Source organism: Harpia harpyja, chromosome 13 (genome assembly GCF_026419915.1).
Source record: "Harpia harpyja isolate bHarHar1 chromosome 13, bHarHar1 primary haplotype, whole genome shotgun sequence".
NCBI lineage: Eukaryota > Metazoa > Chordata > Aves > Accipitriformes > Accipitridae > Harpia > Harpia harpyja.
This window is the reverse complement of record NC_068952.1, coordinates 32688977-33197890: the sequence shown is the minus strand read 5'-3', so window position 1 is coordinate 33197890 and position 508914 is coordinate 32688977. Positions and strand designations below refer to the sequence as shown.

General features: G+C 36.9%; 1 protein-coding gene across 9 annotated transcripts; it reads left to right on the top strand.

Annotated features, from left to right (window-relative positions):
* The first annotated feature begins 33726 nt into the window (after nt 1-33726).
* On the top strand, nt 33727-483420 carry RYR2 (ryanodine receptor 2). Of its 9 annotated transcripts, XM_052805737.1 has the most exons (107): nt 33727-34014; nt 146366-146485; nt 167361-167465; nt 188174-188194; nt 196401-196415; nt 206721-206795; nt 207552-207630; nt 208747-208859; nt 220861-220960; nt 224383-224479; nt 236174-236248; nt 239543-239699; nt 246449-246613; nt 248159-248280; nt 251334-251517; nt 252238-252373; nt 258370-258465; nt 268666-268784; nt 269185-269318; nt 276001-276242; nt 280585-280777; nt 282519-282735; nt 284000-284104; nt 288242-288345; nt 292611-292694; nt 298150-298309; nt 308599-308746; nt 315617-315825; nt 317760-317934; nt 324266-324474; nt 325381-325733; nt 326778-326892; nt 327736-327896; nt 328553-328712; nt 328981-329067; nt 329808-330034; nt 330976-331777; nt 332825-333025; nt 333148-333253; nt 337581-337724; nt 339644-339917; nt 342688-342802; nt 343391-343523; nt 344753-344856; nt 346260-346395; nt 347089-347275; nt 347755-347860; nt 349154-349274; nt 350557-350726; nt 351733-351953; nt 353267-353357; nt 356530-356670; nt 357490-357653; nt 359656-359734; nt 360415-360504; nt 361645-361782; nt 364005-364082; nt 367049-367124; nt 369729-369855; nt 373079-373194; nt 374732-374796; nt 376851-376972; nt 380232-380281; nt 385398-385458; nt 387748-387986; nt 390269-390350; nt 392344-392474; nt 394241-394561; nt 395993-396233; nt 396645-396732; nt 397927-398019; nt 398353-398523; nt 399464-399523; nt 402339-402713; nt 403773-403907; nt 408144-408256; nt 409888-409984; nt 414317-414420; nt 415029-415080; nt 415228-415281; nt 416942-416965; nt 427728-427827; nt 428783-428862; nt 430726-430802; nt 432142-432215; nt 433802-433819; nt 440061-440141; nt 441148-441236; nt 442838-442966; nt 444991-445095; nt 448177-448258; nt 449390-450693; nt 451083-451147; nt 452998-453145; nt 454692-454778; nt 455621-455839; nt 458635-458765; nt 459409-459451; nt 462149-462282; nt 469982-470042; nt 471414-471560; nt 472889-473023; nt 475325-475481; nt 477361-477425; nt 478731-478831; nt 480350-480401; nt 482121-483420. In XM_052805737.1, exons 1-107 carry the CDS (start codon nt 33967-33969, stop codon nt 482214-482216), a joined length of 15288 nt encoding a protein of 5095 aa, XP_052661697.1. In that variant the 5' UTR covers nt 33727-33966; the 3' UTR covers nt 482217-483420. The 9 variants fall into 9 exon arrangements, with proteins under 9 accessions (XP_052661697.1, XP_052661698.1, XP_052661702.1 ...); XM_052805738.1 differs by lacking the exon at nt 196401-196415; XM_052805742.1 differs by lacking the exon at nt 402339-402713.
* Nucleotides 483421-508914: the final 25494 nt, after the last annotated feature.

The window sequence follows — 508914 nt, the reverse complement described above, 5'->3', positions numbered from 1 at the left end:
GTAACAGCTAAGGAGAAGGGCATGAGATGTGTTAAACAATTCCCTATGTCTTAACTGCATCTTTAGTTATGTGGTTGTTTTCATCTAGATAGCAAAACCAAAACGTGTATTAATTGCATCCTTTGTCAGTGTACTGTTTTAAGCCCATAATTAACAATAAGCTAATAACAATAAAACTGTATAAAACTAATGTCATTTTCAGCTGAAGTATTTTAATGGTATGAGTTGTTAAGATGAAGCAGAGAATTTATCTGTGCCTTGCTGTTATAACAAATGCTTTTGAAATTCTTTAGGTAGCTGATGACTTAATTATTTTATGATGAAAAATTTATCTTGCATACAAACTCTGTTATAAAACACTAATCATTTGATCTAAAAGGCTTTACCACTGCTGTCTAGAAAGAGCTGATAAAATAATTTAGTTAGGAGACTGGAAAGTTTGCTCCACTACTTAGAGAAATTTCTGTGCATGTAGGATTACCTACAAGTAACAAAAGAAGCTAGAGTGGTGTGGGATTCACAGAGGGTAACTTAATTTCAGAAGAGCAGGTGGTTCTTTAGGGAGCTGGAAGATTAAGTAAGAGTTACGGCAAACATATGTCTCTTAAAAAAACCCAACAGGTATTCTCTATATTAGTCTTGCAGTAAATGAAAATAAAGGCTGTAGCCTCTACCTTATGTATACCATCAGAGTATAAGAAATGCAATTTGAGAACAATTTTTAAAGAGCTTTCATTAATTTAATGCATGCTTGGGATTAATGACTTATATTTGCATGTTAATGAGAGAAGGAGGAGGAAATAATAATTAGGTTGTGAACTTGTTCCAGGGTTAAGTAACAAACTGTTGAAAAAAGGCGGGGGGGGGATGACCCACCTCTTGGGAGTTGTTGGAATCATTACTTAGATTAAAGTTTTTGACAGAATTTTCAGTTGACACTGGCATTCCCCAGCTCTGGCAGAATATTGTGATACATGAAAATAAAACATTCTGCTTTTTCCAGGACTTTGAAAGATGTTAAAACTCTGCATCAGCTCTATATCTGCACATAGATGTTAGTGCAGTTTTGACCTGAGAATTACTTCAGCCTAGGAGATAGAATAGCACTGGGTGTGTAGATGTAATGGATTATTTTTTTTTCCTTACTCAAGGTGTTTAAAAGACCAATTTTTTCTGTATGTGGGAGTGCAACTTCCATTGGATGCTTTGTTCTTACTTTACTCTTTCATATACTTGGTCTGTACTCTTTTCCCCTCTTCCTGCTCCACCATACGGGTATGGAGATGTAACTCGGAGTTCTCTAATGGCCTGTGAGTGCCACATGTTGGTTGTTTTTTGTTTTTTAATAAGAAAAATGCATACAGATTTTTTGAACTTCGGCAAGTTTCTTGCCAAATGGCCTCTTTCCAGGAAGTGGACAACTTTATTCCTTTTAATCTGGCCATCAATTGGAAATCTAGGTTGAGGTTCAGAAGTGGAGTGCAAATATGAGGTCTAAAAAGGTGCCAATTCTCTGTGGCTGGTGGACTCCTTCCTGGTATGACCTTGTGAGAACAAATACGTACGTATCTTTCTGTAGATTAGGGCAGCAGTGGCACAGGAAGTAAGAGAGATAAAATGCTGCGCTGTACGGCCAAAAGACTTATTTAGCAAACTGTTCTTCAGAGGCGCGTTGGTACAACGTGTACTCTAGCTACTGTCATTGATCAGGATGGGTTTTCAACTGCTGTCTCAATCTTGTCTGTACTCAGCTGCTTTTATTTCAGGAAATGGCTACTCGTGAGATCTTTGCTGAATACCGTACAAGGTCCTCTTTGCTTAATCGGGCATTTATAATGAGTGATGTTGCAGTAACTATCTGCTGTTATGTTTTTGGCTTTCATAAACCTTTCTGTAACCAAATAGATGGCTTTCTTCAGAATACCATAGTAGAGCAAAGAAATACATTGTTTCTCTAAGGCCCATAAGATCAGATTTTATTATCAACACCTGATCTGGCAAGTTTACTCATGTTGTCAAGGGTTTGCAAGCCAACATCATTAGTCAAGAAGTTTGCTACTTACAAAAACATGACCACGTTTATGCGCTTTATTTAGGAAATAAATGCATGCACTTAATTTTTTTACTTTTATTTTCTTCCAAATATTGTTCCTCACATCTCGGGGCCGCTAAAGGAGTAAAAGTTTTGATTCAATTGTTATAATACCATCTATACGCTGATGGTGAGAAGCACTAAAGCAAGAGATTCAAAACTTAGTATGATGTAAAAATGTACAAGGTACTTCCTGAATATCGTCTTGTCTCTTCAGATAAACATTAGGTGAAGATGTTGTAAGACAGGAGTCAGCAGTCAGCTAAGGCTAAATGAAGATTTTGGACTTTAAGATGTTAGATAAGCAGCACTTCATGTCATTTTAGGCATTATACTGCATGGTTTGCCTCCTCCTTTTGTGTCATTTTCTCCCACAACAATCCTGCTGATGCATCCAAATTCCTGGTTATTCCACAGGAAGTGTTTGATGTGGATTTTGTTGAAGGTTTTGATGCGCATTTCCGGGATTGTTTTTCCAGAAGGGTTTAAAGCACCACACTGTAGATGAACATTTCAGGTTACTGAACGGTAAAATACGTGTTTTTTCTCAAAAAGTCTCCAGGTACTGATGCATTTTTTTTACCACTCGGTGAACTGAACCAAATAGCCTGCATTTCCTCACAGCTCCAAGTATGTTGGAGGAGGGAGCAAAGAGTGAAAGGAGTTTTTATGGTACTCTTTTATTCTCAGTTCTTGATTAGCATATCTGTCTGCTGTCATATTCATTGTTTGGGAGCTGAAGTGAGCTAGAACACCTCTTGGCAGGTGTTCTAGTGTCTGATCCAGCTGCTGTTAATGTCTACGGAAAAATTACTACTTAGCCGAAACACAACTTTGATTGGTCCTGATGCAATAGTTTGGAAAGAAAATTCAGTCAAAAACACTTGAGGACTCACACGATGTGCTGTTAAACCTCCTTCAGTGCCTTGGCTTCATTGAAATAGATGGCTGGGACTATGGAAGGAATTTTTACTCTCATTCTGAAACACTTACCTGACAGAAAGTGATACCCTATCAAGCCAGGAACAGATGAACTTCCAGCTGTGGGTCCGGCATGATCAATTGTAACCATCCGTCTCAGGGACATTTGGGCAAGATTGCCAAACAGAACCAGCGGCATGGGTATTGATTCTGGTTTGCAGTCTGAATGCTGGAAGGTGTAAAGGTGCCTTGCTTTTGCAGATGAGGATTGGCAGATGCTCCGAAAATATTTTTATGATTTCAAGCCTCTTGTGATTTTAAAACAAATGCTGTTTAATGAGATTGTGAGCTTTATAGTCCTTGACAGTCATGTGAATATACATTGTGCTAACTTTCTGTATACTACTGGAGTTTCATTTGGCCATTTTTAAAGAAGAGCTGCCTTTTAGTTCAATTTCCTCCTTAAATATATGTTTCATGTTATGTAATTCTACAAATATCAGCAAAATCGCAGTACTGTCACATCTTCCATGCTGTTTGTGTGCACAAAGTGCTGAGCAATGGCAAGGCAGCTGCTGCAGTATGGCTATTGCTAATCAAGCTGAATAAATTTGAGAATTGTGTTACGGTTTCTCTCCAGGAATGTCACTGTGAAGTATACAAAAATCTCTTGCTTTTGTAGCTGAAATGAGGGCTGTAATGATGTGAAATTCCTGATGTTATGTAAAACGTCTTATCATGTGATCTCTTGATCTGTCAGTACAATATGCCTTGATTAAAAGTAAACTGATTAGGTTTTTTCATTTTCTCATGGTACTTTTAAGGGCTGTATACTTACTTCTTTGGAACTGACAGGTTCATTCACCATTTTTTGCTGCTGCTGTTTCCATTCTTGCCACTGGAGTTTTTACTTGGCTTCCAGACTGTCACAGTTCTCTTCCACTCACGCCAAGTAGCCTGGATGTCAGACTTACTATTTTGATATCTTCTGTTGGAAATGCTACCAGTTGTGAAGAGGCCATGTTTTTCACTCAGCTTTACTGTTGGTGGGAATCTTTCTAAGCCATCTGCCCACAGTACCTCTTGGCCTTTATTGGCAGCTGCTTTTCTTCATGAAGTGTGAAGGTAGAGGATGGTAAAATGAATTCCCGCCTCTGGGCTACAGGTTAGTTTCACAGTTCAAACTTGTAGATCTGGGAATCTACAAATAATAAGAAGCAACAATGCGTTCCACCCCCTGCCAGCAATTGTAAGGCAGCCGTGGCACTTAACACTTCATCTCTCGAGCCTTTGGAGTGGTGGCATGAAAAGCAGCAGTGCTTGCCCACGGAGCTTTTGCTGGAGCAGCCAGAAAAGTGACCCCTCGCACAGAGCTGGTATCCTCAGCTCCCCTGGCTGAGGAGTTGAGGGCGCTGGAAAATGAAGGAGACCAAGTAAGGGTGTGAAGGATGTAGATGTTTATCTCTATTTGGCTGATTTACAGGGGTTTCTTTTTCCAAAAGAAATCTTAATATTCCAAAGCTTGTAACAGTGCATTCGCTGATTGCTAGAAATGCATGGACTGTTTTTCTGTCCCTTTCCCAGGTAAGAATTACTTTATTTACTACAAAGCTAATAACCGTTACAGGATTGGATGAAATTGAACATGAGACTGCTGCTGAATTTAAATGTCGCTCTTTGCATTAGTAAGTCTGAAAAGCCAGAAGAGTTAGCTTAAGAAGAAACACATGTGGTTTTGGTTTTGTCTCTGAAATAAGTTTTCCATAGGATGGTTTGTGGGTGCAGCAGGATGGCTCTTTCTTCTGAAGCAGAAACTGAAGCGCTTCATATGTCTGTCACAACCATCACAAGCTTTCTAATATTTGTGATGGAGGATTTTTTTCCTTGCTGTAAAGTGTTTGCCTATTGCATTGATGGCTATTGGGGAAAAGCCATTATTTAATGTTTGAGATTTCTATGTAAGTATTACAGCTGTTAGGGTAATGCTGCCTACACATTGTGTTCGGTTTCACTCCCTCCCCTTGGTGGCAAGCAGCATGCCTTTGCTGGAGGTTTGCTTGGGAGATCGGTATCAGCTGAGGAGAGAGAATTTTCACTACCCCCTTCTCCACCTTTGGTATAAGCAAAATCAGAAGGCACGTGCCTTGCAGTAGCCCCAGGCAGCACTGGCATTAACTCCTGCGCTTTGGGAAGAGGTGTGCAGATTTTCGGGATTGTTTCTCAGCTATGACTGAAGGATAGTAGGTACCTGCCCACAGATTGCTGTTCAAGGGCTGAAAGTCCCACTTCATCGAAAGTGAGATTTGTCCAAAACTGATCTTGAACTTTCAGGCACTTCATTCAAGTATGCTCATTTTGGTCATCTGCTAGTTCTCCCCAGTACAGCCGACTGGTCCTCCAGTCATAATTTGCTTTGTCAGACCCTGGAAACAGCCACGTAAATAGGGAAATGTTTCAGATTAAGAACAGTAATCTGCCACTGGATTCATGACTGGCAGATACGCTTCCATCTTTCAAAGATTGAACTCTCATGGCTACTGTGGCCACTTTCTGGGTCCAGTTGTGGCACAATGTGGTGGGAGAGTTCTGATTTTTGGCTTTTGTGTTTTGTTTTTGGTTGGGGTTTTTTGGTGGTTTTTGGGTTTGTTTTTTGTTTTGGTTGTTTTTGGTTTTTTTGTTGTTGTTTGTTTGTTTTTTAAGACTGCAGTCATTGGGACCTCTACTTCTACATGTATAAATGGTTGCAAGTCTTGGATTTAAAAAAACCAAACACAAAAACGCAGCAGCAGCGAACTGTAACTTTAAATGCTAATTTCCAGGCTAGTCTGCGGTAGTTGAATCCAGTTGGTATTTCCATGAACCGTTACACTCTTCACCTGCAGCTATGTAACGTGCATGAAACTGTAACAGTTGTCTTTGCATGGGAATATTTCACAGAAATTATTCCTAGTGTGCTACTGGTAACAATGAGCCAGTATCTATATATATAAAGCACCTATCGCCATATTGATAAACATTCTCTGGAACCACTCTGATGGCAGAGGTAAGAACAAGAGTCAGCCTGTGAGTCCCCCTGCACTTTTGTTTCCAACCAATTAAAAAAAAAAAAAGCCACCAGACTGCTGCCAGCCTGCCTGCCTGGCTGGTGTTTAATAGGGCTACTCCATCAGGGTTAGAAGGAGACCTGTTGTGAATGGCAACAAGTTTGCACCGTGACTTCTCCCAGCTGTGCTGCAGAACAGTGTAGGTGTCTCAGAAGGGCAGCAGGATGTGGAGGCTCAGACCCGTTCCCAGTCGTGGTAAGGGTGTTTAAAGCACACCCACGCCCCAGGTGCAGAACGTGGCTGTTTCAATAGTGTAATATTAGGTGCAGGTCAAGAGTAGGTGAAAGCCTGTGGTACCTGCTGAGCAAGGGCCGTGTTGCTGGCTGCAGCGTGCATGATGCCAAGTGGCCGTGCTGCAGAGCCAGCTGAAGCCCAGGCTGTCCTGACGGAACTGGTGAGTGTTCGCCATGCAACGCTGCTGCAACGGGAAATGGGCTGAATGTTGACTGCGGGATGCACAGAGTTTCTGGTCCACTCAGCTTCAGCGTGGCTGTATGCCCGAGCGTGGGGAGGAGAGCCAAGTTTGCACTTGGAGGACGATGCAGACTTGCCCTGTCTGATTGCTAGAGATCAGTGAAATCCAGTTCCCGTATGACCCCTCTTTTGATTTACTGTGAAGCTACCATGCAAAACCGTCAGCACAAAAAAGCAGATTGCTTTCTTCTAATAGCTTGCGTGAATTTTATTCTTCATTCTTGCGATTCCTGACCAGCTGCTGCCACAGAGTAGCTGCAACAATCACGAAAGTTTTGCCTGCAGAAGCAACTAGCGTAGCACAGTGTGGGGGGACACCACTGCTTAAAGGACTGGGGAATTGGCAGCTGGATAACCGTGCGACAGAGAACTTGAGATATGTCTTACCAGCCTGCAATTTGTGTTCCAATTTGAGCCCCAAGAAGGGCCTTTTAAAAGCAATTAATATGACTCATTAATGCCATACTCATAGATAATGTAGTCTCTGTAATGTTTTGATCCTTTAATCAAAACTCAAACATTGGCTGAACTCCAATTTGTAATATAAACCTGATCCATCTTAGAATGCAGCGGCCTGGCTTTAAAATGTATTCTGTTGGTACAGAGTAACCACGCTGCCTTTTCACAGTAAAATGAAACATTGCTTAATACAGGTACCCAGTTACTCTGCAGAAGCCAGATACGCTGCACTGTAGGTTGTGTGTTATTAGTCAGGGAAATTCCTACTGATCCCAAATTTGAAATCTGCTACATTTTTTTTTAGTTCTTGAATGCACAAACAGTGGATGTTAAATTACTACACACAAAGCATAACCGAGTGTTATATTTCCAAAGGCACAATAACTTTAAGAAGTAACTTCTTGATGGAAAAAAATATGTATAAGCATAAAATATTTCCTGCTTTCAGAAAGATAACTGGACAGTATTTATGTGAGCAGATGAGGTAAGTACTATGTATACACAGTTTGGATTTTGTTCCATATACGTGTAATTTAGCAGGTGGGCTGTTCTACAAGCACATCCTTGCACTCCATAAAGGAGGGCTAGAGGAGCACTGTGTAGTTAATCACCAATGCTTGTGTGGATCAGCATGAATATCCTCTAGAAAGAGTAAGAATTCTATATTCAGCTTGGTAGTTTACACCTTTTATATGTTATGTCTTCGGAGTATAGCTAAGCACAGTTTGTAAGTCTTCACATGCTTTGGGGGGGGGGTTGTATTCTTTGTTGCTTGTGAAATAGAGAATACCAGCCTCTCCTGCAACAGAAATGTTAATTAGGATGATTTATTTTTCTTATAGAGTGTGAGCTTAGTCTTACCACATTTGATTATGTAAAGGATCCAAGTGCCATATAAGGAATGGATAATTAACAAGAGATGTCATTCATACAGGAAGAACAACATAACTTTGTCGACACTTTAATTATCAAGGTGCTTACTGTGAAATTCTTACCATCCATCAGCCAAAAAGATTTGGTTTCCACTGACAGCAACTTTTAGTTGTTTCCTTCATTGTCCTTGATGTTGCAGTAAGTACTGCAAATTTATAGGATGCACTACATTGTCAGGTACACATTTGAGAAACTGCTTGGCATCAGCATCAGAGGGCAAGCAGACAAATAAATGCACATACCATGCATATGGAAGTTGGATAAATGGTTTGAATCTTTTTCTAGCTGACTAGAAATAAAGGTGTTTGAGATATTCATAGACAAACTGTGAGAAGAGGGATCTTTTTAGCACACTTCCACAGATAGCCTCTGAACAGTGTTATCTGCAGCCCTCTACCTTTAGACTATGTTAGTAGTTATTTCAGAAAAATGCAATTTGAGTTCCTTTGTTTCCAAACCCTCTCTTTTTGAGATTGCATGTTTTAATTTCCATGTATGTCATTATCATAAAAGTTTAGTAGATTTTTTTGCATACAGTTTAAAATTGCTTCTATTTTCTGTTTCTTAAAATGGGGCTTATATATGTCTAGTGCAACACCATGGCTTATAATGGAATTATGTGAAAGATTGCCCGGCAGTTTCATTCAGTAATGAAGACAAACTCCTAGGAGTTTCAGGATAACTTGATTTATTTCTAATACCTACCATGTTACTGAGTTGGATCAGATCATGTTCAGATTTATATTCTTTTTTGATTACTTCTAATCCTGTTTTTCTGATTTTCACTGCATTGTGGTAATACTATTGAAAGCACTGGAATGTCGTTGGTAAGGTCTATCCACTGGAAGCACAGCTCTTGAGGTTTCTCTGCACCTTTGCCTCGAGAATTTTGCCTGTCTTTTTTGTTTCCTACTTGAAATGAGATCAGTTTAGTACAGAATTAATAATGACATTAAGGAGGGAGATGCTGCTGTACGAGGTGACGCGAGGCTTGCCAAATGCCTATTTAGACTGCACTAATGCACAGCGGGTTGTTCAATGTGGAAGCCCGCCAGTGGCCTACTGGTGGTGTTCGTGCCTGGAAGCTGGTGCTGTCGGTGCCTGGCCCTGTCCCCAGCCTCAGCGCTCATCCCTGCTGGCACCAGTGCTTGTGGCTGCGGGGAGGTGCCTCAGTGAGCTCATGTGCCGCAGAACTAACCCTCTCCCCACCTGCCTGGGAAGCCAAAGCAGCTGAAAAGTAACCTCGTCTTGTTTTACTATCCAGCTGCTTACTGTGAATTAAGACTGTTCAAAACAAGTGCAGAGAGAAAGGCGGGCAAGGTGTGAGGACTACTTTTATTTGGTAGGAGTGAGCATCAGCTTAAATACATCTTAGAGCACAGCTCAAGTCGTTTGCTAAATGGCAGTCCTGACTCCACAGTAGTTAAGGTTATGAATGTGGGAGACGGCAAAAGAAGCAGTCATCTTTTAAGCTGGAAGGTATAATGCTACTAACAGGACACCTAACTTACCCTGCAGATGTTCATGTTCCTGGTTTGCTGGTGATGTTTAAACTATTCCAAAATGCTTGCTTGAAAGGTGTGGTCATGAGATCTGGCTGAAAAGTCCACAGTCCAGACGTACACTTTTCTTTGACTAAAAGGGTAATTGACTTAAACTGATTTTTATCGCTTGACTTTGTTTATGCAGTATTGAACCACCGACATCTAAGGACTGTTCCAAGTTATGGCACTGCAGTGAATTAAAAAGCATAGTAAAAATACCTGTGGGAGATATAAAGTATAACAGCAAGAAGTACTGTGTAAACAAATATTTTAGGCTCTCAAAGCTTTGTCGCATTCTGCTTATTCTAAGCACTGAAAATTAAAGGCTTCAGAACTGCTGAACTATTTGAAAGTAAATGCAGAAAGAAAAGTCTTGACAGTTTTGCAAAATCTTTTCTTGTGGGAAGAAAGATGTCTTGATAAGATCTAAAATGAAGTCCTGCCCAAATGTGGGCATGGAAGCATGCATGAGCACAGTGGTTCTCACAAGAGCAGAAATGTTAGCAGCAGCCATTTTTCAATGAGGACAGCTACATCCTTCCCCTATTCAACATGCTACTCTGTAGCCCTTGTCTTAAATAGCTGCATCATGTTTTTGTGAGCAATCAAACACCTGCCACCCTGCTCAGCTGCGGAGGGGTTCTGCTATACACAACAGTGTAATAAAATTGCTCTGTACAGTATAGAGAAGCTATGCCAAGATCAGTGCTGCTTTCCTGTGCAACTGTGGCTGCACTGAGGGGCTTGTCTCCCAGGCTGTGTCAAGGAGGAACCCACCTCCTCCTGCCCATCTTGCAGAACGAGGCCTGTAGAAGCCTGTAGATCAAATGGGAAATGAAAGACATAGCTTTATTTTTTTACAGTCATGGTAACTACCTGATGAACAAATCGGCGAGTGCTAAAATAGTAAGGATTTTCTAACATATAACTAATTTACTGAAAGGTATCAATCTTTTCATCTGCAATTACTGTGCAAGAATCATCTAGTGAAATCTCTGTGCTATAGGCAAGTCAGATAATATGGTCAAAATCTGAAACTTGTAACTGGGATGGTACATTGCGGTGGCTCTGTCAACACTTTGCCTAATTTTAGGCAAGAACTTGTTCCCTCTTTTTGCTTATTTTATCTTAATGGTACTTATCTTTGGCCAGGCTAAAGGACTGCTACCCCAAAAGCTCCCTACTGTGGAGACAAATCTCATGAGTTTTAGCTGCAAAATAACTTGCTAGAAACAGAGAATGAGCCCTAAATAGTGTACTTGGAGCATAGTACAAAGCCAGTCATTTTGCACAGCTTCCCTCCACCCTTTCCTGCAGCAGCAGGGAACGGAGCCAGGCATGAATGGTTAAGAAAAAGTTGGAATAACTAAACCTCAGCCAAGTCCAGGTCACTGACATTTGAATTTGTTCATGCCTAAATGTTACTCTATTGGGGTCCTATCAACATATGTCAGAGAGGGTCCATCAATGTTACCTACTGTGTAGGAAGGAAGGAAACTCTTTGAGGGAGGGCCAGCTCTAGTTTGAATTTGCACCTGGACAGGGGAGGAAATGTGGGGTGCTGCAAGGGGCCTTGTTCAGCAAGCCAGCATTTGCTGCCCTTCCTGATGCTGTTGAGGGCTAGAAGGATGGTTCTCAGCGGGTTTGTGTCCTTACTCCCTGGGTCCTGCAAGGAGCAAGGCTTCCTCCTCCTCCTCGCACAGAGGGCTGCGTAGGGGATACAGAGGTGAGACTGAAGGTAGGCTTAGGGGAAGAGGGAGGTGACAGAGGGGCTGTACCCAGATTGGTCACCATGCCCTGCACCCCATCATCCTACTCTCCTCCTAGCCTCATGGGGCCGGCTGGAGCGTGGGCTATCTCCCTTTCAGCGGTTTCCTTGCCACAGAAACGCACCAAAGGAGCACTGTGGGGCTGAAGTTGGAATATAGACAGAGCCTAGAGTGAAGCTCTACAATTGCTCTCAGCTCTACTGCCTAAAATACAGCCCTGCACAACAGATACCTGGAGCCTCCTACACCCCTTGTAAAACACCAGTCCTCGCCCCTGAATCCTACTATCCCCTTTCCTGTATTTTCACCTTCTTTGTACTGCTGTCGGGTCTGAGCTCTTTCTTGCCCCAGTCTAAAGCTTCCCCTGGCATGTCATCATGTGCTGCTGGCAGAGCTGAAAGCTTGGGCAGCTTTGCTGGGAGAAGAGTGGTTTTACAGCACAGTGATGTTACACTAGTGTTCTGGGTTTGTGTGGTGGGGTTTTGGCAGTGGGGAGGGGCTACGGGGGTGGCTCCTGTGAGAAGCTGCTAGAAGCTTCCCCGGCTCCAAATCAGACCCACCGCTGGCCAAGGCTGACCGGATCAGCAATGGCAGTACTGCCTCTGGGAGAACATTTAAGAAGGGGAACCTGCCGTGGGGGAGGAGATTGGAATGTGGGAGAAACCCCTGTGCAGATACTGAGGTCAGTGAGGAAGGAGGGGGAGGAGGTGCACCGGAGGAGGTTGATGCCCCTGCAGCCCGTGGTGAGACGGCAGGCTGTCCCCCCCCAGCCCATGAAGGGGAGCGGGGGAGCAGATGCCCACCTGCAGCCTGGGGAGGAGCCCACGCCAGAGCAGGGGGAGGCCCCTGAAGATGGCCATGACTCCATGGGAAAGCCCATGCTGGAGCAGTCTGTGCCTGAAGGACTGCAGCCCACGGAAAGGACCCACGCTGGAGCAGTTCGAGAAGAACTGCAGCCCATGGGAAGGACTCATGTTGGAGAAGTTTGTGGAGAACTGTCTCCCGTGGGAGGGACCCCACACTGGAGCAGGGGAAGAGTGTGAGGAGTCCTGCCCCTGAGGAGGAAGGAGCGGCAGAGATGGTGTGTGATGAACTGACCCCAACTCCCATTCCCCGTCCCCCTGCGCTGCTGGGGGGGAGGAGGTAGAGAATTCGGGAGTGAAGCTGTGCCTGAGAAGAAGGGAGGGGTGGGGGGAAGGTGTTTTTAAGATTTGGTTTTACTCCCGTTGTCCTACTCTGATTTGATTGGTAACAAATTAAACTGTTTTGTTTTTTCTCTCTCCAAGTCAAGCCTGTTTTGCCTGTGCCCATAACCAGTGAGTGATCCCTGCCTGTCCTTGTCTCAACCCACGAGCCTTTTGTTACATTTTCTCCTCCCCATCCCACCGGGGTGGCAGGCAGGAGTGAGCGAGCAGCTGAGTGGTGCTTTGTTGCTGGCTGGACCTAAACCATGACACCAAGACATAGTCAATTCTTCTGGAGCTCTGTACGTTAGCATACATGGGTAAGTGCAGGCACCTTCTGTTGATGCTCCCCAACCCTACTGCAGCACCTGGGCATCATATTAGCATGAGAGAGAGCATGATTTTTTGGGGCCTCCCAGCTGGCAACAGCCATAGAGCACTTTCTGGCAGATCTGTGTCATTCACACAGGTTTCAACTGAATGCAAAACACAGCCACTGCATGAAACAAGCCTGCCTGGGAGAGCGCGTTCTGCTATTTGCTTGAAATGGCAAAAAGGCTGCCTTGGGTGTAAGTGCGTGCTATTCTACGCACAAGAGTAGTCACGTTGCGTAAGTTGGGACACCTAATTTAGGAGCGTAGCTGTGCTAGGTTTCCTCTATGGGCTGTGGAAAAAACCTCCTTCCTTGGAGAGAGATTCACGGCAGCAGCTGAACTGCTCTTACATTCAGCATAATAAAAATGTCACACTAAAAGCTCTAAGCAAACAAAACATTAACTGGTCTGGTAAATGCCTACATTTGCTCTCTGACACATACAGCTGTAAGGTCCGTGTTCCTTTACAGCTTCTTCAGTCTGTTTTGAATCTTCTAGCAGACTGTGGCATATGGAATGGAAAATTAAAACTTTTGATTTATGTGTTGCTGCTTTGCCACTTTTGGCCACAGTAGAATACTTACGAATGTGAGATGACAACAAATATTTAGCTGTCCAAGCAACTGAGATGGTTATATCTGGGAGCAGAGGGAATGGATAATTCATCACTCAAATAGCTTCTATGTGCTGGGAGAGACTCTGTGGTTTTGTAGCAGAGAAGTAAATAGAGAAGCACTCCCAGTCCCCCAAGCTGCAAAGACCAGATAAAAACTGAGCTGCTGCAAAACAAGTTTACATGAACATTGCCAGCATGATGGACACACTAGGAGTTAGCAAAATAGCAAGTGCAGTAAGAACAGACAAACCTGTGTGCATGAAAAATCTTGGTACTACACACATCCCTTTCCTTAAACATCGTGTGGAGCCAGTTTTTCAATATTTTCAAAAGTTTTAGCAGATGTTCTAAGTTTTGAAAATCTGTGCAGTATCTATATTAGCTTGGAACTTGTCCAGAAATGTCAAAAGGCACTGCAGTCTTGACAATCAGCTTTGGAAAAAACAGCAGAGCAAGGCTTTCATGGTTTTTAAGCTCAGAAGGGACTATTAAAATCATCACCTACTCTAATCTCTTCTACAGGCTGTAGAACCTTATCCGTTAATTCTGCATAATACCTTTACTTCCTATTTAAATTACAACATCTTTCTTAGAAAGCCATGTAGGCTGTAGGATTAAAATCCCTGTCTTTAGTTGGTGCTTGATTTTGTTTCAGACATACAGAGAGCTATAGATGATATGATTCCTCTTATATGCTTGCAGATGACACAGCTGAAAAGCTCTGGCTAAACTTCTCCCCTCACTGAATCTTGCAATTCAGTTCTGCAATTTATTTTTTGTGAGTTGTACTCTGATAATAAGGCAGGACCAGGGAAAAACACTGGGGGCATTTCTTTCTAGCTTTCTCAGTCATCAGAATCTGTTCAGGGTCACTCTGAGACCTCTGAATAATATTTATAAAGATACATGAAGAGAAAAAGCAGTTATAAGGAGACTTCACTTAAATAAGTTTACCGGGAGGGAAAACTTAATATGCTTAAGTTAACTTTTGAGAACTAAAGTAATCAGATTTTTCTTTAAGAATTTAGATTTGCAGGGGCTTTCAACTATGCAATTATTCATCAGTAGTTGGAAAGGCAAAGATATGGTATAAAATCCAAGCAACTCTAAAGTTCTGTCTTGGTGAGTGCATTGCTGTAATTGTGGTGTTGTCTTTAGCAAATTTTGAAGGCTAGGCACCTTTAGTGTTCAAGCCTGTTTCTACAGTACTATATATTTAAGCTGGCTAACAGTAAATCAAACACAAAGCCCTCACTTTGGTCAGTTATTTGTGAAAAAAGTCTTGTAAAAATCACTAGTCTGTTTCTACCTGCACTTTCAGAACAGAATAAAGTTTTAATATTCCGTCTGCAGCTTTATTATCTTAAAAATATATTATTCATCTGTTTTATTTACTTTTCTGTAGTACAGTAGGTCTTCTGGCTTCCTATGATGTTTCTGATTTTAGTGTTTGGTTGTTTTGGGTTTTTTTAATGCAGAAAATGAGAGGCTAAAAGTGCTGAATATTCTGCCTGGAAGCCTTGGCATCCTTCTTCTCACATACCTGTTTGGAAAGCTTGTGGAGTAAGATTTTGCAATTGATCAAACTTCATTTTCTGTGGTATTCAAGTGGTTTAAGAAAATTACTCTGAAGGCTAACTAGAGGGGATTTAATATCAAAGCTGGACATACAGCCAGCCACCTTCTCAATTTTAGAGAAACATGGTTGTTGATTCAGTATGTGACAAGTTACTATTTCTAATCAAAATGATATCTAGTTGTCTTGGTTTCAGCTGGGATAGAGTTAATTGTCTTCCTAGTAGCTGGTACAGTGCTATGTTTTGAGTTCAGTATGAGAAGAATGTTGATAACACACTGATGTTTTCAGTTGTTGCTAAGTAGTGTTTAGTCTAAAGTCAAGGATTTTTCAGCTGCTCATGCCCAGCCAGTGAGAAAGCTGGAGGGGCACGAGAAGTTGGCACAGGACAGAGCCAGGGCACCTGACCCAAACTGGCCAACGGGGTATTCCATACCGTGTGACGTCACATCTAGTATAGGAACTGGGGGGAGTGGGGGCGGGGGGATCGCTGCTTGGGGACTAGCTGGGTGTCAATCGGCAGGGGGTGAGCAATTGCACTGCGCATCACTTGTACATTCCAATCCTTTTATTATTACTGTTGTCATTTTATTAGTGTTATTATCATTATTAGTTTCTTCTTTTCTGTTCTATTAAACCGTTCTTATCTCAACCCATGAGTTTTACTACTTTTCCCGATTTTTCTCCCCCATCCCACTGGGTGGGGGGAAGTGAGTGAGCAGCTGCGTAGTGCTTAGTTGCTGGCTGGGCTTAAACCATGACACTAGTATGATTTTGAAACCAGTCACCAAAAATACCTGTTCAACTAGAAGCAATTCTTACTATAAGCAAAGTATAATAATGGATTTTTTAGCATGTAGTAATCTATATTTGTGTACAGCTGACGATTCAGAAACAAAATTAAAGATGGTAAAATCTAAAAATCAATAGGCTTTGCAGGTAGAATTTAAACTGTGATAATGAATAAGTATTTATATTGAGTGGGAGAACAAAACAGGCAATCCGAAACAGTAATTGGTATAAAAATACTAAAGATATGTATGCAAAAATTTTATACAGGTATATGAAATTTCAGAGTGACATCCCTAGAAGGTACAGTTTGAAAGTGGAAAGGTACACTTTGATAGTCCTATCACCTAGATAGAATCACTGAGATATTGTGGACCTATTAAAAAGTCCAAGAAGGAAAGAAACAGGACAGTCAAACATCTTAATCACAACAGTCATTTAAATGGGCTCAGATTTTAATTCCCTTTAGGCTGTTAATTGCATATCCACCTGATATCCAGTTCTGAAATTAGGCCTTTGTGTTCTTGATGATAAACTGGTTATTTAAATACTGAATAATATTACTGAAGGAACTAGGGCTGCTTTGCATCCAAAGGTTTCTTTTAACTGGATTAAATTTTCTTCCATTAAAGTGAAAGAGTACATCTCCTATAGATGAAAATTTTCTCTTTGTCAGTATTCATCCCTTCTCAGGCTAGAAACAAAAGACCCAAAAATGCTGTCATTCACCTGATTCTGGGGAGCTCTTACAAAGAAAAGATCTTTTTATCTCCTGCAGCTTGTTCTCAGGGTGCTGCTCTGCCCCGGGTGGCTGCAGAGCTCCCTCCAAGCCCTGCACTGGTGGGGCAGCAGGTACAGCCAGCACTGTGAGGGACAGCATAGAATTAAGGTTTGTTTTTTACATGGCTTAAATTTTATCACAAATTCAAGTGTTTGTGTAGGCATCATTGTATCACAAATTCAAGCATTTGTGTAGGCATCACTGTTACACACAATGTATCTATCTGGGTACCAGCATCTTCATAAAGATTGCTAGAAGTCTAAATAGCATTAGTGTATTTACTGTGATTCTTTTAAATGTGTCTTTCTGTTGTTATAGGCTCGATGTGAAATAATGTATTTTCTTTTAACAAAAGTTAGTGAATTGCATGTGAACATGAGAAAAAGAAGAATTCTACCCGAGCCAAACATAGAAGCAGTCATGGACAAGGACATAATTTAGTATATTGGTTTCCAAGTCTGGATTTCTTAAAAATGTTTAAGAAACTTGTCATCTGTCATCTTCTCTACAGTGGATTCTGTTCTCTGATAACTACCCAGGGACAGTATTTGTATACTCCAAGATGTTTACTGAATTTCTTTTTTCTTCAAAGTTTTAGCTTGAAAACATGGATACAGCATGAGAGATTAAGAGTTTCAGTAACTATATTGTTTAGAAAAATAGGGTCAAGTTACACTTGTTCATATCGGTGGCTGTCCTTAGCTTAACACTGTTTCAAGATAGTGTTGAAATTTTTGGACTAAAAATATCCACTATAGCTGACAACTAAATGGAATCAAACCTATAAGGTTGTTTTATGTAACACTGAAAGGGAAAGAAAAGCCAACGGACCCAGACCGAGAAGGAAACTTTCCATCAGTTAGCAGAGCAGACTTCTAGATTTCAGCTCTTGAGTTTTATGTTTACTGCCACCCCTAAATGCATGCATGAGCGTCTGGAGAATATTACCAGACAGGAGGCACACAAATACACAAGCCTTCTGGTCACCTAAAGGAAATTTTATAGCTCTTCACCTAGCCAGAGCTCTCTCTGGGGAGGGCCAGAGCACAGCGCAGAGCTACATTTCAGCTGTAGTTTTTCGGATCTGTGACTGGGTTATGTAAGCTCAAACATCTTAAAATTCATATTAAAGTAAAATGGGAAATTTATGGGGGTAGGAAAGAAACAGAATGTGTTTGTTGAGCAGAAGCCAGCATGGACAGTGTAATGGTCTTTATTTTGAGACAAAAAAGTAGTAACCATCTGTACAATGAAACTCATTCTACAAGCAAAATGTGTCTTCAGATCTAAGCTTCTGTGATTTCCTCATCCTTTGATATTATCTAACCTTCTTTTATGCACTTTTATTTCTCCTACTCTTTTGGTGTCTCTCTAGCCCTGCCTCACTGTTTTGGTATGTGGTGTAGGACTCATGGTCAAACAAGACACAGTATCATGCTTTCCAATTGTCAAATAACTTTTGCTTCAAGGACTACTTAAGCATCAAGCTCTACTGTTGCTTCTTATGATGCAAACCCTAAGAACATGAGAGTTTGCTGGGGCAAGGAACTTCCTCCTGGCTTGGCTGTCAAGCATTATATAATTTCATCACCTATATAAACTGTTTTTTCAAATTTGATCTTTGATGAAATAGAGCTACTACTTACCTAACTCACACAAATGTTTTGTTCTTTGCAGATATCCTATCCCTAGGATATCACCTTAAGACATTAGTGTTATTTTCAAATGCTTTGATGTTCTGGGCTCACATATGATCCTCTGAAATGAATTCTCCAGGAGCCAGGGGCTAATAGAACAGTTTCTTACTCCAAGTGCACAGCACACTCACTCCCTTAAATCAATGCTTGTATTTAAAAATTGTCAAACCAATTCAGAGTAATTGCATGTGCTATTTGTCCTACAGAGAGAGGAGGAGAGTTAATTCTCTCAAATGAACTGAATATGACAAATATTAGTCAGGAGCTTATTGCTTATCTCGGAGATGCTTGGATACTACAGTGTTGAGGGGAAATACTATGTAAAATAGTAGAGGTTACTTAGAACTTGCGAGGCAGCACTGAAGTATCTGAACTAACTCTTCCAGAGAACAGCATTTTCCTAGGATCAGGTCTCGATGCATTAGTTTCTATAACACACAGAGCTAAGGCATTTACTCCTGTGCCTACTGTTAAATACGAGCACATGAGAATATTGGTATGTTGCGTTCACTTGGCACTGATGCATAAGAAATTAAGCACAAGGCACAAACATGAAGTAATTTCTTACAATGTTTTCTTATATGTGGTTTCTTACAATGATTTTCTTGTTACATTTTTTCCTCTCTGGCAAATCAAGGAATGAGAGAACATGATGGCTGACACCAAGAGGATTTACTGTTTATATTCCAGCCCATGGATGTACTCTAGAAACTGTAAGTTGAACAGAAAATTATAACTCACGGTGAAAATCGTGGTGCAAGCCCATGGAACACAAACCTCTCTTTCTGTGTGGTTTTCTTAAAAGTTTTTGTTTGTCTTTCTGCAAAACAGTGTAATAGACAGCGTGATATTCTTTCTGCACTCTAAGGAAAATAAAGAATAAACAGCAAATGGGGGCAAGATGACAGTTCGTTGGCCAAGATGAGCAGTTTGCTCCAGATGAAATAAAAATCATAGTGGAAGGCGTTGCTATCTTATTATAGGAGCACGTATCTCACTGGGAGATGTCTCAGGAGACATTTATTATATCAGAATTATGCCATAATGGTATAACAGGGATGTGCCTGATCTTGCTCGGAGCTATCACTCCCCACTGGAAATGCATGTGGTGCTGTACAAACCTAGGGGTTGGTACTTTCCTGATATATGTTCCTGGATGTTGCTCTGATGTCTCTTTCCTATAATGAGGAAAACATTTCCCGCTTACTCCCCTGCTTTAATTCTATAATTTCCTTCCTCTAAAGCATTGTTAGATAAACAAGAGATGTGTAGCTGGTCAAGGTTGAATTGCTACCCATGAAACATCAAGAAACATCAGATGTTTGGACAGTGAGTTTTCTATGACTGTTCAGGATCAAACTGAAAAAAACCCCAGAGTTTGGATCAGAAAGGAAATTGCCTCCTCTCACCTTCCCAGGGCCTGATTGGCAAGGAGATGGCAATTTTTCTTTTTTTACTGTTCTTGAAAGTCTGAGGTGTATCTCACTTTCTTCAGTCCTGTAAGCATTTTCATTAATAAACTCCTTGCTTTTTTAGGGAGTAATGCATTGTTGATATCCTCTTGGGTCTCTTGGTCTTCCCCCCTGTCACAGTGCAATGTCTGAAATTTTCATCTTGTGCTGAAAGTCTTGTTTGTTATAATGGGTTTAGGTATGTTTATGCAACAATGTTCTCATGGATGCTCCTGTACTAACTGTTCCTCTTATGGCATTGGCTATCTTCAGCGACAATGGCTCTGTTACAGTCCTGTGTATTTATATACTTCCAACTTACACTTAATGTGTAATTAAATTACCTGTAACATAACTTTGCAGTCTGACCACTGTATGTTTGGGATGGTATGCAGAAAAAAAATCCCAGGCATACTGGGTATCCAGGGCCAGTATCACTTCCCTTGTCACTGTACATTTCTCTGTGAAAAGGACCTCTGAGAAAGCACTGTTGCAGGAAATTCTTGCTGCCACGCTGTGCGCCCCAGGAGATGCAGACCTGGCAGACGTGGTGCTGCTGGCCGGTGTGGTTCCCAAGTGGCTCAGAGCGGGCCCCATTGCTTCATTTCCCCACAGAGCACATTGCTTCACCCCATAGATGCAACCTGCTGCTCCATACCTGCATGTAGCTGTTGCATTGCCTTTTTGCTAGTTGCCTTGCTTTTCCTGGTCATGCACTGAGTTTTGTTTCATTTTAGAAAATGGGCAGCAAGCATATGAAGAGGTATTTTTTACTGCTAACATCACCACAGATGGGAGCACAGTCTCCCTGAGAAATCTACTTTGGATGTATTCCACTAAATGTAGTGAGAGAGGGCTTTTACAGGAGTATGTTGTTTGTGTGATTCATACTCTGGTCGAAAAGATGGGGCTCATGTATTTATATAGCTTTTTAAAGGAAAATAACTCGTCTATTCTAGACAGATCTCAGTCAGGCCACCCAGTTGCTGGGCCATGGTCTGTGCACATGAGTCAATCCTTGTACATTTTGTCAGTTGCATACGAGTCAAAAACTTGTTCACAAACCTTTTGATTCATCATGTTACAAAAGTCCCACTTTTGCAGCCTTACCATAACAAAGCCATACAGAAGAATAAGAGTTGTAGGAGCAGGCCCTTTGTGTGAAAACAAAATCCTAATATGTATTCTGCAAAATCTTTAGTAATAATATCCTGAATTATGCATGCTTAAAGGGAATTTTTTTAGCATACTAAGAAGAACTAATAGCAAGAAATTAATAAAGCAAAATCATTTCAACTTGATAACCAGTTTTGAAAATTTGCAAGACACACAGTTTCTGTGTCATGAAGTAATATCCCGAAGTAAGTTGTTGGATACAAATAAATCTCAACAAAATAGTGAGGAAGCTGCAACTGGTAATAATGCTGGGGTGACTGAAAACCTTTATTATCTCTAGGTCTAATCTTTATTATGTCAAGATTCTGTGGGATCAAGAACAAATCAAGGGTAAATCCAATTGGACTTTAAACTAGTGGCTTTTGTATGCTACAGGGCAAATCTGATAATCTAAGAAAACTGAGAAAAATAGGGTTTTTGTACTTTGAAAAATGCAGTTACTGACTGTTGCAAGGTTTAAGGAAATGACATGGTTATCTCTGCTTCTGCCAAAATCTTTCCTCTAGCACAATTCCAATGATCTGCTTGCTTCTGCCATGTCTGAATAAGACTGACATTTTTTTTCTTTTTAATAATGAAGAAGCACAATATGTAAAATACTCCATTGTGTAAAAACAAACCAAAATACATGACTGACTGATCTTTCTAAAATAATTAAACATGGTGAGTAAATCCACTGTCTTTCCCCTTGTCATTGATTCTTTGAGCCTACAAATGCTGAAATGAAGGGAAGGCACAGATGAGGCTGATGGACAGTTATCATCTGATCTTGACAGATGTCCTGTCCAAGCTCCACCGAGGAGGCACTGAAGAGTGTTATCATTCCCCTGAATTAAGCTAAATCCACGACACCAAATGGAATATATATAATGTACAACAGTTGGGTTTCACCATCACCTCCTATCTCATGTGTCCATTTTCTTTCCTACCCTTCTCTTAGAGGTCTTTTTCTGACCTTTGTGTGTGTGTGTTTTCCTAGGAGGTGTGACTTAGCTGATTAAGGCTGTGGTATGTCTTGTTTCACTGCTGTGAACCCATGACTAAAAGGGCAGCTAAAAGCAGCATTGTAATCAGCAGACGCTGCTAGGAGTTTGCCAGGTTTTGGAGTGGTTGTGATAAGACCATGTGCTGGGTCTGTCTTTTTCCACGTGCAAGTGAGTTGAAAGTAAGAGATGCACCAGAATAGAAGCTCTTTTTCTTCCTAATTTCTGTTCTTTTCTCCCCTTTGTTGTGTGGGCTTGGCTTGCTTTGAAGAACTACTACTGATTTCAACTAACTATAGCTTTTTGTCCCAAAGGGACACTTACAGCCCTCTTTAACACAAAGTAGAAGGGGCTTTCCCTTATGAAAACTTTCTCTAAAGACTGTAGGTAAAGGCAATGGAAAATGAAAATTGTTTACTGTTTTGCTTAATGTGTTTTCTTTCTTTCCTTTTTTTCCTAGTTATTTAAGAAAAAAGTCACAACAGTTTAATTTTCACTGTGAAACCAAATGGAAATTTTGAAACTCTTGATCCAGGTGTTATACACTGTCATACTCAATTAAACAGTTTTGACTCACTTTCTCTACCAAAATTAATACACTTGCCTGGTCATTTGACAGAAAAACTTCTCTCGAATGCTTCAGGAATGACCCAACCACTTGGACCTCTGCCTGACTGGTGTCCTACCCTGGATTCTTCATAAAACTTTGAAGAGCAGCTGTTAACATTGTACCTCTGACTAGCAAGAACAATTTTACTGAATACCAGCAAATGTTACATAATCTCAGACAGAAGTCAAATGTGCTTTTAACAACTTTCTCCCAGCCCTAATCAGAGACCAAGATGTCCTCCATCTGCAGGAAGCTCCTCTAATATGCGTTTTTAAAATGGAGCAGACATCAGGCATGATTGAAGATTTTGCTCTCCACTATTTGGAGCATGGGCATAAGCACGCTACATAAATTTGAGGGATTCGGCTTTTAGTTTGGCAAAAATTAAAGCTGTGCATCATGCCATATGTGATGAAACATATAAGCTCAGCTCTGTGGATAAAGCTAGTTTTCTGTACCACTTCAAGTGGACTAAATAGTACTTTTCAACTCTGCTTGCACTTAAAATGGGCAGAGCTCAGAGGGGGTGGTTATGCAGGCACTGCAAGGGAAAACAAATGCATGGAAACATCACTACAAATAGCTACCTCCTTGAAATTCAGTATATATTTAGTTCCTAGGTTGTTTCTTTCTTTCACCAGTAGCGAAGGATAATGAGCTTAAAGGACTGTGGGAATCTGCAATTGAAGCAGAACCAAGGTATCTTTCAAAACCAACATCAAAAGGACAATGAGGGATCCCACTTGAGGAGAGAGGAAGTGCAGAACTACCAGTGTGACTACTTGAATGACAAAGCTTTATGTCAAGACTCATTAAATGCCCTCCTTTGTGCTTCTTTTCCTTGGCTAGGACTAATGTGTCATTTGAATGTTTTATCTTGCTTGTGAACAATTATATTTACGAATTCTGAGAGCAGATCCAAAGTGCAGGGGCCACTGCATGCAAAAGTCACAGTTGTTTCCCCTGTAGCTGAACAACATTGAAATACAGCTGAAGATCCCAACAACCAACCATTGCTCATAAGCTGGGGCAGGGGGAAGATAAGCAATAGCAATATCACTGCAGAGAATAGTTATCCTAGAGCTAGTATTACCTGATGTGGGCAAAAATTGTTATACAGTTCACTCCCTTAAGGTATCGCTTGGCTTTAACTAAAAATAAACTCAGCTGTCAGTAGAAGAGATCTATTTGGCCTAAACAGGAGCTTGTCTTCTTGACCAGTAATAAAAGCACATTTCTGCAACAGGAGAAAAGCAGTCTTAGTTCTGCCATTCTTTAACTCAGAGCAGATATTGCAGTTGGTGCTGCCATACTTGCACTGACAGTTCCATCCTCAGTTAATGCTAGCATATATATGTATAGTCTTATCTATGTATATACTTATAGTCTCATTATACCTATTCTGTGTGGTAAGACAGGTGAAGAATCTTAACATTATGCTTTAGGATCACTAGGCAGGGACTGAAATGGATTAGCAAATTATGTATTCTTGTTAGCAGGATAAGCAATGAATCACAAACAAAGTGTTGTCTTCTGCTAAAACAGCACAAACCTGAATGTCACATTGTTAATTGTTTATGAGCTTGTTTTAATAGTTTCCTGTAGCAGTCAGCTCAAAATCTAGTAATATTGTTCCAAAACACAAAATCCTTATTCTCTGCTGCTTTGTAGTGATATACATCTGGGTAATGTGGGTGTAAAATGTTATCATTATGTTGTGGGAGAGCTTTACACCCACTTTTTGCTGGTGTCAATGACTACACATGCTAAGAGGCAAGTATGGAATCAAGCCTTTAAAATAAAGTTCAATAAGCAGATTAGGCAGAGTTGTCAGAGAAATCTGAGCTGCAGTGCTGCTGTTAATGCCAGAAATCATGACGTATTGTTAAAAAAGCAAATGTTAATTGGACAATTAAAATCCCCATTTATGATATGCAGAAAAGCCTGGGGGTTCTGCTTTACTGTAAAGCTGAGTGTTTCAACTGAAACCATGCCTGCCTTGAAATGAAATGTGGAAATTTACATATATACCATTTGTAAATATACAGATATTTACAAACATCTGATTTGAAGTGGGTGACGCTGCAGTGCAGTTTCCCTTCCGTGCTTAGGAATATGCTGGCCTGTCAGAAATGTTGAAGCTGGATGGTGCTTCAGTCTTCCCATGGTTTGAGAACAACTGCTCTACGCAGACTGAAACATCCTTCCCTGAGCTGGCCTTTTCATGCTGTGATTACTAGGAGGTTAGCCCTACTGAATTAGAGTAATAAAATCTCCAAAGCTATTGAAATGACCTTGGTAACCTCAAAGAGAAGATGGTCTTAAGTGGAGTAGGTGTGATTCCCTTGCTTTTAATGAAGTAAAACCATTCTGCTCAGTGTGACTCACTAGCAACACTTCAATAATTACTTCATATGATACGGTTTTTATGTGATTATTTTGCTGTATTGTAAGGCATACAATGTGGTATCATATAAACATAGTTAACAGGCTGCACAATGTTTATTCATTAGAAAAAAGAGCTGTGCACTAAAAGAAAGATACTGCGATATTATGATTGATATTAAAGATCAGATAAAGAAAAGCAAAAATAAAGATGGGAAATACCTGATGTATTAGCTGATATTCACTTACTGTTTCAGTGACTATGAAATTAGTCTCTGCTGTCAGATGAGCCTGGAAAGCAGGAGCACCTTAGTTAAGAACCTTGGATGACACAAAGAGAAAACAGCTCAGCTTGTCTGCACTGATCACTCGGTAAAATGCCCCCGCATGTGAGAAGAATGGATCAGAATGTTAGAACTGTTTTTTAAAATCTCATATTCTGGGCAATGTAAAGGAACTTTGCCTATGGAATCAGTCTGAGCCACATGAACTAGAGCAGAATCTGTGAACTGGGAGGGAGAACTGAATAGGAAGAATGAGGTCTGGAGGGAACTAGTACTCCTGAAAATTATGTGAACAGTTCTACAAAATACTGAATAAACACATCTAAGATCTTAGTGATGCTACAAAACAATCCAATTAAGAGGTGGAAAATATTTTTGAAACAATGAATGATTAGTGTATTGTTGGACCTAACAAGAGTCATTGGGTTTTAAGCAAGATTAAAATAGAAGTTTGTACATAAGAGGAATACCCATTGTTATTACAAATCAACTATACCAAAGATTTTGAAATAGATATTCAACAAAGATCAAATATTTGTGACTGGAAAGGAGGGGAGAACTAGTTCCTGTTTGCATCAGTTCGTTACTTGCCACAGAAGGTGACCAGAAACTGGACTTCACAGATTTTAGGTCCAGTTTAGCATAGTAAACTGTCTATGTTTTTAAAATAACAGCAGAAAAACCTGAATGCTTTCTTTTCAGAATTCAGAGTATCATGCTCTATAGATTTTGATTCAGATGCATTTCAGCATTTCTCCTTATTTCGTTCAGTAAGCAGTCACAAAAAGAGGCAGTTTCCAGTTTCTTATTAGGGCTATGGGATGAGATACTAAGTGCCTAAACAAAATATTTATGTAATATAGTTTCCTCACAGAGCTTCAGAAAACAGTTTTCTTTTTAATTATAGAAGTAACTGAACCATAATAAATATAAATCTTGTGCTCAAGCAAGAACGTCTTAAGTACTGTTAATGTCTTGCTTTATTCTTAGTGTGTGATACAAGGCTCCAATTAAGGAATTCTGCTACTCCTTTGTAATACTGTTGTTTTTCAATAAATGAATCCATTTGGTTCTGTTTTACAGTTGTGTTAATGAATATTTTCTTAAAATCATAGTAGTGAAATGGACAACTGAGTGTTGGTTATTTACTATATATCATTGTCCAGATACTGTATCTACAACAGTTTAGTGCTTGTTGTGACTGGAATGTAATCTCAGTGGGTTTGATTCTGTTACCTCCGTGGAGCTTTCACTTCTTAATGGCTAGAGAGACTAATCTTGAGCTAAGAGCCAAACATTTTTTCCTCTGCATTACTGCAGTGGTGTTTAGATTTGTGGCTTTTAATGTCAAAAGGAAATTATAGCTCATGTATGCCTTTCCAGGCAGAGTAGCTCATGTAGAGGACATTAGAATGACTTAGAGGAAGTCTAGAATCAACTTATCATAATTACAAAGAAAACCCAAATCCTTTAGCCTTTGTAATTATCCTATATTTAAGAAATTAATAATTAACTGTGAAATCTGGGGCCTGTGTTTTTGCTGGTCTATGAAATAATGGTGGAAAAAGTAGCCTCATTACAGATTTCTCCTATGAGTATGTAGGGAACATCTATTTTTTTCCCGTTATCTGCACTTGAATGTGCACAAGGTTATTTGTGCTTACGTACAGTATTTAATGCTCATCCTTCTGACTTTGTCACCCAGTGAGGGAGCAGAAACAATACTCTGTCACTTACATGACACCACAGACTTCACAAAAGCTAGTAAGATGTATTCTAAGGTAAAACCCAAGAGTATAACTCTCAAAACTATGCCCTGATTTTTTTTAACAATTACAATTAACAAATATATTAGTAAACCACTTTGTGCACAATTTTTTACTCAAAAAAGCTAAATTAATCATTTGTTCATGGTGAACAGTTTGCCTAGTAACAGTTGTAATCCTGTACTTGTGTTGTCATAGTCACAATTCAAATGAGATGTTTGCATTATGTTGCATTATGACTAGCTAGGGATCCAAGTTTTAAGTTTCAGTTCCTGGTGGTTTTTTGTGTCTTGTGTGAATATTCAAATCTTGGACTTTATGTTGTGATCCACTTGAAAAAGCGTACTAGAAATGGCAGATGAAAGGTAAAAATTAGGATATTAATCTAATGATATTGTGGTTCGCAGGTTTAATATTTACAATTGAAAGACCTTAAAAGTTTCCTCCTTTCCTTCTTCCACCTCCTCCTTTTTCTTTCCTTTTACTCTGGCAGCTTCTTCAGGCTACTACATCATCACCTCACATAATATTTATGAGAAAAATACATTTCAACTGCTGGCATAAAGGATATTCAATTAGAGAACGGTCAACCCACTGAGTTTTGCGTTGATTACCAATTTCTTTTATCACTAATTTATAATCATTTTAAGTAATGTAAATATTTCCCCCTGGAAGTCATATTCTTTTCATTTTCTCTGAAGACACAAGAATTATTGGTTACTTCTCCAGAACCTGCCAACAACTTTCACTTTTGGTAGCTAGTATCTGATTAATACCTGTAATGCAGAGATTTCATTTTCTCCTAGCAGAAATTTCATGCTGTTCCCAGTGTTTGTGTAGTCTACCCTCGTCCTTCTTCCCCCTATGTACAATTGGTTGTCTCAGCAGCCGTGAAAAAACCTGTTCTTTATCTCCTCAGAACAAAATGCAAGTCTTCTGTATCACTGAAGTTTCATTTTTTTGAAAATGAAAGTGTGAAAACACTACCTTCTCAAAAAAAATTCTTCTGAGATAGACAAATCTCTTAACAATTATTTGCATTTCTCAAGTTACACAGTAGGACTATGGCTACTAAAATTTCTCACAGAAAACTGCCCGTTTCTTTAGAAACACAACTAGAGTTGTTAAATATCACACAACTGGACTTCATAGCAAAGATTGTCATTGTAGGGACAGGGGATGAAGTTTTCCTGGTTTTATATGTTATGTAGGTCTTTACTGGAAAACTGTACAGCAGATTGCTGGATATTAATAATAAGAAGGAGGAATTTCCCCTTCTTTGTTCCAGGGAGTTATTTAGGTCCTCAGATATTAACTCATTCAGAATAAATCAGGACCACCGAATATCTAGACACTTGCTTGAAAAGATTTTGAAACACCTTGAAAACCCAATTACTCCAACTCCAATCTCCAACTATGTGCGACTGCATTGATTTTTGAGACTGACATACGGTTAACATAAATTATTAATAAAATTAGAATTACCTTCCTATTGCTTCCTTATCATTGGCTAAACACAGATGGAATTTCAATTGCAAGGATGCAAGTGGAAGAAAGCACCAACACATCTCCGTTTGTCAATAAAAGCGAGACAGTTGGATAGATCCTTATATATACATCATAACTGTACAGTACTAGTATATAGTTACAGAACGATATAACCTGTTACGAGACCTAGGAAACCAGGAAATTCTGTTTTGAGGATAGTATTGCATGTGCTCTTTTAATGTATACCAACAATATTTAGAAACATAATACGTTAATTCCCCCAAACAGACCAAAGGAAAAAAAAAAAAGTGCCTTCAAAAAACTATTTCTTCTAGGTTTGTGCCTCCCAACAGCTTCCAGTGAATTTATCTGAAAGTACATTAGAAAAAGATTAAAAGACCAATAAAAATTCCAAGGAGACACGAATGTGAAAACCCAAGCAAACTATTATTCCCCGAAATCTAAGCCACAAGATCCATAGCTCCTTGTTAATGTTAATAATCCCACACAGAATAATGAAAAGAGAAATTAAAAGCTTTGGTCTAGGGTGAGAAGTGTAGATTTCCAGACTTTGCCACAGCCATGTTCCAGACTACATTTAGGCATAAGCTCACTAGCTGCAGCTGACAACAGAGGGCAAAGTAACAGAGAAGGTCTTAGAAAATGACAGTACATGTCCAAATGCAAAATACAATTTTTTGGAAGACTTTTCCTGTAATTAAGCAAGATGTAATGGGCTTGTCTTTGCTTTTGCTTAAAACCAAAGTTTTTATAAAAGAGGAAAAGTTTCTGTCTGAATTTTATTGTAACACTGTATTTCTATGTAAATGCTTGCATACATGCTATATATAGAGTACAGAACATATACTTAATGACAGATATGCAATTATACTGTATTTTATGTGTTCAGGATAACCACTAACTAAAGAAAATGTAGTATATTATTGAACTCTGGGGTGATCATGATAAGCATATAACTAACTACGTGGTCTTAGGTATAATTATGCTTCCTTAAACTCTGCTAATCTGCAATAAAATCTCATTTTAAATTCAATGTGGAATTGGGGCTACTGATTTTATTCTTGTTTCCAAGCCACAGTTGGGACCTAAACTGGCATAGATTTTACACTGCTTCCATTTCATTGACCACAGTGGTGTTGATTTATGACATGTGATAGGAGATGATATCTCTGTAGTTTTATATCATTTGGAATAACATGTTTTCAAGATTGGTATCTGGCTGAAAAGTCTGACATGCTGTAAGAAAGAACAGCATGAGGAAGAAAGGATAGTATCTGCCCCATTTAATTCCTATTGGCATTATCTTATTCTCTGCTTCTAAGAAGAAAAAAATAGTGTGGTACTATATTCTGCTAGATGAAAACAAAGAAACACCTGGGAGTTCCCTTAATGTTCCTGAATACTGAATGTTCACAGTAATTATTATTATCATAGATGGCAAACACTGTTTGTTTTACATAGATTATTATGTTGAGTGTGTGCATACAAACATATCTATGCATCTTCTTCTAACATCATAATAAGTTTCCTGATTCAGGTGATTAAAATTTATGCAATTAAAGTGCTAAAATTCTTACAATAGTGTCAATTTATGTTCAGCTCAGAATCCTGCTGGGGTTCCTCAGGAGCACTGTCGCACTGGTGCTGCTGTACTGCATCTGCATCACACCAAAAAACCTGGTTTTGGTGAAAATTGGTAAGGGCATATTATGGACCCTCAGAGCGCTGCTGCCTCGATAAACTAGGGTTGCAGGAGCAAGATGCCTTTGCTGTCCAAAGGCAAAATGCACCAAGTAAAGTATCTGTCATAGTGACAATTACAAATGAGCGTGGAGATGGGCAGATTTCAAATAGGATTTTAAGAAGAACATAGCAAGAACAAGGCAACAAAAGGAACAGTACATGGTAAGCAGCAGGTCACATAATGTGGGAGAACTTCTGGACTGAAAATTTGAAAGACTGCTTCTAGGTCGGATGAAAAAGGAGCAGACATACTACATGCATGTCATAAGACAACTAGTTAGGTAACAAAATGTAAATTAGAGCTGCAAGGAACGCCAATTTTCTTACTAAAACTTTTTGTTAATCTTCAGAGGCTGTGCTAGAAACTTTAACTTCCCAAATCAGTATGGGATTATTTTGGCAGAAGTAGAAACTGGTTTTTTCTGCATTTTTCTGTGGAAAGCACAGTTGTCATTTGGTGATAAAAATCTTCAGACTTGTAGAAAACAGTGGGCATAATCAGATGTAATGTAGATTGAAAATGAGCAAATAAGAGTGGGGAACACAAAGTTAACTGCTGTGGGTTTGACTGGCATCTTGAACTTTGGGACTGGCAGTCCTGTAGCAAAATGCCTTTTTCTTCCATACCCCCACAAAAAAATGCAATTCCACTGAATTCCACCTGTAAATACCAGCCATGGAGGATGTTTATTCTTTTATTTTTCCCACTAGTTCATCTAAGAAACAATTCTATGAACTTTACATTACTTCCTGTTATGATAGAAACTATTATGTTATTTCCACTTAAAAACAATCAGTTGTTTTTAATTATTCAATGCAATTCAATGCTTAATTAAGCATAACTACTGATTAAAATCTCACATCAGCCAAAGTGCATTCCTTTTAAAACACAACACCAGTCCAATATCCTGAACATTTTGAAAACTTTCCTGATCTTTTCACGCGGGTGGAGTAAGCCTCAGTGTTTTGAGTGGAAAGGGGAGGGGCACATACATCGTAGCTGATTGGTGTGGGAAGGTAACGTAGAGGAAGTCGAAGCTATGTCCATCAGGAATTTATATAGCTTGTTCAGGCGTTTTTGTGCGTGTGCTGACTTTATATTCTATGTGTATTTTATAACTTTATTTAATATGCATTTTGCACATGTGCATGTAATATTACATGTGTCTGGTGTATGCACATACGAAGACTTGTCCTTGATGAACAACTTAACAAGAAGCTCTGCTTCCAACTACATTTGATCTTTATCACCCTGTTCAGTAAGTTTCCAGAAGAATCTTTTACCGTTACTACTTTTAACTTTGCTTCTTAAGCAAATTAAGTTATGTAGCCAGGTGTGGTGCATGTCTATTACTGGATAGTATCTTTGAACTAACTGGGCAATTCCAACAATTTAACAGGGGGCTAACAGTATCATACATGCTCCTAGCCATTTCATGAAAATGGATGCATGGGTAAAGAAGACACCAAAGAGTATTATCTGCTGTTTGAAAAACTGCAGCATACATTTCATTCTTAGTAGACATCAACAAATCTGCATGCTAGAGAAATGCTACTGCCCTAGCACGGAGAAGCTTCAGTTGGAGTTTGCATCTTGCTACACACCAAGGAGTCTAATTACGAGCTTCAAATCTGTAAGCAACCAGGTATCATCAGTTCCACAGTTCTTGGAACAACTTTCATTATGTCATGATGTTGTACTCAGAACTGTACAAAATGTTTCAGCCACTGATGTTATAGTGGACTATTTATAGGTTTTTTTCTTTTCTTCTTTTCTTTAGAATGTCCTTGCCTTACATGCAGCATCTAATCTACTACTCTCCTTCAAAGCATGACGGAAAGTATCCCGGATGTTCTATGATCTAACCAGACCTTGATCCTGTAAACCCATGTGAACTGAGCTTTACATCCATGTGAAATACATTTGCAAATTGTTGTGTTCGAACTGACTTGTTCTGTAAGTAAGTGGGATGAAGTGCAATTGCATTTGTTCAGTGCACCTTCATGAGACCTAATTTTTTAAAGTCACCCAAACTCAAGACTTTTCCTCATAATAGGGGTCTGTTTCAAGAAATATCTCTCAGTTTAAATAATCTGGAAGAAGGGATATTTAGGAGATTTGAATATTGCAACAATATGAAAAAATGTCTTTCACTATTTTATCAGACTTACTTAGAAAAAAAAATTTTCAGGCAGGTGTAAGTATGAGAGGTAAAAATCTCTTGAAGTCAGCAGTAACTGAAAACAGGAAATTATCAAGGAAATGCTTAAGCTGTCATAACTCTGGAGTTAATCTGTAGAACCTCTGTATTAAATACTCATACATTACTTGTTCTAGAAACCTTATGGGTCTTGGCTGCTCTTGCAACTTCCAATCTGTCAGAGGAACAGGTTTTCTACTGCTGGAAGTAATGATAAAAATCTCAGAAGTGTTCAATATTATTTTTTCATTATGTCCTTGAACAGTGTCAAGTCACAGATTATGGGTATGGCTTCTCAAGAACCACTTACCATGTCTTCTCTTGCGCTAGCCAAGTGATTTCACTACATTTACTGTTTTTGGTCCTTCAAAGGCCTTCTGCAGTCACACATCCCTCACACGTTTTACTCTGTCAATGATCCAATGTTAATTTTACTATTTTTTAAGCTATTCTACTGTCCTCACCTCATGACCATTGCATCACATCAGCTGAGCCTCTCCGCTGTATTTTTAGCGTGCTGTTGATGTTACTAGTCCTCCAGCTCTTGTGGGTTGCCACACTTCTTTCCGCTGGAGGCCTAGCGCCCTCGCTGCTAGAAGTAACGTGTCCTTTGTAAGGTGCAGTCTGCACGAATGCTCGTGACAGATGAGCTACTCCAAGAGAACCCTCTGCTTTACCCCATGGTAAATGCACGGCGGCTATCCTTCAAGTAAATTGTATTTTAAAGCCTTTCATTCACCCTGGATTAAGCTCACTCACACGACGCTTAGAGGCCAACGCCCGGTGAAGCCATGTTGTGCCTTCTACCTCTTCTCCCCGAGAGTACTGTCGGCTGGCGAAAAACTCGCGCAAAGCTGCTTGAACTCTCCCTCTCCGGAGGTATCTCTCAACGCAGCCCGGCCGGCAGAACTCCAGAGGCACAGACTTGCGCAGGCAGACGCGGCGCCGGCCCACCCCGCTAACTCCCGGAGGAGCTGAGGCGGACGCAGGCCCCGAGCCCCGTGAGGTACGCGTGACGGGGCCGCCCCGCCCCGGGCCGGTGGGTCGGGCGGCAGCCGCCCGGGACGGGGCCCCTGAGGCGAGCCCCCCGCGGAGGCGAGCCCCCGGCGGCGGCGGCGGGCGGGCGGCGGGCGGGCGGTCCGTCCGTCAGCCGCCTCTCCGCAGAGCAGCCAGTAAGGGGCGCTGGGCGGCGGGTTTGGCGTGCGGAGGGAGCGGGCTGCGGATCACCTGCAGCAGCGGGGGGGCCGGGGAGCTCCGCCTCCCCCTCCTCCCCCGGTTAATCGCATCCCCCTCCCTCCGTGGCAGGCACTGGCAGGCAGGCGGCTGGGCAGAGCTGTCAACCTGCTGCAGGCGGGCGGGCGCCCGCACCCCGTTGGCAGCAAGGGCCGGGCTGGGGCTGCCGGCTCCGCCGCCCTCCCGCTTGCCCCAGCCCGGTGCGGCCGTGAGCCTGCGGCCGCCGCCGCCGCCTCCCCGCGGGGAGCGACCACCGCCGCTCGCCCGGGTCAGCGGGAGCAGCGCCCGGGAGAAGGAGAGAGAGGGGGAGCCATGGCCGAGGGGGGCGAGGGCGAGGACGAGATCCAGTTCCTGCGAACTGTAAGCGCCGGGCTCGCCTCCCCCACCTCCACGCTGGCGTGGGGCAGGGGACCGGGGCCGTGCGGGCGAAGGGCTGCGGGGCGGGGGGGCGACGCCCGGACCTTGCCCTGAGGAGAGCTGTGGGGCGGGGGGCACCGAGAGTCCGTGTGCAGGGGCGGGGGGCTCCTGCCCGCCCGGGGGTGGGAGCCGGGAGGGGGGTAGCGGGCGGCGGGCGCGCTCTGCCCCCGCCGCCCCCGGGGAGTCCTGTCAGGGAGGGCTGCGGAGCCCCAGCCCTTTTCCTCTCCACCTGGCAGCGTGTGCCCCCCCTGCCCGTACCCGCGGGCGGAGGGGCGAAAACTAAGCGCTCGCTCTGCTGGCGATGCCGGGATAAGCGAGGGGGGGGGAGGCGGCGGGGCTTGCCCCGGGCGCGGAGCGGCGGGGGGACCCCGGGCAGGGTGAGGTGCGGGCGGGGGGCGAGCGGCGCGGGCAGGGCGGCCCCGCCGCCTCCCCACAAGTACCTCTCCGCGATGCCTTCCCACCCGCCGATGTGTCCGTGTACTGCAGATACTAACCAAGCAGCCCTCCCCAGCTTAAAAGCTGCAGTCGCGCTCCTTTTGCAAACACAGAACTGGAGGGAGAAAAAAAAAAAAAAAAAAAAAAGAAATCGTCTCTCCACCCCACCCCCTCCCCACCAAGGTTCCCACTAACTTGCAGGCGTTCTCCTCGCTGAGCACAGACTAATACGGTGGGTCTTTTTTTTTTTTTTGGCTGTGAGCATCCTTTCTTTACTTCTGTTTTCTTCAGTCCAAAGCATGTTAAGGCGCTAGAGCATTTCTTCCTTCAGTTTAATTAATACATCTGGACTGCTGCATTTTATGCTTATCTGGATTATTTTTCTTCAAGCAGTGCTTTTACTCACCTTCTGGGCCATCTCCCAAGTGCTGTTTATATGCACAATCCTAGCAAGTTTTGCAGATGGGCATATTTGAGTGGTGGTGTACACAAACCCTGTCACAGTTTGAGGAAAAATTGCTGAGACGTTTGATAAGTAGAGCTAAAAAATTGAGACTGTAGGGTAAAGCTTAGCTTCTTTTTATTTAGTACTGTCTGATTTAGAAAATGTACACGATCAATGTCTTGTAAGAAAATACATTAAAAGAAGAGGGGAAAGCAAGCCACATAATGTACGTGAAGCATATTCGTATGCTGTTTGCAGCATTATGAATGCTGGATCTCAGTCATCTTATGTTTATTTCAATCAGAAACCATAAAATAATAGATACGCATCCTATTATTCTTTTTCTTTGTTTGAGAATTCTTAGAAAATCTGGTTTTACAGGGAATACAGCTGTTACGCAACACTGGCATGAAGATTGTCAACTTTTTTTGCTCTCAGCATTATGTGACTTCTATTGTAGGGTTGTCTAACATCTAAAGACAAAACAGAAAACTACTTTCTTGAAAGATAATTTGTCATCTCAATTTATGAGAGTTTTATTAGTACTTCTCACTGGTAAACATTTTTGGAAGACTTGTACAATGACAGTCTTACTGCAGGTTTGAATGTTAAGCTTAGCTCATGGAAGGGCTGTTATCTGAATGCTTAATAGGGAAAGAGAAGCAGTGAGCATGCTAATACTGCTCAGCACATATACAGTAATGTTAAACTACAGCACCTGACAGCAGCAGCATGTTATGTAAAACAGCACTCCCGATAATGTGTGTCAGGCTTAATACAGATTTGGCAAACCCTGCCTTAGACAATACTTGAAAAATTTTTAGAATGTTGTACTGGTGGTAAGATGACCTTGAATGTGGTAAACTGAGGCACGGGGGAGCCTTTTTGTGTAGTGAAATAAAAAGGCCTGAGAAATATCCTTTTCATGTGAAGCTTTGAAACTCTAATCTGTAGTTGTATGTAAGTAGTGATTTTTACTCCTCTTTTTCTTCCACTTTGTCAAAGTTATGAGCATTACTTGGAAAAGTCAGTTGCTTTAAGACATATTCTTGATGTAGCGGTCTTCCTTCTATCTGTTCTTAGAAAGCTTGGATTAGTATTCTCTAAAGGTATTAGATGTGCGTAACTTTCTGAATGGCACTGATAGAAAGCACTGGAAATGGGATATTACCTGGTAATTGCTGCAGTTTCTCTTTTTAGTTATTTATTTTTGAAACAGTAATTAGGGACAAACGTATTCATAAATGGTTTGGTAGATAAATAGAACTTTTCAAAGAACACCTTATGCAAGCAAAAAAGCTTTCTGTGCTTTGAATACCTTAATGATGACATCTGTAGGCCTACTACATGTAAACAGTGCTCTGCATATTTTCTTGTTTTGATAGGACCTGATAAACTTTCTAAAATGGCGTGTTCTCTTTCTGATGTTTCAGAATTACTGTAGCATCTTTAGAGTCTACCCTGGAATGTAAACACAATGTATTATATTTAATGTTTAAAGAGAAATACGAGATTTTATTCAATAAAAAAATTGCTGTATTTGCATGAAGCTACTATACTGAATTTGTATGTGCCATCTACATGTCGATTGGTAATTTCTTTTTCCTTTCCTCTTCACACATTCCTATTTGCCTAATGATTCCTCTTCTTCATTTGCTGCTTTTATTTTATGACTGTTTTTTGATAAGGTGGCATCATGCACTTCCTCCTACAAATTTGCTGCTAGGGTGGATTTCTGTTTCTTTTGGGAACAATTTGAGTTTTATACGTCGCTTCTGAGAAGTGAATGTAACCTGTTAATGCCCTGGATTTCTGGAAGCATCAGTCCTTACGTTGTTCAAGAGAACTTTGGACAGACTGGAATTCAGCTCTTTGCTGTTCAGTTCTCAAGGAAATCTATAGTCCTGCGAATTATCTGCTTTTCCGCAGACAGGGGTCTCCCTCATTACTTTGCTGAATACTCCAGGTGGAGATGACCTTGTATTGTTTGTAGCCTTTTTTAGGCTTGGATGTACATTCTCCTGACGTCTCCCACTGAATGCACACATGCTGTGCAAGAGCAGTGAAGAGGAGCAAGTATCCTGCTCTTGCTTTTATTAGTTGTATGTCTGGGAAGGACTTCTTCCCCGTAGAGTTGGGTTTTTTTTGTTTTTTTTTTCTTTTTTAATACTAGAAAGGAGAAAGATGTGTACAAAATAAACTTTCATTGTTTAGTCTTTACATTCAAGAATCTAAAATATTTATAGCTAATATGGACATGACTTTTTTTTTTTTTTTAGGATGTGTAATTTGACCAGAGTGAAAATAATTAAGAGTTCCAGGAGAGAACAGAAAATGTTTTTGCCTAAATGCCTAGGCTCCTTCCATAATGCACACATGCAAGGACTGTTTTTTGTGGTGCAGAACCCCTATAAGGGAAGGCTTTTATGGGGAGTGGGGTGGTAAGCTGATGATAGGATTAAAACAATTGCAGCAAAATACTGCCTATGAATATCCCTTATATTGGTTAAAGGTGTTCTGAATTTTGGGAGCAATATGTACCTAAGAGTGATGAGAAATGTGTAATTTAGCTATTTGATCTTGGGATGTTCCTGGTGTCAGTACATATGGTTTTCTGGAGTTGTGGAGTTTCTTAAATTAGAGGCAGGTCGTCTTTTAGATATTTGTGGTAGGAGACACCACCAGGACACACTGAAGTAAGGCCGACAGGGTTATGGTCTTTCTCACTGTCCTCTGAGACAGTGAAGACTACCATGCCTGTCAGAAATGAGAAGCATAATCAGTGAGAGCAGCATGTTTTCCCCAGGTCTGTCGTCTCCTTTTCATCTCTTCCTTTTTTTTAAGGATTGGAATGCTGATATTCCACTGTGTACTGTCTTCTAATGCTTTTTTCATTTGTTTAATTAGCAACTTGAAGTAAAATAGGATCTTTTGCTTGTGTGAACATATTCTGTGCTGCCTTATTTTCTACATGGACTTTATTGTTCTAAGTGTAACTATCAGAGAAAAGTGTAAGGGTACTTTCCAAGACTGGAAAAGTACTTTTAAATTAAGTTAAATGTTATTTAGGAGTCATGTTTGACATGCAAAAGATTTTATTCACTCAGTGCTGGGATTTAAACTCCATTCTTTTATTATCTGAAGTATGGCAGAGAATTTTTCTTCATTCAGAAATGAAGAATGTAATGTGGTCACATTTCAAGGACAGGAATTCTGTGATTCCAGAGTCACTTCTGTTCCAGATATTCCTTATTATGGCAGCATTTAAACAATGAATGTCACTTTAAATCTGACTAAAAATCAAGTGCTTAGATGCCATCCTGCATGAAGATTCTGTGGAATTAGAGGACACAAAAGGAACCTGGAAAAACAAGATCTGAAGATTATTGTAAAATAAGTAACTAAACATAAGAAGAATTGTTATGTGAATCTCTCAGTGAAATAGAATGGAAAACTTTTTTTTTTTTTTTAAATCCCTTGATGCTTTTCATACACTGCTTATCTTTAAAGGGCTTTATCAAAATATGTTAGATTCTGGTAGCTGCAGTCATCAAACGTACAAACACGGCTGCTAGAATATACTGAAGAAAATGCTCAAAAGCAATCTTGGACATTAGGAGCAATTTTAGAAGGAAAGAACACTGAAAAACACTTTGGCTAGCCTCTGTTTATTTTAAAAAGTATTTCTTGTACCTGTCAGTATGTAACTTCTGAAGATTCACCAGGGACTGGCACAAGAGATCACTGTTTAACAGCTCATGTGAGGGATGGCGTGGCTGAGATTGCAGCATTTGTACCTTCCTCTCTAAGGCACTGCACTGCAGTACAGATACTGAATATGATCTCAAATTCTATTTTAGAATTGAGCTGGACAGGCTGTTTGTAGTGAACGGGTTTTAGCTAGGACACGTAGTCTAATGCTTGTTTGGGAATTATGTGTGAACATTTTATATAAAAATTTTTTGATTCCAAAATTGTTTGACAAACATTTTATACCACCATTAAAATGATATTGCTGGATAAAATCAGTTGTCTAGTCTGTGTACTCTCTCTTGTCCAGTGTTCTGCATCTGGAAGTTGTCTTTATCGGATGTGTGAGAAGGAGGCTGGGAAGCTCTGTAGCAAATAGTTGGTCCACCAGGGAAGTTTCTTGCTAGCCCTGTGAGTTGGTTGACTAATGTTCTGAGAGACAGGGAGCTGCTCTTCCTTTCAGTGTCTGAAGATGTTTTGATGCATGGTGCTCTTTAGTACCATGAAGGTCTGAGGAAAATCTATTGCAGGAACTTAAGCTGTGGACAGACTGTAAAGAGACAATTCCAGTTAATTTCTGGCCCAAGATTTAGAGTGGTCTCAAGAGCTATGTCTGCCTTTCACTTCTCTATTTGAATGCTGTATTGTTACAGGTGTATTGTAAAGGTGGTTTTCCTTTTATATATCTGTGTGGAAAGTACACAGGATGATTCTAATTCAGGAAAGTACATCAGTCTTTCTTGCGCAGGGGTAGGGATGTGTTGAAGTATTTCTCTGAATCAAGATAAATGATTGGAAACTGACTGTGTGGGAAAATACTGACAGTGGGCTGCTTCCAGGAAATACATGAATTAAACTGAAAATACAGAGATCTTTTTCTTCTGATTTTTATACTTACAGGTGCTTCATGTTAAAACTCTGAGTTAGTTTTGGTTTTGTTGTCTGAACTACACCTAGGCTTTTGTTTAAATTTCCTGAATTGACTGAAAAAGCAGACTTGGCTTTGTGTGGATGACAAAAGAAAAGTCAGAAACTGTGTATTCCTATACTTCCTAATAAAACTTAAGTGACATACATTTATTTTGTTTGGTGTCATTTTAGTGGTACATAAATAGCCTTTGTTGAACTGTAAAATTAACACATTTTATCAGGGTAAATGAAAGAATTTTAACTTTCCCTTACTGTTGGTGTTGCGATTTTAATTGTGATTGATGGAAGACGTCAGCAATTTATTTTCTATATTATGGCTATCTAAATCTTTTTTTCTTAATTTGTGCACAAAAGAAGTAATACCTCTTTACTCATTAGCAAATACTTCCTTGAAAATGCTATACAGAAGTCTCATAGAATGGAGTTCTGCTTAATTGTCATAAATATGTACTGCACGTTTACTGCTCTATATTAAGTGTTGATAAGAATAGCTACAATAAATACATTAATCAAATGAACAAAACTTCTTTTATAGCACCAGTTTTAAAAAATTTTGGATTTTTTGCATATGTCAATTTTAAGGGGTCTCGCGGTCACCACTGTGAAGTGCTGTTCAAGGTCTCAAGAGTGAAACTCTGATCCCTGTGAAGGCAGAACTATTGATTTCAGTGTAAGCAGGATTTCATATCCAGACTTTACTTGCAGGCAGAATAGCTAGAAATGTAAGCATAATAGTTCTTCCTGTGTAAATGCAGGTTTGTTTCTGAAAACTACTACAAAACTCTATGGGAAGATTGTCTTCTGGTTGGAATTACTCCTAGCTATGACGCTGTTAGGAGATTTTCTTTATGGCTTATGTGTTGAATCCCTTAGTGCATCAGTTCTGGGAAATTAAGCTCTATGAATTTCTGGAGATGGCTGTCCCTTTCATGGTACTAACATACAAATAAAATTGCAGCAGTTTTCTCTTTGTACTTTATATTGGTGAAAGGCTTGCTCATTTATCCATCATCAACAAGAATTTTGCTATTGATTACAAGTGGACAGTTTCTCAAAAGAATAAATTCTCAAGGCAAATAATTTCTAAGGTTGAATGGGTAATGTTTTTCTGTTAATACCATTCTAGACTTCATCTCTGAACAAAAGTGTTCTCCTCTTTTGTGAGGAAAGTTCTGTATCTTTTAAGTGGGAACTTCTTATTGACATATAAAACTACCAGAAGCTGAGTTCTGCCTTGATTGAGCTACTTGGTTTGAATTTTCTGCTAGAGCATTGAGTGTAGGAGAATAGAGGCAGTAGCTAATGAAGTACATACTCTGAGCACCCTAATTTTCTTATATTTTGTCCGAATTCATGCATATGCATTATACAGATAGCTATTTCATTTGGTCTAACTTTTCCTTTGTTATTAAGTACTTACATTCATAACATGAATTCTTGATGTAATATTAATGTTATTCTGAAGGAGGAGGAAGAGGGTATGATTCTCCTGAAGAACAAGAAGTGAAAAAAAACAAACCACAAAACACCAAACTAGTACAATGACTGGAAAAGCAAAAGCCAGGGCAGACTTTTAGTCTTAGTGTCTTGTCAGTGCTTTTTCTTACTTAGATTTAAAAGCTTTAATAGACACTTTTATAAAATGTGGCAAATAAAATGATAAAAACTTAAGAGTTATGTATGCTCTTTTAATGAGAACTGGAATGTGAATCCTGTTACTTTGTCCTTCAGACAGCTTGAAAACACCCATTTTAAACCTTAACTGTGGTCAGGTGGAAGTGAGAACAGAGCACTTTTTAATTATTGACACAGTTATACCCTGGAATTTCTGCCAATAGCAAAGTAAGGGTAGCCTGGCATAATCTTCTGTCTCCAGTCAGTATTCTGCTGAAGACCTATACTATGTTTTACAAGTGTATGGCACTTAAACCATGTCTGGCTGTGTTGTCTATACCACTCTGGGAATGGAAGGCCTCTTGAAGAGGCTGCCTGTTGCCTAATGCCTCTCAGTAAATGAGAAAAGGCATAAAGGAACTAGTTTAGATAACAGTTTAAGCCTTTTAAAGCCAACCACAGCAATGCGGAGCTTACTGCAATATTCTGTGCCCACTGGGGGCACAGCAGTGGTTTTTCTTTGTTCTCGTTGTCACAAATAGAGCAACTTAAGGGCAGCCACCACCTGTAACATCATCATAGAAAAGGTCACCCCAGCTTCCTAACAAAGATTAGCAGGATCCCCCACGTGCTTTTACTGCAGTGTAGTTTTATGCTTCGCTCCCTTGTTAATAAGCGTGAGATTCACTAACTAATTATGTATTCACTTATGAAAGAACTCTTGCTTTTCTTTGTCATTTTTTACATAATAATGGTGGTGTAACTTGTCAGGTGAAGTATTTAAACTCTTCAAATATGTTCCTACTTCTAGATCCCAGTGATATGTTACTCAGCTATAGATTTGAACAGATGTATGTTTGAGGCATGTACTGTATAATTTAGTAGAAGCTTTGCTTAGCTTCTCAGAATTGCTTAATAAAAACAAACTAGTATCTGTGTGTTTACTGTTTGGAAAGTGAAAGATATGACAGGTAAGGTGTCATAACATGAGCTGTATTAACTTATTTGACAGTTGCAATTTCTGTTTAAATGTAATGCTATAATGGTCAGTTTTACAATAATATTAATGTGTTTGTAGGAGCATTCACACTAACAGCTACATTAAATTTTAAATAGAAAGATGGGTTCACTCTTTCAGTGTTGTAGCATACTTTAATGTTTATCGTAGTCAGGAATGACTTCCTTATAATTACCATGTGCTTGAAGAAAATTGGAAATATAATAGGTTGCCTAGTAATGCAGTAGACTTTGCAGAGCGACTTTGGCAAAAGTTGACAAGGTATTATTCCATAAGATGCATGGATCAGTTCATTTTTAACATGCAAGACATTTTATGGCAGGACAGGCTTTTTGGTTTATTTGATTTGGTTTTGTTCATATTCTGAATGCTGTAGGACCACAGAGAAGGAGTAACAAGATCATTACATTTTGCGAGGCAGCTTCCCAGAGGATTTCAGGGTAATTAATGCTGTATAACAGCATACTTCTATTACCTGATTGTTTTTTACTTGACTGTGGGAAATAATATCTGATGGATATTAGGTGCCAGAACCAAATGCCAAACACTGGTGTGTCCTGTCTCTCTACCTCTGTGAAAACTTCTCTGGAATCCTGCTGTGAAAACTGAGTGCACTGAATTTGAAGAATGTCCCTGCTTAAATCCTTCTTTCAAAGGAATGATGGAAGGAAGCAACACAAGATCTGCGTTGGCTGTCTGTGAGTTTTCCTGGGGATTGCCAGAAACTGGAGTTGTATTAGTGGAATTGAGCCAGATATGGCTGTCTCTTACAGCTACATTTCTTCCAAACCAGACAAAGCTGGAAAAAAATGACTGCCTGGGCTTCGTGTGGGATGCATTCTTTGGTTTCATAAAAGGAAAAAGGGGAAAGAGGAAGGTATCTTCCTTTGCTGAATATGCCAGATAATTTCCCTTGGTGTATGAGCATCTTCCATTCCTGTGATAGCCAAGTTTATAATTCCTTATATAGGAATTTAGGTGGAGGAATGAATACAATTTGAAGACTGTTCAAAGTAAGCCTAGGTAATTGAATAGGTCTGCTTAAGACTCATAGACTCATAGGATTCATTCACTGGTAACTGATCCTCATTGTACATCAGGAATGTAGCCATGCTGATAAACATTTCAAAATCACCTATGGTGTGTTTATTTTCTAGTTGCAAAGTGTAATAATTTCATTAGAACTAGCAGAGGCATGCTAAGCACAAGCTAGATGATTAAACCTCTCTGTACGGACACAGGACCTTCATCCTGAAGCAGTCTTTGATAAATCCTTTGGTTCCAATGGTGACAGCAGCCACCTAAATACCTGTACAGATGGATAAAATTCCTTTAGCCCTACAACAGTCATGAGAATGCTGTGTGGCTCTAACACTGAGGATTAGACTGAAAATAAGAATAAATCATGTGACTTCATATTTTTTACTATTTTCTGCATGTTTATGAAGTAGATTTTGCAATGCTAATGCATAGAGAGTTACGTGCATTTACGGAGTCTTGTTGCAAGTACCAGGGAGATGGAATGCATATCCCCTTTTCCATGCAACAGAAAAGTAAAAAAATTCACAATATGTGGTGCAGAGAAATACTCAGTAAGAATGAAAAGGGGATGGAGAGAACCTTTCTTCTGGTGTTACAGGTAATTTAATAGCTCTTCATTGCTAAAGAGTTGGATTCATCTTCTTTTAAAAACTTGTATTAACTAAATGTGGGTTTTGTTTTTTTTTCTGCCCCAATTGACACTTACAGAAAGCAAAGACTTGTCTCATGATTTGACATGTACCAGCAGACAGCTGAAGGAACCGCAGTATTGCATTCATGCAGATGTTAAATGATTCGTTCATGAGAACTATGATAGCAAGGGTGGCTGAAGAGATCTAACTCTCCTAATAAAGGAACTGATAGAGATCAAAGTCTGTGCAAATAACACTGTATGAATTTTCAGGGCCAACAATGTTAGATAACATTGTGGAAGTGTGATTGTTGAGGCAAAGAATCCACGAAGCAGTACCATTACAGATCTAAACATGATGCTGGAATAGTAAGGATAACATGGATAAGAGTTGTATTTATTGGTGCATACATAAGAAGTCAGCCTAATTTCTTGTAGCCTTAGAATTATGTAGCGAGTCCTTTAGAAAAGCTGTGAGCAAAAAAGAACAGTCTACTATTTAGTAATTGCAGGAGGGTGTTAGCTACATAGGTAAATCCAGAAAACTTCTCAAATGCCATAGGTGGTCCATCACTGTTGACTGAATTTCTGTAGGGTAAGCTTGTGAATTAATGATTCAGATACTAAGATGTTTTTAAGTAGGTCTTAGCATGATAGTCTGACTGCTTGGTCAGGTATGTCAGCCCTTATTTACTCTTTAGTCACTTTTAATATGTCTAATGAAGTGAATATGCATTTTAAAAGTTACTACTTTTGATACTGGTACTCTGATGGAAGAAGAATCTTAAAGCTTGTGAAAAGAAAGGATTGCAAAACAAATCATCAGTGAAGGCCTGATCTCCATTTTGAGCTGACCATGGTTCCTGTAGAAACATCCTGTAATTTTTGTTTTGATACGAGGAGGTTCCTGAAATCCTGTAAAAGAAATGGCTGTTGCATTTTGGATAGTTTCAGAATGTTACCTGCAATGTTATGCCTCCAAGTCCATTTCTGAAATCTGTTAGCAGTATCTCACACAAGAAGAGTACTGTATTTGTTCTACAAGCTATCTGCTGGTTCATTTGAAGTCACTTTTCTTTGGACTTTCAACCTCTGAGTCCAAAACTTTTTGTTTAATCTCTCTCACTCTTCCTTTTTCTTGACACAGCCACTGAGATTCCTGTCTTTTGGTATTGGGTTTGATTGCTTTTCCTGATTTAATGTTTGACATGGCTTCAACCTAAGCCTGTGGCAGAACTTGCTGTTGTATTTAGTTATGAATTTAAGCATTCTTTCAAATTGGTAGAAGGATATTTTCCTGAAGGGGGCTCTTAAATTTGGAATTTCTTTCCTTCTTTTTTCTTTTTAACTTCTCTCTTGATCTAACAAAGGGCAAGGTCAAGGTTTTTTCATCTCTCAGAACAAGAAAGTAAGTGTATTAAAAATGTTACATCAAGTTTACTAAGTAGGAGAGAGGTTATCATGAGAACTTCAGTAATACATGTTTCTCCACATCGTTTGTATTGATGTATGATTAGTCTGCATTTTCCTTCTCCTTTTCCTTTGCATGCTTCACCTCTGGAAAGCTTCAGCTTGTTGAGCTGAAGGACTCCAAAATCCTTAATTTCAAATGAACAGAATTTGTCTAGAAAGGGAGAGGAATGGAATGTCGGAGGGAGGGATGTCAAATCTCACAGGTGAGCCTTGTCATCATCTTGAGAGGCATAGCTTGTTGCCTGGCTTTTCTCCAAAATAAAATAGATGCTTTTGCATAGAAAGTGTAATACAACTCTGAGTTTAGACACAAAAAGAAACACTTTCATTTTCTGTGGAGTGGGAGGACAAAAATGAGTAATTAGGTAGTGAGAATTAGATTTTCATGTTCCTAAAGATGAATAGAGGTATCTTTTTCTAGGTGAATGTGTGGCTCATTCAATAAAACCTGTATACCTGCATTTTTAAATACTGAGATATTTACACCTGTTTATTGACTACAGCCAACTGAGAATGTAGGTTTTTGGTTTTTTTTTTTTTTGTTTTTTTCTTCTTCTGATTTAGGAATTTTCATACCCGTTTTAATCTACCGAAAATTAAATGAATGTGGTTTAAAGGTGTATCAAGCTGCAATGTTGACATGTTTTGTTGATAATGTTACAGGCATCACTTTATTCTGATTATGTCAGAGTAATGCATTGCTCTATTTTATTTTATTTTAGTTGAATTCTAGCTTATAATTTGTATGTCAGCTGCAATTGCAGCTGAAATCTCTGAATTTCTTCTTTCCTTATAGTATAAATCTGTTAGTGAAGCAGAATTAGACACTTTCTGTTTTATCCCCATTTTTTATTCTGCTTTCTATTCTACAGTTTATTTTTTACTTGACAGCTGCAATGATAGAAGAGCATCAGTGACAATATTCTTCCCTTCCAAACCAATTTGTTTTGGGGGTTGCCCCTCAGGCTTGGTAAATCACCTCTCTGCAGAAGTCCTGTGCCTGGCTTAAGGAATTGTTTACTCTGGTCCTCTGCACAGAGGTAGGTTCTGCTGACTCTGAGAAAACCTCTAGGTGAGAGTTACTGTATCAGTTTTCTGAAGCTGTAATCCTGTAAAGTAATCCAATTAATATAGTGTGTGAGAAATGCTCAACCTTCAGAACTTGATGGGGGAGATTTGTTTCCATGCATGGCATTTGCATTTCTGTTTATGTAGGAAGGCCTTGCTGCACTTTTTGATTTACTAACAGAATAAACTAACATGGGTCAGAACACACATTCAATGAAGGAATGAGTTTAATGGGGTAGTGAACTGTGTGGGAGTGTGAATGCTAACAAAATTACTTCTTTATGTACCTATGTGACTTCCTGTTGATGAGTGAGGTTTTTTATGATGATTTATGTCTGTTACAGAATTACAGTTTGACAGTTGGAACCACCTCTAGAGCTTGGGAAGCGCACTTTGTTGTAGTAAGTTCTTATTCAAAAAGTTATGGTTTGCTATTAGTGGTTGTACCCTAGTAATTTGTTTTATTGGGAGGGGCAGAGAAACAAATTCTGTGAGTGAAATGGGTTTGTAGCCTTATTGTATACCTTTACACAGAGTAATCACTTGAAGAAAATCCTTATCTTCCTTTCAAAATTTCTAGCTAGATCTCATTTTCCCTGCCTGAGGAATAAATTGTTGAAATGAAAGAAATACATAAAACAGGCAGGTTGTTATAACAGGTTGTTAAGAGTTATTCTATTAGCAAAAGGCTAGAAGAAAATACTTAGGGCACAAATATATATTTTTTTGTACAAATATATTTTTTTGGCCAGAAGCGTAAAAACAAATCCTGTATTACAAAGGCTGCTTCATGTAAAAACCTACCTCTCTTACCTATTGCTTAAATTATATTGCAATCTGAATGTAAATTAATTTATTTTAGTATAATATCTAGCAGAATAATCTACTTTGCATCGTTAAACATTTTATGAATCGATTTGCTGGTCCATGACTGTAAGGGTCTCTGTATGGCTATGTGTGTTTTTTTTATAAGTCTGGTTCTGTTCTCACTGACACTAATGTCAAACCTCCTCTAGATTTTAACCAGAGTTGAATCATACACTAATAGCATTGTCCACTGTTGTATCTAATGGCCTAAATGTGTCAAATGCATATCCTGGTCTGCCATTTTAAGAACAATTAATATTTATCTTGTTTATGCACCAAAAGTGTGTGACCTGGCTTTTACGCAATTAGTTTAAAAATGTGTACGCATTGCTGACTGTCCTTCAAAATATTTACATCTATTTATTGGTAAACTGTTCCAACTTTGACACACAGATGTACCATCTTGTCTAATTCAGCAAAGGTAATAATCTGTCATATGTTCTTCTTTTTTGAGAAGAAAGCTAGATTTTTCTTTTTCTACAAATCTCCATGAAGTCTTTGTTAAGAAGCTAAATGTCATTCTTGCAGAGTAGCATTTGTATTTTGTGTTATCGGTGTGCTTTTGCTATGTCCGGCTTAAATTTTATTTTGCCAACCTTGGAACCCAAAGTCAGCTCTAATTTGGATTTGAGATTACGTATACTATTTAATTTACTCAGGAAGTCATATATGCTGTGGGGGAGTACTGCTTTTTAGGTGCTTGATACATACAAACCACTTATTTTTCCTATTTATTTCTTTTACTTTTTTAGTATCATATTTTTCTTTATATCTTTTTTAAAAAAAATCTTTTTTTCTTGGTCTGTATTACAAGATTGGGAGATGTGTCTTGTCTTGAAGCTTTTACTTTTAGGTGAGTACAATTGCTTTTGTTTAGTTGTTGAAGAAAGTTTCAATTATACTTCAAAGTAAGAAACTATCTTGTCACAAAGTTTCTGAAACATCTTAAGTTCTCCTGTGATTTTATCCTCTGATTTTTTTTTTTTAGCTGAACGAAAGCCTGTTTTAGGAGTATCAGCACTTCATGGAACTGAGCTCTCGCTGTGCAGTGTTGCTCTTTCAGCCTCATGTGTTAATAATGGCAATGGTGAAATAACAAAAATTATGCACACTTTCTGGTTCACAGTAGAGAGCAGGTAAATAGTTAAATAGGTCTGCTAGTTTTCTGAGTTTATCAGAATAATTTGCCTTGCACTTGGAATGCAGCAGAACATATAATGAGAAAATACATAGGCACAGGAATATTCAGGTCTTTACCTTCTATTTGCATTTTTCTACTCTGCCAGGTCTAGCACTTCAGCTCCTGGCTTACACTAAAACTGAAAGACTGAAATGGAAAGATCTTCAACTGGTTTTTGGTTGCACATGATTTGCATGGCAGTATCTGGTAACAGTCCTTTTCCAGCTTATTTCCTGCTGAAATAGTGTGTAAGTTTCTCTTCATGCTTGGCTTTTCCATACACAGAACCAAAATTTCTGTGCACCCTTGTGTATGTTTTATTCTACAGTAGTCATTGTTTTCCAGTTGTCTTGTCCGGACACTTCTCTATTATCAGAAACGAATTATTACAAATGATGGCATGGTCTCATGACTATGTTTACTTAAAATGTTGTATAGCACTTGCTTTTTTTTCCTTAAACGCAGGAGTTAATTTGGATCAGAGTGAAGAAAGAAAATCATAGATACTGATACTTGCTTGAAAATACACATTATTTGCTTTTCTCTTCTGTTTTTCTTGTTGCTGATTCATGGTTGTTCTTGACCTTGTAGGGATTTGTGTATGGGTTTTTCTTGTGCCTAAACTAACCCATATCTGGAATTGAAGCAAATTTTCAAACTTCAAATTCTTTCAAAAACACATCTCTTGCTTTATGAAGTGCTAGAGGGGTGAGACCTAAATGGTAGTCTTTTGTCTTGAAGAAGATGATGTTGAGAAAAATGGAAGAATGCCTAAACAACCTCTTGCTCTCTTTTAAAACTGACCTACTGGTATACATTGTTTTGTTCTCTTGGCCCAACTCTTGCTGAAGTAAATGTTAATATATTTCTTGATTTGGAATTAGTGTTCTTTAAAATGAAATATGTTTTCATATTAAAGATTTTATACCCTAAAGAGATGAGTGTTGTAAAAATCTTAAACATTGTAGTTTTATGATTTAAAAAAAATTATCACACTTTTTTTTTGGCTATGGATAAAGAATTATTTTGAAATATTTTAACATTGTGATATTTGTTGCAGGGGAGACGGAAACTTCTTTTATGTATTACCTAATACTTTCTGTTTTCTAAGATTCTTGTGACTTTTTGGTTTGTTTTTCTGTGGTCAGCCTTTGCTTTTTTTATTCAGGCAAGCAGGAGCCATACCTTTTTTTTTACCTGTGAAATTCTGTTTGGTTTTCTTCTTTTCTTCCCTCAAGGTGTGAAGCAAGCTCTAGTCTGTAATTTGTGTTCCTCAGTAAGGAGGTACAGTATAGTAAAATCATAAATAAATACATTTTTTAAGACTGGACATGTGTTGCTGAAAGCTGTAGTAATGTTTGGGTCAGAGAACAGAAAAGAATTTGGGTGGACTTGGGTACTTCTGGTCTGGAAGGTAACCCCAAACACCTATTTCTTCCACTCCTTATGAGACGAGGGAAACTGTGTTGCAGAAGAGATTTCCATCACTCCACTCAATCTTGCAAGATAAAAAATGGAACAGAATTGAGCTGCCCAGGTTTGGTGCTGACTTCCAGGAGAAATTCATTCCCCATTGGCTTTTCATTGTGCTAGCTTCAAATTTCTCAGCGGCAAGAGAAAGCTGGTCTGGAATGGATTGTGTTTCTCCCATCAAACTTTCTGGTCCAATGGAAGGCAGTTCTCTCATTGCACCTGACAATTTTTTGGCAGGTTCAGCTGGAAACGTGAACCGTAAACCTTTTACTTCAGTGCTAACAAAAGATTCTGTGTCCACACCTCCTGGTGGCCAAGGACTATTTCCTTCATTGGATGTATAAGAGAATTCAAATGAGAAAGTGTGGTTGGTCAGCAATGTTAGAATTCACTAGGTTTTTGTTGTGTAACTTTTGTTATTTCAGCAGTGTTCTTTTAATATCCTATCTAGAGATGATAGCTAGCTCTCTTAGCTGTTGTTTGCATGTTATATTTTCAGATTTAGTCGTTTGTGCCAAGGTTTGGATTTTTACATGCTGTATGTTCAGACAGTATTTAACAAGTAGTAGAGGCAAACAGAATACAAAACCCAGTGCATCGTGATTAGCCCAATGCTGCAGAACATTAATAATTGCAGAGAGGCAGTCTTTGTAGCTGAAATGTGCACGAAGTCCATCATGATCTTTTGAAAGTCAGGGATGTGTCAATTGAAAGTACCATTTAATTGATGCATCACAATGTGATGCTCATGAACTGACTCTGGCAGTTGAGAGAAGCTGCTTTTACGAGATTTGGAGATGATCCAGGGGACAAACAGAGTATTATTAAAGATTAGCTGATAGAAGTATCATTCCCACCTGATTAGTCAGCGTGACATCTATGAAACTGTGGTACAGCTTGCATTGTGGAACCCTCCTCTCCAGTATTGTTTTAAATTGAAGACTTTTCTTATGGAAGAGGAATATTTTTAGGTGGTGGGGTTTTTTTGTTTTTATTTTGGGGGCTTTGTTGTTTTTTTTTTTTTTCCCCACAGCATGTTAGGTTGCTAAGGTTGCTTAAAGGAACTATCAAACCACTGAGCCTATTGAAATGTTTTCATGAACTCTTTTTTCTCTCTTCTTTCTTTCTCTCTTCTTTCTTCTTTCTCTCTTCTTTCTTCTTTCTCTCTTCTTTCTTCTTTCTCTCTTCTTTCTTCTTTCTCTCTTCTTTCTTCTTTCTCTCTTCTTTCTTCTTTCTCTCTTCTTTCTTCTTTCTCTTCTTTCTTTCTCTCTTCTTTCTTCCGACTTTGCGCATTAGAAATTCTGTTGCATTGTTCTGGTACATTTCAGTGCATTATCTGCACAGCTCAGCTGGCATGGTTTTGTTTGCAAACCAGGCTAAACAGAGGAGATGAATCATGCAATTTTTTAGTCTTGGAGCTTGCAAGATCAAGAATGAAAAGCTAATTTTTAAATTTTTTTTTTTTCTGGAGGAGAATTGTAAAGCATGAGGAATGTAATGATATATGGCTGCTCCTAATTATTTCACTTGAATATGGACCAGTTTTTAAAAACCAAATATTCTGGTATTCATTTTTATCTCTGGTTTAGGTTTTTCTTCAGATCAGGTGGAGGGAGATCTGATGTGAGGGCTTGCAGTGTAGTCCAGGCAACTGTGGAAAATTAAGTGCCACTTTGTTTAGCTACAGAGAGGTTGTAAAGATCAACCATGGAACAAGTATTATGGATTCTGGCTACTAGTTGCTTAAGAAATCTGGGATCTTTGAAATATTTAATCAGTTTAATCTTTGATTAACACTTGCCACTATCCTGATCTTTGGTTAAGAATCTATGTAGAAAGCACCTCCATAAGTATTGGTGATTATGAGTGAAGATAGTGAGGGTCCTGTCATAAAATATGTTTTTATTACTAGGGAAAGAGTATGGTCTCGTTGACGGCACATTGACTAAGGAGATGAGGCTTCTGATTTCTGGAAGCTCATCCTCTGAAGAGGAAGTTTAAGTACAATGTTGTTGGAAAATAAAACAACCCTCAGATCCCTCTTTAGGTATAAAATAACCTCAGCTAAACTGAAGATGCATAATCACTGTACCTTCTACTTCTGCTGCTAAAACTGGATTTGTTAAAATGTGAATCAGTGTGTGTATTGATACTCAGATTTCCATCTGTAATTTGAAGATGAAGTTGCATTCCTCTCACTGTAAATGAGATCTCAACCTGGAGACTGATTGATCAAAAATGTAAAGTCCAAATTAATTATAACCATTATTGTTTTCCTGCTGATTTTGGCTGCTCCTGGGCGCTGAGCAGGTGTTTTAACTGAGCCAGGGTTTTCTTGGTGATTAATGCAGTCTGAATAGTTAAAATTATTATTAATGCAACAGTTGGCACTTTTTGGAATATCTCACAGAATCATTAAGGTTGGAAGGGACCTCTTGAGATCATCTGGTCCATCTGGCTTCTGAAATCCCCACAGATGCAGAGTCCACAGTCTCTCAGGGCAATTTATTCCAGTGTTTGTCCACCGAGAGAGGAAAAGAAAGTGATTTCTTGAGTTTGGCCTGTCTCGCCTCAGGGTTTGTCAGTAGTTTGAGAACCTATATTAGTCCAGGCAAGACAGCATGAACTGTCTATGACAGCATGAACTGAACTATATACCACGACTGCAGGATTTTTCTATAATGAATAAAAGTACCCTTTTAGAAGAACTTCATAAAGAAAAGTTGTTCACATTCAGATTTAAAATGGTCAGTGATTAGAGTACTCTTGCAGGATCTGAATTCAAAATCAGTCAGTCAAAGTCCCCCTTATTCCAACTCTGGACATTGGGCAGTGAATTACAAGACTTTTTGACACATGCTCTTTTTGTTTTCCAGAAACAAATACAAAAATTTATTTATCATTAGAAAGCTACCTTCAAACCTCCTTGGGAATTCTAATGTTAAAGGATACTTTTTTAAGTAATTGTTGTTTCTCTCTCTTTTTTTTTTTTTTTTTTTTTTTTGGTCTCTTCTAGTCTGGTTGTGCTTATTCTTCATAGAGAATGTAAAGCTGTATTATGCTCTTTCAAATTTAAAGAAAATAATTTTTTAAGAACAGTACCTAACTGCTATATGAATCAGAGGCGAGTTCAATGCGAGGGGAAAAATATTTTATGAAAGATCCTTTAGATTCTATTGTATGTAAAATCTTGTATCACTATCAGAGCGATAAAAAAAGCACAATCTGATGGCAACAATGAACAAGAAGAATAATTTCTGCAAATCTCTGTAAATAAGAAGATATAAAACTTGAATGTTAAAGTCAGCTTTGATTTGAGAGAAATAAATGTTGAAGAGCTTTTTGCAAAGAAATATTTGGAGTCTTTAGAAAATTGCACAGAAATATTGCTTCATTTTGCATTTGTAAAGCTGAATTTTCTTCCGCTATGTGAAAGGTATAAGTCCAGCTCATGAGCTGTCATGATATGACTTTTAACCTGCAGACAGGAAAGTTTTACAGTTTGTTCTCTAAACCAAAGCAAATGTCCCTCTCAATTCTTTTGTCAGTGTTTCCTGATTAAGGATGGGGTCCCTAAACTGTCAGACAAGTTAACAAATCTGGCTGTGTTTGGCACTGTTTCAGTGCTAGACATGATACTAAGAAGACATTAACATCTTGGTAAGATGTTTTAATGTTTCTTACGTGGTGCTGCCTTGGTGACAACAATGAAGTGCTAGTGGTATGACGTGCTAGCGTAGAAAACCTGCCTGTGATTTAACCCAAATTTTACTTAGTTTTCCTCAAAGCGTAGTGTCTGTACTCACTTAAAATGGCACAAGTTGCCTGTGATTTCTCCACCTTCACATCTCAGATCTGTGAGAGGCATCCATAATGGGAGCTCTTGAAAAGTCATGTTAGGGATGGTTACACGGTCAAGACTTGTATTTTCCGTCTAGCAATAGGTGCTGCAGTATTTAAATGACTGTCACAAAGAAACTGTTGATGACTGGTGCTGGCAGAAAATACTAATTTTGATTTGAGGTCTGTCTTAACAGAAGAGCTCTGGCTTTGCTGGACTCTCGACTGCTTGTGTGGGTGTGTGTGTACGAGTATGGATGAAAGTACATGAATGTTTTTTCTCAGCATTTTCCTGTGTTTAATGTCAATAGGAATCTACTGAAATAACTTAAACCATTGTCAGAAGTCCCAATCTGTAGTGAAGGATCTGCCATGTGTACAGACTGGTACTTCTTGTCACCCTTTAGTTTGAGGAGAGATAATATATACATATAAAACCCCACAATTTTCCACATAACTTTTGTATTTTAATTCTGAAACACTTGTTGTATTTACGTTTTACTTCCTCAGCGTATGAGTTTGAAATAGCATAAAGTGCCTTAGATTAGTAGTGAAAGTATACCTGAAGGAAATGAATTTTGGGATAGAATTTGAAGAAAGAGGACCAATTACTATGTCTTTCTTGAAGAATGGGGTAAGATATTCTAGGTGGGTCTGAGGAGAGGGGAAGAATGGGTATCTTTCGTAGTGAGACAAAACCTGAGAAGCTACAATGTGTATTCAGTTATCAGAGGAAAGATCACAGCTGTTTCGACACAAGAGGAAACAAGGGACAAAATTAATTATTATTATCGATTGTATTACATAGTCCCCAGAGGGCTCAGCTGAGGCGAGGGTGCCACTATGCTTCTGTACAAAAGCACAGTGAGTCACAGTTCCTGCCTGAAAGAGCATAGACTCCCCATAGGCAAGATGGAGAAACACTGAGATGAGCTGAGATGAAGGGACAGGGAGATGAAGTAGTGTACCCAGGGACACAGAGGATGTCTTGGGGTCCATTGTGGGCTCCTCTGGCCTCATGATGACTTGGGATATAGAGACTTGGAGAGCTATGCCATTGAAGATGAGGCCATACAATATGGACATTACATGGGAGGATACTGGAAGTCAGTGCGTAGATTCAAGGCCTAATGGACAGAAGACTGGACAAAAAAAGGTGACTTTATTTGCAGCTTATTCAATGCTCATTATCAGAAATAGGCGAAAAAGTCTGTACAAAATGTAAAATACTGCTAATAATAGCATATTTGGAAAAAACATTGCAGTTATTGAATTGGAAGTTCTAAGTTGTGGTTACCTAGTTGATTTGAAATAGTGTCTAGTCTGTACTGCTAATATTTAATTTAAAGTAGTATACATTGTGGTTCCTGTATTCATGTCATATCAGAATAAAAAGGCTGGGAGGAAGTTCTTTTTGAGAAGCCATTCTTAAAAGAGAAAATGGCAGGTGGGACACAATTAATCTGAGTAACTGTATAACCAAGTGATAACTATAAAACATACATCCTGGAGACCTGAAAGTGTTGTCTTCTTTTACTGAGTGGTGTGGGAGTGTACACATCCTCACATAAAATAATATTTGAGTACGATGTTTTGTTAAAAGTGAGCAGAAACAGGAACTAATTTGTCCATTGAATTGTCCCAAGTTTCGAGTGTTAATGGATAAACTGTAAGTCTGCTCCAGCCATGTATTGCAAAACCTGAAGGGAAGTTTGGCATCTGTATAATCTTACTGGATGTACGTGCCATACATTATTTGTTTTGATTCCAAATGGTTCTCAATGTCAATTAGAAGAAAGAAGCTAGGCTAACAAGGTGTGTTGGATTTTTTTTTTTTCGGTCTGCTCTGATTAAAGTAGTGGTTGGCCTAAGTTAGAATTTCCTGAAGTGCCTAAAAAGAAGTTGGAATTAAAATTGAATAAATATAGGAATTCTCAGAGAATGTTTCCAAGGAGATGCAAGTTGGCTTTGGAAGTAATTTTTAACTCTTATGTTTGTTTCTTCTGTGCCCCTACAAAATGTGTGTTGTTTCATGTACATTGATTTGTTTTGTCATTCTGTGTTGCATATGTATGAGTATTGTAGATGGTCAGTGTGGCTTTCATCTGTGCTTAAAAGTGGGCTTATTTAAATGCTATTTCTTTGCAGCTGTATTATGTAAATACAAGATACCTTCTGGATGAGGAGTCAAAACATACTGCAATTTGCTATGACAGAGTATGACCATCTTTAGTCATGAAGACATATGCAATGAGAAAGAAGGGCCCTTAATGCTAGCATAATTTAAACTCTTAATTTGCACTCTAAAATCCTAAATTGTAGTTAGCTGTTGGATTCTCTCCCTGAACTTCAGTATATAATTTTTATTGTAGGAAATTTTGGATGAAATATTTCAACTGAGGGTAATTAACAGAATAAACAGATTCTAAGAATTAGAAATGTCTATTCAGTGGAAACAATGAGAATTCAGTTTGTTTTTTTTTCTTTTGGTTTTTTTTTGCTTGTTTGTTACATATTGTGATTTGTTTGTACAGGTGAAAATAATGAAAGAGCAATGAATTAATAAGACCTTACAGTTTTTTTGTTTTGTGTTCTGGTAAAGCAGTGAATTCGTAGTTGGAAACTTGAGTGAGAAAAACATTTGATGGTTTAACATAATGGAATTTTTTGTTTGTGGAAGCTACCTTTAGTAAGCTTTGCGTAGGTCAAGATTTTCTCTTTTTGTTTCAGTACAGTGCAAGAATGCTTTTCTAGCTGTATCTTCTGTCTTTTCCTAGTCAAGTTAGTACACAGATGTCTTGTCAAGGTATTACTAGGATGGAAGAAGAATGAAAGATGATTTTTGTGGTTGTGGTTAAGTCCCAGTGAGAACCAAGCCTGGCATTTTCCCTGGATTTAATGACTCCCGTGAAATTTGAATGGAGATCAGTACTGGTGAATAAAAAAGGCAAACAGAAGCAAAGATATGCAACCTGTAATACACTGTTTCTAAAATGAGCAGAAATATCATACAAAGATGGAATCTGAAGATTTAAGCAAAACAGAGATGTCACTCAGCATGAAGTACCAACTGTTTTCAGCTTATTTAGTATGCAAGAGCATACTTACAGATGACTCACAGTTAAAATGCCTTATATAAGATTGCCCAAGTATTTAGTTCACTTCAGGTGGTGGAAAGACACTGTAAAAATAGTAATAAAAGCTGTATCCAGTTGCTCTTACTGGTTTATAGAGTTTTTAGATTTTGTTTTTCTTTTTTTTTGGGTCAGGCCCTATATTACATTCATGGATATATGCTCCCCCACTCTGCCTGCCCCAGTGTCTTAAAATATGCAAATAATGCCTTAAAAGGAATAGTTAAAAGAAATTATGCGACACAGCGCTTTTAATTTATGATTTAATGTCAGAGGTTTACCTTACACAGGAAATACAAATTCCAAGCTAAAGCAGTGCTTGCTGTCTCAAAAGAAAGGCTATTCTAAGACTTCAACTCTTACTGACATAGTGTGTTTCAAAAATCTGTACATCTTCTACTGTATTCTGCATCAGTGCTCCCAGTGAAGTAAGCTAGACTGCTTTTATCCTTAATTGCAGTGCTTTTGTGTTGTATTTATTTACTTACTAGAGATTACATAACTTAAAAATAACTGAAGGAATAACAGAAGACCAAAGGGTCCATTTAGCTCAGTATTGTATATCTCCAGCAGTGGTTGATAACAGCAAGGGAAGAGAGCAAGAATATACTTTCTCTGTCTCTGCTGTGTGCTGTTGGCTTGTAGCGATTAGTGACTTAGGGGAATTAGACTCAGGCCTGGTGACACTGAATTTGGTAGCAAATTGAGTTCTGCAGCTGAAGTGGATGTTGCATGCAGAAGTGTAACTTTCTGTTTTGAAGATGCTGTGTGCAACTTTGAATTGATGATCCCTAGTTCTGGTACTGGAAAGGGCAGTGAATCATAACTGAAAATATTACTGCATTTATTTGCAACTATTGTAATAATTTTTTTTAGTAGGCTTATACAAAAGGTTCAGTAATAAAAAAAAAAGGAAGTGTTTTTGATTAAAAAATGATTTTTTTCTTTTTTTTTTTTAAGTCGGTTGCCCAGCTTTACAACAGAGGCAACTTTTGAAAAAAAGGTTTTTGAGAAGTAACTGGTTTTCTTTGTGTATTTTTTTTTCTACAATTTCACATTCCCCATCCACTTTTCCCTTTTTGTGGTTCTTAATTTGCACTTCTGCAAAAGGATTTGCAATTGCAGGTTTCCTGACTTTTAATCATGGGTCCAAACAGTTGCATCTGCATGTAGCCTGCATTCGGGAGGCTTCCTGACCCTTCGTAGCAGCAGCCTGTTTGTCTCTAGTTGTGGCTATTGGGGAAGGTGTTTGGGGAATTAGAAATATAGTCAAACGTTTTCACCTGAAAGGAAATCATTATGAATTGCTTACTGTGTTTTCATCACTGTGTTGAAATCTTTTTCCTCATGGACGCACTGCTACATGGTTTTGTCTCTGCATCCTGGCTGGGGTTCGAGTGGGGGGGCTCGGTGTTGGGAAGCCCACAGAAGTGTTGCTGGGGGCTGCACAGAGAGGGTCGCGGTGGCCCTGCCCAGCTGGCTGCTGCTGCCTAGGCAGAGAAATCCAAAGTCTGTGGTAGTGGGATGCACTGGATCCTTCTCAGGTGGAGGGACCTGACAGGGTGGGGGGTGAGGGTCAGCGTGCCCTAAGGAAAATGATATGGACTGAAGCACTAATGTGTTTTGTTGGGGCTCTAGTTTCTGACCCTCTCCTTTGCCCCTTCATAATGTTGCTGCTCTCATCTATTTGAGAGTGAGATGTGGTTGAGCTGTAGCTGAAGAAACCTTCTGGGGTTGCGGTGTACAGCTCTTTTTGGCAGGACAGCCTAAGAAGTCAACGGCGACTGTGATCAGATAGTCATGGGCAGCACTGTAGCCTGATGGATGTACAAGGTGTGATCTTCCATGGTTGCACAGGCTGCCTATTTTCCAGTGCAGGAGAAGAGATCCATCCCCTGGCATACCTGTATTGTGAGGACTGGCGGGATGAAAACTGACACAAACCTGGCCTTCACGCACATGTAGGTGAGCAGAGCAAGTAGGGAACAGGCGGTGGATCGTGCAGGGCTGTGAGGGGATGGGCAGTCTGTGGTAGGCTGTGGCTAAGCGCTCTCACCCTTTGGTCAGGGTGGAGGGCAAGCTTACAGTCTAAACGTTTTATTGGTAAGGCAGTAAAATCTCTTATGCATCCTGTCTAGATTTGTTTTGCAGTAACGGTGCTTAGCAATTAGAGGCATCTTGTCTTTGAGTGCTGGAAAGTATTAACTTACAAGTGCCAGTGTTCAAACACTAAATCTTAGAGGTGGAAATCTTTTTTTTTTTTTTTTTTTTTTAATTCCAGTAGCTGCAATTTGTTTAAACAAACAAACAAAAAAAGGCAGTGTATGTATTTTAAATTTGATTCTTATTGTAAAGAATAAGTTGAACTGTGAAGTGGGGTTTTTTATCTATGAAAGGCTGCTGTGTTGATTAATATTAAAAGTGGGCTGCTGTCTTGAATTTGACAATAATAAGAAATAAGAATTCCATTAAAACTAAAAATTAATAGTCGTTGGTGCTCCATATGCTTAAAATTAATTATGATAATAAGCTAACTGCCTCCTAGTCAATTATTCAAATGCAGGCTCTTCTTGAAGCTTCCAATCTGAGATTAGAAAGACAATGAGATAAAGGAAATTTCCTCAGGCAGCAAAGAAATCAGTGTTGCACCTGCTACTGCTAACTTTCCAACCAGGCAGCAGACATGGTTTGTAACACCCCCGTGAAGATTTGGGGAAGAGAGAAAACAACAGCTGCTTTTGTTGGTAGCTGTGCACTGCAAATGACAGTGTCTGTAAGTATGAGGATGCACTGTGTGGTAACCAAGCGGTGAGCATCTCTGGGCTTCTGGTGTTCCAAAATGGAGCTCACCTAATTCCCACCATTCAGTGATGGCACTTAATACTTGGAGATCCCAAAGGAGCCAATTGAAAAATGCAAGGCTGGCTAAAAATACTGTTAATTTCAGAAGGAAAAACTGTAAGCTTTTAACTTTCCTTTTAGTTGTGACTTTAAGAAAAGCATGTTTTTAAAGTTTGGTGATAGATCCTTTTTGTTGCGTAAGATTTAAGATTAAAATTCTTCAGAGCACCTCCATTCCATTTTCAAAAGCAGTGTATACTGAAAAGAACATAATATTTCATTGAAATTTAGGGGCAAGGAAAAGCATACATTATTTTTAATTATTAGGATATGTGATTATTAAGTATGTGAGCAGAAAAGTCTTCAACTTTGGCCTTGAGGGTGATGCTGTCATTTTGAGCTTTGGGGTTTAAAAAAAAAAAAAAATTAAAAAAATAATTAAAGACTTCTTCCTGCCCTGACAACAAAATGGAGAAGGAGAATTATCATTATATTTGTTATTATTATATGTGGAAGTTCAGACTATAAATAGGTCAAATAATAATAACATTTACACACACATATCTGAAAGTCCCCCACTTTTTTTAGCCACTGGGCTGTGTATTTGTTTTAAATGGGATGGATGCGTCCCTGAGGGATCATGAGTGCTCCTCTCCCCCCCACTAGATGTACTGATGTACTTCTCCCATCCTTAGGCTAATAGGGAGAATGATGCATTTACGTTACTGCTCCATTTAAACAATAACTGTTGATAAGAAATAAATACTTCATTCCCAAATGGTGTCTGCAGTATTTAAAGATTTGGCAAGTTTTCAAGAGGATAGGCATGAATTCAGCACTAAATTGCTGCTGCTTCTGTCGAAAATAATGAGCTGTGTCATTTGATCAGGGACAAAGTGACTATGGAGCAGAGGTGATTTCAAGGAAGTAGCTTTTAATAATAAAGAAAAAAATACCATTTCTTATATGAAACTCTCCTCATAGCTTGTTTGTGAAGTAAATAACTTGTTCACATAGCAGGGTGAACCTATAGAAATGCAGGTTGTAACAAACTCAGTCACTGTCTGTTTCCCTAGAAATCCTCATTAGCTGCTTTTTTGCTCTTTGCTGCTGGTATCCTTGCCCACCAGTTTGTCTTGTGGAAACACCTCCCTTTATTCCCTTGAAGCGTCCCCTGCGTAAGAAGTAGAGAAACAATAGAGAAACAACCTTCACTGGCTTTTCTTTTTTTTTTTTTCTTTCCTTCTCGAAGAAGTGACAAAGTATTGATTGCATTGTCCATATTGGACTGATGGGAAGATTGTCGCATGAATGAATGGAGGTCAGTTGCTACTCTATACAAAATTACAGTCTTTAATGACCTGTTTTTCTGGTTTGATGAGGCTTGTACTATTCAGTACAGTTCAGTTTTACTTTATACTAGCACAATATAATAGCTCAGGCAGATTTCGACATCCTACTCTGAACTGAGCTAAGTATCTCCAGATTGCTCAACCAGAAGCCTGTGAGACTTGCATTTTTTACCTTTGACAGTTTTGCACTGAGAAGGCTTTTGCTGCAGTATCTGCTCTGAGATGAAGATATTCTCAGAACTGACTGGTAGTGAGGGCTCTCACTGATTTTTACTGGCAGCTGTATCTACCATTTTTTAAAGTCAAATCTTGAATACGTAAGAGCTGTCTAAAAGTGGTGATGGTAGACACAGTTTGCCATTTCTGCACTCCCTGAACTGCACATATTGTCTCTTGACATGAGCATTTCCTGTCTTACTTTCCACTCTTTCTGAAAGTGCCATGGCACCTGTCTTTGAACTGAGACACATCACAGATTTAGCTGTGGTTCCTGAGACTCAAAGAGCCCACTCCTGCTCTTTGGTCTCACTTCCCATGTTACCACAAGTCAAAGTTTTGCCCAGTGATTCCACTCTTCTGTGAGAGATAGTCTTCTCTAAGGTTGAATATTCGGTGACTACTCCAGATCCACTAACGTACAGTTAAGCTGTCATGTGTCTTTGAAAGCAAAGCCAAAACCCCTAAGCAGCTAATATTCTGTTATGAATTAGTAATTGCCTTTGACAATATATTCCTGTGGCTCTTTGCCCTCACAGTTAAAACCCATGCTTTCTTTTCCTATGACTTTTTTCCCTAATTCGTCCTCTACTGATGTCTAATTACTAAAAGATAAATTTAGAATGCATTCATAACCTACAACAGTATAAATGCTTGCAATCCTGTGAGATATGACAGCAGTCTAGACTGTACCTTTCTCAGGTTTAATTTTGTGTCTGTGTGCAGGTGGTTTCCTATGCAATGGCTTCACCATAGATTATGTTCAAGTAGAGACAGTCATTTCCCATATCCTTTATTGTATGTATATCTCAGCTACTTTCAGTAAGTATTTTCTACCTCAGGATTTTATTGTTGAGGTAGTTTCTCCTTTATAACGATCTCTGGTTTTGATCTCATTGTAAATCATGTTTTGGATTTGAGGCATGTTTTTTTCTGTAGTTTCTTCTTTTATTGTGTCAATTAACTTCAGTTTCCTCAGATAATTCAGTAATGATTTATTTTTTATTTTATTGGTTTTTAAATTTTTTTTTCCTTAAATAAGGATCACTGATGTATTCTTTTAATTTGTTTTAGATGTTTAATTACTGACAAGTGATTAAATACCAAATCCATTTCAACTTGTAGTCAGTGGGACTAATGTTGTGTTTCTTTTTTTTTTTTTCTGGTTTATATCTCTCAGGTTGTTTACATTTTCTGTTTACATGGAATGAATAAGTTATTGTTCATGCATTTCAGAAGAAATCCAGTATGTGGTTTTTACCTTAATAAAGTTATGTGATCTTTCTGGTGTAGAATGCGTGAGTATTTTTGCAGGTGTCTGAATGTTTAAACACAGCAGCTTGGGTTATGTAGCATAATAAGAAAATAAACTGTAGATTTTTTCTTTTTTTTTGTTGCGTGACTAAACAAATTTTATTTAGTTCACATGACTTTGCAGTGTACTGAGATGAGTCAAAAGGTATTTGTCCTACAAATCAGTGCAACAATAGAACATCTGCCATAAAAGCCTGTGGTATTGATCTTGATTTGTAATATCACAAGCAAGCCTGAATGCAGTCTAGTTGTTACGTGACATGCAGAATGTCCCACAGCAATGCGTGTTAGTGGAGGAAAGCACAGAGGAAGAGTGGAAACTGGTTCAATTTTTAGGGGTGCAAATAGAAAGTGAGCTTATCAGAGTCTCTTTTGCACTGTATATTTGGACTGTTATTAAGACTTTTCTCTTAAGTATGATTTAATAAATTCATTTACATTGGAGATTTGTCTTCTGCTGTTGCTTATGCAGTGGTGATCTCACGTACTTTATCTCAGTGTGAAAATACCTGAACTGCATGAGTAATTCTTGCTTGTGTCAGTTGGGAAGAAGAATATATGGTGTATGTTGGGGTGGGGTGTATATACAATCTTTCTTTATGGACCAACTTAAAATAAAGCGCCTGCATATGTACATGTCAAATTGTTGTGATCTAAAATATGCATATCAATACAGTCCTTGGGTTTTCTTTGGTCACTTAAGCTAAGCTAGGACTCGAGAAGTGGGTTGAAATTACAGTCATGTAAAGGCACCACTTTTCAGAAAGTGTATCCTTTCCTGTGGTCATCTTTGTACAGGTACTGTGTTTGGTTTATCCTTAATTTTTCAGTTTCTTTCCTGCAATCAGAACACACAGTGGGGCTTGTGAGAATAGTGCCAACAATATTTCGTAGTCATAGACAATACCAATAGTGCAGTGATTTATGGTTTGTAAAAACTCTACAAGAGGTTGAGGTAGAGCAATCCTTAGTCTGTTAGTTGTTTTAAAACCAACAGCACATTCATAAACAACTTCAAATTTTAAAAAGTGTTAGCATTATCACAGCACCCCTTTGCTGTTTCTCAAGATGCTAAGTCTTCACCATGCTTGAAGTGATTTGTATCTCTTTGCTGCCTGCGTTGTCAGCAACTGTTATACTGAGGCTTCTAGGTTAAACTTAAATGTGCTATGGTAAGTGCTGCTTCTGTCTGAGGAAACAAAGATGTGTCTCTTCATTGGAAAGAGCCTTTGTTTGCTTAAGTGACAAGCCAGTGCTGTCTAGCACTGTTTGCAGAGGGTTTCAGTGAAGGATATGCTTGGTGTGGCTTCTTCCCTCCCAGGCTGGATAAAAATCTAGACCTATTTTCCTTCTGAATTCAGGTCTTTGTTTCCAGTGCAGTTAGCCGTATTATGGTTCTCCAGGTCAGGTACTGATACAAATGAGGATGGTGTTTTTTCCCCCTCTGTCAATAAATATTAAACCAAGAACGCTGAGATTACTTTCCATGCATATGTGTGTGCACCTTGGGCTGCCTTTGCTTTGTGTCCAGGCATTGTTGTTCGGTATGATGTTGAAATATACCCTGTTCTGAGACTGGATTTTCCACTGTAGAGTCCCCTGATGACAAGAATGGAGGAGGCGATATACCACAGCAAGGTTGGATGTTGTTCAGATTTGATTCCAAAGTTTGACTCATTCTTAAATCTACCAAATTTCTCAGAAAACCACTTGAAAATGTCAAACTATCATTGTCATTATGGCCTCAAACTGCTAAAATACTCTCTGAAATACTCTACAAATTAGCACGGGTGCCACTGATAACTTCAGTGGCACATTGAGAGATTTGTTCTTCTCTTCATAATGAAAACCATTATCTGTTTAAATAGATGTTAGGTGTTTATTATGGTTTGTCTTATTAATACCTGGCTGTAAGAAATGAAGAATAATAAACTGAAGAAATTTTTATTAATTCCTGACCAACCATGATTAAAGGCCTTCAGTTGATCACTTTTAATTGTTTGTCTTCAGTTTGACTTCAAGTCGGACTGATTAATTGAAAAGGAAGACTTTCAAATATTTAATTTCAGGACCCTGAATCTATTTGGAAAGTTTATTGATGTTTTTGGTTGTGACTGCTGTGGGAGGAGTACCAACATGTAGGCTGTGTTGTCTGGACTTGGGCTCTGTAGTATCTGAGCATGCTGTTTTCTAAGACACCACAGAATTCAAGAGCAGTAATATTGACTTGAGTCCTCTCTGCCTTTAAACCCACAACTTCCAAAGTTGTAAATTTCTATTTATCAACCCTCAGCTGTCCCAAATCCACAGTGTAAACAAGAAAAATTCAGTGTTCCCCTCCCGCACAAAATTGATGCACAGTGGTTTTTGTTCAGTTTTAAAACTGTCAGTGAATGCATGAAAAAGGACACTGATAAACTTTCTTGGCTTGGCTTTTTGTCTGCATGTCTATGAAGCTTGCGTGGGAGCTCTTATAATTTAAGTCCTTTTGTCAGTGTTAGAATAGATTGATCCATAATTCAGATTATTTTAAAAATCAAATATGTGTGTGTAAAAAAAAAAAAAAAAAAAAAAAAAAAAAAAAAAGTGTAAGTAAATTATTCCCCCCCCCCCCCCCCCCCCCCCAATGAAAATGCATAGTAGATTTAACTTAAACGTCACATCCCTGGTAACAGAAGCTACATTTACATATGCTCAAAAAATAAAAGAAAATGACTTACATAAGCAAAATCCAATAGTTTGCTTTGCCATGAGACCAGCTCATAACCTGCTTGGTAAATTAAATTTATTGCTAGCCTTTTTCTCAAAAACAAGATTTTGGACTAAATCTTTTCAACTTGGAATTTTTAGGTTTTATTCTTTCCTTTTAAAAATCATATTGTACCAGATTGTGTTTTACATAGCTGTCTGTAGGATGCCCAAGTGCTTGACTGTTTGCTGTGATTGGAGGGCTGGCCTGGATAGTGAGAATTTCAAAACCGTGCACCTTTAGGACTTGGTGTCTGTAGCTGCCTCTCTTCCACCACTTCTGTGTAACACTGAGCAACTTTGGACCAACTTTTCGTAGATGGTCGTGTTTTCTCGACTACCTGATGTGAAATACCTGGACCTGATTTGGAGAAGCATTGAGTGCTCACAGGTGCAACAGAATCCAGTATTGGATGAGTTTCAAATATGTAAATTGTTACTTCATTTTAAGTATACCAGAAGCGCTGCTCCCAGGCAATGTGTGTTGGGCACTCAAAATTAGTTGGTCCTTTTTACCTTCAGTTGGTCTTGAGTACTTTTCCTTGTTTGTAAATTAAGGCAATGACACTTTATCCTGGAGGGCTTCTGCATGGGATTCTTCAATGCCTGTGAAGCTGTGAGGGGCTGGAGTGCTGTGTCCTATGGAGAGAGCACCTGGCATGGTATGAAATCTGCTGGTGGATGGAATGAAGTGGTGTGCAATAAGGATGACAAGACATTGGGGCATGTACTGAACACCGGAGGTGAAACAAACTATTGAACTTTTTTAATTCTGTGCACTGTTACAAGGTTTCATTCTGTGGGGGGAAAAAGATACTTGCTCATTAAATTAACAACTACTTTGTAATCCACGTCTATATGAGACAATGGATGCAATGATACTAATCGGGGAAAATCCAGAGGGAATTATCTAGTGCTGTGGTAAGTGTACACATATGGAGTGGTCCATTGGAGCAATTACAGCTATTATACACAGCTTGGCCCTCTGAGAAGTCTGTTTCATGAATAAGATCAGAAGCTGTTTGCTCTTTCTCTTTTCTTTCACTTAATTCAGTGCTAATGCATTGGTCTGGTGCTTTCCTTCTTGCATCTTATCTGTGGTCTTTTTCTTCATGCCTTTTTAAGTTGTGTGCTCAACTGAAAGTAGGTTCCACATCATCTTCTTTACAATGGCTAAAATATAAAGTGTACAGTAGCTTGATTTAACTTTGAGAAATAAACTCACCAGAATTGCATCTCCATGTACATTTGGCAATGTAAATACGATTTTTATTTCTTCCATTCCCTTTCGCCTTGCTGCAGGCATTAGCATATACAGAAAGCAAGTGTAGAATAAATGTAGTGTGGAGTCTCTGCTTATTTTGCCCAAGTGTAAATTACATAATACAAGGTGCAAGATTCAAGATTTGTATCTCTTCTTATACAAGTAGCTACACTTTCTTAGATCTGGTCAGGAAAGTGTGCCTTGTATTTCACGTTACTGGTACCACAAAATCATGGAGCAACTTGTCCAATGTTTTCTAATATTCTCAGGTATGCATGCAGCAGTTAGGTTTATAGCCCTCACAGAAAGCAAAAAGTTCCAATAGTTTATACCTATGCTTTATCAGAGAAGATAAACTTTTCTGCATTTTTAAATTGTGGTGGGTTTTGGACTAACTAAAGCAAGTTATACATTTGCTGCAAATAAATATGCAAACCCTCTTCCGTTTTCAGAAGCAGACTTTTTTCTAATGTTTTCTAAGAAATGGTATAATGGATGAAAAAATTGAACATTTCAGAACTTTTTGTTAGTATCTGGCATTACTAACATACATAAAGAAAATGATCAATTTTATTTCCAACACAGATTGGGATTAAAAACTACATAAAGGATATAGAAGCATATAATACATTTGCTGGTTTATGGAGCAAGAGACCTCCAGAGATGGATGCAAATCTGTAATATGTGCCAAGTGAGATTTTAGGTGTGGAAAAATAGAAACATTAGGTGAACTCTTCAAGCCTTTGGGTAACGCCCCTCTGCATTGTCTTTTCTAACAGTGCTTGCTGTTTTTATCTTCAGGAACATGTGGCACAGGTTTGTGTAAGGGGAGGCTGAGTAAGCGAGATGGAATTAAAGGCTTTACCTCTTGGATCCATGTTGTACTTTTTTCTCTTCTAGGTGACTGCCTAAGAAATAGTTTTTTTTAAGATAGGTGTTTTTAAGAATAGTTTCTCTTTTCTATTCCCAACATTCTAATGCAGGCAAGTGTCTTTTTATGCTGTAGCAATATTTATGCTGCATGACAGATTGAGAGGTTAAACAGTAAGTCTTAGAGGCATTCTTTCTATACAATTACCTTAGGTCTTCCTCCTAGGTGTGTAAAATAAAGCTCTCAAATTTAAAAACTGTTGTTCTCTACCCTGTAACAGTAAAACGGGGAAGGAAAAAAAAAAAAAAGCCAGGGCAATGTCGGAGAAGGTATAGATTCAATGAATTTTTTTTCCACAGACTCCTAGCTACTTTGTCTGTCTCTTGGAAGAGGTCTTTAGAAATTCTCTGCCCCCAGAGAGCTTGCTTTCGTAGTAGCTATAATTCTTCCAAATTGACTCATGTCAAAAAGTTAGTCTTAAAATCTTCTGTCCCATCTGCCAACTTCTCAACATTTTACAGGAAATACTTCCCAAGAGTGTCATTATATTCACCCTAGTGTGCTGGTTAAAAGGACTCTGGCTGTCACTGGGACACTTGCCATCTGGAATGTGGAGAGAATTACCACTAATATGGTAACTGCTGGGAACGTCAGTGGAAGATGTGGGCCCCCTTTGTGCTAGGTGATTCATTTAAAAGAAAAGGGAAAAAAAAAAAGCCTAGTTATTGGTCTTTAGAGCATGTAATTCACATTTGAGACAGAATAAAATGGATTAAAGATATTAAAGGTAAGGATGATATAATAATAATAATAAAGCAGAACTAAGGAAAAGTTACAGTTTGCCACAGGGTAAGCTGGAGTTGAGTAGTGAAATGACTTGTGAGATTGACAGCTGAGGTAGGTTTCTTTGTTCAAGAAATAATGGGAGAAAATCCCTCCAAATTAAGTAATTTTGAATTAAGTGTTATTTTACTTGTTCAGATGGTATTTTTGCACTGTAAAAAAAATCTGTTAGTTTCTGGTCAACCCTGGAGGAATTAAAAAAGCAAAACTCCTTGTGATCTGTGATAGTGTTTTATGGAGAGAACTAGATTCTATACTTCCCATCTGTTCCTTAGCACTGTCAACTGCGAGACACTAACTCATCCTCCTGTTAAGAGTAGCAAGTCCCTTTATTTACTGTCCATTTCTGTCCTGGGTTTGAGTCCAGCTGGCTACAAGAGAGGACTGAAGGAGAAAAGCTGCTGCCGCTGCTAGCAGCGGAAAGATCTGCAGGACATCTTGTAAGAATGGGTACTTAAACAAGCTGGTGGTGTTTTTCTGGGCAGAATTTTCAGATAGCTTCTGCTTCACCTGATTTCAGTGCTGCCAAAGTTGTAAAACAAGTAGCTAATTGCATGATTTATCTCATTAAACTAGAACTTTAATTCTATCCTATACGTATGATGGTTAAGATTAATAATAATTCAGATACCATCCCTATCAGAAATTTCTCAGAATATGTAGGAAATTGCTATTCTAGTATGTTTTTCCTAGAGAATATTATATTTTCAGGTTTAGAATGATCAAGCAGATGAACAGGCCACTGGGACAGTAAGACAGTCATCTCATTGTTACTGAACTTCTGTGTTGCCTGGATACTGGTTTCAACTAAATACATTTGTTTTGGACTTATGATTTTTAAAGAGATTTAATCAGAAACGAAGACACTTGCATAACATTCCTTATAATGCACATCCAAAAATGGTCACAAACTTTAAACGATAAACTGGATGTTGAATGTTTACTGCTTGTTAAAAGTCATTCCGGGATTTTCACAGTAGAAGGAATTAACCTTTTTACTTAGGAATAAATAATTTGACAAAATGTAACAAACTTTGAAAATTGTTTCAGAGTGAGAAAGCTGACGTAACTGATATCTGTGGCCCTCTGAAATTATTTTGCTTACCATTATTTTGTTTTTGATGTAGAAACATGAGTAAGTTTTCTTCCAGCCGTCTGGTGACCTGTCAGAGTATTTATACCATAAATTAGGAAATACAGCTGCCTTTGTGTTTTGATTGCATGACTGGATTCGGGCAAATCTTACGTGGGTTTATCAGGAGTCTGTTCACTGATACAGCTATTCAGTGGAAAGGATTATCATATGATACCTTTTCCTTTCCATAGTTAATTTTTTAGGCCTTGGGGCAAACTAATGTAATTCGTTGTTGGTGAAAATTCTGAATGATAATAGTCCTTACAAAACCTGAGTCACCTCTTCATTTGCCTGTATTGATTTCCTCCCATTTAAAAAAGGGCAGAAAGGAAGAGAAATACTGCTGCTTTCAGTACTATGGAGGAAGTACACAACATAGCAGATAACAAATGTGTATTGACACCAGAAGCACAGATGTATATCATAGTGGGTGCCGAGAGGGAAATTGAAGCAGCCTTTACATTCTGGCAGTCAGATAGTGTATTACTTGCCTGCATTCTACTTCAGCTGGAGGACAAAAGTTTTCATCCCAACTCCTTCACTTCTTTTCCATATCTGTGCAGCAAGATTGAATAAAATCATTATCCAAAAAGAGGACTTCATATGAGAATAAGTACAGGGTGGAAAGAAGCAAAACCTCCTTTGTATTTAAAACCATTTGAAAGGCATCGAGGAGAATACGTACAGATTTAAAATCTGTGAAATGTCAAAATACCAGAATTTCTTAGACAATACTGTTATTATGGGGGTGGGTTAAAGTATTTATTTGCATAGTGATGTGAAAGTCAATCTTACATCTAGTCATTTACTTTTTCAAAAAAATTTCTCTCACCCATTGCATCACATTATTTTTGAAGTATGTTAGTCTAAGATTGCATACCACTTGAAAGTAAATAGCAGGAACAGGAACAGACTTGAAAAACTGGGAATGGAAGCCTAGAATTAATATTGATCATTCTAATGTCTGCCATGTCTCCAAAATGAATTGAATAAGAACATACTTTTGCCCTCCACCTTGCTAACTGGTGGGACGATGATTTTAATTTTGTACAATGTTGCCATTTCTTCGATGCTATATTTGTCTGATGTAACAGATGAGGTTTATAATTGATTACTTTCTCCCTGGTATGTTCCCAAAGAAATTTAACAGCACAGGCTCATCAGTAAGTTATATCTGGGATGTGCAGTCTTTTGAGCTGGTGTTTATAACAAGTAACAGTTTATTGGAGAATACTATTAGCAAAAAAAAATTGGTTTCTTAATGTTTGTTTAGTAATGGCAAGTGAATCATGAAGATGTGAGGGACAAATGGAATGCCATATCAATTATTTATCAGCTGTAATAACTTTTAGTGTGTCTTTGTACATGGAAAGTAAATCATGCCTTCTAATTTACTAATTCTCTCTATTTAGTAACTTGGATTATGTTGTGGAAAGTAGTGTTCTTGTGAAATATTTAATGAGAAAAATGTAATTAATAAAGTGACACAGTGTGTTTATATAGCTTCTGTAGACTTCAGAAATGGACACGAAAACTATACATCATCTCTTTTTAGCGGGCTTTGTGAAAAAGTTTTCCCCATTGTAAGGGTACATTTCCAATAATGTCAGTAACATTCTGAAAGCTACCTGCAAAATAGCATTACAGATAGTATACACAAACTAATGTAAGACTATCTTTCGATTGATGAACCTGCCCAGGATGAATAAACATACAATGTATGCATGTGCTCACATGAGAATTTCATCAGGGGATTGTGTCAAGATGACTGTGGACCAACTAATACTACTTCTTAATCAGCTGGAAGAATTAATTCCACTACTCAAGGTACTAAGAAAGGTTGTTCTAGCATTTTCTTATGCCATACATGCAGCCCCTTGCTTAATTTATATTTAAATTCTGATAAATAACTGACTTTTTTTTTTAAATAAGCATATATTAAATGAGGAGAATCAAGTGTATGTTACATTTTAATTGTGTTGATGAATAGAAATCTAATGCATTATTTACTAAGTGATAAGGAGGTGTATTTTATGTGTCTAACTCTTCTTGCTCTGAGAACTTTTTCTTCATTGTTCCTTTATTAAAGCTTCACTTGGCATGTAAATTCCAGTACTGCTTTGACAAAACAGCAGTACAGAAGTTGGTATGCATTAGTAGAATTGCACTGTTTTCCTGTCAGTTTGCAGGGGTTGAGAATGAAGAGATAATTATATACACATTAAATTACTTATTTTCCAAGTTTCAGGTCACTGGTCAGTGTGTTACACTTGTAGCATTAAAAGAAATGAGACAATATGACCACAGGTGAATTTCTTTCCTAAGTAAGTAAGTGCCCTACAAGAAAATGTAGGAAAACAAACAAACAAAAGAAACCCCCAAACCAAAAAAAAACCCCCAAAACCTCTGGCAGAGCTTTGATGAAAGCCTATAAAACCAGATAGTCATGAGGAAGAAAACAGGAGAGCTGCAGGTAAGACCATTATTTTGCTTTGGAAGATTTGCTTTACTGAATATTTGATGAAACAGACTGCAGATTTCTGCAGTACTAGTCTAGTCAAATCCCTGTTGGCACTTGTTAGTTGTCCTTTCTGGGATTTGCAGTGAGTGGATCTGCCCAACATCCCTGTCTGATAGAGAGGAGGAAGCAGAGACAGCCTCGAACATAATGAACAATTAACTTAAAGAGCACTGTTTGGACTTTGGGTGCTTTCAGAATGCTGATATTCCACCAGCAAAGTAACGCAAGCCAAAGTTCTGCTAGTAAAACAAGATATTTTAATCAAACTTCACTCAGGAAGAGTAGCACGGTATGTAACAATATGACTCAAACTTTGCATGCAATAAAACCCCCTTTTAAACTACTACTGGAACATAAGGGAGTAAGGTCTGAAGTATAACATCAATACGTCTGTGCCCATGGTGTTTAGAATAACTTAATGTTATAATGGATTTGACAATGTTAGCCTCCTCACGCTTCTTACAAGGGATGCAGTTAACCTGTGGATGAGATTTTAACTACTGCTGTTATATGCAGAGAAGAAAATACAGGCATGTATGACCTAGATTTTGGGAACAATAGAAAACAGTAAGAACTTAAAGGCCACTTGAAACTCTTGAATGTTTTCATATTGCATATAACAGCCAACTGAGATATTGGGGAAAAAGTGTGGAAGAAGAATCCACAGTTCCCTTTAAGCACCAAGGATTTTGTACAGGGCTGATGGGTGCAGGGTTGGAAGAAATGGAAAAGATGATAAAAGAGCGATCAAGGAAGCAGATGGGTGCTGGGGCAGGAAAGGGGATGAGAAATAGATTAGAGAGGAATAACAGAGTTAAGGGAGAGGAGACAGCAAAAGGAACAAAGAGAGAACGACTGTGTGAAAGGAGCAGGGAAGAGCTAAAGCCACTTTTGGAAAGAAAAATATATAAAGACGACATGGAGGACAAAGATGTAAGCAGAGACAGGAAAATAATAAAGGGATGGAGAGGGAGGAACAAAAAGAATAAATATAAGGAGGAAGGTTGAATAAAATCCATTTTGCCAAAACCAGCAAAATATAGATCTATTTTTAATGCGTATAAAAGCTACTGTTCTAAGTGTAACTGTGTAGCTCCCATCCTGTACACTGATCTAAGGAAAGGATGGTAGGGCTGCCAAACAATAGTGCATGCAAACTTCCTTATAAAAACGGAGAAGTATCACCCGATGATAGTAGGAAAAAAAAAGTCAACTTGTGCTCTTAATTTTTAGTATGAAGATTTCAAGTGCTATAGCATATCTCTTGGTAAAATGAGCATATTATTTTGATGACATTATGAATTGCATTTGTAATGGTCATAGCTAATGTGAGATACTGCTGATATTTTTTCTTTGGTGGTTTTAGAATGTACACTTTGTATAAGTGCATGAAGAGATCACATGCATGTATAATAATTATATGTGGTAGAGTGATTATAGAATCTGGGAAGTTCTGTAGCAGATCTTTACTTGAGAATAAGAGAGGCTGAATAAAGCACAAATTTTATATAAAATATAAACTTGCAGGAACTTTACAGTGTTCCCTTTAAGTTTGTAGGAATATAGCTATATACAAGTTGCCATAATTCTCCTAAGTATTTTATTTCAAGCTGCAAATAGTCTTTTACACATATATTTGTGTGTAAATTTGTGCAAAGTATTAATGTCAGAGTTGTTAGTCTAATAATAATGATTTAGTTTGCCTTTTCTGCTGGAAGAATTGATACTAAACAGATCTACACTTTTTGCATGTGGATCTGTCCAACAAAAAAGAAGCGATTGGAAGGTTCCTTAATTCTAATCAAGCATATGTATTTTGATCTTCCAAGGAATTATGGCAAGAAGATACATTTGAACTTAAAAAACTTTTTTTTTTTTTTTCTCATGAATACCCTGGGTGTTAAACAGAAAGTTAAGCTTAAATATGAAGACTTCCTTCATCCTTTACAAATGTGGCAGTATGGGCTGGAAGAGAACTCAGAGGGTCATCTAATACAAATACCTTGAGCGAGAATGAGGCCATAGCAAGCGGCTGTTACTTCTGGGCATTCTACCACATATATAAAATCTTTAAGATCGTGTATGTTTCTGAGACAAGGAAGATACCTGTGATTTTACATGGTAACTGATTCATGTCCTCTTTCTCTGCTGTTTTGAAAATTTAAGAAGACTGGGTAGCCTTCCATTGATACAATACAATTTAGGTGGTCTTTCAGATATAAAGGTTAGTTACATTTGGGTTTTTTTTTCTGTCATTTAAAAAAAATTGTTCTTGCAGCTGGTCAAATTGGAAGGAAAATACGAAAAGTATTATACAACACAGCTAGTTAATTTATTTAGATACATAGTCCCAGGACGTGAGCTTGATTTTTTGTAATAATTGATATGTTGCTATCTAGTACACTGAGAACAATAAAAAAAATTATTGAAATGGTCTTCAAATTAATGTGTAATTGTGGTATCTTAAAAAAAAAAAAGTAATCTGAATTCATTTATTGCACAAGAGTATTTTTGGAATCCAAAGCACTCTGCTCTGTTCACTATTGATATTGATGCACCTTGTAATTTAAAACTGTCAACCAAAATTTTCCAAAAGGGGATATTGAGATAAAATTCCTAGCTTCATACTTTGATGTCTGATTTTCAAAAGAACTTGAGTAGGCCAATGGTTCTCTGAAGGATCTACAGAAGATACTGTGCTTTTTCTGTCATTCAAATCTGTTTTTTTAAACTGACGCTTTCATTATGAACCTTGGTTCTTGATTCAGAAAAACACTTAGAATCTTACTCAAGGCCCAGTAGGTTTAAGGTACATGTTTGAAGCCAGGATGCACTTCAGTGCTTTCTTGAATTGAAGTATGAAGAAAGTAGTGTTTTCCCCTTAAAAATCTCATTATCATAGCAAAAGAGCATCTTTGCAGAGATTAAAATACAGCTCTTCTCTGAGAGAAAGCTGCTTGCTGATTCGCAAAAGGCAAATGTTAATGGATTTACACCCTTAATGACTCATGTACAATAGGGATAAAAAAATGAGAAGAGAAGCGCTGAAGCGATTCCAGTGTGATTACATCCAAATTATACTGCTCCTTTCTTTCAGAACAGAAAACAATGGCAGGCTAATGAGAGCTCTACTTCTTCTTAGTACAATGAAGCTATTAACCAACTGGATCTGCAAACTTTTGTTTCTGCAGTTTGCATCTGTTCAAATGGCATTATAGACATAAACCAGTTAATTTCTATTAGCTCCTGAAGTCATATAAAAGCCTAGAAAACTATTGTGGGTGCAGTTATATTTTCAGTGATGCATTACTTCATCCAGCCTTAGGTCTAAAATAATAGCATAAAGTCACTATCTGGCCATTATCTCCTTTCAGTAATATGCTGCTTTTTCAAAACCCATCATAAAATTATTTATGGATTATTTGCAGAATTCATTCCCTTCTTTATATCAGGTTTCAATAAAGATAATAGCAGTCAGGGACAAGACAACACTAAATGTCTTCATGCAACACTGCTTTTGTGCAGTAAAATAATCTTATCACTTCTGGGAATGACACTGAGCAGGTTAAATTATGGCCAGGCAAGCTTGAAGCAGAATGCAGGGTTTTATGTGTGTAAGCTTAGTGGTGATTAAAATATTTAAGTCAGCCAGGGCTGTAATCTGAGACTGGTGTTTTCTGATTAATATTTGCGGGAGTTGGGAGCAAGGGGGTAGGGACAGGGACTAGGAGGTACCTTTTTCCCCAAGCTGGAAAATGTCAGCATCTCATTTTGAAATGCTTAACAAAAGAAGAAACACAAAAATTATAATAAACTATTTCAAGGGATTCCAAAATTAGAAGATAGCTTTTGATAGAGGCAAAGATTGCATCTTCAGGTGTTTTCCTTTAAATACAGCTTTGATGGTATGTAGTGCTGTTCTGCAAATCCTGGCGAAACCCAAATCCAGTACGTCACTGCTAACTTCCTGCTCTGGTTATTTGTGTGTGTGTGTGTGTGTGTGAGAGAGAGTAATGGAAATGTGTCAATCTTTATGTATTCATATTGTCCACTTCTAGTGTCTGTGTGTGTGTCTTGTGCTGATGAGAGATTTAGGAAGCAGATGCAATGCAGTGCACATGACACTGTTGTGGCGTAGCCAGATCAGTCAGTAAAATTGCTGCTTGTTGGATGAGGCTGGCATGCAGATGAGAGCAAGCTGTATCAAAGGTGAGGAATGCAGACGTTAGTTGACAGAGGGAATCGACCAAGTTCTGTTAGGCATAATGTCAGATGCTGTGTCCAAGCACTGAGTGCCCTCTGTCAACTGTGGTCTGAATCTGGGCGTGTGGTGACTCCTGCCTGCTACTGGATTGCAGCAGTAGCAGTCACCACTGTTTTCTATTTCTCTTTGGCCAACTGGCCTGTGTTACGGTACTTTGTGAGAGCTGCATCTTTCCAACAGGGTACAAGGTCTTGCAGTTCTTTTTTTATGTGGTTTGCTTTTCCGTGAGTTCATTAGGTTCATCTTCTTCAAGCGGGCAGGAACTACAACCTGAGTACTGATACTACTGGAGCTGAAAGATTCTGAGTCCCTCATTGTTATAGGCAAGAACAAATGCTGGCTGTTTTTGAGTCTCTTCAGGAGTTCGATGTGCAAGTTCTCATTAGTTTTTCTCCTAAGTATACACTGTGTTGGATTTGTTCAGTCATTCTCCCTAGCCTCTCACCAAGAGCTATATATAACCTAGCAATATATGCACTATATTCCACGATGGTATTGTCACAAAGGAGCAATTCATGTGTGTTCATGACAGTCAGAATGTGTTGGATACTGCCTTTCATTAGGGAAAAAATTACAGCATGCCAGTACTTTCCATCTAAAGAATGTGTTCAAAAATAGAAAGTGGTTCTAGAGAAATTCCAGGCTCACAAATAGCAGGCATGCTACAGTTTATCTCCATTTCCTAAAGGAACACCATCTGAGTGGCGAACTGAACTTTGGTCAAGATAGTAGGGTGTTAGGATTCAGAGTAACTGATGACGAGCCATGAGAAACACCAGGAAAGGTTATGATCATTTTGTGTTAAGGATCCTTCCGAATGTGTTGGTGGGATTTGTTTTGTTTGTTTTTAAAGACCATCACTGCCATTACAGTAAGTCCAAAAGCAGTATTCTTGAATTTACTCTAAGCCATAAATTATCTCTTGGTGATACAAGCATTGTAAAATAGGAGTGGTTCATTTTCCAGACCTAGTCAGTAATTCAGACTTTGAGTATAGTTCTTTTTTAGTCTTTGTATAAGGAAGTGGGAAGAGGTAGAGAGATTAAGAATAGTTATTTCATTTTTATCAATCAATTTTAAACTGTTAGGTAATATTTTGATTTCAAAATTTTGCTGATTTCTTCCATTTTTATGGATTATGCAGATGGAAAATGTTAAGTCGTCACAACACACACACTGGGTCAATACATGTGTTTAGTGTGTATGATATGTCAGAACTTTATTACAGTGGTGATATAAAGGCACTGCATATCTTCTTTTTAATTGCATCCGTTACCATCGTGGTGATGGCACATTGCTACATTGTTAGCTGTTTGGTGGTGGGAAGCACAAGATGGTAGAAAAGTGGAAGAAAAACGTCTGTCTTAGAAATGTATTGGTTAAATAGTTCACACTCTTTTGTGTATTGTATTTCCACTGTCTTTTGCAGTCTGATGTAAGTATTTCTCTTATAACAAGTTTTTCTCTGGCAGCAGCGAAGACCTCATGCATCTGGTAACACAAGAACAGGTATATATGATCAGGAGGTCACGTGGTCTGAAGCAGGGGGCTACATTGTTAGGCTAGGAAATACACGTTACATATGTTGGCTTCTGTAAACGCAAGTCCCCTCGCAGGTAGCATACTCTTAGCTGCAGTGCAGCAGCCATTCCACTGCTTCATAATCCTCTTCATAGATCTGTATTCCACTTTAATTAGATAAATATAAATTGAACTTAATGGTAAGATTTGTCTGACACTTGTGTCAGCGTGCTCCTGTGGCAGTGTCATGCTTTCTGGCCAGACAGGCAGTAGAAATGGAAAGCGGGGCCTGTGTGAAACCAGTGGAAGGATAACTATGGCTAGTGGTGACGGAGGTATGTGGCCTTGTGCGGCTCTGGGGCATGCTCAGCCATTGGTATGTTTTGTGAAGCTTTTTGTCATGAAGCTGCTCAGCCCTAGTAGGTATCTCAAAAGGGAAAAGCTGTTGTGACAGTAACCACACTCCTCCCTCTCTGGGTGTATGGAAGCTTAAATTATTTCATCTTTTATCTGTTTCTGTGAATTCAGCAACTGTACCAGAGGTTTATTCTATGCAATTTCTGTTCATATGGATTATTCGACTGTTATTCAAACTTTCCTGAAGGTTTTTGCTGTCACTTTCCTGTAAAAACTTTGTATTGCATTAAAACCTTGCTGCTGGAAGTGCACAATTGCATGTATTAATAATTGCATCTGTTAGCTAGGCTGTATATAGTCTTAATTAAGGCGATTTCATCTGCCAGAGGGCCTTGTCCTTCTTTATTGTTCTCAGACAGATTGAATTTGCATTCAGCTGACTACAATCAAAGATTTCTAATGAAAATGAAAGTCCCACAACAGAATCCTCTGTGCTGTTATTTAAACATGAAACTAGCTGTTTCTGCTCCCTCCATGTTGACTTAAGATATATAGGCAAGAACATTGTAACTTGAAAGCCTCACAAACAACATTTTACTCTAACATTCAGTATATACTGGGTCTCTGAAGCCTAAGAATGTCCAAGAAGCAAAGTGTTGCTTTTGAAAATGGCAAAATCATCTCTTGGAGTTAGGTATATGGTATTTCTGGGATGAGAAATCTTGGCAGAGATGTTTATAGTTAGTAGTCAAAGTGTTTGTTCAGTTAAACAGTTTTATATTCTGCACAGCGTACGGTAGATTCACATATATCTGCCACATAAATATGGCATATATTTACATATTGAATTTCTTAGGCTTAGTTGTTTTAAGTATCTTAATGTGGTGGAGGGATCGTCATCTTGCCTCTCTCCTTTTTCTCCACTTCCTGTGTTAAAACTTGCCTTCTGGCATGCGTTTTACTTCTTGGTGCTACTGTACCACAGGCACTATTCTTTCGAGCATGGAGACCCACTCCATGACCTGAAGAGTCTAAACCTGAAAAGAGAATCAAGCTCAGAGCTTGATCAGCGTCGTGTTTACTGGACCAGTCTGATTCTTTTTCTTTCCAACCTGTTGGTAGTTTGGTCTGGAAGGTCACATACCTTCCTTGCACCCCTCTTTTAAATTGCCACATAAGACTAAATTCACTGCTGTCTCTCCTTGCAGTTATATTGGCAAGTACTGTCGGTGTCTTCCATCTTGCTGCATTCCTGCTGGGAGAAGCAAGGCTCCTTGAGAGAGTAAGACAGGCTAGTTCAGGATTGTCTCCCTTAAGAGTACTCCCAGTCACTCTCTATCCTCATCAGGGACCCCTGCTTCTCTTGTAATATTCAGGAGTTCCACTGAAATCAGTGTGATGCCAATGCACTGATGAATGTATACCATATGCTTTATGAAGTTATTAGCATGGAGGGCCTTTGCTTAGCTTTAGCCACATTCTTGACACTCTAAAAATCAGTACAGCTGAATGGAAAAGGACATTTGCATCTTCCTTTTTCTTTTTAAAAATTTCGCATTAGATATTTCAGTTTCTCAGAACATATTAAACAATGGCAAGCAAAAGACATTAGAGAAAAGAGATTAATCTCTTGAAATGATACACTGCAAGGTTGTTTAAAAATGCTCAGGCTATAGCATGTGCTTTTAACAAGTGTAGGAAATCGAGATAAGTGTCATTTCTACGGAGCCTGCCTCTGTAGGCTCAGTGGATTGTGTCCAAGATCCTTCAAAGAAGGGTCTCATTTTGCATTAAAAAAAAAATTCTCTGTAAAATCAGAATGTTTCTCTGTCTTTGCTCTAAAGAAAGAGCAGTGGGGGATTTGGTATTCATGGCTTCTATAGCTTTGGAAAACTATATAACATTCTACATAACAGGCCTTTTATAAATGTGTTACAAAACTTCAACAGAAAGATACTTGCACAGCATATAGACTTACATTTGGCAAATTAGCATCTTGTAGTTTGTCACCATTAATTAGAGGGATGTTTATATTAAAAAATTATAATGAGAAGCTTAACTGTTGGTCATTGAGCACTTGACTCACACGGAATTTTTTTTCCTCCCAGACCGGAATGATGCAACTGTTTCCAAGATCTTCCTGAGAGTGATTTCTTACCCTAAATTACCATTGGAATTGCTGTATCTTCCAGACAGATGTTGCTTAACTTTACTGTGGGACATTAGGAGAGGTTTGGCTCAGTGTAATGTCACATGGTGCTTGAAAAAGTGTGTCAGGTGAAGCTGTAAAGCTGTCAGGTGATTTGAGGATTATGAAATTACTACTTGAATAAGAGAGAGCCTTGGATTAGTCCCTTTAAAATATCAAGGGAGAAGTAAGGATCCCCTTGGCCACATTTGCATTCAGTAATAAAATGCAGCTTGAATTAAAGCCCCACAGCATACATATACACAACTAGTGTGAATGCAATAGCAAACAGGTCATGCATGTGATGGTGCTTATGCAGCTGCTTTTATGATACATATGAGGTATGTCCTAAATTCTTGGAGGAGGCAGCAAAAACTTTGGTAGAAAGGAAGGAAGCAGCCAACCACTTGGTCTGATGTTCTCTTCCTTATTGAAAGCTTGCCCTCCTGCAGGGACTCCCAGCCCCACTCCCACTCCCCTGCTGGATGTGTGTAATATTATACTGTGAAGATCTAGAAAACAGCATAATGTAACTCTACCCTTAGTGAAATTTATAGTGTTTGAGAACTAAATGGTTGCTTGCCTAGTGTAAGAGAACTTATTGAATAATCCAGGAAAATGAGAAGACTATGACAAAGATGCATGTGACTATACAGTGGCCTCCACTTAGTAGTTGCAATGTTAACAGAGTGAGGAAGAACTCAGTTCTGAGGATCTGCATGGGTGGAAGATCACTGGGTTGTGTATGGAGGCATAACATGGTAAAAATAGCGTAATGGTGATGCAAAGGAACTTACTTTGTTGAGATCTGTGTTTTTGGCATTTGCTTAATTTGCGGTCAGTTCTTTTTAAAATCTAAATCCTTGTTTAGTTGCAAGTTCTATGGGGGGGCGGAGGGGGAGAATTGATCCCTTTGTAAAGTACTTTCACCTTTCCTGTCCTTTAAAATCAACAAAAAACAAAAACACAAACTCGTGCAGGTGAATTCACTTAAAAAAATCATTAGAAAATGTAGTGGTCCAATCCATTTAGGATCATAGCTGAGGAACTTGCTTTTCATTCTATTTCTATCTGACTCTCACTGCAGACTGGGAATAAAAGAGCTAGAATAGCACATCATGGTGACTCAGACATCCAGACTTTTTCCTGTGTCTTTATGGTCCCTGAATTTTGGACACAATTGGAATGCATGATATCATCAGTGGATAGTAAAATAAAAGGGAAAAGAGGAAAAAAAAAAGATGGTAAAGATCATTGGTGAGACAGAGGTGAGGAGCAGGCTCAAGGCTGAGAAAAATAGGAAAGTGTTGAGATTGGAGAAAAGGAAAATTCTTTGGATGAGGTGCAGGTGAAAAAAGGAAGCAATAGGAAGATAAAGAATGTGAGCAGAGACTGGAAAATAAAAGTTGGAGGAAGCCATTCTGGGACAACAATTGAGGAAGGCTTTTGAAGATGAAGAGTAGAGAATAGTAGAAAGAAGATAAGGTGGAAGGACTTTCTCTCCTGTGAAGAAATGGATGAAAAGCTAAAAGAAACTCCACCCTAAGATAGAGTGAATGATTGTTCAGTGATTCCACAGCCAGTGTTGTGTAGGAGCCATGTGAATGGCAAAGAGACATCACTAAATTAGAGGGAAGTCAACACTGCAAAAGCAGGAAGAGCGCCTTACAAAGAAGACAAGATTGGGAAGAGTTTAGGTTCACGAAAACCACCCCACCACAAATCCGTTCTTTCATCCCTGTCCACACTGTAAGGACCCTGAGGGCACTCATAGACATTGCCTAATCATTTTTCCTCCTACTTTAAAACACGGGAAGGTCAAGCAATGCTGATGTCAGCATTCATGAATTATTGGGAAAATGCTGATTGAGTTGCATGGAGCATGCCAGTTAGAGGAGCAAAGTTTGTAGAGCGTTGGTACTCTGCTTTTATTAAACTAACTAAAAATCCCAAACGTTTGGATATACAGTAGCTTTCCTGGGTCTGACCTTGTCTCTCTATGTCCGTAAGACTGTTCTTGTGGTCCCAAAACTACTGCATATGCTAAAGGAGAATGCAGTCTACTAAAGAACTGAAGTTTTTTTTCCTGGGGGGAGGTTACTGGAAGCAGTGTTGCTTATACCTTTGCTGGTGAGTTGGAGGGAGAAAGTGGAAGGTTTTCTGATCATGCTGAGTTGCTTTAGTTTGTGGATTAGAAGTGTGAAATTTAAATGCACAACTGAAGTGAGTGGAAAATTGCATAAGAAATATGTTTTGAATGAATGTGTTATCCAAAATAGCTTAATATTTTTTTCTCAGATTGCAGACTTTGAAAAGAGAGAGGAGGAATATTTGTCCTATTAGGGAGAAGCAGGTAGGCTAGTGAAGATGCTTGACTAGGGCATAGTAGAAAAAAAGAATGTAAAGCCTATTTGTTTAATAGTAGTCCTCACGTGACTGTGTACTCTTTGTTGCCTTGCCTTCAGAAGCATAAATCAGAACTTGAAACTGGCTAGAGAAGAACAGTAAAAATAATGAAAAGAAGGAATGGCAATACAACACTAACAAATACAGATTCTCTTTTTACGCACTTGAAGGAGTCAAAATTCTAAGATAGCGGTGAAAACTGGTTGTTGCCATCTAGTTTGTATGATAATGTGAGAAAAAAGGAATGCTCTTGGAACTGAAGTGCACCAAAAAGGCGGTAATACTTCAGTGAAATTCCCAGTTTCATTAATATCAATTTCAAGGAACTGGGTTCGAAATCACTGTACAGATCATACAAGGGAATTCTCAAGAGTGGGCTGTTCCCCAGGCTCCCATTTGTCTCACTGAGCATTCTAGTTTAGGTAATGATGAAAACAATAATTAAAAAGTCATTTGTTCTGCAGGTTTGGGAGGATTGAGTTGATCCCTTGCAGGGTCAGGAGGATTGTTTTTCCTCAATATGTATTGTTGTACAATTGGTTAAGCACATAGTTGTTATTACTTTTTGGTTACGTTTCATTCTAAAGCTGTTAATTAGTGTGGTTGCTCTAATGCAATAAAAATTGACTTACCTGATAGATGTTAGCTTTCATTTAATTGCTGGTTTTCCCCTTTTTTTCCTTTTCTCTTTTTTTCTCTCCAAATAGTTAATTTGTTTGAAACTTCTAGTCTTGAAGTTACTTCTTGCTAGTTGATCTGGCAATTTCTTAACTGTACATCCAGTAATTTTCAATTTATCAGTGTATTCAGGATGATAACTGCAATTATTTTCCTTTTGCTCCAGGTCAGAGTGTAAATGGTGTCACACAGTTGAAAGTTTCATAGTTGGAGAAAATAGAATTACTTATTTGAAGTGGGGGGAAAAAATACTGTCCTGCATATACAGAGAAAATTGCATCTTTTTTTTTAGTAATGATAAAAATAACAAGAATAAATCTTGAACTACATTCACACACTTGCACATGCAGTGTAGATACAGAAGAAATATTTCAAATTGAATGATTGTTTTTTTGCAAAACCAGCACAAGGTATCAAAATCACCTATTTAGTGAGGCTCAATATGAACCAGTAATGGGATATAACTATGAAGAAGGAAAATTCAAGTGTAGGATATGTCAGGCAAGGTATTTCTGGTAGACATAAAATTATTAATACCATTGTATTAAGTCACTGATGAGAATTCCTCTGTAAATTTGCCTGTAGTTCTTGCCCCTATTGTTCAGGAAGTGTGAATTTAAACCAGTGCAGGTAAAAGTAAAGGCTGTGGGCTGACTATAGCAAAGGAGAGACTGTTTTGTAAGAGATTTGGAAGACCTTGGCTTGTTCAGCCTAGGACAATAAAAACTTAGCTTGTGGCCTCTAAAAATGTCAAGGGGGTAAACATTAGGGAAGGATAAGAATTAGTTAAGCTTAAGGACACCATTGGCACTAAAACAAAAGGGTATAAACTGATCCTGAATAAGATTAGCCTGGAAATTAGGAGAGGGCTTCAGGCTGCTACTAGGTACAAAGATGAGGGGTGAAAGAGAACTATGGTATAAGTGGATCTTAGTAGATTGGTGGATACTTTCAGATGATGCCTGTGATGATAGAACCAAGGGTGGAAGCAAAGGCCCGGTTTGGTTTTGTTCCTGTGCACGTATTCAGATTGCTATTTCACTGGAGAGAACCAAAAGGGTTATCTGGAGTACTTTGCTGATCATCCTGGAGACAGTTTTCATGTAAAAGATCCCTATTTGTTGTATTTCTATTCCAAGCCATTGAGAAAATAACAAGTTGATAGTTCCTTTTCTTAAATTACTGTGATCAGTGTTTTTTCAGTTGCTGAGGGTATGCCTCATTGGTGTGCCAACATTTAAAGTGAACTTTAGCAAGCTGAAATACTCAAGCTAGTGCAGGCTCTTGCAGACATATGAGTGACTCTGCTCTGGCATTGCCACCAGCAGTGGTGACAGTAGAGAGGTATGGGAAGATGCAAGAAGCAGTCGCAGCGTAGGAGGAGCGGCAAGGATACAGCCCTAAGCAAGTGATGGTAGGGAGGTGAGGAGGCATCCCTAGCCTTTCTGGGCAGGGACAGATGAGGTGGGCAGCATCAGCAGGCAAAGATGCAGCTTTATGTGACCAGGAGGGGCAACAGGGAAGGTCAAGGGTGGGAGGTGAGAAAAAAGGGAAGAGAAAAGCTGAGAACCCAGGGCTGGTAGGACAGTCCTGTGAGAGGTATAAAGAAGTACACAGGAATAGGAGAAAGTAGTAGCAGAGTAGTAGTAGTGAGTCACATCCCAGACAGCAAGGTGAATGGTAAGATGTAGTTGCTTCCCAGTGCACTTGAAGTTGACTCTATAGAGAAGGATTTTGAGAGAATGATATTGCAGATAACAGAAAAGTTGTTCTGTGCTAGTGTAGGGATTTGTTCCATCTTTGCTGAAAAGGTGGCAAGTGTGTGTGGATTTCTGACTTTTAAACTACCTTTCTGCAATGCTTTCTTCTCTAGATCATTTTTTCTAAACTTTTTTTCATACTGGGTTCTACCTTGTGTCTTGGTTGGGCTCCCTCATTTAGTAGGGGTGTAGTTGACTTCCTTATCATGTAAACCTTACAATGAGAAACTCTTTGCTATAAGCTCTCTAGTAGAGGCAGGAAGTTCTTTCAGTGATCTTGTGTTCTTTAGGAAACCTCTATTTAATCTGTATCTTGTTCTTTTTAAGTTGTATCTCTGTGCCATGGACACAGTGCTCATGCATTCATAGTTGTTTGAAATGACTCTGCTGTGAGCAGTAAAAACTTCACATGGGCATGTGCAGGCTGAAAATCACAGAAGTTGCCTCTGGGCAGGCTGGGAAGCCCATCCCCAGCTGCCATGGGCTCCCAAACCTCTATAAAAACTACCAGATATGGCTGGCTCTGACAGTTGTAATTTATTGATTACTTTCAACAAGTAATTATATCATGGGAAAAAAAACCCAAACCCCAGACTGACTGGCATATGCAGTCCGAAACAAATCCACAGTTTTAAGTAGTATAGTCACATCTTTCCCTTTTTTCTGTTCTTGAATGCCTTACCTGATTTGCCTTGGTGTCTCTAGGATAAAAACTTTTGTGTAAGATAGTGACGGCCACTGAGCAAACAAGAACCATTTAAGCCTTTCCTTTTCTTTTGGTTTCCCAGTTGTGTTCTTCCCCTCTTACCCCAATATGGAGAGTTTGAGAAACCAAAGTATAATGCAGAATTCATAGCAACTCAAGAAATAGTATCAGAAAAACAGCAGATTGTGTCATGGCTCCTTATGGATGCTGTAAAGTCCTTGAAGAAATCCCATAGAATATAAGGATGTATATGTACATGTATCTACGTATATGGAAAACTTCTGAAAGGGACCTACTGAAAAAGAATGTTGATTTTCAATCCACCCTTCAACTTTAGTGTAAGGTTCTGTGCACCTTTAACAGAATTTGCTGAATTAATTTTTGGTGGTTCCTGTGTATTAATTGTTCTGCCTCTCACTAATGAGTAATGATCTTCTTTTTAATAATAATGAAAAAGTGACAATAGTTGGCAAAGGATTTGCTACACTTATGAGAGTACTATGCTAGTCTTTCACACACTGATACATAAATTAGGATGTGTCCTGATAATTTGTTATTGACGAAGTGCCGGGAAGATTCAACTGCTTTTAAATATATGAAAGTGAAGAGGAAAGGAGGAAGAGAAACAGAGTGATAGTCTGTACAAAGTTTTTGAATGTATGAGGTTAAATCGAGAGTAAATATTATGTTCTGTATTCTTTTACAGATCAGCTGAGCAATGTGATGCTTTATCTGTGGATCCACACAGATTGTATTGTCAGCACTATGTGTGTGAGCTTTTTATAAGGATGAGGTTATCTAAGGTTATTACCTTATTTAAACAGATAAACTGTCAAGTTTGACGGTAGGAGTTTGGTTTTTTTTAATTCTGTGACACTTTCACCTCACTTTGATTAACAACTGGTTACTTAAGCTTATATAAGAATGTGAATTATATAATATCATGATTTTCCAGCTTTACAATGCAGAGGTTATTACTCTTCCTACCAAAAGAGTAGAGTATTCCTCTGCCATATTGCTCTTCAGGAGTTACAGTAGAGTGAGTCGTTAGGACAGTATCCAGGAAATAACAGAACAATAATTGACTCTCAGTATGTTGGAAGCAATTGGTAGGTGAATGCAACTCTTCTCAGCCTGTTAACAAGGATACTGTTTAGTAGTCCTTAAAAGGTGATGGAATTTTGTCTGCTGCTGCCTTTGTATGTGTAACTATTAGCTGTGGCTAGAGGTTTATCTAGCCATATGAGTGCAAAAAAATTGCTGTATAAGTATCTATTGAACAGTGTACAGTTATGTAACTTGGCACTTAAGGGTCGTGATAGAGGAGAGTGGTGATAACCTAAGGAATTTGTGAAGGGGGAGTTTAGCATTACCCAAATGTTATTGAAGACCGACACTTCTTCTCTGATGAAGGGTAACATATGATGCCTATCAAGAGTAGATGGAGCTTTTTTTCTTCCCTCTAATGTTTCATTAAAAAATGACACTGCTGATAAGAGCTCAGAAAGTTTATTCTGGGGCATTGTGTCTCTGTCGATTCAGGGGGAAGAGTGCCATCTGCAGAATCCTTAATCTTGCCTGTTAGAACAGCTCCCTCATTTCCGTCATGCCAGCAGTGCTCAGATGTTGGTGGACAGGCTTTACTCTTAGCTTGTGAGATCTGATGTGCTCAGCCTTTTCTAAGGAAATTGCCTGAAACCTGCTTCAGAGCAGACTGCTTTTCCATTGTGCTACTAAGAAAACTTCATCTATAAGCTCCTTTCCCCAATATTGTCCAGAAAAAGATTAAGATGCACAACCTTGTCTTTATGTTGCTTTTATAATCTTCTCTAGATTAACTATAAGGGAGTGGGGGAAAAGAGAAATAAAAAGGATGTAGGATGGAGATGAGTATTAGGTCAAAGTGTTGTAGAGAGGATGAAAAGAGCAGCTGCTGCAAAGCAAAAAAAGCACATGCTCCTGCCCAAACAACCAACAACCAACTAACCAAAAAAACCGCACCAAAAAAACCACACCAAAAAATGCAGGAGGCTTTTATTTCATTATGTTTTGCGTTTTTATTTCCTGGAGATTGAACTCAAGTTACTCTACACTCTCTGTGCTGACTGTGGCTCTCATCACTGTTTCTTAGGCAGGGAGGGAGACGTTCTTTTTGCTTCCATGAATAATGGATATTGAAAGTCTCCTTTTGAAGATGCTTCATTTAGCATTCTTTTTTCCATGTGGGACAATCATCTAGATGTGTGGGCAGGTTCTAACAAACTTCTGTAGATTTGTATTTAATGTCTAAGCTTCAACTGATGAGCTGTGTTTCCAGAATGCAATCAAAAAAGTTAAATGAAAGAATGAATGAGACGTTAAATGAAATAGAAGTAGACAACTTTGAACTAGTAAAGGAAAACAGAAAAAAGTGTTTTTCATTAGAAAAACACACAGAATTGAGATACAGCAAAGGAGAAGGATCAGGGATGCCAGGAAGCAGGACTGTTTCTGACCACAGTGGCCAGTGACATAACACAAGATAGCTCTTCACCTAGCATAAGGTCACGTTGGCAAGATGCAGAGACCCTGTGCATCTTGCCAATGCTCACGTGATGCTCACAAGCACACTGCAGACTGGCAGATAGCAGTGACTTATCAGTGGCAGATGCCTGGAACCTGGGGATTAGAGCACTATTTCTGTATTTATATAAATGCTTCTCCTCCAGTGTTTCTGAAGCATGTAAGAAAGGAAACATGTCTGAATATTGTCTTTACATCTCAGCAAGAGGGGCACAGCTGTGTAGGAACTGGGATTTTCCTTCGTGAGGAAAACAGATATTGCTAAAATTTTGTAGCTTTCATTTTGACTCGAAATTGGAGCTCTAGCTAGATTCAGAGGAATGGAGGACAGAATCCCAGAGAGTCTACATGCCTTGCTGTAAAAGCCGGGCAGTCAGCAGAACAAGCCCACATGGCACCATGCTTGGTTGATGGTCTGGCAAACCTGGCAGCCCAGTAGACAGAAAAAGGCAGAGGATGCCAGGAAGCAGGAAGGCTGCCAGCCTGGCAGCTTAACCTGCGAAGTGGGGAGCAAGGGGCTCGGAGTCCACTAGGTCTGGTGAAGGAGTGGGGCAGTTCAGCTGGCGTGCAGTTGGGAACCAAGCCCCCTGGGTGTCTATAGGCAGAGCGGGTGGAAAGTGTCTTCACCTTTGCCAAGGGAAATGGAGAGTTTTTCAAATAAAATCAGTTTTCATGTGCTGTGATTATTTATTATTATTAAGGCAAGAAGGAAGACATTTTTTACGATGAGGGTGCTGAAACACTGGCACAGGTTGGCCAGACATGTGGTAGATGCCCCATCCCTGGAAATATTCAAGATCAGTTTGGACGGGGCTCTGCACAACCTGATCTAGTTGAAGATGTCCCTGCTCACTGTAGGGGGGTTGGACTAGATGACCTTTAAAGGTCCCTTCCAACCTGAACTATTCTATGATTTTTTTTTTTTCCTGTTAGGACCCCATTTTCCCCAAAACAAAAAAAAATATTGGATTTTAGTGGAAAAATCCTGACCTGGTAGTTGCATGTTTTGATAGTTTGAAAAAGAGTTGTGTGTGTTTATCCTTAAGCTTTGGCAGGGGGTGGATATGCAATGAAGGTGGTTTTCTTTTATGCATCCCTTTGATCTGTTCATCTTTCCAGCCCACCTCACCTCCATCTGTATGTTTGTTCCATCTGATATGCAGATTTGAGCCTTCTGGGATTGAGCTGCTTCTCTGCTGTGCCTAACGCAGTGAGATTTTGAGCCAGAATCCATAATTATTGAACAATATAATCTTTGACAGTATTTCAGGTAGCTTCTGAAAAGTAAATATGTGAGAGGCTTTTTAATTTTTTAGGAAACGTCCGAGAACTTGATCACAGGATGCAATGTATTGAGGCTTTTCTTTTTTCATCATAGGAAAAACTTGTCAATGATTTTGGGGAGATTTCAGCAGTCACTAAAAAAAGTCCCCAAATAGGCAGTTTTCTGAACTGACCTTTGCTGCTTTATCAGAAGTAGTTTTAGTAGTTCTAGCGATGTATTGGTGAGAACATGGGGGAGGCAGAAGAGCAATGGTGAGACAGGACTTTTTCAGAATATTAGAACTAGATATGAATTCTGGAGCAAAATCATTTAGGAAGTCAGAGGTTAAGTAAAATCTGTATGTGTACGGAGATTCTTATTAAAGCATAGAAGGTCTGGTTTGTATGCTCGGGTATACATTTGACTTGTGTCATTTTTGTGCCTTTTAAATTCACAATTAAAATAAGCAATACCTTAGGAGTGGCATGCCAGATCTTCAGCCTGGAGATTTTTACTCCCTGAGCTCACTTGGATGAGAAGTCTGTATCCTTGAGATACATCGTGTGCTGCACATTGTCCGTTGAGGGATTTTCTTTATGCATCTTTTTCTTTTTTTTTTTTAAGTTAGATGTACAACACAGTGAATGGATGTGTGTGAGAATTAGGGCATGTATAAATAAGAATGCGCCTGGTCTAATTGGCAAGACTCTGCCTAATGAGTTTCAATTGTGCAAGAGACATTTCCAAATGGTCAAATTAACCTCTAACAATTTTTGAATTGATTGATGGATTCCTTGAAAGAACTCAGTTGCTAGACTATTTTTTAACATAGCTTTTCTTACAGTTATGTAGCTTAATTTAGCCAGTAGGAGAAGAGTTTTCAGTTATTTCTTCCTAACTGTAATTTTATTTTCTGTGAAAGTATAATTGGAAATGGATGATTTTTGCAAAGTTGTTGACAAAGTAAATGATACTTTAGCAAAGTATGCAGATTATGTTCCTGTTCTCACTATAAAATATGAAAGACCTAGCTACACTGTAGTAAACAAAATAAATAAACATTAACTACAGCTGTAGACAGAAAAATATTGTATAATGTAAAAAAACTACATGCAGTGTGCAAATATTTTATATGGCATCTAAGTTCATCAAGGTAGAGAGGAGCTATGAAGTCTTATATTAGCCCTACTAAAGTAAATGGGGGGGAGCGGGGAAGATGAGATTTTTTGTGTATACAAGGCCTTCTCTGCCTGTTTTCTTTCATCCTATATGTGCACCTTACCTTATGTTCTTAGCCAGTCATAGCTACATCACAGTACAGTTGTGTAACGTGTATGTATATTGGTCAGTTTTTTCAGGGTGTTCAGCTGCCAGCAAATGCTTCTTCAGATATATTTAAAAAAATATTTCCTAGAATATTTAAAGTATATTGGTTGATAATTTTGCAGAATTTTTTTTTTTTTTGATTCTTCTCTATGTTTGTGCAGGAGCTAAGCTCTTTGGGAAATCTGTTAAAATGACAAGTTCTGAGTCTTCCTGAAGACTCTGGCCCATTTCAATTTGAACTTTCAGACACTGTGACCATCCTAGAAAAGCTGGCCTTTGCATAAATTAACAAGATTAAGTTATAAATTGAGTAAATAGTAGAAATCATTTTTTATGCGTTGTCTTTAACAACCTATGTAATAACCCAGAAATAAAACTTAAATGCTCTTAAAATCCTCTAAGACAGTTTACCTGAGCATTATTTTGGCTCTTACTTTAATTGGAATAATAGGTATAGGATTTTTAGTCTGTAATTTTGGTGGTACCTTTTAAAATACTACATGTATTTTCATTTTGGTAGTTGGCACTTGGAAAAAGCTTTTCAGTTCTCATCACATAAAAAAATAAACAAATAATCAAAGCAGTCAGCAGGAAACAAAAGTTCAAAGAGTTGTACATCTTGTTTCATACTTAATGGATTCTAAAACTTTGTGTGAATGCGCTAATTGGAAGGGAAGTTTGCCTGGGACCTCTACCTGGATTTCAGATGATAACACATGGGCTTAAGTCAACTTTATTTTCCAAAGGGGTGAGAATTTCATTTTTGCTAGTTCTTATTTCTTTTTATTTAGACCCGTTACAATTATCAGCATCACCACTCTCAAATGCTTAGCTCAGTGTACAGCGGATATGAAATTAGCTGTACAGCTGCCTTCTTGATGTTAAAGCATCTCATCAATGGCAGTGTGCACTCAAGAGCAGCCGGGAGTCAAGCCTAGGATATTGATCTGGCAGACCTCTGGAAATCCTTGGCTCTTCTGTCATATTATGTGGATCTTGACCAATTCAAATGCTACTTATTATGATGACAACCTTTTACAGTATGTTTTTTTTTAATCTAGCTCTATGACCACAGTATGACTATACCATTTTTTTTGTATTTTGATGAATTACAGGGTAGTCCAGTAAAGTTTGTAGTATTCAAGGACAATCTTTGACTTATTTTAGAGGTGCTTTTTAAAATTACTGTACTATTGTTATAGAACTTTAAAATTTACTTAGTAAAAATGTTACCATAAAACTATGACAGCACATAAATCCATGTAAGTTTCACACTGAAAATCTAGGGAGTTTTGCTTCTCTTGGCAATTGTTTTCTGCTCCTCTGTCAGTAGCAGATGTTAAGTCTGGGTGGAGCAAGCCATTTTTAGCCTTAGCTTAGCTTTTAGCCTCTTAATTTGTGGTAGAGATTTTTGGCTTTATTTGCTTAGAATGCTACTCTAAAACCAGTATGTATTTTTAATATGCTTGGTCATGAAACTTTGTCTTGTAGCGTTGTTTCATAAGACGAATTATATTTCTAAACCAAAATATTTCAATACGAATTTCAGTTCACTCTTTATATGTATAACCAACTAAGTCAAAACTTTAATACAGCCTTGTGTGCCATTTGTCTCTTCCAATATTGTATTACATTCCATATTTTTAAGAGTAATTGCCTTGAGAAGGAAACCATCTTTTTCGTTGGAAGTTAAATAGCCATTAAGTATATGCTCCTTGATTTTCCTGTGTTGTATGCATGCCTTTCTGGGTTTACAATTACGCTTATAGTAAGGTGCTTATTGCAGTATAATTTATTCCTGAAGTACCAGAGATAAATGGCATTTTTATAATTTTATATAATTTTCTTACTGTAGGTGATTACACTGAAGTAATTACATTACTTTAATGGTGTAGACATGGCGCTTAGGGACATGGTTTAGTAGTGGACTTGGCAGTGTTGGGTTAATGTCTGGACTTGATGATCTTAAAGGTCTTTTCCAAGCTAAATAATTCTATGATTCTATGTGAGTAGAGTTGTACTATTTCATGTGAAAGCCACAACCCTTATGGCAGCTGTGTAAGTTACATATAGTTGTGTATAGTTAACCAGAATAAAAGGAGTGAGTTTGTCTTACAAAATAAACAGTCATTCTAATCTCTGATCCTTTAACTTTGTACTTCTTACCCTCCGGTTACTTCATTCCTACATCTTTGCCTAGGACCATCTTGATCCTGCAGAGATTTAAGTGTGTTTAACTTTATGCATGAGGGACTTCTGTGGTGCTGCTCAAACTTCATACGTGTAACTGGCTTTGTAAACCTTTGCATGAACCTTTATTGGAAGTTGCTGCAGGACTCCTTTCTCTTCTTTCAGCATTCCTGATTAAAGTTATACACTTCCACTTACCACAAGATGCAAATCATTAGAAGTTAATAATTAAAATAGCTTTTTATTGAGCTGTCTGAATTATGCAGGCCTAATAGGAGTAACCACGCGATTGTCAATCTTGTTTTTGTCCTGCGTCATGGTACTTAAGCTCCTTACTATTTTGTACATAATTGTGGAACAGTACTAAGTTAGATGACCAGCCCCTCTGAGAGGGAATCTTGTTCTGTGTGGCTGTCAGAAGCAAATGTGTCGCTCAGCACTATACATATTGCTGCTTTGCTGAAGGTCCTTGTTTGGTGGAAAAAGTGTTCCTAAATTAAAGATGCATTTGTAATGTATGTTTGGGATGTCCTGGATATTAGCAGTATGTGAATCTGATTCTGTGACATAAAATTATATTAGTATTACATAATTCTCTTATTTCCCCCCCCTTTCCTTTCCTTTTCTTTTTCCTTTAAATAGACTGCTGACTTGAAATTCCTGTTCTAAAATTCGTTGCAGTTCATGGGAAATCTTTCAGCTGACTTCTAAGCAAAAACATTTTCAGCAAGTAGTGTTTGACAGGATCAGATATCTGTAGTATTTAGTAATGTTTGCTGAAAGAATTTTTAATTGTTCAGAGGAAAAATAATGCCACACAACAGTAATCTGAATGCAAATACAGTGAAAAAGTAGTTACCTTAAATTCTTTACATATACCAAGTTACTAATTGCATTATTGCTTTTAATTGCTGCTTGCATCCAGTTTAATTCCTAGAAATTACTTTTCTTGTCCAAATATGCAGATGAGCAGCAGAGCTAGTGAGGTTAATGCTTAAATGTTTTTCTTAACTATATCTAATTACAATAAGACTGCACCTACATAATTTTTCCATTCATCAATATTCAGTTATAACATTCTGCAATAAGTATAGGAGTGTTTTTATCCCTGGAAGCCTTCTACCTTTCCACTAGTCTTAAAGTGAACAGCTAAGGAAAGCCCGTGTTTTGTCTTGTTTTAATTCCTGTTGTGCCTTGTAGAGGGCATATGACCGTATCCAAAGCCTGCAGTGAGTGTTCAGTATCTGAATGTATTTGTGTCAAGCGGCTGCAGTGATAATAGGCTGCGGATGATGCAGTCTGCATTGTTAAGTCTTCAGGGAGCCTTGCTCTGATAAACCAAGCTTCGTTCCACTGCAGCATTTCAAAGAATAAAGGCAGCAGAAATGAGCAATGTTGTAAGTCCCAGATTAAGTTGGAGAGACGCACAATGTACGAAAGAGCTTTTTGGTCCGTGACTAAATACACAATTTTTCATGCGTGTTGTCTGTGTAAGAAAATAAACATTAATATTTTGGAAAGTCTCTTACCTCCCCCAACTCCTTGCGACTTTAATCCAGGTTCAGTAGCAAGGCTGTCAACCAAACTTCTTGCATTTTCACAGTTCTTCCTACCTTTACGAAATATTTGTTGCCATGAACTAATTAACATTTTAACACTATTGCACTGATTTGGAAAGATGTCCAAGGAAGAAACCCAATTAAGTAGATTCTTATGTGGTGGTTTTCAGCAATGTTTTAATAGCCCAATTACTATTCCAAGACTTGACAAATAGTTTTAACAGTAATTATTTACGTAAACTGAAAGATAGCCTGCCATCTTTGAAATATTTAAGTGATCTCATGCAACTTCAACTTGTACAATATGATACTTAACTCTTTCCTTACTGCACTGGAATCAAGAATGTTACTGGTGTGAGTGTCAGGGCTGAGGGCATTAAAGATGTAGTGGTGCTACAAAATTACTTTATTTGTTAATGAAACTGAAAGAAGCGAAGCCTTTATCCTGCTTTCCGTTTCTTCTTGTGTTTTGAATGTACTGTGAACTCCCATTGCTTTTCATCATTTCCTACCAAAAAGCTGATATAACATATCATAAAGAAACACAATGCAAATCTCTCTAACTTTAAATAACAAGCTACTAGAATATGGATAGTATTGGATCTGAAGTTAATTTGATTGTCCGTTCCTTTGCTTCTCTGCTGAGTAATTGTCTAGAATTGCCACCAGCAAGGCTTTGGCTTGGCTTCTGGCTATAGCTGTGTAGGATATGTAGTTTGTTAGAGTACGAGTACAGTCAATATGTTAAGCATTGAAAGATTTTTGGCCTTTTCTGGACATTCCCTATTTGAATAAAGTTTGGTGTACAGACAGAGAGGCATTTTCTTTCCATGGTCTTATTTATAAAAACTGAGTCTCAGTTTCTGAATGAGGATTGGTAACACAAAGCACTAATTGGCCCTGCTACAAACTTTGCCCCAGCACTTCTGTCCTTCTCCAAAGAAGTATCTCTTCTTTCCTCTTCTAGCTCTCCCAAAAGATGCAGACAAGTTTAGAGCCCCAAACTGCCTGCCTGCAACTTAGTGTAATATATAGCATGTCGGCAGGAGCTGATTGCGGGTAGCTTAGTGTGCCTTTAACAAATACTGTCTTGTTTCAGCCTGAACTCCTTGGCCGTGTGGTTTGCTGCAGCATATGGAGACATCAGTGTTCCTTTTATGTAGTTCTTGGCAGCATGAAGAAGCTTGGAGCTGCATAAGAACCTTTGTAGATTTAGCCCTTTGTTAGCAGGGGTTTTGTTCCTTCAGCAGAAAATATGAATTTAAAAGACTTAATTTCTAAACAGATATTAAGAAAATAAAATTTTTTTGAAACCTTGCTCCTAGTGCTTTTTTGGAATAAGGAAAGTAGCGAAACTTAGCAAAAAAGATTTTTTTTTTTTCCTTCTTTGTCTCATTGTGTTGTAAACATTTGTATTTTGCTAGCAGAATCAGATCAAGCAAACTGTACACGCAGTAAAAGCTGTAGCAACCATAGAATCTCAGAACTGTATTTCAGTTTCAAGAAATAAATCTTGAAATAGTAGCTATAAAAGTCCTTGCTGAATATTTGGGATTTTCATGGTTGCCCTTCAACATTGTCCAATTGCTGTTTTATTGTAAGTCTGAATTATTTTGCTTGTGATTTTCTTTATATGGAGTCTATGAAAATTATGAATAGAATTTATATAAATTTAAAAAGTATTGTTTTTCATGTGTATAATATTTAGAAATTGATTTTGTTTGATGTATTTAAGTCCACCAGCCTTTTACCTTGATTATGCCCAGACTGGTATATCAACTTAGCAAACTAGCAAGCTTAGCAAAATCTACTTTTAGGTTGGTTTATGTTATTTCAACTAATTGAAATTTATCCCACAGCTATTCTTTAGCAAAAATGTTACACAAACACTTGTTGCTATTAAATCAATAGAGGTGCAGAGTTCCATTAAGTACTTGATAAAATTCTGCTGTATGGTCAAAAATGTAGCATAGATAATGAACAGAGATGACTATTTTGATAGACTTTATACTCTTTAAAAATCTCTCCATAACATTAATGTCTATGAGATGAAATTTTGCTGCAAACTTCACTCTGTCATCTCCTAATGACAATTCCAAGTGTCATCATGACCAACGATATGCTTACAGTACGTTCCTTGCATAAGAAACAAGTGAGTTCTGTTCTTGTACTGTTTTTGTGAAATTGCCAAGATAATACAGTAGAAAGGAGCAGTGGAATCCAAACATGTTTCTATACGTATGTATTGGGAAAAAGGAATATGTGGGCTGTTAGTCATGCAGAGTCTGTGAATACACATTCGCGATAATCAATACAATACACTAACAGTGAATTAGCTTGAGGTCCTGAATAGTAGTTCTCATTGCTAACAGATCAAATCTGTTATATCTAGGTCTACATTTCTTGAAGAAATAAAGAATGTAGCCAGTAAATGGAAGAAGATTGTGCTAGTTACCTCTAATTTGGACCATGGTTTTCTACATGGTGTTCTACTTCACTTGTTTTGTTCAGTGTGCCAGTGGGTGAAGTATGGGAAGTCTATAGGGTTACATTCATCTAGGTGAAACTTCAAAAAAATTGATGACCAGAACTGGATAGCTTTCAAAAAAAAAAAAAAATTAATAAGATGCAGATGCCCTGGGTATATCCCTTTTTGCAATACTTATCTTCAAAAAGAATACTATTTCTTTCTGAAGAAATATTAATACAAATTCTTATTAGGGTATTTGATCAAAAGTGCAATATATGAAAAAGATCATTAATCATCTCAAATTATGCAGTAAATAAAAGTCAGAGGGTTTTTTGTCATAGTTTTTAAAGAAAGTTAGCAATGTAACAGATATTTGGTTACCACTTCAGGTGATATATTTTTAGTTATTTGCCGAGACTCTCTGTTCAATTGTTCTTTCTCTGCTTTCCAGCTTCTGATATTTGTTGCTTTCAAAGCTGGTATCCAGAGGGCATGACAGCATCATGATGAACAATAACAGAGCAAAAGGTAGTATAACATATTTTGGCGTGTCATAGACTATATGGCCAGGAGGAACTATTGTAATTTTGTTGTCTAACCTTTAGGTTAGCCCAGAACATAAACCAGCACTGACTAAACTCTATCCCAAATTGCCTCTAATCTTTGAAGTGAACAGAAACAAAATCTCTGATCCAAGTATTTTGTCCTAATTCTGATAATTGAGCCTATAGAAGGTTATGCATATCAAATATGGATAAACATTTAGAGTGAAATTGTTCTTAATAGTATTTAATATATGTGCTCTTTAACTTCAGAAGCTCTGAACAACGAAGCCCTATGGAGGTCATTTGCACATTAATGAACTCTATTTTTCCTTTCTCTGTATTTAATCTGAACAGCTTTTGTGATTGCTTACTGCTTTTAGTGTTTTTGTTTGTGAGGGTTTTTTTTTTTCTTTTTTTTTTTAAAGGCATGGTATGCTGTTTTGCGAGCCATCTGATTGTATAGCATAAGAAATTAGAAACTCTCAGCAGGGATTTTGAACTGTTGTGATACATTATTTTTCTAATGATAAGGAAACTGGAAGGATAGAATTGTTTCAATTCCTCAAGGCAGCTGCAATCTTTTCTCAGCTTTCCTTGTAAGCAACATCTTTGTTGTGGAGAAAGTGAAATTCAGAGTAGGAGAAATGGTGGCAATATGGATTTGACTGAATCAATCTTTGAAGGATGGGAGACACTAAGGATCAGTGCAGAAGGGGAAGAGCTGAAATCTGAATTCCCTGTGGATTATTGGGTCCTGCATGTTATATAGCATGTCTTTTCTGCTTCTTTGTGCTGCAACATGCTTTTTGCCTTTCTCTTTCTAATCCAGAATTCTCTGAAGTAAAGCTCAGGCTTTATATGAGTGGTATGTATTCTGCACAGTACTTATCCAAACTGTAAAGGCACCACTGATGTGTTCCCAGATTAAACAATGGATAAAGTGTAAGAATAAGTCTAGGATCTTAAATTAGATGTGAGTCTGTATTAGACATAAAATATTTAATTTATATTAAATATTTAAATCCTATACATAAAGTCACTTAGAAATTCGGAAGTGAAGAAGAGAGAATTGTTCAAGTACTCAGTATGATGCCTTTCAAATTAAAAGTGGTAGAATCCATATTAGAAACATTTCATTACTAAGCCTTAAAGGCACACTAGTAATTGATTCTGTGGCAATTCATGTGAGCAAGAGTTGTTTAAAATTGATTGCAGCGGATTCAGTGTTTACTCATGATTTGATGAAGGTTACTCCACAAGAAGGTTCTATCTTCTGCAACAAAATCTAGTCTTTATTAAAAATAAATTAGCTGTCATATGGGTAACACATTGAAATCAAGGATAAATGCGAACTGGATATAGCATTTCCTATGCTACCTGTTGTGAATCATCTGTGAAAAGTACATTACATTCAAGCACGAAGATTGTCTTATTATGGTCATCTTGATTTTCTTTTCTTTTTCTTTTTTTTTTTTCCCTTATGCTTGGAATGAGGTAAATGCATAAACTCTATGGGAAATTCTCTAGACTGAATAAGATGCTGCGTATCGCTTACGAATGGCCACATATTTCAGATTTCAGTTTAATTTAGTTGAATCAAAACAGAGCTTGTGTGGATGTCCAGAAGGGCTAAACCAGCCTGAGGGACTTAGTAGTGTGATGACAGATGAAAGTTTACAAAGACACAAGTGGGAGACTTTTTATGATTCAGAACATGTATTTTTATGTGTAAGGACTCCTAATTGGGGAGGTTTCGTCAGGAAACATTCTTTATATTTTCCTAGTTAGTTTAGTAAAGAAAATTACCTACAACACAGAAACTAATGAAAGAAGAAAAAAGAAATATTAGAAAAGGAGTGGAAAACTATGCAGAAAAACAGTTATTGTAGTAGGACTGATATGCTGTTACTACCGCTTTGGTACGGCGTTAATGAATGGGCCTGAGTGAGCCTTTGATTCCAGTGCCGTAAGAAGGATGCCAGGTGAAGAAACACACTGTGGGGCACAGTATGTGTGTGAAATTCCTTCTGAGCCTGAGAACGATTCTCTAGCTAGATAGCATGTCCTGCTAAAGACTTTTTTGGCTTTTAGCAGACATGGCTGCTTAAAGAGGTAGTTGCTGACTCTGGAAGGGACATGACATTTCACAGCGAGCACTTACGCATGCCCAACTGCTTAGAGTAAAATTTAGCTTCCTCTTACTGCACTGAGACTTATCCAGAAATAGCTAGAGAAAAATGCTTTTTTTTTGTTCTTTTTAACTGTTTAAGATCTCGTAAATACAGCATAGTAAGATGATATGTGGCAGTTGTAAAGTCAGGGAAAATCCCCTTTAGTTAGTGGTATTATCTCTGGAATTTGAAGGAAGTACAGTCAAGAACAAACTTTAAACCTTATTTTTCTTCTTCTTTTAAAAAAAAAACAAAATCATGTTGTTAGACTTTCTTGAACTTCCCTTTCTCATTTTTGTTTGTGATTTCCAAGCCTGGCTTGGAAGCAACATTTTATGCTAGGTTACCCTGGCATGATGCTCTGTATTCTTAATATCTTTTCTTCATTACGTATTTCTCAAATGAATATGTGACAAAGTAATCTTTGCAGAAAGACATACTACTCTGTGTTTGAAAAGCTATTATGAGTAGCTGCTAACGTAAACATTGACAATGTTTAGGAGAAAAAGATTGTTTCCCATATCCTGAATTCTGGCTGCTACCCACATGTCTCTTGTCAGGGGGGGACAGTGTCTAAAACAAAAGAGGTTTTCTTTTCTCTTTGGAGATTTACTAAGAGCCACAGATGAAATATCTGAAAGAGTTTTCCAGGGATAAATTGCTTATTCATATTTTAAACTTAGTTGTTGTGTATGATTTTCATACTAAATAAAACATAATTATTAAATAGGTATGTTTTAGATATACTAAGAATACTTGGATATACTTAGAGTATCCATTAGATATATCTTAAAAGACATCAGAAAGGATTTAGTTTGAGAATGAAATGAGTATGTGAAAGAACTGCTGTTTTTTCATGAGTCAGCATGTCAGTTTCTAGGCTTGTTCTTAATTGTAATAGCTTCCACTTGGAGACTGTGATTTGTGGAATTATACAAACGTGCTGAACATGACCCTCTTGAAAGTCACATTCTTTGTCAAATGATGAGAAGTAAAGCAACTGATTTAATTAATACATTAATTTTACAAAGTTTTCACTGAAACAGATTCTTGATTACTCCATTTTCATTCCAGAACTGAAGAGCTAGGAGGCTCTCCAGTAACACTGAGGATATAGTGTGCATTTGGCATGTATGTGTGTGACTCTCATGCAGCTACCTAAGTAGAAAATATAGAATCTTTTGAGGGGGAGGACAGTAGGAAACAAGGGATTTTTTCCAAAATGATCGGTGGACTTAGGAGCATGAAATCAAGTTATTTAGGTGCTTATGAAAATCCTACTCTTCACTGCCAATGCCAGACTTTGGTTGAGATTTAGAAAAAGCTGAGAGGGTGGGGAGTGGGTAATGCTTTCAATCTTCTGTTCTTGGAAATAATCATCTATTGCAGTAATCACAGGGGAAGGGAGAGGAAAGAAACTGTAAATCCTTTATGACTGCTAATCCTATCATTGTTAAATTTACATTAAATGCCTATGGAATCTTAACATGGAGTTTTACTGTGTGCCATTTGGAAGACCAAATGTTAATTCCAATCAGTATTTTTTGAGGAGAGACATGTATATTAATGTTAAGGCAAGTGACATATTAAATGCATAGCTACTTCTGTTTAGTCAAAATGCTTTGTCAGAGTCAGCCTGAAGTTCCTAATTGCCTTTGTGCTACTAAAGAACAATTCCTTTCATTTCTCTTGTATAGATAGGCTCTTGTGCCTGTTTGAGCTGGAGAAAGGAGGCCAAAAGTAAGGGATGGTGAAGATCAATCATCTACACAAATCATTTGTTTTAGAGAGAAGAAAGAACCGCAATAAAATGTATGTGTTACTGTTATTTTAATATTTAGACGAGATAGTATGCTAATTCAGCTTTAATTATAGTTGATTAATTTCTTCCGTCTTGAGCATGTGGAATGTTAGGAAAATTGTTTGCCTGAAGCACCTTTATTAAATAAGCAGAGACATATATATTGACCTTGATCTTGACCTTAGCTGAAGGTAATAGCATTTTTCCCTGTTTTGGTGGCAGTTTGTGATGGCATTGGAGGATGCAGGCTACAAAAGAATTAAAGATTTTATTTTCCAGATTTTATTCACTTTAATGAGGAAAAAAAATTCTTCTCAGCCTGCTAACTACTTTTAAGCTATTTTTATTAAGATTTTCCCTTTGCATGTGTCGATAATACCTTTAAGTCCTCTAGGTCCCAAAGAGCTTTACAGATTTCTTTTTCTAATGTATGTTACAAATGAAGAATGGATTATTTTAAATTTTAACAAGTGCACACTGTTCTTTAGGGAGTGTTTATGTGCTAAGATGAAATTTTGTAGTCTACTTAACTAAATGTTGCTATCATTTCCCTGAAAAATTGCCAATCACACTGGGTGGTATTAATCTCTTCTGGATGTAGGCATTGAAAATAGATGAGATAAATCGCACCCTACAAGAGTCTGTTTTCTGTGTTCTGATCAGATGAGCTGCATGTAACTAACTCAGATGTCAGTTCCTATATCATGGTTGTCTGCAAGATGAATTTAATCCATTTTGATTAAATTGAGGTAGGGGAGATATCTTTCACAGTTCTTATCCCAATGCTTATTTTTTATTTTAAACCCTCAGTCTTCTTTTTAGATGGGACCGTTTATAGAAAGTTTTACTGCAAGACATGTGTGTGCTCTTGTCCTGCCACTTCTTGTATTAAGCCTTTTTTTTCTAGCTGCTCTAGTTGTGAGGCAGGACTATAATGTTTCAGGAGTAATACATATAGAGAACATGAAGATGGTCCCTGCACCAAAGAGGTCTAAGTTTAAAAACGGGGGAAGAAACAATGGACAAATAAAGGTGGAGAAATTCTTGTTGAACAGTGTTAGAATGATAATGATCTTACTGCACCAACAGCCTAATATTGTTAAATTTTGTTACAGACTTTTACGTTTTGCGTAGAAAAGATTTTGCTGAAAGCTGGGCTGAATGCCTAATTGTAACACAGCAGTTATTACCAGGTGACCAAAAAAATTAATTCAGGTCAAAAAACGTCAGCTGGTTTTGGAATGGAAAGCCTGGTGGTTGTGTGAGTAGTGGTGGTGTTGAGTCTTGTCTCAAATGGCCAGTTTGGGGTGATCTGATGGGGTGCCTTGTTGGATACTTTGCCTGAATACTGTCTTGTTGCAAGTCAAGCGAAAGGATGTACTGCTTGGCACTTTTTTCAGTAATTGTCATGAAGGATAGCAAAGCAAACACGTTACAGATTAGATCATTTTTTAAGGTCATAACATGCTTTCAGGGATAGTTCAGAGGTGTGTCAAAAGGCTAGCGAAAGCCTAATGTAAAAGTCCAAGTTTTACTAGAAGAGAAGGTAGTTACAGCTTTTTAGTATGCTATTTCTTTTTCTTCTTGAGCTTTCATCAGGGTTCCTTTATTTCAAGCTGCCATTGCATGAGGAAGCAAATAAGAGTGTTTTATGGAAGCCTCTGTATTCAGGTTTCAGACAGAGCTACCTGCCTGCGACTGCCACTGACATTAGTTAAACCTACAGGTGCCCACTACTTCTGAAAACCAGACCTTCTGTCTTTTTTTTGGAGTTTTTCTTAATCTAACTTAAAGAGTAACCGTGTGCCATGAATCTGACTTCTAGGTTGCTGAAAAGAAACAAAACTTAAGATGGGTAGTTACGAAGTTACCTTTGGACTGGGAGCAGGGGAAAAGTTGGTGGACAGTGGTTTTATGGTGATTTTGTATCTCTCTGGTAGTAGAGACTAGAAACCCTGCCTGGAGTGGGGAGATTTGGGGAGGTGCACCTGAATGTCTTGAGGTTCAACGGACTAGCATTAAAAAAACAGAGAAAAAACCCCACCTTCCTGCAGTAGTGTCCCCTGAATACACACTTCCCTGATGTAGGAGGGCATTAATAGACTTTGTCATTCTGATGTAGGGCAGAAAAGGTGTTCACTTTATGTCCAGCACTCCCTACCTGAATAGAGCACAGCTCAAAAGCAAGTGCAGGCCCTGAAGGCAATGGTAGAATCATAGAATTGTTCAGGTTGGAAAAGACCTTTAAGATCATCGAGTCCAGCTGTTAACCTAGCACTGCCAAGTCCACCACTAAACCGTGTCCCTAAGCACCACATCTACATGTCTTTTAAATACCTCCAGGGATGGTGACTCAACCACCTCCCTGGGCAGCCTGTTCCAATGCTTGACAACCCTTTCAGTGAAGAGTTTTTTCCTAATATCCAATCTAAACCTCCCCTGGCACAACCTGATGCCATTTCCTCTTGTCCTATCACTTGTTACTTGGGAGAAGAGACCGACCCCACCTCACTACAACCTCCTTTCAGGTAGTTGTAGAGAGCGATAAGGTCTCCCCTCAGCCTCGTTTTTTCCAGGCTAAACAACCCCAGTTCCCTCCTCATCAGACTTGTGCTCCAGGCCCTTCACCAGCTTTGTTGCCCTTCTCTGGACATGCTCCAGCACCTCAATGTCTTTCTTGTAGTGAGGGGCCCAAAACTGAACACAGTATTTGAGGTGTGGCCTCACCAGTCCAAGTACAGGGGGACGATCACTTCCCTGCTCCTGCTGGCCACACGATTTCTGGTACAAGCCAGGATGCCGTTGGCCTTCTTGGCCACCTGGGCACACTGCCGGCTCATATTCAGCCGGCTGCCAACCAGCACCCCCAGGTCCTTTTCTGCCGGGCAGCTTTCCAGCCACTCTTCCCCAAGCCTGTAGTGTTGCACGGGGTTGTTGCATGGTCCTGCTCTCCCTTCTGCCATCACTGCTGCCTTCTGCCCTCCTTCTGGGTGCTGCTACAAGGATTCAAGCGCCCATGTTGTGAAGCAGGTTAAAATAACTGCTGTCCCTTAAAACTGGTTTGTTGTTTTCCTTTTGTCGCTGCGTTATTTCCACCTGATGCTGCACAATGGCTGTGCTGTTTGGAGGGGCAGCATGGGTAGGTGTGAGGAGGGATGGCTGGGGAGCTGGAGGAGGGGGTACCAAGGAGTGGGATGAAGAGGAAGGAGAGCCCAAGGGGAGGAACGGGGCTGCTGGAGGAATTGATGCCCCTGCTTCTTTTAGTGGCACCAATTTAATGTGAAATCACGCCTTTTCATGCCTGTTCTAACAGACAGGTCTGCTTCTGATGTGACCTCTTAATCCTCAGTAGTATCACCAGTGCTTGAAGAATCACCCGAAAGATATTCTGATATTGTGTTACTTTCCAGTAAGCTGTTTATTTTGCCATTAAAATCAAGGGGCAAAAGTCAGACCATGGCTATGGCCCTGCACTGCCAGGGGTGTTGGTTACCCTCTGGTCCTAGCATGCTGTGTAGATTTAGTCCCATGGGTATAGAAGCACTGAGGTAATTGAATGTTGCAGCATTCACTTCCTGCATGTGATTAACTAGATTACAATCTGATTATTTCATTATTTGTTAATATGATCTATGCTATTCCATTGCATGGTAGCTAGTTTTCGTATTAAAAATAGCAAAGCCAGCCATGAAATCTTAGAACAGCTGTGTGGTTGATATTTTAGCTAGACAAAGGCCACTTCTTTAACATTTGAAAATTAAAATTATCTCATGTGTAACATTAGCAAAGTCAATGCAGGATATATTTCAGATAAATTTATTTTGCAACATCCCTATCCCTGGTAGTTTGCAAAAGTATAATAATAGAATATTACCACAGCTCTAATTTCAAGCTTTTTAATTTATTTTTAACTTTTCAACAATAATTAAACACATTGAAATGGAATTCTTGGAATTCAGTAAAACTGTTGCTTCCTTTATTTTTGCATCAGCTACACCACTTTTATTTTTCTGCTGAGTATGAGCATGTATTTGCAAAGTAATATACATTTTGCTGTGTCATCTTGTTTTGAAGAGCAAGACTGGCAATATAAAACGAGTAGATTTCTGTCTGCCTTGGTCTTTAATAGGAAAGAATCCTGATTCTCTTCCTTCCTGTGCTAGTATGATAAGCTTAAAGAACTGAAGAGTGTACTTGCTAGCATAAGGTGAGTTTAAAATGCACAGCACTGCATATTAGTGTCAGAATTTTATAATATATTTTCAGTAGCTGTTTAGTCATGGCCTTTTATAAAAGGTATTTAAGTTTTTAATTGCATAGCTTACATTTCAGCAGTTTGTGTTGTGGGACCACTGCCCTTTTCAGTTGCATACAACACTTCTGGCAATCCTAGCAATTATGTACGTGAGAAATTTGTATGCAATATAAATATGCAATATATCTATTCTTTAATAAGCTTTTAACTTCATTGCAGAGACATAAAGTGATTCTCAGGAGTACTAGCCGAGGTCCTCCAGTGGTCCCTTTGTGGTCCCTAGGAACATTTGATTAAGGCTGTTAGAGAGTAAATATGGAGTAAGAGATTAATAATGTAGGGTTACAGTGCTTGGCAAAATATCATGGATTGATTGCTGAGTATTTCTAATTTTCTGCTAAAACCTGGCTGTTTCTCAGAACTTGGACAACTGACCTTCTTTCTGTTTTTAAAGTGCATGGCAAGTTAGAAAATTTATGCAAGTGCTGGTTATTTAATATTAGAACATTAATTTTTAGATTATTTTTAATGGAGAACACTTTGCATATGAATTGTCAGTGCAATTCTACACTCTACTGTTTGGGGTGAACAGCAAAAAGACAGATCTTTCAGATTGGGATGGTGAAATGTATTTGGTATAGATAGAGGTGTGATGCATTTCCATGCATCATGGCTTTATCTCTTTCAGTATCTGAATGATATTGAATGTGACTTGATGCTTGTTCACTAGCTCTGTCTATTAGCTTCATTTTTTTTAAGGTTTTGACACTGCTTTTATGCAGGTTTTCCTTCAACAGAGCTGGATAGCGATGTGTCTGTTTTGTTGTTAAAAATAATTTTGGACAGATATTTTTTCCTGGGATAAACTGCAGTGCATGAACGCTGGGTACTATGGAAGGAAAATGTAATAGCTAGTAGTTAGTATTTCTTGATTAGTATTCTCTTTTTTCACTGTACCCTGCAAGCTAGTCTGTCATGCATTTATTGGTACAGATAGAATTTCCATGGTCATCTACCTGTTTTGCATTTAAAGTGAATTTAGATTTTATGAAAGGCTTCAGGAAGTTATCCTCATTGACAGAAGTCTGTCTGAGCATCCTACAGTGTACATAGGATTTTTTTTTGTCTATTTCACATGCCACAGCTCTTCCACTGAGGAACCACATGTAAGAACGAGAAATAATTTTCATGGTGGTTGATGGGGTTTTTTTGTTGTTATATCTTGTTATTTGGTTGGATTGGGTTTTTTTTGGGGGGGGGGGTGCTGGCATAGTTGCTGAGAAGGAATAAAGGCAAGATTTCATCAGAGGCCTTCCTTGGATTTGTTCACTGAATCCAGATTTTAGATGAAACATTTTAGCCTTAATGAAGCCACTTCTGAAGAAACTGGTTTCACCAGAAAATGTAAACCTTAGGAGGTCCTTGTGTTGCTTAGACCTTCCAACAGGCAAATAACAACTCAAAACAGAATGAATGTGTCAACACTAGGTTGATATTTTAGGTAAATATTTGGTATGTTTTATAGTTCTGAAGTGTGCCTTGCAGAGCTAAAAATACCCTCTGAGAGAAGGATGCTGAGGGCATCGTGCCCTGAGGCAGGATAGCAGCTTCCAGAAGCAAGAGGAGGGAGGCAGCAGTGCTGTCCTCTGACTGAAGAGGGTCTGCTGTCGTCTGTCCAGATGTTGCATAGCTGTTCCATCAAAGCCCTCCTTGGGATAGCCAAATACAGCTGTTGCCTGTAGAGGTGCTTTTCCTTTACATTTAGTGGCATACGCTTAATCTAGTGGGGTAAGTACTATATAAACTGATTCAGTCCATCAGTATCCCAGGGTGAGGCCTATTTAAGATGCTCTGAAGGTAAAAGCTATAGAGACATTTGGATGTTTGGGAGTACGTTCTCAAAAATCTGTATTTGCCTAGCTCGTGTGTATCTCAGGTGGCTGGGTTTGCTCTTGTCTGTGGAAGGAACCCTAAAGGTTTCCTAGAGAATGAGATGGATTAATGCTTTTCAGCTCAGTTCAGAGGTCTAATCACCTGTTCTGCTACTAAGCAAAGAGAGAGTATTTTTAAACTGTACTCTCAAGTTTTGTGCTCTATTTTGTGTACTTGATTGTACTTTACATTATCTTCAAAAGTACTGAACGTATGCACCACCGGTGGGTGACATTTTGTACCTGATATCTTGGAAAGCCATGATGTCTGAAGTTGTGCTCTTCTACCTCCCCACATGGTATAATACATCCATAACTCTACAGGAGTTAGAACTTTGAAAATATTTAAAAAATACTAGCTTTCATTTCTGACTGATACTCACCACACAAAAATAGCTATAATACCTCACCATAGAAATAGAACAACTTCATACATTATTATTTACATGTAACTTTGTGCTGCAACATACACTGTTACTTTTTAAAATATCAGCTGTTTAAAGTTATTTTATTAATGACAGCTTTCTAGGTATCTGTTGGAATCTTAGTTATCCCTGTTTTTCTGTGTCTTTTTACAAAAAAACAGGAACTTTTAATAACTGTGGCTGAGGATGTAACAATGTTCATTTGTTTTAAAAACAAAACAACCCCGTCCACTCCCAGCCCCAACCTGCTGAAACTTATTACAGCATATTTTTACATGCTGCTGTATGCTACTACTTACTGTTGATATCTGTGGGGTTAAATATTTACTTTAAATCTTCTTGGCAGACACTATGAGTTCCTTGCAGTCAACACACATCTTTACCAAATATAAGATCACATTTTGATTTGCTAAGTAGAGCCTGGACAGTGTTAGTTTTCCTTGTAATGCCTAGTGAAAGGGAAAGCTTTGCACTGTCTCACAGTTTGGCACTGAAATGAAATACATAATTTAGGAACTGACAAACAAGCTTATAGTGTCCTAATAGAATTTTACTTCTTATTTGTATGCCTTATGCATGTCTGTAGCTAGAGAGAACAGAAAATGTACTATTTGTTGGCATTTTATAGAGATGCTGCTTTTCCATGAGGCTAATAATAATTTTGTACTTCAGCATTCTGGTATCATCTTTGAAATCTTTCATGCATGTTAATTAAGTAAAGATTTCTGTGAAGAATCATAGTATTTAGAAAGAAATGGGATATTTTGAACCTAGCTTTTACCCTGAATATTTTTTTCAGTGAATTGGTTTTGTTTCTATAGAGCCATAACATATGCCATACTTGCTGATATGTTCCCCCTACCATTTAAAAAAAAGACCGTGGGGAATGTTAAGCAAATGCTGTTCTGCAGTCACTGCTCTATTTAGATTGAATGTGCAGGATTTATATGTAATGCTCTCAAGGTTTATTTGTATATAATACTGTATGTGTGTCTCTTACATAGCTTTGGAAAACATGTGATAATATTAGACCAAGGTGGGGTGCCAAAAACATGAGTGGTGAGGGTTCGTGGAGCCTTTTATGCCAGACAGAACAGATTCAGAATTTTTTTTCCCTGGATAAGGTGAAAAAATATTCCTATAATGAGTCAAGTCTGGTTTCCTCCAAAAGCTCATACATCAGTATCATGTTATGTGAGATAACCTTTAGTATAAACTGAGATGATGTCAGGAGACCGTTTATTGAAAAATATACTGCTTAGCATTGTAACTGATGCTAGAAACTGTGTGTTAAGGAGATAATTTTTTTTCCAGAAATATTGGGAAAGAGGAATTGCAGAAATGAAGCATCCTGTGAGCTAAGCCTCTGAATTTATTTTTTTTAGATGTGGCACAGAAGTAGATAAAAATAAAATGTTCAAGCATGAAATTAAAAGATAGAAATCTCAAAGATCATTTGCAATTAAAACTGATGTATTTTGCAGTTCTTAAGTTGTAAATCATGTGTTGTATATGTTCCATTCAGAGTATTAATCTCCCAATAGAGGAATATTAATGCTGTTGCGCAGATTGCTAGCAAAACTCAATCTGTTCAGGGAAACTGAAAGCAAAATGAAGCAGAGGCAGAGGAAAGTGTGATAGAGAACTTATTTTTTGAGGTAAATGAGAAGACAGTGGCTTCTTAGTGTAGGAAAGTTTTAAGGCCAAAAGGAAATTTAATTGCTCTGAGAGGAATAATACATCAGGGAGGGGAAAAAATTGAATTATAGAAGCTCAGGAACTTTTTGTTATGTGAACATATACATTGGATAACAATAAAACGTAGTGTGGAAATGGAAATAAATTTCCTAACCATTGTAATGATTAGCCTCCCAGTTCAGATCTGTGTAAGAGAAAGCAGGTGCATTTAAGACGAACGGAATTTAAGGGAATAATATGTTGTTGTATCTGCAATAGCAGGGGATTTATTCATTGACCCAGGAAATACCTTGTAGTGTCCCTTCCTGTACCACAACCTTCTCCATTCTAGGAGCTAAATTTTTTTTATTATTTTTTTTTTTTAGTGTTGCATGGTAGAAAGTACAGTTGAGGCACTAGACAAGATTTCTGAAAATCTTTTATTAGATTATGGGCTTTGTCACAGACTTTCAATGCTTCATGCAGGTCCTTTGATTCCCCAGGCTGAATACCACTACTACGAATAGCTTTGCTTCACAACTGTGTTTTAAAGGTGGTATTTCAACAGTAGTTGTGAGGCACTCAGGTAATTAATCATTTAGGAACTTCATGTCACGCAAAATTTTGCTACCCAGCTGTCTCTTCGAGGCAATGACTTTTGCTCTGACAAAAAGTGGATGAGTGACTTCTGAGCAGTGCTGGCTGATGCTTCTCTGCAAATTCACGAGGAGAAGGGGTTTAGGACTCTTTCTATAAAACCCAAGAGGCAGGTCTCGGTGCTTTTGCTGTCAGGCAGGCAATCCACATGGGGACTTTTACACATCTAGGGCAGCTCTACTCTGCAGTAGATTGTCACTGAAAGCTGGCAGAACAGCCGAAAAGCCTCTGATAAAAGCATAAAATAACACCAATAAAAGCAACGGAATCTGTTACGAGATGACTCACTGGGTCTGAGCCAAGCAGGGTGCTATGGGTAGTCTTAGTTCCTGGAATTTGCAAACAGACCCAGCATTGATTGGTGACCGAAACCTGACAGATTTACATGCTTCTCAACAGACTTAGTAATAGATCTGCAATCAGGTGTCATTATTTTAATGTAATTCCCTGTACAGAATGATTGAGAGCCTTTATTATCTTTGTATCACAAAGTCCCAACGCTAAAGATTGTCAGAACGAAGGAAAACAATGAGTTTAATTATGCTATATCCTTTGTATACCTCATTGTGCTTTCTTCTGTTACTTAGCTGTCCAGGTTGACTGATATTTGAGTTGAGAGATGTGAAACAAAATCCTGATTTTTGAGGCTTTGGTAAGTTATGGGTAGCCTTGTTGGCCCTGTTGTGGCCTTGTTTAAAGTAGTGTCGTCTTCTAAAAATGTTTTGTGAATTTACACAGACAACAGTGTTACGATGTGTGGAGGTACCATATTCTTATCCCCATGTTAGGGATAAGGAACTGAGACAGAATATTTGCTGTCATCAGAAAGGAGAAAATATTTAGTCCGTTGCCTTAGCCAGAAAGCCATCACTTCATTGTATCTGCATTTCCTGTTTCAGCTAATTGAAATATCTGAAGAGTTGATGGGCATTCACTCCCTTTTCCTGTGATACAGCATTTGTAAAATAGAACAAATTCCATTTTTCATGTTACTTTATCTCAGTAGTGAATGAAAACAGCATCAAGCTGATTAGGGATAGCTGTTGCTTCCATATGGATGGCAGCTGTGCTTCTTGTCTGCTGGAGAAGTTGTTTGTTGCTTGGTCAGGACTGAAAGGCAGCTTTTAGCTTGTGCGGGGGAAGGGGCCTTGTGCAGCCAAGTGACAAGTTCTTTTTGCTCCCTTCTGGCTGGAGGACAAGTTTATACTGTGAGCTTACACTGCATGCTTCATTTTGAGGTGTAGAGTGAGTGGAATTACTATTCTGATTTTCCACCGATTTGCTCACAGAGGGAAAAGAAGTTAGGGTGGCAAAATAGGAAAAGCTAGACTGAATCTCTCTATTTCTTATTTTTGGGTGAATAAGGGCTGTGATAATTTGGTCCTAAAAATAAAACCCTTCTTGGTTGTGGGTTTTTTTTTCCCTCCCCAGTATCATGAGATGTTTCAATTACTGTCAGTGTTATAAAAGCTCTTAGTGTATGTGCATGTGTATTTGTGTACAGTGTATTTAGAGACATTTACCATGCTTCAGATCCCCATTGTGTTACACACTGCACGGATGCATAACAAAAATCCAGCTCTTGCTATGTGTTTATGTCCCAAGCATAAGGCAAGATGGATTCTAGAGGCAAATGAGAGGCAGAGAAGCACACAGCAAAGGGAGACACACACAATCTTTGTGATCCCCTCACTGGTTGCTATGGCTGTCCAAAGAAGGAGCAAACACTACAGTGCGAGATGAATTTTTTCGTCATGAGTGTCTGTCACCTTTCAAGAGCAGTATGATCAAAGCTAATTTTGAAGCAATGCAGCATTTACAGGAGTCTGTTTTCATTTAACTAGGCCATCTGATTTTGCATTCGTTACATAAGGATAATGTTAACTTTATGACAGTAATTCTAATGCTTGCCACTGAAATAGTTACTTGCTCCCTGGGAGAAATCCTTTATGTCTGGGAACACCGCTGCCCTTCTAAGAGAAACTTTCACTTTGAAAATTGTGTATAATACGTGCAAGCAAATGTCATTAGTTTTATTACTAATGATGACTTAGCCTTCAAATATGTTCTTAGTGTCAGATCAGTCTTTATTTAGAAGTTGCCTCAGGGACTCCTTTTCTCTCCCCAACCACAATTGCATAGCAAACCTCTAGCAATGACAATTACTTACTCACGGAAAAATTAATGTTAAGTAATGCATATATGCATTTCTAGTTGTGTATAATGTTTTTGAAAATGTAAATTGTATTGTTTTTATTTTTCATGATATCATTTCTCTGTTCAGCTTATTCTGGTCTTTAAATTAAATTTGAGGGAACAGTGATCTCCCACAGTTTGTCTACCACCTTAGGGCAGAAAAGTAGGTGCAGCTGATTTTTCTCTTCATTCAGTCATCTAGCCCCCCCAAAGTGCTGAAGTTGAGAAAGGAACATTGGTGGAGCCATTTCCAAAAGCTAGGAGGCAAAAGGAAGCCCTTTATACCAGGGACTCACCTAGTTAACATTATACTTTGGACATAGTAACTGTGTCCTCTTAACTTCCACTCTTCTGTTTTTATAATTTGCTTAGACCTTTTTTTCTTTTATTTTAACATGTTCATAGGAATATAAGTTAAGAAATGCCCTATTGGTTAGACCACTGGTCCATCTAGCTCTGTATTCTGCCAGTGGCAATAAAAGGTGCTATTTTAGGATGGTGCGTGAGCCTGAATGCTTTCTACAGTCTGTTCCTTTTATATGTCTCCAGCACCCATAGTTGTTGCACTGGGGCTGTTAGAGGGGACATTCATGCATGTTCTCTTTATTGTCTGTCCATGGAGAAATTATTGACCACCAAATTTTTTACCTACCTATACAACACCTTGTGAGAAATTCCAGAAGTTAACTATAGACTCTGTGTTTAAAAACAAGCCCCCCCAACAAAAACCAATGAAAAAACTCACAAACCAAACAAACCCCCAAAATGTTTGGGAGGGAGAATTTCCTTCTGTCTGTTGTAAACTTTGCAAGGATTTCTTCAGTTCCTTCCCCTTCTTCCCTTTATTTCCAATACGTTTGATCTGTCATGGTTTATGTGCTTTCCTCTCCCTGTTTGGACAAGCTTTGAGGTTTTTCTAACTGTTGACCTTTTTGCTGAGATTGTCTCCTTTACTTGTTATCTGCTTGTTTTGTTTTCTTTTAGAACTGTGGTAGGCAGTTTTATCTGGTCATCTAGTACAGTGGTTTCTGAACAGCCCGTGGGCTGTTTGCAATCTGATGTGCTTTTTTGACCACTCCTTTTGGGGTTTGTTCATTTGTTTTGACTGCTTGTACCATTTCTATGTTGTGTCTTTTCTTGAAATTGAGTATCGTTATGCTGGATTTATTGGAATGTTCCATCTTTTTTTTTTTTCAGTGTTAATTCTAATTGTGTTGTGATTACTCTTAAAGATCAGTTTTCCCACTTACGACTTGATCCAAGTCATCTGCTCCACTTACGACCAAAGCCTGAAGATCATCTCTTCTTGGGGGTTCTAAGACTAGTTCTTTTAAGAACCCGTCACTGCATAAAAAAAATTGTATTTCTGCATCTTGTCCTGATGTACATTAGTCCAGACTGCATATAGGTAGTTGAAATTTGCTGCTTCTGCATGTCTTGAGTTTGTTGTGTCTCAGATAACATCCCCTGATCAAAGTCATTGTTCTTGTCAGGAAACTGGTATTACAGGTTCAGTGCTCTGTTTTCATTACTTACCTATGGTATTGACCAGGTATTTTTTTTTTTTTTCTTTTCCCAAGATATTTTTAAAATAAAAATTTGCATTTTTATTACCCTTTATGTACAATCTCACTCCTCCACCTGCGGATATTGTTCTGTCATCCCTGAAAGGTTGGTAGCTTAGCAATGTTGTATCCCACTGATTATATGCCTTTCACCATGTTTCCCGGGTACCTGCTGTGTTGGGGTAGTCATTTGATGCCTGGCATTCCGGTTCTCCTACCTAACATATTTTTAGGTTTCTAATACTGTTGTAGAAGCATTTATAAGTTTTGTCTGTACTTCGTTGTTCACTATTGCATGTGCTAGTCAGCTGGCATTGCGGGTGGTCCAACTTGCCTTTCCGGTTTATTCCTTATTTCCCCAGTTCTTAACATACCTCCTCTTGTCACCGTTGTCTCATGGTTGCATTGAGACTCAGCCCATTTCTTGTGCCTCAGACATGAATTTGGAAGCATTTCAGAGAATGCTGTCATGGACGTCCTTGACTTCAGTTTCCTACCTAAGAAACTGAATGTAGCCTTCAGAACACCCCTCCTTCACTCCCCTTCTTCCTAGAGTAACAAAAAGGTTGGTGACCATTATCACCTCTCCTTCATGCCCAGTCATAACTCATCTAACTTTCTGGCAAATTCTGCAGTCTTTAGACTTGGTAGATGAGTTATTGGCCAGTCCCCTTGGACTTTGCAAACCCACTCACAGAATCTCCCATTGCTACCACTGGCTTTCGCCTATTATGGCACGTTCCCACAGCTGCAGGAGCCTCCTCAGTACAAGGGGATGCTGCAGTACTGGCTCTCAGTCCAACACGAACACCGATATTGCTGCAGCATTCTGCTACATCTCATATATGGACTTCTTTATGAAGGGTGCTAAAGTAAAATACACAAGGGACAGGACAAGTATCACTTAGTATTTCAAAAAGTGATCAATGTTTCTTTCAATGAACCTATATGAACACAATTTTTTTGTTGTTTCACAATAAACTAAATTGGAACAATGACAAATGAAAGTGATCATTGTGTAAGAGGTGCCTGTGCTTTGAGCATGTTTCTCGCATCGTTCTTTTGCATTAACTATTCATACAAAATAAGATGAGGTAGCTCTGTGATTGTACTGAAGGATAGGTTGGCCTAATATTAACAGTTTGTCATAAATCTGAACTTCTGAATATTTAAAACTTACTCTTTTTTAATAATTCTTGAAACTTTGATGAATTCAGGTAATATCTTTTAACCTATGCCAATATATTTGTATTTTTTTAAAACCCACACAATTGCTTCTATTTATGGCTGCCATATGCTGATATCTTCTGATACTGAAATAGTGATTGTTTCTTTTCCATATGACTAATTCCAGAATTTTAGTTAATGCTTTGTATTATTAGTGGAAATAGCAAGGGGATATATATATTTTTTTTGTTCTAAGTTGTATAATGAAATGGTTATATTAAGCTAAGTCATTATTGTTCTTAAGCAGAAAAATCAGCCAGAAGATGAAGGAAGTATCCCTCTGAAAGTACTGATCATTCTGAGCGTACATTAGGGTTAAATCTAAAAACCAGAAATGTAAATGTGTAGGAATATAAGTACTAAAATATTTGTCCTTTTCAGATTAGGTGAGAGGTGGGGGAGTTAAATATATCTTATGTATAGTTTTCATTTTAACTCATAATGTTTATAAGTTGGTTATGGTTTCTTGAGGAGACTAGGAAAAAAAATTGGGTTGTTAAAGGAAAAATAGATTCCTTCACATACCTAGAAAAATTCTTGCACAGTACAAAATGTTTAAAACTATCAGAGATTTTTTTGTCTATAGTCAGTATTACAAATAATTGAATTAAGCACTGTCCTGTTCTAGAAATGAGTTCTAACTGTATTTCAATATATCTGTGCTTCACAGTATTTAGGATACAGCTTTAAATTTAATTCAGTGTTTATTACTTGGAAATTATACTTAATGTAGAGGGCTTACAACAGGGCTATCCTGAAGAGTGAAAATTTTATTTCCAGTAATAGTGCCTTGGAAATTACATTATGAATCAGAGCATTTTATTAAGATGGTTTTGCCAGCTTAAGTAAGAGATTTGTTTTTGCTATGCTGTGTCTGAAATCACATACGGAAACCACTTAAAGCCTGGATTAACTCTGTTCATAGAACAAGACTGTCATAATAAATGTTTCTTATTTATTCCTTTGATCTCAAATTGCTTTATGGAAGAGAGGAAGAACCCCTGTAATGTGAATGGGAAAACAGAGATACACAGAAGTGGCATGATCTTGTGAGGATATAGGACTGAGTGCATACTTTAGAGTTAAAGTTTATATATTGACTTGTCTATTCACTGTCTCCCATCGGACCTGTTCTGTTTTTGTCTGTGGCTAGACACAGCCCAGACTCAGCAAAACTTTGAGTAACTTCCCATTTATTTGAAGTAACATAAACACTGAAGAGCTAAATGCTTTTTTGAATCCAGGCCTCTGGAGGTAGCTTCTTTATTTCAGAATCCTTTAAAAGAACTCTGTATATTACAAGCAGATTACTCTCTGGAATGATCTGTGGAATTGCTGAAGACAGATCAGCTGGCTGGGTTGCTGGCTGGGCTATTTGGTTGGCATATTGAACTCCTGCAGATTATTACACTTGTATTAGAAGGGAGAAATTCTTTTTGTGTTGTTGTTACTGCTCGGTTTGTTGCTTAACTAATACAGATGTTTGCCTAAACAATTATTTTTAATAGATTTTAACTGTGTCCAGTTATCCAAGCACAGTCTACATAATTCCACAGATAGTCCACTGTCTTGTAAGGAGCAAGGACCATGTAAAAGAGGTTTTAGTCTCCTAACAACTCTTAAATTAATGAATCTACTAATTTAATCAAGAGAAGAGAGGCTACCACATTTTAATGTTGAAGTCCAGGGCCCTATCATAAGCCACCCTCCATCCAGGTGACGCATTATGACTTTCTTGTAAATTGGTCTGCTGGATGTCAGGGCTTTCCCCGTTGGACCTGCAGGTGAGTAACCACTGTTGTACTGTCTTCTGAAGAACCAGAATTGTTTCCTCTCCAAGTCTGCCTCAGTTCTTTCATCTGTACTGTTTAAAAATCATGTTTATAATATGCTTCATTTTTCAGACATACTTGCAGTTTTAATCCATACTTGGCCTCTGTGTTTAAATGTTCTCATTTCTCTTTGCCAGTTTTTTGGCTTATGAATACTGTTTTGATTTCTAAGGGTTGTCTGTTGTTTGGCAGTTAAGTATTAACAGTTTAATGTTAAATTTGCATAATAGCAAGAATGACTTAAGCACTTTCATTTCAAGCAGGAGGAAATGTGATTTCTTCTGTGAGTAGAGGGATGGAAAAGGAAATGCTCTATAAAATAGTGTTATATTGGTTCAGTGTCATTTTTTTGCCACTAATAAGAGTATACCTATAATTGTGCATTTTCTAGAATAGAAAACATGGTTTTCCATTAAAATATAACTATGCTTAAAAGTCTGGAGGCATTACTCTAATCTCCTTTTTGTTGCAAGAGGGCAATGATTAAAAAGGGGGGGGGGGGGGGGGAGAAAAAATAACCCCTTTCAAAATGAAAATTTTATCTTATTAACTTGAGGGTTTTTTTGTCCTAACAAATCAATAAGCCTTTTCTTGAGTTTCAGCAACTCTCAAGTGCTAAATTTATCAAAAGACTGTTCAGATAATTTCCTGCTTTTGTGGCTTTCTGCAAAGAATGTATAAATTATTTTTCCATAATCTTTTATTATGCTGAGCCTTAGAGTTGTTACTAGGCATGCTTGAAAGTCTTCCATAACTTGCTTAGTTCTGTGTATCCCTATTTTGTGACTGGATTGGACACGACTAGACAGCAAACACAAAAATATTTTTTCCTTCTTGTATTTTCTTGTTCTGCTGCCCTCAATTCAGGTACTCTTAGTATTTTAGTATTTCAGTGTTTTCTTCCTTCCATGCTTAGTAAAAGCCTCTTGATAGCATTAACCTTGATTGTAGGTGGGTCTATAGCATCCTTCAGTTAGGGGCCTGGGATATATGATGTCCTTAGTTTGCTAACCTGTGTTTGTGGCAGATTGCTGTAGTTGTGCGATAGTGGTCACGTGGCCATGTATTGTAATGCTTCCAGCTATTGTGGTTGTTTTGTGCCACTGGATTATACTATACTTCTGTTTCTTTCTGCTGTACCCTTTGTCTCATGGTCCTCTTGTTTGAAGAATATCCTTTCTATCCTCTTTAAAAAGTAAGTAGTTTGTTAATCTTGCACCTCTGTTTCCCATGTTAGTGAGTCAACAAGGGAAGTTTTGTGGATTTTCCTTTAAACTTTTTTTTTGTCATGGACTACTTTATTTTGTTTAAAATATAAAAGGGATTGTTTGAACTAGGGTAGTCTGTAATGTAAGAAAGTCCAAGTAAAGTACCAGGACTCTGATTATTTGCTGTCATTTTTGTGACCATTTTGACTTCTGTCTAAATAAGTGGTTGCAAATGCCAATTTGTAAAGGGCAGTTTTGGAACCTGCAGATACTTTTTGAGCTTTAAATAGCAAGTTCTGTAGGACGTGAGTTGGAAGGATGTGGGAACAGTACTTTCTATATGCCTGGATGTTAGTTCCTTTAATCTTAAAAGTCCATCCGTTATTCTAGCAGTATACCACAAAAAAGGAGAATCGGAAAATTAATGTGGAGGAATTGTTCTTAATGTGGATTATTTGTTACAAAAATACAGCTCATGTTCATATTAGAATTGATGTGTAAAATTCTAAAGAGAGACAATAGACTTACCCACAGAACCAGGACTGGGAGAACCAGAGATGTTTGTGCCGGCTTTGCCATGGCATTCCTGCCCACCCAGAGCCTCAGCCCAGACTGACAATGCCTAATGCCTGTTCTGCAGCTATCAGAGGAATTGAGTGTCCGTGTGAATTTGGTCACTGGCCTCTCTGCAGGGACTGCAGGGCCTTGTGAATGATGCAGACAGCTGTAGTGCTGTTGTTTTGAGATGCGAATGTTATCTCTGTGGAGAGCAGTTCCCCTGACTTTTTGTGGTTTTTTTTTTTTTTTTTTAGACCATAAGACAGCTATCAGAAGACAGGTATCAATTACTGTCCCTAGTGACTGCTTGAGATAGGACTGAACACCTACAGTTTTGTTTCTCCCCAAACACTCTGTATTCTTAATGCCTTTTCTTTTGGTCAGGAAGAAAGGAGGCCTGTCATTAATGAGTTACTACAACAAAGGTGGCTGCAGGAATAATTGTCACCAGGCTGGCCTCTGATGCACTGTGGCAGAGGCAGGTGTATCTTAATGAAATGGAAATGAGGATTTGGCTTTGTGCTCTTTGTAAAGAGTGTTTTCGGGATGACTGGAGATTTTGTTAAGAGAGAGGAAGATACATCAATAGATTAAGTGGCCCTCTGGAACTTGTATCTCACCACTCTTCATTCAGTGTGGAAGGGTCTCTCCCTGCGTCTGACTTTATCTCGGCTGGTCCGTGTCTCTTCAAGCAGTTACCAAAAAACCTGCTCATCTGTACTTGCCTTCCAGTGTTTACAGCAGCTTATAACACAACATGAAGGAGAACATTTGCAAAGCTGGATTTTGAAGTCCAGTGGTATTCATAAGATTTGAGTTTTTGAAATAAACACAGTAAGAAGCAGGCAACTGTAAGTTGGGATGTTTGGAGGTCACTATTGCAAGCATGTCGTGGTACTTGCCTAGAAGATTCTTTCAGCCTCTAGCGGTTTGCAGCTCGTGGAGTCAGAGGTGATGTCCTTCTGCTTAACACAGCTTGTGTAACAATGTGAGCAGCGGAGCTGTCTGATGGAAGTATTGTCAGTGTGTGGAAGGACAAGCCCATTAGCATTTTGCAGTAGGTGGAGCTGCTGACAGAGCTGAAGTCTGATGCCTGTTCGCAGAATTGACTTGCCGCTCACCTAAATAGTACAGACAGCAACAGTGAGATTCAATGTCTTCCCCCTCTGAAAATGCTGCATTTCCACTTTTGAGATGGTCTCCCTTTAACTTACTAATGGACTACTGCTGTGAAAGGTAGTCCATTATTTTTGCTAATATCAGCTCAAGTCTTTTTCTTGGGCTTTTTTTCTGTGTGGTTTCATTGCATCCCTGCAGTTACACCACATTGCCAACCAGATGTAAGATTCTTGGATGGGGTTTCCTAACAGTTAGTAAAGTCAATTCTAGTAATTACCTGATCTCTTTTTAGAAAGACTTTTGAAAAGACACAAGCTATATAACTGTCGATTTATATTATTACCTCCATTTATGTACAAGCTTAAAGTATTGACAATTTGCTTCAAACTCATGGGCAGACTCAACAGAATGCTAAGGATCTTGTTATTGTGCAATGATTTAAGTGATTTAATTACAGTTTGCCACATTCTTTATTACTGATGGAAGCAAATTTCTCAAGGGCTGAACTTTCAGAGCTGCATGGTTATGGATCAATAATATTTTTATTTTTTTGAGAGTCTGTGCATCTTTCTTGTTCACCCCATTAATTCCTTTATTCCAGCAATTTTACTAATTGTTTATGTACTGCTTCAGATTTCAGCTGTCATATTAAAGCGTTAACTTCATTAGTATGATAAAGTGCTTTCTTTCATGTCATAGCTCACCACTGATGCAGCTTTCCTCTATATTCCCATTTTTTAATGACTTTGAATAAAAGCAAATAAGCTTACCCTAGTGCAGTAATGTAAGAAATCTGAGATCTCAGCAGATCCTCAGTGCCAATAAGAAAGGACTTTACCCTAAGTTTTACACTTAAATCATTTTATGCCCTAAAAGTTTTTAGTTGTCTTAGAGACTCAAATATGACTGGAAGTAGCTATTTGATGTATATGATCATAACATATAGGCCACATTGCCATTAGCATCATCTAGTATGTAGCTTAATTAAGTTAAATTGCTTTTGATACACAGATAAGGGACAAGGTGATTGGCTTGAGTTCACCTTCCTGTGAGCTTTGAGCAGAGATGCCCACTGCACAGCCCCTTGAATTCAGTGTGGTTGTTTCTCTGAGATCTGTCAGGTGCATTTAACTGTGTGCTTGCCAGCAGTGCTGGTCTGAACTGAAGCGTCCTCACTGTGCTGGAAAAAGACCTATGTTTGAATAACTGCGGGCAGAGCTCTCTGTGGCATGCATGGGTATTCATGTGCTCCATCCGTGAGGGTTGCAGAAGTGAGGCATTGAATGTACTTGTGTTCATACTTAACCTGGCATGAACTCAAACTCAGTCATTTCTTTACAGATTTAACTGTGAATAAGGGAAACCTGATACTCTCTCCAATTATTATTTGATCATGCTAAGAGATGTGATAGTGTATAATCCACTAAGGGTGTTTGAGAGGGCTGCCTGATCCTCAGTAAGCAAGAGGTTCCCCCATCCTGGTTCACAGTGTGAACAGTGTGGGATTTGGATCTTGAATTTAAACTCTACCTATGAGTAGAAACATGGAGAAGGGAGGTCGAACTATAGCAGCTTGTCTGTCTTCTCTGGTATGTGATGGCTATTCACCCTGTCAAGGATTGCAATAGTTAATAGAGCTCCTGGAAATACGTTCTTTAACCAAAACCAAAACAAAACAAAGCAACATCTTAAAAGGTGCATTTGCAGTACAGTCAGCCAGTGGACCACAGCAATGGTAAAAATGATGTTCTTGCATTGTTCGTAGCTGTGGATTAAACACTCCAATTAATTATATACACTTTTACTAAATGGCTGTATTCTACAAGTTAAAAAACTCAAGCAGGTAAAAATTTGGCCAAACCCGAACATCTAAACACAATCAGAGTCATTTTCTGTAGCTGGAGATCAGAGAGATTTGCTAAATTTGGCACGTGTATAGGAAAATATGCCAAAAGATAGCAGCAGTAGTGAGGCAAAAATGACTCATCTCCAGTTCTTGAGAACCAGATGGAAATTTTTTTAATTCTCTTTTAACTGGAGGTCAATTTTATAACTATAATAATATCAGAGCTCATCGAAAATATCTGTGAAGATATTTTTTATCCAAAAATGGTTTCTGCTAAAAGGATTTTTCTTTTTGTATCAAATGTTTCTATTTCTATTAAAAATTATAACTTTTATGCAAGACAGGAAATGCTGTATAGGTTTTTGAAAGGCAAGTAATTTTTTAAGAGATGCAGATTGCAAAACCAAGGAATAATAGAGCAGATTTTAATATCTGTTTCTCTCAATAACCTTCAGGAAATGTTACCCCTAATTAGTTCACTCCCGTGGAATTTTGTAAATTTGTTTTAGGGAACTCTAGGATTAAAAATAAGCAAAACCAGCTCAACAATGCAATTACTGAAAAAAATAGGAGGAGGACACTCTCCTTGCCCTACAAGGAAGAAATTTGTGTTTTTACGGTTTCTTTTATGTACTCTGTAGGAAGATTTTGTGGTAATTACACTTTTGAGAGCTTCTGGCTGTGGGTTTCAGCAGTAGATAAGACAAAGCTGTCTTATTTTCAGAATAAACAGTGACTCCTGGTTTTGTGTATCCTTTAAAAAAAAATAGTTATTTATAGATGACTAAAGGAATTTTGCGTAGCAATAGGTGAATCATGAGCGATTTATCCTGGGAACGTCAACTTGTTAAAAATGGGAAAATATGATCCTAAATAAATTGTATGAAACCAGAGATAGCATTTAGCCAATTACCTTAAAAACAAAGAAAACCAAACAAACAAAAAGCCATACAGAACAAAACAAACATCCCTTCCCCTCCAAACCTGTCTTAAGACATGGAAAGTAACAAACACTGGTTAAATTCAAATTAAATCTACTCTTTATCTTTGTCAGTTTATTCGTCTCGCATTCCAGGAATACCTGGTGTCACGACCCGGACTGGACAGACCAGGGAGTGGTGTTTAATTAGGAATTCCCTCAGGCTAAATTAAGGTGAAATGACACCAAACGATCAGTTAAGGATTTTATTCATGACAGAAGCAAGCTGAACTGGGGAGGCATAAAAGTAGGTGGTGGGGTTTCTCACAACAGGAATTGGCATGGGACTACCTCAGTAAACCAGGTAACCCATGGTAACCATATACATCAATTCAGGGAATAAGGAGATCCCTCCCGTTGAGTCACGAGGTTCAGAGCAGACCGCCTTGCTTTCTAGACGACTCCTCAGAGAAGGGCCCAGGGGCGGCTGGATCCACTCTTAGTCTCAGACTTGGTCAACGGTTTTATGTCTTAAAGGGATGAGGTGTAGGAATTGTGGAAAAGGAAAAGGAAAGAGAGAAGAAGACAGAGAGAAAGGAAGAGAGAAAGATTTCGCCGGTCCTGGGTCCAGCGTTGGTCCAGTCCCGGTGGGCTTGCGCGCCTGGGGCTTCAGTTGGTGTCCTTTTATCATCCTGGCCCCTCCTTCGGGCGGGCACCCGAACCGGTCAGGCTAATGAGCAGTTTGTGAGCCTTTGGGCTTGGGGGTCGTCTGGGGAGTAACTTCTCCTTCCCTGCAGACTGGCCAGTGTTTAATCTTTGTATCAGAACAGGGAGCTGCGCGCCCTCCAGCACGCCCTCCCCCTCCTGTTGCTGATGTCTGAGCTGATGGGCTTTTCACCTTGGTTCCTTGCTGTGCAGGGTTTGTCTTTAAGCAGAACTTGCCCCACCACAATGTTTGAGACGTTAACTCTGTCAGTCTCCCACACCTGGCCAAAGTGGTTACTTTGGTTTTTTTGGCTGAGAAACCTTTTACAGTCAGAAATTGCGTCAAGATTTCAATATCACACTATATTCATTACACAGGGAAAAATAAATGCAGTTCATTAGCCAGTCTTCCAGTTGACTCTCTCACACTTGGTGTGGAAGCCACAAAGATCTTCCTAAGCTCCGTTGCTGGCGTTCTGCAGTGCAGCATGCCTTCCTCCCTCCTTCTGTACTTGCATATGCTCGCTGCCTTGAAGAGATGAGAGAAGCAATCTGAGATGAAAGGAGGACTTGGAGCAAGACATGTCTCTGAAGCTGAGAGCTGCAGGCATATAGCGCTTGCATAGCTTCCTCATGCGTCCTTTAGAAATGACGTGTACTCTTTTATTGGCCCAAGATCTTTAACGACTCTTCAGGAATCATCTTCCACTTCTGAATGCATCCTGCTAATTTGTGTGCAAGAAGGTGGTGACTCTGTTTGTGTAGAAAGGACTACCAAAATACCTTAGTAAATGAGAGGTTTAGGTTTTTTTCTCCATTTTTGGATGTGTTTCTTCATGTTTGGTTAGACATTTAATAGGAATTTCACATAAACACAAACCATCCTCTTTTATGTAAATATTTACTTTCAAATTCAAATATCTATTTAAAACTTGCATGAATCTTAAGGATCTTAATCCCCCCGAAAGGCATCTCACTTGTCCATGATGATTCTTGGAGAAGTAGCTTGTTTTCTGGCTTTGCCAGGGAGATTGCTTAAACACTCTTAGAAAAGTAATATAAATGTTCTAAACTGTAAAAGTTTCTTAGGCAGCAACCAGCAATAACATCAAATAAAATGCTTGTGCTATATTTGCACATAAACTCTTCTTTTTACATAGGAATTAGGCACTTACATTTGCTTTTCAATACAAATGTTTCCAATAAATGTTAAGGATTTGAGTGACAGATAAAGCTTTGCTACAAGGGATTTTTGAACTGTATGGAGTTTTCCTAAAATTTACATGAAGGCAGTAAAGTCTGAAATTACATAAACTTTCCTTGTATGTAAAAGTGATTTTCTTGTAATTTGCTCTTCAGCCGTTCTTAGAGCCACCCCCCAATAATTTTCCTTTTTAACCAGGACCTACATTTATTGACCATCTCAAATTAGTAACAGAATTAGGATATACATACAAATTGGTGTGAGGAAAAGGAAGAAGGCAATGAGGAAGGTGACAATAGGCTCAAAGCAAAAGATCAGGGAAATCGTTCTTATACTTGCATTTTAACAAGATAGGAGTTGGAGGAGAATATATTGGTTAAGGCAGGAGAAGTGAGTGGTTTGGTAATTAAGATGCAAAGGAACAAGAGCTTGGAGAAACTGGTGTGGAAAAAAAAATGCAGTGGCAGAGAGATGTCACTGAGAAAGAGTCAGGACCAAGTGTTGGCTGAGACATCTGAGGAACAAGTGAGAGATCCAAGCCTGATGTACAAGTTATAAGCCAAAGAGAATCATGGCATTGCCTGCTGTGACTGACCTGGAGACATCAAGATTTTGGTGTTTTCTTGCATGGATTGTAAGCATGAGCAGGTGTCTTATTTTGGAGAGGGGAACACCTCTGTGCAGTGAGATCAATCCATGTGTCATCTGTTTTGAAATGGCAGTTGAATTGATGCTTATAGACAGTTTAACACTTACAAAAACTGTATAAATCAAATAAACAGGGGACAAAACAAGAGCTGGTATGTTTAGCATCATTAAGCTTTGCAGCAAGTGCTGTACAGTGCCATTCCATTTCAGGTAAGGGTGTTCAGCACTACTGTATTCTGTTATTTCTTAGCATAGGCTTTATAGGAACCTTTATTCTTATTGTCCTTGTGCTTCTGAGTGTGTTTGTAAGATGTATTTGCTTTTAGATCAGAATGCTACAATTAAATGGACCTCTAATTAAAATTGCAGTTATTTAGCTCTGTTTCTGGGAACTGTTGCTGATCTGATTATGTTTTTCTCTGTCTTAAAAACTCTAGACTTAGTGTATGTCTCGTGTTGTTTCATGACTTGGTAATAAAAGGGGGAGCAACACAAGAGGGGGGGTTGAAAAAAGTTGGTTTAGGCCTTTGGAGATAAGGCCAAGAACACTGAATCATATATTTTGGAGGAGAGCACTATAAAGCCTAACAAATGTTTGTTTGGTTGGTTTTTTTAAGAAAATATTTTGCTTATGGTGAAGCCACATAGGTATATACTTCAGGATTTTTGAAAGCATTCTGTATTTGTGTAAATATTATTAGAAAAATAATATTTTGAGAAGATGCCTTCCTATAATGAAGGTCTAGATAGCATATCTAATTGCAAAAATTAAAAGGAGTTGAATGTTGAAGGACAATCCTCCCCACCAACCCCAACTTAATGGGAACATGTCAAAACCCAACTAATTCAAATCAAACTCCATCTCCTTTGTAGTAATTTAAAAAGCTGTGGTGTTTGTGCGTCATTTTATTTTGTTTCGACAGAACTAGCTTTTAGCCACAAACAGTTTTATGTGCACAAACCCCCCATCAATTTCTGGTGCAGATTTGACACCTCCAATGTACGTCGTCATTTCCTTCAGATGTGCGTGTATTTTATTTGGCAAAACAAAGCCTACCACTGAAAAGCAAACTAATATAGTTTGGCTGTGTACAGGCCATGAGTCAGAGAGACCCCAGAAACTCTTCAGATTTTGCTTTTATTGTTGACTTTGCTCCCTTTTTTTCAAGCTGCTAAATGGAACTGAACAGCTGTGTAGGCCCATCTGGGTAAATGAAACAGATGCAGTCACCAGAAGAGATTCTCTAGGCCACTAAAATAAACATATTATTGTAATTTTTTTTTTTTTTTTTTGAGTAAAATGTGTCTTGTTAAGACACACCTTGATTACTTTCGGTTTGGTATTATCTATTTTAGTAATGATTTAAGTCTGGTTTTGCTAGGTTCTGGCTACCGTTAGCAATATGGTACAGTGCAATGTGTTTCTGCCAAAAACACCACCTTCCAGAAAGCTCTCAGCATGTCATAAGGTAAATTTAATCAGTCTTACAATGATATATTATTAATGTAAACATTTCTTGAGAAAGCCAAAAATGAGAGCTGGAACATCTGTGCAGTTTTGTTTCTGCAGTTTGTGATTCTGCCTCTGTGTTCTTATCACTGCATCTATATATGCTTTAATTTCCTAGTTAAGTGTGTGTGAAAGATTTCAGGCTTTCAGGTCTTAAAAAGTCATCTTAAAAACATCCTTACAAGTTTGTCTTTGAGTAAAGACTGAGCCTGAGCATTTCAGCTCAAAAATGACTCCTTTCAGAACAATTCAAATGCAAATACTACAGGTTTGCATCCTTAACTGCAGTAATCAACGTGACAAGCTATACAAACTCTTAATTCAGTTTATTACTATGGAAATGGTGAAGTGACCAGCCAGGAATCTATGATGATTTTGGGGAGGCATGTACAGAAGGATTTACTCTTTCAAAGTTGGGGAGGTTGAAGTAGAGGGGACAACAGCACAGCAAGTGTTCAAGTGTTGTAGATCCCTTTTTGTTTCAATGACGTTATGCTTAGCAAGTAATCTGGTCCTCCACTATATACTTAACTGTGTAAGTGTTAAGTGTCTGCTGTGCTGGACTCTCTACTAGTGTTTTTACTACCAGACATTCCTACTGATGACAACGGCTAAGCTTTCGACTTCTGTAGTGGTGCCCTGGACATAAATCTTTTTGGTTTTCTTTGCTTATTTTAGCAGAGATTTTTATAACAGATAAATGTTTATCTTGGAAGAAGAAAAGAAGAAAAAAAAGTTATTAGGTGATGTCAAATTTTCCTTCCATAGTTCATGGATTTGTTACCCATAGCAGAGAAGTATCTTGTCAATTAACTTGTAGTTTCTCACACAACTGTTGCAGCATTTCCTTTCTTAAGTACTAAGGTCAGTGGTTGTTCGTTACAGTTGGCTATGCTATGCTAGTGACCTTCTGCTTTAAACTGGTTTAATTCCTGCATGCTGTAGTGTTTTCAAGTGGTAAGGTACAAAGAGGCCTGTATCATTTCATTCTGTAGGCTTTGCTCGCCTTTAATTTTCAATGTCTTTCTAGTTTAGTAGTAAATACGGGCTTTAGAATGAATCTAAAATGACAGCAGTATTGAAGTAGAGAATATGCTATATTTATGCAAGCAAAGTTTGTGGTTGAAATTATCTGCCCTTACCTATATGTCTTGCTTTCTAAAGAGATTTTTTAAATTTTGTTTTACATGTGCAGTATTGAGATCAACGGCCCGCTCAACAAGGGTCATGAAAATCTCTACCTAGCCATAAATATTCTTAAAATTTATGACTGCATGTGGGGAAAAGACAAAATTTTTTAATGTCTAATTGCTACTTAAGATAAGGGGGATACTTACTTAAGATAAGGGAGCTGGAGGCCAAGTAAAACCAGAAACCTTGCAGTTTAACTACCAGTAATACTGACTTGATACTGATACATGCGTATGTCTGTGTGTGTGTATATACATGCATAAATCTTGTTCAATGGCCTGTATGCTGTAATGCTAACAGTATGCTTTATCATGCTTCAGGCTTACCAAGCCCAGAATTTTCATTAGCTTTTCCTGCTCCATCTAAATGTTTTGGAGCAGCTGGCGGAGCAGTGGAGAGATGGCTGGCTCATGACTCATGTTAGCTGGGGTTTCTATAAATCCTGGGTTGCCTCAGGATTTGTTGGTGTTGTCATCACGATGACTGTCAGCTACCCCTCAGCAGTTGGGGGGCTGAAGGTGCTCCATGCACACACTTCTAAGTTAATACAGAAACTCGGGAGCAACTGATCTTGTGACTGAGGACTTGGGTGGTAAATAGAGCTCCAATGACCAGCTGACAGTCTGTTTTTAATACCAAGCTGTGCATGTGATTTAGGTTGAAATTAGTATGCCAAGGTGTTCTCCTTTCCTCAGTTTTTATGTAATTTGGCTAAGGCAATGGGCAGTGAAAGAATGTGAAGCCCCAGTCCACAGTGTGCTATTTGTTTGTTGTTATTTAAGACATAGCTGTAATTTCAATAGTCATGCAAAGCTTGCCTAAATTTCTTTAAATTTGATGCCTTGAGCTATTTTGAGTTTTCATGCTGCCACTTCACTGAAAACATGAGACTGTTCTGTAGAAGACAAATGTTTCTCTGTTGCCTCTTTACCATCGGACAAGCTGCTATGAGCATGCTGAGGCTGGGATTCATCTCACCTAAACTGGGACACCTAAGTGTCGGTCACGTCAGCCTAAGCTGATTACTGCAGACTCCAAGGAGAGGAGGAGATACCTGCAGAGGGCAGTTCATCGTGGCTGTATTAAATTCTGGTTTCACAGGAAGGCGCCTTGCTTTCTGGAAAACCAGTCTCCCGCCATTGGCTGTAAAGGGAGCTGAGGCTGAGTAGATGTAAATGACAGATGGTAGCTAAATTGACTTAGGTGAGTGAATTTTAGGTGCCTTAAGTTAGGTGTGATGCATCCTAGTCTAAATGGTTTGCAGAAGCTCAGTGAGCCAGAGGGACTCAGTAGAGCCAAAAGAAATGTGTAAAAGCTCATGGTTCTTAGCTTCTTTGATATACAGATGGTTATCAGCCTAGCTTTGCTGCTGTGCTTGAAAGTTATTTAAATAAACACTGAAAGTAGTGAATTTAAAGGGCAAGCACTGAAATATAATCGTGACCCAAAATGAAGTTATGTGCATGTACTGTGTTCGAGTCAATGTGAAAGCTTTCATGGGACTGTGAATTACACCTGTGTTTTAACAGTAGATGTTAACCATCAGTTGACATGCATGAAAGAATAAAAAATGGTGATGCAAAGTGATAATCGCTGTAATAAATAGGCAAGGTAATATATTAAGTTCTGTGATTTAGACATATCTTACATTAAGTATTAAATTTAAAAGGTATTAAAATACAGCTCTTTAGTCACGTAACATATGCAGAAAAACAGCCCCCCCCCCCCCCCCCCGCATTAAAAATTCCAGCCTTGATTTTCTTTGGATCAGATGAAACCATTATTCTGAATCCACTTCCCTGGTTAAAATGTTCTTTTCTTTTTCTCAGACTTCTCTGATTTACAATTAATGTAATGGTGCAATTTTTAGCAAGGGTGGCACTTGATAAATAGCAGCCTATGAAAAACAGGCTATACATATAGCTTCATAATGGAAATAAAAATGTTAATTTTGCTCTCTTCTTTAGGAGCAATTCTGACAGATTTCTGGGAGGCCTTCTATTATCAGGTGCAGCTCGTATGATAACATGATACTTTTTACTGTCTCAGTACTCTCAAAGTACAGTGGAAGCAATGACAATTTCTTACTGTAAATAAGAGTGGGAAAAACGGAGTTCAGCATATGATCATGAAATCAGTATTTGAGAACTTGTATTTTCAGCTGTGATGAATCTACTTTTGACATTTGTTTGTTTGAGAAAATGTACTTTTTTCATATAATACAGAACAGTTAATTCCACTGTATAAACAAACATGGCTAGATTTTGTTGATGTTTGTTTTTTGCCCTTTTTCTTAATTGTGAGCAGAGTGAAGCATACATTTATCCTATGTCATGTAAAATTATGTATATGGAAGAACAAAAAATTAGTATACAAATATAAATTTGTGGTTTATAATGTTTAAGTTTGTGCTTCTGTGTAATTTCGTGTGTTGAAGCATTTGCTGGTGAAAGAGTAGAAACAGTTGAAAGATACTCCTGCTGTTTCAATATTCTTGGTGATAATTTTCCATTTCACTGGCTCATTTATGATAGCTGTGAGTTTGTTCAGGGTAAGAAACAGGAAATAAAAATCGGACTGTCTCTGAGCATTATGTTGTGACATGTACATAAGCTTGAAAGATATTTTTGCACCTGCTTAATAACATATTTTTGGGATTCGCAGTTCACTGCAGCCTTCTGTCATTGCATCTGATTAAAATCTGTGAAGAATTACCTGCTGGCATGAGAACCTGGTGATAGAAAGCCATTTTTCCATGTATCTGAAGATTCCTTAATTTTTCTTAGTTAGCAGTTGCTGCAATATACAGTGTGCTAGTTGAATCTCACAGCTTTTCTATGAACTGTTCAGTGCCACAGTAAGACTATGAAGGACTCAAGATAAATGATTAAAAATTAAGAGTATCCTGCAAGTGGGGTAAAGAGAAATGATTTTAGGAACCCATAAATTTTTACTATTTCAAAAGACAGGCTTAGCACAGAATGCATTGGGATGTCCTTAATGTTCTGTTAATATCTGCACAGTCTTTAATAACCAAATCTTCCACTGCAGTGTGCTTTGATTTCTTATGCAGAATTTGTCAATCCAACATATACTATTGCGCTGAATATTTCAGTCTTTTTATACTAATATTATTTTTCAGTCTATGAAAAAGAATGCAAATGGAATGACAAGACAATTGCTATAAAATTTATAGTATATTTTTCTCTGGAGGAGGCATTCTCTTTGATATTTTCAAGTACTGATTGAGTAGTAGCAAGCTGCAGCACTTGGTAAAGTACAGAGGAGTATCCCATGCTCGCTAAAACTCATGGATGCGTGGCTGCTTGATGATCTGGACGTAAATTCTGCAGCAGAAATCTGACTGTTGGCAGACCCTGCACGGCAGCTTCAGTGTAAAATAAAAAATTCAGTGTTTTATATGTTCTGTTTGAGGAGGAAATAATGCAGTCAGGATAAGAACTGTTCAGGTGTTTTGATATTCAGTGTACTGATGCTTATTTTGAGATGTGTCCGTATTTCAGGATGCCACAGATCCTCCCTCCTGCCCCATTCCCCATTCAACAACGGTTTAGGAGTTGCCAAGAAGTAACCTATTAGTTTCAGAAACAGCAAGCACAGGGGCCAGCTAGAACACTTGACTCCTGGCAAAATATTTTGGGATTATTGTAGCACCTTGCCTAAATGCATCTACTACATTTAGGAAAGACTTCTTTCACTTTACACCCTCTATACGTGTTCTTTTTTAAATCATACAAAGTAAATGACACATCGTTAGTTTAGGGGGTGCTTCTGGGGGGCAGCTGTTGCCACGTAAGCCCTGTGATCATGGTATGTCTTGTGACGTGTCAAATGAAATGAAGATTTGTTAGTTAATGGCATTATACTTTTCCTAGGACGACATATCAGGGCAGTTTTATGGATTACATAACAATGGTTTGAAACTTAATTTTAAAACCCAAATATTTTTCAAGTTTTCTTTTATCATAAAAGTGAGGTAAAAGTAGAGCTGGCAAGTTAAACAAAATGCACAGTTACTATTGTCTAGAACATCTTTCCCATGAAGCACACTCTTAACAGTGTGGTTTGTCATACTATGACTTGATTAAAGTTTCAGAATAAATATGGCTTAACTACTATGATTCTAAATTTGGGTGAAGTTAACAAGAATTGTCAATGCAATCTGTGGTTCCTCGCTTGAGGAATGTTTTCCTCGTAACACTTGTTTTGTAAAGCAGAGTACCGTTGCTAGGACTGAAAATGTCTAGCAACAAAAAAATGACCCTCTCAACCTTCCCAGGATTAGCTAAGGCTTAACATCCTTGGTTATCCCAGCGCTGCTGCTTTGACTGGCAGCTGGTAGTATGGGTAGGACACCCTCCCGCAAAATAGAAATTATTTTATTTTTGTTACACAATACGCGTATAAACTGCAGCGTGCTAGGTATAATCATCTGTTCTTAAATGTGATCAAGATCAGGCAGCTTCTCATCTTCTGTTTGGTATTTTGACTTTCTTGTGGTGTTAGTACGCTGAAGTCAGGTACTGCAGCTTAATGGGAAAGGACCCTTGATCTTTTTCTTCGCTTTCTTTTTCTTTCTTGAATGCTGCGGGGTTTTTTGAAGATACCCTTGCAAAAATCATCAAATGTCTGTTTCTGTGACATCCCTGGGTATGTAGAAAGGGCTACCAAGCCTCCTTTCCTTTCTTCCCCCTGCTCTGTGTGGCCAAGTATTTGCATTGTTAGAACTGAGGTAGAGGGGAGATCAGAGAGGCTTTTTAAACTGAAGAAGTGTGTCTAAATTTTTTCTCTGTAAAGACTGTTACTTATTACTTCCAACTGCTCCATTGCAGCTGTTCAGCCAGAATGCTCTGTTGCTTGAAGTAGTGTTCCCTTTACCTGTCATGAGGCACTGAGCTCAATCCCAGTTGGCACAGGGTGGGTGCAGAAGCAGATCAACCAGTGAAAGCGGGGAATTCCTGCCCTCGGGTGGGCTGTGGCTTTCCTAGGACGCTTACTGTGGCCTGCATCCCCTTGCCTGCTCTGGGGACACCACTGCTCCTGTAGCGCTCTCTAGCAGAAAGGCTGAAAGCTCTCTTGAATGTGGAGCTGGCAGCATCCCTCAAGGAAGTACTTGTGCTCACTAAAGAGAGGGGAAGGAGGAAGGGAAATAGTACATCTTGGTAGGGAGGCTCATCCCGAGGCCTTTTCAAGGGCTGTTCTGGTGGCCAGGGAGGAGACCTGAAAGCAGGAGTTGGGTGTGGGAGGAGGGCAGAGAAGTACTGGACATGTCTGGGTACAGTGTAGTGGTGTCAGGGCTGGAAGGTGGGATGCGAACAAAGGACTGTAGGATGGGGAATGGAAGGCTGAAAGCAGGAGGTATGATCAATGGAAGAAAGACTATAAGGGGAAGAAGAAAAGAATGTAAAGTGTTGTGCGAGGTAGGAAGAATAGGTCATCATGGGAGTGGTGGGCTTAGAAAAGTGAGGGAATAACAGAGAATACAGCTGAGAGGATTAATTTCCCAAGACATGTCTCGAAATCCAGAGGGAAATGCCATGGATTTTTTTTTAGAGTTGGATAGATAAGAAGTTAAAAAATCAACCCATAAAAAGTGTTTCATATTCAGGGAAGAGTGGTGGTCTGTACCTGGTTTTCTCCTGCTGTATGTAGCTCTGACTTGGTTCACTGGGAGCAGTCAAAATCACTGATCATTGCTCTCTGAATATCTCAGTCCCCACTTGTCCTGCTGCTTCTTTTTATCTTCTTTACCTGTTGAAGAGATGAACAGTAAGTTTCCAATATCATGATTTTGCAAAACATGATTACTGTTCAAACCTGATGACATTTCTGCTAAGCAGAGGAAAGAGTTCTCAGCTGTGGGCCACAGGCAGCCTGTTGAACCAAGTACCTGACCTATTCATTGCTGCCCATTCCCAGGGCTCTGCAGATAAAGCCACCAAGCACACTTCCAGCTGGTTTATTTTATTGTATATTTTTTCTAGCACTGTGCTTATGGAGGCTTTTTTTTTTTTTTTTTTTTGAGTAAAAATTTGGATGTGCAAGTTTTCAGTGCCTTCTTGGGAGGCTACGTGTCTGGACCACTGGGTAGTTCTCCTGACATGGTCTGTAGCTGCTGCTTAAACTCACTCTTGATGGAAAAAAACCCCAAATCCAACAAACAAAACATTTCATATTATGTATAAGTTTTTGTTTGTTTCCTGTTACAGCATGTATGTGATCTTGTGCTTATTAACGGTATAATTTGTCTCAAAACTGAATTTGGAATAGTCTTGCCTGGGAGAATTTTGAGTCTAAACAAATGCAGCCAAAAAGGTGTGGAAAAGGGGCTTAAGCACAGCGGAATAACTTGACTAATAAATTAAAAAAGTTTGGTGGGAGATCTGGGAACAAAATCCATCTGCCACTTCTTTCAATTTAGTGTTCTTCTCCTCAGCTGCACTGTCCCTGCAGAATGCAATTATTTCCTGATATCTAGGCACTGTAGTTGTTTAGATATAAAGTTTGCGGTTTAGTGTTTTAAGACTGCTACAGTCTTTATTTTTTACATTGATGTTTTGAGAAATAGGTATGTTGAGGTGGGTTAAGAAGAGATAAATGTAGAACAGCAGCACTGTTTGGAGACATTGGGTAGATTGGATATTGGTCCCTTTTTTGAAGGGACAACCCATCTCTTTAATGGGACGCTGAAAATCTCCTTCATGCTTGCTTATGTAGTGAAGGTGTCTAGGAACTGGGTTTTCAGTGTTATGATTGCTTGGGGTTTCATAATAAGATACAGCTCCAGCTGTATGATGGCCCTTTTGTGGCATTTTAAGCTGGGTAGAAATTAGATGTTGGTAATAGCCCTTTTGGAGTTGTTCATGGGAAGGTACCACATTTTGTCTTAATAATTTCATTAATGGTCTGCAGGAAAGAACAGAGCATAAATCAAAGATGCTCAGAGAAGAAGTTGTGAACAGCAGTCTGAGGGAATTTTTCAAAACGGAATTAGTCTAAGAAGGAAGAATTCAGAAAGGTGGTAGACTTCTCATGGTGACAAGAAAGCATTGCATAGGAAATGTGTGAAGTGAAAGGGTGAATCTCATAAGTTAGAGCAGCTTCAGAATGAAAGCAGGGAGAAATACTGACAGAGCATTACATGGCTGAAATAGATGAAGATTAAAATGAATCTTTAACCTTGCTCCAAAAATAAAAAAAACACAGTGGCAGGTGAGTCTTTGGGAATTAGAGAGGAAAGGTTGCATGATTGATTGGGCAGCTGCAAAATATCAGTCTGGCAGAGCGGTGGAGTGGAATGATTCAAGAAATACTGTTGAAAAAAGATTAAGGGAAGAGAAAGTTATCTAGGATTGAATGTGCAAACTCAAGCAGATGGTCATATTACTGATTTAGCCTCCTGAGCCTGCTCGCAAGGTACGAGACTGAGGGCTGGTGAACTTTTCTCATGTATTCTTGCATGAAAGGGATGATGCAGAGGGGAGGTTTTCACAGTCTGAGTTGGAGTGAGAGGGCCTTGTCCGTGAGAGAGGTGTGTTGATAGAGCCTTCTTGCTGTGGAACCTGTTAGTAGGGTAGGAGGAATACACAAAAAGGAATGTGTTCGGTTTCAGTCTAAGTATTGTGTGACCTTGAACAAATTATTTGTTTTAACATGTGCCTCCGTTCTCCAGCTGAGATGAAAGAACTCTTTCTCAGAAAAGCATTGTAAAGCTAAAACCCTTTGGTGATTATTTTCAGATACAGCACTTTGAGATACTGGTGAGAGTCTGGATTTATTAGCTTGGACTGAGCACCATGGGGTTATAAGATAACTTGGCATTTGTTTAGAGGCAGCTTGTTAAATGCCTGACACAGATTATAGATATAATCTTGTGTTTGCCTGCAGAATCTTGTGGACACCTTTTCTAGCATGCTCTCACCTCTGTCTTTACTGGTACTGTTACTCACACCAGCAAGATCAAATATAGCATAGATATGTCCCATACTGTAATCACACCTTTGATTGCAGAAGAGACATCGCCTGGAATTAGTGAGTAAGAATAGAATTCTTATCAAGTTCCTAAAATAAGTAGAATTACATCAGAGATAAATTTGACATACAGGGGCTGTTAAGAAGCTGAAATCAGCCCACCAGCTGTTTTGTGTTTAATTTGGTATTCATACTTTATTGCAGATGTTTTCCACCACTCCTCTGTCAACTGTGTCGGATGCAGAGTTAGCCATTACTAGCTCTGGTTACAGACAGATAAATTTATTATTAGACACTGACAGCTGAACTTGGCATTTTTTTAGGATTGTAGGACCACAGAAACTAATTGGTGAGAAATAATAAAATGAGTCATCACAATTGGAAATATGTTCATTTGCAGACATATTTTTAGTAGAACTCAATCAAAAGCATACTAGCACATGCGTACACAAGACCATTGCGTGCTGAAACCAAATTTGACACCGTTTCATGCTGACTTGGTGGAATAAAGAGCCAGAAGAGGAAGCTTTGAGATTACACATAGACAGTACATCTGTTTTCAGTGTTGTGTTCACATTTATATCACTAGTAAGCAGTTTATTTCAGGAGGTGTTTGGTACGTGCAGTTGAAATGTACAGACACCTACAATATCACTGCAGTGCCCGGTCAGATCAAACTCAGTAGTACATTTGTTCCTCCATGAAGCACTTTGCAGAGCACAGAAGTTGCTCTTGTTACCTGAGTGTGCTGGAGCCACTCATTCAGATTTGTTCATTGCCTTCTGATCGTGTGCGTCATTTCCCTCTGGTGGCTGTGGAACCTGTAGACTGGGATGTGCACTGTGCCTGAGACACTGCTCAGTATTGATGCACAAGTCCTAGCTAAACTCTGCTCTGCCATGTAGCATCACTGTATTGAAGTGGTGCGTAACAATTTTTTGCCTTGTACCTAGTGATTGCTTTGTGAAAAGTGAAGGCTTTCTCTGACAAGTGCTGAATATGAATCTACATGACTCCAGATGGGTTTTTTTGTTTGTGTTTTTTTTTTTTTTTCCTTTTTCTGCCACGTGTCTTTAGTACTGCAGATCACCATGACTTTGCTGTAATCTTGCAAAATTATTCTGTTGACTAGGTTAGAGCTTTTTGGGGAAGGAGGGGGAGATAACATGGTTATTGTACTAGCAGCCTGCTTCATAGTACTGTATTGAGAACTACCAGCTACTCTGGTCCTCTGGAATTCCATCTGTTCTGCATGGGGTTTTCTGTCTCAAAGGATAATTCCATTGGAATAATGTTGAATTCTTATGAAATTACTCCTCCTACAGGATAAAACTAAAACATGTACAGTAAAATGTGTCCAGACTATTTAGGATTGTGTGACCGGAAAAGTCATCTCTCTTCCTTCTCATCCTAAGGCAAGTTCAGCTATGCATAAATCCTTCTGACAGAGGTTTTCTTGAGCATTTTTTATGGTCATATAATGATGAAGCTTCTAAACAGGTTTGTGGAAATGCTTTGCTATCCTCAGAAAACTTTTCACCAACTGTCTAATACTAATTTTATTAATGCAATGAGGAACAGTATTACCTTCCCTTTATTCCATGTTTTATTGACAACAATATCATATACTTGACATTGTTGCCATGTTTTCCCACAGTCTAAGCAGACTGCATCCCAACAGTTTTTCTGGATCTTTCCTGTTTTTTTTCTAGGTATCATCAGTCTTGCTGCTCTCTGTCCATTCTTTATTTGAAACGAAGGGTCAAAATGGCCATTTCACTTCAGCTGAAGCCTTACCAGTGTTGACTGTAAAGTCAAAGGATCACTACTCTTGTAGTCACATGCACTTCTTTCCCAACTAGCCCAGCTTTTTGGCTTCTATACGCCTGCTTGGTGGTGTTGACTCGTGATCAGCATTTGATTCACCGTAACCAGCAGATCCTTCTCTACAGCACTGCTGTCTTTTCATTGCTTTTTATCCTGTGTCCCTACCTAAGGGATGTGCACTGCGCTAAGGTTGTTTTCAGTTCCTTATAGGTTGTTCTCCCTTAAGAGAGTCTGAACACTAATTCCTACTGGCCAATGACATTACTATTATTATTTTACTGTTAACTATTACAACAGCTAGCAATAAGACAGTGGAGTTGTGGTTCAAGCTTAGATACAGTAGTCAGAAGTTTAGGTCCTTTTCTTACTGCTGTCACAGGCTTCCTTTGTGTTCAGATGTCAGAAGCTCTAGAGTCATCTCCCTAATAGGGTGGTATTTCAAAATAGAGTTTGGTAGTTTGTTGAAGACGTTGGTTGATCAGTCAAGAATTAGCAGTTAAAGTAAGTAGTGCTGCCCTCTGAGCATTTGTTTTGTTGGTATCTCCTGTAGGAGCGTTGAAAAGATATTTAATCACTGTTGATCATAGTTCTTGCATGTTATGTACATGGTGTTTAATAAATCCTATTCATCAAGGCTTCTGTTGGTTGTCAGCAAGGATTTGGAGAAGGAAAAGTGCCATCTGAATTTGTTACTATGCATTGTTGCTTTTTACCTTCTTCCAAAGCACAGAAATAAAGAGGCTCTGGGGCAACGAGTAGTAGAGCTTCCATCAACGCTGAAAGTAGTCTTACCTGCCAATTGGTGTGTGTTACTCAGATGCCTAGCATAAAAAATAGCCACATTTGATTTTTTTTTCTTTTTCTTTTTTTTTTTTGGCAGGTCTCATCACTAGGGTCATCTTAGGGGATTGATTTGTGGATCCTATTATTCTGTCAGCAAATGGTTTCCAGTAATGGTGCAAGTCTTGTACTTGATGGCCCATAGGAGTTAAAAACTTTTATTCTACATTAATCTAATTCTAATCTAGTGCTTATCCCAACAAGGCAAAGGGAAGTTGAAGTAAAGTTTGTAAGTCAAGAAGTATTCTACAGTTTCCTTAGGCAGAAAGCAGTTTGTACAGGCTAAATTTCTATTTGTAAATCTACTTTTAAAGTATGTGTGGCACCGATGCTCATTGCACAGTTCAGTTGCACAGCTGAACAGTAAATGGGATGCAGTGAAGCAGAACTGTGCATATGTGGAGTTTGAGGAAGCTATTAAAGATTGAGCTATTAAAGTCTGTGCTGAGATCCTGATTGATAGCATATGGAAGTTGATGGGAACATTCCACTAAGTGCAGTATTTGACATATAAAACAGCGGTAGAAGTGAGTTTGAATGTATAAGCATAACTTACCTGTTTTAACCTTTGAATGCTTAATTTTGCAAGTGTGACATTCTCTGTTCCGTATGCAGTTTCCGAATTGGTATACTGTCATGGAGCAGTAGAAACAGAGTCAGCATTAAATCTTTAAGGGAGGTAATTATGTATCATGGGTCAGATTAGGAAAAGCACAGCAAATTATTTAAATTAGTAATAGTTCATGATTTATTTGCTGCATTCTCTGCAAAGGAGTAAAATATAAAATATAAAATCAAGGAAAATACCTGAAAAATGTCACCTATTTTTGCCCTGAAATGGAAGCAAAATGCGGATGTCAAGGTCATAACATAATGAGCTGAAGCACCTTGGGCTGAAGCACATACTGTGTTTCTAAATAAATGTATTACTTGTAGTGTATTGCTACTTCATTTATCATCAACTTTTCCTGCAGAGATTTTTAGCAATACTAGAAGCTCCAATATTGTGCTTTTCTTCCATGGTTAAAATAAAAGACTTGGAGGTAGTAATGGCATAGACTGTAAAACAGGGAAAGACATACAGTAGGAAATTATTTTTTGCATTCTTAAAGAATGCAAATAAAGAAATTATTCAATCTTTTTCTATCCTTTGACTCCCTACTAAACCAGTACCAGATATGAATTCAGAAGTTTTAAAAGTATGTATAATTATTAAAAGTTTAAGGTACTACAATGTGGAGAATAAATGAAAAGACATCCCATGAAGAATATTAAAAAAAACCCAAACAAACCACCAACTTGCAGATTTCCAGAAAAATGCCACAATGCAAATATTCCACCCTCAAAATCACAGCTATGTCCATATTGAAGAGGTGCTAACAGCTATAGCAGTGTAGATTATGCCTACTTGTGGCAATTCAGCCAGCCAGTTTTAGTCCTTTCATAGAATTAACATATTGAGAAGGTTAAGGGTTAGTCAAAACTGACATCACACAGGAGGTATCAGTTTTCAGGGTTTAATAGGACAGAGTAATGCTATCTATTACAAGGAAATACATATATGTGTGTGTGTATATGTATGTGTGTGTGTGTATATGTATGTTTTATTTGGTCATAACTTGAAATTGCAGATTGTGGAAAAACATACCTAGAAACATTCATGTTGGAACATAACATGCCCACATTTTTACATGAGAAACTAACCTTTTTCTTGACTGGGTAGTATATATTTCATGTAATCTTAGGAGATTTGAGTGGATTTCACAGAAAAGTCAAATAGTCTCTGTAGATGAAAGTAAGTGCTATTAAGGAGCTTTGGGAACTCGGTTTTAATATTGTGCCTTGACAGCAAAGCCATGCTCTTCCCTCATTAATCGGGTCTTCTGGAATGCAGTTCTGAGCATGCAGTTTGCCAGTGTATGGTTATTGCTGGCAGCATTTTGGTTTTAGAAGTAATTTTTATCTGTAGCAAGTGTTACAGTGCTGTTAAAGGTGGGGTTTTTTTGTTGCTGTTTGGTTTGGGGTTTTTTTTAGTTACTGGCTCCTCTACTAAATCATTTAGTTATTTGTTTAGTTTCTGTGAGTATAAAGATTTCCTGAAAATAATTAAGTAGCCCATGATGAATAGATATAATTAAGAATCTGCTGTGTGCTGCTGTTTGTTCAATAACTGTCCTTGATTTTTCAAAATTGGATGTTTAAAAAATAAATAGGGCTTTGTGGCATAGATAACATCTACCTGTCTTTTAAGAATGCTTCTTGAAGAATCAGAATGATAAATGCAGTAGTGTGCTTATCAAAAGCTCATGCTGTTTGAGTCAGTGCAGGTATCTGACATAACACAAAGCAGAGTATCTTTTTGCTGGAAGATACGGTATCTTTAAAACTATGAACTGGTGTACTGGCTGACGCATAAAGATTTATCAGGATTAATGGATTACTCCAAGATGGTACTTGGTGATAATCTTAGAGGACTGTATATGGCTGGTTACATTAGCCTTAGCTGCAAATCGCCTTCAGCAAGTTCATTTGCAAACTTGGGAAGGAGAATAGCTTTCTGACTCACATTATCAGTTTAGCAATCTGAGTACCATTTCTGCTATCCTGTAGGCATACTCTGTTATTGTAGGTAGGCAGTATCATCCTTGCTCCTTACCTCCCCATTTGTGGGATGGAGATAACCGTGCTTCTAAATTCCCAAGAGTGTTATGAAGCAGATCAGACTCTGAACGGAAGGATGAGAATGGATGGAAGAATCATCCATTAAAGTACCTAAACTAAATGAACAGCTTCTCAAGTTGGATTCACTCTTACTTGCAGTAAATGAAGATATATCTGAGACTGTGCTCCGTTGTTGTTATGGTGACTTACATTGCCTTGTGCATTTGATAATAAGCTGCAGCACCACTGTGTGCACAGAATTGTGTGGTTATTGGCACCTACTTTCCCTTACTCTTTTGATACCTTTCTTCCATATCCAAAACCTGGAAAAATAGAAGACGAAGCAGCATCTTTGGGCTTACTGATGAAGGCTGCTATGGGTGATAGTGAATTGGGATGGAAATACTAAAATTTTCCAGTTTCCACAGAGGAAACTGGCAGATGAGTATCAAAGTGATGATTATTCAGCAAAACAAGAATAACAAAAGTATCTGGCAGTGGAAATGTCTGCAGGGATTTTAGGTCTGTGCTATTGCCCTTTCTTCCAAACTGTGCTGGAGTTTTTTCCAAGACTATACTATATTCTGTATAATCTATGTCTGTTGTGATTGTTTTGAATATGAAGTTTAAATCAAATACTTTCGTTTGTTATGGCAGAATACAGATACTGTTTTTTTAATCAGATGAAGTATATGCTAAACTCATTTCATTGAATATGACAGACACACACTATTGTTTACTAACACGTGTGTTACCTTGATCAATTACAAAGACCTATAACTGTTTTGTGGAAGACTAGGTTTTCTTCTTTTGCCTATGCACTTAATATTGCCAATGTATAGACAACTATTTCTACATGTCTTAAAACACAGTTTATCCAAGAGTTTAGATTCCAAGTGGATTAAAAGTTCCTACAAGTGATTACATTTTAGCATTAAACATCTGTGCTTGAAGTTGTCTTCCTGGAATCTCTTTAATTTTCATCTCTGTTTAGTTTACTGTGATATTAAGTAACTCAGCATTTGAGAGAGATGTTTAAAAGACACTAATATTCTTGTCAGCACCTTTGTGTTGCCTCTACCCCTGAATTTTCAGTCCCGTATGAGGAGAGTTAGGAGAGAGATGGATAGGAGTGTATCTGGATACATAATGATGTATTTGCTTAACTTTTGAAGGCTACAGTTATAGCCCTTTGAAACATAAATTACTTTCATCAGTTCTAATCTGACAGTGACTGATAGAAAAAATTATGATGATCTAAAACCTCATCTGCATAACATATAGGTGAGAAAATGCTCAGAAGGTAATAGGAGGAAATGAACCAGTTTGAGAGATCTCATAATTCAAGATTTAAGAATATTCGATAAATATTTTTCTTTAATAGTGTCCTGGTTTCAGCTGGGATAGAGTTAACTGTCTTCCTAGTAGCTGGTACGGTGCTATGTTTTGAGTTCAGTATGCGAAGAATGTTGATAACACACTGATGTTTTCAGTTGTTGCTCAGTAGTGTTTAGACTAATGTCAAGGATTTTTCAGCTTCTCATGCCCAGTCAGTGAGAAAGCTGGAGGAGCACAAGAAGTTGGCACAGGACACAGCCAGGGCACCTGACCCAAACTGGCCAACGGTGTATTCCATACCATGTGACGTCCCATCCAGTTTAGGAACGGGGAAGTGGAGGGGGGCAGGGATTCACCGCTCGGGGACTGGCTGGGTGTCGGTCGGCGGGTGGTGAGCAATTGCACTGCGCATCATTTGTACATTCCAATCCTTTCATTATTGCTGTTGTCATTTTATTAGTGTTATCATTATCATTATTAGTTTCTTCTTTTCTGTTCTATTAAACCGTTCTTATCTCAACCCACGGGTTTTGCTTCTTTTCCCGATTTTCTCCCCCATCCCACTGGGTGGGGGGGAGTGAGTGAGCGGCTGCGTGGTGTTTAGTTGCTGGCTGGGGTTAAACCACGACAAATAGACATTTAATATGATGCTCACTGTAGCTTTCTTAATACAAGAGCAAAGTGACCTTCAGTGAAGGTCTCTTTGGAGGTGTGACTTCAGATAAGGAAATTACGCATTTTTAGCTCTCCTGATACTGGAACTGGATAGCACTTGCTGATTTGAAAACAGGTTTAGAAAGACAGTGCTGAGATGCTTACCCACTTACCAGTCTTCTCTAAAGAAATGGAATGGAATTATGTATCTTAATATAATTCTGCAACACAATCAAATTTTGTATCTATAGGAATCTTCTGAACACGTAGTCGCTAAATGTTGGAAGACTGAATCCAGGGTAGAGTTTATATTAGATTCTTCTCTAACGATGTGCACAGAAATGCAAAGTAACTTAGAGCTGGGTGTATATTACTCATAATTAACTGTGATGACCTTCCACTTGATCTGACAATGGCATCGCATCTTTCTTAACCTTCTGTGCCAACTTTATCAACCACACCTTGACTTAGAGCGAGAAGTTCCACAACACTATGACTCTGTGGCCTGAATTAAGAGAACATTTATTGTAACCATCTACATACAAAACAAATAAAATGTAGCAAAACAGAGTTGTGATTTGCTTTGTTGTTTTAATTAGCATGTCCTGCCAACCCAGGAATTAACTTTTGCAAAGGGCATGGGAGGGCAATTGATTTTCATTAATTAGTAAGCATTTTTTAAGAAATCAGTCTTTATTAGTGAGCTATGTATTTGACAAAATAAGCCATGTACTCTGTACATGGTCCAGCACAAGAAGAGAAAATGCTTGCAGAATGAATTGTGAAAGTTTGTGTGTCAGGAAATTTAGCAGTTGCTATATTCCTCTTCTTAATCCTCCATCAGTCAGCATCTACATTACACATGTATGCTTGGTGATTCCTTATAACTGGTTTGCAGAGAAGGACATGATGCATTAGATCATTAACTAAAATTAAGTATGTCAGGGACTTGCCCCAAACCAACTTGTATTTTTGCTGCTGTCAGCATAGAGTCATTTTTGTAGATGGTCTGTGTAGAACACTTTTCAGACTTTCTCTAAAAGCACAGCGTACAATGGTAGAGAATGGGGCAGTGCAAAATGAATTTGGTGGTTCATTTGAGTAGAAAGTAGCCTTACTGTGTTGTCTGCCTCTGGCTATGGAGGTACGATGTTAGCATCTTCTCTAGTGACCCTTTTTGGAGACAACTCTAGCACAATGTATGATGGTGACACAGTTACTGGAATTTCCATTCTGCTGGTGTGGTTATTTAGGAAGAAGGGCTAGGAAGATAAAGAGGAAGGAGAATGTGTTTATATAGCTGTAATCTAACACTACTATTTTTAATCTGAAAATGAACTTTTATTTGAATTGTGTAGTTAAGATTAGGAAATAGTAATTTTGTGCTTCAAAAAACGAAAACACCCCCCTCCCCCCCCCGCAAGAAAAAATGCTCTGGGTTTTATTAGATGCTACTTTTACAAAGAGTACACAGCAAAGCTCTTAACTCTGTATATTTGGTCTTCTAGATCCTTGATTTTGGCTTTTAGGGATTTTTCTTTATTAATTACAGTTGTACATTGTGAACTGCACATATAACATATACCTGTATTTCATTTTCTGGATTTAATGTCTGACTGGAAGCAGTTCCTACTTTTTGCCTCTACAATTGACTGTGGATTGTAAAGCAATATGCAGCTTGGGCACTGTTGCTAGTATACAAGGAAAAGTGGTTTACCTGTACTTAGGGCTAGGGTTTGCTACATGGGGACAACTAAAAAAAGGTAACATAAATTAATTTTTGAAGTGTCCGATTAAACTCTATTTAATCTCCTGTTCTTTTCAGAATTAAATACATCTTAATTTAGTTTAGTTTAATTACTAGAGTGTAGTAAATCAAACCAAATAAAAGGCCAGCTTAATTCAGGATGGGTGTTTACAAGTGGCTTCAAATTACTCAGTTCAATTTAAATTCAGGCATTTATTTAATTTGATGAACTTTTCTAAATGTCCCTATGTAAAAAGCTGCCTGTAAGAATAACTTTTTGGTAAACATGCCTGCCTTAATGCGTGCATTTTTGTAGTCTCATCCTGTTCTGCTTCCAGTTGCATGCTTCATCCTATAGTTTTATTGTATTACATTTTATTTACAGTGTTAAATATGATGTCTTCATGTGAAATTTATTATTGGAAACTAATTTTGCTTCATAAATGAATGGGCGGAATGCACAGGGTGATACTATTTTTTCTATTCTTAAACAGAAAACCTCTGCTAGAAAACAGACTCATTACAACCAAGTTTTCTTTCTTTTTAACTTAAACCATATTTCTGCAAAGGGATTCTGCAGCTCATGGTTATGTTACATTGGAGAACTGGGATTTAAATAAGGGTGTGTTTCTGTTCTGTCAGTTTTTTTGACAAGATCTGCTTCGACTATATTACTACAAGGATTTAGTCCCATAACATTTTTATTTATTTCCTACATACTGACTTCTGTTACAGATCTCGTTGGGTCAGATGCATAACCACTGTTCTGTTTTTGGTTTTTTTTTGGTAGGATGATGAAGTGGTTCTGCAGTGCACTGCAACTGTTCACAAGGAGCAACAGAAATTGTGTCTTGCTGCTGAAGGATTTGGCAACAGGCTTTGCTTTTTGGAATCCACATCAAATTCTAAGGTACTGCTGAGTGTTTTAAGTGTCATGTATGAAGCAAGGATATAGTTATAAGATTGCTTGCTTTGATGTACTATATACAAATCTGTCTAGGAGAATGGACAAATCAAATCTATCAATAATATAAGGAATACTTAATCCCCCTTTGAAGTTTAATTGTTCCTTTGTCATGGCCGTTTGGCTGGAGTCTAATGCTGTGCTTTCTGTTTTGGGCTCACTTTAAAACGAGTTAGCTGCAGGAGTCCATCTCAGTAATGTGCTTGTGATTTCAGTTGTCCAAACTCAGTTGTAGTAAGCCACAGTGCAATTTTTGGGTACTGTAATTCAAAGACACATTTGATTACTCTGATTTTAAGTCCACAGGAGAGTGATTATTCTATTTGTGAGAGGTTTTTATTCCGTGACATTTATGTTGAGATGATTATTACTTTAAGTCCTTCTGATTCCCTAATCGAGCAGAGTAATAGTGGAAGTATCAAAATTATCTTGTCTAATCAGTTTATCTAAGCCTACTGTAACTCTGCTATATATGTAGTAGATACAGTAGTTTGAAAAATTAACTTTGCTATTTGTTGCAAAGGAGGGGTTTTGTTTCACAATCGCATATGCTCAAATAAGGGTTTTGAAGACAAAATGTGCCTTCTGAGGGCAGAACTGGTTTTGTGAGCAAAGTAATGGGTATACTTGGACATTTTATTTATACAAAGGGAAGAATGTTTCTTAACATATTTGTTTTTTCTTCAGCTAAAATATAAATGTTTGATGAGAAAATAAAATAAAGGTAAAGCATCTGGAAAGACAGCTAGAAAGATTTAGAACAAAAAATGATGTTTTTTTATCTTGCCAACTTCCATAACATCACTTTGATTCTCTGATACATTGCAGAGTAATGCTTCATTTTCTGTCTCATCATTTTGAATGTATTATTCATAATAATAAATTTTTCACTAGGATATTAATGATTCATTATAATAGCAGTGATCTTGATGAATTCATTCGTGCCGCTCTGTTTTAAGTGAGTCTTTTTAACAATAAAAATGTTCTGGGATAGAAGTGGTTGCAGTGCTAGTTGCCTGTGAGGCCAGAAAAATCTATTTAATGAATTTATTATCATTCAGTAAGTTTGGATATTAAATCTACAGTGTCTCTCTCACTATATAAAACTCCTGAATGTTCCTGTCTTTAAGGAATACAGTGTAAATTTCATATCAGTTTCCTATGCTTGCTTGTTGATGCTGCTCATTTGAAGTCATTTGGAGGTATAAATACTGAGGGAGCCATAAAATTACCAAATCCTTAAAGCAAAGTTTGCTGTAAATAAGAGTAAATAAAAATGTGTTTCTTCCTAATGTCTGTGTCCATACAATGTTACTATTGCATTATATAAGGAAGAGCATAGAAAATATTACAAGAGGCATATGATGATTTGAAAAAGGTTCCAGCAGAGTTCTTGAGCTAGTTAAAAAATTTCCCTGCATGTCTTTAAGACTATTTTCCAGTTGTAATGGGATTGTGATGCACTTTAATGCAAACAATGCATTAAAAATAAACAATGCAAATAGCATCTGAGTTACAGTCAAGTATCAATGATGGGGTACGAAACCAAGCACCAGTAATAGGCCAAACACAAGTAGTAGACCTCAGCTGTCATCCTGGACTTGCGTTCTTGATAATGCCTGATACAATCCCCTGCTTTTCTCCAATATCCTTCAAGATGTGGCTCCTGGTGATATAGCTGATGTTTTATTAGCACAGCTTATTCACATGCACTTTCTTGCCCTAGGATCATTGAATAATGCACACTACAAAAATAACGGTCAAATTGAAGATATATATTGATAGAATAATTTGGCAACTACTGACTGTTAATACTTATCCCATTACAACCATAACACTGGCAGGCCCATTATGAAAATTGCTTAATGAATTTTATTTTCTTTTGTGCAAGTTTACAACACAAGTGTTTCTTTGGAGGGTCGTGTAGATTCCCTCAGCTTCGGAGGAGAACAGCAGATTTTGAAAACATCATACTAACAAAAGATGGATGATGATAATTGGGCTAAATTAGCAAACACTTTAGTAAGCATTATCAGTTCGCACGTGTTCACATTTCAAAACTGCTTCCAAATTCCACTTTCTTCACTTCTTTTGGAAGCAATCCATGAGCAAAAATATCCTCTTTATTTCTTAGCTCTGCAAATCTATTGTTTTTCTGTATATCTTGTAAAGTGTTTGAATTTTAAATAAGGAATTAATTCATATTTGGAGCTACATTACAGCTTGTTTTTAGGCTTGAGGGTGGTTTCTTTGTAGCAAATGGAGAGACATCTTTTGCTATTGAATTTGATATGGGACTCCTGAGAAGAAATGCCTCTTATCACAAAATGGCATTTTATGGAATCAAATTTCAAAGTACAGTTATATTTCTAAGTTTGTGAATGTTCTTGTGCATTGGTTTGGTCATTCCTACAGGAAGAGTGTTGAGTTGAGAGTTAGGGATGTTCAGCCTGGAGAAGAGAAGGCTCCAGGGAGACCCTACAGCAGTCATCCAGTACTTAAAAGGGGCCTACAGGAGAGATGGGGATGGACTCCTTACCAGGGACTGTAGTGATAGGATGAGGGGTTATGGTTTTAAACTGAAAGAGGTGAGATTTAGATTAGATGTAAGGAAGAAATTCTTCCCTGTGAGGGTGGTGAGGCACTGGAACAGGTTGCCCAGAGAGGCTGTGGATGCCCCATCCCTGGCAGTGTTCAAGGCCAGGTTGGATGGGGCTTTGAGCAACCTGCTCTAGTGGAAGGTGTCCCTGCCCGTGGCAGGGGGGTTGGAACTAGATGGCCTTCAAGGTCCCTTCCAACCCAAACCATTCTATGATTCTATATAGTCTAGCACGTGCTGAATAAAGGGGAAAAACAATGACTCTGGGCGACGTAACTTTCAGTGCAGCACGGGAGGCTGTTGCCCTTCTTTGCTGCCAGGGCACACTGTGGGCTCGTGCCCACCTTGCTGCCCTCAGGCCCTCTTCTGCAAAGCTGCCTCCTGGGCAGTCAGACCCCAGACCGAGTCAGAAGATACTGGGTCTTTGTACAGCAAATGTATTCTTGATTTGAAATGAGTCATTTGAGCCAGTGGGTTGGACTGCAGTTGTGAAGGACACATGGAGGGCCTGGATTCTGTGTTAGTGATAGCAGTAGCCTTGGAGAAATCAGGGACATGTCTTTGTAACAGTTCTTTTGAGTTCTACCACGGCCTATTCTCTAGCTTTGCTGATAATGGGATAAAAGCTATTTTGCACTTTACGCTATCTTTATTTCATCTCTGTTCTTTATTTCGCTGTATTTATCTTGGGAGGGGAAGTAAGATTAGTTGCTACACTTACTCTGCAAATGCAGTTTATCTACTACTTTCAGGAGTGTAGCAGCTTCCTGATTTTTGGTCAGAGCATGTCATCAGATTCCTCAAAATGATCCCATATCTTCAAGAGCAAAACAACAGATGAAGTAGATGTCAGGTTTAAATTACGTGTAATTTTATTAATAGGACACAGTTCTGAGTATGAAACAATCAGGTTGGTACAAGATAAATAGATGATTATGTCATCTATACAGGTGTAGTAGGTCAAGTGAAAAATAATTATATTTCGATCTCTACCAATTTCAAACAGATCTGTCTCTAAGTAGATGTTGTTCTAGGGATAGGTTACACATTCCAAATGTATAAGAATATCAGGTATATAAACCCTCAAAAATTTTTAACATTCAAAAAGTTGCAATAGCAAGAATAACAAAACCCAAAGAAGACATACTGAAGACAGAATTTAAAATGCTTAGTTTCCTTATCTTATCCCATTATTTCTTCAGCAGGTCTTGTTAAATCTATAGAATAAATTTTAATTTCTTAAGTAAAAAGAAGAAAATAAGGGATGGGTATCAGAAAAAAAGCAAAAAAGAACATAAACTTCTTTACTGACAATGGTCTATCGGTAATTTTGTTTCATCAATGTTTGCTGTACTTTTAAATCTATTCCTTGTGTGGAAGACCATCCCTTTTATTAAAACAAGAATTGTGAATAGTTAACTTATCTCAATGACTAGTGAGAAGTATTTATTTACATTTGAAAATTAGATTGTTGCTTTTTGTCTATAAACAGATTGCTAATAGGAGGAAGTTAATTCATTAAAAGATTATACTGTCTGCTAGTCAAGTAATTTTTCTTTAGACCTAAATAATGCATGGAGTGTTGAAAAGCAAAGAAGCTGGAGCTGTGTTTTAACAGCTCCTGAAACCTATACCTGTCCATGGTGCAGAATGAAAAATACTCAGCTCTGGGCCAGTCACAAATGTGGTTTTGATCCCTTGTGAACCACTGCACAGCAGAACACTGAGAGTGAGTTACGCTTTTTTAGTTGCATAAGGTGTTTTTTTCTCTTGTTTTTATGGCAAGTGGTAAACTCACATACTTTAATTCCATGATGCTCTGAGGTATAGAAGAACTGCTTTACATTATTAAAAAGGACCAATAAAACTATGACTTTTTTTTTTTCCCTCTTGAGCTCTCAGCAATTTGGACTTGAGAGAGGCAAGGATAACATAGTGAGGGTTTTTGAAGATCTGAAATAAACTGCCACTTTAAAAAAATTTTTTTTCTCCCTTTTATTTTTTTTAAAGAAGGAAGTGCAATGTGTGATTCTATGGTTTGAACTTTCCACTGAGCTGTGAATTGCATTATATATAATAAGTTACAGTGCTGAGAGAAGACTCCAAAAGCTTATTATACTCTTAATAGAGTAATAATTTGTAAAGTGAGGAAGGGCTTCACATGAAGTAGGACTTTGATAACTTTTTTGCTTTTGAAGAGTCACTTTTCTCTTGTGGCAGGACATGGTTGCAACGCTAGGAAGGTTCTGCAGATTTGGTGCTGGTGTGGTGTAGGCCAGTTGGCTGGGGCTATCTGCTCCATGACCCAGTGCTACATATATCAGTGATGTTCCATTCTTTGTCGGTCCCTAGATGCTGCGGTTGTGTGAGGGGATAGAAAATAAAGCCTGATGGTAAGACTTGGCACACTGTTTCTTGTGCTGCCAAATACCAGTTCTTTGAGGCTTTTCTTTGCCCTTTTTTTGGTCTGTTTTCAACAAGGAGGTGAATCAGCAGGAGCTGGACAGGTGGCTATGCTGGAAGGGAAGAGGAGAATGAGGGGAAGGAGGGTAGAGAAGGATGGTCACCTGGCACAGACAAGGTTACAAGGAGGCATGGTTCTCTACTATTTACACAAGAAATGTCCATGTCAGCAGTCAAATTCTATATGGATGTGTCTAGAGAAGGGTGTCATCTGGAACGGTGGGCAGGGACATTGGCCTGAACCCCTGTACCCTGATTGCCCCTGGGAGAAAAGCTTTTCTGCATTTGTCTTTCAGAGTGTGAGATCTGAAGGCTTTTTATGTCTTGTGCAGCAAACACTTGAGCATGTTCTGAGTGGCCAAGGCAAATAATCTTTCTGACTCTAGAGAAACTGAGTCTAAAACTCTTTCTGACAGCTGAGAAACAATACCTGTGCTGTGCACAGTTTTTGATTGCATAAATCCAAATGTATTGAAAAAGCACATGGTGTCCATTAGTGTATGGATGTGAGTAGAGGCTTTTTGAGCAGTTGCTGACATAATGAAATACTAAGTTATTTAAAATTTGCTTACACTGACGAATCAAACCAGTGTTGTCTGCTTGTATTTACAGTGGATTGTTCTGGGAATTTGCCATATGGTAAGGTGTTGGGTTTTTTTTTTCCATTTTGTTTTTTTATTTATTTATGACAGTTGCTGTGGTTCCTTTCTGTGCTTATGTTTCCATTGCATCTTTCTAAAAAAGTCCAAAAAGACTGTCGGGGCTTTGGCAAGGCTTTGTATCTGCACCTCCAAGGCTGTTTTAATTGCCTCTGTGTCATGTTGCCAAAAATGAATGTTCACACTTAATGGCAAAGATGGCACTTAATCTTATGTAATCTCATGTTCAGAGGACTCTGTTTAGCAGATGTTCACTAAGATCATTGATTTTAATAATTTAAATGAAGAGTTGGTAATAATTTATGCATACTTACACATTACTTGCCCTACTTTAGATACATAATTTAGACATAGGTAGAGGAAGTCTTTGTAGGCATAGATTAGACAGGATTTTGTTCAATGAATCATTCTTTCCCAGTAAAGTGCTTCTCTGTAGAAGCAATGTAAATAAGAACATAGTGTGTTTCACTACACTTGTATGTAGTTTTGTGAGATACATAATTTATATAATTGTAAATATTATATTTATTATGTATGTATATCAGATTCAATTTTTATTCCTTTTAAATCTTGTATAAATCCTGAGCCTAAATGCAGATGTGTAGCCATATCCATCAGACCTGATGTGATCCTTGCACTTAGTCCCACAAACCAACATAATTATTTGTTGAGATAGAAAGTGATTAATTTAAAATGAATGTGAAACATTCAGACTATGAAAGACACTGGGTCAGATCTCCATGGATGTAAAGCAGCAACAGCAATATGGCTTTGTATCAGCGAAAAATTCTGTGCACTATTAGTAGGCATATAATACAACTTTGCATATTCTGTCATCTGTTATGCAGGTAGTTTTTAAAAAGTAAAAAAAAGTGTGTTATCTTGCAAGGCATCACAGACTAAATAGTGTAATCATAATATATCCAGTCTAGGAGATCTTATTATTCTTATTGTTCTGATTGTTTCTCCTGTTGCAGCAGATATTTGTAATTTGAAATACATACAGGAATGGATTATTCTGATCTTACAGAAGTGTTCATTATCAAATCTAGTTTTGTCACAGATGATACACATTGAGATTTAGCTTATTGAGGCACTAGTTACTACCAAAAAGGAATTAAAAGCTCTTCCTATCTACAGAATGTACCTTCATAAATGTGAAAGAGTTTCTTTTTCAATCACACTCACTTATTTAATATTAGATGTATGATATTAGTATAGGCCAGTTCACTGGATACATCTGCCAATAATTCTGCTTTGTAACTCTGCATGCTTAATATTAGTGATTTAGAACCCATAAGGTTTTACTATAAGACTTAAAATGTATTGCGTACTTGGGATTTTTTTTGTCAGCATATATTCTTAGAAATATTGAAAACTGTTATGAATAAAGCAGTTAAAAAAGAACCTCCAAAGGAAGGTATCAAATACCTAAATATGCTGGTAGAGTGCCTGACATGTAACCTGAAAATGTAGCAACAAAAGCTGAAAGATTTAATCAAAATAATTTTGTAGTTAAGGGGAATTAATTAGGTGATGATAGTACTGCAAGTGATGGCACTGAAAGAAAGAGTAGTACATGTGATACGTATGCTTACATTATGTCTGTTATCAACTAACTGATGCAAGACAAATTTCAAAATGGTGATTTTATTTTTAATATTAATGATTTGTTTCATACTGGTACTTACATAAGCCATCCAATCAAGAAACTTAACCCAAAGCTGTATAATTTTTGTAATTTAACAAACAAAACACGAGTTATAATTTCTCCAGTCAGATATGTAGTTTGCAACTTTCTTCATTATATAAATCTCTGTTAAAAGCAAACAAATGAACCTTAATGTTTACAGAAACACATATGTTGGTGGTTGTTGGTGGTTGGTTTTTGTCGTTTTGGTTTTGGTTTTGGTTTTTTTTTCATTGTAGTGGAAGAGATGTAGGAATTCAACTTCTGGTATAAAATAAGTGAAGACCTGAAAAATCCCCTTAAATCAGTTTTCCTTTATAACTATATATCCCAGTAACTGTTTAGGCCTCTCATTATTTAAAGATTAAAATATAAAAAGAAGCAGATACTATGCTGGAGAATCTCGTCTGAGATACAGCTGTGACACAAGCACCATGATGTAAGAAGGTGAGATATATGGTGTACAATCCTGTAATTGGTTTGGTGAGTTTTCTGCAGGCTTCTGAAAACCTGCCAGTTTGCTGTGATTTAGCTTCTGAGTCCTATCGTTTTTAGTACTGTTCCTATTAAAAAGAAGAGTTGCTGTTATTGCACGATGGCTTTATCTATTTGCATTTTGAACATTCTGTTCAAAGCAATGCCCTCACACAGTTGCATAGTTGATGGGTTTTGGTGGTTGGGATTGTTTTTTTTCCCCCCATTTAGTATAATAATCTTGGGACTAGGTGTTAAGGACTGGAAACAGATTATTTGCCTTCACCAAATACAGTAACTGTAGTAAAATACCATACGTCCTTGAAAGAGAAAGTGATACATAGAGCAAAGCCAGAATACTTTGAGGTGGGAGTTTTTATTTGCTGTACATTCATGTCTGATGAAAGTTACAACCGATAGCTGTTCAAGGCAAGCACAGCCCCGGCAGCTTCAGGCTTGCTGCATTACCCTGGGTAACTAAACATCACAAGGTTACACAATGGCATATTCTGCTAAATCCTCTGAAGCTCAGCATTTTAACTATTTTCTCTGATGGGTTTATAGCAGAATGTACTTCTTCAGTACATGCAGAGTAGTTACAAAGCGGTCGTTTGAATTTTAATTAGGCTGATATGTAGCTGTGCATCTGAAAATCTGAAAAAACAGATTCATAAATCTCTGTGTTTCAAGCGAAGAACACATGAAAGTGCAAATACTTGTATTTTAAGCCCTTTAGATGAATGTTTGTCTAACGTAGCAGTTTCAAATTAGCTGTGCAGCCCTGCTCAACACTGGATGTCATGGTTTTGTTACTTTCTACTCAGTATTTTTAAGCACTGTTGGGCTAAAGCTGGCTCAAATCTGGCTCAGCAGACTCCTGTGAATAATCCTAGCCCAACGGGCTCTCAGAAATTAGGATGAAAAAATGTGGCCTATTAATGAGTGAATCTGTGTGTGTGTTTGAGGTAAGACATACCAGTTATATCCAAACCAAAATGAAACAAGAAAGAATATAAAAGATTTTTTGTTTGTTTGTTTGTTTGTTTCTTAGGACTTTTTGAAACTTTTATCTTTTGGGTGGTGATTTTCAAGATTCTAGGCTTTTCTTCCTGGTTACTTCCCCATGAAAAATGAGGAAGAAGATTTGTGCTTTTTTAACAACAGAGGGAATGCTGTAACTTGCTAGCATAACAGGAGTATTTGCAACATTAAAGTGAAGGTGTTAGCTTACGAATAGTGTGGATTGGAAGGGGGAAATTGGGCAAGTAGAAATAGTTTGGATGTTGAAGATGTATGTTTTGTGTCCCTATGCTTGAAACCCAAATGCAAGTTGTTTTTAGTAACTTTCCTAATGCTGGCAGAGGGGTTGCCATATACAAATACAAGCATAACTTCTTCTGGTTTCACAAACAAAAGAACAGTTGCTTTGTTTTGCGTTAAAAAACAGAGACCAGATGGTAAAAAAAGTGCTTATGTTCTTAAAGAGTACGAATAAATGCAGAACGTCAGAGTTCAGGCTGCTTTTCCTGGGTGTTTAATTATTTTTGAATAATTGCTGAAAGCTTGCTGTTTGTTTGAAAACCTGTAGATATGAGTGATGGACATGCAGTTGATACATGAACCGTGAACAGTACAATGTTTACAGCTGGTGATAAGACAATAATCAAGGGAAATGTGAATCAAAATCACTAACAGCCATCGTTCAAATGGCTTTAGATAATACAAGATGAATTAGTTTAGATAGTTTAGGATGCTTTAAATGGCCGAGGTGTGTATTGATCATTAAAAGACACAGCAGGGACAAGTTATTTCTATGTGAAGGAAAATGCCAAAGCTCCGTGACATTTTGAGTACTGTGAGAGAAAAAGAAATGGGCACAGCAGAGGACTCGCATGAAAAGGTTGGACAGAGCTCCTAGAAAGCAAACAAATATTCCTTTCAGTGCAATATGAAGTATGGATGGACTTGCCAGGAAACTGAGTGCCCATTATTCAATAAATTGGAAAGTCCAGTAATGCAGAATTTCTTTCTCCAGTGTATATAAATTAATTAAGTATTAGGCAATAGAAAAAGGTCCATAGAAATGAAGTGCAATTGCAACGAGGTCTTATTTTAAATAAGAAGCATGCCTAGTGTGTTAAGCTTTATTCTCACAAGAGCTAAATATGCTTTGAGCGCCATATTTGATATGTGATTTGGTCAGTAGTACAGTAACAATGAATTTGATCTGTTTTGGCTGATACAGTTGCAAGTATGTGTACAGATTAATGACTATAAAAGTCTCACTTTATAAACTCAAAAGGGCAAAAGAATTCTTTCCCATTGTGTACGTTTCCAGCTTATTTATCACAGAGGTTAGCTGTATCTATAGTTTCCATTAAAGCTCCTATTTTCACATGCACGTAACTGTCCATGTAATTCTTATTCAAATTGTTTTATTTCTATAAATAAGGTGGATTCCTTAGGGGAATTAATTAAGGAGAGTTCTGGTTAGTTTGGAAAATTTGCAAGAATGTGGACATTTTTTTATTTTAGAATTTTTTTTAGAAAATAAAGCAATACTAAACAAAGGCATTTGAAAGGTTATGTTAAATCCCCAGCATAGACATGCACCTTAGTAGAGGAGTGGAATATCTTTGCTTGGCAAGGTGGAAGTTGTGATATTGGTAAAATAAAATTAAAAGCATCTAGAAAATAATATGTGATTGTGCATAATAGGTATCTGCAAAGGTCTTAATACAGTAGTTAACATCATAAGTGATGTCAAAATGTGAAATTTTGAAAAGGAAGAACTTGAATACAGTAAAGGAGGAAACTCCAGATTGGTGAATGGTCTAAATGAATGTGATAGTCACATGTAGGGGTGATATCTGTAAACTTCTTGTTATACTCCTTCCTTGAATGTGTATGCAAGAGTAGCAGGAAAAGCGTAAAAGTCCGCATAGTTTGCCAGGTCCTTGAGACTGTGTTTACTGTCTCTGAATTTTTAAGCCTCTTGCTTTACTATGTCTTGCATAATTCACTTCTGAGGCAGGTGAGTTGTTTGCTGGGAAATGCATGTGGGTATTTCTGTCTCGACGGTACTTTGTGGCAGCTTTTTGTGCTTTTATGTTATTGAATGATAAGCAGAGAGTCCTTTAAAGCAGCAGTTGTTTGCTTAACAGCTTAGTAACAATATTTTGGCACCTTAGAGCAAAAAAGGACCAAATTTGAATCTTTAAGAAGCTGAACAAATAATCACTAATTAGTCTTCCAAGCTTTTTGATTTTCTAGTTACTAAACGTGCATAGTAAAATAAGTGTTTATTTTTTACATCATGCAGTGTATGCTCAAATGCAGTGCCACGCATAGTCAAGCAGAGGCTTTATCCATTTACATGTTTACAGATAAACCACAATTTCTGAGTATACATGGTGAAATTTTTTTAAATAGTTATTTATGCTTGAAAGTATTATTGCACTTTTTCTGAGCAGTGAAACTCTGACAGTATATGTCCCTAAGCCCATGAAGAATTTCCTGGCAGATAGTCCTCACTCTTCAGACTCCTCAAGTCTTTCTGTCCCTGACCTGAATATCTGCTGGAGTTTCTCTAAGACTACAAGAATTTCATGATTAAAGATAACTTTTTTTTTTGAGTAAACAACTTTCAATACATCATTCTGATTGATTTCCTTTACATTAGAGGTGAATGTGTATACCTTTTAAGATAAATGTATACTTTTTGATATTATTTTAAATCAAGTAAATCAGATCAAAACAGTCTGGGATGCAAAATAGTCTGGGGAACGTTACATCAGAATGGACATATTACCTTTAAAAGACATATAACAAGAGGGACAAAATGAATTAAAGAACTGAGGTATGGTATACTATTAATCTTCATAAAGTGGCTTTATAGTTTATTAATTTTTTGCCAGCCAGTAGGGCCTGGCACACCTAAATTTGAGTAAAGCACATCTAGCTTCTGTAATGCTGGTGGGATAGACTGAAAATTCTGTGGGTAGTTGCATTTAATTTGTTTTGAATAATGTTTTTTAATTGAATTAAGTACATGAATGAGTATTGACTCAAAACAGAATGTATGCATTATTCATTTTAGTTACAAAACCTGATTTATTTTACATTTGTGTAAAGAAAATATTGACTGTTAATATACAATTTATTACTGTAAGTGGCTAAGTGCATTGTTGCATCTCGCCACAAAGGATTTTGATAGCTGTGTATGCTTTGCTACTTTTAAACTGTGCTGCCCAGGAGAGAGCTGATGATGCATCTCCTTTCCTTCGTTTAAGGACAAGATAGAGGTGACTCAGAGCATAAATTCCCAGTCCCCCATTCCAGCAATATTTCATAGGCACCAATTTTCCTAGTTACACAGGTTGACTATGGACTTCAGCATCATAAAATGGAAAGTGTAATAGTTGAAAACTTAAAATAAAATCCTTAGAAGTTAAAATGTGGTGTCCATTATTATGTTATATGGTTGATAGCTTATGAGATAAATAAGCAGTTATTGCTTCTCTTGGACATACTGTTCCATGTTCACTGCAAAGTGAATGAAGTGCTCATTAGAGTTGGTGTAGGGTGTTCTGGAAGGGTTAGTATTTAGATTTATTTGGATTTCATTTTTACATGTTATAATTCCCCTGTGAAGATTTCAGCTACGGGATTAATGTAACAGTAAGAGAATCTCTGCAAATAATGTCCAGTTGGTCATTTTGCGGAGGTAAGATTTCTACTAAGACAGGTCAGGCCATGTCAATTACTGCAGCCGCAAAAGGCACGCACATTCGCCCTACTTGCTTGATCCTGAAAGATTATAGGATTCCTACTTTGAAATATGACTGTTGTAATGTGCATGGTTGATAATAAATCTGGTCAGAGATTAGGAAAATTTTCCTGTTGGGTGTCTGCTATGCTTTCCAGAAAGGGGAAAAATAGTATTTTATAAAGATCATCTTTGTGATGCTGCAAGAATCAAAGGGTAGCTGCTTCCTTCCAGGTTCTAAAGCAACAGTACCCTCCCAACTGATAATATCCTAGATTTTTCCATTACTTGTTGCAGTAGCTACAAATATAACATAATTTCTAAGAATAAAAGGGAACTGTAAAGTTTTGAATAATACACATAAGATTAGCATAATAAGGTAGAATTTGCAGGATCAGCATGAAGTTAAACAAAAAATGTTTTGTTAATTTGGATGTGTGCCTAGAACCTCTGTAGCACTGTTGATCCTGTGAGATTTTTTTAAATTTTATTAATTAGCATGGAATTTTCCTAATTACCTTAAAAATTAACACATTTTCACTGTATTAGGGTGATATACTATTAGCTAATGTTCATCGAAGCTTCTGGCTACAGCAGCATATGTTGTAATGGCTGTTGAGTTGATTGGCCTGTTTTTTCCATCGAGCCTGAAATGTAGTTGTATGGCTCCTTACCCAATATCACTTTTATCTGTTGCTAAGAGTTTTAAATTTTCAGAGAACAGCTAAAAAAGAGAAACAGCTCTCAGTAATGTAGATATGTTGGACCTATGTATAGTTAGAAGGGAGATCAGAGGGAGGGATGGAGGGGATAAGAGGAAAAAACCTCTTTACTTATCCTTTTTAGAGATGGAATGTATGAGGCCCTGAATCTATAAAGAAAGTAAACATTATACCAGGAATTACAACTTCCAAGCAGTTAAGACAGTCTGTTCTGTTAATAATAGCCTGTCGTGGTTTAACCTCAGCCGGCAGCTAAGCCCCACACAGCCGCTCGCTCACTCCCCCCGCAGCAGGATGGGGGAGAGAATTGGAAGGGTAAAAGTGAGAAAACTTGTGGGTTGAGACAAGAACAGTTTAATAATTGAAATAAAATGATGACGATGATAATAATAATAAGTTAATGAAAAGGAAAATAACAGAGAGAAATAAAACCCAGGAAAGGCAAGTGATGCAAATGAAAGCAATTGCTCACCACCATGACCAATGCCCAACCAGTCGCCAAGCAGCAGCCCCTGCGCCAACTTCCCCCCTGGTTTATTGCTGAGCATGATGTCCTATGGTCTGGAATATCCCTTGGTCAGTTGGGGTCAGCTGTCCCAGCTGTGTCCCCTCCCAACTTTTTGTCCCCCCCCAGCCTCCTCGCTGGTGGGCTGGGGTGAGGAACAGAAAAGGCCTTGGCTCTGGGTAAGCACTGCTCAGCGGTAATGAACACATCCCTGAATTATCAACACTGTTTCCAGCACAAACCCAAACCATAGCCCCATACCAGCTACTGTGAAGAAAATTAACTCTACCCCAGCCAAAACCAGCACATAGCCTAGTGACCCTTGACAGCTGTCAGGGTCAAAGTTGTTTCCAAAGAGCAAAACCTGAAAAATTTTAACATAAAACTTTGATGCTGTTTGCAAGCATAAAAGAAAATAGTTCTACTTATGTAACAACAGCCTAAGTGGAAATAGTTTTCTTATCGATTTTTAAAAGAGATTTGAGGGGTGAAAAACCCAAGAAGCAGTTTCCTTCTGAATGCTGTTATACCTTCAGTTTGTACAGCTTAAGTTTCAGGTAGTGCGTTTTCCGTTGCCAATGAACTGTTCCACTGTGACCAGCAGATGACATTCACTATCTGAAAATAAGAGTAGGGAAGGATTTTGGTCTTCACTGTTGTGCTAACTCATATGGGGATAAAAACTAGTAACTCCTTGTGATGAGACATAGACTACTGTAGATGAGTGTTTATCTTTGATATGTTAACAGAAAGTATGCTCAGTGTACCAGGATTTTTTTTGCTGATGGATTTGTCAAATCTAACACTTCATTTATGAGAGAATTCTGCACTCGGAAATGTGCATATGTTATATTACATGTGATCAGCACGTAGTGGCATAGGCAATCAACATGATTCAAAAGAACCGCTGAGGACTTGGAGCTGTCTTGTGTTCTAGGCTTTGAAAATGAATTCATTGCAGTGTATTTGGGTCTGACCTCAGTTCCATCACTAGCTGTTTTTCCCTGTATTGGTCTCCTTTTCCCTTGTTTTTTTATTCCAGACCCTATTCTGATTTAATCCTCCTGGTATTCCTGTGAGTTTTTCAGTTTTATCCCCTGAAACAACTGTCCTGTGAACAAGGAATCTTTAGAGCTTTCAATTGTTAACAAGAAACTCTTCACTATGTGAAAAATTACATTTTTCAGGAAGTAGAACTTGACTGGATTTCCAAAGTTTTTCCTAGAAAAAGTGAAAAGCATACTTGTGACAAAAGGCCATTTCCTTGTCAAACTGCTTCTCCAAAAACATGAGGGCATGACAGTTTTTAGATATAGTAATATAAAAAGTTTTCAATGTTGAAAACTTCTCTGCTTTTGATGGAAACAACTTTTTCAGATGGAATGTCCTATAGATGCCTTGTACAGAAATTGGTGGTTTCAGACTGAAAGAGTTGTAAGCAACTGAAAGGAAGGTTTTTGTAGGAGGTGGCCAGGCAACCTTCATGGTCTGCTACTGATAAACACGCAGAAGCTTGACACTGTTATTGAAAGGTCCTCTCTTCTAGAACTGAAACCGTAAGACTCATAATTCATTCTCTGACTTTTCTGTTTTGGGATTTGGTGGATATGATTCGTCCTATTTGGCTGACGGGACTTGTCAGAGCCATGTATTTCTGTCCAACTGGGTCCAACTTTTTGATGACAAACTTGAAAACATGGAAAGCTATGCCTTCCATGTACAGTCCTAGAAATGGATGTTTTTACTTAGTAATATTGAGTGTGTTTCATCACTGTCACCAGACAGAATCTCATTTAAGTAGAAAGGACTGCCAAAACGCCTCAGATGTATAAATTCAAATATAACTTGAAAATAGAGGATGGGTTCAGTTTCTTTCAGGCTACTCCCACAAGTAGGACTACAGATATTTTGCTTAAATTCTGTACTAAAATTAATTTTCTGAATCCTCCTACTTGGATTCTCAAAGTTAGGCATCTAATAAATGCGCTAGTTTTAAAAAATTATGAACACCCACATCTCATTTTTTGACAATGGTGCAAACTGTGGATGTTTTGTAAATCAGGCTGCTTAGGTGTTTTTTTTTAGGCACTGGTGTGCGAATGTTTAGTATACAGTTAGAGATTAAATACCTGCCAGTCCATTTCATTGGGAATTTAGTTAGAAGAGAAAAAAACCCATGAGCCTAGGAAAACAACTAGGAAGCTTGCAAATAACTAGGAAGAGAAATAAAGCTGAGGTAAAGCTGCTTATTCTTAGAGACAGAATTGTTTGTTGATGCAATTTATTATTTTTCAGTCTTGTACTAATACTTATGAGAGGCGGAAGTTTAGTTTACATTCACAAGATTGTATGCATCATATTATATGAGTAGGTCATACGTTACTGTGGCTTGTTAGCACTGTGTGATCCTCAGGGTAATGACAGCGGGACTGAGTTTTGCATCTCAGCCTCTTGCTTTCATTGTCATCACACTGAGGTATGGTATGCTTGTAAATAATAATTCACTAAAAACTGAAATGGTGCGTAATGAATACATCCAGTATCTATGATTCAGTTGTGGGTTGGACTAGAGTTAGAGAAATTTTTAAATAGCATTTCAAAAGCTTTACTCAAAACACCTTTTTAATAAAGGGTATGATTATCTAATTTGCAAATCTGCCTCTCACAGCGTAAAGCATAATTTACTATGCAAATACTACTACAGAAAACTAGTGTACATAATAAATATAGTTTAAAATGGCAGGAAGAATAAAGAATTCAAAAATTTTCTAAATAATCCATCCATTATTCCAGTAATACATATGCTTTAAAAATTGCAGATGAGAATTACATTATTTTAATTTGTTTAATTTTGCTGATGGTGCTATTACAAACAATGTTGAAGGATCAATAGAAAAAGCTAATAGTAATTTGTTATTTTTCTCCTAGCAATACTGAATCTCCTTTTGAAATGTAATATACAGTTTCTAGTTTATTTGTATAATAATCTATTTTTTTAATCAAGCTAATTGCATATTAGGTTGTAATTATGACTGACTAGATTGTCTAGACAAATAATTGACAAGACAAATTTTGTAAACAAGAACTAGCAGAGAACATTTTAAGCTCTGAGAAACAGTGGAGTTGCTACTTTTTACTTTTTAAGTTACCAAGTATATTTTATGTTAAAAACCATTAAAATAGAATTGATTTTGCAAATGTGTCAAGAATAAATTGAAAATAAATTGTTTTGAATACTGCCATGGTTTTTCAGAATTTTCCACTGATCTTTTGGATTAAAGATAAGTAAGTGATACAGATCCCCCAGACTGTCCAAGGACCTCGTTACATATTCTGTCACAAACCAAAACAAAAAATCCCTTTTGGAATATGAACTATTTTTCTATGCCTTCATTTAGAAAGTTACTGCAGCAAACATGAATACAATAAAAATCGGTGGAAGAGGAAGCCGAGGGTTACTAATATGGTTATTTATGTCTGTTGAGGCACCTGCTTTTGAGCACTGATCATTTTTGGGGGGTATAAATTGTGTCCTGCTCTCAAATTAAAGATTTATTATTACCGTTAAACTGCTGAAAATTTCCAGCTAGTTACAGGTTGTTTTGGTATTTATTAAAAGTGCATTGGTGGGTGGTTGTTAGACATGTAGCAAAGTATTTTCTTTATTATTTAGTAGTGTACTCATAATCTAGTAAAGCAATCACTAAAATACCTGCCTACACATTTGACCTGTCCTCAAAAAAGCCTGATATTGCAAACTGATTGCTACAGATTTTCCTCGCAGTCCCTAGAATATGCAGTCACTTTCCAGACTGGGAACTAAAAACCACTATGTAATTTGTATGAAGATATCTTTCGATAGGGAATGTTAGGCTGCCATATAACACAGAATAACTTTATTTTTCATATTCCTTTCTCTGTATGTGAGGTAATATGAGAGATAAGGTAGATAATCAGAGGACTGGCAAAGACTCTGTGTTTTTTCTTCCTCATTTTTATTTTGTGCTTTGAAGAGATGGAAAATGCACTGTGAATAAATTTTTAGTATATTTCAATGAGGGTTTAAAAATTACCCAGAATTATTATTTTTTGGAGGGGGCTATGCAGAACAGGAACCTTCGATGTGCATCTGTATGCCAACCTGAAGCCCCATCTTCTAAATCCAGAGCTTCAAAAGCATCACCATTAAAAGGGACTGTATAGGGGTGAGCAGTGCTGTAACTATCTGGGCTAAATACGTTGGCAGTTTGCATCTGTCCCATGTATGTCCATGCCGTAATTGTTGTACACTATATGCAACCATGTCTGTCAGATCTTCAGTAGAGCAGATTTGCGTGAGAAACTGCCGGAGAGGAAGAGGCCGATCCACACGCTCACCACAAGCATCAGTAGATGCATCTTCCTTCAGCTCGTAGGGGAAACACATTGCTCTCCGAGGGCCACCGAGAATCTAGGCTTTCATGCAACAGAGATGAGGTGGGATAATGTGCTTTCCCTTTTGTCTCGAGAAAAAGAAATTGATTCTAACATTTTGCTAGACTGTAAGAAGGAGGTGCTTCTTTCACTTAATTAAAGCGAGACTATCTCATACAGTTCTCCTTTATTACTCTCTGGCTGGTCAAAGTGTGCCTTACTCACCTGCTATGAGAATAGCTAAAAAATGTTCATTTGGACTTCATTCCTCAGTTTTAATAGGGAGGGAAGAAAATGCTCGTGGCTGTCCTGAACGTAAAGGAGAATGGAACTGATGAAGGAGGAGTGTTCTAGTTATGTTGCCTTGAACACTCTGTGAAATGATGCAGGATTTTCTGTATTTTAGAGTGTATAGCCTTGTGGGGTAGGTTTAGTACTAAAAAATTTTGATAGGTCACAAAATTGTATGTGTGAGACATATTCTGCGAGCAAAAAATCTTGCTTTAAATAACAGTAATAGCAGTGGGAACATTGATATGGAGACTTCGTTTGCTTATATATATGTTTGCTTATAACCAGACAGATATAGAAAATGTAGCCTTGGCTCATTTCTGAACACAGTATATGGAGCATCTTTTCCTGTTTTGTTCAGACTCTTGTTTGTTAGTCAGTCTTCACTGGGGAGAATTGAGGGCAAGCTGGACTGTCAGGCAATTCGTTTCTGTGAGGCTTTCTAGAATGGAAAATTTCACTCGTGTTTACTGCGCAGAAACCACAGCTTGCAACCCACGATGTTTGAGTGCTCTCTTTCCTGCTTTGTGAAATAAGGGCTTATGGTAGTACTTGCATTACAAGGATGTTTTGAAGAGAATCTAATTAGTTGTCTGTTGGCCTAATACTAGCATGAAAAGGACTGTTGTAGTGTCTGAGTAACTACAGAAGAAAAATGGTAACGAGAAGACTGACAAGTAAGTAGAGGCCTGATTCTAAGTGTTGGCTTAAAAATCATTGCATAAAAGTCAGTCAAAATCCCATGCAAAACAGGATGCTATTTAATGCTTTTTGATCTGGCTAAAACTTTAATTTAAAATACCATTTTACATTAATTTCATTGAAATATAAATAATGGAAGGTAATGAAAGATCTATTAGTTAATAAACAGACTTGAATTACTGTAGTTAGGAGTGATGAACAGCAATTTAATAAGCTATTAAGAGTGTGAGGTATTCTGAGTAAACTAACTTTTGAAAAAGAGGGAATGAAATGGTTTTGCAACTACCTTTTACAATTTAATGTTTGAGGCCTTGGAAGAGGCATCTTCAAACTGTACACACTTTGAATAAATGTGCAGTTTTTACAGCTTTAGCAGTAAAAGCATTCACCGTGTAAAAAAATCGATTTCCAATAGTCAGTAAAAGTATTCCTAAACTAAAATATGCAACTAACATGAAAAGAAAAAGAGAAGGAACATGAAAGAATTTCTGGAGGCAGGAAAAGGTGTGTAGGAGTTGCATATTATTCTATTAACAGAAGAAAAGATCCCAACATAAAATCTGATTTTGCTTTGCTACTTTGTAACGTAGACATTACTATTACAAACCTGTTTCAATTTTATTATCAATTTTTATGATAGTCTGGAAAATTGGCTTTTCAATAACTCAATGATTTTTTTTCAATCATGACAAGTTAAATATTTATTTTTATACGACTCTAGTTTTATCCCACTTAGAACAGAACACAGTGAAGCATACTGCCCTGCAAGGCTGAGAGGCTACTGGCTTGGCCTTGATACTCAGTGTCTAATGTTTCTGCTGCAGAAAATTCATCTTGACCTGGAGACCATCATAAGGATAAGGTCTGGCTACTACCGGTAGCCTAAAGGCTGCATGTTGTTTCCCCCACAATCTGAGCATGATGTCTAAGACATATGTTCCATATGCTAATGTCCAAGCAGAGATTGCACTGCTTTGCTTGGCAGCCTTTGACTGTTTTCTACTCCCAGGGTGAATTTTTCTTCCTAATATCTAATTGTAATTTTCTTTGGTACAACTTGAATTGCTGCTTCTGTTCCTTTCAAGGAGCACCTCCAAGAAGAGTCTGCCTCCATTTTCCCTGTAATCACCCCTAGATTTGTAAAGAGAATTGTAAGATCCCCCTCTCCCCTCTCTCCTCCATCCAGGCTGATCGAGCTCAGGTCCCCCAGCCACACATGGTGAGTGCACCAGCCCTGACAACCATGGTGATCCTCTGCTGAGCCTGATGCAGTTTATTGGTTTATTTCTTTTATCAAGAGGGGGACCCAGTACCCCAGGTGTCAGCTTGCAAATGCTGAGCAGAGGGGAAGAATTGCTTCCCCTCGCTTGCTGGCTAAGCCTTAACTGTTGCAGTCCAGTATGTGGCTGGCTTTCATAGCCTCAAGGATATAGTAGGTCTTTCAGATTCATGGAAAGTGAGGGAAAATAGCAGCACTGGAAGTGCTATTCAGCACATCTGTCGCTAATGTGATCTCATGTTTTTCTTTCACCTAGAATGTTCCACCTGATTTGTCCATCTGCACCTTTGTGCTGGAGCAGTCTCTGTCAGTACGGGCCCTCCAGGAAATGCTGGCTAACACAGAAGAAAAGGCAGAAGGGGTACGTTATTAAATACTCACTTCTTTTCATCTTGCAAAATACGACAGTTGTTTTCCCACTGTACCACAGATTTCATGACTGGCACAAGCTTACAGCATCATGAATTCCTTATGTTTAACTTTCCTCCTTTGCTACAGGAATGGTTTGATTTTTGAGAAATTCTAAACACTTGCAGCTTTCACTGAAGCGTGCCAGAGTTGTAAATTCCCAACAATTTTCAATGTGCTGTGGGTCAGCACAGAGCTACGAAAATGTTTTAATATGAGATCTTATAATGCGAAATATAAAGCTTGTTCATTTCTTCAGAACAGCTAAGCTTTCTGAGGATTTCTGACTATGAAGTGAGACTGTCAAGTAGTCTTAAAATGACTTGGATGTGTGCTGTTTTCCTCTGGAAATAATGAACTTGCTCTGTGTGGCCTGGGCTAAAATGTCCTATAACTCACCTTTAGAGCTGGAAGTAGAACGTTATTGAGTCTCGGTGGACAAGAAATACGGAAACTAACGCATTTTTGCAGTCTGGAAGATGAAGGATATAGGAATAATGTTAATTGTTTGACTAGCAAATAGGTATTTACAAATAAATCATAGTAGTGTAATTAATATTCTCTGCTGTGTAATTAATTTGATTTGTTATGATGTAGTTGAGTGTTCCATATACACTCTGTAGGGTTAGTTTGAATGCCATGCTCCAGCTCAAATTCTATAAACTGTAAGTGAGGAAGAGTGACTGTTGGCCCAGGAGTTACACAGGTAAGAGACGCAGGGGTTAACTGTAAGACTGTCACTGAAGAAAGCTGTCAGGAGAGAAGCACGCCTCTGATATTTCTGGGAATGCCTTGAGAAAGCAAACTTTAAACTAACATAGAGTAGTCAGTCCCATAAAATGCCAGGCACTGAGACTGAAAATGGTATTTGGGAAATGAAGTCCAGGAGCAGTCCCACAGGTGATCCAAAGTGCGTGCTGTCAGTGAGAATTTGTTCCAAGGACTAACTCCAACAGCAGGAGAATGAATAGCACATCTGAGAGAAGAGGTGGTACCAGAGTAAGCAGATCCATGCTTCTAAATGGGTACCCCTCTTCCCTTAGTTTGTAAATACTGAAACCAAGAGCAAGCAAATCCACAGGAGAAAAAAATAAATACATTCAAAAGAACAGGCACATATAGGCATAATGTCCAAAGTCACAGTCCATACCCAAGGATGTGCAGTGATAACTGTGTATGGCCATATGTGTGAAGTAGAGCAACAGTTTTCTTGCTGTTTATTCCCACCAGATGTGGGCAGGAGCAGAAACTAAAGAAAGTGTAGGGGAGTGTGTGTTCAAGTAGTGCTATAGGGCAGAATAGAGTGAACAAAAAACCCATTCAATTTTCAAATACAAAGTATTGAAACTTTTTAAAAATCATAACATAAATTGGCAGATTTTCTGTTGGGCTGTCTTTAGCAGAGTCTTAGGGCCAACTGTTAAGTGAATATTTACTCTTAATACAAAGATCACATCTAGAGAACACAGGATAAAGAACCAAGTTCTCTGCAGAATGTTAGAAAATGTGAGCTTGGGAATTCTGCTGGGAAGAGGGCAGGCTAAAGAGAGCTTTGTAGAGGTCTCATGTGGAACATTTGCACTAGTTCTGGACTATTTTCTGCACTGACCATGAGGAGAAAAAGACTTTTGTAGGGCACAGTGACTGATGGGACCTACATAATCCAAGCTGGAAGAACCATGCTTGATGGTAATCTGGTATTTCCTGGAAACAATTATTGATGTTTTCTGTGCATAACCGTGAAGGTCAGAGTTCTGGGCTTTCATAGCCGTGCCTAAAGAAAAGTGATTGATGGCGGTTGTACTGATGTACAGTGCTCTGTCCTCACGGGTCTTCTGAGACGCGCACAAGAAAGATAAAGCAAGGTCTCCGAGTGTGGTCATTATGTGTCTGTTACCTGTTTACGGAGAAGTTTGCTGTGCTCTCAACACCTTTTAAATCCCAACACTAGCAGAAGACACAGAGCTACAGGTATACCAACCCAGACAGCTGGTGTTCACTGAATAATGAATATATGTCTACGGCAAATTTTGCCTGCCTTCTGTGCAAATGCATTAGGAATCCGCCTGTGTGTCTCTTGCATTCTGATACGTTGATATTAGAAGAGAATAAACTTGAAAATAGTAGCTTGTAGATGAACAAGGTCATGTTGTTGTCAGTGTCATTATTTTTCTTTCTAGTAAGTCTCTGGAAGCCACAAATAATGATAATACTAAAATGACTGAATATGTACTTGCTGATAAATTAACAGAACTGATATTTGGTATCTGTATGTAGGTTTGACGAAAAATATATAAAGTTTTCCTTTGTGTTTATAGGTATTTATCATAGGGTAGGTACTTATGTAGGCAGCTTCCTATTTGAAGTAACTGTTAGAACACGTGAGTGTTGCATTTAATGACTGATGTGGTTACTTTAAGTTTTATGAGAAGAGGTAATTTTGTGCATACATCTGAAGCACTATTATCTTCCTGGAGCAGCATCAAATTTTTATTTAGAATAACAGTGTTTTCTTTCATTTAGGAGAATAAAGTATAGCAATTTCTTGAGAGATTGTTACTATAAACTGGATTCAATATGACCTCAGTTTTCTAATGGAAAGATTCCTGCAAAGAGAGGTCTTTTCAGTTGTCCATTAATTTTCATTACCTGAGAAATCATTAAGGCTGCTGTGTTTAAAAGTGGTCTCCCTGTGCTTCTTTGCTTTTTGTGGTGTGTAATCTCTTGAATGCTATGTTTATATAATAGGTATTATATAACAGGTAAGTCAGCAGTAATGAAATGGTTGAGTAATATGAACGAAATCTCATGCTGACTTGAGTCAGAACCATAAACAGCTTTCCTTGTTCTTAAGAAAGAATAAATCCAGTTAGTGCACATAGTTAATTTTAATTCTCTATTAGGATGTACTAAATGTGCAAGATTACCTCTGCAATAAATACCTACCTTTTTAGTGCAAGAATCCCAAAATGAGTATTTTCATACTTCATGAGATTAGTGATCCATCTATCTGAGTATACCTACTTCTCTCTCCTGAATCAGCTAAATGCTAGTATCAAAGCAACAGTGGAACATGAGTGAAATTTCATAAGAAAAAATGTGTGTCGCGCTTGGTTTCTTCTAGCCCTAGGCACTGAGTAGTTACTTTGTGCTCTGAGGTTTTATCATCTCCCGTTAAAATACTATGCTTGGCTCTGGCAGTTTATTAAAACATGGAAATTCATAGCTTGATTGTATGCTTTTGGTTTAAAAAATAAAACCACAACCTGTTTTGTTTGTTCAGGCAGCATTATTTACACTTTTCATTTTAAACAGGTAAATTTTTGATTTTGCTGGGGGCTTGAGTGCTATATGCATGTACTACTTTTATTGTTAGTTCATGCACAGAAATGAACCAGAAAAAGGGAAGGAAAAAGGGAGGAATCCTGTGGAAAGAGAATAGTAAATAATCACATAAATGAAGACTATCATTACATGTGTGCCCAGAGTATGGCCCCTGGTCTCTTAGGCAAGCAGAATTATAGCTGCTCTGTCCTAGATGGGCCTACAGCCCAGGTATTATTTTGTAATTATTTTGACTTGGTTTTTGAGCGTAACTTTTTATTATTAGAAAAACAGGTAAAATATGAAAATGGAAATCCTTAGGTTTTTATAAAGCATTTAAGACCAGAAAAAACCTTCAGGTCCTCTATTCTTAGCCTGGTCGTTAAATTTTTCCAGTGAGCCCTCTTCAGAGCCCAGTGCCTTGTTTTTCACTAAAGCTTATCAGACTGAATGATCCTGAGAAAGCAAATCCACGGCTTTCCGGAATAATTTAGGAATGATCACCAGATGTTGTAACTATGTTTTGCTTCTGATTCTTTTTACTCTGATTATTCATTGTTTTGTTTGTTTGTGGTTTTTTTTTTTTTTAAATCAGATCTTCCTTTGCTAGATTCAAGAGCTCTACCATTTAATACTTTCTCCTTGTGAAAGTGCTGAAATGCCGTAGTCAAATCAGTTCCTGGAAATTTGCCTTAATTTTCTTAGGAAATGAAGCCTGGCCATCTATCCATTAGTACTCTTGTATTCAGTAACTTCTGAGATTTCTGGACAATATAAACAATATTAGAAACAAGGGTAGATATGTTCTTCCAGACGTGATAGATATTGGGTAGGAGAAAGGGACCTAAATTTACATCCCTATAGGAGGAAAGGAAGGCAAAGTTGGCTGGTTTACATTACCATCAACTGCTCTTGTGCTGGTGTACCTTCTGCACTGCTGTCTTTTGCTCAGAAGAGGTGCCACAGGCACATGGGAAGGAAGTTGCCAGGTCTCAGGTGTGAGAAAGGGATTTATAATTTTGTGGCTTCTTTCAGTTTTGAGTTTTAAACATCTTTTTCATAAAAGTTAGACAACAGACCTGTACATAGTATGCTATTACCAGTCTCAGCTTTTATGACAAGGAAAATGATTTCCATATGTCCTACTCAGGCTGTCCTGCCTGTATATCCAGGGATTGCCTGCCTTAATTCTTATTTTCAGTATGTCATGTCTTGCTGATACTGATGATGCATAAAAGTTCTTAAAACAACTGGTACCTTTAGATCCAGCGTGTGGATTTCAGCCATGATATATAGCAGGCAAAGTAGGTGATGATGCTGGTTACTACCAGTTTCTTGGCCAAAATCACGGCCAGCATGCATACTTTTGAGCAAGCTTACCTACTTTAAGTTTCTATTGATGACATGCAGGTGAATTTTCCAGATTCTACAAAATTCTCCACCACGTCACTTTTCTATTGTGTAACAGTTCTAGAGCTGCTGAAAGAAAAGGTATCCAGACATATTTGATATGGAAAAACATCAGATATTTTTTTAGTCTCAGTTGCCTCAGCAAATTATTTAGACCTTTGTCTGAAAGTTTTTTGAAATCATCCTCAAGCAAACACACTGCATAAAAAAATAGCTATTAAAATAAAAAATTGCCGAGAGGGTATGCAAATTAAAATGAAGTGTAAGGTAACCTTCATAAAGGCTATTCCTACTAACTCTTATTTGAAATATATTTCAAAGGTATTTTTTTCATATGCTTCATTATAAATGATTTTTTTCTAAAGGGAGAATTTGAGGATTCAAAACTGCTACTATCTGTATTTATATAACAAGTGGCTAGTTTGAATTTTTATTCTATTCTAATGCATTTATTACTTCAAAGAGATAAAAAGTTTTGGGTACAGTGACTAGGTACAGGAAATCAAATTAGCTTGGCAATTAAAGGACATTCTACTGTAAGTGAACAAGCACAAAGTCACATTTCTTTTATATTGGCTAGTACAAAAACCTGCTTTTCTTTTGAAACTAATAAGAGCTTGTGATTCCTTGAGTTATACTTGCTTTGCTTGGGGTTTCTGAAATATATCCAGTAGTCTCATGACATAAATAACGTACTACTCTTTTGCCTTGTGATGTCTTTTATAGTCCTCCGTGATAATTATCATAAATGAGGCCATTGAAATTTGAAGACTCCAGATTGTATGTTACATGCCATACCCTGGTGAATAGACGAGATAAATAATCTATATGACACATATAAATACGCATGGTACGTGACTTGCTTTCACTTGCCGGTATGGTGTGCATCTTTATGTGGATGAGAGATGATGTATCCCGTGCAAAGGATTGTTGTTAACTGCACCTTTTCATTGGAGTGATTGAGAACTCTTGGTAAACTGTCTTTCACAGCAGGTTTAATTATTTCTGTCAGCAGTGGTAAAGCATTCTTTTCACTCTGATCTACCAGAAGAGGAGTGAGTGCCAAGCCGTCCCAATTTTATTGTTGTACCATCCATTCACGGCAAAATCTCATTTCATTGGGAGGGTATAAAGTAAGAGGCGCCTATTCTGGTGAGAACTTCTGGAGCTCCTATTTGCCGATCTGTGTTTTGTTCTGCCAACAGGAGATGTGTGCATGGGCTTTTTTTGTTCAGGTATCTATAGAAGAGTATGAGACTGCTATGGGGTTTGGTGGTTTGGGTTTTTTTTTTTTTTGCAATTTTATCAGCAAAGTGGGTGAAAAGTTCAATTGCTCTGCTAATGGCTAGGCTTCGTGCTACGTGCATTGCTCGCTAGTAAAATCAGCTGCACGTGGAGTGTAATGTGCTTTTGTTGGAATTGTGTTTTAATGACTCTTGCAGGACAGATGCACCAAACTCATTTATACTGTATGGAACCAGATGGATTTCTCTCAGTTGCTTTTGTGCCCTTTCACATCAAGTGTCAGCTTTTTGATTGTTTACTAGAAAAAATGTACTACTGAAATAAGTAAAGATTTCTTTGTGTGTCATCTGTAGCAAGAAAGCGAATGTATATGTAATTACAATTTCTGTATTTTGGGTGACACCATATGCAATGTACTAGAATACATCAGGGTAGTGTAGAGCTCTCTATCATTTATATTGAGATGATTTTAAGCGCTTATTCAGGAAATCACGCTGTATTTGTTCTTTACTTTCTGACTGAAAAACTCTGAGTAAACTTGAAGTCTTTTTTGCTATTTGTCTTCCTAGACTTCATTACGTAGAAAAAAAATTGGCTCCCATTTGCCTTAATGTGCTTGAAATGTTTACTTTTATGCAAAATGAAATGTAGGGTTAAATCCTTTGTTAGTTTTCTGCAAATTGATCTTAGTTGCCATATTGTCTACTGAACACTTCTATGTGCAGTTTTCTGCATTTTTTTCCCAGTATTTGCACAGCAGCTGTGCTTTTCTACTACTGTATGCCATGGAGATTTTCTGTGCTTGGAAGCTCTCTCCTGTCCTCCTGGTAATGAAGATGTGAAACTCTTGTCAATGCCACTGTCAACTCCTGAGGCACGGTCCTACATGGGGGTGGGGAGGGGAAAAAAAAAAGACAAAGAATCTTATTTCACATTTTCTTTCTCAGTAAAGACATTCAAGCACTTAGAACAAATGCAGCATGAAGACTTCATGCTAAATGAATCTGCTGGAGTTTCTCAGATCTGCTCTTTGATTGCACTTGGGCCGTTCTCAAAGAGATCGAGGTTCAGAGCTGGAAGTAGGCTTCTGTTTCATAGTTTTGGGTATTCTGTAAACCCATCTGAAGCTGGACACTGGTGCTAAAAGCAGAAAACTGATGTGCAAGATGATGTTTTTGGAACACTTGGGGAGAACCAGAGCCAATTCAATTCTGCCATTGACGTGGAAGGGAAAAGCTATGCATTTGAGGGGGAGACAGTAAAGATGACCTCACCTTTCCCTGAGGTTGCAGCTTTGCACAGCACCGAAATGGACTAGACACAAGGATTAAAACAAGAATCGGTTCAGATTCCATGTGGTCCTAGGAAAGAAGAAAAGTAGCGATAGAGCTACGATTGTGAGACTGAGTAGGACTGAACAAACTAGATTTCTGTCCTGAACAGGAAATGGGAAGGAATTGAGTTTGGGGAGGAGCAGGGTTCGTCTCTGTATTGCTTGTGTGGTGTGTTGGAGTTGGTGATCAACGTGCATGGTTTCCTGATAGTTGTCGCGGAACATTGTTGCTGAACAGGTCTGGATAGGTACTATAAGCATGAGGATACATCTGTATGTATCTAACTGCATCTCCCCATGGCAATAAGAAATTTGAATTCATGGTAGCTACATCACTGAATGAATCTACATTATCTTACAAAAATGTCAGGTCTGGTGAGAACATGTGTTATTTCACACCAAACAACTATTTGTGGAAAAATGATTTCTTTTGATGCCCAGCCATTCCTTAGTGACTGTGGTAGTGTTGATTCACTGAGAAGGTATGGTTTCTGGGTTTGGAAGGTCGTGCCAGAGAGCCATCAAACATTTTGTTTCAGTAACAGTAGTAAAATCAAAGCTTTCCAAGCAGGTGAGTGCATCAGTCTATTTTAAGTATTTAAGGGCTACTGTTGTGTGAGAGTTATACTACTCCTAAAAGTTAAAGGTCTAAAGTTAACAGGCAGATTTGGTTTTTGTTTCTCTCTCATCATAGAGAATTACCATTTCTAATTTACTTATGAGGATGACAACAACCCTTGAGTTGGGTGTGGGGAGAAGGAAAGTGAAAGAAAGGAGGGGGTTTAGGACCAGGGGTGCAAGTGAACAGAGGAAGGCTGAGAACAGGGAGCATCTCTGTTTACAGAGGTGAGATTCTGCCTCGGGGCTCCAGGTGCCTGATTTATAGCCCAGGCTGGGACCCGTGAGCGCGGCAGAGGCGGTGAACCCCAGCTCTTCACAGGGGCACTATCCCGCGTTTTTGAATGGCAGGATCATCCACCTCAGCTAAGCTCACCTCAGAGCAGCAGGGCTGCAGGGCTTGGGATGAGCTCAGAACTCAACGGGAACTATAAACCAAGATCTTGCCTTGCTGTGTGTCAGGATCACCCAGCCTTTCCTAAACCTGGATTTTAGTTTTGAGCGTTTGAGCTGCCATTCTGCGGGCAGGGCCTTGTCCCAGCAAGGGCCAGGACCGCAGGCTCCCGGGCAGCCGCGGCTGGGAAGGGAGCTGCCGACCGCTGGCGGCTGCCAGCGCTGCCAGCCCGCCCAGCCGCCTCTTGTCTCTGTGACAGGTAGCGGGTCCGGCGCCAGCAGGCTCCATTTTGGAGTGTCTACAGGATCTCACCTGCAGTAAAGGCTCCTGCTGAGTTCCTGCAGGCAGTCTGGATTGAGTCCTTCCCCTTCAAAAGCATGCCTGTTAAATATACATATATCTGTGTATACACACACACACACACACATAGATTTAGGTTAGAAAAAGGGAGTCTGCCCTTTTTGACTCTTCCTGAGCTCTTTGTAGGTATCTGTCCTTTAGTTTTGAAATTAAAATTGAAACCTGTGCTTTTAGAGTACTGTCAACATGGTAAGTGAGAAGAGGAGGTATTATCCCCTCATTCATTGCTTTTGTAAGGCCTTTGATCTTGATCCATAAATGGCTTTTTGATAAACATGTGATAGTTGCTGGGCTCTGAAGATTGTCTTCCTTTTCCCTAGCAGTCTCCTTTTTCTGCCTAGGCTGCAGCCTTTTCCAGTGTTTGCTGGTTAGACAGTTAATTGCCCTTTAGTCCTCCGCATAATTGTCATTCTCTCTGTCATAAATAGATAAGACTTTGTTTTCCTTTTTCATGTGGTAGTAGCAAAAGCTCACTCCTTACTTTTCCTTGTGGAAAGAGTGTACTTTGAAATAGGCAGAGCAAAGCAGAGAAACTTGAAAAGAACAGGGGGCATTCAGGCTGCTACCAGTAACCCTGACTTCTGTTAGGTTGGGTGTTGTCATCTGCTTTAGACCTAATTCACTTGGTTTATGAAGTCCTGTATTATTGTATATGATTTTTTTGCTTAATGCTTGTTTGTGCAGGTACTGCTGATGGTGTGGCATGTGCTTGTAATTATGGCAGTACACGCAGCTTCCACTCCTGAAGCAGCCTTTGGCAGCCGAGAGTCTGTTGATAAATATGCAGAACACTTGCTTTTCTTGAAAGAAGTTTCTATTTAAAAAATATTGGGATGAGTCACAGAAGATAACTACATACAGAGAAGAAGGAAAGGGACAAATTTGGAAATCATTTTTTTTCACAATTTTTTTAGTGGTGATTATTTGATGTTGGAAATTCAGGTAACCTAGTGTATATGTAGGTCTTTTAGCAGCAGACTATTTTGGTTAACTGGGTATTTGTGCATTTTTGGTCTTTTTGTAAAATTCCATTTCCAGGTGGTGTTCATTTGTTAGCTTATAAGCAGTTTACTGTGTATAGCTTTACTTCTGCAAAAGAAATTGTGCATTTTTCCAAATTGTAATAATGTCAGTAACTGATAAATCCTTTGCCTGTTCCAAGGCATTTCAGGTGAGGTTTCTTACTCTCTCCCGTCAGCTGTGTGCCACTATTTTTTAGGTACATTACTTAGTGAAATGCAAAGCCTTAATTTTAAAGAAAGAACTTGTCGGTGGGTTTGGAGATCTTCTGAGGAACATATTAGGTAGCCAGTGTTTGCCCCTGCTGAGAAGAAAGACCACGGTTCTCTTTCTGTAGTGATCCCATAGGCTGCAAAATTCTGAGTCCTTTCCCAGTTTGGCTTGAAACTGGAGTCAACAACTCTTGAACTGAATATTTAGCAGATCATTTTTCCCAAGTCCTGGAACTGTCTAAAGTATGTAGGTGAGAGACTTTACTGTTTGTTATTTTTTTAGGGATGGTGTTTGATAGGTTTTTGAAATTCTGCCATTCAAGTTTCCCAGTGAAAATTTGAGGAAAATTGACTTAATGTTTAGATGTTTCATCCACAGTGAATTTACTTTTTTCTTTTTCCCTCCCTCTTCTGTACTTGTAAATGCAGTGTTTTGGGTAGCTTAGTAAGTGCTAAAATATTTTTAGAGCTTTTTACACAGAAATCAAGTATTTGAACAGAATAATCTGAGTATCTTGGTATTGAGAATCATTCATTTCAGATCACAAGTATTCTTGTCTGATTACTTTGGTAGTTCACTAAATTTTGTGAAATATTATGTTGCTGAATTTTTTTTTCTTCTTCAAGTAACTTATTCTGTTGTTGGGGATTGATCAACATTCTGTAGTTTCATTAAATTTTTTAAGATCAAGGAAAAAGTTCTCAATGTTTCTGTTAATTTGGGAGGAATATGCCATGAACCAAACCTACAGAACTTGGTGTGAACTCTTTTCTATTTGCACTTATGTTCGGATAGGAAAAATAGTCCTGTTGTTTCACAGGTAAGCGTGTAAGACCAGTAAATTGATTATATCATTAATTGCATACTGGAAGGTGCTAACACATATCTTTCAATCTTTTGGTACATATTTCAGACCGTGAATGCTACAACTAACCCACTCATTTGACTTGATGTTGTAGCCCTACATTCTCTATATCCAGACTTGACACTGCACAGCCTTTTTATAGTGTTTCTCCACTGAGGAACATAACGTATAGGAAGCATCCTTATATGCTATTACTGCAGCAAGTATGAGACTCCAGTGCTTCTTGTGACTCTCTGAATATTGCAAGAAGCTGCAAAGTAGAAAATAAAACTTTATTAGGGAACTGAGACCTTTGTGTGGAAATGACAGTTCAAACACAGACTTCCTCCAATTCAAGATTGCACACTGCTTAGCCTTTTTGTAGCTCGGATGTCTGAACCTACCTAGCTTGCCTAGTCCATTCTCAGCTCATGGATACCATGACATGGATTGAGAAGAGAAAGAGTGCATGCGATAGTCTTTCTACTGAGATCTCTTCTGAAATCCCAGTGACTTTTCCTACTATCGTAATCACTTTCATAGATGATACCAGGATTTTTCTGGCTTGATGTAAAACAGTAGAGAAAATAATACCTTAACACAGAGATCTCTTTAGGACATTTAAAAGCTCAAGGAAGGGATTAATGGAATAAACTGATTTGTTGGTCTTCACAGTAGAATTTGATCATTTCAGCTTCATACAGTTTATCAGTGAAATACAAAAATTCTCTTGTTATAAGCTAAAACATTTAGGAAAGCATTTCTGACCTTTTTTTTCTTTTTTTTCTTTTTTTTTTTTTGTTTGTTTGTTTAGTTTTTCTTCTTCTTCCCCCCCACCCCCCAGCATCAATTGTCTTGTTCAGAATGTCTTTTACCACAGGCCACTCTTTGAAATCTTGCATGGATAGAAGAGTGTTTAGGGGCTTTCCTTGTAACTTGAAATGCAAATCTCCTGAGGATTTGGAGGCTACAAATACTGCTAGTGGTTTGAGTCCAATACAGTAGGGAACATTTTCTAAATTCTTTCTCTCATGCTTATTCTGCATGTATTTAAAGCAATTAGAAACATTCGGTTCATAGCCATCTCCTTTTTATAGTCTAACTGCATTTCATGAAGGGAACTTTCAGCAATTTTGCCTCTTAATTCTGGGCGGATTTTTCATTTCCATTAGTTTCCTGGTTTTCTTTTGGCATTATGGATCAGTTCAGACTTGCGGGCAAGATTAGACTAATCAAGAAGTCAGACTGAGAGAGCCAAGTATGAAGGAACTCTACTGTAGCTGGGATTTGGAAAGAGCTTCCTGAAAATGCGATCAGGAAGGTGATGATTAAAGGGAGTGATACAAACACATAACATTCACTCGTTTCTAAGTGAAAACTTCAATCCATGAGGAAATGCTTAGCTAAAAGTTTCATTTGTTTTGCAGCTTGGTGTAACCAACTTCTGTTGCCCCTTTGCATAGTTCAGTGGGTTTTTAATAAGTAGAGCAGTATGCATTGAATTAATTATCTTTCTAATATAAACCTGACACTGATTTTTGCACTGATTTCAGAGTACAGCAATAAAAGACAGATATCTGTTTCTTTTGCATTGGAATAACTTTTTTTCCTAGTTATTATTTTTTTTAAATTTCTTTTGATAGCCTTTATTTCCTTCATTTATGTTGTCATTTTTGATCTGCTGCGTATATTTCCACATCTGTGGGATTGATAGTTTTTATACACTGTTGTCTCATTTCTGTTACTGACAGAAGATCTTAACTTTGGAGCAGAACTGATTGATCAGTATACAGCCTGGTTCCTGACACTAATATCTGACTGTTCTTTCCTCCTTTAGTAACATTAGTTCTAGAATGTCCTTGTTTTCCTCTGGATGTCACAGTCTCACCCCCCCCTCTCTGATCCAATAATATTAGAAAAGCACTGAAATACGGACAGAAATAATTCCTGGACAACAGGAGAAAATAGCCATATAACAAATATCTCCATTAACTTTTATTTAAAAGTCTCAGGTTATATCATGGTAAGGCATTGTAATTAAGGCTAGGAGTTTTTCGGATTTGTGCACTCATAAATCCATGTCAGACCTTATTAAGAGAATGAAAGCATTTGATTGCACACATTGTGTGTGCTTTCTAGACTAAACTGTTTCTGTAATATGAAAAATTTTAATTTCACAACTTCTGCTCTGATATTTGACAACTTCATTTTTTCAGGAGAATGCTGTCTGCAGATACCCATCAGTTAGGCAGAGTTCCAGCTAAATTGCATCATGAGCTTATTAACTCCCATCTAATCATCCAGTCATGGCTGATTAATCACTTCTCCTGGTGCCTTGTTTTAATAAAATCTGTTTTCTGTGCCACTGACCAGCAAGCTGCCGTCTAATTTTATGTGTGGGGTAGTCTTTGCTGAAGGGAGCAAAATACGGCACTTCTCTGATCCGAAGGGCCTTGTGTGAAGGAATCATCACACACAAGTGTCTTGCATGTATAATTCTCCTGTGTTTAAGGGATAGGGAAATGGTGTTTCCTCACAGAGCTAAAAAGCTTTCCCATGCTGTGGGGAAGGAATGGAGGCATTTTGGGACAGGAATGCAACTGTAGCTGGTGGATTTTTAAATATTCAAATAATCTATCTCCAACTGGGGAACTCTGAATTCATTACTTCGTATTAGTAAGCAGCAAGATAACACGGAGAGCTGGCAGCTTTGTCATTTTCTCAGCATGGGAGGAGGGGGAAAGTAATTTCATCCCTCATGCAAATAGAAAAAGGTAACACTCCCTATTTCTTTTAGTAAGTGTTCTGTGTATTAATGAATAAGCCAAGTTATCAAGGTACTTCCTTAAAAAAATATGAAGATCGGTAGTTAAATGCACTCTTGACAACTTAAGCTCTCTCAGTAACCTAGTTAATAACGTATCTGAAAGCTAACAGCAGTTGTTGTGAATAGGACGGACTGAAAATGTTTTCAGGTTTGCTAGCGGAACCCCCACATGTAACAAGAGTCAGAAACGAACCAGAGGTCTCTTAATATGAACTAGAGCTCTTTTAATTTCCTAGCACTGACCAGAAGGTTTTCTCTTTTGACAAGTCATAGGTGCAGTAAGGCAAGAATTATTTTTTTAATCAAACTTTTGAGCAAAAAGTCCAAACTATAGCTTCTTATTTCTATCATTTGAGGGTTTTCAGTTGTCTCAGGGTTGTCTACAGTTGCCAGGCATAACTCACGGAAGTAACAAAATATTGTGGCCGTAATTTTCTGCAGAAATTCTTTGAGTAGGTCTTCATCAGGTAGTGGTGTGTCATGAAGAGAGACAGAGCTGTTATGTCCAGCAGTGTTAGCTTGTACTTATTGCAGGGTCTGCCCTTCCAAACTTTGAATTTGTATAACCTAAATGCTTCTTACTGCAAAGAAAGTAAGAAGTGAGAGAAAGAAGAGAAAGGAGGAGAGAGAAAGGAGAGAAGGAAGTGGAGCTCAAAGCATTTCATGCAGTGTGCGCCTTTGTATCATGCAGATGGACTTGTCGGCTACCAGTGGAAAGCTTTATGAAAAGATGAGGTAGTTTAGAGGCTTATTCTATTTAAAATCCTGACTACTCTCAGCTATTTTAGAGATGCCACACTGCTAACAGGAGAACAGGAAATACAACGGGAAAAAAAAAAAGTACAAAACTTTTGCAGATAAAGCTAATACTGTAATTTTCTCCTCAGTGCACCTTATTTAGCATCAGAAGTGACTTTTAGCAGGCCATTTCAAGTAAGGCACAAAAAGAATAAGACTTAGCTTTGATCAACTGCACTTTGATCAAATGTAAGTACTGGAAAAAATCAAGAAGTGCAGGCGCAGTATTTTTGCATTCTGCTTATCCTCAGGGAGAGGCAAGGACAGGAATGAAACCATCTATTTCAAATCACAAAAATGTGACAGGCACATATTTCTAGCCTGGCATGTGGGCTCTTCTTTTGCATGTGCCATATTTGGAATGAGGATGTATGAGGATGTATGGCATAAAAGCAAACATTTTTATCATCCCAGACAAGTTTCCTATTTTGAAGGTAGATGGCAGGCCTTTTCCCAGCCTTACCATGACCATTGGATCTCTAATGTGCTCAAAGTTTTCTTTCTAGGATGTTGGTCAGTAAAAACTGTCCTTGGGGGAAGAGAATTTATTTCTTCTCCGTTAAGTTTTCTGATCTAGGTTGTGTACAGAGAAGGAGCTAAACCAAATAAACGTGAAAGCACAGCTCTTGAAGCATCTTGAAGACAAAAGTCTGCAATGGAAGACAACCCTGGGCTGGAAGAGAAGACATATCATCAATTAACTTGTTGAATATTAAATTCAGGAAATCAAGGTGTCTATGAAGATAATCAAATGTTGTAACAGAAACAAAAATACAATTCAATTTGGAATCTGTCTAGTTCAAGTCTAGTTATTCTCATCTTGCTTATCTCTATTAGAGAGTTTTAGGCAGAAGTTTTGCTATATGTTCTCAGTTTCCTCAGCTGAGAAATGGGAAAAAAAAATCTTATTTTTCTAATAAAATTTTCCTGCTTCAGTTCAAAAAAATGAGTATAAGCATAGAGGAAGATATGACATCCACTAGCTGGAATGCATTGCTTCATTGAGATTTCAGGTCACAGTCCCATCTGTGGATCATGGCAGTATATCTGTTGCAGTTTTCATAATTAGTTGTAGAGAATGTGATTAGCCGTAGTCAGCTAAGTTTCTCCTATACTGTGTGGAATCAAGTTTCTTAATGTTTTGATATGCTGCTCAAGCAGATGAAAGAAAACAGAATACAGAAGCAAGAGTTAGGAATGGTAGTGTTGTCCCACAGAGTTCATTTACCCAGCGTGCAAGCCAATAACACAGAGAGTCGAGGTATTTTCAAATTAATTTCTTTGATGCGCGTGAATGGGTGCCTGTCTCAAGACAGCACACCCTTGTCTCAAAAATTCTCACATTTATAACTTAACTAATACATAATCATTGTTATTTCCTTAATGATTGGTTCTTTCTTTTTTGCCCCTCGTAGATTAGTGCACAGACTCTGTCTTCTTCCTTCATTGTCTTCTTTTGAGTAGGTGGTATCATTTGAGTAGGTGGTCAATGAGTCGGTGGTTGCAATCTCTCCCTGTAGGAATTACCTTTTGCTTACTTCTTCCCTAATCTTGGCAGTTCCAAGTGGTTCTTCAAGGTTTATTGACCAGACCACAATCCATTACCTTTTCTCACATAAACGTAAAGCCCCATTGACTAGTAGTTAGTTCCTAAACCCTAAATCATGTCTAGTTATTGTTTCCCTATTTTAAATATTAACTGATGTGGGCTGTACACAGGAATTTAGCAGCTCCCTGGTTATTTCAATCATATTTTACCTATTAATTGATAACAGCAGGCTGTTTTGCCCATCTTAAAATAGCTTACTTTCCAGCTTTGAGCGCTGGTAATTAATGTTGCTGTATTAGTGGATGTTCAGCACATGTTCTGTGAGCTTGCTTTATGTCAAGACTTAAAAAGTGAGTTTGTGAATGACTCCTCATAATGGCGAAAAGGTCCCTCTTTATTTCTCTTCATTTAGTTCATGACTCCTTATGAAAGAGAAAATAGGGGTAACAAAACTACATTCCTGCTGTTTTAACTGGCTTTTATGTCTGGTTAATGTAGTCCTGGATATCTGCAGCAGTGAAAAAAAATTGTTGGAAAACTAGTCCTCCAGTTTGGATTAAATGCATTTAAAATGAAAGCTTGCCTGAAAAGATTGGAGCTCTTATGTGCCTTTGAAGAGAAGTCAGCAAATGCAGATCGTTCTCTGAAGTTTCTGGATTAGCATTGCAGTAAATTATTAAATCATGGCTCTATGTTCTTCATGGAGGACTTCTTACTGCAGTTATATGAAGTTCTAAGAGAAGTATGAAGACTCTGTAGTATAGTGTTCTCATCTAGTTCAAGAAGTGAAATTATTTTGTAATCCTAAATGCCATCTTTGATCTTTTGCTTGATTCTTAAAATACAATTTTGCATCCTTGTTTTTTCTCCTTATAGCACTACCTGTATTCCTTAGACATCTATATGTATGGGTGCCATACCATTTTAGTATCCATAAAGCACTACACTCTAGTTTGAAGTGTCATATTTTCTACTTGTTAAATTAGTTATGTTGATGGCTACTTGCTAGCAGTAGGCAGTGAAATAATTCTTTCAAGTTGAAGTTAGTAGCTTTCTGTAAAATGATTAATTATTGTAGTATAAGTAGCCCACAATCACTAAGTAAATTCTAGAGACATTGTATCCTTCACCCTTTTGGTAATGCTGGTGTTCTCATGGCAAGATAATAATTTCCCGTCTTTAGAACTGTCACATGGCAATGAACCCACAAAATTTTGGTATCTAATGTTAGCCAGTGTCATGTTGTTTTCTTCTGGGGAAATTTTTCCAAGTACCCAGATACATGTGGAAGGGATATTTCTAAGCAGCATACTGCGTGTGAGGTATGTATGTTTTAAGATGGATTTTGCTTCCTCTACTGGAAGAAATAATGTAAAGGATAAAGAAAAAGAGAAAAATTAGTATATACCTACCTAACCGTTTTCTTTTTCCAAACAATGTGACTTAGTGATCAGGAGAGAAAATGAGCCAGAAGAGGAATAGTTATTGAATTCCGTGGATTTGGATCTATTGTGATGAGGCAAAATTTACTGTGCTTTATAAAATAAATTATCGTACTGCTCTTTCAGACTGTGGTTAACATAATGTACGATTGAAATAAAGTAGTTTACAGTGTAAGGTACCACAGTGAGAAGGAACTTACAGAAGTGACTGCCAATCCCTGCCTGCCATCCCCCCAACCCTTCCTGAAGTTTAAACCTTCCTAGACCAGTTGGAAGATACATACCTTTTAACAGATCAAGAGCTCAGCAAAACTTAAGTAGAGTAATTTATGGTAAGAACAGGTAATTCCAATTCCAAGGAGCATTAAGCACTCCAAAGAGGGAGGTGACAAGGTGTGGTCTAGTAGAAAGGACTTTTTTATTTGGGTTTGTTTGTGGTTTTTTTTGTTTTGGTTTTTGTTTTGTTTTGGTTTTTTGGGGGGGAGGTGTTATTTGGTTGGTTGGTTTGTTTTGTTGTGTTGTGGTGTTTCCCCCTGCCTCCCCAGATTAATGACTAATGTGTACATAGCAAAAGGAGCTTTGAATCTCAGTGTTTCCTGAATTTTTATGTATACTGGGAAATCCACAGGAAAAGGGGTTCCTGTGGATTCTAGTCTGTGAAGGCAGACAAGATGGCACTGTCAGTGTGAAGCAGAATCTGTATTTAGATGTGCTGTGAAGCATCTGCTTGCTTGTCATCTGAATCATAGCTTAGATCTTAGATACAAGCACTAGGCTGAGATATCCAGTTTCATTTCTGTTTATGTGAGCTTTACATCTATTTTGTCTACATTAGAACAATTAATCTTAGATATGAGTAATCTGATATACCTGTAGGTTTACCTAATCTGCATTACTAGGAATTTCCAGGCAAGTAGATATATTATTAGGTCATGCTTATGCCTTTTTTCGCCCCCAAATAGGATACTAAATGTCTTGAAGGTCACAAGTCTTCCGGAATAGGTTCCATTGGGTAAAAGCTATCAAAATTTTATCTCCATACATTGCACAGGCAAGTTTTAAAACTCGGGACAAAGTGGTTTTTAAGAAAGAAATGTTTTTGTGTAACTTCAGTAGCTGGAAGAGCTCTCCCACAGATGGCTAGAGAATAGGGAGCACACTGGATCCGGGAGGGCTCTCAAGAGGCACACAGCAGGCGGCCTAGAATATGGCTGTAATTAAAAATGCAAGATTTTACTGGGCTCTGCACTGTACCATGCTTTCAGAAGCAGATCTCTTTGGATGCATTCATAGTCTTTCCCATATGACCATCATGTAGGTGTCAAACTGTAGGGTTTGACAAGCGTACATGCACAGTTCAAGTGGTTGTCCTGTAAGAGACTACTGAATAAGTGTGCCTGTGGCATATGCCAAAGCCTGTTGACAGATCTACTTGAAGATGGGTATACCAATGCAGGTTTAGTCTATACAGTTTATAAATACTTGACAAATACTGCACTTGACTCTTGAAGATAACTGGTGTCCATTAACATAAAGTAAATGGACAATTCAGCAATTATAAGGCAATCGATTGTACAACTTATAATGTACGCTGAGCTTTGAGTGGTTTCTTTCTGACACCAATTGTGGCTGCCCTGTTCACTTAAATTTTGGGACAGTGAGAACTTCTCAAAGCAAGGCAATAAAGCGTGAATCAATTCACCTCTTTCTATCATTGTCACACAGTCAAATTGCTTGTAATGTTGTTCTCAGTGCGTATACAATTTTAACAAAACAAAAGGTGTATCAAAAGCAAGGTAATAAAGACTTATACGTGAATCTAACTTGGCTATTGCTTACTCTTTTTTTTTTTAAGGCATCGTAGTTGTATTGATTGTATTTAGATTTAAATCATTGCTTGCTTTTCTAACTTATCCATATCTTATTATATCTTTTCTTATATTGCATCTATTTTAGAACACTACGTGTTTTTTAGGAGGGATTTCTGCAGCTGTGATTGGTAACAAAAGTCACAGTAAAGGGTATTAAAAAAAAATAGAGACAAATCACAGAATTTCTATTATAAATCTAAATGCAGTCCAAATCTCAGAAGAGGGGTAGGAATTTTCAGATTAATAAATGCTTATAAGTTTATCGTGTTAATTAGTTGGCAGGTCAGATGGTGTTTTCTAACCTTTGTGTGCTAGCGGGACTGAAGAATATTGAAAATATAAAGCTCCATTTTAATTGAAATGTATATTAAAGAAAGTGTGAAAATTTACTTTGAATAAAACTATTTTAATAGAAGAGAACTAAATACATTGCCTTTTATTACAGTAATTTCACAAGTAAGCTGGAATCCAACTACTACTGGTTTTGAAAATTGCTCATGGTTTGCACTATTATTGCTAAAATTTTATGTGACATCTGCTAACAGAAGGTCAATGTGTACCTGCAGTAAAACCACAGAAGGCTTGACATGCTGCAGAGTTTTCTGTGCTAAGTCCAGAGACAAATCTGCTTCAGATATGCTGCTGTTGGTGCCAAGTAAGTTTTTAATAGGTAGTGCCATACTAACCTTTCTAGTAGCTGAAATGTGTTCTAGTAGATACTCTCAATCCTTTCTGAGACTGTAAGATGATCCGAAGACTTTTTAGAGAGAGTAATTTAAAATGTGTTTCCTTAATGAACCTTGAAACAGTTTTGTTAATACAAAACCTTAAGCTTTAGAAGTGATTCTCTCATTCCCCATAGGAAAAATGAATGGCATTTTGGTGTTCTCTGTTCTTAGGCAAGATATTCTCTTATACTGCAGGTTGTCGGGTCAGGGTTTGACAGGTACCCCCTAATTTTACTTTTCATATTTATGGCATTCATTAAAATGGCAAACCTTGAAGAGCAGCCACTAAGCCTTTTCAAGTGAATAATGTTCACTTATGACAGAGCTTTACTCAAGAGAAAATGGAGATATGCTTTGTGGGAAACTATGTTCTGTATGTTTGACTGGTTGGTACTGAATACAGTGTGGAATTAATTCAGCATCGGTCTTCATTTGCTGCCTATTATCTGATATATAGATGGACATTTTGGACTTCCAGAATTTGAAGTGCTTCCCATAAAAAAAAGACAAAAAGTGAGGTATTGGCATTTTAAAGAGGAGGTGCCAGGAGAATAGCTTCTACTCATACATTTTCTTTCATACTAGATACATTTCCAAAAATGTGAAATGTTAACTTCAAAATAGACTTTGATATGCTGTGTTTAAGGAAAGAGATTTACTGATTTCTTGCTTTTTCTTTCTACAGCTAGTTGATGTGGAAAAATGGGTATGTGATTCTGTCTTTTATTCACTTGATCCCAAATGTTTCATGTTGCCACTGAGTCTAACCTGTCTGTTTTGATACCCTCTGTGTTCATGACCCTTCAACTTGCATGGCTCAAAAAAAGAGGCAAATACATGGTCATGTAGGATCTGGTCATTCCTGAATTGTCATACCAAATTTCATGCTACCACAATGAGTTTTCTCTCTTTTAATTTGATTGTAGAATTGTGTAATATAAATGTATGATTATTGCCTGTCAGTTTTGAGCCTTGCTGTCTAATGTTATAACTCCATTCTGTAACCCACCCTGCCTTTTCCAGTATAGACACTGTAATCCTAAAATGCATGACAGTAAGATAATTAATACTGATAAATATTGTGTGACGCCGCAACTAGCTGCAAATAATATATATACAAAATATTTAATGATGGAGAACAGCTGCTACAGAATAAAAAAAATCATTCATAGATCTTAGCAAATAAAGCCAAAGCACAGTTCTCTGCTGAATGTGTTGTTAAGGCCTTTCCTAATGTGTCTGTGTTTACCATGCATATTCGTTTGGGCATCTGATATAACTCCCCTATACGGGACATATTTACGTATGTTTTTCTCCAATGTAATCTCTAACATCTGCATATGTATGAGTTAGTAGTCATAAAAGTGTGTGTAGAATTGTTTGTTCACATTTAAAATGTTAGAAGCCTGTCTGAAAGCTTGGACCATAATAAGCCTCCTTGATTTCTTAATACTTAATTTGAGCTGCACATGACCAGAAACAACCTCAGATGTCCTTTAGTATATGGCCAATATCATAGCTAGAGCACTGGTCTCACTTTATTTCAGCCAGACATTATAGAATTTTAATCTGTGATTATGACATGTTTATAGTAAGTAGTGACTCAAGTTGTAGCTTCCTTGAGACTCCTGTAGGTAAGTACATTGTTTAAATGGTGGCTTAGGCTTTTCAGCCCCCTTTATACTCATGTATTCCCAACTATCTATGTCATATGACATATATATGTAGATGTTTATAATATTTAACAATAACTGTAGTTAAGTATTAATTTTAGCTAATTGTATCAGTATGACAGCATTATTCATACTCTGTGAATCTGATATTTGTGACAACCAGCAAAGTTTTATAGGGATTGATTTGGAATGTTTTTAAGCCACACTGATGGTTAGGTTATCTTCTCATTTTCTCCACCTTTTTAATTACAAGTGAGAGGGCTTGGTTCTAAATCTTTAGATTCTGTACTTTTATTTCTACGAAGAATTCTGCTATAAAGAGAAAAACAGCAATAAAAAGGAAGTTCAGTAGTATAGAGGCACCTGGCTTCATAGTTCATGATGCATCAAAAATGGTAAGCCAGAATTTTATTGGTTACACTCTGACATGTCTTGTTTTTGACTGAAATATTCAAAGAGTGTATTCTTGGAAAATATAGGATTACCTGCATAAATACAAGTCAGCTCTGCTTTTTTTTAAAAAAAAAATTCAGAATTTAGTAACATCAAAATGTTATGCTTTGGAAAGACTGCTTCACAGAAATGTCCCCTTAAACCATTTTAAAGAGAAATGGTTCCCGTGACAGCAGAGCTAGTTTCGTTCCGAGTTACATTGGCTAAACTCTTTCTTTAATAGACCAGTTCTTTAATCAAGACAACCTCCTGTCTGATGGAGATGGAGTGGGTGCTGGCTTTACTTCAAATATGAAATTATTCTATCTCAGCTGAGCTGTAGTTTGCCCTGTAAATCAGCTTTTAACCACCTCTATAATTCCAGAGTGTTACCAGAGTTCTTATGGTGGGCTGCAGATGTACATACTGAATTAATGCATCAGAAGGCTGGCTGTTGCACAGCTGCATGGTCACTGAGGCCAGACACTTCATTCTAATACATATATTTCTTCATAAGCCATTTTCCAATGGAGAACACACAAGATTAATGCAAGTGTGTTCAGTTATGTCTATGTACATGTGGACACCTTGAAGCCCAAGCCCAGAGCCTAAGTTGGACAAGCTTCATGTCAAATTAGTAACTGAACCTTGCTGCAAGCAGTTTCATGCCTCAAAGGATAAGCTAGAGTCATCCACTTCGGAGCTGACTCCAGCCTGTAAAGTGTGCTAACAAAAATTTTGGAGGGAATTACTTCAGTTCTGCTGTGCTTCTCCTGTCAAATGACTATTTTTCTTCTCATGATTTTGTTCCAAAATCTTTATTCTACTGTAAGGCCTATGTGGCAGTTGAAGCTAGGTGAAAATTAAATGGGCTGAAAATATTCCTTGGACCTTTGGCTTTTTCCTTTTGTCTCTCAGCAGGTATGACTGTGAGGGCTTGTAGGTCTGCTTCAGTGCAGAATCAAACAGATTAAAGACATCTTGCCAAAAGTAAAAACTAATGGAAGTAAGGCTTACCTTTTCATCCTGGTCCCCATTTCATATTTGAAAATGGCTCTTCTGCTTTTAATTAAACTACCAAGGGGGAAAAGCCCAGCATTTGATCAGAGGGATTTACTAAATTTCAACTGAAAGTTAGAAGACACTGAATATATCTTATTTACAGAGAAAATAACAGTAATGAAATAATCTGAAATTGAATAATGCATAGTGAAGGGAATTCCTTTCAATCTGCCTGTCATTTTTTCTCTTTTAATATATTTATGAAATAAGGGAAATAAAGTGGCTGTTGCTGTGAATTAGCAACATTGGTGTTTGCAAATTTGAGATTTCAAGGTGGGTGTTGTATACTTTAAGGGTTTGGTATTTTTTTTAAGGGACTTCTGTTCTCATAAAAGCACCTGAATGTCTGTCTTGACTTTCAGAACAACTGCTTAGCACTGTAACAGAATTCAGTGTAAGGAGTGGGAATTTTCTAGGCCATCTACGGTTTCCAAAACCTGGCCTTTTTTACACATTTGCCCACATATAGCTGGTGAATTATTTTGAAAATTTGGCATTAAGAGACATCAAGAATGATTGTTTTCAAGACAGATTACTCTGAAGAGCTTTTTACCTGACGGGAAACCAAGTGTATTGGTTCTTAAATTTAGAGTGCAAGGGACAAGGATTTTCATCCTTACACAGGCTAACGGCAAAGCTGTGCTAACTATAACATTGTAGGATCGTCTGCAACTTTCAAATAGACAGAGGAACCTCTTCTGTTGAAGGCAATGGGAAATCTTTTTCTCTTCCCCTCAAATAGTTATTGTGTTAGCTCAGTTTTATGCCACTAGGAAAACTAATTTTCAGTTTCTTTGGAGAAAAGAAACTTGCAGAATAAGGAAACACACTTTAGACACTTTTCAAAAGAATTGTTTTCATTACAGAGACTTCTGAATTGAGAAGAAGTGAATAGATTCTGGCTTTGAGGATAGTGTGGACTGGATAAATATAACAAGTGGATTTTGGCTAGAGGAAACAAGCTAGGGTTGTTGTAGAGTTTGGAGTGAACCACAAAATAAAGCTTCATCAAGACAAATGGTTGCAGTAGTATGTCTTCAGTGCCATTAAAGTAATTAATTGCACATCCATGATTTATAATCAGTGTGATTTTCAAACATTAAATGAATTATCTAAGGACTTAATTTTTATTGAGAATTTTTTGTTCACACTAGGTTCATTTACATAAATATAGATTTATTTGTCAGATTACTGTGGTGGGATAATATGCTAATTATGCACAAATATTTGATCCCCTAGTTTCAAGCATTTGCATTTAAATTTTAGATATAACGTAGGCTGCAGAGGTGACTCAATATCAGCAGTGTTAACATAGGATCACTCAGTTTTTCTCATACATTTTCTCTTGAGGGAAAATGGGAGGAGATAGCACCATATGATGTTAAAATGAACAGGCATATCGAAATGGAGTGACTATGGAAATACTGCTTAAAATGCCACACCTATAGCTATAGTTTCAACGACATCTGCAGTTCCATCCTTAGTGTACTGTATATTGTAGTGGCTGCTAATTGCAGCCCAAGTCTAATTCACATCATCAAAAGAAAGTAATACAAACATTTTCTAAGTACACTTTTTCTTTTCAAAAGAAATCTGTGTGCAAATCTGACTGGCACTTATTTTAATAGAATAGTAGCATTTCCAGCTGTATAGTAGGATTCCTTTGGTATTTCTCCTTCAGTCCGTATTATAGATCTGAGAACTTCAAGCTGTGTTCGGTGTAGTAATTACTGTGAATTGCAGCAAACTCTACTTTCAGTTACTTGTTTTCAATACTTCTTGGTTAGGTTAGTGTAAGGATCTGATATTTCTATGTAAGCAAATACAATACTACAAGAACAGTACAAAAGATATAGTCAGGAGATAATCTCTAAATTAAAAGGATTTTAAAACTAATCTTGATAACTTTGCTATAAAAAATTCCAAATAAAATAGCATTGCTGTTACTTTTTAATCTAGCCAGAGAGCCCAAGAATTAAGGTGAGATTATAAATTACAAGGTATTTGAACAGTCATAGTAAGTGATACGCTACCCAATAGCTGTCCAAGGAGCCAAATAATATAATAGCCCCACACAGCTGTAAATATTTACATTGACAACATATCCTTTGTGTCCTCAGATAAAGCTTCAATAGGTTTTAAATTTTATTTATTTAATTCATTTATTTAGAGAACAGTTAGGATGATGGATAGAATGATGGGTGTAATGTGCCTCAAATCTAATAATTTGAAATCCTGCAAAGGTATTTTTCCTTATTTATTTATTAGGTCATGTTCCAAGCCATACAGGTAGTCTAGCTGCTGAGTGCTGAGTTTAGTTCCTCCACAAGGATGATATTCGTGTGACACTAAGCACTCACATAGTTGTTTGTCCCCAAAAGATCAGATAGCATATGCAGCTGAAGACTTAAGTCAGTGGAATATGGTTATCCAGTTGTTAGTTACACTCAGTTACCAGTCCTACCTCTCAGAAAAACTTCTGAGAAATTTGGATGCTAGAGAAACAGGTGCATGTAAACCAGCACATTCTGATTTCTTGAACAAGTGAATTCTGAAGGTGAAATGGTGTCTTCGATGCATTTAGTCATCAAATTTGCATTGACTTCAGTAGGACAGGATTTAACAGAGACACTTATTTGTAGTTCAAAAGTACGTCAGAAGTCCAATTATTACCTTGCTTCTGAATGCGCAGTAGAGAACCTCCAGTGGATTCTTGAATTTCAGTATCTAATACAATATAGGTGTTCTGTACTTAGTTCAGATATTGAAGGCGCTTTAGGCGTTTATGCTGTAGACAGTGTAGGGTTAGCAAGTTATTTAGACTCCTAATTGTAGTCAACACAGAGAATCAAACACTTCTAGTGCGTAGTTGGTCCTGTCCTACAGAAAATGTCAGCTTAATAAATCAGATGAATTGCATTCTGGAAATGACTGTCTCTTTCTTGACTGTAGAGTAAGTCTACACAACTAGCTGGAATCTACATCATAAATCTCATCCTTAATAACTCTTAAGACTGAGCTTGTTTTTAATAATGTCTCATACTGGATATTGCATACCTCTGCATCGTTTGTTAGGGTGTGTAGAATGTCACATTTCAAATGTAAATGTAACCAAGCTCTACTGTCATCAGTGCCGCTCCACTGATGGAGCAGGAGCTTTGTGTATAACTAAAATAACATGTCATCACAATTTGATCTCTTCTTTTACTCTTAACTGAGTTAGTGTTGAAGTGTACAACAATTATTTGTTGTACTTAGTGACTGTATCAGTCCGTCTTTTTATCACTTTAACACTTTGGTGTTAGTGTTTGGAAAGCAATACCTTTCAAGAGCAATGGATGTTAGAATGTCATTAAGAAATTTCAAATTATAGGTCTGTTCTATCTGTTTAATTTTCAAATAGACATTCTGAATTGCTAATGTTAGTCCAGAAACTCATGTGTGCTGTCGTGCTGAGGCACAGAGAGCAAGTGTGAAGGGGCAGAAAGCTCTTTCCTCTGCAGAGGGTGAGTTGGAGAAATTTCTTGTGTAACAGCTTGTTGCCTACCTGAAGTGTGTAATTTCTGTCATTTCTATTGTTTTGCTTCAGGGTGGTGCGGGGTTTTTTTGTTTGTGTCATCCCCCCCCCCCCCAAGGTGAGAGTTAATGTTTTTCTAAGTAAGCATTCTCCTTTAGCTAAGAAGGGCTTTGGTGTGAAACCCTTGGAGAACGTTCTTGCAGAAGGGTGTGACAGGAGTATCTGGAAGCCTCTGCGCTGTCCATTTGCTGGTAGCTGGGCAGCTGAGGCCAGCACAGTTCATGGCACGTAACTTCTTAGGCTTGGCCTGAAGTTTTGCTGGGGCATTCCCTTCACAATTGTGGATGGATATAACATGTATTTAAGGTGTCTGCTATGAAGAGAAAGCATTTTTACAACAATTAAGTTTCAGAGTATTTCTTCCCCTGGTGGTTTTGAAGCAGTACGTGGATATATGTGTTCAGACTTCCCTCACCCACTGTTGTTTTTCAGGATTTCTAGCTTGGGGAGGGACAGTTCATGGTGCTTTCTGTCTCTAAGAATGACATGTAAATCATCTTCAAAATCATTAAGGAACCAGAGTAACTCTGAAGAACACAATATGACAGATCCAAACAGATGACAATTGTTTCTCATTTGTTACAGTTCATTTAATATGTCCACTGAAGAGAATAAATTGTTAAATCTGGTCTTCCAAAAAAATCCAGCACAAGAAGCTGCTGTATCATTTTAGTAATCAAGGGAAGAGATAAACTATTTACTTTAATTTGAAGCTAGTTAAGACATTACAGTCAAGCAGTTAAATAAATTATCAAGAAGAGAACCAGAAGGTTTCACAGAAGGACTGTTGTTTAATGTACTTGTAATATGGAGAAAGCAGTGGGGTTGTGTAGTTCTCAGAATAAAATTTCACAGATGAATGACGGCTGGAAGAGACTGAGGTCTTTGATGGATCTAATCTCCTTGATAAACTGACAGCATGATGGCAAATGAAAGTCAGTATTGTCAAATATAGGAAAGTTTATATTAGAATTAATCATGTAATTAACTTGTTTCTGTATTAATGAATTTACACCCCCCCCCCCCCCCCACTGTAGACAGCTCAGCAGACTTCTGGTTAGTTTCTGAAGCCACCCAGTAAAAGCAAACAAAATACTGGAGTGACAAGAAGTGGGATGAATAATAATGTCAAAATGATCTTACTGTATTTTAAATCCTTCCTTTGTGGGGATGGTGGACAGGGTGCATGATCTTTAGTTTTGGTCAATTTGTTTCCAAATGTCTAACTACCAAATAGACCTGGAAGACTTTTAAGGAGAGAAGTCTCTGAACATTTTGAGATGTTTAGATTATACTTTTTTTTTTTTTTTTTTAGCTAGAACATCTTGTACATCTTTGAGAACAGATACTTCTGTTTTAAAAGCATGTACGAAATGAAAGGACCCAGTCTTGCTGGGAAGCTCTCCAGTTAGACTCTCTTGTCATGTGGGATAGAGGTTTGCTGCCAAACTTCAGTCCTCAACTTCAAACTTTGTGATATCAAAACAAGGACTGGTGAGGTCAAAAGAGGAAAAGGTGGCCATAGGACTGTCGCAAAGAAAAACAAATCACTGCATGTAACATAATGTATCACTCTCCTTTTATTCTTGAGCAATCTCCATGAAAATTAACCTAAAAATTTCCATAATCTTCTGACATCAGTCATGTAGCACTGATTTTTTTTTTTTTAACCACTGCATGAAGTATTAGCAATGTTTTAATTTTCTTAATTTATTGTGCATTTACATACGATATGTTACTACAATAATGCTGTTGCTCTCCAGCACTGCACTTTGAATGCAGGACTTTACAACTTGCGTTGTACTTAGTTAGAAACTATCTGCAGAGCAAGTTGTTTAAGATGATCAGGCATGGCTCCTGTTTTACCTGTACTGTGTTTTATCTTTAAGCAACAAGTATTTAATGTGCTATATTATTTAAAGTAAAAAAAATCTGAGAAAACTATTGCATAAAAAAATGATGAAGCCTTTTTCTGAGCAGCTGTTTTGCTTTCTAGCACGAGCTATATAATTATGCTAATTGCAATGATAAATGTTCCTTTTAAATGTGGTTTGTAGTTCTGTGTGTCCCACTCACTTTTTCAGGGAAAACAAATCCCATTTTAAGCACCTGAAAGCAAATATTCATTTCACATTTTCTCTTTTTTTCCCCTTCTCGTGGCTCTACAGAAATTTATGATGAAGGTAAGCAAGTTAAACATTTGGTGTGATACTTTCTGTGAATTCCTACAATTTAATTTAATTCATTCTTTTTCTTTATTTTTAACATCAGCATCAAACTTACCTTCACTAAAATGGCATATTCTGAATTTGGTAAAAATTTGGAATTAGAAACCACAGTGACTTTAGCTTGGGCTGGGGTTATGGTTTAGTTAGATCATGAATGACCAAAGGCAGGCACCTTTGTGGAGAGAGGACTCTGGACTGGAAAGAGGACTCTAGACTGGCTTCTCTAATTCTCAATTCATCCTTACTCTCATTCAGTGAGAATGTAACACTATCATCTGGTAAATAAGAAATCTTGAGACAATGAATAAATAACAAAAGTCTCAGTAAAACATCTGGGTGTTTTGGAAAGCGGGGACAGCACACTGTTTCTTCTGTTGCAAGAATGCTGTTGTGATGGTATGGTGTCTCAGTGGGGCGAGGGGGGAGCCCTTGGGCTGGAGGTCACTGGCCCTTCACTGCCTCAGGTCAGTAAGCCTGTGCAGGAGCTCTGCTTCTCAGTGCTTTTATTTTTTTAATTTTTTAAATTTTTTTATTTATTAAGACTGTGACAAGGCACTTAGTGAACCTCCAAACATTTTGAATATCTGACATTTGAATAATTGGCTGTGATTTTAGCCAAGATGTGTTGGTTATCCATTTTCTACTTTTTTCTTTAATTATCAATGTCTATCCCAACTCATCTTCTAAAATGATTTGTTTACTGATTTTCATCCCCTAAGAGTTTGCTGTTCTATGGTATGGTCTTGCTTCATTGTCATGCTCCAAAAGGGAGGAATTCTGGGCTAGATAAGCAGTGCTATTTTAAGGGCTGGATTTAATGATGTCAGAGGAATTTTCTTAGCATGACTCCTCTGCTGATCCATCTTTTCTTCCCACTTGGCTGTCTGTCTTACTCTTTCTCTGTGAGTTTCTTTCTCAAGTGACAAGGATGATTCACATTCCTTGTATCACACAGCAACAGAAAAAGCTTAGGCACAATCCTTAACCTATGAAAAATGTCTCCCTCCTCCACTTACTTAGCTCTAAAATAACTAGGAAGATTTTTATTAATTCCTTCTATCTCCTATGCAGTGAAGGAGGAGGAGTACGGGGGAAGAGAAATCTTCACTAGGCTAAGGGAGAAATCGATAAATTTTATCCTCTTGGGCAATTTTTTTCCAATCCAGTGAAAGTGCTTGAAAGTAGGAGTTTGTAATGAAAGTATTGCCTCAGCTGTAAATATAAATGTTTCTTTTGCGTAGAAGGCTGGAAACAGATGATCAATATAATTTATTTTTGTTTTATTTTCACTGCTGTATCTGCTTTTCATTGATGTGAAGTTTCCTATTGCTGGGAAGGTGATAACATAAATGTAGTGTTGGAAATATTAATCATGAGGTATATTTGAAGTGTTTCTAATCATGCAGCTGTTTATTCTGCCTCCCAACAGGTCAATATTAGCAAAATTGGGATCATTTAGCATGGTGCTGGCACAAATGTTTATCATCATTACCAATGATTCCAATCTTTGTAATATAGACAGTAAAATATCCATGTGTTCTTAACCAAATAAGACATGCTCATTATTTTTATTGGCCAGTTGATTTATTCAGGTTCAGATTTTTATGTGATATTTATATAAAGCATAATTACAGATTTTAATGCAGCTTTTAAAGCAAGCCATCCTTCGGAAACCTATAGTTTAGCTAAACTCTTTTTTCTGTTCTTTGGCTTGGCATGACACAAAGTAGGAAGTAACTGCTGATCATGTCAGGGAAAGAAGTTTGGTTTGTTTCCTTTTTTTTTTTTGGTCACAGAGCTCCATCATTATCTAAGAGTAGGTATCAGCAGAGTCATCAGTCATACTAACCTCCATACCTGAATTTCTGCAGCATTTACTGTTTTGTAGTGAATTCCATGAAAAGTCAATCAACTAAATAGTTATTTAAAAGTAAGGTGTAAAGACTAGAATATGTATAGCATATATTAAGTCTTGATAGGTTCACTTTCCTGTTTGTTATTCCATTGTAACACGATATATAGGCTACAGTGAGACAAACAAAGAGGTTTTAGGCTGGTTTGAATTCGCCCTTTGGTGTTGCTGTTATTTGATATGAGCAGGGTGAAGGAATATTACCACAATGCTACATTTCAGTGAATTGATTTACTTTACATCTTTAAATTCTAAGCAACTCAATGCTATGGGTTTGGTGCCAACCACTGGAAACGGCAGCCCAAGAGCACAGCAATTGCAGAAGGGTCTCATTAGCATTTTTGGGTTTTGGTAGAAGAATTCAAGGCATCTGGACCTGGATGCTCTTACTTTGGAAAGGAAATTCTGTCTTTTTTGTATCAAGATTTTTAAAGAAAATGGATACTTCTATGAACAAGAAGAACATGTAAAACTCCTTGGCTCACACTATGCAACTTTGTTTGTAGTCTTTACTGCTTGCAGCATTTTCAAGTTCTCCAATGCTGCTGAAGATGTAATTTCCCAGTGTTGCTATTCCAAGTGTGAATTGTTTAGTTTTGCCTGACTAATCTTGTCTCACAAGCCTTCTAGCTCTCTTCGAGGGTTACTACACAAGTTCTGCAGTGACTCAGCCTGTTTCCACACATTCTGTTTTCACCACTGCTTGGGGTTTTGTGGACTCTTTGGCCAGCATTAATCCCACAAAACTGAAATGCCTGACTTACAGCCATGGATACCCTAAGCTCCCTGTGTAACCACAAGCAGAAGCATAGGTATCATCACAGAGTTTCTCAGATTCTAGGTGGGCTGAATTACTCACCAAAAGTGCCTTTTTCTTTCCACTGGTTATTTAGTTGCCTTAGGCTAAATTAATCTGAGTTTGTGTTTTGTCATCAAGAAATTCTTTTAGATTTTCATAGGCTGTTACTGATCATGCTGGTATTAAGAGAACGAGCCTTCCTGTGTTTTCCAGCTGCCTGTTGTCTGGTATTAGAAAGAAGCTCTCATTAGTCACCTGAATTTGTGTTCGGTGTGAAAAAATTTAGACAGTGATATAATTGTGGGGAGTAAGAGGTCTCATTGAACGCTTACCTGTAGTGGTCTCCAGTTCTAGTCAGCTTGTAGGATTGTATCATCACTCCTGTTTTTAGATAAATACTGGCCTCCCTCAGCATTGGTCTAGAACAGATTAAAAAATTGCATATTAATAATGAAATCAATAGATGAGTAGGTTTTGCATTGCTATGGAAACATAATATTGAGCATCCTTTCCTCTACAGAAATGGTTGTAGCATGATGCAAATATTTATGTGTAGAACCATAGTGAGATGGTTTTAGACTGTGGGACATCCTTCCCTCCTATTCCTCCCAGTTCCTTTTAGTCTTTTTCCAGTTTCTTTCACTTCATGGCTAATTCTGCCATCATGGAGTTTTCCTTCTCCCGAGTAAGGACTCAAATGCTTTCAAGATCTACATTTATTCCACATTGCTGTGGGTTAACCCCAGCCAGCAACTAAGCACCACACAGCCACTCACTCACTTCCCCCCCACCCCATGGGATGGGGGAGAGAATCGGGGGAAAAAAAAATAAAACTCATGGGTTGAGATAAGAACAACTTAATAGGACAGAAAGGAAGAAAATAATGATAATAATGATAATAATAAAATGACAATAATAATAATAAAAGAATTGGAATATACAAAACAAGTGATGCACAATGCAACTGCTCACCACTTGCCAACTGATGACCAGTCAGTTCCCGAGCAGCGATCCGCCCCCCCAGGCCAACTCCCCCCAGTTTATATACTGGGCATGACATCACATGGTATGGAATACCCCGTTGGCCAGTTTGGGTCAGCTGTCCTGGCTGTGTCCCTTCCCAACTTCTTGTGCCCCTCCAGCCTTCTTGCTGGCTGGGCATGAGAAGCTGAAAAGTCCTTGACTTTAGTCTAAACACTACTTAGCAACAACTGACAACATCAGTGTGTTATCAACATTCTTCGCATACTGAACCCAAAACATAGCAGTATACCAGCTACTAGGAAGAAAATTAACTCTATCCCAGCTGAAACCAGGACACACGTCCTTTCAGTACTTTTCATTCTGTCTTGCAGATCAGAAGCCCTAAAGAATTATATATAAACAAAGCACATGTTCCTCATTGTGCACTCACAGTTTTCTTTCTAAAGAACCAGCTCAGGTTAAATACTTATATTAGCCTGCTGGTTTAAAAACTTTCATCAACCTCTTGCAAAAGGCATTGACGGCAGCCAGCAGCCTTACATCTCTGATCTTGACACCCAGTAGTTTGTGACTGGGAGCAGCATAGTCCAGGCCTAAATATACTTTTACTCAGAATGCGTGGTAGTTGATTTTTTTTGAGCCAATACTTGTGATCAGACCCACGTTTCCTATCTGATTTCTCTTCTAATGGATCAAAAACACAATTTCAGAATGTAATGGCTGCTTCTGAATGGGAAATTTGACAGCCCCAATGTGAGTCCCAGGGAAGGGACTTTGAGAAGGTTCCATCACTGGAGGAACACATACTTTGTTTATATATAATTCTTTAGGGCGTCCATCACTGGTAGGTGCAATTTCCTGCTTGGTTTAGTTTTGTGGTGGTGATGGTTTTTAATTTAAAAGGGTTCAAAGCAGGTAACTGTAGGATATTCTGTGTTTAATTATATACTTCTGCTTATACATTTGAACTAAATGTCTAGATTTAGAGATAGGATTTTTTTTCCCTCATTCTGTAGTTTTCTCATAGTATAAATGTTAGAAATAAACTATGGAACTTCATGAAACTTAGAACACATTCATCATGGAGAAGATAATCCTTTCGTATTTATATTTGCAAGTGGTTTTGTAGTAGTATAGGGGTCCTCTGTTTGACATGCTGTTTTCTCCAGCATCTATTTTAAGTGTAAGATGGCCGTCATTAGTAGAAACAATTAGCTTTTCCCATATTTTGTTTAAATACGAAAGTGGACAATATTGTTGTTTTAAATACCAAGTTGGTGTGTTTTGAAATCACTGTTCCATTATTACATGTTGCAGTTATAAGCTGCTGTTAGCATTTTAAGTCTGTGACAACACTAAATCCAGTAAGCATTGATTTCCCAGTCGGCTTTGGCAATAAAGTGTTAACTTAGGCTTTGCTTCAGAGGCTTCCTCCATCTTAATGAAGTGTAAGTACTCAGTGCTTTAAAGGACGTTGTTTTACTCCACTGTACATATGAAATAGCCACTAAAAGTCATATTTGAAATTTTTTACATTATCTTGCAGTATTTGCCTTGGAAAGTATTTGTGAAGAAAAACAGGGAGCACCTTGCTTCTTTTACTGTACAGCTGCTCTCACGTGTTAAACATTTTCAGTGCCGTGTAGCATTATTTAGAAACCCATTCAGAGCAATATTGAGTGGTCCTAAGTTCCATCTAGACTATTTGGGCTGATGTTTCCTACGGCTGGGTCTGGGGCACAGAGGAAATACCAGGCTAAACAGCTGGTTGCAATTAGGTCGTAATTTACCATTTCTGTAAATTAGATGGATTGCATTTTTGAAGGATTTACTACCGATGTCTTCTAGCTTAGTGTTTACTTGATTTTTTTTATTTTTAAGTCCATCAAAACTGTACTTACTTACAATCTAGTCTTTGTACTGTCATTTTCCCTACAGCATGTGCCACTAATTCCATTCTGCTCTTATGGTTTCATCATGGAATGAGGCAGGAAAAGCCATTACATTGTTCTTAATAACTCCCAGTGTTATCTTGTATGATTTTCTAGAGAGTGTGCTTCAGTTCCTGTGTTCTTATGACACATTCTGTATTTTTAAATTGCTTTCATGGGTGACTAGAGTTGTCTGAATAGCCACATGCTAAATGCAATTGCTGTCAGGCTTTCTCAAGCATTAGATTTTGTATAATGACAGCGTTACAAAAGCTTTGTCTGTACACACACAAAACACTGAAATAACTATCCTGTGTAAGTACATGATTTCACATGTTTGTCTTTCTCTGGTATCTCCCTGAAGCTCATCGCTTTTTCCCTTTTCATAAATTTGGAGATTGCGTAGACCTGTCAGCAAAGGAATGTCAGCATTTGCTTGCAGTAGAGTACTCACTGGTCTAAGAAATGTTTTCTCTAGTAGAAATAAGGCTGTTCTCTTGAAAAGAAGGGAAAGGTAATGGCTATTTGACTCCAAATCTCCTTGGATGCCACAGGGCTATTCACTAGTCTCTAAAAATTCTCATCTTAAGTCAGGTTCCCAGAAGCAAAAATGGCTCCAAACCACTTGTTCATTGTCACCGTGATAAATTTCCTGCAGCTTCTCATGTACAGCCACAAGTGTAGCAATGCAGCCATAGGCACAACTGGTGCAAGTGCTACTGTGTGAATTAACATCAGTGAAATAATACCTATTTTAATCTGTCAGGTGATTGCATGTCTGTACGTATGACACGTGTATATACAAAATTGTACAGATATAAAAGGTCTGTTGAGTCATGTATAACGTATCTTACTGCAGGATTGGTATTCCCAGTAAAATATATAAATTTTTGTTCAATCTAATTGTAAATATTTCATGTTATGCTGCTTCCATCATTTGCATATTTTACTAGATAGTTTGTAGGTTGTAATTTTTAAGTTCTTTTTGGCATTTTAATCCTATTTCTATTAAGAAAACAAGGAAAATAAGTATTTCCCAATTTTAACTTATTTTCATTCTGTATTTTTGTTTCAAGATAACAGTCTTTGCATCAAATTAAGCAGCTCAGATCTTAGTAGTCTATTCTCATTGCCTGGTCTAACAATGCATTGAACTTGAAAGCTGTTTATATATTTTGAATGCTAATTTCTTCAGCTCTAATTGTTGTTGTTGTATTCTAAATTGTCTTTGCTTTGGCAATGGCTTTTGGGTAATGAGAAGACTCCAAATTAATCTTGTATTCCAGCTGCAGAAATATTAGACTAGAGGTGGGCAGTTTATATGAAGTTTTCACAAGCAGTGTGAATTTGCCCTGTATGCTTTCAATCTCAATTTATTGACCGTAGTGTTTACCAGTTCTGAAGGCTTTTCAAGTCTTATTCTAAATCCCAGATTCTTGGAGGATAAAATGAGGAGAAGAGTTTTGTGTTCATATAATTGATACTCCTGAATGGCATAGCTTGTAGAACTTAATGGATAAATTCTTCTTTGAACACAAATGTATTATTTTTCTCCTGCTTGGTTTTATTCAAGGAAAGTATTGTCCATCTTAGAAATTAATCCAAAAAATGGAAATGAAAAACATAAAGCAAATAAGACTCATTATAAATAATGTGGTGGTTAGAAACTTGCTTGCATTATAATGCCATTCATATATTTGTGAAAAAATCTGTGGGCATTACAGATTGAATTAGTCAGGGTTGTGGCTCCCAAGAAGTCTTACTTGCAGTGTCTTCTGAAATATTATTTTTTGACTATTACTAGAAACTTGGTGAAACTTCAGTGGCACACCTCATCTTGGAATGTTGCAACTTTGCCATAGAAGTCCAATTGTTAACCTTCATATTTATTTTATTTTAATCTTTTTTTTTTTTTTTAACATGTGGAAAATTTAGTTCTCTGCAACATTCTAGGTAGGAATGGATTATTTTGAAAATCAAAGACTCTTTCAGTAGACAATCATGGCCCAACAGCTACTTCCTATGCAGTTTCTCGCATAAAGATAAATGCTGAGTATTTAGTTGTGAAATGAGCCTTTAAAATAGGAAATTAACTTATAGGTATGTACATATCCTGCAAGTCAGGCTCCAAAATGGAAGGCAGTTTCATAGTACCAGCTTTCTCTTCCAGCCTTTCCTGTATTTTTCTTTTTCATCTTTTCACTTTCCCTCCATGTAGATGGCTTGATTATAATTGCCTCTCAGAAACCTCTAAGTGGAAAATGCTTGAAATGTTTTTTGCAACTCTTTGTTTTCTGTCTAAGAAACAGAAACAGCAAACTAGCTTGCATTTTTTTAATGGGGAAAATTTGGTTCAAAAGAATTACTTTAATCCTCTTGGGAAAAATGATCTAAAAAACCAGTCCCCATTTTTCACAGACGTAATTGAAATTTTTTTGAGCCAACTTTTCTCCTCTCCAGCTACAAATGGTCATTTAACAAAATAGGTGCTAGACAGACGAATCAATATGGCCAAAACAAGGGCGAGCTAACATAGCTATGATTTTGTTAATCACTATTCCTCTCACCTTTTGCACAACAGGCAACCAAATCTGTATCTTAGGTATCAAATTTATGGCTAGTAACACAGAATAATTTTGACAAAAATATCAGTGAAATTTCAAACTTTTGTCCATATTAGTGACTTTGTTGGGTACCTATGCCTGCTGTTGATAAAGCTTCTGGTAAAATCTGAAATGTTGGTAAGGCAGTATGTTCACAGCGTTTTTCTCATCTTCCCCAGAGTGATGAGCAGCAGACATTCAGCATTCATCTTTGGCACAATGGGCCTGACATTATCAAATGTCTCGTTCTTTCCTTGTGCCTTTGGAAAAAGCGATGATAGTAATGGTAGTTCAAAGCTAAATCTTCATGTCTTACTGTCAAGACTGTGTCTGTGACAAAGACCATGACTTTTATTCTTTCTTAATAAAAATTCATGTCATTCAGTCTTCCAGAGAGGTTATTGAATATGCCTCCCTGCATTTTGACTGCTACGCAGTTTATCGAAAGTCAAAATATACCTTTTGTCCATCAAGATGCTCTCTTCTCAATAAACATAAAAGCCAGAAATTCCTGGCAGTTTCTTAAAAGTGCTAAAATGATTATGTTTTTGAAGTGCTTGCTTTTTCACCACCTATTCCTCTTTTTGTTTTTTTCCTTTGACCAAGTAACTCAAAGTTCAACAAATATACTAATGGATAAAAGATAAGGAAGGACAACCAGTAAGGGAGGAGGAGAAATAATTGTATGTTGCCACCATAGCCATTCAGTTAAATTGATCTTCAGCACTGAAATGAAGCTGCCAGAGAGATAACATAGTATGATTATTTCCAACTTACTCTGTAATGAATCTGATGCTCCAGTCAAACAGAAGGTCAGTCTACTGTGATAAAAGAAAGGGTATAAATGCTGTATATAAGACATTAAATTAGGAGTCCTATATGAAAGACTAATGCTGCTTATGGAGTTGTCACATTTATAGACTCAAAAATGTGTATTTATCAATACTGCTTGAAGAGTGTGATGTGCATAATGTTACGCAAGATGTTCTGTTGGAGGAAGAGAGGCATGTGGACTTATGCTTTTGACAGTGTCTTGTCTGACAGTCTTTGCTCCTGACCAATGTCAGTCAGCTGCATCTCAGTCTAAGGAATTCATAAATCTTTATCAGAAGTTGAAAGGTTGCTCATGCTTTAATAAGATTTATTTATTCTTTCATGAGTGTTTAAACTGATTATAGATAAATAGAAACTGTAATGAAAATATTGTGAAAAAAATGGTTGCAGTTTGTTGGGATAAAAGTGAATTTTATTACTTTGATTTTCTTTCACTCAAGATTTATGCTGCATTTCTGAATAGGAATGTTTACTCGGGCATGATTTCAGAACCCCCAAATCCTGCTGAGTTAGCTTCGATGTCTTTGAGCACTTACCTGGCCTAGAAGATAAAGAATTCTGTCTGATAGTATTTAAACACTGTGGGGCAAGCAGTCTGGAGGTTGATGATCTTCAGTGTGGTTCATATATCATTAATGCTTTCTGGTATAACAGGGGCAATACTCCAGAAGCTCTCTCTGCATACCTTCTGTATAGAAAAGTGTATCATTTGGGGGAAAATGGGTGAATATGGAGAGATTTAACAATACATAAGGGTGTAGAGGGTAGTGTGACATGCATCAAAGCTGCTCTTCACTAGAGGCTGCCTGCTTTTATCACACGCAAGAAGGATTCAAGCTTCTAGAATATTTTTTACACCAAATAGGTGACAGTAGAAAGTATACCATTTTCCCTCATCAGTGAATTGCACACTTCTGATAGAAAAAGTCAGTAGCTTCTAGATTCGCCTGTCCAAATTCTACCTTAGATCTGTCCTAAGGACTTAAAAGGTCAATATATTAGAGGCAATCAAAACTAGAGAACACATTCATAAAACTACCGTCTTGAACTAATCCCGGAATAACACTTCATCAGGAAATTGACTCCTCTGTCCCAGATTGTCCAGAGGTTGATGAGAATTTCTTTTTTCTTTTTTCTTTCTCAAAAGGCCCCATTTTATTACAACATACCAGTATATCACTTCTCTTTATCTTTCAGTCTGCACAAGGTGGCGGTCATCGAACGCTACTCTATGGGCATGCAATCTTGCTGCGCCATTCCTACAGCGGCATGGTATGTAACAGAGGTTGATAGCAGCAATGATTTATTTTTTGTATAAAAGTTATGTTTGAAAGTGTCCAGACTATTACCATTTACTGATATCTGGAGAATTATTCATATCAAAGATCATTTTACCTGTGGTTAATGGAAAACTTTGTGAAGGGTAGATACTTGAAAATACGAAACTAAGCTGGTTGTATCTGTGTAAGTGCTAAAACTAAGTCTGGCTCCATAGTGACGAGTTCTCTGTTTGTCAGTCTGTTTTGAACTGGTGATTTCTCATTTCTTTTCCCTTGCATATTGCATATTGCATAAGCTGCGACTGAATCCACAGCTGGCATCTGGCTGGCAACCTGAACACATGTTGGAGAGTGAGTGGAAAAGGAAATTCCTTCTTGCACATATTTTGGACAGAAGCCTTACTCTTCAATTCTGTGATGAGTTATACGGGTTCCAAACTCCTTAACTACCAGTGAGACTTCATGGGGCTGAGATTCGATACAACCAGCTCCTTTGTTTCCACTTTCAGTATTCCCGTCTCAGTGGAAAGATAACTTGGATAGACTGGGAGCTTATTTTAGAACATATATCTTTGTCAAGTCTCCTTGAGTGCCATTCACTTTATCAGGCATATATGTTCTTGATAGTAACGAGAGGGGATAATTTAAGAACAGTTAATCCTATGTTAGTAGGTTGATGGCTTTTTATATTTCACTGGATTATCAGATGTGAGCAGAACTAGTAATGCATGCTTTTTTCTTTTGATAGTATCTATGCTGCCTCTCTACATCTCGATCTTCAATGGATAAGCTGGCATTTGATGTAGGATTGCAAGAGGACACAACAGGTAAACACTAGTTTAAAAGACTAGGTAGTAAGAAGACTTTCAGTCTAAAAACCTGAATAGAGACCTATAAACACATATAAATCATGTAAAATTTAGGACTAAAGAAACAAAGCAATATTTCTGTGTCGTACACATTCAATATCTTATCTACATTTTCTAATAGATTATGTAATTTCTATGAGATGTAAACATGCCAATTGATATTGAAATATGAATTTATAATATTGAATATAAGTAAAGGAATATTCCCAAGTTGTTATTCCTGTAGAAGCCTTCTGCTGGAACTTTTTTAAACTTGTATTACCTTAAATAAAGATTCTATTAAAGTTTTAGAACTGCTGGTGACTGGGATTTATTTGTATTTTTAAGACTGATATAGCTTCTTACAATGCCATCAGTTTGTTGTAATTGTTTCATTAGAAATAATAAATTTGCTTGTCTTTTAAAGCCTTACTCTAGCTAAGAGTAATAACGCTAATAACAGCAACAATTGAACAGTTCCAAGATCAAAGAGATTTTTTCTGAAAAGCACGCTTTTTGTTCAAAAAGTGTATCTGAAAGCAAGGTTTATCATGGAAACAGAATTTGTGACTTTAATACTTATAAATATTCTGGGGAATTAGAGACACTAACAGTCAGTAGAAGTGGAAGAACATAATTGAATTCAGATTGATGAGATCTTTCAAATATTATTTTAAGCGATATTGTAGATGCTTATTTTTATTGCCCTTAGTGATGGGTTGCCCCACTTCTTTCTCCTAATTCTCAGTGGAATATTCTTTGATGTTTTTCCCAGAACCTGGAACGAAGGTGATTGGGAAAAAGCAGCCTGGACCAGGTTGCCTAGCGAACACAGAGAGCCGCCTCCTTACTCAGCTCTGGAATCACTGTTCCAGAGGTCTTGCTGTCTTCTGCCTATCTGTATTATTTCCAACTGAGTTTCTGATAAGGTGGTGCAGGAATGATAGTAGTTATTGAAAACACATGGACACGTGGCTTACCCAACTGAAAACTGGGTCAGAACTTTAGGACTGAGATAAATGTGAAAGTAATGGCAATAATGTTGGGCATTTTCTTTCTAATTTCTTTCTGTGCTGTTACTCATTAATGATATAGGTGAGGCATGCTGGTGGACCATCCATCCTGCTTCCAAGCAACGATCAGAAGGAGAAAAAGTGCGTGTTGGAGATGATCTTATTTTAGTCAGTGTCTCTTCAGAAAGATATTTGGTAAGTTCTATAAGTATATCTGTACAGTGCTTCCTCTACAGAAAAAACCAGTTAATAAAAGGCTTATACTAAAGCCTGGTTTACATTTCCATCTCCACAGAAGTATAGCTTAAGGTGTTTAAACTGGTATTTTATACTGTTTTGCAAACCAAGACAATGAAGGTCTGGAAAGTGTGACATTGATATGTGACTAATCTAATTTGTGTTCATTTCAATAATGGAATAGGAGTTGAAAAATTTACTACTAAAAAAAAAAAGAAAATACAGAAAAAAAGAAATCTGTCCACATTGCATAATTGAGGTGTTTAGAGTACCTGTCAGTGTTCAGAGGTTAACAGCACTATCATACATGAATTAAAACTTTATACCAAAATTTTAGAACGTTTAACTTAGGTGCATAGCATTTTGTGGGCTTTAAAAGGTCCATATTTTCTTAGGATTATGTACAGTGTAATATATACAGCTACTGACATATAATAATTAAATATAATTAAAATACTTAATAATTCAATATAATTGAAATATTTTAAAACTTTCTGTGGGAGCTGCTTCTTATCACTGTTTTAAATAACTTTGTTTCTCATCAAAGTATCTCCCATTTGTTCTGTAATGAAACACTTCAACACTTTAAGATGAATTTCTTTTTGTATTTTTGGTGTTGCAAACACCTGAACTACTCTATCTGGAAAAAAACCCCAGATGAAAATAAGAAGAAAATCAATCTGCTGGAAGGAAGCTTCCGTAAAATCAGCCCCAGTGATTCAGCAAATGTAGCTAAAACTAAAAGAAGGATCTTTAAAGAGGAAGTGTTTTTAGCTTTGTCAAGAGGACTATCTCAAATCTGCATATAACGTTAAAGTTTATTCTATATTATTCACTTGGGGTTTTTTATGCTATGAAACATTATTTCTGAGGTATTTACAGTGTTTAGAAAAAGTGTTTTTTCTTTTTGGTAAAATTGAAAATGTTCTCCCTTCTTTTGGAAACATAGAAAAATGAGAATATAATTGTAACTTCTAATTAGGAGCTCAGTAACTCATTCAATGAGTTATTTTTTGTAAGTAGACATTCTGACAACTTTCCAATCATCTTGACATTTTAAAATTATTTTTAATAATTACTTTTTTGAGAACTGTAATTAGACTAACTGGAAAAGCAACTTATTGTGGACAAAATTAATGAGAAATCTAATTCATGAAAAGGTTTTATTTAAAGACATTGAATTGCAGAATTGGGTTGCTGAAGTTGAATTTTGCTCCAGATTGTGTCTCTGTAGGTATATGCCTGAACTCACACTTTCTGAATTAGTAAATCGGCTCAGCCTTTTATATTATTTAGGGTTTGTGCCTCAACTGTTGATTCTCAAGGCTGTCATATGTACTTTTATACAGCAAGAGACATGATGCTTACTGCAGAGACTGATTTTCCTCAACAAGTGGTGTTAATGCATATACTGCTTCTTCCATACAAAATATCAATATACTAAGAATAAATTATATTTTCAGTGTAGAGAGAAATGACCCAAATCTATGTTCTTGATATTTTAATCTCTGTATTATATCTTAAAATGGTTTAGAGCTAGATTTGAATGAATAATTGTTAAACCTATTTCAGTGATACAGCTCTGGTTTGATAGTAAGGAGGAACAAGGATTCAGCAAAATAATTTTGCTCTTACATGCACTCACCCCCACATTTTTATGAACAGATGTTTTTCCAGACTAAATTAAGAGCTGGTGAACTATGTAGCTTCACAATCATAAAAATATTCGTGGTTTTGCTACCTACTCGGTAGTTATTTTAGCACTGTAAATAAAGCAGTGATACTTTTATGAAAATTCAAACAGTTGATAAAGACTGAATTAGCCAGTTACCACTGAGTGAATATTTTTCATGAAAGCTGTCTCTCCATCTTAAACTGTCTTAATCCATTAGGCTGTCTACAAAATAACTTCAAAGGATGTAACTTTGAAAATAAGCACAGTATTTTGATTTTGAGTGCAGTGTCATGCTATAGCCCCAATTTTCTACAACACTTAAAGGAATGTAGCAACTGATACCTTTTACAATAGTTAGGACTGTGGAGAGATGAAGTTATTTTTATGAATCCACTTGGATAGTGAGACCAAATCGGCTCTATTGAATCCAGTCGAGGAACGCTTTTTCTAAGGGTGAGGAGTTCCTCAGATGGATCCCTTGACAGAGAATGATGTTCAGCAGGATGCTGAGGGTTAGGTTTATGTACATTGTGTACTTAACAGTTAAAACCTTAGGAAAAGCTAAGTTTTCTATCAAATGTTCTGTGTCAATACACTGTTAGGAATAGGGTTGGAATGTCACCTTTTTATCTTGCACTATTGCTCTATGTTTTCAAGCACCTTGCTAATTCTCTCCAAATTAAGACAAATAGGTTAACAATCTTGGGGCAGATGTGCATGTAAAAATAACAGATGAATACAGTTCATTCACAAGGCATGGCTTTTTCAAAATGTAGTCAGATCTTAGTTTAATTTGTATAATACAAGGGGAGAGCAGAACTATGTCAGCTTCATAAGTTAGTCTTGCAGTTCTCTGAGTGCAGCTTAATTACTTAATTTTTTCTTTTCCCATTGACTTTGTGACTTTATGATCTCAATGTAGTCACTAGATTAGTGTTTAGACCTAACTTGGTTGGCAACCAGGACTAAGTATTAAGAAAATGTCAGGACTTCCCTATAGTTCCCCTTCCCCGCTTTCTATCAAAACCAAGATTTTTGGAACAATTGACTTTATTTTTTTGCCCTGAAGAGTCATCTTTTTAATTGCAGTGAACAAGTGCTAAGCTGATAGGAAGATTAGTGTTAAAATAGTAAGCTAAAGGTCCAGAGATGTGAATTTTGGCTGTCTGTTGACTCACAGCAATGTCCCTGGGCAAGTCATTCAGTTGCTCTGACTCATTATCCCTACCTATACAATAGGATTTTGGATGCTTATTTTTCTGTGTAGAATTTCTGAGGAAAAGCACTTACATAAGTGCTTGTGGCATTACACAACGTGTGAGCTGTGCTATTGCCAGATCCTTCAGAGAGGAAACTTGGCTCTGCTGAACTTTGTTAGCATAGAGCGAAAAGATGTTCTGCTATAAATATTGCCACCATTTAAGTTCAAGCCAGAGATGCTGTTTCCTTTCTTGAGGCAGTGCAGCCCAATGAACAGATGTTATATTTCCAGCATATTTCCCTATCTTATACATAATAGTATGTACCCCTGCACTGAGGTTTGCCTATGCCTCTTGTTAATTATATACCACGATTGCTTTCAAAATTGCCAGTTTTCAATAGTTTAGAAATTCAATTAATTTTAATTTCTTTCAAATTCATGAAGCCCCTGGATAATTTAGTCTTTTAAACATAATTCAAGACAAATTCCTTAGACATGGAAATGCGTAAATGAAGATAAAAATGAAAATTAGTATCAATGAGGTCAGTGTTATTCTGGCTAAGAAGTCAGAAGAGAGGAAAAAAACTTCAACTTTGAATCTACAATGCACAAATTTCAGTATAATGGAACAATTTCTGCACTGTGATATATATGTAGCTACTGAGTTGCTGTCCCGACTGTTATGCTGATCTGCAGCTGCATTATGCAATCTGTGAACAAGCCTTGAGGTTTATTTCTTTGACTTAAATGACTTTTCTTTTCTTTTCTTTTCTCTTCTCTTCTCTTCTCTTCTCTTCTCTCTTCTCTTCTCTTCTCTTCTCTTCTCTTCTCTTCTCTTCTCTTCTCTTTTCTTTTCTTTTCTTTTCTTTTTTCTTTTCTTTTCTTTTCTTTTCTCTTTTCTTTTCTTTTCTCTTTTCTTTTCTCTTTTCTTTTCTTTTCTTTTCTCTTTTCTTTTCTTTTCTTTTCTTTTCTTTTCTTTTCTTTTCTTTTCTTTTTTTCTCTTTTCTTTTCTTTTCTTTTCTTTTCTTTTCTTTTCTTTTCTTTTCTTTTCTTTTCTTTTCTTTTCTTTTCTTTTCTTTTCTTTTCTTTTCTTTTCTTTTTTCTATTTTGAATACTGGAAACTAGTACGAAACTAATTGGAAACTCTCCTTTGAAGTATAAGCTTTTCCTTGAAGATTTTTATCATGGTTAAGTGCTGACAGAGTTCCCTTTCAAAAATATTATCATCCAAATTAGATCAAATTATTTGAAAGGTAGAGCTGATATCTGTCATTTGTCCTGGACAGGACAAGTTCCTGAGTATTGGAAGGCACTCCCTCTGCATCCTCTTGCATCAAATACGTTGTTTATTTTCAGCTCTTACTTTTAATTCTTATTTATTATCAGATACTTGGGACAGCTTCTAAATATCTGTAGCATTTGTTGGTGCAATAGTATCAGTGAACACAACAGTGTGTATTTTTTTTATTATTATTATTTTGTTTTATTTTAAAAATTTTATTCTCCCCTTTCATTTTTTTTGGTAAGAATATGAAACTCAGTATTGGGCTTTTCTTTTGTGTAAGTTCACAATTCCATCATTTATTTTTTGTTGAAAAATAGTAAACAAAGGGTTGTCTTAAAAATAATTTGAGTCTGCATAAACAAACCTGAATTTAGTGGAACCAAAGTAATGTTGAGGTGCTGTTACACTGATAATAATGCAGTTCCCACAGACTCTTTATACAATTTGAAATGTATAAAGGCTGGTAGATCTTCCTGATAATTAAGGTTGTCAAGCTGCTCTGCCTTATAAAATCCTGCTTCCAAGTGCTTATAATCAGGTGCTTGTAATGTAAAAAATTACTTATTAGAAATAGTAGCATCAATTTCTGGTTTTGGGGGTTTGGTTTTTTTTTTTTTAATCAGTCTGAGAGAATTTTTTTTTTAGTTCATCCAGAAGAGGTCAGATGTCACTGAGCTTGAAGACAGGGAAGAAAAAAAAATTTTACATCATTAAGAAAATTCATCTCGTTTTCTTGAGAATGTTGAGCATCCCACGCTTTATAACAAACACAGGAAATTAGGAGTGTTTTTGATATCACAGGTATACTTTTTGCTAACTTAAAAAAAATAAAAGAAAAAGGAAAAAAGCTAATAAGCCTGTCCTTGCTTAAACTTAGTAAAGAAACATTCTCCTGAAATAATGCAGCTTGGTCATTCCCAGGGATCTTGTTTTAAATTTTCTTTTAGTAGCTAAAAGTCTAATGACTTTGTCTGTTTTGCATAAGCTAGACTTTGTGTATCTCCTGTGTGTTAATGAACTGTTTAAACTCCCTCTACAGTGAATAATTAAATACACCCCAACCCTGGTGGGACCAGATATTCCTTGTAATGGGTGGCTCAAGGTGGAGATGAAGTCAGGCACTGTACTGACAGCTGAGAACTCAGTGTTTTATGTGCTGCCGGTGATCCGCTGTCATTTAAGGTATGTGGAGGAGGAAGCCGTGAGAAAGCAGAAGGAACAAAAGGCAGGTGATGTAGCGGGGACAGGAGCCTGGGACTGAAGTGGGAAGGAGGGAAATTGAGTGGGACTTGATGCCTGGCTGGTTGGCAGCTGAAGGCAGGCAGGCAGTAAGGGACTAACAAAGCATCTGGGACAAAAAGCTGGTGACAAGGGAGGAGTGGGCACCAGCTGGTTAAAGTTGTGTTAGAAATTTGGGGCAGAAAACCTGTGCCCTTTTGGCAGGGGGAGCTGATAGAAGAACCAGTGGAGTGGGACTGGGAATGAAGGATGAGAAGAGAGATCTGTAGAGAAGGAGTGGGCTGGCTGGGGAGAACCAAAGATCCAGAGAGAGGAAACTCTAGGGCCAAGAAATGAGAAGAGAATTGAGGGGCAGGAGTTGTGGTGAGTTTCTGGAAAGAAGTCTAATGCTGGCTGACATGGGAAGGAAGAGGTTGAGCAAGAAAAAAGCCAAAAGGCCATGCTGAGGCTTTGTAGGTCTGAAGAGAACCTTTTGAAGCAGGAGGAGGTCCTAATTCTGATAAGGTAGGCTGTAACTGAGTTGGGAAACTGGATTGGCTAAGTGAGAGATAGGGGACTGGGATAAAGATTTGGAGAGGAAAAGAGAGTGGGAGAGGCGTGGAGCAATTAGGCTAGATAACTGCTCTTGGCAGCTATCTAGGAAACCCCTGTATTAAGGCACAGCAGTCACCTGTGGTATGCTGACAGCCTACTCCTGTCTGTGATTTTGTGTCAGTTTAGGTGGCAGATGTCTAAAAAATGGTTTTAAAATTTCCTTCTCTACCTGTGGTTCATGTGGGTGTCAGTGTGATGCCACCTACTGTAACTGTGGCAGGTTTTTGCCTTTTTTTTTCTTAATATAGGAAGATTACATATCAATTATACCACAAAAAATAGTTTTCTTAAATTTTGAAAAACCACAGGCATTAGAAAATTCAAAAATTATGGCACATATATTTTTATGAAATTTCTTAAATATACAGTCACACTGGCTTTTTACCGAATGCTGTCTCAGTGCTGATAAAAGTTTGATGGATATGTCAGGGCTGAGTAGCAGAGAGGCTGTGGAATGAAGCAACTTTGAAGATGAAATTTCAAGCTAGGAATTGCAGGTGGAGGATTGGTGGTATGATGCTTAGTTATATTTTCCTGGAGAATTAGATATTGTACCAGACTCTGCTGTGGAATTTGCTGCGCAGATCTTTTATACCAGACTTGCTTTCAAGAGGTCACTAACTCTTCATCCCTTACCAGGAATATTCCTTACCTGACCTGTGGCTCTGAGGTCTCTTCCTTCTGCTAGAGCTTGAGGTCCCAGAGTTGCTAAGTCTTGACACCTGCAACTGAGGTGAATGGACGATGTGCCTTGAACGTTAAAACTGCATATAATGCAGTCTGCAGTTGGAATTAAACAGGTCCTTGTCACCTCAATTGGGGCATCCTAGATCAATGAAAATTTCTTAATGTAATCTATGTACCTCCAGTCCCCATTGGAAAATGGGCTATAATGCTACTCCTTTGTGGTTTTGAGAAAATGAATTCATTAATATTTGTTGTGTTTTGTGAAATGCTGTAATTGTTGGTAGCAAGAGAAAAGCCTATGAGGAAATTAATAATTCTCTTTTCAAAGCTTTAAAGAATTGACTATATTGAATAAAGCAGGAGGCTGCAGACTGAAGATTGAGGAGAAAACAAAGCACTGAGCAGCTGTTCATGAAGTGAGGTCTTTTATCCTGTATATGCAATGAGGCAGCACTTACGGAAAAAATTGTACAGGACCATGCCATTGAAGACTGTAATATGATGCATTCACCAGAAGCCATTCTTTTTCCACAGGCTACTTTGTTTGACATTTCCTAACTTTTGATGCTTGCTTCTGTACAATTAATATTTTGTTAATGAAAGCTCTTGTGTCTAATCATATTAAATGATAATCATTTGGAAGGATAGTAGCTGATGTGCTTCAGGCTTTTCGTGGTTATAGCACAGAAGGAAAGCTAATACAAAGAGGGAGAATGCAGACTACCCCCATCTACCCTCTGTGGGATCCTTATGCTTTCCTGCCATGCATCTGCAATTACCTGCTGTCAGTTATGTGATAGTGGACTAGATGATTCTCGATGGCTGGATTGTAATGGTAATTTCTGTGTATCTGTGGGTTTTAGCCACTACTCTCCTTTTGCTGATGGTACCTTTATGCTGAATGGAGGGGCTGGAATTGGTTGGTATAGTGTTGACAATTCTTTCTTTATCAATGGAAAACTTCTGTTTGCTTGTGGATTTGCTGGCCAACTGTTTAAACCACTTCAGAGATATGCAAAGAAACCAGGATTTTGTAGATCTTTAAATCCATCTGACATTTCCTGGGCTTTGCCTACTTTGGGTCAAAACTTAGATAATAATTTTTTGTTCTGCAGTGGAAGTTTACCCATATTTATTCAAACTTTTCAAAGATTTCATAGATGTTTCAATGAATATAAATGTGTTGCCACTTTTAGATATAAACACATAAAACTAATGATACAAAAACTTTACACAGATGCAGTTATTCCTTCTAGTTCTTTCCAGTATCTTCCTTCCTTGTGACTGAATATTTTAATTTATTTTGACAGTGTCGATATAATACTCAGTGTCACAAAAGACTTTTTCACTGACTCAGGAATTAAATTTTAATAGAAATGACACCTGATAAGTAGGGAGATAACAAGTGGTGGTTATCTTTTGGTTCTAGAGACAGTGCATCTAGTTTAACTTTTGGATTTTTGCTGAAGCTTGCTAATTCATCATTTTTTTGATGCAAAATGTTTTTTCCTTCCTAATTAAAAAAAAAGAAAGAAAAAAAGAAAGGGAGTATAGTGTGGTTGGTTTGGTTTTTTTAGTTGTAGATACAGGTACGTACTTTTTGACTTCTTTCCCAAGATAGAAATATCTCCAGTGCGGACATCTTCCAGTTTTGCTTTGTCTGGTCTCAGACTGACTAAGGAAAAGTAGAGAAACGTATGAAGTGCTCCCCCTCATTCTGATGCATGTGTTCTCACTTGTGTACCTGTCGTGGGAATGGTGTCTGTTCAAGAATTGGAACATCTCAGAGGTTCTTGGGTCACTGAGGATAGGTGCCTAAATGGTTTGAAACTGCTTCTCTGTCCTGATCATTGTAGTAATTTTAAGACAGTTAGGGGAAATAGCAAGGGCTGTCAGTCTTCAGGTACCAAAAGAGAAATAGATTGAATTGGATCATGTCTGTAGCCTCCATCTCTGCACCAGCTGGTACTAGCTTTTGAAGCAGTGTGGTTGATGCTGTTGTTGTGTGCAGTACTTAAGCATTCTGGGAGCTGCTCTGCCTTGCACACATTTCTCAAAATGTACCAGAAAATAAACTTTAGTATTTTTCTTTTGCTATTCTCACTATTTGGAATGGCCTGAGATTGAAGGCAGAGACATCATAATGTAAAGTGCAGATAGAAATAGATCCTGCTAGATGAGATGTCAGTATTGACACACCTTAGCCAAGAGAAAGCCTGAAGCAAAAGTTTTCCTTTCTCTGTTTTTCCCTTTGCACACACACACATTTTAGAGAACACAAAGTTTCATGCAGACTGACTGTGAAATTTTAAATATATCATCTAGTTATTTAGAGCTATTGTAAATGTAACTATGCTGCTGCAATCACTGCTGAAGGGTTCTTGTGGAAATTACCATCTGATTCCTAAGCTCTCCAGTGAGCTTGAATACACTGTGTTCTTGAAGACCTAGGAACAGAGATGTGATTGTGTTACTTTTCTGCAGAGCAGTACAGAGTTTATAACATGATGGTAAGTTCAGTTGAGAAACCTGTAGTATTCTGAGAGATTTGAGTCTTAGAGTTTATACTTGAGAAGCTGCTTGTAGACTGTAGTGTTAACCTGTATTCCTAAAATACCATAATTGAATTCTGAAAAGTGATAAAAAACCTATGGCAGGTTAAATGCTGGTTAAGAGATTATTAGTCTAGTAATAGGGAAGACAAATCTAGCTTTTTGGTTGAGCCTGGACGCCAGTAGAGAGAAGGTATTATCTGGGTGAGATAAAAGGCTGAAGGACTTGCCTGTAATGGTGAAAACCCATACCAGGATTAGAATAGATAGCAGGATTCCTGGACCCAACATATTTCTACTTTGCAAATGTTGTTACTGCATACCTGAAAGACGTGTGCTACGCATGTGGTCCTTGTCAATAATGGCAACCTGCTACTTCTGCCAGATACTCTGTTATGCCAGCTAGCAAAGATCTGTGTAGTAGGTATGGAGGATGTTCAACATCAGTGTGAGTGTCATGTCCACATCCTGGACGTGGCATTATGGAATTTGGTTCATTTTGATAGTTTTATTGTGCTGAAAGTATAAATCCAAGCAGATAAGTTATAGACAGGCAGCAGATTGCTTTAAAACAACATTGAGATTGTAAAGTATAGCACTGAAAGGTTAGGCAATGCCATGATTAGGACTGGCATCTCTAATCTGTTGGGATTTTTTCTATACATTTGACATAATTCAATCCTTGAATATCCATTGACAGGTCAAAGCTTTATTTTATTGTTTGCTATGTATAGTTCCAGGGGATGAACACAATAGCTTATGGAATTGTAAATGTCAGGACCCCTGCCTTCAATTGTAAATTGAAGGATGCAGCAAGCAACCTAGGGAAGTGAAGGAAAGCAGAGAATTGCAGAGATACACTCTCGACTTCTCTGCTGTGGTGGTCATGTGTTGTATTAGGTCATTTAAGCCATAGTTTTAAAGGTATAATTCTCTGGTGACTCAGCTTGAGACACCTGGGTTATAATCAGAGCTGCAACTGGAGTCAAATGAATGGATAAAAATAACAGGTACTCTGAAGAGAGATGTCAGCAATGTATTTTTGTTCAGTGTCCTATCTATAAAATGGAACACTAATTCAGTTGATACCATTGTGTGTGAAAATAAGTTCATTAACATGTACAAAGGACACAGTTACGAGAAGTGCTACATTGATGGCAGGATCTAAATGACAGAGGAGTTATCCTCTTTCTCTTTTGCCTACCCTGAATGATGTGTTTTCCTCAAAAAGTAATATTCCTGCTTCACTGGCTGAATTGCTCATTGTCCTTAACTGGAATCTGTGTAGTGATCTCAGAGGAAACCAAACGAAGTTAAGGCCCACAGGGCAGGGATGGGACTGGAGGTGTGCTGGGGATTGTAATCTCTCAGCCTGGTCTGCCATTGACTGAGTTATGTAATTGCAGTAAGGGGAAAGTAAGAGGTGAAGTACTGGTTTGTTCAGTGAACATCCTCCATTACACGTGCTGAAGGACACTGGTGCAGTGGAAACATGTGAAATGTCTTACTTTGTATGTCATCAGCTGTTATGGGAGCCTTCTAAATGAGCTGATGTGCTATTTCTTGTACTGCTGTACAGCTAGAAGATGTGCTGGCAGGAAGACAGAAGAACTCTGCACGTGTCACTGGGAAGCTACCCCCTTCTGACCTCTGTTGCCATTTTTGTCTTTTGCATGGTTAATAATTTAGTAATTTTACCTAGAAGGTGTTAATGTTGGTCACAACGTACAGAAACAGAGACCAATACTACTGTATAAACACAGTTACTGTCCAGTAGTTTAAAATAAAGTTTTGATAAAAATGTCTAAACCTTAGTGCACTTGAAAAAAATATTACCTGGTTGGATAAACAGTATACTTCAAAGCAGCTGCTTTTTTGTAGAACACTTGGTTCCATATTCTTCTATAAGATTATGTTGTTTGGCACTAATGGTGTATCAATGGAACTGACTGACAGTGCGGGACAAAGGATTTTGCATGGATGTGATATTTAATATGCCTTGAGATTAGAATTTCTGAGACAATAATGTCACTGAACTAGTTGGAACACACACACATACACAAAGAATTCGGAGAAGAGAAAGCACCTGTGGCACTCACTGTAAAGACTTGCAACATTGGCAGAAATTAGGGAGTAACACAGTAAAAGAAGAGCATCCATTGAATGCTTAGGTAGGAAGCAAGCCTTTCAGGGAAAGATTGTTTCAGATTCGCTTGGATCATGAAAATTTAGTGCAAGAATATATTTTGGGAACTCCCTTAAGTGCCTTACAAGGTAAATTACTTGATTACTTTGCTCTGATGGCAATTTTAGGAAGCCAGTGGCCCACAAGAAATAAGTGGTGAGTTACATTTGAAATACAGATTAATGTCGCATCCCAATATACAAACTTTTTGGAAAATGCCATTGCGTACAGTAGGAAGAACACCAGTGTAAGAACCCCGCAGCATTTAATAATCAGTTCTTCAGGGTGTTTGCTATGGTCTAAGACCCCAAACAGCTGACCATTCTGTGCCATTTATGGAGGCAAATATGCTGTTATTATTCTAGCTTTATTTCTCATGTCCCTTGAAGAGTACCCAGGTCTGACTTTGTGGTTACTTATACAGTCAACAGGAACAATTTCTGTATGAAAGAAACAAGAGAATGTTTGATACTATTATTGTATACTGTAATGAGTTTTTTAATTAACCCCAAATAAAAGCGTTTCTCTTTCCTGGTTTTAGCATCTCTCTTATGGCAATGGTAGCTTACATGTTGATGCAGCCTTCCAGCAGACACTCTGGAGCGTAGCACCAATCAGTTCAGGAAGTGAAGTTGCCCAAGGTAAGATTGACTCAATTTTAATTATTGAAAGACTGATTGTAAACGAAATATCTGAAAAATCAAATTATTCTGCCAAGTGTGGGAGGGGCTTTCTCTTATGTAAACATTCAATCCAATAAATAAATATACAGATGTTCTGAAAACAGAGGGAAAGTTATATTGAAAGTGACACTGATTGTTTTCTGCAGAATTTTTTCTAAATACTGAACAGCTCATTCATTTTGCTAAAGGTATGATAACATTCGTAACATTTTTATTTTTTTTTAAATGGCTTTTGGTCCTGGTTTAAAATATTATCTCAGATCATTCTGATGTATGCAGTCCTGGTTACATGTTCCTGAGACTGAGTAAAACAATGGGCAAGAGGACTGGAAGCAGGATGTGAAATCCTAGGAGTTAAGACTGGGAATGGTTTTGTGGGGAGCATATGGTTGGGAAGAAAAACAAAAGGAAGGGAAAGGCAGGAAGAGACAGGCTAGAACAACTTCCAAAATTTATTTATTTTATTTAGGAATGAGGAGGGTCTTTTTTTTTATGCAACTTCTGACATGAAAGGACAAGGATCCCTGAATTTACACCATGCTGGTTCCACAGAGAATCAAAAAACAGCCGTCTTCTTCTGAAAAGTCTGTCACAATGTAAAGCCTAATGATTTCTAGTTTCCTACAGGATAACTGTTTTGTAATAGAACCTTAAGAAGGTTAAAGCTGCAGGTCCTTTCTTTCTTACTCCCTGGGATTTTTGGGTACTATTTTTTGAAAAGGCAATACACTGAAATTTCATGTCAGTTCTTTTCATATGGCATATTTTAAAACACAGCTGTGGAATGCTCTTGGCAGCTTTGCTCATTAGATTTCAGGGACAGCATTGCCAACACCTTTCTATATATTCACTGTGGTTTTAGACCATGAGAATCGTTCTGCACATTCAGATTCTCTGACATGGTTCCTAGTGCAGTCCGTTATTAAAAAAATGCTAGCGCATTGCTTAACAGTGTCCTAAACTTTATGGAAAAAACCTTGCTGTTGATGAGAGGAGAAAATCTTCTCCAACCTGTTGCTCCTTCCTATAAACTCCATTCTCCTTGTCCTCCCACGGCTGGCAGCACTGGCGTGGCATTCATGTTAATAATCCCAGTACAGTTTATTAGCCGAGACCCAGATTTGTGCTGTGCCACATCTCTCTGGTTGGTGAACCTCACTAGTGAGACCTGCCTGGCTGTTTGCGAAGCAGAAGTCCACAATGATAGAGTATAGTGTCATGTTATGCGCTTACACCTACAGGAAATCATGTGAAAATGATGTAATATGATTTTAGCAACTGTGCATTTCCCTGTGTATTTGCTTGTTCTTTGCTGCTATGCCTTTCCATTTTCACTTTTCTCAGGTATAGACGTTATCTTTGTTAAGCAGTATCTTTTCTAGAGAAGATCAGCTGGCTGGTGTCAGAAAGAATTAGAGCAAAGGCCTTATTCTAGTAAAACCGGCAAATGTTCCTGTAATCAAAGTTGTCTTGTGAAGGGAGGGTGAATCTGACACTTAGTGTGTAAGACCTTACTCTATATGCCTCAGTAAAACTGTTGCCAAACTGGAGAAAATTGCCTCAAAAAGGGGGAAGAGGAAAATAAAGCTAATTTTGTTAGTGTCTGCAAAATGCTTTGTCATCTTCATAAACAAAACACTAGTGTATAGGAGTAACTACACTACAATACTCTCTCTTAATCAAAACTTCCCATTAAAAATAGATCAATAAGTGAAACACTTCAGTTAAATGAAATTATGTTGAAGCGAAAATAATGGATAAATAGTCCATAAAATGAACTAGGATATTGCAGGTAGTTAAAGAAAAATGATTTCTTTTTACATGAATTTCTGCAAAACTGGCTTATGCAGAGATCAGTTTATTGTTTTAAGTCAAAACAGAGCTTTAGACTCTGATAAGTAATTCTGCTAATTCTGTACTGTGAAGTGGATGGGGTGCACTTTAAAAACAAAACAAAACAAGAAGAAAACCAAAGAAGCTACTCGGGGCAGAACATCTTCAGAATTATATTGACACAGGTCCATGTAAAAATTAAGATGTGTAACTACTGTTACCTGGACATACCCCTATGTGTCAAAATCAAAAATTTAAAAATTCAGTGCTAAAATTGTCCACATAAATACTAATTTGATACCAATTTCAAAGGTTTAAAAAATATATCCTGAAATATTCCCTGATATATATTCAGGAAAAAGATTTCCTGTAGCTTCAAAATAAATCTGTGAAATGTGTGCAGTGTGACTGTTGGGTCTTCAACACCATTTCCCTGTAGAGATCTGTCTTATAGTCTATTATTCCAATAATATTTTTTTAAAAAAATCTTTTTGTTATAACACTAAACCCAAGGAATTTTGTTACCCCATCCTTCTCAAATGCAGAATTTGATATTCACCAGTTCTAGCAAGAAGGGAATCTGAGTTTGGGAAACAAACAAGTGTTTACATTTAGCTTGTCAGACTGAAAAAATACCATTGAATTGCACTTAAAATCTACTAAGTCTTCGTATTCTTCAGTTACTAGATTATAATACAGTATTTGTAGGATAACATAAAATTATATTTCTTTTTAATGTCACACCTCTGATGAAAAAGCATCTATTTTGTTAATATCTTTACTGATTAGAATTATGACCTTATTTTCAGCTTCTGGCTGTGATGTCCTGGCTCTTCAAATGTTGTGATGCTACATGTATGCTCTGTGCCTTAGTTTGTGAACGCACGTATCTGTACCTGTACGCTGCAGAGCCAAATGTTTGGCTTTGAACCTGCATGTGCAGTGGAGGTATAGGCAGTATAGGAGTTTCCCTTTGGCGTCCAAATAAATGGCGATTGTAGGTTAGGAATCTTAAATCAAGCAGAGATTAGAGTGGATCTTCCCAGAAGTTTTTCTCACAGAAAACTTCCAAAGACACCAAAAAGGATTTTAAAGTTAACTAACTAACTAACTAAATCAGTCTTTGTTCTGTTAGTATATAAACTGGAATCCGTAACTTAAGTGAAATCCAAAAGTGAGTAGGTAAAGTGGAAGAGTCTCCCACTTTTTCTGTTGTAATCTGGGAGGGAAGTATTTGCTTTCTTGTTTCCGTTGGGTCAGTCTTTTTCTGAGTTGCACTAACTCTGTTGAATCCACTGTCTGTGGCTCTCTTCTTCCTGATCCAACCTTTCCTACTTGCTGACTTGGAGCTTTTCTCACTTGGCAATGTTCAGCTGGCTCACCAGGGTACGAGATATCTTCCTTTTCTTCTGACTCTTTTTAAAGTAACATAAAATACCAACAGAAAATAATGAAATAAAACTGATAGTATTTATTACAGTTTGAACTATAGTTTTACATGTTGCTATGTTCAGACAAATGCACTTGATTTTCTCCCTTTATTCAAGGATATCTGATCGGAGGGGATGTTCTGAGGTTATTGCATGGTCACATGGATGAATGTTTGACAGTCCCTTCGGGTGAACATGGAGAAGAACAAAGAAGGTAGGTTTCCAGCATATAATGGAATAATAATGAATGTTGCTGAATCAATATTAAGTGTCACTGATAGTACAGATTTTTGAAGGATATTGTGATGAGATGTATTACTCATAAGAAGAAATATTGTTGAGATCAACTTTGGACATGAGCCTCTTGCATTTTCTTTTCAGTATTGTTCAAGTCTGATTTCACTTAGCAGGTGTAAAAGCAATAGTGATTTTTGATAACTTATTGTCATCTTTACTGACTTAAAAACACTGTGAATGGAATGTGTTGGTTTCTTTACTGCTGTCATTTTTCTGTAATCACAAAAAATTCTGCAGGACAGGGTATGTTAAGATTACTGCCCAGTCCTCCAAGACTACTAATCTGGGTATTGATCTCAGGTGTACCTGTCATGGTAGTCTAGAACTTAATTAATGGTTAATTTGTTGACTAAAAGAATCATAGAATGGAAGTAGAGAAGTGATGACGGCTTGGTATGTGTCTCTCTCTGTTAACTAATAAATCCAAATAGTGAGAAGACTGGCACTGAAAGTGGCGTGTCTCAGTGGAGTGATTACATGGGTGAATCAAGGTCTTGTTTATTTGCTCTAATAAATTATACCTTAAGCTTCTTTTCAGTAGGGCAGTGTCATATGGTTTATTCCTACCTTCAGCCGGAAGATTGCTTAATGATAATGTTGATTTTGGAACAGTTTGTTTAATGCAGCTTATTGGGTAGCTTCATTTCCATGACAAAGAAAGTGCTATTCATTCATTTCCAAATGAGTCTTCTTGGTTTGCAAATAGAAATGTATTTTTTTATTCTATTTTATTCTTATTTGTAAAGATAAGAACAAGACATTGTAAGGTCTTATAAAATATAGCAAAAAATCTTCTATGAATTTTTAAATATTAATGATAAAAACTTCAGAGTTTTCTTATACAGCTGCTAACCAACCCTTCCTGGCTATTTCTCATTTTTATACAAGGGAATAGTTTTTGAACACAGAAAATATTTCAAAATGCTGAGACTTAAAATGTGATCAGCACATGTTTTAATTTTAGTTACTATGTGATAGATCCATTACAGCTTGGAGTTTATTGCTGCTGTTATTATCCTCACCCTGAAAGTGATGAAAAGATAAGATGATAAATAAATAGGATCCTGTAGTGTTTGCTCTTACTTCAGTCTAAATCCTGCAAAATTCCTTTTAAAAATTGTAGTTGCAGTGTAATTGCAGATTTATAGGATGATCAAGCATTCAGTAATGAACCTTAATGCTTAAGAACACAGTAACAGTCTGTCTCTTCAACAAGACTAACGTGATATATAAACTACAATAAAGGAGCGCAAAGTTGAAAGTTAAGAAAAAATTCATTTGATCTGCTTGTGCATTCACATGATGCATCTTTGCGTCCTATAACACAGAAAGAATAAAGTTCATTTCTTAAGCTGCAGACCAGTGCCGTAAACAGACCAGACCGTTATGCTTCTTTCTACAGTGTCTACCTTTCCCCCTATCCGTCTAGTATCCCAGAAGAAGCAGAGCTAGTTGACAGCAAATAGTACCTATGTCTTTGTCTTTATATTTCCTGATAGCAGTACTGAGAAACATTGCTTCTCAGTGCTTCATAAAAAACAGATCTGCTCTGAAATTTTCTTGTTGTTCAGGAGCTTTCTTTAATAAACAGAATAAAAATAAATTTAATTTTTTTCATTTTCCCCTTTTCTGAAGTTCATCTATTGCTTTTCTGAAATATTTTTCATGATTTTTACTAATAAACCTAAAATATAATCTGTGATTACTTGTAATTTTATGGAGTTAGGTATAATCATTCTGTGCCCCACACTTTCCCCTCTTAAATTATTAGTAAATTTAGTTATTGCTTACAACCTCTATATTTCTATCTCTAATTAGGACTCTTGCTTATTCAAAATAATATCTAAAAGGATAATTTGTGGCTCCTTTCAGTTTTCAATATGTATGCATACCTTATTTTGATGGGTGGTGTTTAACTGCTGGTAGAATTATATTAAAAAATACAGGTAATTTTGGCAGGTAGGAAATTTTAAGATAAATTACTTATCTTTCATTTTAATTTAAGTTCCATAACTTTTGTATATAAGGCATGGTAAAGTATGATATATTTGGAGTATAATAATTCCATGTTATCCTTTCATTGCCTTTTGCAATGGCCTGGTGATAGATTATTGTGGTTGTGCTTGGTTTGTTTTGTTCCAGCATATGCCTGAAGAGCAGCTCTGCTCTGCAGAATGGCAGTGTAAAGGAACACTGAGAAGTTCCATCTCTGTTGTGACTAACTAATTCTTCTGTCTCATTTTTCATTTTTCTGCAAAGGCCTCCTCTTTATGCGTTTTCAAATAAATAAAAGATCAGACAGTCCTAAAATAAGAGTTTTATTCTGTAATGTCACCTGGTATCTAATCCTGGGAATGAATAAATTGTTTGGATGTGAAGGATCCTCCTAGGCAGTTTCTAAAAATAACCGCTGTTTTTCTCTATTCTTAGAGCATTGATACAGTTATATAAATTTGAGTATAAAAATGTTCCAAAGATTACCAGAAGTCCAAAATAAAACACACGTTCTCAAGCTGTTTCTACTTTTGTGGAACAGCATTTAGCTCAGTGGAGATCTGCGATACAGTGACAGTGCAGATACTGTTTTCATGATTACAGTACCTAACAAAGCTTCCTCCGAGGCAAAGTCATCGCAACCTGCACTGGGAGAAGCCTAGTATAGTGGCAGAAATAGTCATATAAAAAGCTTATAAAATTCTCTTCCATGTCTCACCATTTTTTCTGAATGTATACTGTGTTTCCTTGCTTAATTGTTGAGCTTGTGTGTCCCTCCATGTGGTCCTTAAATTGTGCTACCGTGATCACTAGAAGGTAAGGTGGAATCATTGTATTTTTGGAAGAGGGACTTTGGTATTGAGTGGTGAGATGCAATTGCACAATGAGCAGTGGAAAAAGAGCAATGTTCAGGGCCAACTTTTGACACAGGCAAACGGAGTGTTTGCCCAAGCTGAGACACTGCTCAGGAGGATGATTTTGTTCCCTCCCTCCAAAGAACTGAGATCCAGAAAGCTCCTTTGGCCAGTAATGGATGGCCATAGCATTGGTTCTTGCATGCACAGCCCACTCTGTACCGTCTTCTGGCCATGGCCACCTCAATTCTGGAAGAAGAGGGGAGCTGTCAGGGGGCTGCAGGCTGGTAGGCCAGCGGCTCCTCCCTTGCCTCCTCCCTCCCACAGGCAGCGGTGGTGTGTTGTCTCAGCAGTACGGACCTTCTGCCCTGGCAGCAAGAGGTCATAGAATTATTTAGGTTGGAAAAGACCTTTAAGGTCGTCGAGTCCAACTGTCAACCCAACACCACCACGCCCACTAAACCATGTCCTGAAGTGCCACGTCTATGTGTTTTTTGAACATCTCCAGGGATGGTGACTCCACCACTTCCCTGGGCAGCCTGTTCCAATGCCTGACAACCCTTTCAGTAAAGAAGTTTTTTCTAATATCCAATCTAAACCTCCTCTGGCTCAACTTGAGGCCATTTCCTTTCGTCCTATCCCTAGTTACTTGATAGAAGAGACCAGTACCCGCCTGGCTACAACCTCTTTTCAGGTTGCAGGCATACAACGGTGGTAAGCACAGAGGCAAAGTGGCCAGGCTACTTATTGCCAAGGCTGCTGTGTCTTGGTGCATTTAAATTCCCAGTGAAGAGGGTAGCTGGGAGAAGTGGTCTGCTGCTGCTATCCAGCTGAATTTGGTCAAAATTGCTGAGAAATCTTGCGTTGTCTCTGGTAATGCTGCCTTTTATGTAGTGATACTTGACTCTTGATGTAACACCAGTGAGACATTATTCAAAGATTACATCTCTGAACTATAAGTAGTTTAAGACTACTTTGACTGGTTGTGTAGTGAGAGAGAGACCAGAGAACTGATTTAAACAGATTCTTGAAGTAGTAACTCAAGAAAAATAGTAAAATAGGATTTTATTGCCCGAAATATTTTTTTTTCCCCCCATAAGATCTACTTGGAATCACAAACCTTAAAGCAAGTTTTAAGAAGTGTAGTGGCTTATTCACCGCACAGAAGTCTCTAGGCTGGGGGTCTCCTATCCACTCAGAAATGTACTTTTCCTTGGGAAGCAATTTCAAGTAGATTCTCCCTGAAGTTGCTAGACTTAGGTTGCTTTGTCCTTAAAAAGCATTCCAGTTGGAAGCAGTGCAAATAGAGATGTTTGTGGTAATATGTTGGTTTACTTGATATTACACTAGAAAAAAGTAGTGGTATTCTTTTTAAAACACCAAGGCAGAGTGGGCATGACCCTGGTAGTTTTCACTTACTCTGACCCAGATAAAGAACAAAAAAGGAACAGGCAACTGGTTAAGTATGTGCAATTTCATTGAATTAAGTATAATTTAATGCACATTCCAGTTAGGTATGTTGCTGGTTTAAGGACAGTGTTTAAAGCCTTGTGCGTAGAATCCTTAAACTGTGTTTTTATTATTTAAAATGCCTTAGTTATCTATAGCAAGGTAGACCTAAATTTGCAGTGTTATTTCTGTAGCTGCTCAATTCACATTCCAGAAGCATTTCCAGGTAGATTAAAAAATACAGGTATAGATATACAAGAGAAGGCATAGTATAATCAGCTTGGAGTTCTGGTGGTTACTTTGATTCTATTTATCTTCAAAGCCAGGGGAAACTTCTGCAGCAGCACAGTAGCTGGGAGTCTCTGTTTATCTTGACTCCTTTTCCTCCACTCTCTGCCCGCGTGGTTTGTGGCCTGGCTCCCACCATATGAGCTGATAGAAGCAGTCTGTCAGATGTGTGTATGGGAATGAGACAGACCCAGAAGGGTTTCCTTGATTTATGTATTTTTATCTTGAAATAAAGGATTGCATAGTCTCCTTTCCCAATCTTTTCCTCCTGTTTCATACATAAGAAATTTGTTAATCATTTTTAATACTTCTTTTTTGGGCGGGGATTTGTAGACAATTGTCCAGCAGAAGATTTAAATCACTATTTGTATTACAAGTACCTTGAAATGGTCTTTGCTTTCATTTGGCATCTTTTTCTGTTGAAATTGTGACACTTTTTTTTTTTTTAAATCCTTTTTTGGTAATTATAGTCTTGAGTCTTCACTTGTGAATTTATAATATCAAAGGAATGAATAAATTTATTCTAATTATGGTGGAAGTTGGCATTTAGAGCAGGTATACATTGAAGTGCTTCTGTGAAATTGTTTACCATTGTTTCACTCTTCCAATTAAAAAATTTTGCAAGAAATTTTCATAATGAATTCAGGTTGTGTAGCAAAGACTTTAAAAGTATTGTAATAAACAAGCTGATTTTTTTCCCCCATCGCAACTGAATCTTTACTCTTCATTTAAGAGAAATTATTTTACATTTTTCACGTTGTTGTATTATGCATGTCATTTTAATTTTCCTGTAAAAATGTCAGCTGGTTATTAATACAGGACTTCGTATGACTAGAGTTTTGGTGTTTTTTTTTTTTTTTGTTTGGGTTTAGTTGTTTTTTTTTTTTTTCCTTAGAAGTACCCAAAAACTAGTGGCAGATAGCAGTGGAAGTATGTAATCAAAATTATTTGGGTTTGGTGTTTCTTTTTTTTTTTTTGATTGGGTTGTGATGCTTGCTCTTTATTATACCACCATCGTTCGTATTATTTTAGAACTTAAAGTCCTCACAGGAGTAGGGCTGTGAGTATTCATAGTTCCCAGTGTAGTAGGGGGCCACGAATGTTCCCATTACAACTAATGTGCATTTTGATTTGCAATATGTATTTTAAAGTGATGACTGCAGTGCAATTTGGACCCTTCAGAAGTATATCATTACAGAAAGAAATTACCAGAGCAAAGTGCTCCTGGCTTTTGCAAAGTATCACCTGAGGTGGACCAGGCTCCAATTCCTCAAACCACCCAGTCAGAATAGGCCTTCGTGAGGGAATGTATATGTGTAGCCCCATTCCAGAAGCAGTTTTGTCATTCCTGCCTTTGAGAGTTTCTTTGGGTTAAACATATTACATTAAGGCTTTTGTGAATTATTTTGAACATTTTCTGTTAGTCTCAGAAATGGATAGACAGGGTTTGAAAGCAGTGAAAGTCAAAATCAATGTGACTTAGCCAATCGCAGCTCCTTTTCACTTTCCTTTCCATGCCATTCTCTTCAGACAGGTAAAATACACTCCTTGATGTGGTATTATGAACTAGTGAGGACTGCTGTAGCCCAGAAAGCCTGGGATCTGGCGCGTGTGAAGAATTGTTTATGACTGAAATGTGAACTCAGAAAGTTTTCACCCAGCATAAATCAATAACTTTTCTCCCATGCCCAAAACAACCCACAAGCCTTGAATAGTAACGGTTGTACTTTATCAATTAATTTGAAAAAATCCATGGAGCTCTTTAGTGACTGATTTTTCAAATTAAAACCAGATCAGCCTTGCCTGTCATTGAAGGAAGTGGAACAATTTTTTTAACTTGAACTTTGACATCTTATTGGGATTTATTAATTTGTGTATAATCCAGGTACAGTATTGTTATGTTATTTATGCCAGATTTATGGCGCACTGATTCATTCCAAGTTACTGAGTTTTACTCCATTATTTCCTTGCTATAGAACTTAGGGGTTCTTGAACCAAGACTACTTCAGCAGTATTGAAACACTGTCATTTAACATAATTTATTTTAACCTCATTTAATGCCCTTTGTAGTCAGTGAATTTCACTGCAATGATTGCCCTCTCTCTGCTCAACAATACCTTAATAAGAATATGAATTCAGTAATGATTCCACCGGGGGTTTGATATGTGGTAGTCTATTTTAAACCTGTGTGGTTATTCTATTAGCGTAATTGGAGACGAGAGATTCAGACATCAAGCTTTTTTTTTTTTTTTGGTTTTCCCTCGCTTTGCCTCTGCATCCCACCTGGGAAGACTGGAGGAGGGCGCTGGGAAGGAATGAGGCGGGAAGGGAGGGATGGGGGGTGCGGGGCCGGCGCAGCGCTGTCCGTGGTGCTGGAACCACCGCCCCGGCGCTGGGAGAGACACCCGGCGGCAAGTTCCAGCTCTCGTCAACTCCTTGTGTGAAGGGGAATTCGAGAGATTAAGGACAGAGTCAGGGAAAGGATGATGTTGTAAAATAACTTACGGGCATAGGTCGGACGAAAAATGACTTCATGCACCAAGTAATTAAGTAGATTAAGGTTTATAGTAAAGATGAACTGGAAATTCTCAAAGGTTCTGAATTCCTTATAGGTATTTTCATCTGAAATAGAAGTGGTTAATAGCCTTATTCCATAAGTGTAAAATATGCAGATAAAGTGCTTTGGAAAGAATAGGAGAAAAACCATCAAGAAGTAGTGTTATGGGCATGGCTCAGAAGGTATAATGTATCCCAAGCTTTCTAGGCGAAGACTAACACTCATCATAGCTCTTGTTGTCCTCTCTTTTTTCTGCTGCTTTTTGTACTTTCCTCATGCATTTACATTACTTATAATTTCATAATAAGGTTTTTTAATGCGCAGCTTTTCTCTACTGTTTGGGAAGTAATGTGCATCTTCTGTGCACCTCGCAACTCAAAATTTTATTTTTTCCATCCTATCAATGTAAATCTGTAGTAACTCTTTGATAGTCAGAGAATTTTTGTGGGTTATTCATACATCATTAAAAGCAATGTTTCATTGACCTAGTAATACCGGTATCTGATATGGTTTACCAGTGTGAGTTTCAGGAAGGATTAAAATGTTATGAGTCATACTTCTTTTTCAGCACTGAACTGTTGTCAAGAATATATAAAAAGAAATGAGGTGCATCCTATCAAATAACTTTTTTGTATAGAGTAAGTATTAAGGAAGCTGGTGTGAGCAATCTCAGAGCAGTTTACTACATTTATTTTCACAAAAGGAGTTAAAAATGAACTTTAGATTTCTTAGAATAAAAACATATGAGATGGTTTGAGTTATGAATTTATTCAGTTGCTCTGGGACAATGGTTATTATGCATACTCTTATGGTAAAGGCAAAGAGACTTGTCTTTCAATGAAGATGAGATATCTTTTATTCAAAGCCACCTTTTCTTTGCCATCTTTTCTGTAGAGAAGACAATATCTAACTAAAGACACAAGAGCTTACACCCTATTCCAGTGCTTTGTGCAACCTTGGTTTCTTGTAGCACATACCTTTTTTCCTGCCCATGCAAAAGTCTTGCTGCTCCATCCATGACCCCAGTCTCTGGGCTTCTTCTTTTGCTTCCCTGTTGGGATCCTTGATCCCTAGCCCTCCATTCCCCAGCTCTTTCTCAGTCCCCCTCCAGACTGCTGTCTCTTACTCTTTTCCTGAGGGTTTGCTGCTGCCTTTTTGACTTTTGTCCCTAAAGTGCTATCACTGTCTTTATGCCTTCAGTCCCTCTGTTGCTACTGTATCCATTCATTCATATGGAAATAAGAGACAATCCCAGGATCTTTTTATATCCTTTGGTAAACAAATTGCACATTTTTATTTAGGATTTCTTTCTTTCTATAATTTTCTCATCTTACGTGACCATTCCAAGACTGATAGCTCCCCTTTGAAAGAACAGAAAAACGAAATAATGGATGGACAGTCACATAAAACTACTTCACCCATTAGAAGCCATTCTTTTAAGTTCACAATGGGAGGTTTTTTTACGTGTTTAAAATTACACTGACCCAACTGCTACGTGTAATCCAAAGCTACCTTCAAAAGTGTACTCAGACTGAGAAACTGGTGACAGCTTCCAGGTTTCCACTGTGAGAAAGAACTGCATCCCTGAAAAGTAACAAGGTACCAACTTAAAAATGAAATACTCTGATTAATTTAAGCTTTTGCTTTGACCTGATTTCTCATATATTTATTGACTTGAAAACTGCTGAATAAAATTGTTAAATTTTGTATTATGTAAGTGCAAGAGCTCCAAATGCATTTTTGTCAGTGAGGTTCATACTGAAATAAGCCAGGATGTAATCAGAATGTTTTGACTTTAAGAAAAGCCCCCAAACATTCCCCCCACCCTCCACCCCCCTAAACAAACAACCCACCCCCAACCCAACCCAACCAATCAGGGGGACATTTGATCTGTTATTGTTTAGATGTTACAACATAAACCCAGTCTATTAGTTGCAGAACAAAAATTTGAACAAATGCCTGAAGAGAAGAGACAGTGTCTGAACAGAGAAGCAGCTGAATGCAAGATTGGTTAGCATTTGCATTTTACTGTACTAATGAAGGTCAATTTCAATAAAAAAATAAGATTGAATTTCATTCCCTTCTGTGAGAGAGATAGGAAAGACTTACTAATACCTCTCGGCTGCTCCTAGCACCACAACCATTGCAACAAATGACTAACATAATACGTGGAGACAATACAGGATATAAGGACAAGGGGAGGATTTTGCACATGTCTATATATGTACCTATAACTTCTTTTTGGTACATGGAGCATGTGCCAGAGTTTCTATTTATACATGGGTCATGAATATTCGGTGTGAGTCGTTCTGTAATTGTAGTGCGGAATATTTATTTTATAGAGAGATATATATCTAAATATATATTAATATATATATTTAGACACATATAATATCTATTATATAAAAAACCATACTTTTACCCTTTTTTTCTCCTGTATAATTTGTCTTCATTCTTTTGCAATGTCTGGGAGTATTTATTTCCTTAATACTTGTCCTGGTTTCAGCTGGGATAGAGTTAATTTTCTTCTTAGTAGCTGGTACAGTATGTTTTGGATTTAGTGTGAGAATAATGTTGACAACATGCTGATGTTTTAGTTGTTGCTAAGCAGCGCTTATCTGAAGTTAAGGATTTTTCAGTTCCCCATGCTCTGCCAGCAAGGAGGTGCACAAGAAGCTGGGAGGGAGCATGGCCAGGACAGCTGACCCGAACTAGCCACAGGGATATCCCATACCATAGAACATCATGCTCAGTATATAAACTGAGGGGAGTTGGCCAGGAGGAGCGGATCGCTGCTTGGGCATTGGTCAGGGAGTGGTGAGCAAGTGCATTGTGCATCGCTTGTCTTCTCTTGTTTGTTTTTTTTTCTCTCTCTCTTTTTTTTTTTGTTCTCTTCCTTTTCATTACTACTACTATTATTATTATTATAGTATTTGATTTTACTTTAGTTATTAATCCGTTCTTATCTCAAACCCCGAGTTTTACTACTTCTTTTCAATTCTCCTCCCCATTCCACTGGGTGGGGGGGAGTGAGAGAGCAGCTGAGTGGTGCTTAGTTGCTGGCTGGGATTAAACCATGGCAATACTTTTTAGCATATTCCAAGATGAATTTTAGCACATCTGTAGTTTAATCTATTGTTAACAGTACTGAGAATTATATTCTGACTCACTCTTTCTTTTGGTTTTGAACCATCTCTTTCAATGCTGGGTTTTCCTCTGTGCTAAGCATGCAGTTCCTCTGTATTATATCCACAGGAGGACTTTGGAAGCTAAAGCCTAGTAGGTACTAGGTACCCGATTCCAAACTTGTGGTCCTCAAAAAATTGCTTCTAACAAACAATGGGAAATGCCTACAGTTTCAATATTAATATCCCCTAAAGTTATGCCTCTGGCTATTTTTGGCAGTGCCTGATCTTGGCTGAAGATCACAACATTTACTCAATTCATAAGCTCTTCCAGGATCCGTGCAACTAGGTCATTCTTTGGCAGTGTTCCCTGACATATGTGATCTGATAAGCGTAGTGACAGCACCCCTTTGCATAAATGACTCCTTTATTCATTTTCCCAAAGGAAAGGCCTAGGTTTTTAATTTCTGGCAGTGTCTTAGGGCAGAAAGGTGCAGGCAGTCCAAAGAACGGCTGCCTAAATCTAGAGTGGCAGTGCTTAATACTCACCACATTCTCAGTGTTTACTTTGAAAAGAAGCCAGCTTATCTACTCGGGGCTTTTGGTGACCATAAATCTAAATAATTTCTTGGATCCAATATAGGTTACTTATCTGTGTGTAGAATAATGGAGAAAAAAAAAACCAACCTTTTTTTAGGCTTAATTGACTGTTTTTTAGAAGCACTTAGATTTCTGGATATATGCAGGAACTAGAGGAGTCTTTACATATTAAAATTTGGAAATAGAAAGCTGTTAACATCTGAGATGTGTTAAGAGTGTATCAGTGTGGTTGTGAAACTTCAGGTGCTATGATAATAAAATACAGTGCCAAATAAGTGAATTTTCATAATTCAATGTAATAAGTTGCATGGTTATTTTAATAGTATAAGCTCTGAGAAAAAATTACCTGTCTTGTGAGATGTATGCAGTGACCACAAATCTTTATCATAATTTGATATTTGTTTTTTGTTAGAATCTAGAAATACTGTAATTCAGGCTATTGATTTTTTTGAATTTTTTTTTCCTGGATTCTCTATCCTTAAAACACTAAGAAAGAGGTCTGAGCAAACACTGTATAAATCTTGTTGTTGTGAATATCACAATAATGGATGCTAAAGACAATTAAAACAAAATTTGAGTAACTAAGTCTGAAGCTCTTAATTGATAAGAGCTGGTTTTGAATCTGATAACCTTTGAATCTGACAGTTGCAATAATTAAGAGATGCAGTTAAATGAACAAACGAATATGATGAATTCTTCCAAGAGAGCTGAGAATTTAGTCTGTGCCTTTGCTTGGTTTTCAGAACTGTCCATTATGAAGGCGGTGCTGTGTCAATTCATGCTCGTTCCCTTTGGCGACTAGAGACTCTAAGAGTTGCGTAAGTAAAATCTCTCAGAAAAAAAAGGCCATTTGGCAGGGCGCTTTTTGTATAGTAAGAGTGTTCCTGTAAAATCAGATTGACAACTATAAAACCAGACTGATAATGCTAAAATAATCTTTGAAAAGTGCTCTATGTCACTTTCATGAAAAACTCTTTGCCTTAAAAATAATGATTTGTGTGCCACCCCCTAACTTGTTTAAGCCATTTGGAAGTCTTTAAAGGCAAAAATTTACAGGAAAAAATGCTACCTTGCATTATTGGAAGTGTTGGAATGATAGTGAGGAATTGTGCCTTGTTTGTTAAGGCAATTGCACTGTAAAATTGCACTTAAATTGTATTATAATATGTACTTGTGATAAAATTTCTAGTGACTAATGAATTATTGCTTTTTAGAGATTAAATCAGGGCAGCTTAGCGAAAGGTTACACTCTAATGATGCTGTTTTCTCTGTGTGCATTTTATTTAATAGGATGATGTTAAATGTCATTGGTAGGGCAGTAAGATTTTTGCTTTGGACTAAAGTTGACCTTGAGAGTGCTTAAGTGACAACGATGAAACTGTGGAAGGATCTCTGGCTTTTTATTTTCCTCATTGCGTGTACTTCCCTAATAAGCAGTGGTACTGGAGCAACGTGGGGATTTGAGAAATTACAGGTTTCCGTTACAACTGTCATATATGTCACTTTGACAGGCATTGTGTACAAACTTTTGAAGTGTAAACATTTGAACATATATGACTGAGAGAAATTGTAAGAACTGTCAAAACAACTAAGCAAAGGCAACAGTAATCTTTCTTCTTAAGGAACATGACTTTCTTACCAAGAAAAAAAACCCAAATAAAATCCCAAGAACAACACTCTCTCCTACAAGTCCCTCACCCTCCCTGTTTTCCTGTATGATACTGTAATTGTTATGTACATTAATTGCTGAATTGCACGCATATTACTATTCATGCAAATGCTTCAATTTGTAATTTAGTATTTGCATGCCTGAAGTCCTCCATCAGTTCTAGTCCTTCCCAGAATGACTGCAGATAATATTAATTCTGTTAATTTTATATGATTTTGAAGGAATCATTATTTCTGAACGCTCCTCATTAGTGGAGAACTCTCACAAAAATTGCCTGCACATGCAGACTGCCTGTTGGTAAGCCCTGCTGTGGGACACCACATAATATTGCTCAGCGTTGCTTCCTTTCCCAAAAGGTGACAGGGATCATATTCTCACATTGCAGAAAAGAATTTTTAGTAGTCAGAAATGGCTTCCCAAGATACTTTCTGCTCAAAAGGCCTTTCTTGTAAGTGCACATGAATTGTCCTTTTTCCTATCCTGCAGGCATGAACTAGGGGCATGGCTCAATTGCACTACATTTATTATTTTCTTTTTCTTACGGTCCATAGCTACTGGGTCCAAGAGAAAATTGAATCAAACTAGGGAAAAGGCAGCTCCCCAGCATGGCCCATAATATGAAAGGTGCAGAGCTGATGTGTTTTACCAGACCCAGCAATACAATAGCTGAGATTCATGACCTGACATTTTACTTAACTGAGAAGCAGAAGTTGTGCTAGAACACTGATACTTAGATGTGCTTTTGTGGAGTATACTGACTTTGCTGAACAGAAAAAAAGAAATGCATGTCTGAGATACAAAGCTTCCATATTTCCTTCCTCCCCAAGGTCCTCTCCCCTCGAATTAAACAGAAGAGACTATTTAGTTTACAAAAGAAAACAGTTGAGGGGAAAACCTTTTCATTCTTTTGGCCTCTTTAAAACCAATAACTAAAACGGTTTAGAAGTTTAATTAGTGAAGTGTAATAAATTCTGTTACAAAACAGAAGCCAGGTATTGCTCTTGCATTTTAAAAACTCCTGCACTTTAAAAATGTCTGCCAAATTGGTGTGGCATACTCTGTGTACAGTATGGCCAACTCTTAAGAAGACAAGCTTAAACAAATGGATATTTATATTGATTAGGTAGAAGTGCTTTAATCTGCTACATGTATGTGTCAAGGAAAACGAAAATGACTTAAACCTGCGTAAGTGCTAACTTAAGGGATTTTCAGACTGGTACATGAATATATACAAAACATATGCTTAAAAACTTTTTATGTTTTTAAATGCTGTACCTGGAATTACTTTAAATGCAAGTGAGAAGATGCAGTAATACTGTATTGGGTTTGTGTGGCTACCAAAACCTTGCCACACAAACCCAATACAAATACAAAATTCTGATGTGGGAGTAAGTTTATGATCAGGTTAAGTTCATAAGGATGTGTTTGTATATTTCATTGATATTATGTGAACATCTGTTGATAATTTTAAGCTACTTGAAGCCAGGGTAAGCATAGGGAATTACTAGTATTTGTGGAAGCACATCAGAACCTTGGCAGTGTGTCATAACTCTATTATGATGGGCATTTTGCAAACACAAAATAAATACATGATTTCCTCTCCAAAAAGCAGTGTGCACATACATCTAAAGTGTAAACTTTTGAAGATGTAAGACTGAAGAAAGTTTTGTGAAGATCCAGGAAAACATCCTGGCTGTGGCAATTTTCCAGTCTAAGGAATATTCAAGAAGCCTTCTGAAAAGGCTTTGAAAACATCCTCCTTAGTAACCCCTACAGAAGCTTATCTTCAGGAGTTTAATCAGGAAGAACAGAAGAGCTGACTTAAGGCAAGAATTTAGAAACCTGCAACCTGTATTTCAACTTGAGGAGTTCTTAGGGAGCTTAGACAGAAAATCTTTGCCTTTCTTCCTTCATTTCCTCCTATAGAATATGAAGAATCTGGGCCAGTCTTTGCTGAATAATTTTTAAAACTTATTTTAGGAGGGGTTTTATTTTTATTTATTTATTTATTTGGCTATTTTATTTTTTGCACACTATTTAAAGTGTACCTAAAGTGTGCTGACGGCTGAAAGTAGAGTGCTCTGGGAGAGCGAACAAACCCGGCTGCTGGTAGATGAAATGTTGGAGAAGGAACTGGCAGATCTAAGCATTTTGTGTACGGCATAAGCCTCCTTTTCCGTGGGCGGTCTGTAGCTTCTCTTAAGAAGAATTCAGTCTGAACCAAGGCAGCATGTGCAAAGGAAGAGGTTAAGATTATTTATTAGAATGGTTTTATAGGAGATAACCACAAAGTTGCCATTTTCTTACTGGTAATCCAACATTTAGCATTTTACCCTTTTACCAACTAGTTGGTAATATAATGTACTTTTTAAAATATTTTTGCCAGTAGTAAAAATCTATGTTTTATTTTAAAAAACCAAACGTTTCCTTTGAACTTTCCTAGGTGGAGTGGCAGCCACATCAGATGGGGACAGCCATTCAGACTAAGACATATAACAACAGGAAAATATTTAAGTCTCCTGGATGACAAGAGTCTTCTTCTTACAGACAAAGAGAAAGCAGATGTAAAATCTACAGCATTCTGTTTTCGGTCCTCCAAGGTATGGAATCAGTGCAGCATTAATATAACTAGTAGTAATTCCAATCTCTTTAGTAAGCAAGATTTAGATATTTCCTACTGCATGAATTATTGGAGCCTTCTACCTTTTCACTGATTAAAAAAACCCCCCAAACTCAGTATAAATAATATCTAGAAAGCTTCTTTTATCATACTTCCTTTGGGTAATGCTACCTGGCTGTTTGTTTGTGGGATTTATTTATTTATTTATTTATTTATTTATTTATTTACTGCTTGCCCACTTTTGAACAGTTTCCTGATTTCGTATTTGAATTTTCTGATGAACTTCCCCGGTACTTTGCTTCTTATCTCTGTTGGCTGACATAGGGAAAAATTATAGTATTATGGGTTATTTAAATTAAATTGGAAAATTAGGATTTCTTTCATCAGATACTTTATTGTAGTCTAATTTAAAGTTACCATGTTTGAATTTTCATTTGACACCTTCAATAAGCATTTCAAAATCAGAACCATACTTTGTGTAGTGGGTAAACAGTTTAAAATAATACTATGATTAAATTTTTTAATGTCCTTTGATTTCTCATACTTTTCACCTGCAGCATGATGTTGCTGAAAATTTTCCAACAATAATGTTGTTTTTTTAAAAATTTATCTTCCAAAATCTATAGTAATAATAAACGGAATTATTCAGTAACTTATTTGTAGCATTTACTTTATGTATTTTTAATTATTTGTCTGCTTGGGAAGATGATAAATGAATATATACCTGAAAGCAGGTATATATTTGACTTTTGCACTCTGATAACAAAGACTTAGTTCAGGTGATTGTTTTGAGGCCCAGACAATGTATTTTTTTTTTTTTAAACCAGTTAGAAAAGCCATAGAAATACTTAAGTATTTTAGGACAATGCAGTGCAACTATATTGGGGAATTCCTGTTGCAGTTACTATAGATCTCAACAGTTATTCTCCTTGGAAGCAACAGGGATAAAATAATTCATTCACTGATTCTCAAGATTGAGTCTTCAGCAGGGGTTACTCCAAAATGAGTGGAACAATATACTGTGCTCTACATGTTACATGAAGGCAAGAATAGTTAGCAATACAGAGAGTATCATTTGTTGATATGGAGAAGGTGGTTCAACTCTAAGTAGCATATGCACATGTGTTTTGGAGATTAGACAATGTTGTATTTGAAGTTTCTTCATTTGTCTTTTTTTCTACCTGAATTTGGAAGTGTTATTTGGAAGTATTCTGAGGATGTATATTTTTAAGTGGTTTTGTTCTACCGTGTTCAAAATAAAAAGTTAACATTTTTTGATTTAGTTGTTGTTAAGTGACCAAACCTATTCTATGCTGACCAGAGCAGAGATAAAAGGCTTTGGGGCATGTAGAAACATGTTATGGTAATCAATTCTTTAAGTAACATGAGAGTATTTTAAGAGGGGTCTATAAGCTAATTGACATGTGATAGCTATAACCTTACTGATATTTAAATATGGATTTTCAAAGAAATTGGAAGTTTGGAAGATCATATTTGATGTTAATTTTGTGTATATCGACATTCATTTTAACTAAAGACTTACTTGGAAAGAATTATGGAGATGCCACAGGGGAGGAGTATATGGTTTGCTCTTCATTGCTGAGAATGAATCCAGTCTCCTGCTTAGGACTTCTTAAAGGAGTGTCATGTTTCGCTTTATTAGGACACAGGCACTAAAAATTTTAGGTGCCTTCCCTCTCTGGAAAAGAGTGTTAAATAAATATTTCAAAATTATAGCAGTCGCAGAAAGGCTTCTGTAGAGAAAGTAGGCAGCTTTAGAGGTCTCTTTTCCTCTGAGCATGTATGGACAAACCATCCAACCTTTCACTTGTGTTGTTGCATGTAGTTAGCCCAAAATAATTATTCCTGGATAAGAGGCAGCCCCTAATCTTCTGTGAATACAGAGCATTAATAGTTGGGAGTGTATCAAGTGGCTAGATCTTTCTTACAGCAATTTCAGTCCTTTTTTTGCCACAGTCATAATTCTTCCTTCCACTACTTTTCAGGTAGTGGAAGGAAGAATTATGAAGATCCCATTTGTTGTGCTATGGATAAGTTAGCTCTAAATAGGCAAAACCAGATATAGGGGAAGAACACCCTTATTTGCAGTGTTAAAGACTCAGTTCCTTCAGGCATGTGGGTAGATGATAATTTCAATTTCCAAATGAAAAGCAGTTTTCATGTTTGCAGAGAAAATACTGAAAATGTATACCCTGTAAATCCGAAGATTCAGCTGCAAATGTAAATGCTCAATGTTTATTTTTGTTTTTAACCTTATTATTTGCAAGGGCCTCACTCATCGTTGTAAACACATTAGCTTGCCAGTACTGCATTTAAAAAATAAGCGGAAGAGAACCAAAAAGCTGAAGGTTTTTTGTAAGATGTCTTATATGAACCAGAATACTCTTCTCAGATGCTCAAAGTAACACACACACATATGTACTTTTTTTTTTCCCCCTCCAAAACACAATATTCTGGTACAGAAGTTGAAAAATTAGATCAGAATCTTCTTATGTGTTAAAATTTTTTAAATATCTCAGCAAAATAAAGAAATCTGAAAGCTTAAAAACATCACAAGCCTAACGGCACTCAGAAGATATGGATATTCTAAAGAGCTAACAGTCTCTTCATTTTTTTCTGGGAATTGAGCTTTATGCTCTGGTTATTTTATATTACCCTAATAATTATCATTAAATGAGAATTATATTAGGCTTTCAAGTATCTGAAATTCAGAAAATTCCTTTTTTCTCTCTTTCAGTCTTGCTTCACTCAGCACAGGATGTCCACAGATATCTACAATTTATTCCCCAAACATATGGCTCTTTAATAGAATTGAGTTTGTAGTGATTAAGTTCTGTGGTTTTTTTTTTTCTCTCTCGTATTTGCTAAATATTGATTCTTTTCGATAAAAAGCATTAGGTTAATATAACTTTTCCACTGAAATAAGGTAGTTTTACTAATTTAGAAATGTTTGTACATTCTGTACAGTCTGTTTTTCCTGTCCACAGTCTTTTCCAGTGGATGGAAATACATCAATTTTAATAAAATTTTATGACCTGTATTTTTATATCTGCACCTCTTTCTTAATAAAATTTCATAGGAAATATAGTAATGTCAGCTTAAAGAGCAGTCATGAATTAGCTTCTTCCAGTCAGTGAGATCTGCTAGAATGTCAGTCCTGAAAGTGTGCCACAGAAGGCATAGGTTGGGTCAGATGGCAAGAGATAAAATTGAAAGGACAAACCTTAATCATGGGAATCCATTTTGGAATGCTATGAGGAATTAAACAGAAACATTAGAGTGAAATAACACATTTAAGGCAAGGCTTCATAGAATAATTTTTTTCAATATTAAGATAAAACCATTTAAAATTATTTTGTCCATTTAGCCCACAACAAATGTGGGAAGATTGGCTTGAATTTTTGTATGCATGGAATAAAAACGGTTTATAAAGAGCACATCCTTCTGGAGATGTTGTTCAATAAACCTGTTTGTTTCCAGTGCATTCTTGTTGCTTTCCATTACTGAGGTGGTTTACAGACTGTTGCAAAAACCAGTTGTTTCTTTTTGTTCCAGTGTAATGAATGAAGATTTTTGATCTTTGTTTAGAAAAAGTTGATGGTCTGAGAATGGCCCTAGACTGCAAATAAAACTGAAGGTTTTCTTTGTAAATATGCTGTAGGAAGAATTAGCAGATGGTTATGTAATGACAGGTTATGGTAAGAGGGTAGTGGGCTGGAAACTTGCATCACATAATGTCTGGACTAAAATGCAATTACTAAACGGTGACATGGTGATTTCTGATGGTTTTCAGATCCTGATTTTCACTGATGAACTATTTTACAGTTGATAATGAGATTGATTCATTGTATGTACTTTCTCAACTACCTGCTGTTTATTGGCATGAAACCAGCACTCCATTCAAATCTTCCCCTTTATAAACAATTTGTGGTTCCTGTTCACTCCCCTAAAAAGCTCAATGTCTTGAAGCTCCCAAATGAATGCTATAATACCGGCTGCCCCCACACCATCCCCTAGCTTTCCATTTCTCTCCTATATTTAATCCAACTTGTACTGTTTTCTTTTCCTGGCTGCTATGTTTATTTTGCAGGAAAGAGCTCAACTAAATGTGATTGAATTCAGTCTGGGCTCTAAACCTACACACAGAGTTGTCAGTGTACTTACATAGGTGAGGTCGGTGATCTTGTTTGGCAAATTGTTGGCACTGCAATTTTAATGCTAAGTAAATTTAACGTTAATTCTAATTGGTATGAAGATTTCAATATCAAACCCCTTCAATTTCTGTTACAGTCAGTAGATTTTAAAAAAAGTACAGAATAATATTTTAAATTAATAATCCCTCATGTTATTGACAGTGCTTTATGAGAAAATTTGTGAATTCATATTTTCATATCTTAAGAAATTAGTTGCGAGGAGGAAGACTTGGGAAAAAAAGAAAATCTTACAATGTGGAAGTACAGCATGTTCACACAGGTTCACACTATCTTCTAGTTATGAAGATAACTCAAAAGACTGGAGCTTGAAATCAGGCTGTCATTTCTTCATATGATAGCAGGACCTAATTTATTTTTTCCTGTATCATCATTTGTGTGCAATGTCCTATTATAAGTAGCTTTTCAATTTCCAACTGTTATTACATTCAGGTTATTTGTGCTAGGTTTTGAAGGAATTGAATACAACATTTAGAGAAACGATATGAACAAAATAGTGAATCAATAACGAAACAGAAGCACACAATATCTCGGTAATTGGCATCAGATGTATTAATAAATCAGTTATTACCATCTATCAATGGACAAGATTTTAATAAGAATTTCAGCACTTAAGGAATTGGGCATTTACAAGATAGTGAAATTAACATCTGTATCCAGAAACAGTTTAATAGTCTGAATTGATGAGTATATTATATCTGGAAGCTTAATGTTATGAAAAGTCATAATAGGAATTTCAGCTGAAGGTTTGCTTTTTTAAGTGCTTCAAAATGCATTCATAATTGTAGGGTGAAAATCTAGTTATGTGACATCTCCCTTTACTTAATAAATACTTTTTAAAATCCTTTAATAAATCAGAGATTGTTTTCTGTTCATTTAAAAAACCCAATCTTTGTCATCTTTCAGTGTGAAGCTGTCTCCCCAAATTGTCAAGGCACATGTGTACGGTGCAATCATTCTCCTAACCTTTTCCTGGTTGTAGTAGAATAGAACATTTAGAACTTTTTGTCTCATTGTTTGTAACATTACTCTGAGGAACTGAAGGAAGTGGCTTGTCCTCTGCTGCTGCTCAGGAGAAGCAGAGAAGGTTGAAGCTGTATTTGGTTGAGGGGATCATCTTGCACCCTGAATGTATGGCCTAGAACAGGCCTGGAATTTGCACAGATGATTTTTTAATCAGTGGTGAAAATTAAACAGCTTCTTATGTGGGCATGTGTGAGCATATATAGAAGCAGAACACAGGGAGTTACTGCACCAGTGAACCTGCCTGCACTGCTGAAGCTGTGAAAGGGAGAGCAACACAGCAACTGCAGTGTTACAGTAGTCTCAGCTTCAACTGCAGCAGTTGTGATGTATTCCCTCTCCTCCCGGAAGAATGATGCATAGTTTCTATGTCAATAACTTGATCACATGGATCAGAACTAAAGAGTCAAAGTGGTTTTGGTTACTCTCAGTGGAGAAGATTTTTGCCTAAAATGGAGCTAGTGGCGATAGCCTCAGGAACAGGCAGATCCAACTTGCTATGAAGAAGGTCAAAGTCCCCTGAGAGGTTTTGGGCATAACGACATTAACATCCTTTCTACAGTTAACAAGATATATACTGATCCTTTGTAACATGTTTTTTCCATATTTACCTTTGGATTTAACAACTAGTGCAGGCAGACAAAAGGTATATCAGTCAGTTGAACCATATGCTATTGGAGAGACTTTAAATGGATGCTCTGCCATGAAGCAGGATGCATAGGCTGTTTGTCTTATAAACTGATGTCTGTGGGGAAGGAGTTGGTTCTTAGAAGAGCTAGATATTGGAGAACACCTCAAATTATAGTCACAAACTATAGTATTGTTTGGGATACTAAATGTCTTCTCCTGAAATGACTGCTGTCTGTATAGGACACCAGCTGGACTGAAGCACGGTCATGCCATTCTTCTTTTACAGTATGTCAACAGGCCAGTCACACAGAAATGGATTTCTTTTCTCAGGAAATACTGAGCCCATTGTCAGGCAGTAATGGGCAGTGACTGATTGAAGGCCATCTCTCTGTGACAGTTGGAAATACATTGTAAGGAGGTGCTCACCTTTTCCAGGCTGGGAAAAAAACCCCAAATCCCCAAGAAAAAGCTTCTGGAGGTGAATGCCTGGTTCAGCTAGGGGATTCAATGTATTTGGTGTTGCTTTGTAAGCTTTTATGTTTCAATAATGACATGTACTGTCTATTATGATCCGAGTTCTTTCCTAGGCAGGTGAAATGGATACACCCAGCTTTCCTAGTGTAATAAGCTAGGTTTTTGTGTGGATGGGATCCCTCTCTCCATCTTTTCTGCAAATATTTAACTAGAAATTACACTTTCACCATTTTTTAATCATTTCATTAAAGAAGGATCTCAAATATTCTTTTAGGTCCTGTTCTGGACAATTGCCTAGTACTCAATATTTTATGCAAATATTAACATCTTGGTTCTTGTTCTTGTATATGTTTTTTTTCTTCTTCTTCAGGAAAAGTTGGACACAGGGACAAGAAAAGAAGTGGATGGAATGGGAGCACCTGAAATAAAATACGGGGATTCAATATGCTTCATACAACATGTAGATACAGGCTTATGGCTCACGTACCAGTCTGCTGATGCAAAGTCTGTACGAATGGGTTCTGTGCAGCGGAAGGTAAGACTGTAAATAGGAATGCATTTCAATGCATTTCATTCAGTCACAGTCCGATGGGGGGCAGGGGGGAATGAAGGGAACTACAGGAGAGCGCTAATTTCTGAGTTTCAAATATTTTAAGCATGTCTTTGTTTCATTGTGAAAGGTTGTTTTTTTCAGTCACATATTGAAAAGTTATGTGATGTACTGAGTTCTTAAACTAAAAGCCAAAGTGCACGTTAGCCTGTAGACATTAACCCACAAACATTGATAATCTGGATATACTTGATGTCAAACTAAAATATTAGTAATAGCCTGTAGAATATGCTAAAATTCCTTTCTTCAATGTGCTGTAGTTTGGATTGAGGAGGCTTTTAGTTCAAAGTCTTTTCTTTCCACGTGAGCGTATTACCTTTTGGGCTGGAATGTTCAAGCCCTGAGGGATTTCTTTTAAAGAATAAACATGGCCAAGCAGAATGCTAGCTTGGCATAATAAAGTGGGAAAAAGATTCTTTTACAACTTAACACATCTTCCAGAAGTTACAATTGTGTTAGTGTTTACTGTAAATGTATAACTTTGCAGGAAATTATTTCTCAGCAAGGAAAAAATGTTTTATCCTTCTTTTAAAAAATAAAATAAAATAAAATAAAATGTGATGTTTATCCATACTGTAGTAATTTCTATGACTGTTTTACATGCCAGAACTACAATTCTAGAGCAACATCTGATATATTTGGAAGGTCATGCCTTATAAATTTCTATATGTATATAAAATTTGTCTGTATCATATATGTGTATATACACACACACATATATATTCTATAAATATTTTATATAAAAATAATACATATTTAGGAAACTGTTTATTTACATGTAAAATTTTAGTGATTATAATACTAATATAATTAATATTTATAGTAATTGTAGTACTTAATTCTAAAAGAATTCAAAATAAGATACATTATTGAATAATGTAATAATGTAAGTTGTATAAATAGTTTCTGTGTGTATACATTTGTGTGTGTATGAAAAAAAAAATTACCTAAAATAGTTTAAAATATTTATGTAGATTGGATTGAATACCTTCAGAGCCATAATAACTAAACATGAAAAACTGGAAGTTATCAGTAGTGACTCAAGGCATAGTCAGAAAAGAAAGCCAGTAACATCCTTGGAAATCAGGACCAGTAAAGAATACTTGTTTTGATCTTGTCTGTACTTTAGGGATCTGCTGCTGTGGAAGGGAACTATTTATAAGGTTGACAAAAACAAACAACAAACAAACCCCCTTAGACTTTTGATTTTTAAATTTTTTTTAATAAAGTATATTGTTTACAGGAGCTGTGGCTTGGAGATTATTATGGCACTGAACCTGCTGACTCACTACAAGTGTGTCCTTGGACACAAGGAAGTAAAACATGGGATTATCTGTTTTTAATTAAATTCTTTTTTTTTTAGTGTGACTTCATCATTTCCTAGGCCGCCTTACTATGCGAGTTTTCATACTTCTTATTTGTGAATAATGTTTAATTTTGCAGTGACTGCTTTTCATTTTTGTCTTGCAGGCAATAATGCACCATGAAGGTCACATGGATGATGGTTTAACATTGTCCAGATCTCAGAACGAAGAATCCCGTACAGCACGTGTCATCCGCAGTACGGTCTTCCTTTTCAACAGGTTTATAAGGTGTGCTTTTAAAATGATCTCTTCATCCTTTTTCTTTTTTTTTCCTCTTTTATTTTATTCAAAGTGACCATTAACACAACAGTGAACAATTTAGCCCTCAGAAAAAACAGATGAATACTTCTCAAACTAGAGTTTATGCCAATTCTTTATGTGTTATCAGCAGAGATGTACTTTAAGAGGTATTGGTCAGTTTCTTTTCTCTATTTTCTAATATTACTTCATTGTTCAACCTTGATTTGAATGCATAAACACTGAAAATGCAAACAAACCACAAAAGAGAGATTTTTTCCTTGCCAAAATTTGCTGTAAGTCATGTGGTGCATCACTTAGCTCTTTCTTTTCTAAGTATGGTTTTTAAAAGTGCTCTTCCTTGAAAAACCTGGAAGAAGGAGATGATAACTGTATAACTACAAACTTGTACAAGACACAAATATACTGGAGAAGTTCATAGTCTCAAGAAGAAGTTTTTCTTAAAAGTATGAAATTACACCTTCTTAATACCCACCCATTACACTTTCCTTATTTGGTCCCTTTTAATGCTACTCGTTTCTTTAATATTTTGCAACATATAAAATGTTTTATTTTATAGTATTTTAGCCATTTAAAAATACTGCCAGATTCATGCAATTTGCATTTATCTTCCTATTCCAAATGTTCTCCTACATAACACTGATAAAATGCTAATTCTCAAATGTTTGTGACTTCAGTAATTGATGAAAGGCCTCTCTTGTCAGTGTAGCTGGCATTAGAAAAAGGATGATAGGCAGTAAGACTATATGGAATGATAAGAATTTCATAGGAACTCATTTGTCACAAGAGAAGACAATGTAGGAGATGGTGACCTGAAGCAACCATGTTCTAAATCAGTGCACAGCTGAAGAGGTAGACATGTCAATTGTTGAAAACATTTACCCAGATACTTAAATAACAACAGAGAAAAACACCTGTCAGGAGAATTGCCTACTGTATGACATTTAAAATACAAAAGAAATGCAAGCCCTAAGTCACTTTGTAAATAATACATTTTCTTAGAAGCTTCTAAGAATGCCATAAAAGATAAGGACAGAGAAAGGTAATTTAATTATAAGGTTTCACAGATCAAGGTACTGCTAAATTACAGTGGATATTTTTGTGGAGTGCACAGGGAGTCCAAGGTAGTGTTTAACAATTTAGGTTTGGCAGGATGTTACTGCAAGAAGAAAAAGCTGAATTGGAGTGGATCAAAATTATTCTCCTGAGTGTGTGCCCCAGTTCTTTCCCATGAAGTCAGTAGAAAAATTGCACTTCAGATAACGTGCTCACAATAAAAATTAAGTTTTAAAGATAACTTTGTAGCTATCTTTTTTAAACATTGCATGATTTATTCTAGGAGATTGTTATTCTTCAGCAGTAAATATTCCTACTGAATTCATAATGTTTCCTGAATTAGCAGTTTTCCAGCTGTAGTTTACCAGTTGAGATGAAAACAGAGTGACACGCCAGCTGAAAAAACCAAAAAACCCCCAAACAATCAACCAAACAACTATCACCACTGCCTCCCTCCTGCCCGCCCCCCCTCCCCCCCCCCCCCCCCCCGCCCAATACTTATCAGTGTTGTCTTAATCCAGCAAAAAGCAGAGTATAAAATGGGGCTTCTACTCCACATCATGGCCTGGAGAGGAATCCTGGGAGCAAGCAGGGTGCTGTGCAGCTCAGGAGAGAGGACTGCCGAGGACAGTCGTGGGTCAGGTTACCGGGGGCCTTTGGTGCCTCTAACGAAAGAAGAGAGGGAGATGAGCACAGGGCTGGGAGGGTGCCTCTGTAGACATGGCAGGCTCCTCTGCCGGCTGAAGCTCGGTGGTCTTTAGGGCAACATAAATGGAGCACTGGTGAAAACGGAAGGGACCTCTTTGCTACATAGCTGGGTTTTACTCAAAAATACGCTAGCAAAAAAACCTTTTTACAATGGCAGAATTGAGAATGAGTCAAAAGAGAAATCATGAATGTCAAATAAGCTCCCTCCTCCTACTCTCCCCCACTGCGTGCCACCAGGGTGGGCCCTTCCCGTCAGGGCTGCTCCTCACCCAGCGCTTCAGGGCCCTGGCTGGCTCCTGCAGAGTTTAAGGATCCTCCAGATCTTTCTCTCCTCCCTGAGGATGGGTGCTGTGTTCACAGGCCCTCAGCACCCCTGGTTTCTTTGCCCCGCATGGCCCCTCCTGCTCCTTCCAGAAGGTTCTGGCGGGCCTCCTGCAGCCCCCGGCTGGGGCAGCCCCCCTGCCCGCCACTGCCTTCCTGAGGGGAGCCAGGGAGGTGCAAGGGAAAGCCCTCGCCTTCCACTTGCTGCATGGCGCTGGTGAGGTCTCCGCTGCAACAACTGCATTTCAAGAAAGATGAGGTTAAATGGAGGAGAAAGGTATATCAGGGGTCTGGAAAGCACAGCGCTGTTGGGGATTCAGCTAAGCAAGGGGTGGGTGCGACGTGGATGAGAACAGTCTGCCCTCCACTTCTAGGAAACAATGGTCATAGACTACAGCAAGGCTGAGCTTGAATTGTGTATCAGGGAAACAAAAAGGTTAATGAAGTGGTGGGATAGAGTGTGTGGAAGAGCTGCATCTTCAAGCACTGAAGGTGGCTTACGAACAGGTAAGAGACATGCCTGAGAGCCCATATGGACTAGCTGGGCCCTCTCCAGCACCATAGGACTGGTTCTTTGACTTCTCCCCAGTCCAGCCTCATGATGCTGTGAACAGGTTTGCAATAACTTCTCTTCATCTTTTGGTCTGCCTTTGGTACTGTTAAATGCGTAGGTAGAATATTAAAATGTGTTTTGTGGATTAAAAAAAAACTAAGAGAAACAACATTTTTGATGCTTCCAGTTTATGTTTGGGAAGGGAGGGGTGCATGATTAAGTGGAGAATGGGGCAGACATACATAATTTTTGAGAAGTTACGTAGCTGTCAGAAAATGAATTGAGCTTTGGCATCTAAACAAAGTTTGCTTTTAAACCAATAAAGAGTTGAAATGATAAAATAAATTAATTTCCAATACCCAGGAGACTTTGTGTCTTCTTGTAGGGGCCTTGATGCTCTCAGCAAGAAAGTGAAGTCTTCCACCGTTGATTTGCCTATTGAGTCAGTCAGTCTGAGCCTTCAGGACTTGATTGGCTACTTTCACCCCCCTGATGAACATTTGGAGCATGAAGACAAACAAAACAGGCTCCGAGCACTGAAGAATCGCCAGAACCTCTTCCAGGAAGAGGTACTTCTCTCAGTTTTACTCCTGATTTTCCACCATGTTGTCTGCAAGTGTTCTTTCACAGTGTCTGTAGCATTGATGTCTAATCTGGAGTATGGTTTGCAGTGGTTTTTTTGTCCTGTAAGAGTCAAACTATTTGCTACATTTATAATCTCTTTAGATCTGTTGATTTTCCTGTATATTTAAGGAAATACATTCAAGGCCTTACTTCCTTTTCCTTTTTTAAAAAACTTAGATATTAATATGACCTTGTGCCTTGAATGCTAACCATAATTTACTCCTTATGTGTAATCTGAATATTTAGTTTCTTCCGTTATAGTTTAATCTCTTGATGGAGAAGTATGTTTTGGTTTAATAAGCATGCTTTAAATATTTTGTTTAATATTGTCTGTTATTCTCTGGTCGTGATAGTTGCCTATACTTAGTCAGATGCCTAAATGTGTTCCAGAATAGAAACTTGCCTAAAATTATGTCTGGAATACTGTTTATTTTCTGTTTTATTTTGACTGTCCTAAATGATAAATTTTTATTATCACAGTCAAGGAACACTCTTCCATAGGGATTGCCCCTTTGACTCCACTTGTCTAACTCCTTGTATATATTCTGGTGTTTTGCATAGCCTCCCTTTCATGTTTTGTTTTCTTAGATTTCTGAAAATCTTATGTGTTTGCACCTAAACAATACTTTTTTTTTCTCTGACAATCTGAGCCTTTCCATTTTTAGGGTATGATCAACCTTGTTCTTGAATGTATTGATCGCTTGAATGTATACAGCAGTGCAGCTCATTTTGCAGACGTAGCTGGGAAGGAAGCTGGAGAAGCATGGAAATCTATTCTGAATTCTTTGTATGAATTGCTAGGTAAGACGTATTATGGGTTACTTGGATTGTTTTAGCTCAAAATAATACTCAGATAAAAAGAAACACAAAACTGTTTTAGTATAGAAGAATTTCCACTGTGTAGAAATTTAGGATACAAATTAAACAAGATTTTTGCATTTCCAGCTCCTTCCATGTGCTTAAGAATAAAATACACTGAAAACACTCAAACAATGTGATTTTTCTAATAATATTTATTATGATAAATAACATGTTTCTGACTTCAATTAAATGTTTGATTGGTTTTTCATATTGTCAAATTGCTGGTATATCTTGTATACCACCCAAAAGTGTGTGAACAAAACATACGTGAATATGTCATTCCTGTGTTAAGGAGCTATGACATTGTGGTCAATTTTGTAGAAGTCTACGATTTTTCACACATCTGGCTGCAGAACTGCAGCATAAATCTAAAGCTTCTGTAACCAGGCCCCCTCTTATTAGTCAGTAATGACCACTGACTCCAGCATTATACTAGCATACAGTGTGCCATGGAAAGGTACACTCTTTTTAGATGCAGTATACCATGAACGTCTTGTCCACCTGCAGTCACTGAAAATCTCATAATACCTTCTGCAGGTATCTGTTAGTTGGTGTTCTGGCCAAATTGCTATTTAGGTAGTAGCATTTAATCGCCTGTTTGCTCACCAATTTGAATTGCATATGTTATTTATGTTCTACTATGACTCATTATATAGGGTTATTAATCCACTACTATAGCTGCCTGCGTATTCACTCCTGCTGAGTTGTTAATTGTCTACAAAAGGAAATTTTACTGCCTAAGAGACCATTTTGTCAGTTCCTTGCTCCTCTGTTAATTAGGTTTTCTCAGTGCCATAAGTAAGCCTAAATAATAACATTAACATTGACCTGAAGTGACTGAGGACAGTAATGCATCCCTGTCATTAAGCAGTGCTTTGTGCAGGCTGCATATGTGTACCTATGCTGTTTGCTTTCTGTAACACACCAGCCCTAATGTGAGGGCCTTCTTGCCTTTAAATTTGCATGTGTTTTGGCAAAAGCTTGAGTTTGGACAAAGTCCTCATACAAGATTGTTATCTTATTTTCCTGTAAAACATAAAGCATTTTATGTGTCATTTATACTAAATCTCACTCCTGAAAAATTTGGTGTTGAAAAGGTACTCAAGTAATGTTATGTTATACATCAATTCCATTAAAAACTCCAGGACTGAACACTGAGTTTGTAAAATGGACTGAAGTGGTTAGGAAGTGCCGAGATGAATGTAGTGTGTATATTATTAATTGGCTCTTTGGTGGGTATGCATTGTGAAGCATGATCACATACTAGTTTTTATATAAGACCCATTCCTGATTTAGTGCTCATTTATTATTGGTACTTAAAATACTTCATTTTCTCTTTGCTACTCAGTGTGTGGCACTGAACCTTATTTATTGTGAGCCTTTTAATTCATGTTTGGAAAACAAAGCTTTTATCTTGGAGTTCTTTTGTGCCATTTATGATTACTAATCTGAATAATTAGAACTATTAGTAAGTGTTTTCTTGGAAACTTCTGTAATAAAGCAAATAGAAGGTATTATCTCCCATTCACACAGAAGAACAGATACAGAGAGAAATTTAGGTAAAAAGACTCTACCAATGCTAGTTCCCAAATTAAGAGCTGTGGGATCTGACCTTTTTTCAGAATATTCAGCAGTATTTCATGTGTGCAAGGCATACTGAAAACTTGCACTCCTCCAAATTCAGAGGCACAGAAAATTAAATTTTAATGGCATGCCTCACTTCACACAAACTTTCCTTACTACCCAACAGCAAAGGGAGGCAGGAATTCTGTATACAGTAGTTGCAAAGTTTTCCATAGTCAAACTAGGTTCATCATTTTGTGCTCTTGACAAAGAAAATAATCTTGGGGGGAAAAAAGGATATCCAGCATATGGTGCACAGCCCTTGATAAAACCAGTGAGGTGCTTCTGTCTGGCCCACTACCTTTTCTGTCAGAGGAAATAGAAGTTGACACAGTAAACATCATTGAGACAGTCAGAAGCCCTCTCCCGTGATCTCTCAGAGCAAAGAAGGAGCTAGCTGAACAGTGGCTGCTGTCACCTAACCACAGGCCATTAGGGTAGAAGGTGGTTCCTGTGGCTGTGCTTCTGGGTGAGGAGTTGCTGAGATCTACCACCTCTGTGTAGCTGAAGATTGTAGCATGATGCATACACACAGGTTGCAAGGGTGACCAAAAGTGGCATTTCCCAACATTAGATTGGTAGATTTTTATGAACATTATATGCTAATTTTAATGGTTTTGATTTTGATTTCCATGGGTTTTATAGTTGTAAGCTAAATACATCCTCTATACACCTCTCTCCAGTTCTGTAACTTGCAGCATAGTGACAGGTGAGTGAGTCAGCATATGGATCAAAAGCAGGACTGAAACTTCAGATACATCAGACTGCTTTGATTTCAGCTAAGAGTGATTTGTAACAATGGTACACTGCTGTCCTTGTATTGTATTTCTATATGAAGAACTGTTTCAGAGGTAGATGGGAGTTTTTGCTGGTGGATTTATGGTGTTTGATGGCTGAGAAATTTTATGACTTGGCAACATGAATTATATTGTAGGTTCTTGAATGGAGTGTTCAGATCCTTTCCCTCTTTTTTTTTTTCCTTCTATTTTTTTTTTCTCATGTCTTATGTTTTTCAAACTGATGTAGGCCTTTCTCATGTTTGTTTGCATGTTACAGCTCCATTCTTCTCTTATCTTTGCCAATGTCTGTCTTCCTTCAGAACTCTATGGTCTGTTATAGAAAATGAAGAAAATGTTTCCTGCTGTTTTCACTATATTTCAACAAGACAAAACAACCCCATGTAGCTTTGGCTATCTTCATGCTTGCAAGCAACCAGATTATTCAGTCTGAATTTTTTGAAGGTAGCTCAACCATTGGAAGGCAGAAAGGGCAGCAAATTTTAACTTTAACAGTTAAAATTTGGAAAAGATGCATGAAACTAAGCTTTCACAGTGAAAATTATACTAAATCATAGTGTGAGCTTCTTATCACAGAGGTACTACTGTTAGGTTTTCCGTCCCTCTGCTTCTGTTTTTACTCTTTACTCACCCTAATGCCTGTATGAATGCTTGAAAATGTGACATTATGTAATGTGGTTTTGGGGGATGTCTGCTTGTCCAACCCTGTGTTAAAAAGATCGTCTAGAAGGAATATTGGTAGAAATTTTACATCTTAATCTATCTTTCAGCTCATGTATGCCCACTAAGTAAAGTGAATCTGCTTTAGGCTTTTTTTTTTAAAGGTGATTATTTCATGTATACTAATAGTAGTTATTTGATTTATTAAGAATCAATTAAAGAAGTTATGGCAGGAATTGTAAACATTTAGAAGTATGGACTAGGTCCAGAGAGTTAACGTCTCAATGAAATAAACTGATATCCTTTTAGAGTGTAGATGATGGAGTATAAAAGTCTGTGGTTGGATTATTCATAGATGTAGGGGAGTGTTGAAGTTTTTATAACAGTTTAGTTTTATCTCTTGTTACATTAAGCACAGCTCAGACTGGAGGAAGTAGTGGCTTGATTGCGGAATCATTTCTCCACGTCTGAAATTTCCAGTTGATAAGCCCAGAAAATTACTTCTGAAAGAGTCTACTTGTCCTGTACTAAGTATTGTTTCCATGGACTTGTAGTGAGAACAGTGCACAAGCTTTTGTTGACTTCCCAGTCCCCATCCGCCTCCTGCCCCCTTATGTTACTTCCCTAACTGCATTATCTTCTAGCAGCTAATGCTTAAGAAGCCTGGCTTTGATCTGGCTATAATGAATTTGTACGTTGCTCTGTTCTGAATAAAGCTGGAGCTGTACAGTAATTGCATGGATGACAAATGGATATTGCTTGCTCAGTCTTGCTTCAGCAAACACTGCTTTGTTTTTGAGTCTGCACATAAATAAAAGTAAACTGTGATGCCAGAATTCATGGCTTTTGTCACATCATTGACATTGTGATATATTTCACTGTGACGAGAATGGAGGCATTTACAGACTTTGAGTTGAGACTGGATACTACCACATATAAAAATCATAGAATGGTTTGGGTCGCAGGGGACCTTTAAAGATCATCTAGTCCAACCACCCTCATCATAAAAAATTTCTTCCTTATATTCCATCTAAATCTACCCTCTTTCAATTTAAAATCATTGCTGTATATCTACTAAGGCATCTGTCCTTCTTCTATTACAAGTACATACAATCACTCTGAACTTGTATTTGATTCTTTTGTATTGCCAAAGAATGTGCAGGAGTATATGTAATGATGTGACTTTAACGTCTGACTGATCACATCCTGGTTTTTATTTATTTAAAACTGGATGCTAGTCTTGTTCAGAGTAGTGGGCAATAAAAGAAGCAACTGTTGGACATTATTTTTTGTTTTCAACGTTAAGTGGCTGTGTACCTCATTTATTGCACAGCTTTAACCACTGAATACTAACCTTGCACAAACTTCTGCTGAGCTGCATTTAGGAAACCATCTGTGTCTTATTACTGTTAATTAAGTCAAATTTATTGATGTTGTGTTAGGCAATGAACTATTACTGCTTTCATTTTCTGTTTGTACCTGAAGCACAGTGAGATTATGTTACTTGCCCATAATCAATTAAAATGTCACTTACAGAAACAGGTGTTCCTTAGTTCTAATCTGTGTCTTTTAACAAGATGCTTCTCCTCTTACAGTGCCTCAGTATTTTCAGATAACTCTGGTCATGATTAATTAACTATGTAAGATTTCAGGATATAGATTTTTTTGTCATATAATACAGCAAGAGAAAGGTTTTTGTTTGTTTGTTTTGCTTGTTAGGGGTTGGTTTTTGGTTTCGTTTGTTTGGTTTGGGGGGGGAGGTTGGCTATGAAGCAATTGGATTGTGATCTCTTTATTCATGATGCAGAACTGTCAGTGCAGTGACTTGTTTGCAACTAACTCCAAGATTGCTTTTCCCCTTTGCAGATACAGTTTCTTACCATATTTATGTCACAAGTCTGTAAGTTTAACCTTTTATAATGAAACAGCATAAAGACACAGTTGCAATATAATATAGTGAATTTCTGCAGCAATGAAACATAGATTTTAAGAGGCCATTGCATCTTAGCAGGACCAACAGTCTCTGCTGCTGAAAATAACCATAGAAATTTCAGGTTGAAATAATTTGTTGGCAGTATTGGAAAACAGTCTTAAGAAAAGCAGTTTGCACTGTTCCACACACCAAAGAGAAATGTTAGTGCCTCACTCTTTTTTCGGAGTGGAACAGATGCTTCTCCGAGAGCTTGTGTGTAGGCACATACATGCAAACACACGTATTGCAGGACAGGGCAGGCTTGTGGGTGCCTACAGTGTTCAGTGAGATTTCTAGTCAGTTATACCCACCAAGTCAGTGCATGCATTCAATCTTCAGCTTAAAGCATGAGGGTGAAACAGTTTCAAAGCAGTTACTTCCCCCCTACAGCCCTGTCAAAAGTATGACAAACAGTTCATGGACATCTATCTTGGTTTAGTTCCTATTATTCTTGAACAAAGGTATTGTATCAATAGAAAATAATTTACATTCATCACCTATGTCGTTGGCTTCACATTCTGCTCTTCCAATGTTTCCTGTCATTACAAGAATACTGTTTTACAGAAATTTGTTTCTACAGTAGCAGCTGACTTTTGTGGTGTCAATACTGGCTACTTCATGTAGAGCATTTTGCAGGGATTATCGAGATGATTGTAAAGCCAAAATAATTCAAATACCTTAAAGGTCAATTTGATGCCAAGGGTATTTCTTAGGCTTAAATCTAACTATTACTCATGTTATTTAAATTTAAATCAAGAACATCAATAATTAAAGGTTAAGAATCTATCTTACTGGATCCTTCCTGGCAGGACAAGACAGGGATTCTTTTGATTTAAATGGACTTATAATTGTCATATTTCCCCCCCCCCCTCTTTTTCCAATAGCGGCTCTGATTCGAGGGAATCGTAAAAACTGTGCTCAGTTTTCTGGATCTCTTGATTGGTTGATCAGCAGATTAGAAAGACTGGAAGCGTCTTCTGGTATGCTTTTTAGTATTTTAACTTCCTTATTTGACCAGTTTTTCGTTCTTTAAGATTGGTGATTTACTTGTTCAGTCTAATTATCATGAAATACTTCCTATGAGAGAGTAAATTATATTAATAAAGTGAGATTTATATTTGTAACATTTTACCATATTGATATCAGTTGTAGTTCTACCTTAAGTTCTAGCAGTCTTTCCTTTTCCTTGACCAATGAGTTGTAATGTTACCTTTTAATTCAGGCAAACAAACCATTTGGCGGAACAGTTGTTCTACAGTTTCGGTTGTGTTAAGTTGCTTTCTCTGTAATTGTACTACTTTCCCTTCTCTTTGGAAGTCTGCATGTTTTTCAGGATTTGCATCGAACTAAATATAATAATAATAACTGTATGGAATGGATGTAATTTGTCTCTTCTTGAAGGACTGTAGTGGTAATATAGGAAAGTTAATGTATTCTACTTGAGTATGTGTAATAGATGGGTCTTCAGAAAATACCTCTATGTTTGCATGTAACAGTGTTACTTCCATAATACATACACATTCCCTTTTTAATCACCTCTCTCGCTCCTGAGGTCTGAATTTCTGTTTGAAGTTAATGAGAACGAGCATGCCTGAAATACACTTATGATTTGAGAATCTGGGAATTCTGTCTTACTTTAGACACAAAGTCTTTAAGTTAGCTTATTTATTTTCTTTGTCATTACCTAATGTCTTATCTTCCTCCTGAACCACTACGTTAACCCCTCAGTGTCTATGAGATGCAATTAGTCTGTGTTGCTCAAAGTGAAAATCAATGAAGTTATGCTGAGCAGTACTGTACTTCTCACTGAAATGGTGATCCTGGATTCTGTTTCCTTGAAGCAATCTGTTCTCCATAAACGTACTCTGCCAGCCAAATACATTGTATTTTTAAGTTTCCAGTGGATTTTTTAAAAAACTCTTTGAACTCTACTGGAACAATATACTTTTTGAGCAGAATAAGAAATAAGTAGTGTGAAGACTGCACATTAGGTGAATGTAAATAATATCTTAAGAATTTCTCTTGGTGATATATGATTCCTATTGGCATAGACAGCTTGCTACTGTGTACCTCTTTACTGTCTTAAATGTAGTTATTAACATGATTGTAGTCTATAACAGGACCTTAAAGGTGGTTATCTGGACTACCACATTTGGCATGTGTTTATTTAAAAAAAAAGGTCTTCAATACTTATTAGAATAATTATTTTGTGGTTTTTTTTTTAACAATACTACTCTATTATCTTTAAAAGTATGTGTTTGAAACATGGCACTGTAGTTTGATTTTATAAACAGATGGTAGACAAATCTCATTGCATTAAAGGACCTCTGCTAAGTGTATCTCAAAGTTACTGAAGAGAGTAGGACTGTTTCTGCAATTAATAGTGTTGATTTTATGGGTGATACTGGAGTCTCTTGCCCCATTTTACTGATATAAGTACAAACTTTTTTTCTTACATGAAGATTTAATTAATGTTCTTTTCACCATGAAAATATACCAAAATGATGTCATCTAGGCATCTGAAGAGTAGACAGTAATCAAACTTGGACCCAGTAGCTAAGAAATGAGATTCAAATAGAGTGATTAGTTCTTAAGGCTGATTTTTTACTCTTTTTAAGTATGCTTTTCATGATGATGATCACATAAAGATCAAAACCCAAAGTAATACTGTTGATAAGAAATGTCACTGCAGCCTGACTCCCCCTGCCCCGGTTTTCTGAGATTAGTGAGAGTATTTATTGGAGTTTAAAAAACATGCGTAGTGTAAGGCCAGTGTTCTAAATTTTATTCTTACCAACGTAATACTTCTTGGAGTTCTACAGGTTACACCAGTAATGGGAAACATGGTGTGGTGGATCTTTTAATATCTGGTTTGCCAATTAAGTGAATCATAGGACATGAGAATAAAGAAATTATGAAAAAGGTGAAATAAGAAAAATGTTAATTGCTCCTTGCAGAAAGCTTTATTTCTCACATGCACTGGACAGAAAAGTTAAACAAGCAGGAGCTCGGTCTAAATTAAGCTCTTATACCTGATAAGGAATTTGCCTTGCAAATTATTCTTCCCTGTAATTAAAAGTGAAGAGGGAAATACAGAAATATAAATGATACAAATTGGAGGAGATGTACATGTAATGCTCAGTAATGGTAACATGCAAAATAATAACACAGTAAAAGCAATTTTGGTTTGAGACATTTCAACTTTTTATATAGATTATTAACTTAATCTAGAAGCATATTTTTCTTGCCATTATACAAATCTTAAGTTTGTATAGGAGAAAATACTAGGAGAAACCACTAAATGTTTGTAAGAAATGTATTTGGAATATACTTTCCAGTATAGAAGTTGAGAAATTTCTATGTTTTAAGTTAATAATTAGTAAAAAATAGTCCTGCGGAGAGAAGAATTGTAAGCAACCAAGAAGCTAAAGACAATTTTGTAATGCTTGTGCTACCACAGGCAATCTCAATTTTAATAGTTTGTTTCATTTTTGTAATGAATGTTAATATACTTCTTATTTGTATTTTTCTTTGTAATTTTACTATAAGAACATTGCAGTATAAATATTTGTGGTCTTGTATAATTTGTATTAATCTTCAATGCTCAGAATTGTAGTCTAACCAAGTTAATAGAATCTCTTATACTAAATGTAGTAATAGTTTTACTGTAATGCCAGAGACAGACTTGTCTTAACCTGTCTCTCTTTTATTGCCTGGTTCTAGCTACTGTAATTGAAATCCCTTGTCTTATACTCTTTAATATTCTGGTTCTGGTTCATGTGTATGTTTCACAGTAAGTGTAGGTATCAACGTGGATTTCAGGAGCTAATTATTGGTAGCACATGGAAGGTATTTTGAATCCACTGCAGGAAAAGCAACAGATTTGAAAAATATTCAATGTGTTAACACAGTGATTACTGTGTTTTAAATTTTTATTGTCTGGTTTTTCATCTCTCTGTAGTTCACGTGTGCTTTGCTTTGTCATTACTATTGATACATATAATTTCCCCTCCCTCCCCTCTTCTGTTCTCTGCTCTCACCCAGCTGGAGCCGTTTCAGAGTTACAGACTAAGAAATGTTTTCCAGTTGCATTTGTGACTGTTTTGAGTTATATATAATATTTGTTACTGTTTTGTTGGAAAATGGCCTCTTGAGACTCTTTCAAGCCTTATTTTCTGTAATTATGCTACACTTAAGTTCAAAAGGCATGAACGTTTGTAGTCAGACCAATGGGCAGGATAGTTACAACAACAGTGAGAACAATGTAACACACCTTTCCGGTTACATATTTGTAGTTTATTCCTATCATGTTGTTATTTTAGTGTTGTGTGTTGTTTCATGAGCTGGAAGGAACATAATAATCTTCTGTTCAATAATAATTTTTCATTGATTACAGAGGAATTACAATTTCCTTCCCCATCCTGTTCTTCCCACTCCTGAATTGTACTTCTGCCACGGATAGATGTGTCCTTGTATTCATTGACATCTTAAGGGAGGAATGCCAGGAAGGGAAGATGTCCCCCATTTTAAAAGTTATTTGGTTTATATTAGACTGGTAGACATTTGAAAAGAAATGTCACAGGCTTAATGCAGTTGTTCTCATCAGCCTTTTACTGTGTCATTAATACAGGAGAAATATCCTGCTATTGCTGAGTATCCCAAATAAAAATTGGAGTTGTCTCAGCCACAGATCACCATTTGGCATATATTATCAAATTCCTTACCTCAGTAGTCTTCAAAGGATCAGCAGCAGCCATGAGAACAGATGTGTCCTATAGTAAACAAGGCAGATAAGGTGTTTATGTTCCCCTCAGCTTTGTCATTAAATAGTCACGTGCATTTTGTTTATTTGCTATAAATCTGTTCCTGAGATGAACTGACCAACAACAGGGGAAAATATTGTAAAATGTCAGTCGTAGGAGTGTTCGCCTTCTCAGAGCCAAGGGTGAACTGCCATGGCGTTCACTAGCTGATTGGCAAGATCTGCAGTGGGTGATTGCAGTTGCGAAGAGCAGTTACACGTTGATGCTTCTCCTCTTGGAAGCTTTTTCCTTTGTCAACTCTTCGGGCAAGCAGAGAGTTTAGAATTCAGTTATTCTTCTCTTGGGGTGGAGACTGGTATAGAGACTTTGAAGCGTTTGCCCGTGTAAGCCCCTCCAGTCAGCAATGGTTCATAGAAGTATTTTTGCTTGCAGAATTTTGTTTCATGTTTTTGCTGCAGAGCTATGGGGTTAGGGTGAGGAACCTGTTTTACTATGCTAATACTTCCTACTCCTGGCATGCACCTGATCTGTTTCAGCCGTGGGTTTTTTATGCTCTGAATCCTTGAGCTGCTCAAGATATGAAGCAACAGGAACATATGAGGCTAAATCTGTATCACTACTTTAGTTCTCAGCTGCTGTTACAGGCAGTTAGCTGCTCATAGCACTGGTGTCTAGGTACAGTTTTGCTGATCATCCTATCACTGTAGCTAGTATATTAGGTGTAGAGATCCTAACCAAATAGATGTCATAACGGAACATTCATGTTGGTTTATATTATTGTTAGGGAAACCTGCTCTGCAGATGCCATGATCTTGCTTTCATGAACATTTGAGTAACAGAGAATTTAAACTGAGAAGAGCATCTAAAAATTGTTAAAATCACAGGCTAGATCTTTTCTCCACTACAGTCCACCTTTGGTGTGAGAGCATTCATCTAAGGAGAATGTTCTCACAATTATGCAGTTCCATGGGATTTGACTGAAAACTTCTTCATTTCAGTGTATTTCCCCAGTTGTCCATGGTGAAATTATTTCCTAAGAGACCTAGTTTTACATCTGAAATTCTGAGCTAGGATTTTCAGAAATAATGCAAAACTGCACTCAACTTTTGGAGGTTTGAGATGAAATTTGTTATGACAGCTCTAAGAATGCTGTGTTACATGGTTTCTGTTATGTATGTATGTATTTTTAAAAATTAATCTCAAAGTAAAAATGAGGTTTGAAAACTAAAACCTAAATGTTTATGTTTATGATATTATAGTAAGGTATGAGATGAATTCTGTAAACTGCAAAGTAATCTGACATTGTAGTCGTACTGCATAATGAACCTCATGACATGCTGCAAAAATTCTGAAGGTCCTGATATTTGCAATGCTCGTTTGTTCTGAGTTTTCTTCTAGGAACTAGGCCACTTGAACTCCTTCCCCATATGTTCTGGTAACATGACTTCCATGTTGCCTCTGAAACTGATTTTATAATTAAGACTTTTTCTGGTTTTGAGGGAGTCAGTTATACAAGATGCTAATTATGCTGTGCTTTAGTTATCTTGAGAGGCATAGTAGGTTTAGCTTTTAGTATGTAAATGTGCTTTTGTGATTTTATGTGGGATGCTTGCTTGCCAGATTTTAAGCTTTGTGTAGCTTGATTGGTGTGAGGATATTCACTGTTTTAATTTACAGTGGTAGGTCTACAATAGGGAGAAACACTGGATTGTGTTACACCTTTTAAATAAGAACACCTGGCTGCATATATTCACCTAAAATAATTAATTAATTTTCTAAGGTAGAGTGTTTGTGAGGAAGAAACACCATGCTCTGTTAATCACACCAAAATTAAGTTCACCTTCAACATTGAAGTCGTCAGCTACATCTCCTGCAGGTGTTTTCTTGAATACGTTACGATAAAGATTTGATGCCATAAACTATTATCAATAAAATTGCTATTTTCATTTTTTTTGTTATCCTTGAACTAAGAAGGTTATGAAAACAGAATAAAAGCATTAAATATATAAACAGCAATTGTGAGTTGGTTGTACAAATCAGATCGGAAATTGAGTCAGTTCCTGATCTTCACTGAAGCAAAAGAAAGAAAATGAAGATTTGTCCAAGTATAAATGTGTCTGAGAGTAGACCGTATTAGAAGTGATATATCACAGGAGCTGAGTGAATAATGCAATGCAAATGCTTCAGCTGTGTCTTCAATGCATAAATTAAGATTAGATTAGTCTTTCACTCTGAAATATATTCCAGATGGGATTAAATAGTCCTACTAACATTTTAGAGGCATTAAAACACAGGTAATAAAAAATAGAATAGGGCAAGTTAGTAATCTAATATTGTCCAAGAGAAGATTTTTGGAACCAGGTAATATCAGGTTTTGAGTACTTTTTTTTTACTAAAGGCATGCATTTAATGCTAGTATTCTACAGTATGACATTAGAGGAGTCAGCATGTCCTGAAAATACATGCTTCCGTTCATCTGTTAGTCATTAAGAAAGAATTTTCACTCATCTTTCTTATAAACTCCACATATCGTATTGTTTGTGATATTTGTATTAAATTTGAACACTTCCTGCTTTACTGCCTTCAGCAACTCCAATGAAATTGGAACAGGTCCAGTTGTCTTTATGTAGACAATCTAAAAGTGGATCAGTCCAAACAGACGTTGCACATTCATATGCAATTTTTTCTGAAGTAGAGGGAATTTGCCGTTAGAACAAAATGTGTTTGATAATTAGCATTCAGATGCTGCAGTAATTGAAGAAGTTGCTGTGGCAGCTGGGTCTGATTGATAACATTCATTTATTATTGAATGTTTACATCTTCAAAGTATTTTTACTTCTGTTATTGAAAAGATTGAGACTAGAAAATGAACCCTGTATACCATTTTAAGACAAAGTTAAGATTATGAATCTGCCTACACAAATCTGAAAATTCCAAGGTTATGGTTACCACACTTACATTATGTGGTATAATTTCATATTGGATTACTGTTTATATTGTTAAAAGTGTGTTTCGGTGCTACAAGGAGAGGTGGCAAACTTTAAATTACCATATTTTGAATGTAGTGATTTCCCTGCATTCCCAGATCATCGTGGCACACAATCTTGTTACAGATTACCCCTCTAGATTGAGGATCCTTTTGTAACACTTTTCTTACCTCCCTAGGTACTTTGGCCATGTACAAGTGATGCCTGCCTGTCTAGTTGGCAGGCTGGGTGGATTGTGCTCCCGCTATGTTGCTATAGGGCATCTATTCCTTTAGCTTGCTCTCATGACTCTCAGGTTTTTATTCTCTTTATCAATACTGTTACTGTCAATATTGGAAGTGTACATCTATTGCAGCCCAGATCATACCACTGCCAAATTCACGTTTAGTATGTTCTTTTAGTTGTTGAGACTTTCTGCTTATACCTTCAGGGCTACAGAATCACTTTGGGAGTTCACATCCAGCTCATTATATCGTGGTTGTGACTTTTTTTGCAGCCACTGCACAGAACAGGAAAATTGTCTACAATATCTGTACAGGGTCACCTGCATTTTCTATTTACATATATATGACTCCGTCTTCAAACATACTAAAACACAGACTTTGTTTGAAACCTGTTTACCAGATAAATCAAATTGTCACTGTATCTGTTGTCTTCCACCTTTACTATATTTCAGTCCTTGAGTAATCTGTACACTTTATTAGTGATGACAGCATATCTTCCTCCGGATCCCTGGAAAAAAATGTTAAATAGTATGGAGATAAAAGTGGATGGTGCTGTAGGTTGTCTAAGATTAAAACGAAGATCTGAATGAAGTCAGGTGACTGCAGCCATGACTGAAGTCACTGGGAATTCCAGTCGTCATTTTAATTCAGATTTTCTTGGGAAATAAAAAATAAAACTACCTTTCAAATAGAAAGTAGTTGAAAACTAACCATTGTCTCTTCTGGCAGAGTAATTTGTCTTAACAAGGATGAGAATCTAAAATCTAAGTTTAAAGAAAAAAATTAAAAATCTTTGTGGACATATGACTGTTCATAACATTCTTCATATCTTTTTATCCCTCTGTAGAAGTCTGCACAGCCCAATTTCTATCCTTTATAAAATAATTTGTTTGTTGTTTTTTCTTTATGAGGATGTCTACAGTTTCTTTGGCTGTGTTGGTCTTTTTACTTTTGTTTTTATATAGAGCTATACCTTGATCCAAATGCAAGTAAGCATAATACAAGTTGGTCTGAAATTAACAGTAACAAAAAAATAATTCATGAACTGAAGGTATTTTAGTCTTTGCTGGTGTGTAACACTGGAACATGTCCTAAGTCTACAAATGCATATCTTTGCATAGGTAGGTTATTTCTGTAAGTTTTTAATGGTGTTTGATATTCCTTTCCTCAACAAGATACTTGGGAAATTCTCCAGATGGGATTTTCTGCTGATCCAATAAAAGACAATACATTAGACTTGGAACTCCTGGCCATTGCTATTCCTCGTAATGGATTTAATAATGGTTTTAATACCAGTCTGTAATTTTTTCATAGTTATTACTTATTTCATTGCATTTCATTATTCACTGCATAAGCATGCATTTCATACTTAGCAGAAACAGATATGTTGGTTCCAACAATTTTTTTGTACTCATTACTTTAAATTCTGTTCCGAGTTTCTGGTTTTCAGCTTTTCTTTTCGTTTTTGCTTGGTTGTCTCTAAAATGCTTCCTCAATTAACTTTTAATTTTTAATTTTTGGTTTGTGAGAGGATTTATGATCAGTTAGTTATAATGTTCCAGACCATATTGTGTTGTTATTCAGGAATTATATAAAAAACCAAAAGGGGATGTGTGTGTGTAAAAATTCCCCCAATGAATCAAAATGCATATTCTTTTTCCTGAAATTTGCATTTCTAATTTTTTTTACTGTTTACAAATTGAAAAGCTTGTTTTTATTGTTTACAAATTCAGAAAACCTCAGATGCATACTGAGGACAGTTATGTGGATGAAACACCATCTTTAAATTCTTAAATATTTGCTGTCATTTAGTTATGATACACATTTTTTCAGTGGTTTATTCAAAACCAGTGGAAATCTAACAGAAAAGTACTTGCTTCCCTCTGTAAGCTTTAGATCCAACCTGGAATGTTAAGGTGAGAGGGAGGCAGCTGATCAGCATAAATACTGTTTCAAATCTAATATTTCTGTCATCATTTCTGTCATCACACTGTCTTGGCACTGAGACTAAAAATCTGTCTTCAGTTAGTAGCTGTGTGGAACTTTTTTCCCTTAGCTGACCGTAGTCTTACTCAACTGTAGCGGCTGATGATCTCTTCCTTACTACGATCAAAGAAAGACTGGAGTACTCTTACTGAGACAGTGTTTTTGCCTGATGAATTTTTTTTTCCCCACAGCAAGGGGAGTTTACAGTGCTACATTTTTCTTTTAGTAAAAGAGAGTATGGCAAAGAGCGGAAGACTCATGCTATGGATCTTGCTTTGAAAGGGTTAACCTGAGTGTTTGGAGCCATGGCTTTAACACAGGGATGAAGACAGAATGATGAGAGTTGTACAGCGCAAACAGGAATTGCATATCTCTAGGTTTAAGACTGCTTCTCAGCTTTCCCTCAGTGCTCCGATTTTTCTCATTGTGGCAACAACTGTAGCAACTGATAATGAATATTTATGTAATATTTGTCTTTGCCAAATGTGGAAGAGCCCAAAAAGTGGTGACTTGATCCAGTACACATGGGAGCCTGTTTTACTGCCCCATTGCAGGGAAACATTTTAAGGCTAATGATTCTTGATGGCAATGACTGCTGCTTTATTGGAATTGGAATTGCATTTAACTGAGGGGCCACTGGAGATGTAGTGGTTCTTACTTCCTTGCACATCTTAGTTTCATGCTAGCTTCTGTTTGTTTGCTCTTTTAAGAACATCAGTGTGGTTCCCAATATAGCTGTTACATGCACAAAGAAAATTATTCACAGTGGGCCAGTAGACTGGGAATTTGCCTCTGCTCTCTAATTCAGAGGTAAATGATTTCATTAGTGGTTCATATGGTTTTCTAAGGGAAGAAAGAGAAAACTGTAAATACGGAGAGCATATTTTATGTATATAATATGTATGTAGTGTGAAGTCTTCACCTCTTCACTGAAAACCAGTATTTTACCCAGTTTGTTTGAATTTGTGAGAGTTGATCATCACATATTTATTATTAAAACTTCAAATTAGTTTACAGGTTTTTTCCTGTCCTTTCTGATTTTTACTACATTCACTTATTTTGGGAAATTTAGAAGTGCGTCAATCCTTTTTTGGTTTTGTTTATCATATACCATGATTTTTGAAACTATTCCATGTTGCTGAGCAATATATTAGTAAGTATTATGTGCAGTTATGATTTTACATGCACTTTGAATAAATAATTTTTCTTTTTTTTCTCAGGAATTCTGGAGGTTTTACACTGTGTGTTGGTGGAAAGCCCAGAAGCTCTAAACATTATTAAGGAAGGACATATTAAATCAATCATCTGTCTTTTGGACAAACATGGAAGAAACCATAAGGTAGGCAAAGAAGAGAAGTATATTTAGATGAACATTTGTGAACAAAGCAAGCACGTTGTTCTGTGTAGAAGTTAGATTTCAAATACTTTAATACTATATTCATAATTAGAAATGAAACTTTTCTTAAAAGGTATATGAGCAGTTTGAAGAAGCAAAGGGGAATATTATCTTCTTTTTGATGAAAACATTGATACACACTAATTCTCAAGGGGAGCAGGAAAAATACATCTTAATATTGTTAGGAGAATTTCAGAATTGTTGTAAATTAAAAGTACAATGTTGGATGAACTACATAACCTTACATGTATTCCAGTAACAAGGTATATAGCATTGTATTGCCTGAAGTAACTCACGATGATTATGAAAAAATATTTAAGATTAAAATAATCTATTTTTTCAGGTTTTGGATGTTTTGTGTTCTCTCTGTGTTTGTCATGGAGTAGCTGTTCGGTCTAATCAACATCTAATCTGTGATAATCTCCTGCCAGGAAGAGATCTGCTCTTACAGACTCGCCTTGTCAACCACGTGAGCAGGTAAAAAGAAAAAGAAAAAAATCCGTATCTATGAACAAAGCAGAATAAAACTTGTGATTAAAAGAAATAGTCACTACAGAAAACCTGTCTTAGTTCCAAAAATTTTATTAAGGTATTTTATTCTTACTAGGATTTTAAATACTCTTCGCAATATTGATTAGAAGCAAAACATGGGTAAGAGAGAGCTGCCACAAGCTAAAGCTGGTCTAAACTGCTTAAAGTCTGTGAAACTGTAGTCTCTTCTAAAGATTCTTGTCTAGATCTAGCTCTGCTTTTAAAGTATTGTCGGCCAGTGTCCTGTGACTGCCTTTATGTTTGTGATCTTGTGAGGACTTCCTAATCACCTTTGGTCAAAATCAAGAATTAGTGCCAAACACCTTTAGCAGTGCCTGGGATATTTAGGGAATGCCCTAACCCTTCCTTCCACTGGCAGAGTTGTAGAAGGTACCTTCCAGCAGACACTAATAACAAGATGAAGCTAGTAACATCTTAAACTAGCAAAGTAGGATTTACAAAGTAAATGTTTATCTGGAGTTTGAATTTATGCTGAGGCAGAAGAATCTGGCTTCAAGTGAAGAGTCATGGGATCTTCCTCTGTCTCAAGCTTACGTCTTTTAAAAAGTCTGAATCATTAAGTGAGAATGAAAATTGAAACATAGAAATAGTACTTATAATTCAGAGTTCATAGGATTTATTAGATGCTGAAAAACATAAAAATTCCACTACTGTATATTGCAAGGAGGCCTTTTCAAGTCTAAAGGTGAAATGAACTTGACAATTTTATAGCTAATATATTCACTCATATTTTTCATAACCACATGTGACTTGACTTCTCCCAACACATCTAATAACACACCAACATGTATAACACATGGAAAGATGGTGTAATGGGAATCATTCCATGTCGGCAATAAATTTGGGCAACCGATAAACTACAATCACTAACAAAAACTTCTGTTAAAAATACATGAGGAGAAATTTTCAATGTATGGGTACTGATTGAGCTTCTGAGCTGACTTTGGATCTTGTACAGGGAAGGTAGAACTGTCTTTTCCATATATGGCTGCAGACAAAGCAAATGTGGTTAATACATATTTTTGCTCTGCATTAGTGTTGTGGTTTAATCCCAGTCAGCAACTAAGCACCACGCAGCCACTCAGCCACTTCCCCACCACCTAGTGGGATGGGGGAGGGAATCAGAAAAAAAGTAAAACTCGTGGGTTGAGATAAGAACAATTTAATAGAACAGAAAAGAAGAAACTAATAATAGTAACACTAATAAAATGACAATAATAATAATAAAAGGATTGGAATATGCAAGTGATGCACAATGCAATTGCTCACCACCCACCGACCGACACCCAGTTAGTCCCCGAGCGGTGATCCCCCTACCCCCACTCTCCCCAGTTTATACTAGATGTGATGTCACATGGTATGGACTGCCCCGTTGGCCACTTTGGGTCAGCTGCCCTGGCTGTGTCCCCTCCTAACTTCTTGTGCCCCTCCAGCCTTCTTGCTGGCTGGGCATGAGAAGCTGAAAAATCCTTGACTTTAGACTAAACATTACTTAGCAACAACTGAAGGCATCAGCGTTATCAACGTTCTTCTCATACCTAACTCAAAAACATAGCACTATACCAGCTACTTGGAAGAAAATTAACTCTATCCTAGCTGAAACTAGGACAATTAGGAAGTTGTGAATGAGAATATTCATATTCTTGCAGTTGTAAGGAAAAAAAGATTATTTTTTCAAAATTCAGAAAGACCAATGAAACATTGAAAACATTTAGTGATAGACTGAGATTTGCATACCTCGCACCAAAAATAATTGGCAAAGGAACTAAGATGTTGCTGTTTAACATACTTTTTCAGGGGACTGGAAAATTCTATTCACAAACCTCTATTTAAAAAGAGTAAGTTCGATGATTAGGTTGATTAAATTGTGGAGTCTGGACAAAGGCATAATAAAGCTGATACTGTTCAGGCAGAAAAGATTCGATTGGTAATCTTACCAATAACTTGCAAGTGATTTGACTTTTCTGGAAGATAGCTTTTTGTCAAGCAGGTTTTGTTTATATTTTTGAGGGGATTAAATGTTTGACTTTTAACAAAGTGAAGAGTATCTATACTTAAACTTTCAGCAGAAGACACCCGATATACCGCTAGAAGGAAAGTGTATTAGTCTTATGTGATAAAACAAGTTATTTTATAAGCAATCAGATCAGTAAATCTGCTTTTACACTGACTTGTATTTAACAGCTTGTATCAACCCTTATTCCTCCCCCTGCACTCCCTACACAAGAAGGCATACCATGCACTGGCTTAGAGCTACATTTTTGTTGATCAGGCAGCTTGCACATAGAAAGAAAATATTTATAGAAGTTATAACACAATCCAGTGGAGGGATGTGAAAACTAGATACATTCAGCCTAGAAGTCTAAAAGATTTTTTGCAATACAGGTAACCCACCATTGAGCAAATATACCTAGCATTGATTTTGGATACTTCTGTACTCTACAGCTTTAATTCAGGATTGGATGGCTTTCTTAGTACAAAGCTGACACAGTAATAATTGTCTGGAGACAGATTTTTTGGGATGAGATTCTAGATTCAGTATTATCCCAAAATTACATTAGAAAAGCAGTTTTCTTTCCTTTTTTTTCCCCATGACCTTTAGATGTATGACTCTACATATTGCTATTTAACTAGATACTGAATAAGCACAGTAATAATTTTGCCTTTTAAGTATGCTTGTGAAGTACTTTAAAATCATCAGTAGTAGGAACATCAAATTGGCATTAAGGATTGGCACAACCGCTACAAATTACTAAGTTATACAAGACTTGGAATAAGGAAGGAAGAGGTACAAGAGAATTCTGAAATAGATTGGTGTTTTACTTTTGTATCTTTTTAAATGTTATTCTCTTGAATGGATAATGAGTGTTATAGAATGCAGTTTGCTGTGTAAAATTAAACCTGCAGTGTATACTTACTACATTTCTATTCATAACTGGTGAATAGCTGTAATTTTTGTATATAGGAATTAACATCTATTAAATGTTCAAACACATAAAATATTATTATTGGTATCTGAGTGAGGATACTGTTTCAGTTACTGAAACAAACACTTTTTTAGTTTAACTGTATAGAGCATTTTTTCACCAGAATAAATAAATAAATAAGCTGCCTTCCGGGAGCTAAGGTCCAAGGTGTTGCTGAGAGGGTGGTGAAACTTGTCAAGAGCACAGACTACTATCCATTGCTACTGTTTCATGTGAGCAGGAATGACACCACAAACTGGAAACTGGGCAGAATCAAGGAAGACTACAGAGCGCTGGCGGTACGAGTGAAAATTATTGGTGCCCAAGTTATCTTTTCTTCCATTTTACCGGTTACAGGAAAGGGTGCAGCCAGAAATAGACATATAATGCAAATCAACTTCTGGCTTCATGGCTGGTGCCATCATGAGGGTTTTAGCTTTTATGACAACAGGACATTCTTCGATGACTATAGCCTGTTAGGGAGGGATGGGATCCACCTGTCTAGAAGAGGCAATGGAATCTTTGACAGCAGGCTGGCCAACTTGGTGAGGCGGGCTTTAAACTGAAGGACTTGGGGGGTGGGGTCAAAAGTGGCAATGCTCACGCCATTGCAACTAACTGGGGATAAGCCAGGCCAACCAGAGCAGTGAGAAATGTTCCTTAGCTGCCTCACAAGATGAGAACCAGAAGACCAACCACCTCAAGTGTATGTATACCAATGCATGCAGCCTGGGGAACAAACAGGAGAAACTGGAGGTCCGTGGCCAGTCAGAAAGTTATGATATCATAGGAATAGCTGAAACATGGTGGGACAGCTCACATGAGTGGAGGATCACGATGGATGGCTATAGGCTGTTTCGTGAAGACAGGCAGGGAAGAAGAGGAGGAGGAGTTGCGCTATATGTTAAGGAGTATAGAATTCAACTATGGCCATTGTGGAAGCCCTATCAAATGCCTCTGGGTCAAGATCAGAGGGGTCATATCCAAGGGGGATCTTACAGTAGGCATCTGCTACTGATCTCCAAGCCAAGATGATAAGGCCAATGAAGCAATATTTGGGTCACTTAAGCAAGCTTTCGATCAACAGAACCCGGTTCTTATGGGTGACTACAACTACCCAGAGATTTGTTGGAAGAACAATACAGCAGCTCACATGTCATCCATCAAGTTCCTGGAGTGCGTAGAGGACTGCTTCCTCATACAAATGTTGGATGTGCCAACCAGGAATGAGGCACTGCTGGACTTGCTACTCACAAGCCAAGAAACCTACTTTGTAATATCTCAGTTAGTGATAGCCTTGGCTGCAGTGATCACAATATTGTGTAGTTTGTGATCCTGCTGAGCATGCTGAAGGTTAGTACTAAGACAAAGGTTTTAGATTTTAGAAGAGCAAACTTCATCTTGCTCAGAGCTCAGCTGGGAGGGATTCCACAGGAAGCTTCCCTGGAGAATAAAGGAGCTAGTGAGTGCTGGGAGTTTGTCAAGAATGCTCTCCTGGAACCACAAAAACAGTTCATCCCCTTTAAAGGTAAGGGAACTAGGTGCAGCAGGAGACAGCCTTGGCTTAACTGTGAGCTTCTGAGTCTGCTCATAAACCAAGAGAGAAGCATGCCAGAGATGGAAAAGTGGATGAATACTCATTGAGAACTACAAGGATGCTGCCAGGGTATGCAGAGATGCGGATAGAAAAGCAAAAGCTCAGCTCGAATTGAAGTTGGCCAGAGATGTAAAAAACTACAAGAAGGGGTTCTTCAAGTACGTAAACAACAAGCAGAAACAGGAGAATGTTGTCCTGCTGCTAAACAGGAGAGGTGAATTAGTCACCAGCAACACTGAAAAGGCAGAGGTTCTCAACACTTTCTTCACCTCTGTCTTTACCAACACTTTTGGGCCCCAGGCCTTGGGAACAAAAATCCAGGTCGATGCACACACAGACCCACCGTCTGTGAAGGAAGAGGTGGTATGTGAACTATTACAAGAGCTTGCCCCTACGAGTCAATGGGCCCTAACATTATCCACCCAAGGGTGTTACGAGAGGTGGCTGACTTCATTGCAAGGCCATTCTCTATAATTGTTGAGGATTTGTGGAGATTGGGGGATGTCCCAGAAGACTAGAAGAAGGCTAATGCTACCCCTATCTGCAAGAAGGCCTTAAAGGAGGATCCAGGAAATTATGGGCCCATCAGTCTTACTTCAGTCCCTGGGAAGGTTGTAGAATGAATCCTCCTGGGGGCTATCACAAGTCAAATGAAACACATAATTGGGAAAAGCCAGGACAGATTCACCAAGGGCAAATTGTGCTTGACAAACCTGATCGCCTTCTACAACAAAGTAACCTGCTCGGTTGATGTGGGGCAAGTGGTGGACATATCTACCTGGATTTCTCCAAGGCTTTTGATATGGTTGCCCACAGCCTCCTCCTTGAAAAACTGATGCATTACGGTCTAGACAAGTGGTCTGTGTGGTGGGTGGGGAACTGGCTGACAGGCTGCACCCAGAGGGTGGTGGTAAATAGCTCCTTTTCAAACTGTCAACCTGTCACAAGTGGAGTCCCCCAGGGATCGATATCGGGCCCGGTACTGTTTAATATCTTCTTAAGTGATCTGGATGATGGGATCAAGTGTACCCTGATGAAGTTTGCCAATGATACCAAACTGAGTGGGGAAGTGGACACTTCGGAAGGGAGAGCCACCCTGTAGGAAGACCTGGCTAGGCTGGAAGAGTGGGCTAAGAAGAACCTTATGAAGCTCAACAAGGACAAGTGTAAAGGCTTGCACCTAGGAAAACATAATCCAGGAGTGCAGCGCAGGCTGGGATCTACCTGGCTGGGGAGCAGCTCTGTGGAAGGGGACCTGGGGGTCCTGGTGGACAACAAGCTCAATATGAGCAAACAGTGTGCTGCTGCGGCAAAGAAAGTGAAGGGGATGCTGGGTTGCATCAGCAAGGGCATCACCAGCAGAGATAAAAAAGTCATTATCCCACTCTACTCAGCTCTTGTCAGGCCACACCTGGAATACTGTGTTCAGTTTTGGTCCTTGCTATGGAAAAAAGATGTGGACAGGCTGGAGAGGGTCCAGAGAAGGGCCACAAAGATGACCAAAGGACTGGGAAGCATATGAGGAAAGGCTGAGAGAACTGGGTTTGTTCAGCCTTGAGAAAGGAAGTCTTAGGGGGAGGCCTTATCACCACGTTCCAGTATTTAAAGGGTGGCTGCAGAGAAAATGGAGACTCCCTTTTTACCAGGAGTCACATGGAAAAGACAAGGGGTAATGGGTACAAGTTACTCCTGGGGAGATTCCGACTGGACACAAGAGGAAAGCTTTTCACAATGAGAACAATCAGCCATCGGAATAATCTCACCAGGGAAGTGGTGGATTCCCCAACATTGGACACTTGAGATTCAGCTGGACAGGGTGCTGGGCCATCTTGTCTAGACCGTGCTTTTGCCAAGAAAAGTTGGAGCAGATGATCCTTGAGGTCCCTTCCAACCTGGTAGTCTATGTTTCTATTAAATAAAATTACTTCTATTGTTTTAATCACATAAAACAAGCATGAAATTTGAGTTTAATGAAAAGTCTGCAGTACTTCATCATGTTCTTGAGATAAGTTTTTAATAACCACTTTTATTCTTTCTGTTTAAGCATGCGACCCAACATCTTCTTGGGGATTAGTGAAGGCTCTGCCCAATACAGAAAATGGTACTATGAACTTATGGTGGACCATCTAGAGCCCTTTGTGACTGCAGAATCAACTCATCTACGAGTGGGCTGGGCTTCAACAGAGGGCTACTCACCGTACCCAGGGGGGGGAGCAGAATGGGGAGGAAATGGTGTTGGTGATGACTTGTATTCCTATGGTTTCGATGGTCTGCATCTGTGGTCAGGTATTCTCCTGATTTATTTTTTTGTTTGTTTTTCTTTTTTTAAAATACTAGAACGTTGTTTGCAATTCCAGTGAATTTGTTTTCAACTGCAGCAAAGTGAATCAGGTATTTCAGCTGACACTAGGAATATACAGAAACAGTACCCTATATCAGAATATGTTTTAAGTGGACACTGCATATTGAAAAAATTGGTTTATACAAAGTAATGCAGATAGATAGACTAATAATTTATGTTTCAGCCTGGGAATTATTTATGGTTTTTTTTTTCATAGTAACTGTAAAGATTTTATTTAAAACTTCAAAGCTGCAAAAAATGAAGTCTGACAAACAGTCATCCCAATTTGTAATTCCTGTATGATAGTGTAAGAACAGCCAGAGAGATTTAATTCACAGGACTCTCTCTTTTTTTTTTATTTTTATTCTTGTTTTTAAACAGATTTTTAATGTGGATCTTTAGTTTAGAAGTTTAGAAATACTTTAGAGGCGAAAAAGATTTTTAAGTATGCTTTTTGCTATACATTTTAAAACCAGATTTTTTTTTGTAGTCATGTTTTATTTACATACATTAAGACTGACTGTTGCAAGACTTGCAGAATCGTATTCCTAGCTTGCATGTGGTGTGTTTGATCAGGTATTCATCTTTAAAATGTTATTGGCGCAGCTTGGATCTATTTGTTAATAGTAATTTCTGTATGCAAATTCTAGTGTTAAAGGAAGCTGAACTGAGTGAGTATCTAAAGTATTTGTATTTACTGTTGATTCTGCAAATATCTTATTCTCTCTTCAAACTGGGTTAGCTCAGCAAAATCAGAATAATAAGAAAGCAAGCTTGTTCTCTTTTTCTTAATCTTTTCCACATAATTTAACTTTTGCGAAAACATTCCCAGCTATCATTTAGAACAGGTAGTCCTACACTTGGACAGTCCTAAACTTCTTGAAAAAAGCTTCTACTGTGGTTTCACCTTGTTGAGGGAAATTTTTTTCCTTTGATTCTGAGAGATTATTGGGCAGTGGTGAACCATAGAACTGACTGGAAACTGGGTTAAGCTCATTGGACTGGCAATTCTTGCCACTATGAAGATAGGAGAAAATTTTCTAAAGCTCCTTAGCGGACAAGAGAGACATTTTAGTGAGTCAGCTGTATGTATCATTCAAGGTCTTTGAAGTTTTGAGGCGTTGTGGCTTGGTACTTGGGAAAGAATACAGTTTTACATATCAAAAGAATTTTCCAATCAAAATAGCAATGAATTGTATTATTAAGTAATAACATATCGACTGGAGTGGCATCTTAGGAAAGTAGCTGCCACTTTGCCTCTCAAGTATAGTGAGAATTACGTGGGAACAATGATGCATAATTAATGGTGTCATTAAAAGCTGTGTCATAACTGAGTTTGTCAGATCAAGTATTATTACAGAAGAACCAGGAAATAATGAGCCAACTGAAATAACTTCTGTAGCTAGGGTTGCTTTCAGGGAGGAAACAAAAGATTACTGAAAATCAAAATGATTTTTCTACCCACTGGAAACATTTTAATTAGAAATGTCACAAAAGAATAAATGAACAATTGTTTGTGGTTCTCAAGTCAATAATCCAGCCCAGCCAAAGAAGTCAGATCACCTTTGTATATGCAATTTTTGTATATTAATCTCTGTTGTGGATGTAGCTGGTGGATTTGAAAAGATTTCTGTCTTCATTGACATTCTTATGTAACACGTACCTCTCAAACTTGGAAGGACTTTTAAGTAGTTGAGTGCTGAAAATCATGGCCTTTCTTTTTCTTCAACAATCCCAGGCTGCATCTTGGTAAGTCTCTCCAATGACTTTTTAAAAATAATCTTCTGAGCATGAAGCATTGAATCCATTAATGAATAGCAACAATAATTTCTATCCCTGAGTTTCTGTTCTGGACCAAGCCTTTACCAAAATCACATTTAATTTATATTTGTTTTTTTCAATCCTGCAATTACTTCTCTAATATGGAGAAGTGGAACTCACAGATTTTTAAAGCCTAAGGCCAGAAAAGGCACTTGGATCACTTGGTCTGACTATGTGTTCATCAAAGACCGGTACATATTTCTGTTAACAATCAGCCTTGCATTGATCCCATTAACCTATATCTGGCTAAATTTTAATATCTAAAAAAGCATTTAGTTTCAAGTAGTATGCCTTAAGGAGATGAAATATCCACTCTTCATCAATAACTCTTAGAGTTTAGTTATCTCTGCCATTAAATAATTGTCCCTTTGTGTGATTCATGTGAAACCAACTCTCAGCTGTTGTGATGTTTTTCTCTGCTATTCTCTACTGTGCTCTGTGAGTTTGGGGATGTAGAGCTGGTAGGAGGTAGTTTCCATGCAAGCCATTCTTTACGCTGTGACCTGCTACTCTGTTTCTCAGCAGTGTTTCCTATAGATTTCTTGATTTGTGAGGCGCCCTTAGGATTGCTCCATGTCATTCCCCTGTCTTTGCTCATGGAACTGACTGTTCTTACAGCAACCGAGCTAAGGACATCCTGTTTTGAAAGGGTGTAGGGAAGCAGCAAGAGCATCTGAAAACTTTTTTTTTTTCCCCCCAACTATACTGCTGACTGCCTTATCAAGAGGGACAGATTGCACAAGAGCATCTGTCCTACAGTCTGCAGATTATGTGGCAGTATCAGGAAGTCATTTTCTATATCTAGGGTATCAGAAGTATTGTTTTCTATTTTTCCTTGGGGTGGTGGTTGTGGTGTGTCTATGAAAATTTATCTGCAGAAGAATTATTGAGATTTTTCTATTATTATTTTTGCTGCTGTTAAAAACAAATGCAATCTCAGTCTTCTTGGAAATATAGTGCTTTTAGTTAAGTCCTTGACGTTTACAAAAGTTGGACAGTATAGTTAAAAAGTTAGTGCTCTGTTCTTAATATGCATTGTGGGTTATCTCTTGCAGACATTGCGTATGTTATTTTTGGAAAATATGTCTAGTATATTTTCATACAACTTTTCTGCTTTTCCATAAATTTTCTGTTGTAAATGGCTGTAAATTTCAGAAACAGTCGTTTTCTATTTCTGTGTTCTATAGGTTATTTCTCTTGGGAAGCAGGTGTGCTTATGTAAATGTAATTTGATGCAAGAGATAATGATCATTTAGATCCTTTAGAATTCATACAAAACTTATTAAGGAAAAATACATATATTACTGAATATATATGCCTCAAAATTGATGCTGTCTTTCTATATGCCAGAAAAATGCTGGTTTGCAGTTTGATTATGAAACTGAGTAGTATCATCTTACACAAGTTTGCGAGGATACAATGATGTGGCCCTTAATGTCGTGGTTTAACCCCAGCCAGCAACTAAGCGCCACGCAGCCTCCCCAGTGGGATGGGGGGAGAGAATCAGGAAATAAAAAAAGTAAAACCCATGGGTTGAGATACAGTTCAATAGGATAGAAAGGAAGAAAATAATAATGTTAATAATAATAATTAAAACATGACAATAATAATAATAATAATAAAAGAATTAGAATATACAAAACAAGTGATGCACAATGCAATTGCTCACAACTGACCAACCGATGCCCAGTCAGTTCCCGAGCAGCGATTCCCCCCCAGGCCAACTTCCCCCAGTTTATATACTGGGCATGATGTCACACAGTATGGAATACCCCTTTGGCCAGTTTGGGTCAGCTGTCCTGGCTGTGTCCCTTCCCAACTTCTTGTGCCCCTCCAACCTTCTTGCTGGCTGGGCATGAGAAGCTGAAAACTCCTTGACTTAGTCTAAATACTACTTAGCAACAACTGAAAACATCAGTGTGTTATCAACATTCTTCTCATACTGAATCCAAAACATAGCACTATACCAGCTACTAGAAAGAAAATTAACTCTATCCCAGCCAAAACCAGAACACAATAACAGGAAGTACCTTACTTTTCCTAAAAAAATTGAAGAAAGATATTTGTCCTTATCTTGAATATCGAAGCATTCTTTAGTAAAGTATAGTAGGTTTCATATTGGATACTAATGGTTGTTTTCCAATTTGCACTTCTACTACTGTGAGGAATAAAATTTAGTTTTCTTGGTTTTGACTTTTCATAAGCGTATCAGTAATTATTTTCACTTACATTAAATGTAGTTTAATTGTATTATTTATGATTAAAATAGCTTTGTAGATTCGATTATATGCTTCTATTCACTATATTGCAAGCTTAAAATCAGGTCTTGGATGTTACAGGTTAGATATTTGTGTATTAATGTGTTCTTGCTCCACTGCTATGTTTTCTTTCTCTTTTTTTAGACTGCTGTGAAAACCTGTACAATTTTCAGAAGTTTTGCTAAATGTGTCTCCTTTACTTACATAGGTTGTGTAGCACGAACAGTAAATTCTCCCAACCAACATCTGTTAAGAACTGATGATGTTATTAGCTGCTGTTTGGACCTGAGTGCCCCCAGCATCTCTTTCCGGATAAATGGTCAGCCAGTTCAAGGAATGTTTGAGAATTTCAACATAGATGGCCTCTTCTTCCCAGTTGTCAGCTTCTCTGCAGGAATAAAGTTAGCATCTTGTGTAGTTGTTTTTTTTTTTTTCTCAGTCTGGTTTTTTTTCTGTATATATGCATATGCTGAATATTTCCCTAGCTGACTTTGCTCTCATTTCCCTTTCTGACATCTGCTTCTTTGGCATGGTTCCAGTTCTTGGATAGTGAGAGCTATAAAGGAGTCCTGAAGAGATAGTGCATCTGTTGTTTTTCAGCACACCAGTGTATTCAGGTGGTTTGCAGATAGATCTTAGAAACAGCTTCATTATCATTTCTTAGCTGACACATTGCTACACATTCACTCCAGGACAGCATATATGGACCTATATGGGACCTATATGGGAAGAAAAACATCATATTAAAAATATATTTGCCCTAACTCACTTGTTATGAGGTAGTAACTATTATTTGAAGATGCATTATCTGCATTTACCTTAAGAAATGGTGGTGGTACGCTTTCTTTTCAGCAGGATGAGTTGATGCGAATTCAGTCAATCTGTATTCTGGTTGCTGTACTGGTTTTCTATAAAATTTCAAGTCACAATTCAGGTGCTAGACTTCTGCTTCCATGTATTGAATAGTTTGAGACTATAGTATTAAAAAAGATGGTGTGATGTTCCAGTGGGGGGACCAACTTTAGCAGGACTGGCAAAGGTAAAGGCTGAAAGCTGATTTAGGCTGGAAACAGAGCAATGCTCTGTGAAGGATCATTCAAAGACTGTGGTGAATACTACAGAAGCCAAGAGCTATCACACAGTGGGCATACCAGCCTCTCATTCCAGATGCAAAATGCACTTTTTAGACTTTGCCTTGGATAATACAGGAGATACAATGTGGTAAAACTATAGATGTGCATGCCATGAAATGCAGAAGTGTAAGCCTGAATGCTTTATCTCTGTCGTGAGAGAAATATTTGACAGATAGTATTTGTGTGCTGAGTGTGTTTTTGGAGAGTGTTCCAGTATAGCATTGACAAAAATCTTACAAGATACTCAGTAAATAAAAAAGAGACAAAATGATTCCATTGTAAGGGTAGTTTTTTGGGTGTTTTTTGATTCCTTCTGGATGGCAATGTTCTGGGAAGATTTTTCAGTATTATGTCATTGCTACTTCATGATCACCTCATTCATTGAATTTTTCAGTAACAAAAACCCATGACCAATTCACCATTTTGTTAGTGAATGAAAGAATGCTTTCCCTTAGGTTTCTACTAACATGACAAGTATAAGTTTTAGGGAAGAAAATATAGGGGATTTTTGTATTGTCCCCTAAGGATTTAGTGTTGTGTGAGAGAAAAGAAAGAACCATATTGCATGGAGTTTTCAGGCTCATTTCTCAAATGGGAGATGGTGGAGAGCTCCTCAATGGAGAGAGTTCAGAGGTGGTTGGTTGGTTACTCTGGGTTATAATCTCTGCCTTCTGAGACTTGAAAGGCTGCTGCTTACTGCATAAGTAAACTGATTATTCTCTCTCTCTCTGTCTTCTCTTTTGGTCTCATGATTTAGAATACTTTTATGGAAGCGGAAATTAACTAAAAGAAAGGATTGTTTACTTTTCCCCATGCTTTTTGCACCTTCTACTTCATAAACTCCAGCAGTAGTTAGAGAAAGTTGAACTGTAAACAATGCAAAGAAGCTGCAATGTTGATTTTTTTTTCTTTTTAAAAAAATAACGTTCAACACTTGTTAGGCTTAAAAACTGATTAGGTTTGACACCAGAGGTGACTCAGTTATCTAAAGTAACTCTGTTGTTTACAGAGTACGTTTCTTACTTGGAGGTCGCCATGGAGAGTTCAAGTTCCTTCCTCCACCTGGATATGCCCCTTGCTTTGAAGCTGTACTACCGAAAGAGAAGCTGAAAGTGGAACATAGCCGAGAGTACAAGCAGGATCATAACTATACAAGAGACCTACTGGGTCCCACTATCTCTCTGTCACAAGCAGCTTTCACTCCAGTTCCTGTAGATACTAGCCAGGTATGAAAACTGAAAGATTGCATTTTCATTTTTAAATACACATATTATAGGCCTATGTTATTTCACATTTGATTGAATTTGCAGCTTGTCTCAAACTTGTTTTTTCTTGGGATTTGGTTGGTATGTTCCATTGTGAGAAGCTGATAAACGGTGTGTAAAGTCCTTATAGCGCTCACTAGAAATTTCATATATTTGAGTTCACAAACACTGTAATAAAGAATGTTTTACCCTTAATATTAGAGTAGGCAAAAAAGAATATTTGAACTTCTTGTTCTGTTACTAGACATTTTTAATTACTGTTTAATTACAATTACTGAAGACTTTGTATTATGATAAGACTTTTAGACCAGCTTCAGCTCTAATTCTTAACTGGACTTGCAGGTTACTGAGAGTGGCATTTGACTCACTGTAGGCAGTAAATGGCATACATTGAAGTTACAGTTTTCATTTTATTTTTACATAGTTGCAAAGACCAGGAATTCTTTGATACTAGAGAGCTCCATCTCTGATCACAGATAATGAGAGTTCATTTTACACTTGACCAGAGTTTGAGATTATATAAATTTTGTATACTTTGTGCTCAGATTTTACCTTATTTAGGAACTCGTTCCTGAAAAAAAAACACATAAAAAAGAACAAATCTGCTAGTTTGTAGCCATTATGCGCTAAATACAGCATTCTAAATGTGTCATGTAATTACTGTTCTGTAACACCAAAAATTAGGATAACATTATCATGATTCACAGTACTGTGTATGCAAGGTCTCTGGTTTTTGAGGCAAAGCAGACTTGATTGCAAATTTTGGAGGTAGAGTGATGTGCTGTCCTGATTTCACTTGTCACTTGTCATCATCATCTAATATTTTTTTTTTAATGGGATTCAGTTCTCAAATGCTTATATTTGTCTGAAGTGTTTTTCACAACATTACCTTGGTTGTTGAGATTTTTAGCATTTTTTAAGCTGAGAAATACTATTGGTTTGAGTAGTTTCTAGCCAGCTGCCAACAATGTATTCTGTGCCATTTGGAGGTGTTGGATTTAAAACTGTTTTCCCTTGCTGGTCAAACTCTGGAACTTGCAAGTGCATAGGCTAAAGTATTTCTGTTAATCTAAGAATTCTTGCTTACTTTAGTCAGTAAGAACTGAATGATAATTTAGGTTTAGTTGAGAGATGTGGTTGGTACGAAGTTTGTCTGTTATGGAAGTTTGGGTGGCGCTGTCAAGCAACTTATTTGTAATAGCCTCTTTCTCTCTTCTCTCTTTAGATTGTTTTGCCTCCCCACCTGGAAAGGATTAGAGAAAAATTAGCAGAGAACATCCATGAACTTTGGGTTATGAATAAGATTGAACTTGGCTGGCAGTATGGACCAGTATGTACCTTCCAACTTAATTTTCTGTTAATCATGTGGTATTATTCAGCACATTGATTCAATGTGCTAATGGGACTACATTTTTTTCCATTCTTCCAAAATTAGTAGGGTTTTAGACTCTCTACACCAGAACCAGGTGGAAAGCAACAGTGCTTGTGTATTTCTGAACCAAAATTCTGGTATTAAGGCTGTTTGATGCTGAAATTTTCAGCCAGTCTAATTGCCGGGACAGAAAGCACATAGTGGGTTTTTCACCTTCTTGGGGCAAGAAGTTTAGTTTGCCTGGTGGAGTAAGCCAATAAAAGCAGTTATTCTTGGTTCTCTTCACATGTACTGATTGGCATAACGCTTTCAGAAGTCCCAAACTTACTTTTCATGAGAAATAAGTATTGCTTATAGGAAATTCCATTAAATCTGCTTTTCTCCTTCCTTTTCTCTGCTTCTTCAGTCTCTATTAGGTGCTCCACATAGCTCTTTTCTTATCTCTTTCCTACTTTTCATGGAGTATGACAGAAAAAAAATATGTGGCTTCTGGCTTTGATACAAAAGGCAGTCTATTTTGTTGATTTAGATTTTTTTTTTTTAAATCAGTCATAAAAAACCTAGTACAAGCTAGTTATTTGGACTTGTTTATGAAGAACTATTGCTGTAAAGAGTATATAGAAACATGCAGTAGATACTAGATGTAAATGTAAAAACATGTGCATGTTTAGAAACATTTATGTATTCTGTTTTCGTAACTAAAAAGATTTTGGTCTTCTGAGGAGTTCAGATTACAGGTTTAATGTAACTGGGCATAGGTATTATATTTGATGTAGCATACGGCAGTTACTTAAAAGAATTCGATTAACAGAGAAGATCTCTAGATGTTTTTGTTGTTGTTGTTGCTTTCCCCACCAAATCAAACACAAACCCCCAGTTAAATTAATGTGTCAAAACATTTTAATTGTGGTATAATCATACCAGCTGTGAAGCAATCTGCAGGAACTTTTAGTGTACCATTACTTACCATCGAGAATCTAATTGTACAGTTGAACTCTATTTTAATTTAAACAATACACAGTAAGTATCAAGTTAAGCAGCAATAAATGTTGTAGTTATATTCAGAATGAAACCAGGTGCTAAATCTTTTAAGTTATTCAGCTTTCTCTCTCTAGCTTTAGTGTTCTATGATTGGGTGTGCTCACTTTGGGAATGTGGCAAAGTATGTGCTGATCATCTTCTGGAGGCTGACTCTTTATCATATTGGTTTCTCACAGATGATTTCATTAGTTTAAGCCACTGTCGCCAGTTCTAGTTATCTGAATTGATGCGCTGCAGTTACTGAGTACTGAGGGAAGGCATGAAACAGAAATTAGCACGTTTAGACACACACATATGAGTCCTTTAATCTTAGATTTGGTCTTTTTAGTTCAGAGCAAGATGCATTATATATGGTAGCTAGTGGTGTTTTTTCATCAAGTCAAAAAGTTTAAAGGCTAATGACAGAGAATCTGTAGATTTAAATGTCTTTCCAGATTATTAAAAAAAATCTGCTGTAGATTGCATTTTATATTCCCTCCTACATACCTGTTTCATGAGATCTGTGTGTAGTATCACCAAAGTGATACCCAATATTGCATGTGATATTACTACTGCATTTTATACATGTAACAAAGTAAAACAACAAGCCAATGTAGCAAAATTAAGGGCCTTTGTTAACTGGCTTCATTGTAAGTCTGAATATGAAGTGGTATTTAGGTGTCCAGCTTGAAATCATCAGATGCATCTGCATATCTTTGTTTCTATTAAACTTCGCTGTACACTTAAAACCAGCCACAAAAATTAAGAATGGATAGGTGTCAAGAGTTCTGCCACTTACATAATGTATTTGCAACAAAAAGGGGGGGGGCAGGAAGGTAACCTACAAAATATGTTGACTGTATAATAGAGTATTATATAATGTAGCTGTACAGTGAAAAGAATGTTACTAGGGGAAATTAAATTAACATTGGAATTCTGAGGAAAACACCTGACATCCAAGATTTAAATTAGCTGTACACAGATCTAAAGTAATTCTTCTTATTGGAGCCTATACTGAATCTTTATTAACGCAGATTACCGTAGGTCTTAGAAAGAAATCTGCAAATAAAGATTTTCAGTGTCTGCTAAAAGTTGTTTCTCATTTTAGTGGCTAATGATTTTGATCAAGTAGCTTGACAGTTTAATTGCTTGTATTGCCTGTCCAAAGAACATTAATCCCATCAAATGACGATAAATATCCCCTGGAGATTGTAAATATTTTTCAGTCCAAACCATAAACAAGTGACTGCTGTTCAATTTGATAATTATTATGTGCTTAGATCAAAATGCAAAAATATGTTACTCAGACATGTTACAGAGAAATGTGAGGGTTTTTTCATGAGATTAAACAAACTATATTGAGTAGTAGTGTACAGTTTAGATACTGTTACAGAAAAACACAGAACTGACAAAAATAGAAGATGATAAATAAAAAATAAATTTCAGCTATCAGTGATCCATGTTCATATTCACTCTGCGGGTACTCATGTATAATTAACACTCAGGACTTGAAATTAGAGAAACTTTATAAATAGGTTACAGTTTGCAGATTACTTTTTCCTTCCCCTGCTCTAACATACAATGTTTATGTCCCAATATTATGATTTTATTTAACTGTAATCTTAGATACTGTGTATGGATTTATTGCCATGATGCTACAGCTTTTTCATTTTAAGACATTTGTGTTAAAATATCCAAAGAAAAGCTCTTTTATTTGATGCAATATGCAAGGCAAGCAATCAGTTTATGTGTGATAGGTTATTTTTCTGAAAGTCAGAAATTTCATGCCAGTTTATATGCTACTGACTTTCTTATCCTTCTTAAACATCAAATCTGATTCTGTATATGAACAACAGATCAAGCTGTTGAGAACAGATTACACCCAGTTCAATGGTACCGCTTCACTGAGAATTCCTGCCTTGGTCTTTTTTCAGCCAAAATAATTTAAAAGCTATCCTATATTCACCAAATGAGTAAAGATCAATTTGGAAAAAGTGCAACAATTAGGCTTCTTAACTTCGACTGTTAACATTCCATTTTCCAGCAGAATTACCTGGTTGATCAAAAGTTGTTAATAATGTTATTTTTCAATAATTTTCATGTTACAGCTTTAAAGATTAATATAAATGGGGAGCTTATGGTCCATGAAAGATGGACACAAAAGTATTTTAAGATATGGATAAAAATGTAGTCTCGACTGAGCAAATCTTAACACTATCACTGGCATCTTTTAGCTATATTTGCAAATATTTGCAAACTAATGGTTTTTTATCAAGCCTCCTAGCAAGACATAATCTTTGTAGATTTTGTTGACTGAGCTGTAGCATGATAAAGATGCAAACCTGAGAGCAGCAGACTGTTCAGTTATCCCAGCCTTTCCTAGTTATGGCCAGTGTTATGGCCAGTATTAGACTAAAACTGTATAGAAGTAGTGCAGTTTAAAAATGTTTTTGATAAAGTTTTTAAGTTTATAAAATGTAGGATTTTGTAAATTATAGCCTTCATGACTCTGGTGTCACTACAGTAAAAGTAAATTAATGTTCCACTCATTTGTGCCTGCTGAACAGTTGCTTCTGCTTATATACTACTGGACATAACTAAGAAACAAACATTTTTGGAATTAAGAGGTAGGATAGATTTATCCTTTATATCGTTACTTTTGTCAGGTAAGGACTTCAGGACTATTCATATCAACATATTTATACAAACTGGATGTATAATTTTTCACACATGGTGCTGAAATGAGTTGTTATGTTATGGCTGTATGTCAAAACATAACATAGATTGCACTATTCTTGAACTTTGCATATTTGTTGTGAACATCTGTATAATGAAATGTACAAATTAGCATTTATTCCACTTCAGATCTGCAAAACTGAAGTTTATTTGCAAATGCAAATTCTGCCTTACTGGAACAGAATGATCATGCACTGAGAATACAGAATACTTGCTGTTTTGAAGTGTTCAGTTTGAGTAATTCTGACAGGATCAGCTTTAAGTACTTTGTGTTTTGGACTGTTTTAAATTTCTTCTAGTTTTTAAGACACATTAAACATTTCTTTACTGTCTTTTCAGGTTAGAGATGACAACAAAAGACAACACCCATGTTTAGTGGAGTTCTCAAAATTGCCGGAGCAGGAAAGAAATTATAACTTGCAAATGTCACTTGAAACACTGAAGTAAGTTGCTAGAACTTTTGAAGCCCAAGTGAGAGTTTCCTAAGGAAGTGAGAGTTTCCAGAATTATAATTTGACATGTGAATTGCAATTTGACGTGTAGGTGAGGGTAATAATATGAATATGAGGGAGTGAGATACATTAATGAATGATGTATTTGGTATTGAAAATGGCTTTGATAGTCTTTTTAATATCTATGGAATTTTAGAATTATTGTGGTAATGCTGATTATGAAATCGCAACTCAGGCAGTTTTCATTTAGTTTGGAGGAAAGAAATAGGTCCATGCTTTGAAAAAAAAATCACTTCTTATTTGGTTTAATTCAATTTAGTTTAATTTCTTTTAATTTTCTTCATTGATAAAGCACCCTTCGACAATCAATAGATATTTTTTGGATGTGACTAATGATGACCTTTGCTTCAGGACCCCTTGCTGCTATTTCTGTGTCATCTGCGCATATTGCCACAAAACAGTAGTAGGCATTCCTTCCTTTTGTGGATGAGCAGCTAGATGTGTGAGTGTCATGGAAGCTCTCCAGTTGGAATGCTAGAAAATTTCAGTGGGATGTTAATGGGTTTATTCAAGTAATCTGGTTATCTGGCTCACAAAGAAACAATTCCTCATCTCAGCTTTGTCAATCAAGCAGGTGTGAGTTCTTACTTTGCTGTGAATGCATTGAAAATCTATTAGTGTAAGTAATTTCTTTCATATGTAGCATCGCATATAATCAACGTTAAAATATTTTCAAACTGATAAATGCCCAGCAGTGTATGCAGTTCTCCAGTCACTCCTATTTGCAATCCATTGAAATCTATTTTTTTTTTTCTTGTTAAAATATAGTTGCTTTTTCCTGTTCAAAGTGTTAACAAAAGATAACTATCTGCATGTGATATTACTTTTCTGGGAATATTTGTACTCTATTATTAAAAAATTTGCCGTGGAAACTGATAATGAAATATAGCATTTACACTCATAAGGACTTTATGTCCTCATAGTAGAAAGCTAGGTAGAACACTCCTCGTAGAATTTCTCGTAGTGTCTTTCTCTAGTCAGCTTCTCTCTGCTATTTACTGTTCCACCATTCCCACAGTAAGGAAATTACTCTATGAATAACATATTTATGACCCTTCGTGTTAAACAGTTTCTGCAGGGATATTTTGGCATTATTTAGAGATAAAGCATTTGGAGATAAATGGAACCCCACTGGAGGCAAGAAAATAAGTTCATATTTGTCTTCACCGAGATGATACTAGAATTTCAAGAAAAGCTTTTGAGACCCCTGTCAACACAGCAATGTGCTAAGAATCCAGAATAGCTTCTTCCTTCCCATTTTATGAAACTATAAAAGATGATGTTATTAACTTTCCCTATGGTTGGATCTTTTGCTAGAATAATATCTATATAATATGACTCAGGCATCACAAAAATCATGCTCTCAGAATTACATGCACACTCCTATTTCACTAAATATCTAAACAAATTTTAGTAGTCTTTACATGATTACCAGTTCAGGACCCAATGCTTTTCTAAATCTAACCCTGACAAAACAAAAATAATTTGATTTTATAAACATATAAATTATAGATTACTTTTATTTTAGTAATTTTATTACTTACTCTAGAGAGAGCCTTTTCATTAAATGGATAGTATCCAAAACATAAAGCATTCATTCTTTCTATGGATTTCAAAATTTGTATGCTTACTGAGCTCAGTCTGTATTGCATTCTTGTATTAGTCCTTGTTTTCTGAAGTATACAGTTATAATATTGCAGTATCGTGTTATATTTATCATGTAGACATCTATTGTTCAGGCACTAGAATATGAGTGTCTTGCTCAGTTCATTTCTGCAAGCTTGCAAAGGTGGAAAAATTAGTGCACTAATCCATTCTAGATGATCCATACTGTAATGACCTGAATTGTAAGCTACTTTGACTATTTCTTTACTAGATGTTTCTAGTCTACGAGCAGTTGACCTCAATGGGGGAGAATGGAGAAGAGGGGAAGAAAATGTTCTTATAAAACTTCCTCTAGTCAGCTATATGCTGTATTCTTTACAATTTGCATCAAACTCCATACTGCATACTTGAAGAAGTTGCAAGACATCAAGAATAACTCTTACTGTAATTGTTTTTTTTTGTTCATTAGTTGCCAGTTTTGCTGCCAGCTTTACTAGATGAGAGAGGCAGAAAACAAGGAAGTTCTGAGTCATATTATCTGACATAACATTTCTTTTCAATATATTGGGATCTCTGTATATTTTTCAGTATGATTGAATACTTTTATGAACTATAAAAATGATATACTATACGAAATGTCAAGATTCAGGAATGAGTTACCTCTGAAAATGTCATGGGATTAAAATATGCTTGCTCATACTGTTTCTGCTTGTTCTTATATGTTTTGTAGTTTGATCTTGTATTTTTTTTTTTATGCTTACTATTTTGTGACTGACTTTCCCGTTTCTACTTATTTACTCTGTGTGTGATAATTACATGTATCAATATTATGCCAAGGGCTGCATTCAGCCACCTCCAGTTTTCTTGTTTTGTTTTGAAGTGCTTTAGGGGTCTTTCAGGTTCTAGTGGTATGGTATGCCTTTTTATGCTCCTGTGGCTCTCTGATTTGAATTTGCTGTGTCTGGGCGGAGATAATGTAGGGTTCAAATTCCTGTCTTACATGACAAGAAAATTTTAGGGTTACCTGGGGTTAGCTCTTTTGTACTGCTTTCCACTGTTAGATATGTTCTCTTACTTATGCTGGTGATAGCTGCATAGGAATCATGTATGATTTATGCCAATTGAAATTTAGCTGCATGGAGTATTCTTAGCAGATAGTGTGTTTTGCAGGAGGTGGCCACTGCATGTTGATTTCCTCGTATCTGATTTTACTGTCTAATTTTAAATCAGGGTTCACAGACCATAACAGTAGGATTTACTTCATGTAGCTAGCACTTAAACCATGCTGTAAGAATCTTCTTGAAACATACGATTCATCTGCCAAGAGAAATACTGCGAGAGCAATATTTATGCCCTTTTTTTCCCCAGTCAGTTCAAGAGCAGTAAATATAGTTAAAGGAAGACTGGAAAATATTGTTTTAACTAGCAACAAGAACAAATAAAAAACTTGTTTTTCAGCTTTCTTCCATGTTGGGAAGATTGAGAATGGAGTCCAAGGTTTACACTTGTGATTTCTTCTGTGTAATCAGTTTCAATCAAAGATATGGGTGTCACCCTCAGATTTTGAGAAACTTCTGATCTGACTCCAAAGCAGTCTCTGACTTTTGTCCAGGATTTCTTTTCATTTCAATGTCAATATTTTAGTAATGCACTTAGGCTAAAGAAACTAAGACTTGATAACGCAGTATTGAACATAAATGCAGGGACAAATAATTAATGAGTTGCAGATCAAATCCTGGAGATGAATGAGGCTTAAGATTTATACTGCCGGGTACTATGATTGTAAGGAAGAGGTCTGAAGTAATCAAAAACCCGATTAATACTGTCGACCCTGTTGTACGGTTATGTAGAGAGTGTTTGTTTTCTGAAATGAGCTGCATCTTGCAGAGTCAGGCCAGAATGGGGTGCCTGGGTCAGTGGCTGTGTGGCAGAAGCCTTCGGGTACACAAGACACTGTGTCTAGCCTGAATGCTTTTCTCTGAAGTGGATTAACATGCAACATCCATACCGAGCATTAAGATGACAGCTTTGGCCTAATGCTTATCATGCATTCTGCTGTCCGTCCTCTCTTCAGTAGCATGTCCTAACAAAATCCAGATCCAATTAAAATCTCTGGATAACAGCCTCTCTTTGTAAAGATGACACATTCTAAGGATAACAAGTGAGGTTTCCTGCCTTTTCTTCTTTCATCAGCTTTGAAGTAAATAACATAACATAAAAAGATTCTGATATAAAGCAGTATGAATGAATATATAAGCAGTATGTATAAGTATATAAAGCAGAAGTATATATTTCAAGGGTAGGGAATCTTTCAACTGATGCCTCATATAGATGAAATAGACTGCGATAGTTCCATTTTGTGGTAGTCCACTCATTATCTTTACTAAAATTTTTAGGAACATCTTGTGGCATTTTCTTAACACTATCAGAAAGCTTATTACATATACAAAAAAGCTGGTGTTGATCTTTCCATATTATATTGTTGTCATTTCCACAGGTCTCAGTTGTTGTATACTGCCATTTATATACACAGCAGCAACTCTGAATATAGAAACATTGGCAGTAATTTATCTCTGATTTCTGTGTCCTAGAACCCTGCTGGCATTAGGCTGCCATGTTGGAATTGCTGATGAACATGCTGAAGAAAAAGTGAAAAAAATGAAACTTCCAAAGAAGTAAGTTGAAATTCAAATGCATCTTTTTGTTAGGCAGTGTGAGTTAAGTGAACTGTATTTTAACCATTTGATGTTCATATCGCTGGTTTTATTGGTACTTAGGTATGCACGTATGCATACAAATTTTCAGAAGTTTACACATACCTACATCCACACCTTTTCTTTTAGATGTTTATGATCTGATGTTTAGAGAAAGTTTAGGTTTTCTGTGATTCATTGAAATGCCTGGCATTCATTGTTACATAGTTCTTTGGAGTGTGCTGCAGAAACTTGATAAAGAATTTTTACAGCAAACGTGTCAATATATCTTGCTCTGCTGCAAATATTTAAAGGTAACCCTTTTGAAAGTCCTAGAATGGCCATCTAGTGACTCGAAGTGGAGACAACTGGTATAGGTAGCTGCCTGCCTTTTTTTCCTGAGTGATTGATTGGCAACAGCATTGGTAGGACTGGGCTCAGGCTGGTATGATATAGTGGTGTCTACTACCACAGCTCTGAAACCAGCTATCATGGCCCAGCCAAGGTGCCCTGGCTTCTTCCTTAGCACCAATGCACCCCCCAGTTTGGGAGTGAAGAATTTGGGAACTTTAACATAGTTGAAAGTAATGGAACTGTACTTGCTGATAAGCATATGACAGCCCTACAGCCCAACATACATTTGAGCCCATGGGATAAAGAGGGTTTATAATGTGTATAAAACCAGAAGGGTAAAGGTCACAGTTTCAGTATGAGAGAGCTTCCATGTGTTCTGTTATTCCTAAATTTAAATTAGTAATTTAGTTTTCTTGGTTATGACTAAGAGCAATGGTAAGTGCTAGTTGCTAAGTTGCTGCCACCAGTAGCAACTCATAGCTCTTTGCAGGGATGTGCTCTGTGCAGAAATAGATGTTCCTCTGCTATTGCATATCTCCATTATTCACAGTAGCCTTTCACTGACTCATACCTTCATATTCCCTACACTGCATCCCTAAGGCCAGTATAATAAACCCAAGCCCATGTTTAACTAAAGCATGCCTTCCTTTTTCCTTTTGTGAGCCAAAAGCTCATGGCCCGGTCCGGCAAGATTGCTGCAGGCTTCTGGGTAACACTTTACTATAAGGTAGCTGTAAGAACCTGGACCCTTAAGTCTTTGATATATACCACACTGCACTGATTTACATACCATTGATATCACAGTTTCAGAATCCCTGATGTGGTCACTTCACAAGAATGAATAAGAATAAAAGCAAGGGACTAGTTTAAATTCCCCCAAACTGTTCTTCAGTATTGGTATCCCAAAATAACTACATATAAGACTAAAAGGAAGAGATATCTAGGGCCTTCTGTATTTTTGTTCTGAATTTCCTGGGCAGAAATGTATATGCATTTGCAAGATTGTTCAAGTGAATTAGATTTGATGGTTTGAAAAACGGCAGCTAAATCTCAAGTCTGAAGAAATTATACTTCCTAATTTAAGAAGAGTGATAATGCTGATTCTTTTTAATATCATTAACAGTCATAATTTTAGAAACCTGAGGTCCTACCATACATACCAAGTCAGAATTTTGATACCTCACATACAATGTGTCCTGGTTTCAGCTGGGATAGAGTTAATTGTCTTCCTAGTAGCTGGTACAGTGCTGTGTTTTGAGTTCAGTATGCGAAGAATGTTGATAATGCTGATGTCTTCAGTTGTTGCTAAGTAGTGTTTAGTCTAAAGTCAAGGATTTTTCAGTTTCTCATGCCCAGCCAGCAAGAAGGCTGGAGGGGCACAAGAAGCTGGGAGGGGACACAGCCAGGACAGCTGACCCAAACTGGCCAAAGGGGTATTCTACACCATGTGATGTCACATCTAGTATAGAAACTGGGGGGAGTGGGGGCGGGGAATTGCCGCTCGGAGACTAACTGGGTGTCGATCGGTGGGTGGTGAGCAATTGCACTGCGTATCATTTGTACGTTCCAATACTTTTATTATTATTTTTGTCATTTTATTAGTGTTATCATTATCATTATTAGTTTCTTCTTTTCTGTTCTATTAAACTGTTCTTATCTCAACCCATGAGTTTTACTTCTTTTCCCGATTTTCTCCCCCATCCCACTGGGTGGGGGGGACAGTGAGTGAGCGGCTGCGTGGTGCTTAGTTGCTGGCTGGGGTTAAGCCATGACACAATGGATAGAAAAAATGAGTAAAAAGGAAAGAAAAAAAAAAATGTGGCTACATTCTCAATAGCATCAAATGTTTGTTGAGCAAAAATGGAGCAAAGATTTCATGATCTAGTTACAGTTGTGCAGCTATAAGGCTGGATCACATTTTTCATGGGATACAGTCCTGGAGAGAAGAAGGGTTGCTGTTTCACAGTTAGACTAGAATTAACCATAACAAAAGGTTACAGGAGGTAGTGTGTGAAAAGCTAAATTTTTGATGGGAGCTCATCTGCTCTACTTTCTAAGAAATTTTTCCACCTTACTTTGTATATTCTTGTCTGTCTTCTTAACCCTTTGCTTTTTTTCTTTTCTGCCATCCTGTTGTAACAATGAGGATTGTAAAATGCTAAGTTTATATTTGTGTCAGTCCTACAGAATTTTGACATGACAACCATACTGGTTACAAGTTGAGGAAAATCACATTTTTAACTGACATTTGTGCCAGAAATGTGTCTTTTCTAATACAGCACTACTCCACAAAAGAGCTTTTTTGGACCATTTTGAACAACTAGCTAAAGTGTACTGCAAACACAACTTTTGCTGATAGAAATTCTCTTTCTATTAGGAAGTTTTTTCCTGGTATAACTTTACTTTAGGTTTTTGAATAAAGCATGCTTCAATAACCTTTTATTTTGAAATAACTCCTTGAAATATTCGAAGTCTTTATTTTAATAAATTCTAAATATTTAGTGTTTCTATGGGTTAAAAAAAAATTCTAAATGAAATGGGAATGGAAAAAAGAACTGTCAGAATGAAAATGAAAAGTTTTAAAAAAAATATTTTGGTATGTTTAATTTTCTCTTGTAAAACAACATATGTAGACTACTGAAAATCTGTAATCAAGAGAGCAGAGTATGGACTAAGATCACTTGGAAACATATCTACCACTCTTTGTGTAACTTTAGTTGGTGGCACAAATAAAAATTCTGTAATGCTTGTTGTAAATCAATGGCAGATCAATATGGTAGCAATAGTGTGCTGCTGAAGTAGTTAAATTTATCTACTTCTTAAAAAAAAATTGTTAATATAAGGCCAGCAGAGATACTGAGCAAGATAAGACCGGTAAGATACTGATGAGCAGATGACCAGGCAGGAGCTGGGATTTTAGCTACCTGGTTCGACTAGTAACATCGGTCTGCAGCTGAAGACAATTCTCCAACATGAATTTGTACACACAACATGCTTTTGTTATTTTCCTTAGTATCTATTGATACTTACCCTTGATGAGTATTCATTTGCATCCTGAAATAAGGTATACGCATCCTCTGTGACAAAATTACGAGGATCCTTTGAGGCCTCTGCTTCTTTGACCCTGCTCTTACATTGAAATAGCTTTTATATGCACAATGTAACACTTGTGCAGGGGAGTGTGACTGGAAAGAATGCAGTAATTGCCAGCCTGACAAACATGTTAATTCTGTATGATTCACTGTTTCCATTACTCTCTGGTTTTCCTCATCTCACTGAAGCGACTTCACAGCTACCTGAGGAGAAGTAACCATGAGGGCAGTTAGCTAGCATGTGGGAGATAGCAGCACAACTGCCAACTGCTTGCTTAATTCTGTAATAGAAATTTGCCGATTGGTAACTATATGAATGGTTGATTTTGGATTGATGTTCTTGAATTGTTTTCAGGCTTGAACATTTTTTTTTAATGTGGTAATTTTGAAGGAAGGTCCAACCTCATGTTTATAGATGATAATCCTCCTTAAATGCTTGCTTGTTTTCAATTATTGTTTTCAACCAATAATTTGTTTAAATGGGTTTTAGAATAGTTATCACAGAAGAGAATTAATTAAGATTTGTAAAGTATTTGAATATTTTAGAATATAAATGGGGATAAATACTGTTTCTTTTTCTGGATTTCTCTCTGTCAGTGCAAATAGAGAAAATACAAGAAATTACAAAGTTGGTTAGAAAATAATTAGACAATTATTTAAACTAGCCATTCTTTAAACACCCCAGCGCATATAATTCCAGTGAGAGAATGATGTTTATTTTCCACAGACCTCTTTCGTTATGACCAAAATAGTGCTTTGTTTTGTCAGTATGCTCAAGGAGAAACACTCGGGGATATTTAGGGCACATCCACCAGCTCCGGCCCGGTCTCTCCTGGGGCTGCAGGGAAGCACTAGCTCTGGCACTTGGAACACCTCCACCTGCCCACCCCTGGCCTTGCTGTCTGCCAGCCTGTTTTTCACACTTTTTTCCTCCTGTGCAGCCAGCTGTTTGCCCTTTCTTAAAAATGTCTTCCCAGAGGGGCCACCAGCATGGTTGAGGGGCTCAGCTTTGGCCAGTGGCAGGTCCCTTTTGGAGCAGGCTGTGTCCGGCACGGGGCAGCCCCGGCCTCTCCTCACAGAGGCCGCCCTGCAGCCCCCCCCACTCCCCAGCACCTGGGCACAGACACGCAGTACAGCCCCTGTCTGTCCGGCCCCCCGCTTTTCTCTTCCTACGCCCCTTCCCCTGCACATTCCTTCATCAGCTGAGGTAAGGGAAGGCAACATCCGCCACCGTGATGGTGCCACGTAGTGTCGTAGGTTTTCGTTGTAAATTTATTAAGTCCTGATGTGCTGCATCCATCACCATATGCATTACCTCCTTTATTGAAGAAGGTTTGGTGGTAAGTAAAATGGGAGATGACTGTAATTAATTCGATGGGAACAACTTCATAAAGGTAAACACTTTGATCTTAGGAGTGCTAAAAATAGTGAGGAAGCCGTGTCTCTGTTCTGAAGTCATGCTTAAATTTTAAACGTTTGCTCCTATGATTTGAAGGATAGTTAAAGTATGAAGTATTATAAAGACAAACTTTTATTAGATGGACTTCATAGGTGATCTTGAGTAAGCCATTTGACCTGATCTGTCTCTCACATCCCTATATGTAGTAAGAAGAATTTATTTTCTTGCTTCAGTAGGAGATAGATAGAATTCAATAAGTATTGTGAAGTGCGCAGGGGTAACAATAATAGTATTCATGTAAGTATTTAGATAAACAACATCTTCATCTACTACTTTAAATGTGAAATTACTAAAATACTTTAAAAACATTTTTAGTTCACACCATTTTGGGTAGCTTTCATTACCAGCTACTTCATCCCATCGAGACACAATTAGCTTGAAACAAAAACAAATGTCAATGCATTATTATTCTTTATGTTCAAAGGCACATTATTTATATAGCTACCTTGCATACATGTCACTTCTTTCCTATGCGGTTTCTATTTATTTTTTCTTACTGAAAAGTAACTGCAAGTTCTGTGTTTTTTGACAGCTACCAGTTGTTGAGTGGATATAAGCCTGCTCCCATGGATCTGAGTTTTATCAAACTGACCCCTTCTCAAGAAGCTATGGTGGATAAACTAGCAGAGAATGCTCACAATGTGTGGGCAAGGGACCGTATAAGGCAAGGCTGGACGTATGGTATCCAGCAGGTAAGTGCTAATTTCAGTCACTTGAAAAAGCACTTATCTATTGAGATATTTCACAGTTAAATGGGAATAATGGGGATACAAAGGAAGGAAGAATCAGCTAATGAATACGAGTCTGTCAGTCAAAGAAAGCAAAAATACATCATTAAAGCAATACTGTTAAATCTTTTAGCAATATGAGACTGTTCTTTTACAAGTGGTATTAAAAAAATGGTGGTATATTCTTGTATGCTATCTAGATCTCAGGGTGAGAAAATTGCATGCAGGAAGCTCATATGCTCTAGTATTTTAGGAAATGTAAACATTGACTTTCAGTAGGGGAATCATTTAAATGTTTGCAGTCCTGGTAATTGAATAATTTTGTTTATCTGGGAAAATCAGAATATAAACTTCTAGTAATCACTTTGCTATATTGTATTTGCGATATGTTGTATTTCTGGAAGAGGCCATGTTTAACTGAGAATAGTTAAGTCAGTGTCCAAGTTCCTGTCCTACTTCAGTGGTTTTGTTTCAGTGAATAGGAATGCTACGTGGTAGGTATCACAATGTGTTATAAGGGAGGGGAATGAAAATTAAGCATGGTGGATTGTTAACAGCAAAATTCAGGGTCTTTGTTTTCTTTTAAAAAAAAAAATCAATCAGGTATACAATGAGCCTAACTGATTATTTTTCAAGACAGCTACTATATTAATTTTCCCTTAGGAGTCATATTTTCTATTCTTTTTGTGATTATTTGTGAATTTTTTATAGACAAAGGTGTCTTCACTTCTGTTAATAAACGTGTGGTAGCATATCACAGTGAAAATTTAGGAAAATTCACCCCTTGGGGAAAAAAAAAAAGAGTTTTCATGGTTTTGCGCTGGGCATAAAAGATCATTATTTTTGCAAAAATGAGACAGCTGTTTTGTAGGTAAATAATCTTTCCTGCCTACAAACAGTGGTTTTGTTTTTGACAAAAATTCAAGTTATACATTTCAGTTCAGCACATCTCAAATATTGTTTTTCTACAAGACCAAAACTCATTCTATTTGCAAAGCTTTTGTATATAAAAAAAAAAATCTGTTTTTATATATATATTATGTTAGGCACTTAAATTCACCTCATCTCATACTGACAAAGTACATTTATGTGACAAAATATATGCTGCATAGCATTTCAGCATTGTCCATTATAGTATCTTACTATAAAGCTCTCACTTTGGTATTTTGTAAACTATTTAGGAAATCTATGTTCTGTATTTTGGTCTGGGCAGACAATGAGCTAATTCTTGTGTTTGCACACCGGAATGTATGTAATATCCCCTACTAGATAAACACTGAAGATAATTCAGCGTTGGTGCAACTCCCCTGCTTACAACAGGATTAAATTTTCCCTTAATACTGCATCTTTGAGTAAGGGAAGGTGGCCCTTTGAAGTGCTGTTAACATTTCTGATAGAATATTAATTATGAGAACTGTTGGAAGTGATGATTCTCTGTTGTCAGGTAGGGGGAGCAGATTAATTCGTTATGAACCCACTATTTCAACCCTGTGTTTATGGAGGCAGTGCACAATTCATTTCTAGAATAAGGGTCTCTATGTCTCTAGATGCTCAAAAGAAATCTTTCTGATATACTAAAGAATGCACTCAATCAATAATTAATACCATGTCCCCTGTATTTTTGTATTCTCCCAGAAGCCAAACATTTTCATTGCAGGGCCTTGCCAATCAGGAGATTTGAAATGAATGAAAGTTGGGAAATAGTTACAGCTTTGATAGAACCCTGACATATGCAAAATTAAATTTAGTTTTGCAGCAGAACTTATTGGTTAAGACAAAGTTAAGAAGTTTCTGGAATCAAATGCATCCCTTAGCTACCGTGTTTCTAACTAGCAGTGGGAAAATTTAAACCCACAACTCATGTGTAGTGAATAAAGTTTCTTAGATCTTGAAGACAATTTAACCTACTCTCTGTTTCTGTATATCTTTGAAAAAAACACAAATAATTTTGCCATATTTATTGGAGTGAATTTGCAGTTAAATTATATGTTTTCTGAATTAGTGAGGTATTAAGTAAGAAAGGCGATTAAATGATGCTGTCAAAGACTTTTCTGGTGTTACTGGGTTGGCAATAATAAGCAAAAGATGTAGTGGGAGTGGGTGGCAATGAAAAAAGTTTCTCCTTTACTTCTACACAATATGTTTATACACTGTCTTTATTTATGTTTTGATGTGCCTGCTGATATAGAAGGCTCTGCTTTTGAAGAGGTAATGTGATAGTAATAAATCATTAGTTTTATTATGGTTCCCAAAAGGCAGTGGAGTTGCCCCAGGCCACAACTTTGGTTTAAAAAAGTAAAATAAAAACATTGATTAGACAAATCTAGTACGGGATGTAACCTAAAATTAAACACTTCAAGCTTAATGTCAGAAGAATCATGAAGCCTGTCTTATGTTCTCAGCGCTGTGCCCAGGGAAAGAGACTGACCTTACTGTTGAATCTAAAATGTTGTGGCCCTGTGAAGAGACATTTTTGAGGCTCACCGGGAAAGAGGAGGACTCTGTGATCTACTCCCTGAACAGCTCTCTGTATTTTGTATACTGACTCAAAATAGCTGCCCTGAGGGCCACCGTTGGAACTCAGGTTTCCCCTAGATTCCTTTCCTAATAAATGCCCTGCTTGCTAGATGACAAAGCTCAACATGCAAATTAAATCTGCGCTCACTTGTTACAATTTATAGTCTTGTGTGAGAAAACTCCTGGAAGATAGGGGTATAGTTTTGAACCCCTTAGTCTTGTAATTACTGAACTGTGCATTACCCATTTTCCACAAGTGTTTTAAAAATTGACACCTATAGCCTCAAAGATATCTGACTGGACAAATAGGAATTAGGTATCTAAATCCATTTTGATGGCCAAGGACAAGTTGTTATATAAAGAAGTTATCACTATCACTTAGACCTGCTGAGTTTTAAAATAAAATGGTAGCCCCCAGTTAGGTTTTCAGAGATGGTTTAAGCAGTCAGTGTGAATCAGGCTCTGATTTTGACTACCAGGTTGTTCTCTGAAAGAGACTTAGACAAATGCTTCTGCTCTAAATCTTGATGGGGCTTAGGTATATGAGCAGTATTGAACTGTTGTTCCTTACCAAGACAAAGACAATTATGAGCATGCAAAGAAGAACCTGGAGAATTTAAAAGTAAAAAGCTTAAGTGCCTATGAAGCTGATCACGTTCAGAGTTGGAAAGCCACTTCATCAGGGTTTTGCAGTCTTGGGTGCTTCTGCTTTAAACATCTAAATATTTTGTTGGGTCCGATGCATTCAAATTGACTGAAGACTTTTGTGTGCTGAGCGGGGCACTATTGTTGAGAATGTAACACAATGGTGCAGTGAACAGTTATGCTTTCAACAGAGGATGGTTGTTAAAGATCATCAAGTGCTCAGAAATATTCATGACCTTCAGGAAAGAGATCAACCAGATCAGCAGTATACTTTACTCACTTATTCTTGGCAGACAAATTACAGTAATCTCATGTACAGTTAAACAGGTAGATGATGTCCTTGAAAACTTTCCCACCGGTAGCATGTCCTGTAGAAGCTGCCATGCTTGGGGTGTTGATGTTGATTTCCTCTTAATTAAATTATTTTTTCTCTTTTCAAATAATTATTTTCTTCTGGAGAGAAGACAGACAACGTTCCAAGAGTGCTTACCATGTGCCGATAACAAGTACCATTCATTAAAAGTCAAAAGAAGAGAGCAGAATAGCAAGGTGCTCCTTTCTGGGTGCAGTGCAAAGATGCTTCTCATTTAGCTGACATACATATCACATGGCAAGCTGCTAGCTGTTGTCCACACTGCTATATGCTTCTGCTTGTCTCCAACAATGGGTTTGTTTCATGGGCTACATTTTGTCATCCCATCATATTACTGTGACATGTTACAGTCCTGTAATAAAGTGACATGATGTTATGCTGTAATAGTATAAACAGATCTTGCAGAGCTATGAAATAGTTTCCTAAGGGAAAGAAGCTTACAGATGTTTGAAAGCAGATGAACTAATCACTGGGAAATATGTTATAAATGGCAGTCATGCTTGTGGCTGTAGGATGGATTAGATGATCTAGTGGGTCTGTTCCATCATGAATGCCTCATCATTTGGGGATTATATAATATGAAAAAATTAAAGGGATACTGTCAAGTAGTTCATGTATAAACCATTTATTTCCTGTTATAAACTGGTGGGGAAAATGCCTTCCAAGTTCCAGATTTTTTCTTCTAAATCCACCACTGCTTGTCAGGATTTTTTCTTAACGAGATAGCTGCTCTTCCTGCATGACTATACACAGTATTTTTGTTCTGCTACTGCAGAGCCAACCAGCCAGCCAGCAGAGGGAGCACAAGTTAACTAATAAATCCTGTTCCCAGAACTGTGCTGACAGCTGTGATGACACTGATGACAAACAAGTAAGTATTTTTTAGTAGGACACACTCACAGTAGCTTATTGCTCCGTGGAAGGAGCAGAAGGAACAAAAAAGGTAGGAAAAATACATATTTCTGCTTAAAAGAACGTATTAAATAAAAAGGGTAAGTGGAAAAACAAGCACAACATCAGTATGAAAATACTTGACAGTGTCCCTTTAAGGGAGAACATGGTTGCTGGCAGGTTGGTCTTCTCTGAACTAGGGAAATAGTAAATGATCAAAGACAGATAAGGTAGATAGATCCAGGCAAAGGAGCAATATAGCCTTGGTGTAAGTCAATTAAAATCATCACATTTGTGCTGAGAGAGGGCTTTTTTTTTTTTTTTTTTACATGTACAGATTTTGACATTATGTCCTATCTTAATTACCTGAGCTTTTTGTTAGGGCATTTTAAAGGAATTTTTCATACCAAGCTGATTGAAAAATAGCATTGAAATGTAAAAGGATGCATTTGTGACTAAATCTTCACAATCAAATAGAAAATATTCAGAACTCACATAAGTTTATGTGTGAACTTACGGTATTGGTTGACGTTCATAAAACTGTGATGTCATGTATACAGGAGAATCCCAACTTTTATATAAGTAAGGAAAAGACAGAAAGGGGGAGAAAAGAGTCAAGCTTAGAGATCAGAAAGCAAATGAAAATAATTTCAACTACATTAGCCACCCCCTCCCTCTTCCTGAATACATGACTTTTAGGTCTCCCCACTGATTGTGGGGGTCACAGCCAAAGATTCTGACTTTCAAATTTTGCTTATATGCATTGTCACATATGCAGATAACTTAGTCAAAGGGTGTCTTGCTTTTTCTTCATGTTGTATTGTGCGTTGTGGCTGAAGAACCTAACAATCGGAATCCTCATTTATATTGAGAAAAAAAATATTTTAAAACCCCACAGCTTTAACAATTGTTTATAAAAATCAGCAACCTAGGAAGTTCTTCCCACTGTGTGAAGACCATCTTAAAGATGCTCTGCACTTCCTGTCATAGGATGATTAGTCAGGATTGTGAAGCAATTACCAAGTCTGATTTCTCTTGGTCTTCTCAGACTGCCTAGTGCTGCAATGCAAGAGAGGCAGTGTTCTGGAAATTCAGACTAAGAAAATACGGATGTATGGGAAAAATCAGAAGTTGAAAGCTTACCACTTATTTTGTCATTAAATATATATGAAAAGGCATCTTGTCCCTGTAAAAACTACTTAGGTTACCTCACTTTCACGTTTTACATTATTTATACTGATATATTAGTTCCTTCCATTTATAGTCAGGGCACATTCTGCCAGGCATTCCATATGGGTATGGTCCTCAGTGAAGACAGTAGAAGCTATATACATATTTCTAAGGATACACATACTTCTAAGGACAGAACTCAGCTGCTAGCATGCCAGGTTAGGAACACAACTTCTGCTTCAGGTGGATACATTTAGGATATTTGTTAATATTGTCAAGAATGTGGCTTTGTGAGGACTTTATTGTGCTTTCCAGTTCTAATGACTCTAGAATTTTTAAATGACTTAGTAAATACCAATTTAGAATTATATTTTTCCTTTTTCCCCTATAAAATAATTTTTAATTTTAATGGTTTATGGTTAAACGTGAGCTGCCATGATAAATGCAGAAAAGCTAGACCTCTGGATAACAAGATATGAAATGTATGGTGTAGGTAATTGATCCTGTTCACAGTGTATATGCTGCACACTCACACGGTTGCTCACTGAGCTGGGTTTCTGACAGCGTTGCCGGCAAGCTCGCCAGTAGCATTTGTTGTGGCAATTGCTCGGAAATCTTTGTGGAAGTGCAAGATCCACAGCCATGGCAGCAAGCAGAATCAATTCACAGCTATAGAATGAGTGTTTTCTGATGGTGCACATGAAGCTAGGAAAACAACAGCATGTCTGTCTCACTGAGTATGTGCTGAAATATATTTGCTTTGTTCTTGTCATTTAACAGCCTTGGTTACGAGGACAAAATCATTTCAGTACTACACCGAATATGTATCTGTACAGCTCTAACACTTTAAATCATAAAACTTATGATCCCATTAAATTATTATCATGTTTTTCCTGCACTCTTCCTAGTCTGTGTTTTCATTTTTCAGTCTTTTCCTGTCTGTCTTTTTGATAGGCACTTATTTATGTATGTTTCTGGTGTCTTTTTGTTCCTTTTAGTCTAGTGATCTGTGCTGTTCCTGAACTTCTCAGAGATTTGGGAAGGCCCAGGAGAGCACACAGGTTTGCGGTATCACATTTATAGCTCTGAAAACTATATTAATCTTTATCATTTCAGATGTCTTTTAGAGGTTTATATGAGGTTTTGTTTTTTGTTATTGAATTACTTTTGAAGAGTACAACTTTTTTACATACACTGTATCTCTTATATAGGTTCTTCTTTTAGAGCTGCTTATAGAATGTGACTATGGTTTTCTATGCTGCTGTAGACAGTATGGACACTCCTCTTGATTTGTTCTTACTCTTACATGACATCTGTCTATGCAAGTTGCAAGACCACTTGCTAGATCCAGTGCACTAGATCAGTTATCCACCTGTCACATACTTACCGAACGAATGTATGCAGTTCTGCACCTCTCAGCTCCCAGTGTGTTTCCTCTGTGAATTATTTTGCAACAGTGTTCATTACCTGTAATGGAAGTTTTAAAAGGCTTGTTGATATTTGTTGGTGTGTGTGTTTAGGTATTTTTTCTGTAGTTCTTTTCTATTATTTTAAGAGCTATATTCAGTTAGTGCCATTGTCGACCAATTATTGCCTATTTCAAATCCATTTATATGCTAAAAATAAGTATATGTGTGCTGATTCAAATAATTCTATCTGCTGCATATCGCAAAATCTGTCATGTATACTGCATGAAGTAATGCTGACTTTTCATGGTCAGTGTTACATCACTCAAGTTCAACAGTATTTATTATTAGTTCTTCCATTTATAGTCAGGGCATATTCTGCCAGGCATTCCAACTTTTCATGGTTGTGATGCTTTCTTTTACTTAACTAACTCCAGATTAAATTCTAAATGACTAATGCAATGTTTGTGTTACATTAAAGGAAGACAAAGTTGTGAATAAAATATATAGTCTTTTTTCTTTTTCCTTTTTTCCTTCTGTCGTATGATAGGTTATGATTTCAAACCCAAAGAATTATATAAACTTCATGTGTGCTACCCAGCTCAAACCATTTAAAACAGAATCTTGTCAATAAGCTTAAGTTTTGGGGTCTTTTGTCTTCTGGAGGAGATCACTTTTCTTTTTCCTTCAAATGACTCGGTGAACAAGCAGTTGCCAGACAAACTCTATACAAAACACAGTCTTCTGATGAAGCATTAGACTGTCAAACCTGGAAAATTCTGGCAAAAAATTAAAAACTTTGGCTGAGTTTTCCTTCTTTTAACAGTCTACACTACAAAACAATAACTTTTCAGTAGTGAATAGGAAGAATTAAGTCAATGTACAAGTTGCAAAGGTACTCAATAAAAATTACCACTCTTTAGCTAATCAGTTTTCTTGTTGACTTGATTGTGACTGTGCAAAGCTCAATCACTGTATAGGATCATTCTCTTGATTAGCTACACTTAAACCACAGAGGTGCAGAAGATTGTTGGTACAAAAACTTATGATGAGTATAACAATAACAGTTCTTAATTCAGCAATAAGTAAAACATTCAAAATTTAGATAGACATATCACAGGGGAAAAAAAGAACAAAATTATTAAAAGAAAGATCCCTTTTCATATTCATATTTAAAGAAGTAGCCAAAGTCTTGAATGGGTAAAAAAGGTCACAATATTAAATAAAATTAAGACTCAAGGAAAAAAAACCTGTAAAATCGAGTTTGTTTAATACTTATGATTTCTTTTTAAAAGCACTTACACTATATTTCATTATCATACATTGTTATCAGCTGATTGCCTGTATGTTAATGTGTGTTAGTGGTTGCTATGGCCATTACCAGTGCATTAGTCATGGATAAGAAGTTAAATAATTGTTGTTCCAAACTTCCGTTTCATATTTTTAAAGACAGTATTTCATAATATCTTTTGGACATAGAGTATTTCAGAGGAAATAATTTCTTTTTTTATGTCCTTTCCAAAACAAATATAAAGCCATGGTGTTTCATCTCTGATATTAATGTGAATATTCTTGTATCAAATAATAATTCCTTCTAACATTTACTTCAACAGTTGCTTTGTCCATTCTGTTCTGGAAGCAGACCTTTTTCACATCTACCAAATTAAATATTGGAAAAAGGGGGATGTCAACTTAAGTGTTTAGAATAAATATGGAAAGTAGTCCGCTCAGATGGTCCTTGTGTTGGCCCTGTCACTGTCCTTCCTACCGAATATAACTAGAGCTGATGTGGTGTAGTAATTCGTGTCCCCAGCAATGCATTATCTTTATCTTTCTGTTAGCCCTTTTAGCATATAGGTAGTGCTTGTCCTGCAATATTTCTTCTCCTAGAAGGATCACTGGTAGGACCAGTTTTCATCAAGCACTGATTAATAACTGCACTTTAATATTTACTCACCATGATAAGGCAAAAGGCAGATAACCTTGTATCTAAGCATTTAAAGGACAACAAAAGATGCCTGCAAGTATTTGTCAGAATGAATGTGCTATCTCTCTTCTGCCAGCAAAGGTAGAATAAAAACCCCATACATTTTTAAAAGTAGAACTGTAATGCTATAGAAGAAAGGTACTTTCACTGTAGGCACTGCTTTCTAAAATAATAGGCAGTATTTTTGCATTTCTTAAGAAGTCTGACCAATCATGAAAACCTCTGAATGTCTTTGGTATTTGTACCCAAGAGAACAAACAGCAAGTATTTTTTAATATGTCCAGTCTTCAATTTTATTTTATTTTTAAAAATAAGATATTAGGAAGAACATGGACAGTTCTTTGTATGGTTTCTCTCACTGCAAACAGATGCTGACAGGATGTGAGAAGAAAATGTAGACAAGAGAACAGTTCTATTAGTCATTACAAATTATGTTAGCCATATAAATAATCCAGTTAAACAATGCTTTCAAATAAGATAGTTTTGCACTAGAGGAAAACCTAATCAACGTTGTGTTAATAAACCTAAAATACAAAGATTGAACCTTACCAATACATTAATTTCAGCTGGAGGAGAGGTTATGTTAAATTACCTATTACAAAAATTCTGCACATTAACCACATTAATCATATTCTTGCAAGACCCTTTATTTTTGAAAAATACATGTTTTAAGTATTTGACATAGTAAGGCACAGGTTTATTATCTATTTTATTATTTATTAATTAGTATTGCATGTATTTATGAATATTTTTTATTAGTAGTGTTTTGTTCTTCTTTTGTTCATACGTTGTTTATTCTTTGGGAGTTTTATATATCTTGTTTAGTGCTATAATCAAAAATCCCCTATATATTTGTGGTACAGTAATGTCTCTGAGCTTTGGTTATGTACTAGCTTCTTGGTATGGTAGCTGCTTCATAAACAGTGTACAAAATATAATCCTTTCGACTTTTCAGTCAAACTGTTTGTATTTATCCTTGTTCTTGTTGTTTGTATTGTTATCCTAATAAGTAAATTTGATGGAAAATGAAAGTAGGTATAAGCCACGCAGTTACATTTATTTGTGTATTACTTGCTTTTTTAGCAAAGTCAGTGTTGTTACTAGTTTCTAGACTATTGCAACTTCTTTGAATCCTTGCTGTATTTGCAGCTCCGTGATCTCAGTTGGTATAAATAGTAATTTTTATACTGCTGATATAACACAATTTTGTCTTTAAGACAAAGCACAGTTTCTGAAATTGAATTGATTTTTCATACTTATGCAGGATGTGAAAAATCGACGAAATCCTCGCCTTGTGCCTTATGCTCTTTTGGATGATCGGACGAAGAAGTCAAACAAAGACAGTCTTCGGGAAGCAGTCCGCACCCTTCTAGGCTATGGTTACAACCTGGAAGCTCCTGACCAAGATCATGGTAATAAATTTTGTTGTTTTGTTCTTCTCTCTCTCAAAAAAAATTAGAATATTCCACTCCACTACTGGATTCAGTACTCCAATAAAACAATCTGAACAGGTACGGTGTCTCCAAAGCTAAGAGGTGCTTTTCTCCATCTTCTGTTGTTTATATTTCCCTTTGTTCTTGCTTTCCTTATTGTTTCCTTTTCTTGTTCTGTGGCCTCAAATGAAGAATTAAGAAATGAGATATTTTTACATTTTAAATCAGTGATACAATTTCTCTGTATTTCATACACTTCCTTTCACTGTTCATTTTGTAGATTTGATAGTTCAGATGAATCAGAATTAAAAGCTTAACCAATTTAAATCAGGATTGTGAATTCTACAAGACACAACCCTAAAATACAGAAAATCAGGAAAACACGTTTATCATCTTGCTCATATATGGTCTTATGCCAGGGAATAAAATGTATGGTTACATTATAAATATGTGCATAAATACCTGCATAAATACCCAATCTAAAATTAAGTTTTTAATTTAAAACTTTTTAATTGGTACTACATTTGTTATTTCAAGACAGAATATTAAAATTGCTAAGAAAAAAATCATATGTAAATGCAGTAGATGTGAATTTTATATTCCTACAATTTTAACTTTACATAATGAAGAATTCTACAATTCATGTACATCTTTTATTTAAACACTTAAAGCTACAAGAAGACATTTTTGAAGACAAATGCCTACAAACCAAATTTCTGTGAATGTCAAACTGCAAGTTTAGAATTAGATAGTCTGTTAGAGCATTTAAGCTTCCCGACTTTCTCATGTCTTTGAAGTTGAAGAGACTATAGGTGAATTTTAACTCACTTCTTACAAATGTTTTCTTTGAATTTGCATCATTGCCAGACTGAAGATTTTATTGATACTGTGGGCAGTATTTTCAACATATATTGTTTGAGTTTGATACCTCCTAAACAGAAAAAAAATACATAAACTTTTAATAAAGAAGTTTTAAAGAAACAGTACACAACATTTACTTTAGTAACTGCAGCATATAAAATGTTAAGAGAGAAAAGACATCAGGAGACATAATGTACAAATAAAATAAATTCTCTTATAGATTTTGGCATTTAAAATGACAGTTTTCTGTCATGCTGAGATTAAGTTGTAAGATGGAACACAAGAGAGGGATATTCTTGGTACTCTACTGTCATTCTGGAACACTAACTGCATATATAGAAAGGAAATGGTAACATAAAAGATACAACACCTCAGCAACCATATTCTAGAAGTTGGAGATATGGAAATATGGAATAATCAAATCAAAATTGAAACTTACATGCTTACAGTCTCAGCAAACTGTGGAAAATTTGAGAGATGTGTCTAAACCTTATTTTATCAATATGTTGATTAATAAATGGTTATTTTTCCTGCTTTATATAGTGATAGTATTGTTAAATTTGGACCTGTTTAGGCCATAGACCTTCAGTAAAGCATTTCTGCGGAAGATCTAACTCATACCCAAAACGTACACAGGAAACCTGCCATTTTCAATTTCTTTTCCAAAGCATGTACATGCTCTGATCCTCAGCTTTTATGAGAGGCTGCTGTTAAATTGCACCTTTGAATATGAGACATCACTGATACCATGAGGGTGTAACAAGGCTGGATTGCTAAATGGGCAAAACAATGTTTCCTAGTGGAGTAGATTGTGTTGGTGGCAAAATGCCATGGTGTCACTGTTAAATCTGCCTATGCCTAGCCTGGAGAGTTTAAGTCTGCGGCATAATCTTGTAATTTCTTCCCCTCCCACTGTGGGAAGGAGATGATGCATACAGAGAGTGAGCATGGCTTCTGCTTGGTTCTCAGAAGGTGCGTTGGAAGGTATAGGAGGCTTTTGCCTCTTGTGAAGATAAAGGGACTGTCTAGTCCCTCTCACCCTAGGTGTAGGGTGAGAGGGAGAGAGAGCACATTCATTTTCCACAATCTCCTCCAAATCTCGCTGAACAATATTAATCCCCTTACCTCATTTACATCTCTGGGAACCATGTGACCTTGACTTTCCTTGGGAATGAACTGCTGGAAAATTTTATTTTTTGTTTACGATGCAGAGATCCTTGAGCTAGTTCTGTGCATGGAGTTATTAATGAGATGTAAAGAACACAATTGCAATCCTTGCATCTGAAAGGTGTCATCAATCCTGTTGCAAAATTCCCAGAGGAAAGGACCTGAAGAACAGTGTCCCGCAAACTGGTCTTTCTTAAACAAAGACTGCAATGGAATTGCATTCAGCAAAAGATTTTTATACTCATTTTGGGGATTTAGATTTTACAGTTTATGAGCCTCTCAAGTTTTTGAGATGAATAAAACATGTCATAGGGATCCTCTTTCATCAGCCAAAAATCCGTACTGTTATTAAGGGATTTAGAGCCCTCTAGTGGTGGTCTGCATCCCCAGTCATTAATTTTATTTTAAACATTGATTTACAAAGCTCTGTACTGTCATTTTTTTTTTATGCTTTATTATCATTATTATTATTACTACTTACTGGTTTCCCACAGCAGCTGTATTTTTGGGCTTGTTTAGAATCTAGAAAGCATTAGGTTACTTAGAATCTAAAAAGACAACAAATTCTCAGTTCCCAAGCTTTGTGGTTGTTCATCTCCTGTATAGGTGAGGTACTGAGGGTCTTCAAAAGTGGTTTTGAGGCATTAAATGTGTAGGCCATCAAAGAGAAAATTTTACTGATAAAGAATTAAGTGGCAGAGAGTTCAGAGTTGCTTACAGGAAACTTAATGAGCCTCACCTAACTGAAGTCAGGCATTTGGTGGCATGAGAAGTGATAGTAAGTTCTGAGGGATGTGATTTTGTAGGCTATTCAAGATAATGTTGGAAATGTGGACCTTGATGTGGCTGAGAAAACAGAAGAGAAAGGGAGAGGTTCTTAACATGGTCATACAGACAGGTAGGTGCAGACATATCTGAGCTTATAACAAACTCAGGAAGAGGAGGAATTACGGTGATCAGACTGGAATACTGAATTTTCAAAGGCTGCACAGGCTTTGATACCTTACAAATTTGTGGGAAAAGATCCGGAATGCTTTAGGCATTCTTTTTCCTAATCTGAGAAAAAAAGTCAGAGTGATCCCTGAGTCATGTGATTTGATTAATGGAAAGAAAACTGTATAAAATACCAGAGAATAGAATAGCTGAGAAAACTTAAGGAAGAAGGATCCAGAGTTTAATTCAGCATTGATTCTTGTGCTTTGTGAAATTGTTTTCATCTTTTTAAAGTGTGATTTTTGTCATTTCAAGCTTTCTTATGGTTTGAATTAATAATAAGGTCTTGGAAAGAAGTGTCAGACTGTAGGACTGTGTAATAAGTAAGGAACAGTGAGGGAGTTTTGTATATACTCACCATACAAGGTTGTTCTTGAAGCTATTTTAGCAGAAGATACATAAAGAAAATGTGTAGAGTAGTGAAAGGCAGCTCAGGGAAAACTCACTGTATACTGACATAAAATATTGAAGGAAAGGAGAAAGAAGATAGGATTAAAAGTGTTTAAAAGGATGTTAGGAATGGCCATCTCCAAGGCACCGAGTAGGGTCATGAGTAGTACTATTCAAGTAAAATTCAGGAGTAAATGTTCTTAGACAATTTTTGAGAACATTTTCCATAGGTAGTAGATGAATGCCACATAGCTGTAGGTGAATCAATAAAGGCATTTTTTCAAGACAGTATGTTCAGTGCAGTGAGGGAAAGAAGAAAATTGGAGAAGTAGGGGAGTCTAAGATTTGTGGGTTTGTGAATGACAGAAATAAAAGTACATTTCTACTGGAACAGATTGATCTGGAATGTATGGTGGGATAACATAGGAAAAGAGTGGAAGTGGGAGCAAAGGAGCGGGATAACCCACAAGAGAACTGGGATGGATAGATGAAGAGTTGGATCAGAGCGTAGAGATTTGAGTCCAAAACTTTCATGTTTGTTAGTTGACAAGAAAAAAGGAGAAAATAGATTTATTTGTATGTCTCAAAGCAGTACCTGTACCAGCATACTACTTCTGCCTCTAAAAATCTTTGCTTATAGATTCCACAAATGTTACAAAGCAAAAATGTGAGGCATAAACCAAGCTGTTTCTATTGCTGTTACAGAGCAGACAAAATAACACATTTACATTTTACCCTTCCCTTGAGGTTTCTTTCCTCCTCTTTCTCTGAAGCAGCCCAATAACAACCCAGCTTACATTTTTTTTCAGTATTTTTTATGCCATTATTCCTTCATGGAGTGAGAGAGTCAGTGAATACATTTAGAAGGAATAAGTTGAATGTGTCAAAGTTTAACTTTAGCGTCCTTTGAAACTCTTCATGTAGCTATTTTGGTCTTTGAGAAAAGATATTATTACCTGACAAAGAGTGAATTTTAACTTAAGCACTCTTAAAATAGCTTGTTATGAATCACTTGCGATTAAGAGAATTTTGGAATGAAGCATAGTAAACTATGATAAGATAAGCACTTGTGATCATGCTATAGATACTTAACCAAATGAATCAGTGTCTGTGAAAACTTTTATTTTCATGCAGCTGTTAATGTTATTTTACACTCTATTGCACTAGACAAGAAATGTGAACAAGCTCTTTTTCTTCATCTCAGCTTGACAATTGACAAACAGTAACTTTGAAGTGAGAAGTGGCAGGTTTTAAGGCACTCTGTAAAATCTTGTAGTCATCTGACTGTCTTCAACAGTTTGAAAGAGAATAAAGGAGAACAATCATCACAATTCAAACTTGGCATCTTGTTGCTTCTGTTATTTCACTAGCTAAATAGTATTTTCTAAATAGTACCTTGGCTGTGACTAGGTTTTCCTTTGTTCTTGAACAGGAACTTGCCCTGCCTTGAACAGGAGTTGCCTTTAACACTACTTTTATGCTCTTCTTAAGGGCATCTTTATTCTTTCCAGACTTGCTGCCCTTTATCTTGACAGAAGTTAATATATTTTTTCCTGAAGCAGGAGTATAATTACTTTGGGCTTTTTGTTGCTGTTGTTAAAGCTTCATGCAAGACTTCCTTTTATGATTCCTATCCTCCATTTTCCATTGCTTCTGCAAAAACATCTAAATTGCAGCCTTCCATCTATTATTTATTATAATAACTAAGAAATATAGTAATAAATTTTTGTAATGATGACATACTTAAGAAATCTGATTTTTAGAATATAAATGAGAAGATTAGGTGAATTGATCACAGACTAAGTAAAGAAGATGTCTCAGTTGAGGAATCTTGTCTCAAAGACAAACGTTTGTCTTTTATGGTGATTGGAAGATTAATTTAGTCTGTATTTTGCTGGGGTTTGTATTGTTAGTGTTTTTGTTTTGTTTCAAATAACTGAAAGCCAAGTCCACAGAATCACAGAATTGTTGAGGTTGGGAGGGACCTCTTGAGATCTTCTGGTCAGGCAGGGTCAGCTAAAGGAGGTTGTCCAGGACCATGTCCAGATGGGTTTTGGTTATCTCCAAGGATGGAACCTCCACAACTTCTCTGGCAATCTGTTCCAGTGTTTGACCACCCTCACAGTAAAAAATGTTTTCTTATGTTCAGATGGAATTTCATGTTTTTTAACGTGTGTCCATTGCCTCTTGTCCTGTCACTGGGCACCACTGGGAAGAATCTGGCTCCCTCTTTTTCATTCCATTCCACCAGCTATTTATACTCATAAGTGAGATTCCCCTCTGAGCCTTTTCTTCTCCAGGCTGAACAGTCTCAGCTTTCTCTGCCTTTCCTCATAAGAAAGATGCTCCAGCCCCTTACTCATCTTTATGGCCCTGTGCTGTACTTGTTCCAGTAAATCGGTGTCTTTCTTGCACTGGGGAGCCCAGAACTGGACCCAGCACTCCAGATGTGGCCTCGCTAGTACCAAGTAGAGGGGAAGGGTCACCTCCCTGGGACCTGCTGGCAAGGCTGTTCCTTATGCAGTCCAGGATGCTTCTGTCATTCTTTGATGTGAAGCTACATTACTGGCTTATGTTCCACTTCTCTACCAGGACCCTCAGCTCCTTTTCTGCCAAGCTGTTTTCCAGCTGCTCAGCCCCCAGTGTATTCTGTTGCCTGGGGTTATTCCTCTGCAGATGCAGGACTGCATTTCCCTTTGTTGAACTTCATGAGATTCCTCTTAGGCCAATTCTCCAGCCTGTTGAGGTCCCTCTGAATTGCAGCATATGCTCTTTCCAGTTTTGTGTCATCTGCAGACTTGCTGTGGGTGTACTCTGTTCCATTATCCAGGTCATAAATGAAGATGTTAAACAGTGTTGGGTCCAATACCCCTGTAGACCCCAGGACCCCTGGGGTACTCCACTACAGCACCCATATTGGTCTGCCTGCATATCTTGACCCTTAAGTTCTGAACTGTCTCCTGAACCATCCCAAAGCAGTTCTCTATGCATTCCAGCTGCTCTCTCACATAAAGGGCAACTCTTCCTCATAACCTTCCCAGCCTGTCCTTCCTAAAAAACATGTGTTTATCCATCACAATACTTCAGTCATGCGAGTTATCCCACCATGTTTCTGTGCTTCCAGTGAGGATCATAGCCCTGTAACTGCACTCAGACTTCTAAGTTCCCCTTATTTTTTTTTTTTTTTTTCTTCCCCATGCTGGTTGAATTAGTGTAGAGTCATTTCAGAGAGGTACCCAAGCGTGCTGATTCCCCAGAATGGGTAAGGGCGCTTTCCCCATAAGGCTGTTCTGCAGGCACTTTCTTCTTTTCATGCCTATGCTCAAAGGAATCCCTTTGCCTTTTGTTTTCACTGCCTTCATTTTGTCAGTAGTTGAATACAATACTTTCTGTGTTGGTTTTTTTTCTTTACTTTTTTTTATTTTTTAAACCTTACAGCAATGAGACTGGACGTGTGCAGTGGGATAATGGAAAAATTCAGGATCTTCCGCACAGAAAAGACTTATGCAGTGAAGGCTGGGAAGTGGTACTTTGAATTTGAGGCAGTTACTGCAGGAGACATGAGAGTTGGCTGGACCAGGCCGGGTTGTCTGCCAGATCAGGAACTTGGCTCAGATGAAGAAGCTTTTGTTTTTGATGGCTTTAAGGTTTGTATATGTTTATCTGTAGTAATATAAGTGATTGCAAAACTTTTAATTTTGAGTCTTATTCCATGTGTCATTGCCTCAGCTAAATTGCCTTCTCTTCTTTCATTTGTGTTTTATGAAATTAATTCTCTCTCTCTTTGAGGGCCTAGGTGGAATAAGGAGGATCAATGTCACCTGAAAAAATTAATTAGCAGGTTTTTGGCATTTCTATAATTTTTTTCACAGCTTCACAGTATTTGTACAGTATATATACAGCATTGAAAATCTAAGTGACTTACTCAAATTCAAATTACTGGCAGAGCTGTAATTAACTATGAATCATTTCTTTAAAATTTTAATCTGTTGTTCTCTTTATAAGAAGTGCCATTAGGGAATAGATATGGTTAAGATTATTAGCAATAAGTGTTTGAGGCAAACTTTGGTACAAGTTTTTTATAGGAATGTAAAAGTTACGAAGAGTATACCTAGGTTTTCATGGAAATCCTTACAGTTTAGAGTAAATGAGGTATAATAGAACCAGTAATTTTTGCTCAAATGTAACTCTGCATGAGACAGTGGCAGATGGAAATCTAGTAGTAAAAATACATAGGAAAACAAACTATTTTATATGTTACTGATTTTCATCACAATAGATTAAATGACTAATTAAAACTTTTTATTTCAGTAGGAAGGCAAGTGCAACAGCTATCCAAACTGTAATTGCTATTAAGGCTACTGATGACTCATGTCAAAATGTTTCATGTATCTAGTGTTGGAATTCATTTCCTTTATTACTATTACAATATGTAACAGAAATCAACAGTATTCCTGGCTGTTCATGGTTAGATCAAGCTCTCAAGCTCTATTTTTTTAATGTTGGATTTTAATTTTTTTCCCAGTCTAGTATTACATGAGAAGATGCCTTAAAAAGAGAACTGAAAAGTTGTTTTTGTAAAATATCTGATTGGCTTAAGTAAACTATTCAAGTCCTGTGTCCTTACTAGAATAGCTGTGTAGTAGTTTGTCTTCTGAATCTTAGATTTTGACCTTTAGCTCAATCCACAAAGCTATTTTGTCTTTGATTTTGATGGGTTCTCTCCCCAAAAAGAAAAATGCTTTTGACCTCCAGGATACACAGAAAGGCTCATTTGTTTTGTAGGATTTTCAGGGCAGATACAGAGGATAAAAATCTACTTGTGATGGAATATATGAATAGGGAACCTATTTGTTATTAAAACTGCTTTGTTTTATGCATGTTACAATAGTTCTTAATAGATGTTAACTTATTTGAATTCCAATCCAAGACCCCATCCAAAGCCTTTGCAGTCTTTGACTTAAAGGTCGGTCATACGAATCATTAATCATGCCCTCAGCTACTCTGGAATCTATCAGAAGCTCAGAGTGCTTGTCCCATCCACAGACAATTCTGTTCCTTCCCAAATCTGGCATGACAGGAAGTTTAATTTAGTTTGTGCACAACATTTTTAGAATTATACTTAAGGAAACAATAAGGTTTGTTTTGAAGCAATGCGTTTATAGGCTACTAGATTAAATAAAAGCAATTGCTTAAAAAGTTTGTGAAATAGCTATTTAACATTGTAATTGATAGCATATTCTTTTCATTACAAGTCTTCCATGGAGCTTCTGCAGAAAAACTAAGCTATGCTTTTACTTGTTACTAAAATGTTGAAATAGCAATTTTCCCTGTCAGCTCACTTAGCAACATTTTGCAATACTGATGTGAGGGGTGCTTGCAGGAAGTTAATTGTTGGATTTCCATTTTCAAAGTCAACTTGGAGTACTCACAGGCATTGTTTTGGAATGATATGCTGTGAAAGTGTTAATTCTACTGCTGTCTGAATTGAGTGGGCTAATTACTAGTTGTGCTACTAAGGGAGAGAGGAACACATACATTGTCACTATTACTCTTTGAAATTCTTTTAAATCTTTTTCAGGCACAGCGGTGGCATCAAGGTAATGAACATTTTGGCCGCTCTTGGTTAGCAGGAGATGTTGTTGGATGTATGGTTGACATGAATGAGCACACTATGATGTTCACCTTAAATGGTGAAATCTTGCTTGATGACTCAGGTTCAGAACTGGCATTCAAGGACTTTGAGGTTGGTGACGGTAAGTACTATAATACATTGTGCTGTTAACTTGCTGTTGCTGCCTAATTTTTGCTCCGGCTTCCCTTTAATGTGGTGTGCTTCTTGTTCCTCCCGCTTTAGGGAACTACCCCGTGTCCTTTTCTCTATTTGATTAGTATCAAGCCTTTGGAAAGGAGGCATACCGGGTGTGAGGATGAAGCAAGGCCTTTTTCTGTGGTGAACCTTGCAGCCATCTTTTGTGATCAGACCTTTTCACTATTTTGCAGGGATGTGTCTGGGGTGCAAATTCATGAGTTTTAACATTTCATCTGCACTGCAGCAGGTCACCATATGATATAACAGAATCATAGAATGAATCATAGAATGGTTTGAGTTGGAAGGGACCTTTGAAGATCATCTAGTCCAACGCCCCTGCCATGGGCAGGGACATCAAATTTTATCTAGATCAAGTACTGAAATACTACCAAGTTTCTGTCAAATTAGTGAGAACATATGGTAGGGAGGTTAAGCCAGCTTTAAGGTTTTGTTTTACCTCTGGGAGGAGAAATGACACCTGATCCAGGATAAAGCCAGCTGGCACAAAGTTAGCCTCCAAAATTTTTTACTTAGTTCTAAACCAGCAGATTGAGTTTTGTGCCTGTTGTTGTAGTGTTCTTCGTGCAGCTTTCAGAGTCCACAAGAAGGTTTTTGTTTACCATGAAGTAGTAGCTTATGAGATTGCAAAAGATGGCAAAGATTGTGAGGTTGTGTCAGGTGCCAGATTGATTCTATACCACAAAAGTATTTTTGTTTCTAAATTTAATTACATACTTGTGTGCGAATGGGTATATAAAAGGGTAAGAAATTACATTAATGTAGATAACTGCCTACAATTTCTGAACCATGGTAAGAGAAAAAAAATTATTTAAAGCTTTAATCCTTCCCTTTCATTTGTTATAGGTACATATATTCTGTCATATATATTATATATCTGTTAAATAATACATCTGTGTCTGAGAGATAAAGTCAAATTTTTTTGAAAAGTAAAAGCTGCAAATGATACTTTTGGGTTACTGATCCCTATTCCCAGGGGAAAGATGAATCTTATACCTATTAATTAGGCAGTTCCCTCCCTGAATTTTAACCACTTGACTTTCAAGTGGATTTCAGATTATTTTACTTTCAGAAGTCTTTGGGAGAAGAAATTTTTTGTTTTTTGTTTCTTCTTCTGCCATACCATAGGAATTAGGAATAATTTGATTTCATTTAAAATGAGATAATTGCCACCAATTTTCTAGACTCATGCCTGTTACTTTACTGTCTTCAGATTTCCTTAGATACTGTGATAACATGAAGAGGGAAAGGGATGCATGAATTGGCTTACTGTTAGTGGTTTAGGCATAAAGTCATTGTGGTGCCATTCAATTATAATGGTTTTCCAGTTATTAGGCAGTATAATCCCATTGAGGAGTGAGGGATTCTGAGAGAAACGGGAATTCCATGACATTCTGAGGGTAGCCTGTTTGACCACTATTTTGATTTCAAAGTTGATGAAATCACAGTGGTGTGATTTTTGTGGTATTTGTTTCTAGCTGCAGGTTTAGATTTAAGCAGATCACTGTTGTGTCTGAAACTGCTAAAGCAGTTCCTGGATTGACATGGAGCCCAAAGTCCTTGGTAACCATGTCAAAGACTTAATGTCAGTGTCAGGCCTCTCAGATTTTTCACAATATCCTTGTAATTTACAGTAAGTTCCTCTAGTGTTGTGTTTGTAGAAAACAGCTTGCCTTTGAAATAAGATCTCCTATTCCGTTTTCAAAGCAATGTGCCGATTGATCTCAGATTTAATAAATCCAGATCTATATCTATAAATATTATGGGTATCATATACAATTCATGGGGGGGGGGAGGGGGGCGGCAGGGGGAGAAGGCATCTATATGTATGGGTGTGTATATACAAACACATGTATGAAATACCCAAATTAAATATGACTTTTATAGAGCTTTAATTTTTTTGTAGGCTGGCTTTAGTTTGGTTTTGTTAATGGCTCCTGCTTAATAGCATTGAGATCTTTCTGCAGGTCACTTCTATCAGTGAATCGTGTGCATGCCATGTGCTGCTGCAGAAAGAGATGTTTTGCTTTAGAAAAAAGATAGAATTTCTGATCAGAGCCCAGTGTCCTGCTTTGAAGGATGCAGTCTGACTATAAATCAGTCCTGTAGTTTTAATTTACTTAGGAACAGTGAAAAAGGAGTATGGTGCTCTGCCAGCTTACTAATAAGGCTCATGTGCTGCGTCTTAGGTTGTACTACCAACAAGAAGAGCTCCTTGGGATTATGGCAAACTAATTTGTTTGTGAGATACCATCTCAGTAGTAAAATTGTTAAACATAATTGCATATTATTATGCATTTGTGTAAGAGAAATTTCACACTATAGGTATGAACAAGTACACTGTGCAAACCAAACTTTGTTTTGTCAACTCATGATCTCTGTGAGCATGAACTGTTTATAGTGAGTGTATGACAAATTGGGTCAGGAGGTTCATCTTGTATTCTTGAAAGTAGGGAACTTTATAAAAAGTGTTGCTGTCCTATGCTTTTGCCATATGTGACAGACAATGCTAGAGGTTTACTTTTCTAGTGGTAATGTTAAAATCTTTTGACTTGTTTTGCTATTTCATATAGTAAAATAAAAGTTTTGTTCCATAGCCCAGTTATGCACCTGGAGATTAAGAGCTAGGTCATGGGAAAATCATCTTTTTATGTAGCCTCCAGCATCCAAGGGCTACACAGGGTCTATGAAATATCACATCTAAAATGGCTGGATACCCATGTAGAGAAGGGTACTGAAAGTTAATTTTTATTCCACAGTCGGACACTTAACAGCCTCACATGCACACTCCCTATAAGATGAGATGCTATATCTTTACCAGATACGGAAGAGCCCTGAAACACCTAAATGACACCTGTACCATTGGCAAATCAGTGCAGAATTTCACCAGAGATGGAAGTAGTGCTTCCATGATTAGGACTGGCACTGGTATTTATGTTCCATTCATACAGAGCAACAGTTATTGTGTAGTTATGATTACTTGCAGGAGTTAGCTACATGTACAGTACCGTTCCGGCATCATTGAAATTTGTATTGGTGAGAGAGATTGTCATCTTGATTCCATATTGGCTACAGTTACAGGGTTGATGGAAAAGACTGGATTGAGTAAAAAACATCAATGAGAGTTTTACCTCTGTAGGAATTTCATTCTGGGTTTCTTTGGTTTCTTTCAGGGAATCTTGCAAATGCTCATTTACATTTTATTTGTGTATGTATGTGTAAAATATTTGCTTCATATCTAAGAATGAATCTATCTGTGAGATCTTCTTTTCTGAGCCCACAGGAAAATGCGTAGGTAGAGGAATTAACAGTTTATGTGCATTCTATTTAGGAAGGGTAACTATTAGTAATATTTTAAATATTTTACATATTTTAAATATTCCTGTTTGATTTAGTTTTATGTCATGTATACATCTCAGTCTTCATGAATAGAGTTGATTATCTTTTCTTGGATTTTGGACGGCATCTAATTATCTAATCAGCTTTTTCTATAATATATGCTTACTGAATTCTGCTGATAACATCAGCTGCTATTGCTTTTTTTGTTTTGTAAAACAATTATTTCCTGTTTGATATGAGGGCTGTAATAAAGAGGAACTGGCTATGTGTTAATTCTCAAGGTGCTGGAGATAGAGCTTGCTACTTCCTTTTAGGAAATATTTGACCTGTGCAGAAACATAAAACAATTGTTCATATACATAAATACAAATATAAATAAAGACATACATATAGATACGTCATGTTCACAACTAATCGGTTTACACCTCCTTCTCTTCAAACACTTTTTTTTTAAGCTTTTGTTCCTCTCTGTTTTTTATGAAAATGTAACCGTGTTTGTACCAAAAGTCTAGTTAGGTCACTATTTTGTTTTCAACAGCAGTGGATAGCAAATGCCTGTGGGTACGTGTCAGAACAGGATAAGCAGACAGTGATACAGTCACCCAGGCTCCAGTGATTTCTGGTTCAGGAGCTTTCTGAGGCAAACACGGTATGTTTGTGTTGGTAGCCCTGATGGTTTTGTTTTGTTTTATTTTGTTTTTTTTTCCTTCCCACATGAAGGTCTCTAAACACTTTTTGAATCAATGTGAGCTTTTAGCGTCCATGATGCTATGTGACAGAGAATTCCACAGCATTGCTGTGAGGTGTATAAGGAAGTTTCTCCCATTTTTTTTAAGGTTGCTACCAGTTTCTTTGATCATAATTTTTGTTACGAAAGACACTGAAAAATCATTTACCATTCATCTTCTCTATGCCACTTATAATGGGGGTATATATCATACCCCCTTAATAATTTTTTCTTTTGAGGCTGAAGTATCCTAATTTCTTTAATTGTTGATGATAAGAAAGCAGTTTCATTCATGTTGGCCATTTTCAGATCTATTATATCCTTTTTGAGATGTGGAAAAGAATACTCTTTATAAGATTCTAAATGTAGGTGCCATACATCCTGGAAACATCTAAAAATGTTTTACATCAATAAGAATTGGAAAATAAATGGTGAGGTGATTCAGACAGACAAAGCACATGCTTTAGGCTGCATATACCTATGTGGCTTATAGCAAATCTTATGTCATTTTTGGTTAATATTGTGAGGATTCGTGCTGTCACAACTGTTTCTGTGAAAACCCCTTCTCAAACAACTTGATGTCCATAGAAGGTCGTTACTATCCTTGAGTGATGAGCTGAGATTTGTAAGGTTATTGAAAGTAGAATTTTGATTTTTGTCTTTGCTTAAAAACTTTTGCAACAGCTTATGGATTCCTTTAACTCAACAGGGAGCCTAGTAAATTCTCCCTACTAGAGCTGCTGGGCTTTGCCACAGCATATACCTATATATGCAAATATAACTTTCCTAGTTATGTGTTGTATAATATGATTTTGTTTCATTTAGTGCTGGAAAATATTCTTTATTATTGTCTGCCACTGGATTTGCATTAGCAGAATGGACATAAATCATGTTGTCTAAATCATCTGTGTTATCTGAGAAGTTGATGCCTTGTGATTTAAGAGCCTTGCTGTGAACATAAAAATCTGGACTTAAACTTACATCTATTAGCGTATGTCCTTAAATTTATCCTGCCTAGTACACATACACGTGATAACCAATCTTGTGTATCTGTAATAAAATCTTCAAAAGGTGGTACTGAAGACTGATTTTTTTTTTTATCTGGTGAGCAGTCATTCCTGTAGATGGTGCTCCAGAGTTTGCTTTTGTCTAAAGAACATATCTTGATATTCTGCCCTTTTTTAATCTGGGCAGCCTAAAGAAAAGTGAAGAACTAGTTGTATTTTGTCCTTATACCCTTCAATACCTGGTACGTTCACTTGAACCAGAATCATTGAACAGAGCTTCATGTTTCTCGCTGATACGAAAGAAAACATTTTGTTAATAGCTAGGTCAAATGAATCTGCAAAGTGGTTTGTAGCTGTGGAAATTCAAAATCAGGATGAAAAGGAACAGAAGAAATGAGATTTTCTTAGGTTTTTAGGCTGTGGTGCTGAACCTGAGGAAAAAAACCCCAAACCTTTTTTTAAAAAGTGCAGTCACAAGTGAGTTCCCCATGCTAGTGAAACAGTAAGAGAGCAGATGCATACAAACGTGAAGCTGATTGAAAAATAAAACCAAAAAACCCAGCCCCCCCCCCAAACCTACCATAAGTTTCATGAAGCTCCAGTATCATATTGTCAGTTGTCATTATCCAGAGCCACACAGTGTTATGAAATTTTTTAATTAATTAATTTTATATATATTTTTCTTTAATCTGCAGCATGCACTTGGTGTATATTTGTAATTTTTTTCACTACTATAGCTGCATGGACAAGCACTATATTACTTTCAAAGTAATTTTTGAGGTTCTCTCAAAATACCATGACTAATGGAATTTTAGGAGGAATATCAAAAGTAGTAAGACTTGGGGTAAAATTGACAACACTCTACCAGTTTAGCAGAGAGATTAACTAAGATGTGGTTGTCAGACTCCCTGAAGTACTCTTAGATTTCTGTGAAGTAAATTCAGTGTTGCATGAAGAGATCCGTGGCTATCAGAGGGATTTTTTTTCAGAGTGATATTTAAGATACAGTACTTGGTGACATGCAAGAGGAGGTGTGCTATTGATTACTGCTTGCGTTTATAGTGTTTCATTTCTGGAATTATTTTAATTTTTTTTTTTAAATGATTTTTAATTGGGTTATGGAAGAGAGCAGTTCTCTGATGTTGATGATGTACAACCAATGCGTTCTTTCATCTTGTTTTAAGGATTTCTACCTGTGTGCAGCCTGGGCCCATCTCAAGTGGGAAGAATGAACTTTGGAAAAGACGTCAGCACGCTAAAATATTTCACTATCTGTGGCTTACAGGAAGGGTATGAACCCTTTGCTGTTAATACAAACAGAGACATCACCATTTGGCTGAGTAAAAGGCTCCCTCAGTTTCTACCAGTGCCACAAAATCACGAACATATTGAGGTCTGTGATCCTATTACAGTGTTTCCAGAGACTTCTTCCATGAATATGTTTGAATTACATTTCTACTTCTGCAGTTTTAGACAAGATTTTTAATGTGATATATTGACCCAATTCTGGATGAACCTTGCACCTGTTACAAATTTCTTACATTCAGTGGAGTTGCAAATAATATAATTATTTGGTTGATAGTATTTTTTTATCTGTGGAATCTGTCATGTATGTAAACATGAGAGTCTCAGAGACAAATTCTACAAGATGTGCTCATTAAGAGCTTCTTGTGCAGTGAGAGCTATGTTTGTAAACAAATTCCAGAAATTGGGCATTTCTACATAACAGATACCATGTGTTCTGGTGCACACATTTCGTGAAGTGATTTTTCCATAACTAATTGGTTTTGATTTTAATAAATATTTATTGGCCAATTGTGTCAACACTTATGTCCCAATCAGTTGTGCATCTTGATGGACCTGAATTTATGCCTTGTAAGTCTACCATGAAATCCTTCTGAAATTGATGAAATAAGAACCCTTTTTCAGCTGATGTGTATCACACTGTAGTATTTAAGAAATAATTTGTGTTCATGTATATGTACATGTATGATTTATATTAGCTGATTTGTGTTGTTCTGGGCAGGGTTGGATTTATGTTGCAGAGTTATGATGAGAAAGGTCATTCCTTTGTGAGTGGGGTTTTTTTAATTAACAACAGAACAATAAAAACCTCCACTCCTCATAGTATTTATTTCCCCTTAAAATGGCAGCACATGATTACAATACATTTGACCGTTGACTGCATACTGTTGCAAGTTTTTCAAGTCATAGATGCTTATTCTAGAAATAGAAATTGAATATTTACAAGGGGGAAAAAGCATCAGCTTCAAAACAACTACATCTTTACATTTGATAGGTGATGAGAATTGATGGCACCATAGACAGCTGCCCCTGCCTGAAGGTCACACAGAAGTCCTTTGGTTCACAGAACAGTAAAACAGACGTCATGTTTTTTCGATTAAGCATGCCCATTGAATGTGCTGAGGTATTCTCCAGATCAGCTGCAGGAGGGTTACCAGGCTCTGGTCTTTTTGGCCCGAAGAATGACTTGGAGGATTATGATGCTGATTCTGATTTTGAGGTTCTAATGAAAACTGCTCATGGTCATCTAGTTCCCGACCGGACAGAACGAGAAAAAGATGCCACAAAACCAGAGTTAAACAACCATAAAGATTATGTTCAAGAAAAGCCTTCACGTCTTAAACAAAGGTTAGTAGCACATTTGGGCTTGCCTTTTTTTTTTCTTTTTCTTTTTTTGTCTTTTTTTCTTTTTTTTTTTTTCCTGTTTCTTGAATAGTAGAGGAAAATGCTAGTCAGGTCTGCAGAGACTTTTCCCTAATTCTGCCCTAGATTTGGATATAACACAGTAGTCGGGACAGTTAACCTGCATGTGATTAAATTACATCATATGCAATATATACATTAAAATTAAGCAGAAAAATGAAAACATTTTTCAAGCTATTGGAAACCTATCACTTGGTTAATTTTGAAGGCTTTTGTGATCATCATGTGAAGTGCATTTTAAAACCATGGAGATCCATACTGACAGAACTAGGAGGTCTTCAAAGTGACGCGGAACGTTTTTTCACATGGCTTCCAAAAAGCTGAAGATAATCTTTATCTAGAAATGTATATTTGCTTCTTATCTCACTCAGTGAACCGAATAATCACAAGAATATTCTCTAGCTGACATGTTCATTCTCCCTAATTTTTCTTATGGAATCAGGAGCAGAACACCTAACTTGATGATGCTGTGGAGATGCAAACACTAGGCCATTACCCAGACAATATTACTGCAGCTTTCCATTCCTTTTCTGCTCTTCTTTTCCAAAATTGGTTTGTTAAATATTTCAATTGCAGAATAAATCAGGGCATATGGATGGTATTTTTAAATGCATGAAGGTCATTTAAAGTTCCACATTCTTCCAAAGTGACATAGGTGTTTAACAGTCTGATAATTTATTAAGTTACATGAGCTTAGTTTACAAATAACTTTCAAGCTCAGAATTCATTTAAGTGATTTAAAAATGAGCTTCTCTCTTTTCTGAATAATTTATTTTGTGTTAATCTACATGAAAGTAATAAACTAACAAGTGTTATGTATTAATAATGTAATAAATACTGTGTATTTAGAGCTATCATAATAAATATAATGCATTTAGGGATAATGTATCAATGTAAAATTCCTTTGTGTATATATATTGATGTATCAAGCTTTTCATATAGATTTTGATTTTACTTATTTTATTACAGATTTATGCTCAGGAGGACAAAGCCAGATTATAGCACTAGTCACTCTGCACGGCTTACTGAGGATGTGCTAGCAGATGATAGGGATGACTATGATTATTTGATGCAAACTTCCACGGTATCGTAACATAGGATTGGTATTTTAGCTGTTTGCTTTTTCTTTTTTTTTTAATAACTACATGTTTTTGCTTGTAAGAGTTTCAGAAACAGTGTAATTTTGGGGCAGAATTTTTAATTTAAATGTCTGTGGTGGTCCTGTACTACTGAAGTTAAGACTGCTATGTTCCTTTTGTTTTGACTTGATTGTCAGTCTAAAACAATTTCCACATGGAAAGCCATAAATTAATTGAATCCATTTTTGAAACTACTGTTGATAAGAGGAAGAATAAATAGTTCTAGAATAATGGAATAAATAGGAAAAAATGCATTAAACTAATAGGTCAATGTTCAGGAGCATTTGAAAACATCCATACTAATTTTACTCAGCGTGTATTTCATGGAATTCCCAGTGAAAGTTTTGTGCAGGTTTTGTGCATCTTTGACGAGATCAGCTTCATAAGCGCTGACTCTTCAATGTTGAAAGGCAAAAATACTTTCTCCTCCTGGATGTATTCTCCTCTTTCTGAAGGATATTAGATACTAGAAACTGAGTCACCTACGGTATAAAAATTGTAGCTGCAGTACAAAAATAGCCTACAATGCTATGATGTAGAAGCCTACAATACAAGCGTATAAGCCGCATCTTTAATCTTTTCCATTTTTTGTTTTAACATACATATTTTGTTGGCTGTATTTTGATTTGTGTTGTTGCTTTTCTTATGAATTGCGCTTGAACAAGCCTATGCTACTTTTGAAGAGATGACATGTTTTCAGATTTTAGAGCAACAAATTAATTTTGAATCAAACTGATACACTAGAAACCAAATACTAACATTTACTGACATTATTTTTTTATTGACAGTACTATTATTCAGTGAGAATATTTCCTGGTCAAGAACCTGCCAATGTCTGGGTGGGCTGGATTACATCTGACTTTCACCAGTATGACACAAGCTTTGATTTGGACAGAGTGCGTACTGTCACAGTTACGCTGGGAGATGAAAAAGGGAAGGTTCATGAGAGGTTGGTTACAATTTTCTTAAAAAGATACATATTTTATATCCATAAAAGCAACTAACAATTTATAAACTGTAAATGCAGCCCATTTAATGTAATTGGGTTGATGTAAAAAAAAAAAGTAATAGGAAAAAGTGTAACTTTGCTTGTTCTCTTGCTTGTGAAGAAATTGTAGAGTAATGATTTAATCAAATCAGTAGGCACTGAAAAGTAAAATAGCACAGCTTTTCTATGTAGTTTTGGACCATGATCCTGCAAATACTGACTTCTGAACTGGTACAAAGTAGAGCAAAATACCTTGTAGTATTTTTGAGCAGGCCAAATTAGTACAACAGCACCTCCTCTCAGCACTTCAGCTTGTAATCCATGCCAGAAACTTTGTGTTATGCTTAACATCAAACAATTTAAAACATTAACTGGCAAAGTCAGTTTTGTCTCTTGGAATTTTACAGAAGATTTGAGCTCGTTCATATTTTGTCATCTTCAGTTTTTATTTTTTCAATTATGAAGTCTAGGTTTCATTGAATTTTGGCATTGGTTATGGTGGGATCTGCTGTTTTCAGCCACAAGGCCCTGTTGGTTGCAGCCATGCAAAGTTGTTCTTAGTCCACTACATAAAGTTTTCACGCCATCCATGAATAAATTTGTCTTTTGACATTCAGTATAAAACGCAGCAACTGCTATATGGTGTGCGCAGGAGAGAGCATGAGCCCTGGACAAGGACGTAATAATAATGGTCTGGAGATTGGTTGCTTGGTTGATGCTGCCAGTGGCTTGCTGACCTTCACAGCTAATGGCAAAGAACTAGGCACGTACTATCAGGTGAGTATTTTTTGATGATGTTGTCCAGTGGGAAGGGGGAAAACTTAATCCTCAGACTGCATCTTATTAGAAACGTTTGTACAAGACTGGAAGAAAAAGTAATTGTCGCTATTATGACAGTGATTTTTTCCATCCTGTTTGGATTTTCTGGGGTTTTATTCAAAAGCTTGCACTTATTGCCTATCAATACAGATATCAGGGTCTTTTTTTATAAGTAATAGTGTTTTGCTGTCTTCAGTGGTTATATATTTGTACATCTTTGATTTAGGTTGAACCGAGTACAAAATTATTTCCTGCTGTATTTGCTCAAGCTACAAGCCCCAATGTTTTCCAGTTTGAATTGGGAAGAATAAAGGTAAATAATGCTTGGTTTTGTGCAGGTTTAGGACTAGTGTATCATATCAAATAATTTTTTTTTTCTGGCCATTTGTTGCCTGCAATGTGTTCTTGGGTTTGGGCACATTTTTATGATTCCAAGTGTTTGCACTATTGCCATTTTTATTCTTAACTCAGTTTTAAATACCTCATGTATTTAAAATACAGTACATTGGATGAGAAGGGTTGTAACTGATTAGAATTGGCAGATGATATTGTAAAGTCCCATTGAATTTTCTGAATTTCATCCTTCATGATGAAATGAAATCACTGGGGCTGGTAAGGCAAATCTCTTTTTCTACAAACAGACCATGGATGACCAGTGTATCTGCAGATTAGGTTAGGGTTTTAAAGTACATTCAGACAGTACACTTAAGAAAACTGAGCTGAAATTTACTTCCTTGCTTTGGATAAATGGATGTCTAAGAAATCAGAGGAGGTAAAAGAGTAGAGTTCAGATCTCTGGTCCAAGGAAGTGACCACACATTCCATTCAAGTTTCTATTTCAAATTTAGCTATTTTAAAAAATTCGTTATGGACAATGCTCTCTTGCTGCTGATCTGCCAATAGTTCCCAGCTGGTTTTACAAACTACTGAAAAAGTTAATTTCCTGTTGCACTGTACTTCACTGTACTGTATGTTGAATATATTTATTGAAAAATATAATATATTAATTGTTTGGTAAAGAAACCGATTGTCTCTTCTGTTGGAATTTTCCAGAATGTAATGCCGTTATCTGCTGGCTTATTCAAAAGCGAACACAAAAATCCAGTCTCTCAATGTCCTCCACGTCTCCATGTCCAATTTCTGACTCATGTGCTTTGGAGCAGAGTGCCAAACCACTTCTTGAAGGTTGATGTCTCTCGGATCAGTGAACGTCAAGGCTGGATGATACAGTGCCTGAATCCTTTGCAGTTCATGGCTCTTCATATTCCTGAAGAAAACAGGTTGATTTTGTGTGTTGAAGTGTATCAGAGTTAGGTTGGGATTATGAAGCTAGACGTAATAAAATTTCTATAAGAAAAGCCCAAGGTCTTCTCTGTATTTATAACACATGTAAATAAAGGCAGTGTGTATTGATTTAGCTAATATTAAACGTTAATCTTATTTTTCAGTTTTAAAATCTGCCTTCTTTTGTTGTGTTTCCAACCTCTCCTAGTTTCTCTCCAAACTCTTTAATAGTATATGTAGATTTTGAATGAAAATGAAAGGAACTGTGTTTATAAATTATTAAAGATAACCTGTAAGGTAGGCAAAGATCTGTTTTTGTAAAGATTTTTTAAGATTTGTGACCAATTTAATTATTCCATTAGTTTAATTTTCTGAAATTTAGTTTTAACAATTGAAGAAATTTAATTTTGTGATTTCCTTGTTACCCAAATGTCTCAGCATTTTGCCAGTGCCAAAACTGAAAATAAAATCACTAAAAAATTAGGTAAGAATTCTAAACAAACAACCCTGCCCTGAACCCCCTGCAAATGAACTGCTGAGTCTGTTGCCATTTTGCAGCCCCAGAACTAAAAACAATAAGTGATATAAATATCTCAATCTATACTCGTTGTAAAACCTTCATTTTCAGTTACCCAAATTCTTGTTTGTAGTATGAAGTAGTACTCTGTGTTAAGTAAATCATTTTGATCTTTCCCCACTGAAGGTTATTGAAGTTGTGCTTTAGGAGTGACTTGAATAAATTCCTGATTGAACTTTGTTGCTAATCCTTGATTCTTAGGTTGACAGTGTTTCTCACATGAAAGCTGAAACATGGAAAAAGTCCATCCCTAGAACTGATATTGTGCCAATGTTACCCTTAGGGAGAATTTTGAATTCCTTCACTTAAGTAAGTTTTTGCACTGATATGGAATTTACTGTATTATTTTTTTCTCTGCAGAACAATTGATATTTTAGAGCTGACAGAACAAGAAGAATTGCTGAAATTTCACTACCATACCCTCCGATTATATTCAGCTGTTTGTGCTTTAGGCAACAACCGAGTGGCCCATGCTATGTGTAGCCATGTGGATGAATCTCAGCTCCTGTATGCTATTGAGAATAAATATATGCCAGGATTATTACGTGCAGGATATTATGACTTACTCATTGACATCCATCTCAATACCTATGCAACTGCCAGGTTAATGATGAATAATGAATTTATAGTTCCAATGACAGATGAGACCAAGAGTATTACTTTGTTTCCTGATGAAAACAAAAAACATGGCCTCCCTGGTATTGGACTTAGCACTTCATTAAGGCCAAGAATGCAGTTCTCCTCTCCGAGTTTTGTAAGCATTAGCAGTGAATGCTTTCAGTTCAGTCCTGAATTCCCTCTGGAAATCTTAAAGGCCAAAACCATAGAGATGCTGACTGAAGCTGTTCAGGAGGGCAGCCTCCATGTCAGAGATCCAGTTGGAGGTTCTACAGAATTTCTGTTTGTCCCTCTCATCAAGCTCTTTTATACCCTCCTAATTATGGGAATCTTCCACAATGGGGATCTGAAACACATCTTGCGGTTGATTGAGCCCAGGGTTTTCAAAGAAGCAATGAGCCAGGAGGATGAAGTTGATTTCTCAGAGAAGGAGCTGAGTTCAGATGAGCTCAAGTCAGAAGAAGGAGAGGAAGAAACCAGAGGGGAGCAAGTGCCAAAGGAAGGACTCCTTCAGATGAAACTTCCAGAACCTGTTAAATTACAGGTAACAGTACTGCTGTGATAGTGTTTTTTCCCATTTCTTCAAAGATCCTTTTTTCTTCACTTAGTAATTTCGCTTTCAAGGAATGCAGCATTTTGATGTTAAATAGATAAATAACTTTCTTAGAGGAAACAACAAGATTTAGTATCTTCCAGATGATATAAACTTGTTCATCATAGATCAAACAACTGTTGTTTCATTAAAGAGAATTACTTTCTCAATGACATTAACAGGGAATTCTTCATTCTTATGGATCCAAACAGAAAAAATATTCCCTAGAATCATAGAATCATTTAGGTTAGAAAAGACCTTCAAGATCATCGAGTCCAACCATCAACCATGCCCACTAAACCATGTCCTGAAGTACCTTGTCTACGTGCTTTTTGAATACCCCCAGGGATGGTGACTTAACCACTTCCCTGGGCAGCCTGTTCCAATACCTGACAACCCTTTCAGTAAAGAAATTTTTCCTAATATCCAATCTAAACCTCCCCTGCTGCAACTTGAGACCATTTCCTCTCGTCCTATCTCCAGCCACCTGACAGAAGAGACCAGCACCCACCTCGCTACAACCTCCTTTCAGGTAGTTGCAGAGAGCGATAAGGTCTCCCCTCAGCCTCCTTTTCTCCAGACTAAACAACCCCAGTTCCCTCAGCTGCTCCTCATAAGACTTATGCTTCAGACCCCTCACCAACTTTGTTGCCCTTCTCTGGACACACTCCAGCACCTCAATGTCTGTCCTGTAGAGAGGGGCCCAAAACTGAACACAGTACTCAAGGTGTGGCCTAGAAGCAAGGAGTAAATCCGTTCTCTTGTAACTTCAATAAAAGTCTTATATTTTATATGTCTGAGGCACATAAATCTCCTGCAGATGCCAGATATTCCTGGTGTAGGATTACTTCACATGTAGTAAATGACAGCATTAAAGATTTCAGTCACTTTATTTGATAGTAACTGCTGCTCTAAGGCATCTATCCTTATTTGCGTAATATACAGAAGATATTTCTTAGCTTGCCAACTCTTCTTTCTCTTATGATACTGTTTTCTCAGATGTGCCATCTACTCCAGTACCTGTGTGATTGCCAAGTACGACACCGAATAGAAGCCATTGTAGCATTTTCAGATGATTTTGTGGCCAAGCTTCAAGAGAATCAACGCTTCCGGTACAATGAAGTGATGCAGGCCTTGAACATGTCTGCTGCCCTGACTGCTAGAAAAACAAAAGAATTTCGATCCCCACCTCAGGAACAGGTACAGCTTACAATGGACAATTTATTTTTTGTTGTGCTCTATGTGTGGCAGACTTCTGTTTGATTTCAAAGGTTTTCCTTTTGGAGATCAGTGTCATTTGCCTTTCCTTTGTATCCTTTAAGATTAACATGCTGCTGAACTTTAAAGATGATAAAAATGATTGTCCTTGCCCTGAAGAAATTCGGGATCAACTCTTGGATTTCCATGAAGACCTAATGACACACTGTGGTAAGTCTTGTTACTGAATATTTTTACCTTTTAAATTATATTAGCTTTAGAAGCAATTTTTCTAAACAATTTTACATAACACCAACTAAGTAGTCTATAGATTGGACTATATCAATTATAAATACTATCAAAACCAAGGAAATGTTCTTATCCTCTATCTGGTCAAACTAGAAGGGAATGCAGTATGTTTTTCTTCATTAGGGAAAAGGGTTTTTTTACCGATACAACTCTGTGGGAATTTCTTTGGGCTTAATGTATTGGATAACGCTGTAGCTCACTTGTTATTCAAGCGGTTTCTCTGCCCTGTTCCCACTCCATTGCATAGGTTGGTATAGGTCATCTTTGCTGTATCAAGTTGACTATGGCCATGTTAACCGCAATATAACATTGTATTTAGTGGCTGATTCTTCTCAGACATGAGTAAAGATGTAGAAGTTTATTATCTATTGAAAGAGACTAATAATCAAAAGGAACAGTTAAAATTCTGTAGTTTTGATTTCTTCACTTTAGTTAATAAAAAACGGTTAAATTATGTCATATTAAAATGTGAAATATTAACAATTTAAATAAAAAAATACCAATATAAAAATGAAGCTCCAAAATGTGTATCTTAAATGTCAAGCTCATATCCATGAATACTGCAAATTCGGTTATAGACTAGTTTTGTTTGGAATGCATGCTTACTTACACTTTACATTGAGGACTTTGTTGTTTTCCTGTTTGGAGGATACTTATCCTTTCATTTTACTTCAGCATACTATTTAAAAATAATAAGTAAAAGACACACTTAGCAGACAGCATGAGCAGAGAAGCAGCTGAAGTTTGATGTCATGTCCCATTAGCTAGAAGAAGTTAATGCAGGGATGTGTGATTGTATTTTTTAAACTAAAACTCTGGCGAAGGAAGGAGCTTTGGACAGGAGGATCTCTGCACTTTTCTTCCTGAATTGCATTCCTTATTGATGCCAGTTTAACAGGAAATAACACGTTTAGTTATTTAATTCAGTACCTTAAAATATTCAAATAAATAAAAAATGACATCAATATCTGACTTTCTAATACATGAATTTTCCCTTTTGGTAGAGCAAGCACAGTTGATATTCTTGTGTATCACGAGACAATTTGTTTAGATTGGTCCATCTCAAAGATATTTGTGTGACTAAAATAATCACATTTATTAAGGTATCAGATATCATGGAAGGTCTTTAATGCAGCCTCCTACTCAAAGCAGAGTCAGGGCTGAACTCAGACCTGCTCAGTGATTTTTGCACTTAGTCTTGAAAGCCTCTAAGCATAGAGATTCCACAATGTCTTTGGGCAACGTGTTGCAGGGCTTGAGTGTCCTAATGGTGATTTTTTTTCTTTTTTCCTTATGTCAGTTTGGAACCCTGCCTGTTTTAGTAATTGTGTCTTGTTCACCTCAGAAAAGAGCATGGCTGCATTTTCTTGCTAACTTCCTTGTAAGTTTTGATGGACTGCTATTAGGTCCACCATAAAGCTTCTGTTGTGCAGGTTGGCAAACCCAGTTCCTTAATCCTCTCCCTATAGGACAAGCGGTCTAGCCACCAATCATCTTTATGGGCCATTGTTGGATGCTCTCTAGCTTTTCAATGTTTTTCTTGTATTGGGTAACCCAAAACTGGATGTAGTATTCCAGATGTCACCTCAGGACTGCCAAGTACTGGGGAATAATCACTTGCCTTGAGCTAGTGATTATGTTTCTGCTAATACAGGATATTTTTGGCTCTCCTTGCTGTGAGGGTGCACTGCTAACTGGTCTCTAGCTTGCTGTCCAACAGGACCCCCAAAGTTCTTTTTGCAAAGATGTTTTTTTTTTTACCAGTTCATGCCCAGCCTGTATTGTCACTTGGGGTTGGTCTGTCCAAGTTGCAAAACTTTGCATTTGTCCTTGCTGAACTTCGAGTATCCTGTCAGCCCATTCCTCTTCTACCCTGTTGAGCTTCCTGCCCTTGAGTGTGTTTTCTGCTCCCCCTAATTTGTATAATCCACAAACTTGATGAAGGTGCATTATGACACTTCAAATGAAATCTTTTTATTTTAAATGAAAAATGAAAAAAGAAAAAAAAAAGAGGAAGATTCAAAGTAAACTCAATTGACAGAAAATGAAGATGAAATAAAGAATTTAGAAATAACATTTGAAAGGAGAAGAGGCCTTATCTTTCTCTTTGATTTTTCCATTTTTCTTTAGTCTTTTACCATCGTTCTCCTCTGTTCAAATTACTTGGTCTATTTTTGTTGTTTTTCTTATGGGGAAAGAGTAATTTGCATAATCTACAAGTAGAAGATTAATTTTGTGGGTCAGAGGATGCATTACAGTAGAGCAGAGTTAATTATGCTGTGTATTCAAAATATGGCTATTGCAAAATCGGTAAAACAATTACACATCCTGAGTCCTATGTTTGGTTGATTAGCCAGCCACCATGTGGGGATTCAGACCTTGTGAAATGGTTGAGAGACAATTATGCTGACAGTTTGCAAATCAGAAAAGTACAACTAGAGCTCAGGGAACAGCATAACTGTGGGAAAACAGACATTTCATTTGAGTAATTTCAGTAATTTCTAATTGATAAGATATTTCAGTGTCTTTACTGTTAATTAGTTTGGTTGAAGAGACTGCTATCCAAAGCATTTTGTAATATGATTTAGTGTAAAATATGAAGTTACTGATGATCCTTTTTTAGTGTCCGTTACTCTAATAGGACAAAATATAACAAAATAACTTTAAATGGAAATGGAACTCTATTCAATGCAAAAAATCAGACAATTAAAACCAGATGCAATAAATTGAGAAGAATGATGTAATGTTGTGAACAAACATCCTATAAAATCACGACTGCTAAAGAACTCCCCACAAAACCCTTAACTTCAGAACTTATATTGGAAACTAAAAAACCCAGAAAAAATAGTTGAATGACCTTTTTAGTTTGAGCTAATTTTACTGTAATAAGTATAGGTCAAGATTTTAATTCCTTGACAATGTATGCATAAATGAATAAAGTTAAAAACATGAGAGAAATGAGCTGACGGGAATCCCATGAAGTTCAGCAAGGGGAAATGCAAAGTCCTACACCTGGGGAGGAATAACCCCATGCAGCAAGGACAGGCTAGGGACCAAACTGGAAAGTAGCTTTGCAGAAAAGGACCTGGGGATCCTGGTGGACAACAAGGTAAACGTGAGCAGCAATGGGCCCTTGTGGCAAAGAAAGCCAACAGCTGGGCTCCCCGGTACAAGAGAGACAGGAACACACTGGAGTGAGTCCAGGGAGGGGCCATCAAAGATGATTAAATTCTTGGAGCATCTTTTGTACAAGGAGAGACTGAAAGGGCTGGGGTTGTTTAACTTGAAGAGAAAATTCATGGTGGGGATTGTATCAATGTGTATAAATGCTTGTTGGGCAGGGGGAGTAAAGGCGGCTGAGCCAGACTTTCCTCAGTGGTAGGCACTGGTGACAGCACAGGAGACAATGGGCACAAATTGAAATACAGGAAATTCTATTTTTTATATATATATATATATATATTTTTTTTTTTTTTTTTTTAATGTAGGGGTGATGGAACTCAAGAACAGGTTGCTCAGAGAGGTTGTGGAGCCTTCACCTTAGGAGATACTCAAAACCTGACTGCATGTGGTCCTGAGCAACCTGCTCTAGATGAACCTGCTTTGAACAGGGAGGCAGGACTAGATCTCTAAAGGCTCATTCCAACCTCAGCTGTTCTGTGATTCTATAAAGCCTCACATGCATTTTTTTTTACATTTTTATAGCTTGTTACGGGAATCTCATGAAAGAGCTACTCTATTATGAAGGTGGCTGCTTTCTTCTGACTGGTCACTAGAAAGTATACTTATTGTAACTTTAGTTCTTTCACTTCTGTGATATGTTTTACCTAAAAATCTCCTAGTCTTTACTAGTATCAGTTGAATCATACTGTGTCAGTAGGGACTATATCTACACTTCTGAGCTACATATGTCCAAAACACAGGCATCAGCATTAGCATGGAAATGTGCATACTGGGGGAGTTGACCACAGAAATATATTTACTATATACTTTATGTAATAACACACAATTTATACAAGAAATTAATAAGATTACATGATTCTTATGTGCAGTTTCCTGCCTTACACATATACCTGATCTGTACTTGTTCCAAACTGCTGGTTAAGCATATCCCATATCAAACTCTTTTGTAGTTCTAACAAAGCACAACAACATAGTTCACTTCTGTTACGTTTGTACATACAAGATACAAAACGTGTATAACTTAATTATATTCTTTTACTATTTAGTGTATTTTTTTTTATTTCAGGAATTGAACTAGATGAAGATGGAACCTTGGATGGAAACAGTGATTTAACCATTAGGGGTCGCCTCCTATACCTTATGGAAAAAGTTACATATCTGAAGAAGAAGCAAGCTGAGAAGCCAGTTGACGATGATGCTAAGACATCCTGTAAGCAAAATTAAATCAGCTTCTTGTATCCTAATTCCAAAAGGCGAAAGAAGCAGGGAAGGAAGTTCTTCATATATTTTCAGCCAAAACAAGGTGGATTTTTAGGGTAACATCTGCACACGTTAGTTTGTAGCCCTGACTCAAAACAAGCTCAGATGGACTTTCTATGATAGGCAGATTTGCTTCCCAATAGGATGTAGTGGAAAATTTCTTCTACTGGCTTTTTTGCCCTTGATCCTTTTTAAAGTCTTAATTTTCCAGAATGTATCTTGGGTTTTGTAGAATGAATGCAGACTTAATTGTAGCAAGGTTCTGATTATAAGAACTTGCTCATAAAATCAGCTGCAGTAGCTTCAAATCAGTATTTGCATGAAGACTACCAAATTAAAGAAGATTCTGCAATTAGACTGTAATTTGCAAAGCTGTACTTAGGAGAAACCTCCCCACACAACCTAAAATTAAAGATTTGCTGACTGTGATTGTTGCTCTGTCATTTTTCTGACACTTTCCACCTTTCCATCTTGATAAGAATCAAGATGCCAGTGGCATCCAATTTGAAATACCAGCCCAAACACATTTCATCCTTTTACTTATTTTTGAAGTGTTTTTATTCTAAAAAATGCTATGCTGTGTACCTATAGTAGAGTGTTTGGAGAGTAACAATAAAATACACTATTATTACTCTTTTTTTCCCTTACCCTGTAGTAGCACATCTTAGCACAAATTCTCTTCTTTGTTAAACATTCTCTTTTCGGTAAACTCTGTCCCTTCAATATCTTTCTTTAAGTACTTTTACTTTTTTTGTTGTTTGAGTTTAGCCTGAAATTGCATCTGGTTTACTCCGAAATAATGTTACTGTCTCAACACATAGATTTCTGATTTGAAATATTTTTGATGTTTGGTCTGCATCAGCCACCTTCTTCAACATCAGGATATTTATTAGGCAGTTTATTGAACTTCAGGAGGGATTATCAGATTTCCCTTGTCAAACTTTTGCTGTTATCTGCTTGACATGGAAATAAATTGATCAGTTAGGTAAGTACTGAAGGTGAAATTCTCTAGTGTATAACTATCAGGATATCTCAAGAGGATCCTGAATTGATCTGACAAAGTCTTGGAAACCTGAGTGGAAGTTCCCTGAGATGAGAAAAATAACATTATTCAATTTTCCTTATCAAATACTTTGTTCTGACTGTTAGTTCATGAGTAATTTTTCTAAACGGTAGTCTCAAATCTTAACTGATATTATATAGCTTGTCTATTTTAACATATGACTTTTCCAAATATAAATATATGTAATCCCAACTAAAAAAGATTGTCAGTGAGTATACCAGATATGGGTTTCTTGCTTCATTAGAGACTGAATTCAAAATATGCAAATGATGATGTGCCATTTATTTGATTGGAGTCTTTTCATTTCTATTTCCTTTGAAGGGCCTTTGGTTTTGGCAAAGGACTAAGTTAAATTATTCTGGTTTGTGCATTATAAAATTTTGAGTGGGTACACATCCTAGACATGTAAATAAATAATACAGCATTTACGTGTGCTACCAGTATATTTTTCCAGTCTTACTTCATAATATGTAAGAAAAACCTTCAGACCTGAGTTCCTGGAAAAATCTTGAAAGGAAAATGTAGAAATAAATCTGGTGACTTTGTGAGCATCTTGTATGTCTTCATTTATGTTATCAGATTTATTTTCTGTATTTTGATTTTAAATATAGGCTTTTGGTTTTGAGATGTTTCTGCTTCTCTTGTGTGATTTTATTTTTCCTTTGGTAGTCTGCGAAAGAAATACCAAGAAAAAGGTGCTTCTTAAGAATTGAATTCATTCCAATTCATGTTGCATAATGGGTTCTGAGGGACTACTAGCAGAGATGAGCAATTAATGGTAATTTTGTGATTTATTTTCTTCACAGCTACTCTTCAGCAGTTGATTTCAGACACAATGGTACGCTGGGCCCAGGAATCAGTGATAGAAGACCCGGAGTTAGTAAGGGCCATGTTTGTATTGCTACACCGCCAATATGATGGTATTGGTGGCCTGGTTCGAGCCCTACCAAAGACGTACACCATAAATAGCGTGTCTGTGGAAGACACAATCAATCTTCTGGCATCCCTCGGCCAAATCCGTTCCTTGCTTAGTGTCAGAATGGGGAAGGAGGAAGAGAAACTTATGATTCGTGGATTAGGGTAAATAACTGGAGTGTAACATCTCTTTATTTACAGATATTTGTTGATATCTGCTGTATGGTTATGGCCAAGGTTATATATGAAGTTTGAATGTGAATAGTCTATATGGGTGTAAATGCAGACACTGGTATCAGTTGTGTAGTATCTTCAGTTGTAAGATACAGCCTTTGCAGCACTGTATGTATCATTTTTGGAGAGAAGCAAATGACGTCTGTAAGACTTCTTGTGATAAAAGCTGAAAACGTGTATGTAATATTTTATGATATTACAAAATATATCTTGTTATCATATTTTAAATAGTATGGCTGTGAAGAATCCTGTGAAGAATACTGTCCATTTTATATGAATGCAGTGACTTGTAGCTGTTGACATATACAATTACCCCCAGCAGTCAGCTAATGGAGTTGTGTCTACATATGTCTGTACATATGCCATCTTTTTATTGCCCTGAATGTAGTTGGTACTATTTGAACTATGAAATAGTTCACCCAGTCTTATTTTCCTAATTATATCATTAATAATAGTGAAATATAGCCTAATAAAGAGTACAATTGAAGAAAACAGTAAAGAAAACATGATCATCTCTACTAGCAAAGAGTTTGTTTTTTTCTCTCACTTTTTTCGAAGAAATGTTACCATTTGAGAGATGTTTGGTGAGATTAAATATCAGCTGTGATCTATTAGAAATCCCCAGTCAGCAAGAGCAATGACAACCAAAGATAGCATTATATAAAGAATGCCACGAATGCAAATACCTTTTTCTTTTTTTTGAGCTTACTGAAAACTTCAGATATGCAAATAATGTCTATACGTAATTTTGTAGTGTCTTAGTATTGCTAAGGCTTTGGCAAAGGTGAAAGTCCGTCACCTGTCAAAAGGTATAAAATACTGGTATTTCTAAATCCACCTTTGTACTTCAAATTTAAGTTGTTACATTTCACTTAAGTTAACAAAGTCTAAAATGAGTGATTACTAGATTATGGCATTGTTGTGCCTGGAAAAAAACAGTCTCAGAGGGCTTTTCATTTCATGTTCTGCTTTCTTTTTATTCTTTTACAATTTTTTTCTCAACATTTTCTGCTATGAATTAAAAGCTAAGATTTTGTGAATGTGATTTAATTTTAACAATGTTTTTGGTGATATGGGAAAGTCTGGTATAAGGAAAAAAGAGTACTTTCTGTTAAGCTGGTGTTCTCGCTGCCTGTTCCTATGACCCTTCTTGGTAGCCTCTATCATATTCTTGTTTATCTTGTAGGTTACCCAACTGTGCCATTTATACCTTTTGTAGCCTAACCTGGGCTCTAGCACCTATTTAGAAATGCCAAGTCTCTTGCTGTGAGTGGAAAGTATTCCTTTCTTCCAGCTGAGAAATTGAAGTGTCAGTCATTCCTGCTTAAAAATTCAGTTTCCTCAGAAATGCTGTTAAGATTTTTTTCTTAAGTGTAACATTTCATAATGCAGTCCACAGTTAAACACAACACTGAAACTGGATGTACTTCCCAAAGTAGTGTAATATTGCTGGCCAGCCTGTGAGGTGATGTTTTGACTTTTTGTACTGTATTTCTGTAAAAGAAAGCTGCTGTAGACAAGTAAGAATTAAGAATAACTTGGCAGATTGATACCATCGAGGTGTTTTTCCACAGCATGAAGCACTAGTGCAGAAAGCAGATGGTATGGGTAACTTTTGGAGGCATGGCCTATCCTTTATCGTATCTGATACAAAGTCTGGTTGTAGGCTTTGTGGAAAAATCAGCTAATCTTTCTGATTCTTACTGGGAGTCAAAAACTCTGATAGTGCCACCTACATCAGACATACTGCATGCATTCTATTGCATGACTGATAGTTGTGGATTTGTAGCTTTTAGAGTGATGGAACAGTCCTCTTCATGTCTCATCTTTTATAAGGCTGAAATTTTCCTTGTCTGATTGCAGGAGTTTTAGGTCAGAAAAAAAAGACTGCTATAAAACGTGCAATGAAATGTGAACAGTTGTCAACAGTATTTTCTATAGTTACTTGCAAGTCCTTTTGTCCCATGACCTGATTGCTTTCATATTTATTTATGGGTTGTGTGTGATTTCAAGACTAATTACAGTTTTTAGAAATTTAATTACTTTTTAAACCAGACATTTTTATTGGACATAACGTTTCTGCATAAAATATTGACATTATAATCTTCAGGACTGGTTTTAAAGTATGTAAACCTGTTCTGCTAAAATATGTAGGAGAGAAGAGTTCTTTTGAGCAGTAACGCATGAACTAAGGTTAATATTTATGCAGCTTCTGTTTCTGATGCTTAGAGGATAGCTGGATATACATTCCCTTTCCCCTACAATTGTTTTTTCTTGCTTTTGATGGCAGATGTCAAATGTGTCAAGGTTGAAATATTCTGAAAAGAATGCTTTGTCAAAAATATTGATTAGTTGAATTTGAAATTTAAGCTAATTTTTGATCATGCTCCTGTCAGAAAATAATTTTAGATCTGGGATGGAATTTCTAATGAAAATAGAAGAGCATCCTACTCTGGTGTAATCAAGTGGTGATTAGGGCAATAACTATAATATGGGAAAAGAAAGGTCAGGTTCTTTCACCACGTGCATAGAAAAATAGACTATCAGGAGAGATTGAGACTCAACCTGAAAAGGTCCCTGAGGTAAATTTTCACCTCAACTGGTGAAGAATTGCACGGTGAATCAGCTTTGCAAATAACATAATAGGTAAACTATTGGTCCATAACATTTTAATCCAATTTTTTATTTTGTTTTCCTGTAGAGACATCATGAATAATAAAGTATTTTACCAACATCCAAATCTCATGAGAGCTTTAGGCATGCATGAAACTGTCATGGAAGTGATGGTAAATGTGCTTGGTGGAGGAGAATCCAAGGTAAAGCAATTCACTGTTAGAAGACAGAGAGTTTAGAATATAGCTGTTCAAAGCTTTATCCTGTAAGGCGCTGAGCTGTCATTGGAGGTACTGAGACCATAACCTCTTACTAATTTCCATTAGCACAATAGTTGACTAAGTTTTTAGAAAATCTACCCTTCTGTTCTGGAGGAAGATATAACTAGAATTGTAATTTCAGATGCTTTAAAGAAAAAACTGCAAATAGCACTTTATATGCTTACTGGGTTTTAAAGGGGAGATCTTTTTAGAAACTATTTAAAAATTGATGCAGTATTACTCTGAATCTAAGCATTCACATTCTTAGATGTTTGAATCTAGAATTTATGGGTGATCCCAGCTCTTGTTTTTCAAGTTTATACCTTGATCTTTGGGGCTTAAGGAGTTATTTACTTGCTGAGAAAGCCCTGTTGATTCCAGATTGAAACCTTAACAGTTAACTTCACTGAAGTGCAATGAATACAATGCATAAATATTAGTCTGTTGAAAGGCTGTTATATAAATGATCTTTTGCAAGCTTTATACCTGAGTTAGAGTTTGAGCTTCAGCCTGCTATTATTTGCTTCTTAGGAAATCACTTTCCCAAAGATGGTGGCAAACTGCTGTCGTTTTCTATGTTATTTTTGCCGCATCAGCAGACAGAATCAAAAAGCTATGTTTGATCATCTTAGCTATTTATTGGAAAACAGCAGTGTTGGCCTTGGTAAGTAATAAGTGTGTGGCTTTTGAGATTCTAAACCAAACCTAAAATCTTCAAACTCTCTGCTGATATGTATATATACATATACATATGTATATATATAAAAAACCATAAAACCACCTGTGTTTTTCTGCATCCCTCTGTTTGTGCTCTCTGTGTTGAAGTTTCTCCTTTACTGAGTGCAAAAATAACTTCATTACCTGTATTGCTAACTCCAAACAGATCCCTGACAGTAGCAGTAAGTTGAGGTAATTTAGTATATGCTTTTTTGTATGTGCCTGGACATTAAGAGAGAGTCAGTGTTTAGTTGCACATTTTGAGGAACAGAATAAAGTCCTGATTTTGATGACGGGAATCATAAGTAAGTGTTGGCACCATTTCATTAGGGCTTACTTCTCACTGTTCAAGCTTGCTCCCCTGCACTTTCTTCTGTAGACTGTTCAGTATACACCTATGGGAGCAGGAGAAATACAGAGCTCATTTGCTTGGGTATGCATGTATAGATGCCCAGAAATGAACCTTGAAATTTTCTTAAAATCTTAGCCTTTCTTTTCTAGGCTGAAGTGTTATAGAGGAGACACTTTCATCCTTTATTTAATTTAGTATTTGTAATTGAGAATATATAATTATTTAGAATCATCATAGTAATTTTTTTAAATGATCACAAATTCCTTATTAATGTACAGGACAGAAGCATAAACTAGAAATCTTTTTGGAGAGAAAGTGCCCAAATCGAATGCGTTTGGAGTGTTAATATGAAAACTTGGGCTTTTTCTAATGCTATAATGACTGCCATTTTTTAATGAAATAGGTAACATATAATATTACATTTTAAAGCCCAAAGATATTTTGTATTTCAATATAGTTGATAAAATGTCAGTGTTGTAGATATAAAATTCCTGCTACCCTTTCCTCAAAACAAAGTTGCATCAGTTAGGAGAATTAGAAAGAATGAAATCTTAAAACGAAGTATGTGATGAGAATAGGAATGTGGAAGAAAACTAGTTTCTAGCTTGAGCATCTAAATTGTATTTTGATTTCATATCAATGTCAAATTTCATGTGAGTGGATGATTATTTTTTATAAACTGAGTGGTATAAATGATATGCTTATAATCATGTGCTAACTAGTGACAAAATATTGTATTTTATTAAAGAACTTTGTTAATGTGTTTCCTATGAGTTTGTTGGTTTTTATTAAGTTGGTGTTGCAACTAAATGTTATTTTAACAGCCTCTCCTTCTATGCGAGGATCAACTCCTTTAGATGTTGCAGCAGCCTCTGTGATGGATAACAATGAACTTGCACTAGCTTTAAGAGAACCTGATCTGGAGAAGGTTGGTAGCTTCTTTATCAAGTGTTTTTTCCCCTTGTAGAGAGGGGAAGATTCCAATTCCCTGGAGTAATCAAAATCCAAGATTATAAGAATTATATGGGAATTTTAGGTACCTTTCAGAGGAAGACTATCAGGACCTTATTGTTTGTTCTTTCTGCTGGTGGTCTGGATAGTTGAACTGAGTTTATGGTTATTACATGCACAGGTGTAACCAGAAGGAATTGCCTCACGGGCAGCTCTTACTTTGTGAATAGTGAAGTCCATACCCAACAAAACTTCACTGCTAAAATCTTTCTTTGTTGTTCTGTCTTGATGGTGTCATGCAGTGGTGGCATAATGCAATAAGGGTTACAAGAAGCCTTGTGAAAACTTGTTACAATATATAACAAATGTTCATAGAGGTATCTATCTATATCTATCTGTATTTTCTCCTAACATTTAAACCTGCTTCAAGAAAGATTGAAGGAATTGGGATTAATTAGACTAAAGAATAAAAAACTCCAGAGAGCATGTGACAATTGTGTAGAATATGTAAATTGCTGCTGCAAGAAGGAATAGAATAATGGTTACTATGTCAGCAGTGGATAAGAAAAGCAGCTTAAATAATGGAAAGACAGATTCAAGATAGACATTAAAAAACACTTTCTAATGGCAAGTAAGACAGTGGAATATATTGTCCAATTTGTTCTTGAAGATCTCCAATTCTGGAGATGCTATAACCTTCATAGGAAAGCATCTGTCGGGAGTAATATAAATGTAGATGATCCTTTCTTGGAATAGGAACATGGACCATGTGTATTTAAAAGAACATTTTCAGACTTTCTTCTTATAAATTGTCAGCAAAAAGAAGCTGTCTGAACTTAGTTAAAGGCTATGCTTACAATTCTTACAATTCAGAAAGGAGAGGGCCAACTGAAAACTACTATTGAGACTATAGGTCTGAATTACAGGGAGTGTTACTGCTGTGTGTTTAAAAGGAAAGGAAGAAAAAAAGCAAGTGAAAAGGAACGGTTAAAATAAAAGAGTAGACCTGTGAGTTATATTAGAAGGTGTGATTTCAAATGTGGATAGTGTGTAATTGGGAAATATTACAAAATTGACTAATTTGTAACATTCAGGGTTGCAAGAGAAATGAGATATAGATAGCAAAGCAGTGATTTAGAGAGAGGAAAAGTGGAATTGAGATAAGTAAGGTCTTGCAGTTCATGGCAGAAGTAGAAGTCTGGGAAAGTGAACTAAGAAGGAGGCTGCTCTTCTGATTTGCGCTAAGTATGATACCGTTTTGTCGGGGATAACAGAATGTGGACACCATATCCGGGACAATGTATAAGGATGCTTCCCTTTGAAATTGCATTTCTCTTCTTTTTCACAATTAATATCTTTTTCATCTTACCTTGCTTTTAGGTGGTTCGCTACTTGGCTGGATGTGGATTGCAGAGCTGTCCTTTGTTGATTTCTAAAGGCTACCCAGACATCGGATGGAATCCAGTTGAAGGAGAGCGATATTTGGATTTTCTTCGTTTTGCTGTTTTTTGCAATGGTAGAGTAGAAGCCTATAAATTTTATAACTTCCTCTAATGTTCAGATAAGTTTGTCATTTAAAATAGTAATACAAGCTAATTTGATAAGTTACTGTAAATTTAAAGGACAGTTTGCAGAAAGACTAGAATTATGCAAGACACACAGTGACTTAGGTGCTCATTTCACAAGCCATATAGGGTCCTACGAGCCTATACCTCATTTTTTAGATCCATCTTTAGTCTTTGAAATGCCCACATATCCTTTGGAAGTAGAGCAGAGAGTCCGAAATCTTTTTATGATAAAACTGATGCTAGACATAGAGCCAAACCCTCATCTTGTGATGAAGATTTAGGTAGCCCAATTTTAATGTTTAGCAGCTATATTGGTCCCCTCATTAACTCTCTCACTTGACTGTGAGTCTTTACTACAAATCAGTAGCTTCAGTGATGCTTTAAACATCCTTTATTATGTAGTTTCTTCTTTGGCTCTATTTAATTTTGAATTAAATCACATGTTTTATTTCATAGCTTTTATTACAATAATAGAGGAGTATGTTTGTGTGTTTATGTAACTTTGTCATGATATTTAAACTTTTGTAGTTAAAAGTATCTACTGATGCATACATTCTGCACTTTTGTGTATTCTTTTCTGATTGTATTTCAGAACTCTTTTTGATATAATCTTAAATCTTGATATTTGTTCTATGTGGTAGGAGAGAGTGTGGAGGAGAATGCTAATGTTGTAGTCAGACTGCTTATCCGTCGACCTGAATGTTTTGGTCCAGCTCTAAGAGGAGAAGGCGGCAATGGGTTACTTGCGGCCATGGAGGAAGCAATACAAATATCAGAAGATCCAACAAGAGATGGACCTTCCCCAAGTAATGGATCTAGTAAAACCCTGTAGGTGCAGTGGAATTGCTTGCATTGCCATCAATTTTGTTTATTTGTTTTATAATCTTAGTCATGAAATGACTTGTTTGTTTTAACATGTGAATTATCAGCTGGATTCTTCCTTGGCTTCAATGGAGGGTAGAGATATGTCTTCTGCCAAATAGTGCTTCCTCTGCACTGTTAATTTAAGTTACTCTCTCTAAATATTAAATCCTCTTTAGAATTCTGTTTCTTCTTTGTCAGTCAGTTAAGAATCAATCCCCTGATGCAAAATGAGATAGATAAATGGTAACAATGCAGATGTCACTACAATCTTTTAGGGACAAATTCCATTCTGTGTTAGTCTGCTAAAAGGCCACTAGTTAACAGGAAGCCCCCATGTGTAAGCTGTTACACCTATGAGCAGATTTTCTTTATTTATTGCTGATATAAAAACTTTCTTGTATTTTTTTCATCTTTTAATTGTTTTAACATTTAACTAATTACAGTGAAATGGAAGAACAAGAAGATGACACTATTCACATGGGAAATGCAATCATGACCTTTTATGCTGCTTTGATTGATCTGTTAGGACGCTGTGCCCCTGAAATGCATGTAAGTTTTATGTCTTTGTGCATTGGAAAGTAAAGTCATAGTTGTTTTACTGATTGTTAGGTGGTTTGCTGTTTGGCTTTTTCACAGGAACATGTTATCAGGTATTAAAGCAGTGGTATGGCTACATAGTATCCTAATGTACATAATGTGTTCATCTGCTAATTTGCAAGGAATTTCTATGAACTATTCAGAAGATGTTCTTTTTAAAGGAGTTATTCCATTGCTTTTCTTATTACTGTTCCCTGTGGTTGGTCTTCAACAACATTCTGTCATGAATATTGTTTGATTGTCCCTTGTGACAATCAAACTCCTCAAATTTCCCTATTTATTGTGATGGTGTAGAGTGATTTTTTTTTTTTTTTAAACCATGGTTTTACTCTCTTCATATACTTATTTAAACAGACTGATTAAATTACATATAAAAATAAATATTATAGGGTATTCTTTTAAAACGTAGGAATAAGCATTGTCCTTGGACATACACATCGATATCTCATAATGTTTATTTATACTGACAAACCTTCTCAAAGGTAAGATGTCACTATTTCAAGCATTAGATACAAAGAATTAGACACACTATAAAAACCATAAGCTATAAAAAGCCCTTACCAATTAATTCCTAGAAGCTTGAAACTTTGAAAATACTTGTTGTTTAAGATTCAAAATACCTTCCTGTTCTTCAGAAATTCTACTTAGTTATGCATAGTTTCTCATTTCACCCTGAAATGTGCCCTAATTCGTATAGATTAGTATAGATCAGTATCAGATTTGTTCAGAGACGGATAACTTGAGAAAGGAGAGAGAGATCCATGTAATAAGGTTAGTGTATGAATAACTGTTTTGTTTGAATTAAAAAATTGTCTTGTTTTCTCCCTGTCTCGCTGCCTTTTTTAAAACAAAACTAAAACAACCGGGATACCTGAAAGTGTTGTTATTTGGCCGGGACAGAAAAACTGGCTTTTTTCCTCTGAAAATCTGCTTTTGCTTCCCCTCTCCTCTCCCCTCACGTGCTACATTTTAATGCTTTGTTCACCTATTTTACCTAATATTCCATTTTGAAAATGGGCTTAGACTTATTTAATAACCAAACATCGAGATTTCCAGACTTTGCACATTTGCATCAAAAAAACCAGCGAATAAATACAGATTGCATGAAATTTACAGTATTAATTATAATGTGATTTTGAGAGCAGTCATTCTTGTGTATCTATGGTTCAGGAAGTTTCCAGAACATGAACATATATAGAAGATAAAAAGAAGACTTTGTTAATTTTTTATCTGTCTTTTCCTTAGCTAATCCATGCTGGTAAAGGGGAAGCCATTAGAATCAGATCAATTCTACGGTCTTTGATTCCACTGGAAGATTTGGTGGGAGTAATTAGTATTCCTTTCCACATGCCAACCATAGCTAAAGGTAAGATGATTATTCTACTTTTTTTTCTCCCATCCCATTCTTATGTTTTGTAATTTAATGAAATATTGATACTCATACTTCTCTCAGTATTAAAAAATGTTATAGAAATTAAACTATTTGTTGTGAGAATTAGAAGAGAAATTGTGTATTTCAAACATGTTTCAAAAATTTTTCTGCATGCTATAGGCAATATTTCTGTGTACACTTAAATCACTGATGTAAATCCCATTCATTTAAATTGTCATGAAAATCTATTACAGCTTCAAAAGAAAATTTAAAAATGCATACTTTCTGTTTTTCTAAAATATTTTTAAAAATTGCAGTCTCTTTTCTTGATAACATAATCCTTAGCTATTGCTGTTCTAACCCTATCGATTGTTTCTAGCAGATCTTACTAAAACACCAGAGTTGTTCTTCAGCAACTATGGTGAAGTTATAGGGGTGACATATATATGCAAATGCATTTCTTTGTTTTTTCTGCCTACATAGAATTGATTGTGATAGTGGGAGCTATGTGAGCATCAATATAAAAGGGAAAGGAATTACATCCGCTTTTTTGGGTATCTGGAGAGAGAGCATTATAATTGTAACATGGGTTGTCTAGGGACTTAGAGCACAAGAATGCCCAATAGGTTACAGTAGAAGTTATAAAAAGATCAATGATTCTATTACACCATTACTTATTTATATTCCAAATAGTGACAGATCTATAGGTGATATCACAGTAGCATAGAGTACAGCTTATAGATACAGAATTGTTTATTTGGCTTTGAAAATGAAAGTATCAAAAATTAAAAATATTTCAATGAATTCCTTTCAGATATTTCAGAAGTTTTCAGATACAGAGGACTTTTTAGCACGATCTTAATTCATTGTCATACCTCACAGATATTCTCATCAGTGCTGGATTCCTGGGGTGTTTGATGTAGAATTGTTGTATTTTTTACTTTCTATCTGCTTTTTCTAAGAACTAGGTACTTCTGTAGATGAATTAGTATGTTTTGGGTACTTATCATATTAGAATATCAACTGATAAGAATCCTTTAATACACAAAGCATGAACAGAAAAACACGTATGGACTTTGAAGTCTGTCTGGGTGGAATTTGCCTTATGCATTCGATCTTGGTTAACTACAAATATTTTGCCTTTGTGTAACAAAATGACAGGGAAGATGCTTAGATGTTAACAGAGACTCAAAAACTCTGACAAGTAGTAGCATGACTGCCTAGTCTGCTGGTGAAGGATGATCCTTGTCATTGAAGTCTTATTTCTTCCTTTTAGATGGTACTGTGGTGGAACCTGACATGTCTGCGGGGTTTTGCCCAGATCACAAGGCAGCCATGGTTTTGTTCCTTGACAGGGTCTATGGAATTGAGGACCAGGATTTTCTTCTACACCTTCTTGAAGTTGGCTTTCTGCCAGATCTTCGTGCTGCTGCTTCTTTAGATACAGTAAGGGTTTAAGTCTGTTGTTATTTTGGTTCTCTTATCTTACTGAACACTGCAGCATTTTTCATCCCTCAAAAAAACATTTTTTATTTCTTCATGTTGTCTTCTACATTTCTCAAATGCTGGATGAGCTGCCTGTTGCTGCCGAGCTTTGAGAATACTTGAAAAACAGTGAAGAAGCATTCTCCAGAATGATGCTCACTTTGAGTCCCCCTTGATACCCATGTCCATAAGAGATGCAATGCCTTTCCCCAGGAGACTTTGTGAGCTTGTGCTATGGAATCAAATTCAGATAAGCTGCCAATGAAGCATGTAACTGAGAGCCTCTTTCCAGAGATATACAGGAAGTGTTCATCTCCATCCATTTGTTAGGGACACCTATGTTATTATTTAGGAAGTCTCTAGATTTTTGTTTTAGTTCCTCCTCAAAATTGCTGCCTTTTTTTCTGTGAGTCTTATTCCCATCTAATTTTTCTTAGCTGGCTTGGTCCAGAAAGATCAGATTTAGAGAGCTTATATGAGGGCTAAGACATGGACTTTGATTTCCCTATTTGACCTTTTATGTCAACATTTTTCTGAAAATAATTATTATTTAAGAAAGAGCAGGTGAGGATTTTTTTTCTGACTTGGAACTTGGACTTGACTATAACACAGAAACATAACTGCGTTTTGTGAATGCAGACTTGACTGGTATTACCTGATTTTGGAGTGTTCTGTTAAGCAGCTATGACATACTTTAATATAGCCTTGAAAATTGTTTTGGTTTTGAATGGCTACCTTTAGTGTTTATGCTTTCATTTGTTAAAAACAAAACAAAAAACAGCTGTGAGACTTTAGAAGCAGGAAAAGCAGCTAGGCATCCAGCTTCCAGTAGGTATCAAATCCTCATTTGTGTGTTTTGGAAATTTCCCTCTTTATAACTATTCAAAAGAAAAACAAACAATAAGTTCTTTTCGTTTGTAACAACATTGATGAGACAAATCTAATTTTTCTCCCATTTAATTCATAGGCTGCTTTAAGTGCTACGGATATGGCTTTGGCTCTGAATCGGTACCTTTGCACAGCAGTCTTGCCTCTGTTGACCAGATGTGCTCCTCTTTTTGCTGGCACAGAGCACCATGCTTCCCTCATCGATTCCTTATTACATACTGTGTACAGACTTTCAAAGGGATGCTCTCTTACCAAAGCTCAGCGAGATTCTATTGAAGAGTGTTTGCTGTCTATCTGTGGGTAAGAAAATACTCCTGGCTGTACAGGAATGCTAATTTATAAAGTAACGTATACTTATAATACAGGAGTGCAGAACTATGCCACCAGTAGCATGATTAAGATTTATTTTTTTTTCTGGCAGATGATTGTGATATTTTTAAATACACTGTATTCAATTTGCAACTTTTATTAATCACTCATACGCAGTTCTCAGTTATTTTGCTATTTCAGAGTTTTCAAAATTAAAACCTTGGCAATTAACTAAGAGGACATAGTGCAAAAAGACAAAGCTCTGGAAATGTGGAATTGTGCATACACTGAAGCGCCATTTAAAGACTTTTAGCTGTACGGATTGGCAGTATGGTTGATGATCAGATTATACAGTTCTATGGAGATGTTTATTTACATTGTGTTACATTTGATATCCTAGTCAATGACTAGTATTGTTATACCTCATTATTGACACCTATGGGACAAATTTTGTCTGGGTATCTGCGGTCTCAAAACCAGTTGATTATTATCCAATTTTTTTATAAGCTTACAGGATCAATTATCAGAAGTTGACTAGGCACTTATGAATTCAATTTCTAATTAAAGTTAGCAACATTTAGGCTTTCAAATCACCACAGTTTTTTTGAATATTTCACCATGATTTTTTTGCGTAATGTGGAAATGTGTTCAGAAATGACAGACATTTATATTATAGTACTGTAAAAAGGTACTGTATAGCATTTCTTTATAAACTATATCACATTGATCATTTTATATATATATATAACTTTGATAGGAACCAATAAAATGGACCAGTGTTTGCTATTTATCTGGAAAGGTTTAATGTCCATGCCATTCTAACATACATGCTATACCTATTTCTTCTGTCCTTCCAATTGGTGCCCACTGCTGCGTGTCTTGTTTAGTACATCTAAAGAGTTAGTGCTTTTATGTCTTTATTAGTTTCTGGGATATTTTTAAGAGCCATTGAGATATATTACAAGAAATTAATGTTATAGCCATTTCTCATGGGCATGGTGATCATAATACACAATATCAACATTCAGGTTTTTTTTCCTTGATTTTCTCTGTCTATAGATCACATATTTTCTCTGCTGCTTTAAAGCATTTGATTTGCAGCTTATTCAGAAGGTTTTCTTCGGTATGCACTTGTTTGCTTTCTTTTGGACACATTTTTTTAGTGCCACAAGCAAAATCCTATTACTTTACGAATTTGAAGAATTTTAATGGCATAGAACTGACATGTTGCTTTAATGTATTTGTTAATTATTTACATGAAACTATGCTGGTACACCTTTTTAAAATGGTTTGTCTGCTTTTAGGCAGTTGCGGCCTTCCATGATGCAGCATTTGCTGAGAAGATTAGTATTCGATGTTCCTCTATTAAATGAACATGCGAAGATGCCTCTCAAGGTAAAAGTGTGTTTTAGTATTCAACAGCATGCCTTGTAACAAAATGCAACAGAAAATACTTGCATGGAGAATATTCTCTATCTTGTAACCTTATCTCCACTCTGCAATAATCTAAGACCATAGTTCTTGATGATAAATTGCTGCTTCGGCAGGAATTCAGTCTAATTTACATCCATCCATATGGAATTATGAAGTCTGTGTCTAATGTTTGCTTCTCCTTTAATTCTCTCCTCCTTTTTTAAGCCCATGTGGGGACAGAATAGAAAAACCCTTGGGGGCAGGGGGCAGAATCCAGTGCAGAAAGGAAGATAGCAATTGATAGTCTGTATGTACCCTTACTTCTGCCCTCTGTGTTAGTTCTCCCTGCTCTTGGAAAACGGACTCTTTTTCTGTGGTTTGCGCTTGGAAATCTAAGCAGTACATGTTTTTTAACAATCTTCCATTTTGTTTTCAGCCCCCAAAGGTTTCTCCATATCTTTTGATTCTGATTCCTAATGCACAAGAAAAATGTGGTTTTTTTCCTTTCTGAAATGACACATTCCTTAAAGACTCCTCAGACTTCATCAGCAGTTCTAAGAAACATATCATTTCCCACCTTACCTACTGCTGTTTTTCAGCAGTCCTTTTTAAGGCTTTCCCACCACAATTTTGAATGAGATATTTAATCTTTTCTTATTTAATGTTTCTTTATGGTTTAAAAGCCACATATCAGGATTAATTGCATTTTTCATCCGATTTCTTTGCCAAAATACTCCTCAGAGTTACGCAGGCTTCTACTAGCCAGATTATGGTCTCTGACCTCAGATGAGGAATTTAAATCGTCAGTCTCAAAGCCAGGAACTGCTGCATGGTGGTCTTTCCCCTGCTAAGGATTTCATAATTTGGTTGTGTCCTCCAAGAAGTGCTCAATCAAACAATGCCAGAGCAGCCATTCTTTAGTGCCTATGTGTGAGGAAAGCAGTTGATAATTTAGTATAGTGCCCTCAAGGGGACCTTTCTAATGTATTATGACATTTTATGTGCTGCAAAAACCAAATAGTAACTTGGCGCTCCCTGCGTGGCTATGGTCCTTCAGGGTTTTTTGGCAGGAAAGAACAACCCCAGCTCCCTGAGATCTGTTCATCTAGGACAGCAGGTTTTTTGATCCTAGAGTCATGACTGCAGTGAGTTTCCCATATTGCTGAACTGAACAGGAAGGAAGTAATAATTAGATCCTTTTGGCAATTCAGGCTTTGGGAGAATATAGATATGAAGAGAACCATGGTGGTAGCATGGGCAAATGATTTTGTCCATTGACACCTAAACAAGTAATAGGAGTTTCTGAGGAAAGCGACCTCTTTATCTGAAGATAGAACTAGAACTTTTCAAAGGTTTCACTGACAGTAAACTTATTTTCAGTGATTTAATAAGGGACTCCTACTTATATCTACTAACGTGTTTCTGACTTGAAAGTACTGTGTGTATTCCTTATGGTCTTGCGCTAGCAAACAGGTTATAGTAGTCTAAAGAGACAGCTACAAGTTAATCATGCATCTGAAAATGTGATTTTGAATGGGAAGAGTGGAGGAAATCATGAAGGCTAAATCAGAATAGAGTGTTATCTACTGTGAATACTTTTGCTGGTTTCTGCAATTAAAAATTACCTCAGGTTAGGCAGCATGTGAATTCAAATCTGTGATGCTTTTCCTGTATAATTTGGTGTGAAATTTCTGGAATAGGGCTGCCTTGTTTTTATTTCCTCTTAAATCACATTCAGTGCTTCATCAAGGACTTGTCTAAGAGTAAACCTGCCTTTACTCTTGGCTAGATTTAAACCTCAAGTCTGGCCATTGCGTAATAGAATTTATTTTGAAAAAAACATTTTCAAATACATCTTAGACTCAGAGTCCATATTTCTGAGAGCCCTGTAGTTCTACATGAATGATAAATCTTCTGTCTTTTTACATTATATATGCATGTAAGTTCTTCTATCTCTTTTTTCTTTAATCATCTGACAATTTAAATAGTACATAGATAATAATAGATTATTTAAATCTGAAGATATACAAATGCATTATATGGATTGTATTATTTTTCTGATCCATGACAAATACAACAGAACTGCACAGAATTGAGGTTATATTTTTGGTTATCAACACATCAGGACTTTTTTTTTTTTTTAATGCCTGTCTTTATTTCTGCACAGTTATGTTATGAATATCTGCATTTTCCATTTTGGCATTTGTTCTGACTGGAAAAAAGGGAATCCTGTCAGCTCTTTACTGACTGTGACTTGTAATATTTTGCCAACATGCTTTGCAAAGTGATGTTGAAACAATTCTCTTTTTCTCTGAGGAACCATTAAAATAAACTCTGAATTAAAATTCCAGCTAAATTTTTTAGAACAATCATTCTGTGCATTAGGGAAATCTGCCCCTGAGTAGGACTAGGTTTTCATACTTTGCTATTGCCAGAATGTATTTGTTTGGGATTGCCTTTACTGACAGATGTGCAACTAGTTTTTCCTCTTCTTGCCGGTGACTCAGGGACATAGAGGACACATTAAGCGCAAAATTTGTGATGTTTTAGTTTGGCAGATACCCAGTAGCAGGTCTTTGCACCATTTGAGTCCCTGATAATCTGGAATCTTGTAATCGCTTAAGAAGAAAGTATCCCTGAAATATGTGTTTAGGGAAAGAGAGGGAGCAAGGATAAAGGTCCTCTGCTCATTGTAATAGAGGGCAGGAGGGTAGACTGATAGCAGGTTTTACAGTCCACAGAAGAGATGAGTCACACTGGGGAGTTATTGTTGAATAGCTCTCAGACATGTAAGTAATAATGGGGACCTAGGTGAAATCATGGTTCTACTATCTTACCCACCAAGCAGCAGTGTTTGGAATAGTGGCACACAGATGGAGGTGAATTCTTGTCTTCAGCTGAGCTGTCAGAGTTCTTGTGGTGTTGGGGAAAATTATCCTCTGTCACATGCTTTTTGCATATGCCACCAATGTTAAAAGAAAGAACTGCTCATTCTGTGTGTATATCCACCAATGATTTAAAGAATAGATACACAACATGGCTTCTTGGTAAAGTTAGAAATTTTTCTGGCAGTGTCTGTGTAATGGTCAAGTGCCAGAATGGAAGAACATCAACAGTTACATTTTTTTTGCTTTCAAAATATGTTCTGTTTTAGTTGCTGACAAATCATTATGAAAGATGCTGGAAGTATTATTGTTTGCCAGGTGGATGGGGTAACTTTGGTGCTGCCTCAGAAGAAGAACTTCATTTATCCAGAAAGTTGTTCTGGGGTATTTTTGATGCTTTGTCTCAAAAGGTAATTAATTTTAATATCCATCTCCTACTGTAAAAGCCTTACTGTGTAACCTTTTTTATTTAATCTGTCATTTTACCCAGCTTTTAGCAACACAGTGTTATCCACTTTAAAGGGAAAAATATAGGCTTTAGTAAATTTAAATCTTCCTCTTATAGCTTCTGCTTTAACGTAGGTATACCATTTTGACTGCTTATTAAAAAAAATTGTATAGCTGATGAAGTAATCTTGAGGTGTATCTGTACAGGTCAACTACACTTCAGACCCCTAAAAGCAAATTGAAGCATCTGCAGGTGACTGAAAGCTGCACGTTTCTACCTCACACACTATCCTTCCTTAAACCATAGTCCCTTGCTTAGTAGTTGTAGTTTCATCACTCTTGAATCAATTCTATGTTGGACAAAAGTTTAATAATAAACCTTGGTATGTATTTATTATTCATTCTGTGAGTATTGTTAAACAACATGCTTAAAATTTCATGAGTTTCATTTCAAATCTAGGTATTTAGAAATGCTATGCATATTCCTGTGCTATATTCTCTTCCCAGACATCTGAAAAATGCCTAGTGTTGCTCTCGGTGAAGTCAATACTTTTCCCATTTACTTCAGCAAGAGCAAGACTTGTTCCTAGCTCTATCTATAGTGTATAATATGCTTCGTACACTCAGTTTCCTTTATTTTCAGAACAAAAGATTCAATTTCACACTGAGTAAGAAAGCCATTCTGTGGCTGCTTGGTTTCATATATGGCTAGTATCAGTTTCAGCAGTGATGTTGATACTTTCCAGTCACTACTCGCTTTCTATCCCCTGTGTGTTCCACAGAAGTATGAACAAGAACTGTTCAAATTGGCTTTGCCTTGTTTGAGCGCAGTTGCAGGGGCCTTACCTCCAGACTATATGGAATCAAATTATGTCAATATGATGGAAAAACAGTCTTCAATGGATTCAGATGGGAACTTTAGTCCTCAACCGGTTGATACATCGAAGTAAGGGATTATTTTGTTGCAACTAGTTTTTTTTATCACCAATGTGTAGAAGAGGGATGGAGTCTGTTGTTGGTTATTATGTGAACTTACGGCTTTTATTCTCTTCTGAACACTTATCTTCTAGATAAAATGGAGAACTTAACTTTATATTTTTATTTTTTATTTATGTACTTATTTTAAATCATATAAAGAAATAAATATTCAGTTACATAACTAATTTCCTGGTCAACCTAGAACATTTTTAATGCATTTTCAGCCTGAAGATAGAACTGTCCAGTTACCTTTGTATGTCTGCTGCAAACAAACCAGCATGATTTTAGGAGCAGAAAAAGTAGGCTAGTCTATGTCACCCCTGTCATTATTAACACGTGCCAAGACACTAATTCCAGTGTGTGTGAATGACAGTGTACCTACAGAACATCATGATGATGATGATCATGCATTCATATAATCTCTTTTTACTATGAATAATGGGGAATTGGGCAGAAAGATCTTCATTGTCTCTAGGCAGTCAGGCTCTGCCCATGCTCTTTTAAGTACATTAGCCAGACAAAACACATACCTAAATGGTATTTTTGTGCCCTGATTTTTGGCTACAGCCAGTGCCCCATTCTCCTTTGTATAGAATAGTCTTACAGCAGTGTGGTAATGCACTATATCTTGAAAAATACCTCTTGTAAGACATTTGCTTCAATTGCCTTTGTGAGCTTTCTGTCTGTATTGACATTCAGAACAGAATACCATCAGTAGATTGATATCTTTGTTACAGCATGCTTCTGTATGTATGCACATCGAAATATGGTAGTAAAAGCCATAATGTAGACTGGAATATAGATATTACATCAGTGACAATTAAAATTCATTTGTCTAAGATTTATATAAGATATATAAAGATTTAACAAAGCTTAGTAAGGATATTATACTATCATTTAACTAATTGAAGATGACTTTATCTGGTGTCACCTCAGATGAAAATTGTAGGTAGCCAGAATTTATTTGAAAAACTCAGAAAATGTTACTTAACATTACCTAAATCATCAGTCACCTCATTGTAACAGGAATCAACAGTTTTGTGATGATTCAAGACAAAGAAAGCACTGCTTTTATCAGTGTCACTTCCAACCTATCCTATATTCTTTTAACAAGCAAATCTTGCATCATATTACTTACTAGTCCTAGACCTATTTATATGAAGCTATAGATAATATGACTTGTCAATTTATTGCATTTCTGAAGCTATTAAAAAGTATTATACCGTTAGAAGAATTCCCCTTGAAATACACACTTCCAAACGATAAAAAAAAAAAATGGATGAGCATGCTGGATGAATGTTTTCTGACATTTGTGTGTGGTTAGGCTCTTGTAAACTGTTACTCTGACATAACATTGTTTTACATTTCTGCTTTTTCCCACCCTATGACTGAAGATTAAAAACCAGACTCTTCTACTTTGCAGTAGATGGCACCGTAACACTTTTGCTGCCAAAATTCTTTGTCTTAGGAGGGAAGATACTGCTATTTCATAAGTGATCAAGAAGCAATTATTCCCTTTCATTTCTAGGAATGCAGATGCAGAAAAATACTGATATTTGATCAATTATTTTTGGAAGAGGATTCTGTCTCTAGTGCTTGTTTGACTAAGGATAGCTGCTTTTTCTTTACTGCTTAAGAAACCTTAACTTCTGCACTGTCTTGTACATCTCTTGAAGGATCAGTGTATTTATTTGTGTTTTTTCTATTTGTAATAAGGATTTTAATATTTTTAATATTCACTGGGGTGTTGGCAAAATAAAGCCTTGAGCATATAACTTTTGAGTTGCTGTAAGTTGTAGTGCTTCAAGCATATAATAAAATTTATAGGAATATATAAAATAGATGATTTGTTTCAAAAAGGACTATTAGCACACTTAGTTTATAATGGACATGTGCAATAAGTTACCACCGTATTTCTGAAACTGTGGGTCATAGTGTGATATAATGGCTATTTTTCTCTTCACTTTCAGCATTACAATCCCTGAAAAGCTAGAATATTTCATTAACAAATACGCAGAACACTCTCATGACAAATGGTCAATGGAAAAGGTAAAATCTATATTCCTGTTAAAGCAAAATCAGAATTTTTATTTTATTTTTTTATTTTTTATTTATTTTATTTTTTATTTCATTTAAAAAATATTTTACTCTGAATATTATTATTTTTCATAATGCTACAAGTTGTTACATAGGTAAGATATAAACCTGTATTTTCTGAAATGCATTTGGAGGGAAAGTTCTATAAGTGCACATGAGTATTTTAAAATAGTGTTTCATCATTTCATTATTTTTGTTGTTGACTTTTGAGTAAATATACTTGCTAGTTGTTTAAGAGTTTTATTGACTTGAAATTTCAATTTTTTAACCAGAAAACCTCTTTAGGGTTTTTATTCCTTTGTGCAGGTTGTGTGTCCAGTATTAAAAATAGTTCCTCAACTGTAGCACAGTATTCTGCTCTATATAAATATTTAAAAGAAAAATGTATTGAAATGTTAGCTTTGTGTAATCATTAATTTTCAAAAAGATGGCATGCTACATAATTAATTTCATTATGTGTAGATAATATAAATGTTGGTTGAGAAATTGTTGAGAAAATAATAGAAAGGAAATTTTAAGAGAACATCTCTGCAGAAGCATTGTTTGGTTCCTTTGTACCAATAAAAATAGGATTTTTCGTAATTTTTTTGCTTTTCCCCATTTTTTTCCTCTCTTATTATTACTGTTTTCAGTTTGCCAATGGATGGACATATGGTGAAACGTATTCTGAATCTGCAAAAGTGCAACCATTAATGAAACAATATAAGTTACTGTCTGAAAAGGTAAGGAATTTGTCCATTCTTGATCCAGGGTGATGGAAAGATTGCTTCATTCACTGTGAAAATATCGGCTTGTGTTTACATCACTTTAAAAATTTATTTGGAGTATGTCACCTAATGTATGATTGTTGCTTTCCTCAAAATCTCAAAAAGAGATAGAAGAGTTTTATTGTACAATAAATAGGCCACTCAACCTATTTTCTCTCATGTCTGAATTTACATGGCATAATTTATGGTGAAACTGAAGTGTCATGTTGCCAGTATATTTTTACAGTAAGGTCATACAGGAATGCCTACTTGCTTAGTGAAGACTTAGGTTTAGGCTTTGTCTGGTCTGCAGCAGAGGGCCATGAAGATGATTAGAAGGCTGGAGAACTTGATAAATGAAGCAAGGCTCAAGGGACTGGGTTTGTTCAGCTTAAAGAAGAGAAAGCTGACAGGGATATAATCTCAGTTTCCCAGTACCTAAATGCTAGTTATAGAGAAGATGGATATATTCTTTTCATAGGAATGCACAGTGACAGGACAAGAGGCAATGGGTGTAAGTTGCTTCAGCAGAAATGCTTTCTGGAAATCCTTCTTATCTTGACAACTTAAAACATTGGAATAGGTTGTCCAGAGAAGTGGTGAGATCACCCGCACTGCAAATATTCAAGGCATGGCATGGCAAGCCCTAGATAACCTAATGTTGATAACCACTGATAGCCCAATTAGGTTAGCTTATCTGACCTCAACAGAAGGTTGAGCCGGATGATGTCCAGAGGTCCATTCCAACACAGACATTTTTTATGATTCTATGATTATTTTTTTTGTTTCATGTAGCAGACAAAACACCATATTACTGCAGGTAATTACTGCTCCAACCTTTGAGTTCATATCTGAGCATGCCATTAACATGGTTGTCCCTGTGATCAGCAGCTTCCTGCAGGGCCAGAATTATTCTGCCCACCTCTAAAATGATAAATAAACTTTTTAATATCTTATATGATTTATTTGCTTCTTTGCAGTATCCCTGGGCCATAAGGGCTGATTTCAGTACATTTCTTTGCATCTCAATATAACCAGGCAAAAGCCCAATAGTTATTTTTTGCTCTGTACAGGTACATAATAAACAAGGCAATTATTGCATGTGCATTCTTCTAGGAGAAAGAAATTTATCGATGGCCAATCAAAGAATCGCTGAAAACTATGCTGGCATGGGGATGGCGAATTGAAAGAACACGGGAGGGAGATTCCATGGCACTGTATAATCGGACACGTCGCATATCTCAAACCAGTCAAGTGAGCCATTTTATTAAAAACTTTTTTTAAAATAGGACATGCAAAATCTGCTCTCCAATCTGATTTTACAAGTGGTGAAATAAGCCTGTAGCATAAAAATATGTGAAAGCATTTTTTTACAAGCAATTGTACAACTGAAGATTGGTTTGGTTCTCTATTCAGTGAAGCTGGAACTTTCTTTCCCTTTTCCAAAGTAATATATTAATAAACATTTTCAAAAAAACTGTACAAAACTGAAATAGGAATGTATTTGTTCACTTGATTTAAAGTTAAGTACATTATTTAAGAGAATTATTTACATCAGTAGGTGATTATGCATTAATAGTGAATATTAATATGATTTTAGTCAGCTATTTTTTGAATTTGGTGGCTATTGATGCCTTTAAGCATGTAAAGAAATAAATAAAGGTACGTATATAAATTATTTTTATTTCTTTTTTTAAGGAAAATTAATACAAACATCAATGTTAATGCAGCATAAAGTTTACATCTATAGACAGCCAAAATTCTGAATTTTTTTTTTCCTTTAGAATAGCCCTCTCAAATCAAAATGCTGTTAAGGATAAAATGGGGAAATACTGACACTGTATTCTCTTAGAGCTCCATATACTTTGCAATTAAACTGGGGAGGGGAGAAAATCTCTTTCTCATTTACCCAGACACACATGGAGCCAAACCAATGGGGGAAATAAAATGGAGGGGTAAAAATCTTTCCCTCTTCTCTCCACTCAGCTCTGCACTATTTACATGTGTGAGTGGTGATACACCTGTGAAAAATGAGCAGTTGAACCTGCCAGTCCACTCTATAGACACTAAAAAGTGTATATCAAGTGATTTGATTTAGCACTTGGGCTAAACTACACATTATAGTTTGCACACTCTAACTGTCTTCCAAAATTCTTGACTTCCAAATGTACCGACTTTTGGGTGTTTATAATACCAGCCCCAAAGACTATACTGACAGACATATTCGTATATACTTTAAGCATAAGAAGCTCATTAGAATGAATGAATAGCTTTACGGCTGAGATTCAAATTATATCAACATATGAAAACAGCTTTTGTAGCGAAGTTACAGTCTTCCCTTACTGTAATGAAATTATATAGCTTTTCTAGAAGAGTTTCTGAAGCCTAAAATATTTCTGTTTTTCAGAGTACACTATCATATTAATACTCATCCTGTGTTTAAAATGTGTTGTGCTGTCATCACACATATGCAGAAAATCACATTTTCCTGCATTTAGCTGAGAAATTTTAAGTATATTTAATCAGTATCTTCATGTTAAAGTAAGAATGCTTGCATTGTTTGCTTTAGAAAACAATACTTTATCAGTATTTATTTACTGTGTACTGCATGTACATCCTTTGTGCTATTCTCTATTAAAAATACCTGCCTTTTGAAAGGAGGCCTTTGAACTTCTAGGCCTTATACATGCTCATATACATGCATATGAACATAATATCAGACATAGAAACAAAATTCTGGACACTGTTCTTTCTAAAAGATATACCTGTGAGGGACATGTATCTTTTACAGCAGAATCCATAGAGGAGAGCCCAGCAATGCCCCTTTTCTAGCCACATTTCTTGCATCAGTGCCTTACCATCCAGGGAATCTCCACCATTGTTTATCCTTCTTCAAACATTTGTGTCAATGTAACGAGCAAACCTGTGACATATTTATGCAGTAGGAAGAAAGAATGACAAAATGGTGATATTTTCTGAGTGGGGAGGAGGGACTGAAGCAAAAAGATGCGTATTTAGTACATTCTATTCCTACATGTAGAAATAGGGTTGAAAAGCCAAATTGAAAGTTTGATTTTTGCCTGAATTCACCTTAAACTAGATTGTCTGAAATTTAGCCTGCTGAGAAAAAAAATCTCTAGAAAATGCAGAGATTTAATCATAACTTTAGTACAGCATTATCCACAGTGAGTTCAAGTCTTAAACGAGTTCAAGTGAAATTTGCATTTGAATGAGGGGGATTTGTGTCTGATGGCTGTCTGTCTTTGGGAACAAAATATGTAGACCCTTGCCTAAATCGTCCTTAATTTTACCACCCTTGATGTATTTTTAGTTGGGCTACATAAGATCCTTTTTCTCTCTAGAGATATACAAGTGACTTTTTCCTTAAGTTCTTTCATTACTTTCAGTGTCTTGTTAATGGTAACTTCATATCAAATGCTTGTATAACTCCACTGTTTTGCACGTTTGTCATTCAGATCTCTGTAGATACAGCCCATGGTTACACTCCTCGAGCGATTGACATGAGCAATGTCACCCTCTCCAGAGACTTACATGTAAGTCAGAAAGACTTAATATGCCTACCCTGTTTTTACAATTTATTTTTTTCTTTTCTTCTGGTTTATTTTAAACAAATTTGGTGCCTTATGTTACTTTCTTTTATATGCTTTGATTTTGGTTTGGGGTTGGGTTTTTTTTTTTTGTCTTTTTCATCATTGCTCTTTTATCCTTTGTTGCTTTAAAAAACATGGTTCATGTTGAAAATCTTCAAAGTTTATTTTAGTCCTGGATTGATTTTCCCAGCTCTCTTTGTGAACATCTGTCATTTTGAAGAGAATCCTGTTTAGAAGAGCTTGCATCATCAGCTTTTTTCTGTTTATCATTCATTTCTCCACTGTCTTCCCAATACATTTTGTCATTGCTTTTTTTTCTAAACTGAAGGAATAAGATTCAGGACCCATTGTTACAACAAATATTATGAGAATAGAGAATGAAGAAGTTGGGGGTAGGATTTTTGACAGATCTACCTGTGGATTGCTGGTATTTGGGACAATATTTTTTTAAGCAATAAACAAACAATGTTTCTGTCTTTAGAAAGTTAGGGTTTTTTTCATGGTGTTTGATGGAGTATGGTGCTAGTTTTTACAGTCTACTAATTTACTGTGAGTATGGTTACAGTATTATGTAGACACACACTAGATATAGTTTTAAATTAGCATGAGTGTTTGTACCCGTCTAGTGATGGCAACATGGTGTTCAAAGCTGCCTGCAAAAAACTCCTGAAACACAGGATTAAGTTTGCCCATACTGAGCTCTGTCATAGTGCAGTGAAACAAGCAGCAGCAGTAAAGTAATTGGCTAACTGTACAGTATATACTATACTGTACCTCTGATGAAATTCTCACACTGGATTTCACCTCGATTCCTATCTTGTCATTTCCAGTTTTATATTTCTAACCATTGTATATTGCTGACTAGCTTTACAATAACAAGAATTTGCTGCCAATTAACTATCGTACTTGCATTAAAACATTCAATAGATAGCTGATTATTCCAAAGAGTTAATAAAACTGATAATTGAATAACACTACTTCTATCATTACACTCTTATCTTAAAATAAGGGAACAGCTTCATTATAATTACATCATTGAAGATTTGTATAGAGTCAGCATAGTCAAAAGACTGTGCAGACTTTAATACTCAGGAAACAACTCTTGATGTGAACATCATCATAGTATTACGATGCAGTAAACCAAACCCAGACAAAAGTAACCATCCTGTCACAAACCACAAAAGAAATGGCATTAGAACTTCTATTACTCCCTTGTTTACTCTTTTATGCTATACCCTCGAACATTTGTCATTAATTTTTTTTTGCTCTGTAGCACTCAGCGATAAAGCAGAGCTGGCTGGCTTTATGATTCATTTGTCCTTAATTATGAAGAGAGGTCTTCTTTGAAACCAGCTTCAAAATCTGTTCTGTAAAAGCTAAGCAAATTTAATTAAAATGCAATTTCAGGTATTAATTGTCCTGATACTGTCATTCAGGAAATATCCAAATATGTTAGATATTAATGAGATATGAGTTTTAAAAATGAACTGTATGTGATTTTGAACTTTTTTCTTACTGTTTAGTATCTTTAAAGTTGGAGTTCAGGGTTAGATTCCTCAATCTTGTTTTAAATTACTGGGAAAAGTTAGCTGGTTTGAACAAAGTTGTTGGTTTGATTTGTTTTTTAACTAGTACGTAAGAATTGGTGCTATTTAATGTTTACATCATCCTGTGCATATACTGTGCTAGCAGGGATCATGACCATGTCTAAAACTGTAAGTCTGGGAAATACTTCACATTTTGGTCTTGAGTGGTCACATCTTGGCTCCATGAGTAGCTAGGTCTTGCTTTGAGACCATCTTCATAGCACCCTGCTTTCCAGGGAAAGAAAACCCAGTCTACACTACATTCTTCCAAGGTCCTAATCTGGATTATCAAAACACCAAGACCAGAGTGTGCATGATAGAAGGCATCTACCATACGGGAGAGATACTTGTAATAATGTATCCACTGGAGAAAAGTTTATGAAACAAATTGTCCTATAGACAAACAAGATATGGCTGACAAGTTTCAAGTTGTTATCTGAATTCACGAGTATTTTCCCAAATAAAGAAGTTGATATTCAGAAATACTGGTTACTCAAAACCCTTATTGAAGGTGAGAGGAATATTTCTGTAGGTCCGTGAAAGGAGTAAAAAGTGAAATCTACAGAAAATTCCACCACTGCATACAACTAGAGTGTATGCAATCAGGAGGACAGGAGAGGTGGGTTTAAAAAGTTATTTCATGTTGAAATAGTAGTTCCTACTAGTTAGAGACTGGAGAGCTTGTCTGTGTTTTGCTTAGTTTGGGGTCTAGCTTCTAGTTTACCAGTCTGAAAGAGTTTGTTTCACAGGAAGAATTTACTTATCTGTTGTGCACACTGGAGGAGAATTTCATGCTGAATAAAAAAACGTGGCTGCATCTATGGAGTCCCTGGTAAAATGGTTGGTGCTTTTAACAGTGTGCTCATACAAATGAGTATCCACCTCGACCAGGCTGTATCTATGGGTTTATAGTCAGTCTGCCACAGCCAGCAGGAACAATCTTGATTTAGTCCTCCAGCTTGCTGTTTTTGTTTCCCTTACCACAGCCTTCAGGGGGTTCTTGCTGGCATTGTTTTGAGAATCAAGTCCCTGTCTGACACCCCAGTACTCTTTCCAGACTACTCCTCTTTGTGGTTCCTCCTTTTTCATATTAACAGCTTTCTCTTCAGCTCTGGGTTCCTAATTCCTATACGTATACCCATACTACCCAAATTCTATATTATAATTTTTCAATAAAAACTCTTGTTTTCAGTGAACCATTACAGTGTGATTGTATCGAACCTCCCAGAGAACAAAACTTGTTATTTTATATCAACCAGAAAATTGTCCTTCTTGGGGGTTAACTGTTGCAACACATATCACTAAGTTCTCTATTTTCCTAAGGCTATGGCCGAGATGATGGCTGAAAACTACCATAACATATGGGCAAAGAAAAAGAAAATGGAGCTTGAAGCAAAAGGTAATATTAACTATAAGTATTTACAGTATTTTAAGATCTCTGTGATTAGCTTAGGTTATGTATTTGAGAAAACAGATTGGAAAAAAAAAAAAAGGAACAGCAAATTTAAAGTGACAAAGAAGAAACAAGTATCTATTCTTAATTAAATATTTTGTGATTTTTGTGCCTGGAAGTTTTTGATAGTACTGAGTGTTCCAATTAAAATATATCAAAGGAAGAGAAGTCAAAGCTTGTAAATAAATTAAAGCTACATTAATACATTTCCTTCTAGCATTAATCTTTCAGACTATTGCCCAGTGGGCTCTGATTTCATTTGAATTACTTCTTTTTTTTGCAGGTAGATCTGAAAGGGTGTTTACTAAGAACTGTACATATGGTATATTGAATTGACAAGTGGATAAACCTAGAGCAGATTCTTGATTCCACATAAAAATTGCATGTGGTCCATGGTCTCTGCTTACCTAAATGACAAATTTTGTCATATATTGTGTAATATACTGTTTTTCCTCTGTGTTAAAATAAATTCTTTATTTGCGTTAAAGCTAAATTTTTTTTCTGCAGATAACATTATTTTTGCACAAGGAGGAAACAATATTTGGAGAAACTACAAGTTCTCATTTGCAAATGACTGAAGCTAGGGTTTTTTCTTATCCAAAGGTGTCAAGTCTAATTGTATGCACCAAACCTGGCCATTTTTTTTTTTTTCCATTGTATGCTTGCCTTTTTTATTAGCTCTAAGCTTCCAGCAAAAGTACAGTAGCTAAGGTTTTATGAAAAATTAAAGTTCCACCCGGAATTGCCTTTGATAAATCACTATGAATTTCTATGCCTTTAATTATATTTCCCCTTAATACAGCTTTTATTTTAATTTTTATAGCCTTTTTTTTTAAACTTTCTTCAGGATAAGTAGCCACAGGATGGGCTAAGTCTGGGAAATTGTAGGCTATAGGAAGACTAGATATTTAAATGGCTCAACTGTATTTGGCAGCTTTGAAAGCAGATTTTTGCCTCTGAGCAGCACTTCAATGAGAACACTGTATAGTATTTGTAGTGTTGTGCAAAGGAGCGTAGTGCTGAGAGGGCTAGAGGAGGCGATAGTCAATGAAGGAAAGGCTTCTAATGGAGAGTTGCTTCGTGTGAAAAGTACATGTATTTGTCAGCTGAGCAAAACCTGCTCAGAGTGTAGGGTTTTTCCTCCAGTATACACATATGGTAGTCTTGAAATATTTTTTTATACATGTGTCAAGAACAGGACATTAAGGCGGACTTCAGATGCAGAATACTCCTATTTTTCATTTAAGGCTTTTCACATACACAAGCATGTTAGCCACCTGAAAATCGCCAGTGTCATTCCCTTTCATTGAACACTTTTCATGTATTAATTGTAATTGAATAATCTATTATAGTCTTAATGATTTCCATAGATAGGGCATGTATGCTTACTATGCTTATATACATTTTTGCATGTCTGTCTTCAGCTGTAATAAGGTGGAATTAGATCACAATTGTGATAATAGAATAAAACCCAATCATCCCAATGTTAAAGGCTGTACTTCCTAAAAAAACCCAAACCAAACAAAAATACCCCATCAGACTTGCGCACTAGTTTATCATTTTGCATGTACTTAAACAGATGGAAAATTTTAGAATATGTGGCGTACAAAATCACCTAAGGATATGTCTCCAGTATTTTTTGGAGGGAGTTTGTTCCTTTTTTTTTAATATTATTACTGGAGACTTGCTGTAGTATTTTTTCTGAGATAAGTCTGATCATTACCCTTACAATTTCCTGGGGTTTTGTAGCAATTATCATAGGAATTTATTGTGTTCTGCTCTATGATGGTGATTTTATGAGGTGAAATCCTAAGAATGTTGCTTTTTATGCATATATTTATATTAATAAGTGCAACTTTATTTTTCTGCCAAATTACCTACGTTCAGACAGGTATCAATACATCAGTTGTTTGTAAGCAATACAAATGCAGTTTATTCTGTTTACCTCTCTGTTTTAGCAGCATTCTTTTGATCAGATTGGACAGTTGTCTGAACCACATTTGAATAATGTACTCTAATTTTCTGTCTTTAATTTATTACTGTAAAGTAGAACTGTATCACTTTAATACATTTTTAGATATGCGTATATCTTGCTAAACTCCATAAACCCTTTTTGCTGTCATCAGAATGTTTAAAAGCAGGACTCTGTTTGTATAAGTTTATATATTTTTTTATATCTTGGTTTTCTTATGAAATGATGTTATTTATTGAAATACTTTAAGTTGCATTAAATGAAATTGTAATTATAATACACGTTCCTAACATTTAAGCACTTTTTTCTTCTTTAAGAGTTTTTGCTTTAGGTTCAACATATTTACCTTGAACTTGCAGCAGTTGTGGCTGCAAACATAATTCTGACACCATCGTCTAAAGTTTCTATCTGAGTATTTTTTAGGTTTGCATAAAGAACAGAAAAGTACATTTTTTTTTATTTACTAGATTTTACTGTAATGTACTATGTATTATTATGACGGTGCTTTTACGTGTTGGGATTTACCATGTCAACAGATAACTCTTTAACTGCTTTTTAATTTTCTTGATGTTCCATAGTAGGAGGAGGCAACCATCCTCTTCTTGTTCCTTATGATACACTCACAGCCAAAGAAAAAGCCAAGGACAGAGAAAAAGCACAGGATATTCTGAAATTTCTACAGATTAATGGATATGTTGTCTCCAGGTAATTTTCTGTTCACTGTTAGTGTCACAGAAGGTTTCTAATACTCCTCAGTAGCCTTTATTATTATTATTGTTGTTGTTGTTGTTGTTATTATTATTATTAAAAGAAAAATCTATGGTTATTTTTAGGTTTTAGTACCTGGGAGTAAGGACAAGCTCCTTCATATAGAACACTGTTAGGAAGAAATGGATTACGGAGTTAGTAGCAGGATTCTTGGAATGCACAAGCATAGTTCTCCAGAATGTCTGTGTGTCTTCTGCCTCTCCTCTCAATTTGTAGTGTTATTAAAATATTTTAAAAGTGAAAAGTGATGATTTTAAATTTTTTTTTAAACAATCCACAGTGTAAATGTAATAATAGTGAATAAATGTAGTAATCAACAGGACATTCATAATTCAGTACATATACATGCTGTTCTCTGCAGAATAACATGCATAGTTCCTTTTGGTTTTAATATGACGTATTTACCTGCTAAATGCAGCATGGGTAAAATTTTAATTAAATTGGAGGCTTGTCTGCCTCATCAGCATGGCTTAGGAAATGTGAGTCACTAGGAAAGGCTGAAAGCATATCTGAGATTTGTAGGACTTGAATGTTAGTAAGTGAATGAAACAGTCACAGAGATGGATTTAACTAATCATTGTGAATTAATTAGCCTAGCACGTCTACTTAAAATCTGCCTACTTCCTTTCTTTTATATCACATACGAAATCCAGCCCATTTATAGAGTCCCACAGCTAATCTAATAATTCTAGGTAAAATCTTTCAGGATAGCTGGAGTAATTCAATTTACTTCCCTTCAGTGCAGTAGGATGTGCAAAGAAGGATGTCAGTCAGCAAAGGTTTCTTTTCTAATCCCCTGTCAAAATGACAAAAGACTCCTCAACTGTATTCAAGGTTACATGTTCCTTTTTGACTAATCCTTTCTATTTCTGTCTAACTTAAACACAAGCGAGAAGTGGCTTTTGGTTTTCGGAGGAGTAGAAGGCTAAGAGGGATGGTAAAATAATTATTAACTTGGACACACCCATCATCTAGTAAATAGTTCCTGCCACATCTACATCCAACTGTGCTAGTCAAATGCAGGTCTTTCTATCAAGTTAAACTCAATGTACCTGCTGCTCCTGTGACCACTGTACTGTCTAACAAACAAGCATCTGATTCATGGTTTTCTTTGGTCTGCTTACCACTTGACTTTCTGCCACATATGCTTTGCACACATTTCTTTCCAGTCTTTTATTTGACAGTGACCATTCTGGTCTAGTGCACCCTCAGGCAGGCTGGGCTTAGGGAAGATACAAACACTTGTGCCCAGCCAAAACCAGCACACAAGCACATGGCACTCAGGCACATGGCCTGTGACCCATGGTCTGACTCCAGCTGCTGGCACTGAGCCCCTCACTCACCTTACTGACACTGCCTCCCCACATTAGCTGTTTTTTGGGACACACAGCATTGCCACCCCAGTGGCTGGCAACTGGGACATCCACTTGCTCCAGTTGCAGACACCACAGACGAGGGGTGCCTTACCCCCCTGCCACTGTCTGACTCCAATTGCTAGCACCAAATCCACTCACGCCAGTCCCCTGCAGTAGCTGGCAGTCTGGGCTCAAAGTCTGTAGGACCCATAGAGATGTTCCCAAAAGCTATGGCCTCTCCAACTACTGATGCTGAGCCCCTCATTCACTCCTGTTGCTGGCACCACAGGCCTGGGGGCATCTACACCCCAAGCTGACTCCAGTTGCTGGCCCAGTATCCACTCACACTGGTTTTGCCAGTAGCTGGCACTTATTCCTTGCAGCACACACACACGCATGGGATAGTGAGTGAGATTAAACAAAGAGATAGTTAAGAAAGTATTTCGTAAGAAGATAGGACAGACTCTAGTGGTGAGGAGCAGGGCTCAGTCAGACAATTGTATTGACAGACCAGGGTTTACATGCGACTGCCCTTTTTATACCCCTTTTTGTCTTTTCTCCCCTTTGCTCTTCTTTGATCCTCCTTCCCTGCACATTCCATCAGTAGTTTGTGTACTGCCACTGACCTGCCTTGAATATTCCAAATCCTCATGTTCTTCATGTCCCCTCCTCTTAGGAGTTGCAAAATCCAGGTGGCCCTCTCCAAAGCTGTGCCTGAAGTTTCTTAATGGCCCATTAATTAGTAACTGGAGACTTTTTGTCTCCAGCATTGTCCCTTTTATCCCTTGTCTACCAGGTTAGTGTTTCTATGTGTTCTTGTTTATGGCTTCCCTATTATAACCCTTTTGCATTGAGAAGGTCGTTGATCAGATAATCTTAATGAAGCAGATACTATTGTACCCTTACAAGAGCCAGCTGACAAAGCTATTTTAGTTCCAGAATGTCTTTTTCTGGAACTGAACCCTACCATCAGCAATGTTCTAATTTAAAGCGGAAAAATGCACTACACAGGCAGTTACGTTGAGTAGGTATATTTTTTTAACTTGTGAAATAACTGAGTACTAATGTGCTTGGTGCCTCTGACAGTGGGGTGACTGACTGTGTTGCTGGTTAAGCATAGCTTCCTCATGTGCCGTCATTAAAGTTCTGATCCTGCAGAATCAAGGCTTATGTCATTGGCAACTTGTTGCTAGCAGACATCAGCCCACATCATGGAACCACTCTCAGCAGATTCATACTTGTTGAAAGAAGATACTTTTTTCGTATCAGACTAGTAACTATGATGGAACATACTGGAAAAGGTAAACTGCAATTCCATCACTTTGTTTTGGTTTTCCCCTGATTTTTCACAAATGCTACATAGCTATTCAAAGTTCTTCCATTACAAACAGACTTTCAGGGAAAAGTCATGATGAGGGAGATGAGATTTACTTCTGGTTTGATTGTTTAAATCAAAGTACTTTGGCAGTTTCAAAACTCTCTCACCCAAGAATCAATCCCTGGAGGCAAATATAAGACAGTAATGCCTTACAAGTAAGGGAAAGAAATTAACACAGTACTGGATTAATCTGATTGACTGGTCTCATTTTTCTGTAACCTTCTATTTGGGAAATCTGAGCTGTATCTTAACAAATTGCTCAAAACCTAAATAAGCATAAGAGTACTGTTTACTTCAAACACAGAACAATTCTTATGTTAATAAGCAGTTAATCATTACTAGAGAAAATGGCATCAGACTACATGGAGAGGTAAGACCACTTCAAGTCCTTCTACATGTGTGAAAATTGACTTGCTTCTTTTTACAGAGGACTTAAGGACCTGGAATTGGACACGCCTTCCATTGAGAAACGCTTTGCCTACAGTTTCCTTCAGCAACTTATAAGATATGTCGATGAAGCCCATCAGTACATTCTGGAGTTTGGTATAGTACTCCTTGTGCATTTTCTTAAGAGTTATTAACTAAGATGTTTGATATTATAAGAACAACTAGAAAATTTCAAAAAAATGACACATTCTTGGACTAGTTTTCCCTCTAGTTTCCTATAGTTGAAGATAATGATGAATTTTAGAAAGTTATGTAGTTTCCATGTTCATTCCAGTTTCCCATATTCATTTATCAGATGAAAACTGTTCAGCCAAAATTTATAATGACTTTTGTTCTTTGAAAAAGAAAACTAGCTGCTTCCTTGTGTTTATGCGCAAATTGATAATCTCTCACATGTGCACATTAATATTTACTATTCACAGGTAATCCCTTTTTCACTGAGCAAATTAAACCAGTCATTTGTACCATTCTGAAATTTTCTCTGGAGGAGGGAGTAGAGAAACCTCTTTAACAAACTCCCACAACAGGAATGTTCTTTCACAAACACCCAGCATGTGCTTCATCAACAGTGTTATGAACAAAAGGATTTAACTTGTTCTGCTTTTGTTAAAGATAAAAAAAATAAAAGTTTGGTAACCCAAGTCAGCTTCTTACATGAGCAAGAAAACCCAAAAAACCTGGCCAGATGCAGCTTCTGTGTGACCATGGGAGTTGCAATGCCACGTAACATATACCGTGCCTCATGTCTAGGCACAGATGCTGTAATTGACCGTATTAATGGCAGGAACAGCAGGGAGTTTGAATAAATCAATGCTCATCCAAAAGCCTATCTAGTTTTAAAGTAGAAATTATAAAATTTATTAATTATTTTATGCTGTGGTTACTTACAGTAGCAAGAGTCTGGCCTTGATAACTCATTGGGTTACTCCTGCTAATGCCTGATTATCATGGCTTCATTCTACTTAATGATATAGATTTGGCATAACTGCAAGAATTATAATGAATAAATACTGAAACACTAGAAACACTGGTGGAACAAATACCATTCATGTCCCTCAATGGATTAGTGAAAAGAAGATAATAAATAAAGGATAAATAGTCCGGGAGCTGTACCAGATTATGTCTGTAAAGAGTATTTGATTTTTATAGTAATGGGGGAAGTGAAGCAATTTTAATTTCAGTTGGGTAGTTCTAACCATTAATTTTGTTCTTCAGTCAAAGTCCGCAAATAAGTAGTAAAAATTTGGTAATTCTGTTTCTCCTGGGAACAACTGGAGAAAGGTGTTCCATTAGAATCTGTGTTCAGGCTTCCAAATCATCACTGACAACTGAAAAATACAAACATAGGACCAGATTTTCATCTCACGAAAATATCCATATCTCTTTGGACTATGAGATGTCTATGCTTTTATGAAGATTTGGATAGTTATTCTTTAAATATTTTATTTACTGTAACTTTTCTCTTGAGGTAGTCATAAAACTCCACTTTAACTAGTGTATATACTGTTTGTGGGATCTTAAATCTACGTCTAAAGGCAACCAGTATTATTTGTTTATAGTGTACACTTTCGAAGAAAAATGCAGACTGTAATTAGGATATATGACAGTGAGCTTAATTTTCTTCTCTCTGCAGATGGTGGCAGCAGAGGCAAAGGAGAGCACTTCCCATATGAACAAGAAATCAAGTTTTTTGCCAAAGTACAGTATATCTTTGCTTATTCTTTGTTCACGTAGTAAGTAGTTGAAGTGAGAAAGTATTTGTTAGTGAACATGATTATTGTTGTTACAGTTGCACTTTTCTGTGTTAAATGCATTATTTTATTAATTAAAAACAGTAGTAATAAAAATAGCTTGAAAATACTGTAGGATGAAGTATAGATGTGAAAAAAATTAGAGGACTATATTCTTATTCTCATTATTTCCTTGCTCCATGATATGCAACTACTCATATGATGCTATTCGTAACCTCCTTACATTTTCTGTTTACTGGCTTAGTCTAATTCTGATGATTGTTCTCTTTTACAGTCTTCAGGCAGATAAATGTGAACAATAGTTATTGGAATTAACACAGCTGTGTATCTGTCAGTGTCACCTTCCTTGTTTCTTTCCTTGTTTTAAAACCATGCTGATGTCTCCATCATGGAATCACAGAATGGCTGAGGTTGGAAGGGCCTGGAGGTCATCTAGTCTAACTTCACTGCTCAAGCAGGGTCACCTAAAGCTGGTTGCCCAGGACCATGTCCAGACAGCTTTTGAGTATCTCCAAGGGTGGAGACTCCACAGTCTTTCTGGGCAACCTGTGCCAGTGCTCAGTCACTCTCACAGTAAAAAAGTGTTTCCTGATGGTCAGAGGGAACCTCCTGTGTTTCAGTTTGTGCCCATTGCCTCTGGTCCTGTCATGGGGCACCATTGGGAAGAGCCTGGCTCCATCTTTACACCCTCACATCAGATATTTATACACATTGATGAGATCCTCCCTGAGCCTTCTCTTCTCCAGGCTAAAGAGTCCCAGCTCCCTCAATCCCTCCTCATTTGAAAGATCCTCTAGTTCCTTCGTCATCTCTGTGGCCCTTCACTGGACTCTCTCTCCAGTCTGTCCATGTTTCTCTTGTACTGAGGAGCCCAGAACCAGACATAGCACTTCAGATGTGGCCTCACCAGTGCTGAGTAGAGAGGAAGAATCACCTCCCTGGGCCTGCTGACAGTGCTCTGTCTAATGCAACCCCAAGATGCTGTTGGCCGCCTTTGCAGTGAGGGTGCATTGTTGGCTCATGGTCAGTTTGCTGTCCACTGAAACCCCCTGGTCCTTCTCTGCAAAGCTGCTTTCCAGCTGGTGAGATTATTCCTCCCCAGGTGCAGGACTTTGCACTTGCCCTTGGTGAAAGTCATGAGATTCCTGTCAGACCAATTCTCCTTTTTGTGTCGAGGTTTTAAACATTATAAATTAAGAAAATCCGCTTATGCCTTTCGCACGTAAAAGCTTGTATGGTGTTTGCATATTTGAAGTGCCTTTTGAATTCATTAGTGAAGAAGCAAAGGTAGCTGTTTGCAGCATTTTCTGACCCTGATATCATTGCAGTAAATTGTAATCTTGATACCTTAAAGTCCTTCCATGTGGTACTATTTGCCGAGTTCATTGACTCAGAAGCTAGCATTCCACCTTTTGAACCATGCTCAAAAAAGGAAGCAATTTCAGATTTTCTTATTAGCTCTTTATTTTGGATGTCCTCCTGGCTGACACCTGCAATGGGCACTGAGTAATGGTCACCACATGAAGTAAACAGGAAAACTTCTGTGGACAAGCACTTAATGAATGACAATGTTTTGGGAGTTTTATTTGATAGCATCTAGAATTAAGTGCCTTCAGTGTGCTGACAGTTGTGGGTGAATTTTTCTTAAACCTACCTTAAAAGGCATGAACAGCAAAACTTGTGTCTGGGTATGTGGTACAGGAAAAATCTTAAATTGTGAGATAAAATGAAATTATACTTTCTGCTTTGTACTTCTCCTAAAAACCCACAGATCAAGTCCCAGAGGTAATCTAAAACATTTTCTGCTGCCTTTTCTGATGACATTTTAAGTTCCTTGAATATGAAATAAATTCAAAGAGAAGTAGACATTAAAGTACATAGAGATTTTAAAACAGAAAACATATTTGAAATCTCCTGCCTTTAGTTGTGACTTACAAAGAGTAATACAGAACATAATAAAGAAAGCCCTGAGGTAACCACTTCTTTCTGATGTGATTTCAGGTTGTGCTCCCTTTGATTGATCAGTATTTTAAAAATCATCGCCTGTATTTCTTATCTGCAGCAAGTAGGCCTCTCAGCAGTGGAGGCCATGCCTCTAATAAAGAGAAAGAAATGGTGACAAGGTAAAACTCAAAATAATATTAATGTATGTGCATATGTGTGTTTTTCTTTAAACAGCAGCAGTTGATTGTGGGGAAGTGAGAAGTGGGAGGCAGAGAAATATTTTAATGAACATGCAAATTAAACTTTTTTTTCACTTTCTTTTCCTGTTAGGAAAATTCATTGTATGAAATGAAAAGAGGAGTACAGAGTTATGATTATATGCTGTTTTAAAGGTAGTGGTGATGATTTTAGCATGCAGGGAATTTAAATTTAGCATTATGTGTGACAATACATCAGTTGCACGGTCTCTGGCACAGGCTATACAATTGTGTTTCAGTTTTCACGGTTGGAAATACGTATATACTGAAATCATTATTCCTTCAAAATTTTGTGGTAGATTTAAAAGCCAGACTTATTTATAACTGAGTTTCAGTAAGTATCATTATTACTGTCCACCATAAAAAGTAAAAATGAGAGAGTTGTATTCTTTCTGCTTTTTGGTTTTCTAAATAGCAATAACTTTAGTAATATGACAGAAATATCCACTTGATCCTCTAAGATAAGTTTTCACTTAATTTCACTTCTGATTGAATTGAAACCCATATTTCCCATTTAGTAAAGCAGACTACAAGCTTCACACAGGACCAACTGCATACCTGTAATGTACAGGTATCATGGTTGCCTTCTTGGCTGTTTCTGGGTACTGAACCATGCAAAACTGACTTGCTGTTCTTTGAGGCTGACAGCCAATTGATGGTCATACAGACATGCGGGGTTTGCAAGATTGTGTCAATACTGAGTGAAGTTTCTAGCAACAATACTAAGCATAAGTAAGTAATAGCTGTCTTGACCCTGTGTCATCTCATGGACTAACTTGATCTGGCAGCTTGGCTGAATGACATTCTTCAAAGAGTTAAAAAACTCTATCAAAATGCATGCATCTAGATAATTTTCCACTTTATGAGCTGCTGGTTTTCTCTCTGTAATGTCCTGGATTCCAATATTTTCACAGTTGTTAAGTCATTCCAATGAACCCCATGCTTCTGGAATATGTCAAATGTGACTATATCAGCATATCTGCTGCTTAGATTCAGGACTTCTGTGCATAATGCTGTCTAGCTGTGTGAGATTCCTGAGCATGTAGCCCAGCAAAAGATCAGAGCTGCTGCCATACTTGAGTTACCTGCCATCCAGAGGTGTCAGCCAAAGAGGAGAAAACACATGCAAGCAAACCTTGGATGTATGATAGCTATAACCAGTGCTATTGAGCAGTTTATTTCTTAATTATCAAGACACAAAGGTTATAGAAGCTACATTATATGATCCATTTCCTGAAGGGTTGTTTTGGGCCATTTTAATAGATTCCCAACATTTTTGTGCGTTGGTCCGTTCCCCCCCCCCCCCCCCAAGTATTATAGGGAGTTTGCCAAGGCTGAAGTTTGGATTTTCTGTTGAGTTTTCCCTTTAGATTTGTTTGAGTGCAACTCATACGTAAGATTTTCTTCAAGCTAAGGGCAGTTTCTGGCTGCTTTCTTTTTCCAATGAAGATAAGCTTGCATTCATTAAGCTATGGAAGAGTATAATTTGGGGTTTTGATAATGCAGTGACAGTGTTAACAAGTGCAATAACCATTCTGTGTTCAGCAAATACATTAAATCCAGATCTATTTTGTGGGCAAATACAGGTCAGACCTCTTCCTGAAATATGATGGCATTATATTCCATTTTATTTGTAACCAGCCTCTTCAGGATTGGGCTTTTTGCATTTTTCATCCATTAGACCATCTTACAAGTCCTTGTACTACTGCAGTTGTATAAAGTCAGTTCTGGACATCATTCTTAAGTAATGGCCATTTGGACATATTTATTTATTCATTTATTTAACCTAAACTAATTACACTGGAGAGAATAGGTTCAGTCTGACTTTGTGAAAACATAGCATCTGCTGAATGCTACAGTCAGTTGAGTAACATGTGTATGTTAGAAAACAAGATAGATTGTGAGCTATTTAATGTCTTTGTTAGAATGGACACAAGATTTATATGATGCTAACATGCTTCTGTACAGCTTTTCCTGTTGGACTGGGTGAACCAGGATTCTCATAAAAGAATATATAGCATACATCTGCCTCATGGAATAAAAAGTGAACAGAGATCCCTGAATATGCACCAACCAGACTCATTTCTAAAACAGAGCAGTTGCTGTTGCTATAGTGGGTCACTGTGCACTGGCTAGTTAGCTGGATTCAACACCACATTAACCTGGCTGCTCTGATTCTGGACATAAATGTTTCCATTTGGCACCATGCTCTTGTCTGTCAATGGAACAACATGTTCAGATCTCATCCATAAACTGTGCAGACATGCTTATGGTGTCTCTTGCTTTTAAATCAGAGGTTGATAACTAGCTTGTGTGCCTAATAATTAAATAGCTTAATAAAATGACATGATATTATTCATGTCATTTATAGCAGATGAGGGTTTTTGCAGCATAAAAAATAATATCAAAATTGCTGTTCCTCTTGGAGAAAATTCTCAGACAAAACTGGATCATGAAGATTGAGCTAACTCCTAGCAAATCTGGAGGCCACATCAATTTGCGTAGGGCAGTATGCTCCTGCTTCTATGAATTAACACAAAACTTTGTTCTTCATTGTTCTGAATGGGGCACTGCTCATCAGCACAGGAAGTAATTCAAACATGTGAAGTGAAATCATTGATCATATACATTTCTGTTGGTTTTTAACCATGTAAGAGGCTATTTCTCATATTAAGTGTGTTTAAGAAGCAATGTATTTGAAAAGAAATTCTCACTGTGTTCAAGATGACAAGATCCAAATTGGACTACTTAAACATTTGCCATCAAACACTTCAATTAATCTGATTTCCTTACCTTTTGTTTTCAAATTGTCAGTGGTATCCTGAATAGCACACTGACCACATTTTACTTCTTAAAGCTTTGATGATTATTTCCTTGTGGGTTATCATATAGGACGCTTTTATATTAATTAGCTTTGCTTTTAATTTTTTTTTGTTTCTTTAATTACAATATGTGCTTATTTAACCATGTTTGTTAAGGATATGCACTTGAGAACTCTTTCTTTAGTACTCTGTCCCACATTCTGCTCAGATAATTGATTCTTTCTGCGTGACATCATGTTGCTTTTCCTGCTCATATATCAGCTGTTATTTTTTCTTTCTTCTCCCTGCCCCCCCCCCCCCCCCATTTTTTCCTTTTCCCTTCTCTTCTCTTTTATCTTTTATTTTTCTTTTGTCTTCAGCCTGTTCTGCAAACTTGGAGTTCTTGTCAGGCATAGGATTTCACTGTTTGGTAAGGAGACCCTTGACAAATACTAGCATGGCCATCACTTGGTTTTCTTTGCCATTTTTGCATTGTGTTATGTGCTGCTTTGTTGCATGCTGCATGGCTGCATGGCTGAGATGCATGGTCTTCACAGACCACTAATTGTTTAGGCTGGTAGATCACAGAATTTATTAGATGGAATAAGAAGCTTTTGTAGTTATCAGTTCGGGGTTTTTTGTTTAGTTTTCTGTGTGTCTTAACTAATATCTGGATTTCATTATCCTACCAAAGAATTTTGCTGAGTTAATTATAATTACAAATTTGTTACTTTATTCTAAATCGTTCGGGAAAAACAGAGCATCAGAACTGCACATTTGTGTTGGAAAGTTATTAAGGAAAATGTGCAGTGGGCTGAAATGCTTAGTTATGCTCTGTGGAATTCTTAAATATTCCCAGATGTGCTTGACTCCACATACGCATGTGTACTATCTTTCTGGTATTATGTGAATCTAGGAGGAGCTTGGTGTTTGTCTTATGCCATGTGAAAATCACTTAATTGAAGTCAATTTGAAGTCTGTATCAAGTGTAAACATTATATGCAATGTGTGGTACAGTCATTTACTCTGCAATTTTTTCTTACACCATGATGATAGGATAGTTGAAATAGTACATACTATGCATATATAGCTTCTATGATGGGTGCATTGCAAACTTCAGCATCCATAAACATACCAAATAGGGTAATCATCTAGCAAATTAGAATTTGACTAAGATAACATGCATCTAACTCAATTCCTACGTATTTCATTCAATTTGAAGGGAAGGAACTCACTTGCTGCAGCAGTGTGGTGTCTAAAAAGCTTACAGACCATTATGAAAACCATAAAACTGAGAAGAAAGATCAGAAGTTATTTTGGGATATCGCTTTTAAATATGTTTTGGGATCAGCTGAGTGGATTTACCTGTAAAGCCAAAAGATCATAGGAGGAATGGAGTTATTTCTGCAGCTGTGTGGCATTGTTGCAGCTTTTTCTGAAGGGTGGAGTATGTCACAAATGTACACTTAAGCTCTGGTTTATACCCTAGGTTGTTTCTTCAAAGAATGAACTAGCTCAGGTATACTATTAAAATTTTGCAAATCTTTTTTGTTATTGTGTGAATTTGTTTTTCTGCCTTTTTTTCTAAAATGAGTAACAGTTGAAGTTAAAAATCTAAGTCAATGTAACTTTCTTCAGTACTAAAGAAAAGGTCTTTTCCATTCCACATCTCAGCTTGCTTATTTCCTGTTGTTTGGCTGGGTTCAAGTGGTAGAAGGAGATAAGTCAGATGGAACCAGATGAGTATTCACTATGGCCACAGTTTGTTTTTTAACTCTTTTCCTAGTGTGCAGTAACTAACAGAATACAAAATCTTTATGCCAACACAGAATTGTACTGTAGTTTTTCCATGAGTTATGACAAGGTCACCGTAAGACTCTGGAGCACTGTTGTTTACTGTGGACCTATTAAGTCAAAATCACCTTACAGTTTGTCTTACCTTGACAATGAATTACATCATGTTAGAAAACCTGATCAAAAGAATTACACTTACTTCAGCAAATACAAACCCTGTGTAGAAGAGGGGAAAATGCTCTTGAGGACAGCCTCTGAGCACAGCTGGGGCCTAGAAAGTTATTTGTGTGTTTTGGAGACATCTTGAGTAAGCAAGAGTTGCTTGATAACAACCTTTATGGATAGTGGGGAGCTTGCTATAACAAATAGCAAAATGCTATATAGTTTTGCTATATAGGTGTTTTATATTATTGTGAATTTGAATGGTACTTCTGAAGATACAGCTGCATGTATGAAAGACATTAGTAAAAGTCATGTAGCTTAAGCTGTATATAGAAGTCTTAATAAAATGGGAAATTAAGCATTCAAGTCTTCCAGAGTGAACTTAAACAGTTAATCGCATTAGATATCTAAGAGTGTCATTGGGATTATGGAATTGTAATTCAGCATGGAATTATTATTTCTTTACACTGTGAAAGTAGATTTTGACCCCAGCAATTTACGTTTGAGAGCTGTAGCTGTACATCAGTAAGACTGGATTGATTTTCTTTCATTATTATTAGTGGGCTGAATTTGAAAGTTTTTAGTGAATAATTTTGGTGACTTGAGTATCTGAATTTATATTTTCTCAATTTAAAAACCAAATTTATATGACTAGTTTGATTCATTTTTTTTAATTGTTTAAATCTCCAGTAAGACATTCTTTTTATGTAAGCATGTAAGTAATTTTTAAAAAAAATCTTCATATTGGTAATAGAGACCTATGTAATCTGAAACAAAAATTATCTGGGTAAGACATCAGATAAGAAAGGCCTGGTTTTGCTCACTCTTTTTTGGGAACTTAAAGAAATTAATCAGCGGGGTTCTTAAAAAGAAACAGAAGGCTTTCTCTGCCTAATGACATCCTGAATTTATAAATGTCCTTCCAGTGAGGCATCCTGGAATCAATATCCATAGCACTTTTGCAATACAGCAACAGTTCTTCCCTCCTGATATAATAATACAGCTTTCTAAAATATGTAGGGCTGCACCTCAGATTATTAAAGAAACTCAGTTGTGCAGTTCATGGGAACAACTGCATTTGTAATACATGCTGAACGGTGATCCAACCATCAACCTAGTATTGATACTAGGTCCTGGGATAATTTTAGCCTTAACACCTCTTGAAGTCATGTGGTTTAGTATTTGCATATGTCCAGCCTCTATTGTTTTGTGTGAAGAGTTCCTTTAAAGAACAGCTTTTGTTTCAGTTTTTATCCTATTGAATTATACTTATCACCTGCTCCCCTTTCATGATGTAACGGAATTTTATATACTGCACGTCCATTTCGTGCGCTACATCAGTGTTCTGTATCTAGTTTTCAGATTTCTGAAAACCAAGAACATTTTTAATTAATAAAAAAAGAATATTTTTAATTTAATAAAGGTATATATATACACTGTGAAATATTGGCAATAGTAATAAAACTAATTTCATTAGAAACCCCCTCATTTTAGGTTTCATAACTCAGTTTAAAAAAAAGATGGCTTTCTGAAATTGACTTCTGACCTCAGGTTGGAAGCGAACTGGTCCTTGAAACGTTCAATTTAAAAGGATTTTTTCTGAGTTTTAACTGTGGCATTTTAAGGTAAAATATTAAAAAATACTGTGTTTTGTGGGGTTTTGCTTTAGAAACACAGTGAAAACTAAATTCATTATATTGAACAAAAGCAAGACACAGAATTTCCACTGAACCTAAACCTGTCTTTCATAGCAAATTGCATTTTCTAAGATTCTGTAACAAATCCTGCCAGAAGCAGACATTCCAGAAAAGAAGTTTCATGAAAATTTTGAAAGTCTGTTTTTTGGTGCTACATGGATAAACTCTAGTATGTCAGTCAGTTTAGATTGAAGGGGACTGCATTTACTATGGTCATTGAATTCTGCTCTGATATCCCGGTCTGTGGAACCAACCACACTGCAGTATCTGCTACAGAGATATGCCTAAAACTTGTCTGGTTTTCAGAATAACTAGATGCATTTCTGACCCTTCCATCTGGTTGCAGCATACGAAGTACCTGATTCCTGATAAATATATGGCTCTTGAAATGTGTGTACATGGTATAAATAAATTGCTAATGTAAATTTTCAGGGAACTGGAGTGAGCATCTCTATACTGCACTGTAGCATGCAGCATATACACATCGGCACGACGAATGTTAAGATACTATTTCATGACAGTCTAATCCACATCTAATCCAGGTTGCTTTGGGTATTTTGCTCCATCCCTGCTGTCATTAGCACAGTCCTGCACTCTCTTCTTCATCAGCACTGGCGTTCATATCACCAGAGCAGTAAAATACTAAGGAAAAAAAATAGGAGCTGACAAAAAACTTAATCTTTTGGGGTGGTTTTTTTGGTAGGATTTTTTTTAGGCCACCTCAGCTTTCTCATCTGCTCACTATATCATTGCATGACCACCCATGCCAGTGCAAAGAGGGTGGGGCTGCCTGGCTAGGGGCAGCCGTGGAAGCTGTGGTTCAGGTTTGTTTAATCTACTGTGGATGAACACCACAACAATACCTCCTAATTCGATAGCACAGAATAACATTGTCAGTGCTGCAATAAACCTCCCACTCCTTCCTTGCAATTTATCTTTTAAAATCTCTATTTCACTGAAACAGTTACTAATTTTACTTGTATCTTTGCCTATATTTTTAAGTGAAATAACCACTGCTGAGAAAGTATAGTACACTGTATGAAGATGACAGTATTTTCAGAAATTTATCTTAAACATTCAATTTGTTTCTTTTTTTTTTTTTTTTGAGAAACTTTAAATATGTAGAGAAGCAAGAAAAGGTATTTTCATTTTTGCAGATCTAAAAAAAAATAAATATATATATTAAGTAAGATGTGGGTCAGATTTGTGTAGCCTAAATCTGTCCTGGATTTAAGAAGTGAACTTAGAGGTGGCTTGTACATGGCAACATCTTGGAATGTAAATATGCATACAAGGCATGTTGTGTGTAAGTTCTCTTTTTATGTACATAAGTGTGAAAAAAAATAATTGATTATGAGAGATGCATATTATGTCAGAGACTGTTACTCATGTGGGCCACACCTGATCCTGCTATAACTGGCTGCAGCCTATTGGTAACACCAGGGAACTAACCGTTTTGGTGACATTTTATAGAAATGTTCTCTTCCTGCAATAGCAACTTGTGAAAGTTAACAGCTTTTATGTTACTGAGAGGGGGAAGATAAATGTTCAGATAAACTTGAATCAATTAAAGCAAAATTTATAAAACTTAAATGAAAACCAGACAATACACTGCAGCTCTAATTAACCCCACATTTAAGTGCTTCCATCTTGACTGCCTCAGCTTTTTGATGAGAGATGCTTTACTGCCTCTAGTTACTGCATTTGTGTAAACAAGGCTAAGACAATAAACTGCATGTTTTTTAACTTGAATGTTAAAATTATGCAGAGGTTCAGTTGCTCTTCTGCTATGTCATTTACCTTTCATTAAAACCAGACATACAGTTAGCAGAGTGTAGGTATGCTATACAGTATGCTCAGCTTAATTGGTGGATAATTTTCCTCCCTGTTTAGGAAATGATGCAACATCAATAGTCAACTGTCTTCACATACTGGGCCAGACCTTGGATGCAAGGTAATACTGAATATATTTTCTAAAGTATGAAGAAAATCACTGAAGAAGATAATGTGCAGTCAGGTTTGGGCTACCTGTGTAAGGCTACAGAATTTCAAAACTCAAGAAGCTATAGTACTAAAAAGAATTCCCATTGCAAAGTAGGTTAATTACTAGTTAGTTACTCGGGTTTGGCAGGACAATATTTGTAGGTTACACTTTCAGCTTCAGATCAATGGTGTCCAGGAACTGCTGGCTGTTAGTTCATCTGGTTTTAATCAAGTGACCATCCCAAAACCACAATAACATTAGAAATATTTTATTCTTTTGCTTACACTGTTTAATGAAAAAATTCAGGAGTTAAATGCACATGGAGTGCAGTTTATCTGTCTCACAGTGCGTCTTTGTTGCAAAGTTAATTCAGATTCTAATTTGAACGAAAAAAGCCCTTTACATCGAATTCAGTGGCACTTTTAAGTTAAATTGAGCTGCTTGAGCCATTGTGAGGTTTATGGATGAGACAGTCTTGAAATATTGGAGGGTGACATGTTGCTTTTCATTAACTGTACAGTCAACTAACTGTGCTGATAGTTGACTTTTAGATCTTCACAGTTACGAAACAAAACATGATAGTTTAAGCTACCTCCATGGTAATTTAAGATAACTTTTTTCACTTTGCATTTACTCTCAAAGAATTGACTGGGTTACATGCAGATAGATCTTTTTCTCAGTATCTTTGCAGTGGCTTAAATGAACAAATTTTACTTTCCATTTGCTATGGGGTAGAGTCATGATCATGGTCATTAATACGGCTCAGCTGTTGCATGGTAATCCTCTAGGTTCCAATATCTTGGGTTTTTGTTATAAATTGTCCATGCTCTATGCAATCATACAGATGGAATACAGATGGAGATCACCAATTCAGCTCTTGGTAGAAATGTAAAAATAGCTCCAGATGGGGATTAAGGGATTCATGGAGGTTACATGAAAGTTTGAAAATATTGCCATTGAAACTTTATATATTCACTCTGTAAAACAAACAAACAAACAAACAAACAAAAAACCTGGACTGTTGCTCAATGTACAAAAGAGTTTCACCTGGATTTATTTCACGCATGCCTAAATGGAAACTTTTGTTAAACAAAGGTTCTCTGTAATTGAGCTAGTTAAAACAAATAAGGTAATAATTCTCTGGGATTATATCATTACATAACTGATCATGCTGTTAGAGTTCTGTAATCAATGCATTTATTTATTTAATTTTAAACAGATTTGGTTGTTTTATAGAATCATAGAATCATTTTGGTTGGAAAAGACCTTCAAGATCATCGAGTCCAACCATTAACCATGCCCCCTAAACCATGCCCTGGAGTACCCTGTCCACTCGCTTTTTGAATACCTCCAGGGATGGTGACTCAACCACTTCCCTGGGCAGCCCATTCCAATGTTTGACAACCCTCTCAGTAAAAAAATTTTTCCTAATATCTAACCTAAATCTCCCTTGCCTCAACTTGAGGCCATTTCCTCTTGTCCTATCTCCAGACACCTGACAGAAGAGACCAACACCCACCTCACTACAACCCCCTTTCAGGTAGTTGTAGAGAGCGATAAGGTCTCCCCTCAGCCTCCTCTTTTCTAGACTGAACAACCCCAGATCCCTCAGCCGCTCCTCATAAGACTTGTGCTCCAGGCCCCTCACCAACTTGGTTGCCCTTCTCTGGACACGCTCCAGCACCTCAATGTCTTTCCTGTAGTGAGGGGCCCAAAACTGAACACAGTACTCGAGGTGCGGCCTCACCAGTGCCGAGTACAGGGGAACAACCACCTCCCTGTTCCTGCTGGCCACACTGTTCCTGATACAGGCTAGGATGCGTTTTCACTCATTCCTTTCTGATGCCCTTATTCTGGAGGCAGAAATATGACTGTCATGGTTGGGAAGACTTTCTGAGTTCTAGCTTGAGAGAGTTCTTCTCTTCCTAGAGTCATAAATTGGAGACTTACTCATTCTTTTTTGTTAGGTGGGGTTTTTTGCTTCTGAAGGCAAATGAATCACTTCAAAGTCCTTTTAAACTTATAAATTATTTTCTTAATGGGAAACTAGGTAAAATATCCTTGTGTTCTGCACGATACCTATGAAACGTGTTTTTTTTTCAGTAGGTTGTTCTGCTGTGAGAAGATTTTACAATATCAAAAGATGAAAGATTTTTCTTCAGATCTTTATTACCTATTTCATATAAGCCAAGACTAGTCTTTATTCCACGCTAGTCTAATAGAATATTCTTTTTTATTCTTTTTGTATGCTATATACAGGACTGTGATGAAAACTGGTCTGGAATCTGTTAAGATGGCATTGAGAGCATTTTTGGACAATGCTGCTGAGGATCTGGAGAAAACAATGGAAAATCTTAAGCAAGGCCAGTTTACACACAGCAGAAACCAGCCAAAGGGAGTTACACAAATCATTAATTATACCACAGTTGCTCTCCTGCCAGTGCTATCTTCATTATTTGAGCATATTGGACAGCACCAGTTTGGGGAAGATTTGATATGTATGTATTATTTAGAAGTGCCATGCCACTAAAATAACTGTAGTGACACATAGTAAGCATTACTAGACTCTCTGTTCTATTAGAGAAGGACAAATCCTATGTCATTTTGACAAAATTGTCATTGATTTAATCAAACATTTGCTGTAATCGACCTAGAACAGTCTGCAGGTTTTAGTGGACTTTGTTTAAATATTAAAGCAGACGTCACTGTGATTAGACAGTCAGAAGGCACAATTTTGTTTGTAACTTTACCATAGATGTACTGTGACTTCTTCTTATGTGAAAAGTTACTTTGTATAAGTTAATTTGTTTTTGCTCTGTCTGTAAATGAGGTTATACTACGAGAATGATGTTATTCCACCATACATGCACTTTGACTCGGTATCAGTTCACGGCGAGTTTGGGTGGGTGCATCTTAGATACTAAGGAACAGTGGAAGGAGCTCCTGAAGAATTCAGGCACTGGAGAAGGGAATGTGTATGAGACTGTATATGAGATTTCTGTAGAGATTCTGATTATGGCAGATTCAGTGTCCTTTATTTTCCCAATCCCAGCTCCACAGGAATTCGGCTGTCCAGACTGCACTAAAGGAGGCAATTCTGCTCTGTATAGTTAACTCAGTTATGGAAATAACTGAGAGAAGGACCTGGAAGAAAAGGATATCAAATTATATTTTTTCTGTTTTTAGAATCTGGAAAAGTATTATTTAAAATATCACTAAGAGAACTGCTTTTGAAAATTTGGAGTTGTATTGACGGATTTGAATGTGATGAGATGTAAACATCTACTTTTCTCATTAAATTATGTCTGTAAAATTCAGGAGACTGTGACAGTATCCAGAAAAAGTCATCTGTGGGGTTCACATACATTACTTGTTCATCATAAACCACTTTTTCAGACATCAACATGTTCATGACTTGTATAATTTTTGATCTCTGGTATTCCATGCTTTGGAACTTAATAATTAGCCTTTGATACTTTATCACTTATAGTTGGTATTCTTAATCAGCTATTCTAAATACATCACACTGGTGTCAAGCACACAATTTAGAATTCATAAACTGAGAAATAATAATTAATTTAAATCGTGCTGGCTTATTTTGTCTAGAGCATAGTTGGAAAGGCTAATTTTTCTTACACAGAACTTCTCTTTACATCTTGTTAAGAGTAAGATTATTTTATTTGTACTACTCTGATGACAAGCACTTGACCTGATGCTTGTACCTAAGAGTATTACTCCATGTACAGAGTACTCCATGGTGTGATCAATGTACAAAGGTGGGTCAGTGTACCTGTGGGTACTCTTACTAAGTAAAAATACTCAACTCCAAGATGACCCAAACTAAAATCACGGTAGCCAGGCTATGTGGCTTGGATGCACTATCTTGTAGGCTCTCCCAACCCATTAAGTCTTATCCTATTTTACTCCCAACATTTCATCACATATTGGGGGAAGATATTAGCACTGTGGGAGAGACTAGAAAAAGTATATATGGAAAGAAAGGGACTGTTGTCCTTGATGGTATTTAGACTGTTGTTACACTATTACTGCAGATTACATTGGAAAAGCATTTTTTTTCAAACAGATGTTAAGATTATTCTCACATTTTTGTGACTGAAACATTTGATAATTTCAAAACATGCTTTGGTGAAGTATTCATAAGGGCTAAAGGATTATTTATTTATTTAATCCTTTGTCAGTCTGAAGTGTAAATTAAGTACGTGCTAGTAACTGATATTTGTGTCTAAATTTTTAAAAATACAAACTGTAATTAGAAGAATTAAATATCTGTTTAAAAGGATTGCCATTCTTTTGTAATGCATTTTATACAGTGGTGTTACATTTGTGAATCGATTTGTTCCCTAATAATTTTTTTTTTTACTTTCAGCACTTTATTTGATTTACCATGAAACTTTCTTAAGTGCTACAGACAAACTAGAAAAGATTCATTGACAGATTTTTCATAGCTATTAAATTAATAAATTCTCAGATTTTGCAATTAGATGTTATCCTTAAAGAGTTGGTATGCCATTAATTTCAGAAAGTTAGTGAGCTAGTGAAATATGTTTACTGTCTTAGCTGGTAACTTGATATTGAAGTAAAAACTGTGGCACTTGGTGCTCAGAAGACTTCTTGTATTTAGAGAGTGATTTCTGTGGATTGCCTTTGATAGCTTAATATTATTAATTCAGCTATTGTCACAAGAAATGTGTTCTAGTTCTGCAGAAATGTATTGCAAAGAAAAATCTCTTTATATCTATAATTTTCTTCTTCTCTTTAGTGGAAGATGTTCAGGTCTCCTGCTACAGAATATTGGCCAGTTTATATGCTCTGGGAACCAGCAAGAGTATCTATGTAGAGCGGTAAGAAGAAAAAGTGTTCCTCTATTTTTAATATTTGTGTTTATGTTTAGCTTCATGAATATGCAGTTCAAAAATGAATATAAGAAGAGATTGTTGTTGGAAAGATATCTTGAGAGAAAAAAGGTGCTCAGATGTTATGTGGAATGCAGCTGCGTTTATTATAATACGCTTAAAATGTTGGATTATATGTTTGTCAAAATATATTTCTTAATTTGAAATTACCAATGAAATTATCTGACTTTACAATAAATATCACTTGATTTGAGGTTCAACTGGGGAATTGTAAAAATACATCATTCAGCTCAGCTATTGTTATAATTGTTATATATTGTTTAATTGTGATGTATATTTCTTTCTCATTACCCTAAATTTAATTTAATTTGTCACTCATACAACACTACTTCTTTTCTAGTTCAATTACCCAGGGAAATGAGGCTTTATAATTGCTTTTTTGTGCATCTGTGTATCTGCTAAGCTCCCTCCAAGTTACATTTGGTCTGTGTAAACCATATTCAGCCAAAAAATAGAGGTACCTATATAATTCAGTTCTTAAAACTGAATAGTTGCCCTATCGTGACTAGCACTGTTCAGAGGGAAGGCTAAACAGAACTCATACATTTCAGATATTGGCAGCAGTAATCTAGGAAGTTCATATATCTGTACACTGTCTAGCAAATCAACGCGTGCATAACTCCAGACCAGCCCCATGACATACCCTTGCTTACTTGGTGGCAGTATCATAGGAAACATTATGAAGAAGGGTGGGGACCAATGTTGTAAGTAACAAAATACACATCTGTGGAAAACCAGGTCTCATTAATTTCCTAAGGGATATAAAATTAATTGGTTTTGGTATTTGGCAAATAAATGTTGTGGGGTGTGTAGTCAAGATAAAATATGTCAGTGTAAGTGACAATTTTTCTGTATGGTTTTCTACAACTGTTATCGCAAGTGAAAAGCACATAGCATGCCCTTTGTAGGTGTATGTGATGGAAGTATGTTTTGCTTATGAAGACCTAATGACAAGGAAAAAAAGGAAGAAAGAGCAAACAGGATAAATAATAATGGGAATTAATTTAGATTTAACAAATTCAAGTCTAATGAGTTAGATCTAGAAAGAATATAAGTTCCTAAAATGAGATAAACTATACACTGAAAATGAGTCTTGTTACATCGCAAGATCAGTTTGGAGGCCTTTTTTTTTTTTCACTTGAAAGTTCATGGGACTCCAGGATTTCTGTCATCTGTGTGGCTCAGCTTCAGCAGCTAAGCATTTCTCACATATCTAAAATCTGCTCTGATCAACTGAATTGGAAATCAGAATAGTTTTAAATGTCCCCTGAAGGACCCAAGTGAAGTGACAGGGGATCACTTGTTTCTTCCCAGAGACAGGCTTTTTACAATTTTGACACACTTAAGGAATTTTGATTATCAAATAAATGTTATATATTTGAAGAGATTAGAGCAATGTTTTTGTGCAAAACTTTCAGAGTTATTGATCAGTAGAAGCAACTTTCCACTCTCTGAAAAACTTGACTTTCATGCTAGACCGAGCTCTGATTATTACTATTTCTCAGAAAATGGAAATTATATCACTCAAATAAAATGATAGTTGTATTTGGTCTCTTGGTCTATTCAGTAGCTTTTTCTTAATACTAGAGATTATAAAGTCAGTAAAGCTGAGAGGAAAGTAATAGAACAGAAGGCATTGTTATGATGAGTTTGGGTTTTCCCTGCATGTTCCCCATTTGCTCTCAGCTAAATAGGCCACCTTTGACATTTTAAGTCTTAACATTTCATTAATTTATTAGCAGAGGGTTGCAGGACTTCAATATCTATTCCCTGTTCTTGTGTTGATGATCCTAATAATGTAGTGGCTTATCTCTTTGAGATGAGCTCATCTTAGAATAAGAATAAGGCTGGTATACAACTACCCCAAGGTGTAGTCAGTCATCAAAGATGTGTATACTTAATGATGTTTCTTAATTCACAGGCAACGATCAGCACTAGGAGAATGCTTGGCTGCTTTCTCAGGGGCCTTTCCAGTGGCTTTTTTGGAAACTCATTTGAACAAACATAACATCTACTCAATTTACAATACCAAGAATGCAAGAGACAGAGCAGGTATTTCTAGAAACTCACATGATGGTTATGAAAACACAATTTCACTATAAATGCTGCTTGCCTTAATACATGTATTTTTGCATACGTTTTATAGTGCAGGATTTTTCTTGTAATCTCTTGGTTGTATTTCTTTCCTAAATCAATGGGCTAAGTCTGATAAACCCGATTATTTTACGTTTCTAAAGATACTGATGTTTTCATTTTGAGATACCATTCTCAAAATACCACTTTGGAATCAATTTATTGAATGGACTTCACACATTTTTAGTATCTCAGATATTATATATTTGTTGATAAAATTATGTATTCTAATCAGTAACTTTAGTTCCTCAGTTTTCATATGCAATATTGGGTCCCTAAAACATACATACTTGCAATTGAAGCAAAATACCTTTGCCTGTATTAAGTACATAATATACCCTTAGAAAGTAAATACACTGCAAACTAGTATGTAAATTGTTTTTTCTTTGTTTGAAATACAAGACAATATAGATACTTTCCAGTAACATTATGTATGTTTATTTTGCATATGCCTTTTTGTTCCATTCTGAAACTCTTGATGTTTCTTATGCTAAAACATAGTTGTCAAATAAGATCATACGCACAACTTGTTCCTATGGTAAGTAGATGAGAAGTTACAGTAGAACTGTACAAACTCTGCATATATGCTGAGTATGAATTATATCACAGATATGTATAGATGACAGTGTATAAGATGCCAGTTTATAATAGCATTCCTTTTATAACTTCACCTTTATTTTTAAAAAAGGGAGCATACCAAATTTGTTCTTCAAAGAGCTGTAGTATCTTATCTTGAAAATATCAACAGCCCTGCTTACTTACCATATATATTCTAGCTATTTTAAGACATCTAGAAAGACAATCAGCTGTATTTTCATTGATTTTTAACAGAAATTTGATTTTCCAAAATTGCATTAAGCTTTAAGGAGACTCTGTGATGGCTGTGTAAAATGTATTTGGGTCTAAATAGGAGAAGAGACTGTTTCTGGAAAACGACTAGCCTTAGGCTACATTGGTACAAAGATTTGGATTCATAAATTGCGGGCTAAATATTCAATATATAGATATCTGTATATCTCATTGTATGTGTACATCAGGATGTTAAGACATTGAAGAGCTAATAGTTGTGGTTACAGATGCTTGTTTGTAGATGAAAGAAACTGCCTCCAAAAATAAAGGCAACTGCAGTGCCTTTTCAGAGGAAGGAACTAATAATTCAAATAATTTGAAAAGTAAATATTTACAATCAGAAATACACCCCCAGAAGTCAGTTTCTCAGGATCTGCTCTACTCATTATGTCGGGCAATGATTTTTTTTCTTCTATTAAGATTCCAGGTCTCATCTGATGTGTTGTGGAGAAATGTTTTATCGTAGCAATTTGTTTCCTCAACTGCAAAGCTTATGTTGGAAGAAATTCTGAAATTTAAGCTTTATTTTGAATATAGCAAACTGCATCTGGTTTCTCTGAATTAATTCTGTAATAATTACATTGTCGAAGCTTCCCTATAGGAATTATTTTTATTATAAAAAGTATTATTATGGAAGCTTATATATAAACAGTTTATTGCTCAGTGGTATGAAAGTACCTGTTTTATATTGTTATGTTTGTTTTTTCTTCCTTGGATCAGAAGTCCATAACTGTAAATAGAAAACAAAAGTTGTATGGAATAGCAATTGAAAAGAATTGTTTTCCCTCTATGATTTAGTTTATTGATTTTTGGATTTATTTTTTTTTCCCCAATAGTTCTCAATTTGCCTACTAGTGTAGAAGAGGTTTGCCCAAATATTCCCTCCTTGGTGAAGCTAATGGAAGAAATTGTGGAACTGGCAGAGTCTGGTATTCGTTACACACAAATGCCACATATCATGGAAGTAATACTGCCTATGCTGTGTAGTTACATGTCACACTGGTGGGAGCATGGGCCAGAAAACAACCCTGACAAGGCTGAAATGTGTTGCACAGCCTTGACATCAGAGCACATGAACACTCTGTTGGGTAACATATTGAAAATCATCTATAACAACCTTGGTATTGATGAAGGAGCCTGGATGAAGAGATTAGCAGGTAAGATGTAAAAATAAATAAACAAACAAACAAACAAGCATGTGTGTGTGTATTCAGAAGGTGTATATATATATGTATACACATACACACACACACACTCTGAATTACTCTGTATTTACCCTGTTAAAGCTGGAGTAGAACAACACTCATATTTTTATGTTTTTAGACAATACAGATCTTGATGAACCAGAAACATTAAGTATAAAGAGCAGTGTAAGGAGTATGTTTTAATCTCTTAATAAGTAATATAAGTAGTACATTAGACTATTTCTTTTTTCCCAGAATATGCACGTATGAATTTTGCAGTATATTGAATTCAAGGACTATAGTTATTTAGCGCATTTTCATTATATATCAAGTTTCCATTTGCAGGCATTGCACCGTTCCTTGCTATTCTGTATGACTGCTGGAGCCTTAAAATATTGTTTTGAAGCTGTATATCTAACATATCTATTACAATGAAATGTGGAAATGCCTATGTCATTTTAGTGATCCTTACATTAACTTCATTGTGATAACACATAACATCTTGAAATTTATTTAAAAACAGTTTATTTCTCTGTTACAATCTGTAAGGAAAAGTCACTTCAGTGTTGTGAATTCAATTTTTCATTTATGCTTTCTTATGACTTTTCATACTTACTGTAGTAGTATTCATTCACGGTAGCAGTCTGGATTCCTAGTCTTTTGAGGGTTAGTAGTAATGTAATGCACTCTAAGGATAAGTGGTAACTGCATGAAATTCTTTGTAATCTAATGGATATGTTACAAATGGTTTTGCACTAATGGGCCCAGATGAAGTGCTAATTTACATATTCATTTTTATGAGTAGATTTGCAAAAAGCTTGTGCTAACAAGTCTCAAATGGCTGGTTGATGGGCAGCTGAATCAGTCTCCTTTCTGTCTACACACAAGCCTTCCAGTGTCCTAATGTGCGTAAGCAATACAGGCAGGCTGTTTCAGTAGGTTTGCAAATAAATGGAGCATGCTTTCCAGTTCTGCTTCACTCAAGCTAAAAAGCAAGATTCAAAAGAGGAGCCAGTGGCTGAGAAAACTTGTGTGCACACTATGTAGCTATCTATATATGTATCCACCCATACATACCATTAAACAACGTCTACATTACTCAATAAAATTATGCAGGCAAATACCAATATGTTGACAGAATGCCAGTAAAGAGGCATCTTAATTTTTATGATCTTGCAAGCTTAGTTTGTGAAGTTGTAATTTCTGCTCTCATAGTGACAAAGTGAATTGACTATGTGAAATCCTGACCACATTTAATTCTTGGCAAGACTTCTGCTGATTTCAATGGGGGCAGGATTTTACTCTGTGGCCTAGAAATAAGATCCAAGAAAGAGGGGAAAGGTAAAAATTTTTATTTATATTTTGTGGCCAGGTATATATTATAATATTCATTGCCTTGAATAGTGTTTTCCCAGCCCATCATAAGCAAAGCGAAGCCACAGCTCTTAAAGACACACTTCCTGCCACTGATGGATAAGCTAAAGAAAAAAGCAGCAGTGGTTGTATCGGATGAAGAACATCTAAGAGCAGAAGGCAGAGGTGACATGTCGGAGGCTGAACTGCTCATCCTAGATGAGTTCACCACTTTGGCACGGGACCTCTATGCCTTCTACCCTTTGTTGATTAGATTTGTGGACTATAACAGGTATGTGGAGAGGAATAGGTCAATGAATCTTGTAAAATCTTCCTGTTTATTGATACCATCTCTTATCCCTTGATATGCCTAGCACTGAATTAAAGTAGCTTTTAGTCAGCCTGCCAATCTTGAAGTTGCTCAAGCTGATGCTTTATGACTTTTAGGAGGAGCTGGGGACTTTTCAGAAGAAAACCAACAAAACAGGTGCAATCCAAATCTGTTGGATTAGACCTAGGATTAATGTAAAAGGATTTTAAGGGCTTTGAAATAGGACATCAAAAAGCCACTGCTACCAGAAAGGATTAAAAGCATGCATGCTTGGTTTTGTTGGCTTGTATCCTTGTAAAATGTTGAAAATTGATTTCAAAACATAAAGCCAGTGAGGATCATCCACATTTCCACCCTTTTACCAAATTTTAGGGCAAAATGGCTGAAAGAGCCCAACCCTGAAGCGGAAGAATTGTTCCGCATGGTGGCTGAGGTCTTCATTTACTGGTCAAAGTCTCATGTAAGTAATTCCTTGGTAAATACTTTTTAAAACTAGGTTTCTTAGTAGGCAGATCAATTAGTTAGTGGTTGTGTTTGGGAAAACACATTTAATGACAGGAGTGAAACTGCAGATGGGAAGGTATTAATGACTTTCAGTTTTCTGACACTTCTGAAATGCCTAAGTAGCTAGGGGAGTTGATGGGTGCTTTGTAGCATAGTAACACTGATTGTAGATATTTTTCTTATAAATTCTGGTTTGTTTGTTGTGGGTTTTGGTTAGGTTTTTTGGTTTGGTTTGGTTTGGTTTTGTTTTTTAATATATTAAGCTCATTGAGGTCTGTGGCCTTACCTTTTTTTTTTTTTTCCAATCAGTTATTTTCACCCCCAAAGCCTTTTTATAACTGGGATGTATGGCTACTAAATCAGTAGTAGTTGTCTCATTAAAGTCCATTTTCCTAAATTGTGCAATAACCAAGGGGTCTGCATTAAGACCTAATCAGGCACCATCACTGATGATAGTGCTTAAATAAAAATGAAACATGATTCACGTGAATACTGGAACAAAAAGAAGAAAAAAACCAAAAGAGACTAAATACTTTCAGGCATTGGATCTCCGTGTGGACTGTTGTCTATACTAAATTTCTTTTCTGCCATAACTTCAATTCTCTCAAGTTTGGGAAACAAGATGCCTTATTATTTGTGTACTCGTGCCTGAATTTGACTGTAAGATTCATTATAAACAATGCTGTGGACAGAAACTGGTTGCACAGTAGATAGATACTGGATCATCAAATTACTTGTGTATTCATAAGTTCAGTCTTTTATTTAAAGTTTCTTATTTATCTGAATATAGTGGGATTTATAATGGGAAAAAAATTGGAAGGGATGATTTGCTAGTAAGGGAAAACCCAGACAATATTTTTATATTGAATTAGAGGAGAAGTGAGGGTTTTATTATAGCTGTTTCATAGCCAGAGAAACATTTTTTCTCTCTGAGATAGAAAAAAACCCCAAACACACAACCCCCTGAGCTATGTCATGTAAATAAAGCTGGAATTCAAGGCCATTATTGATCATCCATTAATTTTTTCTGTCCTTGTCTTATCTTGTGGATTTTACAAATTTCCAGTTATTTTTTTTATTTAAGGTTTGTTTAGATAGATTCCTAAGATATCATAAGTGCTTCTAACTGAGATCTTTTATGTATTTCCAGAATTTCAAAAGGGAAGAGCAGAACTTTGTGGTACAAAATGAAATCAACAACATGTCTTTCCTTATTAGTGACACCAAATCTAAGATGTCCAAGGTAATGTAAAGATTTTTGTATTTTTCTCTTTGCAAAGGGGAAGGAGACAGGAGGACTCCAGAGAAGCACTTTTTTTTTTTTTTGTAATGATATCTGTTGAAAAATCTAGGTTGAGAATCAAAATGTAGTCATTTAAGAAACACGGTGGACTTTCAAGATATTGGTGCAAAATATTGGCGCAAAATATTGGCAATGATATAACGGCAGTTCCATTCGATAGGGTGCAGCTGTATAGGTATCAAGGAAATTGTCAAACCAGAGACAAGTATAAAGTGGCTAGTACAATTCTTTGATTTAATATTGGATTTTTTTCATCTTTGCTTTATGCTGCAGGCAGCAGTTTCTGACCAGGAGAGGAAGAAGATGAAGCGAAAAGGTGACCGGTACTCTATGCAGACCTCTCTCATTGTGGCAGCACTGAAGAGATTACTTCCTATTGGCCTAAACATTTGTGCTCCTGGAGACCAAGAGCTAATTGCACTGGCCAAAAATCGATTCAGTATGGTAGGTGCTCTTTTTGCACTTCTAAAAGGTTAATGAAATTCTTTGAATATTTTGCCCCATGCTCATTCTTACAGCATGACGCAAATATTCAAGACTAATTCTGTTATATAAAGGCACAATGGGTGACTATCGTAGACAGTAATCTACATATTGCTCTCATTTTCAGGGCTTAAAACATTTCAGTTTGGACATACTTATTTTCCAAATGATCAGTATATGAATAGAGATGACATTCTTAATTTAAAACCATTATTTCTCTCTTAATTTTTAATGCTAAATTGTGTTTGTTATATTTTATGAAGCTTGAATTTGGAAATGCAAATAAGAACTGGATGTTTCCTAACTTCTATGCCCAATATCATAACTAATTCCTTTCGATCACTCTCATGTGAATGCAAGAATTTCTGTAGGGGAGTAGACTGTTTTAAAAGTGATTCTTCTAGGAGTAAACTCACAGTGCAATAATGTGATTGTAATTTGGAATATACTCCTTTTTCAAACTATGATACTTTATACACCCTAGTGGGTTATATGACCTTCAGACAGCTGACCTGAATGTTTATAAAGGATAAAAGATCTCCAAAAGAAACAGAAATCAAATCAGAGAAGGCTGTGTTCATGATACTGGTTTCATTTGGTCAAACTTTGGTTAAAGTATGTATATAAGTATACACTAGTAATTTTAATTCAGACTTGCATTTAGTGTATTGCTGTGGACGAGTATGAATGATGCCATCCAGAACTTGTTCCTGTGAGCTTGGATATGGCTAGCTCTGGCATGATACAAAAAGGTGTATTGCCACTGAGATTTTCCTCAATCTTGCACATTGTCAGTTTTATTCATCGTCTGAACTAAGCCCAAAGTTGACATTTATATGAACAATATCTTTTCTTAACTACCTTCTATTCCTAATTTCTGTGATTTGTAATTTATTGACAGAAAGATACTGAAGATGAGGTACGAGATATCATCCGCAGTAATCTTCACCTCCAGGGCAAGGTAATCTATATGCAGTTTTTAAACTTGATTTTTGTTCTTTTGAATTCATTTGTTGGTGCTATATAATGACAACCTGCCTCGGTTCATTAGGATAACTTGTAGTCCCTGTTTCTCTTCTGTCAAGTAACTTGTTCATGTCAATTGTTAAATGTTAGGTTTTTATTGTCTTTATATATGCATTATATACAATAATATGTGGCCGTTGAAATCCCTGCCTATGCACACCATTAATTTGAAGTTGGAGATGGAAGCAAGGTCTATCACTGTTTAAACTCTACCTTCCATTTTTCTGGATAGAATCTGCGAAATGCTCAAAGTTACTTTGTATCTCTTTGAAGTGTGAAGAAAAGGAAGCTGCTACTTTGGCATACTCTGTGAAGTGAAAAATCTCCACTTTGCTCAGTTTTATTCCTGTTTTTCAGCCCAGGGAAAAGACAACATTTTGGAAAAAGTGTAGGTTTTTGTTATTGAATTCCAATTAGTGCCACATGAATAGCCCTAGGGAAAAAGTCCTGAACTGGCCCATTGTAGTTGAGCTGTTTTATTAATGCTTCAAATAATGGCAAAGCAGCAGCCATAATACAGAAGTGTAATAAAATGATGTACGTTCCTTCTCTGTTGAAGGAAGATGGAATCAGACCTATGGATGGTGCTTTATTTAGGATTGTCCTTTGCCTCGTCCCAGGTTTTATTCACCTCAAGGAAAGAGCTAACTAGTATTTCCTGTGCTCATTAAATGGTTACAAGAGAATAAACATGTGAGTTGGAAATCTGGCTTTTTTTTCTAGAAGGGTATTTAAGAATCATCCAGAAGTCTAGATTCCACTGCAATTCAGTGCATGGCAATAAATGTTTTTGGTTTTGGTTTTTTTTTTTAAATAACTTGGTAATGGGATGGTTCTTCCTCAATGATATCTGAAGATTAATTTTCTCCTGTCTTATGTTTTCTGTATATCGCTGCAATGTGAAGCAAGATTATGTGGAGGTTGGGGTTTCTGGGCGCTCACAAGAAGATACATCATTTTGCAAAGCTAACAATTAGAGTTTTTCATAAAATATTACAAATAGAAGTCCAATAGCTTTAAATTATAGGGATTGCACATAGAAAAGTTTACCAATGAAAATAAATATTTGGTTAAATCCTAAAAAAAGCTTGAAATACTTATCCTTATATAGCAAATATTGTTATATACTGAGAAGCAGAAGAAAGCACACAGTCAAAGTACTAGGAAGAAAAGAGCATTTATGAAAATCTTCATGAGCAACAGTACTTAAGCAATGTGCATGCCGTGAACATACAAACCTTAAATGTGTTGTGATTTTGTGTGTGAACTTCAGTAATATTTTCTTAATGATAAAGATAGGTATTTCTGTTCTGACATTTTCAGTATGTGTATATCGTCATTTTGTGAGCCATGCAGTTGTAAGTCTTGCCTGGCATTTCATGCTGCTTCTTAGCACTTGTCCTCCTGTTTTAAATACTTCAGTTTCTATTTTGTTTCTTTAGGGTTACATTCTGCATACTGCTATTAAGAAATTTCTGTATGTTACTGCTTTGTTGCCTTGGAGTACTGATACTTCTAAATACCTTGATCTGTGCTTTCTCTTCAGAAACTTCCTTTGCTTCAATTAAAAGTTTGCTGTTGTTCACCAACGTATCACCTCCTCTGTTTATAACACGAGAATAAAAGTACTTTTAAATTTCTTATATTGATGAAATTTCACAGTGCCTTGATAATTAAGAAGGAAGTAATCTTAGCTAATCCAAAGTACACATTGATGGATTTTCCAGTTGTAAACTTTTCAGCAGTGACTTTGGATTTTCCTAATTGTAAAATGAATTCTGAATGGAAGATGACATTCTGAAAGGGAACCACATAATGCATAGCTAAAAAGCTAAATAGTTTCTGTAGCTAGCTTTATTTTATAGCTATTTACATATTGCTTTACTAGCTTTGAAAAGCTCTGGTTTTGACCTGTATGTGAAAAGTAGTCAGCTCAACTACAGACAAAATATGTCATTTCTAGGACTTCAGAACTGCAGTTTATTGTTGTATTTATTATCTTTATTATGATTTGTTATCTATTGATAAGTAGTTTGTTCTCAGTGGCTTGAAATATATCTTTTCATGAATCATTAACACTGACGTATTCTAGAGTTCACATAAACCTAAGTGTATAACTTAATTATTTAAAAGTATGAAGTATAAAGTTAAATTCAGTAGTTATTTGCCAAGTGCAATATAATTTATTCCATAATTCTCTGATGTCAACAGTATTCAGTCACTATTGTGACTGAATCAAGTACACGTCAGATACAGTCAAGTATGATGTTTCTTGTTAAGAAAAATGATGCCATTGTGCTATATGCATACACTACCCTTTTGTTGTCTTGAGTCAGACATAAAAGGAATGTAGGCCAAATGGTCTTAAAAATTTAAATTATTGTTATGAATTAATATGTAACAGTTATAATGGTGTTTGTGTAAAGTGGCTTTCAAAAGAGAGGAAAAATACCACTTTTTGGAAAGACTGGTTTTCTTCCAACCATAGCAATATTCTTTCTTCAAATGGTGTTTTCTGCTAACCACTTTTGCTTCTCACAGACACCATGTTCTGTCATTTATGTTAGAGCTAAAATGTAATTTATCTTGATTTCTTTTTGGAAAACTGCACTCTTTGAGAATCATCCTTCTGAATCTTTAGCTATTAATGTTGTGGCGTCTATTTCATACATTTGTCTACCTTTGTCTACATTTGTCTTCACCCTGTTTCTGTCTTTCCTTTCCTTGCATGCCTGCATGCTGTTACTCAGTACCGAGCCTTTTATTTCAAGAAATTGATGACGAAACTTGCATTCATTTTGACATGGATGAAGCTCAAGTCACCAAAATCTTCTTCCCGCCATGCTAATTCACACCTTGAAATGTCAACTACTCATACCCTTAGAAAACTACCTATACAAAAAAGCTGTACCTTGATAGAATGTGAGGAGTCCTCAGATCAAAAGACATCTCCACCTGTGATTAAAAAGTCTTTTGTGGACTATCCATTCATGATGATCCAGTCAAATGCTCACACAAAGACTATGGATGTGACAGTTGTTAAGAAATGGAAAAGCCGAAAGGTGGAAGAAATGCCTGCCAATTGTGGCTTTCTAGGTTATAATAAGCTATTATTGAGCGACTGTGTAAGTTTATAATCATTCCTGGAACTTCAGTAAACTGTGTATCATAAGATGTTTTGTGGAGGTGAATTAGCATTATTGTCTCCTCTTAGGCACAAATTCAAATCTGGATCCACAAAGATGTTTTAGAAAAGTAAGTGTTGAGTTTAAGCCCTATTCGAATCTGTAGGGTTTAGGCTCCTAAATGCTCTAGGAATCCAGGCCAGTGTGACTTAAACCTAACTTGCACAATCAGGAATGATCGTTGGCCACAGCTCTTAGTAAAACGGGCTATGCATTGCATTTGCTTCAGTGTCATTGGCACAAAAAATGGTTGCAAAGTGTGTTGCATCAGTGTTGATTAGCAGAAGCACTGGGGAGACAAAATGAACAAAAAAGAGGTTGCTAGTGGTAAAACAGAGAATCACAGATCACTGAAATGGAAAAAATGAAATGTGAAGAGAAAAATAAGAAAAAACATTTTGCTTCATACACTTCTTTATAATTTGTAGGCTAATAAGCAAATGCATCTTGAATTCATTTCTCATAAATTAGCTTTTCATTTTTTAGCTAGTAATCAGTAAAATTAAGATTTTCTAACAATTGAAAAGGACTAAAATGAAAAAAATTCTACATAAATAAGAATAATATTACTAATTTCCATGGCTGAAAACTAAGTAATCCCCACTAGGAGAGCAACAATTTCATTGTTGTTTGGTTTAATAACTGGAAAGTCAGTGTACAAAGTTATGTCTGTCTACCTCATAATCATTATTTTTCCTCAGATAATATTAATTTCTGGTGCCTGTGCTATTTGTTGGCCCATGTTGATTTACTCTTTGTATGATTATTAGACTTGTAGTCCTCTAGACGCTCTCAAGAAGCATTGCACAAATCAGTCTTTAGTTTTGTTCTCTCAGTCAGTCTAGGGGACGCTGTATGGCTTAGCCATGTAAAGGTGTGGGTTAGCCGTATAAAGTGCTTCTGTTGTCCTTTGAAGCAGTTTCTGTACTAATTAAACTGTTTTTGACCCTACATTTCGAACATTTTGCCTTGGTGACATGTGAAATCTTTCTCCTGCAGCTTGAGGATCCTGCCATTAGGTGGCAGATGGCACTTTACAAAGATTTACCAAACAGGACTGAAGATTCCTCAGATCCAGAGAAGACTGTGGAAAGGGTCCTTGATATAGCTAATGTACTGTTTCACCTGGAACAGGTTAGACACATTTTCCCAGTTCGATTGCTTCTTAATCTAAACAAAAGTATTCAGCCTTTCATTTTTACTTTCACTTGCTGTATTTAATGTTATATTCTTTTTTCTTTCTTTTCATGGCTACTGTTTACATGCTTTGCCTTGTGTTTTGTAATCCAGTATTGTGGTCGTATCGATCACATTGTGTTTGCAGCAGCTCCAACAATCATTTATTTGGAAAAGGACTAAGAAAGTGATACCGTTGTTTTAGCTTCCTTCTGGTGCGTTTCAGCTAGCAGGAAGTAATCACTAAATTGTCCATGGACCATGAAATGTGAGTAAAAACCAACTTAATTATTGAAAAAATGCCTTTTTCCAAGGTATTTTTCCTCAGTTGAGATTCTTGAATTATTGAAGTAGCAAGAAACTGCCTACATAAATATCCAGTTGGAAGCTGCATATTATAGCTGTATGGAGTAGGACAATCAGATGATTTGATACACAACTTCTTTAGTGATGGCTTTAGAAAGCTATTTACTAAGTACTAGTTGAAAAAATTGTAAGAAGAATGTCCACTTGACAAAATCTGTATGGAAGTTTGTGTGGGTAAGAATGTATGCATTTAGAAAATTAAACTGGCATTGAAAATGGCATTGATAATCTGGAAGTTTTAGCAAGACAACTCTTTGGTGCTCCAGCAAACTGCTTGCATACGTGAACTCAGACTTGTTCATGCTGGTGCAACGGTGAATACAAACCAAGGTTAATCTGGCCAGCTGAAATATTACTTGCTGCATTCAAGAAATAGTAGAAGCAGGGTTGGAGGAATGATTTTTCTGAGAAAGTTCTGGCAGAATCATTAACTTGTTTCAGAATCTGGCATGAAGGTCTATTGTTTTATCTAATATCTTTTGCTTAAATGTATGAGCTTCCCATTTGACCTGGACTACAGAAACTTTCATTTAAAAAAAATCTGTAGTTTATTTTGTGTGCTTCTTCCAACTAGCACTGATAGAATTTTGTCTTTTGTCTCTCTGATTAAACTTGTCCCCAGAAATAGGTCAACCAAAAACAAATGTTGGAAGTTAGGTGTTTGCTGATTGGTTTTGATTTTGTTTTTTTCCTCCCCTTGGGACAAGAGTCTATTACTTATTTTTAAGTTTTTAATTCTTGAAATTTTGAATTAAAAAAATCCCTTATGTTGGTACCTTTTACAAGTCAGACTACTTGATAAATTTAGTTTTCCCATTTTACTTACTGAATTGTTACCTATTTTGCACTTTAGATTTGTTCTGTGTTTTCTAAGCCTTTCTTTTTTGAAATGTACTGAAGAAACACACATTAACTTGAAGGATATTCCTAGTGGCAGAGATGAATGCTGCTGGTTACACCATACACTACAAACTGACTGCATATAGAATTTGCTCAGGGTTTATTTTTTTTCCTTTTCAAAGAACATTTGAGAGTTCAAGGCTCTCTTGCCCTCTCCTTAGAGTAGTTGGTTTCACTCAGAAGCTTGGCACAGGTTTTCAGACCCCATGTCAGGAAGTTTCCACATTGTGATGAGATCACTGGTTCAGTCAAGTAGGAATCCAAGAGATATGTGAAAGTGCTTGTATATACACTGTGCAGCACTTGATTGCTAAAAGTGACTTTCAGGGATCTTGGAATGTAGAAAGTGTGTAGATGTGAATACTTGTGTCCCAGATGTTGCATCATACAACTCTTCTTCATATAGTTTGGCAGCCTTAGTATGGACTTGCCTCAAGTTCAGCAGCCTTACACAGTTTGATTGAAGTGGAGTCACTAAATTTTGCCTGTTATTGAATATGCGTGGGGCAAGCAAAAAGTGATAGAATGTGGAAGTAAATCCATGGCAATCACGGTTAGCCTACTAGAGAGAGACAGGAGAATGGGTGTTGATTTGAAAGGATATAGAGTGGCTGTGAGGAAGAAGGAAGAGTAAAGCTAGAAATGTGGGAGGCAAAAGGTCTTGTCTTTTACCCTGGTTTTATCGAAGTTAATCGAGCTGAAAGGAAATTGATTAGGATGTACAAAGTTGCCTAATTCAGCATTAGACTCTTGTATTTGAGTTCAAACAGCATATACAATCTCTTGATTTCTGGCATTTTAGCTATAACATCATGTATATAAATTGGTTAAGCTTGTGTAGTTTGGAGAAATTGTTCAAGGGAGTGAAACCCAAGGTATGATCCTTGTGTTTTCCATGTTCTGTTGTAGGATCAGTCTCACAGCGTATAGAATCCAGCAGTAGTACAGAACAGGATGGATTCCCATTGTAATACCAGATCAACATTTCAGATCAATCCTTCTGATCAGACTTAAAAAATGACTTGTAGTGAAGTAAATGCTGACTGGGTACTTTGAACCTATTTGTTTAAAGATTTGGCCCCACAGCTTTACTTATCTTCTGTAGACAAGTGCTCAAGTGCTTCTGTTACTGAAATAGGTAATTCAGTGTCTTTAAAAATAATGAATATGTGAGCACTGGGTCTGTTTTTATAATAGTCTTTAGTAATCCTTCGCTCTCCATATACAAATACTCTGCACTCTGTATATACATACTCTGAATGCTTTCCTTATTGCACTGGCAAAGATCAGTTCATTCTTTGTATTTTCCTTCCATGCACAGCTAACTTCTTTGTTTTTATTATTTTCAGAGATCTGCTTGCTTTGGCCGAGGCTATTTCTTTTGGGAAAGTATAAAGGGTTTTATAGTTGTTTGTGAAGATATTACTAATTACCTAACTTTCACATTTTGGTTTGTCCGACTGCTAAATTATTAGCGCTGACTTTGTTTTGTGACTGTAAATAAGTTTGCAGTGAACACTTTTCTATCCTTTCTTTTAACAAATATTTTTCATTTGTATTCTATCTTTTGGAAGGAACTTGTTTTAGAATGTCACCATTCAATCTTACAAGTGTAATTATCCATTTCACTGGATGCTTGGCAGTATTTTAATCCATTTAATTAAATGTTTATCATTTAACTATGAATAATTTTTTGTATTTCACTAAACTAGAAAAGTCCTCTTGGATAACTATGTTTGGATTGAATATTGAGTCTACATAAACATCATCATCACTACATATTTTAAATAAAATGCTTTGTTTTATTACAAGGAAGAATCACCAAGGCTTTCAGGGTGGAGATGCTAACTTCCATTGACTCCTCTGATGGTGATGGGAGACAGAGGAGCTATTATTCCACTAGCACAGTTGTCAGTAAAAGACACAAACCAACCCCCCACAATCAAACAATCCCACACAGCAGACATCCCTGCCCTTAACTCTACAAGAGTTGTGTAGATTAAATCAAATTATGTAATCTTCTGGAGCAGTTGTGAAGTAAATCACAAAGACTGTGAATAGGCTACGGGAAAGGAGTGATCAGTAGTACAGCCTGCAATCAGAGTTCCCAGCTATCCAATCAGGCTATATACTGTTGCATGCAGTTGCTCTTCTGGACCACAGTAGTCATTTTCTTCTGATGGAAACAAGGATGGAAGGTGGAACAAAAGAAACTGAAAGAGCAAAAATTGAGGATGGGACACACCCAATTTCATCTCACGCTACTGTAAAGCCAGGATGCAGAAAGAGAATATATCTGAAGACAGAGCTGTAGTATTGTGAAATGTAGCTGAAGTGTTTTGGAATATCTTATGTTTATTCTAGCTATGCAGATTCATGGAAGGGATTTAGTCCTAACTAAGTCTTCATGCCTGTGTCTCATTCGTAAAGTTAATTCCTTTCCATTGTAGCTGGTCATGGTAAATATTACAAATAAAATATTAATAGTATTTAAGACAATTCCTTTAAAAGTATTGTCTGAGGCAATGTGAAGGTGTACAATTTACCTGTACATATGTAAAGAGTTACATATAAAAGATAGAAAGAGTGAAGATTCTTTGTATTAAAAGTTAAGGTTTCCTGAGAGATGGCCTCAATGATGATAATATTCTACCTAAAAGATAAAAGAAGTAGGATGAAGTAAAAAAAGAGAATATCTATATTATGCAAGGAAAGGAAGAAGATTTTTGCTTTTATTTTCTAAATTCTGATTCTACAATTTGGCTGATCACTTGAACTCTGTCTAGAACACTTTTCCCCATCTATTGTTCTTCTGTTGTCTTTTCACTTGATTTATCTGTTATCTCACATTTGTACTATTATTACTATGCCCAGACAGTAGGGACATTGCCACATTGTTTATTTTTCCATGTGTATTTTATGTAACAGGTTGAGCATCCTCAGCGGTCCAAAAAAGCAGTGTGGCATAAGCTGCTGTCTAAACAGAGGAAAAGAGCAGTAGTTGCCTGCTTTAGAATGGCACCATTGTATAATCTGCCAAGGTAAGAGCTATATTTGTTCTATCTTTCACAAATGCGTTTGTGTTCATACAGTGCTATTTGGCAAGATCAAAAGGAAGAAAAACATGTAAACCAGTAATTGATAAACTGTGTAGTAATGTACTTTGTATGTTACTTTCTTTTAATAGATGTAATTACTTTCTTCTAATATATCTTCTGCAAAAATAACAAAAAGTGTAATTTTAGATTTCTGATTCTCTCCTCCTGGTGTTATTCCACCTGTTCCTCCTGGTATGTTTTCTTTTCTGAAAAGTAGACACCTTTCATAGGAGATAAATGCAGAAACAGGCATTTTGGTGTCACTGTAATATCTTGGGAGATAAATTTCCTCCAAAGCCATGGTATAGCTCTGGAAATACAGAGTTACCTTCGTTATTAGATGGTAAAAGTTCTGTATGCAGGAAATAAACTGATACCTTTTATCTGAAAACTTGTCTATTTATTGTGCACTTTTGGGAAGAGCATTCTATTAGACAAGAAATATATGCACAAACTCTAGGTGTTTCACACCTTTTCCTGTGGCTCCTTTTCCTCTTCTTTCTTGTTCAATAGAGAATGGGATCTATAGTCAAGCAAGTTTCAGAATCCTGAGATTCTGGAAGGAATGAACATTCAGAAAAAGTAAAGACATCTGTTTTTTTCATGCAACTGATAAAAATAATTTCCAGAACACTTGTGTCTGATCTTTTCAACATAATAAAGTACTCGTTTTTTCCCAAAAGTATGCATATTATTACTATAGTAGGATGTACGTTAGTAGGATGAATCTTAGTCTGTCCCAGGAAGTACAAGGGCATAAGAATCATACTAGCTTGAAATGAGGCTGCTGTGACAGTTGAAAATAGAACAAAGATGTTTCCATTTGTAGCTGTTCTTACTTTACCAAGTAGGTCACCTGCACATAACTAGCATTCCTGTATACTTTAATTATAGTTCTTCCTTTTCAGTATATGAGACTGGCAGTTGTTTAAAAAAATTAGGATGATTGATTGATAAAATTCTTCATGGAGAATTGGTTGCCACACAGTCCATTTTACAGTGAATCCTCAAGAAAAAAAGAAAAAACAGTAAACTTCATCACTGGCTTACCCTCTTACCCCTAGCATCATCATCCATTTAATTTCATGGAATTTGGAAAAAAAATGGTTTATTATTTTAGATATGCAAGTCTAATCCTGAACATTAAAAAAATGCAATTATTTGAGCACAATCCAAAGTTATCTATTACTGTTATATTACTATTTAAATTAAAATAATATGAAAATATTTTATATTAAAAATAAAACTCACTAACATGGAAAAATAATTGATTTTATTTCTTACTTGTGTTTAAATTTCTTTAAAGTTCTATTTATTATCTGTTCCTAAAATTGTTATTATTACATTTTAATATCAGTTTTACAAATTAATGGGACACGGTTTTGAATAGAGCATTTTAATGTCAACTTAATTTTTAAAATAGGTGCTTTTGGCAGGTTTTACCATAGAAATTTTGCTTTCCTTTTAAATGGTAGTTGTAATGACTGGACAGTTCTTCAAGCTAAATGAAATTCATATTGACCAAATCTTCTCTTTAAAAGTTTACAGCTTTTGTTTTAAATGTCCCTTTTTAGGCACCGAGCCGTCAATCTCTTTCTTCAAGGCTATGATAAATCTTGGATTGAGACGGAAGAACACTATTTTGAAGACAAACTGATAGAAGACTTAGCAGTACGTCTGGGTGCAAAGGGTCGTGGGAATGTATTATGGATTAACATTAATCTTGATTAATAATAAGTCTGTGAGGTACATAAGATATCATCTAAGCTATCTCTACCCAAAAGGGTGAGCTATAACCCAGTCACTCTGACAGGAGTTAAAAATTACAAGTGATGGAGATTCCAGAATACCCTCAGGCAGTCTGCTTCAGGGCTTCAGTAACCTTTTATAAAGCTTTTTAAACTTTTGTCTAAATTATGTGCCAGTTGCTGTCATTCCCCTATTTCTTATCTTCTGCCCTGTGGAGAAGGGGAGCAGCCTACTGCCTTCTTTCTTCACAGTTAACCTTTATGTATTTGCAGAATTCATAACCCACATTAAAACCATTTAAGTCAAAAGGTTAGAATATGAAACTAGAGGAATTCTACTCTTAGATTAATCAGTCCCTCAGAAGCAGACAGAGTCTGCTGCTACTTCGCAGAAGAATCCTCTTGTGAGGGAGGTGAAGATTTTTCCCAACAGTAAAGTGTTAAGAGTCGTGTCTTTAGCCTGGTAAATCCCTGGGGTGATTTTCAGTAAGTCCTTGTGTCCTCATCCCTTACAATTGTCTCCCAGAAAGGTAGTTCTTTCGAGGGTTGGGCAAGAACTAGTACTAGGAAATTATTTAGTCCCTGGGAGGTCCAACAGAACACAGTCTGAGATCAAACTTTTTATTGTGAGGAGAGCCAGCTCTCTGCAATAGAGAGGAAGCTAGCTGGAATATTGGTATTAGAAAAAACAATAATTTGCTTTTACTCTTTAAAACTTATGCTTAAAACCAGCTACCCAAGTTGTGAATAATTTTGAAAATAAGGATCAAAATAGAGAAAGGAAGATCAGCAGCAATGAGCTCAACGGAAGCAGACTATGGAAGTTCATTTTTGCCTGCACACATGCAGAATTCATTTCTTGTGGAATCCTTATTGTATGATCAAGCATTGTGAAAAAGCAAGAGACATCTGCAAATAATTACTTCGTATACAACCTTTTAAACTGATACCTTCATGTGTCCCAATACACTGCAAATCTTTTAAATAGTGCAGGTTCATTGCCAAAAATAATCATGTTTTAGCAGTTGAGAGCATGTGTGTGTAGATATGGAGTGTGGAACAACCTAGCTCTTTGCATGTGTGTATGTATGTGCAGGTATGTATGTGTGAAGAAATGACCTAGCATGGTCATTTGGTTACACTCTGACATAAAGGGTTCTCTCCTTATCTTCTCTGTGAAACCATATCTTTGCTAAGTTCATGAAGAACTCCTTGCTGGCAGGTAGCTTTTGTGAAAAACTGTCTTAGAGAAGACAGAAACAGACTGGAATGGCTGTTATATCATCCTTTAGTAAAGGACTAGAGGCATTCCCTTGTAATTCCTCAAGCATACAGATAAGTGTGTCTCCAGCACTCTCTCAAGAATAGATGTATTACACCTTTCATTCAAAAGAGCAAAAAAACCTCTATCTGTCCTTTAAAGAAATTTCTGTCACATTCTTGCTGCTTTAGAGCACTCTCGTGGAGGGTGACAGTTTGAGGTTCTACTGTTCAGCTCTGTGGAGCTGACCCAGACTTCTGTGTGGACTTCATGAAAGATGTGGTTGTGATGCTGGTGAAGGTTCTCTGACCCTCTTAGAGAAACTGTACCCTGGTGTAGCAAGGAATTAAAGATTTATTGGACCGTCAAGATGGAATCGCAGCCCAGGCTGTGGTGGCAGAACTTGTCTGAAAGGGGAGAAAGGAGGAGCCTTGGGTTCTCTAATGTATGCCTGAAGGATGGTCTGAAGTTTCTGAACTGTTCACATATTAGGTAGAAAACTGGAACAATCCAGGGCCCAGAAACTATAGCCAAGACTTCCTGTCCTTTAAGTCTCTGTAGTCAATAAACTACATTGTTGTATGCCATAGTACGTTCCTTCTCAATACTGAGAATCTTGAACTCTTTTTTTTCTGCCAAGTAAAAATAATTTGAAGGGAGAAATGCAGTAAAAACTACCTCCTTCCTGGCTTTTCCAGATCCAGGCAATTTACAGACCTGTGGTAAGGGCTTTTTCTGGGATGTGGGAGGTGAGTGTTTGCATCAGCTAAAGCAAGGACTGGACTAAACTTGCAGTTTTGTTCATTGAATCTTCTGTCCTTAAGACTGTTATACAGAAGTGGCACTACTTCTTCCACTTCTCTATATTAAAAGAAAAAAATATACACAAGTCCTCTATTTGAGGAGCTTAATTCTGCTGATTCTTAATTCTGATTCAACAGATCAAGTCTCTAAGGGAACTAGATTTTTAATATTTGATATTAAAATCATAGGATATTCAACACTGTCCTTATTAACAGTTAAAATGCTTCTGCTTTACTTAAATATGTTATATGAACACTTAAGCTTATGTGATAAAATTATTGATTATTTTTGTTGGTAGGCATTACTGGACATAATAATAATAATTTATAAGAACAATACGTTTAAAGTTTAATGAATAGATTATATAAAAATTAAATCTTTTAAATCTTCAGCATTTAGAAATGGCAACTAAAACTTACCCAACTTATTTGTTTTATCCTCTTATGTTACGTTCAGTTAAAGCTTTTTATTTTACACTTAAATAACTGTCGGGCAAATGTCTCAAAACATTGAAAATTAAGAATACTTTTTTCCCAGAAATGTCAGAAAATCATTTGGTTCTAGTGTTCATGCTATGCTTAATAATGAGTTTTACTTAATTCAGTCACTGGTGAATTTGATCCTCCATTTAATTTGAATTAAATCTATGAAAACTAATAACTTGTATTAAACATTAACACAACTTCTACCCTTTTGCTTCATCAGTTTTGATAACATCATTAGAGAGGTATTCTGGTTGATAACATTTCCAAGTATAGAATGCTGCCATTTAATTAAAGGGAAAGGTCAGCATCCTAAATGAGATTGAAATAAAGAGCAGGGGAAGACCTCCATAATGGTGAGATATAACTAGAGTTATAATTTGCATTGTTCAGATCTTGTTATTGATACTGAAAATATTGTCACATACTGCAAAATGTGAAATGAACCTTGTATGGCCATCATAGACTAGTATCCGAAACAATCATTGTGCATATATGTCAACTAAAGTGAATTCTCAGCTGCAGCCAGTCATGATTGGTACAGCTGAGTGGAAAAGCTGGACTTCACAGGCACATATGAAGTGTAGTACACAGAGATCTATAAGCATTCCCACAGGAATGTATTTGACACTAATACACACAACTTGTTCTTAATAGGCAAAAAATCCATTTTCCTTATATCTGTTATGTGGCCAACCATTCCTTATTGCTAACAAATAACATCTGACATCACAATAATTTCTTACTTGTGCAGTCTTATCAATGCATGGAATTTTTTAATCCGTATTTTAGTGTATCCTGCTAGGTGAAAATGAGGAGGAAGAGTGGGCATAATTTATGCAACCAATTTTCTCTGAGCTACCAGATTCTTTGTAGAAAAATATGTCTAGATGAAGCAATTTTGTTAATAACTTTGTATGCAAAACTTACTTGCTGAAATGTCTTTTGGCAAAAGACAAGAAGTCAGAGGACAGATTTTTAATAGATTCTTTTCAAAACACTGCCTCCGTGGTTGCCATTATAGTATTTAGGACTACATTTTTCTTTAGAGTGAACTAACTAGAGCTGTCTAAACCTAAAGCAAAATAACCACATGAAAAAACTATTTGTGTGTGTATACATAGAAATATATATAAAAAATATTTTTTTATACATTATTGATTTATCATCTTCTAAAATTCTACATCCTGCCAGCATTACTGTTGTTGGTAGATATGGCTCCTTCTGTCTAAAACTATTGGTGAGCTTCAAGTCTGGATTTCTTCTCCCTCAAAGCCTCTCACAGTTCCTCAGCGAACGTTATACCGGACATAAGACTTGGAACAGAGGATTCTAATTTTTAGCTGATGGAGCTTGTAACATAGAGAGGAATAGAAAATATAATAGCAAATGATGACATCTGGTTACCACTCATTCTGGGTAACAGCAGTGAAAGACTGAAGTTACTTTCAGAATCTAGGGAAGAGGTTTAATTTTTATAAGGAGAGGAAATCCGAAGCTTTGCAACTGGTGTCATCTTTGTAAGTCTTCATGGTCACAAACATGGTCAAGATTCAGGCTTTTCATACTGTGCTTGGAACTTGTTTCCTCCTGGTTGTCCAAATAAAAATTACATATGTGAGTAATATGTTTAATAAATTTCACAGAGTAAACCATTTTTTCACTATAGATAATTGACTATACTTTTAAAATCTTTTTTTCCCTAAAGAAACCTGGGGAGGAACCACCGGAAGAAGATGAAAGCCTTAAAAGAGTTGATCCTTTACATCAACTTATTCTGCTATTCAGTCGAACAGCCTTGACTGAAAAATGGTAGGGATGGTGTGAGAGACTGCAGAATGTATGCAGATTTTCAGATTACTGCTGTACTTGAAGTTATACATGTCTCTGAAGTGAGATTGCATAGGCTAGGCCAAAACATGTACGTATGTACGTATGGTGAGTTTGAGTTACACTCAAACGTCTCTAGCCTGTGGTATGTAAAGAGATTTTTAATATGACTGATAATGAGATGTAAGGAGTTTTCTAGAGACAAATAGATGCCCCTATACACTTTTTCACAGTTATAAATGCTGTGTTCAGGACTTACTACACCTCTCTCTTCTGTCTGTCTTCCCTATTGACAGTTATATTCTGAATGAGAAATATAAGTATGTTTAGGTATAATTTAAAAATTTACTATGTTCTCTTCATTGGAAGGTGTTTATGAATTTCTGAGCACTGTGTTTGCAGCTGGCTTTACTTTTCAGTTTGTATTAGTTAATCAAGTCCTCATTTTCCAAAAAGACTTCTGTAATTAATTATGAGCATAAAAATCCTTTAAAAAGATTTTTAAGGTGCTTAAAAATATTTTGGTGCTCCAGTTCTACTATAAGGGCTCTAATCTTCCTCATTTTCCCTTTCCTCTCTCTATTAACCAGCAAATTGGAAGAAGATTTCCTGTATATGGCTTATGCTGACATTATGGCAAAGGTAACTTTTTTGTTATCATCTTTTGCATCTTTTCTGTTTTAATAAAATTAATGACGATTAAGAGAAATTATGTGTAAAGTGAAGGAAGGCTTAGCCCCCCTTCCCCCATGACTTATCAGTAAATGTTTTCTTTCTGCATGGTATCAGAGCTGCCATGATGAAGAAGATGATGATGGTGAAGAAGAAGTGAAGAGTTTTGAAGTAAGATTATACTTCTGTTTTGCTTTCCTTGTCATGTTAGACATTATTTCATAGCTTCCAACTGACATTTATGTTTCTTGGTTCATGGCTTACTGCAGCTTATTATGCCAGTGAACTGCATGTCAGAAGCTGGGTTGGCAGATATGAGTCACCAGATTCATAGCAGTAAAACGAAAACATATGTATTATCACATAATGTAAGATTATATAGAGAATCATACATGTTTATCTGACTGAGTTTAACTTTTTAGTTGTTGAAAAGAAATAATTATGGGTAGTAACTTATTCTGGAAGTCTGACAATAACAGGCTGTATCTTGTAAAGTATCACATTCTACCTTTAGATTGGATGATTAAAATACTGAAATAATACCACTTTTTGCAGTAGTCATTTACATTTAGTACCAGTAATTTATACAGTATTTTTATGTTCACATATATATTGGTGCTTCTTAGTAAAAGGTGAGCTTTTATTCATCAATACTGCCAAGGTTTTTCTTATGTTGAGAATAGGAAATCTGTATTTATTGTTGTTTAATGTTGAGTTTTTAGTCATCATCACTATATACAGGATTCCTCCTGTATAAGGAAACACACTTACATGATTTGATTACAAGAGTAAGAGACGAGTCCTTGTCATGTGTTTGCTCTGGGATCTGTCTCTCTTTTTCCATTAATATAATGGAGTTTACAAGAAATCTGTCTGTTCTGAGGGGCAGTGAATGAATTAGCTTGTTAATATTTTTAATATTTTAATATATTTTAGCATATTATAATCCTGACATTAAAAGTTGTCTTATATCTTTCAAATCAATTAATACTTATATTTAATATCTTTACTGAAACATAGAAACATGAAATGCATGCTTTTATTATTTCCTTAAAATATTTCTTAATATGCTGATTGATTTGATATAAAACTACCTGTGCTGTTTTGATTTTTGAGGAGTGGTTTACTTTTACTCCCATTGTTTTGTACACATCAGATGCTCTGTATGTTTTCTACATGATGCTGCATGAGATAGGACTGAATTAGTTAAGTATGTATTCCCTATTTGGCTGTATACGGAAATCAGAAAGATTTAATACAAAATTCTTTTCAGTCACTCAGAAGTTCTAGTTCAGTTGAGTTACAACTAACTTACCCAATATATAAATTTCTGTTTCTTGGTAAATATCTAAGTATGAATCCAAATTTCAGTGCTTTTTTTTTTTCTTTTTTTTTTGTTTTATTTCCTGGAAATGCAATGTATGATGTATCATTGACTAAACAGAGAATATTTATTTCTGTAAGCTTTTTTCAGTTAGCCCATGCATGCTTGTTAGATATCAAGTCTTGTGCTTATAAATGTGAAAATTTATAAATAGGAACTCATTGAGGTGAATGAACAAATTTATCAATAAGGGATTTATTAGTGCTCCTGACCTAAATTACAATGGGTTCCTTGTTCAGCATTCAACTTTATCTTTTGAGAGAAGATCCTATTCATTTGTTTCTCATTATTATTTTTTCTGTAGCTATGAAACTTACGTTCAAATAATGTATTAATCTGTTCAAAAGACAATTTTGTATATGTATTTGGTCAGTCACCTGCAGAAAAAAAATTTTGGCCTTCCTTTTCTTATTACTATTTCACTTCTTGTCCTTGCCCTTCCTTAAGGTGACAGGATCACAGCGCAGCAAGGTAAAACAAAAAAATATGTGTGTATTTGTCTGGGTCTAATTTTGTGATTTTCTAGGCCCAACATCTTGGATAAGTTCAACTAAAGGGTCTTGAAAACGTTTTTAACATTTCAGTTCCAGCATGACTTCTCTACCAAACCCTTCTTGTGCAGAAACTCTTTTTAAAGACCCCAAGAATTATTTATGCAAAATATGTCATATAAAATTACATTGCCATTTTGGGGAACACAGTGTTATTTGGCTTGTTCATATTGTTTTTGCTGTTCTTGCCTTTTGTGCATCAGTTATCTTCTTTCTGGTTATAATTTAATTTGAATAATTAAAATCATTTATTTGGCTCTTAAGGGAAAGCAGTTGGACTTTTCTTCTGTATCTTAGCAGACATGCATTTCTGATATAGTAGTAGAATTCTGTTTCCAATGTTTGTCACAGAGAGAGCATCAATTATATTATAGTTTATCTGTGATTCAGATCCTTTGAAATAGACTGAGTCCTTAGCCTTCATTGTGATAATATTTGATAGAAATTCCATAGCTACTCCATACCTGAAGTGACTCCTAGTTGTTCCATGTTTTCACTAAAACCATAGAGGCAATAGCTCTGAAATTTCACAGTGTTAATTTTTTTATTGACTCAATTTCTTACACAGTCTTTTGTGTCTCATCATGATAGTCTCACCATTTGTTTCTAAAAGGTGGCCCATGGCTTAAGCACCAGCCAAACTGCCTACTTCATGCAAGTAGAAGTCTCAGTTCCCATTGTTGGCTCAGGCTGCTTGCTGGTAGCGCTGCAAGGTTGATGTTCTGAGAGGAGGTATGGTGTGGGGGGTAGCTAATTTTTGGTTCTGAGGTGTTTAAATATAGTTATTTGTGCTGTGGCTAATGGCAGCTAGGCTAAGTAGAGATGACTTGCTTGAGATTGAGAATGCACAGATTTAGCTGATGGTCAGACCCCAGTCAGTAGCTCCAAAGTTCATTGCCTATGGCAATATGGGGAATAATTATAACCTCCATTGAAAAGTGCAAGATAATTTTGGTGTTTTGTTTGCTAGCGCTTTTATTATCATTCATTTCACAAAAGAAGGACGTTCCCATACAGCTGTGGAAAGAGAATATGTATTCCAGGATCAACATCACTCTTACTCCTTCAAAAGTTAGCACAGATCTCTTCCACCCTCATCCAATAAGGGCATTATCCTTTATCATATGTGTGTGAGTGCACTCACACAGAGTCACAACAAGTTGTTTAACAGGTATTGTAATTGCCACAAACATAAAGTACATATTGCAAAACCCCAAAGGATGCGTATAAGCAATCTAATAGGATAATTTCTTCTTGATTTCTTCCATTAATTCAGCTATTCAAATACTACATGTCTATCACTCTACCTACCTGGTTACCATACGCTAAATGCTATATGCTCCATAGAAAATTTTCTGTCTTGCTCATTGAGAAGTGTTTTAAAAGGGAAAAAACCACAACAATAAATTATCCCTGATTCCTTCATACGTGACAGGAAACAGTTGTAAAGATATACCAGCTCTGTGTGCGTGTGTGCGCGCGCGCGCTCTCTTTGTGTGTTTCTTTCTGCCTGTCAATCTGTCTATCTCAAAGTTCAATGTTGAAGGCAGTTCTTTTATTCCATGCTCTGTGTGCATGTGAAAAGACTGACTGTTCAATTTGTATGGGAATAAAACTCTACTGCTCCTTTAGACTTTAAAAATGTGTGGTGTTTGAAGTCCTGAATCTTTTCACAGCCAGAGCAACAGAGACCTTTGGGCAAGCTTAGAATGTGATAAAAACGACAAGTGTATTTTATCAGCAATTTTCATGCCCATATCTCATGCAGTGTAGTCTCATTTTTGTACAAATAATCTGTATTGGGATCACTGTGTCAGCAGTAGGGAGGTCACAATATAAACCCACAATAAAGTTGTCTGTGCAATCCTATGTGCCTGTCTGCATTTGCCTGCTAGTATTTGCTTTGAATTATTATGATTATCTTTGCTCCTTGCCCTTTGTCTCTAAGTTAACTTTCTGTCATATTGAACAGACACTCAATTGACTCCCTGTAGAGTTGGTGTCACTGTCCCCCTTGATTCTATCTGATAGGAAATTCTTTCCAATCAGAGTGTTTCACTAGCTGAATGCAAATAGGTTTCTGCATTTGAGTCACTGATTCTACTGGTTTTGCTACATATTAATGTGCTCTAAATATGTGTAGGATGGGAACTCAAATAGGAACCAAAACCTAGCTCATCTTTTTAAAATCAATTGGTTTAAATTGGTTTAAATTGACTCGTCACAGGAAGAAAAGAGATGGGGAACATAGAGCTTCCTGTGTCAGTTTTCTTCATCCCTGTTACTGGTAGCAACTTTGTTGATAGACTTTTGTATTCACTAGATTTTTGTCAAAATGATACATTGTGCTGTCACATCTCAGGCACAGAAAGACTTGCAAGTTTCAGTATGTACAAATAATGCAAGCTCTTAAGGCTCTAGCCCATAGGAGGTGGTCACTGTTATCTCTCACTGTCACAAAGCCTACATAAATGGAGTGACCATATACCATGTATTTACAATAGGTAACTATTATTGTTAAAGAATGATACGACTTAAGGTCAGACTCCATGATCAATGTATCAATTCTTAGGAATTAAACATTCCAATTAGTATGCAAAAATGTGTTTCTCATTAGTTTTTCCTACCCATAAGGGAATGGGTGCAACCTAATACGTGGTTTCACTCACCACAACTACAGGATAAATGATTTATACATAGAATCAGAGAATAGTTTGGGTTGGAAGGGGCCTTTAAAGGTCATCTAGTCCAGCCCCTCTGCAATAAGCAGGGACATCTTCAACTAGATCAGGTTGCTCAGAGCCCCGTCCAACCTCACCTTGAATGTTTCCAGGGATGGGGCATCTACCACCTCTCTGGGCAACCTGTGCCAGTGTTTGGTAAAAATGGTAAAAAATTTCTTCCTTATAGCTAGTCTAAATCTACCCTCTTTTAGTTTAAAACCATTACTCCTTGTCCTGTCACAACAGGCCCTACTAGAAAGTTTGTCCCCATCTTTCATGTAGGCCCCCTTTAAGTACTGGAAGGCTGCTATAAGGTCTCCCAGGAGCCTTCTCTTCTCCAGGCTAAACAACTCCAACTCTCTCAGCTTATCGTCATAGGAGAGGTGCTCCATCCCTCTGATCACCTTTGTGGCCCTCCTCTGGAACCGCTCCAACAGGTCCATGTCTTTCTTGTGCTGAGGACCCCAGAGCTGGACGCAGTACTGTAGGTGGGGTCTCACCAGAGTGGAGTAGAGGGGCAGAATCACCTCCCTTGACCTGCTGGTCATGCTGCTTTTGATGCAGCTCAGGATACAGCTGGCTTTCTGGGCTGCGAGCACACACTGCTGGCTCATCTCCAGCTTTTCATCCACCAGTACCCCCAAGTCCTTCTCCGCAGGGCTGCTCTCAATCCCTTCATCCCCCAGCCTGTATTGATACTGGGGGTTGCCCTGACCCAAGCACAGGACCTTGCACTTGGCCTTGTTGAACCTCATGAAGTTCACATGGGCCCACTTCTCGAGTTTGTCCAGGTCCCTCTGGATGGCATCCTGTCCCTCAGGCACATCAACTGCACCACTTAGCTTGGTGTCATCTGCAAACTTGCTGAGGGTGCACTTGATCCCACTCTCTATGTCACTGATGAAGATATTAAACAGTACTGGTCCCAATATGGACACCTGAGGGACAGAGAGAACTTGTCACCAATCTCTATCTGGACGTTGAGCCATTGACCACCACCCTCTGGATGCAACCATCCAACCAATTCCTCATCCACCAAACAGTCCACCCATCAAATCCATGTTGCTCCAGTTTAGAGAGAAGAATGTTGTGGGGGACTGTGTCCAGATAGACGACATTCATAGCTCTTCCGTTGTCCAGTGATGTAGTCACTCCATCGTAGAAGGCCACTAGGTTGGTCAGGCAGGACTTGCCCTTGGTGAAGCCATGCTGGCTGTCTCAAATCACCTCCCTGTCCTCCATCTGCCTTAGCCTAGCTTCTAGGAGGATCTGTTCCATAGACTTACTTATGTTCAGGTTCCTCAGGTGGTCATGAACCTGATCTTCTCTTATCGTGGGAGGGACTTTGCTCCCCCAGTCCCTGTCTTGTGGTCCACCCACTTGAGAGGTGTGGGAAGAGAGGTTGCCAGTGAAGACTGAGGCAAAAAGTTGTTGAGTACCCCAGCCTTCTCCTTGTCCATTGTTAGCAGTTTGCCAGTCGTGCTCATCAGTGGGGGTACGCTTTCTTTGACCTTCCTTTTCTGGCTGACCTATCTGTCGAAGCCCTTATTATTCTTTGCATCCCTTGCCAAGTTCAGCTCCAGATGTGCTTTGGCCTTCCTGACCCCATCCCTACACAACCTGGCAGCATCCCTATACTCTTCCCAGGATAAACTACTTCTGCTACAAACCCACAAACCTATGGTTAAGTAAGATTTGATCAGTTTTTACATGTTATCATAAGGGGGATAGAGTTCTTTTGTTCTTTCTTATGTACTGATGGTGTTGATACTGTGCTATTTGTTAATGCCAGGACCACCTTTTTTTTTCTCCTTGTTCTCCCCACCACCCTATTTCTGTCACTGGTTTTTTTTTATTCTATGCAAACAACCCCCCAAAAAGAGTCTTTAATCCAGTTAGAGAATTTATGGTGTCCATTACTAGATGGCCAGCCCTTCACTTCTCATTTGCTCCTACTTGTTTGCAGTGTTTTGATTCCCCAAAATCTATTTTATAATATCAGTAACATAGGGTCAGTGCCATTAATACATTCTTTGTTATAGGGTCAGCTGTTTCTTAGTTTCTTGCCTATCTGGCAGGGCTGTTTTGGGCTATATGAATAACCTCCCATTGACTATGGGAAATGTGCAGCAAAAGTCTTGTAGAGAATCTCTTTTCGACAAAGTGAATAATATACCCATGCTTTTCTCTGGGTTTCAGTTCAGGGGCTTAGTGATAAATGATGATTTAAGGCTATTCATTAAGATCTTTCATTGCATCCTTTGGCTGTTTCCCATCTTCCGTGTTTATCAGCATCTCCTTCCCCCTACATTGTTTCTGCTGCTCGTATCAGCATTAGTGTGGTACTTTTCAAGAGTACTCCCAGACATCCATCTGCCCTGTCTTTCGACTCAAACACCAGCTGGCACTCCATGCTTCACTGCTGCAGCATAACAGAACTGGTTGAGATCTAGGTAAGGCAGGGCCTTTGGCAGTCCTGGGGTAAAGGAGTGATGTACTTTGAAGAACAAATACATTGCAGTGATTAAGTGACCATTTGTAGCTTCCAGGTTCTTTGCTTATTTTTAATGCAGTAATTACATCGTAATCTTACCAAACTTATCCCTGTACATAAAATTTTCTGCTCCAACTAACTGATTCAATTCCCATCGTAGTGGAATCTTCTAACTGATCCATTACCCTTTTTTTTAAATTATTCCTATATAAAGTTAGACATCTGTGATGTCAGTTATTTCAAATACATCAAATTTGTCACCCAACTTTAAGAAAGAAAGGGTGACACAATTTGAAAGTAATGTATAGTTTTATAGGTACGTACCAGTGGAGAAAAATATTGGAAACTGAGAATACATAGATTTGAAAGTCACCCAGTACAATATTTTTCCTTTTAGAGACTCAATACTTTGTCAGTTCCTGTCTACTTGAATAGGAATGAAAATGTTAAGTGATCTCATCAGCATGGCAAGAATATGGAGACAGGATGTAGGAAAGAAAACTAACTTCCTTGCCAGAGAGGAAAACATAAATGAATGACAGTATGAACATGACGACATCAGTAAGGATACTGCTGCAAGTTGAAATGGAGACATTCTAACCAAAACAAAATAAAATGTGTAGTGAAGGTTGTATTTCAGGATATCTTTATTCCTGTGGAGTTATAGCTCAAATTTAATCTGATTTTAACACAGAGTAGTATTTTGTTTAGTTTAGTATATGGTTTTTTGTTTATATATTGTATGAACAAAATATATTTGTAATATAACATTAAAGTTTTTAATACAGATTATTCAAATGCTAGGAAATGTAAAATATAATGTTGATAAAACATTCCTTACTTTGTGCCCATGTGTATTATTGTGCTAACTATTGATACTGAGTAACATAGTTACATCATAAAATCTAATGGTATGACATGATAAATATTTTTCCTCCCAGGCGTTTATTACTGGGGAGAGTCAGCAGAACACCAGTACTTCTTTCTCTGAATATTGGTGTGAATACAAGAAATAATTTTGTTGAATGATTGCTACAATTCCTGTGTCTTTTCAGCTGTTATATTATGAAGCATCTAATAGCTTTTTGCTATCTTGTCTGAAATTTGTTTAAAAATCATGAATAAAATGGTTTGCTCCTCTTAAATTCTCTTTTTTTCCCAGATACTTTTTAGATCAATGTTACTACCTTTCCTCTCACGTCACCATCTTACAAAATACTTATGCTAATGCCCAAGAAAGCTGAACATTGTTTACAGCCAATCAAATCAAAACAGCCTTTTTTGCGTACATGTTTTTCCTAGCTACATTTTATTTTTATTGTTACTATTTATTTAGCACCAACAGTGATAAAGATGAATGCAGGGAATATTTTCAAATTTTATGAAGTCATTGAGTTAAGATAGAGTAGATAAAAGCATATGTTTACTTAATATTTATAAATCCCCTACTAGAGGAAGTCTACCAGTGTTCTAAAGTCTTGTAAAGAATTATTGCATTCAAAATGAATAGCTGTAGTTTTGAGGAAATTAAAAAATTGCTAACAGACTGCCATTGACTGCATATATCTAAGAATGTGGTAATTAATTTATGAACCTATTTATCTTTTTTAGTGATGATACTTAGACAACACTTTCAAGCATTTTCAGAAGTATTTACTTGTATCATGGAAGTAATATCAAATGATAGAAGGCTTATAGATGCCTGGCATTGAGATACATCAGTATTCCTAAATTATGGAACAGTACATAGAACAAGAAAGCACAGCAGGTGGCAGAGAAATGGCTTTAGAATGGCCATTCATTTGTTATAAAATTAACTTTTGAGATTAATTGTATTTTAATTATTTTACATGCTAGCAGTTTAGTAGTCTCTAAATTTCCTGTTTGCCTTATTTTACCATCTGTACTTTAAAGGATTCCTTTTGATGTATGATAATCTGTATAATGACATGTTTCAATACAGAAAGGATACTTAACTCAATGAGGTATAATAATGGATATCATATTGGCTAGTTAAAAATTACTTTTCAACTGAAAAAAAAAAATCTGAGGTTGAGACTTTCAGCAGAAGCAGAAATATGAGTGTGAAATTGCAGGGATTGAAATATTTCTCTAAGTAATATGGAAAGCATATTTGATAAACTCCTCTAACACTCTTAAAATCCTACATATTTAACCTTCAGGAATTATAATGCATTATGTTTTCATTTTGTCTATACTCTTTTTAGAGATGATGGAGTCCAAAATGAGTGATTTAGGAAAAATTCAACTTTATTTATAGAGCATAAACCAGCATGTATTGAGCTTAAGTCCTTAATACATATGAAGATATACATATATATATATATATAAAAATATAAAAATTCTGCTTGAGTACTTGATGTTATATTTTAATACATAGCTTGTAGTCACGCATGCCTGACACTGAAATTAACAGATGTTTTGCCAGTGTAAGACCTGTCTAATACGAATTATTCTCTGGACCAAACAGAGGTCTTGAAAAGTATAAAATATGAAGACAATTCAAAGGAGAAGCATTCATCTTAGAACAGTTGAGTTGAAAGTAATTTCTTCCCTTTTTTTTTCTTTATTCTGTTTACTCTTTAACTATTTCATAATTTCATATTAAAATAATAATAAAAAACGAATGCTCTGTAGAAGTAGGGTCATACGCCTGCGCTCCATGGCTGCGAGCTTAGTGGTAGCAGCAAACAAACCTCTCCTTATAGCTTAGCTGCAAGGGATAGTCCAAGAATCATTCTTTGTATGGATTACAAGAAAATAAACAATTTCAGTGGCGCATTTGTCAGGTAAAGATCCTGAAATATCAAGTTTTTGCAAGTTTGTTGCCTACAAATTCAAGCTAAAACTTGTGGTTTTGCCCAAAGTGGTTTTTTGGCATACGGTTGCTTGTAACAATTTAGAAAACAAAAAGAATGAAGTAGAAAATGTTTGAGTCTCTGCTTTCAAAGAATATGATGGAAAGGTTTCCTTCATTTGGTAGGTTGCTGGAGAAAGTCTATAATATGGGAATACATGTATGTACATTTCTAAGGGGTCAGCTTTTTCCCATATAAATGGAAAACACCCAAGATAAAATAACTTGGTTTTTCTTTGATTTTTTTTTTTTTTTTAAATTCTGGTGAATTACTTCAAATGTTTCATTTAGTATATTTGTATGTTCATTTTTGCTGTTGTTGTGATGGTTTTGTGAATGACAGAAAATTTAAACCGCTGGCTAATTATTTTCGTAGTTTTCTTGACATCAACTGGCAAGCACAATAAAGTGCAAAAAACTGTGCTGGTAGCACAGGTAACAGTGTTAGCGGTAAGCACAGCTTAGAGAAATGGGGATACCTTGACCAGCCAGCAGCTCTATTAATTTAGTATGCTTTGTATGCAATGGGTGACCCACTTCATATCAGCACTGCCATCACATATATATAGATATGTATGTATTAACATTGCATGGAGAAAGCAACAGTGAAAAAGCATTGTCAAGCTGAAGAAGGAACCATGATCTTTGGCGGTTATCATCAAAGGAATGGTTGCTTTTAGAAGAAATATTCGGGGGGTTTTGTTGGATTTTTTTTTTTTTTTTTTGGTCTGCTTTGTTACTAGTTACCTAGACAGCTCAGTTTTCATGGAAAATGCCACTCTTCTCACTTTAAGCTGTTTGGCAATGCCTGTTTCTGCTGTTCTTCTGTAGTGCCATTGCAAGAAGTATGCATACCCGGTCTTTTAGTCTGTAGATTATGCAGATGCATCCTCACTATAAGCATTCTTATAAACTTACCAAAAAACCATTGTGTAATGAAAGTAGTATAGCTGATGTTAGGCTTGTGAACAAAAGTGAATAATCCTGCAATGGAAGAAAAATGAAAGATTGTTGGGTCTAAAACTAAAAGTAACTGGAAATAGGAAATAGTTTTTAAAAAAAGAAACACTGGTCAATTTTCAGTGGCATCTGAAGCAAATGAAAATATTTTATTGTAGCTATATTGAACCTGTGATGTCATGATTTTCTAGTGGTTTGTGTGTGTGGTGTGTGTGCGTGCGTGTGTGTATGTGTGTATGTTTCTGTTTTGTTTTTGTTGAACTCCCAGGAAGAGGTTTAAACATGAAGGCAAAACTTTCAAACCTTAGCATGGCTAAATATGAAGCAAAGCTGCCATTTTTTTTTTCCTTTTTGTGCCTCCATCTAGATCTGTCACATAATTTAAAGAAAAAAGAAAGATACAATTTAACCACAGGAGAGCTAATAGTGTGAAAAAAAAACCCTGATGAATTTTGTTTCCGCAGCACGATATTATCAAAGATTTAAGAAACAAATTTGCCAGCCTCGGCGAGAACTCTCTGGTAACAGCATAAATGTCTGTGTTGGTTTGCTTTTGAGTTAAAGGTTTCTTTTTCATTCATTTGAACATATTTCTCTTTTTTACCTCTTCTTTTTTAATTTATTATTCATACCCTCTATTTAGCAAGCCTTCATTTTTTAAACCTCTTCCATCTTCCAATGTCTTTTTTCCGTAACTTGGATGGAAAGTTTATGGCAGCAAAGCTGTCATTCTGGCTACTTCTGCTGCAGCTGTTCCTGCTTTTAGGTCATACATGTTTTGGGCGTTGTGTTTTTGGACATGATACTAACTGATTGTGTCATGTTCTTTTTGAGTAAGCTTTTTACCACGCCATCCGATGGACTCACTGTCATAGGGCTCTATGCAACTTCCATTTTGCAACTTATACTGCTTAGTCATCCTCAATTCTCCAGCAAACTTCAATTAACTTGGTGAAAGTTCAAACTCATCTGGAATTAACTGTGCCTTTATGTTTGCTCTTTATGTTCTTCTTTATGTTTTCGGTAGTAGTTTAAATTATAAAGAACAAACTTCACCATTGCTCAAGCAACGCCATGCAGTATTGTTTGTTGCCGCTAGAGAATGTAAAATATAAAAGCACAGTGTATTCTATCAAATATTCTGTTGGTAGGGTGGGCAATCTATATTGTAATATAATGATATGTTTTGAAAAAAATTCTCAGATGCTTCTGTTACTCTGGTATTCAGCAACAACTTGCAACTCAAGAGCCGCATACTGAGCAGTATGAAGTTATGGTCACGCTATAGAAGATTATTAAGCGTATGAACTGTTGCACAAAAACATGGCACAAAAGTGCGAGCTTTATATATGCAGTATATATATATAATGAACATGGGCTTTGAACTAACCTAATGATTTACAATTGAGATGATTCTTTTCAGATAAACTGCTAAAAGCATATTAAAGAAAAATACCAAGGGGAGAATATTACTTGAACATGTTAAATATCTGTTCAGTAGCATTGTATGTATTAAAATGGTCCATGATGTTGCCATAGAGCCCATATACTAAGAGAAAACCAAAAACCTTTGGAGAACTGATAGTAACTGAAGTCCTCATCTTAAATGACTGGAATTTTTATTCAGGAAAAAGAAATGGAAAAGCAAAAACTTCTGTATCAACAAGCCAGACTGCATGACCGGGGTGCTGCTGAGATGGTTCTGCAGACAATCAGTGCTAGTAAAGGTAATGTAATCTACACCACAAAACATATTAAACCTTATTTCCAGTGATCTTTGAAATTATTGTAATTCTTATTGGGCAAAACCTGCAGATGTTTGGCACTAAAGTTTGCTTTCAAAATGCACCCAAAGTTTCAAAAATTATGGAGAGCTAATCCAGAGAAGTATAATAAATAATTCTTATGAGGTTGTTGTTGTTATTATTATTATTATTAATAATAATTTTTCTAGTGATGATGATAGAGAGGAAGTGTGAAAAAGTTCATAGCTTTAACAGTATGCAATGACAAAAAGGCCCCCAAATTCTGGGATGTGTACAGTTCTGAAGTAGGTGTAGACTTTGGTCCTTTTTTTCCCCCCACTCCCCAAATATCTACTTTATTGGTGTACTTTGATAAAACATTTCAGAAGTGTAAATGATGCTTTTTGTCCCTTAGACACCATCTTACTCTAAGGTTTGACGCTTTCATTGTCTGTTCTGTGATTTGTTTCTACAGTAGTGATGTTTTAAAAATTCCTGTTGACAAATTTCATTTATTGTAACTAAATGCTTTGGATCACCGTCATTATCTGAAGAACCAGGAAAAAAATATCTAAACTGCCATGCAGAGGAGGCACATTGTTAAATGTGAAAGCTAGCTTAAAATTGTGCACCCAGCCTTAAATCAACTTTTGGATGCTCTAGCGAATGAAATGTGATTTATATCCATTGAGCGCAGTTCTTCCTGTCTTATATCTTGCTGCTTTTGTGTGCTGTGTATGCATTACACTATGTCTGTAGGCACTCAGGAAGATACTAAGTCACACTAGAGATCGTGAAACAAAAATAGGTCTGTTTTACAAGAGAAACACAAAAGCCTCTCCTGATAAATTACCATTTAAGTCATTGTATGGATAAGTTAATAGAACATTCTTATTTTTATATGTGATCTAAAAGTATATTTTAAAATAATTTTAAGGTGAGATGGGGCCAATGGTTGCAGCTACCCTAAAGCTAGGGATTGCCATCTTAAATGGAGGAAATTCTACCGTTCAACAGGTAAGGTACTAATTTATTTTCACCCATTCTAGTCAGTATAGATCTTTATACCACGGCCATTATTATTGTGGTAGTGCATTATGTAATGTGACAATTTGTCAGATGCTGTTTATCCTCTTACTCTCGTTCCCAGAAGAAAATAGTGTACAAAAGTACCTTGTTTGCTAGTTATATATTTCTTATTCATATATTTATATTTAATCTATAGAATACAAGGCTAGAAGAAATTTGTTTTGCACTTCAGCTAGAAGGGGGAAATATTATGTTAAAGCATTAACTTCTAGAAGAATTCTGTGGGAGGGAAGGATTTCTTGGGAGATTGCCATTGTCCTTTAGCCAGCAGAGCAAAATTGCTGGCCCCCGTCTTCACTAAAAAAAAATGTTACACAACTTCAGAAGTCCTTAGCTTATGCCATGGAGAGTCTTGGTGATAAAAGCAGAGAACCCAGACTTGATTTACTAATCTATAGTAGACAATGTGGTGAGCAGTGGACAAGTCTGATATATTAACAGTATTCTGCAGTGTTGAGGAGAAGTGACTGATACAGAGTACATTCAGTGTTCTGGACTAGTTGAAGATTCCTGAGCCCAGAAGGCTTCATTCCTTCCATTACTGTATTGCTGTAGGACAATTTGAAGAATACAGACAACTGGGAACAGTTAAGGTCCCAGGTTAAGCAACCACTTATTTAGTTATTTAATCCGAATTTGTAATGCTTCGATCTAAATTTTTAAAAATTACTTGATAAAGTCTTAACTAATTAGAATGAAGGAAACAGTTATTAGTATGGTTACAATAATACTAATACTACTAGTCTAAGTTATGTACTTATAAAAGCATCTATAATACAGTTAGAATTGTTATTTTTTCAGTTGCCTCATTTCCACCTGTTTTCTCTGGTGTTATGCTCACCTTTCTGATTTTTCTTTAGGTCCTAAGATCAACTCTTCAGACTTCTTTGGGAAGAATGGTATGGGTGGGGGGAGAGGTACAGAAGTGGTTTTGAAAAGTAGTCATCATCATCCTCTGGAGTTCTTTGCTTTGATTGCTACGGTGTTGTTGATGGGGATGTTCTTTTTCTGTGATCTTGGGTCTACTTAGGGTTATGCTGATACATTTTGTTAACACTATTTGCTTATGTGCTCTTTCATTTTGGAGGTTACTTATTATCCATTTTTCCCATTATTTTTGTTATTTGCAAAAAGAGTTTCACCTGATTCACAGTGTGAATTCTTGTAACATTCCTACTAAGACTGATCTTTAAGCATTGTGGGTTTTATTCACAACTGGGACCTCTGGTGTCATCACTCAACAACACATTGCATTCTAGAATCAGAGTTCACTGCACTGACTAACCTCTCGTTATTGCAATCTATTATCAGATGGGTATTACACATGACAATAAAGCTAAAACAGATTTAAAAAATACACATATGACTACTAATATGCTATTGCAGCTAAAATAATCTAAACCAAACTGAGGTTATGACGAGCCCAGTCCAGTGCTGAAATGGTAGTGCCACTACAAATTTGTGGCCTAGTAGTGGCAAGATTGTGTTTATATTAAACACTAAATTCTGCTGGCTGTGTTGACTTTAGTAACTATCTTTACTTTCAATGTTTTAGGAATGAATATCCAAAATGGATGACCTTCTTTTCTGTAAAGGACAAGAGCATTGAATGTTCTTTTTATTTTTGATACCTGGATTTTTCTCTGCAAGATTCTTTTATCTAATTTGTAAATATTAGAGGTATTTCAAACCACCAGCATCACTAGGAATCTAGAATCCATATAGTATTAACTAGATTAACACGTAGTATAAATATTAATTCTCTGCATGAATTATTTGTGTTTACTGCAGAAAATGCTTGACTACCTCAAGGATAAAAAGGATGTGGGGTTCTTTCAGAGCCTTGCTGGTCTTATGCAGTCCTGTAGGTAAGAAAATATCTACTTTAAAAATTTATTATTTTGCATTTAGGTTTTATTCCACAGGATTTACAGTTTTGGAAAGATCCTCTGCATACTTTTTGCAAACACCACCTGGGGACTGTAGTGTGCTAGTTTTGGGGTAAAGGACAAGGTGGTGCTCATGGTGTGAAAATCTTCATATGATATGGATCTACCTTGGTAAAAGAGCTCTTTTCACAAATGTTTATGGCATTTGTGTCTACTTGAGATATGACAGAACACCACTCCAGAGTTAGGAGCATTCCTCAGGGACGATTTCTTAACTCTGGAGGTATCCTGTAATCCTGCAGAGACCAGGTTAATGATCAATATTAAGTAATCATAAAGATGTTGGGAAAACCCAACTTTCTTAGAACTATTAATAGGACTTTTTAGAAGGCAGAAAAAGGAATGGAATATTGTGTTTTAATAAACTGTGAAGGTACTGTGACTTTTTTGTCCAATCATGCTTCTTGACAGTTTATATTGATTTTATATATATAAATATATATATATAAATGCTTTATATATAATTCCTAAGAATAAACCATGTCAATAAATAATGTATTAGTGAACATAAAACATAGGACTAAAAGGGGCTTCCTGGATCAAGTGGTTCCATCTTCTGTTATGTCAAGGGCACCATGTTATATCCTTTTTTCTTAACACTGTCTTTGGCCAAGTTTCATTTTGAAATCAGTGAGGTTTCTTGCCAGCAGACCTAATGCTGTGGTTCATCTACATTCATCTGACTTTCCTAAACATTCTTGCTTATGAGCAAAAGTTGTCCGTGGCTAGCTGACATGCTAAGCCATAAAAGGCAGAACTTTGCAGATTCACAAATGGAAATATGTAAGAGTATATGTTCCTTAAATCTGTTAGTTGAATACATATTCCCCTTTGGCAGCTTTGGTTTTTCAGAACACGGAGGGAGAGGAACACTGAGTGGAACTAATGACATAGTTTCTTAATGGACCTTGCTGCTTGGGATGAACTGGCCTATAATATTAAAGTAGTCAATAATATGGCTTCTTTGTAACCCCTAAAATGTGTATGTATATCATAAACACATACATTCCCTTTTTTTGGTCAATCATAAAGAGCTAAATTCTATTGTCATTTGCAGGGCAAAAGCAGGTTAAGTCTGTAGAGCTGAGTTTTGTAATCTTGCAGCAGACATACATGTTAAGCCACTGAAATGTATCTTCTTGACACTAGTATGATTATATACTTAAATGAAATCACAAATCCTTCTCTATCTTTCACAAAATGAAATATTGCATATATTTAATTAATCACAGGACAAATGTCATTTTTCTCATTGCAGTGTTCTTGACCTAAATGCGTTTGAACGTCAGAACAAAGCAGAAGGCCTTGGCATGGTGACTGAAGAGGGATCAGGTACTATCGATTTAACAGAAATGACCTGTGAACTTTTCTCTTTTACGTTTTGCAGAAGCAAGCTGAATTTGAAAGAACCCTGTAAATACATATCTAGAGGCTGAAGCTAAAATATGATTCCTAAGAGTGGTTTATATTTAATTGGCCTACCTAAGCCCATGCTTGTCAATAGTAAATCACTAGCATGTGTTGAGTTTCAGAACAGTCTCAGAGGACTCTTACCCATCATTCTGAAGAAGTGAAGACATTACATGTAAAATTGAAAACAGATGCTAGTTATAAACAGCAGTGTTTATGCATGTAAAACATTTCAGAAGTCCCTAACCAGTTCTAGCATAAAACGAAATTAAGAGTTCCCACATGATTTCTTAAACTGTCTTGGCTGGAATGAAAACCAGACAATTTAGTTAAGCCATAAGTTAAATATTAGAGGTCGAGGGAACTATATCTGCTGTTTGGAAAAAAGTCTGCTGGGAAAGCTTTTTCTTTGAAATAATTCTTTTCTGTTTGTCTTTGGGGAAATATTACGAAATTTTCGCTTTACTTTTGCCTTTGAACCAATTTGGCTTTGTACCCCCTGTGTTGTCAGTTCACTGTCAATTTCTTTCTTCTGTCTGACAGTAAGTTCTACTACCCCCTTACTGTGATTGTCTGGAAACATTAGGTTCATTCGTATGTGACTTAATAGAGCTACCAAAGCACATTTTCTCCCTGTATCTTCAGTATTTTTTACAATGCATTTTTATGTTTAATCCTACAGTGACCTAATCTTTTAACATGTTTTTTATCTTAAAAACAAGGTAAAAAAGCTTGACTGTATAATCATTATTGCATTTGGGGTTCATAATTCATACCTGCAAAACTGCATATCTCATTGGCTATTGTGCCTGTAGCTCTTTTATGTGGCATATTTCTTGAATATTCAACTGCTTGTCTAAAATCAAAGTAATGAACTATTAAATTTGACTGAATGACTTCAAGAACAATCATAAACGCTGCTTCTCCAGAACTGCTCCCACATTTTAAATTGTAGACCAAATCCTGCTAGACTTACATGAGTAAACAAAATAAAGTGAACCCATGTGGATAAAATTTTGTCACAAGGTCATGGATTGAGCATGGATGCAGCTATCTGGCATATAAGGTTTTGGCCATTACTTTCATATTTTACTGAAGATTATTCTGCACAATATTTTGCTCTTTTGGACAACATTTCTACTACTAAGTAATTAAATTTGTTGTCTATAATGTTGGATTTTGAAATGGACTCTCAAGATATCGGCTCATTTTTCTTTTGACCGCTGCCTCTGTTTCTAGAAATGACTGATTTTGCATGAAATTATAAATAAATCTTAAATGCTGCATAATTGACTCTACCTGTATTAGAGTATTTTTGTGCTTCCTCATTGGAGGGACTTTTTTTCTTTTCTGTTTATTTGATCTTTCTCTTTTAGTACAGAACTAATTTTGCCAAAACCAATACTAACTATATTTTGTATTTGCTAAAAACTATTTCTCAACCTTTTTTTTCTTTTTTCCCCTGTTTCTTTTTCTTTGAACTAATTGTCCTGTCCTCCCTTCCTCAGTCATCACTCATGAGCGTGGTAATTATTAAAAACAACTGCCTATTCTTTATTTTTCCTGCTCTTAGCTTTGTGTCAGCACTGTACAGCTCCTGAGCACCATTAGATTTTTTGTTCCTGTAAGACTTAAACTAGTGGGTTCTCTTCTATTATTATTACAATTGCGTATTCCAAAATTCTTGGGTTTTGTGTCAACTCTCCCCACGTTGCTCTTCCTCCCTTTCTCAGGATTTGCACAGTGACTGGCACACTAGATGTAAGAGCAGCAAGCTTTTTTAAACTTTTTTTTTTTTTCCTGTTCTTTTAAATTTCTTTTCATTTTAGTGAGCCCAGTATTTGCAATGGATGAATGTTAAAAAAAAAAAAAAAGTATACCTATACATACACAAAGCCTTGTGCTATAGTCCTCCTGTAGTATTTATGTTGTGTATTGAATGTGGCTTTATTGCTGCATTGATTTGTGCAAGCACAGGAAATCAGTGGTGGATCCAGTGAGGATTTGAGGGTGGTTAGCAAGGAAGGGACTTGCCACTGGCTAGGTTTATCTAATGCAGTCAGGAGTTGATACAAGAAAGAGGTGGTGCGTCACTAATTTAGAGGAATCAATAATGTTTACAGGTGGTTCTTCCTTGCTCTGAAAGCTACTTGATGTGTTAAGGTTCCTATATCTCAAAGGTTCCTAACTTCAAGTAAAGGAAGAGCTTTGTAGGAGCAGTTGCCATGAGATGTTCCCGTCGCCATGAGGAATAAGAATTTAAAATACAAAATGTGTATACCATTCAGCAGAAACAATAAGCTCAAACACAGCAGATATCTTCTCATTAGCCAAATGTTGGGGAGGGGGATGGTCTGGATTTTTACTTGTTTTCTCAGTGGAAATTTTTGTTTGGCAGACTAACAAAATTCTACACTTAGCATCATGTTTTTTTGTTTTCTTTGTTACTGAGCAGCAGCAATGTCAAGATATGGTAATCACACTATGTCAAAGATTTCTTGGCACAAAGGGATAATATTTGCTAACAGCACCTTTTTTATGTATTAACATCCAGCTATTGAAAATTCAAGAAAACAGGACAAAGCAAAGTCAAACCAAAACTTTTCCTTTCCAGGGTTACATTATTCTTGATATTATGCTACTTTAAAATAACAGTATTTTTTTGTATTATGAAGCACACCTTTTTCAATTCATTGAAAAGTAGTTTACATAAAAGCTGTAGATGTACTGGTATTAATACCTGATAGCATTATGAAAGCCCAGCCAGTGTGTCTGTGGGGAAACTCCCATAGTGAACAGTTTCAAAGTATCCTGGATTTTATGGGATACCTGAGATCATATGTCTGTTTGGAATCCTATGAATAAACATCTGTAAATACTGCAAAGAAAGTACCAAAGATGTGGAAATGTTTTCTCCCATTCCTTTTTTCGAGGGAGATACTTACTCCAGAACTAATTAATTACACCTCAATTAAAGATCATTTTATTGATTCCCAAGGGAATGATGGGATATAAAATGTGCACTGTAGCCTGTTTCTCATGTCATCTGAATCTGATGCAGAAGCATATTAATGAGTAATTGTCATTGAGTTTATGACTTATAAGCCTGAAACTATTCTTGCCAAAGTCAAAGAAAAACTGCCGTTGACACTTACGGGAATAGAGTCAACTTTTCCTCAAGGGCAGTGCTTGTTTCGGGTCCCATGTCCACCTTGGCAATACATAGAAAGCCCTGTACTGAGTCAACATGGATGTGAGATTTATTGCTCTATTCCAACTGTTTCTTTGTGCTGTCCACATCGTAAGCTCCTTGTCCTGATTTTCCTCTGACTGGTACTACCTTCCCTTTCCAAACCCTGGAACCCCCACTGGTAACAACATTGATGGTTCTTTAGCCAATGTGTTTCTTACTTGTTTTTGTGATGTACTCAATGTTGTTTCTTCTGTATGTATTTTGTTTTGATTGTTCTATTTCCTTTTTGAAAAAGGGGGGTTCAAACCCAAAGACATGTAGTAATGCTTATTATCTTGCAATGGTTTTTCATTTTTTGTTTAACACTCATACTCTATGCTATTTCACTGTAAGTCACAAAAATCTTGAAAGTGCAATGTTTTTCTCATTGGAGAGACTTGTTTTACTTATCATATGAAGTAAAAAATTTAAGATGTTAAGTTTACACTTAGATTATTTTACCTTTTTTCCACTTTTTGTCAGGAAAGCTCTGTTTTTATTTTTAATCTTTTAATATTGTATCATGGTATTATTTTGTTTCTCCATAAGTTCTCAGAAGGCTTATTTTAATAAAATATAATTTTAGAATGAAATTTGATCTTATAGTAAGCCTTAAAGGACTTTCTATTAAACTGACTGAGAGTGGTACACATGCCATATAATAAATAGCTATAATAAGGGTACACATCAGGGCTATTTTCAGCCATTAATAATGTGAAATCAATAAGTATGCTTTTGTCCTTCACCAACCTAGTCACACTTAAAGTGGATGTTTAAATTTGTGTGATCCACTGTAGCCTACACTGGAGGGGTGTTTTCTGCCTTTATATCACTGTATTTGAAACAGTGTTTGCATTGAAAAGGGAACTTAAGTAGCTTCAGTTCAGAGAAATTGTTACATGTAACTCAGTGAGAAAACAAGTGCTTTTCTTATTTGAATCAGATTATCGAGAATTCAAAGGCATGCAGCAGTCACAATCCAACCCGATATTGCCCAGGTCTTGTGATAAGAAGAAAGTCACTTGGTTTATCATAGGAGAGCTTTGCTCTTGCTTAACAGCAACCAAGAAGGAGCCCTGTTCCTTTTTGAAAGCTGAAAGTATTTGTATATTTCTGTAATATGTAGCATCAGACCAATGTTTCTGAGCAGTAATAGAAGTCAGATCTTTTCCATTCATTTAAAAAAAAAAAAAAAAAAAGAGAGAGAGAGTTATTAAACTTGGACACATGCACTTTCAAGGAAAAAACCTATGTATTTCATTTTTCATTTGATCTTATTTTCATTTCCTACACATGATACCTCTGTTCCTATACATCACAAACACAAGCTACCAGTTTTGCAAAAACTACAGGCTTAAAGGCTTCATGTGTGTAGCCGTATCATTTACATACAGCATGAGCAATGGCAGCATTTTAACGTCTAAGCAAATATATGCCAGAATATACATCATATCAACAGAAATTAAAGAACATGGTTTCGTGACAACCTAAGTCATACTATATGCAGTGTGTATGTTTGTAAGTGCATTATCTATGCAAATCTTTGTGTGTACTGGCATGAATTTCTGCACAGCAGCAAAGGTTGTTCTCTTAGATTTTACAGAAAGAAATGGATCTGTACTTCAGTTCTGTAGTTGCCAGTGAGACACCTCTTGCAGACAGTAAATAACATCTAAAAATTAAAATTCCTGTCAATACCAACATTGGTTTTAATCAGATTTTGATCAGCTGTAGAAATTGAAAACCAGGATTATTTTAAATCTTAGTGTGGCCAAGCTGTTTGAAACAGGGTTTTTTTTTGCTTCGTTTTGAAATATGTAAAAATATTTCCAAAAGGAATGGACCTTTCAGTTTATGTGAAATTATATACCTAAACGCCTTCTGATTTTGTGGAATTTTGCAATAACTTGTATTCATTTTGTGATTTCTTTACACTGGAGCTAGTTAAAAGACCCTTCCAAACCTTTCCAGTATTAAAACAGGGACTTATTTTATAGAAACTCCTAAATTTCAGTGGGTGTACTAAAAGCCAGAAGATTACTTCATTAATTAATCTGTGTAATCATTTTAACTTGAGACGTGTTTTCCCTCTTGTTCTGAAAAATCTTGCTTGATAAGAGGGCAAGAAAAATAGAGGTGGAAAAATATTAAACTGTAATTTATTCTGTAGTCTTATTCATACAAATGGCTTTGTTTCAATGATATCTTGATGTGCAAGAAATACGTGGTCGGGCCCTTTATGGGCTTGATTTTCCAACAGTAATACATCAGCAATTTTCCTTGTGAGTTATTTTGTAAAATCACAGCAGTCAAGTTACACACATTGCGTATGTGAAGGTACAGGCTCCACCAAATATTTGGCTTTCTGTAATGCTTATTTTTGCAAAATATAAATATTCATCTAGATCAACAAAGCTTGTGACTCCAAGCGTAACTTTAAGCGTGACAGGAGTTCAGTTAAATTAAAAAAAAAGAAAGTGACTAATCCTGCAGGATATGCTATACTCTGGCCTTTGGCCAGCAACATGTGAAAGTATCTTGCACGGCTGAACCTGCATATAATGTTGAATAATATAATTTTAAATGCACAGGCACCTCTTGATTTTGCCTTCTTGCCTTCTCTGGCATATATTGTATGTATACGTTAATCAGCACTGACAGAAACACTCATTTATTTTTCATTGTTTAATTAGCTGAAAGGGTTTTCAGTCTTCTGTGACTGAAAAACTATATGTCTGGTATTTATATCTGGGACGGAGAAAAATGTCATGGAATGTCATTTATAGTATTTGGCTCATTCTTGAAGAAAGAATTGCATATTGTTTGCCACTACCATAAGTACACATCTGGAATTAGGAGGAAGAGCATTTTACCTTTACCTACGTGTTGGCATATACTTTGGTGATATGTGCTTTTAATACCAAACAGTATGTCTTGACAGCAAGAGTGAAATTCTGTACTTTTAAAATATTCATATTAGTTTTCAAAATGCTTTTGCTTCCTAATCGTACCATTGTACTGAAGCTTCTCAATATAAAATTCACAGGCTGTGGATTGATAACTCCATTAGCTTGAACTTGTTCATGACTATGTAAAGTTAAACTTCTGATCATGTTCATGTTTAAATATATTCCAAATTGTACTAAATACTGTTTACAATTCAACTATAATAATGTAATGATAATAATAGAATAATTTATAAATGTAGACATTATAATTGGGGTTATCCACCAATATAACAGTATGTCAGTGATTGTTACAATAATTATTATTGTTGATAACCTTTTTGAAAAAAGCTTTTTTTTTTTTTCTTTAAAATTTTAATTAATTTCCTCACTCTTCTGGTTTCCTTCTGTTCACGCACTAGAAATACTGTCTTTGTAGACATGGGATTTTGAAGTTCAGATAAAAGCCTAAAATATCTCCCCATTAAAAAAAAATCTTCCAAATTCTTTTGCAGTTTGCTAACATTTTTATCTCCTTTCCTTTTGTTGTCCACAAATAGCACTTGGCCGCATATTCAGACGATGTATATTCTTAAAAAGTGGAACTTTTTATGTCTTCCATTTTTGTTGCCGTACACATTCCAAATACTTTTCCAAAGTCCTAAATGGGAATTTCCTTACTTTCAATAGTTGGCCCTTATTGTTTTGAACACCTATGTTGTTGTCTTCCTGTGTCATTTTATTAGCTGTTCTACATTTTCCTCAGTTGTGATTTTTTTCCTGGGTGAATGGTTGTTTTTCCTCTTCACATGTCAGTGTACAAAGTTAACTGTATGTACTGATGTAATCAAAATAATTGTGTTAGTTGAGGGCTTTTTACTATGCTGTTTCCTGTGAAGAATCAAGAAAATAATTCGAAGCTTTATACATTTGGATATTAGGTATTTACGAAAAAATTAACTGAAGGGCCTAATTCAGTAAAGCACATTGGTATTTGTTATAGTTCATCATAAGTTTATTGCTTTATTTTGTCAGGGGAGACAAATGCCCAACATCCATTTTGCATCAGCAGCAGACAGGTGCTAAATCCTCAAATATTTCAGCCTGAATAATTCTTGAGAATGCACAGAGCTGTAAATTTCATGGGTTATTTTAGAGTATTTTAAAATCTAATAGTTTATTTGAGGAATGATTTTCATTACTTTTCGATTAAATATCTTTCTGTATTTTTAAGTACCTTGTTTTGTGATGAATGGGAACTAAATTAATCCAGTCCTAACCTTTGTGTGTAATGCAGCATTCATGCCCAACAATGTCAAACAAGAATGTATATCATGGATTATTTGTAAAATGTTGCCAAGCTCATGCTGCCATATTTATAAATCAAAAGTTAAGTTTCATAATTTAATTTTTTTTAGCCAAATAACTATCTGCCAAGCACAAGTCATATGTGCTTCAGATAGATTAGTGGATATAAATTTTCTCTCCCCTTCTCTCTTTCTTAAAATTAAATATAAAGATTTTCTTCAGGGGTTGTGGGGTGTTACTTGGCAGCCTGTGATAATCTGCTTCCATCTGGCCTTTCTACAGGAGAAAAGGTGATGCAGGATGATGAGTTCACCTGTGATCTCTTCCGCTTCCTTCAATTGCTTTGTGAAGGACATAATTCAGGTTTGTGGGCAGGCTGCCAGTCTGTTAAGCCAGGGTGATGGTAACTAAAGATAAAAGCTCTTCATTGCTGAAGGTTTGGCAGCCTTTGTAAAATATTATGAAAGGTGGAGTAGCTGCTAGACTCTATGGGAAAAGAAAATATTTATGTGGAATTAAATTGCCTTTTTTTTGATCAGCTTTAACTTCGTAGAAAAGATAATGGTTTCCAAAATAATGAGGTTTGGATCTTGACCTTATAGGAAAGGTAAATTTATATAGGAAAATGTACATGGTTTACAGCTTCTGGACAGTGAAGATTCAGAGGAAAAATATAACAGGAAGGTATATTTATTGTTCTTTGGCATTTGTATGCTTTCTGGTGTGCCCTATTTGGCACTAATGTCAGTTAGAATTGTATGTGAAATTGCAACATACACAATACCTTTCTTGAAGAAGTAGCATCTATTTTAAAAATACAAAACCAAATTAAACAAATACATGATATTAAGTGTATTTTATTATTAAGTACATTTCCCTGTGTTCTCCCTGTCATTATTAGGGAAGAAAAAGGAGAAGAAAAAGAAAAAAAAAAAAAGATAAATTTTTTTAGCCGTTGGACATATTTGTGACTTTGTAATCAGGAATTCTATAATTACGCTATTTAATTTTGCTTTTGCTTAACAAGATATGTACTAGGTGTAATTATGTTGATATTGATGGAGTTCTAGAGATGTAAAATTAGTCATAAATGAGATGAAATTAAGACCAAGTTAAAGTTCTACAAGTGAAACAGATAATCAAGCTTCTGGCTTCAGAAGCTCACTGGTATGTGATCTCTGCAATGAAATGCTAATACTCTTAAAACAGTTTGTGGCAAAAAAAAAAAAAGGAGTTAAAAAAAAAAATCCATTCCTTTAAGCTTCCTACTTTCCCAGATCACGTTAAATCAGAATTAATTTGCAGGAGTAGTTTTGCGACTCACTAACACTTCAATACGTTTAAATTAAAATTTTATTTGAATTTTTAGATTTTCAGAATTACCTGAGAACTCAGACTGGTAACAACACAACTGTTAATATTATCATTTCCACTGTGGATTACTTATTAAGAGTTCAGGTAGGTTAACTTATATACTAATTAAGTAGATGACAATAATGACTTGCATCTATACGATATTTACAGTCTTTTAAAAAAATGTATTTATTTTGATCATAAGGCAGAAGCTTGTATGTGAAGATTCTGAATTTCTTAATTTCTCTGGAATTTGCTTCAGCAACACATGGTTTGCTGCCACAGAAGTTCTGTTTACAGCAAAGTCAAACTTCATGCTTATCACAAAATGTTCAGTTTTATTAGAGGAGAACGTTTATTTGTCATGACATTTATTCTGGTCACTGTAGCCCATGTTGATGAGAAAGGCTGTAATTCTCTACTGGTTACAGTTCTTTAAGAGTTGTTATTTTGTACTGAGAGAGTCAAAGGTGACACAAGTGTGAAAGACTGATTTCAGCCATTATATGCAAGAATGCAATGGAGTTTGTTAAACAAGGAGAGCAGGCAGAAGGTAGATACATGCTAAGTGCATCAGTGAATACCATTACCCAGTTGTTGACTGAGACTACCCTGTGACTGAAAAGTGGTTTGTACTGTTCAAGCTTCAGCCAGCTGCTTTTTCATCCATGTTCTGGTTTAGTGTGAACACTGGGCTGCTGTATGGATAGTCATGGGATGGCATGGAGTGAAGCATAAGAACAGTGCATCATTTTCTAAAGAGGAAAACAAAAAAAGCAAAAAGAAAAAACAAAAGCAGAAGGCTATATTAAAAACCCTTCAACCCTCTAATTTGAATTATCTCCCTAATCTTTAAATATGAAAACATTACGTTGTCACAACCCAGTAGAAAGTAATGAAAAAAAAATCTAATTTGTTTCTAGATTGGAGCATGTGAAAGACAGGAAAACATATTTTGTGATAAATATTAATCATTTTTACCTATTATTCTCTTCTTTCTGAAAATCACTATGCATAATAGTATATTTTGTTCTGTGTTTTTTTTAATTGATCTACTTAAGTTTTCCCTTTAGCCATTTATTTATTGGGTCTGAGAATCACAGGCTTTGAAAATTGGTGGGTTTTAAGTTGTTGCAGTTATCAACAGTGCTTTTTATCCTTACGCATTCTGTAGAAGTTGCAGGGACAATACAATGATTTTCATTCCATTGCTTGCTTTGTTGAAACTTTAATAAGTTCACCTTTGAGGAAGATGGAAAGAGGAATCATGCACAGAAAGCAACATTTGCTCCCACTATAGACTAGGTGTCAAGCATGCAGTATAAAGAGAGATTGTTTAATGAATAGCATGCAGCATGGTAGTACTACTGAGTACTCCTTTTCAGAATACAGGCAGTTGTGTTTCTAAGAGAAGATACCAACAGATCTAATTTTTTTTTTTTTAAATTTTATTTTGAGGTTTGCTGTGGAGTTTTTTAATTATTTATTTCGGTTTATTTGTTTTCCTGTTGATTCCCTTGAGGTGAAAGTACAATTCTTGAAGTAATACTTGAGAATCATTGAGGGGGTCATTTAAAACCTTTATAAACTAAATACTTTTCAGAACTAGAATGCTATATAATGTTATTTTTCTTATCTTGATGATCAACTGGTTAGAGGCAGTTTGATTACATAATCCCTTTGTGCTTCTCACAACTGTTTTTTAGGAATCCATTAGTGATTTCTATTGGTATTATTCTGGGAAGGATGTTATTGATGAGCAAGGACAACGAAATTTTTCCAAAGCCATCCAGGTTGCAAAACAAGTTTTCAATACTCTTACCGAGTATATCCAGGTAAATTAGTTTCACTGAAATTTTATGGATTTAAAAGAAAATGAATCATACTTTTGGCGTGAAGACATAATGTAGCTAGATATAACATGGACAGAAATATAATACAGATGCATTTATGCTTCAGCATTATTTTAGTGCATTTATTTAAGTAGGAAGTGAAGTTTCGAAATATATATATAGCTGTCACTACTCTTTTGGAATCTTAGCAATTTGGTGAAATTTACATTTATTAGTAAATAATCATCCTTGGTTGTATGCAGGATTGTAGAGTTTTTTTTTGTTTGGTTTGGTTTTTTTAATTTGGCCTAGACTGCAGCAGTGTTATCCACTTTAAAGTCTTCACTTTTAATCCATTGAGAAACTAAGGTGAACACGAAACATAGTTGCTATTTAGTCAACAAAACATTAGATATAGATTGTATTTTGTGTTAGGATTAAGGCTGTTGTAAGGCATCAATGCTGTGTTTGAAATACTGAAGTCACACATTACATTTGAGAATTGTAGAGATGTACTTGAGGTGGACTCTGCAATAAGTGAGATTGGGATCAATTCTGTCAAAATAGCAATATTGCAGTTCTTCCATGATATGTTAGGAATTCAGTGTAATTTAGTTTTTAACTCCTCATGTAAATCAGTCAACAATATTACAGTTTGTTTCTGCATATAATAAGGAGGTTAGAGAAAATCTCATTAGACTATTAGGTGTCTAGTATATTGTTTTCATTCAAATGCAAATCATTTTCACGAAAATAGTATTTTATAGTTTGTGAGGATGAAACGTGATAGAATAGGACTGAATAACGTGATAGAATAGGACTGAATAGGACTGAGTAGAGGCAGCTTATATACATGTGTGTACATGTATTTAATGTACAAATACTTGGCAAATTACAAGTAGCATTGTTAGATGGTAAAGATTTTATGCGTTATCCTTTGAGTCTTCAAAATATTTTGTATTCCTGCTTCTCAGAAGCTGGAATTTTTGGAAGAATATTCTTTAGCACTGTTCTACAACAGCCAGAATATGCCAGGGAATAAAAAAAATCCGGAGTCTGATTCTCTAATCCCTTATGCCAATTTTGCATTAACCTTCTATAAAGTTATTCCTGATTTACAGAACTACATAGGGAAGAATCAGCTTGAAGATTTGTACACCGTTAGCATTTGCAGTTTAAAGTTGCAAGAAGATATACTTTTTGTGGTTCTGTATTAGTAGATTGGGAGTTGCTAAACTGGAGGCAGAATAGTTATTAGGAATATGCATTACTTACAATCATTGGTGTTATTAAATAGATAATTCTATTGTCCTGATTTCAGCTGGGATAGAGTTGTCTTCCTAGTAGCTGGTACAGTGCTATGTTTTGAGTTCAGTATGCGAAGAATGTTGATAACGCTGATGTTTTCAGTTGTTGCTAAGTAGTGTTTAGTCTAAAGTCAAGGATTTTTCAGCTTCTCATGCCCAGCCAGTGAGAAAGCTGGAGGGGCACAAGAAGTTGGCACAGGACACAGCTAGGGCAGCTGACCCAACCTGGCCAATGGGGTATTCCATACCGTGTGATGTCACATCTAGTATAGGAACTGGGGGGAGTGGGGGCGGGGGAATCGCCGCTCGGGGACTAACTGGGTGTCGATCGGCGGGTGGTGAGCAATTGCAGTGTGCATCATTTGTACATTCCAATCCTTTTATTATTGCTGTTGTCATTTTATTAGTGTTATCATTATTAGTTTCTTCTTTTCTGTTCTATTAAACCTTTCTTATCTCAACCCACGAGTTTTACTTCTTTTCCCGATTTTCTCCCCCATCCCACTGGGTGGGGGGGGAGTGAGTGAGCGGCTGCATGGTGCTCAGTTGCTGGCTGGGGTTAAACCAAAACATCTATGTATGTTTAATTTTTCATAGCAGTTTCTAAAGGACAGCCCCAAGCTATGCGCTGCCTGTATATCTTCCTTTCTGTTTTTGTTGAGTTTCTTGCAAATAAATTGTGCTGTTCTTTTTTTTTTGTTGTTGTTGCCTGAACAATAGGGGCCATGTACTGGGAATCAGCAAAGCCTGGCACACAGCAGGCTATGGGATGCTGTGGTTGGTTTTCTTCATGTGTTTGCCCACATGCAGATGAAGCTGTCTCAGGTATCTTTTTGGTTTACTTTTTCCTTTTTAAGTTAGTAATTTTTTGTAAAAGATAAACAGACTTGTTAATATGTTCGAGTCATTAATAACAACAGTTAATAGCAGAAATGTGAGGAAAAGTAAGAGGCAGAGGTGATAGAATACAATAGTGTTGAGGGAGTAAATTACAAAATTGTAGTGGGTGTGAATAGGAGGCCTGTAATTGGATTACTGGTCACAGGCACAAAGCCGATTAGATCAAGCTGCAAATGAAGCATATCACCAATATTCAGAAAACTAGCCAATTCCTGTCTTTCATATCAAAGTTCTGTCACAGTGCTTTCTGCAATTTTGCACGAGCCTTTTATGCAAGGCCCGTCTTCATGTCCTGCATTGAACCCTAGTTCTTCATTGTTGAACCCTAGTTCAACACATGTCTGCATCTAAGCCTTTTCTACTCTTAGTAGAGAAAGAGAGTAACCAGACCTTAGAATGGGTGAGTTGCTTTTGGATGCAAGTACTCATTTCCTAAACTATAGAAGTAGTGTAGGGGACTGGCATAGACAGCTCTTTAGGTTAAAATTAGGTGAGAAAATCCTATCCCTAAGCAGTACATTTTTCAACTTTTTAGCTTTTAAAAATAATTGCGCATCTTAATTGAATGTAGTGATTTTAAATTTTTTACATAATTGGACTTTCTCAGAGAAAGTGTGTCAAACTTGTAAAGGTTTTAGTTAAGAAATACAGGTCTGAAGGCTCTGAGGTTTTTAGATTTCATTATTTGGCTCCAAATGTAAGTACTCTTTGCATAAATTAAAGTAGTCTTGCTCAAATGATTTTGCTCCCTGCCCTTGGGACTTTCTGGCTGAAAGGCTGATTGCTTAGATTTGTAGACTTTGTGCTACAGGTATGCTTCTCATTCTTTTTGGCTAAATAAAGGTCTTCTTCCAGCAAATGGCATGGCAGTGAAAACTGTTTGTCAAGAGTGATGCATTGAATTTCTACTGAAGTGTATTTATAAAGTGCCTGTAGATACTGTCCTGGTTGTGGAACATCTTTGTTAACTTAAATATTGAAAAAATAGTCAATGTTTGGGTAGGCCATAGTGGTGGCTATTGTGCTTTCTTCCTGTACCACTAAAGCAACATGGAAAGCGGTAGCTAAGTAGTTACTGACAGCAAGTCAAACACATGGTAGCTATGTGTTGATTGAGAAATATGATGTGGCTACTGGCAAGATTTCTTTTTACAGTACTGACAAGTTTATAGTCTTGTGCCCAGAGTGGCTTCATAGCATCTTTTATTTACTGCATCTAGAAGATAATGATGCTCATCCTACCACTTCCCAGAGAGCCAAGAAGCTTTGCAAAACGAGATCCATTGTAGTGTGTGGAGTTACTCACACTGTTCTGTGGGATGACAGAAACACAGTCTACTCCAAATGTATGATAAATAGTGATGGTGTGTTTCTGTTGTGTGGATCTCAAGCTCTTGGCTTTTGAGAGCTCCTTCGGGGGGCCAGCAGAGCCTTGGGAAAGACCAGAGCAGACATGGGCTCTTTTGTTCGTTTCTATTTATTGCAAAAATATATTAATGAGCTTTTCAGATTCTATTGAAATACCAGTTTTCAAAGGTGTAGAGTGTGGCTAAATGGCTTTATAAGGAGTTGCCATATGGCTTTTGTCTGTAAGAGGGGCCTGCCTAGGCTAAGTATTTGGGGTTTGTGGTAAATTGGGAGTTTCCAGAGCACTTTTGGAGAATATTTGAAACAAGATTTAAATAGGAACAAAACTAAATCATTGTTTTGTTTGGTGGTTTGGTTTTGGGGGTTTTGTTTTGGGTTTTTTTTTTCATTTTCCTTCTGTAGTCTTGTACTAGGAAGCAACAAGGTGATATTGGTAATACTTAAGAAATCTCTGTAAGGCAGAAAATGAAAGTAAAATTTTCAATCTAAGTGAACAAAGATCCATCCAGGTTGTAAGCAACTTTTGAAGTAAGAAAGTTTATAATGAAAAATTACAAGACAAATCAATAGAAATCTTCATTATTTCCAACCTGTGCTGTTTTCAATCCAAGATCCAAATTGCCATAAAGTACCTTGAGTCTGTTGTTCTAATCACTGAAGTTCAGCAATGCTCGAGTATGCCTTATCAATGGCATGATGCAACAATGTATCACTGAGGAAGAAATTAAGTAGTTGAATAAATCTATCCAGATAGACTTCAGGTTGAAATCATTGGCAAGCGAAATAGTAAACTTGATAAGCTGAATGAGATAAAGATGGCTAAAAGTGTCAATATCATGTCTATTTACGGATATATTAATGGAACTTTATTAATAAAAATTCTGAAATTTTATTTCAACTTTTCTTTCTCTGCAAAAAAGTTCAGTGGCCTATAATGGAATCACTCACTTCAAATCATGTTACACTTTGAGCTCAATGTGCTGCTACCATTGTTGTTTTTACAAGTCTTCATAGCTGTAAACTTGATTACACCAATAGCGACAATATTTTAGCTCGCATGAAACATTAGAGGCATCATCTGTGAGCTTGACATATCCAGTTATTGCTTTAAATTTTTTCATCACCTTCAGTTTTCACTTTGTCTTTATTAAATTACTGTCTTCTAAACAGATGATTGTGTAAATGTTTGATCCTGTAAATCATAGAATCATAGAGTGGTTCGGGTTGGAAGAGACCTTGAAGATCATCTAGTTCCAACCCTGCTGCCATGGGCAGGGACACCTTCTACTAGACTAGGTTGCTCAAAGTCCTGTCCAATCTGGCCTTGAACACTTCCAGGGATGGGGCATCCACAGCCTCTCTGGGCAACCTGTGCCAGTGTCTCACCACCCTCATGGCAAGGAATTTCTTTGTAAACTAATCTAAACTAAATCTACCCTCTTTCAGTTTAAAACCATACTTTAAATCTACTGTAAGGAATCAAGCAATTAAATGTATTTTCACTGTATTACCAGCTTTGACACTACTAGCTTCTTAATTTATAAGTCTCATTTTTACAGGGAGAAATATGCATGCACATATACAAATGCCAAAGAAGTCAATAGATATCTTATTATATATATTGTGTTCATTATTTAGGATTCCAGTCAAATTGAATTACTGAAGGAATTAATGGATCTTCAGAAGGATATGGTTGTCATGTTGCTGTCTATGCTGGAAGGTAGTCAAAATTTAATTTGAAACCCTCTTTCACAGTTGTTCTAGCAAAGTTTTTACCTTTGTGATTTTCTTCATGTAAGAAATAATGTTCCATTTTCCTTTGGGTTTTTAATTATCATGTCTCAATCGTGAGAAGAGTTGTTAGGTCTTAAAGTGAGTAGGAGATTTATATAGTGTCATTGATATAGTTTATATCAATTCTGAATGTCAGATTTGTATAAAATCCATCTCTGGCAGAAGTTTTACTTTGTTTCCATGAACCTGGCTTCTCTTTTGGCTTAGGTGAAAAGTTTTTTTACTATTGAAGTTGGAATCCTGAGTTCTAGGAACTGAACCATTTATCAGTCATTTTATTAACACCTTTACTATATTGCATTTGTTTTGGTAGTGATGTTAGTCTTAAAGAACAGGCTTTGATTCATCTAGTGACTAGGTTCAAGGTCCTTTATAGCTAGTACCTGAAATTATGATTCCCCAGAGAACGAGAGCATTGTCAAGAAATACTACTATTTCTTTAGCTCCTTTATGGTATTGTATTAGTGCTTCCAATACCAGACTAACCAGCCGTACACATAGATGATCCAAGGATCTGTTTTTCCTTTTTGCTTCTTAGATGTATCCTATCACATTTATTTTCTTGAGAGAACTGGGAGAGCAGTAAATGCAGCGTAGATTGCATGTAGTGCTACTGCTATGGCTTTGCTCATAGAAGGTCACTGCAAAGCAAACTAAATTCTTAGTATTGTAGGCTGTGCTTCATGAGTAACCTACTGAGCTACTCATCCTAACTCATGTGACACTAGTTCTGTCTATGTTGCACTATAGTAAAATTCATAGTATGCTGCCTTGTGTTTAGTACTATACTAAATGTAACAGATGTCTCTCTGTAGGGCTTGTTAGTTCTTCCTTTCTTTAATGGCAAATACTTAGTCACTTATGTTTTTTCCAAGTCTTAGGGTAGTGTTATTAGTAAAAAATTTCTGATTTTACAGCTAGCTTTCTCATGCGAGTGTGTTAGCTAATAGTTTATCAATCTTACTGTTTGATTATTTCGCTAGTCATTGTTATACACTTTTCTTTGCCAAAACATTTGCTGCCATCAGTATCTCTAATTTCATGTCATCACATCTAGGTAATGTTGTGAATGGAACTATTGGCAAGCAGATGGTCGATATGCTTGTGGAATCATCCAACAACGTGGAGATGATTCTGAAGTTTTTTGATATGTTCTTAAAATTGAAGGATTTGACTTCCTCTGATGCATTCAAAGAATATGACCCTGATGGTAAAGGGATAATTTCAAAGAGGGATTTTCACAAGGCAATGGAAAGCCATAAGCATTACACCCAGTCTGAAACTGAGTTTCTACTATCGTGTGCTGAAACAGATGAGAATGAGACTCTGGACTATGAGGAGTTTGTGAAACGATTCCATGAACCTGCCAAAGACATTGGTTTCAATGTCGCTGTTCTCCTGACCAACCTGTCAGAACACATGCCACATGACACCCGCTTGCAAACTTTTCTTGAACTGTCAGAGAGTGTGCTGAATTACTTTCAGCCTTTCCTTGGGCGCATAGAAATCATGGGCAGTGCAAAGCGCATTGAACGAGTTTATTTTGAAATAAGCGAGTCAAGTCGGACTCAGTGGGAGAAACCTCAGGTAAAAGAGTCAAAGAGACAATTTATATTTGATGTTGTAAATGAAGGCGGGGAGAAAGAAAAGATGGAGCTTTTTGTTAATTTCTGTGAGGATACCATCTTTGAAATGCAACTGGCTGCCCAGATCTCTGAGTCAGATCTGAATGAAAGGTCAGCAAATAAAGAGGAGAATGAGAAAGATAAGCCTGAAGAACAGGATCCTAGAATGGGTTTCTTCTCCCTCGTGACCATGAAGTCAGCATTAGTAGCGCTCAAGTATAATTTAATGACTCTTATGAAAATGCTCAGCATGAAAAGCCTAAAGAAACAGATGAAAAAGGTGAAGAAAATGACCATGAAGGACATGGTCATGGCCTTGTTTTCTTCCTATTGGAGCATTTTGATGGGCTTACTACATTTTGCTTGTAGTGTCGTCCGGGGCTTCTTTCGCATCATATGCAGTTTGCTGCTTGGAGGAAGCCTAGTAGAAGGAGCAAAGAAAATCAAGGTGGCTGAGCTGTTAGCTAATATGCCAGATCCCACTCAGGATGAGGTGCGTGGGGAAGGAGAAGAGGGGGAAAGGAAGCCAACAGAAGCTGCATTGCCTGCAGAAGACTTGACAGATCTGAGAACTTTGTCAGATGAGAGTGATCTCCTCTCAGATATATTTGGTTTGGATTTGAAACGAGAAGGTGGGCAGTATAAATTGATCCCTCACAATCCGAATGCTGGTTTGAGTGATTTACTGAGCACTCCCTCCTTAGCTCCAATGCCTGAGGTGCAGGAAAAAATCCAGGTAACTGTATCTTTTATTTTTGCTGTATGTTTCTCTCTTTCATATGTTTAGTATAGTCTTGAAACAAAACTTGCATCTATGTTTTTCTGGGGTTTGTGACATGTTTTTTAAGGAATTGTATATAATTACTGGTGTTTACCCTCTCTGACATCATAAACTTTAATTCCTGCAGCTTCCTCTAAGTACATGGTGTTTTGGTTTGCTTTTAATCAGTGTTAAAATGTCTCTTCATTAACGTGAATTGAAGGATCACCTTCTCTCAGGGTTTTGATTTTTTTTTTTTTTTTTTTTTAAAAAAAGCCTAACATTCTGCACTCTGTGTATCCTTTTAACTAACTCTGTACTGTATAATAGTGTTTAGAAACTTTTTTTAATCTGCCTTTCTGTAGGAGCAGGTGAAAGAAGATGAAAAGGAAGAGAAGGAGGAAACAAAATCTGAACCTGAAAAAGCAGAGTATGTATTACTTTAACCTCTGATCCTATGAAATGTGGTTTCTTCCACTGAAAAAACAGCTTGATTTGTACTTACTTCTTTGCCTTTAATTTTGTGTCCATTCATGTTCTACAGTTAGGATTTTTTTTAACCATCCTCCACATCCGTACACATTTGCAATGAAATGTCATGTCAATGGCATCACTCAGAGATTTTATGAATTTCCCTCTTCCAGCAACATCCTTTGTAATGTTGATTTAGTTTCTTTTAGAATGTGTTTGATTGATTAAGTTTTTCTTGGCAAGTCTGAAAGCTAGAAGAAGATCTTTTGGAAAAATTGTAAGAGCACCTGGGTTCCAGAGACTTGCTATCCATCAGTGGTAGAGACTGAATCTATTTGCCTCTCCCATTTTCTATGACCTGTTTTGAGTTATTTGGATTTTGCAAAACCTTAATATTCCAATGGAATTGTAATGAATTACTGAGTACTCTCACATCTTTACGAAGAACAAGTGTTAGCACTTGATAAATGATCATTTTAATCTTTTTAGGGTATGTTAAAATCTAATGGTAATGAGATTAACCCAGAATAAAAATAATGGACAGCAAAGCATAGTGCTTAGTTTTAGCCAGTAAAAAGTATAGCACTCCATCCCTGTATTTTATGGTTCCTGATACATGTACAATTCTGATATGTGTACAGCTCCTGTAGCTGATATGTCACTGTCAAAATTCTAAGTGGGTCCCATAGTCTCAACCTCTGTGCTTGCTGCTCTCCTGGGATGACAAACACTTGCCAGTAACAAAAGCTCTTCTTCTTGATCAGTACAGCAAATTTCTAATTCAGCCAGTGTAAGTTTGTGAAGGAGAGTCTTGCTGACTTTTGAAGGTCACTTCACTGTTGATTGCTCCGCTTGCCTGCGTGCGTTGCAGTGATACATGTATTCTCTGCCAGGAGTGCAGTGCCTGGCACTGTTAGCTGCCCTGAAGCCACTCCTAACATATGACAAATTTTCAAGTGAACTTCCAAGTGAAAGTTTGTCGAGTGTGTTCTAGTAAGAGAAGCAGCTTAGGAAATCAGTTATTCTCTTTGTAGGTAGGTACAGAGGAGTTAATAATGTAACTTACAAGTTGCCTCTCACTCTGGTTTGGCTTCAAACGGACTTATGTGATCCTTTCATCTAATCATGATGTCAGGTCAAATTAACTTCGATAATTCACAGTTCCTTAGATCATGTGTTTGGAGAAGGCAGCCCACTAACTATGACTTTCGGGCAACATGGCGATAATCACACCTCAGATGCTGTCAAGCTTTCTTATTCCTGTCTCCTTCTGGAGTGGGTACTTATGAATTCCGCAGGTGGGCAGAAATGCAGAATTTAAAACTTGAGGTTTGGCTTGTAAATGCAAGAAGAATCAAAGTTTTCTGCAACCTTTGTGGAAACCAGATAGTTCAAGCGCATGAGGCTGGAGGGGAGCACTTAGCCATATAGGCACTCATACAGACCTACAGCTGTCAGCTTACAGACATCTGTCAGCACAAGTATTATCTGCACAGTTATGAAGCAGACCCTCAGGTAATAAGCTTGGCAGATTCTCGATTACCTGCCTCTACCAGTTAGCATCTGCACTTCAAGGTGCCAAACCAGTAAGTTTAATTATCTGTAGACTTAACCAGACTGTCACCCTTGCCAGCGCTTTGTCTGAAAAGGGATATGTCTCCTTGTTATTCATGTGTGTGAACTGCATGAGTCATGACTACTTGAGCCTCAGGAAAAGATGCAATGGCTTCTTTCAAGGTGTGGTTTTAATTTTTTGTTTAGCAGTTTTATTAACTTGACATATTATTTTGGCTTCATTTGTGTCCTAAGAGGAGAAGATGGAGAAAAAGAAGAGAAAGCCAAGGAAGACAAAGGGAAACAGAAGTTGAGACAACTCCATACTCACAGATATGGAGAACCAGAAGTTCAGGAATCAGCTTTCTGGAAGAAAATCATTGCATACCAACAGAAGCTTCTTGTAAGCTGTTCTCTAGACTACGTGTTTAGCTGTTGGCAGGGTTATGTACCACCATATTATTCTACCAATGTGAAGACAAATTTGCACCTGATGAACCTCATTTTTCTATCCACCATCATCCATAAAAAGGACATAAAGGCAAAGGTTTAACTGGAATGTTAGAGAAAAGAAACACACAAATAACTTAGCAGACAAGATACTAATCCTTAGGAAGACAATTATTGTCCAAAACCCAGACCTTCAGAGATGCCTGTCCATCATTGGAAAACAGCCATGCATTTTTATTTGAATAAAATGTCCCGAATTTTCACAGCAGCTTGTGAGCCTGTAGGATTTGTCTTTGCCTGAGAGACAACTTTGGGAAATGACAAGTTCGCCTGTAAAAAGAATTTATTAAGATACAATGCTTAGCCTAAAACTCATAAGAAAAGATGTTAGAGATTTTTTTGTGAAATAGCAAGTTATTATTTGTGAAACTTCTCAAAACCTGTGGAAAACAAGACTAATTAAAATAGTATAACTGTATCTGAGAGTGTCTCAGTAAAATACGATATCCCAGAGTTTTCTGTAGAACTATTTAAAATCCATGCTTTTATTAGCTAGGAGATTCCACACACATTCTGTGAGGCTAGTGTGAAATGCAAAGCAAAAGAAATACACTTTTACTATATATCTAGTAGATACAATTATGTAGGGACAGCCTACTTCTAACATGAGTAACGTTAGCACAACTACAAAACTGCAGTCACAATCTTAATAAGGAATTAGGTATTTCAGTTTTGCTTTTGAACTCAGATTCCTTTTTTAGGCTAATCATGTAGCAGTCATGCAAATTTAATATAATTTTTCTTCTTATAGTCTCATTTAATAATTCACTAATAGTCATCTATGGTTAGGGCTAAAAAAATAGAGGAATTCCCATGTGAGAGTGAAAGCATTCAAAACGTGTACTAGAAAGGTTTGTGAATTGTCAGGAGGGGACAAGGCACATTTCTGCAGTCTCTTTGATAGCATCATTATGTGGGAGAAGCTTTCTACCCTTGGCACTTAGCTCACAGATGAACTTTTTGTAGATCTGGTAAAAATGCAATTGATTTGGGAATAAAAAAAGATTTAAAATGAACTTATATGCAGACATTTTTGTTTCTTGGTAAAAGTAAAAATTTGCCATATGCAAGAATATTGAGGTAGAGGGAGGATAGAGATTTCTGTATTACTATTACATTGTGATGTCTCTGTGTTATCTCTAAGTGTATTGAGAGGATGATGAAAAAGATGTAAGAAGTAATTAGAAATCCTTCATCCCTTTCTGCATGGAGTGAAACAGAAGGCTCTTTATCCATTATTGCACATATGGAGTAGGAGAGAATTTGTACAATACATCACTCAAAATGTTTGATTTTTTCTTCTTTTTTTTTTTCTCTATTTCTAATTCTGTTAAAAAGTTCCATAGGGGAAACAACAAAAAACCCCCATGCAACAACCTAATAATGATTGTGGTATCATTATTAGGCAAAGTGTATTTATGTTCTGTTTCTATTTTCAGAATTATTTTGCGCGAAACTTTTATAACATGAGGATGTTGGCGTTGTTTGTTGCTTTTGCCATCAACTTCATCCTGCTTTTCTATAAGGTAAACTTGTCAAAATATTACTTTTCAAGTTGTATGCTGAAAAACATTCAGGTTTTGTAGATAGTATGCTACGGTAAAACTGCCTAGCCTAACAGATTAAATACCTGCCGCATACTGCTGCTTCAGAAATCTAACATGGTGAGAACTAAAGTGTTTGTGTGAAGTAATAATAGACTTGCAGTACACAAATAGCTATTTACAAAGTTCTGTGCTGTAACAGAGGCAGCAGACTGAAAGACGTGCCCGTGCTTCAGATGCTCCATTTCACAGTACTTCACTGGCAACTTAAACTAATACATGTCAGCTGAGATATTTTCTTGTGCCATTATGTTCCCCTGAAAGGGTGTGTACAGCAAGGAGAACTCACATCATCTTAAACTGCCTAGAATATCGCTGACCATCTTTGTCAAGACTTTTAGTATTGTTAATACAACTCTATAGAGTCTTCAGACTTGAATCACTTTCTGGCAGAGCCCTGCTGATAGAGACTACTTGTGGGAATGTCAGGAGTTGACTGGGTTTCCTCTGGGAGGGCTATGCCCTTTCTTGAATTTGAGGTGGTAAAGTTCAGCATAGCCCAAATTTGCTACTGTGGACAGAGTGTGGGGGGAAAAAAAAAAAAAAAGAAAAAAAGAAAACGCACACTATCACAGATTGGTGTAACAAAATGCAAGGGTCTTTGTGAGGTATTCTCTGTGGAAATTTTTATGCAAAAAACGCTTTCCTCACAATAATATTGTCCTTGGTATCATTGTTTTCAGTTATACTACTTAGCTTGTAGTAGTGTAAAGCTCCTGTCAAAGGAATACAGCTGCAATATTAAGATTAAGTGATTTAAGCAGGTCTCCACCTCTGCTGTGACAGAAGAAAAGGAAGTTCCTGTGGTATCTGCTGCTGAAAGTACCAAGTTAAACAGCCTGGAAAGCGACAACCAGAGGGTCATTGCAGTGCATTATGTCCTGGAAGAAAGCAGTGGCTACATGGAGCCCACACTGCGGATTTTGGCCATCCTGCACACAGTCATCTCATTCTTCTGCATCATAGGGTATTACTGTTTGAAAGTAAGAAAAACTGAACACTGTTTTTTCTTCTAGCTCCCAACTTCTTTATCCATTGAGTGGTATAAATTGGAACAAAGTCATAGCAACTTTGCTTAAGCAGGTTGAGGGACCACGTAAAGAAACCCTACTCTGTTAGTGTAACCTACACAGAAATTGTGTGTTAGGTGATGTGTGAATTCAGGCAGTTACAGGCCAGACTCTGATTTGCTCTGCTGACACAGGGTCATAGGATCAGCATTTGCACCGTTACCATGTCAGCCAGATAATTACAGCAGTAACCTATATGAGAAGCTGCTTGTGATTGTCAAAGACAAGCGGTGAATGCACATGGTGAGAGGAAGCTAGGTGACAGTGTCTGCGTTACTAATCTGCAGCTGGGTCATTTGAAAAGCATGCAGCATTTTGGACTACCGCTACTGCATGGTGTGGCTGTAGACAATGCCTACTTTTCATACACACTCTGGTGGTAGTGTTTTGGCAGGAACTTCAGCATCTTTTAAAGGATTATCTTGCAGGAGATCTCTGCTAGGGATGTAAGAAATAAAGATCCTACCTTTATTGGCAAAATGCTGCTTCTGGTTTAGGAAGACCAAATGCCATAAATCTCTAGAGCTGGGAGGAATGTATCTGGGATGTATTTCCCCCATTTTTACAGTCTTCCCGAGGCAAAAACTGTAGGTCAAAGTGCAAGATAGTACTAAATTAAATGGACTTTTGCTATGACCCAGTATGGCTGCTCATTTGTCCTTACAATTATAATTTCTTTATTAAGCTTTTATGTGGTCCTTCATATTTTTCTTTTCCTCTTTTAATGGATAATACTTTTTCTGTGCTAAAAAGATGCAATCTGCATTTGTAGTTGAGGCAAAAAGTCATCATACTACTTCATTAATTGGTTGATTTTCATCTCTACTTTAAGTGTGTCTGCAGGTCAATAAATAATAAAACACATTTTCCTGTTTCACTGGTTGGCATGCAGCATGAAAGCTTAGATTTCTGGCTTTTGAGATGTCTTCTTCTCCCACCTCATAGCTTTTTTTTTTTCCCCACTATGACTTTTTATGCTACTTTCCCACATTGTTTTTTTGAACTACGTTTTTTCTCAGACTAGAAAGGAAAGACGTTATTATCATTATTCACCATAGTGAATTGCCTTCTTTCTAATTCTGAAACCCTGCACAAAAGACCAAATATGGTTTCAGTCTCTGTCTTTGGAGGTATACTGATTTCAAAATTAAGAATCTTCATAACTGCAGGTCTGTGTATGATATGTTTGCTTCTGGAGATTGCTCTGCATGAAATCTGCTAAATTTTTCTCAGTTAGCTGTCTGAAAATAAGATTGAAACTATTGTTATTGTATCTAATGCAATCACCATGTTGCTTGGGTAGTCTAATACTTATTACTTTTTCAGTATACTCATGTCCAGTCTTGACTAGTAATACAGCCAAGGTGGGTAATGCAGGGTGGGTGAATTCTGGGGACCTGTGAAATAATTCCAGGGAAGAGTAGGATTTATTTTTTGTCGGTAACAGATTTCTAAGAAAAATCCACTCCACTGGGACCACTAGTTACATCTGCCTTCTTGGAATATACTTTTGAATGTCATCCAGATGATGAAAGAGAGTTGTAGGTAAAGCCTGATCCTTACTGCTCAGGTGTCTCAGCTGCTGGCAAAGAACTACAAAGCATAAATCAAGTATTTGGAATGTGAATGTGATTGAAGGATTTTTCTTTTTACTGCTTCTAGCCTTTCTTTGCTTCCCACTGTGAAACCTCAAGAATTCTTTAACGAATTGTCCTGGTTTCAGCTGGGATAGAGTTGTCTTCCTAGTAGCTGGTACAGTGCTATGTTTTGAGTTCAGTATGCGAAGAATGTTGATAACACTGATGTCTTCAGTTGTTGCTAAGTAGTGTTTAGTCTAAAGTCAAGGATTTTTCAGCTTCTCATGCCCAGCCAGCGAGAAAGCTGGAGGGGCACAAGAAGTTGGCACAGGACAGAGCCGGGGCAGCTGACCCAACCTGGCCAATGGGGTATTCCATACCATGTGACGTCACATCTAGTATAGGAACTGGGGGGAGTGGGGGCGGGGAATTGCCGCTTGGGGACTAGCTGGGTGTCGATTGGCAGGTGATGAGCAATTGCAGTGTGCATCATTTGTACATTCCAATCCTTTTATTATTGCTGTTGTGATTTTATTAGTATTATCATTATTAGTTTCTTCTGTTCTATTAAACCGTTCTTATCTCAACCCACGAGTTCTACTTATTTTCCTGATTTTCTCCCCCATCCCACTGGGTGGGGGGGAGTGAGTGAGCAGCTGCGTGGTGCTTAGTTGCTGGCTGGGGTTAAACCACGACACGAATGAAAGGCAACCTCTAACACCTCTGGATATCAAAATGCAATCCAAAAGTCTGATCCCAAATTAATATTTTGGAAGTAGAATTTCTAAGCATTTAAAAATTATTTTTATTTTAGCTCTCTTCACTTGACTATCTCTAATAGCTCCATAGCACAGAAGAACTATTTTTATTTGAAGAATCCCTTTTCAGGGTTTTTGGCCATCTTTTTACAACTGTGTGGTACACTGTAGTTATATGATTCTGAATAACCTGGTCCTTGTGCATCTACACCTTTGCAGTGTTCTGGGCAATTATCAAGTCTTAATTTTTTTAAATACTGTTTTTGCTTTGTTCAGTTTTCATACTTAATTTTTCGTAACAATCAGCTTTTCTTAAAAATCTGCAGACATCTCAGTGCATTTTAAATAATTCCTGATATTTTTTCAACTGCAGGTTCCACTGGTTATTTTTAAGAGAGAAAAGGAAGTGGCAAGGAAATTGGAATTTGATGGGCTGTATATAACTGAACAGCCATCAGAAGACGATATTAAGGGACAGTGGGACAGACTCGTAATCAACACACAGTGAGTTTTTACCTACCTGATCTCTTTATAGCTTTGCAAGGAATTGTTCTTCAATCTCCACAATTATATAGTTGATCGTCCAGCTTGTCTGAAATAAACAATTGTGAGGCATGTATTTCTAGCAAGGATATATAAAATATTTCAGGCACCTGTTATGCTAATGTTCACTATTACTTTTTAATCTTACTCATTCCCACGTTTATGATTTAAAATTATTTCTGTTCCATAAAAGAAAAAAAGTGGCAATGAATTTCTTTTGGTAAGCACAGTGATGGTTGTGTATTGCTGTCAATTTGAGGGTGGGCTGTGCTTTGCAGCCTCTTAGTGTCTCTTGAAGGCTCTCCTTCAGGAACATATTTAAAGTCCTGACTCTCTGCCTGGTGGGCCTGTGTGATCCAACTGCTTTAGAACCCTGTCTGTAGGCATTGGCTCTGCCACTCTTTTCCAGCCACATTGACATGGTAGGCTGAATGCCATTTGGCAACTTTCATTCCAGTTGACTTTACAAATGACTAGCTGGCGATAGCAGCAACAAAAAGCCTCTTAAAACCAAAATCAGTATGTAATTTTTATGGCATCTTAGTAACTGCTGCATCTCCTCATGATTGTCTAAAATGTAATCTTGTTTATCTGTGTTTTTCAGGTCTTTTCCAAATAATTACTGGGACAAATTTGTGAAAAGAAAGGTAAGGCTTATTTTTAAAAATATAGATGAAGTTAAAATAAAGTTCTAACGCATGTATATTTTTGTGTTTGAAGAAATATGGACGACACTGTTTTGAAATATAACTTTTCCCTGGTCACCTCATGCTTACAACTACTTCTGTGTGGTTTGGATAGTTACTCTTTCAAAATTTTTCTACATACAGCTTGCTGTATAAAATAGGAGTTGAAATACATTCATGAAATTCTGTGGGGAATTTCTGTGTACACTTGTATGTATATTGCAACATATGTAAATTGTTTTGTAAATTGTTTGTGTGTATTTATGTATTCACCTCCATGCACACAGAATAGAGAGTCACTCACCCAGGAGAGGGTTAGAAAGGAATTTAATAAGAAGGTAGGACAGACTGAGATGTTTAGGCACAGGGCATAGTCAGACAACTGTACTGACCAGCAAACTGTATGTGTATGCATCTGGCCCTTTTTGTCCCTTACCATTCTCTTTTCCCACACTTGTTCCTCCCCAAATCACCTAAATCCATCCCTTTTCCCACCTTTGCTTCCTCCCTATAACATCCAATAATAAGTTCTGTGCAATCCCCAAATGCTCTTCCCTTGCCATCCTATAATGTATCCCACATCCTTTGGCAGTAACCCTCTTAGTCTGAACGGTGATCGGGAGAGCTACTCCCAGTGACTCGTCTTGATGGGTTTCACACCTGGACGCTGGGGCCGAGGCTCTCCTGGGACAGCCCTGCGAGGGACCAGGCAGGGTGTCCGCTCACTGGGAGTCTGTAATTTGGGTTCCTGCCTGCCATTTTGCCCCTCTGCTCCTCTAGGCTTGAGGAGATGGGCCTTTAATGGGCTGATGGCTCTGTGATGGGCCTGGGAGTAGCTGGGCAGGGTATTCTTTGGACTCTCCCCCAACCAGTCTCTCTGTGGTCCTTTGTGGGTGTGCAGATGAGCTTTTATCACATAACCTAATAATCTCTCTCTCTCTCAAAAATAGTCCTCCATAAGCAGAGACTGTTGAAGTTCATTTCTTATGAACATTATGTCAAATGTTTTCTCAGCTCGCTCTTAGAAAATAAACATAATGTATGTACTATAGCTTAGAACAAGAATAATCTTCCTAGTGCATTTTGGTCACAATTGAAAAAGAGGTTATTTATGTTGTTGGATCAGATTTACCCTTCCCTCATACCATTTATGCCAATGTTGAATCACACTTTGGGAAACATGTCTTTTGAAATACTAGCAGCTCTTCTGCTTCATAGCAGTTTTAGGTCAACCTGTCTAAAAAATGCTTTGAGTTGAGTATTCGTTTTGCTGTTGAAAGTATTTTTTTTTCATATTTGAAGTTGTTAGATACATATTTCTATCTGTCAATCTAAGCAGAGAGGAGGGAGTAGCTTGCACAGAGTACTGAAGAAAGAAAATTAAAATCTACATTGCTTCTGTCAACGTAGTAGGTCAAGGAAGGTTCCTATTAAAAGGAAAGGAGCATGGTTAAAATTGTGTGGAAGATTTGGTACTTTAGCTTTGGCTGAGGAACTGCTCTGCATAGATTTAAGTGCCTTCAAATACAGTATTTTGCAAAGAATGTTTTCTTTTATATATATTTATATTTATATATAAACATACTTAAATCCCAAGTCTAGTGAATGATCCACAGTCATGAAGCATGGTTTTCAGGCATGTGACAAAGAAGGCTTGTCTCTCAAAATCTGAAAAAATACCGATAAAGATTTAATGCAATGCTTATTAGAAAGCTGGTGAAATACCACCTCACCTGCAGGAGTCGTTCAGTTATGATCTTGTTATCCAAATTTTTGTATTTCTTTGAGTATTCTGTTTGAAAATGAGAAGTGAGAGAAAATATTTAGGAAGGAGCTGTGTGTTCACTGAAAATGAGAGCAAGTAAATGTTCATTTCCAGAAAAGTTTCTTACGAAACATGTTAAATTTTGTAAGAAAGAGATGGGGGATAGTTTGAATTCACTGAAAATAATTCTTAGCTGTAACTCTCTGTTCAAGATCTTTTTATTCCTATAAATTCTATGTGTATTATAGTTTCATTGCATTATTAACTAACAAAAATAAAATCATAAAATTATGCAGTGCAGCTAGCTAATAAGTGAGGGTATTTTTTACAACTATTTCAATGTGAAATACTTCCCCTTAAAAGAAAAAAAAATCCCAAATTCCCAGTCAAGATGTTCAGGTTATTTGAAAAAAACTTTTAAAACAGAATAAATATGTGTTGGTTGGGGGGGGGGGGGGGGTGTTTTGTTTTGTTTTTTCTTAAAAGGAATGACTAGTGAGGGTCAAATACTGTCTTTGAGAAATCATATTTTAATCAAAGCTTTTCACGTAGCTAGGATATTCAAAATATCTCTTTCCTGTGTGACCTCACAGTGTATTTTTTTTCTGTCAGTGATGATATTGATTTAGGTATTCTCCTTCTGCTGGGTTGCTTTCCTCATCCTGTTTTCATTAAATGAGTAGGAAAAGCTTATCTTTGACATCCACCTCTTGCCTCTATTGAACTGATTGCAATCGAGCAGAAAAAAAAAAAATTACTGACTGATATGATAGACAGTTGGAAACAAACACATGAAAAAGACTGTGTATGTTAAACCTCTTGTCTTCAGAAACCAGGCTAAAAACCAGCTGGTCTACCCAACTGATTCTCTTGAATATTCCTCCTTACTTTAGGTCATGGATAAATATGGTGAGTTCTATGGCCGTGACAGGATCAGTGAGTTACTAGGAATGGACAAAGCTGCTCTCGATTTTAGTGATGCTCGAGAAAAGAAGAAACCAAAGAAGGATAGCTCCTTATCTGCTGTGTAAGCATTTGCTTCTGGTTTGTTTGTGTGGTTGGTTTTCTCTGGGTTTTTTTTCTTTCTTTGTTTCAGGGTTTTTTGGTCGGTTAAAATTAAGCATTCAAGGTTTGTCATTCAGCTTTGAATTTTCTTCTTGCTCTTTTATGTATAGCTGTATAAGATAAATCAATTCTTAAGTTGAATGATATAGTGAATTTATTTCATTATAGACAGCATATCTGCAGTACTCCACTGTTTTTTATGTATGAAGATTTAGTTTAGTGCACAGCTGCTTGAATGCATCACACTCCCCCCGTTTTGATAGTGTCATTACAATGAGGCTGGAAATTCCTTTTCATAGTTCAGCTCAGCTGGAAAGAATGGGCAAAATTGGCACTGTGTATTCTGATTATAAAGAAATGATGGAATAAATTTAAGTGATAGTGACCAGTAAAATCTGGGAAGTTGGATGATTAGTCTTTACATCTTTTTATAATTTGTTTTCCCTAAACTGTGTATTTGCCTGTCATCTGAGAGACAGACCTGAAAAAAAAGCCCCTGGACATTCAGAGTAATTGCATTCATTTTCCTTCTTAGGGAAGGGTCATCCTCAGTTTTTCTTAAGCACTGCAAAAATGTTTTTTCCAGTTCTGCATTATAAAAAAGATATTCAAATAAATAGAATATATTTTAGCAGATTAACTTTTAATGCTGCAGAGATTCTAATGTAGGGGTTTATTCATACCTTTCTTTAAAAGCAACATTTTATCAATGGGTTTGGAAAGATTATAAGAGGTAGACAGTGGGACCACTAGTAGATTAGAACTGCATTGAAGCAAGGGCTGATTTTGTAAAGAAGGATCCTTAATATCCATCTCTTGTAAAGACGGATGAATAAACCTGGAGTCCATCTAAACAATCAATCTTGTGCAGTGTTAAGGCCCCAGGACTCTGTGGCATTGCAATACTAAATAAAATTTAATACTGTGGGAGAAGTACTTTCCAGAATACTTTCTTACCTGCTGTTTTGCTGCTGGATTATAGTAGAACCCGCTTGAGTTTAGAAAAGAAAATATATTTTTCTTACTTTTATTATTGGTATAAAAAGAAAATGAAACTACTTTCCCTTCCCTGTGTGCTCATGACTCGCATTTGGGAAGAAATTTGAAACAATGTTTCTGTGAATACTCTTGAAAAAACAGTCCAGAATGAAGCAGTTGGAGAAGAGTGATGAAATACTTAATTTCAGAACTGGGCCTGAAGGATGTCAGTTTTTCGTTACATCTCTAACGTCTACTCCATGTTATGTACATTAAAAAAAAAAAAAAAAAAATTATGACCTCATCCATCTTTCATGTTCTCCCTGGAGAAATCATTCCATCCTTATAATAGTTGAATATGCTGTGGGAAAATAAACAAGTATGACAGAAATTTACAGAACCATTTGCATAAAATTCATATGCTTCAGGAAGGTACAGGTATCCACTTTTTACCAGTTTCAAAAATGAACACTAATAAAGCTACTAAAACTTAAGCATATTCCAGATTCAACATTTGAAATATATTTACAGTGCAATGAAGAGAGGTGGGAAAAGCACTGGAATTGAACCCTTACTGCACCACTTTGGGGCAAAAAACCCAGGAGAATGCTATGATCCCAGCTCTAGTGCCTCTGCTTCTGCATGTGCCAGCAGGAGATGGCCCAGCCTGAGGCCAGGCCCCATGCCTATGTATCTCTCAACACAGAAGGGAAATGCAGCATGTAGCATTTCCATTCCCAATACAAATGAGCCAGGTTTTTCTTCCGTCTCCTTGACCCCTAGCTCTTACTGTTTCTTCCCCTTTCCTGTTGGCAAATAATATCGGATTCCCTTCCATCTGTCTTTCTGCAAGGGACTCAGAGCACTCTACTTGCAAGTGACCATGCTCCTTCAGAAGCTCCTGCCCATCCCGCTGATACACTGCATAAAAAATGGATGCAGTCTTGAGTATTTTTTTAAGTATATATATTTAAATTTATAAATACGTATTTAATTATTTAAATACATTGCAGTATTGTTTAAATGTAACTAGCTAAGGCAGATGATGCAGTTGGAGCTTTACTGTAGATTAGACAGTAGAGACAGTTAAAATTTGCACACTGGGATTGAGACAGTGCACTGTTTTCCCATTGAACAAGTTTCCCTTCTGGGGTGGATGGTGTTAAACTAGCTGCAGCATGGATGAAGTATATTTGAGAGAATAATATGAAAGACACAAAGATGAAATTTATTTATCAGAGGCATCACAGTGAGGATTACCTCTCAGTCCTGTTACCTTCCTAACTGTTGTTAGTTCTGGGGTCATTAGTTTAGTCAGAGTCAACAGAAGGGGCAGCTGAGGCTCAAGCATCTGCAGCAATCAGTGACATAAGGCTAATTTGGGGGAAAATAAGCAGGGCATCTGTTGAATGCTCATGTGGAAGAAGAATTCTTCCCCTTTCAAGAAGAGAAAAATGTAAATAATTTTCTCCTGGAAGATGTGAGGTTTCCATAGTTTGATGAGAAGATAAACCATGTCATAAATGTGAAGTGTACAAAAAATGAGTGCAGCTGGCCTCAGAATGTGAAAGAGGTTAAAAGGTCTTATTCTTCCTTGTCACGATAAACAATAACCTAGGTTTTCAAAGGATTCTGGAGCAGGTAAGCCCCTTGGTAGTAATGTAGTATCTTGGAGTACAGTATTGTCTCTGATAAACTAGTAGACTTTTCCCTCAGGTGACAGCCTGCCTTTTGCCCATAATGGCTGGTGAAAAAGTAAGGGATTTTGTCTAAGGTAGTTTCTACACCTGAAGTCCCAAGATTTATACCTGATACGATGTCACCACAGGTTTTACAAACCTGTGGATGTGCCTATTTGGCCAAATAGAAGTGTATATCTGCAAGTGGGTAGTGGCTTCAGCCTTCGTGGTTGAGGCAGGCATAGTTACCATTAACGTACAATGTCCAAATTCCCAGCCTGTTCCATTGAGAGGAATGATGGATATGTGGGAAACTCAACTTCAAGCCTTTCCACTTACAGATGCTAATGTAAGATACCTCGTCCTTTGATTATTTACTTGAGAATCTTAAGCCTAGTGTATCCTTCCAGAGGCTTTGTGTAGGATACCTTAAAGTAATAATCTATTCTATGCGCTGTATCTCCATGGCAGACAGATAACTTAAAGACACCGAGTAACTCATTGTTTTGCTTTGTTTTGTTTTGTTTCAGTTCAATGCTTTCTTTTTGTAGTGGTCAGCTAGCACCATTCTCTATAACATATCACCTGCTGATGTTGTTCCATGCCCAGCACAAAATGAGCACTATTTCACACAGTGCAATAGAAAAGATAATATTTCCTACCCAGTTGACCAATTAATAAATAATGAATGTTTCTAATCTGATAGAATGCTTTCTATTGTACAAATTGTAACATTAACAGAAGATCTTCCTAAACACGTACATTGAAACTCATTAATTGATAAGAATGATCATATTTTCATTAATGATTTTTCTTATACCTTCAGAAAAATGGGTCGTATTTCTGAACTGTTTTCTCTGTTAGATTAGCCTCCTGAAACAACCTGAAAGAACCTTTAACAGAAAATTTCAGTGTCTGCTAAGAAAGTTAATGTGAAGAGCTAACTAATTAAAACTGACTCTTCCCAGTTTTAGTTTGTTTGTCGTTTTGGAAAAAGGTTAAATGCTGCTGCAAGGCTATTTTTCAGTCTGAGCTTAGAGTAATGATAGTTGTTCCTCAGCTGGCAATGCCCTGTAGCTGCTCTGAACTGCTCTGATGTACAAACATTAAAATGATTGAGGCTGAAAAGTTCAGAATTTTCTGATTCCAGTTAACATTAGTATCATTTGATTGCCTGAGGATTTTTTTTTTTAAAGGGAAGAATAACTTTTGAAAACCTACTATGTTACACTTGAAACAGCTGAATGCAGTAGGCCTTTAGAAAGAAGCTGTAAAAATTCTGGCTGTTGTTGAAGGTGATGAAATACTAGTGCAGGTTGCAACCAAATGTAATACAGGCAATTTCTTAGCATTTTCCTATCATTTATTCACATTGTGCATTCTCACACTGTGCCATCGTTCACTGTCACTAAACTTGGCTACTATAACTACAGTACTACAGTGCATGACAACCTGTTCAATGGTGCAGAAAGAAGTCAAATAAAAATTCATTCAGACCAAGAAATCCATCCAATATAATACTAACTGATGATATTCCAAGGGAAACTTGAAACCATACTGTCACTTTTTGATTCACAGCTGTAGAGCTTTATTTTTATATGACCTCATATTCTTTTAAGTCTTTGAGCTACTTGATCAAGGTAGTGAGCAGAAATAAACAGGAGAATGCAGTATTATGCGTGTTATTGCGTTGCTATCCATATCAGACTTACTTTAAAAAATGAAGATACAGAAAAATGAACTGTTACTTTTTCCATATAGGTCAATATTCACTTTATTTTTAGGATCTCTACAGCTATTGCTGTTTGTAAAATATAAAATCATCACATTAAATCGACTAGAGATGAGTTCCCCTAGTGCTGGGGTTTTTTGCCATTTCATGAGAGAGTATCCTGCCTGTCCATAAGCAGTCCTGTCCATGGTGTTTCATATGCAAGACAAATATAGTTATGGATAGGTGGAATGTAGTCACAAGAATATGTCTGACACTGAGTGGTATTGGGTCAGAATAAAGTAAGGAATTAACTTGCTACAATAATATTTTCAGAAATAAATTTCAAGAGGTTCATTTTACCACCTGAATATGTTATTGAACAATATTTCAGTGAGAAACTGTTCTTAACATTTTTGATCCTTTTTTTCCCCCTTTTCCCTCTAGGACAGGGTTTTCTATAAATTTTGATTTCTTTAACAACTCAAATTTGGGGCTAGAAAATTTTCTTATAACTTGGAGTTGATGAAAATGGTATCAGCAGCTCTTAGCTGTGCTAGACTGTTGTTGGAGAAGCCATTTGATTGTTCAAGAAGCACTCCTAGCTTTGGTGAAAGGGCAGCATGCTAGGTTTATCTTTGAGTACTCTATGGTATCTGGACCATAGTGCAGTGTAGGGACCTTTGAGACTAGTATGATTCTGATGATTTCAAGATATGAATGCGGATTTTGTTACGGATGCATCTTTCCATCCTTGTAAACTTGAAAGCCTGTTAGAAAAAAACTTGCAGCTTTTATTTCTCTAGAGTATGTAGTTTGTTATACAAATATCATCCCTGCAATCCTAATCAGACAGTAAATGTCAGCCAGTCACTATGGCCTGAGTCACCATGGAAGAAACTTGGGTGAAACCTTAGGCTGTAGTTTCTACAGAGTTGCTGTCTGCCATGAAGGGAATAATGAAGCAAAACGAGTTGCTGACCACGTCATCAATATGCCTAGTAAACTGTGATCAACTCTCATTCTTTAAAAGAGTTTTGTGCCACTGTATGAGGAGTTTTAGTTTTGTTAACCTAGAAATTTGTTGCCTTTGCATAGGTTAAAAAAAACCCCAAACCACAAGTAAAATGGTAAGAAAGAAAATTATAGTCTGTTGAATCTTGTCTAACTAGATAATAGGCTCTAGAGTTCACCATTAGTCTCTGTGCTTATGTTATTTTTGTCTTTACAGAGCATTAATAATATAACTGTGCTCTTTTAACTGCTCTGAGCTAAATGTGTAGTCCTATGGAAATTCAATAAAGGCAGAAAAGTATAATTCACTGTGAGTAAAGGGTAAAAAAATTGACCCTAAATGAGTTACTGTATCATCTAAATGTTTTCTGCATGGAAATAAAATGTATGTATGAAAGATCTGACATATGTAAATTTGAGAGCAAGGGTCAAATCTTTCATAAATCAGAGAACTTCTACTACATTTCTTCTGCTTTTCCCTTTTTGTTCAAGTAGACTAATACACTTCAGAAGGACAAATGAATTCTTAATTAAAATAGGCTGTAGACTATTTGCAGTAGATGTCTGGATCTAAGTCTGATTTAATGCTGTTTTTCAATTATAGTAGCTCCACTTATATCTACGTAGTGTTTATACTGTTATACAGAACGTTCAACTTGAGTCTTTTGCCTTTTAGTTTTATGTGTAAAAATAGCGTTAATTTTTGGTTGTATTAAAGAATAAATACTGTTGCATACAGGTAGGAGTTAGGTATTTTGATGGCAAAGTATTCCTTGGGAGTGTAATCAAATAAAACGATTACTTTTACGTGGTTAGTGGCTCTGGTTATAAAAGTATGACTTTTGGAAATCAGACCTCGATAGACCAGGTTTTAAGTCTTGGTATTCCATCTTAGGGCTCAGACAATTCCATATAAACATTTGGCACAGAAGTACTATGTGCTTTTGTATGTGGCAGGTGTATGACATCTGCCAGCATTATTTCAACTTGTTTAGTCCTTGTCAGCAGCTCATTCAGGAATTCACTGACATTTTAAGGGTAAAAGCAGGACAGATGACATTTTTCATGCTGCTATTTATATCTGTTCCTGAGTTGTGATCCAGGCTTAGAATTTTTTTGTGTCAATATAATACGATGATCCAAACCTTTCCAAAAAGAAAAAGTCGAAAACTAGAGAGGACAAGATACAGTTACAAACAAAAATGGTAAACATCTTGTTTGGTAACTTAGTTGTATCAATTCTCTATAGAGGAAAAAAAAATGCTTCAAGCAAATTAATGGGTTTAATTCTGGGTCAAAAAATGTAGCCTAAAGTTGAGACATTTATTTGTGTTGATAGAGTAAGAGGAGAATTAATACCTAGAAGTATTAATTAAAGAAATACAAGGGAAAAATTTGGAGAGAATAGTTTACAATATCAGTCTGTACAACATAAAAGTTTGTTGGAGAGAGGAGAATAGAAGAGGCTAACTGGCTAATATAATAAAGCAACAAAAACTGTGGAAGAAACTGGGATCCCAGAGCTGGACCCAGCACCCCAGGGGTGGCCTTACCAGTGCTGAGTTCGAGGGGAAGGATCACCTCCCTCGACCTCCTGGCAACGCTCCTCCTCGTGGAGCACGGGGTACTGTTTGCCTGCTTTGCAGTGAGGGTGCGCTGCTGGCTTATGCTCAACTTGCAGCCCACCAAGAACCCCAGGTCCTTTTCTGCAAAAGCTTTTAATACACATTTCTCTTTCATTCCCATTTATTCCTGATATCAGTGGAAAAACAAAGCACACGAGCGCTGAGATTCATTTCACCTTGCTTTGTCTTTAATTTCATCTAATTGTATCACCCAAGGTATGCTATCGTAACTAGTGGTAAATAATTGGCATTTTGGGGTGCAAATTGTCTGACCTTTTTTGACAGCTACTTCAGGCTTAGATGGGTTGCATTTAAAAAAAAAAAAAATCTATTTTTTTCCATGCATTATAAAGACAGTTGATTTCATTTATATGTCTGTGATAACATTGTAGACATCGATCAGCATTAGGTCTGATGAATCCAAACCACTATTTATTAATTTGTTTTTCTGCTTTTTTTTTTTTTTTTTTGGACAGGTCCATTCCAGAGTTAAAGTGTGAATTAGAACAAGGTTCTGATGTATTTCAGCTTTTGGAGAAATAGATCAGCTGTTGTCTCCTGTGTTTATGTGGCGATACACTTCCTACAGATTGTGTTGCATATTTTCCTATTGTGTTTTGATATAAAATGCAATTGATTTTTTTATTTTTACAGGCTAAATTCCATTGATGTTAAGTATCAGATGTGGAAATTAGGAGTTGTTTTCACTGATAATGTAAGTTTATCAGTATATATATATATACACACACAAATATATGTATATATTCACCTGCTAAAAAGCAATATACACTTGTTAACCAGAAGTGCTTCAAAGGGAGGTGTGAAATACTCTGGATTATAATTTATTTACTACATAGATGAAGAAAATCTTGGAAACTTAAAAAGGCATTGCCGACATCTTTTCCCAGTTACATAGGTATTAGTCTATAGAACCTCAGTCAGTTCCCGCCCCCTTTCTGATATGCTTTAATGAGGAGCAGTAAGCAAGCACTGCACCATAGAATTAGAAAACTGACTATATAAATTCTAATTGCCATTTTTCATATTGTTCATAAACTTCATGAACACTTGAATATTCCTGGAGCACAGTCAGATCGGTATAGTTAATGTATGTGGAATTGCTAAAATTTGTATCACTGAAACTGGTAGTAGGATGTGATACAGAATGAGGCTGATGATTTTAATAATTTGAAAAAATGAGTTTTTAAAAACCAGAAAAAAACGATTGATAAAGAAGCCTGACTGTTAAAATACTTTGCAGTTTAGGAAGTCACTCATCAAATGATTATTAAGAGTCTTACAATTATCACTTGCCTAACTCAGTTTATTTTACTGGTGGAAAAAATGGTGGGGGAACAAATGATTTTGGGACTAGGACTGCCAGAGAAATAAGGTGTAAACTGACTTTAGTCAGGAAGAGTGGAATGATAAGTCTCCAGGTCTCCAGACAGCATCATCTGTAAAGACTTAGAGTTTGTTCAGGATTAGGTTTTTTCTAAGGGAGGGACTGTAACTTCTCTTACAAATATGTACTTGTCTTTAAGTCCAATAAAAATTAAATGATAGAGGGAAAGATGAAATTAACATTTGTAGTAATAGCTAATAGACTACTTAAATAACACTTACATGTTTAAGTAGTAGTTTTAGTAGTTTGAATTAATTATACAATTCCTTTTGTTGCTTGCAGAGTCCTTTCATTTGTCACTTACCACATTCGGGCTTTAATATTTTAATGTAATGATTTAGAAATTCATAAACAAAAGTTCATTTAAATCAGAAAAACTTTTTACATTAGAAACATTAACAGATAAGGGTTTAGCAATTTCAAAATTAGTTTTTACAAATTCAGATTTAGAATATGTCAATTTTTACCATGTCTTGCGAACTCTGTATTTGCTGATTTAATATTTTTGCACAAAGAGAAAATTCTCAAAGATGTCTAGCAAATTCTATGTAAAAAAAAAAAAAATTGTTTTCTATTTAAAGAAAAGCACATTCAAGCAATTTCTATCATTCCTCAGTGTTTTGAATTAAGTTAAAGATAATAGCCACGAGTTTTATTTTGTGATGAACTTTTTTCTGTTAGTCTTTCCTTTACCTAGCGTGGTACATGACCATGTCAGTCCTTGGCCATTACAACAATTTTTTCTTTGCTGCTCATCTCCTTGACATTGCAATGGGATTCAAGACTTTACGAACTATCCTGTCATCAGTGACTCACAATGGCAAACAGGTATCAACTGTCATCTCTCTTCAGCTTTTTTACTTAAGGAGTACACAAGAAAGATCACTTCATGACTTGTCAATCCGCAGAGCAGCTGAATTAACAGATTTGTTCTTTCATCATGAAGTTTAGAACTTTGGTCAGTGGGGAAACTAGCCAATGAGATTTATAAGTGTAAGAAAATGGGACTAGGATGTATGACAGTCTCTAGCTGTTGTGAGCAACTGTGTCACAAAGTTGCTGTTTGAAATGTTTTCAAGATACATCTACAGAAAGGTCCAGTTGAGGCCCGGTTACTCTTTCTGTTAGTTTGAGAAATTCAGCTCTTTGATGATAAGTAATCTTTTCTTAAAGAAGCTATACAATCTGAAAATCAAAATGGCTAGTGAAGCACATGACACATAAAAGACTCTTACATATGAACTCACCTTGACAAACTGTTATTTGTTTTAAATTGTGGCAAACTTAAGTTTCATTTGTGGAACAAAAAATGTGTCTTGAAAAGTTACAGAAATCAACATACTGCATTCTTTCCCCTTTAAAGAACAGAATTTCTTACATTCTTAATTCTGATTTCTTAAAGGAATAAAAAAGCAAAAAAATCAGTCTGCACGTGAAAAAAAGTGAAGTATTCTACCTTTTAAAAATAGTCCTGAAGTTTTAGCAAATTATCTGTGAAGTAAGGGGGCATAATTTACGATAAGGAACTTTTTAAGTCTGGCAGCTAAGTGAAATATCAATTTGCAGGATACTGCAGTTCACTTCCAGCTGCTTTCCATAAAGCTCAAGGCAAAATTTTAATGGTGCTGCAGTTGAGCAGTGGGTGTTTGTTGCTGCTTCTCTGAGGTAGATGTTAAAACATTAGGAACAGTTTGTTTTATATGTGATTTTATAGATGTAAACAAAATTGTTTCGACATTAAATTAGTAGAAATACTATATTGCAATTATATAATGGGTGGTATTAAATAGTAGTACTATTTCTATGAAGTAGTAAACTTTCAGATATTTTTGTCTGATTGTGTGGGTTTTATATGATTCTAATGGATTGTTTGATTGTGTATGTATCCACTAGATTTTGCAAGATTTGTCTGTGTCATTGTGTTTCTGAAGCATATTCAAAATAAAACAGGTGAAATGCACAATCTTTGCATGAAAATATGCAGATATATTACCAAATATTACAAAGATATGCAAAGAGACAGAGAAAAAGTAAAGATAGTTGTCCTTCTGCTAGTACATATAGGTTATTGTTACTTTCCTTCTCTTTTTGCAAAGAAAATTGTATAGCATAATTTCATGTTGCTGTTATATCCACTCCATAATTTTGTCTTCCAGCTTGTCCTAACAGTGGGATTACTGGCAGTAGTAGTATACTTGTATACAGTAGTGGCATTCAATTTTTTCCGCAAGTTCTACAACAAGAGTGAAGATGGTGATATGCCAGACATGAAATGTGATGATATGCTAACAGTAAGTCTTATTTTGCTTTCTGGATTTTTTCTTAAACTGTTATGTTTTTGTCCTGACCTTCTTGTAATTCCTATTCATACAGTCATATTGTTAGCCAGCAACAGGAAAGACTATAATTGAAGGCAAAGGAACAAATATAATGAACACCCCTAACAACTAGATATAACCTGTGTATGTTAAACAAATACACCTATAAACGAATAGAAGAAATGTGATGGTATTCTTTGCTATAGTTTCTCAAAAAATGAAGAACTACAAGCTGTGAAGCTGAGCCAAGTCAGTTAAAGGGCAGTACTTCTGAATCCTGAGGTTCTACAGGCCATTCAGGAGGAGGGTCAGTTATAGGCAAGGACTTTCATAAGTAATTTAGGTACTGAAATGCTTCTTCAAACTTGGAAATCCATCAGTTTCCCTTAGCATGAATTGCCATGATTATCTTCAATTGGCAATTCTATTACTGAAATTTCCTGTGCTCAGAACAACTGAAAATTATTTTGTGCTTACTGAGGCAGTGCCAGGCTTTGCAGTTGTGGATGGTAGGTAGAGCTTAGATCACGAAGAATTTCTTAAGATACGTTGCTGTTAATATCCTTTTAAAAGCAGTCATGTACAACAAAGTTAAGTATATTTCAGTATGTTATGCAATATGAATCACTTCCATGGAATTGACACCATTTAAAAGCCCAATAATTAGATAAACTGTGGAAGCAGACTAATGTGTCTATACTTTTGTCCAGTTTGGGATGTTCAGTACAAGAAAGACATAGATAAACTGGAGCATAAACCAGTGGAGGGCCGCTAAATTGTCTGGTGCTGGAGTACTTGCCCTGGGTGGAGAGGCTGAGGGAATTGGGCTTGTTTGGCCTGGAGAAGAGAGAGCTTGGGAGTGGGAGGGGAGTGTAAAAGCAGCTCCCCAGTGCCTCCCAGGTTATTGGGAAGACAAATCAAGGCTCTTTACAGCAGTGCCTGGCAGGAGACCATGGACATAAAGTGGAAAAAGGTGTTCTGACCGAGGAGAGCCAAGCAGTGGATCAGGTTGCTCAGAGAGGTTGTGCAGTCTCCATCCTTAGGAGGTTGTAACGACCTGGCTGGATAAACCCAGAGCAACCTTGTCTGACCTTATAGTGGACCCTGCTTGGAGCAGGATTTGGACCAGAGACCTCCCAAAGTCCCTTCTGACCTGACCTGCTCAGTAATTCTCTGAAAATACACTTACAAAAAGGCTATAATATTGTACAGGAATGAGTTAGAATAACGTGCTATAAAATCAGGGTTGTCTTTTGTAAAAGCAGTAAGACTTGCAATGTGATGTTAAAAAAAGAAAAAGTACAGAGAATATATTTTTATTTTTAGAAAGAGAAAAATAATATTTTTAAAATAACTAACACCACATTCACTCATTAAGGTAATGATTGACTTTCAATGGTAAAATAAAAACTGTTTCTAAAAACTGTTACATTTTTCAGCCATTGCTTACTAAGCATTGTATGTTACTATATCAATTTCTTACATAAGGGATTTTAGGGGTAAGTGTGGCATAGAAATAAAAGAATGGATTTTTTTGTATGGTTAGGTTTTAGGAGTTAGTTATTGTTATTGTCATCACTACTTTTTGATAGAGAGTGAGAACCCTGGACCTGTAGTTTGCAAAGCTACTTAACAAAAAAGACCCAATCCCCTGCTCCAGTCCTCTGAGAGTGATATCATAATTTTCTATTAAATTATAGCATGCTAAACTAGGAATTTTGCATTGTCAGCATCTCACATAACTATAATGAGAGACCTATTATACCACTTTTCAGATCACAGTTTCACAATATAGGTCTCAGACTTCTTCCATCATTAGCCTGTCCTATGCATAAACATTCTCAAAGGTTTTTTGTTTGTCTTGTTTTGTTTTTTTTTAATTTTTATTTGAAACACCAAAAATAGGGAAAGTCATTCACTTTTGAGCTAGGAAAATGGAAAAGGACATGGCTGTGGTGGTAATGGTATTTCCTATTTGCACATTACTTAAACGATCGTACGTGAATCATGATGTGCTGCTGGGCTTAAGGTAGTTGAACCTTTGATCTTTTTGAACTCTACATAATGACAGAACATGAAATACTGCAGCTTCAGCTGCACAGCAGTATTTCAGCTCCCTCAGAAATGTACGTAACTTCAAAGGGGAGAAGATGACTTGACATAGTATAGTTGCTAGACGATAGACCAGTTCTGCCAATTACTGAATTTCCAACAATGGGTGTTTTTACTTTAGCTGCAGACAAACTTTGTATCCCTTTGTTTTGTGTTTTCTAGTGCTACATGTTTCACATGTACGTTGGAGTACGTGCAGGTGGAGGCATTGGTGATGAGATCGAGGATCCAGCAGGAGATGAATATGAAATCTATCGGATTATCTTTGACATCACTTTCTTCTTCTTTGTGATTGTCATCCTGCTTGCAATTATTCAAGGTATATGTTTGTAACCCATGGTGAGACTGAAAGCGTTATGTAGCAGTACAAAGATCTTAGTGCTACAGTAATCGCACACTGAAGATTCAACCAGGACACCAGGGCAGATCACGAAGCACAGATTTGTATCGTATATCACATCCAGCTGGCTTTTATCTGTATGCTATTCTTCCTAGTCTCTGTGAAATCAACAGGCTCTGACTGGATCGGTGAAAACAAAAAAAATCTCTGCTATGAGAATACTGGTATCACTACAGTTTCTATCTTCTCGTTGCACTTTCTAAAAGCCTCCTGTAAATGATCAGCAAGAGAAGTGATTAGAAAGTGATCAGAAATCTTGTGGCATACCTTAAAATTGTCTTTCAGCATAACCTGCCCTTTGTGAACTTATGTGGACAAAATCAGTAGCGGGTGCTGTCAGTATTCCCCCTGCCAGCATCTAATGTTCTTGACTGTCTGGCAAATCTTCAGATTGGTGGTAGTGGTATGAAAATTGGAACATAGCTTTAAGAGGTTTAATCTTTTCTTACATAAAACCCTCTCTTTGGTGTGATGCCTGCTCACATGAACAATGTCAAAGAGTAAAGAAAGGAGCTTGATATGAAACAGATTTAGTATATCCTGGTTAATGACAATGGAAAGTCAGCTGCCATTAGGTTAGCTTCTGAATTTGAGTGAAATTATTTAACTGATAGTGTGGCTTGCTGTTGTAATCTGGATAGCGGATACTGAATTTTGGGAAGTCAGGGTTTTTTTCTATTATGTGTGTATTAACAATGTTTAATATTATTACACAGAGTACTTAAAAGCCCCATCTGTTTACATATTAAACCTTCAAAAGATTGTCAAGAATACCCAGAAGATCATCTTTTATTAAAGTTTGCACAAATTAACAGAAGTATATTCTTGATTTTGGAAAAACATGTAATGACTTTTGTTAGGTCCTGTTGTTGTTATAAATGGTAATACCTTATTGCTTTCTGTCAGCTAACAGTTAGCTAACTTAAGATGATTTTGAAAGCAGTAAGGATGCTTTCTCACTTCCTGCAAAGAAGTTTAGAAGGTGACTCTGAGCTTGTGGTAAATTGTTTATAACTCCTACTCAAGCAGCAAGATTTTTAAAGGGCTTGGGGAGGGTGCAGAATTTTTTATAGCCTGAAGTGACATATCTCATACTGTTTGGTTCTTCATTTTGTGAGTGGCTGAAAAGTGGAGGCCTTAGCTGTCAAGCTTTGAGTATAATTCTCATCTGGTATTCATCAGTTTTACAGCACAGTAGTGTTGACAATGATTGTGGTTAGTCCTTATTTGTATTGGTGTAAGTGAAGGGAGAATCATAAAGAATTTATATAGAGCCTGTGGAGGTTTTTCTTCTTCTTTCTGTATCTCCCTAAAATGACCCCTTACTTCTGTAGAGCTCTGACAGTGGAACCTCATACTACGTGACAACTATAATGAGAGAGGATGCACAGAGCTCTGAGCCTCTCTGCATCTGCCATGTAATAAATCCCTGAACTCTGTTAAAAGTATAGTAGTAGTCTTTCTATAGTAAAGCCTCCATCACTGTAAAAACCACGTACATCTTTAGGTACTGAGTCAAGATTAGAGCACTGTCAATAAAACAGAAGTCTGCTTGTCCCATTTTATAATTCCAAATGGTACTGCCAACCATGTTACTGGTAGCCATTTTCTTTGACTTGCTCATTTTTCTTCATGTATTGAGTTGTTTTTGTGGTCTTTGGAATGTATATTGGCTTCTATTATTTCTCCACAAGATTCTCGTTTAATATTCTTTGTCAGAGTTATCCCTGGATTTCCAAATATTCTTTGTCACAGTTCTGTTCTTGAACATTAACTGTCATTTTAACTTAAACCCTAGGTTTAATTATTGATGCTTTTGGTGAGTTAAGAGATCAGCAAGAGCAAGTTAAGGAAGACATGGAGGTAAGAATATCCAGTTGGTGAACCATACCCTATTTTCAGGTTTCATGAACATCTGTTTTCAATCCAAATGTGATCTACCTAGTGGATAGTTTCTTAAACTAAGAGGAAAATACAGTTCTGTACATGGTCCAATATCATACAACGTCCTGGATGAGATTCTACTCTCACATTAGATGGAAATAACAACTGACTTTTTTTTTTAATTGACTTCTTTGTATCTATTAAAATATACGAACTTAAGTAGTTCTGTTAGTACCCAATAAAATTCTTCTCAGACAATTTTATGAAGAGAAAACTCTGCTAGCATCCAGGTTCTGAATAGCATTTACCACTCTTCGCTGCCTCCTGTGAAAGAGGTATGCTATGCTTTGACAGGTGCTAGCTGCTATGTTGCATAAGTCTTTGCGTGGGACACAAACCCAGGTTGTCTAAACTGATACTCTAAGCATATTTTGGATTTGTTTGCTAATTCCTAGTATGGATTTTTTTTAATACCTCCAGATCAAGTGTGGCCAGTTTTTTGCTGTCAGTGATAAGTTAACAAAAATTCAGATAAAAAGCCTAACAGCTTATTTTCTCATGACTTTTTAAAGTTTAGACCAATCCCTGTATCTTCTTTTCTGTAAACAAGAAAAATGTTTTTACGTTGCTGTATATTATAATGAATTACATATCTGTGGCTATTTAAGTCTTTTGGATCTTCAGACTAGAGGTTTCTAACACAGGGTGTTAACACTGTCATGTTACAGTTCATCTCAGATGTAATCTTCTTTGGTTAATCTATGTGTGAAAGTATCCTGTACTTGGTGGTTTTCTATTCTGTCATTTAAGTATGACTATAAGAACTCAGAAAAGTGTTGCAAACCTACTGTGTTTTGTAATCTAAACTTTGAGCATATTCAGTTTCAGCTGGACAAGCACAGCAGGCATTGAGGTACATGTTGCCATATGTTACAGTGAGTGCTACCTACAGTGTTAAAGGGAAAAAAAAAAAAGTCAACTTTGACCACTGTATGCCATTCTGTCTCCTGATACCCGTTCACTTACAGCTGGCAAAGATTTTTTTTTTTTTTTTTTTTTTTGTTTAAACAGTAAGAAGCTACTCTCATGGCAGTTAAACTTCTATTCAGGTGTTTTGACTGAGGTATCCAGTCCCAATCATTAAAAGAAAAGCCTTTTTGTTCAGCACATATTATACATGATGCATTGCCATTTTCAAGAAAATTGCTACATTTTTATTGGCCTTTTCTCAAAGGGGGGCAGGGTTTTATATAGTGTTGAAGTGCTCTGTGTTCTTTCTTTTAGACGAAGTGCTTTATCTGTGGAATAGGAAATGACTACTTTGATACAGTGCCCCATGGCTTTGAAACACACACACTACAGGAGCACAACTTGGCCAATTATTTGTGAGTACAGTAAAAATCAGCTTCTCACTAACTCATGACCCATGCACCCTTTGCAAGTACCTGATAGCTCTCTTGCATAAGTAAGAGTCAGTACTGTTTGGCTTTGATGTGCACTGTCTGAATATATAATTCTGTGACGATGGGAGCAAGGAATGAACAAACTTCATTATCTTGTTCCCAGCTTGGTTGTGACACACCAAGCTTGTGTGAGCTAGGAGATGGAAACTGGGAACTTAGTATGTGGCTGTGGAGGCGTTGTAAAATTGAATGTGTTGTGTAAGGTACAGAGGAACGGTATGACCCGGCCTGGAGACTGATGGAGAGAGTGCACAAGCAAAGGAGTAAGGCAAGAGAGGGAAAACTTATATTGGACAAAATATTTTGAGTGGAGTGCTGAGGCTGACCAAGAGAACCTGGGACAAAGGGTGGTAGGGGAACTGGAACAAGGAGCTAGGGAGGGGAGGGATCACACCAAGGGCATCAGGTCCACCTTTGGAAAATCCAAGCAGAGCAACAGTGACCACTAAACTCAGTCTTTTTAAATCTGGAAATAAAACCATTTATCAGGTCTACAATCACTGTATCATACTGTTCCTCTCCTGTCAAATACCTATGAAAATCCAGTGCCAAAGTGTATTTTATGCTAGTGCTGTCAGCATGAAGCAATGGGTGGATTGTGACTTCGTGTCTATAAACTAGCACTGTATGTGCACAAAATAATGAGACTGTAAAGTCAAACATCCCTATAAAGAAATTCCACCTGAAAAATAGGTTGTGCCAACAAAATACATTAAAAGCACCATCATGTGGGATTTTGTTCCTGCTTACAAAGTACTACACAAATAACACACGATAGCATACTTAAAGTCCATCATCCTAAGGAAATGTTTTTTGATATTTTTGTGCATGATCATGTTTTATATTTTTACATATGTTTGGAGAGAATGTTTATTATGAGCGAAATTTTGAAATCATCACCTAGTGTCTGTCAGATATCTCAAAACTCCAAGACTAATGTATTTTTAAAATTACAAGTTCTTTTCTGCTCATGTTGATCTTGAGTTACATACACTGGTAAAATATCCCCAACCTATAATTTCAATAAGAGAAATCTCTTAATTTCTTCAGCATTTCTTATTCATTGTGGGGAGAGGAAAAAAAGTTCCAACAACTGTCCTCTGTCTGTTTCCAAGTTGGTGTTCGTGGGCAAGAAAATGTCTGTTATAATTTTCAGATCAGAAAGCTTAGAAAATCTTCATTTATACAGAGTTGCTATTTACTGTGAATCAAACTGAATCTCTTGCATTTTAGCAAACTATTCATTGAACAAAGAGTCAACGTCAGCAGTGTCAGGAAAGTATATTTAATGTGCCTGGAGTATTATCATAAATAGAACTCTGGAACTTCTAAGTCCATGAACAGCATTACCACTGTACATACTGAAAAATATCCATCCCTCTGTGGCTTGCCTAATGTTTCCAAATACCGTATTCATAATAGCCGTTTCTTTGCTTGTAGGTTTTTTCTGATGTATCTTATTAACAAAGATGAAACAGAGCATACAGGACAGGTGGGTTAAACAACTCTATGAATGTCAACAGTTAGTAAATAAGACTGATTCTAAAATAAAATTCATTCAGGCTTGGCAAAACTAAGAGTATTCTAATGAATAGCTCCCTATATGGTATGTAATTTAATTCTCATTCTGCCAAACAATTCTTAGGACTTTGGTTGCTTAATGTTAAATTGAGCATCAATTCTGTGGTACTTTCTATTTCTATTTTGTTATCTGACCTGTTATTCTTAAATTGTTACTTCCACAAAATATAAATACAGACTATAAACAAAAAAAAAAAGAGAAACAGAACAGTTAAGCATCCTGTGAAAGCAGCACTCTTCATTTCTACCTGTTGATTCTTTTTTAATAGTCCTTGTCCTTTATTATTATCTATATATAATCTTCTTTGACTACATTCCTGGATAAATCCATATGAAAGAGCTTGTGCATATGTTTAAAATGAAACCTGTGAGAGAAATTTCCCTGGAGGTTTCTTCTTTGCTGCTGTTCTTTCAAACTTCTGGTGCTTCCTTCAACTTCCTTTAAGTATACTTAAAGTCAGCAAAAAAATGTATCAAATTTACAGACTACTTTTTTTTTTCTAGTGATAGTCTTGCAGCTGACTAAACAAGTGTTCCTGTGTTACAGATCAGAAAACAAAAACCTGAAGAGCATCATATACGTAGCCCTACAGATTTGGGTTAGAGGGATGATTTGCTATAAATCTATGTAGCTTACTCTTTCTGAACTCTGATGGATGTACTGGGCAATTATAATAATCTTTTTTGCATAAATCTCAACCTTGTCCGGTATCAGATTTTATGTATTTGCTTTGATATTTTTGAGCATCCATTTGTCATTTGAGTATTTCATGTTAAATGAGATCTTTTAAAAAGTCTTTTCTATTTGCTTTTTCTTTTTTCTTGGCATACAGTGTGTCCTACTATATTCACTGAAGCCAGATTTCTTCTAACTATTCAGTTTTGATACTGTTAGCTGATAATTTGAAAATTGAGAGTACTTCATACTACATAACTTCTAGGGACATGGTTTAGTGATGGACTTGGCAGTGTTAGGTTTACGGTTGGAGTCTATGATCTTAAAGGTCTTTTCCAACCTAAATGATTCTCTAACTTGTGTAACACATGTCCTTTCTACCATGGAATTTGTATAATAAAAAGCACATTTAAGTGGTGTGATTAAAATGGAAATAAACTGACATATCCTTTACTATTCTCCAGACTGTCTAGAGACAGAGCTTTACCTGAACAAATATCAGAAAGAAAAAAAAAAAAAAAAAAGACCACTTTTTCAGAAAATACTGCTTTTCTAAGAAATACCTTTAATGTGTTTTATGTTTTATGTATTTTGTGTAGGCATGTTTTTAAATGACAGATGCAGAAATTCAGTCAAATTTCTACGACAGAAAATATTCTGCTTACCCTGGTATTTGTCTCGCGACAGCTTTAATTGAGCTTTACAGTGCTACTGGATATGCAATAAGAACTAAACTACCTGGTCCTCTTCTGTGTGTTTCTCTAGTGCTTTTTGACTAGGTGACAAAAGTCTAAAACCTACTCTAAACATTAACGTGATTTTGTAGATTGATATAAAACAACCTGACATGACAGAATCAAAAAAGTGAAGCAGTATATAAATAAAAGAGAAAAAAAAATGGTTGGTGCTTTCTCATTGAATCAAGTTAAATTATTTAAACTGTGTTTCTTTCAGGAATCCTATGTATGGAAAATGTATCAAGAACGGTGCTGGGAGTTTTTCCCTGCTGGTGATTGCTTCCGAAAACAGTATGAAGACCAGCTCAACTAAGCAGAGATGAGGATTTCCAGACACAAATATGTCCATGTATTTCCCAAGTCTTTTGGGAATATCCAACAGATTTCTTAAATCCCCAAAGCTGTGTGCTTTTTGGAGCACCAAAGCTCTGTTTTTAATGACACAACTGCGCTTTTATTTTCTTGTGTATTTGCTTTGAGAACACTGGAGTAAAGAACAATGAAAAATAACAGCAACTCTGGAAAACAAACCAACCACTTGCACACACACAAAAGATACCCCTATACATAACATGCACACATAAGAAGAGACTTGAGACAGCTTATTTCTGAAACTGCCAGATGATGCCCTTGTCTATAAGATCACACATGGGGTGACATGGTAGCAACACTCATTCAATCTGTTTATTTCATCATCCTGGAAGGAACTATATATAGTTCGCAGAGCACTGTAAAAGATTGTTGTGGACACTAAGTTGTGGGGAAATAGTGCCTTACTATATGTGGGTTGAGCTATGCAGAAGACGAGTGCATGATGACATCTTTTTTTTTTTTCTTTGTCTTCCCTTTCTTCCAAGTTAATATTTATTTTGTGGTTTTGGTGGGTTTGCGAGGAAGGAATTTGGTTGTGCACATCTTTTTAATAAGACTGGAGTGTCTCAGGACAAGATTAGGTTGTTTTCATCAAGTTCATTTCACATTTACCTTCCTCTTTAGCTTTTGCTCTTATTTTGGTAATGCTCTGATACAACACTGCAACTTTATGAAATCTTTGTATGAAAACAAGACGACTGCAAAAAACACTTTAACAAGAAATGTTTCATTGCATGTTTATTATGCAAGTTTAAAACAATCAAAAAAACCAACCTTCAGAAGCAAGTTGATCAACATGAAAAAACATTCACAATAATTATATCCATAGTAATAAAGTGTTGTGGGCTTTATTGTACATCTGGAACAAGTGTCATCAGCCAACAATGTATATGTTATGAATTTAACAGTAGTTTTGGTTTCTTTTCTTTTCCTTTCTTTTATTTCTGCCACCTGTGATCGATAGTGGAGTTGAAGATTTTCTTGTTAAATTATTTTTTAAAAGCAAAGCTGAAGCAATATCCATTCAGGGACTCCATCAGTTGCATCATGAAACACCAATGATGTATACATCACTCCATTTTGAGTCCTTTTCAATTGTAATGCCAGTCTTTACAAATAAAAAGAGAGATTCAGAATGGAAACAAGCTGGTTTTGGTAGCATTTGAGGTCTTTGTTATGGAGTCTTTTTATTAATCCCTGAATTAATTACGCCCACTTCAAAACAGGATTAAGCTGCTGTTTTCTTAATGAAAGTTTTTGGGGTTGTTTTTGTTTTTTCTCCTGGATTTCTTGCTGTTCTGTTGCTCCACCTTATTTCTTTACAGGCCACAGTTTTGTCATAAAATAAATTGTCTATATCAGTATTCAGTTATAACTAAGAAAATTTATAACTAAAGAAATAATCCTCTAAAAATACTAATTCTGTGTTCTTAAAAGCCAGGCTTTCAGTTCAGCAGATTGTGAATAGTGCTGCTCTGAAATTGAGATTCTGATTAGGATTCTGGTAAAATTCTCTCAAATTCTACAATATTTGAGGCCAGAGGCTGGGCAGGCTGCTGATGGTGGGAGGGGCAGGTACAGCAGCTACAATTTGTATTCAGGTTTTAAGCCATGCCCACTTCATTTGGAATATTCATTCCAGCTTTGTTTCCTCCCTATTTGGCACAACTCCATAAAACACTTTTAATCAGCCTTTCTGGGATTTGCAGGGAAGATTTAGAAATAGGCGATTGCAATGTTGTTCCTTTTTGGGTGTACAACATGAGTATAGTCGTTATTTGACACACAGGCAGAAATATGTAGCTAATGATTCTGACTGATAGATACTTCAAGGTCCCCTTGTCTTGAAAACAAATTCAATTGGGCTTTGTAGGCAAGTACCAGAATAAGTGTGACATGTTTCTTTAACCTCAACTTCCATGTCACAAAGCTTCTGGGGCATCCTTGCTGTTGAATCCAGTATGCTGTTTAACAAATATATGTGAAGCCACACTTAAACACTAGAATCTTGCAGGATGAGATCTACTGATTATATGGTGATGCAAAAAAGTTTCTTTTTAAGTATGAGAACTCTTAATTTATTAAATTAATTTTAGCTTTCACAGAAGCAAATTCCTACAGCTAAGAACTGGTTCATGAGAGTTTGCAGGCTTGGTGTTCACTACTGAAAAAGGACGGGAACTGGCTTTGGCAAACCTTCAGAACTTGGTTCATGTTGTCCCCTCTGCAATGGCTGTAAACTTTCTGTGAGTTCCTGAAACTTGGCATTTCCTGTACGTTCAGTGCACAAAACTTGCCACTGAGAGCCTTTTTCTTAACACGTAACACATCTAATTCAAGAAAAGAAACTCACTTTGAAATTAAAAATAAGAGTACGTGTCATAGGAGACTGGTTTATTTTAAAAGTGTGCATTTCCTATGACTCACACTGTTTCTGACACTAATGTGTGCTTTTAACAGGATAATATTGTTCAGGCAGGCCACAGACTACATGATACAGACTGTGGTGTCCAAAGACAAAGTTGAATTGAATTCTTAGATTTTATTAAAAATTACTGAACTTACTGTGACAAATGCAACTTCTTTGAATTTTGTGTTGTAAAAGAGTCATATGAACACAGCCAACCAATACAGACAATTCACTGCTTTAATAGTTGTTTCAAAAGAAATTAATGTTGACATATGTGTCCTATATACTAGCACAATGTACAAGAGCAGGTGATAATATGTCACTTGAAAACTGCAGTTTTAAATCCAAGAAATTCAATTATAGTGCTTATGCATGTGATATTTAAGATAAGGTTATACTTACACACATGTTTGTGTATGCTAATATTTTTTTTCAGCTGTTAGCTGAATTTCATGATTGTGTCAGTAAAACTGTAATTTTCAGGAGGAACTCTTGCCCTTTGTTGAAGATAGCAGAGAGAGAATCGTTGCTGTTTACTTCTGAATGCTGAGAAAATTGAGAAGAGCTCTAAAACCGATGATCCTAGCACATACATGTTGATTTCGGCAAAGAAACAAAGGAATGAATGGCAATGGAAAAGCAAAGTAAGATGGAAGAATAGTTGAGGTGTGATTCATTTGTGGAAATTGTTACCCATTTATATACTGTTCCACTTAGACTTGAGTTACCTGACATTTGTTACATCTTCTTCCAATACTCTGTTCTTATGTCTTTCCCTAAAACTTTGAAGCTTAAGTCTATATTTTTTTACTGAGACAATTACAAAAAATAGAAGACAAGAAAAGGAACCTGTAATATCCTTGGCCCGTGCATTACTGCAAGACTAATCCCCTTCATCTTGGCCACTAATGTGCTATTTAAGTTGTTGTTGAATATTTTCATTTGTAGTATCTTCCTAATATTATAGGACTCTTACTAATGAATAATAGCATTTTGCCTATGAATTGCATTAATGTTTCTTTCTATAAGTCCTTTGATAACATTCCTACCATCTTCAGAGGCACTGAATAATTCCCTTTATTTACACAATCAGCTGTATTCATAAGATGTAATATTTTCTAGGGTTTTTTATTTTCTAAAGTAGAGTGTCAGTCTCTGTCAAAGGATAAGATGTGTCACAGAGACCATGGGTGGGTATGTTCTTTGATTAAACCTGTCTAATATTTATGCTCATAAATGTAGCTCCTTCAATCTCTCTTCTTACGTCATAGCCACTTCTATGTGTATATTTATTTGCTGCTTTTTCAGTTTTCTTCAGCTTTTCTGAAGCCATGCTAAACCATAGAGGCTTGGCTGCAAATAGAATTTCAAATTATATTGTCTTACAGTCACTTCTTACTCAAGATTTGCAAGATATTTAAGCACAGATATTGATTTATAGGTGAGCTTTTTTTTTTGCAGCTGCCTCATTTCTTTTTTCTTTTCTTTTTCTTTTTTTGAAGGCCCTTTTTATGTGTTTCCTGGATTAGGGTTTTCTCTGTCAGCTGCATAGTGTTTTAACTATACCTATGTTAATTTGTTCTGTCTAGTTTTCTTCAGAATTATCTTTTTGTTTGTTTGGATATTTGTTTAGGCAAAAGGATGTGTTTCTTAGGTAGTAAAGAAGACCCTTCTCAACAGCTGTTGAAGATCTCTGGTAGCCAAACAGCATCATTCGGCCATGCCAATGGAGGTCAAGAGTTGAGGCAATTTTTTATATGAACAGCTTGCTTTTGTAATAACATTGCCATGGGCTGATCTGCAGTTACAAAGGTTTGACCTGTACATTTTGGTGTTGGATAGGAAGATCTGAGCTAAAGTTCTCCTGAAAAAAGTTTTGAAATTTCTGAAATGTAAGGGGAAAAAGCTCAAAAATCCACAATTAACAACAAACTGAAGGTCTTCGCTATCAATCCTTTGTGGAAGTGCTCCAAGTTTGCATGCAAGATGTAGTTGCTTGATAGAAGTTGCAGTTATACAGACAAAATACCCCTCTCTTAGATATATATTAAATAAGGACCTTTGGAACACTGAAAGGTGGCTAAATGATGCCGGATCATGCAATTTGAGATTCGAAATAAATCAAAAAGTTTTGATTAATTGTTCTTTACATAGTGCTAGTAGAACAGAAGGAAACTGCATGAGTTGAATACATTGAAAAAAATAGAACCACCCAGGGAGAATTAGAGCATGGAAAGTCCTGAAGTAAAAGAAAAAATGGTTAGATAAAAAAAATAGCATAAGAAATAGAGAATATGAAAGAAAGGTGTTTCTTTCATCTGTTGAGAAGTGGGATTTCGTCGTGAAACCTTCGATGAGTTCTGCTTCTGCACTAACTGTTGTGATGGAACTTCTATATTTCCTGTTAAACTCCTAAGACCTGTAAGTATTTTTCTGCAATACTAGAAGATGTCTAGAAAATACACAGATAACAAGCTTTTCTAAAAATAGCTTTATAAATGAAAAGGGTTGAAAACCAGAATTTTTATGGAGCAGGGTTTTTTTTGTTTTAGGTAAATATAAATTCATTTTTTAAGGTTTGTATGATTTATTTAAATTTTTTTTTTTGTGCTATAAGTGAGCTTCAGGATCCAAACCAAGAATTAAGGTGTGATGGTGTCAACTGCCATACGTATTCATAACAAAACTATAGTCTCTAGCCTTCAAGAACTGAAAGCCTGAGCAAAGGAGAAGAGACAATACATAGATTCAGTATATGGACAGGAAAGGTGAAGTTTACAGTAGGATAATATCAGGAACAGAATAGGTAATGGTGAAAAATTCATCAACTGCCTACTTACTAGGTTTTCTGCAAGCAATGTAACTGAGAAGAAAAAAATTGTAGGAAGAGAAGTTAGTTGGCCTTATGCATAGCAAGCTTTTTTGAAGTATATTCTTTTTTTCTGTTTTTTTTTCCCTCCAGTAAATTACTGTTGCATAAAATCCCTCAAGCTCCATTTCATTACAAATATTTTTCTTCATTTTTAATCAATGTTCACTTAGTGTATGAGATTTAGAAAATATGCTTGCTTTTAATCTTTGGAAAACATTAGCATTTTTGTAGCTTGCTGTGTTTGAATTTCAGATGAAGATGCATGTTCCAACAGTTTCTCCACCCTGTGCCTTTTTGAAGGAAAAATATCCAGTTATTTAACCACTCTGCATTCATAAGCAAAAGAAATACCTGACTAGTGCTAGCATCTTTTCTCCTTCCTGCTCAGCTTTTGAGATATATTAGAACAATGCTATGAATTGCTTTAAAATTAGGTATTGGGCATTAACCCAGATCTGTCACACTCATTTCTCTCTCAACCATCACTGTGCTAAAGTCTTGTGATTCCCACAGCTTCATCTTCTGTAACACATGGTGGCAGAAGGTAGAATTCAGCAAAGTATGAGGGTTTTTTACTTTAGCATGTGATTATTATGTCAATAGGCCTGAAGATTTTGTAAAGAAAAGGCAGCAATGTGAAAGTAATTTGACTTGACTGGGAAAAGCTGCTGAGAACTGACTTCACTGTTTTACAGTTAAGTATGCATTATAATAAAAGGTGGATAATTTGATTTTTTGAGTGTTTATAAAATGTTACTATGATAAAGTGGATAGTGAAGTTATGTAATACCCAGGAATATCAAACTCCTTCAGGAGCTTTTAGTAAGTGGACACCCTGTATCCCACAAAGACATCACGGCTGTTTTGCTTCCTGCAGTTTAAGGAATGGAAAAATAAAATGAAAAGGCTTGAAATTATTTTAAGTCTTGCAAAAACTACTAGTGAATAGAACACGATGTGAGTGAAATGGAAGAAGTAAAGGTTCATGAACTGTCGTTACATTTCTTTGGAGATTAATCAATTGCAGTAATTGTGAAGAAAGTGTTATTCTCAGCTTTGAGCCATACTGTGCCCGTTGTGCAGATCAGCAGGGAGGTAGCAGAATGGATGACATCTGGCTTAAACAGTGGCATCCAGCGAGGCTGCTGTTCTGTCCTGTGGGCGCATGCCCAAGCTAGGCTCAGTGCATCCAATTCTGGAGGAGTCCCTTCCCCGTCGACCTCGGTGCCAGGGAAAGGATGACAGACTGCATACTGCTATAACTGCTGATACACAGACACTTGCAGACACTTCCTCCTAAGAAGAAATTAAATTAATTAGGCAGCTGCTCAGTGCTGACAACAAGGCGTATCCTTTTATCATGTGGTCCATCCAAATGGAAGGAAATAAGTATATCCACTGACTAGGAAATAAACTACTAGTATGACTGGACCATATCGCAGGCAGTTGATTTTGGGCTCTGTCCAAAGAAGATAAAATTTCAGGCACTAAGTAGAATACTGTGAACATTTTAGCTATCTACAATCTATACTAGAATAAGTGGCCTCATAAATTTGATGTAACTACTGAGCTGTTTTTAAGTGCTTCATGATGTTACCCTAAGGTGTTAATAAACCAAGTTGTTGCTATTGAATATTAAGATAATGATAAAACCCCAAACTCAGTATAGTTCCTAGCTATTTAAAAAGATTATTATCCTTGATGCTCATCTATGTGTCCTGCTTTAAGTCAATTCAAGTGATAGGTAAAATGATTATTTATCTTTCTCTGGAGCACAGTGTTGTAGAAAATAGCGGTTTATATTGTTTTGTGCGCATCTGGAAAACTGTTCAGTGTTTAAATAGATGTGACAGAATGGAATAAGCTTGGGACAGGAAATATAGACACTGAATTTCTTTTCTTCACTGGTGCTTTATGCTTGGACAAGTGCCGAATTAATAATAATTTAAATATAAGAATGTAAAGATAGACCCATCACCTCAGAATTTACCTGTCCCTGGCTCAGCCTGCATTATTCTTGACTGTAATGAGGCAAGTTTGCTTTCTATTTGCTCAGACTTCTGCCCCATGTCAAGAGGTTAATATCACATACTTTGCAGCGCTTGGAAGTGGTTATGTAAAAAAGCCAAAATAATCCTGAATTATATTTCAGAGAAAAATGTAATATTAACTCTTAGTCTTTCACAGTTTAAGAAGCCTGTTTCTTGTTTAAGTTTTGCTTCTACAAATGTTTTCAGATTCCCATCTGGAGAGTCACAGACTGCTATGATTAATATCCAGATGGAAATAATTATTTTTATCTTTTTCCAAATCTTTACCTGTCTGGATGACCCTTAACATCTAAATAGTATGCAAATACAGGATAGTTAGAGACTTTCCAGTACTAAGTGCTCATGACAATCTCCAAAGTATATAATTTATGGTCTGTAAAAATGTTGCTTGTATATGCTTCATGGAACTGATGTATAATTAATTACTTTTTTGTCATAAATAATAAGGTTTTTGTAAGGATTCCTTGTGCAGTCTGCAATTGCGGTAGCCTCTTATCTGGAGTTATTTGATTTTTAAAAAAATCAAGGTAATTCTTATGCTTGCAAGACTAATACGCACATTTCGGCCAGATCGTTTTTGTGCAGGCTGTGAATTCCTTGCCATAGGAATCCAACAGAGTTAAAAAAGACTGGTTAAAATAAGCTGCTGAGGGGCTAATCTGAATAATACTGCTCAAAACGTGCTTCTGCCTGGGAGAAATGTTAGAAAATAGTTCACATGAAGTTTTCCTCCTATTATTTGCTTTGTCAACTGCGGCAATGTAAGCTACAAAAACTAGAGCTGTGAAAGGAACTTACTGTATAAGGCTGTTATGTAGTTAACATTTTGCATATATGATCACCTCTTGATGAACTATGGTCCAATTATCCAGCTTGCAGATTAACCATGAGTTGCAAGTAGAAACATCTATGCTGACATTGTTTTGACCAACTTGCACCTAGGACCAGTAGACAGACTTATTTGTTGTGCTCATGGTTTTACCACTGTAGATGGATGAAACTCAGATGTCCCTGAGCCCTAGTCACACTATCTGATCCCTCTTTTTGCCTTTGCATCCTCATTGTATCTTTCTGTGGCTTAATTTGCATTCCCAGGATTTGGATTATTTTTATTACCCGAGATCCCTGTTTCTTTACTATATGTAAATTGTTACATGCTCCAGAAACATACAAGACTATAGCCAGTGGGGCTAAGTGATGCACCAGAATTAACCTAACCTTGTTAGGACAAGATGAGTTCTGGCTGAGGCAGCTGGATCTAGGGTGCCATATTTCTCGGTTACATGTTCCCTTCTTCTCCTCTGTGGACATGATGTGCACAGAGAGATGATACGTACCTGTCCAGTTCCATGGGAGCAATGAAGGGTTCCAAACAGATATAGCAGGCAGGGTGGTGGCAATCCTCAACAAATAAATAAGCCAACCTACAAAACTTTTACACAGTCCTGAATGGCCCTCAGGGAAATAAATGGCCAGGAGTGGGCAAAGTGAATTGTTTTGACAAAATGAACATTATTCCAGTTACATGCTTACCCAAGGACAAATGAGAAACATATAAGAAGTAATGTGTGTGATGAGGTTAAAGGAAGTCTCAAACCTACTGTATGTATTCTGACTTTCTGTGCTGTGCATATACAGCAGAGTTGGTTACAGTCCTACCTGTGCAATAGTCTGTGTGGCCTGTCCAGCTGGAAAAGGGAAATTCTGGCATAAATGCTAATTAGAGAAGAATTAACACTTTTTGTAACGGAAAGGAGCCTGTTTGATGCATATGGTTACTGTTAGATACTTTATGAGTACTATTACATGGTGAAATTATACAGTACCCTCCTAAATGAATATTCTAAATTAAATTAACTTACTCAAAATTGGACCTGAAAAGGTGGTTGTTTCTGTATACTGCTTTTGCAATTCACCTGTATTCTTAATATGATATGAATTAATCAAGCTGGTCTACTTTGGAGGCATAGAAGAAGCTCAAGAAAACATTAGGAAGAAAGGTTTATTTTATTTTGAGTCTTGGAAAACCAATACCTGTTTAAGTGAAACTGAATTTCCCAGACTTTCTTACGAATAATGGTTACAATAATGTGTTACAGCCCCCAAAGTTAATCAATTTCTAAGGAAAACAGTCTCTTCATTTCTAAAAAATTCATGAAGCCAGTATTGGTCTGATAAATATTTCTGTGTTTCTCTAAAGAGAATATAAATGTCAATATTGTGTTTTTAAAGACAATGTTTTTTTTGGGGGGGGGGTGAACAGTACAATATACAAAGCTTAATTTCATTACAGAGAGAATAGTGTAATTGTAAATAATACTCCCGTTTCATACTTAGCTTTGTTACAGGTTTGAATTAACCATCTCTTAATGTGAAAATTCATTTGCTATTTTGAGTTTTGTATTTGTTGTAACTGCTCATCATAGACGGAGACATCAAATGTGTTCTTAGTCTTCCCTAAGCACCCAGTTATGAAGACAATTCATTCTGGATACAGGTTGCTGGACTTCATGTCCATTTAGTGAGATATAGTACAGCCACTGCACTGTTGTATGTTAACATCTATTCTAAAATTCTGTATAGGGCTTTTTTTTTTTTTTTTTTTTTTCCAGAAGTACACTGTGATTTAGAAAGGTAATGGAAATGGAACGGGCTTTAAACAGTAGAGTAACATATTTTAACTTTTTTTTACCTGGAATCAATTTCGAAGTTCTCAAAAATTTTGAAAATAGTTCTAAGATTTAAATTGTATGACTTTCATCCATGAAAAGGAATAGGACAACTCCCTTGAAAGTTAATAATGTGAGTATATACTTTCTACGTGACAAAGCCATGGTTGTGGTTCTGTGCCAGCTGTCATGGCCTTTACCTTTTTGTTTCCCAAGAGATCCTCCTGTAGCCTATCACATTACTATCACACTATAAGCCCATTTATACTTACATCTGGAAAGAACAGCCAGCTAAAATGTCCAGTATTCTTTTAACAAATGCAAATTGTCACCTTGTCAAGATTCATTGCAAAGAACAGTCAGACGTGGATCTTGCAAAGTATGTTTATGAGAGTCCTACAGTGAAAACAAGTTTTATGGGATAGAAAACCTTTGTTTTAGTCAAGAATTATTTTCAAAATATATTGTTAGTATTTCCTGAATGCCTAAAACTAGAAAATAATTCAATTGAATTTCACTGTAATGTGACATCAGTACATATTTATTCTCAGTATTTTTAAGCTACTCTTAATTAGACAACTCAGAATCAGCATCATGTATTTCCTTAAATTAATTAAATGTGTACACTAATAGAAAGTCTAGATTCCATAATAAAAACACAGAGAAATAAATAATTTTTCTGGCTAATTCCAAGGATGACCTCTTATTCTGAAGAAAAATATCAGAGAAATTGACATTTTAATGTTAAGCAATTTAGATGTGCTTTTTTTCTTCCTATCTGCATTCTCTTATTGCTTATTAGGTCAGCAATTTTGGTTTTAATTTCCCTCATTAACGAACAGCATGTCACTCAAAAGATCAGTGAGGGCTGCCAAGTATGTACATAATTTTCTAAATTATTTCAGTGCTCTCATTCTTTTCTTCTTTCCTGTTTAATGTTTGTAGGTGACACATTTAAAAAAAAAAAAAAGCTAATAAGGCCATTGTGTCTGTAAGCTGCCAAGTGATTCTGTGCTAGAGGATTAGCAAACCTGTTCATACAAAAAAATCCACTTCAAATTATTTTTGGTTATTTAAAACACTAATTCATTTTATATTAACTTGTATTTTACCTCCAGTAAAACTAACTTTTATAAGAAGATCAAAAAATATTTTGAGAAGTGGCAGACCTTCTACATGGGGAAGGGCATATGGAGACACTGGCAGCATGGTCCTCAGCAACACTGAGGGCTCCATTGAGTGCTGTACAGATTCTGCTAAATCAGTCCTTGGACTTTCATGAGGTTGTTCTGGAAGTGTTTGGGATGTGACAAAGCTGCTATAAGGGCTATAACACCAGTCCTTAGAGAGCAGATGTGCAATTTATTGTGCCTTATGCATATCTCTCACATGTCATAGAATGAAAGAGTAGAAACAATACTACCCCAGTGTAATGACTGTATTGGCATGCATCAAAGTGTTATGGGTATATTCTGCAGGACTTTAACATAAGGTGAATGCTTAACCTCATCTGAGTGGAAATCTCTGGTATGTAGGGTTCTAATTTAAAAAAAAAAAAAAATCCTGCTTTTATTCTAGTTTTCCTGATCTCCTTAGCTTAAGCTGTGCTCCTATAAACATGCCCCTTGTCCTCAGAAGGAAATATGTATGGGCACTGTGGCACAAAAAGCATCCCAAGTTGTGTCTTTCATCATGTGACTCACAGCTGGCTCTTGCATCTCTTTAGAAACCAAAAATCTGATCCCCTTATTAATACTTACAAATTAAATATAAACTTTGTGATTATAAATACCTGTCTCAGAATCTCTTCTCAGTCAGTCAACGCTGTGGATACTTCAGCATTCAGCATTCTTTGGTTTGAGCACTCATGAAAAATGCAAATGCCTCCAGTATTGCAACTGGGAGTGTTAGATGTAAGGTACTGTCAAGACTATTGATGGTCAGTAAGTAGAGAGACTGAAGCTGTTGAAGCCGAGGTCACTTGTGTTACCTTGAGCTGTGGTGTCCCTCCCTATGGTGCGAGGGGGAGGAGAACGCCTGGGGTGGGGGATACCCCTGGAACTTCCCTAACACAACTGGAAGCAAATACATTTAACGCTGCCCAATTTCTGTTGCCAAGGGATGTGTTTCCTCAGATTTGTTGAAGGAAAATTGCAGGACAAGGGGCTGGGGGGAAGATTGTGTGCCCCTTTTTGTGTTGTAAAGGCATGACTGAAAACATCCTAGTTTCTGTTATTCACTCCAGTTCAGGATTTGTGAATTAAAGGAATTTTAGCCATTTGTAGCGTAAAGACATGTTTCTCTTAAAATCATTTAAAGTAAGCCGTATGAACTAATGTGTTGTGGAACAGAACCATTCTCTGGTACATTTAAAGGTATGCAATATCTCTTTAACATGGTGCAGCCATTTTAATGATTTTCCATAGTAATTTCTCCTTTTGGCTGTGCTGTATTCAACCTCCTTTTAATTGGTCTGAATACTCCATTACTGATGTCTTTCTTTTTATGGATTCCTTGCAGTGTTATCTTTGCAAGAAGTGAAAATACTACTACAGTGGCATCCTCATTTGTCACATTTCATAGCAACTCAGAATTCCTTTTCATTAAAAATATGTTGGTTTTCCTTCTGAGGTCAAGTTAATGGATAACAATTCTAGAAAAGACCTATTAGTACATCTAGTTTGTCTGGCTATTCTGCAATTTCAAGATGTTAGCACTTTTAAGAAGCTGTTAGAAAAGTACTTTGTACTGGTGTTAATTCAGAGATTGGTTTGTTGCATTGAGCAATCACGAATTATGAGTGTTCCCATTATAAGAACAGATTGTCTTGGGAGGCAGTCTAAGCATTCATGGGGTCACAGAAATAAGTAGATGAATTTAGTAAAACAAGATCCACAAACTAACCATAACCAATGAAAGAAGGATGATCAGTAATTATGATCAAAACTTCTTCTGGGAAAAGGGAATGACTTAGAAAATGTCTATTTAATGACTTAGACAATTGGATGCTTTCTACAGAAGTGTAGAAAAGCAATCAAAAATGAAAGCTCATTTATAAAGTAGTAAAGTTTCTGAAATGTAATTGTTGCCTTAAGGAACAACATTTAAAATACAGGGTTTGTACCACACTTACTTAGAATGAGTCTTTTTAAGCAGATCAGGGAGCAACCTCTAGCTAAATGGGACTTGCAAAATAAAACTAGAATAGAAGGAGAAAATGGTTGTGTTACAACAATTTTAGAAATGGCAGAATATGGTAGAGGGCAGATATATCCCTGGGCAATGTTTGCATGGCAGGATTCTAGCATGCTGTCTGGTTGTGGCTGAAGCAATTCAAAGGCTGGATAGTAGCTGGCCTGCATGCTGGGAAACACTTAGCCTCTTTTATATGTTTGACTGTATGCAACCACCAGGCATGCAGCACAGACTGACCAGTGGGAAATTAGAGACATGAACATGATCATCTCAGCTTCTCTGGCTGAACACAATTATTACTGGGATTTACCCACTGGGAACTCTGGAGGCTTTGTAAACCAAAATGATGCCCTGAAATAATGGAACCGCTTCAGCCCCACTGTTAGAGTTCTGGAAGAAAGCTGAAAAAGCAGAAGGCTTCCACACATCTTACAGATTTTTGGGCAGACCTCTAGCTTTTAAGATAGCGAGAAGTATGAGGAGACATCTTTATTTTCTGAAAGAACAATGAAGGGTCTCTCTATTAATCTGGTCAATGCTTCCTACCAAAAACTTCCTTCTTTACACCATAATAGAAGATAGAATAATATAAAAGTAGCCTGGCATCTCTGATACATAAGGATGATGAAAAAATAAATAATTTGTGTATATAAAATTTGAAACTAGACATTTGTTAGCAACTTCAGTCCTTTTTAATAGCATGGTTATTGCTTTAGGAATGAGATAGAAACAATATTTTTTTTTAAGGAAAAGAAATCACCATAATATCACTAGAAAATCACCAGTTATTTAATATTTCCGTTAAAAGAAAGAAAACATAACAGGTTACATCAGTTCCTGCATTTCCATCACATCCATGCAGTCAATGCTGGTTAACATTAAGGCAGATCTAAAGCAAAGCATAGCAGTGTTGTTTAAAAAACAGCAGAGTTTAACCTCCAAAGGCACAGTCTAGAAAATACAGTATTTAAAACAAAATATTAATCAAAACATTAAAACTGGGGAAATGTGGTGATGTAGGCAGTGCCATGGGACGTTGGAGATTTACACTCTCTTTCTGGTTGTTCTATGCACCTCCATAAACTTGTCATTTTTCCCCTCAGTCTATATCTAGTTCATTTGGCTTGTAGCATGATGTCTGATTCCCAGAGTAAGGTGAGTGCCCAGCTGAATCTGAACTTCTGTTCAGGCTGAGACCCAGGTGCACACCGTCGCCTGGTATCTGCGGTTCCTCTGATGGGTACGTGTTGCACAGCTCAGTGAGAGGAATATGGCACATTCAATGAGGAACGCCTTGGCACACTGGAACTGAATGCGGCACAGTTATTGAGCTTTTCATTTTTCCTCCATCATTTCAGAAAGAAATTAATTTTAAAAACAATCGGAGATTCTTGGAAGTTGGACAAGGGGACAATCAGAGTTGATGGTATTATTACTTTTTACCTCCCAAGTGCTTTATGAGTAAAGTGGACTTTATGCTTCCTCAGGTGCTGAAGAAAACAGCTCTTTGGTGAAAAACGGTGCTCATGTAACAGTATCCAGAAATACCCAACTGTCTTGGGTTTGTGTGGTGGGGCTTGGTAGCAGGGAAGAGGCTGCAGGGGTGGCTCCTGTGAGAAGCTGCTAGAATCTTTCCTGGCTCCAAGACGGACGCACCTCTGGCCAAGGCCGAGCCCATCAGCGATGGTGGTAGTGACTCTGGGAGAACAAATTTAAGAAGGGGAGAAAAAAACTGCAGGGAAAAAACCTGGAGAGGACAGAGCAGTGAAATGTGAGAGAAACCACTCTGCAGACCCCAAGGTCAGTGAAGAAGGAGGGGAGGAGGTGCTCCAGTCACCGGAACAGAGATTCCCCTGCAGCCTGTGGGGAAGACCATGGTGAGGCAGGCTGTCCCCCTGCAGTCCATGGAGGACACCATGTAGGAGCAGGTGGATGCCTGAAGGAGGCTGTGACCCCGTGGGAAGCCTGCGCTGGAGCAGGCTCCTGGCAGGACTTGTGACCCCGCAGGGGACCCATGCTGGAGCAGTGTGCTCCTGAAGGACTGCAGCCCGTGGGAGGGACCCCACGCTGGAGCAGGGGAAGAGTGTGAGGAGTTCTCCCCTGAGGAGGAAGGAGCGGCAGATACAAGGTGTGATGAACTGACCCCAACCCCTATTCCCCATCCCCCTGCACCACTGGAGTGGGGAGGAGGTAGAGAATTCAAGAGTGAAGCTGTGCCCAGGAAGAAGGGAGGGATGGGAGGGAGGTGTTTTAAGATTTGGTTTTATTTCTCATTACCCTACTCTTATTTGATTGGTAATGAATTAAATTGATTTTATTTTTTCCCCAAGTCAAGTCTGTTTTGCCCGTGCCCATAACCGGTGAGTGATCCCTCCCTGCCTTTGTCTCAACCCACGAGCCTTTTGTTGTATTTTCTCCTCCTCATCCCACCGGGGTGGGAGGAGTGAGCGAGCAGCCGCGTGGTGCGTTGTTGCCGGCTGGGCCTAAACCATGACACCAACTAAAGATGTAGTCAAGGGTAAATGCAGGTACATCGTGTTTGCCCCTTTCTTGTTTGGTTGCTGTCAGGTTTACCAGTGCAGTACTACATAAACCAACTAACTTGTTGAATACCAGATCCTACTCTGAAACTGCAAAGGCATGCAGAATTGAATTCATTTAAGCGTCCTGGCTTGGCTTATTTGTCAGTTGTCTGTCTCAGAACAGAAGGGTACAATTCCTAATTTTTTAGTTTGAATTTGAAGGCTGAGAGGGTATAATGCAACCTGATGATGTACCACTAATAATGAACAAGTTTTTTGGCACTGTTCTAAAATTCCCTATTCTTCCTCTTATGTCATATGGATGGCTGCAGGAGAAAAAATGTGAAGTAAAAATGAGATAGGGAAGAGAGAAACTGAAATTAAAATATGAGGGTTGTAGGAAAAGATATCAAGAAATTAAGAAAAAGTAGAAACATATAAGATAATGATGAGAGAAGAAAACATAAATGGACAAGAGAAATTCCCTCTCCCCTGCCTCCCCAAAATACCAGGGCCCCAGCTTACCGATGGCCAGAAGCTCCTCATCAGCTCTTTCTCTGCTTGATGAGAGTTAATGATAAGTGCATGCCTATTTGCTTTCTGTGTTCACAGTACTGGTTTTAGCTGTTGGCATTTTTGTACAGTACCTCTTGAGCAACCAATTTTACTTTCCTCCCAATGACTAATTTTAGTGCTGACTACATACAAGGTCCTTTATCTTTTTGATCTTTGGGGACAGAATGGATTTACACAGTAAAGCGTTCAGCTATGTTAGATGACAGCACTATTATACCTATCATAGTAATTTCAAAGTAGTGTACTTATGAATCCCACATGGATCATTCTACAAAGGCAGCTCTGTGCTGCAGGCCTGAAAATGAATGCTACCTAAAGCTTGATGGAAGAAGGCAGCATTCATCTAAGTATGTATGAAACCATTACAATATATGGCTGTGTTGTCTACGTAGCTACACAATACTTACTTACTTTCTCTCTGTTCTGTGACTAGAAGCCTTTTCCCACTTCTTACAAGCTCTGCAAAGAGATTCTGATTTTTTTCCTGTTTACTGGGTTTCAATGTGTGAAAACTGCTCTAAGAATTTTGCTAAATAACTTCTTGACTATCAACAGGGGAAAAAAGGTTTCTATTCAGAACTACCTACCTTTTCTTGAAACTCCATAACAAATTTCTGTGAATTTGCTTCAAATGCTTTTTTTTCCCATTCTTTTTCATTTTTTCAAATGCTAACTCTTTTTCCTTTATCATATGTTTTTGCTTGGTTAGTGGTTAACCTTTTTCCACTGAGGATTCTGCCAGTCACAAGGCTGTTCAGCTGTCTTTTGGAAACATGGAGTTCCAACTGTTCACCTGAAAATTTGGGTTTTTTTCTCATTTCTGTATTGTATTTTTTGTACTTCTATTAAATTTTTTATTATTTGATCATCTCTAAAGTCTCTGTGGATACTAAAGTTTTCTAACAAAAATTTCAGAGTAACATACACACAGCTTTAATGAATGTAATGTGTATCAGACATGAAGGAAGAGAATGCAGTTAAAAAATAAATAATCCAACACCATTCCCAATTCCTTGTTGCCTCCAGCAACCACTAAAGTTTGAATGTTATCATAGACAGCTGCAATAAAACCACATTTTCAGTAGAGTAGGGTATAGTATTCTTGCTCTGTTAATGTCAGCTGTGCGTAGGGTTATTTATACAACATTTTCACTTAAAGCTTCAAATATAAACCAATTAAACATATTTCCCTCTACAAGATTCCCTTCATGTTTCAGGAAAAGCAGCAGAGAACAGCAAAGGAGCCAGAAATTTGCTTATTTTGTTTAACATCATTTCATGGTTCATTTAACTTGCTAATATTGATTGTTATGTAGTACAAAAGCAATGAAAGCTTATTTAATGTTCATTTAATATTCTTGGAAAAATTCCAGATGTGTTGATGTGGGGTGGATTTTCTTTTATGTCTGGAACTGAGATCTTGGTTCTTGATATGAAAAAACTTTAGAAATCATAAATCTTGATCATGAAAATCATAAAATTCAGATTTTGGGTTTTATATTTCATATGCTGTCCTTATAAAATATTTTTAAATATCCTTAAACATTGTGACTATTTTATGCATTCAGAGCAGTTGGCTCCTGCAATTGCTTGTTTTGGTTCAAGCAGGACTGCAGGTACATAAACCTTCTGTAGCCTTTTATAGCTAGGGAGGCCAGTGACAGCTTTAAAGGAGGACAGGTTGTGAGAGAGTGGCCTTGGAAAGTTGTATGATTACTCTGACTTCAGTCCTTGAGAACAAGGACTTCCTGATAATGTTGAATTCACTTTCATTCATATATTTTTAAAAGCAGGAGAGAGCATAAATCCAGTATTTTTGTCCAGTTTCTGTATAGCATAAACTGTTATATTTTATACAATTGTGCATAACAGATTGTGTTTGAAGAAAGCATAGCTCTCAGAAACCCTGCTTTTCTGAGCTGAAGGTAGCGGACTACACAGAAACAGACTTTGCCTTTTTTATTCCAAAGCTTGATCAGCCTCAATTATAGAAATTAAAACCTTATTTATAATATTACTTCATTAAGTACAGCAAAAAGTATTTTTTCTGTGCTTATCTAAAGCATGTTTTCACACTCTATTTCTCCTGTCCACAAGAGATGCTTATTCTCTATCTAGTCATCTCTCAATTTTCTTTTGAAAAATGAAGCACACTGAATTCTTTACATCTTTCTCTGTTAGATGATTTCTTCAGACCTCATTAACTGTGTGTTTTGAAAAGCATATTTTTTCAAGCATGGGCAGCAGAATCATATGCATTGTAGAAGCACTGTGGTATATCTCTATCTAGTCTCATATACAGAGGGAATCAAGTGAGCACTCATATGACTTATTTATGCTGCTAGGGTTTGTTTAAATCCCTTTTAATGAAGCATCATGCTGAAAACATGAATATATTTGCTTGAACAATTTGCAAATATATTTGCTTGAACATTTGCATCTTTTCCAAACCCACTGCTTTCCAGGATAAGGTAAGATTGTATTCCTTATTCATGAATCTATGACTTAAAACTACTCAAAACGACCAAACAATCAAAATCCAAAACCTTATATGACTGTCTTGTCCTCATTACTGTCCTGCTGTCATCATATAAGAGTTATTGAGCTGTGTGACCTTTGCACTGATAACAATATTTAAATTAATTTCCAGTAAAAGTACTGCTGGCTACCAAACACTGATTTCTGTGGAATCCCTTATGGAAGCTTTCACTTCTGGGTCTTCTAAAATGTTGCAAGAAAATGTTCTAGGTCAATTTATGAAATTAAAAGCATTAATAATTTGTGCTCTCTCTTTATTCAAGTAATCAGTCTTTTATAAAGATCTGAAAAACCTTTGGATATCCACATTCAGTCCAACAGCTCCCCACCTTGCCTGGCCCAACTATCCCAGGACCTTTAGGCACCATGATCCTGCCCACTGGCCCCTCCATGCCCCATCTCAACAGCAACAGGAGTCCTTGGAAACCCACATTTCCTTTCTTTTCCCTTTGCTCTCCTCTCCTTTTTTCTTTTTTTTTTTTTTTTGAAATGGCTAAAGAGCAGGGTGAAAGACCACCAGTGACCTTTCTGGGTTGCTTGAGGCTCTACCTCTGTGAAGACACAGCACTTGCAAGAGAGTGACTCTCTTCCTTACTGCATGGGCTCTGTATGGTTCCTGTACCTTTGGAGGACATTTTGGTAATGACTTCTAGATGTTGGGAGCCCTAGGAACTTCATTAGCATGGAAAGGGTGCTTCATTTAGCATTAGCTGAGTTTCCTCAAAGGGACTAATTATGCATTTTCAAAAATTATATTATGAATAGGAGCCATACTTCACCTCTTTTGATGACACTTTCTCTTCAAAGGATCTGATCTTTCCATTGACATCTGTTATTGTCCCCTTCTGAATTCCTCTTACAATGTTTAGGGGGCCCAGAGGAAAAGACATTTTAGCTGACATTTGGAAGGCAGTTTTTTCTACTTATTTAATTTCTTCTTCGGTTTTGGATGCCCGTCATTCTTATTTCCATTCAAATTAATTCCTGTGTATTTAGCTGCACTGATGTTTTGGCTGGTATTTTGCAGCACCAGATGAATTCCCTTTTGAAGCATGGCAGCCATAGCAGCCTGTTCAGGAAAGGCAGTACTGTCTGAGGGATAAAACTTATGGCCAAGTGCCAGGCTGCCCTGCCTCCTCCAGGCTCTCTCACTGGTAGCGCATGTAAGTTATAATGTCCATGTGTAAGTTAGTTAGAACAGAACCATCTTCTGCCAAATTTCCCCTGTGGTGGAGCATGGCAGGAAGACAGAGGTCAACATCTGCAGTACCCTGTTCAGGACTGCAGAGGTGCCATCAATATCCTTGCCAGCAGTGTTCCCTCATCCATACTCTGTCCTCACTCACCCTTACTCTTTCCACTGACCCTCTAGCCAGGGGAAATCCAGGTAGCACCATCTTGGACTGGTTTCAGAAGGACCGACGTACTCTTGCATTTCAGAATGAGGAGCTTCACTTCCTTGTGCCAAAGAAAAATTCAAGATGTGAATCTTGACTAAACGGAAGTTACCCTACTAAACCCCCCAATATTAGTGAGATTACTATTTAACTACATTAGAATGAAAGCTGCTTATGGGGAGAGATATTTTGCTGTAATTAAAAAAATTAGGTGAGGATAGAAGATAAAAGTTTGTGAGCATAGTTGGTATAAGCATTTATACACTTAGACACTGACTGAAATCAGTGTATAAAGCAAAACACTGTTGTGCTGCATATAGTGGTTAGAAAACCAAAGTGCTCTCCTAAAGGCCTGTATACTTTTGTCATTTCGGACAGTAAGATATATGGTATATCTCACTTATTGTGCCTACTTTTGCCTACTTTTTCACAGTTGTTACCAAATGTAGCCATACTGTTGCCTGAGGTTTCTTGTTTGCAACACTGAGAAGTCAACATCATTGACAAAGTCATTTTAAAGACCCCAAAGTGGAGCGCTGTTAGTTTTTTTTTGACAATTTGCTAATTTAAGCAAATGAGCAAAAAAATCTAATAAAGTTGAAAAGTGTGCACTGGGAAAGGAAATGGAGTGATGAACATCAGATTTCTCTCTGAGACCGTTGATCCCAGAATATTAATCTGTGAACCCATGCAATTAACCATCCGCCAGCCTGATTGGTACAAAGTGACATCTTTATCCTCCTGACAGAAACAGTGTGTCGCCCCAGCATGAAGCGAGACTGTTTTCAGAGAATGTGCAGGAAACTGTCATAGGTTTGGAGGAAACCTCTGCAATGGCTGCTCTAGGTGTAGCGCCTGCATGAAGTGCCTGCTTTGGTCTTGTGTACGCAAAACCAAATAGCTGATAGTGTGGATGGCAACAAAAATGTTTTTGTGTGGCTCTGGCTGAAGTACATTAATAAAGTGACTGCAAGTGTTTGTTGTGGCCACCCCTTCCCTAAGCATCTGGGTTTTCAGCTTGGTTGATTGCCCATCTTAGGTTTTAATTAACCCAGAACTCCAAAACCAATAACAAAAATCAGCATATTGTTTTTAAATTTTTGCTGTGTTTTCTTGTATTTCAGATGCAGACAGTTGTAAAAAAATCCCTAGAAGGTTGTGATGTAAAAAACTTCAGATTTCTCCTTAGAAATATTCAGATGGAAGAAATTTTCCTCAGCACTTTTCACATTTCTTAGCATTTTAAAATGTGAATATCTACCAGAAAGTATTCTAATAATTTTATTACTAGGAAAATTATGTCATTAAAAGGCCCAGACAATTTAAAAAGAAGTGTAAGAAGTAATATGTAGAGTGCACCATCAATACACACTTTCTAGATCCTATGTTTATGAACAGTTGTATTTTGCATCAGCAACAGTAAAAACTGAACTCATGTGCTAGTAACGCTAATAAGGAGATGTCTGTTTTTCACCTGCACTTGGAAATAATGAGTGGCAAAGTTCATTCCTGAGAATCTATTGCAGTAATCATTCAGATTTTATAGCAGACATCTGGAAAAATATGCCAACAGGCTCTCTTCATGTTTTAATATTGTTGTTTATGATGTCTTGAAAGAGTTTGTCTTTTAAAAGTTGCTGTTAATATTATTTTCTTCCGCAAACATCAAGGTTTTTTAAACATCTATTTATTCTTTATTAAAAATATATCATAGATTTATTTGTCATATTTTGGATCTTTCTATCTTTGTTCAGTTCCTTTGCTGTACTGTATCATCCAGTTAGGTGCTAAGGTAATGCATATATTTTATTTGCAGATCCGTAATTAGAAAAAATTGTCATTTCTCACTGAACACCTTTTGATTTATATGAAATAAGAGCTACTTTGGACCTGCAGTATTTAAGGAGGGACCAGAAATTTTATGAGTGTATAATCTGCTGTAGGGACCCAGGATTCATTTAAGAGAATCCTTAATGAATTGAAGGGTTAAATGTTATCTAACTAGTGATATCATTAATCTGAGTGAAAACTGTACTTATTCTGGCTTCCTTTGTAAGTACCATGCAGTAATGCCAATATCCCCTAAAAGTATTCTATTCAATGTTTTGGGGCTATTTTACTGGACATTTTATACCTATCTACTCTGTGAACTTTGGCTACCAACTTTAAATGTTACTTGTTTGATTTCTGTTATTTTTCTTTGTGTTAGAAATGTGGTATCCATCTCCTGATCTGTTGACATGAATACTTCAATGTAATTCTAAAACCAGCATGTCATGGTCATATGGTGTTTTCACTACAGATTCAGAAACCATTTAAAAAATTTACTTTATATTTATAAGGTGAACCTGATTCTAAGGGTCATCCAGAGCTTGAAACAGAGCAATTTCACATGTGAAAATAATTCAGTAACACATTGGTTCTTAAAAATAATAATTAAAGAGCTTAGGCCTAACATCATTTAATGGTTCTGACAGAGCTGCTTGATTAAAGACACCCAGGAAGATTAATGACTGCAGTAAGTATACGACCTTATGGCATCTCATAAAATTGTTCTCTGAAAAGTTTAATGTAGACTTAATAAACAGTAATTATTGCTTCCTACCATATGGTTGATACCAGGTATGTGAGGGTGGAACCCACTTGAAATACTGTTCACAGGCTCGGGTAAGTTGAATAAAAACATTAATTACTTGTATCATGAAACATAAGAGGTGATTGCTCCTAGGGGATATGTCATGCTAATAGAAATACTTGCTTTCAATGGTAAAAGGGTTGAGAAATTTTAAGAATTTTTATTTCCATAGAGGTTTCTTTGTGAGAATATCAAAGCATTTGAAAGATGGGTAATTATTATTCCAATTTCAAACTACTTAATATGAGAAATCAAGAAAATAAGGGCCAGAATTTAGAAGTTATTTTTGTATATAAAGATAGACATAAGCATGTGAAAGATGCTGATTTCCTTAAAGTGTGCCTTAAGATTTTGGGTGCTTATTCCTTTGGGGATCCACTGATTTCATTGGCAGCTGATCAAAACCTAAATTAGTGGCAAGCTAAAGACCAGAACATATTAACAGAACAATAATTCAAGTATTTCAGACTCTTCTGGAATCAGATTACAACGTTGCACACCAAAACCAGGAGTCCAAGCCCTGGGAATTAACTGAATTTTTCTAAAGTTCTACATTATTCAGGTTGAAAGTAGCCTTTGAGATTGCTTAACTTTTAGTCATTACCCAAGGTGGTAGGAGCCAAGTGGTGTCTGTAGGCTCCATCTGTGGAGCTTCCTTTCAATCATCTGGTCCATCCTCTGGAGAAGGCTATTTTTCTCTGGTTGTGGTTTTTAGAGTCACTTCAGCCCATATAGTTCTCCATGAATTGCTTGTACTTTCAGCATAGGTTTTTAACTCAGTGGAAAATGATAGTTCAAAACAGGAAAAAAATATTACAGGAAATACAGTACCTTACTTTATTACACCTTATTGTATGTCTGCAGTAATGGTATGTTTTGTCAATAGCACAATAATATAATAGTAGAGCTCAAATAATGCTCAGTCTCTTCTCTGCTTTTTTGTTATGTTACTCTGTCTTAAAAATGCTCTTGTGTGGTTTGCATTCCCTGTGCTTTACATGCTTACTCAGAATCTCAAAGGGTGAATGCTTGTCACTCATCACTGTCTGTCAAATTTATTTATCCTCCTCCTCTGTCTTCAACCAGAAGCTTGTTTTCCCCATCTTGTTATTGTTTTCTTTCTTCTATGAAAGTGTGTCAGGTTTCTCCTGTAACAAAATAGGTCAAAAAATAATTTAAAATGAGAGTTTGACATAGTGCCCTTTAGATTAATGCTCTTTCAGTGAGTTTATAAATATAAATATACCAGTAGAGTTCCAGTTTTTTGGTCAGAGGTAATATATCATAGGTTGGTACTAACTGAAGACAAATTGGATCCCACTGTTTAATTCAGTAGGAGCTGAGTTAGTCTGTGTGTGTTAGAGTCATTTATTGCCCTCAAAAGGAGATGGATCTAGCTAGATTAGCTGGTTATATTCAGGTACTTCAGAGTACTTTTTTCCACACGTAAAGTTTGTATGCTGTTATCTTGGCTTTTCAGATAAGATGTGCTCACTTTAGTGGAGTCCTGGGCAAAATCGTCCCTATTGCTGTTATGTTAAAGTTGGAAATTAATTTACTGTAAAAATTAATCTTACTGTAGTGGTTCCTCACTGGGAATCATATAGACAAAGTGAACTATCTTGCAAGTCCTGCTTGCTTCTATACCAGCTGAGGTCTCACTGAGATTAGTCTTTCTGCTCTCCATTCTGTGTGGCTGGGGTAGAAGGAAGGTGTCCTGGTTTCGGCTGGGATAGAGTTAATTTTCTTCCTAGTACCTGGTATAGTGCTATGTTTTGGGTTCAGCATGAGAAGAATGTTGATAACACTGATGTTTTCAGTTGTTGCTAAGAAGTGTTTAGACTAAGTCAAGGATTTTTCAGCTTCTGATGCCCAGCCAGCAAGAAGGCTGGAGGGGCACAAGAAGTTGGGAAGGGACACAGCCAGGACAGCTGACCCAAACTGGCCAAAGGGGTATTCCATACCATGTGACATAGTGCCCAGTATATAAACTGGGGGGGAGTGGGGCTGGGGGGTGGACCGCTGTTCAGGAACTGACTGGGCATCGGTCAGCGGGTGGTGAGCAACTGCATTGTGCATCACTTGTTCTGTATGTTCCAATCCTTTTATTAGTATTGTCATTTTATTATTATTATTATCATTATTAGTTTCTTCCTTTCTGTTCTATTAAACTGTTCTTATCTCAACCCATGAGTTTTTCCCCCAATTGTCTCCCCAGTCCCACTGGGTGTGGGGGCAGTGAGTGAGCGGCTGCATGGTGCTTAGTTGCTGACTGGGCTTAAACCATGGCAGGAGGACGCAAATTAGTGCCAGACTTAGAGGCAGGCCAGATAGGAAAAGCCATGGTGTTGTTCAACAACCTGCCCAAGGACTTTTCCCCTCTCAGTGGAATAGTCTTCCAGTTCTAACCAATTTACTCCAGCTCAGTGAGAAGACCGTTACTCGTAATACTAATCCCAAACCTATTTGTCACTTCAATTTCACATAATCATGAATCTGAAAGTTTGTCTTTTAAGTAGTCTTTGTCCTGTTATTCTGCACTACAGGAAATCACACTGCCCCCTAACTGAGTTACCAACCAAGAAATTAACACCTGTGAAAATATTCACTGAAAGTATTGCAACTTCTCTAACAGCAGTAGGAGTTGGGTTAAGGTGAATGTTTAATAACCACTGTTATTAAAGCCTTGTTTAATAGTAGTTATTTACTCATTTATACAGACACATGGATCCTACAGTGATGGATATAGTGTGGGAACTTGAACGGGAAAGAAAAGATCTTTAATAACAACACGAGAAACTGAAAAATGTTGCAATGGAAATCTTTTGAAACATGCAAGGAGAGATGTTCAAATGAGAAGAGGAAGGAGTGTGATGCCTGCTGCGCTCCTTCAGATATGCAGATTCATTTACTTCAACACATTTTTGCATGTACTTTTTCGAAGTGGTGCTGTGTTATTCAATTCCATATGTCAGTAATGTCAGAGAGATGTGGCGGACAGTTACATTAGCCTCATTAGACAAGGCAGCTGCAGCCCAGGGTAATAGTGAATGAATGACTCACACTGGCACAACAGAAGACAGGCAGCATTGCTTCACTGGCTTCATTACACTTTTCTGTCACTTGTGTGGGGTGCTAAAATTGATACTTGGTTGGAAATTGCTCTTGTTAGCAAAGACAACTATTTACCTTTTCCTTCTTCAACTCCTAACAAGTGTTCTGCTTTGTAATGGTCTAAAATCTGAGGGCGGCAGAAAGCTGTGGACCATGTTCCAGGTGGCTGCTACTGACAGCTACACAGGCCTCATAATAAAACTCCCGTTAGAATGCAAATCAATTTATAAACTAACAACTCCTCTCTGGAAATTCCCCATTGGCTCTATAATTATCTTTGCTACTTAATTATTGATTATTAGTGTGCCAAGTCCTGGCTTAATTTGGGTGAGGAGTATAGCCACTGGCAAGATAAGGATATAATTTGGAGATACAAATGCACATTCCTTTTTAAAAAACAATCTTTGCTTCAATGGACCAAAAAGAGATATTTATGTTGTCTCGCTCTCTTCAGTTGTGTATTTTGCAGTAGCTGCTGACAGACATGCATTGGCTTGCAACAACCAGGTGAGAGAGGTACAGGCTGTGGAAGGTATGGTTCAGTTTGTATACAGCTTTATATTACTTCTGTGAGATTGGGTTTACTTTTTACTCAAACTTCCTGCTTGACATTCATAAAAATCTTTTAAATAAACCTTCCAAGATTCCTCCTAAATTTAA

Excerpts from the sequence above, each read along its gene's own strand:
- RYR2 (XM_052805737.1), top strand. The coding sequence starts at position 33,967 with ATGGCCGAGGGGGGCGAGGGCGAGGACGAGATCCAGTTCCTGCGAACT. Across the intron at positions 248,281-251,333 it reads CTTTTCAACAGGTTTATAAG|GGGCCTTGATGCTCTCAGCA; the intron begins GTGTGCTTTTAA and ends GTCTTCTTGTAG. Across the intron at positions 428,863-430,725 it reads GAAATTCTACCGTTCAACAG|AAAATGCTTGACTACCTCAA; the intron begins GTAAGGTACTAA and ends TGTTTACTGCAG.